Raw genomic sequence first — 543,868 nt, 5'->3', positions numbered from 1 at the left:
ATAGACTCTTAGACAGGCATTTAATTAGTAGGTTAATTGGTTTGGCAGAGCATTGTGGGCTGAATCGTCTGTACCTGTGCTGTATATGTTCTACTTTCTCAGAGACTTTTAGATGGAGGATGCCACAATAGAAAAAGAGAACTTGAGCCAAAAGGGATAGCTGTCAATTTTTTCTTCTTCCTTCTGAGGAATGACTGGATGTCAGACAAATATTTAGGTCTTACAACACAACTGGACGCAGGTTCTCACTATGCAAAACATTGTGCATCTGCTGTCATGAATAACACTTTAAACCTGGAACGGATTGCTAGGCTGCATTTTCTCCGCCAAATTAATTACACAATGAGTGTATTTTCATAAACCACTACAGGTCAATCTATCAGCAGATTGGCTCAAACTTGGAAAAGCTCCCAGAATGTAACAACAATACGATAACACAGTGAGTTATGCTCCAGACAACCTAGTGTTTTACTCTGAACGTACTGTAACCTCAGAATAAACTCTTTTAATCCAGAAGAAAGGATTTGTGATTTCTTGAATGAAGTTGCTTCAGGTTTACACTAGATGGCAGTACAGGAGTAGATTATAAACTAGTAGTCACAGGGCAGCGTTATTCCTCACTGATCAAACCTTATTGTGTATGGAAAACTAAGGTATAAAACTTATAAAGGAGAGAGGCTTTTAGGATAGAACATTAAAAAAAACCTAAGAATTGGAAGCAGTTGTAGGCCATTCAGCCCCTTATCATACTCTCCTGTTCAACATAATCAAACCTGATCTTTTACCTCAAAGCTACCTTCTTGTACTAACCCCAATTTCTCTGATTCTCTTAACATCTAATAATCTATTGTTCTCCTTCTTGAATACACCCAGAGACTGAGAGCCCTAATTCTAGACATCCCAGCCAGTGGAAATATTAACTCTTTATTCATCCGTTAAGAATTTTTTACCTGTGGATGAGATTGTCTCTCACTCTCCCAAGCTGTTGAGACTGTTGTCCTCATGGTAGTGTAGCAGTTAGTGCCGTGCTATTACAGCTCCGCGCGTCGGGGTTCTGAGTTCAATCCCGGTGTCCTGTGGGGTGTGTCGGTTTTCTCCTGGCGCTCTGGTTTCCTCCCACAGTCAAAAGGTGTACCGGTCAGTAGGCTGATTGGTCATTGTAAATTGTGCCGTAGTTTGACTAGGTTTAAATTGTGAGTGGCTGGGCAGTGCAGCTCAAAGGGGCGGAAGGGCCGCTTCCACATAATAGAAACATAGAAAATAGGTGCAGGAGTAGGCCATTCAGCCCTTCGAGCCTGCATCGCCATTTATTATGATCATGGCTGATCATCCAACTCAGATCCCTGTACCAGCCTTCCCTCCATACCCCCTGATCCCCGTAGCCACAAGGGCCATATCTAACTCCCTCTTAAATATAGCCAATGAACTGGCCTCAGCTGTTTCCTGTGGCAGAGAATTCCACAGATTCACCACTCTCTGAGTGAAGAAGTTTTTCCTAATCTCGGTCCTAAAAGGCTTCCCCTTTATCCTCAAACTGTGGCCCCTCGTTCTGGACTTCCCCAACATCAGGAACAATCTTCCTGCATCTAGCCTGTCCAATCCCTTTAGGATCTTATACGTTTCAATCAGATCCCCCCTCAATCTTCTAAATTCCAACGAGTACAAGCCCAGTTCATCCATTCTTTCTTCATATGAAAGTCCTGCCATCCCAGGAATCAATCTGGTGAACCTTCTCTGTACTCCCTCTATGGCAAGGATGTCTTTCCTCAGATTAGGGGACCAAAACTGCACACAATACTCCAGGTGTGGTCTCACCAAGGCCTTGTACAACTGCAGTAGTACCTCCCTGCTCCTGTACTCGAATCCTCTTGCTATAAATGCCAGCATACCATTCGCCTTTTTCACCGCCTGCTGTACCTGCATGCCCACTTTCAATGACTAGTGTATAATGACACCCAGGTCACGTTGCACCTCCCCTTTTCCTAATCGGCCACCATTCAGATAATAATCTGTTTTCCTATTTTTGCCACCAAAGTGGATAACTTCACATTTATCCACATTAAATTGCATCTGCCGTGAATTTGCCCACTCACCCAACCTATCCAAGTCACCCTGCATCCTCTTAGCATCCTCCTCACAGCTAACACTGCCACCCAGCTTCGTGTCATCCGCAAACTTGGAGATGCTGCATTTAATTCCCTCATCCAAGTCATTAATATATATTGTAAACAACTGGGGTCCCAGCACTGAGCCTTGCGGTACCCCACTAGTCACCGCCTGCCATTCTGAAAAGGTCCCGTTTATTCCCACTCTTTGCTTCCTGTCTGCTAACCAACTCTCCACCCACACCAATACCTTACCCCCAATACCGTGTGCTTTAAGTTTGCACACTAATCTCCTGTGTGGGACCTTGTCAAAAGCCTTCTGAAAATCCAAATATACCACATCCACTGGTTCTCCCCTATCCACTCTACTAGTTACATCCTCAAAAAATTCTATGAGATTCGTCAGACATGATTTTCCTTTCGCAAATCCATGCTGACTTTGTCCGATCATTTCACCACTTTCCAAATGTGCTGTTATCACATCCTTGATAACTGACTCCAGCAGTTTCCCCACCACCGACATTAGGCTAACCGGTCTATAATTCCCTGGTGTCTCTCTCCCTCCTTTTTAAAAAGTGGAGTTACATTAGCCATCCTCCAATCCTCAGGAACTAGTCCAGAATCTAACGAGTTTTGAAATATCTCTAAATATCCCTAAATATTTTTTGAGAGTGGTTAATCTCTCTCCTCACAGGACAAACTGCAGCACAGAAAGGAAAGTTCTACATTCCCTCTATCACAAGCATTAACTCTGGTACTTCCACCAGTGGGCTCCTCACCAAGTGCAGGTAGCTTCACCACTGATATGAGCGAGGCCAGTTTCCACCCCGATACATACTCCTTTGAACAATGGAAATTTAATGTTGCTTCACGAAATTTCCTAAAGCAATATTTCACTGATGGAAACACACATCCAAAGTATGCAGTTATATTTATGCAACAATGGTTTTCTGTACATAATTCTCTGTGGTTTTTAACTCCTTAAACTGGACATTACCGGTAATTATGCTGATATAGAATGACCATTCTACAATAACGAAAACAAGGCACACATTTAAGAGAGAAGGAGGATGGAGTATCTAAATAAAACAAAAATTCACTGTTCTTTCATCTGGTTAGAACATAAGTGGAACAAAGAATATAGAACTGTACAATACAGTTAACCTCCTCCAAGATCAATCTACCCTTCTATCCCAGATAGCTCTCCATTTTTCTTTCATCTATGCGCCTATCTTAAGCATCCCTAATATAGCTACCTCTACTACCACCCCTAGCAGCACGTTCCACACATTCACCACTCTCTGTGTAATAAAACCTCCCTCCGACATCCCCTCTATACTTCCCTCCAAGTGCTTAAAGTTATGCCCCCTTGTGTTAGCCATTTCTGTCTTGGGAAAAAGTCTCTTCTGCCCAATGTATACCTCGTATCATCTTGTACATCCCTATCAAGTCACCTCTCATCCTTCGCTCCACAGAGAAAAGCCCAGCTCGCTCAACCTGTCTTCATAAGACATGCTCTCCAATCCAAGTGGATGTCAGAGGTAAGTTCTTTTCACAGAGAGTGGTGAGTGTGTGCAACGCTCTGCTGGGTGTAGTGGTTGAGGTATCACATTAAGGACATTTAAGAAACTCCTAGATAGGCATACAGATGATAGGAAAATGGAGAGCTATATAGGAGGAAAGAGTTAGATTGATTTTAAAGCAAGTTACAAGATTGGCACAACATCGTGGGTTGAAGAGCCCGTACTGTGCTGAAATGTTCTATGTTCGATGTACTACGTTCAGGCAGCATCCCAGTAAATCTCTTTCGCACCCTCTCTAAACCTCCACATCCTTCCTATAATGAGCGATCAGAACTGAACACAATATTACAAGTGTGATCTAAGCAGAGCTTTACAGAGTGGCAACATTACCTCAGGTTCTTGAACTCAGTCTCCTGATAAATGAAGGCCGACACACAACAGCCTGCCGTTTTGTTCTTTCTGCCTGATCATGCATAGCAGGTGAAGTGGTTTCTGCGAAGCAGTCAGATCAAGGATTCTCTGGCAATAATGGTGCACAGTGTCACTTTTCTGCCTGTGTTTGCTGACTATGATTGGTTCCAGAATAAATCACAACAAAAGTAAAACCTTATTCCTCAGCATGCTGGCCAACCAATCATTTGTTTGCTTCACTCTCTGTGCCTATGATTTCAAAGTTCAAACTGAATTGATTATCAAAGTTCATTTAGATCACTATGTACTATACTGAGATTCATTTTCTTGTGGGTATTCACAGTAAATACAAGAAACACAATGAACCAATTGGACAGACAAACAACCAATGTGCAAAAGACAACAAACTATGCAAATACAAAAAAGTTTGAGAAAGAAATAGTAATTAAAAAAACAAAATAATAATAATAATAAGTCAATAAGCAATAAATATTGAAAACATGAGATGAAGAGTGAGGCCATAGGTAGAGGGAACAGTTCAGTGATGGGTGAGTGAAGTTCTCCCCTCTGGTTCAAGTGCCTGGTGGTTGAGGGGGTAATAACTGTTCCTGAACCTGGTGATGTGAGTCCTGGTGGTTGCGGGGGTAATAACTATTCCTGAACCTGGTGATGTGAGTCCTGGTGGTTGACGGGGTAATAACTGTTCCTGAACCTGGTGATGTGAGTCCTAGTGGTTGCGGGGGTAATAACTATTCCTGAACCTGGTGATGTGAGTCCTAGTGGTTGCGGGGGTAATAACTATTCCTGAACCTGGTGATGTGAGTCCTGGTGGTTGAGGGGGTAATAACTATTCCTGAACCTGGTGATGTGAGTCCTGGTGGTTGAGGGGGTAATAACTATTCCTGAACCTGGTGATGTGAGTCCTGAGGCTCCTGTAGCTTCTTCCTGAGAGCAGCAGTGAGAAGAGAGGATGAGTTGGATGAGAGGGCCCCAAGCATTTACTGGACCTGATGAGTGACAGAGGAGGTGATGTGGAGGGCTGACCCCTCACAGTTGTGGGTTGTTAGGGGTGATATGTGATGCAGTTCTAACCCATTCCCTATACCCAGGTCACAATGTCACCCAAGCCACATTCCACTTTCTCGGAAAATCAAGATATATGGTGTTTGCAGAGATACAAGTCTACAGATAAGGGAACTGGGTGAAGAGGGAGTTTGTAGGATATCTACCCAGTATCATTACAATAGACAGCTACATTTAGACTGACAACACACAAAACCAAGTGTAATTTAGGTATGAGATACACTCTTCCAGGGTGTGTGAAAGATAAATCTGGTCACATTGCTTTGGATCGTGTTGCACGTTGTAGAACAAGTTAGCCAGTGAAACAGCTTTCACAACTCAAATCAGTGATAAGAGGAGGCCATGGACCAACATGTCAGAACAGGATGAGAATAGGAATTAAAATAGTTTGGCCACCAGGAAATTCCACTTTAGGTAGATGAAACAGAGGGTGCTTCACCCATCTTGTGCCGCAATAAAGCCATTCTGAGGGTGGAGGAACAACACCTCATATTCCATCTGGGTAGTCTCCAGCCTGGTGGCATTGACATCCTTCCAGTCAATTTTTCCATTCCCTTTCCATCTTCTTCTATTCCCCACTCTGGCCTCTTAGCTCTTCTCACCTGACTACCACCTACTCCTGGTGCCCCTCCTTCTTCTCTCAATCCCACCAGATTCTTTCTTCTCCAGCCCCTTGCGTCTCCTACCCACCTGGCTTCGCCTATCACCTTCTAGTTATCCTCCTTCTCCTCTCCCCACATTGTTTTCTGGCATCTTCCCCCTTCCTTTGCAGTCCTGATGAAGGTGACTGTATGCTCAGTTGCAATGGTGTCAGCCAAAGGCGCTTTTGTCTTTTTTGAATGTATTTTTTATGATGACTACACCCTGCTGGACTTTAAGAATTTAAAGTACTGCAGGTCTATCCGATCAGCGAATTGTTGGTTGGTGGAGGAACTGAAGAAGCTGGATTTGGTACGGACCGTGCCGCTGCCTGCATAGACAGATGTCAGAGGAGTCTGTGTACAAAAGCACTGTGCAGTCTAACAGTGAGGGATTGTCTTAGTCGCTTTCCTTGTGATCACAAGACGCTGTTGGACATTAATATTGTGGAATGCTGCAGATCTGATTCACTCACTTATTGGTGGTTGGCAGGAGAACTGCATGGCCTTTGGTTGTAGTGAGCATTAGGCCTCAAGCCGTGATGTCGCCTGTTTCCAGCCGCCCAAGAGAGAGACATAGGAGTTGTTGTGCTGCACTGGGAACGTCAGGGGTGGTGTGATAAGACACCCAAGCTGGAGTCAGTGCTGCTGTCCAGTATTCGCTTGTAGGTGTTCTAGTATTCACAGTATGTGTTCAGCTGCAGAATCCTGCAACATGCATGGACTCAAGGTCTTGGATATTCCTTTGCATGACTGCGTATTTTACTGACATCTTAGATGTGCTTGCTGTCATATATGTACCTTGTACTGTGTATGATTGTTGGCATTGTGTTTAGTACCTTGGCCCCAGAAGAACACTGTTTTGTTTGTCTGTATTCAGGGGTATTCATTTGTGTTGAATGACAATTAACCTTGAACTTGATAGCTTATCTATATAGATTGATGATATGTCCATAAAGTGATGCTAGGCACAGGAGTGACACTACATAAGGTGACTCTGTCAGGACATGATAAAGCAGTGGTGGTTGGGAGTGTGGAGGGGTGGGTTAGTGAGTGGAGGTGTTGATCAGCCTTACTGCTTGGGGAAAGTAGCTGTTTTTGAGTTTGGTGTCCTGGTGTGGATGCTACGTAGCCTCCTCCCTGATGGGAGTGAGACAAACAGTCCATGAGCAAGGTGGTGGGATCTTTAATGATGTTACTGGCCCTTTTCTGGCACCTTTCTCTACATAGGTCCTTGATGGTGTGTAGGCTGGTGCGGTGAGGCATGAGGCAGTTTTGATTACCCGCCGCAGAGCCATCCTGCCCGCCACGGGACAGTTTGCTGCAGCTTGTTAAGATGCCCTCTACTGCTCCACCTGTACAAGGACATGAGTATGGATGTGCGTTGTCCAGCTCCCTTCAGCCCCCTCAGAAAGCAGAGCTACTGGTGAGCTTTCCTGAGTGTGTAGGATGTGTTCTGGGACCATGAGATTGCGTGAGATGTGCACTCAGGCATTTGAAACAGCTTGCAGATTCCACAGCTCTGCCACCGATGTAAGGTGAAGTGTGAGCGGTGTGAGTTCTCCTGAAGTTGATAACCATCTGCTTTGTCTTGTTGACATTAAAGAAGAGGTTATTTGCCTTGCACCGTGCCTCAGACTCTTCCACCTCCTGTCTGTAGGCTGTTGTTGGTGATGCGAGACTCCGCTGTCATGACATTGGCTAACTTGTCAATATGACAGCCCGGGTGTGTGGCCGTGCAGTCATGTGAGGGCAGAGCGTACAGCAGAGGGCTCAGCATACAGCCCTGCGTTGAGAATAATGGCAAGGGAGGAGCGATGACGCATCCTGACTATCTGAGGACCGTTGGTTATGAAGTCCAACACCCAGTTGCACAGGGTTGTTTTAAACTGAGGAGAAAGAGTTTGTTTACCAAGGTCTAAGGGACAATAGTGTTGAATGTCAAACTGAAATCTGGAAACAGCATTCTGATATATGTGTGCTTGTTTTTTAGGTGTGTCAGGGTCAGGTGCACGCGGAACGGTTCTGTTAGTAAGCATATTGGTGAGTGTCCCGTGTGACAGGAATGGAGTTTTTAATATCTGCCATTATCAGCTGTTCAAAGCACTTCATGATGATTGGTGTAAGTCATTAGTTCTGAAGGTGTAGAGTTCTTTGGTACAGGGAAAATGGGGGCTGATTTGAAGCAAATGGAGACAGCAGCCTGGATGAGTGAAGTGTGGAAGATGTTGGTGAAGACATCAGTGAGCTGGTGTGCACACTCCCTGAGAATGTGGCCCGGGATGTTTTCTGGCTCGTCCCCCTTACGAGTTTGACTCTGTGCAGAGTCCTTCTGAGTGGTTGCTCACCTGGAAAAAGGGTAGCTTTCATGGCCAGCGTTATGTTGCATGCCTTGAACCATAGATAAAAATTGTTTCGAGTGTCAGGAAGGGAGGCATCACTGGCACACGTCAGCAGCGTTTTTCCTTGGGTACTCAGTAATGCTTTAATGTTCAGCCTGTTACGTTGGGAATCGTTATCAGACAGGTGACCCTGAACTTTCGTGCAGAGGCGGCCTCTGCCTTTTCAAGCCCAAGATTATGTTTCTTCTGGCTGCCCTGAGAGCTGTTCTTGAAAGCGACATCCCGGGTATTTAGTAGGGAGCTCACCTCTGTGTTCACCCAGGGCTTCTAGTTGGGCCATGACATAAATATTCTCGACGTACCAACTTACAGATGAGCCATATTCCTTGCGGTGCACGTGACCGTGCAAGAAGGCACCAGTGAGGGAGGCCACCAAGAGACCTATGACAACTCTGGAGGTTACAAGCTTCAGTGGCTGAGATGGGAGAGACTACGCATACAACTGTTGCCTGGGTGCTTCACCAGTCACAGCTTTATGGGACAGTGGCAAAGAGAAAGCCACTGTTGGAAAAAACTCACATGAAATCTTGGCTAGAGCTTGCCTGAAGGCATGTGGGATACTCTGAAGACAGATGGAAGAAGGTTCTATGGTTTGATGTAACCATAATTGAACCTTTTGGCCATCAGAATAAACACTATGTTTGGCATAAACCAAACATTGCACAACATCAAAAACACACGATCCCTACCGTGAAGCATGGTGGTGGCTGCATCATGTTGTGGGGGTGGTTCACTGCAGCAGGCCCTGGAAGGCTTGTGAAGGTAGAGGGTAAAGTGAATGCGGCAAAATACAGGGAAATCCTGGAGGAAAACCTGGTGCAGTCTGCAAGAGAAGTATGACTTGGGAGGAGATTTGTTTTCCACCAAGACAATGACCCCAAGCATAAAGCCAAAGCTACACAGGAATGGTTTAAAAACAACAAAGTTAATGGATGTCCTGTAGCGGCCAAGTCAGAGTCCTGACCTCAATCCCATTGAGAATTTGTGGCTCGACTTGAAAAGGGTTGTTCACTCATGAACCCCATGCAATCTGACAGAGCCTGAGCAGTATTGTAAAGAAGAATGGGGAGAAATTGCAGTGTTCAGATGTGTGTATCCACACAGACTCAAGGCTGTAATTGCTGCCAAAGGTGTACCTACTAAATACTGACTTGAACGGGGTGAATACTTACACAATCAATTATTTTATGTTCTATATTTGTAATTAATTTCTATCACTTTGCAGAGATCTGTTTTCACTTTGACACAAGTCTTTTTCTGTTGGTCAGTGTCAAGAAGCCAAATGAAATCCACTGTGATTCATTGTTGTAAAACAATAAAACATGAAAATTTCCAATGGGGAAGGGGTGAATACTTTTTATAGGCACTGTATATATGTGTGTGTGCGTGTGCATGTGTATGCGTGTGTGCGTGTGAGTGTGCATGCGCGCATATACTGTAGATTAAAGCAAAATGCCTTACACCAGTGATTGGAAGATCAGTGGGTCATTTCCAGTCTGTCAGGAGATTTACGTTCTCTCTTCAACCATGTGGCTTCCTTCTGGATTTCCTCCCTCACTCCAAAGATGTACAAGTTAGTGTTAGTAAACCCGTGGCATCCAATATTGGTGCCAGAAGCATGGTGATACTCCTGCACTTCCTCAGTCTGTTTTGTGGTCATTGGTGCAAATAAAATATTTCACCGTAGGTTTCTATGTAAATCTTTAAATCACAAGTCTTTAAATCACAATGAAAACCTCCAGTATCTGGGTGTGGATTCCCACTGCATTCAGTAGGGGGCAGCATAGGCTCTGCAGAGATTCAGTATGGCCAGAACAGAGAGGTCGGAAGAACTAATAGAACATCAATAGAAGTTCCATCAGCAAAAAGTGGAATTTCCCCAACCATTTCAATTCCTATCCCCATCTCCGTTCCGACATGTTGGTCCATGACTCCACACTCAGGGTGGAGGAGCAACAGCTCAAGTTCCATCAAGGTAGCCTCCAACCTGATGGCATGAACATCGATTTCTCCAGCTTTCAGTATTTTTTTCCTTCTTCCCTCTTTATTCATTTCCCTACTCTGGCTTCTTACACCTTCTCCTCACCTGCCTAACATCTACCCCTGGTGCCCCTCCTCCTTCCCCTTCTCCCATAATCCACTCTTCTCTCCTTTCAGATTCTTCCTTCTCCATCGCTTTTTCCTCTCATCACCTCCCAGCTTCTGACTTCATCGTCCCTCCCCCACCCTCCCGGCTTCACCCATCACCTTCTAGTTTGTCCTCCTCCCCCTCCCCCCACAGTCTTATTTTGGCATCTTCCTTCTTCCTTTACAGTCCTGATGAATGGTCTCAGCCTGAAATGTCGACAGTTCATTCCTCTCTATAGATGCTGCCTCACCTGCTGAGTCCAAAGCATTTTTTGTGTGTTGCTCTGGATTTCCAGCATCTGTAGAATCTCTTGTGCTTATAACTAAATAGGATGTTCTGGATTTTATCCAACAAAAGACAAATAAACTTCACTGAAGTTTCTCCAGTTATGAAGCCATTTAATTACGGTATATTTTTGTCACAGATATTATTGCCTATTTTTATTTGCCTGTGAGAAAGTGGAGGGGAGCAGACTTCTTTAAAAATTAGCTTTTTAGTCACATTTATATCCAAGCATACAGTGATTGCATAGTTTGCATCAAATCAAATCAGCAAGGGCTGTTCTGCGCAAGTGTCGCCACGCTCCTAGCGCCAACATAACATGCCCACAACTTCCTAACTCTAACTCGTGTGTCTTTGGTTTAGGGGAGGAAATCAGAGCTCCAGGAGGAAACCCACAGAGTCAGGGGGAGAATGTACAGACTCCTTCCAGACAGCAGTGAGAATCGAACCACAGTCTCACTCCTGGCATTGTGATAGTGTTACACGAACCGCTACATCCCCGCTGTTCAGTGTGCGGTGAAGTGACCAAGGAAACCAAGAGGCTTAGGGTGACTACTCATAGTGACCTATGGGAGTGTTTGCAGACACATTTGTGTGGCACAATCCTCAATAACGGTGCAAGTAAAAGATTGACCGGACCGGAACTTGAGACGGAGCCAATTTCAGACCAGTCAACCAGAGAATTGGTTTAACCAGTCCATAATCAACAAAGGAAATATCACACTAAGAGTTTAAGCATTCTGAACGTCTGTGCAGTACTTCATAACCAACTGGTTGGTAGCTGAAGACAAAACGTGACAGGCAGAAATACAGAGCCAGGAAGTGCTAGTGTTGAAGCCGCAGTGCAGTGTAACAGCAGGTGCACAGCTATGTCTGCAGACCATTGCTAACATTACTGCTAGCCCTTTGCTGCCACGATCTGCTCAAGGCATTCTTCTAGCAGACAGCACTACTGGGAACTGCCTCCGCCTGTCAGCAGGTTCCAGATCGTGCGAGTCCAACACGTAACTGGCTAGGGGTTACAAAGGTACCTGGAGCTCTGTGGAATGTCCAGCCATTAAGACAGCATGAACTGTGACTCAGCCTTTCATCAAGGAGCACTGACATCACAACGCAGTGTGACAGGGCATTTCCTTTTGCTCTTACACATAGGTATGCGTACAATGCGGTGGAGATAATGGGAGGATGCTCTGTTACCTCCTAAGAAAAGAAACCTCTAAATCAAGCAACACAAACAAAATGCTGGAGGAACTCAGCAGGCCAGGCAGCATCTAAAGAAAAAAGTACAGTTGACGTTTCAGGCCAAAACAACTTCAGCAGGACACCTTCTCTGAACCAAATCATTTAACAATCCAAAATAAGTCCCTTCAACAGCACCACATAACTAAAATGGGTCCGAAAATAATCTTGTGTAGCCCAACCTGTCTGCTTCAGAATTTCAATCATAGTTTAAGTGACCAAAGAGGGGGAGGGAAACTAAATGATTTACGTCAATTTCTCAGGGTATAGAGTTCTCTGTAAAGAGTTTGTACGTCTTCCATGTGCCCCGGTTTCCACCCAGGTTCCAAAGATGTACCAGTTAGTGGGTTCACTGATCATTGTAAATTGTCCTGTGATTCGGTTAGGGTTAAAGGGAAAAGAAACCAAAGAATAATACACACACACTTTTCATCTTAATGGGACCTTTGCACAACCTCCAGCATAGTTATTGTTGCTTAGCAACTATAAATCCTACTTATTTCTACTTTAATAACCATAAATACCTACCTTAAATGCTTACTTATTTCAGGCATCTTGCTTTGGCCATAATAGCCTGCATAACTATTACTTCTAGTTACACATTAAAATGAATTCTGGGCACATTCAGAGTGGATGCCTCTGCAAGGTATGTTGTGTTCAACAGAAACTGCACAGGACACAAAACTGAATGACTTTCAAAGGAGTTGAGCTCCCCATTCAACATCGAGTATCCTTGCATAGCAGTTAGCACATTCACTTTACAATGCCGGGGATTCAATTCCTGCCACTGTCTGGTAAGGATTTGTACATTCTTTCCGTGACTGTGTGGGTTTCCTCCCAAATTCCAAAGACAGAAGTCATGGGTATGTTATGTTGACTCCAGAAGTGTGGCAACTCTTGCAGGCCTCCCCAGCACAAATCTCGCTGATTTGATTTGATGCAAACAATGTATGTATTTCACTGTATGTGTCCCTGTTACCATGTGCATGTGACAAATATAGCTAATCTATCCATTCTTTACCCAGTTCCCATCCTATGATGCAAATAGTGACTCTGGAGGAAGAACGCGTACTCTGTCGCTTAATATGTTGAACAAAAACAAAGGGAAAATGACAGAGTTATGTGGAATTTTTCAGTGACTAACCCACTAATCCCCAGTGGCTTGCACTTCTCAGACATTTTGTGACAACTTGTCTCTGAAGATTCCATATTAGAGAAGAAAAGTGTGTATGTGTCACTGTTTGGGAATCTGTAAATAAAGCATAATATTTACAGTAATTCCTGAGCTTTGTCTACCTCAGATGCTCTGTTACACAATATTTTGAGAACCACACACAGCAATATGAAATTCTTGCAAGTAAAGTAGCAGGAAATATTTGAGACATAACAGCTTCTAAGGTGCAGATGTTCCATCTGACTTGAATGAAAATTCAAAACGTCAGAGGTGCTAGAGATATTACAGTCAGAGATACAGTATTTCGTCAAAGGTGAACCAACCCAAAGACAACAGAGAAAGAAGGTGGGCTTGTACTTGAATGTTCATCCATTCACCAGTAGTTTTTAATAATGGTGAATACTCCTGATGAAGGGTTTCAATTTATTAATTGTTACCAATGTTTCAGTTAATGATCTTGTCTATCCTTAACCTTTCTGCCTATCAATGTGTATACCCATCTATCTATCATCTAGTTACCTTTCTACATATTCTATTAATTCACCCGCTTAATCTGTCTAATTTCCTAACTAAAACACCAATAACCCATGATCCAAATATTTGGAAATCCCAATGGTTTAGCACCTGTCTCTCTTCAGATTTGTGAGGGCCCACTTCTTTTCATAGAGCATAGAACACTACAGCACAGTACAGGCCCTTCGGCCCCAAATGTCATGCCAACCTTTTATCCTACTCTAAGATCAATCCAACCCTTCCCTTCTATACAGCTCTCCGTCTTTCTATCATCCATATGCCTATCTAAGAGTTTCTTAAATGCCCCTGATGTACCTGCCTCACCCACAACCCCCGGCAGGATATGCCAATCACTCACCACTCTCTTGACAACCCCCTATACTTTCCTCCATAGATTGACAGATGGGTGGATGGATGGATGAATGAATAAATGAATGAATAGTGCAAAAAGATGTCGTGTTCATGTTCTTGGACCATCCACAAATTTAACAGCTGAGGAGAAGAAGCTGTTTATAAAATGTTATAAAAAATGTAATTGGATCAGCAAATTTGCTGATGGTACAAAGATTGGAGGTGTAGTGGACAGTGAGGAAGATTTTCAAAGCTTGCAGAGGGACTTGGACCAGCTGGAAAAATGGGCTGAAAAATGGCAGATGGAGTTTAATACAGACAAGTGTGAGGTATTGCACGTTGGAAGGACAAACCAACATAGAACATACAGGGTTAATGGTAAGGCACTGAGGAGTGCAGTGGAACAGAGGGATCTGGGAATACAGATACAAAATTCCCCAAAAGTGGCGTCACAGGTAGATAAGGTCATAAAGAGAGCTTTTGGTACATTGGCCTTTATAAATCAAAGTATTGAGTATAAGAGTTGGAATGTTATGGTGAGGTTGTATAAGGCATTGGTGAGGCCGAATCTGGAGTATTGTGTGCAGTTTTGGTCACTTAATTACAGGAAGGATATAAATAAGGTTGAAAGAGTGCAGAGAAGGTTTACAAGGATTTTGCTGGGACTTGAGAAACTCAGTTACAGAGAAAGGTTGAATAGGTTAGGACTTTATTCCCTGGAGCGTAGAAGAATGAGGGGTGATTTGATAGAGGTATATGAAATTATGATGGGGATAGATAGAGTGAATGCAAGCAGGCTTTTTCCACTGAGGCAAGGGGAGGAAAAAAACCAGAGGACATGGGTTAAGGGTTTAGGGGGAAAAGTTTAAAGGGAACATTAGGGGGGGGCTTCTTCACACAGAGAGTGGTGGGAGTGTGGAATGAGCTGCCAGATGAAGTGGTAAATGTGGGTTCACTTTTAACATTTAAGAAAAACTTGGACAGATACATGGATGAGAGGTGTATGGAGGGATATGGTCCAGGTGCAGGTCGGTGGGACTAGGCAGTAAAATGGTTCGGCACAGCCAAAAAGTGACATAAGGCCTGTTTCTGTGCTGTAATGTTCTATGGTTCTATGGTTATGTTTGTCTTCAGGCTCCTGTACCTCCCCACTGATGGTAGCAATGAGAAGAAGGCATGTCCCAAATGGTGAGAGTCCTTCATAATAGATGTCGCTTTCTTAAGGCAATACCTCGATGGTGGGGATGTTAGTGCCCATGATGGAGCTGGCTGAGACAACAGCTCTCTGCAGCTTTTTGAGATCCTCTGCATTGGAACCATCATACCAGATGCAACACCTGAAAAATGCATTAAAATTGTTTTGGAATATTAATTGGAAAACCATCCAATGGACTGGAAAACCATTTGTTCCAGTATCATGAAGTCCAGAACAATCCACCCCCTTAGCAATATATCCAGTGTCTATTCTGTTTTTCTCTTTCTTCTTCTTCATCAACCAATTTGTCAGCCTTATACTTTTGGATTGTCTTCTTTTGTTATCACCTCAGGCTATCTAATCCCAAGCACTTGGTCTTTCTAGAAACTAAGCCAGATGCTGAACCATTGCTATTTCCAAATGATCCGTTCAAAATGTTTTGATATTTTGCTGTAGTTATTTGGTTAGCTAAGTACATACAGTAATTGTCCACCCTGCTGGGCTTTACTACCAAGCTACTCAACTTCATCTTTGCTTTCTTTGCCTCCAGTTTTCCATTTCTATCACCAGTTTCTTTTATTATGGAAGACTTCTAATAGCTTTCCTCTCACTGTACCACCATCCATTCATCCTCCACAGGCAAAATATCCCAGTACATTCTGGTGTTGGTTTCCACAACTTCTGCCCAAAAGCCATGGACTCATCCCTGAGATGTAGTTTTAGTAGCAGCTCTCTCCTGCCAATACTTCATCCAGGTAGCCATGCTATCATACCTGTGCTGTTAAACTAAGTGTACTACCTACTAACTTCTCCTACCTGCCTCCTTTAGGAGATCATCAGCTAGTCATCAGGAGAATCCAGACTTGCTTTTCCCTTCCCCTGCTTGACAGCTGTAAGGAATGAGATGGACAATTGGCATGAAGAGTTTACAAGAGCCAGGCTGGAAATCATAGAACCACATCACATTGGGACAAGCTCTCATTTTGCTTTGCTAATGAAACATTTAAGCTTTTGGAAGGAACTGAGCCATCCAGAAAAGTTGTGTCATAGTCTGAGTGCCATATCCTCATCTGGTTAACCAGTTTCGTCTTTGTTAATGATCCTCCTAATGTGCACCTCCAGTTAACAGGTCATGGTAATCTTGAATCCGCAGAGATCACTGTCAGCTGACACTCCAACGCTCTGCAAAGTTACATAATTCATTTTTAATGCTTAATTTCTATGGTACCCAACTTATGCAATGTTTCACATCAAGACAGGTGGTGTTTTTTCCTCCCCGTTTGTCTAGGAGGGGTTGTGAACATTTCACAGGGCTGAAACCCGTGCTCTGGAGTTCAGCCTCTGCTTCAGCTCCCAACCCGACGAAGACCATGTCATGTTATTAAAGAACTGGACCGCGTTACCATGGCAACAGGCTGAAAGCTACTTGCAAAACCCTGCTGAAGCCTTTGAATGCAGCATTAAACTGCGGCTGTCGCGATGGGTCAGTGAGAGTATACAGGCTTGTAGACAAAGGACTCCAATGCTGCCCGGGTTTGTTGACCACTCGTTTGGAGACTTAACTTGAAGCACATAATTTGATAACAAACCTAGACCTGGATAGATTGTGAGGTGACAATGTACAGCATCTGCTTGACAGACAGTGAGTTTGACAGAATTTTTTTAACAGAAGGAAATTTCTGACTGCCAAGAATATTGCAACTATGGTAACGTTAAGCCTGCAACATTCCAGACTTTCAGAAATAAAACACTAGTAAGATGTAAGCGGAAAGGTGTTTGGGTGCCCTAAGCTCATTGGTTTTGCAATTCAAGCACGTGTTTAATTAAAATCTCTTCTTGAGTTAATCCATTGAATTAATGAGCGAATATACCACATACAAAGCTGTTCGACCATGGAAGATCTTAGATCTGCCCTTAATCAGTACATTTCAGTTGTGAGGTTAATACAAGAATCTTGCAGTTCGAACAGAAGGATAAAACAAAACAAACTGGGTTTCCGCTCCCAATAACTACTCATGAATCTGGCACAGGATGCATCCATTAAATGAGGGAAAAGCTAGATTTAATTATGATGTGCATCTTGGACCTGCAATTTTGCAATTGTAACCTTGTAAATTCAGGAAAAGGCAAGGCAAAGCTCTCTATGCAAGAGGCATGTGCTGTCATGTACTTTGTTTTGGCAGTCCCTGATCAGTTTCTAAAAGATGGAGATGAATAGCGAGTGAACAGATGATATTAAATTACGAACGGAATATCTAGTCTAGGAAATGGGTATTGTAAACTGCTGCCTCATCCAGGGTTAAAATATCGTGTAGCAGATTAAAGGAGCTTTCACTGAGTCTAATCTGTACATGACCTGAGTTTGCTTTTTTGCTGATTCTCATTTACTTTTTTTCTGGAATGGGAGCAGTCATGTTTTGTTCAATTGACCACTTCTTCTTGTGGAGTAAGGTGATGAATGTTACTTCAACAAAGCAAAGGCCTACTTTGTTTCTATGTTGAGTTCAAATTCAAATAAATTTGTGGCGGGTCACAGGATCAAAGATCTTGTTCTTTTCCAATTAATCTTCCTTTTCTCACATTGAGGGAAAGATTTCAGCAATTATGTCTGGAATTCTCTTTCTAAACTGTTTCTATCATCCTCCGTCTCTCATAACATCCAAATGCCTTCTTAAAGTTGAAAACATAAGAGATCCTGCAGATGCTGGAAATCCAGAGCAACACACACAAAATGTTGGAGGAACTCAGCAGATCAGGCAGCATTGACAAAAATGAATAAGCAGTCAACATTTTGGGCTGAGACCTTTTATCAAGAGATTCAGAATCAGGTTTATTATCACCGGCATGTGACGTGAAATTTGTTAATTTAGCAGCAGCAGTTCAATGCAATACATAATCTAGCAGAGAGAGAGAGAAAAAAGATAAATAACATAAAACATAATAAATAAACAAGTAAATCAATTATGTATATTGAATAGATTATTAAAAAATGTGCAAAAACAGAAATACTGTTGTAGCCCCCTGGTAAGCCTCAGGCTCACTCAGCTCACTGTTGTCCAGGGGGAGCAGCATTCGGCCCCGCCAAACTGGGTAATCAAGTTTGTGTGGATGCTGTGTGATGTACCCCACCACGCCAAATAACAGACAATACACCATACGCAATTAAATGATTACACCTTATAACTCTTACTTTGACTATGTAGATAGTAAAGGAACAAAATAAGAACTGTTTAACTGTTTAAGAAAAGGCACCATTATTATTAACCAGTTCGTGCACACATTTTTGGAGCTCTTACAGAACCAGGTCCCCCTTCCTCCAGTCGATATCCTCCGAACTCCGCCTACCCAAGAATAGGACCACCCTCGGTGATCGACCAAACGCTCTACTCGAGTCTGTCCTCATCTCCTCTCCTCACCGAAGACCCTGGGCCTCAGACTCCTGCTCGGGGTCTGTTCCGTCACCCAGCTTACAGCATCACGTCTCCTCTCTCTGTCTCCATTGTGCCTTCTTTCTCAAAGCCTGCAAAAACAATAGCTTACAGTCACACAAGAAAGAAGAACATTGGTTAGCAAACGAATACAATTCTCATTATCAGTAATTAAAACCCAAACAAGCTGCTAGAGGGAACCACTGTCTCAGCAGTTAACATCACAAAGAAACCATTTTTATTATAACATAACAAAGAAGCCATTTTTATTAGCCTTAGCAGTAACATAAAAGGAGAAACCCCAACACTGTATATTTAAAAAAAAAGTGAGGTAGTGTCTAAAGCTTCAAAGTCCATTTAGAAGTCGGATGGCAGAGGGGAAGAAGCTGTTCCTGAATCGCTGAGTGTGTGCCTTCAGGCTTCTGTATCTCCATCCTGATGGTAACAGTGAGAAAAGGGCATGCCCTGGGTGCTGTAGGTCCTTAATAATGGATGCTGCATTTCTGAGACACCACTCCCTAAAGATGTCCTGGGTACTTTGTAGGCTAGTTCCCAAGATGGAGCTGACTAGATTTACAACTCTCTGCAGCTTCTTTTGGTCCTGTGCAGTAGCCCCTCCATACCAGACAGTGATGCAGCCTGTCAGAATGCTCTCCACACTACAACTATAGAAGTTTTTGAGTGTATATGTTGACATGCCAAATTGCTTCAAACTCCTAATAAAGTATAGCCGCTGTCTTGTCTCCTTTATGACTACATCAATATGTTGGGACCAGGTTAGATCCTCAGAGATCTTGACACCCAGGAACTTGAAGCTGCTCACTCTCTCCACTTCTGATCCCTCTATGAGGATTGGTATGTGTTCCCTCATCTTACCCTTCCTGAAGTCCACAATCAGCTCTTTCGTCTTACTGACGTTGAGTGCCAGGTTGTTGCTGCGGCACCACTCCACTAGTTGGCATATCCCACTCCTGTACACCCTCTCATCACCACCTGAGATTCTACCAACAATGAGTTGTATCGTCTGCAAATTTATAGATGGTATTTGAGCTATGCCTAGCCTCACAGTCATGTGTGTATATAGAGAGTAGAGCAGTGGGCTAAGCACACACCCCTGAGGTGCGCCAGTGTTGATCGTCAACAAAGAGGAGATGCTGCAAATCTGCAATAGTCTCTTCTAGGTTCGCTCTTAATCCTTGCTCTATTTTATCCTTATAAGGTACCTGAGTCCACACTAGTGAAAGGGAATGTTACTGTTGGTGCATTGCCTCCATACAAAGAATTCACTGTACAACCTCTCAGAGGGAACACAGCACCTGCACAGTTCAATAATAAATCCAAGAGCCACCCCACCCCACCTCCTGGAGGCTACAGATGTGTTTGTCCTAGTAATTACATTAGCTTCATGATCTATCAATTCATCTGACTGGTTAAGCATATTTGGTCATCAGTTTGATGTCCAGTTGCAGAAATTGCTGTCCCAATTGGTGTGACTTTCAATAGTTCAGGAGAGTATCAGGGGAAGAAAAGGCCAATCAACACAACCAATGTTCTCTCTAATGTGTAATGCCCAGTGTGCACAAAAATCTTGTGCTGTGCAATTTTTTGCCCAGTGACAACATATGAATTTTATATATAGACACACACACACACACACACACACTCCTTAGAGGGAACATTGAACACAACCAAGTTGATACATCTTTCTGGTTTAAAGGAGAACTTTGTGCCAATTTAAAACACTAGCTATAGCTATAACTCCTCCAAGAACATCACAACCCTGTTGTGGTTTGGAGGCTTTCCTGCCTCCTGCCTCAATGACCTGGAGAGCTATGCTGGCTGGGGTCAGGGCTTTATACTTTGGTTCCTGGGAGGGTCACCCATGCCAAACAGGTTAAAAAGCAGAGGCCAGACTAAGAGTGGTCCACCAGTCCTCCAGGTTCAGGGATTCGGCTCAGGGCTTTCAACTCTGACTGGTCAAACAAAATTGTTACGGGCACAGCAATGAAGAATGTTATATGCGACAGTATTCCTGAGTCTCCGCCTGGGATTTGCACAGCTGGCAGCAGTGAAATCTGAGCAGAAGCTACTGGCATGAGGAAGGAAGCCTTGAACATCACCAAGATGGAGGTCCTTCGTTGCGGCCATAAACACCAGCGGGCATAACGGGCAGTAAGTAACTAAGTAAATAGCAATAACTGCAGAAAGCAAAGGTACATCTGTGTCATGCGTTTTATTCATAGCACAATGTTTTCATAGAAATATTGGTATTACAACTGTCTAATCTCAGTTCAGTGGTAATATAGGCCAGCCAGGCTGGTAATTTCTTCAATCGGTAGATTAACACATTCCTCCCAGGCTAAAATGGAAAGTGAAGACTTTATCAGAGATTTAAGGTTTTGAACGACAGGATACAGGAGATGCACACACTTTGTTAATGTAGCAGATGGTGCACGTGTGGGAAAATTAAGGTTAGCACGCTGACGTAGTCTTATGTATGGGATTCACACTTTGGGATGGTGTCATATTTATTTATTTATTGAGATACAGCGTGGGATTGGTCCTTCTGGCATTTTGAACTGTGCCAACCAGCAACCCTTGATTTAACCCTAACCTAATCACAGGACAGTTTACAATGGCCAATTAACTTACTAACCAGTACACCTTTAGACTGTGGGAGCATCCGGAAAAAAGCCACACATTCCACATGGAGGTCATACAGGCTCCTTACAGATGCCATCAGAATCGAACTCCAAACTCTAATGCCCAAAGCAGTTTCGCTAACTGCGACGCTCCCATGGCACCCAAAAGGAGATAAAGGATATGAATTCAGAGACAATGTTTTAGAGGCAGTCTACTCTGTGGAACACTGTTATAGAAAGAATTCATGCTGTGGGGCAATGCTTTGCAGAGAATTCACATCGTAGGACAGTTATAGAAAAGGTTGATAATACTGTAAATTAAGCTATTGAGATAATGGAGTTTTTTCATGTCAACTCTTTTGTGTGATGTAATGCCAATCTGTGATCTGGAGACATCCCACCAGCAACCCAGATGTATGTTCACAACACAGCCTTTGACTGACTTTTCTTCAATGAGCCCCACTTGGTGGGGTTATAAATCTAGAATCTTATTGATTGTTTCCCTTGTAGCCATTCCCCACATCCTACTGAAAATGTTGCATCCCATCAGATTAGTTCGAAATGTATCCTGGCACCTCTTTCACAGATCACTTCACCAGCTGTTGTTTGTATAGAATAATTCTTCGAATGCAGGAATGCTGGACAAGAGATGGTCAAAACTGCTCAATGCATCACCAGCACCAGCCTACCCACCACTGACGACATATATGCAGAACGGTGCTGAAAAAGACCACCAAAATCATGAAGAATACCACCCACCCTTCTCACGAACTGTTTGTCCCCCCCCCCACACTTCTCACAGACTGTTTGTCACCCCCCAACCCTGCTCACGGACTGTCCCCACCCCACCCTGCTCACGGACTGTTTGTCCCCCGCCACCCTGCTCACAGACTGTCTCCCCCCCCATCCTGCTCACGGACTGTTTGTGACCCCCCCACCCTGCTCACGGACTGTTTGTCCCCCCCCCACCCTGCTCACGGACTGTTTGTGACCCCCCCACCCTGCTCACGGACTGTTTGTCCACCCCCCACCCTGCTCACGGACTGTTTGTGACCACCCTCCGCCCTGCTCACGGACTGTTTGTGGCCCCTCACCCTGCTCACAGACTGTTTGTCCCACCCCCACCCTGCTCACGGACTGTTTGTCCACCCCCCCCACCCTTCTCACGGACTGTTTGTGACCCCGTCCCCCACCCTGCTGATGGACTGTTCCCCCCCACACCCTGCTCACGGATTGTCCCCCCGACCCACCCTGCTCACGGACTGTTTGTGACCCCCCACCCTGCTCACGGACTGATTGTCCCTCCCACCCTGCTCACGGACTGTTTGTCCCCCCCCCACCCTGCTCACGGACTGTTTGTGACCCCCCCCACCCTGCTCACGGAATGTCTGTCCCCCCCACCCTGCTCACGGACTGTCTGCCCCCCCCACCCTGCTCGCGGACTGTCGCCCCCCCCCCACCCTGTTCACGGACTGTCATCCCCCCACCCTGCTCACGGACTGTCTGTCCCCCCCACCCTGCTCACAGACTGTCTGCCCCCCCCACCCTGCTCGCGGACTGTCGCCCCCCCCCACCCTGTTCACGGACTGTCATCCCCCCACCCTGCTCACGGACTGTTGGTGACCCCCCCACCCTACTCACGGACTGTTTAACCCCCCCACCCCACTCATGGACTGTTTAACCCCCCCCACCCCACTCACGGACTGTTTGTCCCCCCCCACCCTGCTCACGGACTGTCTGCCCCCCCCACCCTGCTCGCGGAATGTTTGTCCCCCCACCCTTCTCACGGACTGTTTGTAACCCCGTCCCCCACCCTGCTGATGGACTGCTCCCCCCCACACCCTGCTCACGGACTGTCCCCCCGACCCTACTCACGGACTGTTTGTCCCTCCACCCTGCTCATGGACTGTCTGTCCCCCCACCCTGCTCACGGACTGATTGTCCCCCCACCCTGCTCACGGACTGTTTGTGACCCCCCCCCACCCTGCTCACGGACTGTTTGTCCCCCCCACCCTGCTCACGGACTGTTTGTGACCCCCTATCCTGCTCACGTACTGTTTGTCCCCCCCCCCACCCTGCTCACGGACTGTTTGTCCCCCCCCCCCACCCTTCTCACGGACTGTTTGTGACCCCGTCCCCCACCCTGCTGATGGACTGTTCCCCCCCACACCCTGCTCACGGACTGTCCCCCCGACCCTGCTCACGGACTGTTTGTCCCCCCGACCCTGCTCACAGACTGATTGTCCCCCCACCCCGCTCACTGTCTGATTGTCCCCCCACCCTGCTCACGGACTGTTTGTCCCTCCACCCTGCTCATGGACTGTCTGTCCCCCCACCCTGCTCACGGACTGTTTGTCCACCCCCCCCACCCTTCTCACGGACTGTTTGTGACCCCGTCCCCCACCCTGCTGATGGACTTTTCCCCCCCACACCCTGCTCACGGATTGTCCCCCCGACCCACCCTGCTCACGGACTGTTTGTGACCCCCCACCCTGCTCACGGACTGATTGTCCCTCCCACCCTGCTCACGGACTGTTCCCCACCCACCCTGCTCATGGACTGTCTGTCCCCCCACCCTGCTCACCGACTGTTTGTCCCTCCCACCCTGCTCACGGACTGTTTGTGACCCCCCCACACTGCTCACCTACTGTTTGTCCCCCCCACCGTGCTCACGGACTGTTTGTGACCCCCCCACCCTGTTCACGGACTGTTTGTCACCCCCCCAACCCTGCTCATGGACTGTTTATCACCCCCCCCACCCTGCTCACGGACTGTTTGTGACCCCCCCCCCACCCTGCTCACGGACTGTTCCCCACCCACCCTGCTCACGGACTGTTTGTAACCCCCCCCACCCTGCACACAGACTGTTTGTCCCCCCCACCCTGCTCACGGACTGTTTGTGACCCCCCCCACACTGCTCACCTACTGTTTGTCCCCCCCACCCTGCTCATGGACTGTTTGTGACCCCCCCCCCCCATCCTGCTCACAAACTGTTTGTCCCCCCCCACCCTGCTCACGGACTGTTTGTGACCCCCCATCCTGCTCACGTACTGTTTGTCCCCCCCCCACACTGCTCACCTACTGTTTGTCCCCCCCACCCTGCTCACGGACTGTTTGTGACCCCCCCACCCTGCTCACGGACTGTTTGTGACCCCCCCCACTCTGCTCACGGACTGTTACCCACCCACCCTGCTCACGGACTGTTTGTCCCCCCCACCCTACTCATGGACTGTTTGTCACCCCCCCAACCCTGCTCATGGACTGTTTGTCACCCCCCCCACCCTGCTCACGGACTGTCTCCCCTCACCCTGCTCACGGACTGTTTGTCCCCCCCCCCCGCTCACGGACTGTTTGTGACCCCCCCACCCTGCTCACGGACTGTTCCCCACCCACCCTGCTCATGGACTGTCTGTCCCCCCACCCTGCTCACGGACTGTCTGTCCCCCCACCTGCTCACGGACTGTTTGTCACCCCCCCCAACCTTGCTCATGGACTGTTTGTCACCCCCCCCCCCACCCTGCTCACAGACTGTCCCTCCCCCACCCTGCTCACGGACTGTTTGTAACCCCCCCCCACCCTGCACACAGACTGTTTGTCCCCCCCCACCCTGCTCACGGACTGTTTGTAATCCCCCCCCACCCTGCTCACGGACTGTTTGTCCCCCCCACCCTGCTCACGGACTGTTTGTCACCCCCCCCAACCCTGCTCATGGACTGTTTGTCACCCCCCCCACCCTGCTCACGGACTGTCTCCCCCCACCCTGCTCACGGACTGTCTCCCCCCACCCTGCTCACGGACTGTTCCCCACCCACCCTGCTCATGGACTGTCTGTCCCCCCACCTGCTCACGGACTGTTTGTCACCCCCCCCCAACCGTGCTCATGGACTGTTTGTCACCCCCCCCCACCCTGCTCACAGACTGTCCCCCCCCCACCCTGCTCACGGACTGTTTGTCACCCACCCCACCCTGCTCACAGACTGTTCCCTCCCCCACCCTGCTCACGGACTGTTTGTCACCCCCCCTCACCCTGCTCACGGACTGTTTGTCACCCCCCCCACCCTGCTCACGGACTGTTTGTCACCCCCTCCACCCTGCTCACTGACTGTCTCCCCCCCTTCCCGTTCATGGACTGTCTGTCCCACTCCCATTGGGAGGAGGTTATGTTGCATCCACACCAGGACCAGCAGTCTCAAAAACAGGTACTTTCTCCCAGCAGTAAGGCTGATCAAAACCTCCACTACTAACCCACCCCATCACACCCCCAATCACCACTACATTATCATCTCCTGCCAGAGTCACCTTATGTACAGATACTCCTGTGCTCAGTGTTACTTTATGGGCAATCAATCAATCTCTAAGTATATATAAGCTATTTTATGTATTTATATTTATTGTAGTTTTTTAGTTATTGTGTTCTTTATCTTACTGTGTTTTTCTCATGCCACTTTGGATCTGGATTAACAATTATTTTGTTCTCATTACATTTGTGCACTGGAAATGACATTAAACAATCTTGAATCTTGTTTGATATGGCTACTTTGGAACCGATGATGTTACACCTCTCAGGAACCACTTGAAATCTTGTCCTGACATGGTTTATGTCTTCTTCTTGTTAAGTCCATCACCCCTACAGCTTGCCAGTCTTCTGTCCTGGACCAACCTTTCAAGTCCAGATGTAGCCCATCTATACGTCTTCTGGGCAAAGATCCTTGCTCTCCCAGGAACGAGGACTTTGGAGCTCCTGGTGGTGTTTCTGTAGCTCTGTGTTTTTACAGGTCGGGGTTGCTTGCCCAATGCCCAACCCTCCTCCTTTCACAGCTAGGCTTGGGACCGTCCATAGCAGAGTTCATGGGTTATGTACCTTTCTTCAAAATCAGCATGAATAAAAAGTTGCAGATTCTGAATTCTGACAATGATGGATAGTTCATGTCTTGCTGCTATATAATCATATAAGCAGTCAGACAGTCTCATATATAGTTGACTTTGTTTTAATTTACTTTGATTGAGTCTGTCAGATCATTGGAAATTTCCCAGTTCTTGTCACTTTCTGAGGGTGAGATGGATGTGGTTCCAAAAGCTTCCCCTCATGTCAGCTATGCTCTGAGATCATCCAGGTCTGATCCGGAAAATGACTCCATTTATTCAGGAGATGGGAAATGACTGTGTCCTGATGGACATGACAGCCTGAATACTTCCATGACAATTCTGGCATTCACTTAAAACTACCTTTTTGACAAAACCAAATACTTTACTTAATAAAATAACGTATTTGCTCTGTTAGTTCTGGCATCTGAATTGAATTGAATTGAATTCTTATACCCTTCACATACATAAGGAGTAAAAATCTTTATGTTACATCTCTGTATAAATGTGCAATTTATAGTAAATTGTAATGAATAGTATGTACAACAGGACAGTCAATATAGCATAGAAATACAATTGTGTCAGTGTGAATTTATCAATCTGATGGCCTGTTGGAAGAGGATGTCCTGGAGCCTGTTGGTCCTGGCTTTGATGCTGATAGCAACTGGGACAGTCTGTGGTTGGGGTGACTCGAGTCCCAATGATCTTTCCGGCCCTTTTTACACACTTGTCTCTGTAAATGTCCTGAAGAGTGGGAAGTTCACATCTACAGATGCGCTGGGCTGCCTACACCACTCTCTGCAGAGTCCTGTGATTGAGGGAAGTACAGTTCTCATACCAGGCAGTGATACAGCCCGTCAGGATGCTCTCAATTGTGCCCATGTTAAAAGTCCTTAGGATCTGGGGACCCGTACCAAACTTCTTTAAAGGTGACAGAGGTGCTGTTGTGCCTTTTTCACCACACAGCTGGTATGTACAGACCATGTGAGATCCTCTGTGATGTTTGTGCTGAGGAACTTAAAGCTGTTCACCCTCTCAACCCCAGATCCACTGATGTCAGTAGGGGTTAGCCTGTCTCCACTCCTCCTGTAGACCACAACCAGCTCCTTTGTTTTTGTGACCTTGAGGGAGAGGATGTTTTCTTGACATCACTGTCAGGGTGGTGACTTCTTCTCTGTAGGCTGCCTCATTATTATTTGAGATAAGGCCAATCAAAGGTTTCAAAGGTACATTTAATGTCAGAGAATTGGATACAATATACATTCTGAAATGCTTTTTATTCACAGCCATTCATGAAAACAGAGGAGTGCCCCAAAGAATGAATGACAGTTAAATGTTAGAACCCCAAAGTCCCCCCAACAGCTCCCCTCCCTCCCACATGTAAGCAGCAACAAGCAACAATCCCCCCTCCCCCCACTGGCAAAAAAAATCATCGGCACCATCACCAAGCGCTCAAGCGTGAGCAAAGCAACTGTAAAGACATAGACCTGCAGTTACCCCAAAGACTTTGCATTTCACCTGGTATTCGACATACCACAGGCTCTCTCTCTCCCTAATAAGGGAGAAAGATGTCTCCATATTCCCAGTGAATGGGGAGACATAACAAACAACTCGTTGGTTTACGATGTTAAAAGTCTGCCACATCGCTTTTTTTTCGAGCTCTGTGCCCAAAGACCACGGGTCTCTGAACACACAGGTGCAGATAGTCTGACTCCCCCGGCGACACACGAGTCTCCTGTTGTGAGACCGACCCTCGATCTGCCCGTCTCCAGTGCCCCGAGATCCTCAGCTTCCAAATCCGAGCCAAATACTCAGTCCAAGCCTTTAGCGTGCCGAACAACAACAGCCGTCATGAAACCCCGAGAGCAGGTCCCATTCCCACAAAGAACCAAAGTCAGCGTGTAACTCCAGGTCAGGGTCTTTGAAAGAACCCTGAAAGGGAAAAACAGAGATATTAAAGATTGAAATCGAGCTGTTTCCGAAGAGGCAAGCAAAGGAATTGTCGTTTAGCGCCATCATCACTCTGCTCTGCCTTCTTCAATGTAGTATCGTCAGCAAATTTAATTGGTGGATTGGAGCTGTGGGTGGCCACGCTGTCATGGATATACAAGGAGGGGCTTAGGACACAGCCCTGAGGGGCTCCTGTGTTGAGAGTCAGAGGGGCAGAGGTGAGGGAGCCCACTCTTACCACCTGCCAGCCATCTGACAGGAAGTCTGTGCAGGATCCAGCAGCACAAGGCAGGGTGAAGGCCAAGGTCTCTGAGCTTCTTGTCGAGCCTGGAGGAAATTATGGTGTTGAATGCTGAACTGTAGTCCAAGAACAGCATTCTCACTTTAGCATCCTTCTTCTCCAGATGTGTAAGGATGGTGTGTAGAGCTGTGGCATCATCTGTCGGTTGGTTGTGTCAGTAGGTGAATTGTAGGGGTCCAGTGTGGGTGGTAGCAAGCTGCAGATGTAGTCCTTGACCAGCCTCTCAAAGCATTTGCTTATTATTGAGCTGAGTGCAACAGGACACCAGTCATTCGGACATGTTACCTTGGTCTTTTTAGGTACAGGAACAATGGTGGATGTTTTGAAGCAGGAGGGCACTCTACACTGGGAGAGGGAGAGATTAAAAATATCAGTAAACACACCTGCCAGTTGTGCTGGGCACACTCTGAGTACCCGCCCTGGGATGGCGTCCGGTCCCGCAGCCCTGTGACTGTCCACTCGTTGGAAACACCCGGGTACCTCAGCCTCAGAGATGACCAAGGTGCAGGTCATATCAGCGGCTCTCCTCAGGGGCTCCGTGTTGGCCACATTAAACCAAGAGTGAAAAAGATTTAGGTCATCTGGGAGAGAAGCAGTGATGTTGGCAGCACCACTGTGTTTAGCTTTGAAATCTGCGATGGTGTGCAGACCTTGCCATAAGCTGCGTGTGTTGTTGGTGGAGAGTTGTGTCTGGATCTTGTCCCTGTATTGTCCATTCACTGCCTTGATGACTTTGCGCAGATTGTGGCTGCATTTCTTGAGTTCCTGTTGGTTACTGGCAGCGTAAGCTCTGTGTCACGCAATAAGTGCAGCACGCACAGAACTGTTGATCCTAGGTTTCTGGTTTGGATAGACCCTGACTGGTTTTTGGGGGACAACATTCTCTATGTACTTCCTGATGAAACTCGTGGCCCTTTCTGTGAACTCGGAGACATCCTCTATCAGGAAAGACATGCCAGTTGATGTCATCAAAGCAGTCCTGTAGTATGGAGACCAATTGGTCAGACCAACAGTGGATGGCTTTAACTATGGCCATCTTTTGTTTCAGTTTCTGCTTGTACATGGGCAGCAACAAGATGGAGAAGCAATCAGACTTCCCAAACGGTGGGGGAGGAGCACTTTGTAAGCATTGCGTAAGGGAGAGTAGCAATGGTTGAGTACGCTATCTTCCCATGTGTAAAACCTGGATGTGTTGACAAAACTTCAGAGAGACTTTAGTCAGCGACGCTCTATTAAAGTCACCGGTGACAATGAAGGCAGCCTCTGGGTGTGCAGTCTCCAAGGGGCTGATGGTCTCGTACAGTTCCTTCAGAGCCAGGGCAGTAACAGCCTGCAGCAGAATATACACAGCTGTATTAATAACAGCCATGAATTCCCTCGGCAGTCAAAGATCTACACAGCAGCACAAGGTACTCCAGATCCGGGGAACAGAAAGATTTGAGGGCATGCACATTCCAAGGGTCGCACCAGGCATTATTGACCATGAAGCATACCCCAACTCCTTTACTCTTCCCAGCGAGGTATTTCGACCTGACCGCCCGGAACAGGGAGAACCCAGGGGGCTCAGTGGCGTGATCCGGCATCTCCTCCATCAGCCAGGCCTCCATGAAACACCAAATGTTACATTCCTTTGTTTCCCACTGACAGGAGATTCTGGCTCGGTTCCCACAGCTTATTGTCCAGGAACTGAACGTTAGCCAGGAGAATGCTAGGGAATGGTAGCCAATTAGCACACCGTCTCAACCTCACCAGGACCCCAGCCCTTCTCTCTCGGATCCAGCACCACATCCGAGATAGCAGCGGTGTAATAAATGAGTCTGAAAGGTAGTATCTTTCCACGTATTAATGAAAACATTTGTATTTTACAGTCATGCATTGTGCAATCACTATTTTTTAATGCATCCGCCTCATAGACGATGTCTTCTCATACATCAAGGATCAAGTTTGCTCTGGTGTGTTGGCACTACATGCAACAAAAAACAACTCCATTCAATAATTATAAAAAAATTGAAGAATTATATAAACATGACGTTGGAAGTATGTATATGGAGCAATACAGTTATGCATAGGGAAGGTTATCAAGGATGCATTAGACTATGACCCTCCCTTAAAGTCCTATACAAGGGTCACACCCCATAACATATACTCCTGGTCCTTGAGGTGTTCAAGGTTGGTAAAACAGGGTCATGGATAGTTTCTTGTGCCGCACGATTTGCAGGTTCAAAGTAAATTTATTATCAAAGTATCAGATTTATTATCAATTTGCCTATTGTCTCAACAGGTCAACAGTAGATGCCATTTCATTGGCCCTTCACTCAACCCTGGAATATCTGGACCATGAAGATGCATACATCAGGATGCTCTTCATTGACTACAGCTCTGCATTTAACACTGTCATCCCCTGAAAATTAATCGATAAGCTCCAAAACCTAGGCCTTAATACCTTCTTATTTTTCTTGTTTGCAGACCAGTCAGTTTGGATTGGCAACAACATCTCCTCCACAATCTCCATCAGCGCAGGCTTAGCCCCCTGCTCTACTGCGCTCTTTATGACGGCGAGGCTAAGCACAGCTCCTGTGTCATATTTAAGTTTGCTGATGACATTGGCCGAATCAAAGCTGGAGACGTATCAGCACATAGGAGGTAGAGTGGTACCACAACAACAACCTCTCACTCAATGTCAGCAAGACCAAGGACTTCAGGAGGAGATAATCGGAGGTCCGTGAATCATTCCTCATCGGGGTAGCGGAGGTGGGGACGATCAGCAACTTCAAAATCCTTGGTGTTATCATTTCAGAGGATCTGTCCTGCCATTACAAAGAAGGCGTGGCAGTACCTCTACTTTCTTAGAAGTTTGCAAAGATTGAGCATGACATCTAAAACTTTGACAGTTCTCTATAGATGTGTGATGGAATGTGTACTGACTGGCTGCATCACAGCCTGGTATGGAAATACCAATGCCCTTGAATGGAAAAACCTAAGAAAATAGTGGACATGGCCCAGACATTCACAGGAAAAGCCCTCCCCACCATTGAGCACAACGACAAAGAGGAAAGCAGGAAAGCAGCACCCATCATCAGGGACCCCCGCCCACCCACCCCACCATCCAGACCGTGCACTCTTCTCATTGCTGCCATCAGGAAGAAGGCAGAAGAGCCTTAGTACTCACATGGCACCGTGGGTGGCTCTGCCGCGCATGAGGGCAAGAAAAAGAGTGGTGGAGCTGTTGTGGTAGGGGATTCCATGGTAAGGAGAATAGAGAGGGGCCTCTGTGGCCGCAAACGGGACTCCCGTATGGTGTGTTGCCTCCCGGGTGCAATGGTCAGAGATGTCTCGGAGAGGCTGCAGGGCATTCTGAAAGGGGAGGGTGAGCAGCCAGCTGTCGTGGTGCATGTAGGTACTTACGATATAGGAAGAAAGCTGGATGAGGTCCTACAAGCTGAATTTAAGGAGCTAGGAGATAAATTAAAGAGTAGGACCTCAAAGGTAATGATCTCAGGATTATTACCGGTGCCACGTGCTAGCCAGAGTTGGAATAACAGGATAGCTAGAATGAATATGTGGCCTGAGCGGTGGTGCAGGAGGGAGGGTTTCAGATCTTTGGGGCGTTGGAACCGCTTCTGGGGGAGGTGGGACCAGTACTGTCCGGACGGTCTACATCTGGACAGGGCCAGGATCAATGTCCTAGGGAGATTGTTTGCTAGTGCTGTTGGGGAGGCTTTAAACTAATATGGCAGGGGGTTGGGAACCCACACAGAAAAAAAGAGGGAAGTGATGCAGAGACCAAAGCTAGAGTTAGTGGAAAAAAAAGTAAGAGTAGGGTGCATAAAAGTAAAAAGCAAAAAGTCGCATAGGTCACTAGATTCTAAAAGGACAGTGAGTATAAGGGCACTTTATCTAAATGCCCGTAGTGTTAGATAAAAGGTTAGTGAACTGGTGGCACAGATCAGTACCAAGGTAGTGGCCATTACAGAAACCTGGTTGCAAGGTGGAGATGACCGGGAATTAAATATCCAAGGGTATCTGGTAAAACGGAAAGATCGGCAGGAAGGCTCAGGAGGTGGGGTGGTGCTCTTGATTAAGGATGAGATCAGGACGATTGTGAGAGACGATATAAGATATACGGAGCAGAATGTTGAGTCCATCTGGGTAGAGATTAAGAATAGTAAAAGGAAAAAAAATCACTAGTGGGATTGTCTATAGGCCACCTAATAAAAATATTGCAGTGGCAGAGGCGATTAACCAAGAAATAACTGAGGCTTGTAAGGACGGAACGGCAGTTGTCCTGGGGGATTTTAACTTCCACAAAAATTGGGTGAATCAGGTTGGTCAAGGAAGTCTTGAGAAGGACTTCATAGAATGCATCCGTGATGGCTTTCTTGAGCAGCATGTTAGTGAACCTACAAGGGAAAATACTATCTTAGATCTAGTCCTGTGTAATGAGACAGGTAAGATTAACAATCTTGTAGTCAGGGATCCTCTTGGAAAGAGTGATCATAGTATGATTGAATTTCGCATACAGATGGAGGATGAAATAGTTAGATCTAAAACTAGTGTATTATGCTTGAACAAGGGAGACTACAACAAGATGAGGGAGGAGTTGGCTAATGTGGATTGGGAGCATAGGCTATTTGGTAGGACAGTTGAAGAACAGTGGAATACTTTCAAAGAGATTTTTCACAGTGCTCAACAAAAGTATATTCCAGTCAAAAGTAAGGACAGTAAGTGTGGGGAGAGCCAGCTTTGGATAACTAAGGAAATAAAAGATAGTATCAAATTAAAAGCTCATGTGTACAAAGTCATAAAGAGTAGTGGGAGACCGGAGGATTCGGAAAACTTTAAAAAGCAACAAAGAACAACTAAACAAGAAATAAGGAAAGGGAAGGTAGAGTATGAAAGTAAATTAGCACAAAATGTAAAAACAGCAAAAGTTTTGATAAATATATAAAGTGGAAGAGGGTGGCTAAAATCAACGTAGGCCCCTTGGAAGACGAGAAGGGGAAATTGATATCGGGTGATAAGGAAATGGCTGAGGCATTGAATGACTATTTTGTGTCAGTCTTCATAGTGGAGGACATGACTAATATGCCAAAGAATGATGTTATGGACAAAATGGGAAGTGAGGACCTCAATAAAATTACTGTCACTAAAGAGATAGTGATGAGCAAACTAGAGGGCCCTGGTCCTGATGAGATGAATTGGTGGAGGTTATAGTAGACACATTGGTAATCATTTACCAGAATTCTCTAGACTCTAGGCAGGTCCCAGCAGATTGGAAGACAGCAAATGTCACGCCACTTTTTAAAAAAGGATGTAGGCAAAAGACAGGTAACTATAGGCAGTTAGCTCAACATCTGTAGTCAGGAAATTGCTTGAAGCTGTCATTAAGGAAGAAATAGCAAAACACTTAGAAAGGAGTGGTTCCATTAGACAGATGCAGCATGGATTCAGAAAAGGCAGGTCCTGCTTGACAAACTTACTGGAGTTGTTTGAGGACATAATGAGTGCAGTGGATAGAGGGGAACAGGTGGATGTCATATACTTAAATTTCCAGAAGGCGTTCGATAAGGTACTCCACAAGAGATTTATAAATAAGATACGGATGCATGGACTCAGTGGAAGTGTATTGGCATAGTTAGTGTATTGGTTAACCAATAGAAGATAGGGAGTTGGTATAAATGGGTGCTTCTCCGGTTGGCAGTCAGTGGTGAGTGGGGTGCCACAGGGGTCGGTGCTGGGCCCGCAACTGTTTACCATTTACATTGAAGATTTGGAAGAGAGGACTGAGTGTAGCATAGAAAAATTTGCTGATGACACTAAACTGAATGGAAAAGCAAATTGTACAGAGGATGTGGAGAGCCTGCAGAGGGATATAGATAGGTTAAATGAGTGGACCAAGGTCTGGCAGATGGAATACAACATTGGTAAATGTGAGATCATTCACTTTGGAAGGAATAATAGAAGTGCAGATTATTATTTAAATGGTGAAAGATTGCAGCATGCTGTTGTGCAGAGGGACTTGGCAAGGAGGATTAAGGAAATCCCCAAGGCATTCTACAAGTATGTGAAGAGCAAGAGGATGAGCCATGAGAGAATAGGACCAATTGGCTGTGATAGTGGAAATGTGTGCTGTAGCCGCAGGAGGTGACAGAGGTACTTAATGAATACCTTGCTTCAGTATTACCCAGTGGAATGGTCCTTGGCAGTTGTGGGGATGACTTAGAGTGGACTGAAACATTTGATTGTATAGACATTAAGAAAGAAGATGTGCTGGAAGTATTGGAAAGCATCAAGTTGGATAAGTCACTGGGACCGGACGAGATATACCCCAGGCTACTGTGGGAAGCAAGGGAGGAGATTGCTGAGCCTCTGGCGATGATCTTTGCATCATCCATAGGAACCGGAGAAATACCAGAGGATTGGGTGTTGTTCCCTTGTTCAAGAGAGTGAGTAGAGATAATCCTGGAAAATATAGACCCGTGAGTCTTACTTCAGTGGTGGGCAAGTTGTTGGAGAAGATCCTGAGAGGCTGGATTTATGAGCATTTGGAGAGACATAATCTGATTAGCGATAGTCAGCATGGTTTTGTCAATGGCAGGTCACGCCTTACAAACCTGATTGAATTCTTTGAGGATGTAACAAAACACATTAATGAAGGTAGAGCAGTGGATGTAGTGTATATGGATTTCAGTAACGCATTTGATAAGGTTCCCATGCAAGGCTCGTTCAGAAAGTAAGGAGGCATGGGATCCAAGGAGACCTTGATTTGTGGATCCAGAATTGGTTTGCCCACAGAAGGCAAAGGGTGGTTGTAGATGGTCCGTATTCTGCATGGAGGACAGTGTTCTGCAGGGATCTGTTCTGGGGCCCCTCCTCTTTGTGATTTTACAAATGACCTGGATGAGGAAGCAGAAGGGTGGGTTAGTAAGTTTACTGATGACCCAAAAGTTAGGGGTGTTGTGGATATTCTGGAGGGTTGTCAGAGGTTGCAATGCCTCTTCAGTAGGATGCAGAACTGGGCTGCGAAGTGGCAGAAGGAGTTCAACCCAAATTAGTGTGAGGTGGTTCATTTCGGTAGGTCAAATTTGAAGACAGAATATAACGTTAAGAGTCTTAGCAGTCTGGAGGATCAGCGAGATCTTGGGGTCCATGCCCATTGGATACTCAAAGCAGGTTGATTGTGCTGTTAAGAAGTCGTATGGTGTGTGGCCTTTATCAAACATGGGATTGAGTTCAAGAGCTGTGAGGTAATGTTATAGCTGTATAAGACCTTGGTCAGACCCCACTTGGAGTACTGTGTTGTAATTACTGTGGACTAATGATCCTATTCTGGCTGGCTGCCAGTTACCAGTGGAGTTCCACAGGGGTCAGTGTTGGGACGGCTGCTTTTTACAATGTATGTCAATCATTTGGACTATGGGATTAATGGATTTGTGGCGAAATTTGCCAATGATACAAAGATAGGTGGAGGAGCGGGAAGTGTTGAGGAAACAAACAGCCTGCAGAGAGTCTTAGATAGTTTAGGGGAATGGGTAAAGAAGTGGTAAATGAAATACAATGTTGGAAAGTGTATGGTCATGCACTTTGGTGGAAGAAATAAACAGGCAGACTATTATTTAGATGCGGAGAGAATTCAAAATGCAGAGATGCAAAGGTATTTGGGAGTCCTCATGCAGGATACCCTAAAGGTTAGCCTCTAGCTTGAATGGGTGGTGAAGAAGACGAATGCAATGCTGGCATTCATTTCTGGAGGTATAGAATATAAGAGCAGGGATGTGATGTTGAGGCTCTATAAGGCACTCGTGAGACCACACCTGGAGTATTGTGTGCAGTTTTGGGCTCCTTATTTTAGAAAGGATATACTGACATTGGGGAGGGTTCAGAGAAGATTCACGAGAATGATTCCAGGAATGAAAGGGTTACCGTATGAGGAACGTCTGGCAGCTCTTGGGCTGTATTCCCTGGAGTTCAGGAGAATGAGGCGGGATCTCATAGAAACATTCCGAATGTTAAAAGGCCTGAACGGATTAGATATGGCAAAGTTATTTCCCATGTTAGGGGAGTCTAGGACAAGAGGGCACAACTTCAGTTTTGAAGGACTTCCATTTAGACTAGAGATGCGGAAAAATTAATTTAGTCAGAGGATGGTAAATCTGTGGAATTTGTTGCCATGAGTGGCTGTGGAGGCCAAGTCATTGGGTGCATTTAAGGGAGAGATAGATAGGTTCTTGATTAGCCAGGGCATCAAAGGGTATTAGATTAGATTATGAGAACACTCAGTCCTCTTTTATTGTCATTTAGAAATGCATACATGCATTAAGAAATGATATAACGTTTCTCCGGAGTGATATCACAGAAAACAGGACAAACCAAAGACTAACACTGACAAAACCACATAATTATAACATATAGTTACAGCAGTGCAAAGCAATACCATAATTTGATGAAGAACAGACCATAGGCACGGTAAAAAAAAGTCTCAAAGTCCCGAGTCGATCGACTCCTGAGTCCCCGATAGCAGGCGGCAAAAGGAAGAAACTCCCTGCCATAAACCTCCAGGCACCGTCAACTTGCCGATACCTTGGAAGCAGCCGACCACAGCCGACACAAAGTCCGTCCGTCCGAAAACTCCCAGCTTCCGACCAGCCACTCCGATATAGCCTCCCGAGCGCCATCCTCTGCCGAGCGCCTTCAACCTCTCCCCGGCCGCTGAAACACGCAAAGCCGAGGATTTCGGGGCCTTCAGCTCCGGAGTTTCCGGTTACCACACAGTAGCAGCGGCAACGAAGCGGGCATTTCAGAAGTTTTCCAGATGTTCTGCTGTGCTCTCACGTCTGTCTCCATCAAATCAGAATTGTGCACAGTCCCCTACTTGACAGATAACAGATATTCATCACCTTAGTGGCCGCGCGCGCTGTCGTCGCACCACCATCTTCTCCCCCCCTCCCCCCTCTCTCCCCTCTGTGGAGAGAAGACAGGGGAGTGGGGATGACTGGAAGAATTGGATCAGCCAGTGATTGAATGGCAAAGCAGACTCGATGGGCCGAATGGCCTGCTTCTGCTTCTATATCTTATGCTCTTATGGTGTTCAGTTCTGGTCACCTCACTACAGGAAGGATGTGGATACTATTGAAAGAGAACAGAGGAGATTTATAAGGGAGTGAGCCTTATGAAAATACATGAGATATGAAGTTTGGTGGAGGGGCAGGTAGTGGTGAGGAAACAGGTAGGATACAGAAGGACCTAGACAGATTAGGAGAATGAGCAAGAAAGTGGCAAATGAAATACAATGTTGAAAAATGCATGGTCATGCACTTCGGTAGTAGAAATAAATATCTGGACTATTTTCTAAACAGGGAGAAAATCCACGAATCTGAGATGCGGAGGGACTTGTTAGTCCTTGTGCAGTATACTTGCAGGTCAAGTTGGTGGTGAGGAAGGAAAATGCCATGTTAGTATTCATTCCAAGAGGTCTGGAATACAAGAGCAGGGATGTGATGCTGAGGCTTTATAAGGCACTGGTGAGGCCTCACCTTGAGTACTGTCAACTGTTTTAGGCTCCTTTATCTAAGAAAAGATGTGCTGGCATTGGAAATGGTTCAGAGGAGATTCACAAGGATGATTCCAAGAATGAAAGGGTTATCATTTGAGGAACATTTGTTTGATGGCTCTGGGTCTTTACTTCCTGGAATTCAGAAGGATGAGGGGGGAGGATCTCATTGAAACCTTTTGAATGTTGAAAGGCCTAAATAGAGCAGATGTGGAAAGGATTTTTCCCATGGAGGGGGAGTCTAGGACAGGAGGGTACAGCCTCAGGATAGAGGGGCGCCCTTTCAAATAGAGATGTGCAGAAATTTCTTTAACCAGAGGGTGGTGAATTTGTGGAATTTGCTGCCACAGGCAGCTGTGGAGGCCAGGTCATTGGGTGTATTTAAGGCAGAGTTCTTGATTGGACATGGCATCAAAGGTTACAAGGAGAAGGCTGGGAACTAGGGTTGAGGAGGTAGAAAAAAGGATCAGCCATGATTGAATGGCGGAGCAAACTCGATGGGCCAGAGGGCCTAATTTTGCTTCTACGTCTTATGGTCTAATAGGTTGTGTGAACTTGGCCTTTTCTCCCTGGAGCGACAGAGAACGAGAGGTGACCTGATAGAGGTGTATAAGATGATGAGAGGTATTGATTCTGTGAATAGTCAGAGGCTTTTTCCAGGGCTGAAATGGTTAACACGAGGGGGCATCATTTTAAGGTGCTTGGAAGTAGGCACAGAGGTAGGTTTTTCACACAGAGTGGTGGGTGCATGGAATGCACTGCCAGAGACGGTGGTAGAGGCAGATACCATAGGGTCTGTTAAGAGACTCCTTGATAGGTACACAGAGCTTACCAGAATAGAGGGTCATGCGGTGGGGAAATTCTAGGCAGTTTCTAGAGTAGGTTACATGGTTGGCACAACATTGTGGGCCGAAGGGCCTGTAATGTGCTGTAGATTTCTATGTTCTAAGTAAAGACTGACAAGCAATGCACAAAAGAAGACAAATTGTACAAATGCACAAAATAATAAACAAACAATCAAATGAATAAATGGATAGATAAAGGATACCGAGAACATGAATCGTAGAGTCCTTGATAGTGAGTCCATAGCTTGTGGAACCGATTCAATGTTGTGGTGAGTGAAGTTCTCCGTACTGGTTCAAGATCCTGATGGCTGAAGGGTAATAATTGTTCCTGAACCTGGTGGTGTGGGACAAAAGGCTCCTTGTACAGGCAACAGCAAGAAGGGAGCATGGCCTGGATGGTGGGGGTACCTAACGATGGATGCTGCTTTCTTGTGGCAGCATTCCTTGTAGATGTGCTCAATGGTGGGGAGGGGTTTTTCTTTAGGCTTTAGATGTTTCAGAAAGGACATGGAGGGAGGAAGAAAAGGGGGTGTGGCACTGTTGATCAGGGATAGTGTCACGGCTGCAGAAAAGGAGGAAGTCATGGAGGGATTGTTTACGGAGTCTCTGTGTGTGGAAGTTAGGAATAGGAAGGGGTCAATAACTCTATTGGGTGTTTCTTATAGACCACCCAATAGTAACAAGGACATCGAGGAGCAGATAGGGAGACAGATTCTGGAAAGGTGTAATAATAACAGGGTTGTTGTGGTGGGAGATTTTAATTTCCCAAATATTGATTGGCATCTCCCTAGAATGAGGGGGTTAGATGGGGTGGAGTTTGTTTGGTGTGTTCAGGAAGGTTTCTTGACACAATATGTAGATAAGTCTACAAGAGGAGAGGCTGTACTTGATCGGGTATTGGGAAATGAACCTGGTCAGGTGTCAGGTCTCTCAGTGGGAGAGCATTTTGGAGATATTGATCACAATTCTATCTCCTTTACCATAGCATTGGAGTGGGATAGGAACAGACAAGTTAGGGAAATGTTTAATTGGAGTAAGGGAAACTATGAAGCTATCGGGCAGGAACTCGGAATCATAAATTGGAAACAGATGTTCTCAGGGAAACGTACGGAAGAAACGTGGCAAATGTTCAGGGGATATTTGTGTGGGGTTCTGAGTAGGTATGTTCCAATGAGACATGGAACGAATGGTAAGGTACAAGATCCATGGTATACAAAGGCTGTTGTAAATCTAGTCAAGAAGAAAAGAAGGACATATGAAGGGCTCAAAAAACTAGGTAATGATAGGAATCTAGAAGATTATAAGGCTAGCAGGAAGGAGCTAAGAATGAAATTAGGAGAGCCAGAAGGGACCATGAGAAGGCCTTGACGGACAGGATTAAGGAAAACCCCGAGGCATTCTACAAGTATGTGAAGAGCAAGAGGATAAGACGTGAACGAATAGGACCAATCAAGTGTGACAGTGGAAAAGTGTGTATGGAACCGGAGGAGATAGCAGAGGTACTTAATGAATACTTTGCTTCAGTATTCAATATGGAAAAGGATCTTGGCAATGTAGGGATGCTTTACAGTGGACTGAAAAGCTTGAGCATGTAGATATTAAGGAAGAGGATGTGCTGGAGCTTTTGGAAAGCTTCAAGTTGGATAAGTCACCGGGACGGGACGGGATGTACCCCAGGCTACTGTGGGAAGCGAGGGAGGAGATTGCTGAGTCTCTGGAAATGATCTTTGCATCATCAATGAGGACGGGAGAGGTTCCGGAGGATTGGAGGGTTGCAGATGTTGTGCCCGTATTCAAGAAAGGGAGTAGGGATAGCCCAGGAAATTATAGACCAGTGAGTCTTACTTCAGTGGTTGGTAAGTTGATGGAGAAGATCCTGAGAGGCAGGATTTATGAACATTTGGAGAGGCATAATATGATTAGGAATAGTCAGCATGGCTTTGTCAAAGGCAGATTGTGCCTTACGAGCCTGATTGAATTTTTTGAGGATGTGACTAAGCACATTGATGAAGGTAGAGCTGTAGGTATAGTGTATATGGATTTTAACAAGGCATTTGATAAGGTACCCCATACAAGGCTTATTGAGAAAGTAAGGAGGCATGGGATCCAAAGGGACATTGCTTTGTGGATCCAGAACTGGCTTGCCCACAGAATGCAAAGAGTGGTTGTAGACGGGTCATATTCTGCATGGAGGTTGGTGACCAGTGGTGTGCCTCAGGGATCTGTTCTGGGACCCCTACTCTTTGTGATTTTTATAAATGACCTGGATGAGGAAGTGGAAGGATGGGTTAATAAATTTGCTGATGACACAAAGGTTGGGTGTGTTGTGGATAGTGTGGAGGGCGGTCAGAGGTTACAGCGGGACATTGATAGGATGTAAAACTGGACTGAGAAGTGGCAGATGGAGTTCAACCCAGATAAGTGTGAGGTGGTTCATTTTGGTAGGTCAAATATGATGACAGAATATAGTATTAATGGTAAGACTCTTGGCAGTGTGGAGGATCAGAGGGATTTTGGGGTTCGAGTCCATAGGACACTCAAAGCTGCTACGCAGGTTGACTCTGTGGTTAAGAAGGCATACGGTGCATTGGCCTTCATCAATCGTGGGATTGAGTTTAAGAGCCGAGAGGTAATGTTGCAGCTATATAGGACCCCGGTCAGACCCCACTTGGAATACTGTGCTCAGTTCTGGTCACCTCACTACAGGAAGGATGTGGAAAGCATAGAAAGGGTGCAGAGCAGATTTACAAGGATGTTGCCTGGATTGGGGAGCATGCCTTATGAGAATAGGTTGAGTGAACTCGGCCTTTTCTCCTTGGAGCGACGGAGGATGAGAGGTGACCTGATAGAGGTGTACAAGGTAATGAGAGGCATTGATTGTGTGGATAGTCAGAGGCTTTTTCCCAAGGCTGGAATGGCTAGCACGAGAAGGGCATAGATTTAAGGTGCTTGGAAGTAGGTACAGAGGAGATGTCAGGGGAAAGTTTTTTACGCAGAGAGTGGTGAGTGCGTGGAATGGGCTGCCGGCGATGGTGGTGGAGGCGGATACGATAGGGTCTTTTCAGAGACTTCTGGATGGCTGCATGGAGCTTAGAAGAATACAGGGCTACGGGTAAAGCCTTGTAGTTCTAAGGTAGGGACATGTTCAGCACAGCTTTGTGGGCCGAAGGGCCTGTATTGTGTTGTATGTTTTCTCTGTTTCTGTCATGGTTTGGGCTATATCCACCACTTCTGTGAGGCTCATTGCTATGCAGAATATTTACCCGTTTGCCCATCAACAGAGGCAGTTAGTGTGAGTTGTGGCAAGTTTATAAGTCTAATACATATCACCCCCTTTGCTAATTATTGAACCTTGATCACAGTCCTCACCACAACCACTATACTTTATGTAAACCAACCACTTGCACAGATGACTGCAACAGACATCCCACCCAGCAAAAACCCATTTCAGGGAGGTAGCACACCCGCACCCCGCAACCCCATATCCACCCCCCCGCTCCGGTCAACCTCCAAGTGCGCGTGTATGTGGGACATTTGATTATGAAAGAACACAACAATTTACTTGACACATTTTGAAACTATTTACACATATATATATTCCTTGTTGACCTATTTTGTTGGCAATCTCAATGCTAATGTAAATAGCTTTTCTATTTCTTTTGCAAACTTTCCTTGTAGGGTGATGTGGCTCTGCTGAAAAGAACTGTGAAATACTTGAGCAGCCTTCCCTGCGATCAGCCTCCCTAATATGTCGTGGTCCCTAAAAGAAATAAAAGCATAAGGTGTATCCTTATTATATCATCTTATGTAATACTTTGTTCAGTGATTTTGTCTGATCTGTAAACCAATCTGTAATCTGTAAACTGGGTATATGCAGAAAATGTGACAATAGAATATGTACTTATATATTATCATGGAGTCATTTTTAATTCTTTTACAACTTTAAGCACGTCTACAGGGAGTTTGGCCTCATCACGTGGGACATCAATAGAGTAGCTCCTTAGCAGCTAGCCAGCTAGTTTAAATAACGTTAGCTATGCTAATGAATGAATGACACCTGTTAAACTCACCTCAACATGCCTTTTACAGTCTTAACCCACCACGGGCAATAGAAAAGTCACTGTTGCAAACAGTGCAGCGAGCAACACTGTCATTATTTTTGACCCCTATTAGGCAGGGGTACACTTTAGTGTCGTCTGGAGTGAAGTATGTTTTATATTTTCTTTTTTTGAAACACTTTGCCATGGCGGTGCAGGACACGGAACTGAACTGATGGAGAGACAGAGGTCGACTGTAAAGCCCACCCACAGAGAAAACTGATAGGTCTACTTATCACAAAGAGAGATCAATCAGGATGCTCGCTCTTGCTCCCGCTCTCCCTCTCATTTCCAGGATATTGTATATAATTTGCGGGTGTCAGGGAGCCGCTATTAATATGCGGGAGACTCTGGATCTTCCAGGAGAGGTGGGATGTCTGCTGCAAAGTCAGTGCTGGACAGTACCAGCAGGCACAAACTCTGATGGGGCCTATTCTTCCCCATTTCAAACGCCAAGAAAATTTTGGGCTGTACATTGAGAAAAGTGTGGTCTGGGAACTTTGGAAAAGTGAAGCACCTGTGGCAGAGGCTTCCAGTATCTCCATGCTGTGTGTTAATCACAAGAGCTGATGCACCTTACCTGTTCAATGCTGCTGCAGGGCTACCTGGGAAGTTGATTAAAAGCTGTTATGGACCGGTAATTCCATTGAAGTTGCAGAATGAAATTGCGTAATCATGTGGATAAATAAATAAGTAGAATTCTTCCTTTTCAGAAGGATGAACGGTACATATATTACTTAGCATCTGGTAGGGTTGGGAATGATTGCTCTCCTGGACTTCAGACTGGAATGCGTCCTAGTTGGTAAGCCTCAGCTGGAGGTATTGCAGAACAGTGGAACATTAGCAGCACAGTGCATTCTAGTTAAATATACAAGATCTGTGCCCAGCAGCACGAAAAGATCACTGGCCTACATTGACTCCTGATTTGACAACTTCTCCCCTTTTAATCCATTCATTGTCTGTAACAGGCTACTGTAAATTTGTAAATTGATTTATTATTGCCACATGTAGCATGATAGAGTGTAAACTTGTATTGCATGCTGTCCATACAGAACAGTTCATTACACAGTGCATCGCAGTTGTACAGGGTTCGGTAATAGCAGGATACAGAACAAGGTGTAACAGCTGCCACGAAAATACAGAGCGGGCAAACAGTACAGTGCGAGGCCGCAACAAGGTGGATCGTGAGTTCAGTGCAACATCTTATCATTCTAGGGCATCGTTGAATAGTTTTATAACACAAGATCAAGCTGTCCTTGGGCCTGGAATTACATGTTTTCAGGCTTTTGTGTCTTCTGCCGGACAGAGTCGGGGTGTAAGAGATGGGTGCGATCTTTGACTATATTGGCTGCTTTACTGAGACAGCAAGTATCATAAGCAGAGCCCATGGAGAGGATGATGGTTTCCGTGATGTGCTGAGCTGCATCCCCAGCTCTCTGAAGTGTCTTGTGGTCATGGGCAGAGCCGTACCAAGTTGTGACGCATCCAGATCGAATGTTTTCTACAGTTCATTAATAACAACTGGTGCAGGATAAAGAGGACATGTCAAATTTATTCAGCCTCCTGACGAAGTAGAGGTACTGTTGCGGTGTCTTCGTGGTTGAACCATGACTGGCTATCTGTGATGTTCACTCCTAGGAACATGTAAACAGGAACATTTGCCTCCTCCTGGAACTGTCTCCAGCTTTATAGTCTCTTGAGGTCTCTGTGCTCTTCAGACTACTCTCAACTCTCAACAATGGTGGACTACTCCCCCACGTTTCTATTTCCTCTATTAATAATCTTCCAAAAACCTGTAATGTTGACTAAGGTGTTGGTCACCTGCTCTAATACCTACTTGACTTGGCATCAAGTTTTCTTTGAAGATGTTCCCATGCAATAGAGTATAAATACCATTTTCTGGGGCTTTCTTGGTAAATTCTCAAGAAACACAACCCCATTCTATCTGTAACACTTGGACGAAAGTCTATTGAAAAAGAATTGCCATTTATTGCATGACAGGAGTACTGTGATGGCCCAAGGTCAGAGGGAGAGACACAGACACTGAGGTTTAATGAGTACTGTACAGAACAAAGGAAAACAATAAACACCAGGCGAATAGGGTTGCTAACTAAAAATCCTCAAGCTAACTAAAAACTAACACTATCAACAAGGCTCGAAAGTAGTACCCTAGAACTAAGTTAATACCATTCCTTTAACAGCACCTACCTTCTTTCCCAGAACCTGGACTAAGGTAAGCAGCCAGTGTTGTCATCACTGTGCTTCGATCAATACTTGACAAGACTGAAACAGAAGAAAGCGAGTTAAATACATTACAAAGAAACCCAAATTGGCTGGAATACGTGCGTTGTCACATGTACGATTGCCATCTTCTTTCAGCTGCCCACCTGCAAGAGCGCCCAGACTTCGCAGCAGTGTCCGCAGTTGTGACTTTGCAGTGTTGCTGAAATCTCAGGCTACCCCTGGAATGGATAAGGAGGAGTCTGTCATTCCAAATCCACCCTCTATAGGTAACGGCGGGGAAAAACAAAACTTTCCATTCCTCATGCCCGTTTTCAAGGCTAACTGAGATCAGTGGAGCTGTCTGTCTCCTTTGCATCTCATGTAAAGTCCTGTGCAAGGCGAATCTGCAGTAAGCACAGCAGAGGCAATGGGACACACACAGAATGCTGGAGCAACTCAGCAGGGCAGCAGAGGAATAAGAATAGATGATGTCAATAAGTTGACATTTCGGGCAAAGACATTTCATCAGGACTGGAAAGGAAGGCAGAACCATAAGCTGGCAGGTGATAGGTAAAGCCGGGTGAGAGGGGAGGGGTATATGAAGTGAGAAGCTGGGAGATGACGGGTAGAAGAGGTAAAGAGCTGAAGAAGAAGTAATCTGATAAGAGAGGACAGTGGACCATCAACTAAAGAAAGGTGAAGAGGAACCAGAGGGAGGTAATGAGCAGGTAAGAAGGGTAAGAGGGGGGCCAGAATGGGGAATTGAAGTGGGGGGGGGGGGAAGAATTTACCAGAAGTTAGGACAATGAAGTAACAGGAGTTTCTTCCACCAGGGACGTTGTTCACTCTACTGGTGTTCATGCCTTCCCCAGATACTGGCATAGAGTTCATGAGATGGAGTACACAGCCGATATCTTTCTCCCAGGGATGAAAGCCTCATACTGGAAGCCAAGCATTTAAGGTGAGAGAGGGTAAACTCAAAAGAGGTGTGCAGGGAAATCTTTTTACCCAGAGATCGGTGATGCCTGGAGTGTGTTGCCAGCGGTGATAATGGAAGCAGATAAAAAGCTCTTAAACAGGCAGATGAGTGTGCAGAAAATGGAGGGATGTAGGTAAAAAGGACCGGGTTAGTTAGGCATTTAATTACCAGTTTAATTGGTTCTGGACAATATTGTGGCCAAAGAGGCTGGTCCTGTGTGTACCCTACGATGTTTGAGTTTTTATTTATTTATTTCAGAATACTGCCCTTCTGGCCCTGTGAGAGCGCTGCTGAGTGGTGCCTGTCAACCCCCATTTAACCCTTGCCTAATCATGGGACGATTTAATGTCCAATTAACCTACTAACCAGTAGACCATTGCACTGTGGGAGGAAATCGGACACCCAGGGGGAAATCCACACATTCCATGGCGAGGATGTACAGGCGACACCATGTTTCAACTCTAGACTGTGACCCCAAAATTGTAAAAGAGTTTTCTGGAAGGCTGCGGACCAAAGGCTGATAGGTGCTATTAGTATAGATGGTCAAAGCTGGGTGGCGTGCCCCTGGTGGATCAAAGGTTCTATGTCCCTGCTGTGCGGTTCAGTGACTCTGTGACAATCGGGAAACAAATCAGCAGATGCCTCTGAGTGTATCAGAGTCAGAATCAGGTTTATTATCACTGCATGTGTCGTGAAATTTGTTAACTTAGCAGCAGCAGTTCAATGCAATACATAATAGAAAAGAAAAAAAACAAAACAAAATAAATCAATCAATCAGTTACAATATATGTGTATTGAAGCCTACAATGCAAAGGTCTCTCTCCTAACTCAGTAGTAATTGGGAATGGCATTCAGAGTGGCCATCGAATGGCTGGTTCTGGGGTTGGAGCCAAACTGTCGGAGTGAGGATCACATTGTAAGTGACCTGAATACACAATGCAGGCAATTGGTGTCAGAATGAAGCAGCTCTCAGCTGCATCATAACCAGTTCAGAACCTTGAGAATCTCTCGCATTCACACTAAACTTCTGTGTTACAGCTGGGAGCACAAGAGCTGCTGTCATTTCAGAAAGCCCCACACAGAATGCCAGCAGCCTAGCTCTGCATGCCGTTCACCCTGCCTCCCGAAAAGTTCTGTTTACTGGAAATGCTCTTTCTTGTCTCCCAGAGTTCAAATGCAGAGTGATCTATCACTCACCCAACCCCCCCAAGCACAGAGCATTCATTGGACTTCAGGAAGTCTGTCATCTACCCAGGGCAAACCGGCACAGTTTTGTAGTTATTTTCAGTTCTCTTAGCAACCAGCTGGGTTGGTTTTGTTCACCGTGTTGCAGGAGTCCCAGACACATCACAAGGCTCGGAGACTCCCAAGGCAAACTTCTACTGTGGGCTTTTCCTGTTGTACTTGGGCAATTTTTCTAGACATGGCCACTGAACTGCTATAAAAACGGTTATGGTGCTGGTGGTGTTGGGTTAGAGAAGCTGGAGAATTGGGAGTCGCACTGTGGATTGTGTGGGGTCGCAGCAATCTCATCTCTGATTCACAAGTTCTGTTCTCAGGCTCCACGCAAGACTCAGGATTACCTAATTGAATCCACTGCATTGACATGACATTGCCTTTCAGATGGGACCCTGACCTTCCTGTCTTCTCAGGTCAATGTAAAGGATTATTAATTTTTACTTTTTATTTCGAGATACAGCACAGTATTGGCCCCTCCAGCCCTTTGAACCATACAGGCAACATCCCCTGATTTAACACCAGCCTAATCACGGAACAATTTACAATGACCAATTAACCTACTAACCAGGACATCTTTGGACTGTGGGAGGAAACTGGAGCACCCGGAGGAAACACGCACATTCCACAGTGAGGACATATAAACTCATTTCAGAGGACGCAGGGATCCTACAGGATGACTTCAGAGAAGGGCTAGTGAGTCCTCTGCAAAATACTGACAAAAAAAATTATCTATAGCTGTGAAAAAAGTTGTGGTGGAAAATTTGCCAAGATTGAAGATTCAAGATTGTTTCAGTAAATGAGGGTAAAGAAGATTGAAATGATTGTTACTCCACATCCGAGGCAGTATAAATAACACAATAAGAATAAAAGACACAATAAAATAATAAATAAAAAAATCACAATAAATATAAATATTTACACAATCTGGGAGTGGAACAAACAGTCTACAAGCAGGGAGGATGAGATTCTTTATGATGTTACTGCATTTCTTACATTATAACAGAGCCAAGACTGCAAGATGAGCTGTCAAACTGTTCGGACCAACACAAACGCTGCATTAAATAAATCTTTTTTCTTTAATTACTATTTCTTCTCCCTGTATTGCTTGTGTCCAAACCTGCATTACGCTGGTTCTCATCTTTGATTCAATGTACATTCCATGCTTGAACAGGCCGGCAGGTTATTATTACAAAACTCTTTACTACATTCCTTTGTGGTCCTGCCCTGAATACTGAACTGATTCTACAGTTCGTTGATGCATCTATACAGGCAGGAGATCTGACATTGTACTTTTACAGATCCTTTCAGGCACTTCAAAGTCAGAGTCAAATCACCTTGAAGAAATTCCATCTCTACACATTTTTTATGATAAGATAATCAAAGGTAAAGCAGGATCAGTTGTAAGTGGAAAGGAAGAATGTAAACAGCTTTAATTTTGCTTCCCTCTTCTCCCAGCCTGTATGTCACTCCTTTTGACGCTCTTTTGCTTTGAAGTGCAGCGTCTCTTTGATTTAATGTAGCCAGCCTCTCTTGTCTGCCTCTACAGCTCTCCCAACTTGCCGATACTGCCTCTAATTTTTAGCTTCACCTACCACCATCTGGCCTGCATGGTTCAGTTCACCCATTATGTAAAAACAGCTTATAAACCCATCGATTCCAAACACAGTCACATTTAGCCTAAGTGCAATGATTTACCTCCGTACTGCTTAATATCTAATCTCCCCCCATTGCTCTTCCCTTCCCCCACGTAAGGGCTTTCATACCTTACTAAGGTGGAGCTGTTTTAATAGATTTTGATGATGGAGCAGGGAGGAGTGGAGAGGGGGAACAGGAGAGCACTGTCAAGGAATGTCTCAAGGATTATGAAAACAGTTCTCCTGATGAAACACACAAAATGCTGGAGGAACTCAGCAGGTGAGGAAGCATCGATGGAGAGGAACAAAGGGTTGACATTTCAGGCTGAGACCCTTCATCAGGACTGGAAAGGAAAGGGGATGGAAAGAAATACAATCTGGAGGTGATAGGTGAAACCAGATGAAAGGGAAAGTAGGTGGGTGGGGGAAGGGGAAAGCAGGGTGAAGGACTGGCTCAAGCACCTTAACAAGTACATAGAAACGTAGAAAACCTACAGCACAAGACAGGCTCTTCGGCCCACAATGCTGTGCCGAACATGTACTTACTTTAGAAATTATCTAAGGTTACCCATAGCCCTCTTTCTAAGCTCCACGTACCTATCCAGGAGTCTCTTAAAAGACCCTGTCATTTCCGCCTCCACCACCATCAGCGGTAGCCCATTCCACTCTCTGCATAAAAAACTTACCCCTGACCTCTCCTCTGTACCTACTTCCAAGCACCTTAAAACTGTGTTAGCAATTTCAGCACTGAGAAAAAGCTTCTGACTATCCACACGATCTATGCCTCTCATCATCTTGTACACCTCTATCAGGTCACCTCTCATCCTCCGTCACTCCAAGAAGAAAAGGCCAAGTTCACTCAACCTATTCTCATAAGGCATGCTCTCCAATACAGGCAACATCCTTGTAAATCTCCTCTGCACCCTTTCTATAGTTTCCACATCCTTCCTGTAGTGAGGTGACCAGAACTGTGCACAGTACTCCAAGTGGAGTCTGACCAGGGTCCTGTATAGCTGCAGCATTACCTCTCGGCTCTTGAACTGAATCCCACAGTTAAGGAAGGACAATGCACCATATGCTTTCTTAACCACAGAGTCAACCTGTGCAGCAGGCTTGAGTGTCCTATGGACTTGAACCCTTCTGATCCTCCACACTGCCAAGAGTCTTACCATTAATACTATATTCTGCCATCATATTTGACCTACCAGAACGAACCATCTCACACTTATCTGGGTTGAACTCCATCTGTCACTTCTGAGCCCAGTTTTGTATCCTATCAATGTCCCGCTGTAACCTTTGCCAGCACTCCACACTACCCACAACACCCCCAACCTTTGTGTCATCAGCAAACTTACTAACCCATCCCTCCACTTCCTCATCCAGGTCATTTATAAAAATCACAAAGACTGAGGGTCCCAGAACAGATCCCTGAGGCACACCACTGATCACCAACCTCCATGCAGAATATGACCCATCTGCAACCACTCTTTGCCTTCTGTGGGCAAGCCAGTTCTGGATCCACAAAGCAATTTCCCCTTTGATCCCATGCCTCCTTACTTTCTCAATAAGCTTTGCATGTGGTACCTTATCAAATGCCTTGCTAAAATCCATATACACTACATCTACAGCTCTACCTTCACCAATGTGCTTAGTCACATCCTCAAAAAATTCAATCAGGCTGCTTTGTCAAAGCCATGCTGACTATTTCTAATCATATTATGCTTCTCCAAATGTTCATAAGTCCATCAGTCTGTGTGTATCTCTTCTCTATTAACTGCCTGTCCTCCCTCTCGAACTATCACCAAGCTTTTTCTATTTGTGAGCCAACCACCTCTTTCTCCATCTTTTCAGTTTGGTTCCCACCCCCCAGAAATGCTAGTTTAAATTCTAGCAGCTCTAGTTATTCTCTCAGCTCTTATCCTCTTGTTCTTCACATACTTGTCAAATGCCTTGGGGTTTTCCTTAATCCTGCTCACCAAGGCCTTCTCATGGCCCCTTCTGGCTCTCCTAATTTCATTCTTAAACTCCTTCCTGCTAGCCTTATAATTTCCTAGATCTCTATCATTACCTAGTTTTTTGAACCTTTCATAAGCTTTTCTTTTCTTCTTGACAAGATTTTCAACTGCCTTTGTACACCAAGGATTATGGAAATAAACACACACAAAATGTTGGAGGAACTCAGCAGATCAGGCAGCATCCATCGAGGGGAACAAACAGTGGACGTTTCCTGAAGCTGGGAGGTGATACATGGATGAAGTAAATGACTGAAGAAGGAATCTGATCAGAGAGCAGAGTGGTTCTTGGGAGAAGGGTAAGAGGAGGGGCACCAGTGGAAGGTGATAGGCAGGTGAGGAGAAGAGATGGCATAAGAGGGAGCCAAAAAGGGGAAAGGAAAAAGAGAGAGAGAGAAGTGGGGGTTGGGGGGGGAATCACAGGAAGCTGGAGAAATTGACGTTCATGCCGTCGTTGGAAGCTACCCAGACAGAATGTGAGGTCTTGCTCCTCCAACTTGAGAGTGGCCTTGTTGTGGCAATAGAGGAGGCCATTTTCTGTGGGCAGTAGAATTAAAATGTTTGGCCATCAGGAGATCTTGCCTGAGGCTGATAGAGTGAAGGTGCTCGACACAGTGGTCCCCCAATCTATGTTGGTACTCACTGATGTAGAGGAGGGGGCACACTAGAGAAAGTAGATAACCCCAGCAGACAAGGAGGTAAAGTGTGGCCTCAAGTGGAAGGATTGTTTGGGGCCCTGAATAGAGATAAGGGAGGAGGCGAATGGGCAGATGCAGCACTTGCAGGGATAAATGCCAAGAGGGAGATCCATGGGGAGGGATGAATGAACAATGGAATCACAGCGAGTTACAGAGAACATCCTAACGACCAAAAGGCTATACATCCAGTGAGTGATAGCACACGATAAGACAGGCCTAAAAGCTACAAAAAAATCAGGAAATATTTCAAACCTGAAATATATGTTAAATAGACTCATTATGTAAAGAATGATGTAAAGATAATTTAATTAGGTCTTCCCTTTCATTAGGATCATTCGAACAATTGATCATTGTACATTAAGCCAAATGATCAGGTATGACGTGGATGATAACTTTCCCACTGGAGTGAAAAAGTTGAGAGTTCAAATCCTACTCCTGAGAGATGCAAATTCTACGATGGCCCACTCATTGGGGTATTGAGTTGGGAGAACTGCAAAGTCAAAGATACCATTGTTCAGAGAAAACATTAAGTTTCAGGTGGACGCAGAAGACTCCACGGCACTATGCTAAAGAAGAGCAGGAGGATCTTCCCAGAGTCCAGTCCAAGGTTTACTCTTCAACAGAAAGCATTGGAAAGGAAGCAGAGTGTCTACTCTTTATTTTGCTTTGGGTGTGTGATCCTGACATGGAAAAATTGGTTACTGTGTTTCTAATATCACTAACCACGAAAGGCTTTTTGGAAATGTCAGAGATTTCAGTTTAGACAGAGGAGAAAGTAAGTACAACGTTTGTAATTTTACTTTAGCTCATCATCCTCCGATATTTGGTAATTTTTGGGGATCTGAATACCACTGACAAGGTAAATATTGCCCTCCTTATACACTGTTGTGAAGGTGGTGGTGAGTTACTCCCGAAACACTACACCCTTCGGTGTAAGTTCTTCCACAGTGCTGTTGAGGAGGGAGATCCAAGATTTAGAAGTATGGACAATGAAATACTTTCAAGTCAGGATGGTGTGTGATTTGGGGATGTACTTACAGCTACCTGTGTTCCCACACACCTGCCAGCCCCTACCATAAAACTATAAGACCATAAGATGTAGGAGCAGACCCTCATTGTTGTAAGAGTTGTGGGTTTGGGAGGTATTATTTGAGTATTCTGGTTGGTAAGTAACTACAGATCATTTTGTGGGTGGTACTCACAGTGTACTGATGATAGATTGAATGCTAAGTGTGATTTTCTGGGTGCTTTGTCATCGATGGAATCACTTTGACACCTGTTGGAGGTGCACTCATTTAGACTAATACAGAGTATTCCATCATGCACCTGATTTGTGCTTTGCAGATGATTGAAAGTCTTGGAGAGTCAATCCCTGACTTGCACTTTTAGCCACTGTATTGATAAAGCTGGTCCTGTGAGTGTCTGGTTAATGGTGATCCCAGAGCTTTGATGGTGAGGGAACTGTGTGATGGCAATGTCATTTAATGTTAACAGAAGTTGGTTATATTCTCTTTCATTTGAAACCATCTGGTTCTTCTGTGGCGTAAGTACTACATAACTCTTATTATAGAACATTCCAGCTCAGAAATAGGCCCTTTGGCCTATCTACTTATCAATTTATGCAACACCCACAAAATGCCCTGCAAGCCAAGCAGGCAGCACCTTTGCAGAGGAATAAACAGCCATCGGCTCAGGCTGAGATCCGTCATCAGTACTGGAGAGGAAGGGGAGAGAAGCTGGAATAAGAAGGTGGGGGGAGGAAAAGAAGTACAGGTAAAAGGTGAGGGGGAAGGTAGGTGGATGGTGAAGTGAGGGGCTGGGAGGGAGGTGATAGGTGGAAAAGGCAAAGGGCTGAAGTAGAAGGAATTGAAATAGGAAAGGAGAGCACACCACGAGAGAAGGGGAAGGATGAGGGACACTGGAGGGAGGTGAGAGGCAGATGAGGATAAGAGTGGAGTCTGATTGGGAAATGGAAAAAGAGAGTGGATAAAAGAGGGGAGAAGTTATCCCCTGCCTGAATGTTGTCTTGGTCTTGCTGGCATGGGCTTCTCCATTTAATGGAATTCATTTTGAATAGAACTGAACATTCCATCCTCTTCAGGCTTTGTGCCCTGTACATTGTGAAAAGGTTTTGGGCTTTTAACATTGTAGTTCATTAGTGCAACTTCACTCACAAGCATATTTTGTTTTCTTCTTGTTTTCCTGTAAGACATAAGGTTCAATTTATCAGCATTTCGAAAAGGGGATGGAGAGATTTAAGTGATCATATTTAGAGATGAAACAACGGGAAGTGCAATTTTGTACAAGATTGTACAAAAAATGTTTCCTTTCATTTCAGAATTAATTAAATGCACCTATTTTTGGAGGGGATTATAATCCCTGGAACTCAAATCCTGTTTAGAAGATGCACTTTGACAGTACATGCTCACCATTCTACACAGTCCATGGTAGAACCACAGAATGGGAGAAATTTGCAAAAATTTCTTCCTGCGTGTTAAAAGATTTCAGTGTTTTGGAGCACAGTCCCTCTTAAGTAGGATTGCTGGGTCGCAGACTCCCAAGTTCAGTTGCTGCATGAATGAGTTAGTGTTCAGTAATGAATGTGATGTGCCATGAATGGCGGACTTGGAGACCCGGCTATTCACAGAGTAGCGGCTTTGTGCTGCTGAAGCGCAAACACACACACACTCTTTCTCTCTCACACACACACACACACTCACCACACACACCCCCACCCACCACACACACACATTCTTTCTCTCTCTCTCTCTCACACACACACACACACTCACCACACACACCCCCACCCACCACACACACACATTCTTTCTCTCTCTCTCTCTCACACACACACACACACTCACCACACACACCCCCACCCACCACACACACACATTCTTTCTCTCTGTCTCTCTCACACACACACACACACTCACCACACACACCCCCACCCACCACACACACACATTCTTTCTCTCTCTCTCTCTCACACACACACACACACACTCACCACACACACCCCCACCCACCACACACACACATTCTTTCTCTCTCTCTCTCTCACACACACACACACTCACCACACACACCCCCACCCACCACACACACACATTCTTTCTCTCTCTCTCTCTCACACACACACACACACTCACCACACACACCCCCACCCACCACACACACACATTCTTTCTCTCTCTCTCTCTCACACACACACACACACGCACACTCTTTCTCTCTCACACACACACACTCACCACACACACCCCCACCCACCACACACACCCCCACCCACCACACACACACATTCTTTCTCTCTCTCTCACACACACACACACACGCACACTCTTTCTCTCTCACACACACAGACACACACACAGACATGCACACTATCACACACATACTCACACAAAGAGGCAACAGAAGACTGCCGCTATGTTGCACTGTCATCTCTTTTTAGAAAACAGCCTGATTTTACTAATAATGCAGGCAAAGTACAGGCTATTGTGCAGAAGGCTGGAACCGCTGGAACTTGCTGGGACAGCTGAGTGAATATGGAACTACTCAGGAATCAGGCATAAAGCTAACAATGTGGAGGAACTCAAGATGCTGCAGAATAATTTTCAGCATCAAACAAAATCAGCGAAGTAAAGCATGAGGCTGTTCTTAGTTCTGTGCTTCATTACGGAGATTTTCATTCCATTTCGTTAAGTTTATGAATTCTTTGGATACTCCTAATCCAGGAAATCTCTCTTCTCATTTTCAAGGCTTTGCTGCTTTCCTTTTTAAATTCTGCTTCACTTGTTCTCTTTCCATGTCTCTCCGCCCACCCCTCACACATCAGTGCCTGTCTGAAGTCACAGCCAAGTGACCTGTTCCCAAGCCTCCGCGAGTGATGCAATGCCACTGATTATGAGGAGGTGTAGCAGTCTAACCTTCCAGGCTTGGCTCAGCCATCCAAAGGAAATCCTTGAATTATTGATAACTGTCTGACTGAGAGGCTGAACTTTGAGTTGTCCCTCATGATCTTTTATCAAAAAGGCATATTGTTCATTTCAATTTTTTTACCCAGTCTAGTTTCGAGTCCATTTCCGTACTGACCATCAGGAGGCACCTTTCTATTATATTTGCCAGCACTTGTCCTGTAGCCTTGTGTATAGAGGTACACCGTAAATGTGAGAGCGCATGCTTCCAGCCATGTACCAGCTGACATTAAGCACACAGAACTGTACAGTAGCAGAAAAGGCCCTTTGGGCCATAGTGTCTGTGCTGAACAGGAAGCCAAATCAAACTACGTCTCTTCTGCCTGCACAAGATCAATTTCCCTCCATTTCACGTGTCTTTCTAAAAGCCTCTTAAACACCACCATCGTAGCTGCTTCCACCACCATCCAGACAGCTTGTTCCTGAGCTTAAAAAAAATCACCCTGTACATATATTAAAACTTTCCTCCTCACACATTAAATGCATGTCCTCCAGTGTTTTAGATTTTATAGGACCTTTTTCCTATACCAGCAGGCTCAAGGGCAGTTTCTATCCTGCTGTTACAAGACCATTGAATGGTCCTGTATCATGAAAGATGGACTCTTGAGCTTCATAGCAACCTTGCTCCTTGTTGTCTGCCTGCCCTGCAGACAGAGAGATCCTTTTCTCTACCAAGCTCCATCCTGCTTTATAATAAGCTGGTCTTCAACACTACTGTCTAGGCATTACAACACGGATCTCACTATGGGGCCGAATGTGGTCAAGGAGCCATGCTGACTACTTCTCATCTTCTCATTGTCAGTTTCTCCTTCCCCTACTTGTCGCCGGCCCTCTCTTCAAGCCTCCTTTCCCCAGGCCCCGGCCCTCTTTTCAAGCCTCCTTTCCCCAGGCCCCAATGGTACTTCATTATTTTTATTCTTCACATTTTTCATTGTATTACAGAAGACTCATTACAATGTTGAAAAGACCATTCAGCCCATTAAGGCCCTGCTATATCCAACAAGATACCCATCTGTCCATTCTCTTGCTTTTTCACTCTGCCATCTATTTTCTCTCACATGATGAGGGGCACAATCATCCTTAGAATGCTTCTTTCCTTGTGTAACCCTGTCACCATTCCATAACAACTCGGCTGAGACCAGCCAAGTTTTACCGCTTGCCTCTGCTTTTCGTTATTCAGTTTCACTTTTATTGTGTCCCCTCAGTGTCTCATTGTCCACTTTTGTTTTCTAGTATTTCCCTTTTTCCAAAACCACATTTCCCATCGGATGAGGGTGAGCCCCATGGGAACACTTTTGACATCTGTTGCTGGGCATCAAGTACGAATAACTTTCATACTTTTTACTCATTGAAAGATCAATAAGTGTTTTTAATCCTGAGGCAAGTTAGATCAACAACCAAAATAAACCAGAACAATTAGTTTAATGCAATTTGTGGAGACCATAGCTATTCATGTACTAATACACCACAATTTATTTAAAGACCACATAACATTAACTTACAAAACAAAGCAAACAATTAGAAATGGATTATTGGAGGTACATTAAATAAAGTTACATTTTAAAGAAAGTGTGATCAAAGGAAAGAAGGGGAGAAAGAGAGATGGGGGAGGGAGGAGGGATGGGGGTGTAGAGAAGAGAGAGAAAGAGAGTGGAGTTTAAAGTTTGCCTGTTGTGTTAAGTTTATGTTCTGTTTTGTTGCCCCTTGGGGCTTGTTATTTGCGGTCTATTACTTTGAAAGTTATTGTTCACTGCTAAATCATTTCCACTGCTGTGCCTTTGGATCAAGCCTCCTCTACGTTCCCTGACAGATTCATGTGAACCCAGAAATATAATATTGCTCTGATACATTTTTGTCAAGCAATGTGTATCTAGCCTCACTTCATTGTACTATCCTTACTAGCTAACATTGACAATCTATTTGGTTCGCAGAAGCATCCTGCAAATGCAGAGTAATGTACAAGTATTAATGCATATCCAACATGGTGGCCCAGTTAAGACTCAAGTAACTGAAAGACTTTCACCAGTTTCTGATAACTAACTAGTCTTTCACAAAGTCACTCATTTTGTTTGATCTTTCTTGATGTGCTGAGCAAATTGCAAAAATGTGGTGGTGCCATATGTGTTTTATTGCCTGTGCTCTTGGAGACAGGTATTACAGGATTGGTCTCTTTCCTCCAAGCCTTGTCAGAGATTAGACCTTCAGTTTATTCCTGCAGCCCGGCATTTTCCATTTGGCATTACTGCCCACCATGATCGTGCTTTGACATTCATGTCTGTCATGTTTGGATGTATGCCAAACGACTTATATAACTACACCATAATGTCCCAACTCCTGTACTCATTGTGTTGACTGATGAAGGCCAGCCTGCTGAACATTTTCTTTCACCGCCCTGTCTATCTGCAATGACCCTTTCTATGATCTATGCACTTGCACTCCTTGGTCACTCTATTCCATTATAGTTGTCTATCCCAGCATGTGAAGACAGACTCCGGCGGATTGAGCGGACGAGACCAATGGAAGGTCCAATGGTCAAGGCGGCGGTCTCTGCAAGCGTCGTGGAACGTGTAGAGCAGGACAAGACACAGAAGACGTCCTGGTCATCCACTGCGCCTAGTCCCATCTCCAGCCGTCTAGACTCTGTCTTGCCACTGGATCCAGATGGGAATTGGGAAGAGAGAGTGAGGCTGACGCTGCGCAACTCTCCCTCACTTAAATCCAAATCACGCGCTAGTCTCGACACCATCAATAATGGTGTCAAGGCCCTCATCGACGTCAACGATGGACGAACAACATTCCATTATATTTCCTACTGGCCGATCATTCATAGTGTCAGCTCTATGCTAGTCTGACTTTCCAAAATTAATCATCTCACGCTTACAGTATCTGTATTGAAATCCATTTCCCAATCCTTGCCCCACCTCCCTAACTGATCAGGATCCCCCTGTAATCTACAATCACTTTCTTCACTATCAATGACATATCCTAACTTCATGTCATCTGCAAACTTACTGATTAAGCCTCATGCATTCACATCCAAATCATTGCTAAAAATAGCAAATAACAAGAGTCCCATCACAACACCACTAGTCACTGCTCTCCATTCCAAGAAACAACCTTCAATCACCACCATCTGCTTCCTTCCTCTGAGCCAGTTTTGAATTCCCCAACTAGCTCTCCATGGATACCATGGGACCTAATCTTCCAGACCAAGCTACCATATGGAACCTTGCTGAAGGCTTTGCTAAAGTCCATATAGACGACATCAGCTGACATATACTCTTCTACCTTTTTGATTATCTCTTTAAAGAAGTCTAAAAGGATCATCAAGCACAACTTTCCACACACAAAGCCGTGCTGACTCCTAATCAGACTCCGTCTATCCAAATGCTGGCAGATCCTATCCCTCAGGATTCCTTCCAGTAGCTTCCCCACCACTGATATCAGGCTGACTGACCTGTGGTATCCTGGCTTGTCTTTGCTACCCTTCCTAAACAACAGAATAACATTGGCCACCTTCCGGTCTTCCGGAGCTTCTCCAGAGGCTAATGATGATGCAAATATCTCCGCACGAGCCTCTGCAACTACAGCACTAGCATCTCACAAAGTCTGAGGATGTACTCAGTTCGTCCTAGGAATTCATCCATCTCATGCCTCCTCCCTGGTAAAAGAAATGTCCTCCAAAACACCACCATGTGTTTGCCTTATCTCTTAAACATCCTTGATTTTCTCCCCAGTAAAGACTAAGGAGAAAAATTCATTAAAAATCAACACCCATTTCCTCCAGTTCAAGATATAGGTTGTCCTGCTGATCTAAAGGGAACTACACTCTCACTAGCCTGCCATTTCCTCTTAATACAGCTGTAGAACCTCTTGGGACTTCCCTTAACCTTACCTGCCAGATCCATCTCACGTCTCCTCTTTGCCACCTTATTTTCTTCTTAAGTGTGTTCTAAATCTTTTAATAGTTATTAAGGGATTCACTCATCCTAAAACCTAATATATGCTTCCTTCTATCTCTTGTCTAAGGCCTTAATATCTTTCATCAACCAAGGCTCCTTAAACTTGTTCGGTTTACCCTTCACCCTAACAGAACATGCTGCTCCTGGACCCTTGCTATCACACTCTTAAAAGCCTCCCACATGCTCTTTGTTCCTTTCCACTCCATCAAGCTCACCCAATTGACCCCTCCCGGATCCTGCCTAATTCCCCTAACTTTAGCCCTGCTCCATTTTAGGACCCAAACCAGTCCCATCATTTCCATTACTGTCTTATGATCACCAGACCCGAAGTGCTGCCTGGTTGTCACTTCAGTTACTTATCCTGCCTTGTTCCTTCTGAGAAAGTCCAGTATTATATCCTCCCAAGTTAGCCTTCTCTATATTGACTCAATGTATAAACTTAGATACAGTATACAGACTCAATATAGACAGGGCCAGTAACATCATGAAGGACCCAATCCACCCTGCTCATGGACTATCTGTCCCACTCCCACTGGGAGAAGGCGATGTAGCATCCACACAAGGAACAGCAGATTCAAAAAAAGTTACTTCCCCCAAGCAGTAAACCTGATCAACACCTCCCCCCACCAATTCCACCTTCATTAATCCCCTTCATTATTCCCATCAGTACAGCCTTATGTAGAGCCTAGCATCACTTTATGGACATACAATCAATCTATGTAAATGAGCTATCTTATGTGTTTATATTTATTGTGTTTTTAGTATTATTATTGTGGTTCTTTATCTTTTGTAATTTTTAGTGCTGCATCAGATCTGGAGTAACAAATATTTAATTCTCCTTACACTTGTCTACAGGAAATGACATGAAACAATCTTGAATCTTGACTTTTGAACATATGTAGATATATGGACAATACATAGATAGAACAACACATACTTGAAAGTTGGCAAGTCTGATGTTGTTTGATAATCACTCTGCTCTAGCTCAGCAACATGGCCAGGCATTGGACTTCCACGCAAACACGAGGAATTCTGCAGATGCTGGAAATTCAAGCAACACACATCAAAGTTGCAGGTGAACACAGCAGGCCAGGCAGCACCTCTAGGAAGAGGTACAGTCGACGTTTCGGGCCGAGACCTTTTGTCAGGACGAAGGGTCTCGGCCCGAAACGTCGACTGTATCTTTTTCTAGAGATGCTGCCTGGCCTGCTGCATTCACCATTGGACTTCCACACTAGGTCTGCTCAGTGTCATGACGGAAAATAATTTTCAGAGGTAACCCAATGTCATTTCTTCAGCATGTATACTAAACAGCATGAGCTATTTATAACTGCAAAGGTTTGCAGTCATATAACACCATATGCATTTTCAGAATTTGCAATGCACTTCACTGGAAAGGAAGTACATTATTTGAAGCATTAGTTTATTAATTAGGAGATGCAGCAGATAAGACCAATCGCAGAATCAGAATGAGTTCAAGTTCAGATTATTGTCATTAAACCATGTACAGTACATGCATACCACCAAACAAAACAACACTCCTCGAGACCAAAGTGCACAACACAGTACATATAACACACACATAACACATAAAATAATATGACCACAAATAAATTAACAAATAATAAGGTGCATTTACGATATGAGTTAAAAAGTATACAGTATAATACTACTGGCGCTTTATACCTAATGAGACTGCATGAAACAATTCCTACATGATGGCAGGGAGTTCCCTCGTCTTACAGCCTGGGGGAAGAAGCTGTTTTCTATGCTAACAGTTCTTACCCAAATGCAACAGTACCTCCTGCCTGATGGTAGAGGGTCAAAGAGATTGCTGGTCAGATGGGAGGGATCATGAACATATATTGTGAAATTGGTGGTCTTGTGGCAGCAGTACTGCGCCATACATAAAATAACTATAAATTACAATTTTTATATACATACATATAAACTAAATTAAATAAATAGTGCAAAAAAGAGCAAAAATAGCTTTGTAGCGTTAATGAGTTGGTTCATTGCCCATTCAGAAACCTGATGGCAGAGGGGAAGAAAATGTTGGCTGTGTGTCCTGAGCCTCCTCCCTGATGGTAGTAATGAGAACAGGGGTCCTGGGTGAAACAAAAGAACATAAGAAAACCCAAAAAAAAGGTCTGAAGTTCCAATAATTAATGTGGTAAATATGCATTGAAACACACCAGAAAACATTGTTTGTTATCCACTCTAATGTAAGGAGATACCGTATGTTTGCTCTGTTCCCACAAGTGCCTGATATACAGAGTGTCATATGTAAGTGGATTTTTAATCTCTGCAAGCTCTAAAGCTCTAAGCTCTAAGCCACTGAAAGTCTGTTGGGAAAGACTTGACAAAACATGATGGTTCCTTACTAAATCTGACCATAATTTTGAACCTCTGTGGATTATTTTAACTACCAGCTAGTTATAGATCAGTAACTAGTAGATGTAAACTATATGCTATAATGCCGGCAAGAACCTGATGGCATTTGGAGCAAGGAGAATGTCCTCTAAAGTAAGTCAAAACGTTTCTTAGTGGCGCCCAGAATCTCTCATGGCCTCCCAAGTAAGTGAAGAATCTATGATGACCTGGACTCCACTTCCCTGTAAAATGTCTTGTAAAGCCAGCAGGCAAGTAAGTAAGGATCCCTTATTGGAGCAGAGATTGGGGAGGGTGAATAGTGTAGTTCGTTTAACCTAAATCTAAGTTATTGTTATTTATTGTTATACATTTTTCATGCAGGAGTCTTCCAAGATATCAGAAGAAGATGCTTGCCTCACTATAATCAGATCAGAGTCAGGTTCGTTCTTCACCGGCATATGTTGTGAAATTTGTTGTCTTTGCAGCTACAGTACAATGCAATACATAATAATAGAGAAAAAAACTGTGAATTACTGTAAGTATATGTATAATAGTTGAATTAAATAGTGCAAAAATAAAAATAAAAGAAAGTAGTGAGGTAGTGTCCATGGGTTCAATGTCCATTCAGAAATTGGATGGCAGAGAGGAAGAAGCTGTTTCTGATCATTGAGTGTGTGCCTTCAGGCTTCTGTACCTCCTTCCTGATGAGAAGAGGGCATGACCTGGGTGATGAGGGTCCTTAGTGATAGATGCCGCCTTTTGGAGATATCACTCCTTGAAGATGCCCTGGTCACTATGGAGGCTAGTGCCCATGATAGAGCTGACTAAGGTTACAACTCTCTGCAGATATTTTCGATCCTGTGCAGTGGTCCCACCATACCAGAAGGTGAAGTGGCCAGTTAAATTGCTCTCCATGGTAATCAGTAGAAATTTGTGAGTGTCTTTGGTGACATACCAAATCTCCTCAAATTCCTAATGAAATATAGCCACTCCCATGCCTTCTTTGAAGCTGCATTGATATGTTGGGCTGAGGATAGATCTTCAGTGACTGAAACAAATCCACTCCTCCCTTTATTTGGGACTTCCATGAAAGTTTAAATGTGGATAAGCAACCTCAGAAGTTTTTACACATCCAGTTATTTAATATATTCAGATCCAAAATCAGTAGATGTGTGAAGAACATGGAAATCCAAGACTCTGAATATACTGCAGAAAAGTGGTTCTGAGGTGATCAGCTTATTGAATAGCGCATAGAACATGCTGTATAGTCCGAGCCCTTTGTCGGACGGCCTGGTAGCGGCCTTTCAACCTGCTTGAAGATCAATCCCTTCCACACAACCCTCCCTTTTTCTATCGTCCATGTATCTGTCTAGGATTCTGTCAAATGTCTCTAATATATCTATCTCTACCACAATCTTTGACAGTGCATTCCATGTACCTGTCACTCTCTATGGAAAAAAAAATTTACATCTGATATTCCCCACATACTTTCTTCCAACCACCTTAAAATGATGTCCCCTCATAATAGCCATTTCACCCTGGGAAAAAGTATCTGACTGTCCAGTTGACCTATGTCTCTTACTATCTAGTACACTTCTATCAAGTCACCCCTCATCCCCTGTTCCAAAGAGAAAAGCCCTAGTTTGCTCAGCCTACTCTCATAAATCATGCTGCCTAATCCTGGTAGATCTCCTCTGCACCCTCTCTAGTAGAAACGGCTGGAAATCATGCTGTCTCATCCTGGTAAATCTCCTCTGCACCCTCTCTGGTAGAAACACCTTGAGGTGCTGAATAGTCTAGTTCTGCATGTATTACTTATGTCCCTTTGCATAACAGGGAATACTTTACTGGAAATAATGTATCTATAATAGGATTGTCAGTACCACTGCCGACCTTGTTTCTATCAACATTTTCATGTATCATCATTTTACTTGTATCATCATTTACTGTCTTAGTGTTGCTTGGTTCCATTTTAGCATTGTTTTCCTATCGTTATCAGAACAAATTGAATCATTGCTGACCACGTAAGATGTGCCAGTTTTTTTTTGTAACTGGCTGATATCTGCTAGAAGTTTGACAACATGTTCGTTTGTTGCTTGTTTGAGTAAGATAGGTGAGTGAGAACACTGTTGGGCATTGCCCTTTTAAATCGCTGCCAAGGGCGTGTGTTGAAAGAGTGATGTCATCGGCTAGGCAGGTCTTGGTCTTTTCAGAACCTGTGTGTGTTTGTGTGGAGTGCCGAGTACATGTGATCTCCCAGTGCGGTGATTAAAGGGTGTTCGTGAAGGGCCTGTGAGCTGGCAGCGAGTCTGCGAACAGTAGCAGGCACTGCACAGCATTTTCTCATTCACAGAGGGCAGGGAAATCAACACCGCCGTGCTGAAAAGTCCCGGGAGTTAAAACTTGCTGATGTACCGCTCGAAGCACTGAGCTGGTGGATTAATCGCTGATCAGCTGCTGGAACCGCGTGAGAGCCAACAGCAGAAGCCTGCGGTGCAATCTTAAAAAGAAACTTTTCCAAGGTAAGGCATTGAAAGAGGTTATTGTGAATCTATCGGAGAATGATGGTGATGAGGCACTTATTAGAAATCGTTTCCCTCTTCCACTTGTTTTTTTTTCGTGACATTCTGTTGAATCCTTCTACTGAGGAAAATAGTTGTGCTCTTTGTTTTATTGAGGTGAGTGAGTAGTTTGCAGTGAGGGGGAGGGGGAGGGGTGGGTGGGGTGGGGTGGAGTGGAGTGGCGGTGTGGGGGGAGAAACAATTCGCTGCTGCCACTTGCTGGCAGCTGTTCTTTTCTTCCCGCTGCGGGTCTCCGGTGCGTTCCCATACTCCAAAGTTTTCATTTTGGGACGGGTGGGAGGGGGTTTAACTCGATTCCTGAACGGAGAGTGGGTCTCCGCCACGGGCCAGACAGTGTCGGTTCCGGGAGAGAAGGCTGTGTGTGGAACAAAGGTGAAATCTGTACGCGAATAGTGAGCTGTTTCTCTCCAGAACAGCAGGTATCACTGGAGATACCTAAAGTGGCGCCTTTAGGTCTAACATAGCGCTTTTTTGGTAATCAGTAGCATTTTTGATGTAGAGAGTATCTCCTGGGAAACGCTGTCGAATCACCTGCCAATATATATGGACGCGGGGCAGTGGGACTTGGAACCCGTTGGAAGCAGGCTTCACACGAGCTTGTTGGTGTCAGATCCGGAGCACGTTAGTCGGTATAGCATTCCCTTTTTAAATGTTCGCGTTTACTGACTGGAGGGGTGGAGAAAGAGCCACGGTCTCTTTTCCGTGGTATTGCAAGTTCAGAGTTCCCGTCTGGAACATTCACAGCTTTGGATTTATTTTAAATGACATAGGTCAATCTTGTTTTCGCAACAACATATTGAAGGAGGTAGTTAGTCCATCTGTACCTTGTACTAGTTTCTCGTAGCACACCCTTGGTGCTTCAGTGCCAAGATTTCCTTCTGAATTTGCCAGCACTGACTCCCTGAACACCTGTTTGTTTATTCACCATCCTCACGATGAAGAGTTTCTGTAGAAGTAATACGTCTTTTTTTTTTTGCTTCTGGATGAAATTAAAGATTTACTCCTTTGGCACCCCCTTTCAGGATTTTGATGTAAGGATTGTGACCAATTGGAAAGCAAATCCCATGACCAGTCACGTGATGTTAGTGGTTATCATAGTCCCGGCCATATTTATCCTTCCCTTGGTAGACAGATACGAGCCCGCGGCGTTACTCAAGCGGAGATGAAGCAGTGGCTGATTGCCAGGAGGCAAAAAGTGTGACTAGAGGGAGCCTTTTCTGGTTGGCTGCCGGTGACTAGTGGTGTTCCACAGGGATCTGTGTTGGGACCGATTCTTTTTACGTTATGTGTCAGTGATTTGGATGATGGAATTCAAGTCAATTTTAATAGCCATATAATGCATATAGAAACAAGGCAAAACACATAACACGCGATAACTTATGAAGGCGGGGATAAAATCTACAGGTGAATCACACATAAATAACAAACTAAAATGCATAAGTATTAAATATTGTAAGGTACAAAACAGATTAACCAGTGACACTTCGACTACGATGCGGCAGGGAGTTCAGAAGCCTAATGGCCTGGGGGAAGAAACTGTTTCTCATCCTGACCGTTCCTGTTTTTATGCATCAGAGTCTCCTGCCTGATGGTAGAAAGTCAGTGAGGATGCTGGATGGATGGGTGAGATCCTTAATATACCAAGGGCCCTGTTCAGCAGTGCTCCTGATAATTGCCCCCAGTGGATGGTAGGGAAACCACTATGATCCTGTCAGCTGTTCTCACAGTCCTTTGCAGGGACTCCTGGTCCGATGCTTGACTGCTCCCATACCAGATGAATTGATGGCTTTGTTGCAAAGTTTGCAGACGATATGAAGATAGGTGGAGGGGTAGGTAGTTTTGAGGAAGTAGAGAGGCTACAGAAAGACTTGGACAGATTAGGAGAATGGGGCAAAGAAGTTGATTTCAGATACTGGCTCATAAAACACTTTGCGATGCATATGGATTTCTTTGCCTCTGCTCTTTCCTCTTCTTTAAACATGGTCCCGGTTGTTCAGGGTGAGGAGATTCACCCTTCACCCTGGCCTTTATGATCACTGATAGTGTTAATACAAACCTCTCCAACTCCTTATTTCCATTTGGAATATTTTTTGACCTGTACCTTTATGTCTGAGTTTGGAAGATCAAGTAAGCAAATGTCACTTGTCTCCCAAGTGGTCCAGCTAAGATTGCAAACTGATTTTGTGCATGAAGAAAGGAATGAACCCAAGTTGGACTATAACTTTTATAAATCATCTCTTTCCCTGGGTTTTCTTGCTGTGAAAATATTCCTTGGATGTTATTTGTTCTGTACTGCCCCCTCAGTTTGTGTGTTGTTCTTGATCAGGAGAACAGATGGGTTATTTGACTGTACATCAGTTAACACAGCCAGTTATATCTCCATGAATGACATCTAGGGGCTTAGTTTGGATGTTGGTTGGATGATAGAATATGTCCTTAATGTGTGGTAATATAAATATCTCCAATACTCTAAATGCAAGTCTAATAATAGCTGAGGGTGAATAGTTGGGATTTGATTGCACTGTATCCTGGCTTTGACATATTCTGGGAATGATTGGTCATTTGTTTGTTTGCCAATGGAGCACTGTTTGGCTTGTCATGATGTAGAATTAAAGAGCTGATGAGTGCCAACAGTGGAAGTTATAACCTTTTAGTACACTATAGGTAAAACTTGGTCCTGGCCATCTAAGGTGGGAAGTGAGAGATAACAAGGACATAGAATAGTATGGGCCCTTTGACCTTTGATGTTGTGCTGACTTTTTAACTTATTCCATGATCAACCTAATCCTTCCCTCTTACATAGCCCATTCCATTTTTCTTTCATCCATGTACCTATCTAAATATCTCTTATGTATTAGCCTCTGCTACCATCCCCGGGACTTACTGCTCTGTTTTTTTTTTAAAAACATCAACTTCTGACGTCTCCTCTAACCTTTCCTCTAATTAGCTTAAAAAGATGCCCTCTGGGATTGGGCGTTGCTGCCCTGGGTGCGCTTTAACAATTCCTCTTATAATCCTGTACACTTCTATCTAGTCACCTTTCCTCCTCCTCCGCTGCAAACGCTAGCTTGCCCAACCTGATTCCTGTCCTTCATTGCTGCACGTCTTCCCCCACTCACTGGACAAGGGAGTCCAGACAGTGACAGGTTGACTTTAGATGTCATTTCCTGTGAATCTCCCATGGGGTGAGAAGGGTGGTTTGTGTCTGTGAAATCAGACCTTCGAGAGTTGCTGCTCTAAGTGATAAAGATGGAAGAAAGCTAAAGGATACACCCAATCAGAATGCACAGCACTGAGTGTCTACCTTTGTGTACGGCAACAGATTGCTCATTCCTGCAGAGGTGATACTTGGGTTGCAGCTGTGGGCAATTTGATGGGACGTTAACCAAAGCATAAACTTTATGGTGAGCTTAACATTCCAGAATACCAGGTATTCAGTTACTGTCAAAATTAAACACTCCCAATTTAATGATATTCTCCAATTCCCCAAGGTTTTGCTGTTGAAATCATCAGCACCAGTATTAATTTTCAATGCATACTTAAAAAAAAAAATACTTATTAAAAATACAGCATAGACATTATGGAGTGATATTACTGTCCATAGTGCATTCAGCTGGGTGATGTAATCAGAGGATCAAAGGCTTGTCAGTAACTCAGTAGAATTGCTAAAGTGTATTAGTTTTCTGGATTTGTTTTAATTTGTTAAGGTCATAAGAGCATAAGATATAAGAGCAGAAGTAGGCCATTCAGCCCATCAAGTCTGTTCTGCCATTTGATCATGGGCTGATCCAATTTTTCCAGTCATCCTCACTCCCCTGCCTTCTCCTCATACCCTTTGATGCCCTGGCTAATCAAGAACCTATCTATCTCTGCCTTAAATGCACCCAATGACTTGGCCTCCACAGCTGCTCATGGCAACAAATTCCACAGATTTGCTACCCTCTGACGAAAGTAATTTCTCCATATTTCTGTTCTAAATGTACATCCTTCAATCCTGAAGTTGTGCCCTCTTGTCCTGGACTCCCCTACCATGGGAAATAATTTTGCCATATCTAATCTGTTCAGGTCTTTTAACATTCGGAATGTTTCTATGAGATCCTCCCTAATTCTCCTGAACTCCAGTGAATACAGCCCAAGAGCTGCCACTCATTCCTCATACAGTAACCCTTTCATTCCTGGAATCATTCTCATGAATCTTCTCTGAACCTCCTCCAATGGCAGTATATCCTTTCTAAAATAAGGAGCCCAAAACTGCACATAATGCTCCAAGTGTGGTCTCATGAGTGCCTTATAGAGCCTCAACATCATATCCCTGCTCTTATATTCTACACCTCTCGAAATGAATGCCAACATTGCATTCTCCTTCTTCAGCACTGACTCAAGCTGGAAGTTAACCTTTAGGGTATCCTGCACAAGGGCTCCCAAGTCCCCTTGCATCTCTACATTTTGTATTCTCTGTCCATCTAAATAACAGTCTGCCCATTTATTTCTTCCACAAAAGTGCATGACCATACACCTTCCAACATTGTATTTCATTTGCCACTTCTTTGCCCATTCCCCTAAAGTATCTAAGTCTCTCTGCAGGCTTTCTGTTTCCTCAACTCTACCCGCTCCTCCACTTATCTTTGTATCATCGGCAAATTTAACCACAAATCCATTAATCCCATAGTCCAAATCATTGACATACATTGTAAAAAGCAGCAGTCCCAACACCGACCCCTGTGGAACTCCACTGGTAACCGGCAGCCAGCCAGAATAAGATCCCTTTATTCCCACTCTCTGTTTTCTGCCGATCAGCCAATGTTCCACTCATGCTAGTAACTTCCCTGTAATTCCATGGGCTCTTGCTAAGCAGCTTCATGTGCGGCACCTTGTCAAAGGCCTTCTGAAAATCCAAGTAGACCACGTCTCCTTATCTCCTTTGTCTACCCTGCTTGTAATTTCCTCAAAAACTGCAGTGGGTTAGTCAGGCAGGATCTTCCTTTTAGGAAACCATGCTGGCTTTGGCCTATGTGCCAAAATATAGCCCGAAATCTCATCCCTAACAATTGATTCCAACAACTTCCCAACCACTGATGTCAGGCTAACAGGTCTATAGTTTCCTTTCTGCTGCCTCCCACCCTTCTTAAATAGCAGAATAACATTTGCAATTTCCCAGTCATCCAGTACAATGCCAGAATCTATTGATTCTTGAAAGATCATTGTTAATGCCTCCGCAATCTTTCCAACTACTTCCTTCAGAACCCGAGGGTACATTCCATCAGGTCCAGGAGATTTATCCACCCTCAGACTATTAAGCTCCCTGAGCACCTTCTCAGTTGTAATTTTCACTGTGCAATCTTCACTTCCCTGACACTCTTGAATGTTCAGTATACTGCAAATGTCTTCTACTGTGAAGACTGTTGCAAAATATGCATTCAGTTCCTTTGTCATCTCTGTATCTCTCATTACAATATCTCCAGCATCATTTTCTATTAGTCCTCTATCTACCCTAAACTGTCTTTCACCCTTAAAGCTTTTGGCATCTTCTTTGATAATAGTCACCAGCTTCCTTTCATAATTCATCTTTTCCTTCCTCGTACCTTCTTAGTTTCCTTCTGCAAGTTTTTAAAAGCTTCCCAGTCCTCTATTTTACCACTGGCTTTGGCTTCCTTGTATGCCCTCTCTTTTGCTATTACTTTGGCTCTGACTTCACTTGTCAGCCATGGTAGTGTCCTCCTTCCATTTAAAAAGTTATTCTTATTTGTAATATATCTATCTTGCACTTCCCTCATTTTTCGCAGAAACTCCAGCCATTGCTGCTCTGCTCTCCTTCCTGCTGGTGTCCCTTTCCACTTAACTTTGGCCAGTTCCCATCTCATGCCATTGTAATTTCTTTTATTCCACTGAAATACTGACATATTAGAATTTAGTTTCTCCTTCTCAAATTTCAAAGTGAACTTGATCATATTGTGACCACTGTTCTCTAAGGGTTCCTTAACCTTAAGCTCGTTTATCACCTCCGGATCATTGCACAGCACCCAATCCAGCACAGCCGATCCTCTAGTGGACTCAACAACAAGCTGTTCTAAAAAGCCAAACCTTAGACATTCTACAAATTCTCTCTTGAGGTCCAGTACTGACTTGGTTTTCCCAATCCACTTTCATGTTAAAAGTCCTCAACGATTAGCATGACATTGCCCTTCTGACATGCCTTTTCTATCTCCTGCTCTAATTTGTAATCCACATCCAGGCTTCTGTTTGGAGGCCTGTATACAACTGCCGTTTGGGTCCTTTTCCCTTTGCTATTTCTTAACTCAACCCATAAAGATTCTACACCTTCCGATCCTCTGTCATCCCTTTCTAATGATTTAATATTATTTCTTGAACACAGGGCCACACCACCTCCTCTGCATGCTAACCTATGTTTCTGATACACCGTATATCCTTGGGCATTCAGCTCCCAGTGTCAGCCATCCTTTAGCCAAGTTTCAGAGATGGCCGCAACGTCATACTTTCCGATCTGTAGCTGAATTTCACGATCGTCCATTTTATTTTTTGTGCTGTGTGCATTCAAATATAATATTTGCATATAACGTGCATTCAAAGTGTGCAGAATCTTTCTTGTGCTGCTGTATCATTTGGTCCTGCACTGAGGTGATGGTAAACTAGAAGAGTAATTAGTCCTCATTCCATTGTTAGTATTCTTGGCATGATGTTGAATTTTGCTGTTTTTGCTTGGCTGTATTAGCAATTGCAGTCTGTTGTCCTACCAATCACATCCCTCAGTCAGGAAATTATAAATGCAGTTTACCGTGAATAAATAGATTAGTGTCTGTTCAAGCTCCCAAAGGGGGAATGTTGGTAGGAAAACTCTGGAAAGTTGACCTATGCACCTCATTCTTTTAATTTATATTGTTTGTAATATGGGATATATTTGTTTAGCAAAATGAACAACCAGATGCACAGGGAATAAATGCAAGCAATTAATATTAAATCTACCAGATGTATGGGGAATAAGGCCAAGCAATTTGTATTGAATCACTAAAGGATTGACTAAAACCTTAAAATGAGAATTTGATTTTGATTGGTCTCTGAAAGTCTGGCAAAGATGCTAATAAACATCTGTGCATCTTAATTTCTGGAGCTTAAATCATTAGCTCAGATGGGCTGGTTTTAATTCCTCAATTATCTGCCAAAAAAGTGGCTGGAATGTGAAGAAGCAAGCCCATGGTCCCAATTCTGCCCTGAGCACTTCACTGAAAATCCATTTTACTTATCCCCTCCGGTGTCTGTAGCCAGGGATAGGCAATGATAATGCAAATGGGTGTCAGGAAATGGTGCATTTTTCTGGGGTATATTTCAGAAAAGAGCTAACCCCATTTGGACTTGATACCAGAGAAAATCAGAAATAAATTAAGCTGGCACAGGAAACACTCAGCAGGTCAGGCAGCATTTGTGAAGAGAGAAGTGGGGTTAATAGTTTGGATGGATCACCTTTTCATCTGATGGTTATTGATCTGAAATATTAACTCTGCCAATTCTGGGCTGCTAAGAATCCTATTAAGAATCTCTGGTATATTCTGATGTTTATTTTTTGCTATTTAGTTTTCCTTTGCAAATAGAGAAAATGACTTTGGTTCAGAAAAGAGAGAGAGAAGTGTGTGTTGTATCATATTAACGTTGAAGTTGTCTTCTTTCCCTTCAGTGTGTGGATTGAATTAACCCTAGAGCACCCAATGTTGTGCCTTGCTCTATTGCCTAGTTCAGTTTGAGAAGAGTTGCAGACTTTGAGAGAATCCATGATCGTGTTCATTTTCACTGACATACGTTGTGAAATTTGTTCTTTTGCGGCTGTAGTACAGTACAATACGCAATAAACTACTGAGTTATAATAAGAATATGGGGAGTAATAAGTGAAGTAGTGATCATAGTCTGCTCAGAAACCTGATGGCAGAGGGGGAAAAGCTGTTCCTAAAACACCGCGTGCGTCGTCGGGTTGCCAAAACACCGCGTGCGTGGTCGGGTCCCTAACACACCGCGTGCATGGCCAGGTTCCTACACCTCCTCCCTAATGGCAGCAACGAGAAGAGGGTATGTGCCAGATGGTGAAGGTTCCTAATAATGGATGCCACCACCTCAAGGGCGTGGCCTATTGAAGGTGTCCTCAGTGGTGGGGAGGCTGGTACCCATGATAGAGCTGGCTGAATTTAACAACTGTCTGCAGCTTTTTTCAACCTGATATACTGGCAAGTTTGAGGGCATGTCTGAAGTACTGTGCACAGTTCCTCTTGGGGATCAGTGCAAGATGGAGATTGGGCTCAGAGACGTCAAACTGCTAAGTCATTAGTGGAAACGTGGCCTTGCCAGAGTTGTTTGAAGCTGCAAGTTCATTATCCTATGGAAATAAGCCAACCAAAACCTTGATGTCGAAAGTGCAGTCTTGAATATTTACAGTAGGATAAAAATCACCCATAATGCTGGGAAACTTTCCTGACAGAAGAAATCTAGTTAAGACTTTGGGGGAAAAAGAATGTTGTGACCTTTAACCGACCTGACCATTTTCCTAGCAATAATTAGCTTCTACCTGGGGAGGTTGGATAATTACACCCTCAGATTGAAATGGCACACTATATCATACCCAGTTGTGTATGAACATCAGCGTGTGCTTGATGTGGTGTGATCTTCCCTGGTACAACACAACAACTCACTGAAATTGCCAAGGGAAGTCTTTGGCATAGCTTTTCTACTTTAAGATAGAAATTCAGTTGTCTGTTCAGGATTAGAAATCACAGAACAAAACTTGGGGCATCCGTTCTCAGCCGCTAATTCAGCTGTGAGTATATGTGGTACTTTCTGTCCATCTTCATTTTATTCATTGTTTATTTATTATGAACAAAAGGGCATTTTGTGTATTGGGAGGTAATTACATATGGTGATTGGTCTCTTTCAAGATGTTGAAGCCTTTCTGTAGGCTGAAGACGTGTTTCCAGTAAACTCTGAGGCTTTCAAAGTTCAAAGTAAATTTATTGTGAAAGTACATATATGTCACCATATACACCCTGAAATTCATTTTTATGTGAGCATTCAAGGTTCAAAGTACAGTTATTATCAAAGTATGTATACATGATACCATCTTGAGATTAGTCTCCTTGCAGGCAACCGCAAAACAAAGAAGCACAGAAGAACCTGTTTTTTTTAAAACATATGACCGTCAAACACCCAAAGCGCAGAGCGGGGGGGAAAAAAGTCAAATTATACAAATGATAAAAGTAAGCAAATAGCATTCAGAGCAAAAGAGAGGTCTACAGACACGAAGGCCAGGGCAGCTGGAACTGGCCTCAATTAAGCACAGAGCCTCAGTGAATACAAAAAATCACAAAAGACTCAATGAAAGACTGCATACAACAGTACGGACAGATAACCAGTGTGCAAAAGATGAACTACACAAATACAGTAAAAGTAATATTCAGAATGTGAATTGTGGGTTCCTTGAAAGTGAGTCCATAGTCTGTGAAATAAGTTCAGTGTTGAGATGAATGAAGTTATCGCTGTGAGTCCTGATGAAGAGTCTCCACCTGAAATGTCAACTGTACTCTTTTTTTCCATAGATGCTGCCTGGTTTGCTGATTTCCTCCAGCATTTTGTTGTGTGCGTGTAGCTTGGATTTCCAGCATCAGCAGGTTTTCTCTTGTTTTTGAATTTATCCTCCTGGTGCAGGATGCTGATGGTTGAAAGGTTCTTGAGCCTCTCTGTCACTGGGTTTTCTGTTTGTCTGTTGCTTATGCTGTACAAATGGAGTGATTGACACCCAACTGAGTTCTGGGTATTGGTCATTGGAGGGGTATTGTATATACAGTGGGAATGTTTGGTGTCTGAACTTTAATTCTGATGAACTTCGCGTGCCTTAGCATGGGAGTGGTGGCCATTCAGTCCTTCAGTGCAATCATGGTTGATCCTCAATCTCGTCACATCTCTGTTCTCTCCCTCTGTCCTTTGTATTTTGTAGTGTATCTAGAGTGAGAGGTGACATAACACACAAAATCTTGGGAATGCATGGGCACATGTATGTGGACAAAAGACACGAACAATAAACACAATAGAAACACAATAAATATAAATACATAAGATAGCTTCTCTACATTGATTGTATGTTCATGAAGTGACACCAGGCTGTACATAGGATGACTGACAGGAAGTAATAAAGTAGTGGTGGGTGGAGGTGTTGATCAGCCTTGCTACTTAGAGAAAGTAACTGCTTTTCAGTCTGGTGCTCCTGGTGTGGATGCTATGTCGCCTCCTCCCTGCTGGATGGGACAAACAGTTCACGAGCAGGTTGAGTGGGGTCCTTCATGATGTTACTAGTCCTTTTCTGGCACCTTACTGTATGTATGTTCTTGATGGTGTGTAGACTTTTTAGATCATCTGTGAAAGGAAAGTGAAGACTACATATGATAGCTGATCATTGGAATGCTTTCAAATGCTCCCAGCCCTCCTGGATTGAGCAAGATTTTGCCAGGCTCTGAGATGGGGAAGCTTCCTGTCCCTTGTCCCGGTGTTACCTTCAGCTTCCTGGCAAGAGACAAGTTTCTCATGACAGATTTCCAATTGACAGTGTTCCCAGCAGTGACTTGGGGCAGGGTCGGGCATGTCTGGTCTCACGGCGAACAGGTGATTGTGCTGCTCAGTCTGTATAAAGAGTGGCGGAAAATTTATGTCAGGCTAGGGCAGTTCCCCTTCATAAAGGCAGGCACCATTGTAGCTTAGTGGTTACTGTGGTGCTGTTACAGTTTGCTGTTAGGAGTTCAATTTCGACATTGTCTGTTAGGAGTTTGTATGTTCTCCCCATGGAATGTGTGGGTTTTCTCTGAGTCCTCCAGTTTCCTGTCTCAGCACAAAGACGTGCCAGTTGATAGGTTAACTGGCCTCTGTAAATTGCCCTGTGATTAGACTAGGGTTGAATCAGGGCTGTTTGCTGGCATTGTTCAAAACGGCTGGAAGAGCCAAATCTGTGCTTTCTCTCTAAGTAAATAAAAACAAAAAACACAACTTGCCCGTTTTTTTAAAAAAAGTAGAGGATCATTTAAATTTTATTATGTTGATGAAATGAATCTCAGTCATTTACAGTAATGCAGCCTACATGCTTTGCCAGTGAGGAAATTACGCAATCATTCTTGCTTAGCTTGAGAATAGCGTTCTTGTCAAAGTTAATGCCACAGTGCACCCACAAGAACAGACACTTCCACTCAATGCTAATGATAAGGAACTCTTAGCTTGGTATCAAGAGACAGAAAACAGTAATGCTGTGTTTGCTCCAAACATAATGGCATTGCATCTTTTCCCTAGAATTCTTTGCTGCCTGCTGTAGTGCTCTTTCCTGTAAAGAGATGTGACTGACTGGCAGGAAGAGAGATGGAGAAAACCTTAGTTGCTGGTTGGGGAATGGGAGTGAGAAAAAGGTTAGATATGGGCAAGAAAGAAGGGGAGCACTTGGTAATCAAGTAGGAGGTGAGGGAGTGAAGCTGTTGTGGGGGGCCAGCAATGTATAGAGATGGGTGTGTGTGCGAGGAGCACTGAGATAAGCTGTTGGGAATCTTCAGTGCCCATGGTAGGCTTTTGAGGATTCCAGTTAGGTGGAAGATGATGGAATGTCCAGTGGACCTTCACTAATCCGACTACCTATAATCAGGCACTGATTTCGGATTTTCCGCGCAACTATAATTTCAAATTTCCTGGGCCACCGTACCAATCTGCTGCACATTGTTTTGGTTGCGCTAGATCTATTCACATGTTGGCTCGCTCTTGTAAGCACAGACAGGCGATTCCTGCTTGTTTTCCTGTATTTATTAATATCATTTGCGTGAAGCGTGGCCACCCGGCACCTGCCCGTCTCACCCGCCAGTGACGGGGGAGCTGGCACGCGCTGGGTCAGTCCGCCTGCTGGCATTCGTGCACTGCTCTCTGGCGTCGCCCGGCCGGCGTTCCGTTCTCTTCTGCCTACAACCTGAGATCAGACGTGGCGACCCGCTGAATTTAAACATATTACTAAGCGGAGGAAAAGAAACTAATGAGGATTCCCTCAGTAACTGCGTGGGAAGAGCCCAGCACCGAATCCCCGGCCGCCTGGCAGTCACACGATAAATGGCGTATAGAAGATCTCCTTTCTCCGACTTCTGCTTCTGCTCACCCAGGTGTGCTGCCACCATCATCAACAGGTCTTGAAGAAGCTGCTGTGCCAGTTTCAGCACCAGTTCCTGATGCTTCGCTCACTTTTCAAGATGAAGATGTTGATCCTGACAACCCCACCCTTGCAGACATGTAACTTTGCCTGCAGGTATATTAAACGTCTCACTTTAGGAGCAGAAGTGCTCAACTGTTCTGTATAAGTTAATTCCTGTACGTTTACCTATACCCTTTATTTTATCTGTGCCTGTACAGTATATTTTAAAATTTCACTTGCTACTCACTTAATATTTCTGTTTCATTACTGTCTAACTTGTACTGATTTACATGATATTTTAAAGGTATGATGAGGTGGTTAGCTATTGCTCAACATGATCCTTCTGTAATTCGGCACTTTCACTAATCCGGCACTCCTCAGATCCCAATGGTGCCGGATTATAGAAGGTCAACCTGTACTTGAATTGAGGGGCCAGTTATTCATATGTTAAAGTTGGGATGAACTCTTCATTTTATAGTTATGGGTTTGATCAGGTCTGACTTGATTAGATTAGATGTCATGTGTTTCATTCGCTTGCAAAGTGGAGATATCACCGGCAACAACAGTATTTATTATCAGGCCATAAATTTCCCTGAATTGAGTCAACCACATTGCAGTGGTTTTGAAATAGTCAGGTTGTTAAGGATGACAGATTTCCTTCCCTGAGGGGCATTAGTGAATCAGATGATGTTTCACATCAATCCAGGGACTTTCTTTGAAGTTCTGCATTTTATTTAACTCCAGAACTTTAAACTCCTTATCTGCCTTGTTGGATTTTGAACAATAGTCTAGTCCAATGACTGGTTATTCAGTAACACTATGCTATGATCAGGAATGTTGCCTGTCAGTTTTGACAAGCCTGCAGGATCTTTGGACCACGTACTGGATCACAGTTGTGGAGGGGAATAAGCAGCTGATGTTTTCGGCTGAGACCCTTCATTGGGATTGATAAGGCAGGAAGCAGTAACCAGAATAAGAAGGTGGAAGGGGGAAGGCATTCTTATTTTGGCTTTTAAAAAAAAAATATAGCCCAAGTCCCTGAATGGCTTGACTGAGGAATTGGTGTTAAGCTGTCTTCGGCCAGCTTGTTCTCAATCCTAGTGCACCATACCCTTTGGAGTTACTGCAGAGAAGAAAATGCTTACATTTGATAATTGCTTGTCAATCTGTGTTTATATGTAGTTTTTCATAAAATTGCTTTGTATTTTGTTTTCCTTTAAGTGCTTGCAAGGAAATGAATCTCAGGGTAGTATGTGGTAGTATAAAGTGGCCACTTTATTAGGTACAGGAGTGGAACCTGGTGTGGTCTTTTGTTGCTGTGGCTTATACACTTCAAGGGTCAATGTGTTGTACGTTCAGAGATCCTCCTTCTGCACACCACTGTTATTTCCCTCCTGTCAGCTGAGCCAGTCTGACCATTTCCTCCTGACCACTCATTAACAAGGAATTTTCACCCACTGGATGTTTTTCTTTGTTTTTCGCATCATTCTTTGTAAACTCTAGAGATTGCTGTGCCTGAAAATCTCAGGAGATCAGCAGTTTCTGAGATACTCAAACCACCCCGTTTGGTGCCATGGCCAAAGTCACTTAGATCACATTTATTTCCCATTCTCTGAACAACAACTGAACCTCCTGACCATGTCTGCATGCTTTTGTGCATTGAGTTGCTGTCATATGATTGGCTGATTAATGTACAGGTGTAGCTAATAAAGTGGTCCCTGGGTAAGTATATACTTTGATAAATTTGCTTTGAACTTTGAACTGACAAGCATTTACATGAAGTAAGTTTTCTTTTAAAAAAAAATCTGTTAAAGGTTTGTGAATAGAATGCTACAATTTCAAATGTCACTGTCTGAGGCAGATAGATTGCAGTAAGCAGAGCAGTACATCGGTGCTGTATGAACTCAATGGCTTTCCTCAGTGTAAGAATGATGTACATGGGTTGTTGGTGAGGATGCATTAGTTTATGGGGCCAAATTCCACACTCGATGAGTCTAAAATTGTTTATCTCATCTAGATTTATTATTGCTAGCCTGAAGGCATCAGGAAGTACTGTAAGCCCACTAAGCAAAGCCATTGTGAAATTGTGGTGAAATACTGACCTTGGATTCTCATCCCAGTGGTGACGTGCCTCCAGCTGAGACCATATGCCCACAAATCTTATCTTCTAGACTTAGAAGCTAACAGTGGAGACATCTGCACCTTTTTATGCAGCAATTATGAGGAACTGGGTGTGTAGTTGTTGACTAGTTCAGTTTTTTGTTTGCTTACTGTGAGTGTGTATGGATGTTAGAATAGGTTTGTACAGTGGAATTTGTTTGGTGATCCTAGTGTTCAGAGAGCAATTTAAAAAGCAAATGCTGCAGCCACCAGACTGTCCAAATGCAAGCCATCAGTGTGTTCAGGTCATCAGGACGTGTGGGATAATCCAGCCTGCAGGATTGAGATCCTATTGCATGTGACAATTTCTAATATGAGTAGCCCTTTTCATTAGGTTGGAGTACTGAGAGACTTTGAGGAATGGCCAGAGACTGTATCCCCCCCCCCAGGATCTCTGACCTCCCTGTGCATGCTTCAAGTTTCATTGTCCAGGTTCTTGGAGCCAGAACAACCTCTTTGGCATGAGTGTGGTTGGTGAGGAATGATGCAAGAGTAAGGTGACCATATTTTTTGAATCAGACGCAGTGACATTAGGGAAAATTTGTGCATACCGGATTTCTTGATGCTGATAATTGCCATGAATTTCTGAGCAGATCTCTTCTAGAATGTTGCTATTCTAGGTAATTTTGCTTAAAATCAGAGGGCAGTTTAGAATGAAGTTGGTTTTGACCTCGCATGTGGACTTTTTGGACATGCACCCCCATCCCTCCCTCCACGCCTCTGGAGGGAAATAAACAGTTGATTGTTGATGTTTTGGGCTGAAGCTCTTCACCTGTCCTGATCTTCACCTGTAGGTGAAATGTCCCTCTGTAGGTGCTGCCTGACCTGCTGTGTATGTGTTCCTTGAGATTTTCAGCATCTGTATAATCTCTTGCAAATCAAAACCACCCTTTACTAGAGTACATTTGTCGGAAATGTAAAGGGTCACTTCAGCTGGCTGTTTTTAAATCCACTTGTGATAGGAGCAATTTGGTGTGTGGAATTATCGAATGGGGAAACAAGCCCTTCAGCCTGTTTTATCCCTGCTCTTACACTGAACAAACTCATTCAATTTATTCAGCACATGAATGCCAGCTTCTTGCATTCTATCTGTCACAGATAATGATTGTTGAAGTTGTAGCTTTCTATTCAATTTATCTTTTACAAAATTTACTTTACCAGACAGCAAATGCTGGTCAGTTGTCAACTACAAGCTTTTTTTCTGTAACTCCGCCATAAGATATCGAAGAAACATCACTCCTGATCCCATAAGCAAATCTGAAATTGTTTATTTTCACTGGCAGAAAAATCCTGTGGTGAGAGGTTGCAGAGAGGTCGGGTGTCAATTTCAAGTTCAATTTTAATTGTCTTTCAACTAAGCACATGAATACAGCCAAACGATGCAGTATTCCTCTGGGACTGAGGTGCAAAGCACGGAACCAACAGTCACACACAACACACAGCGCGTATAGCATGTAATTATGATAGTAGAAAAACAGTCACAATAAAAACGTAGTGCAAGTCCGTGTGTCATGGCCTGTACATTACTGCGTAGAATATACAAAAGGTTAGTGTACAAGCAATTACGGAAAGTAATGGAACACTATAATTTATTATGGGGGGGGAAGCAATTGACTTTTTAGTTATAGGACAGTTGTGAAACAATGTCTTGGGTGTGGTATTGGCCTCATTTTCAGAAGCAGTTCAAAAAAGGGTTACCAAACTCGAAACTGCCGTGGGCAATTGCCTTATGAGGTAAGTTGGACAGGCTAGGAATCTACAGAAATGTGCAAAAGACTTGGGCAGATGTGTATAGCTAGGATGCCTAAGACTTTTGCATAATACAGTATATTATGTCTTTCCAGTTACCAAGTAATACTCCTGAGCTAAGTACTCTTACTTATGTTTCCTAACCAGTATACAATAATATGCACAAGTCTTGGGCACCCTTTCTGTATACACGTGTATAACTTTTGCACAGAACTGTATCTGCTGAATTTCAGAATGTGCAACATAGAAAAAAGCAAACTGGAATAGGCCATTCTGCCCAAGTGCAATCATGGTTGATCCTCAATCTCATCACATCTGTTCTCTCCCTCTGTCCTTTGTATTTTGCACTGTATCTAGAGTGAGAGGTGACTTAACACACAAAATTCTTGGGAATACATGGGCACATGTATATGGACAAGATATTTTAAATATCTTTCCCCCCCCCCAGAGAAAAGTCGAGCTTACTGCTTAAAAATAAGATGCTGCTCACTTGAGACAGATGAGGTGAAATTCTGTCTTTTTCGAAGGATGTGGGTTTTTGGATTTCATTCTTATAGGACACAGAAAGCAGCACCTAAATATTTTTAGGATAGAAATTGCTTATTGATGAGCAAGAGGTTGAAAGGTTTCCAGGACAATACGGAAGCAAGGATCAATATAAGTGTGTTCAGATATTATTTAATTGAATGATGCAGCAGACTTGCGGTTGTGGCCTACTACACTACACAGATATGCTCAGTTTGGACCCCAATTTCTACATGTGATTTATTTCAAAATGTGATCTTTGAAAGCTTTTAGTCAAAGGCAGGCCTTTTGACAGTGAAGAGCAAATTATTATGGTAAGAGTCCACCTTGAGATTTGATCTGAATTAATTTTACTGTATCCTGTTCTTTAAGTAATGGAGAATATTTCACTGATCAGTAAATGACTATGGTAAGGTAATGTTCACTGTTGATTCTGAAGGATTCTGAGTTGGCCTCGAGTTATCAAAGAGATCAGTTTAAAAACCCTGGAAAACTATGTATTCCCATTACTTGGGGCAGCTACCTATTTGGGACAACTCGTAAAGAACAAAAACTGATTTGAGAAAATAGTTGGGATTCTCTTTGTTTATTTTAGACACGATACCGCTTAATTGGACAGAAAGTTGCCACACAGTTTCTAACTAGCATTAGTTGCAAGTACATATCACCATTAGACACTGCACCTTGATTTAGAACGAACTGTATTAAATAGTGTCAATTGCAGGTGTTGTATGTTCGAAAAGCAGTGAGTTTTTTTTTTGAGTTTTTTGATGGGTAATGAGAAATGCGCAGTAAGATACTTCAGAACTGAAAGATACACCAGAAATGGCTGGGAGTGAAAATAAAACATTTTCACTAATTCAAGTTGGGAGCTATGAAGAATTTGAAGGTATCAACAGTCATTTTGAATGTTACAATGAAAATGAAGATTTGAAGGAAGCATTCATCTAAGAATTTTATGAAGGCAGTCCATTATCTACACTGGGTGTCTGCACTGATTTTGTTCATTTACAGTTGATCAAAAAAATGGTATCCTCCATCAATAAGTTTTTTTAAAGTCTGTCACGAGCCTTGTGGCCCATCAGACTGGTGCTTATGCCGGTTTCTGTGGCATGAAGCGACTGAGAGTACGAGACTTGTGTGGTTAAGTGCCTTGCTCAAGGATACATGCTGCCTCGGCCGAGGCTCGAACCCACGACCTTCAGATCGCTAGTCCAACGCCCTGACCACTTGGCCATGCGCCACTCCATCAATAAGTATTAGGAATTAATACATTTTTGTAATACTGAAGTAGTATTGATAGAGTTGTAATTTATTTTGTATTTCATTTAAACAGTAGTTTTTGTTTTTTGTACCTGTTTTCATGAAACTTAAAGCAACACACACAAATGCTGGAGGAACTCTGTAGGCCAGGCAGCATCTATGGAGAAGAGTACAGTGAATGTTTCTGCCCAGGACCCTTCATCAGGACTTGAGGAAAAAAAAGATGGAGTTAGAGGTTGGCTTGGGGGGGGGGGGGAGGTTGCATTACCCGAAGTTGGAGAAATTGATCTTCATGCCATCAGGTCAGAGGCTACCTAGACAGAATATAAGGTGTTGCTCCTCCAGTCCGAGTGTGGTTTCAAATCTTTACCACATTTGGTTTCCTCTGTCGCGAAGAGGCCATACTCAGGTTGGAGGAGCAACACCTTATATTCTGTCTGGATAGCCTCCAACCCGATAGAATGAACATCGATTTCTCGAGCTTCCGGTAATGCTCTCTCCCCCACCCCCCCCACCTTCACCATTCCCCTTTCCCCCTCCCCCCTCGCACCTCTGCTTGCCTGCCCATCCCTCTCTCTTTTCAATCTTCCATGGCCTTGTCCCTTGTCCTCTCCTATCAGATGTCCCCCTTCTCCCTCCCTGTATCTCTTATGTCAACCAACTTCCCAGCTCTTTATCTCCGACCCCCCCCCCCCCCCCCGGCTTCATCTGTCACCTTCTTTCTTCCTCCCCTCCCCCCACCTTCTAACTCCGATTCCTCATCTTTTCTCTCCTGTCCTGATGAAGGGTCTCGGTCTGAAACATTGACTGTACTCTTCCCTGGATGCTGTCTGACCTGCTGAGTTCCTCCAGCATCTGCAGATTGTCTCTTGTTTCATGAAACTTCAGCTTGGTGGGGCAGCTACTTATAGGGATGAGTAAAATTTGGTCCCATTGTGTCCAAGTAACTGGAATCCACTGCATTTTCTTGTGACCTCTCATTCTACCCTTTTCCCCACCACAACTTTGCATTGTGTTTTTTTCCCTGTGCCTCGTTCAGGTGAGCAGGGGTACTGAGTGTCAGTCATTTGGATCTTGTTCAGGTGAGCAGGGGTACTGAGAGTCGGGTTTGGACCTTGTTCAGGTGAGCAGGGGTACTGAGAGTCGGGCTTGGATCGTGTTCAGGTGAGCAGGGGTATTGAGAGCCGGGTTTGGATCTTGTTCAGGTGAGCAGGGGTATTGAGAGTCGCATTTGGATCTTGTTCAGGTGAGCAGGGGTACTGAGAATCGGGTTTGGATCGTGTTCAGGTGAGCAGGGGTACTGAGAGTCGGGTTTGGATCTTGTTCAGGTGAGCAGGGGTACTGAGAGTCGGGTTTGGATCTTGTTCAGGTGAGCAGGGGTACTGAGAGTCGGGTTTGGATCTTGTTCAGGTGAGCAGGGGTACTGAGAGTTGGTCATTTGGATCCTGTTCAGGTGAGCAGGGGTACTGAGAGTCGGTTATTTGGATCTTGTTCAGGTGAGCAGGGGTACTGAGAGTCGGGTTTGGATCTTGTTCAGGTGAGCAGGGGTACTGAGAGTCGGGTTTGGATCGTGTTCAGGTGAGCAGGGGTACTGAGAGTCGGGTTTGGATCTTGTTCAGGTGAGCAGGGGTACTGAGAGTTGGTCATTTGGATCCTGTTCAGGTGAGCAGGGGTACTGAGAGTCGGTTATTTGGATCGTGTTCAGGTGAGCAGGGGTACTGAGAGTCGGGTTTGGATCTTGTTCAGGTGAGCAGGGGTACTGAGAGTCGGGTTTGGATCTTGTTCAGGTGAGCAGGGGTACTGAGAGTCGGGTTTGGATCTTGTTCAGGTGAGCAGGGGTACTGAGAGTCGGGTTTGGATCGTGTTCAGGTGAGCAGGGGTACTGAGAGTCGGGTTTGGATCTTGTTCAGGTGAGCAGGGGTACTGAGAGTCGGGTTTGGATCTTGTTCAGGTGAGCAGGGGTACTGAGAGTTGGTCATTTGGATCCTGTTCAGGTGAGCAGGGGTACTGAGAGTCGGTTATTTGGATCGTGTTCAGGTGAGCAGGGGTACTGAGAGTCGGGTTTGGATCTTGTTCAGGTGAGCAGGGGTACTGAGAGTCGGGTTTGGATCTTGTTCAGGTGAGCAGGGGTACCGAGAGTCGGGTTTGGATCTTGTTCAGGTGAGCAGGGGTACTGAGAGTCGGGTTTGGATCTTGTTCAGGTGAGCAGGGGTACTGAGAGTTGGTCATTCTTTGGGTTTTTTTTTCAATGCTGAGGCCACTGGACTGGCATCAGGTGTGATGATCCTCATGGAAGTTCAGCTGCTGGTGTATGGTGGATCCTTGGTTTTGACTGGCCAGCTGGAGCTTTGGGGTGGTGTTTTAACAAATGGTGGTGAGAAATGAAGTTCGTCTTCCCCACTCCAGTCATGCAGCATGAAATCATGAATAAAACAGTGGATGGGTTAGAGACAACAGAGGCAGCCGTAAGTGAGTGGGCTCAGGACCCCCAATGTTCCCACAGCTCCCTCCAAAGTTCCTCTGAGCACTAAAACAGATCACCAATTTGGAGTCCTCACCTGGCAATTCCAGTTGCACAGTTCATGAGACGCATGCCCTGCCAGGGATGCTGCCTTTCATCTCGCACCACCAGGGGTGGTTTGTTGTGTACTTGTTGGGCTGAACAAGTTTCTGTCCTGTACATCTCCAATGATTACATCAACCACTTGCCACTTAGAGTCATTGGCACTGAAACACTGTCTCCATCGGTCCAGTTTGCTGCCCTCGTTTCATTTATTTCTGCTTGTCAACTGATTAACATTCTGGCCATGTTGGAAGATCTGATACGATAATTGAGGATAATTTTGTGAATGGAGAGGACCTATGAGGATATTGTGAAATGTGCAATAAAGTATCTCAACAGAGACTGTGCCTGCACATTTGGGAATATTGTCACCCAGCATCCACCAAAATAATTTCTACAGTTCATTCAAAAATCAGTGTGTCATTTTTGCCTGAGTCTGCACAGAATTTTAAAATGATTCCACTCTTTGCAGTGATGGTATAGTACATGAAGCAAAATTGCCTCTGGCTGTATTTTTAATTCATTGAAGGATCAGCTTCACACTAATTATGTCCAGTGGGACTGTCGGATGTGGTGCTCTCCAGATCACTCTTGTAAAAGGACAGTGGGCCCCTCAGTGCAGAGCTTGAGTACAATGTCACAATAAAATCTCCCTATGCGGAAGAAGGTACCCTGTTAGTGACCGATGATTTCTCCATGAAATAAGTAATTTACAGTACATTGCAACATTTTAATCTGAACTGTTTCATGCGTCCTTGTTATTTTTGAAACGAAATAAGACACAATGATTCATTAGGCCATGATTTTGGACTTCATGGACCAAAATAAAATGTACCAAGCGAGGGAGATGACTATAAAAAGGGTGATGGAATCTACACGTGGCTTTTCATTTCCTCGTCAGTCCTACTTTGGAGGACATTGTCTCCTCACTAAGGTCATGAATGCAACACTGAGCAAGGTCAGTTACAGACTAGAAAAAGTTAAAAGGAATTGCTCTTGGCTGTTGCGCAAGAGGACTTAAAACTTAAAAAAAAAAACAAATACTGGAGCATATGGAGGCAACCAACAGGGAGTTCACAGACAGGATGACCCGGCTGACGACGAACATTGAAAAACTGACTAACTGTTGCATTAGTAAAGCACCTTCTTAAATGTATAAAACATGACTGCATCAGTGTTAACGTGTATTTCCATACAATGTTACATTAGGCTGTTACACATCTATTGTCAGAGAAGTACTTGCATAAATAGGTAAACCATCTTGGTTCTTAATCCTCCAAAATATTCTGCATGGAATTTAAACTGGAGGTGGCGGATGGTGTTTTCTGTCCTTACCTTCGTACAAGCAAGGACAGAAAACAGGGCAAAGTGAGTATACTTATTTATTCAGTAAGCTATGGGTCGAAGTATTTGGTGAGTACATTTCTAACTCTTCTGGCTTCAGTCTCGTTGCAGTCTGTTCTGAAATTGTTGGGTTATGTGAGGGGTTGCATTCAAGAAAACAACGAAATGCCGCGCTGCGGCCATCTGTTCCGGCACGTCATGACAGCGTTTTTAAATAGTCAAAAAAGCTCACTTTACAATTTAACTCTCACGCCGTTCACACCGACTGCGCGTTATAACAGCCGTCCGGCAGTGCTTGCGCAGTACCAAGCAGAAGCAGAAAAAACATTGTTGTTGTGGCGTTGTCATGACAGCGTTTTTAAATGTCTCCGTTTACCCCGTACACACTACAATGGATATTAGACGTTTTCAGATTTATTCACTCTGGAGACCATTTCTGAAAATCTCCATTTTCGGGGGATGGAAACGACGCTTTAGTGTGGATGGAGGGTCAAAACGAAGAGAAAAGGCTTCGTTTTCAAAATTATCTGGCGTAGTGTGGACGTAGCCTAACTTTGTGGGGAATCTTCCAGGTCCATTCTTTCATATGGTGAGGGACAGTTGACTACTGAACTGTGCAAAAGTTTTAGGCACATATATATCACTAGGGTGGCTGAGACTTCTGCACAGTACTGTAGTAAATTTCTGTATTGTGTTGTACAGCTGCGGCTGCCAAAAAACAGATTTCATGACACGTGAGTGATGATAAACCTGATTCTGATATGGGTCTCTAATGTGGACTGAGAGTGGGAAGGGGGCAGAGGGGTGGGGAGCAGGATGCGCAAGAGAGACATTCTGTAATGATCAATAAATCAATTGTTTGTAATCAAATGACTTTGCCTGATGTGCCCCCTCCTTCACCCCCACCCCGACACACCTCTGCCACCTGCAATATTTCACCCCCCTCACCATTCCCAACATCCTTTGCTCCTGCTAGATTTATAAATTCGCTGCCCAGTCCACATTGACAAATTCTGTACTGCGAAAGGTCTTAGGCACCCGTGCTATATACTATATGTGTCTATAAGACTTTCACAGTAATGTATGTGGCTAAAGCTGGCCTGTGCTGTTGTCTGCCTGAACATCTGTGAAAAGCAAAGAGCTACGGATGCTGGGAATCCGATATGAAAACAGAAAAGGCAGGTAATGCTCACTCAGGCAATAACTGTGGAGAGAGTTAACATTTTGGGTTGAAGGTGGAGAGGTCTTCAACAGAAAATGTAACTCCATTTCTCTACCAGCTGGTTGTGTAGCATGCTGTTTCCAAGTACTTCCTGTTCTTAATGTTAGTTGTCATTTTCCTCTTGTAGTGGTTATTGCTAACTCTTCCTATTCCTAAGTCGATTGTAAAAATACCTATTTATAAGCGGCGACTATATCAACTAGGTGTTAATCCCTGGACCACTGGGCTTTGCATGACGGTGCTGCTGTTATTTGTGTGCACCAACTTGGAGATCTCTCGAAGTTTTGATTTTAAATGTCTGTAGCCAGCGATAGTGGGCAGTCTGGCTGAGGAGTATGCAAAGTTCACTGCGATTAACTCCTCGACATGCTTAATGCCATTTCCCCAACCTATGACCTCCACCAACTGGAACTATAGTAGAAAGTGCATCATTGTGAATGGGCCTCCAAGCTACAAACTATCCAGAATGAGAATCAGGTTCCATTTCATTCACATGTTGTGGAATCTGTTGTTGCACGGCAGCAGTTCAATGCAAAACAAGAAAAACTGTAAATTATAATGAGTATACTCTCAGTGGCCACTCCTGTACCTCAGTGTTAGTTCATGGTCTTCTGCTTCTGTAGCACATTCACTTCAAGGTTCAATGAGCTGTGTATTCAGAGATGCTCTTCAGCACACTACTGTTGTAATGCGTGATTATTTGAGTTACTGTCATCTTCCCTTCATCTTGAGCTAGTCTAACCATTCTCCTCTGACTTCTCTCACCAGTAAGGCATTTTTGCCCACAGAACCACCACTCATTGGATGTTTCATGTTTTGCACGCTCCAAACTAGAGACTTGTGCGTGAAAATCCCAGGAGATCAGCAGCTTCCGAGATGCCCAACCATCCTGTCCGACACCAACAATCACTTCCTGATCAAAGTCACTTAGATCACATTACTCCAAAGTTTGGTTGGTCTGACCAATAACTGAACCTCTTGACTGTGTCTACACGCCTTTATGCATTGAGTTGCTGCCACATGATTGGCGATTAGATATTTACATTCTCGAGCAGGTGTACAGATGTACCTAATCAAGTGGCTACTGAGTGAGTGTGTATGCATCTGTATGTGTACATAAAATTTAATGCAAAACAGGGCAAAAATGGACAGTAGTGTTCACGATGGGTTGTTTCATTGTTTGTTCAGAATTCTGAATGAAAGGAAAGAAGCTGTTCCTAAAGTGTTGAGTGTGTGTCTACAGGCTCTTGTACCTCCTCCCTGATGGTAGTAATGAGAAGAGGTAGGGGTCCTTAATGCTGGAAGTAGATTGCCAGAGAAACAGATTGCAGAAGCTGAAATCAGGAGCAACAAGTAACTTCTAGAAAAACTTGGATGGTTGGGCTGCATCTTTTCGGGGGAGGGATGGAAGGGAAAGAAATGTCAACATTTTGAACTGATGCAGGGTTTTAACCAGAATTGTCAGCGTTTCTATTCCCCGTCTACAGGTGCTGTTAAGTTCCTCTAGTGAATATTTCAAAGCAAAGAAGTTCCGAAGATTTTATTTATTCACTTATTTAGAGATGCAGTGTGGAATAGGCCCTTCCGGCCCTTTGAGCCATATCGCCTAGCAACCCATGGCAATCCCAATTTGTCCTAACCTAATCACAGGACAATTTACATGTTTGTACGTTCTTCCGGTGAACCATAAGTCCGTCCGGGTGCTCTGCTTTCCTCCCACATTCCAAAGGCGTAGTGGTTAAGTTGTCATTGCTGCTTGTTACATACTCCTGTTAGGGTGCATGTTCCAGATACCTTATAAAGTAACTGTAGCCTTCAGTTAAATTGTCCCGTGATTAGGCGAGGTTAAATAGGTGAGTTCCTGGCTGGTGCTGCTCGTTAGGCTTGTTCTGCACTGTCTCTAAATAAAAATAAAATATTTTTTTAAAAAATGGATTGAAGGTACTTGATGGGGAAAAATAGCAGTGATGCTCCCTCTTTGGGGCAGGGTGGTGTGGACTGCTTCTTCAATTGGCTAGATCTAATTACTGGAACTCGCTAATCACCTTATAAATGGTTTGCACTGTCTGTATTGTGAATCAGATTCAAAATGACTGGCATACAGTTGCAAGAAAATGCAATTACTGGTTTTTCTGAATTAATTACTCATAAAATGTGGTTGATCCTCATCTAAGTCACAATAATAGACATACACACTCTGCCTAAATTAATAACACACAAACAATCGGACTACTTTTCGTCAATACAGAGTACACTATTTTAAAAAAATCACAGTCTTGGTTTAAGAAAGTATGTGAACCTTTGGGGTAATGGCTTCTACGAAAGCTTTCTGGAGACAGATGTTCCAATCAATGAGATGAGATTGGAGGTGTGGCTTGTCGAGGTGCCCTGCCCTATTTTTAAAGTCAGGTTACTGACAGAGCATCCTCTTCTCAAGAAGGATCTGTTTATGTGCACCATGCCTCGATCAAAACAACTTTTAGAAGACCTTAGAAGAATTATAGAGATGCATGAAGCTGGAAAAGGCTACAAGAATGTTTCTAAAGACCAGAGTATTCATCAGTCTGTAGTAAGAGAAATTGTCTACAAGTGGAGGAAACTCAGTATTGTTGCTATTCTACTAGGACAGGCTGTCTTGCAAAGATCACACCAAGAGCACAATGTGCAATGTTGAATGAGGTGGGGGAAAAAAAACCCATGGGTAACAGCAGAAGATTTGCGGAAATCTCTAGAATTTGCTGAAGTCTCTGTTCATGTGTCCATGATAAGAAGAACACTGAATGAGAGTAGTGTAATGAAAGGATATCACGGAAGAAATTACTGCTCACCAAAAAGCATTGCTGCACGACTCAAGTGTATAATAGACCATCTGGATGTTCTATAAAGCTTTTGGGACAGATGAGACAAAGCTTGAACTTTTTGGCAGAAATGCACGTTGCAATGTTTGGAGGAAAAAGGACACTGCGCACCAACACCAAAACCACATCCCAACTGTGAAGCATGGTTTGGGGCTGCTTTGCTGTTTCAGGGCCTGGACAGCTCGTAATCGTTGAGAGAACAGTTAATTCAAAATTGTATCAAGTCATTTTACAGGAGAATGTCAGGGTAGCAGTCCGTCACCTGAACCTTAATAGAAGTTGTATGATACAGGACAATGATCTGAAATCCAAGTAAATTAACAAGAGAATGGTTTAAAAAGAAGAAAATTCGTGTTTTGGAAGGGCCATGTCAGAGTCCAAATCTTAATCCAATTGAGATATTGGGCATAACCTGAAGAGGGCCGTTCGTACAAGGTATCCGTGAACCTTCGGCTAATTGTGACAGCCACTTAATCAGGCCAAAATATATTGGTCTCAATGTGCCCCAATTAACTGGAATCTACTGTCTATTCAAAACTGAAAGGGAATTTGGGTGATAGAGATTGGGCAGGAAATTTGAGACCAATGATTTTCAATAGCAGATTGGACCTTGGGAGAGAGGGAGACCATGTCATTAACTTGGCTTGATCTCCTGCAGGTACCTGTGGGTGTCATCGGTGGGACATCGTCTCCTTTGCTGGTGTCCGTGCCTTTGCGTTGTTGTGTTACAAAAATAAAAAAAGTTTCAGCAGAGTTTATCTGAGTTATTTCTAAGTAGCTTGCTAGCAGCCATCCCCCCTCCCCCCCCATAACAAGTGCAGAATGTGAAATATGTGAGTCTTGAACCTCCTTGTGACATGCCTCTGCTTTGATAACTGGCATGCGTGTGTAATTTCTAATGAGATCACAGTTCAGATAATTACACCATTGAATGTGACAAAGGAAAATTAAATTCTGTGTGTCTCTGTCTCTGTCTCTCTCTCTCTCTCTCTCTCTCTCTATCTATCTGTCTCTCTCTGTCTCTCCCTGTCTGTCTCCCTCCCTCCCTCCCTCCTCACCCCCACTGTGCCCCTGATTCACTGTCCAGCCTCTTCTATCTGCTAGTTGAAGGAAATGTTGAATGAGCACATGAGGAATGGATGATGCATTCCAGAGCAATGTGGTGCCTGGTAGTTCTAGTACTGTCTGGGAAATTTTCTGGCACTGCATTCAGTGTTGTTTTGTAGACAAAGGAAAATGCGAGTGGAAAAAAGGCTTGCCTTTGTTTGTTGTGGAAAGAAGCTCCATCCCACACACAGTGAGCCGAATGGCCTGTCAACCAATTCGTCATGTTGGTTGACCTAAAGGCAATAAAATCTGCCATAGTTCCTGCATCACTGGGGAATTTTCAACATTCTGTCGACCATCAGCTCAGGCAGAAGATCAGGGATCAATTTCTCTCTGCACTGCTAGCTTCCTCAGTAAAGCTGCGAACATAATCAAAGATCTCCCCACCCCCATCCCAGACATCCTCTCTTCTCCCCTCACCCATTGGGCAGATGATACAAAAGCATGACATCATGTAAACACCAGGCTGAAGGACAGCTTCTATCCCACTCTTATCAGACCATTAAATAGTTGTCTCGTACAATAAGTTGAACTCTTCGCCTCAAAGCCTACATCATTATGATTTAGCATTCTTGTTTACCTGCGCTGCACTTTCTTTGTAGCTGTTAAACTTCATTCTGTAGTGTTAGATTGAAGGAAAGATGAGCTTTATCTGTCACATTGAAACATGCAGTGAAATGTGTCAATTGTGTCTAATCAGATCAGCGAGGATTGTGCTGGGGCACCCGGAAGTGTTCCCACACTTCTAACACAAGCATAGCGTACCCTAACCCATACATCTTTGGAATGTGGAAAGAAATAGCAGGAACCAGAGGGAACTCGTGTGGTTATTGGGAGGGTGTACAAACTCCTTTTTGATAGCAGTAGCGGAGAAATTTCTTTAGCTAAAGGGTGGTGAATTTATGGAATTTGTTGCCACGTGCAGCTGGGAGGCCAGGTCACAGAGTGATAAGTTCTTGACTGAACATGGCATTAAAGGTTACAGGGAGCAGGCCGAAGAGGAGATAGAAAAAAGGATCAGCCATGATTGAATGGCGGAGCAGACTTGATGGGCCAGATGGCCTAATTCTACTCTTATGATCTTATGGACTAGCTCAGCTGGCAGAGCAGGGAATGGTATGGAAACACCAATGCCTTTTGAGCAGAAAATCCTATAAAAGGTAGTGGATCTGGCCAAGTACATCACAAGTGAAGCCTTCCCAACCACTGAGCAAATCTACATGAAATGTTGCCTATAGAAAAGTAGCATCTGTCATCAAGGATCCTCAGCTGCCAGGCAATTACCTTTTCTCACTGCTGCCATCAGGTACAATGTGCAAGAGCCTCAGGACTTGCACCAACAGGTTCAAGAACAGTTACTACCCCTCAACCATCAGACTCTTGAACAAAAGGGGGTAACTACACTCCTTTTACTTCTGGTGTTCTCACAACCAATGGTCTCGCTGCAAGGACTCATTATTTTGTTATTTCATGCTCGTTGTTTATTGCTGTTCATTTATATTTGCATTTGCACAGTTTGTTGTTCATTGATCCTGTTTACAGTTACTATTCTATAGATTTGCTAAGTATACCCACAGGAAGGGAATCTCAGGGTTGTATGTGATGACTGACATGTAGGTAATCTGATAATAAACTTTACTTTGAACCTTCTACAGGTGAATGTGACTTCATTCTGACTGCATTTCAAAGCATCTGACAGTGTGGATGTTCACTAGGCCCGACACTTGTGTAGCAAGCTCTTACCATGTCGGCTGTGCACCAGGCCCTCCCACCCCCAGAACTGCTGCATACCTTACCAACTCCCCCAGTAGCTGAAAGCGGGCTGCTTTTTTTTTTGTTGTATAGCCTTTTGAGGTCTACTTCCATACTTCTAAGAAAAGACATGACTTGTAAAAAGAAAACCTGTCACATGCTATTCCTGAAGCAGACCTGTGAGGCACATGATTCACACTTCTGATGTTTTGGAATGTTGTAGTTTATTTTTGAGTTTTTTTTTTGGATATTTTTGATGGTCAATTGTAGACAAATTCCTATGCCGTTTTTTATTGAAAATCAGAATCAGGTTTATTATCACTAGCATGTGGTAAATTTTGTTGTTTTTTGTGGTGACAGTACAGTGAATTACATAAATCACTAAGTTAAATAGAAAATATAAAAATTGAATAAGTAGTGCAAAATAGTGAGGTGGTGTTCATCGTGGGTCTTTAATGAATACTACACTATGGAATGAAAAGTATCAGCTGAATGAGTCCTTAGTGTTTCATCTTAAAGCACGATGAGAATAATGCATTTTAACACAAATGCTCACTACCTGAAATGATGCACCTCTGAGAGTAGAGACAAAACACCAAGCCTTTTAAGAGATAGTTAGATGTTGCCTCTGGGCATTGATTTTATAATGTAAGGAAGGTGGGGCTTTTTCTCCTGGTAAGGTGGCACTGAGTTAATAATTACACTTTGCAGAGTTTAGTTTCTGTCTGCTTTGTGGGTATAGGCGCTCATAGCTTGAGTTGAATGAGGATGTTTGTATTTGTTTATTATTGTAACAGCACCAAGATACCGTGAAAAGCTTATTCCGCATGCTGTTCATGCTGATCAGATCGTTACATGGTGCATTGTGGTAAAACAATAACAAAGCAGAATAAAGTGTAACAGCAACTGAGAGTGCATTACAGCTCAACAATCATCCCAGCTGCTGGTAGCTCGTGTGATCGTCTTGGCGTCCGTTGGCCGGGTACGAGTACACTTTTGGAATTCTGCACCTTGCTTTCAGGAACAACTCTACCCTGGTGACACACATCAAAGTTGCTGGTGAACGCAGCATCTCTAGGAAGAGATAGAGTCGACGTTTCGGGCCGAGACCCTTCGTCAGGACTAACTGAAGGAAGAGTGAGTAAGAGATTTGAAAGTGGGAGGGGGAGGGGGAGATCCAAAATGATAGGAGAAGACAGGAGGGGGAGGGATGGAGCCAAGAGCTGGACAGGTGATTGGCAAAAGGGATATGAGAGGATCATGGGATAGGAGGCCCAGGGAGAAAGACGGGGGGGGGGGAACCCAGAGGATGGGCAAGGGGTATAGTCAGAGGGACAGAGGGAGAAAAAGGAGAGTGAGAGAAAGAATGTGTGTATAAGAATAAATAACGGATGGGGTACGAGGGGGAGGTGGGGCATTAGCAGAAGTTAGAGAAGTCAATGTTCATGCCATCAGGTTGGAGGCTACCCAGACGGAATATAAGATGTTGTTCCTCCAACCTGAGTGTGGCTTCATCTTTACAGTAGAGGAGGCCGTGGATAGACATGTCAGAATGGGAATGGGATGTGGAATTAAAATGTGTGGCCACTGGGAGATCCTGCTTTCTCTGGCGGACAGAGCATATGTGTTCAGCAAAACGATTTCCCAGTCTGCGTCGGGTCTCGCCAATATATGGAAGGCCACATCAGGAGCACCGGACGCAGTATATCACCCCAGCGGACTCACAGGTGAAGTGTCGCCTCACCTGGAAGGACTGTCTGGGGCCCTGAATGGTGGTGAGGGAGGAAGTGTAAGGGCATGTGTAGCACTTGTTCTGCTTACAAGGGTAAGTGCCAGGAGGGAGATCAGTGGGAAGGGATGGGGGGAACGAATGGACAAGGGAGTCGCGTAGGGAGCGATCCCTGCGGAAAGCGGGGGAGGGGAGAGGGAAAGATGTGCTTAGTGGTTGAATCCTGTTGGAGGTGGCGGAAGTTACATCGACAACTGAATTGGCGCTGCTTCCTGCACGCATGCTGAGCTCGTTGACTTTATTAACTTTGCCTCCAACTTTCACCCTGCCCTCAAGTTTACCTGGTCCATTTCCGACACCTCCCTCCCCTTTCTAGATCTTTCTGTCTCTATCTCTGGAGACAGCTTATCCACTGATGTCTACTATAAGCCTACTGACTCTCACAGCTATCTGGACTATTCCTCTTCTCACCCTGTCTCTTGCAAAAATGCCATCCCCTTCTCGCAATTCCTCCATCTCCGCCGCATCTGCTCTCAGGATGAGGCTTTTCATTCCAGGATGAGGGAGATGTCTTCCTTTTTTAAAGGAAGGTGCTTCCCTCCCTCCACCATCAACTCTGCTCTCAAACGCATCTCCCCCATTTCACGCACATCTGATCTCACACCATCCTCCCGCGACCCCACTAGGAATAGGGTTCCCCTTGTCCTCACCTACCACCCCACCAGCCTCCGGGTCCAACATATTATTCTCCATAACTTCCGCCACCTCCAACAGGATCCAACCCCTAAGAACATCTTTCCCTCCCCGCCCCCCCCGCATTCCGCAGGGATCGCTCCCTACGCGACTCCCTTGTCCATTCGTCCCCCCCATCCCTCCCCACTGATCTCCCTCCTGGCACTTATCCTTGTAAGCAGAACAAGTGCTACACATGCCCTTACACTTCCTCCCTTACCACCATTCAGGGCCCCAGACAGTCCTTCCAGGTGAGGCGACACTTCACCTGTGAGTCCGCTGGGGTGATATACTATGTCCGGTGCTCCCGATGTGGCCTTTTATATATTGGCGAGACCCGACACAGACTGGGAGACCGCTTTGCTGAACACCTACGTTCTGTCTGCCAGAGAAAGCAGGATCTCCCAGTGACCACACATTTTAACTCCACATCCCATTCCCATTCTGATATGTCTATTCATGGCCTCCTCTACTGTAAAGATGAAGCCACACTCAGGTTGGAGGAACAACACCTTATATTCCGTCTGGGTAGCCTCCAACCTGATGGCATGAACATCGACTTCTCTAGCTTCTGCTAATGCCCCACCTCCTCCTCGTACCCCATCCGTTATTTATTTTTATACACACATTCTTTTTCTCTCTCTCCTTTTTCTCCCTCTCTCCCTCTGACTATACCCCTTGCCCATCCTCTGGGTTTCCCCCCTCCCCTTTTTCTTTCTCCCTGGGCCTCCTGTCCCATGATCCTCTCATATCCCCTTTGCCAATCACCTGTCCAGCTCTTGGCTCCATCCCTCCCCCTCCTGTCTTCTCCTATCATTTTGGATCTCGTCCTTCAGTTAGTCCTGACGAAGGGTCTCAGTCCGAAACGTCGACTGTACCTCTTCCTAGAGATGCTGCCTGGCCTGCTGCGTTCACCAGCAACTTTGTGTGTTGCTTGAATTTCCAGCATCTGCAGAATTCCTGTTGTCTACCCTGGTGATCTTCCCGATCTTACAGATACACAATCTGTCCTATAAAATAGATGATGTCTCTGGAGTGGTATTGTATAAGAAGTCAGTGCTGCTGAATGGCCAAGTGTGAGAAATGTCAAACAAATGAGAACTGACCTGTGCATTCACAGACGGAAACATCACAGGCAAGTCATTTCAGTTGTTTACTGGGGCAGATCTGAAGTCACCTGGGGCAAGAATAACAATAGCAGTGCACTCACTAATTGAATTATTGACCAGTACTGTGGAAAGGTGTTGTAGGAGTAAAGATCAGAATAAGGGGTATTAGTCAAGATAGACTCCTGCTTCTCTTCATGATATGTACAGTATGTGGAATTTCTGGCATACAGTGAGGCAACAATATAGAAGCAAGGATAACATTTCTGCACCATAGGAAGCAACTTCCACATTTCCAGCTAGTGTATCAGAAGAGATTTGGCCAGCAGTGGTCTGAAGCTTTATTTGCCTGTGGGGATGTATTGCATACCACTGTGTTACGGATCCAAATTAACCATTTGCTCAGGTACACAGGCCACTGTTAATGTGTAAGTCTCACATCGATAAAGTGATTGGTTTGGACACATTGTGAGATATGGGTGTGCTATAAGAGCATAAGATATAGGAGCAGAAGTAGGCCATTTGGCCCATCGAGTCTGCTCTGCCATCAATCATGGGCTGATCCAATTCTTCCAGTCATCCCCACTCCCCTGCCTTCTCCCCATACCCTTTGATGCCCTGGCTAATCAAGAACCTATCTATCTCTGCCTTAAATGCACCCAATGACTTGGCCTCCACAGCTGCTCATGGCAACAAATTCCACAGATTTACCACCCTCTGACGAAAGTAATTTCTCCGCATCTCTGTTCCAAAAGGGTATCCTTCAATCCTGAAGTTGTGCCCTCTTGTCCTGGACTCCCCTACCATAGGAAATAACTTTGCCATATCTAATCTGTTCAGTCCTTTTAACATTCAGAATGTTTCTATGAGATCCCCCCCCCCCCCCCATTCTCCTGAACTCCAGGGAATACAGCCCAAGAGCTGCCAGACGTTCCTCATACAGTAACCTTTTCATTCCTAGAATCATTCTTGTGAATTTTCTCTGAAACCTCTCCAATGTCAGTATGTCCTTTCTAAAATAAGCAGCCCAAAACTGCACACAATACTCCAAGGGTGGACTCATGAATGCCTTATAGAGCCTCAATATCACATCCCTGCTCTTATATTCTATACCTCTAGAAATGAATGCCAACATTGCCTTCGCCTTCTTTACAACCAATTCAACCTGGAGGTTAATCTTTAGGGTATCTTCCACAAGGACTCCCAAGTCCCTTTGAGTCTCTGCATTTTCTCTCCCCATTTAATAATAGTCTGCCCATTTATTTCTTCCACCAAAGTGTATGACCATACACTTTCCAACATTGTATTTCATTTGCCACTTCTTTACCCATTCCCCTAAACTATCTAAGTCTCTCTGCAGGCTTTCTGTTTCCTCAACTCTACCTGCTCCTCCACCTATCTTTGTATCATCAGCAAATTTAGCCACAAATCCATTAATCCCAGAGTCCAAATCATTGACATACATTGTAAAAAGCAGCGGCCCCAACACCAACCCCTGGGGAACTCCACTGGTAACCGGTAACCAACCAGAATAGGATCCCTTTATTCCCACTCTGTTTTCTGCCGATCAGCCAATACTCCACCCACGCTAGTAATTTCGCTGTAACTCCATGGGCTCGTATCTTGCTAAGCAACCTCATGTGCAGCACCTTGTCAAAGGCCTTCTGAAAATCCAAGTACACCACATCTACTGCATCTCCTTTGTCTACCCTGCTTGTTGTTTCCTCAGAGAATTGCAGTAGGTTTGTTAGGCATGATTTTCCTTTCAGGAAACCATGCTGGCTTTGGCCTGTCTTGTCATGTGCCTCCAGGTACTCCATAATCTCATCCCAAACAGTCGATTCCAGCAACTTCCCAACCACTGATGTCAGGCTAACAGGTCTATAGTTTCCTTTCTGCTGCCTCCCACCTTTTTTAAATAGCAGAGTTAACACTTGCAATTTTCCTGTCATCCAGTACAATGCCAGAATCTATCGATTCGTGAAGGATCATCGTCAATGCCTCCGCAATCTCTCCAGCTACTTCCTTCAGAACCCGAGGGTGCGTTCCATCAGGTCCCGGAGAATTATCCACCCTCAGACCATTAAGCTTCCTGAGCACCTTCTCAGTTGTAATTTTCATACATAGACATACTTTATTGATCCCGAGGGAAATTATGTTTCATTACAGTTGCACCAACCAAGAATAGAGTATAAATATAGCAATATAAAACCATAAATAATTAAATAATATGTAAATTATGCCAGATGGAAATAAATCCAGGACCAGCCTATTGGCTCAGGGTGTCTGACCTTCCAAGGGAGGAGTTGTAAAGTTTGATGGCCATAGGCAGGAATGACTTCCTATGACGCTCTGTGTTGCATCTCGGTGGAATGAGTCTCTGGCTGAATGTACTCCTGTGCCCACCCAGTACATTATGTAGTGGATGGGAGACATTGTCCATTTTCACTGCACAAACTTCACTTCCCTGACACTCTTGGTATGCTGCAGATGTCTTCTACTGTGAAGACTGATGCAAAATACGCATTCAATTCCTCTGCCATCTCTGCGTCTCTCGATACAACATCTCCAGCGTCATTTTGTGTTGTGCGTGGTCCAGTTTGTATGGCTTTTGTTTAGAGATACAGCGTGAAGTAGGCCCTTGCAGCCCTTCAAGCTGTGCCAGCCCAGCGGTCCCCGACATCCCCAATTTAACCCTAACCAAAATGAGGCACAATTTACAATGGCCAATTAACCTACTAACTGGTATGATTTTAGACTGTGGGAGGAAACCAGAGCACCTGGGGAAAGCCCACGCATTCCATGGGGAGGACATTCAGAGATGCCAGAATTGATCTGTGAACTCTGCCCTAAGCTGTAATAGCGACGTGCTAACCAGCACAGTACTGCAGCATTACAAAGGGCTTGCAGTGATTTTTGTAATCCTGAGGTCTAGACTAATCTTCTGGGTCCATTCATTTCAGTCTCACTGTAGGGCTTAAGTATTTAATTAAGGGTTTTACTAAAGTTCTAGCATTAACGATGGTGACCATGAAAATATGATCTAATTTACTAATGCCTTCCAGGATGGAAAAGCTGTTTTCTTTTCTCCCCTGTCCTATATGTAACAAAGTGCTTGACTCTTAGATCACGATTGCTTGATGTCATTTCCTGTGTACCCATGTAAAGGAGAATGAAACAAGTGCGAAACTGCTTGTGCTTTCTCAGAGAACGTGATGAATACTCCTCTTGGGCTTTATGTCAGATACAAGTATCCATTAAAGCTGACACTTCGACAAACTCTGCCATCTCTGGTGTCATCCCTGATGAAGATGGCAGAGTTTGTCATCAAAGTGTTGGGTATAATCGATACCTGTACCTGGCTTGAAGCCAGAGAAGGGTTCATTCGAAATAATTGTTATTCCAGATCTGATGCAGCACAAAAAACCCCAAGATAAAGAACATTAATAATAATAATAAACACAATAAATATAAATACATAAGATAGCTTATATGCATTGATTGTATGTCCATAAAATGACGCTTGACCGGGGAGTCCCAACCTTGGGTCCATGGACACCTCAGTTAATGGTAGGGGTCGATGACATAAAAAAATGGCTGGGAGCCCCTGGGTCAGGCTCTACGTAGGTGACTGACAGGAAATAAAAAAAGTGATGGAGGTGTTGATCAGCCTTGCTGCTTGTGGAAAGGTAAGTTTTTGAGTCTGGTGATCCTGGCATGGATGACGTACTCTCCTCCCTGAAGGGAACGGGACAAACAGCCCATGAGCGGGTTGGTCATGAGGTGAGTTGCATTCTGAATTGAAAGATTGCTGGGCCATTGTATTCATAAGCTGGTATGTGCAGTAAATGCTATCTTTACTAGCTGTGCCTTTATTTATGTGTGGGCAGATTTTACTGGGTATAGCTAATTAAGAGCTGCTTTTACACAATGTCCCATAGAGGCAAAAAGCTCTCGCTGTCTCTCAATCTAACCCTAAGGGGAAAATATCGGTTGTTGAAACAATGTGACTCAATGCATTGTCCCTGAATGATTGGCACACTGCTGTAAACTCTTTTCTTTTCTCAATTCCTGTCACATTATTATTTTTTCCCTCCCTTTGGGGTGCCTTTTACCTTGGTAGCCATTCTTCAAAAATGAGTTGAATAGTAACCAGTTGTATGGGGTGTGAAAATAAAGGTTGGTTCTGACCTGCCAAACTTTAATCTGCTCTTCATTGAAAAATTATTTGATTATACAAATCTTTTTATTTCACCATTTTGGCCCATTAAGTCTCCGCTATTTCACTGTGACTGATTCATTCTCCCCCCTCAACCGCATCCTCCTGCCTTCTTCCCCCTCTTCCCCCCCTGCCCCCCCCAGCCTTCGAGGCCCTTACTAATCAAGAACTTATCAACCTCTGCTTTAAATATCCCAATCACTTGGCCTCCACAGCCATCTGTGGCAAAGAATTCCACAGATTCATCACCCTCTGGCTAAAGAAATTCCTCCTCATCTGTTCTAAAGGGACATTTTTTGTTTTGAAATGTGGTTTTTCACAGTCAGAGGAACATTTAATGGCCATCTTGAATTGCCTTTAAGAAGATGCTGATATGGTGCCTTCTGCCTGAGCTGAAGCCACGACTGTAGTGCGTTAACTGTCGGTTCCCCTCTATAGCTGCTGCCTGATTGCTGAGTTCAGTGGTCCCATTTCATATCAGAGAATATAGACAATATACAACTGGAATTCCCACTCCACAGACATCCTGGAAACGGAAGAAAAAAACCAAAAAATGAATGACAGAAAAAATGTAAGAACCTCAAAAATCCTCTGCCCCCTCCCACACACAAGCAGCAACTACCCTCTCCCCCTCCCCCTTTCCCAACTTATTCCAGCATAAAGCATCGGCGTTCCCACCACCCACCACGCAAGCTGCAAGGAGAGACCATGGTCCACAGTCCAAGAGTTTGACATCCCTCAGGCTCCCTCTCTCAGTAACTAATGAGGGAGAGAGATCTCACTCCTTCCACAGCCACAGCAAACAGTCACGGTTTCAATGTTGCCGTCAGTCTATAGTGCCGCTTTTATTTTGAGTTTCTCCCGACTCAAGGATCAGCAGCAGACTCTGACTTACCATCGAGAGAGAGCAAGAGTGATTACCCGAGTGCAGACGCCTCTGACAGCCACACTTGCTGTCTTGATGTTCCAGCTCCCCACGATGCTTCAGTTCGTGACACTGGTGAGAAATCAGGGCCACAGTAGGCTGCATTCCGAAGGTACCCATCTTCTGTCCTCTCTTGGAGATATCAGGAATGGGAACGTGCTGCTGTTCGAGTGACAGAACCCCAGTCACCTTGAAAAGGCAAATAGAGACAGAAGTCGAATTTAAATTGTTTTGCTGATGGGCTGGGGCAAGTTGCCCTCTGGCGTCATCTTTAGCTCTGCCCCACCTATGAAACTCAGTTTCTCCAGCATATAGTGTGTTTTTGTAATGAAATATCAATCCCGTTTTACTCTCCCCATGTTCCCAGCAACTTTCCTCCACAGATTGTACCACCAGCTCTCGCTTCCAGGAGCAATTTACAGTGGTCGATCTGCCAGTGCTGCTTTGGGATGTGGAGGAAACCTACACGGTCACAGGAAGGAGGGCTAAGCTCCATAGAGATGGCACTGAAGCTTGAACCCAGGTCGCAGGAACTATGAGGCTGCAACTGGTTTCGCTGTGTATTGTATGGACTATATTTCTGTGCTCAGAAGAATTAACCTACCCAGGAGAATTAAGTCTGCATGTACACTAGGTGGTGAGTTTGTTAACTTGGGCCTGAGAGGAGAGTTTCTTTACTCTCTTGCAGACTGCCATTAGATGCACGTTGTCGCTTTGAGCAGCTGGATAAATGAGTATGCGGGCAGGTGGCTGGGTTCTTGTGAGCCTCGCTAGATCTGTGTTCTGGGTGGCGGACAGTGCAGTGGGGGTTGTGCAGGAGAAGGTGTGGCTTGTTGGTTTACTGAATGGAGTTTTTATTGCCTAGAGCAGATGGTATGTGTGTCCTACATGAAACTGACTTTGAAGCGTGCCTGCTCCTTTCGGGTGCTGAGACTCCTTTAGCTTCTGGTTCAGTTGCACTTATTGTTTAATTGGTTACCATCTCCAAATTTTTACAGATGAACTGTGGAGAGAGTTCTGACTGATCACATCTCAGTTTTGTGTGGAGGTGCCAGCGCGTAGGACCAGTAAAGGCTGAAGGAGTTGTATCCTCAGCCACCTCCATCTCAGCTGCAGATCTTGCCACCATCGGGAACGTCTTCAGAAGGTGATATTTTGAGAAGGCAGCATCTAAAATTAAGGACCATTTCCACCTGAGGCATGCTCTATTCTTATTACTGCCATCAAGGAGGAGGTACAAGAGCCTGAAGGCACAGACTCAATATTTTAAGAACAGCTTCTTCCCCTTCAATAGATTTCAGAATAGTCTGTGAATACAATCTCACTATTTTACTCTTTTTACACTGTCTTTTTAAATAAAATAAATTATTGTAGCTTAATTTTTGTATTTGCACTATACTGCTGCGAAACAAAGTTTTATGACATTTGTCAGTGGTAATTCTGATTCTAGTTTTGGGTCTAGTGCCTAACTAGATCAGTTTGCATACTGTCTGTCCATATCCCTGAAGACTTGACCTCTGAGGAGATACTGTAGCAACTGTACACGCCTGTAATACCTTGCTGTGTTGTTACTGTTCTTCTTGACTGCTGCCTCCTCTGAGGTAGAAGTTTGCCCTCAGCAGAGGACTCACTTTGTACTTCTGCACCTCATGGCCTACCATGACCTCAAGCTCTTCAGTTACCTCCACCTCTGCTCTGACTCATTTGGAAAGTACTCTCCATTCCCTGCTGACTCTCTTCTCTTGCCTCAAACCCTCCTCTTCCACTGGGCATCCCCTTCTGGCCTTTTGCCCCCTCTGTGTTTTCATTTCTGACTGCCAACCAGCCTCTTGTGTCCCCTTCTGGCACATGTGTTCCTGTTGGGTGCCCATTTTCTTTGGTTGAGTATGAAGGTGTGCTGCCTTGGTGAATCCATGCCAGTGCTGTGTTTATTCTTGCTGAGTTTATTTATTAGGAGATGTAGTACAATAACAGGCTCTTCCAGCCCAACGTGCCTCTGCTACTCAGTTACACCTATGTGACCGGTTAACCTGCCAACCTGTACGTCTTTGGAATGTGAGTGTTTCAGTCGGTCTGAAAGTAGGAAGCGAAGTATGATTTGTGTCTAGTCTAAGAACCCTTCTCATTGACTCTCCCCCTGCACACAAACTTTCCTTAATGTCTCTCCCCCACCACCTAACCCCAACATTTGTCCCCAGCATGCAACTCCATGCCAACTGTTCAATGAAGTTCTTCACAACGTTTACAATTGGTGACAGACTATTTAAGACTGTAGCAAAGAGCCAGGTACCGATTAAAGATTTTGGGTTTGAATAAAAAGACATGGGCAGGACAAAGAGAAAAGCAGCTCTGTTGTATTTCATAAATGAGTGGCCTCGTCTCCAACGTCCAGCATAAAACCTAGCCATTTGGGAGTTAGAAGCTGTGGCCCAGTGAGAATAAACATCTAGAATACTGGTGAGTAGATTTGAAGGGAATAAACACTTAAAATAAAATTGTCCTCTTTCCTGCTGATAAAATGAGAGGTTAAATGTAGATTCTTCTCTTTCCCCTTTTTGTGCTAATGCATCTCACCAGTACAATGTGTTAACAGTCTACAGGGACTGAGCACCCAATAATAAAGTGTTGATGATGCAGAAAAATGATGGCACTGTCTACTTGATTTGTGGAACTGACTGCCTGCCAATGTTCGCTTCCCTGTCCAGTCAGGAGATGAATAACGGCTTTCCCTATTGCTTTGTACTACTGACACCTGGGGCCACATCGCTGGCCAGTAATGCAATATTAACTGTGACCTGGAATTGAGCAGGGTCATAGTAAACCTTCCTTGCCTCTTGTCTGTGAGAGTTGGAGGAAACCATTGGCTTCGAACTCCTTTGGGATTCTAGTCTGTGCAATATTACTGGACAAAGTTACCTTGGGGAAGTCAATATATTACATTTTTAAAAATTTATTATACAATGCTTAGAAGGACCATTTTTCTTCTTGTCACATTTGTCTGTTCATTATGTTTGTACTTTGAAATGTTTTTTTAAGCAAGTCTTAAAGAGGAGAGTGACAACCTTTGACTCTTTCTCATTTCGTGAAGACATTGATACAAGGTGCAAAGCGATGGAAAGCAGTGCTGACGGGAGTACTGTCTGCTTAATCTTCACATTTCATTCGTGTGGGATCTTTGCTCTCTGAACGTCAAACAGATGGGCCTTGATTGATATTTCACTTGATCAATGGGCCAGGCCTACCGATGTTGTCATCGAGCCTTGTTTACAGCATCCCAGCCATGTGCTATACAAAAATTTAGTTTGCACATGGTTTTTCTGAATGGTCTATTTTAACCTCCATTTATACTTTCAGAATATTATGCTGTTTCACAAGAACGTTGACAGATAAAATTTGATGCCAAACTGTATAAGGAGATGTTTGTAAAAAAAAAAAAAAAAATGGGGGGGGTACTGACAGTAGGGTCACACTGTGGGAGGGGTGGTCCAGAGGGTGGGAGTCATGCAATGGGGGATGGTACCAAGGGTGGGGCCACAATCTGTAAAAAGGGGAAAAAATAAGAAATTAAGCAGGAAAAATATGATGTTTGGGCAGATGACTTGGTCAGAGGTAGGAGTTGAACAACTTTGAGGAGCTCCTTTAAGATGAGATAAAACTTTATTTATCCTGAAAGAAATTATTGTTGCAAGGTTGCTCAGTCAGAAATAGATACTTGAAAATACAAAATGTTAACATTGAGGTATGGGGAAAAAAAAATACAAAGTGTGCATTTAGAAAGTAATAGTGCAAAATACAGATTCACAATGACACCATTTACTTGTATACTCAGGAGGAGCAGTCGTAGAGTCCTATAGTCCCAGGGAGGAAGGATCTCCTGTGGCGTGCAGCTCGCTGAAATCAGCCTGTTACTAAAGGTGCTCCTCTGTTTGACCAGTATGTCATGGGGAGGGCGAGAGGGTTTGTCCATAATGCTCTCTAGCTTCTGCAGCTTCCTCCTCTCGGACACATCCACCAGGGAATCCAGTTCCACCCCCCAGAACAGAACCAGACTTCCTGACGAGCTTATTGATCATCTTAGTGTCATCTGCTCTCACCCTGCTGCCCCAGCAGAGTGATGCTGGCCGCCACTGAGTGTGGCCATACCTATTTCACCAAAATGGGTTTTCGGTGAAGAGATGTTAGAGCTTGGCAGCTGAATTATTGCTTATTTATTTATCTTTTGTATTTGCTGTTTGTTGTCTTTTGCACACCGGTTGTATGTCCACCCTGTTGGGTGTGGTCTTTAATTTATTCTGTTGTACTTACTGTGAATGCCTGCAAGAAAATAAATCTCAGAGCTGTATATGGTGACCTGTGTGTACTTTGATAATAAATTTACTTTGAACTTTGGAGACGTTGGCTGCCTGTGGTAATGGGCCGAACAACTGGCATGCTTGAGGCTGGAATGAGCAGAGTAGAAGATGCCTCCTGAGTGTTGCAGGGTGAAGAATTGAGGGGTGGAGAGGCAGGGCTGTAGAGTAAGTACAAAATCAGGCAGATTGTAATGTTGCTGAGCTGGAAGCCAGTGCAGGGATGTGAATAATATGGATGTTCACTGGAGGTTTAACTAAGGACTTCATAGGTGAAGGCAAATGCATAGTGGAGGGTTGTCCAAACTCCTGTTTATGGCCTGTGGAGTAAGGTTGTGGTGCTGCCGTTAGAAGTAAGGTGGTTTTCTTGGTCTCATTGTGATTTTGTGATCTGCACATTATCTTTGTACAGATTGCTCACACCCATGATGCCCTGTCTAATTTTGTTTCAAACAGTTGCCTTGAGCTCTCCCATCCACACGCTGGTCTTGCAGCATCTATTCAGCTGAGATTCTGAGAGTTTTCAACTTCAGGTAGATGTAGTTCAAAAATGTTACACTGAGATGTAATGGAGATGCTTGGGTAGGTGCCTCTGTACTCGATCCCCAGTGACCACAGCAGTGTTGCTCTGAAGCTGCTTACTGGGGCAGTGGGGGGTGGGGAGGGAGGGAGGTGACCTTGTTTAGAACGAGCCTGCATCAATCCTAGCAGCAACTCAGCACCTGCTCATTCACATACAAAAATGGATATCTTTAAACAATAATTTCTAAACGTCCTTTAGCAGATGGTGAAGCGCCACGTTGAGCTGTGCTTGCCCTTGGTGTGATGGTACTCCCACTGTGCTATCCAGAGAAAAAGGGAAGTAGTGACGGTTGGATTTCCAAGTTGTGTGACCTGCAGGCAATGTGCACCTGCTGCACGTGTCCTTTACAATGGGGGGGGGGGCGCATTTGGAGGACTTGGAGGTGCTTTGAAGAATGTGAGTGAGCATCTGCAATGCAATGGGAGCCCTGCGGCCATAACTCATAAACAACATTGAAACTGAGCTGGGGAGTTTCATGTCTACACAGGAATTATTTAACAGTCCCATGAAATAATAAAATTTTCTTTGTGATTTTTGGGTATTATTGAATACAATGATTTGATTACATTATGAAACAGGCTTAGGGATATTCCTCTCTCTGGGGGAGCTGGTGATACTGTATGGGGGATTTAAATTGCATGTCTGGAGAGAGATTTGGAGATGGTAGGGAAAGCTAAAGTGGACAGGGGTTATAAGATAAAATCATGATGAAGACATGAAAACGAGAATGAATTCAGGAGGGAGATCTTCAAATAGAGGCACTTACAGAAAACAAGCTGCAAATGGTCCAATAAGGTTTATGGTGAGAACCACTTAGTGGCTTTAGGGATATAATCCTACCACAATAGAAGCATGTCTTGGGTGACACAAGGCTGCCAATGCTGGGAAAAGCAAACAATGATGAAACTCAGTGAGCTGAGCAAATTTTGTTTGTGGGGGGGGGGGGGGGGGAGGTGAATTGTCCTTTTGGGTCAAGACCCTGCACCTGGACTGAGAAGTGTGTTTCAAAATGAAGGCAAATGTTCCTGTTTAAAAATGATCAAGAGGGAAGGATATTCAAAAGGAAAGCTTTTATTTAGAAAATATAACCAACCTCAGTTAAGTACTCTTTGCCTGATGGGCACGAGCCTTCCCAGTATCCAGGACACCTCTAAAAGGCGAGGCCTCAAAAAGCATTCATTATTAAGATCCCAAGCACCCAGGCCATTCCTTCTCATTGCTTCCATCAGGGAGGAGGTACAGGAGCCTGAAGATAGACACTTGATGTTTTAGGAACAGCTTCTTTCCCTCCGTCATCAAATTCATGAGGTAGGAAAGTTTGCACAATGGCTGTGAAGGCCTTTGGAGATAACCTGGCCAATAGGAACATGAGGCTCAATCACTCCCCAGAAATCTGTACAGCTTGACACTTTGTAGTCTCCCCAAGACAGATTTGCTACCTGGAATGGAAAATCAAACTCTGGAAGAACTTGGAGGGACAAGCAGCATTGGTGGAAGCAACAGGTCTAAGTTGAGGTTTCAAGTCCAAACCCTGCACCTGGCATGAGGAAGACAACTCAACTTCATCTGCAACGGCCATCTCAAGCTTCTGTTTGCATGTCACTTTAACTCTCCATCTTATTTCCACACTGACTGGTCTACTCTTGGCCTTCTCCATTGCAATGGAGCCCAAGCGCAATTTAGAAAAATAACATCTTGTATTGCACTTAATTGTGTGCTTCGTTCACCTTTCCATCCTCTCGCCCTCTGGCTCTACCTATGACCATAGCAGCCTGTGTCTCAATTCCACCATTAGCCCTTGTACTGCGAAGCATTGACAATCTTCCCTCTCAGTCTCAGGGGTGTAAGTCCATAGCTTCCTGAAAGTGGCAACTTGGTTGGATAGTGTGATCAAGGAGGTGAATGACATGCTCACTTTCATCAGTTGTGTCGTTAATGCGGGAAGTCATATTGCAATAGGCCACATTTAGAGTGTTGCATTGGTTCTAGTCACTGTATTGCAGGAAGTGCAGGCTTTAGAGAGGAAGTGGAACATGATCACCTGGATTCGAGAGCATTCGATATAGGCTGAACAAACCTGGATTGTTTTCTCTGGTGCATGGGAGGATGAGGGGTGACCTGGTAAAGTGTATAAAACAGAAAGATGTAGACAGGGTAGGTGGTCAGTCTCTCTCTCACCCCCCCCCCCCAAGAAGGATAACGCACATGCCACCAGCCTCAAGGATGGCTTCTAACCTGCTGCCGTAGGGCTATTGTATGATGGACTGTTGACCTCACAATCTGCCTTGGTGTGACCTTGCATCAAATTGTTGGCCTGGCCTGTACTTTGCTGTAACTGTTACACTGTATTCTGAGTCTTGTTATTGCATTTTCCTTGTACTATGTTGATACATTGAGTGATGAAATGATTGGTACAGGTGGAATGCAAACCACGTTTTTCATTGTTCCTCAGTACATGTGGCAACCAGTTTATAAATATAATGTACCAATTTATTAGAGGGTGCATTTTACAGGGAGCAAGGGAAAGTTTATAGATGTGCAGGGTGAATTTTTAATTGATAGTGGTAGGTGTATGGGATGTACTGTAATGGAAGGCAATGAAAATTGATTTGGCAAGGTGTAAGAATAAACAGTCAAATAGGCAGGGATGCTGAGATATAAACCAGGTGTAGGCAGATGGGATTAGTTAGATTGGTATCGTGGTCAGTGCAGATGAGGTGGTCTGAAGAACCTATTACTGTTCTTTGTTCTCTTCGTATCCTCTTGAATAATCTTCTACCTCTCCCCTACAACTTTTTTCTTTTGTGCCCAATGTGTGTTTCTGCTGACTGGCTGCTAGGTGGAGAGTGACTGCAAAATTTATTGTCCTCCTTTGTTTATCATGCAGCAAAGCTTGGGACTGAACCAAGGGGGATTTTGATTCAGTTGAAGTATGAGGACACGAGTTCAGTGGGGCAGGAGCTGGCAGAGTCAATAGGCCTAGCTGGACAGTCGGGTTTGTGAACGTTCGGTAGATGGTAGAAGTGGGAAGAGCGGGGTAAGGGAGCTTAAGTATGTCGGTGGAGGATGGGAGGTCACCAGAGTGGATGAGGCTAGTGATGGTGTGGGAGACAGATTTCTAATGGTCTGGAGTGGGGTCCTCTTCAAAGGGTAGGTATGAAGATTCGTATCTGGAGCTGAGACAAGATAACTCTTACTTGCACTGCAGCAGAGAAACGTTCAAAGCAGAGCAAAAATATTTTTATTTTATTTAGAAGTATAGCACAGTACCAGGCCCTTCAGGCTCAATGAGCACACACTGCCCAGTTACACCCATGTGACTAATTAACCTATCAACCTGTACGTCTTTGGAATGTGGGAGGAAACTGGAGCACCTGGAACAATCCTACATGGCCACAAGGAGAATATACAAACTAATACAGCAGTGGAATTGAACATGGGTCGCTATTCCTGTTGCCATAATAGTATTTTGCTAACCACCATGTTACTGTGCCATATGGAGCTTTGAAACATTTCAGTCTGGGTCAGGCTAGCTCCTAATCATTCTGAGTTACAGACTTGGTGACTCAACCCACCAGTGATATATGTACATACAAATGACTCCATGTTGTGGGAGTTGCATTTGTAGAAAATGGTCTGTATCTCACAGTGCTGGAGGTACTCGGCAGGTCAGGCAGCATCTATGGAGAGATTTTGGGCTGAGACCCTTCATCAGGATCGGCTTGATGTTTATTTTCCATAATGTGAATCCACCTCATCTGCATATGGGTGAAGAAACACTTATTGAAACAGAAATTGTGTCTATTTATTTACTTCCATTTTTTTCTCCACTTCAATTCTGCGAGTGAGCTTTATTGCTTTTCCCAAAACTTAGGGTTCTGATATGTGCAAGGGCAAGTTTCCATGAGCCAAATGGCCCCAATGTGAAGGTCACCTGTATATATGTATGTTTGCTGTATCTTTCTCCATCTTTAAGCTTAAATATATATAAATATAAAATTTTTAAGTGTTTTAAAAACTAGCAGTTCCAGTTGGCTTTTTATTAATGATTTCCCCTATTCCAATTGTAAAATAAGGAATAGATAAGTGCCTTAAGAGATTTGTTCACATGGTTGTAAACACTTGGCTACCGCTCACATGCTGAGCCCTGTCACTGCAGTCTCTTGTAATCTGAATCCTTTGTTAGGCTCTGGGTTTTGATTTATCTGAATAGCAAATGCAAGTTTTATTGAGATCATCAGTGGGTTCACAGATTTGGAGTCACATTGGGGAAGACAGTCTGCAGTGAGCTCGGGCCTTGTCCACGCCTTCTCCCTGGTCCTTTGGACTCAAGCATGCACGCAGTCCAGAGTGGGTACAGGGCACACACTCGCCCACATCCACTGACACGACGTACCACTAGGTTTGAGGACAGCTTCTATCCTGCTATTACCGGACCCTTGAACTGATCTCCTGCACTACAGTATGGAATCTTGGCCTTACATTCTACTTCGTTATGATCCAGCACTTTATCATTTACCTTTTATTCTGTAGGTTTAACACTTCATTCTGCATTGTTATTGTTTAGTTCAATGTGCTGTCTAATGATTTGATCTGTATGAAGAGTATGCAAGACAAGCTTTTCACTGTATCTTGGTACATGACAATACTGTACTGTTACAAGGGTCACCTTTTGTAATAATAATTGGGGAGGCACAGAGAGAATCTGTATTTACCGACAGGTACCTTTATTGTCGAAACGGAAGGACGTGAACTTACACAACCAAATACTGGTGTGCACATCTACTAAGTTTCCCTGACCTTCCATGAACAGAAAAAGTAACACCGGTTTAAAAAGGAGTTTCTGCTGCCGGCCACATGTCCCCCGTGATCCGGTCTCAAAAATACACGAGTCCATGGGGCACCTCACATCCTACAGAGTTACCACTGCTTAGTGTTTCAAGACCTCAGTTTTTATTCTCATTTCTTACCAATTCAAGTATTACATTCCTGTGGCATTGGCTGTAGGTTGTGTGTCTGACCTTTAACACCTTATTGGCTGTGCTCCAGGCCAGCAACCATTTATTGCCCTCTTCCCAGCAAGTGATAATCAGTAATTTATGGCTTTTTGCCCTCAATCACCGACCAGCTTGAATCACGCAGAACAGATTCAGACACCAACAGTCAAAAACCTGTGTGTTATGTCCAACCGAAGAACACCTCACAAAGTAAGTTCTTATTTGGAAATGGTTCCTGGTTCAGCAGATTACATGAGGCATCATTGTGTCGACATTGAGAAAACGCTGATCAAGGATTCACAAAAGGGCGAACAGCCTCTTCATAAAATGGCAGCCTCCATCTCCTCCGTCATGTTAAAAACAAAGGCAATTGGTCTGTGTGCTTCCACTGTCCTTGATTCATCCAAATTCACTGAGTTGCAGACTGTAGTTCTTTCTCGCCGACAGTACCAATGGTTCCACAAGTTGGGCAGGGCTGATCCCACATCACCTACACAGCAATGTTTTCGATATGGAACAGGAACTCTGACCCCGCATGTCACCCACACGATGTCCTAGATCTGGAACGGGATCTCTGACCCCACATAGTGTTCTACATATGGAATAGAATCTCTGACCCTGCACATCACCCACACGATGTTCTAGATCTGGAACAGGATCTCTGACCCCACACGATGTCATAGATCTGGAACGGGATCTCTGACCCCGCACATCACCCACGCGATGTTCTAGATCTGGAACGGGATCTCTGACCTCACATAGTGTTCTAGATATGGAACAGAATCTCTGACCCTGCACGTCACCCACACGATGTTCTAGATCTGGAACAGGATCTCTGATCCCATGCGTCACCCACACCGTGTTCTAGATCTGGAACAGGATCTCTAACCCCACACGATGTGCTAGATCTGGAACGGGATCTCTGACCCCTCACGTCACCCACGCAGCAATGTTCTAGATATGGAACAGGATCGGATAGAGCTTTGATCTTTACCTTATGAGGTCTATCTGCTACATTATTTGTTCACAAAACAGTAAAATCTATTTTTTTTGTCGCCACTAGCAGTGTGTAGCAAGAGATTCCTTGAGCAGAAATCTCTGCAAAGCTGTTTGAGGGAAAAGGCCTACCTTCCACTGGTTTGTTCAGCTAATTAATCTCTACATCTACATGAGCATTGAGTGAATGAAAACAAGGTCAGACCATGCTTCAGCGATGCACCTCACCTTCCCAACATATGCTGACTGTGCTGCTAATCTGCTTTGTTAAGACCATAACCTTTGCCAGTTTGAGTTTCCTGTAGGGACTTGGCTGGGTATAGCTTGAGGGGAGGGAAATGTCAAAATGAGATTAATGATGCAGGGAGCTGCTGTGGGAAGTGATAACCCTTCCTAATTACTTCTCATGTTTGTATGTTAATTTTTAGGGATTTGCTTACCTGGACATCTCACGTACCAATTCAGAAAATAATCTTGGATTAAGAGTGAATCCCTTCTCACAGGGAATTCTGACATGGTTACAGTCACCTGTGTAACATGCCATTAACTCTTTGCAATATCCTGCACCTTCAGTACAGCTTGATCTGCCTCCTAAATCATGATGGCAGCAAACATAGATGTTTCCAGTCAGCAGCTGATTTGATGAAAAGCTTGAAGTCCTAGAATAGGTTCCCAGAGAACTCGGTTTGTGAAGTTCTGGTAATTCCTTTTATCTGCCTTCCACCTTAAATTTGCTCACTCATCCTACCTGACTGTAGGTTATTGACCCTTTGGTATCTGCTCATTGTTTTTCCTGGAGATGCTTTGTAGTTGCTGGCGTGAGGAGAGGAAGGAGTCTCTGAAATGGAGTGTAATGCTGAGTGTTAATCATTTCAGGGCTGTAGGCTTCACAGGCTGAGCCAGCATGTAGTTGTCCTAGAGAAGATCATGGCGAGCGACCTCCTTAAACCACTGTTGTCCACTAGGGGTGAGGATATCCAGGGTGGTGCCGGGGAGGGAGTTCCAGGATGTTGACTGATCCATAAAGAAATGGGAACATTTTTCCAAAAGTCAGGATGATTTGTGTCTTGGATAAAAACCTTCTGGTAGTTTTGTCTCCCCGCCCCCCCCCCCCCCCCCCACATCAATGGTGAAGAAATTATTTGGTTACAAACAGGGTGCCTATCAAACAGGCTGCTTGTTTGCTTCGTGAGAGCTGTTGCTATCCAGGTAAGTGGAAAGTATTTCAACACTCTTGACTTGAACCTGATAGATGATGGACATCTTATAGCAATGCTCAGGGCACCATGGAATACCAAATAAACTTTTAATCGGTAAAACTGAATGAAGGCTAGGGGCAGGCCATGCTCAGAAGGGTTTACTTGTCTCTGCGCTGAACTGACGCTGTGGCCTGCAACTAACAGGCTCCTGGACCGGCCGCAGTGATGACCGTCTTCATGGTTATGATCACAATTTTGCACCTTTAGTTCTGAATGCTATTTCCTTACTTTATTGTTCACATGATTAGTTCATTTGCACGTTGGCTATTAGGTAGTCATTTTTTTAATAGATTCTGTCGGGTTTATTTGTTTTCTGGCTGTTTGTAAGGAGACAAGTTTCAAGGTTTTATATAAAATTCCAATCACAAACAGGGAAATCTGCAGACGCTGGAAATCCAGAGCAACACATACAAAATGCTGGAGGAAGTCAGCAGGCCAGGCAACAGCTATGAAAATGTATAGTCAACATTTTGGGCTGAAACCCTTCATCAGGACTGGGGAAAAAGATGGAGTAAGAAAGTGAGGGGAGAGCAGGGAAAAAACACAAGGTGATAGGTGAACCCAGCAGGGGGAAGGGTGAAGTGAAGAACTCGCAAGTTGATTGGGGTGAAAGAGATACAGGGCTGGAGGAGGGGGAATCTGATTCGAGAGGATAGAAGGCCATGGGAGAAAGAGAAGGGGGAGGAGCACCAGAGGGAGGTGATGGGTAGGCAAGGAGATAAGGTGAGAGGGAAAAGGGAATGGTGGGGAGGCATTACTGGAAGTTTGAGAAACTGATGTTCATGCCATCAGGTTGGAGGCTACCCAGACCTTCCATGGCCTTTTGTCCTCTCCTGTCAGATTCCCCCTTCTCCAGCCCTGTATCTCAGTCACCACTCAACTTCCCAGCTCTTTACTTCATCCCCTTCCTCTCCTTCCCCACCCCCAGTTTCGCCCATCACCTTGTGTTTCTCCCCTCCCCCCACTTTCTTACTCTGACTTCTCATCTTTTTTCCAGTGCTGCTGAAGGGTCTCAGCCGGAAACTTTGACTGTACTGTCTTTGACTGTACTCTTTTCCGTAGATGCTGTTTGGTCTGCTAACTTCCTCCGGCATTTTGTGTGTGTGTGTGTTGCTAGTATTTAGTACACATACTGTGATAATAAATGTACTTTTGAATTTTAAACTATGCAACTACAAAATTCTCAAAACTTGATTATTTAAATAGTTTACCAAAGAGTTATTTGAGATGTTGATTGGAGCAACAACCAATCCGTGAAAGTCAGGCTGGGATTGGTTGTCATCTGATCAATAGGTGTTGGTTGTTTCGCATCACTGAAACATTGCCCTTATCCTTCTGTTTGGTAGAGGCTGTGGGTTTGGAAGTAATTGGGGGATCGCTTTGTCTAGCACCTTCAGCCCATCTGCCAGTTGTGGAATTCCCAGTGGCCAAGCATTTTCATTCCAATTCCGATTCGTGTTCCAACAAATTGGTGCTCTTGTGCCAAGATGAGGCCACCCTCAGGGTGGAGGAGCCACACCTTGTATTCTATCTGGGTAGCCTCCAACCCGATGGCATGAACATTGATTTCTTCTGGTTTAAAAGAAAATTACCTTCCCCTCCCCTCTTCTTCTATTCCCCTCTCTGGCCTCTTGCCTCTTCTCACCTGCCTATTACCCCACCTTCCCACTGGGTCCCCTCTTCCTTTCCTTTCTCCCTTTCTCCTATGGTCCACTCTCCTCTTCCTATCAGATACCTCTCAGTTTCTTTCTTCATCCTCCCTCCCTCCCTCACTCACTATCATCTTCCAGCTATCCTCCTTCCCCTCCCCAACCTTGTTATTCTGGCATCTTCCCTTTTCCTTTCTGGTCCTGAAGAAGGGTCTTGGCCCAAAATGTCAACTGTCTATTCATTTCCATAAATGCTGCCTGATCTGCTGGGTTCCTCCAGCGTTTTGTGTGTGCTGCAGTGTGTTTGGAAGTAGTTTGGATGAATTGCTGCACTGCACCCTGTAGGTGGTAGAAACGGTTGCGACTGTGTCCCTGGAGTGAGTGAGTGGCTGGCGGTGAAGGTCTGATGTGTGGTGGGGAGCTCACTGGGGCTGGTCTGCGATGTACATGTAAAGGGATTATAGAGTCAAGCAGCCACTTCATTGTACTGGCATTCTTCCCCAGAATCTACCACTCACTAACTCATTACAGTGGGGAATCAGCCGACCAACGTGCACACCTTTGGGACGTGGAAGGAATCTGAACACAGGGAAAATGTGCAAACTTCATGTGAGGTTTGGTGCTGATCTTATCTGGATGTACTTGGTCTTTAATGGTTGGGATGGTGACAGGTGCTTTAATGGAAGCTTCAAGTCCTGTTGTATAAGTCTTCCAACTTCTGATGCAGTGTTTTGGCCTGAAACATTGGCAGTTCCTTTCCTCTCACAGTGGCTGCTTGATCTGCTGGCTTTGTTGTTGCTGCAGATTCTGACAAAAGCAGCCTCCTTGTGTCTCCTCAAACTCTGGTTTGAGAACAGTGCACTGTACACAGGGCTCCCGGTGTGGCCTCCTCTACACTGGTGAGACCCAGTATAGGTTGGGGGACTGCTTTGTCGAGCACCTCAACTCCATCTGCAAGAAGTGGGATTTCCTGGTGGCCAACGATTTCAATATCTGTTCCTGTTCTGACATGTTAGTCCATGGTGGCCTCTTCTGTCATGATGAGGCCACTCTCAGGTTGGAAGAGCAGCCATCCAAGCAACCTTCAATGTGATGGCTCCAATGTCCAGTAATTCCGCACCCCCCAGCTTCCTCCTTCAGTTCTCACTCTGGCCTCATACCTCTTATCATCTGCTTATCACCCCCACCCCCCCGTCTTATTCTCTTTCTCCCTTGACAAATGAGAAAATCTGCAGATGCAGGAAATCCTAGCAGTACGCGCACACAAAATGCTGGAGGAACTCAGCAGGCCAGGCAGCATCTATGGAAAGGAGTACAGTTGAGATTTTAGGCCGAAGTGTCAACTGTACCCTTTCCCCCTTGCTCCACTCTCTACTCCTGTCAGATTCCTTCTTCTCCAGCCCTTTGCCTTTTCCATCTATCAGCTCCCAGCTTCTTATTTCATACCCTGGCCACCCACTTGACTTCACCTAGCTTGTCCTCCTTTCCCAACCCCACCCCCACCCCACCCCCAACACTAACTTATTCTGGCCTCTTATCACTTCCATTCCAGACCTGAAATGATGACTTTATTAATTTCAATAGATACTGCCCGACTCGCTGAGTTCCTTTTGCATTTTGTGTGTATTGTTTGAGGAGAGCTCCCAGGAGGTTCTGGGCCAATAGTCAGTAGTTGCTCTCCCACTGTGCATCTTGAATTCAATGAGTCCTGGGCCCTGACCACTCGTCTCTGTGGTCTTTGTCCATCTAGGAGCCAATCCAGCATTTCCAGAGAACACAGCTTTCCAGCCGCATGACAAACACCTCCCATCTATCACAAACTTCACAGCAAATGGTGATGCTAAGCAGTTAAAATAAACCTTGTGTTGTTTGATGCAGAGCAAGGCTGATGCATAGATGGGGAGAGATAGCGTTTGTGCAGCTGTGTGAACCCTAGGGAGTCTGTAACTAAGCTGGTGCTGACGCAGCCAGACCGTCATTAGCGGGGGCAAGGTAGGCCAGCTGTTAGCGTACAGCTATCGCAGCACCAATGACCAGGGTTCACTTCCCGCTGTTTCTCTGTAAGGAGTTTGTATGTACTTCCCAAGATCACGTAGGTTTTCATTGGGTGTTCTAGTTTACTCCCAAATTCCAAAGATAAATGTTAGTAGGTTATTTGGCAACAGGGGAGGCGTGGGCTTGTTGGGTAGAAGGGCATGTTACCATACTGTATCACAAAATGAAAAGACGCTCTGTCATGTAGTCCAAATGGAGACTGTAAGGACTGTTGCAGTGAGGCCAACTGAAACTTAAGTAGCTTGGCTTGTAAATAACCGTCTATATTAATAAAAGAAAGATTTTGTCAAGGATATTAAATTGTCTGCATTGTACAGTTCCTCCTGACACTGTCTGTCCAAAAGTGCCTGTGTTGTACCATTCCACCCCACACTGTAACCGCAGCTGACTCTTATTCCTGTAGCATGTCCTTTGTAACATGTTTTAAAAGTTAACATTTGCTGTTTTAGTATGGTGTTTGTCATTGCCTGTGGTCAACAAAGTGAGCTAATTCAGGAGGAAGCAGAGGTGACTGAGTTTTGTCAAACCCATGTGCCCCACATTGAACACCAAAGCCCTCCCTGCCTGAGGACAGGGGAGGAATTCATTGCTTCCCGCTGAAACCAGTTGGTTGAATAATTCCGTCTGGAAATCATGCTAATGGCCTGTGATCACTTGTCCCTGAAGACGATTCAGTTAAAAGGGACTGACTCTCTTGCTAGCCTGGGGCAGGCTTGGACTCTGGAACAATTGCTTTGTCTCTTCTGGCCACTAGGTTATACTGGGCCTCGGACGTTTTCCTGGTTAGGAACTTCAACTGTTTGAAAAACAAAAACAAAATGCAGCTTCTGAAGATCTGAAACAAAAGCAGCTGTTGTTGAAGGCACAAGAGACTGCAGGTACCGAAATCTGGACAAAGCATCAGAAGAATTCAGTGGGACAGACAGCATCTATTAGAGGGAAATGGTCAGTTGATGTTGTGGGTCAAGACCCTTCATCAAGACTTAAGATGAAGTCTTTACCTGAAAAGTTGTCTGTCCATTTCCCTCCATTGATGCTGCCTGACCCCCTGGGTTTATCCTGCACGAGGAGATACTGAAAATACCCCAGCAGGTCAGTTAACTTCTCCAGAGACCTTCATAGAGCACAGAATAATTTCTAGCTCTCTACCTTACACATGGGGAGGGGGATGGGGAAGTAAAACTCAGCGCAAAATCTAAGAGTATTTTTTGTTGTAGGAGACAAGCCAGGCAGCATACTGGGAAGGAAAGAGGAGCAGTTAATATTTCAGGCCCAAGACGCTGAGTTAGATATGGGAGCTTATCTGGCTCAGCATTATTCCCATGTGGGAGATTTTTTTGTTTAGTAATATGAAACCTGGCCTGTCTGAGCTGATGCGATAGGACCTGACTACATGTGCTGGTTTAGTTGGATCAGATTGAGTATCAAAAAGCTTGTGTTCTCTGGCTTGAGTTAGCTATGCAGAGGCTCACTTTTCTGCCTCCTGCGCTCTCTGACTGTGACCACATTGGGACTGCCTTAGCCCCTCCTGCTCTCTGTTAGATCACCTGAGGAATGTTCATGAAGCTTCAACTCCGAATGGCATTCAAATAATCTTGTAAAATGTGTTTGCTTTTTCTTGTGAATGTCACGTCTGCATGTGATGCTGCTGCAAGCTCCTCAATGCACTTGTGCCTATGCGTACTAGTGAGTATAACAACAAACTCAACTTTGAATACCATTGGTTAAGGGACAAGTAGCCAGAGGAAAGTTTGTGTAACCGGCTGACTGGAGGGAGCTAGAATGAAACTGTGGACCCTGGTGCCTGGTTCAGCCTCGCAAGGCTGTCTGCTCGTTGTTGCTGGCCTGTTGTGGAAATACAGGAAAAGGATATTGGTTATTGTCGAGAAGCACGCGACTCTGAGCCAAGTGTCGGAGTGTCGCTATAGTTCCATCATGGGCAACTTGCAACAAGCTGGGAGCAGAAAACTCTTGTGTGCATACATCCTACCCCCACCCCCCCACCCCCCACGTGCCTTCTCTTCCACTTGTTTCTCAGCATCTGCAAGTCTCCCCCTTTCCCTGTCCCAATGTCGCTAGTCCTGTTGATGTAGAACAGTGCGTATATAATCTATTATATCCTGATGGAAGTCTACTATTAAATTTCATCCAAGTATCTTTGCGAAGCGTGGCCTGTTTTTTATTTTCCGCTCGGGATCTCCTATTTTATTAATCCTTGGCCCGTGACCTGTGTTATGAATTATCATACTTGTATTTTTCCTTGAGCGTTTTTTATTTCACAGTATACTTTATTCATAAAAATTACAGGTATAAGAATGAAGTCAATGCATTCTCATTGCATAACATCAGCTTATTTAGAGACAGGTCTTCGCGGCTCACTGAGCCACATCGTCCGGCAACCTACCTATTAACAACACTAGCCTAATCACAGGACAATTGATGAGGACCTGTTAACCCACTAACCAGTACATCTTTGGACTGTGTGAAGAAACTGGAGCACCTGGAGAAACCCAAACTCCTTAGGGACAGTGCTGGGATTGAACTCTGAATTCCGGAACCCCCCTGAGCTGTAATAGTGACAAGGTGACTGCTACGCTGCTGTGGTGCAATCAGTTGCAGGTTTGTGTCTGCTGGCAGGAGGGCCTGCATTGTGTGTGAGCCTTCTCCTTGGTGCCCTTAATACCTAGTCCTCAACCATTAGATCTCAGAGCAGAATTAGGCCATTTGCCCTAATGTGTCTGCTCCAGCATTCAATCATAGCTAATTTATTTTACCTCTCAACCCTGTTCTCTTGCCTTCTCCTCATAACCTTTGATCCCCTTACTAATCAAGAACCATCAACCTCCACTTTAAATATACCCATTTACTTATAACACAGAACACAAAATAGTACAGCACAGTACAGGCCCTTCGGCCACAATGCTGTGCCGACCCTCAAACCCTGCCTCCCATATAACCCCCCCACCTTAAATTCCTCCATATACCTTTCTAGTAGTCTTTTAAAACTTCCCTAGTGTATCTGCCTCCACCACTGACTCAGGCAGTGCATTCCACGCACCAACCACTCTCTGAGTAAAAAAAAAAGCACCTTCCTCTAATATCCCCCTTGAACTTGCCACCCCTTACCTTAAAGCCATGTCCCCTTGTATTGAGCAGTGGTGCCCTGGGAAAGAGGCGCTGGCTATCCACTCTATCTATTCCTCTTATTATCTTGTACACCTCTATCATGTCTCCTCTCATCCTTCTTCTCTCTAAAGAGTAAAGCCCTAGCTCCCTTAATCTCTGATCATATTGCATACTTTCTAAACTAGGCAGCATCCTGGTAAATCTCCTCTGTACCCTTTCCAATGCTTCCACATCCTTCTATAGTGAGTCATAGTCATACTTTATTGATCCCAGGGGGAAATTGGTTTTTGTTACAGTTTCACCATAAATAATAAATAGTAATAGAACTATAAATAGTTAAATAGTAATATGTAAATTATGCCAGTAAATTATGAAATAAATCCAGGACCAGCCTATCGGCTCAGGGTGTCTGACCCTCCAAGGGAGGAGTTGTAAAGTTTGATGGCCACAGGCAGGAATGACTTCCTATGACGCCCTGTGCTGCATCTCGGAGGAATAAGTCTCTGGCTGAATGTACTCCTGTGCCCACCCAGTCCATTATGTAGTGGATGGGAGACATTGACCATGATGGCATGCAACTTAGACAGCATCCTCTTTTCAGACACCACCGTGAGAGAGTCCAGTTCCATCCCCACAACATCACTGGCCTTACGAATGAGTTTGTTGATTCTGTTGGTGTCTGCTACCCTCAGCCTGCTGCCCCAGCACACAACAGCAAACATGGTAGCACTGGCCACCACAGACTCGTAGAACATCCTCAGCATCGTCCGGCAGATGTTAAAGGACCTCAGCCTCCTCAGGAAATAGAGACAGCTCTGACCCTTCTTGTAGACAGCCTCAGTGTTCTTAGACCAGTCCAGTTTATTGTCAATTTGTATCCCCAGGTATTTGTAATCCTCCACCATGTCCACACTGACCCCCTGGATGGAAACAGGGGTCACCGGTACCTTAGCTCTCCTCAGGTCTACCAGCAGCTCCTTAGTCTATTTCACATTAAGCTGCAGATAATTCTGCTCACACCATGTGACAAAGTTTCCTACCGTAGACCTGTACTCAACCTCATCTCCCTTGCTGATGTATCCAACTATGGCAGAGTCATCCGAAAACTTCTGAAGATGACAAGACTCTGTGCAGTAGTTGAAGTCTGAGGTGTAAATGGTGAAGAGAAAGGGAGACAAGACAGTCCCCTGTGGAGCCCCAGTGCTGCTGATCACTCTGTCGGACACACAGTGTTGCAAGCACATGTACTGTGGTCTGCCAGTCAGGTAATGAAGAATCCATGACACCAGGGAAGCATTCACCTGCATCGCTGTCAGCTTCTCCCCCAGCAGAGCAGGGCAGATGGTGTTGAACGCACTGGAGAAGTCGAAAAACATGACCCTCACAGTGCTCGCTGGCTTGTCCAGGTGGGCGTAGACACGGTTCAGCAGGTAGACAATGGCATCCTCAACTCCTAGTTGGGGCTGGTAGGCGAACTGGAGGGGATCTAAGTGTGGCCTGACCATAGGCCGGAGCAGCTCCAGAACAAGTCTCTCCAGGGTCTTCATGATGTCGGAGGTCAATGCCACCGGTCTGTAGTCATTGAGGCCGCTGGGGCATGGCATCTTCGGCACAGGGGCGAGGCAGGACGTCTTCCCCAGTACAGGAACCGTCCGGAGCCTCAGGCTCAGGTTGAAGACATGGCGAAGTACTCCACATAGCTGAGGGGCACAGGCTTTGAGCACCCTGGTACTGACACCATCCGGTCCTGCAGCCTTGCTTGGGTTGAGACGTTTTAGCTGTCTTCTCACCCGTTCAGCCGTGAAGCCCACCGTGGTGGTTTCGTGTGGGGGAGGGGTATAGTCTTGAGAGCAGGGTGGGGGATCGTGAGGAGGGGTAGGAGGGGAGAGTGGAATATGTGTTGGTTGGGGGCTGACAACAGATGGCTCATGCGGGGGATGGGCAGGGGTCACAATGTCAAATCTGTTAAAGCACATGTTAAGTTCGTTGGCCCTGTCCACACTGCCTTCAGCTCCTCTGTAGCTAGTTTGCCGGAACGCAGTGATGGTCCTCATCCCCCTCCAGACCTCTCTCATGTTGTTCTGCTGGAGTTTCCACTCAAGCTTCCTCCTGTACCTGTCTTTAGCGCCTCTGATCCTGGCTTTCAGGTCCCTCTGTATTGCCCTCAGCTCCTCTCTGTGTCCATCTCTAAATGCCCTCTTTTTAGCATTCAGGATGTCCTTAATGTCCTTTGTTACCCATGGCTTGTTATTTGAATAACAAAGGACAGTTCTTGTCGGAACACTACAGTCCACAGAAGCTGATGTAATCAGTGATGCACTCTGTGAGCCCATCAATATCCTCTCCATGTGGCTCACAGAGTGCCTGCCAGTCTGTCACCTCAAAACAACCCTGGAGCGCCTCATAAGCCTCCTCCGACCATTTCCTCACTGTCCTCGAGGTTGCAGGTTTACTCTTCACCAGAGGCATGTAGCAGGGTTTTAGATGGGTTTTAGATGGGCGACCAGAACTGGACACAGTACTGCAAGTGTGGCCTAACCAGAGTTTTATAGAGCTGCATCATTACCTCACGACTCTTAAACTCTGTCCCTTGACTTATGAAAGCTAACACTCCATAAGCTTTCTTAACTACCCTATCTACCTGTGAGGCAACTTTCAGGGATCTGTGGACATGTACCCCCAGATCCCTCTGCTCCTCCACATTACCAAGTATCCTGCCATTTACTTTGTACTCTGCTGTGGAGTTTGTCCTTCCAAAGTGTACCACCTCACACTTCTCCGGGTTGAACTCCATCTGCCACTTCTCAGCCCACTTCTGCATCCTATCAATGTCCCTCTGCAATGTTCGACAATCCTCTACACTATCTACAACACTGCCAACCTTTGTGTCGTCTGCAAATTTGCCAACCTACCCTTCTACCCCCACATCCAGGTCATTAATAAAAATCATGAAAAGTAGAGGTCCCAGAACCGATCCTTGTGGGACACCACTAGTCACAATCCTCCAATCCGAATGTTCTCCCTCCACCACCACCCTCTGCCTTCTACAGGCAAGCCAATTCTGAATCCACCTGGCCAAACTTCCCTGGATCTCATGCCTTCTGACTTTCTGAATAAGCCTACCGTGTGGAACTTGGCCTCCACAGCAATGAATTCCACAGATTCACCATCTTTGGCTAAAGAGATTCCTCCTCATCTCTGTTCTACAGGGACATACTTCCATTCTGAGGCTGTGCCCTCTGGTCTAGAACTCTCCCACTATTGGAAATGTCCTCTGCATATCCACTCTATTCAGGCCTTTCAGAATTTGGTAGGCCTCAATGAGATCCCTCTGCTTCTAAACTCCAAGTATAGGCCAGAGTCATCAAACTCTCCTCATATATTAATCCTTTCATTCCTGGGATCATTCTCATAAGCCTCCTCCGAACTGCCTCCAATACTAGCACATCATATGTGGGGCCCAAAACTGATCACAGTATTCCAAATATGGTCTGACCAATGCTTTGTAAAGCATCCTTGCTTTTATTTTCTAGACCGCTTGAAATGAATGCTAATATTCATTTGACTTCTTTACCGCCTACTCCTCATGTAGGACTTCTTAAAGGTTAACTGCAGGTTGAATTCCAGGTCTTTTTGCACATCTGATTTCTGAATTTGCTTCCTGTTTAGAAGACTTTTTAGTTAAAGTCTGTCATGAGCCTTGTGGCCCATCAGGCCGGTGCTTATGCCGGCTTCCGTCACGTGAAGCGACAGAGTATGAGACTCTCTCTCCCCCCCCCGGATAGGACGCCAGTCTATTACGAGGTTAACCCCCAGCATTTTTGCCAGTACTCATTCTCAGCTGAGTAGACTGGAGCAATGTGTGGTTAAGTGCCTTGCTCAAGGACACACACGCTGCCTCAGCCGAGGCTCGAACCCAAGACCTTCAGATCGCTAGTCCAACACCCTAACCACTTGGCCACGCTGTTTAGAAAATGGCCTGTCTTTATTCCTTCTACCAAATTTCATGACCATACACTTCCCTATACAGACTCGATGGGCCAAATGGTCTACTTCTGCTTCTATATCTTATGGTCTGTGCAATATTTCATCTGCCATTTCTTTGCCCATTTTTCTAATCTGTCCAGCACGTTCTAGAAAATCCCTCATTCATCAATAATACCTATCCTTCCCCCTTACTTTGGCCACACTTGAGAGACTCCTTCAGTATGATGACTGTTTTCCAGGAACAGTTAATGATTTGATTTGTTCCCCTGGCAAAGCCTATATAGCTGGGCCCTCAGTGTTTGTGATAAACCTTGACAAATATCCCTTCATCTTATCTCCAGACCTTCTTACCAAAGATTCACCGAACGTATGAAAGATAGATACGTGTGTTCTGCTCACCAATGCCAGCGATCCCCCAGGGAGAGAGAGAGAAAAATAAAGAATAGGCTGGATTCTCTGAGGGCATGGACGCTACAAATTGCATCCCTGTGAAAGAAACTTTGGGATTAAATCATGGTTTTGTGGCAAACCTGGTGCCAGAATTGGGCTGGCCTACAACCCTGTACAACACAGCTATTGGTTGTCTCAGTGTTGTAGGCTGTAAGGGCTGGGTCCTTGGAAACTTGTCAAATTAACTATTGCTGTAATTCAGTAACCTGAAGAAAGTTGCTTAATGCTTGCCTCGGTATGTTTAAAGAGCAACAGTCTACATAATTGTAGTCATTGTTCTGTCACTCCACGGACATGGGTAAGTGGGATGTGTTTGTGCAAGTTTAATGGTATGCTGACATCACTGAAGGCAAAACCTTACTCTGCTCGGTTAATTAGTGACTGGATGCTCCAGATAGTTTTAAGACTGAAAGCGAAAAGGAGGTACACTGGTCCTTAATAGTCCTCACTACAAACTCCATGGCTGAACATGAATTCAGCATCTCGATTTGTGTGTGATTGAGGTGGGATGGGCTAACAGGTGGGGCTGTTGATCAGCCTGGGGTCTTGAGGGAAGTAATTGTTTTTGAAACTACTGGTCCTAGTATGGATGTTGTGTTAGTCCCTTCCATCAAAAAGGTTATAATTTGGTGCAATGCCATTCAGTAAGTCTTCATTGTCGAACATATTGTCGTACAAAGGACGTATACCTGATTACTTGAAAGGGATAGCAAGGCTTGGAGCAATTACTTCAAGGTCTCCAGCCCATGTTGAGCTAATGGGAATTCCAGCTGTAGTCTAATTAACAGCTGCGAAGCCAGCGGACTGGCTGCAGAATTCCCTGAGCCTTAAGTGGAATACTATCACACGCAAAGTGTTGTAGCATTGAGCACATACCAAGCTGAAGTATTTTGCTTTACCTTGGAATTGGATTACCACTTCCTTTGATCTTTTTTTTTAAAGATTTTTTTTGTGTGGTGTTGAAATAAAATTTGTGTCTGTTTCTCAAATGCCAGCAGGAGATGAAATGAGATGTTCTGCATGACGAAGCCACGATAATGTTGCTGGTCTGCTGCTGATCCTCTTGGGATAGTATACAAGAGGACGCTCTATTTGAGCCATGTGGCAATTAAAAGTTATGGAGGACAAGGGATTCCTTCTAAAATATTGTCTGATGTTCACATTCTGAGTGCTTTGTGTTAATTGATTGTAAGGTTGTAGTGGGAAGCAGTCAGTGTCTGCTTCGTCCATTGGATGTATTGGCCACACTTGTAGAACAGAAGGCCAATACTGGGAGAGAGAAGGATGAAGCAATTGTTACGGTAGTGTATGCTAAATGTTTTTTTGCTAATTATGCAAAAGAGATTTGAGTTGGAACCAAAATTAGTTCAGAAATTAATGCTCAGAAATGGGATTAGATCTGTTTTTGGGTACGTAATCATTGTTATGCTTGGCACTGACACTAAATCGAAACATCTCATTATGGGCAAAAATGAATTCTGGAATGGTGTAAGATGTTTTATGCTCAGAAGAAAATGTGCTAAAATGGGATCTCTGCAGTTCCCAATTGGCAGCAGGGTTAATTAAAGTCAGCATCCAACACTTTGCACTGTGGCAAGAAGAAGAGCACATTCCCCATGGTAGCCAGGTGGTAGCACCAACCATTCTAGCTGTTACGGAGATGGCACTGGAAAAGGAGCTGGCTCACTGTCAAAGAAACCCTAATGTCAATGAGATTAGCACCAGGAGAGAGGTCTGGTAAGGCTGAAGATCAGGTGATCTGCCAAGCTCACCATTAGATGGGCTTGGAAAGAGATTACTCTGGTTGCCTCCATGAGGTGTGCATCTGCCCATTTAAAGATGAACTTTATTTATAGCATGTACATGAGTGAAATGTCTTGTTTGCATCAGATCAGTAAGGACTGTGCTGAGTGGCCAGCGACTGCTTCTGGAGCCAATAGCATACCCTCTTGCTCACCAACCAGAGCACGCAGGGAAAACCCACACAGTCACGGGAAGCTTGTACAACACCTTGCAGCCAGTGGCAGGAATTGAATCCCGATCATTCACACTGGTGCTCTAAAACTATTTTCTAGCCACTACTGAACTGCCCTTGATAGTCCAATGCAGAAATATATTTTGTCAGGGTGAGGTACAACTTATTGTAAGCTAATTTTATTTTGGCAGTGATGGAGTACACCCTCCAATGTGAACTTGATTCCACTCGCCAACTTAGTCCACCTCATTTTTTTTTTGGAACATAGAAAGGTACAGCAGAGGAATAGGTCCTTCAGCTCCTGCTGTCTGTGCTGAGCACGATGTCAATGGGAACTGACCCCATCTCCCTGCAGATGGTGCTCCCTGCCTGTTGTCTGAATGCCCCTTAAACATGGTCATTGTATCTGTGTTTTTTTTTGCCCTGGCAGTGCATTCCGTACATCTGTCTCCCTGTAAAATACACCCTTTTAGACTCTGAGCTTTGACTCAAAGTCAAAATAGCTTCCCAGTTTAACCATTTTGGCCTGACTCCATATCGAATATTTGATCTATGTAAAGTTAACTCCCTTGCCTTGACTCACCAAAGAGATAGTTCCACAAGAGCTTTCAGCCCTTGGACATTGAATTCAGAAGACTTGATCTCAACATGGGCAAGGCTTGAAACTGGTCTTGGTTCTCCTGGGCTGGAGAAATGAGAAGGGTTTCCACCCCTCTGGTCACTATCCAGTGGAAGTCCCCCGGGAAGTGATAGGCTTCCCATATTTGGGCGTGTCTGTTGCTGTCCATGTTGAATCTGCTGGCATTCTCTTGCTATGGTCTGTGAATTCCAAACATGGACAACTTTCAGCCCTGCTGTATGCTGGTCCTGGAAAGCAATGTTTTCTCTAGGGCTTCAGGGTTCCAGAACTATTTGGCAAGTGATGACATCTGACAACAAGTTTGTCATGACTTTAACAAAAAGCAGAAATAAACCATTTGTCAAAGTTGAGTTTATTGTCACTTAGAACAGTACAGCATAGTATTGGCCCTTTGATGTTGTGCTGACCTTATAACCTACTCCAAGATCAATCTACTGCTACCCTCCCATAGGCCTCTTTTTTTTGTTCATCCATATGTCTATCTAAGTGTCTCTGAAATGTCCCCCAATTTCAGTCTGCCTCCAACTTTGCCCCAGCAGTGCGTTCCAAGCACCCACCCCTCTGCCCTTATTTAAAAATAAAGCTACCTCTGACCTCCCTCCTGTATATTCCTCAAATCACTTTAAAATTATGCTCTCTCATATTAGCCATTTCAGTCTGGGGGTGGGAGGGGGAGAAGGTAGCTGGTTGTCCACTCTCAGTGCCTCTTGTACACCTCTATCATGTCACTTTTCATCCTCCTTCACCCCAGAGAGAGAAGCCCAAGCTGCTTAACCTTTCCTCATAAAACATGCTCTCTAATCCAGGCAAATCTCTGCATGCTCCTTAAAGCTTCTACATCCCTCTTATAATGAGGTAACCAGAACTGAATACAATATCCCAAGTATGGCCTAACCGGAGTTTTATAAAACTTCAACATTGCCTTATGGCTCTTCAGTGTCGTCCCTCAACCAAGGAAGTCCAACACACCATTTGCCGCCTTAACCACCCTATGAGCGTGTGGTAATTTTGAGGGATTAGAGACATGAACCCCTGGGTCCCTCTGTTCCTCCATACTGCTGTGAATTCTGTACCCTGCCTTCAGTGTGGGCAAGTACTTCCATGGCCATGCACAATGAAAAACTCACCTGTGGCAGCTTATAGGGGTGAAACTCAGATACACAATATTCCGAGAAACACGTAAACTAAACAGTGCACAATTTTTACAAGAATGGATACAATTAGAACAGAAGGAACAAAGTTCATTTCAGTGCCAACTGTTGCTATACTGAAATTGTGATTAGGGTTCTGCCATTTGGTTCAAGAAGTGAATGGTTGAAGGGAAGTTGCTGTTCTTGAACCTGGTGCGATTAGATTTCAGGCTTTTGTACCTCCTGCCCGATGATAGCTGCAAGCAGATTGCATGACCTGGATGGTGGAGATCTTGGATAATTGTTTTAATGCTGCACCTTGTTTAGACAATTACCAAAGATGGGAGGGATGTGCCTATGATATATCGGGTAGAGCCCATACAATTTGTGTTCCTGTGCATTGAAATTTCCATACCAGAACTATTTAGCCCTTCGAATTGCTGCTGGAAGCAACACTGTTAAAGCACTTTTGCTCCAACTGTGCCCCAGTATTTATTGCTCCTTAGTCTCTGCAACCACCCTGTAGCTTTGGATGTGTTAAAAGGTAAATTTGGTTAAAGTGGCAGTCTTAAACAGATTAGCGGAAGATGGATGGCTAAAACAATAGCACCTGACTAGATGCGCTGTCCTGATGATTATTCAACTCCATGTGCTCATGTTTTTGTTCTCAGACTGCTCAAGTAATTTAAGCATGTTTCCTTCTCTTCTCATTAGATAAATGACATTGAAGTACTTTCCCTGCTGGCCTTTCACATGTGGGTGATTGGAAAGAGTGTGGATTGTCACTGTAAAATGACGAATAGACTGCACTTCATTCAAATTTCTAAAGACTTGTTATCAGCAGTTTGTCAGTGTCCAGTCACGTATTCATTGGGCAAGAGCCCCAAGTAACAGCAGGCCCTTGGCTAATCCACCCGAGGACAAATTACTGTTCAAAATTCACATGATCAGTTCAACAGAACCAATAAGTATCTCCTTTCCTCCCGGTGAAGTTCAAGTTCGTAAAGACATGGTTTAATTTAGAAAATTCTGCTTAACTTTCCCTGTCTCTTTTCTTAAGCTGTTGTTTTCTGCCAGCGGTATTTGTATGTAATTCCTGTAAACAGAGGAAATTCCCCCCACTAAGTTCATGAAAGCAAGCAATTGGTACACAATCAAGGTAAACCCCCAGAGATGGAAGCCTATTCAAGCTGGAATTGTGAATTTGCTTTACAGGGGATCAGAATTAGATTTCCAGAATTGTCATTCTGTGGGCACTGCTGGCCATTCCATCAACTACCTCTTGCACTCCTATCCATCTCTTATGGTATGTTAAACTTCAAAAAGGCATCAAAAATTCAGTGTGATGCTCAGACTAAACTAAAATTGCCGACTAAACCGATTCAGTGGAACAGATTAGAGGACATCAGCTGACACTTGGAAGTACAGTTGGTCTGTGGCTGACTGAGCTGTTCAGGAACAGGAGCAGACTGTTTGTAGGAAATAATAAGTCGGATTCCCAAGAGGAAAATAGCAGCTACTTGGACACAGGAGCCAATCAAGTCCCCTTATTTAAATGATAATGTAATTAAATTGATTTGCAGGCAGACAAAGAATAACACAGCATTCTTTGTCTTGCTGCTCCATGTCTGTTCATCTCCTTGGGAGATTCTGAACAGATCTTGGTAATTAATGTTTGGTTTTAACTCCCCTCGTTTTTAGCATTATTGGTGGAAACATCTGGTTTCCATTTAACATCTGTAAACAAAAATTAGCTGTCTGTCTAATATAGAATATTTGAGAACATACTTCAACAATTCAGGATGGTTACTGATCGCATTTCTCTCTCCCTCTAAAGTCTTCAAATCTTTTTGGTAGTTAAATAAAACAAGCCCAACCAGCAGATTTCAATCTTTTACGGGACGTCCAGGAAGATCCAAAAGAATCTCACTCTCAAGCCATGATGTACTACACCTCTTCACATATTAACTGCAGTTTTATTTGCTGTAATCGCCTACTTTAACATTTTGAATATAGTTGCGTAAATTTACAGCGTTACATATTTACAATGTCAGACATCCCACCTCTCCCGGGAGTTCCAGGAGTCTCCAGCATATCGATAGTGGCTCCCTGATGCCCGCAAGTTATATACAATATCCCAGAAATCGATTTGTTTTAGAGAGGGAGAGGGGGGAAAAAAAAGAAAGAAAGAAAATGAATGAACCCTTCTTGATCTCTCTTTGTGCTAAGTAGACCTATCAGTTTTCTCTGTGGGCGGGCTTTACAGTCGACCCCTCCCCCTCCCCCTCCCCCCATATTCCATCAGTTCAGTTACTGCCATCTCTAATGATACTGAAATCATCCGGACAACTGTCGGTGATGAAGTACAAAAGCCTGGTGAAGGAATTCCCAAGGCTAGTGGTGACAACCTGACTACACGAGGCTGTCCTACACGGGCAGGGCAAGTTGACGTCTTAAAGGGGATTAGAGTGTGGTTTAAATTGGAGCGAAATTCCAAAATCATCCACTAAGACATGTTTAAAAACGCGCTCGTAGCAAGCAAACTCTTTGGGGTTTTTTTCCTGAAACATTTCCCCTTACAGATACATCGAAGCCTGCGATAGGCTGGGTTTAAGTGCAGCCATTTTCAGAAGAAAAATCTATTTTAATAAATACCCAGCCCCCACCAAGGTCTCACCATTAGGACAGTGAACTGTTTACCTGTGCTGCGCACTTAATATGCATTTTGAATTACACTTTATTAAATAATATGGTAATGTATTTTTATGTGGTGTGTGTGTGATGTATGTATTGTGGCTACACCGGGGTCCGGACAGAGGTGGTTTCGTTTGTGGACAATCAGCCAGATGACAATAAACTTGAACTTGAAGATACAGAACTTCTAAATCATTCATTTAAAATCCCCCATTTCGATGTCAAAAAAAAGTAAGTTCTGATTCCGACTGTTGAATGCAGTGTGTGTGAGACTATGGACGTTGTCCGAATGGACATTAAGCGGCGCACACCTGTAATAAGGATACACCTTATGCTTTTATTTCTTTTAGGGACCACAACATATTAGGGAGGCTAAGCGCAGGGAAGGCTGCTCGAGTATTTCACAGTTCTTTTCAGCAGAAAACCAAAGTCTGACAGAAAAGCTCACTAGGGCTGAGGCGTACTTTACATCTTTCATCGTTGAGCATAACCTGCCACTCCAGGTGTGTAAGCACACAGGCAAGCTATTCAGGAAAATGTTTCCTGATTCAGAAATGGCAAAAAACTATGCCTGCTCATCAACCAAGACAGCAGCTATTGTGATCATGGCACATTAAGACAGAATTCAGAAGTCAGCTGTCTCACAAAACACTTGTGAATCTGATGTCTTGCAAAATTAATAAGTTCATTGACACAGACTGCTGTGAGGTTGAGGCTTCTGGTTGAGACCTCCCTGAAATGAGGTTGAGACCTCCCTGAAATTTTTTGCAGGGTGGGATGTCTGCAATGTTAACACATCACATATAGCAAAACCCTTCTTGAATATTCAATACTGATGTCAATTCCAAAATCCTGTCCACCTGCAGGTACCCAAAATATCCCCCTTTTGGTGTTAAAGGATGCCCCCATGAATATATAACTAACCAGAGGGTGTGATAAAACGGACTTGTCCTGAACTGTGCACAGAGTGCCAGGGATACTCCATGTTTTGTAATGAATGCCGTTAGAAGTACGTATAACTGATAAGAAAGAACTAGTAAAGGGGGAAGGAGAGAGAGATGCTGTTTATAAGAATGAATGTATATTGAAGTTTTGAATTTAATACTATGGGAGCTTGTGCTATCCATAAACATAGTAACACGCGAGTGGCCTGTAATCTGCTTTGCAACCATTCGTAAATCCCAGTTGTTCAGCACCTGGCTCCACAAGTGATATTTGCGATTATACTTCATGAATGTGTGTAACTCACCATGGCAATGCTTCCCATGTTCTTTCTAAACCTACTGACTTCCCTGAAAATACCTTAATACTGGCTAAAATTGGAGGGGGGGAGAAATTAAAAATGTTTGTGTATTAATTAGAAGAACATCCACTAGTCCCAATACCTGAAGGTTTTGGGGAGGGTTCAGAAGAGATTTATCAGGATGCTGCTTGGATTGGGGGGTATTGGTCACAGAGAGGTTGGACAAACTTGGGTTGTTTCTCTAGAGCAGGGGTTCCCGACTTTTTCCAATGCCGTGGCCCATTACCATTAAGCAAGGGGTCTGTGGACCTCGGTTTGGATGAGAGGCTGAGGGGGAGAAGTGACAGAAACTTTTAAAATTGAGAAGCATAGATGTAGTAGAATCTTTCCCCCCAGGGTAGAAATGTCAAATGCAAGAGGGGAAAAACTTATAGTGAGGGGAAAAATTCAAAAAGATGTTCAAGTTTATCATCATCTGACTGTGTGCATATATGCATCCAAATGAAATAACATTCCCCCAGACTGCAGTGCACGCACAAAACATCAACACAGCACCTGAACCAAAATAACATAATTCAAAATGCATGTAGTGCGCAGCACAGGTGAACAACTGGCCTAGCGATGAGACTCCGGTGGCGACAGCCTGAGAGAGGAAGCCATTATCTAGTCTGGCAATGCTAGTCCCGGTGCTCCTGTACTACAGCACCTCCCGGACGATTGTGGATCAAAGAGTTTGTGGATGGGTGGTGGGGGTCCTCTACCTTTCGTCAGCAACACACTAGGTGAATGGAGGGGTTCCTCTCTGCGGCTTTTTCTATCCTCTGCTGGGTTTTTACTGAGTACTTGGATGTGCTGCCAAAGGCAGTAATTGGAAACCTGTATGATAGTGGCATTCAAGAAGCTTTTAGATCAGTGACTCAATTTGCAGGGATAGGTAGGGTTTGGATCATGTGCATGCAGGAGGGATTAGTTTAATTTAGCATTGTGCACAGCACAGACACTGAGGGCTGAATGGCCTGTTGTATGTTCTATTTGCAAGCCCTTCACCGCTGAAGTCCTGAGTGTACTGGAGATTACCAGGGGTTTACTGTACTGGGAAAATAAGTAAAGTTTGATTTTCCAAAGTGAAGTGTCAGGGATGAAATATTGCCTTTGGTATGTTCTTTGGTAGTGGAAGAGTTATTGAAGCTGAATGCTTGTTGCCTGTTTACTGGCTGTTAATGCAGTTTTTGGGAATGGCATTTTCTTCCCCTACTCAGGGCTGTTTCCAGAGCTGAGCAGGTTAGGAATGTTGTCTCCCAGACAACAATCTTCTAAGTACCACAGAGTTTGCTTTGAGAGATTCAGGAACTTGCATTTTAGAGTGGGGGAGCTGGCAAGCAGTGAAGTAATTTATGGTGATGTTTGTCATGCTGAATGAAAGAGAAGGGGTGGGTGGTGGGTGGAAGGGCAGGGAGAGTCTTATTTTAGAAATTCCCTCTTGGCTTCCAATCCAAATGTTATGACTGCTAGGAAAATATTTTATTAACCTGAATGCCCTGTTTTATATCATTCAGGGGGCCCAGAGACCAGCAAAAGTGATTCCAAAGAACTAAAAAAGAGCAGGTCATTCTGCTTTATATGGTGAAGCAATTCCATGTAATGAAATTAGATCATTGCTCAGGTAGGTAAAGGCCAATTCCTTAAACAATAAGATGCTTCAGGCTGGATCCTCAGCACCACGGTCGGAAGTTGCATAGCAAATGTTGTGTCACGTTGGCAACAATTCAAATGGGATGGTAATAGAAGAGAGAGGGCATAGTTATAGGCCCTTCTGGCTCACCCAGCCCACACCACCCAATTATACTCATGTGACCAATTAACCTACTAACCCCTACGTCTTGTCCTTGGACTGGGAGGAAACTGGAGCACCTGGAGGAAACACACAGTTATGAGGAGAATGCACAAACTCCTTAGAGACAGTGGCAGAATTGAACCCAGGTCATTGGCGCTGTAAGAGCGTTATGCTAACCTCTTCACTACCATCCCCCTACCCACCCATTTCCCTGATGGTATATACATTTAAATAAGTACTGCAAAAAGGGTAAAAAAAAAGTAAAACACAGTTAGTGTGTTAGTGTTCATGGGTTCACTGTCCATTCAGAAATCTGATGGCGGAGAGGAAGAGGCTGTTCCTAAAGTATCAGTTGTGTGTATTCATGCCATCAAGGATAGGAAGCTGGTGCACTGTTGGGTGACATGCCCTTTGCAAGTGATACTTGAAGTGCCCTTGAAATTCAGATCAGTAGTAATGTTTTTAATCTGTTGCAAATTGGGTTCGAGGAGAGGATGCTCACGTCTGAGAGTTGGCTTTGACTGAGTTTCACTGGTATATGTTGTGAAATATGTTGTTATGCAGCAGCAGTACGTTGCAATGTGTGATTATAAATTTTAAAATTTAAAAATATACATTAAATTAAGTAGTGCAAAAAGGGTAAAATAATTTAAAAAAAAGTGTGAGGTAGTGTTCATGTGTTCACTGTCCATTTAGAAATCTGATGGCAGAGTGTCAGTTGTGTGTATTCCTGCTCCTGTACCACTACCCTGATGGGAGCAATGAGAGGAGGCATGAACTGGGAGATGGGAGTCCTTAATGATGGATGCTGCCTTTCTGAGACATCACTGTTTTTGAAGATACCTCGATGCGGGGGAGGCTAACGCCCATGGTGAAGCTGGCTGAGTTTGCGACTTTCTACAGGTTTTTCTGATCCTGTGCAGTGGACCCTCCATACCAGACCACAGTACAACCAGATAGAATACTCTCCATAGTGCATCTGTAGAAAATTGGGAGTCTTTAGTGACATGAAAATTCCCCTCAAACTCCTAACGAAATATTCTTATTCTTCCTGTTTTAATAGTCCTGGGAAAGTTGTTCTGAATCAGTTTAGTCCAGGCTGAATGGGTCTAAGGTCACCTTGCAATGTTAATAAATTTGCAGTTTTGTTCTCTAAAGAGTACAGCTTACTTCTGATTGCAAAAGAGTAAGAGGCCACTTGTTACATCTTTTGTAATTGAGCATCTATGGTTTCTTGCCTGCCCGATCCTCCAGAGGTGAAAAGGGAAAGAAAGGTCCTCTTCGAAAGGAGGAAAAACACAAGCTGGTTTTCTAGTGTGATGTAAGGTGGGGATGGAGGAAGAATCGATAAGACAAAAGAAATATTTTTGACCAAGTGAGGCCAGGGCTACTGTTGGATAAGGCATGTAAACTGCAGAACGAGAGTAAACGGCCTTTTTGTTTATAAGATCTGAGGCAAACTGACAGCATTAAGGTGAATCAAAGTGACAGTTAACTGACAGCTCCAGACCACTTCAAAGCAGTCATCCAACCCGAGTTTGGTTTCTACATTGTGAAGGAGACCACATCCTGAGCGTTGATTCCAGTTTGTTAGACTGGGGTTGTGGAAGGAAATTGCAAGCAAATCGCTGTTTCACCTGGAAGAAATGGTTAATCCCTGGGTAGGGAAGGCAAGGACAGGTGGATTTACACAGGGAAGTGTTGTGTTATGGGGGTGGGGTGGGGTGGGGTTGGAGAATGGGTTGTTTGTGGAGATGGAAGTTCAGACCAGGTAGTTTCATCCATTTGCCTATCAAATATGGCGGCATTAGTGGTGTTCTTTCAAGAATCTCAAGAGTCAGGAAATGGTTCCAGAGGAATAGAAAATTACAAATGTCACTCCAGTCACTAAGGAGGGAGAGAGGCAAACGACATGAAATCATAGGCTAGTTGGCTTGACTTCAGTGGTTGGGAAAATGTTGGAGTCCATTATTAAGGATGAAGTTGTGAAGGTATTTGGAGGCACATGATAAAATAGGACAAAGTCAGCATGGTTTCTTAATGGCAGATCTTCCCTGACAACACTGTTTGAGGAAGTAATAGGCAGGATAGATAAAGTAGGGTTAGCAGATGTCGTTTATTTGGATATTCAGCATGCCTTTGACCAAGAGCTGCACGTGAAGTTCCTAAACAAAACAAGAGCCAGTGGAAAGATAATAGCATGGATAGAAGATGGACTCACCGGCGGGAGCCAGAGTGGGGATAAAGGGGACATTTTCTCTTTGGTTGCTGGTGACTAGTGTCCTGCAGGAGTTGGTGTTGTGTCTGCTACTTTTCACATTACACTATGTCATTGATTTGCATGACAGAATTGATTGTTTTGTGGCTAAGTTTACAGTTGATAATACAAAAATAGGTAGAAAAGGAGGATAATGTTGAGAAAACAGTCTGCAGCAGGACTAGGACAGGTTAGGAGAGTGGTCAAAGAACGGCAGATGGCATACAATGTAGTGAAATGTGCAGTCATCCACTTTGTAGAAGGAATAAAGGTGTAGACTGTTTTCTGAAAGGGGAGAGAATTAAGAAATCAGAGGTGCAAAGAGACTTGGGAATCCTAGCACGGGATTCCCGAAGGTTAAGTTGCAGGTTGAGTTGGTAGTAAGCATAAGTTTTGAGAGGGCTGGAATATAAGTGCAAGGATGTAATGGAGTATTGTGAACAGTTTTGGGCTCCATATCTAAGGAAGGAAGTGGTGGTGTTGGAGTGTGTCCAGATAAGTGATCCTGTGAATGAAAGGGTTAATGTATGAGAAGCATTTGAAGGTTCTGGGTCTGTACTAGCTGGAGTTTAGAAAAATGGGGTGGAATCTCATTGAAAATTGCCGAATGTGGAAGGCCTGGATAGAGTGCACGTAGAGACAATCTTTCCTTGTGAGTGTACGGTCTCAGAATAGAAGGATATCTGTTTGGAACAGAGAAAAGAAGAAATTTCTTCAGCCAGAGGATACTGAATCTGTGGAATTCATTGCCACAGATGCCTGTGGAGGCCAAATCATTGGGTGTATTTGAGGTGGAGTTTGATAGGCTCTTGATTATTAAGGGCATCAAAGATTGTGGGGAGAAGGCAGGAGAATGGGGTTGAGAGGGGGTAATCAGCCGTGATCAGTGGTGGAGCAGGCTCGATGGGCTGAATGGTTGAATCTTGTTCCTGTGCCTCAAGGCCTCGTTGAGAAGAATACTCCTGTTAAAAAGCTGAAACGGAAGTTTTGTCGGTGCCTGAATCCTATTGAAAGTGATGGAAATTGCAAAGAATTTTATTTTCATCCAATGAATATGTTGATTTGCTATTTAAGAAGGAAACTAGTTCAAGAAATCCCTTTGAAAAAGAAGATTGAGCCTGACTTGCACATGACCCTAGGCTGATATAGTTACCTGCAGTATCTGGTCAGCACAGGCAAGTTGGGCTGAAGGGCCCATTTCTGTGTTGTATAGTACTAAGAATTATCTCATCAAGCCATGTAAATATGCTCAAGCTCCATGGCATCAATGGGCTTCCGATACAAAATGGACTTTCCAGGGTAGAAGCCCATTGCCCCAGGACAATAAATGCCCCAGTTGCCACTGACAGAATGGGTCACCCTGTTTTCAAGTCTGAGTTACTGAGGATGCCTGTCCCACCCCAGGTGAATAGTCACCTCTGTGTACTTGTGCTGCTTAGAAAAATGGGATTGTTAACAAACAACACAAACCTGAACAAGCCACAGTGCTGCCTGGTCTTGTCAGAAAATCATTACATCGCTTTTTGTTAAATAGCTTTGTGTTTCCTTCTCTGTGACTCAAGGTGAACTATCTGTTGCATATTTCAATCTTCTAATCTTTTGGGTAACAATTAGAGTAGCAGAAGTACACTCAGTGGAAACTTTATTGGGTACTCCTGTACCTTAAGATGCTCCTCCATCTTTCTTCATATTGTCTACAAACTTTTCAACAACACCATTGATTCTGTCATCGAAGCAACACACACAAAATGCTGGCCAGGAAGCAACTATGAAAAAGAATAAGAGTTTTGGACTGAGACCCTTCGGCAGAACTTATTCTATGAACTTTATCATCCAAACCATTGAAATAAAATGTAAAAAGAATCGGCCCCAACACAGACCCCTATGGAACACCCCTAGTCACCAGAAGCTAGCCAGAAAAGGCTCCCTTTATACCCTCTTAAACTGGCCTCCTGCCAGTCAACCATGCTAGAATTTTTCCTGTAATACCATGGGCTTGTTAAGTAGTCTCATGTGTGGTACCTTGTCAAAAGCCTTCTGAAAATCCAAGTACACAACGTCAACCGATTCTCCTTTGTTATTTCTTTAAAGAATTCCAGTATTTTCCCTTGAAGGCTTGACTATGGCTTGTTTTATCATGTGCCTTCAAGTACTCTGAAGTCTTATTCTTGATAATCAACTCCAACATCTTCCATCCACTGAGGTCAGACTAACTGGCCTATAGTTTCCTTTTTTTTCTGCCTCTCTCCTTTCTTGAAGAGTGGAGTGACATTTGCATTTTCCAGTCTTCTGGACCATTCCAGAATCTAGTGATTCTTGAAAGATCATTACTAATGCCTGAAACATCTTTTCAGCTACCTCTTTCAGAACTCTGGGATGTATACCATCTGGTCCAGGTGACTTCAGACCATTCAGTTTCCCATAGACCTTCTCTCTAGTAAAAGTAACTTCACACACTTCATGACCCCTGACATCTGGAACCTCCACCATATTGCTAGTATCTTCCACAATGAATACTGATGCAAAATACTTATTCAGTTCTTCTGCCATTTTGTTCACAAAGGAACGTGATAACCGTGTCCCATAGAAGACAAAATTCTCAGATGGCATGGGTAGGCAACTGTGGCTGACAAGGGAAAGTAAGGACTGCATAAAAGCCAAGAAAAGGGCATACAAGGTAGCAAAAGTGAGTGAGAAGTTGGATGATTGGGATGCTTTTAAAATTCAACAAAAGGCAACAAAAAAAGCTATAAGAAGGGAAAAGATGAAATATGAGGGCAAACTAGTCAATGATATAAAAGCGGGATGCTAATTTTTTTTCAGTTATTTAGAGTAAAAGGGAGGTGAAAGTTGACACTGGACCACTGGAAAATGATCCTGGTGAAGTAGTAATGGGGGGGACAAAGAAATGACAAGTGAACTTAATGGGTACTTTGCATCAGTCTTCACTGTGGAAGACGTTAGCAGTGTGCCAGAGGTCCATGAGTGTTAGGGAGCAGAAGTGAATGCCATTGCTGTTACAAAGTGCTAGGCAAACTCAAAGGTCTTGGACAAGACACTTTATACTTTATTGTTGCCAAACAAGTGATACTAGAACATACAATCATCACAGCGATATTTGATTCTGCGCTTCCTGCTCCCTGGATTACAAATCGATAGTAAATATTAAAAATTTAAATTATAAATCATAAATAGAAAATATAAAAATGGGAAGTAAAGTAGTGCAAAAAAAAACGAGATGCAGGTCCGGATATTTGGAGGGTACGGCCCAGATCTGGGTTAGGATCTGTTCAGCAATCTTATCACAGTCGGAAAGAAGCTGTTCCCAAATCTGGCTGTACGATAAACGACATCCCAGAATCCTGAGAAGTTGGTGAAGAGAGGACTGATGCATCTGTCAAGAATCACTTGATTCTGGCATGGTCCTGGAGGATTGGAAAATTGCACATGTCACTCCACTCTTTAAGAAAGGAGGAAGGCAAAAGAAAGGAAATTATAGACCAGTTAGCCTAACCTCAGTGGTTGGGAAAGTGGTGAAGTCTATTATTTAAGGATGAGGTTTTGGGGTACTGGAGACTAATGATGAAGTGTCAAAATCAGCAAACTTTGATTTTGAACCTCTGCTGACTTGTGGCCGTACCCACCCATGGAAAAGGCTTTGGGAGTAAACCCTGAGGAAGAAGTCCAGAGCCTGAGGCCTCTAAGACAATTTGGTGTTGTTTACACCGTCACTCTGGCAACCTTTGCAACGACAGCTTACCCGGGGGAAGCGACAGTGGCCGTGCCTCCGGCACAGAGTCTGGCCCTGTAGCTCAGAAGGGTAGGGCAAGGAAGAGGACGGCAGTTGTGATAGGGGACTCGATAGTAAGGGGGTCAGATAGGCGATTCTGTGGACGCAGTCCAGAGACCCGGATGGTAGTTTGCCTCCCTGGTGCCAGGGTCCGGGATATTTCTGATCGTTTTCAAGATATCCTGAAGTGGGAGGATGAGGAGCCAGGGGTCATGGTACATATAGGTACCAATGACATAGGTAGGAAAAGGGAAGAGGTCCTGAAAGGAGAATATAGGGAACTAGGAAGGGAGTTGAGAAAAAGGACTGCAAAAGTAGTAATCTCGGGATTACTGCCTGTGCCACGCGACAGTGAGAGTAGGAATGCGATGAGGTGGAGGATAAATGCGTGGCTGAAGGATTGGAGCAGGGGGCAGGGATTCAAGTTTTTGGATCATTGGGACCTCTTTTGGTGCAGGCGTGACCTGTACAAAAAGGACGGGTTGCACTTGAATCCTAGGGGGACCAATATCCTGGCAGGGAGATTAGCGGGGGCTACTGAGGTGACTTTAAACTAGAATGGTTGGGGGGTGGGAATCAAATTAAAGAGGCTAGGCGAGAGGAGGTTAGTTCACAACAGGGGGATGGGAACCAGTGCAGAGAGACAGAGGGATGTAAATGAGGGTAGAAGCAAAAAGTAGTAAGGAGAAAAGTGGCAGACCGGCAAATCCAGGGCAAGCATCAAAGAGGGCCACTTTTCAACATCATTGTATAAGGGCTAAGAGAGTTGTAAAAGAGCGCCTGAAGGCTTTGTGTGTCAATGCAAGGAGCATTGGTAACAAGGTGGATGAATTGAAAGTGCAGATTGTTATTAATGATTATGATATAATTGGGATCACAGGGACATGGCTCCAGGGTGACCAAGGATGGGAGCTCAACGTTCAGGGATATTCAATATTCAGGAGGGAGAGACATGAAAGAAAAGGAGGTGGGTGGCGTTGCTGGTTAAAGATGAGATTAACGCAATAGAAAGGAAGGACATAAGCCGGGAAGATGTGGAATCGATATGGGTAGAGCTGCATAACACTAAGAGGCAGAAAACGCTGGTGGGAGTTGTGTACAGGCCACCTAACAGTAGTAGTGAGGTCGGAAATGCTATTAAACAGGAAATTAGAAATGTGTGCAATAAAGGAACAGCAGTTATAATGGGTGACTTCAATCTACATGTAGATTGGGTGAACCAAATTGGTAAAGACGCTGAGGAAGAGGATTTCTTGGAATGTATGCGGGATGGTTTTTTGAACCAACATGTCGAGGAACCAACTAGAGAGCAGGCTATTCTAGACTGGGTTTTGAGCAATGAGGAAGGGTTAATTAGCAACCTTGTCGTGAGAGGCCCCTTGGGTAAGAGTGACCATAATATGGTGGAATTCTTCATTAAGATGGAGAGTGACATAGTTAATTCAGAACCAAAGGTTCTGAACTTAGAGGGGTAACTTTGAAGGTATGAGACGTGAATTAGCTAAGGTAGACTGGCAAATGACACTTAAAGGATTGACGGTGGATATGCAATGGCAAGCATTTAAAGGTTGCATGGATGAACTACAACAATTGTTCATCCCAGTTTGGCAAAAGAATAAATCAAGGAAGGTAGTGCACCCGTGGCTGACAAGAGAAATTAGGGATAGTATCAATTCCAAAGAAGAAGCATACAAATTAGCCAGAGAAAGTGGCTCACCTGAGGACTGGGAGAAATTCAGAGTTCAGCAGAGGAGGACAAAGGGCTTAATTAGGAAGGGGAAAAAAGATTATGAGAGAAAACTGGCAGGGAACATAAAAACTGACTCTAAAAGCTTTTATAGATATGTAAAAAGGAAAAGACTGGTAAAGACAAATGTAGGTCCCCTACAGACAGAAACAGGTGAATGATTATGGGGAGCAAGGACATGGCAGACCAATTGAATAATTACTTCGGTTCTGTTTTCACTAAGGAGGACATAAATAATCTTCCAGAAATAGTAGGGGACAGAGGGTCCAGTGAGATGGAGGAACTGAGTGAAATACATGTTAGTAGGGAAGTGGTGTTAGGTAAATTGAAGGGATTGAAGGCAGATAAATCTCCAGGGCCAGATGGTCTGCATCCCAGAGTGCTTAAGGAAGTAGCCCAAGAAATAGTGGATGCATTAGTGATAATTTTTCAAAACTCGTTAGATTCTGGACTAGTTCCTGAGGATTGGAGGGTGGCTAATGTAACCCCACTTTTTTAAAAAGGAGGGAGAGAGAAACCGGAGAATTATAGACCGGTTAGCCTAACGTCGGTGGTGGGGAAACTGCTGGAGTCAGCTATCAAAGATGTGATAACAGCACATTTGGAAAGCGGTGAAATCATCGGACAAAGTCAGCATGGATTTGTGAAAGGAAAATCATGTCTGACGAATCTCATAGAATTTTTTGAGGATGTAACTAGTAGAGTGGATAGGGGAGAACCAGTGGATGTGGTATATTTGGATTTTCAAAAGGCTTTTGACAAGGTCCCACACAGGAGATTAGTGTGCAAACTTAAAGCACACGGTATTGGGGGTAAGGTATTGATGTGGATAGAGAATTGGTTAGCAGACAGGAAGCAAAGAGTGGGAGTAAACGGGACCTTTTCAGAATGGCAGGCAGTGACTAGTGGGGTACCGCAAAGCTCAGTGCTGGGACCCCAGTTGATTACAATATATATTAATGACTTGGTTGAGGGAATTAAATGCAGCATCTCCAAGTTTGCGGATGACACGAAGCTGGGTGGCAGTGTTAGCTGTGAGGAGGATGCTAAGAGGATGCAGGGTGACTTGGATAGGTTGGGTGAGTGGACAAATTCATGGCAGATGCAATTTAATGTGGATAAATGTGAAGTTATCCACTTTGGTGGCAAAAATAGGAAAACAGATTATTATCTGAACGGTGGCCGATTAAGGAAAGGGGAGGTGCAACGAGACGTGGGTGTCATTATACACCAGTCATTGAAAGTGGACATGCAGGTACAGCAGGCGGTGAAAAAGGCGAATGGTATGCTGGCATTTATAGCGAGAGGATTTGAGTACAGGAGCAGGGAGGTACTACTGCAGTTGTACAAGGCCTTGGTGAGACCACACCTGGAGTATTGTGTGCAGTTTTGGTCCCCTAATCTGAGGAAAGACATCCTTGCCATAGAGGGAGTACAAAGAAGGTTCACCAGATTGATTCCTGGGATGGCAGGACTTTCATATGATGAAAGACTGGATCAACTAAGCTTATACTCATTGGAATTTAGAAGATTGAGGGGGGATCTTATTGAAACGTATAAAATCCTAAAGGGATTGGACAGGCTAGATGCAGGAAGATTGTTCCCGATGTTGGGGAAGTCCAGAATGAGGGGTCATAGTTTGAGGATAAGGGGGAAGCCTTTTAGGACTGAGATTAGGAAAAACTTCTTCACACAGAGAGTGGTGAATCTGTGGAATTCTCTGCCACAGGAAACAGTTGAGGCCAGTTCATTGGCTATATTTAAGAGGGAGTTAGATATGGCCCTTGTGGCTACGGGGATCAGGGGGTATGGAGGGAAGGCTGGTACAGGGTTCTGAGTTGGATGATCAGCCATGATCATAATAAATGGCGGTGCAGGCTCGAAGGGCCGAATGGCCTACTCCTGCACCTATTTTCTATGTTTCTATGACACTGGTGCCAAGCTGTATCAGCACTTGCCCTTCCCTTGGACTACATCAGTGACGTGGAGAGGGGGAACCTACTGCACGGGCAATAGCTGGTTCTTCAAATCTTCCCACCCAGGCTTGCGCCCTGGAGAGGACACAGTCCACCAGAGGCGCAAACCCATGATCCCCTGGATCCTACCTAATACAGGAAAAATGCTGGTTTGGTTAGAGAAATGCTAGAGAGGAGGTAGTGAGTGGGAATAGAAGGGGCCTTTTTCCTTGGGGGGTCATTATTGGGACCGCTACTTTTCACATTGTTTGTCAATGATTTGGATAATGGAATTGATGGCATGGCAAAGTTTACGGATCATATGAAAATAGGTGAAGGGGTAGGTAGTGCTGAGGAAGCAATGCGATTACAGCAGGATTTGTACAAATTGGAAGAATGGGCAAAAAAGTGGATGATGGAATACAGTGTTGGGAAATGTATGATAATGCATTTTGGGTAAAAGGAACAATAGTGCAGACTATTACCTAAATGGGGAAAAAGGTTCAAATATCAAAGGTGCAGAGTGTCCTTGTTCAAGACTCCCAGAAGTTTAATTTACAGATTGAGTCTGTGGTAAAGAAGGCAAATGCAATGTTGGCATTTATTTCAAGGGGAATAGATAAAAGCAAGGAGATAATGCTGAGCCTTTGTAAGACATTAGTTAGCCCATATTTGGATTATTGTCAACAGTTTTGGGCCCCATATCTCAGAAAGGGAAAGGGTGTGTTGTAATTGGAGAGAGTCCAGGAATGAAGGGATTAACATACAAGGCAGCTTTGGGCCTGTACTCCCTGGACTTTGGAAGATCGCAGGGTGTGGAGGAGGATCTCATTGAAACCATATAACAATTACAGGCCAGAAATGGGACATCTTGGCCCTTCTAGTCCGTGCCGAATTCTTACTCTCACCTAGTCCCACCGACCTGCACTCAGCCCATAACCCTCCATTCCTTTCCTGTCCATATAGCTATCACCTACCAAACACTGAAAGGACTAGATAGGATGGATGTGGAGAGGATGTTTCCTATGGTGGGATTATCAAGAACTAGAGGGCGTGACCTCAAAATTGAGGGGCAACCTTTTAGAACAGAGTTAAGGAGAAAATTTTTTAGGCAGAGAGTAGTGAATCTGTGGAATGCTCTGTCACAGATTGTGGTGGAGGCCGTCTGTGGGTATAGTTAAGGTGGAAGTTGATCGATTCCTGATCGGTCAGGACATCAAAAGATATGGCGAGAAGGTAGGTGTATGGGGTTGAGTGGAATTTGGAATCAGCCATAATGGAATGGTGGAACAGACTCAATGGGATGAATGGCCTAATTGTGTGTTTTCAAAAACTTCACAATCCTCTAACTTCCCACTAATTTTTGCTCTATTATGTGCCCTCCCCTTGGCTGTTATGTTGGCTTTGACTTCTCTTGTTAGCCATGGTTGCATTATCTTTCCTTTTGAATACTACTTCCTCTTTGGCAGGGGTCCCCAACCTTTTTCGCACTGTGGACCAGTTTCATATTGACAATATTCTTGCTGACCGGGGAGGAGGTGGTGGTGGTAGGTTTGGCAATGGACGAGGGTAGCAGTCAGATACGCTGGGTTTACCCCAAGAAAGACTACAATGACCATGAAGCCTTGCATGGGCAACAGTGCGCATGCGTGACTTGCGCATGCATGTGCGGTTTTTTTCTACAAATCGTTTTTGGCGATTCTGTTCGGGGAAGGGGGTGTTAATCACGACCAGAATATCGGTGATAAGTGGCTAATACACTCAATTCCCTTTCTAAAAGGGTTTATTAAACGAATTTAATATTAAACACACAGCGCATATTTCCTCGCATGAATATAGTGATAAGTCATTTATCAGGGGAGGACAGGGGAGCTTGAAGTAAGTGTTGAACGAACTTCCAGTAGAAGTGGTCGAGGCAGGTTCGATATTATCATTTAAAGAGAAATTGGATAGGTATTTGGACAAGAAAGGAATGGCGGGTTATGGGCTGACTGCAGGTCGGTGGGACTAGGTGAGAGTAGCGTTCGGCATGGACTAGAAGGGGAGAGATGGCCTGTTTCTGTGCTGTAATTGTTATATGGTTATATAAGTCACTTATAAATCAATAGCATCATAACATTTTAAGTAACGTTTGGATATTGAACACACAGCACATATTTTCCCGGTATGAACATACAAAATCACTGCAACACACCAATATCACTGAATCAGTGGGAGCCCTGGGCTTGTTTCCCTGCAACAACACCTTCCTATCGAAAGGTGACGGGAGACAGCGATACTCGAACGGGTTCCTTATATCCAGTCTATTCTGCAATTTAGTTTTCGTTGCATTCGTTGCAGAGATATGTTGGAAATGGAAGCAACGTTTTCAGTGCTTTCGTGGCTATCTCAGGATATTCAGCCTTGACTTTGATCCAGAATGCCAGCAGAGATGTTATGTCAGACATACTTTCCAGCCCACCGTCATTTGCAAGCTCGAGGAATTGATCTCCTTCCTGCGCTGAAATGGATGACGCGCGAGTAATGACCTCGCGTGCGTAATGGCTCAACAGTGGCCATGACAGGGAATGAGGAAAAAGTGCAGCTGATTCATATCGCCAAATCATATCGCTTCCTCGCGGCCTGGTAGCGCATGCTTTGCAGTCCGGTACCAGTCCGCGGCCTGGTGGTTGGGGACCGCTGCTCTTTGGGATATATCCTGTGGCTTCTGAATTGCTTCCAGAAATTCCAGCTATTGCTACTCTGCCATCATCCCTGTCGGTGTTCTTTTCCAATCAATTCTGGTCAACTCCTCTTTCATGGCTCTGCAATTTCCCTTACTCCACTGTAATGCTGACACATCTGACTTTAGCTTCTCCTTCTCAAATTTCAGGGTGAATTTGATTACATTGTGATCGCTTGTCCCAAAGGGTTTTTTTTACCTTACGCTCTCTCATCCGTCCTGGTTCATTGAACAATAGCCGTTCCAGAATAGCTGATCCCCTAGTGGGATCAACCACGAGCTGCTCTAAAAAGCCATCTTGTAGGCACTCTAGAAATTCCCCCTCCTGGAATCTAGCACCACCCTGATTTTCCCAATCTCCCTGCATATTGAAGACCCCCAAGACTATTGTAACATTGCCCTTTTGCCATGCATTTTCTATCTCCCGTTTTAATTTTTAGACCACATCCCTGCTACTGTTTGGGGGTCTGTATAGAACTGCCATCAGGGTTTTTACCCTTGCGCATACTTAGATCTGTCCACAATAATTCAACACCTTCCAACCATATGTCACCTCTTTCTAATGATTTCATTTCATTTTTTTTACCAACAGAGCAATGCCACTGCTTCTGCCTGTCCTTTTGGTATCCTTGGACATTAAGCTTCCAGCTATAATCTTCTTTCAGCTGTGATTCAGTGATGCCTACAACATCATACCTACCAATCTGCAACTGTGCTACAAGTTCATCTACCTTATTTCATATACTGCGCGAATTCAAACGTTACACCTTCAGTCCTTTATTTGCCCTTTTCGATTTTGTCTGTCTTTAACATTGAACTCATTCTGTTGACTAATTTTAGCCCATCATTCCATATTGCCTCTGCTTGCAAACCAGCTACCTCGTCTGCAGCTCTGTTATCCGCCTTTCCTACGATACCACTTGCATTGAAATATAAGCAGTTCAGGACACTGGTTGCACCATGCTCATCCTTTCGATTCCTAACTTTGAGGTCTTACCAACATCTGCCTCCACAACCTCTCACTAACTGTTCTGGAGCAAGAGTTTCTCTCCCCTACAACTCTAGTTTAAACCCCACTGGGCAGCATTAATTAACCTTCCTGCTAGGATACTAGTCCCCCTCCAGCTCAGGTGCAAATGGGACCTTTTGTACAGGTCCCACCTTCTTGGAAGAGTGCCCAATCATCCAAAATTCTTGTGCCCTCCCTCCTACACCAACCCCTTAGCCACGTATTAAACTGTGTATCTTCCGAGTGCTGGCCTCACTAGGGCGTGGCATCGGTAGCAATCCTGAGATGACAACCCTGAAGGTCCTGCCCTGAACTCTATGTAGAGCCTTGTCACTCAGCCTATCCATATCACTGGAACCTCCCAATGAGCATGACTTCTGGCTGCTCACCCTCCCAGTTAATGCTGAGGACTCCATCCAAGATACCTTGGACCCTGCACCCGGAGCAACATACCACCCGGGAATCTCATTCTCGCCAACAGAACCTCCCGTCTCTTCCCCTAACTAACGAATTACTTATCACCACAGTGTCCCTCTTCTTCCCCCTTCCGTACGAGTCAGAGAGGCAGACTCATTACCAGAGACCCGACCACTGTGACTTTCCTCTGTTAGGTCAAACCACATCCCCCCCCTCCCCCCCCCCCGACAGAATCCAAAGTGATATTCCAGTTGTGGGTTGGGCACTGGGGTACTCTGCACTGGCTCCTTAACCCCTTTCCCCTTCCTGACTGTCACCTAGTTTCCTGTGTCCTGCACCTTGGGCGCATGCAGCATGTTCAAGTGGTTCACTTGTTGAAATCAAGCATCAGAATGGGGAGAAATATGATCTTAGTGACTTTGACCATGGAATTATTGTTGGTGCTAGATGGGGTGGTTTGAGTATTTCAGAAACTTCTGGGATTTTCACTCACAACAGCCACTAGACTTTGCAGAGAATAGTGTGAAAAGCACAACGTCCAGTGCGTAGCAGTTCTCTGGCCAAAAAACACCTTGTCAGAAGAGAATAGCCAGATTGGGTTAAGCTGCCAGGAAGGTGACAGTAACTCAAATAACCACGTGTTTCAACAGTGATAGGCTGAAATGCATCTCCGAACACAGAGCGTTAAAGAGGGTGGGCTACAGCAGAAGCCCACAAACATGCATTTACTGGTCACTTTATTAGGCACAGGAGAGACTTAATCAAATGGCCACTCTATTTCAAAATGTAGCTGAATGAGGATTGATTGCTCTTTACAGTGACAGACCACAATATTCTGATGATCTGGTGTCTCATAACAGGGAAAAATATCCTCCGTTCCCAGCCATGTGTCATCGGATGTATCCTGTCTCTTTACTGATATATTTGCCTGCCACTGCATATTTTTCCCATTCTCACACACTCTGTAACTTTGTGCATTAATGTGCAACCATTGCTGATTGTCATTAAGGAGAAATGGCACAATACACTCTTGATTATTTCTCAAAGGCCCAATTATACCAAGGATCTGATATGTTCTCACTAGATTCAAAAGGCAATGCATCCATCATTCAGGACCCCTCCCTCTCACCCAGGACATTGCTACCATCAAGGAGGAGGTACAGGAGCCTGAAGACACACACTCAACATTTCAGGAACAACTTCTTCCCCTCCGCCATCAGAAATCTGAATAGACAATGAATCCATGAACACTCCCTCAGTTTTTTCCCCCCCTTTTTTGCATTACTTGTTTAATTTAATTTGTGTATGTATCTTATTGTCATTTAGTTTTTAAATTATTATGCATTCCATTGCACAACTGCTGCAAAACAAATTTCATGACACAGGCAAGTGATATTAATTCTGATTCTGAAGCTACGTTCTTGTTTTCTTAACCATTTCAATTTAAGTTCATCTTTCCAATTACATCAGACCTCGATGTAGTGTTTGTGGGTAGTTGCTTATTCTGGGAGTTAATCATTCTAAGTTTAAAAAAGAATCGAATGTGAAACCTTCCAAAGATGATGCAGTCACTTCTCTTTTCCAACAGCATATTAGGGCCAGGCTGGCTGGCACTATCGATAGGTCACTCCCAAGTCTGTGTAGGCAGTGGGAAGCTGCCTCACTGATGCAGTAAGAAAGACGATGTTGGTGCTGGGATGAGTCAGTTTTCACACACAGCATCCCAGATCCGACGTCTTCCCCGAATAGCACAGGCTGGTCACTGTGCTGGCATCTTCTGCCCTGAAATAGTATAGTGCTTAGTAAGGAACTATTACAGCTTGGGGCATTGGACTTTGGGGTTCAATCCTGGTGTCCTCTGTAAGGAGTCTGTGGAATGTGTGGGTTTTCTCTGGGTGCTCCGGTTTCCTGGCACAGTCCAAAGATGTAGTAGTTAATTGGTCATTGTAAATCGTCCCATGATTAGGCTGGGGTTAATTTCGGGGCTGCAGGCAGTACTGCACGAAGGTTCAGAAGGCCCTATTCCTGCTATATCTCAATAGAATAAAACAAATATTTGCAACAGGAGAGAGGAAATAGAAATGTCAGGAGGTTTATCGGAGCTTGAGCTCTTAATTTTGCAGACTTGTGACAGCTGTCTTACAAACTGCAGACTGCTGTGTGTTCTCTGTAGGCTGTCAAGCGAAGGAAACTTTAGCACTTGAACAAACACACCATTGACTCTTTAACAGCAAAACTGTGTTTCTCACTGCTCCAGTCAAAGATTCCCATCAGCTTCGTGTGGGGGTTGGGTATGGGGAGAAGCATAGGATGTGTTGGGAGCAGAGAAAAAAGAATAAATCTGAACACAAACCTTGTGCCTTCCAATGTTAAGAAAATCAGGTCTGCTCTTTGAAGTTTGCAATGTTCTGCCAGTGATCTCCTGGTTACTGCAACATTGTTCAACACAGCTGTGTGGCTATTCATTCCGGGGATCAACACAGGTACTTTGTGCTTGAGTCTCTTTTTGGCTGAATTCTTTTTTTCCCCATGATTTGTGTCAAGAAGGACTTGTAGAACGAGGGGTGGGCTAAGTGAGCAAAAGTGTGTCCGTGTAATTCTCTAGCTCGGTGCATGTGGGAAGCTCCATTGTTGATGTATGCAAAGCTATACTTGATACATATTCAGAGCTGAAGCCCCCCATAGGTTGGGGTCCATGATGGATGTGGCAGGTTAGCTGTCTGCATGCAGCTGATGAATCCAAAGGAATGGCAGAGACTGATACAGATTGACACCAGCAGCATCGCAGGAGTTGCCAGTCAATGTTCAACTCAACTTAGAACTCCTTTTAGGGATTCCTGCTCCGAATTTTTCCCCAGAGCAAGTATGGCCACAGGGCAGCGGAGATTTGATATCAGTGAGCTGCCGGCCACTGCTGACGAGCTCCATCTGCCTGAAGAGACTGTCTTTAAGTTGCCAGTAACCCATTGTTTTTCCTTCTGTTCCGCTGGGCGTAGAACCTAAGGCACACGTGAAGGCCAGGAGCTGGACCCGGTTGTCAGAGACTATTTGAGACGCACGCTATTGGGAGCATTTAATAGGTCGTGGGGATAAGCTTCCATTACCACCCCCGGCTATGAGCCTTAAGGAGCCACACATCCAGGTACTCTAAGGAATTGAGGGATATAGGGATAATTCTACGTTGAAAATGGAATTAGTTATAATCTTGTTGAAAGGTGGAACAGGCTTGGAGCTCTCTGGGCTGACTCTTGCTGCCATTTCTTATCTTCCTGCACTCTCGCTACAAGGTTTAAATGAGGCTGATGTGTGACTGAAGTATTTTACTCTAGGACAGACAGGAGGTGCATGACAGGGAGAGCAGGTGGTGTCCTTTTGACAATAACACTGGGCTTCTGTGTGACCCCTGTAAAGGAACTGGAGATCCAGTGGAGTTTTATTTAATGTATTTATTTAGAGAGAGAGAGAGTGCGACATAGGCCCCTCCAGTCCTTTGAGCTACATCGCCCAGTAATCCTTGGCCCACCCCACGCCTAATCACAGGACAATTTGCAGTGACCAATTAAATTATCAACCGGTGTATCTTTGGACTGTGGGAGGAAACCAGGGCACCTGGAGAAAACCCACGCGTTCACAGGAAAGACTCACAGAAGATGTTGAAACTGAACTCCCTCACCCCGTGCTGCAGTAGTGTCATGGTAACCACTGCACCACTGTGGTGCCTATCTTGAATGCTGTTCCCCTGTTTAATGGTGGGTGTGTTTGTATTTTTCTAAGGCAGACTTGCAAATCATTGTGGATCATTCACTGCATTCTTATAATCGTTTGCCATGACGCAGCTGAGGGAAGGTGTGTCAGTCTAATGATGGGTGTGGTAACACAACGACTCTGACATCTATGTAATTGATGTCTCCGCGACGGAGACATTGGCTAGAGAGGAGGCTGACTTTGTTTTTCTTATTCTGCCAATGGCTCTAGAGGATTTCCGCAATTTCCTGGATCTTGTGAACGTTCTTGTTGATGGTACTATTACTTACTGCCCGTTACGCCACAAGCGTTTAGGGCAGCAAAGAAGTTCCTCTCTCTTTGCTCATATTCAGGGCTTCCTTCATCACGTCAGTGGCTTCCTCTCTGTTTAGACTACCGTCAGTCATGCAGGTTCTGGGTGGACACTCAAGAATATCGTTGCACTCAGGTGTAGAAGGGTTCTTCTTTGCTGTCCCTGTCAGGGTTGTTGGCCCTGAGCTGAACCACCAAACCTGGAGGATTGGTGCACCACCCATAGTCCAGCCTCCACTCTTTGACCTGCTTGGCATGGATGATCCTACCAAGGGCCAAAGCACAAAGCCCTGAGTCCACTCATCATAGCTCGCCAGGTCACTGAGGCACGCATGCCTCCAAACTACGTCACGGTTGTGGTTCTCTTGGAAGATTATTGTGTGTGATGTTGTACAATGAGGGTAGATTTGCCTTGCAAGAACTTAGTACGACATCTGTTGGTTCGTGCACTTCAGTGAAAGGCTAGCCAATGGCTTGGAGTTTGGCCTCCAAATGTGCTCCTGGTATTGTTTACATACTGCGTATCGGTGACTGTCTTAGGCTGGAATAACTCTGGAGAGGAGCGAATGTAGGCTGAAGAGATTCCTATTTGCCATTCAAATTGGCCCCACCATAAGGCATGAGGTGTGAGAAAAATTGAGAGAAGTGCCATGACAATGTCCCAGCCTTCCTTGACACCAGTCTGTACTCACAGTGGCTCTATGGTGGACCTGGTTAAAATCATCACTTCGTATCATCGTGCAGCGTGCCTCGGATGGAGAGCAGTGACCAGTGAGATCATCCTCCTACACCCACCGTGATGGGATTGTCTTTTTTCATGCACCCAGTCTAAATTCCGGGGTTGATATTGTTATCCAGCATTGCAGTGAGGCTCTTTATATTTTGTATCTGGCTTTGTGTCCCTGTGTAGTGAGCAGCGATGACCAAGTTTGACAGCAGTGGACAGAGATTAGATTAGATTAGATTCAACTTTATTGTCATTGTGCTGAGTACAGATTCAAAGCCAATGAAATGCAGTTAGCATCTAACCAGAAATACAAAGAATAGTGATATTTACAAAATAACTGCAAATAAAAAGTAAGTGCTACAGCACACAAATATAAAAGTACTGAGACAGTACAATATGGGTGCAATACTGCTTAACGCTGTGATATGAGGTTCAGCAGTGTCACAGCCTCAGGGAAGAAGCTCTTCCTGTGCCTGCTGGTGCGGGAGCGGAGTCTCCTGTAGCACCTACCGGATGGGAGGAGAGTAAAAAGTCCATGGTTAGAGTGAGATGCATCCCTGATAAAGCTTTTCACCCTGCCCAGGCAGCGTTTATGGTAGGTGTTCTCAATGGTGGGCAATTGGGTGCTGATAATCCGCTGGGCAGTTTTCACCACACACTGGAGTGCTTTGCGGTCCAATACGGGACAATTGCCATACCACACTGAGATGCAGTTGGTGAGTATGCTCTCAATGGTACAGCAGTAAAAGTCCGTCAGTATCCTGGGACAGAGGTGAGCTTTCTTGATGCTTCGTAGGAAATAAAGGTGCTGTTGTGCCTTTTTGATCAGGATGGAAGAGTTCAGGGACCAGGTGAGATCCTTGGAAATGTGGACACCAAGGAATTTGAAGCTTGATACATGCTCCACTACAGTTCCGTTGATGCAGGTGGGGACATGATTGTGGCTCCTAGCATGCCTGATGTCCACAATGATCTCCTTGGTCTTCTGGGTGTTAAGGGCCAGGTTGTTGTCGGCACACCACGCGGCCAGGTGCTGGACCTTGTCCCTGTAGGCCGTCTCGTCATCCCCTCTGATCAGGCCAACCACCGTGGTGTTGTCTGCGAACTTGATTATGGAGTTAGAACCATGTACAGGAACACAGTCATAGGTGCAAAGGGAGTACAGAAGAGGGCTCAGCACACAGCCTTGAGGCACGCCGGTGTTCAGGGTGAGAGTGGAGGAGGAGAGGTTGTCTAACTTAACTGATTGGGGTCTGTTAGTCAGAAAGTCCAAGGTCCAATTGCAGAGGTATGAGCTGATACCAAGCTGGCGAAGTTTGGTGATCAGCTTGGAGGGGATCACAGTATTGAATGCCGAACTAAAGTCAATGAACAGCATTCTGACGTAAGAGTTGGGGCTGTCCAGGTGGGTCAGGGCAGAGTGAAATGCTGTGGAGATGGCATCCTCCTCTGTTGACCTGTTGGTGCGATAGGCTAATTGATGGGGGTCCAAGGTAGTGGGCAGACAGGATTTCAGGTGTGATAGAACCAGTCTCTCAAAGCACTTTGCAACGATGGGGGGAGTGCAACTGGACGGAAGTCATTCAGGCCTGTGGCAGTGGAATGCTTCGGCACTGACACAATGGTGACGATCTTGAAGCTTGTGGGGACAACTGCCTGTGCCAGGGACAGATTAAAAATGTCCGTGAAGACCCCGGCCAACTGCCCTGCACAGACTCTGAGCACACAGCCAGGTATTCCATCCAGACCGGCTGCCTTCCGTACATTCACCCTGCTCAGGGTGGCACGAACATTGGAGGTGGAAAGTGAGAGAGGCAGGTGGGAGATCCGCTTTGAGGGTGACCTCCTTGTCCTCTCGGTCAAAGCGAGTGTAGAAGTAATTGAGCTCATCAGGGAGGGAAGCAGAGCTGGAAGGGGGCACAGTACTAGGAGGTTTGAAGCCTGTAATGACCTGTATGCCATGCCACATACCCGCCATCTAGGACATAAATACAGAAAGGAGCCCAAAAAGGGCCAGTAATATCACGAAGGATCTGCTTATGGTCTGTTTGTCCCATCGGGGGGAGGCTATGTAGCGTCCATAGCAGGACCACCAGATTCAAAAAGAGCTACTTTCCCCAAGCAGCAAGGCTAAACAACACCTCGACCCACTAACCCACCCCTCCACACCCCTAACCACCACCGCCTTAACATTTCCTGTTGACAAACTTGTGTACAAACACTCCTGTGCCTAACATCACTTTGTGTATATAACCTACCTTATGTTTATATATTTATTGTTTGTTTTATTTGTCCTGCATCTGATCCAGAGTAACAATTATTTCACTCTCTTTTGCTTGTGTACTGGAAATGACATGAATCTTGAAATGCTTAACCTGTAGTACATTTTGTTGGGATATGCTTTCAGTATCTCTTCCTTCACTGAATTTGGCACAAAGAGTGAGAGAAGTTTCTTTCTGATCCCCAAGATGCAGTGTAAAAGTCACCTCTTCACCCACCCGAAGTGATCTAGCATTGTTCCGGCCCATCGAGTCCCTGCCACCCAATTACACCCATTTGACCAGCTAACCTGCTACCCCGTACTCCTTTGGCATGTAGCAGGAAAACGGAGCATCCGGAGAAATCCCACGCGGCCACGGGAAGAAGGTACAGATTCCTCATAGACAGCAGCAGAATGGTGCCTTGGGTCGCTGTTGCTGTAAGTGTTCGACTAACCTCTCTGCCACCATGCAGCCCATAGAGTGTGAGGAGTTGTGAATAAAAGAGGGGCTCGGGACGTCCAGGATCTGAACCCAGGACCTATCGCACTGAAAGTGAGATTCGGACTCCTAGACCAGAGGTTCCCAACCCAGGGCCCTCCAACCCCTTGGTTAATTGTAGGGGCCCATTGCATAAAAAAGGCTGGGAGCCCCTGCCCTAGACCAATGAGCCTCACTCCATGAAATGAGGGGACAGCACATAGGGTTTGTGAGTGCTTGTGGTGTGGAACTTGGCAGGAATATTTGCCAAGATACCTACAGTGGCCACCCTTCAGAAATAATTCTTTGGCTGTTTAGGCTATTGAGCTGTTTTTCAGTTGTGAAAGGGGCTGAATAAAAGCTGGTTTCTCATTCCCTCTTGCCTCCCTCTTTGGCTTCTGGGCAACCACTGAATCTCTTGGCATTGCCTGTTTAAAATCAAGTTTCCCATGCCCCTGGGAGCCAAGGTGACACTGCAGAACAGGAGATCCAGTTTTATAGCTTGAACTGATTATTCCTGTGCTTTACACTGAAACAATGGAGCAGTTGGTTGATGATCAGGAAGAAAAGGGAACTTAATACTGCTTCTGAAGAATTATAATCACAACGTGATTTGCCTTTACTATTTGCTGTCTGTGGGGTTATTTTAAGCAGTGGGGATGGGGAGGGGAATCTAGAATTCTGGTATTTTGTAAATGTGACATAAGATCATAAGAAATAGAAGAAGTTACCCCTCATATTTACCCTGCCTTTCAGTATTGGCTTATTATTGTCTCGCGTACCAGGATACAGTGAAAAACCTGTTCATTGAGCTAGGATAAGGTAAAACAATAATAATAGTGAATAAAGTGTAAAGGCACTGCAGGTAAATAATAAGGTGTAAGATCATAGTGAGGTAGATTGTGAGGCCAGGAGTCTGCCTTGTCTATTCAGAAGTAATAATGCTGAGGTGGGATCTGACCATGAGCTTGGAGGCACATGCTGATCATGGTAGCTGATTTTCTTTTTACATCAGTACCGGTTTTCTGCCTCAAGGCCTGCAAAGATATTACAAATCTGTCAAGTTTCTCTAGTGATTCAGCTGCTCTCAGGTAGTGAATTCTGAAGGCTTGTTCTCTGTGAAGGAATTTGTGCCAACTTTGACCTCCTGCTTCTTGAGTGAGCTGAAACAACAATACCCTGTCAAGGCCTGTGAGAATTTTGTACGTTTATGGGATCCCCTCTCATTCTTATAACCTATATACTCAGTCTGTTTAATCTCTCCTCGTTTGACAAACCAAGGATCAGTCTGGTGAACCTTCACTACACTCAATTGCAAATATATCCCTCATTCAGTAGGGAGGGCAGTGTACAATATACGGAGGGCTGAGTATAATTGGAGCATTTCTTCAACTAGTCAAACCCTCTTGCTGTAAAGGACAGTCAGCCACTTCCTTTTTGTAATTGCTTGCTAAGCTACACACTAAATGCCTCTATTGCTTCCCGTAATTGCTTGCTGGGAATGTTACCTGCATATTAGCTCTCATTAATTGTGTACAAGATGAGGGGTGACAGAATGGCATAGTGGTTAGTGCAGTTACTCCACAGTGCCAGTGACCACTGGGGTTCGATTCCTGCCACTGTCTGTAACGAGTTCATGCATTCTCCCCGTGACCAGATGGGTTTTCAGCGGGTGATTCTGTTCTGTTTCCTCCCAATTCCAAAGACATACAGTGAGGGTCAGTGAGTTGTGGGCTTGCTGTGTTGGCGCTGGGAACATGGTGACACTTGCAGGATGCCACCAGCAAAATCCTTGGACTGTGTTGGTCGTTGACCCAAAAAGGCACTTTTCACATTGTTTTGAAGTACACGTGGCAAATAAAACTTCATCTGTATATTGATCCCACTGAACAACAAAAGATAAAGGGTCTCAACCTGAAAAAAAACCTCAACTATCCATTTCCCTCGACAGGTGCTTCCTGACCTGTGGAAGTGTTTTTATTTGCTCCAGATTTCAGCATCTGCAGTCTCTTGTGTCCACATTCCACCATTTAAAAATATTACACACACTCTTTTGTAGCAAAAGTGGATTTTTTTTTAATACCCTGGATGTATTGAACTCGGAGTTCAAAATAAATTTATTAACAAAGTGCATATATGTCCCAATATACTACCCTGAAGTTCATTTTCTTGCAGGCATTCTCAGTATCACTAAGAAATGCAATAGAATCAGTGAAAATCTGTACACAAAGACTGGCAAAAAAAAACAATATGCATAAGACAATGTTCAAATACAAAAAAAAATAAATATTGAATAAATAGTACTGAGAATATGAGTTGTAGAGTCCTTAAAAATGAGTCCATTGGTTGTGCAATTAGTTCAGTGTTGAGGTGAGTGAAGTTATCCACACTGGTTCAGGAGCCGAGTGGTTGAGGGGTAAGAACTGTTCTTGAATTTGCTTTTCTACTTCCTTCCCAATGTCAGCAGTGAGAAGAGAGTATGATGAGATGGTGAGGGACTTTGAATTGAATTGACTTTATGCATTACAATCCTTCATGTACATGAGTAGAAATCTTTGTTATGTCTCCATCTAAATGTGCAATTTATAGTAATTTATAATAAATATTATGTACATCAGGACAGTCAATAATACATAGAAATACAGTTGCGTCAGCATGAATTAAGCATTCTGATGGCCTGGTGGAAGAAGCTGTCCTGGAGCCTGTTGGTCCTGGCTTTTGTGCTGCGATACCATTTCCCAGATGGTAGCAGCTGGTATAGATTGTGGTTGGGGTGACTCGGGTCCCCATTGATCCTTCGGACCCTTTTTACACACCTATCTTTGTAAATGTCCTGAATCATGGGAAGTTCACATCTACAGGTGCGCTGGGCTGTCCGCACCACTCTCTGCAGAGTCCTACGATTGAGGGAAGTACAGTTCTCATAGCAGGCAGTGATGCAGCCAGTCAGGATGCTCTCAATTGTTTCCCTGTAGAAATTTCTTAGGATTTGGGGGCTCATGCTAAACTTCTTCAACCATCTGAGGTGAAAGAGGTGCTGTTGTGCCTTTTTCACCACACAGCTGGTGTGCACAGACCACGTGAGGTCCTCTGTGATGTTTGTGCCAAGGAACTTAAAACTGTTCACCCTCTCAACCCCAGATCCATTGATGTCAATAGGGGTTAGCCCATCTCCATTCCTCCTGTAGCCCACAACCAGCTTCTTTGTTTTTGCGACATTGAGGGAGAGGTTGTTTTCTTGATACCATTGTGTCAGAGAGATGACTTCTTCTCTGTAGGATGGCTCATTATTATTTGAGATTAGGCCAATCAGTGTAGCGTTGTCAGCAGATTTGATTAGCAGATTGGATCTATGGGTGGTGACACAGGCATGGGTATACAGAGAGTAAAGGTGGGAGCTTAGGACACAGCCTTGAGGGGCAGGGGTGAAGGAGCCTATTCTTACCACCTGCCGGTGATCTGACGGGAAGTCCAAGATCCAGCTACACAAGACAGGGTAAAGGCCAAGGTCTCTGAGCTTCTTCTTGAGCCTGGGGGGATTATGGTGTTGAAAGCTGAACTGTAGTTCAAGAACAGCATTTTCACTTCAGCATCCTTCTTTTCCAGGTGTGCAAGAACGGTGCGTAGAGCTGTGGCTATTGCGTCATCAGTCGATTGGTTGTGTTGGTAGGTGAATTGTAGAGGGTCCAGTGTGGGTGGTAGCAAGCTGCAGATGTAATCCTTGACCAGCCTCTCAAAGCATTTGCTTATTATTGAGGTGGATGTGACAGGACACCAGTCATTCAGACATGTTACCTTGGTCTTTTTAGGTGCAGGGACAATGGTGGGTGTTTTGAAGCAGGAGGGCACTCTGCACTGGGAGAGGGAGAGATTAAAAATATCAGTAAATACACCTGCCAGTTGTGCCGGGCACATCCTGAGTACCCGCTCTGGGATGCCGTCCGGTCCCGCAGCCTTGCGACTGTCCACTCGTGGGAAACACCTGTGTACTTTGGTGTCAGATGACCAAGCTGCAGCTCACATCAGCGCTGTCATCAGGGGCACAACGTTGGCGAATTCGAACCGAGTGTTTTTTAAAATAAAGATTTAGCTCGTCTGGGAGAGAGGCAGCAATATTGGAAACTCCACTGCGTTCAGCTTTGAAGTCTGCGATGGTGTGCAGACCTTGCCATAAGCTGCGTGTGTTGTTGGTGGAAAGATGTGTCTAGGTCTTGTCCCTGTATTGTCGTTTCTCTGCCTTGGTGACTTTGCACAGATTGTATTTGCATTTCTTGAGCTCCTGCTGATTACCGGCAACGTAAGCTCTGTGTTGTGTGATAAGTGCTTCTCGCTCAGAACTGTTGTTCCAGGGTGTCTGGTTTGGATAGACCCTGACTGATTTTTTGGGGGACAACATCCTCCATGCACTTCTGGATGAAACTTGTGACCCCTTCCGTGAACTCGGAGATATCCTCAACATGAAGACATTCCAGTTGATGCCATCAAAGCAGGGAGGCCGACTGGTCAGACCAACAGTGGATGGTTTTAACTACGGCCGCCTCTTGTTTCAGCTTCTGCCTGTACTCAGCAAGATGGAGTAGTGATCTGATTTTCCAAATGGGGGTCGAAGGAGCGCTTTGGAAGCGTTGCAGAAGGGAGAGTGGTAGCGGTCGAGTATGCTACCTCCCCATGTGCTCACCTGGATGTGCTGGCAAAACTTCAGAGAGACTTTAGTCAGCGACGCTCCATTAAAGTCACCGGTGACGATGAAGGCAGACTCCGGGTGTGCAGTCTCCAGTGTGCTGATGGTCTTTACAGTTCCTTGACAGCCAGGTCAGGATCGGCTTGTGGAGGAGTATACACAACTGTGATGATAACAGCCGTGAACTCCCTAGGCAGCCAGAAAGGTCTACACCAGGTACTCCAGATCCAGGGAACACAAGGATTTGAGGGCATGCACATTCTGGGGGTTGCACCAGGCATTATTGACCATGAAGCATACCCCACCTCCTTTACTCTTTCCAGACGGGTTTTTGTCTGCCTGGAGCAGGGAGAACCTTGAGGAGAATGCTAGGGAGCGGCGGCAGATTAGCACGCTGTCTCAACCTCACTGTAGGAAGGATGTGGAAGCATTGGAAAGGGTACAGAGGAGATTTACCAGGATGCTGCCTGGTTTAGAGAGTATGGATTATGATCAGAGATTAAGGGAGCTAAGGCTTTATTCTTTGGAGAGAAGGAGGATGAGAGGAGACATGATAGAGGTATACAAGATATTAAGAGGAATTGATAGAGTGGACAGCCAGCACCCCTTCCGCAGGGCACCACTGCTCAATACAAGAGGACATGGCTTTAAGGTAAGGGGTGGGAAGTTCAAGGGGGATATTAGAGGAAGGTTTTTTACTTAGAGAGTGGTTGGTGCGTGGAATGCACTGCCTGAGTCAGTGGTGGAGGAAATTTAAGAGACTACTACATAGGTATATGGAGGAATTTAAGGTGGGGGGTTATATGGGAGGCAGGGTTTGAGGGTTGGCACAGCAATGTGGGCCGAAGGGCCTGTACTGTGCTGTACTATTCTATGTTTACCAGGACGCCGGCCCTTCTCCCTCACCTCTGTTGCTGATTCCGAGGTAGTGGAGGTGTAGTAGGTGAGACTCCCATTGATCGCGTAAGTAGGGGGTTCTCGATGTTCAGAAGAGTCAATCTATCATCTCTGGTGTGACTACTAGCAACTTGAAAAAGAAATGAGAAGGAAATCGTAGAAATTAGAAGTATACTGTAAAGTTGGAATGGAGCTCACAACATGGCCGCTGTTTGTGGCACCATCTTGTTGTTGATTTTTGATGATCGATGTTGCTTTCCTGCAAAAGCACTCCGTACAGATGTCCTCAATGGCGGAGAGGGCTTTACCCATGATGCACTGGGCTTTTTGTAAGCTTTTCTGTTCTTGGCCATTGATGTTTCTGTAACAGGCCTTGATGCAATTAGTCAGGACACACTGTACTGTTTATCCATGTATCTAAGGAAGTATGCACAAATTTGGTGTGTCCTCTAAAACTTTGTCAAACTTGTATAGATCCACAGTGGAGAATATCCTGGCTAGTTCTCTTTGCCCATCATAAATCTGGATAGTGAACAACTGGTTCCTAGCTCCAGTCCATGTGGCAACCCAGTGGGTTAGAGCTCGCAACCCAAAAATAATCTGTTGATTCTGTCTTTGTGTTTGTCCTGAGGCTTTGATGGAATGTTGGGAATCAGCCTGGGAAAAAAAGATAGCAAACTCCTTGAGGAGATGTAACTTTGGATTTTTAATGTACTTGGCACCTGTTTTAACTCCGTGCCTGTCCTTAATGATGGATTGCTGTCTCCTTGAGGCATCGCCTTTTTGAAGATGTCCCTTGATGCTGGAGAGGCTGGGGGCCCATGATTGAGCTGATTGAGTTTACAACTTTCTGCAGTGGACCCTCCATATGATGTACATCTGCAGGAATTTGCGAGAGTCTTTGGTGACATAACAATTCTCCTCAAAACCCTAATGAGGTATAGCTGCTGTCATGCCTTTTCTGTAGTTGAATCATTATATTGAGCCCAGGATACATCCTCAAATTTGTTTGGGGTGTAACAATACAGTATTAGCAAATAGGAAGGTTTTGCTGCAAACAGGGTATGAAATTAAAAATGGGGAAACCAATAGACACTCAAAAGGATTCAGTTTTTTTCTTGCTTTGGAAGGAGAAATTAATGTACTTCGTAGCTGGAATCTTTGATCTGGAAGACAACATCTACAAAACAGTTTGTAATAAAAGTCAGGTAAAATGCAAAATATTGTGACCAATGAAATTCTGAAATTATGATGGAGCCATTTAATGTCACGTGTAGTTCAGTATGGCTATAACAGATTGAGGTGTAGTTCAGTTATGCTACTTCTGCACACCATCTTTATTCCCTGTCCCCTTTTCTGTTCCTCTCTTCATAGAGCAACTGTCAGAATAGGTAATTAATTCCTCCAGTGTGAGGCGAGAGCACCGCTGATCACTTCAAGCTGAAATTATTCAGCACCTGAACTGGAAAATGTGTGCCTGGGGGTTCAGAAGTTGTTTTTTGGTATGGAGCGGTTTCACTGAAGCTATTAAAAATTGAAGTCGCAGTTTATATTTTAATGAGCATTTTTCAAATGATTTCCATTTTATTTACAACAGTGAATCTGAAAATTGTCTAAGTAGTGTAACAACAGTAAAACTTGCATTTAGCAGTTTTCCTCTTTTAGCGGCACGAATGTTAGGAAAGCGTGTTGTATTTTTGCTTTTCCCCGTTGAGCTTTACGCTGATGATAGCGCACAGAGTGTGACGGTACAGTATGGGCTATTCAGCCCACAATGTTGTGCTAGCCTTTTAACATACTCTAAAATCAGCCCAGCCCTTCCCTCCCACACAGCCTTCCATTTTCCTGTCACCCCAGAGAGAAAATCTAAATGTACTGTAAAAATACAACTTAACTTTTAATACTTCTTATTCTTTTAAACAGCAGCCCTTGGATCATTTCATTGATTCAAACAGAGTTCAGCAAAATATCAATAAACATGAAACTGATATCAAGTGGTGTTTTGAAAAGTAAGTAAAAATGGGCAGATAAACTTGATACAAACACATAAATGTTGATGTCAGTAGCACACGTCGGCCCTTGTTTTCGCTGCTTCCAAAATGAGTTGCATCATTCTGCAGCTTTATAAAACTCTGTAGTTAGGCTGCACCTGAAGTATTGTATACAGTTCTAGTTGTCTTATCGGAAGGATATTGAAGCTTTGGAGAGAATGCCCGAAGAGGTTTACCAGGATATTGCCTGGATTAGAGAGCAAGAGATTGGACAAACTTGGGTTGTTTTCTCTGGAGTGGCAGGGTCGAGGACAGATCTGATGGAGATTTATAAGATTATGTGAGGCACAGATAGGTAAACAGTATCTTTTTCCCAGGGTTAAGAATGTCTAATACCAGAAGACATGCATTTAAGGTAAGAGGGGGTAATTTCAGAGGAGTTGCGAGGGGCAGGGTTTTTTTTTAGTGTGTTGGATGCCTGGGGTGGTAGCAGAGGCAGAAATATTAGGTTCACTAGATTGATTCCTGGGATGGCAGGACTTTCATATGATGAAAGACTGGATCAACTAAGCTTATACTCATTGGAATTTAGAAGATTGAGAGGGGATCTGATTGAAACGTATAAAATCCTAAAGGGATTGGACAGGCTAGATGCAGGAAGATTGTTCCCGATGTTGGGGAAGTCCAGAACGAGAGGTCACAGTTTGAGGATAGAGGGGAAGCCTTTTAGGACCGAGATGAGGAAAAACTTCTTCACACAGAGAGTGGTGAATCTGTGGAATTCTCTGCCACAGAAAACAGTTGAGGCCAGTTCATTGGCTATATTTAAGAGGGAGTTAGATATGGCCCTTGTGGCTACGGGGGTCAGGGGGTATGGAGGGAAGGCTGGTACAGGGTTCTGAGTTGGATGATCAGCTATGATCGTACTGAATGGCGGTGCAGGCTCGAAGGGCCAAATGGCCTACTCCTGCACCTATTTTCTATGTTTCTATTAGAGGAGCGTTTAAATAAGCAGATGAATGTGCAGAAAATGGAAGGATATGGACATTGTATGTCAGAAGAGATTAGTTTCAGAACTAAGGAGATGTCTTTCAAAGAAAGGGGCTTCCCTTCCTCCACCATCAATGCTGCCCTCACCCCATCCTTCCACTGTCCCACCAGGGATAGGGTTCCTCTTGTCCTCACCTACCACCCCTACCAGATTCCGCATCCAGCACATAATTCTCCATAGGTTCCACCATCTCCAGTGGGGATTCCACCACCAAGCACGTCTTTCCATCCCTACCCCCGGCCCCCATTTTTTGCTTTCCGCAGGCATTGCTCCCCACATGACTCCCTTGTCCATTTGTCCCTCCCCACTGATCTCCCTCCTGGCACTTGTCCTTGCAAGCAGAACAAGTGTTTCACCTGCCCCTACACCTCCTCCCTCACTACTATCCAGGGCCCTAAGCAGTCCTTTAAGGTGAGGCAACACTTCATCTGAGAGTTTGTTAGGGTCATCTTCTGTATCCAGTGTTCCCAGTGTGGCCCGCTGTGTATCAGTGAGACCTGAAGTAGATTGGGAGACCGCTTCGCCGAGCACCTACACTCCTTCCACCAGACAAAGCGGGGATCTCCAAGTGGTCACCCATTTTAATTCTATTTCTACTCCCATTCTGACATGTCAGTCCATGGCCGCCTCTACTGTGCAATGAGGCTATATCTTGGCTAGAGGACCAACACCTTTATATTCTGTCTGGTTCGCCTCCAACCTGATGGCATGAACATCGATTTCTCAAACTTCTGGTAAATGTCCCTTTTCTCCTTTACCATTCCCCATTCCTGTTTACCCCCTCTCACCTTATCTCCTTGCCTGCCCATCCCCTCCCTCTGGTGTCCCTCCCCCTTCCCTTTCATCCATGGTTTTCTGTCCTCTCCTATCAGATTCCCTTTATCTCTCTTTCACCAGTCGACTTCCCAGCAATTTACTTCACCCCTCGTCCTCTTCCTGTTTTCACCTATCACTTACTACCTTGTATTTCTTCCTCCCCTCCCCCCACCTTCTTACTTCTCATCATTTTTTTCTCCAGTCCTGATGAAGCAACTTTGCCTGGAACATCTACCCTTTTCCATAGATGCTGCCTGGCCTGCTGGGTTCCTATCCAGCAGGTTTTTGTATGTTGGCACTTACCCTTAAAGGCGGAACAAGAGCTACACATGCCCTTACATTTCCTCCCTCACCACCATTCAGGACCCCAGACAGTCCTTCCAGGTGAGGCGGCACTTCACCTGTGAGTCGGCTGGGGGTGATATACTGCGTCCGGTGCTCCCGATGTGGCCTTCTATATATTGGCGAGACCCGACGCAGACTGGGAGACCGCTTTGCTGAACACCTACACTCTGTCTGCTAGGAGAAAGCAGGATCTCCCCAGTGGCCACACATTTTAATTCCACATCCCATTCCCATTCTGATATGTCTATTCACGGCCTCCTCTACTGTAAAGGTGAAGCCACACTCAGGTTGGAGGAACAACAACTTATATTCCGTCTGGGTAGCCTCCAACCTGATGGCATGAATGTTGACATCTCTAACTTCTGTTAATGCCTCTCCTCCCCTTTGTACCCCATCCCTTTATTTGTTTATCTATCTATCTATCTATCTATCTATCTATCTATCTATCTATCTATCTATCTATCTCTCTCTCTCTCTCTCTCTCTCTCTCTCTCTCTCTCTCTCTCTCTCTCTCTCTCTCTCTCTCTCTCTCTCTCTCTCTCTCTCTCTCTCTCTCTCTCTCTCTCTCTCTCTCTCTCTCTCTCTCTCTCTCTCTCTCTCTCTCTCTCTCTCTCTCTCTCTTCTCTCTCTCTCTCTCTCTCTCTCTCTCTCTCTCTCTCTCTCTCTCTCTCTCTCTCTCTCCTCTCTCTCTCTCTCTCTCTCTCTCTCTCTCTCTCTCTCTCTTCTCTTCTCTCTTTCTCTCTTTCTCTCTCTCTCTCTCTCTCTCTCTCTCTCTCTCTTTCTCTTTCCCCCCCTTTCCTCTTTTTCTCCCTCTCACTGTAACTCCTTTCTCTCTCTCTCCCCCCCCCCCCCCCCCCGCTTTCTCCCTAGGCCTCCCGTCCCATGATCCTCTCCCTTCACCAGCCTCGCATCCCTTTTGCCAATCAACTTCCCAGCTCTTGGGTCCATCCCTCCCCCTCCTGTCTTCTTCTATCATTTCAGATCTCCCCTCTCCCCCTCCCACTTTCAAATCTCTTACTATCTCTTCTTTCAGTTATTCCTGACGAAGGGTCCCGGCCGAAATGTTGACTGTACCTCTTCCTACAGATGCTGCCTGGCCTGCTGCATTCACCAGCAACTTTGATGTGTGTTGCTTGAATTTCCGGCATCTGCAGATTTCCTCGTGTTTAGTAATTTAATTTGTTCAGCATTGCATTGAGGGCTGATGAACCTGTTCTGTGTTCGGTTTCACAGTTATTACGCAAAGAGTATTCAGGCTGTTGTAGCACAAGTCCTTTCTGACCTTGACTTTCTTGATGAATTTTTCTGATTGTGTTGCTTCCTTCTGATGTAACTGGTGTTGGCCACTGTGACATGGAAAGAATGTCAATGAGAAACATTTAGAGGGCGTGACTTCACACCCAGTTTATACCTCAAGTTCAGCGTGCGTGCAAAGCTATTTGGCCAAGAATTCAAGTTTGAGAATCATTACACTATTCAAAAATGTTGCTGATGTTTTTGTCAGCTAGATTTCTGCTAATTGGCTGGATTTTTTTTAATATGCCTCACTCAGGAGGTCACTGGATTGACGAAGAACATGCAAGGCATCACAAGTGTGTGTGGGACAGGCGGCTGAGTCAGTAAATCTGTTACTTGTGGATGGCGACTTATGTTAAGAAGATAACGAATTGTGTAGTTGTGGCTGATAAACATCTGAAGTAAGAATTAATGATGTAAGTGGTTGCTGTCATTCAGTCTGAAAATCAACCTGATTTCCCCAGCCTGCCAAAACATACTCCCAGTGCTTTCTGATTTACTTTGATCTGAAGATTTGCTTTGTGGACCAACTCAGGAATCAAAAGAATTCCATACATCATCATAGATCAATTAACCCTTAATGGTAGTGTAGCAGTAAGTGCGATGTTATTACAGCTTGGGGCATCAGAGTTCAACCTTGGCATCTTCTGTAAGGAGTCTGTACGTCCTCACCAGTTGTCTCCTGCTGCTCGAGTTTCCCCCCACAGTCCAAAGATGTCTCAGTAGGTTAATTGTTCATTGTAAGACGTCCTGTAGCTAGGCTCGGGCTGAACCGGAGGTTGCAGTGCACCGTAGCTCAGAAGGCTGGAAGGCCCATCTCGTTAAATAAATTGCTGTTGGAGGACAGCTTGCTGCTTTACAACAGGAGGGGCTGACACTGAACAAAAGGAAACAAGGAGCTGGGTGGTGAAGAGGATAAAGGCTTTTGAATAGTTCTGATGAATGAAGGGCCTCAAACCAAACCATTGATTCTTCATTCATCTGCAGAGATGTTGCTTGAACTGCTGAGTTCCTCCAGCATTTGTGTGTTACAAAGGCTCTTGACTGCAAGGGTTCAACATAACCAGCTGAACTGGTTTGGGAACATGGTGCGTGAAGAAATGGCCCTCAAAATGGAGCCAGGAGAGACTGAAATGAGAGTCATTATCCAGAATGGGTAAAATGGTGAAGATTGGGTTGGTGAATTCCTTGCATGTACTGAACTGATGAACTATATCACCCCAGTTCATCCAGACACAATATATTGCCAGAGTTTCAATCATTCCAGTTCTCTTGCATTCTTCATACAATATTAATATTAAAACTTGTCAGCATCAATTTCCTGTCAGTTTTCCAGTGTCCCATTGAATTGTGGGAACAGCCTACGTAGGCATGTCAAGCTCTAATCATGGCTGCCGGCCAGTGGAGGTACTGGAGCATTTGCTTGCACTGGATGCAGTGCAAAGAAGGTTCCCTAACTAGACGCATTCCTGGAATGAACAAAAGGTTGACATATGAAAGGTTAAGGAGGTGAACTTTAACCAGTCAGTATTGTGAGCCTTTGGAATTCTCCCCTTGAGAGAGCAATGCAGGTAGTCATGAGCCATCTTTCAGCAGAGATGGATAAACATTTGAACTACAGGGGAATCTAAAGGTAGACCGAAAGCATGTAGATGTAGTAATGATCCCAAGACAGACTCAGCCAAGATCTTATTGAATGGTGGAACACACACCAGGTGCTCAATAGCTTTTTTGTGTTCTTAAGTCTTCTGGTGCAAGCTATAAATAGAAGACAAGGATAAATGATAAATATCATAAGCTGAAGCTTAACTATTACATGGAATAACAGTGTCCTGAGGAAGTGATTGCATTACATTAGTTTTCCTTGACTATCTCTCCCACTCATCGTTTTTTGTAGTTTTGTTGCTTGTTGTGTTCTGACTTGTTGCTGTTACTGTGTTCCCTTCAGCATTGGTGCCAGAATGTGTGGTGACACTTGCAAGTTGCCCCCAGCACATCTGCAAGTTCACCAAATGACACGTTTCACTGCATGATTTAATCTACATGTGATAAATAAATGAATCTGAATCATAAATAAGTGAGTCTGAATCTGAACAACAGGAATTCTGCAGATGCTGGAAATTCAAGCAACACACATCAAAGTTGCTGGTGAGCGCAGCAGGCCAGGCAGCATCTGTAGGAAGAGGTGCAGTCGACGTTTCAGGCCGAGACCCTTCGTCAGGATCTGCTTTTTTGGATGGAATTTAACTTGTGTGTGGGCTGGGTTTAACATATTTTCTGCCCCAGACAAGGTGCCTCATCCATCAAAGACAAAATCTTGCCCTGTAGTATAAAGTAAATCTCATTTGTGTTTCATGTTTGTGGACTAAACCAGGGAGTGAATCTGCCACTTTGATCCATAATTGTGGTTTTGCTCATTTCAGCTTCCGAGCTATAGTTGTACACTTTGTACCCACCCTGTAATCAAATGTTTTGACTTCTGATTTGAGATCAAGATAGATTCTCTTCTCCACCCCCACCCCCCTGGCATTAACTATTGAGAGATGAGGGGCAGAAAAATGTTAGTTCCATCAAATAATTTTGATTGCTGATTTAAATATAACAAACTGATCGACCTTCACATCAAATGGAACTGGTTGAAAAGTGGGTGGTATTACCACACTCCTCTACAGTCTGCAAACTACCTTGAGGGAAGATGTTGGGACAGGTTGCTACTCAAGAATACAATGTAAAGTATTTCCTTTTGCAGTCTTGTTCTAACAACCAGTTCCCCAAACCTGCTATCAACATCAGTGTGATGAATCAATTAAACAGCAGGACATCTGCAGAGTTGCAGTCCACCTTGTGATTTGTTTTCCTTGCTTCGCTTCGTTCTGATGTGATATTCTGTTTTCTCCTGGCTTCTGAATCAAAATTCTGTCATGCCTGCATGGGCTACGGTAATGAGGGACGAGGCAGTTATGGCATTCAGCCTGGCATAGATTCTCCTCAACCACTGGCCAAAGCATCCCTCTGATTGGGAGTGTGGGTAGTGGTTTAACTAGTGGTCGGTGGCAGTGGGTATGTTCAAAGCCCGTACTGGCATCATGCAGTTGTAACATTCAGTTGGATGGACTGAAGGTGAAGTGATTTTTGTATAGTTGTAATATCCACTTTCAAAGTATCCATTGGATTGGGCTATGCATAATGATGATGGCTAGAATGGTATATGACAGGTGGAGAAGGTGAAAGGGAGGTGGGATGTGAGGGGGGTGCAGGTGAAAGGGAGGTGGGGGTGCAGGTGAAAGGGAGGTGGGATGTGAGGGGAGTGCAAGTGAAAGGGAAGTTGCGGGGGGAGAAAGATATAAATATTGGAAAACAATTTGTTTTTTCTGAAGATTTCCTTGCTTCCAGGTATCAATAATGTTGGATGATCATTGAAGCATCCTTTTTAATTCCTGTGGTCTGTTTTGAGATTGTGTTTAGTGCTGACATATTGGATTGCAGTCACTAAAAATACACAGAAAATTATGAAATGAAATTCCATCACATTCACTTATCTTTGGTGCATTTTGTGATGTTCATATCTACAATGCTAAAGTTGAAAAATGGAAGTTATTCATGTTTCTTGACAGAAGCTATGTAGGTGTGCATTTTCCAGCCATCTGCTTCCAATCCCTTGGTCCAAAGTTGAAAGTAAATTTATTATAAAAGTCACCATAAACAACCCGCTGTTCATTTTTTGTGGGCATACTGAATAAATCCATAATAGAATAATAATCATAATGGAATCAATGACAGGTCACACCAACTTAGGGTTCAACCAGTCTGCAAATGATGACAAACTCTGCAAATACAAAAAGAGGGAAAGAATAATAATAAACAATAAATATAGAGAAATGAAATGAGGCTTTGTTCATGTAGTTTCCCAGAAGTAGTCAGGCACATTGCACCTGAGGAGTGGATGACCACTGCCTCTCTGCAACCACTTGTGTTCACTTCTGACTTAAAGTCATAATGGTTTTTCGCTTGTGTGGGGAATTGCTGCAATTCTTTCAGCAGCTCTAAGACCATTTAACTGAGTATCACATAATGTGTGTAAAGGTAATACAGAACAATGCAGTACTATAGTACTACAAAACCATGTACTAGTTGTTAAAGGTTATCGATGGAGTTCACTCAGTGTACACTGTTCCTTTGATTGTAAATGAACAAAATCAGAGCAGACACCTAGTGCAGGTAATAGACTGCCTTCATACAATGCTTTTGATCATTGCATCCTCCAAATCTTTATTTTCATTGTAACATTCAAGATGTTTGTCAATAACTTCAAATTCTTCTTAGCTCTTAACTTGTTGAAGCAGTGAAAGCATTTATTTTTACTCCAGTTCATTTCTGGCATCTCCAGGCCTGAATGCTTAGAACTGCGGTGAGCAAAACAGTTCTGAATTGCCTTGCTGTTTATTTATTGCCAATTATTAGGGACAAAAATTACTGCTTTTTGAATTCAAAAACAGAACTGAATCATTTGGGAATAATCTCCTGTCCTAGTTATGTAGCATATAAACAAAGAAAAGAAATCTGGGCTATTTTCTCTGTTTTTGATCTTTGACTTGTCCCAAATTAGAGGCTGCCCTGTTTAACTGATAGCTCTATTAACTGGAATCCATTGTGTATCCAATCACTTAGCCTCCTCAGCTGTTCCGTGGGGAGGACCGGAAGGCAGGTAGGGGGACGTGGAAGCTGAACGTTAGGCTGCTGACCCCAGAGAACATCAAGGAACTAGGGAGGGAGTACACAGGTTGGAGAACCTTGAAAACCTTCTTTGATTCCCCTGTTCACCGGTGGGAAGCCACCAAGGAGAACGTCAAGAGGTTCTTCATTCGCAAGGGTATCTAGAAAGCAAGGCAGGAGCAGAGGGAACTGCGTAAACTCCAGACAGAGTTTCAGCAACTTCAAAATAGTCGATGCCTGTATCCCTTCTACCAATGTGTATGGCCAGACATTTGCATGCCTTGTTTTTCATCTGCCCATTCTTCCAACCTGTCCCATGTCCTTTTGCAGGTTCCCTCTTTCCTCAACACTACCTGCCCCTCCACTAATCTTCATATCATCTGTAAACTTGGCCACAAAACCATCAATTCTGTCATCTAGCTCATTGACATATAATATGAAAGTAAAAAGAAAACCCAACACCCAACAGTGCTGGGTGTTTTAAGGACCCAACACTGACCCCTATGGAACACCACTAGTCACGGGCAGCCAATCAGAATAAGCCCCTTTATTTCCCTTCTCTCAGTCGGATAGTCCTCTATCCATGCTAGCACCTGTCCGGTGATGCTATGGGCTAAGATCTGATTTAGCAGTTTCAAGTATAGAACCTTGTCAAAGATATTCTGAAAAAATAAGTAAATAATATCCACGGACTCACTTTTGTCAATCCTTCTTGTTACTTTCTGATAGAATTCCAACAGATTTGTCTAACAAGATCTCTCCACTTAAGGATACCATGCTGATTTTGGCTTATCTTAAAATGTACTTTCAAGTACCCTGAAATCTCGTCCTTAATAATGTACTCTTATAGTCCTGTTATAAACAAGATTACGAACGCTTATTACAAACCACTGAAGTCAAGTTAACCGGTTTATGATTTCCTGTCTACGGATTCCTCAAATCACTTCAGCACCTCTTTCAGAACCCTTGGGTGTACTCCATCTGGTTCAGGGTGACTTATCCACCTTCAGATTTTTCATCTTCTCAAGCACCTTCTTGTTCGTAATATTGATTTCACTCACTGATGCTTCCTGATTCAAATTTCTGGCATGTTGCTTTTGCAAAATGCTTATTTATTTTGTTTGCCATTTCCTTCTTTCCCATTAATACTTTTTCAATGTCATTTTCCAATAGACAGATGCCCACTCTTGCATCTCATTTACTCTTTATGTATTGAAGAAAATCTATCTCTTTTATAATATTGTTTAACTTAGCTTCATATTTCATATTTTCTCCCCCGTATTGCTTTTTTGTTGACTTCTGTTGGTTTTTAAATGCTTCCCAATCCTCCAGCTTCCCGCTAATTTTTGCAAGAATTGACAAAACTCCAAATCCAGACAAATAGCATGACAGCAACACATATAAAAGTTGCTGGTGAACGCAGCAGGCCAGGCAGCATCTCTAGGAAGAGGTACAGTCGACGTTTCAGGCCAAGACCCTTCGTCAGGACTAACTGAAGGAAGAGCTAGTAAGAGATTTGAAAGTGAGAGGGGGAGGGGGAGATCCAAAATGATAGGAGAAGACAGGAGGGGGAGGGATGGAGCCAAGAGCTGGACAGGTGATTGGCAAAGGGGATATGAGAGGATCATGGGACAGGAGGCCCAAGGAGAAAGAAAAAGGGGAGGGGGGAAACCCAGAGGATGGGCAAGGAGTATAGTCAGAGGGACAGAGGGAGAAAAAGGAGAGAGAGAAAAAGAATGTGTGTATAAAAATAAATAACGGATGGAGTACGAGGGGGAGGTGGGGCATTAGCGGAAGCTAGAGAAGTCGATGTCCATGCCATCAGGTTGGAGGCTACCCAGATGGAATATAAGGTGTTGTTCCTCCAACCTGAGTGTGGCTTCATCTTTACAGTAGAGGAGGCAGTGGATAGACATGTCAGAATGGGAATGGGATGTGGAATTAAAATGTGTGGCCACTGGGAGATCCTGCTTTCTCTGGCGGACAGAGCGTAGGTGTTCAGCAAAGCGGTCTCCCAGTCTGCGTCGGGTCTCGCCAATATATAGAAGGCCACATCGGGAGCACCAGATGCAGTATATCACCCCAGCTGACTCACAGGTGAAGTGTCGCCTCACCTGGAAGGACTGTCTGGGGCCCTGAATGGTGGTAAGGGAGGAAGTGTAAGGGCATGTGTAGCACTTGTTCTGCTTACAGGGATAAGTGCCAGGAGGGAGATCGGTGGGGAGGGAGGGATGGGGGGGACGAATGGACAAGGGTGTCACGTAGGGAGCGATCCCTGTGGAAAGCAGGGGGTGGGAGGGACAGGTGCTTAGTGATGGGATCCTGTCGGAGGTGGCGGAAGTTACGGATAATTATATGTTGGACCCGGAGGCTGGTGGGATGGTAGGTGAGGACAAGGGGAACCCTATTATCCTAGTGGGGTGGCAGGAGGATGGGGTGAGAGCAGATGTGCTTGAAATGGGGGAGATGCGTTTGAGAGCAGAGTTGATGGTGGAGGAAGGGAAGCCCCTTTCTTTAAAAAAGGAGGACATCTCCTTCATTCTGGAATGAAAAGCCTCATCCTGAGAGCAGATGCGGCGGAGACGGAGGAATTGTGAGAAGGAGATGGCATTTTTGCAACAGACAGGGTGAGAAGAGAAATAGTCCTGATAGCTGTGAGAGTCAGTAGGCTTATAGTAGACAACAGTAGATAAGCTGTCTCCAGAGATAGAGACAGAAAGATCTAGAAAAGGGAGGGAGGTGTCGGAAATGGACCAGGTAAACTTGAGGGCAGGGTGAAAGTTGGAGGCAAAGTTAATGAAGTCAACGAGCTCAGCATGCGTGCAGGAAGCAGCGCCAATGCAGTCGTCGATGTAGCGAAGGACAAATGGGGGACAGATACCAGAACAGGTTTGGAACATAGATTGTTCCACAAAGCTAACAAAAAGGCAGGCATAGCTTAGGACCCATACGGGTGCCCATGGCTACACCTTTAGTTTGGAGGAAGTGGGAGGAGGCAAAGGAGAAATTATTAAGAGTAAGGACTAATTCTGCTGGACGGAGCAGAGTGGTGGTAGAGGGGAACTGGTATCCACAAAGAAGCGGAGAGCTTTGAGACCTTCCTGATGGGGGATGGAGGTATATAGGGACTGGACATCCATGGTGAAAATAAAGTGGTGGGAGCCAGGGAATAGCATGACAGTGAGTTATTGTACTGAATCAAGAAACTTGGTCTCTTTGGTGACTAGGCAACAAGAGGTGTTGCCTAGAGGAATGTCCCTGACCAGCACTAACAAGGCAGAGCTCTGCATTCTGTTAAAGCTTGTAATTGATTTAATTGTATTAAGTGTCTTGAAATAGCAAAGATATTTAAAGTACATTACAACAGTCAGAATAATTTATAAACTTGGAGCATAATTAAAGATTAAAAGCAGTTGTTTGCCTTCTCCCTTGTTTGAGAATCCTATGGGCTAGAATCCACAATGAAATTAATGGGATTCCATGCCAGTTCAGACTGATGTAGAACTGGGTGTGGAAATTCCTGACTACAGCACTGAGGAATCTCAGTAAGATCAGGTTCCATTGCTGGACTACACATGTGGTGCTATCTGTCACCGAAAAAGTTTGGACTTGGAGTGCTTCTGACCAAATCTGGGTCTGTTTTTCAGCTTGAATGTCTGAAAAGCAGGCAGTTCTATTCAGATCTGCTGGCTAGCGACAATAAAATTAGCTCCATTGTCCTAAAGTTGTTTGGTTGTTAGTATTGTTGCATGTGTTCATCACTTATTTGGGTCCTAGCTTAAGGTGAATGAATTTGAGTTTGTTCAATATGATGATAAAACCAGCAGATATAGTTCGATAGAAACAGAATATATTAAAGTATTTGGGCAAGACTCTGGACAGCTCTTTGGGTGCCCTAGTTTTATAAGAACATGGAAGTCTCTGATCCCTTACACTTCCGTTCAGTAACATAATCTTTTACATTAGCGTCACTTTCGCAGACTACCTTATTTTAAGATTATCTCAACATCGAAACTTCTAACTTGTATCCTTACCAATTAAACAATTCCACAGATTCACCACAGTGCAAATGAAGAATCTGTTTTTCCCTCTGTGCCAAAGGGCTGACCCCCTTTTATTTTCGGACTTTCCCTGGCTGGTGTCTAGAACCAGAAGGCCACCCTAACTCTGCTTTTCCCTTTCAAAAACTTTGAATTTTCAACTTTTCAAGATCATTTTTCATTATTCCAAATGGAAAAGAGTACAGGCCCAGTGTGCTTACTCTCTCCTTGTGCTGAACCCACCAATTAAAGGAATCAATTCAGTAATCAAAGGACAAAAATTTGGAAGGAAAAACCCCCTGAAAAATTGTGTAAATACTCAGCAAGTCAGGCAGCATTGGATGAACAGGAAAGAATCAAGACTATCTTTCTGTAATTTTTTCAGGAGCCTTCTACTCTTGAGATTTTTAATTATATTTTTTTACCTCAGTTGTGAATGTAGGCATGTTTAAAGAATTGATTTTCCACATTGTTGCAAGTGATCAAATTACTTCCTTACTGAAAAAGCTTTGCAGTTCAGAGGTCTCAGGTCCTAGGGATCTATTTTCTCTTAACTTGGCAAAAGACTTGGTTTCTTGCTTCATTTAATCTATGGTATCAGACTAAATACTGCTGCGTCCTTTGAAAATGGTTGGGGAAAGGAGTGGGTGGTGGAAGTGACTTCTTGCAGGATAATGAGAGGCACTGTTTCACAGCACTATCCTTTTTGAAATGTTGTTCTGCGCAGCAGAGCAGCTCGTCACATCAATGCCTGTTGCAAAGGGAGGCCCTCTAAACTCCCCCTCTGAATGCAGACTCTGGAACAAGCAGCCAGCTGAGCTTGACCGGCAACGAAACGATACTTTAAACACAGCACAGCTCCATTACAGCAGGGCCCTGCCTTGTGCTGAGCATTTTAATATGCAGAGATCTCCCTTAGTGAGTGACATGAAAAGTCCTTTTTTCTCATTCTCTAAGGAAGGCTGTCTTGTGCATCGAGGCAAGTGAGTTTGGATCCATTTTGTTTTAGAAGTTAGTTAAACGAAGGAAAAGAAGCAAAGAGATGAGGAGCATTGGCAACAGAAGTGCCCAGCTTGGAGCTCGGCGTCGAAGGCACAGCTACCAACTGCTGAGTAATCACCATTGAAGTACCTGTTTGCTTATTGGCATTCAGTCGTACACATGTATACTGCTAAATGAAACAATGGTCTTCTGGGACTAAGGTGCAAAGCATAGTACATACAGTGTATCACAGAATATTAATACATTGATATTAACAGGTAATAAAAAAAACCTGTAGATGTACAAGCTGACATAAAGTGCATATACATACAACACATAGTCTGGACATATGGAAAGTGAAGATGCGTATGCCAGGATGCTCTTCAGTGACCACAGTCTGCATGCAACATTATTATCCCCTCAAAACTAATCACTAAGCTCCAAGATCTAGGCCTCAATACCTCTTTACGCATCTGGTTTCTTCACTTGCAGACTCCAGTCAGATAAGATTGGCAACAATCGCTGTCGGCACTGGTGCACTACAAGGCTGTGTGCTTCGCCCCCTGCTCGGTTCACTTTATAGTTGCGGGTTTGAGGCTAAGCACAGTTCCATATTTAAGCTTGCTGACGACACCACTGCTGATGGCCAAATCCCAGGTGGTGATAAAGCAGCATCCATCATCAAGAATCCCCACCGCGCAGGACGTGCCTCCTCCTTGCTGCTGCCAACAGGAGGAAGGTGCAGGAGCCTCAGGACCCACAATGACGGGTTCAGGAACAGTTATTACCCCTCAACCATCAGGTTCTTGAACCAGAGGGGATAACTTCACTCACCCGTCACTGAACTGTTCCCACATCTATAGACTCACTCTCAAGGAACCCTTCAAATCATGTTCTTGAAGTTATTATTTATTTATTGATATTACTATTATATGTTTGCATTGTTTGTTTTTGTGAGCAGTTCAGTTTTTTCATTGATTCTATTGCATTCTTTGTATTTACTATGAATGCCTGCAAGTAAATGACCCCAGGTTAGTATATGGTGACGTGTAGGTACTTTGCTAATAAGTTTGTTTTATTTTATAGCTGAATATACAACAGTATACTGCTACTGGCACTGTCATAAATAATGTGTACTGGGTGGTAGCAGCGTGTTCAGACGACTCAGAGCCCAAAGGAAGAAGCTGCTACCCAGCCGAACGGTCCTTGTTCTTGTGCTGTGCTACATTCGACCTTGACAGTAGGAGGTCAGAGTTTGTGGTACATATTGCAGGAGGGTTCCTTGACAAGGCTGAGGGCTCTGTGAACACAACACTTCTGGTATATGTCCTGGATTGTGGTGTGGGATGTAGAGAGACCCCAATAGTTCCCTCCGCAATCCATTGCATGTCTTGCTGACAGATACCTTGCAATTTCCATACCAGGCAGTGATACAGCTGGTCAGGACACTCTTGACAGTGCTTTGGTAGAACGTGCTTGGAATGTGGTTGGGGAGCCACAGACTTCTAAGGAAGCGTGGACGCTGCTGTGCCTTCTTGACTGAACAGGTGGTATTGAGGGGCCCAGGTGAGATCGTATGTGATGTGCACTCCAAGAAACTTGGTGCTTCTGACTCTCTCCACACAGGAACCGTTTTTGTGCATGCGCAGTGGAGATGTTCACTAAAAAGAAGCATGAGAATTTTTAAATGGAGCTACCTTTATTCCAGTGACTCCAACACATCACTGGCACCTGGCTACCCACCATCAAGGACATGTATATAGGAAGATACTGAAAAAGATACTGATACAGTAAAATGGAGAGCCCCTACCCACCTGCTCATGGACTATGTGTCCCACTCTCATCAGGAAGGAGGTTGTGTAGCATCCATGCCAGGACCACCAGACTCAAAAACAGTTCCTTTCTCCAAGCAGTAAGTGGGATCAACACCTCCACCCACTAACCCACCCCTCCACACCCCAACCACCACTACTTTATCATTTCCAGTCAGATTCACCTTGCGTAGTGTCACTCCTGTGCCTAATATCACTTTATGGATATACAGTCAATCTACCTAGAGGATATCTGCCTATTTACATTTATTGTGTTCGTTATATTTTTTTGTGCTGCATCAAATCTGGAATGACAATTATCTTATTCTTCTCTATACTTGTGTACTGGAGATGGCATTAAACAATCTTAAATCTTGCTGTTGAATTTGATGTAGGTGATTGAGCATTGGGGTGACGGATGAACCCTAGTTCCTTTTGCTCTTTTCTTTTCTCTCAGGGATGATGCTGCCATGCATATTAAACTTGGAATCTTGCTATTCAGTTAAGGGGAGCATTGGGAGGGGTCCTTCACTCGGGGATGGTGAGTGTGTGGAATGATCTGCCTTTGCCTCTGCTTTCCTTTGCTCAACTCTTTACCTCACTGGCTTGATTCTCGCACATAGTAAGCTTGAAATCTTGCTATTCATTGGGGCATCTTGAATTATTTATTCCTTGTAAAAATCTACTATTGAAAATGACACAGAGTTTTAAAAGCTGCCGTGGTTTTTGTTGCTTTATCTTATGCTGCAGCTGCTTGAACTCTGGTTAGGCCACATCTGGAGTATTGTGTACAGTTCCAGTTGCCCTGCTATAGGAAGGAGGTTGAGCCTTTGGGGAGAGCGCAGACGAGCTTTACCAGGATTAGCGGGCATGTGCTATCAGGAGAGGTTGGACAAACTGGGATTGTTTTCTCTGGAGTGGCTGAGGGGAGACCTGATAAGAGATCTCATGATAGAGGTTTATTAAATGATGAGAGGCGTAGATAGACAGTATCTTATTTCCAGGTTTGAAATGTCGAATATCTGAAGGCATGTATTTAAGGTGAAACAAGGCAAGTTTTATGAACACTGGAGTCATGGGTGCCTGGGTTGGTGATGGTGACAGATCCATCAAGATTGCTTCAGGAACAGCTTCTTCCTTTCCGCCATTAATGTACAATGAACCTGTGAACATGACCTCAGTACTTTTCCCTCTTTATATGCACTGTTTATTTTATATATATTTAATTAGTTGTCCCGTGTGAGTTATAGTTTATGTATTGCAATGTGCTGCTGCTGGCAAAACAACAAATTTCATGACATATTCTAGTGATATTAAACCTGATTCTCACCTTAAGAGAAGTTTAGATAGGCACATAAATGTGAGGGAACAGAAGGATACGGACATCATGTACGCAGAAGAGATTGGGCGTTTGATTACTAATTTAATAGATTTGGCACGTTATGGACCAGAGGGCCTAATCCTGTGCTGTTCTACGTTGAATCTTGAAGTGGAAAGGTGTACATTCTTCCAGTGTCTCTGCTTTCCTTCTAGCTCCATGCCCCCATTATCAGGGCGTTTCCGAGCAGCAACTGATAACTTGCATCTGCAATGGAGATCGGCAGTGGCCACTTTATTAGGTACATCTCATTAATGCAAGTACCTAAATCAGCCAATCACGTGGCAGCAACTCAGTACAAAAAGCATGCAGACATGGTTGAGAGGTTCAGACCAAATATCAGAATGGAGAAGAAATGTAATTTTAGTGGCTTTGACTGTGGAATGATTGTTGGTGCCAGACGGGTTGGTTTGAGTATCTCAGAAACAGAATGCGTGAAAAACAAAATCATCCAGTGATCGACAGTTCTGTGGGCAAAAGCACCTAGTTATTGGAAAGGTCAGAGAAAATGGTCAGACTGGTTCAAGTTGTCAGGAAGGTGACAATAATTCAAATAATTGTGCCTTACAACAGTGGTGTGCAGAACATCTCTGAAGAGCTGCAGGTTTCACATTTGTTTAATTTTCTGAGGATGTTTCTGATCGCAGTTAGCAGGGTTTGATGTATTTGCCGTGTTTTTGCATTGCTTTTCAGTTTTTTAAAAACATTACAAGGTTTGCTAACCATCACTTGTACTAAATAACCCCCATATGAAACTATTCCAGTTTATCTAACAACTGCCTGTTGCTAACATGAGAATGTCTACAGATGCTGGCAATCCAGAGTAACGCAAAATGCTGGAGGAACTCAGCTGGTCAGGCAGCCTCTGTGGAGATGGTCAGATAGTCGATGTTCTGAGCTGAAAGAAGTAAAGGGGAAGCCACTGGAATAAAACAAATTGGGGGAGGGGAAGGAGGCCAGCTGACCTATTTGCTAAACTTGTAAGTAAGAACTGTCTCCATGGTGTAGGATTAATAACTGGAAGCAATGGCTAGTCGCCATTAGTATAAGGTAACAAACCCAATATATAGAAATATATGAAATTGTTTTGCTTGTTTGTTGGAAGGAGATAAAATCTCTGTAATTGCTAATCACTGTTAGTATACTGCAATATTATAAACTGTTTTGACATTTCATTCAAAAGACCAAATTAACTTTTGAATTGGCATTGACTCTGTTTATGTCTGAACATGGATCTTATCATTGAAAATGACTACATTCTCACAATGAGCTCTCATTGGATGTACATTCAGTGGCCACTCTATCACAGCGGTTCCCAGCCACCGGGCCGTGGACCAGTACCGTGCCGCAAAGCATGTGCTACCGGGCCACGAGGAAACGATATGAGTCAGCTGCACCTTTCCTCATTCCCTGTCACGCACTGTTGAACTTGAACATAGGGTTGCCAACTGTCCCGTATTTGCCGGGACATCCTGTATACTGGGCTAGATTGGTTTGTCCCATACGGGATTGCCCTTGTCCCGTATTTCCCCCGCTAAGGTAGGGTGTTCCTACGAAACCTTTCGTGCCGAAATGGCGTAAAGCAAATAAGCAATTGCCATTAATTTATATGGGAAAAATTGTTGAGTGTTCCCAGACCCAAAGAATAACCTACCAAATCATACCAAATAACACATAAAACCTAAAATAACGCTAACATATAGTAAAAGCAGGAATGTTATGATAAATACACAGCCTATATAAAGAAGAAATAATATATGTACAGTGTAGTCGGGAAGATTAAGCCAAAACCGATTTGTGGAAAAAAAAATCAGCACGTACACACATGCGCACATCACATATGCGCAAGTCACACATGCGCACACAGGTAGCCGCGCAAGGCTTCATGGTCATGGTCGTCTTTCCTGAGGTAAACACAAGTGTTCTGGGATTTGACTGCTACTTTTGTCCCTTATTTGGGAGTGAGAAAGTTGGCAACCCTAACTGTAAAAGACATGTTGAGGTGAGTTTAACCCTACTTGAACATTCCCCCACTGGTCAGCTGGTCCGCAAGAATATTGTCAATATTAAACCGGTCCGCAGTGAAAAAAGGTTGGGGACCCCTGCTCTATCACATACCTCCTGTACCTAATACAGAGGCCACGGAGTGTATGTTCTGACTATGCTCGGTCTAGTTTACATACAGAATGTATGTTCTGAATGTTTAGTCCAGTTTTACATAGAGTGTATGTGTGACTAGTACATAGAGTGTATGTATGACTAGTACATAGTGTATGTGTGACTAGTACATAGAGTGTATGTGTGACTAGTACATAGTGTATGTATGACTAGTACGTACAGAGTGTATGTTCTAACTGTTTAGCCCAGTTGTACATACAGAGTGTATGTTCTGACTGCTTAGTCTAGTTGTACGTACAGAGCGTATGTTCTGACTGTTTGGTCCAGTTGTACATATAGAGAGTGTATGTTCTGACTGCTTAGTCTAGTTGTACATAACAGAGTGTATGTTCTGACTGTTTGGTCCAGTTGTACATATAGAGAGTGTATGTTCTGACTGCTTAGTCTAGTTGTACATAACAGAGTGTATGTTCTGACTGTTTGGTCCAGTTGTACATACAGAGAGATTGATCATGACTAGACTGAACTCCTGCCTCAGCAAGGACCTGGACCCACCACAATTTGCTTATCGCCACAATAGTTTATTAGCTGATGCAATCTCAGTGGCTGTCCACATGGCTTTAGACAACCTGGACAACACAAACGCCTATGTCAGGATGCTTCTCATCGACTGTAACTCAGCATTTAACACCATCATTCCCACAATCCTGATTGAGAAGTTGCAGAGCTTGGCCTCTGTATCTCCCTCTGCAATTGGATCCTTGACTTCCTAACTGGAAGACCACAGTCTGTGTGGATTGGTGATAATATCTCCTCCTCGCTGACGATCAACACTGGCGCACCTCAGGGGTGTGTGCTTAGCCCACTGCTCTACTCTCTATATACACATGACCGTGTGGCTAGGCATAGCTCAAATACCATCCATAAATTTCCTGACGATACAACCATTGATGGTAGAATCTCAGGTGATGACGAGAGGGCGTACAGGAGTGAGATATGCCAATGAGTAGAGTGGTGTCACAGCAACAACCTGGCACTCAACGTCAGTAAGACGAAAGAGCAAATTGTGGACTTCAGGAAGGGCAAGATGAAGGAACACATACCAATCCTCACAGAGGGATCAGAAGTGGAGAGAGTGAGCAGCTTCAGGTTCCTTAATGTTGAGGTCTGAGGACCTAACCTGATCCGACCATATCAGTGCAGTTATAAAGAAGGCAAGACAGCGACTATACTTTATTAGGAGTTTGAAGCGATTTGGTATGTCAACAAATACACTCAAAAAATTCTGCAGATGTATCATGGAGAGCATTCTGACAGACTGCATCACTGCCTGGTATGGTGGGGGGGCGCGGGAGTGCTACTGCACAGGACAGAAAGAAGCTGCAAGAAGTTGTAAATCTAGTCAACTCCATCTTGGGTACTAGCCTACTAAGTACCCAGGACATCTTCAAGGTGCGGTGACTCAGAAAGGCAGCGTCCATTATTAAGGACCTCCAGCAGCCAGGGCATGCCCTTTTCTCACTGTTACCATTGGGTAGGAGATACAGAAGCCTGAAGGCACACACTCAGCGATTCAGGAACAGCTTCTTCCCCTCTGCCATCCGATTCCTAAATGGACATTGATCCTGTGAACACTACCTCACTTTTTTAATTTTTTTTTATATATATATATATATATATATATATATATATAATTTCTGTTTTTGCATGATTTTTAATTTATTCAATATATTTATAGTGTAATTGATTTACTTAATATTTTTATTTATTTTCTTCCTCTATTATGTATTGCATTGAACTGATGCTAATTTATCAAATTTCAAGACACGTGCGAGTGATAATAATTCTGATTCTGTGTGTGGTCTGCTGCTGTGGCCCATCCACTTCAAGGTTTAATGTGTTTTGCCTTCAGGGACGCTCTTCTGCACGTCACTGTTGTAATGCCTGGTTATCTGAGCTACTGTCACCTTCCTGACAACTTGAACCAGTCTGGTCATGCACCTCTGACTTCTTTCATTAACACAGAACTGCTGCTCACTGAATACCCCTTTTGCTTTTCACACCATTCTCTGTAAACTCCACAGACCCGTGGATGAAAATCCCAGGAGATCAGCAATTTCTGAGGTACTCAAACCACCCTGCCTGGCACCAACAATCATTCCTCGGCCAAAGTCACTTCGATTACATTTCTCCCCCATTTCAATGTTTGGCCTGAACAACAACTGAACCTCTTGACCATGCCTGCATGCTTTTATGCATTGAGGTGCTGCCACGTGATAGGCTGATTGGATATTTGCATTAATGAGCAGGTGCACAGGTGTACCTAATAAAGTGGCTACTGATTGTATATTTTTATCATTGAAAATGACTCCATTCTCAAAGTGAGTTGTTATTGGGTTGTATTTGTGAACTTGAGGCAAACTTTCTTTTGAAAAGTCCAAAAGCTGCTTGATGATGTTTCAGTGTTATTCCGGTTTCTCTTGTTGCCAGATTAAGAAACAGATGAATGATATCAGAGCAAAATAAAGGAGAAATGATCACCAAACCATGATGTGCAAGGTCCTTTCTCCCCCATGTGAATGATGTTGGGAATTTGTTTAAAAAAAATCTCGCTCCCAGCTGTTGCTGTGCAGACCCTCTGAATGACTGCCTTTTATCTTTCAATAGCTGTCTTTGAAGAGGTGGGAAAAGATGAAGCAAAATCAATTAATTACCTCAGTGACATAATGTTTCAGGTCACATGGGTAGGACACGGGATGTCAAGTTAATTTACTGCTCTCATCACTGTGCCCTGTAAATTAATTGGCAACCATCCTGAGACTTTGAATAAAACCTGCTGAATCCAATTAAGGTAATGGCAAAGGGTGTTTATTATCCACCGAGATTTCCCTTATGATCATATCAAAGATACATAAAAGTAATTTAGTTAACCTGAATTCATGCAAGTTTATATAGAATGAATCTGTGTTCAACTTTTGTGGTTTTTCATGCAGTAAGTGACAGCAGGTATTGTGAGCCTTTGCGGAGACTGCCGCTGAAATCAAAGACGTTATACTGACCTTGGAACCAGTAGACTAAACCTCAGCTTGTGCTGCCTTCAGTGACATTAGCGTAATTAATTTCACCTCAACTGCGAAAGCATTTTTCTGCAGAGGAAAGATTACTTTATGCCTGAAGGAAGAATGCTTGCATTTATGTAGTGAAATTTTTGTCCCATTCCAATTGTTGCAAAGCATTTTACACTCAACAGAGTACGTAGTGTATCTTGTAATTCTGAAACAAAGATAGGAAATCCTGAAGTAGCAAGTCAAGCAGCCTCTTTGGAAATAGAAGCAGAACAGAACAAACAGAAGTTAACCTACACATTAGGCTGCTGTCCTTTCATTGAATATTTTAGAAACAGACATTCAGCAGCCATTTTTTTTCAGGTACACCTGTACCCCTGCTCATTACTGTAAATCTGGATGCCATGGTGGCATAGTGGTCAGCAGACCTCTGTTACAGCTCAGGGAGTCGGAATTCAGAGCTCAACTCTCACCTCATCTGTCATGAGCTTGTACATGCTCCCCGAGGAATGCATGGGTTTTCTCAGGGTGTTCTGGTTTCCTCCCACACTCCAAAGATATACCAGTTAGTAAGTTAATCAGTTATTATAAATTGTCCCATGATTATGCTAGGGGGTTGTTGTGCGGCGCAGCTCGAAGGGCTGGGAGGAATCTATTTAGCACTGTATATCAATAAATAAAAATAAATCTAATCAGCCAATCATGTGGCAGCAACTCAGTGCATGAAAGCATGCAGACATGGTCAAGAGGTTCAGTTGTAGTTCAGACCAAACATCAGAATGGGGAAGAAATATGATCTAATTGACATTGACCATGGAATGATTGTTGGTGCCAGGCGGCATGGTTGGAATATCTCAGCAGCTGTTGATCTCCTGGGATACATGCCTAACAGTGTAGAGTTTACAGAGAATGCAGTGATAAACAAAAACACATCCAGTGAGCGGCAGTCTTGTGGCCAAAAATGCCATATCAGAGGTGAATGACCAGATTGGTTTATGCTAACAGGAGGGTGACAGTAACACAAATAACCACACATTACAACAGTGGTGTGCAGAAGAGCATCTCTGAAAGCACAACATGTTGAACCTTGAACTGGATGGACTGCAGCAGCAGAAGACCACGCAGAGTTCCACTCCTGTACCTAATAAAGTGGCTGCTGTGTAGCTAGCCTTGTAATGCAGGAAGTGTTGCAGCCAATTTGCAAGTAGCAAGGATCTTCAAAAAGCCGTGTAATGTTAATGGTGGATCGAGTTACTAACTGGGATGCAAGTGATAACACTCCATTTTACAAAATGCCATCGCAGGCTCTTTTAATGACTCTTCTGGGAGATTACATCACTGACAAGACAGTTCCCTCTCAGCAATTCAATGGAGAGCTAGTCCAGATTCTTATGGTCTCTAACAGCACTTGAATCTGTGGTCTTCTGACTCCAAGGCAGGCGAATCAGGGCTGGCTCATCCAAAAACAGCTGGAAATCATGCTGGTGACTCCAGTGGAAATCTGTATTGATGATTATTTCGACTGACAAAATCCAGTTGATCGGAAGAGCAGCCAGCGAAGTTGGAATAAGTTCAGCAATGCATATTACGAAGGATTATGGCTTAGTTGGAACTGCTGCTTATCATTATAGGATTAAGTTTAAATACAGAAAATGTTGGAAGAGATCAGGCAGTGTCTTGGAAAGAGAAATAGCTTTCTTTGACTTGAAGCTCTAACTGTTTCTCATTCTACAGTTGCTGCCTGACCTGAGTGGTTCCAGTATTTTCTATTTTTAAGTTTGATTTATATCATTTCCCATTTTTATTTTCAGGATTAGCAAGTTTTCTGCAAAAAATTAAGCTGTTAAGCTGAATTCTAGAATCATCACGAGGGGTTAGATGGATAGAAATCAATGTTCTCACAACAACTCATCCCACTGATTACATTGATCCATGATAAAGTACACATAGACATCTATTGCTCCATCCTTCCTCCCCTCGGGATGTCATTAGCTAACACTAATTAAATGAAAAAGCTCCTAAAAGTCCAACTGAAAATAGCAGAAGGATGGATCCTTGCCACTATGAATTTTAATGAATGGACTGAATCCGCTTGGGGAAAACATAGCTGCAACTTCAGTATGGTCACAGAATCTGACCCAGCAGTTGCAAACGGTTTGGGATCAGAGGTGGAGTAGGGATGCAAACTTGATGGTTGCACACAGAGAGAAATCGACGTTACCTTTGCCAAAATTATTAGACTGTTCTGTTTTACTGAATATTTGCAGTTGAATTTAATCTCACTAAGTAAGAGAAGTTATCTGACTTCTGCTGTAGCTGTTATCTTTCCAGATTTGGCTAACAGAGACAGCCGATTATAGATTCTAATTAAACGAATGATGAGTGGCCAGTTGCCATACCAAATTCCCTGTGCTGTTTGTAATATATATAAATGACCTGGATGACAGTGTAGATGGGTGGGTTAGTAAATTTGCAGATGATCCCAAGATTGGTGGAGTTGTGGATAGTGTAGAAGACTGGCAAAGAATACAGCACAATATAGATCAGTTTTTGGGCAGAGAAATGGCCGATGGAGTTTAATGCAGATAAATGTGAGGTGTTGCACCTCAGTAGGGCAAACTCAAAGAAACAGTACACTGTTAAGGGAAAGACCTTTAAAAATATTGCTGAGCAAAGAGATCTCGAGATCCAAGTTTATAGCTACTTGAAGGTGGCTACACAGATCGATGAGGTGGGTAAGAAGGCTTATGGGATGCTTGCTTTTATTAGTTGAGGCATTGTTCAAAAGTCAGAAGGTTATGTTGCAACGTCATAAAATTTTGGTTAGGCCACATCTGGAGTATTGTGTGTAGTTCTGGTTGCCGCACTATGGGAAGGCTGCTGAGGCTTTGGGGAGGGGGCAGAAGAGGTTCACCAGGATGCTGCCTGGTTTAGAGGGTATGTGCTATCACAATAGGCTGAATAAACTCAGGTTGTGTTCTCTGGAGCATCGCAGGCTGAGGGGAGAGGTTTACAAGCTTATGAGAGGCATCGATAGAGGAGACAGGGAGTGTCTGTTTCCCAGGGCTGAAATATCGGATATCAGAGGGCATGCATTGAAGCTGAGAAGGGGTAGATTCAAGTGGGATGTGAGGGGTAAGTTTTTTTTACTCGGTTATGGATGCCTGAGATGCTGGTAGAGGCAAATACATTAGAGTCTTTTAAGAGATGTTTGAATAGGCATATGGATGTAAGGGAGATGGAGGGATATGGATATGGTGTAGGTAGGTAGTAGGTGAGTCCTGACGAAGGGTTTCAGCCTGAAACGTCGACTGTACCTCTTCCTAGAGATGCTGCCTGGCCTGCTGCGTTCACCAGCAACTTTGATGTGTGTTGTAGGTAGGAGGGATTAGTGTTTGCATGTCTTTAGTTTGCTTTTTAGCTGGTTCAGCACAACTTTATGGGCCGAAGGGCCTGTTTCTGTGCCGTACTGTTCTGTGTCCTAAAACACACTGAAGTGTCAGATCTGTTCTCTGGCATGGTGGAGTTTGAGGACCTCATTTCAAACACTTGTTCACTCCCTGGTGATAGGAATCTGGATGCACAGAGGAAAGGCTGTGCTTAATGTGGGAAACCATTTCAAACTGTGGTGGTAGTCACGTGTTTGGGATGTGGGACACTCAGAACTTTGTGGACGAGGCAGCAGCCAGCTAATTTGTACAACCCACTAAATCCATTGAATGTGCATCTTGAGGCTTCTATCTCCTCACCAATGCAGTAATGAGAAGAGGGAATGCCCGGATGATGATGGCTGCTGGCTTTTTTGAGGCACCAACTCTTCCAGATGTCCGCTGTTGAGGAGGGTTGTGCAGGAGTGGAGGGCTGTGCCCGTGCAGGAGTGGAGGGCTGTGCCTGCTGGTGGGGAGGGCTGTGCCCGTGCAGGAGTGGAGGGCTGTGCCCGTGCAGGAGTGGAGGGCTGTGCCCCCGCAGGAGTGGAGGGCTGTGCCCCCGCAGGAGTGGAGGGCTGTGCCCCCGCAGGAGTGGAGGGCTGTGCCCCCGCAGGAGTGGAGGGCTGTGCCCCCGCAGGTGGGGAGGGCTGTGCCCGTGCAGGAGCGGAGGGCTGTGCCCGCTGGTGGGGAGGGCTGTGCCCGTGCAGGAGCGGAGGGCTGTGCCCCCTGGTGGGGAGGGCTGTGCCCGCTGGTGGGGAGGGCTGTGCCCGTGCAGGAGCGGAGGGCTGTGCCCGCTGGTGGGGAGGGCTGTGCCCGCGCAGGTGGGGAGCGTCGTGGCCCGCGCAGGATCGGAGCGTTGTGCCCGCTGGTGGGGAGGGTCGTGGCCGCGCAGGATCGGAGCGTCGTGCCCGCTGGTGGGGAGGGTCGTGTCTGTGCAGGGACTGGCTCAGTCCACAGTCCTTTGGCAGCATCTGCATGTGATTCTGTGCACTATACCAGCCTGTGATGCAACTAGTCAGAACAATTTCAACCCTGCATGTACAAATATTTACAATGTGCTTTGGTGACCTACCAAATTTCCTCAATATTTGGATGTCATTTTTTTTTTGTTTTATCATGCTGAAGAAATGAAAGGCATCCTGATGGTTTAGTGAGTATTTGAAACTTAAATGTCAAGTCAAGTCACTTTTTATTGTCATTTGGACCATAACTGCTGGTACAGTACACAGTAAAAACGAGACAGTGTTATTCAGGGCCATGATGCCACATGAAACAATACAAAAACTACACCAAGCTATGTAAAACAACACAAAACTGCACTAGACAACAGATCTACCCAGGACTGCATAAAGTGCACAAAACAGTGCAGGCATTACAATAAATAATAAACAAGACATTAGGCACAGAAGAGGGCAGTAGGTTGGTGTCAGTCCAGGCTCTGGGTATTGAGGAGTCTGATGGCTTGGGGGAAGAAGCTGTTACATAGTCTGATTGTGAGAGCCCGAATGCTTCGGTGCCTTTGGCCAGATGGCAGGAGGGAGAAGAATTTGTATGAGGGGTGCGTGGGGTCCTTCATAATGCTGTTTGCTTTGTGGATGCAGTGTGTGGTGTAAATGTCTGTAATGGCAGGAAGAGAGACCCTGATGATCTTCTCAGCTGACCTCATTATCCGCTGCAGGGTCTTGCGATCTGAGATGGTGCAATTTCCGAACCAGGCAGTGATGCAGCTGCTCAGGATGCTCTCAATACATCCTCTGTAGAATGTGGTGAGGATGGGGGGTGGGAGATGGACTTTTCTCAGCCTTCGCAGAAAGTAGAGACGCTGCTGGGCTTTCTTTGCTATGGAGCTGGTGTTGAGGGACCAGGTGAGATTCTCTGCCAGGTGAACACCAAGAAGTTTGGTGCTTTTAATGATCTCTATGGAGGAGTCGCCGATGTTCAGTGGAGAGTAGTTGTTCCGTGCCCTCCTGAAATCAACAACCATCTCTTTTGTTTTGTTCACATTCAGAGATAGGTTGTTGGCTGTGCACCAGTCCGTTAGCCGCTGCACCTCCTCTCTGTATGCTGACTCATCGTTCTTGCTGATGAGACCCACCACGGTCGTGTCATCGGTGAACTTGATGATGTGGTTCGAGCTGTGTGTTGCAGCACAGTCGTAGGTCAGCAGAGTGAACAGCAGTGGACTGAGCACACAGCCCTGGGGGACCCCCGTGCTCAGTGTGATGGTGTTGGAGATGCTGCTCCCGATCCGGACTGACTGAGGTCTCCCAGTCAGGAAGTCTGGGATTCACTTGCAGAGGGAGGTGTTCAGGCCTGAGCTACATAGGTCCCCAGACTTTGCTGGAACTCACTATGATGAAATAAAAAGCATTTGTGATCTACATTGTGCAAACCATTCAGAGCTATTGGGTTGGTAAAAGGAGCCAGATCATACCTTCATATTCTTAAGGGTTTATTTTTATTATTGGAGACCATTGCAAAAGTAAATGGAGCATTAAGCGATGTTTGCTGGGTGTTTTAAGTAGTTTCTTGCTGTTTCTGTTCTGAACTTTGAGCATCAGTTGGGTAGTGTAATGCTTAATCTGATTCTGATCTTGTCACAGGGATCATGGAGGAAATACATGGGTTTACTACCCAGTGTAAAGTCACAAGTTAAAGGAACAGACTTGGTGATGGTGAGATTTAAAAATTAAATGTTCTCGGGAGCTAGAAGCACGGACAGCACTTATTTCCCAACCCGGAGATTGTATCCAGAGGTTGTTCGGACGTCAGGAATGCTGCTGTTGCATTAGATGTCATGCAAACAAAAGAAGAGAGAAAATAACAAAAGTCGTGTTTGTCTTGTACAAGCTGAACACACAAAGCACATTCCTGTGATAAGAAGTAACCGATGAAATAGGCAGTTTCAATGGCATGACATAGGCTGCAGAGAAACTTCTAGAAAAATAAAGAACCAGTCATACAATAATTACTGAAAATTCACTGAACAATTACACGGGTGATTATATAAAATATAAGTAAGCATAGAGGAAGATAACAATTTAACTCTCTAATACAACATTGCTCCTTGATTCTAAACCACATATTTATGATCGTTACGTTTGGTAATCCAGAGGGAGAAAATCTTGTGATGCCTGTGTTTGAGTATGAAACGATCAAAAATTTACTCCCAAGTAATGAAAATGTCATAGGGTATTTATACCAGTGAGATGGCTTGTCCTCATGAATAGATGTGCTTGCCCTGAGAAGGTGGTGATACCATCCTGGCGAACCACCAGCAGCTTCCGTTTATCCACATTGGTTAAGTGAGTCGTAAGAGAGAGCCTTTGCCTCAGCAAGGATCTGTCTTCAAGGGAGGACCCTCATGAAGAATTGGATATTGGTCGTAAATCTCCCAGAATGAGCTTGCAGGTAATTGGTCTATTATCGTCCCATGTGCCACGTCAAGGTACAATGATAAACATTGTTTTGCTAAGAAAGCTAAAGGTATGTTGGCCTTTTAACAAGGGGAGTTGAATATAGGAGCAAAGAGGTCCTCCTGCAGTCGTACAGGGCCCTGGTGAGACCACACCTGGAGTATTGTGTGCAGATTTGGTCTCCAAATTTGAGGAGGGACATTCTTGCTATTGAGGGAGTGCAGCGTAGGTTCACGAGGTTAATTCCAAGGATGGCAGGACTGTCATATGTTGAAAGATTGGAGCGACTGGGCTTGTATACACTGGACTTTAGAAGGATGAGAGAGGATCTGATTGAAACATATAAGATTATTAAGGGATTGAACCAGAGGCCACAGTTTAAGAATAAAGGGTAGGTCATTTGGAATGAAGTTGAGGAAAAACTTTTTCACCCAGAGAGTTGTGGATCTGTGGAATGCTCTGCCTCAGAAGGCAGTGGAGGCCAATTCTCTGGATGCTTTCAAGAAAGAGTAAGAGAGCGCTCTTAAAGATAGTGGAGTCAAGGGATATGGGGAGAAGGCAGGAATGGGGTACTGATTGTGGATGATCAGCCATGATCACAGTGAATGGCAGTGCTGGCTCGAAGGGCCGAATGGCCTACTCCTGCAACCATGTCTATCCCATCCATCCAGCTTGTTTCATCAGCACGACCTCATGGTACAGTTGTCTAAGGGTAAAGCATTAACAGATTGCAGAATATGGTGTCACAGTTACAGAGAAAGTGTTGTGTGGGCAGACAATAAGGTGCAAGACCAGGATGGAATTGTGAGGTCGTGTGTCCAGCTGAGAAAGGAATTAAAGAAATTAAATCTAAATTGTTTTTAATGGGAAGAAACCACTTGTGGATAAGCAAGTGAACAAATGGAAAATTATGATTTGAATGTACACACCACAAAGAGGTTTTGGCACGTTGGCCTTCATTAGTCAAGGTATCACTGGAGACTGTGCGAGAGGGAGGATAGGCAGGTGAGAGAGAAGGGACACGCTCAGACCAGTGGTTTGAGGTGTGTCTATTATAATGCGAGGAGTGTTATGAACAAAACGGATAAGCTTAGAGCGTGGGTCAGTACTCGGAGCTATGATGTTGTGGCCATTACAGAGACTTGGATGGTTGAGGGGCAGGAATGGTTACTTCAAGTGACAGTCTTTAGATGTTTCAGAAAGGGCAGGGAGGGAGGCAAAAGAGGTGGGGGTGTGGCACTGTTGATCAGAGATGGTGTCACAGCTGCAGAAAAGGAGGAAGTTATGGAGGGATTGTCTACGGAGTCTCTGTGTGTGGAAGTTAGGAATAGGAAGGGGTCAATAACTCTACTGGGTGTTTTTTATAGACCACCCGATAGTAACAGGGATATTGAGGAGCAGATAGGGAGACAGATTCTGGAAAGGTGTAATAATAACAGGGTTGTTGTGGTGGGAGATTTTAATTTCCCAAATATAGTTTGGCATCTCCCTAGAGCGAAGGGTTTAGATGGGGTGGCGTTTGTTAGGTGTGTTCAGGAAGGTTTCTTGACACAATATGTAGATAAGCCTACAAGAGGAGAGGCTGTACTTGAACAACAGGAATTCTGCAGATGCTGGAAATTCAAGCAACACACATAAAAGTTGCTGGTGAACGCAGCAGGCAGGCTGTACTTGATCTGGTTTTGGGAAATGAACCTGGTCAGGTGTCAGATCTCTCAGTGGGAGAGCATTTTGGAGATAGTGATCACAATCCTATCTCCTTTACCATAATATTGGAGAGGGATAGGAACAGACAAGTTAGGAAAGTGTTTATTTGGAGTAAGGGGAAATATGAGGTAGCTTAAGAATGAAATTAGGAGAGCCAGAAGGGACCATGAGAAGGTCTTGGCAGACACGATTAAGGAAAACCCCAAGGCATTCTACAAATATGTGAAGAACAAGAGGATAATACATGAGAGAATAGGACCAATTAAGTGTGACAGTGGAAAAATGTGTATGGAACCGGAGGAGATAGCAGAGGTACTTAATGAATACTTTGCTTCAGTATTCATCATGGAAAAGGATCTTGGTGATTGTAGAGATCACTTACAGCGGACTGAAAAGCTTGAGCATGTAGTTGGATAAGTCACCGGGACCGGACAAGGTGTACCCCAGGCTACTGTGGGAGGCGAGAGAGGAGATTGCTGAGCCTCTGGTGATGATCTTTGCATCATCAATGGGGACAGGAGAGGTTCCGGAGGATTGGAGGGTTACGGATGTTGTTCCCTTATTCAAGAAAGGGAGTAGAGATAGCTCAGGAAATTATAGACCAGTGGGTCTTACTTCATAGATTGGTACATTGATGGAGAAGATCCTGAGAGGCAGGATTTATGAACATTTAGAGAGGCATAATATGATTAGGAATAGTCAACATGGCTTTGTCAAAGACAAGTTGTGCCTGATGAGCCTGATTGAATTTCTTGAGGGTGTAACCATACACATTGATGAAGGTAGAGCAGTAGATGTAGTGTATATGGATTTCAGCAAGGCATTTGATAAGGTACCCCATGCAAGGCTTATTGAGAAAGTAAGGAGACATGGGATCCAGTGGGCATTGCTTTGTGGATCCAGAACTGGCTTGCCCACAGAACACAAAGAGTGGTTGTAGATGGGTCATATTCTGCGTAGAGGTCGGTGACTGGTGGTGTGCCTGAGGGATCTGTGCTGGGACCCCTACTCTTTGTGATTTTTATAAATGATCTGGATGAGGAAGGATAGGTTAGTAAATTTGCTGATGACATAAAGGTTGGAGGTGTTGTGGATAGTGTGGAGGGCTGTCAGAGGTTAAGACGGGACATTGACAGGATGCAAAACTGGGCTGAGAAGTGGCAGATGGAGTTCAACCCAAATAAGTGTGAGGTGGTTCATTTTGGTAGGTCAAATATGATGGCAGAATATAGTATTAATGATGACTCTAATGATGTGGAGGATCAGAGGGATCTTAGGGTCCGAGTCCATAAGACACTCAAAGCTGCTGTGCAGGTTGACTGTGGTTAAGAAGGCATATAGTGCATTGGCCTTCAATTGTGGGACTGAATTTAAGAGCCTAGATGTAAAGTTGCAGCTCTATTGGACCCTGGTCAGACCCCACTTGAGTACTGTGCTCAGTTCTGGTCGCCTCACCACAGGAAGAATGTGCAAACCATGGAAAGGGTGCCGAAGAGATTTACAGTGGCATGCAAAAAGTTTGAACACCCCGGTCAAAATTTCTGTTACTGTGAATAGCTAATCGAGTAAAAGATGAACTGATTTCCAAAAGGCATAAAGTTAAAGATGACACATTTCTTTAATATTTTAAACAAGAAAACTTTTATTTCCATCTTTTACAGTCTTAAAATACCAAAAAAGGAAAAGAGCCCGAAGCAAAAGTTTGGGCACCCTGCATGGCACTACTTAGTAACACCCCCTTTGGCAAGTATCACAGTTTGTAAATGCTTTTTGTAGCCAGCTAAGAGTCTTTCAATTCTTGATTGGGTGATTTTTGCCCATTCTTCCTTGCAAAAGGCTTCTAGTTCTGTGAGGGCCGTCTTGCATGCACTGCTCTTTTGAGGTCTATCCACAGATTCGCGATGATGTTTAGGTCAGGGGACTGTGAGGGCCACGGCAAAACCTTCAGCTTGCGCCTCTAGAGATAGTCCATTGTGGATTTTGAGGTGTGTTTAGGATCATTATCCTGTTGTAGAAGCCATCCTCTTCTCATCTTCAACTTTTTTACAGATGGTGTGATGTTTGCTTCTAGAATTTGCTGGTATTTAATTGAATTCATTCTTCCCTCTACCAGTGAAATGTTCCCCGTGCTACTGGCTGCAACACAAGCCCAAAGCATGATCGATCCACCCCCGTGCTTAACAGTTGGAGAGGTGTTCTTTTCATGAAATTCTGCACCCTTTTTTCTCCAAACATACCTTTGCTCATTGCGGCCAAAAAGTTCTATTTTAACTTTATCAGTCCACAGGACTTGTTTCCAAAATGCATCAGGCTTGTTTAGATGTTCCTTTGAACTTTTTGAATAGAACTTACGTTGCCTTATGAGAATAGGTTGAGTGAACTCGGCCTTTTCTCCTTGGAGCGACGGAGGATGAGAGGTGACCTGATAGAGGTGTATAAGATGATGAGAGGCATTGATCGTGTGGATAGTCAGAGGCTTTTTCCCAGGGCTGAAATGATACCTAGGGCACAGTTTTAAGGTGCTTGGAAGTAGGTACAGAGGTGATATCAGGGGTAAGTTTTTTACGCAGAGAGTGGTGAGTGCATGGAACGGCTGCCGGCAATGGTGGTGGAGGCAGGTATGATAGGGTCTTTTAAGAGACTCCTGGATAAGTACATGGAGCTTAGAAAATAGAGGGCTGTGTGTAACCCTAATTTCTAAGGTAAGACATGTTCGGCACAGCTTTGTGGGCCGAAGGGCCTGTATTGTGCTGTAGGTTTTCTATGTTTCTATGTATTGAGTAGGGGAGCTGAGGTGTTGTGTTGAAGCTGATTAAGTCGTGGTGAGGCCTAATTTGGAATATTGTGCAGTTCTGGTCATTACCTACAGGAAAGGTATCAACAAGATTGAAAGAGAAAATTAACGAGGATGTTGCTAAAACTTGAGAACCTGAGTTATAGGGAAAGGTTGAATTGGTTAGGACTCAATTCCCTGGAGTGTAGGAGAATGAGGGGAGAGAGATTTGATAGAGGTATACAGAATACCTCTGAGGTTGGGTGAGACCAGAACTAGATATCATAGGTTAAGGATGAAAGGTGAAATATTTACGGGGAACCTCTTCATTCAGGAGTGGTGAATGTAGAACAAGTTGCCAGTGGAAATGATGAATGCAGCTTTGATTGGAGCATTTTGGAGAAATTTGGATAAGCACATTGATGGCAGGGGTATGTGCGGGTTGATGAACTAGGCAGAATAACAGTATGGCATGGATTGGATGGGCTGAAAGACCTGGTTCTGTTCTGTGGTGCACTGACTCTGACTTTGAAGGTGACCCACTCTGTAATATTGAGGAAATTGCGTACAAGTGAAAATCTGATCGATCACACACAGAATACTGGAGGAACTCAGCAAACCAGGCAGCATTTGTGGAAAAGAGCCAACGTTTCGGGTGAGTCCTGCTGAAGATCTTCAGCCCGAAATGTAGACTGTACTCTTTTCCTAGATGCTGCTTGGCCTGCTGATTTCCTCTCGCATTTTGTGTGTGTTGCTGTAATATTGAGGAACAAGTTTAACCTCTGCTTAATCAAAAGGTAAAATGTTTAAATCTGGCTCCAGCCAATCCCATCAAGTAACCCTGTGAATTCCAATTGTTTATCCACCATGACAGTTCATTGTGCCTCTGTGGGGTGTGAATGGAGACATTTATTTAACCCCTCCAGGTTACTACCATAGAAAATCACATTGTTGTAACACACAAACTGCTGGAGGAACTTGGCAGGCTATGGAAAAGAATAAACAGTCAATATTACGGGCCGAGACCCTTCATCTCTTTGTGCTAAACTCACGTTGTTAGTCACCAACTTGGCCCACAACACCTTTGCTGCTATTGAATATTTCTCCTGAAAAAAAGCTGGTTAAGATAGGAAAACCACAATATTTGAATCTCTTTGTTGTCACCAAGTCTGTACATTCTTGGAACCATTTGCTACATATAAATATTCATACCATTGTACCAATTTGTGTAAATGCATACTTCAGAAAATTAAATTCCAGTTAGTAACTGGAATTCCTCATGCTTGCTGCTGAATGTGACCTTGGCTGTATGTTGCTGGCAGTTGATGGACATTGACATGCCTGTAACAGCGTGGGAACCGTTATGTGTTTATTTTCAGCCCGTCTTGTTCCCCACAAAGGTGGGTGGGGAAAAACTCCTGTAGTTAACACCACAAATTGCTGATGACATGTGCCAGGAGGAGCAGTAATCTCTGTGATTGCAATCCTTGCTGTGTAATCATTGAAAGTGTTGGTTTAGGATTTGGAGATCAAGTTTAATCATTGTGGATGTGAATTTTTTTTCTGTGCATTAACTTCCACAGATGCATGAGCTTTACAGTTGGATAAATTGGTCTGTGCAGACAGATCTGCTACAGCAGGCCAAACACGCAGTGATCTTGTTTGATGGGAGAGTGAAATTGGGATGAGATTGGTTGGGAACATCAGGTCTGCATCCTTGGCATGAAAAAGCCGAAGCCCCTGTTTGTCCTGCTGTAGTGCATAGCAAGCATCCTCTATGTAACCATACTGTTCCAACTGAAAAATTCATAGCTACAGGATCTAAAGACCAATGCATAAACTTACCGTCTCTTTACAATAAGCCACGAAAGAGCTGATTTTGTACAGAGACATCACGTGTGTTCTCATTGAGGTGAAGCCTATGTGGGCACTATAACTTGATTGATGGTGATGAGAGTCTTGGACACAATTTGTACTGTAATATTTTAATTTGATTGTCTCCTGTTGAACTGATTTTCAAGAAAGAAATACAGCATTCACTCCACACTCTTTGCATCTGTGTGTGTGTGTGTGTGTGAGAGAGAGAGAGAGAGAGAGAGAGAGAGAGATCGATCTCATTGGAAAGTACAAGGTTCTTACAAGGCTCAGAAGTGGTGCTACAGGTTTCCTCCTGGCATGCATCATGGCCTCAAAGGTGGCCATTCAAATAATGGCCTACTCTGCTTTCAATTTCTTAAGTCTTCATGAGCTTTAGGACCAGGGATTATGAATTAATGAGGTAGAAGAATTGGGACTGACCAACTGGGAAAGGGTAGTCTATGTTACACAAAATCAGCCTTGTGAAGTGAATGTTTTTTCTGATTTCTTCATTATTGCCTTTTGGAGGTCATGTGCGCGCATGGTGCTGGATCCAACAGGCCGCATCTGTGAGTAAACAGCAATGTTATTATATTCCCCCCCCCCCCCGAACTCCCACCAACATCTTGCCCCTCCCAAAGCCCCAGAATGGCACAGAAATCGCCTATCATTCTATAACATCACTATTTTCTAATCATCATTTTGAACTCTTGAGGAAGGAGAAGGCGTTAGGATGCATATTTTTGTCGATTTGTTCGTAAGTATCACTGTCAGTTTCAGCTTTCCCTCCCTAATTCTTTGTTGTTCTTTGAAGTTCTCTGAATTGAGGTGATGGGTAAGAGTCAACTGCATTGGTGGATTTGGTATCAGAGGCAGGCCAGGACAGGGTAAATATTTCACATGATTTCCCTGAGTGGCGGCAGTGATCCAGTAGGCTTCTATGAGGATCTGAAAGTTTCATGGTTACCCTTACTGAGACTTGCTCTTCCTCCACTTTTATTTCAAATTTCAATGAAAAAAATTGCTATCAAAGTACAAACGCATCACCACATACAACCCTGAGATTATTTTCCCTACGGGCCTGCTCAGCAAATCTGTAGAACAGTAAATTTAATCAGGATCAATGAAAGAGCAAGAGCGTAGGAGACAACAAACTGTGGAAATGCAAATATAAATAAATAGCGATTTAAAAAAAACGAGAACTTGAAATAACAAGATAAGAGTCCTTAAAGTGAGACCATTGGTTGTGGGAACACCAGAAATAGAATGAGTGTGGTTATCCTCTTCTGTTCAAGAGCCTGATGGTTGAAGGGTGGTAACTGTTCTTGAATTTGGTGGTGTAAGTCCTGAGGTATTTATCCTCGCCACCTGATGACAGCAATGAGAAAAGAGCATGACCTAAGTGGTGAAAATCTTTGATGGATGCTGCTTTTCTACAGCAATGCTTCATGTAGATGGGATCAGTGGTTGGGAGGGCTTTACCTGTGATGTACTGGGCAGAATCCCCTACCTTCTGTAGGATTTTTCACTCAAAGGCATTGGTGTTCCCATACCAGACTGTAATGCGGCCAGTCAATACACTTTCCAGTACAGATCCACAGAAGTTTTTCAAGGATTTTGATGACACTCTGAATCTGTGCAGACTGCACAGGAAGTAGAGGCACTGTTGTGCTTTCTTTGCAATTACATTTATACACTGGGTCCAGGACAGGTCCTCTGAGATAGTGACACCAGGAATTGGAAGAATTTACATTCCTACCTACCATGCTAAGATTCAACATTATCTGCATTAGTAGTTCCATGAGAAAGACATTGAACTTGGGGAATTGAGGAGGGAGGTGGTGAAATTCCAGAACAAGTTACCGTTTAAAAAAAAGGTGTTTGACTTAATTTCTTAAATGTGAATGAATTCCCAGGGGTAAGGTGCCATGTGACTGGAGGGCAGTAATGTGCTACTTTGATTCAAGAAGAACTACAGAGATAAGTTCAAAGTAAATTCACTATCAACATACATGTATGTCACCATATTGAGCCCTGAGATTCGTTCTTTAGGGTTCATACTCAATAAATCCAAACTAGAATAATAATCATAATAGAATCAATGGAAAACTACTCCAACTGGGGTTCAACCAGTGTGCAAAAGACAACAAACTCTGCAAATACAAGAAGCAAGTCGTAATAATGATAATAAATAGCAATAAACTTGAGATGGAGTCCTTGAAAGTGAATCGGTAGGTTGTCAGGCTATTTCAGTTGATGGGGCAAGAAGAGTGAAGTTATCTCTTTTGGTTCAACTAATTACAGGTAATTGAATCGAGTATCTGCTATAGGGATGTTATTGGAGGGAAATCATCTGTGCAACCGGGTTCAAGTTTATTGTCATTTGACTGCACATGTATACAGTATAACCAAATGAAACAGCATTCCTCTGGACCACTGTGCACCCACAAAGCACATCATGCACAGCACATTGACCAAAATATTACCATAAATAAGTTAATAAAATATAATTCAAACTGCATGTAGTGTGCAGTAAACAGCTCCCTGCCCTAGTGACGAGACATGGTGGTGGCAGGGTATTCATTAGTCTCACAGCCTGAGGGAAGAAGCTGTTACCCAGTCTGGCAGTCCTAGTGATGTACCTCCTTTCTGAAGGTAGTGGGTTACAGTGATTGTAGGAGAGGTGGTAGGGATCCTCAACAATGCCTGGAGCCCTTTATCTGCACGCTCTTGGTAAACGTCACAAGTAGGGGAGAGGGAGACCCCGGTGAGCCTCTCAGTGGTGTTTGCTATCCTATGAATATTTTATTAATCTACAGTGGCGTGCAAAAGTTTGGGCACCCCTGTTCAGAATTTCTGTTACTGTGAATAGCTAAGTGAGTAAAAGAGGAACTGATTTCCAAAAGGCATAAAGTTAAAGATGACACACTTCTTTAATACTTTAAGCAAGAAAACTTTTTTATTTCCATCTTTTACAGTTTCAAAATAACAAAAAAGAAAAAGGACCAGAAGCAAAAGTGCATGTGTTTAGGTTCATTATCCTGTTGTAGAAGCCATCATTGCGGCCAAAAAGTTCTATTCAAAAGGTTCAAAGGAACATCTAAACAAGCCTGATGCGTTTTGGAAACAAGTCCTGTGGACTGATGAAGTTAAAATAGAACTTTTTGGCCACAATGAGCAAAGGTATGATTGGAGAAAAAAGGGTGCAGAATTTCATGAAAAGAACCCCTCTCCAACTGTTAAGCACGGGGGTGGATCGATCATGCTTTAGGCTTGTGTTGCAGCCAGTGGCATGGGGAACATTTACTGGTAGAGGGAAGAATGAATTCAATTAATTACCAGCAAATTCTGGAAGCAAACATCACACCGTCTGTAAAAAAAAAGCTGAAGATGAGAAGAGGATGGCTTCTACAACAGGATAATGAACCTAAACACACCTCAAAATCCACAATGGACTACCTCAAGAGGTGCAAGCTGAAGGTTTTGCCGTGACCCTCACAGTCCCCTGACCTAAACATCATTGAGAATCTGTGGCTAGACCTCAAAAGAGCAGTGCATGCAAGACGGCCCAAGAATCTCACAAGACTAGAAGCCTTTTGCATGGAAGAATGGGCGAAAAATCCCCCAAACAAGAATTGAAAGACCCTTAGCTAGCTACGAAAAGCATTTACAAGCTGTGATACTTGCCAAAGGGGGTGTTACTAAGTGCTGCCATGCAGGGTGCCTAAACTTTTGCTTCGGGCCCTTTTCCTTTTTTGAAGCTGTAAAAGATGGAAATAAAATTTTTCTTAAAATATTAAAGAAATGTGTCATCTTTAACTTTATGCCTTTTGGAAATCAGTTCATCTTTTACTCGCTTAGCTATTCACAGTAACAGACATTTTGACCAGGTGTGTCCAAACTTTTGTATGGAAGGCAAGGGTTAAACATTAGCAACTTGGAGAAATGCTGTCAGACCAATGTGAGGGGATTTTTCAAGAATAACACAAGGGATTCATGAGGGCAATACTGTTGATTAAATCTAGGTTGACTTTTGGAAGACTTTTGACAAGATCTCACCTGGTAGATGTGATCAAAAAAGGTGAGCGCTCATAGGGTCAGGGCAGTTTGGAAAATTCAGTCCAAGACTGGGATGATAATCGGTTGCAGAGGGTTTTGGGGGTTGTTTTAGTGATTAGAAGCCTGTGACCAGTGCTGTATGCAGAGATCTGTTCTGGGACCCTTGGTGTGTTTTATATGCACTCTGTAAAGTGTGTGCTTGTGGTTTAATGCTGTGGTTGCCCATCCACTTCAAGGTTTGACATGCTGTGCATTCAGAGATGCTCTTCCGCACGCCACTGTTGTAACATGATTATTTGAATTACTGTTACCATCCTGTACAATCTGGCCATTTTTCTCTGACCTCTCTCATTAACAAGGCTTCTTCACCCACAGAACTGACGGCCACTTGTTTCTCACACCATTCTCTGTAAACTCTAGAGACTGTGTATGAAAATCTCTGGAAATCAGCAGTTTCTCAGATGCTCAAAGCACTCATCTGCCATCGAGAATCATTCTGCAGTCAGTCACTTAGATCACATTTCTTCCCCATTCTGATGGTTGGTCTGAACAGCAACTGATCCTCTGGGCCATGCCTGCATGCTTTTATGCACTGAGCTGCTGCCTGCCACATGAGAGGCTGGTTAGACATTTGCATCACGGAGCAGGTGTGCCTGAGAAAGTAGCCACTGAGTGTGCAATGTGTGCAGGAGCTACGATTCGTAATTTCACAGATGTCACAAAAGGTGGTGGCATTGATGGGCTACGGGGTGGTATTGACTGGTTGGTGAGATGGGCAAAGCAATATCAAATAGAATTTAATCCTGGTCACTGGAGGTTGATGCATTTTGAGCATACTCAAAGGCAGGACACACATACTGAATGATGGGGCTCTTGGTACAGTTAAGGGACATGTCCAAGAATTCCTGAAGGAGGCACCATAGGCAGATAATCTGGTTAGGAAAGTGTATGGAATTCTTCCCTTCATTAGCTGGGACATGGAACACAAGGCCATAGGACATAGAATCAGAATCAGGGCGTTTGGCCTAGTGAGTCTGCTCCACCATTCCATAATAGATGATTTATTAACTCTCTCAATCCCAAACTTGGGCCTTCTCCCTGTAACCTCTGATGCCCCGACTAATTAAGACCCTCAACCTGTGCTTTAAACATGCCCAATATTCATAGCAGTCTGTGGCAATGAATTCCACAGGTTCACTACCCTCTGGCTAAAGAAATTCCTCCTCATCTCTGTACTAAATGGACATCCCTCTATTCTGAAGGACAAGAGTATTATTGTACACCTGTGTAAAACATTGGTTAGGTATAGTAGGAGCGGTGTGTGTAACTTTAGTCACCACAGTATAGGAATGATGTGATTGTACGGGTGATAGTGCAGAGGAAATTCACCGCTATGGTTTGTCGGCTGTAAGGAGAGGCTGGTTTAGTTGGGTTTGTTTTCTTGTATCTAAAGAGGCTGAAGGGAGACCTGAGGTGTACAAAGAAGCTTTGTTCCCAAATCGAAGCTGTACATCATCAGAGGCCTAGGTTTAAGCTGACGGGTAGAGGTTTAGGGTGCATTTGAGAAAGAACTCATTCACAGAGGGTGTTTGGAATCTGGAGTGCACTGCCTGTTCTGGTAATGGAGGCAGGCCTTCTCATAATGTTAAAGGATTTAAACAAAAAGCTACGGGTGGAATGCAGAGAAGCAGGATTTGCATAATTAGATGGGCTGAAAGGCTTGTTTCTGTGCTGTGCAAAATAACAATTACTGAATCACTCTGGCTTCCTCTAATAATCTAACTACTGCTCCACTGTTTGCAAAAAAGCAAAGGACTGATCTGATGTTGTTGGCCATCTGACAAGTATGCCACTGCTTGTTGTGAGGGGCTCTGTGCAACACACTAAATCATAAAATCCTGTATTTGAATATCACCATATTCATTTGATGTGTCCTGTAAAATCAGGATGAAGTTTTCATGCACAAATAAAGTTAATCCTTTAGTGTCCATCAAAGTCTCTTCAAATGGTAGTAGTCTAATTTTCATGGTTTTATACATGTATTTAGCATAGTGGTGACATTGACTTTTGTTTGATTATTTCTTTCCAACCTAGTTTGACTCAAAACATAAGTAGACAATCTGTCTTGCTTCTTTGTCAATACCACTCTTTCCTGTCTAACCTTGAGATATTTGAGAGTAGGAGAGAGTATTTTGTGAGGTATTCAGCTATTTAGTTTGGTCTCTCAGCCTTACCACTATTTACTCTCGAGGTGAGATTGAACTTTTACTGGATGGAGTATTTAGTATGGAAATATCGTGTCCTAATTCTTGGTAGCACCAGTTTGTTTTAAGTGTCTTTATAGTGGAAATTGGAGTTCTTTTTCTAAGCACCGTTAGCTCCCACAATTAATGGTGAGTATAATGCCAGGATTTATTGGGTGGAATTTTAAATCAAATGCAAAACTTCAGTGTTACTGAGGTACCATGGCAATTTGGGATTTTCACAGCAATATGAAATCGGAGAAGATTAACATTTTAATAAGAGATTTAATAAATTATTGAAAAGCTGTGCATTTATCTCTCTCTTCCATGAATGCTGCTCAAGTTTTCCACAGAGAATCATTGTCGACATTACACGTGATTTCGGTTTTTGTAGTTCAGTATTCATTGTTGCCATGGAGTTTGAGTAAAGACACTTCTCAAGGCACTTCTTGTCTCTGCTACTTGCTTTATTTTTCTCACAAACCAGTTACAAAATAGATATTAACTAATGGATCTGTCCAATATTCACTGAGTTTTCACTTTATAGTCTTAGCCAAGTATAGCTGCTGGCTGACTGACTTTTTATAGATGTTCGATCCTGTTTTTTTAATATTAAATAAAATGTTTCATAGAGTGCACTGCTTGAAAAGGATGGGAGCATATTCAACAATGACTTTCAAAAGGGAATTGGATAATTTATAATTTGGCAGCACTATGGAGAAAGAACTGGACTGGAACTCAATTGATAGTCTAATTGGTGTTGGTGGGTGATAATCACCTGATTACTGGTGAGGATTACTATTCCCTGCTTCTCTTTGTATAGAATCCTAAAGCGGTGCATCATAAATTGAGGCCAATTGGCCCATCAGGACAATTCTAATCCCTGCTGAAAGGGTTATTAATGTAGCTGCATTGAGCTCTTTCTCTGTAGCTCTTAACCGTGCCATTCTTCTGCTCTTTCCCATAACTCTGCAAGTTGTTCAGATCCCTTTCTCTTTTGAAGATTAATTCTATTTCTACCACCAGATCAGTGAATTCCAGCTTTGTAATACATAACAAGGAAGCAGTTGCTCTAGCCCACAGTACTGTGCTTGCTGGCCAACAATGTGCAGTTTTGTTTGTTTTATTTTATTTAGTGATACACTGTGGAATAGGCCCTTGCAGCCCTTTGAGCCGTGCTGCCCAGCAACCCTCACAACACTGATTTAACCCTAAACTAATCACGGAACAATTTACAGCAACAATTAACTTACTAGCCACAAGTTCTTTGGATTGTGGGAGGAAAGCAGAGCACCTGGAGAGAAAACTCACATTCCACTGGGAGGACATATAGCGATTCCTTACAGAGAATGCTGGGTTTGAACTCCACCTCAAACTGTAACAGTGTCTTGCTAACCCACCCCCGTTACGGTTAGTGTAGCACCAGCATTATCTGTGGAGCAGAAAGTCACCTGTGCCATTAATCCTACTGTGGATTAGGAGATAACGGATTCATGTTGAGGATAGCAGGGTCCTTCCCCTGGTTCTGTGCTGGGATGGGTAGCACAAATAGCATGTGCCAATTGGCTATCTGGCATTTGGGCACTAATTATCATTGGTTAGCAACCTTAACCATTTGCCAATCAATTACTCATCTTTTCATGCATGGCATTGAGAAATGGGTGGCAAGGTGGTGTAATGGTTAGCTTTACAGTACCAGCGATTCAGGTTCAATTCTTACCGCTGCCAATAAGGAGTTTGTATGTTCTCCCTGTGACTACATGGGTGCTCTGTTTTTCTTCCATGGTCCAAAGACTTGTCTGTTGGTGAGTTAACTGATCATTGTAAGTTGTCCTGTGGTTAGGCTGGGGTAAAATCAGTGGGCTGCTGGCAGCCCAGCTGGAAGGGCCTGTTCTCTTCTGTATCTCAATCGATAGATGTTTTTTAACCCCAGGTGCTCCAGTTTCCTCCCACAGTCCGAAGGTGCACTGGTTAGAAAGTTAATTGGTTGTTGTAAATTGCCTGTGATTCAGCTGGGATTGAAGTGATGGGTTGCTGGGATGTGGTTGTGCTGTAGCTCTAAATAAATAAACCTAAGACGGCAGTGGGAGAGTAAGCTTTCAGTCTCGAAGGGGAAAGTGGAAAAAAGACTGAATGCAGCTCAAATCCATTCAAATAATATGATCTGGCAAAATCCTGAATTGCACACTTCAATCTATGATTAAAGTATTGTATTTCAAATTTTGCTTGAAACTTGAAATGTAAATTGTAACCAAAGTGCTCAAGGCTATGTCCAAGTCAGTACTCAATGTTCACCAGCATATTTGAGATGTGTATTGCCTCACATTTCTTTAGTACTTCTCTTGGGACCTCCGAAACATTCTTCAAAAACTTGAGAGGTTTACCCGGATTAAATATTCTTAAATATAATGATTATCTCCGTAGCCTCAAGAATTCGAGGACTGCACCGAACTGGAGGGGGGGGGGGGGAGTGTGTATTGAAACCTAATTCTGATATTGTGACTGAAACTGGGAAGGGGGCAGGGAGAGGGGAATTGTGGTTGGGAAAAGGGGAAGGAAGAAGAGAATCGTGGTTGGGAAAAGGGGAAGGGAGAGGGGAATCGTGGTTGGGAAAAGGGGAAGGGAGAGGGGAATCGTGGTTGGGAAAAGGGAAAGGAAGAGTGGAGAGGGCAGGAAGAACCAGAGATACTGTGTAATCAATAAAACAATTGTAAATGACCTTGCATGGTGTCTCAGGGCTGGGTGTGCTTGTGCCTGCACCCACAGCACCTACCGCTCTGGGCAGCCTTCTCTGTCACCTGTCCCACATCCCTCCCCTGGCGCTGCACCCTCGCCACTCCCAACATCCTTTGCTTCTGCTCTCCGCTGCACATTGACAAATACAATATTGTGCAAAAATCTTAGGCACATCTATACAGCTAGGGTGGCTAGACTTTTGCACAGTACTCTAAGTGTGTCCATATTATATATGATGTATACTGTATATTGTTGAAAGACAATAAACTCAAAAGTGGAGAATACAATGAGATGAGTTAAAAAAGGATGTTTAACAGACAGTGTGGACGTGGGCTAAGGGTCTGTTTCTGGGATCTGTGACTCTAACTCCATGGATTTGAGTCAATTAACAGGAACATATTTATCTCAAGTCCTGAAATCCATTAATAATATGCTTTTGCCATATTTTATTATTTAGTTGATTCAAGTATTAAATTTGTGAGCGTATCTGAAAATACATTAAGTGGTGTTTAATAAAATTAGAATCTGATGTTTATTTTTTAAAGCAACTTTTTTATTAAATGAAAGTACAGGTACAAAAGACGCACAGGTATAGAATTTGCTTCCCCCCGCCACCCCGACCCTTGAACTTGGGATGCTGCCAAAGAATATCAACATGTACATGGAAATAATATATTTGTGTATACATATAGATTATCTTAAAGTTTAACACTGAAGTTTAAAGCGCTGATGAATCCTTTCAAACTGTCTGTGAATATTTGACTCTGTCTAAACACAGAAACGTTCTGTCTGGTGCACTGGAAATGGTTCATGTCCCTTGCTCCTCTCTCAACTTGATGCCTCCAGTATGATTGTGATAGGTTTGCCTCCATTGCTGCATGCACAGTGGTCAACAAAAACACTCCAGTCTTTGTCCTAATTTGCACTAACCCCAAGTCACCTATTAACCCTCTGTACGCTGCCCTGCATTGCATTTTTCTCCAGTTTCAAGGAGCAACACCACCAATAACTGTCTTGGTCCAACCACATTGATATCATGGATAAGAAAGCTCACTGATGCCTCCTCTTCCCCAGGAGGGTATTGACACTCAGCATGTCCCTTCTCATAGATTCACCATTCTGTCTGGGTGCATAATGGCTGGGTGTGTAACTGCAGCTCAGCCCGTCACAGGAACCAGCCTCCCCTCTATGCATTCTGTCCATACTTCTCAGTGCCTCAGTAAAGCAGCAAACATCATCTAAGACCCAACCCACCTCGGATATTGTCCCTTCTCCACTCTCCAGTCAAGCAAAAGATACAAAACCTAAAAGCACAAACCAGCAGCTTCTATCCCACTGTCTTGAATGGACCTATTTGACGATGAGATGTAATCGTGGTCTCACGGTCTACCTCGTTATAGTCCTGTACTTTATAGTTTAACTGCACTGCACTCTTTTGGTAGCTTTTACACTTTATCCTGCATTGTTATTGTTAAATTTTATTCTAGCTCACTGTTCTGTGTAATAATTTGATCTGTATGAACAGCATGCAAGACAAGCTTTTCATTGTATCTTGATACATGTGGCAATAATAAACTTTATTCCTGTCTTCAGGTCTCCAAATTTCTCTTTCAGTTGTTCCTCCACCTTGATTTCTCCTTTAAGGCTCTTATTTAAAGCTCCGTTAATGGCCAAGCTTCTGATCATCAGCTTTTGTACGAGAGTACATGGCTTGCTGCCAAGTGTTGTGTTATCCTGTTCCTCTGGGGGTGGGCGAGATAGAGGAAGAGGGAGGATAACCTTCCCCAAGGCTACTGCTGCTCATTGAAAATCACAGAAGTAGAACATTCTTTCTGTGGCTCCTCTGAAGTGCGTAATTATTCCCTTACACCCTCTCAGCATCCGGGCTGCACCAGGAGTCTGGCTGGTACACACTGATACACAGCCAGACTCCCAGTGTGACTTTCACCCTCCTGTCATGGATTTGTAACAGATCTTACTGAAGGGCTGCGTATTGGGCACAGTACTTCACTGCAAACAGTCTGCAAAACTGTGCTGGCGTAATGCTGAAGTTGTGTGATCAGTATTCAGAAACCATTCTTTGGTCTGGACTTAGAGACACTGTTTTCACCAAGGTAGCTGGAGAACTTAAACATGACAAATTAAAACAATCTGTGAAAGAGTACCAGCATCAGTAAAATAACCACCACACAACCACACTGTCATTTTAAAAACTCACCTGAACCATTTATTGAAGTAAGAAGTTGCCATCTTCATCTAGCCGGGTCTAAATATGCCTCCAGACTCTTAATATTATTGATGCTTTGATCTGTTCAGGTGCTATTCAAGTTCAGGTCAATTGTCAGAGGCACAGATACACAGGGTATAAATGCCGTGAAAGTCAGCTTTTTGTAACAGCAGTACAGTGCATTGCAAACCCGGTAGTGTTGAGGTTACCAGACACTATTAAATCTCTCTGCTGTCCGCAGGGAGTTTGTACGTCCTCGTTGTCACTGCGTGGGTTTCCTCTGGGTACTCTAGTTTACAACCACATTCCAAAAATGTATGGGTTAGCAAGTTAATTGGCCACATGGTTGTAACTGGGCAGTGTGGGCTCGTTGGGCCAGAAGGGCTTGTTACTGTATTGTTAACATAAGGTTAAACTAACATCAATGATATCTAACTTTTGCATTCAAGGATGTAAGTAAACTTCGACTGTACGTGTTCCGCAGCTTTTATTTATATCTAAAGTCATAGCCGGAGGGGAGACTGACAATAGCTTCTGGAAGCAAAAGAAGAGATGGTTTCTTGCCTTACCTTTGTCCCCCTTCGCTCACACCTCAGCGAGTTCCACATTCGCCATGAAGCTGAACTCTTCTTCCGCCGGCTCCGTCTTCGAGCCTACTTCTTCAGCAAGGACTCTCCCACCCCCACCGATGACCCCTTCTCCCGTCTTCAACCCTCCTCCTCTTCTGCCTGCTCTGGATCTCAATATCCTGGCGGGAAAATTTAATAGAGCTGTTAGGGAGGGTTTAAGCTAATATGGCAGGGGGATGGGAACCGGAATGATAGAGCGAAGGAAGGGGAAAACAGAAATAAATCTAAGATAGTGAGCAGTAAAGATGTCAGGAAAAACAGGCAGGTGATGGGGCAAATTTGCAGCCATTGGGATGAGTTGCAGTGCAATCAAAGCGAAAAGTACCAAATACTGGTCATAAGGTGTTATACTTCAATGCACGCAACATAAGGAATAAGGTGGATGATCTTGTCGTACAGCTACAGATTGGCAGGTGTAATATTCTGGCCATCACTGAGACTTGGCAAAAGGATGCATGTCTCTAGGAGCTGAATGTCCAAGGATACACAGTGTATCGGAAGGATAGGAAGGTAGGCAGAGGGGGAGGCGTGGCTTTATTGGTAAGAAATGATATCAAATCATTAGAAAGAGGTGACATAGGATCGGAAGGTGCAGAATCTTTATGGGTTGAGCTAAGAAATCGCAGAGGTAAAAGGACCCTGATGGCAGTTATTTAAAGGCCTCCAAACAGCTGCAGTGATGTGGACTACAAATTACAACAGAAAATAGAAAAGGCTTGTCAGAAGGGCAGTGTTATGATAATTGTGGTAGATTTTAACATGCGAGTGGATTGGGAAAATCAGGTCGGCACTGGATCTGAAGAGAGAGAATTTGTAGAATGTCTGCGAGATGGCTTTTTAGAACAGCTTGTTGTTGAGCCCACTAGGGGATCGGCTGTACTGGATTGGGTATTGTGTAATGAACCAGAGGTGATTAGAGAGATTGAGGTGAAGGAACCCTTAGGAGGCAGTGATCGTAACATGATTGAGTTCACTGTGACATTTGAAAAAGAGAAGCTGAGATCGGATGCGTCAGTATTTCAGTGTAGTAAAGGAAATTATAGTGGCATGAGAGAGGAACTGGCCAAAGTTGACTGGAAAGGGACACTGGCGGGAAGGACGGCAGAGCAGCGGTGTGGCTGGAGTTTATGCGAGAAGTGAGGAAGGTGCAAGACAGGTATATTCCAAAAAAGAAGAAATTTTCAAATGGAAAAAGGATGCAACCGTGGCTGACAAGAGAAGTCAAAGCCAAAGTTAAAGCAAAGGAGAGGGCATACAAGGAGCCAAAAATTAGTCGGAAGACAGAGGATTGGGAGGTTTTTAAAAGCTTACAAAAGGAAACTAAGAAGGTCATTAAGAGGGAAAAGAGGAACTATAAAAGGAAGCTAGCAAATAATATCAAAGAGGATACTAAAAGCTTTTTCAAGTATATAAAGAGTAAAAGACAGGTGAGAGTAGATATAGGACCGATAGAAAATGATGCTGGAGAAATTGTAATGGGAGATAGGAGATGGCGGAGGAACAGGACGAGTATTTTGCATCAGTCTTCACTGAGGAAGACATCAGCAATATACTGGACACTCGAGGGTGGCAGGGAAGAGAAGTGTGCGCAGTCACAATTACGACAGAGAAAGTACTCAGGAAGCTGAATAGTCTAAAGGTAGATAAATCTCCCAGACCAGATGGAATGCACCCTCGTGTTCTGAAGGAAGTAGCTGTGGAGATTGCGGAGGCATTAGCGACGATCTTTCAAAAGTCGATAGATTCCGGCATGGTTCCGGAGGACTGGAAGATTGCAAATGTCACTCTGTTATTTAAGAAGGGGGCAAGGAAGCAAAGAGGAAATTATAGACCTGTTACCTTGACATTGGTGGTTGGGAAATTGTTGGAGTCGATTGTCAAGGATGAGGTTACAGAGTACCTGGGAGGCATATGACATGATAGGCAGAACTCAGCATGGTTTCCTTAAAGGAAAATCCTGCCTGACAAACCTATTACAATTTTTTGAGGAAATTACAAGTAGGCTAGACAAGGGAGATGGAGTGGATGTTGTATATTTGGATTTTCAGAAGGCCTTTGACAAGGTGCCACACATGAGGCTAGTTAACAAGATAAGAACCCATGGAATTATGGGAAAGTTACATACGTGGATAGAGCATTGGCTGATTGGCAGGAAACAGAGAGTGGGAATAAAGGGATCCTACTCTGGTTGGCTGCCGGTTACCAGTGGTGTTCTTCAGGGGTCCGTGTTGGGGCCGCTTCTTTTTACATTGTACAGCAACGATTTGGATTATGGAATAGATGGCTTTGTGGCTAAGTTTGCTGATGATACAAAGATAGGTGGAGGGTCTGGTAGTGCTGAGGAAACAGAGAGTCTGCAGAGAGACTTGGATAGATTGGAAGAATGGGCAAAGATGTGGCAAATGAAATACAATGTTGGAAAGTGTATGGTTATACACTTTGCCAGAAGAAATAAACGGGCAGACTATTATTTAAATGGGGAGAGAATTCAAAGTTCTGAGATGTAATGGGACTTGGGGTCCTCGTGAAGGATACCCTTAAGGTTATCCTCCAGGTTGAATCGGTGGTGAAGAAGGCGAATGCAATGTTGACATTCATTTCTAGAGGAATAGAGTATAGGAGCAGGGATGTGATGTTGAGGCTCTGTAAGGCGCTAGTAAGACCTCACTTGGAGTACTGTGGGCAGTTTTGGTCTCCTTATTTAAGAAAGGATGTGCTAACGTTGGACAGGGTACAGAGAAGATTCACTAGAATGACTCCGGGAATGAGAGGGTTAACATATGAGGAACGTTTGTTTGCTCTTAATATTCCTTGGAGTTTAGAAGAATGAGGGGGGACCTCATAGAAACATTTCGAATGTTGAAAGGCATGGACAGAGTGGATGTGGCAAAGTTGTTTCCCATGATGGGGGAGTCTAGTACGAGAGGGCATGACTTAAGGATTGAAGGGCGCCCATTCAGAACAGAGATGCGAAGAAATTTTTTTAGTCAGAGCGTGATGAATCTATGGAATTTGTTGCCACGGGTGGCAGTGGAGGCCAAGTCATTGGGTGTATTTAAGGCAGAGATTGATAGGTATCTGAGTAGCCAGGGCATCAAAGGTTAATGTGAGAAGGCGGGGGAGTGGGACTAAATGGGAGAATGGATCAGCTTATGATAAAATGGTGGAGCAGACTCGATGGGCCGAATGGCCGACTTCTGCTCCTTTGTCTTATGGTCTTATGGTCTTTATTGCTAACTGCCAATGGGACAGCAACCATCTCGACCTCACCACACCTTGTTCCCATTCCAACCTCACTCCTTCCGAACGCTCTGCTCTCCACTCCCTCCACACTAATCCTAACCTTACTATAAAACCTGCCAATAAGGGGAAGGCTGTTGTAATCTGGCGTACTGACCTCTACCTTGCCGAGGCACAGCGACAACTCACGGATACCTCCTCTTATTTACCCCTCGATCATGACCCCACTAAGGAGCACCAGGCCATTGTCTCCCACACCATCAACAACTTTATCAGCTCAGGGGATATAGTTCCCACACTCCGCACTTCCCGTTTCTACCTCCTACCCAAGATCCACAAACCTGCCTGTCTAGGTAGACCCATTGTCTTAGCTTGCTCCTGCCCCACCAAACTCATTTTTGCATACCTCGACACTGTTTTACCCCCCTTGTTCAATCCCTTCCCACCTATGTTCGTGACACTTCTCGCACTCTGAATTTTTTTCAATGATTTTAAGTTCCCTGGCCCCCACCGCTTTATTTTCACCATGGATGTCCAGTCCCTATATACCTCAAACCCCCACCAGGAAGATCTCACAGATCTCCACTTCTTTTTGAATTCCAGATCTAACCAGTTCCCCTCCACCACCACTCTGCTCCGTCTAGCAGAATTAGTCCTTACTCTTAATAATTTCTCCTTTGGCTCCTCCCACTTCCTCCAAACTAAAGGTGTAGCCATGGGCACCCGTATGGGTCCTAGCTATGCCTGCCTTTTTGAAGCTTTGTGGAACAATCTATGTTCCAAACCTATTCTGGTATCTGTCCCCCATTTGTCCTTCGCTACATCGACGACTACATTGGCGCTGCTTCCTGCACGCATGCTGAGATCGTTGACTTCATTAACTTTGCCTCCAACTTTCACCCTGCCCTCAAGTTTATCTGGTCCATTTCCTACACCTCCCTCCCCTTTCTTGATCTTTCTGTCTCTATCTCTGGAGACGGCTTATCTACTGATGTCTACTATAAGCCTACGGACTGTCACAGCTACCTGGACTATTTCTCTTCCCACTCTGTCTCTTGCAAAAATGCCATCCCCTTCTCGCAATTCCTCCGTCTCTGCCACATCTGCTCTCAGGGTGAGGCTTTTCATTCCAGGACGAAGGAGATGTCCTCCTTTTTTTAAAGAAAGGGGCTTCCCTTCCTCCACCATCAACTCTGCCCTCAAATGCATCTCTCCCATTTCACGCACATCTGCTCTCACCCCATCCTCCCGCCACCCCACTAGGAATAGGGTTCCCTTTGTCCTCACCTACCACCCCACCACCCTCTGGGTCCCACATATAATTCTCCGTAACTTCCGCCACCTCCAACAGGAACCTACCACTAAGCGCATCTTTCCCTCCTCCCCCACCCTTTCTGCTTTCCGCAGGGATCGCTCCCTACGCGACTCCCTTGTCCATTCGTCCCCCCCATCCCTCCCCACTGATCTCCCTCCTGGCACTTATCCTTGTAAGTGGAACAAGTGCTACACATGCCCTTACACTTCCTCCCTCATCACCATTCAGGGCCCCAGACAGTCCTTCCAGGTGAGGCGACACTTCACCTGTGAGTCGGCTGGGGTGAGATACTGCGTCCGGTGCTCCCGATGTGGCCTTCTATATATTGGCGAGACCCGACGCAGACTGGGAGATCGTTTTACTGAACACTGATGCTCTGTCCACCAGAGAAAGCAGGATCTCCCAGTGACCACACATTTTAATTCCACGTCCCATTCCCATTCTGATATGTCTATCCACGGCCTCCTCTACTGTTAAGATGAAGCCACACTCAGGTTGGAAGAACAACACCTTATATTCCGTCTGGGTAACCTCCAACCTGATGGCGTGAACATTAACTTCACTAACTTCCGTTAATGCCCCACCTCCCCTTTGCACCCCATCAGTTATTTATTTATTTTTTTCTCTCCTTTTTTTCTCCCTCTGTTGCTCTCATTATAACTCCTTGCCCATTCTCTGGGCTTCACCCCCTCCCCCCTTTTTTTCCTCCCCAGGCTTCCCATCCCATGATCCTCTCCCTTCTCCAGCCTTGTATCCCTTTTGCCAATCACCTGTCCAGCTCTTGGCTCCATCCCTCCCCCTCCTGTCTTCTCCTATCATTTTGGATCTTCCCTTCCCCCTCCCACTTTCAAATCTCTTACTAGCTTTTCTTTCAGTTAGTCCTGATGAAGGGTCTTGGCCCGAAACATCGACTGTACCTCTTCCTACAGATGCTGCCTGGTCTGCTGCGTTCACCAGCATTTTTTGTGTGTGTTGCATGGTTTCTTGCCTGCACCATGACTATGCCCCTGACTCTCCCTGAGTCTCCTGGTTCTTTCCAGGATGAGATCAACTCCACCGTGGATGGTTCAAAGCCTGGCTGCAAAGGGAGGAGGGTTGGCCATGTGGCAAGCAAACCGATCTGGTTAAAATGCATGGAATGGATGCATGGAGTCGGAGGAAGTGTATTGGCATGGATGGTGGATTGGTTAACCAATAGGAGGCAGAGAGTTGGTATAAATGGGTGTTTCTCTGGTTGGCAGTCTGCGGTGAGTGGGGTGCTGCAGGAGTCAGTTCTGGGCCCGCAGCTGTTTACCATTTACATTGATGATTTGGAAGAGGGGACCGAGTGTAGCGTAGCAACATTTGCTGATGACATTAAACTGAGTGGAAAAGCAAATTGTATAGAGTATGTGGAGAGTCTGCAGAGGGATATAGATAGGTTAAGTGAGTGTGCCAAGGTCTGGCAGATGGAATACAACGTTGGTAAGTGTGAGATCATCCACTTTGGAAGGAATAATAGAACAGTAGATTATTATTTAAATAGTGAAAAATTGCAGCATGCTGCTGTGCAGAGGGTCTTGGGAGTGCTTGTGCATGAGTCGCAAAATGCTGGCTTGCAGGTACAACAGGTTATTAAGGCAAAAGAAATGTTGGCCTTCATTGCTAGAGGGATTGAATTCAAGAACAGGGAGGTTATGCTGCAACTATACAGGTACTGGAGAGGCCGCACCTGGAGTACTGCGTGCAGTTCTGGTCTCCATACTTGAGGAAGGATATACTGGCTTTGGAGGCAGTGCAGAGGAGGTTCACCAGGTTGATTCCAGAGATGAAGGGGTTAACCTATGAGGAGAGATTGAGTCGCCCGGGACTATACTCTCTGGAGTTCAGAAGAATGAGGGGGGATCTGATAGAAACAGATAAAATTTTGAATGGGATAGATAAGATAGAAGTAGGAAAGTTGTTTCCATTGGTAGGTGAGACTAGAATTAGGGGGCATTGCATCAAGATTCAGGGAAGAAGATTTAGGATGGAGATGAGGAGAAACTGTTTTTTCCCAGAGACTGGTGAATCTGTGGAATTCTCTGCCCAGGGAAGCAGTTGAGGCTTCTTCACTAAATATATTTAAGATACAGTTCAATAGATTTTTACATAGTAGGGGAATTAAGAGTTATGGGGAAAAGGCAGGTAGAGGGAGCTGAGTTTACAGACAGATCAGCCATGATTTTGTTGAATGGCGGGGCAGGCTCGATGGGCTGGATTGCCTACTCCTGCTCCTATTTCCTATGTTCTTATGTATTGCGCTGTAAGGTGCTAAGGTAATGTTTTCTCTGTAGCAGCAGTGTTTGGGTTATGACTCGAGATAACGGGGTTTGGAATGTGTGCCATCCAATGAGAGGTGTGTTCTTTCTTGTGGGTCTGAGAGAGGAGATTTCACGGTCTTCTGTGGGTGAGAGATGAAGGGAGAAGACGCGAGCGGAGAGAGTTGGTAGAGTGCTGGACGGAGTGGATTTGGAGCTCGAAGGAGGTCGATGGGGAACGAATGGACGGAAACATGGGCTCCAACGTGTGCATCAGACTGTTTCACGTGAATGGGCTCTTTTTCTTTTTTTTTGTTTCTTTACTAACCTATAGTCAAATTAAGAATTATCAAGCTCAGTCGTTTAAGTGCCTCTTATGTACTGTTTGTTACATCATGGTACTGATTTGTAACAGGGAACACGTCACGCAGCATCCACCCAAACAAAATTTCTCAAGTTTGGCCGCGCCGGAAGCTGCCTTCCCCTGGATGAAGCCGCTCGCCGAACCAGAGGGTTACGCCAGCATTACAGAAATGCCAGCAGAACCTCCAAAGACCTCATCCCTGGGAGAGGAAGGATCTTCGATGGGATACACCTTGAAGGACTGAAAGACTGGCTGAGGACAGAAGACTGTGTCCCTGTCAGGGTGATGGACTTGAGGAGAAGATTGGATAAGACTAAGATGTGACTAAACTGCTAACTAAAACATCAGAAACTGTGTTCAAGCCACTGAAGACTACAAGCCCTGTATCGACAGCATTCTGGTAGACGTGGGAAGCCCCTCTGTGAAGCTGGTCTCCCACCCCCACAGCTCAGTACTGATGAGAACTGTCCTCTGAAAGCCAACATCGACACCATGAAGGGATAATCAACCCCAAGCGCCACTGTTCTCCTCGGGTGGCGTGCTTGCATAGCAATTAATGCTGCTGGTCTTCAGCTCCATGAATCCAGGTTTGATCCTGACCTACAACATTTCCTGTGCAGAGTTTGCACATTTTCCTTTGATCGTCTGAGTTCTGCCCCCCGCTCCTGGACACAGGGTTTCTTTCCCATCCCTGAGGCACACTGTCAGGTTAATCCATACTGTGAACTATGGGTAACTGGCAAACAAGGATCGAAATGGAGTTGGTCATGTGAGGGATAACAAGTTGCAGGATATGGGGGATTAATGGGCTCATGGAATTGTTCTCTTGGGAGCTGACGTGGATTTGATGGGTTGGATGCCCTCTTTTAATTAGCTTCATTTACCACATGTACGTCGAAACATTTGTGTCAGGGACCAACACAGTCCAATGATGTGCTGGAGGTACCCCACAAGAGGCATCATTCTGATGTTTACATAGCATGCCCACCACCTACTAACCCGTATGTCTTTTGGAATGTGGGAGGAAACTGGAATCCCTGTATGAAGCCCGCGTGGTCACAGGCAGAACGTACAAACCCTTACAGACATTGGGAGGAATTGAACCCCAATTGCTGGCATTGTAAAGCGTGGCACTAACCGCTATGCAACCGTGCCAGCCTTTGTTGTAACTAACTAAGTCTACAGTGTCCTCTTAACTGTGGATGCAATCCTTGATCTTCAAACCTCTGAAACCCATAACAGTGACTTAGGTCAAGGAAGCTCTGACGAGACCAACTTGATGCCATTGACCTGACGAGATTTAAAAATGTAACAAAACTGAGGGAGTGCTGTGTCAAATAATACCATAAATGTGCTACCAAGCTCATATCTTCCTTGAAGAAATGCCAGTTAATCCGAGGGATACGTAGGCACCTCCTGTGCAGTACACAGTTGATAAACCACAATGCAAAGCACTGCCCTAGATGTATAACTCCATTCAGCCTCATCAAGCAACACTTGAAGCTTCAAATGAGCATTATAGACTATGGGCTCACTTCCAAAGGCTCTTCATCTCTTGGTCTTAATACTTATTTATTTATTCGTGTGTTTGTTTGTTTATTTGCTCTTGTATTTGCACAGGTTGTTGTCTTTTGTACACTAGTTGTTTGTTTGTCTTTTTGGGTGCAGTCTTTCATTGATTCTATTGTGTTTCTTGAATTTATTGTGCCCCCAAAAAATGAATCTCAGGCTTGTATGTGGCGACATATATATAGTTTGATAATAAATTGAACTTCGAAATCCTGGTCTGCCCTCATGAAGTTTGCAAATCATATTGCCATCTAATAGGGGAAGGCATGATCACTCTTCAGTTGTCCTGGTATTGTGCAGTCTCTGAGGAGGAAGAATTACTAACATTTTCACAAAGTGCCAATATCCCTGTGGCTCTCTATACATACAGAGCTCCACCACATAATATAGTCAGAACATAGTCAGTGAACAGGAAGACATCACTGATAGTTTAAGGGTTAACTCTAATCTGTCAAACTGACTTGAATTTCATGCATTTCATTTTCACTAAGTGTGGCCGTGCAGAAGAAATGATCTTTAGGAAGGGATAAATCAAAAGTTCAAAGTAAATTTATTATCAAAGTACGTAAATGTCACCATATACTGCCCTGAGATTCATTTACTTGTAGACATTCACAGTAGAACAAAGAAATGCAATAGAGTCGATCAGAATCTGTACAAAAACGAAGACTGACAAAAAAGCAATGTGCAAAAGGAGACAAATTACTAGAAATAATAAAAACTAAATAATTCTGAGAATGAGTTGTGGGATCCTTGAAAGCTAGTCCATATGTTATAGAATCCATTCCGAGTTGAGGTGAGTGAAGTTATCCATGTTGGTTCAGATGCCGGATTGCTCCTGAATGGTATTCTAGTGATAATCCCCAGACGATCCTTTTCATGCCCAGGCAATGTTCTTCTTCTTCTTTTGAGGCTTTATGGCAGTTGGCAAACAGCTTTAAGATGCATTACACCACCACCTTCTGAACTAAAGTGTGGGTTATGGTATCTAAATTTAAATCTATATTTTTATATTTGTATCAAATGATATATGTAATGTATGCTGTTCTTAAAGGAACTGCACTCCAGGCAATGTTGGAGCAGCAATGTGGACCCAGGGGAAGGAGGTCCGAATCTGAGCCTTGTGAAATGAAAGGGGATTGATCCTCTTGGGTTTCAGTGTTGTTTTACAAATTCCGGATTCCTGCCCTGCCTGGCCCTTTGACCAGTGATACAGCTGTGATTCTTGCTCGCGTATACAAAGTGTGCTGTATTAATGGATGGGTCCATTTTAGATTCCTCTGTCTGACAGGCTGGTTGAACTATCTAATGCATCCTTATAATTGTCAGCTTTCACAAGCAGTTTCAGCTGCACATACCCAAAGGGCACAGTTTTACTTGTATTAATTGTTTGCATCTACTTATTGATGGCTCATACATTTGCTGCTTTAAATGCTACTCTGCCAAAAGGCATCTGAGATCATTCTTTTAGCCTAATTTATTCTACAAATTAAATGTCTGCTTGAACTTTAATTAGAGGAAATTAATCATAACACTCTTGAATGACATGGAGCAGCTTTTCAGTGAAGTAGATGGGAACCCCTGGTTACCTGGAATGAGATCAGGCAGCAGAAAATAATTTGGGATCCGAAGCAAGGGAAATCTAGTGTCCCATCCACAATCTATCAGTATAATGAGTTTAGATAATGATTAGTGATGGACTGAGTTAAAATTGCACACCAATAGATACATCTACACAGCCATTCAGCATTGTTGTATGTGACTACACAGGATGAATTGGGCTTAATCTTATTACTCACTTCAGTATAATGCATTTCGTAATTTTGTCTTTCCTTGCTCAAGATTCAGGTAGATTTCACAACAGTAACCTCAAAATTGTTTATTGCATCCCAGCAGCAGGGATTGGAATTGGAATCGGAATCCGCTTTATTATCACTGACATAGTTGAAACCTGCAGAGCTCCTCCAGCATTTTGTGTGAGGCTAGTTGGGAACTTTGTTTTGCAGCAGCTGTACAATGCAATGCATAACGTCATTTGATTCCAAACAATTGGTTTATTGATCATTACAGGATGTTTCTCTGGTGCTTCCCACTCCCTCCCCTCTCCCTTCCCCCGTCCCACTCTCAGTCCACAATAGAGGCCCATATCTGAATCAGGTTTATCATCACTCACATATGTCATGAAATTTGTTTTGTTTTATGACAGCAGTACAGTGCAATACATAAAATTATTATGGCACTGTGCAAGTCTTGGGTACACTAGCTACGTATATGTACCTCAGACTTTTGTACAGTACTGTCTATAAAAACATTAGGTAGAGCAACAATAGTGAAGTAAATAATGCAAAGAGAGAGCAAAACTGCTGAGGTATTAATGCTTAAAATAAGAAGTGAAATATTAGTTCTGATAACTCATCGTAGGCGTGCCTCAGGCTGACGCTGGCTGCTGGTAGCAGAAAAGTGTTTCTTCAGGTTCTCTCTGGGGGTGGGGGTGGGGGGGAGGTGTTGTATTGGTGTCAAAACAGACTGATCCTGCACTTGCCGGCAAGTTGATTGCTTCCATGCACCAGCCCTCCTTTAGGCGTCTATTAGTAGTTGCTGTTCCAAATTTGTTGTCATTTGTTTTCTCTGACTGCCATCTAATTGACAGCTATTAAAACCAGAGGCAGTAATCCTGATCGAACCGTTAGAACAACTCCCACACTCCACGCTCATACAGACTGTATGTTCACCCCAAGGCAAGCGTACAATGAGACGCAGTGTGCTGTCCATGAATTTGGTGTATTATTTATGTGCAACTTACCTCTGTAATTTTGAATTATTAAAAAGTATATGCACTTCTGAAACATCAATTTGAAAGCTGTCAAAATGCTGTGTATCTACCCAGTTTCCAAGAACATTTGTTGTTTCACTTCTGTGTTAACGTTGCTCTATTTAGTGACATTCATCCCAGGGCTTCCAGGAGCAACGAGGTCAGAACCATTCCTATGCTGATGTCAAAATTCAAGACCTAGTTAGAAGGATATTGAAAGATTAACACTACTGTGCTACTGGAACAGATTAAAATCACCCACGTTCCCTGGCTTCATGGCATAAATTAACTGTGGTGAGTTCTTAGGGTCCTTATAACTTCTGTCCTTTAGCAGCCAGGGCTTGCGGTCTTTAAGTACCTTTAATTGTCCCTCCATCCTGCTTGCACACTCTCCCCAATCTTTCAGAAGCCTTTTAAAATTTGCATCTTGTCTTGATTGCGTGTGTCAAATATTATTTAATGGAACTTTCAGTACATTGCTCTGTGTTTGTATGCCAAAGTGTATGAGATTTAAAAAAATAAAATCTTTATATTTAACCATAGTCATGCTTTGCAAATTGTCTTGTGTTCAAGACTGACTTTTATGCGGATAATCGCACCTCACCCATTTTGGGTGCGTTGTCCTTGGATTTGAAACATGTAACGTGAGCAAAACCTTGTTAAATTAAAACAAAACTTCAGATGATAGATGTCTTTAGTAAGTAAGAGGCATCATGAACACGAAGACATTATTTCTCCAGGAACAGACCTGCTTTGCAACAGCATCTAGCCACATCACCTCTAAGTGCCTCTTTAGTTTAACTGTCTCAACTGATACGAAGATGGAGTTATGTTTTATGAACAGTTTACAATATTCTATTGTGCTTGAGGTTTTGAAAATAAACATAACTAGAATATTTAATCCTATCAGGTTGCTGTATGAGAGTGTCCTTTGGAACTTTCATGGTTCTTTGCACAATAACAGTTCAGGCTTCTGCCCTCTTTATAGTATCAGCATGTTAAGACCATAAGGTTATTTAAGTCTGTCACGAGCCGTGTAGGCCATCAGGCCAGTGCTTATGCCGGTTTCCGTGGCGTGAAGCGACTGAGAGTACGAAACTCCCCAGATAGGACGCCAGTCTATTGTAAGGTTAATTCCCAGCATTTGCCGGTACCCATTCTCAGCTGGGTAGACTGGAGCATTGTGCGGTTAAGTGCCTTGCTCAAGGATACACACGCTGCCTTGGCCGAGGCTTGAACCCATGACCTTCAGATCACTAGTCCAACACCCTAACCACTTGGCCACGTGCCACACACCGTAAGGTATAGAAGCAGAATTAGGCCATTTGGGCAGCAAGTTGCTCTGCCATTCCATCACAGCTGATTTATTATCCCTCTCAACCCCATTGTCCTACCTTCTCCCCATAGCCTTTGATGCCCTGACTAATCAAGAAATAATCAGCCTCCACTTTAAATGTACGCAATGACTTTGCCTGCACAGTTGTTCAGGCAAGGAATTCCACAGATTCACCACCCTTTAGCTTAAGAAATTCCTCCTCATTTCTGCTCTGGTGTATGGTTTTGGGTCTAGACGTACTGTCCTCGTGAGATTAAAGCCTCACCATAGTGTATAGTTTTGGATCTAGAGGTACCATCCTCGTGAGATTTGCTCACATTTTGTTTGCTCACTCGTGAAGCTCTTTGTCTTGTGGATTAATGAATTACTGGATTCCGGTTACCTCTTCCTAGACTGTACGTCTTCCTAGAGATGCTGCCTGGCCTGCTGCGTTCACCAGCAACTTTGATGTGTGTTGCTTGAATTTCCAGCATCTGCAGAATTCCTGTTGTTTCTGGTTACCTTCTGGTACTTTTCCCAAGTTACCAAAGCTTTTGTGGGAATCAGTATTTGTGAACTCTTTGGTTACAGTGTTCAGTAAAGTGGAATATCAGGTGTGCTTCCAACCAACATTGTCACAGCAAGCAATTAGAATGGTGCTGGTGAAGCCCGGTGACAACTTAACAGCAAAGAAACAACTAAATATTTTATTAATATAGCAATTTCTGGTAAGCTATCACTGCAAACAGAGCTTTTGAATTGCCTGTATGGTCAGGCATTTTTGCAGTGTGAACTGAAGTCTCGAAGGTGCAGGATGGTTGTGACGTGGTGTGTCAGGCTGAAACAAGGCACTGGAGAGTGGGAAATGAGCCAATACGTGCTCATTTTTGGAGTGAACTTGGAGGCAATTTGATGTGGCAGACCAAGTTGAGGTAAAGCCCAGGCCCAAGAGTGAGGAAAGACCTGAGGTTTCATCAATATAAGCTCCAGGCCAAGTTGGAAAGGTTAGATGTGGTCTGAATCGTGACAGAGGGGCCCAGATCCGAGCGTGTATTGTAGGGGCAGAACTTGGGTCTGAGAATGAGGAACCACCCAAAGTCTGGCTAATTTAAGCGCCGTGTCAGATTGATAAGTTCAGGGTAAGGGGCCAGAGGCGAGGGATGGGCCAGTTCAGCTTGCTGCTCCATGACGTTAGTTCACCCCTGTGCTGAACTGAGGCTGTGGCCTGGTCCTGAATCAGCTGCAGTAATGTCCGGCTTTGTGTCTGTGGAAAGACCCACATTTGTAAACTTCAGTTCTGAATGCTACATGCTTACATTTTTTTGTTTGCATGATTTGTCTTTTTTTCTCTCTACACATTGGGTGTTTGATAGTCTTCATTCTTTAATGGGTTCCGTTGAGTTTATTTGTTTTGTGGCTGCCTGTAAGGAGATGAATCTGAAGGTTGTATAAAGTGTATATACTTTATACTTTGAATGTTAACCGTCTTGGGGACCTGTTCAGTTACTTGGGTGCTGAGACAATTCACTGACCTGGCTAAGGCCTGTTAATTTGTACAGATTGGGTTAGAACCTCATAACTGTTGGTGGTAGAAATCTGAATTTTTCCTATCTGAGACCTTTTGGTCAGAACTAGAAAAGTTCTGATAAAAGGTCTTGGACAGAGCATTAATTCTGCTTCCCTGTAGAAAGGATCTTTAACTGCTGCCCCAGACCAAATTGCGGAAAAGTCCTGAGTTTTCTTTTTCACCTTAATTGTCTTCTCCTCTGTCGTATAATTATTATCTCTGCTTATTTCTTTTTCAGAAGCACTTGTGCCCCATGGAGTACACCTCTCCTCACTGGAATGGTGTATCCTATGATTCTTTATACAGCATCTCTTCTGCCCTCAGCTTCCATCAACAATCTTCTCCCCCAAACTGGATCCACCTGTCACCTGCTCTTAGTCCACTCCATCCATCTTTTCATGCTGCCATCTCCCCTCTTTCATTCCAGTCCTGATGAAGAGTTCCAACTCAACATGTTGGCTGTCCACTTCCCTCCATAGATGCTGCTTGATCCTCTGAGTTCCTCCAGCTTTGGTGTGTCGCACCAGATTTCCAGAAGCTTGTGCATGGATTATTTGATGATCTGGAAATGAAGAGGAGAGGTAGAGGGCTATGTAGGAAGGAAGAGTTAGAATCATCTTAGAGTTGATTAAAAGCTCAACATAACATTTTGGGCTGAAGGGGCTGTACTGTTCTGTAATTTGTTATGCTCTATGTGTTACGTGACTTTGCTGTGATCAGTGATGAAGCTGCTGTTGGAGATGTGTGAATGGACATTTAAGAGAATTGGGCTGCCTGAATTTTAACTGAACTCTTGATACAGTGGTCAGAATGCTGAAAGGTTACCCCTTGCAATCTGATCGATGCCAAGTTGATGGCTGATTAAATGTCATCAGATTCAGGGAGTGAATTTATCTCATCAGAACTCACAGGGTTGCTATTGAGAGACCAGAGCCACAGGGAACAGAACAGCACTGTTTGAGCCCGGATCTGACTCTACATGAGGAGGTCCTGCCAACCCAATCCAGGGCATTACAGGCATCTCCAGTTAACTCTTCGCTACTTCATTGACACAGTGACAAAGATTGCCAGTGATTTTCTTTTTTACAAAGTGAGCTGCAGGAAGGACACTCCTGTATGTTAACACTTGTTCGCTGTGACTTAATACTGCTCCACCTCGCACAGACAACATTGTGTTTGCAACCCTGAACTATTGTTTTCAGTCTTTGAAATGCTAAATTTGTTCACTTTAAGTTTCTTTACTGTCATTGGGAGCCAGTTGTGCTGGTCAGAGAGCTTTTTTATTTAGTGATCCAGCACAGTAGCAAGTCCTTACAGCCTAGTGACACCCATATGACCAACTTAACTACTAACCTGTCTGTCTTTGGGCTCCAGTTTCCTCCCACATTCCAATCACAAATGAAAAGACATTCAGTTACTGGAAATCCGAGCAACACACACACAAAATGCTGGAGGAACTCAGCAGACTAGGCAGTATCTATGGAAAAGAGTAAACAGTTGACGCTTTGGGCTGAGACCCTTCATCAGGACTGGTACTAGAGCACCTGGATGAAGCCCACGCTGTCTTGGGTAGAAGGTACAAGCTCCTTACAGATGATGGCAGAATTGAGCTGGTCACTGTTGCCGTAATAGTGTTATGTTAACTGCTATGTTACTGTGCCCCGAGAGTTGTTATCGTTGCTGGTATGTTCTGCTGAACATGGCGGGTAGCAATGTTAGCACTGGAATACACGACGACACTTGTGGGCTGTCCGGAGCAGAAAGGGCAGTTGTTTTACATCCTTAAACTGGCACAATAGGACCTTCTCTTTAGGAGTATCCCATCTGTAGGAAATCGGGGACACAATTGGAATAGAATTTATGTTAATGGAATGAACTATGTCCCCAGATCTCTTACAGTGGGCACAAAAATGAAGAAAATCGTTGGTTAAGTGCACCATCAGGCTTTAATTTATCAATTTAAATGATCAGAAAGCATTATGGTTTAACTTAAACACTGATAGCCCAATCAGCCCCTATAATGCTCTGGATATCAGGTTTTAATAACTTAATAGAAACACAACCTGACAGAAACATCTGGGAACTGTTGGGAGATGTTCCAAGCCTGTCATTGAACCATAGTCATTAGGCCGGCCTAGTGGCGCTTCATTCATTCTGCTCCTCAGGCTCTAGTGCTGGTGAACTCTTGGACTCGGTTACCGTTCCAGGCTGCCTCCCAAGCTGATGCACATGTTTATTCCAAGCTCTCAGCTGAACTGAGAGAAAACAGATAGGACCAAGATGGGGACTTTGATTCAGGACTGACTCCTTGACTTCCTGCTCTGTTACATGCATGTTGGAGCTCTTGTGTTGCCACAGTAATGGCACAATGGTCTCCTTTATCCCCGGCTGAAATTTCGTTGGCAGTAGCAGACCCCAAAACATCGAGGGAGCTGCGATATATAAATGATGTTATTTTCTATGTAGTGGAAAACACCAGATATGCCAAAAAGTAATTTTGGGCCTTGTTTTCACCTTGTCCTGTTTTTGGCCATCAAGTGTTTTGTATGTCAGTTGTAAATCTGCCAGCTGAGTGCATTTCTTCTATTCCCAAAGCATGGTTTATTGTCCTTGACACAAACTCAATGAGGTTAAGTAAAATATTCTTTCAGTTAGTTCCAGGGCCTGTCCTTAACACAATGTTACTTCAGCTTGTTTGGAAGATTCAAATAATTTTAAAAAGCCACTTGCTTAGACATTTAAGGAAGTAAATGGGCTCTTGTCAGACAGTTAGTGCTGTCAGCTTTGGTTTTGTGCCTCTTACTGTGCTTAGTGAATGTCATCAAATTTCCAAATATGAAGCTCTACTCAGAGTTTGCTCGTCAGTGCTGTCGTCTTGTCCCAGCACAAGGAAGTGGTCCCAAGGCCAGCTGGCAAAGGTAGGCTGCTGGAATAAAAGCAGTGTTGGAAATCCATGTCAGGCAAGTCAGGCAGCACTTCTGGAGATAGAATCCAAGCTAAATGTCATCATGAAGCTGACTTTTTCAAGTGGGCCTTGTCGTCTGAAAAATGTATTTCTTGAATGGAATGAGTTAATTTTCCTCAATGGTATGTTATTTTGCTGGAAATACCAGATTTCCGGTTGAATTTCCCAAAGGCACATCATGGTAAACATTGGTTAGAATAGGAATCGTGGGACTGAAGCAAATGAAGATCATCACCCCTCCCCCACCCAACTTCCGCCTCACCTGCACGAGGAAATCTGTAGATGCTGTTGATGCATATAACGTTGTCTTGATTTTTGTTTTTGGTTAGTTCTAGCTGAAGAAATGGAAACTGAAGTAGTTTGTTGAGTATCTGGTACCTGATCTACAATTAAAGTAGCAACACATACAAAATGCTGGTGGAACTCAGCAGGCCGGGCAGGTCCTGATGAAGGGTCTCAGCCTGAAATGTCGACTGTACTGTCTTCCATAGATGCTGCGTTCCTCCAGCATTTTGGTTGTGTTGCTTGGATTTCCAGCATCTGCATATTGATTAAAGTAGAGCTGTTTTGTTTACTCCTTGCCACTCCCTGTAGCTATATTTAATTATTTCATTGTGTTAAAAAAAGCCTGTTGTTACCTCTCATGGATATAGTTTTGAACATGCACCTCAGTCTCCATTGCTTTCTTGGGTAAAAAAATTCTCAATCACTCAGTACCCAGAGAGTGACAAAATTCCTTTAAACTTGTTCTGAACAGCCAGCCTCTTACTTAGAGACTCCACACACATGCCTGATTACACCCTGTTAACTACCTGATGCAGTACTTTGACCCGAGGCATCAGTAGTTCCTTCCCCACCCCACTGATATTGCTCAATCTGCTCCAGATTCCTGTATCTGTAATCTCTTCTGTCTCAATTCTCACACCAGGGCTAATGTTTACAGTAACCAATTAATCTACTTGCTGGTACATACTTTTTGGTTTTCCCTCAGGCACTTTTGGTTCCCCACACATCCCACAGTTCCAGGAAAAGTTGGCACATTCCACACAGATGGTGCCTGGGTCACTGGAACTGTAGGGCAGACCCACTGTATTCAGCCCCACTGTGCTGACTCGTTCAGGCACAATCTCACCAGTGATACACCTGTCCAGGGGTTGCCGAACATATAGCACAAGTGTTCAAGCTGGTACACGCAAAGAACATAGTTGGCTTGTGGCAGGTAGTACTGCTCCTTGATTCTTTCAACCTGACCCATAATAAAAGATACATGGTTATCTTTACTGCCAAATGAAGCAACGTGAGAACAGTGAAATGTTTTCACAGGAAACGTTTCATGTCGTCTTGGCACCAGCTAGATGGTTCAGAATCAGCCTTGATATCTCCGACAGATGTCATGAAATTTGTGGTTTTGTGGCACGAGTATAGTGCAATACGTAAAAATTAATAAATTGCTATAATAAATGTATTTAAAAATAAATAGTACAGTGCAAAGCGAGAGCATAAATAGTCAGTTAGTGTTTGTGGATTCATTGTCCATTCAGAAGTGTGTTGGTAGAGAAAGAAAGTGTTTGTAAAATGTTGAGTATGTGTCTTCAGGCTCCTGTACCTCGTGGTAAGAACACTTGACATTGGGCGATACATTTTGAACTCTTCATAGAGCTGGTGTACACATCAGGATTTAGATAGTAAACAGTTACAATAACAATTCTACTTCAAAATGATTCTGCTTTTCAGCTGACAACCCTGACAAAGGGTCTCAGCCTGAAACGTCGACTGTACCTCTTGCTAGAGATTCTGCCTGGCCTGCTGCGTTCACCAGCAACTTTGATGTGTGTTGCTTGAATTTCCAGCATCTGCAGAATTCCTGTTGTTTCTATTTTTCAGCCGTCTTTTTAATAGATCACTCTTAGTCATTTTGAACTGGTTTTCTAAAGTGCTTTATGCATTTCAATCTGTCCGTTACACTTTTATTGATAGTAAAACAATGAAAACACTTAAACAAATAACAAGCCTTATCCTTCCTTATCCTGTTTTTTTAAAAAAGACCTCACAATTGTTGTTACTCATTCACTAACCAACAATAATCTCTGCTCAAAATTACCGTGGCATACAAGAAATTTTTTTGGAAGATTGTTGCCAATTTGGGCACATGCTCTTTTTAAAAAGAAGTTCGCCATTCCTCTGCATGTCCTCTTGCAATATTGGCAAAAATGCATTGTCTCATTAGTTGGCTGCATGTTATCTTTAAATAATTCATGTACATGGACACCTGGGAACATCAAATACCAACACCATTCAGTCTTCAATTGTTTTTAAAATACTGCACTTTACCAGAGCTGCCTTATTGTCGAATGAACCGAGATACAGTGAAAAGCTTGCCTTGCATACTGTTCGTGCAGATCAGATCATCACCAAGTGCATCAAAGTAGATCAAAGTAAAACAATGACCATGCAGAATGAAGTGTAGTAACTATAGAAAAAGTGCAGTGCAGGTAAACAATAGTGAGATAGAAGGCGAGGGTAAGAATCCAATTTATTGTGGTAGGGAGTGATTTAATAGTCAAGCTGTCCATGAGCAAGGTGGTAAGTGCTTTTGGGCTTTTGTATCTCCTGCCTGAGGGGGAGGGGAAAGGAGAAAAGAAAAGAGGAATGTCTTATGTGGATGGGGTTTTTGAGTATGTTCACTCCTTTGCTGAGGTAGCAAGAAGTATTGACAGAGTCCAAAGAGGGTAGGCTAGTTTCTATGATGTGCTGAGCTGTGTTCTCAATTCTCTGCAGTCACTTACAGAGCAGTCGCTGAAACTGATAAAAGTCCATTTATCTATACTTATGTTATCTGTCTGTTGACCTAGTATGTTATTGTGTCCTATAATTTTGATTAATAGCCTCTTTTTTCTAAGGAATTCTGAAAGTACAAATATACCACAACATTTATTTTGCTGGTTACAACTTGTTTAAGGACTCCAACCAAATTGTCAAACTCCAGTTTGGTCACAAGTTGGTGTTAAGTTGCACAGAGCCAACAAAATTGTATTCCAATGAACAACACACATAAAAAATGCTGGTGAACGCACCAGGCTGCATCTATAGGAAGAGGTACAGTCGACTTTCAGTTCGTCAGGACTAACTGAAAGAAGGGATAGTAAGAGATTTGAGAGGGGGAAGGGGAGATCCAAAATGATAGGAGAAGACAGGAGGGGGAGGGATGGAGCTAAGAGCTGGAAAGTTGATTGGCAAAAGGGATATGAGGCTGGAGAAGGGAGAAGATCATGGGACAGGGGGCCTGGGAAGAAAGAAGGGGAGAGAGGGGGAAGCCCAGAGGATGGGAAAGGAGTTATAGTGAGTGGGGAAAAAAATTCCAATGATATGTGGCAGGGTTATTGAACAGGATCACAATGATCCCAGCTTTTATAAATGAAGATCCCAAGAGCGGCACCAGCTCAGTGGACCAAACTGTCTTCTTTCACTATGGGCATTTTGGGTGAGAAGATTCTAACTGGTTGTGTCACCACATGATATGGAGGGGCCAGTGCACAGGATGGGAGAAATCTGCAGAGGGTTGTGTCTCAGCTATCTCCATCATGGCCACTAGCCTCCTCACCGTCGAGGACATCTTCAAAAGGTGATGCTTCAGAAAGGCAGCACCCTTCATTAAGGACCCACACCACCCAAGGCATGCTCTTTTCTCATTATTACCATCTGTGAAGAGGTCCAGGAGCCTGAAAACACACATTCAATGTTTTAGGAACAATTTCGTCCATTCTGCCATCAGATTCCTGGATGCATCACACTGTACAGCTGCTGCTGCTGCAAAACAACAAACTTCATGACATATGCCAGTGATAATAAACCTGATTCTGAAAAGATTTTGAATTAATGAATGAAGGAAAGGGAAGTATAGCACACACAAAGTTTGGGAGAAACTCAGCCAGTTGAACAGTATCTGTGGAGGAGAATAAGCAGTCGATATCTTGGGCTGAGACCCATCATCATACCTGAAATGTTGACTGTTTATTCCTCCCATAGTTGCTGCCTGACCTGCTGAGTTCCTCCAGAACTTTGTGTTCCTCAAAACTTAGTGAAACACAATGTTTAAAGGGAAGTACAAGTTGGAATTGGTTAGTTACCCTTTTTGCAGAAATCTGACTATATTCAGAACAAATATATGAAAGTTAACTGTTTTATCTTACAAGGTTCTAACATTGCCCTCAATGGACAGAAATGTTCCATGTTTTTAACAGAAGCAGCTGGATATTTCCTGTTTGTTACCCTCCCAGTCCATTGTCCTTTATGTCGTTTGGCTTATTTCAACTTCTCTAACAAGAGTGAAGTCTATGCGAGAGGCCGTATGTAGATTTAAGTTTCTTTGAACTACCGGCACATTGAGCATGAAGCAGCACCTTGAAAGACCTCAATAGGATTGGCATTTGGTTCCAGCGAGAGTCCTGCTAGGTCAATGCTGGAACCGAGGTTTGACGTGGAGTCCAGGGAAACGGGCCCTGGAATCCGCATCCATGGTCACATTAGTTGAACTTGAGATTTTCCATCGTCAGGCAGTGGAAAGCTTTGGGGAAAACAAGTTGATGTCACCTGCCCCTCTTTTGAAGGAATTACATGTTTCCTGCACTCTGCCTTCTCTTGGTTGTATAGATAAATTGACATCCAGTATCAAGGTCATACAAGGCATGCAACTTCCCTTTCAGATCTGGGAGGTTCTGCACAAAGTCAGGCTGTTGGCAACAGTACTTGGGCATCATGTTCCATTCCCATAAGTTCCTCCAAGAGAAACATTGGATTGACCACATGGCTAGACACCAGCCTTTCTGCTTCCTCTGAAATTACACCCTTTGGCATTCTTTCACAGGTATGTCAAAGTTGTGTAGGTTCCTTCCTAATTATATTGTAGGAGCAGCGTCTGCCTGAGGATTGCAGCAATTCAGGAAGACATGCTCGCTCCTTTTTCTCAAAGCAGGTTTTAAATGTCACCTCTACAGCATCACCCATGACGAAATGTAATTATTGTGCAAAGTTGTATCTGATATGAATTGAGGCTAAACTGTATCAGGTCTACAAATTAATTAAATGATGTCCCAGCTCATATTCTTACCATATTGCAGAATTCTGCAGATAAGCACGAGAGGCAGCGTCTGTTACCGAGGATACAGTGTGTCTCAGCAGCATTGTCTGGTATGAGGGATGAATTAGCTGTGTTTTTCAGATTGCATTTTGAAGTCTTGCTGAGGTATAATTTTTCTAACGGAGGCTTTGGGTTGGGTTTCGGTGAACTCTAGACCTTTCCCTGTTGTCAGGACTATTACCTTGTTTATTGGCTTCTTCCACACTTGAACCACGCTGTTTCTAGTGTTTTCCTGGAGTTATTTAAATCATTCCTGACCCTTAGTTAAACCTGTGCATTCTTCATGTTCTGTGACATTCAGTCAGAGACATCACAGAAGAAGGCTATTTAACCCATCAAGGCTATACTAGCTCTTTCTAAGCACATTCCAATTGATTCCACTTTCTTTTTTCCCCATAGCTCTAAGGTTATTTCTCTTTAAAGTATTTGTCAAAACGTTACATTGTCAAATATTACAGCGGTGCTCAGGCAGGACAGATTAGAGGGCTTGTCTACTGAGTCCTTATGGGTGGAGCTGAGAAACAGGAAAGATATGGCCACATTAGTGGGATTGTATTACAGACCACCCAATAGTCAACGAGAATTGGAAGAGCAAATCTGCAGAGAGATAGCAGGCAACTGCAGGAAACATAAAGTTGTAGTGGCAGGGGATTTTAATTTTCCATATATTGAGTGGGAATCCCATACTGTTAGGGGTCTAGTTGGTTTAGAGTTTGTAAAATGTGTTCAGGAAAGTTTTCTAAATCAATATATAGAGGGACCAACTAGAGGGGATGCAATATTGGATCTTTTGCTAGGAAACGAGTTAGGACAAGTGACGGAAGTCTGTGTAGGGGAGCACTTTGGTTCCAGTGATCATAACACCATTAGTTTCAATTTGATCATGGACAAGGATAGATCTGGTCCTAGGGTCGAGGTTCTGAACTGGAAGAAGGCCAAATTTGAAGAAATGAGAAAGGATTTAAAAAGCGTGGATTGGGACAGGTTGTTCTCTGGCAAAGGTGTGATCGGTAGGTGGGAAGCCTTCAAAGGGGAAATTTTGAGAGTGCAGTGTTTGTATGTTCCTGTCAGGATTAAAGGCAAAGTGAATAGGAATAAGGAACCTTGGTTCTCAAGGGATATTGCAACTCTGATAAAGAAGAAGAGGGAGTTGCATGACATGTATAGGAAACAGGGAGTAAATAAGGTGCTTGAGGAGTATAAGAAGTGCAAGAAAATACTTAAGAAAGAAATCAGGAGGGCTAAAAGAAGACATGAGGTTGCCTTGGCAGTCAAAGTGAAGGATAATCCAAAGAGCTTTTACAGGTATATTAAGAGCAAAAGGATTGTAAGGGATAAAATTGGTCCTCTTGAAGATCAGAGTGGTCGGCTATGTGCGGAACCAAACGAAATGGGGGAGATCTTAAATAGGTTTTTTGCCTCTGTATTTACTAAGGAAACTGGCATGAAGTCTATGGAGTTAAGGGAAACAAGTAGTGAGATCATGGAAACTGTACAGATTGAAAAGGAGGAGGTCCTTGCTGTCTTGAGGAAAATTAAAGTGGATAAATCCCCGGAACCTGAGAGAGTGTTCCCTCGGACCGTGAAGGAGACTAATGTTGAAATTGCAGGGGGCCTGGCAGAAATATTTAAAATGTTGCTGTCTACAGGTGAGGTGCCGGAGGATTGGAGAGTGGCTCATGTTGTTCTGTTGTTTAAAAAAGGATCGAAAAGTAATCCGGACAATTATAGGCCGCTAAGTTTAACGTCGGTAGTAGGTAAGTTATTGGAGGGAGTACTAAGAGACAGAATCTACAAGCATTTGGGTAGACAGGGACTTATTAGGGAGAGTCAACATGGCGTTATGCGTGGTAGGTCATGTTTGACCAATCTGTTGGAGTTTTTCGAGGAGGATACCAGGAAAGTGGATGAAGGGAAGGCAGTGGATATTGTCTACATGAACTTCAGTAAGGCCTTTGACAAGGTCCCGCATGGGAGGTTAGTTAGGAAAATTCAGTCGCTAGGTATACATGGAGAGGTGGTAAATTGGATTAGACATTGGCTCAATGGAAGAAGCCAAAGAGTGGTGATAGAGAATTGCTTCTCCGAGTGGAGGCCTGTGACTAGTGGTGTGCCACAGGGATCAGTGCTGGGTCCATTGTTATTTGTCATCTATATCAATGATCTGGATGATAATGTGGTAAATTGGATCAGCAAATTTGCTGATGATACAAAGATTGGAGGTGTAGTAGACAGTGAAGAAGGTTTTCAGAGCCTGCAGAGGGACTTGGACCAGCCGGAAAAATGGGCTGAAAAATGGCAGATGGCATTTAATACAGACAAGTGTGAGGTATTGCACGTTGGAAGGACAAACCAAGGTAGAACATACAGGGTAAATGGTAAGGCACTGAGGAGTGCAGTGGAACAGAGGGATCTGGGAATACAGATACAAAATTCCCTAAAAGTGGCGTCACAGGTAGATAAGGTCGTAAAGAGAGCTTTTGGTACATTGGCCTTTATTAATCAAAGTCTTGAGTATAAGAGCTGGAATGTTATGATGAGGTTGTATAAGGCATTGGTGAGGCCGAATCTGGAGTATTGTGTTCAGTTTTGGTCACCAAATTACAGGAAGGATATAAATAAGGTTGAAAGCGTGCAGAGAAGGTTTAGAAGGATGTTGCCAGGACTTGAGAAACTGAGTTACAGAAAAAGGTTGAATAGGTTAGAACTTTATTCCCTGGAGCGTAGAAGAATGAGGGGTGATTTGATAGAGGTGTATAAAATTATGATGGGTATAGATAGGGTGAATGCAAGCAGGCTTTTTCCACTGAGGCAAGGGGAGAAAAAAACCAGAGGACATGGGTTAAGGGTGAGGGGGGAAAAGTTTAAAGGGAACATTATGGGGGGCTTCTTCACACAGAGAGTGGTGGGAGTATGGAATGAGCTGCCAGACGAGGTGGTAAATGTGGGTTCTTTTTTAACATTTAAGAATAAATTGGACAGATACATGGATGGGAGGTGTATGGAGGGATATGGTTCGTGTGCAGGTCAGTGGGATTAGGGAGAAAATGGTTCAGCACAGCCAAGAAGGGCCAAAAGGCCTGTTTCTGTGCTGTAGTTTTTCTATGGTTTCTACATCCAGTGAACACAACTATTGGATCTGTGTTCACCATTTCATCACTCCAACCTGAATCATATTGGCATATAACTTTTTCCCCACTCAGTTCCTTTTGCTAATCATCTTAAATCTGTACACTCTGAGAAACCACTCTGCCATTATTTCAACCTTGATAAAACAGTGTTTTAGTAAGATAGTGGGCCCTCCTTACTTGCGGGGGATAGGTTCCGGGGGCCCTCGCGGATACCAAAAAACATGGATGCTCAAGTCCCTTATTCAACCTGTCTCAATGCGGTGGACCCAGCAGAACACCCCCCCCCCCCCCCAAGACCTTATTTAACCTGTCTTGGTGCGGTGGATATTAGGACCCGGTGGCGGAGCTCTGAAACCGCAGTGTTTCTGTTCACGAAAATAATCATGATCACGATTGAAAATAAAGTGGAAATAATAAAGCGATCGGAAAGAGGTGAAATGCCATCGGTCATTGGAAAAGCATTAGGTTACAGACGGTCAACGATCAGAACAATTTTAAAGGATAAAGTGAGAAAGGCCCTGCCCGATGAAAGCTACAATTATTACTAAGCAACGCAGTGGTTTGATTATTGAGTTTTGGGTTTTTGGGTTTTTGATCCTCCACATCAATCTGGCACGGATGGAGAGCACTCGGGAACGATCTGTCACTGGATCGAACTTGGGAACGATCTGTCACTGGATTGAACTCGGGAACGATCCGTCACTGGATTGAACTCAGGAACGATCTGTCACTGAACTATCTGGCGCTGAGACATCTGTTTCTTAAGTGTTTTATTTGCATAAAATGGTGAAATACATACTAAGACAAACGTCTGACTAACTGATGCTAAATAATACCAGATGTACCTGTTCCGACTTAGTAAGAGAACTTCATTTTTTTTCGATCCCGATCCACGGTAACCTACGCACATCCTCCCGTATACTTTAAATCATCTCTAGATTACTCATACCTAATACAATGTAAATGCTATGTAAATAGTTGTTATACTGTATTGTTTAGGGAATAATGACAAGAAAAAGAAGTCTGTACATGCTCTAACAACAAGTGCTGGAAGAGCACTTCTGGGTTTTCTCAATTCGTGGTTGGTTGAATTCGAGCATGCGGAACTCGCGGATAAGGAGGGCCGACTGTAGCTTTTTCCCTTCCACCATCAGATTTCTAAATAATGCACGAACCCTGCTTCACTAATCCTCTTTTACACTATTTATCTATTTTGTTTCTTATTGTAATGTAATGGTAATTTTTGTAATGCATTGTACTGCTGCCACAAAACAATGGTTTTCACAATATACAGAGCTGTGCAGAAGTTTTAGCTGTATTTGTAAATGTGGAGCGGGGGGGGTTTGTAAATCTGACGGGAGCAGAGGATGTTGGGAAAGGTGAAGATGGAGTGCCACAGGAGGGGGCTGGGACAGGTGGCTGGCAAGTGTCAGGAGTGGTGGCATGTGTGCAGGCACACCTAGCACTGAGACACCAGGACACCAGGCAAGGCCATTTCATTCCAAACAATTGGTTTATCGATCACTGCAGAATGACTCTCTGGTGCTTCCCACTCCCTCCCCTCTCCCTTCTCCGTCCACTCTCCCTTCCCCTTTTCCCAACCATGATTTCCTCTCCCTGCCCCCTTCCCACTCTCAGTCCACAAAAGAGACCCATATCAGAATCAGGTTTATCATCACTCACACAGGTCAAGCAGTTTGTTTCTTTGGCAGCAGCAGTGTAGTACAATATATAAATTGCTGTGGTACTGTGTGCTAGTGTATCTCCACTTGGTCTCTTCTGTTGCATGGGAAAACAAACCTCCAATGGGATCCCACCACCAGGCACCTCTTTCCCTTTCCACCCCCCCAGCCCCATTTTCTGCTTTCCACAGGAATCACTCCCTAAGTGACTCCCTTGTCCATTTGTCCCTCCCCACTGATCTCCCTCCTAGCACTTATCCTTGCAAGTGAACAAGTGCTACACCTGCCCCTACACCTCCTCCCTCACTACCATCCAGGACCCTAAACAGTCCTTCCAGGTGAGACGACACTTCACCTGTGAGTCTCTTGGGGTCATATACTGTGTCTGGTGTTCCCGGTGTGGCCTCCTGTACATCGGTGAGACCCGACGTAGATTGGGAGACCGCTTCGCCGAGAATCTATGCTCCATCGGCCAGAACAAGCGGGATCTCCCAGTGGCCACCCATTTTAATTCCACTTCCTATTCCCGTTCCGATATGTCCATCCATGGCCTCCTCCACTGTCATGAGGATGCCACACTTAGGTTGGAGGAACAACACTTATAATTCTGTTTGGGTAGCCTCCTATCTGATGGCATGAACACCGATTTCTCAAACCTCTGGTAATGCCCCCCAAACCCTCCCCACCTCCATTTCCCATCCCCTTTTTGCTCTCTCATCTTATCTCCTTGCCTATCCATCACCTCCCTCTGGTGCTCCTTCCCCCTTTTCCTTTCTTCCATGGCCTTCTGTCTCTTTCACCAATCAACTAACCAGCCGTGTACTTCATTCCTCCCCCTCCAGGTTTCACCTATCACCAGGTGGTTCTCTGTCCCCGTGCCCCCCCCCCACCTTTTAAATCTACTCCCCAGCTCTTTTTCTCCAGTCCTGCCGAAGGATTTCAGCCCGAAAAGTCAACTGTACTTTTTTCCATAGATGCTGCCTGGTCTGCTGAGTTCCTCCAGCATTTTGTGGGTGTTGCAAAAATTTATGTTCTTGTGTCTGTCAGATTCTCTTTTAGAAATTACTTCACCTCTTCATTCCTGCCTTTCTGACTAAATTCTGCCATTCCATACACAATTATTTCAATGGGAATAATTCTTTTCTGACTGCTGAACATTTAAGGGTATTCTGATTGCCGTGGCGACGTATATACTGGCATTCTGTCGAATCCTGTTAACCTAGGATGTGAACAAACTGAGTTCCCAAATGGGAGAAGATCCGTATCAGCGAGCAAATCCATCCCACAGGTATCCGAAATGCTCGATCATGTGCACCGGCTACATACAATTCGGGGTTCCTAATCTGGGGAGGACCTATAATTTATGTTTCTCTACTCTTGTACTCAGATTCCCTTTAATGAAAGACAAACATGTCCTACTGTATATTATTACGATTATGAAGACACGTAGCCCTCTTTTATTGTCATTTAGTAATGCATGCATTAAGATATGATACATTATTTCCTCCGGTGTGATATCACAAAACACAGGACAAACCAAGACTGAAAAAACCACGTAATAATAACATATAGTTACAAACAGTGTAACAATACCGTAACTTGATGAAGAAGTCCACGAGCACAGTAAGGTTCAAAGTTTCTCAAATGTCCCACATCTCACGCAGACGGGAGAAGGAAGAAAAACTCTCCCTGCCATGCCGACCACAATCCGACTCTGAGTCATTCGAAAACTTCGAGCTCTGATCAGCTCTCCGACACCGAGTACTGAGCACCATCTCTGTCCGAACGATTCGACCTCCTTCTCGGTCGCCAAAAGCAGGCAAGGCCGGGGATTTTGAGGCCTACTGTCCGAAAGATTCACAACCACACAGTAACGACAGCAGCAAACGGGCGTTTCAGAAATTTCTCCAGATGTTCCTATGTGCTTTCACGTCCATTCTCCATCAAATCAGAATTGTCCACGGCCCCTATTTAACGGATACGATATCATTAACAGGCAGCATGGTAGAGTAGTGCTTAGCATAACGATTTACAGCGCTGGAGATCAGAAGGTCAGTTCAATCCACCTCTGTATGTGAGGCAATTTGTACGTTCTCCCTAGGGGAAGTGAGTTGTGGGCGTGCTGTGTTGGATCAATCCCACCTCTGTATGTGAGGCAGTTTGTACGTTCTCCCTAGGGGAAGTGAGTTGTGGGCGTGCTGTGTTGGATCAATCCCACCTCTGTATGTGAGGCAGTTTGTATGTTCTCTCGAGGGGAATTGAGTTGTGGGCGTGCTGTGTTAGTGCAGAAACAATGGCAGCGTTTGCATGCTGCTGCCATCACATCACCTAGCTGTGTTGGTCGTAGACACAAACAGCACATTTCACTCTGTTTTGAAGTTCGTGTGACAAAGAATGCTAATTTTGATGTAATCTTTAAGAGTGAGTTGTGTATAAGGCTGCCCGGGTCCCATAGAATCAATGGTGTTATAAAGGTTATGTTACTGGACTGCATGCTTGACTGCTGGACCATTTATCTGGACAGTTAAGCGTGAACCCTGGACAGCCTAGAAGTTCAAATGTCAGCAATTAGAGGCCGTTTGTCCAAATATTTCCACACCAGCCCCCAAAATAATACCGCCTCCCCCCCCCCCACCACCCCACTGATGTGTTCTTTCTCACAGTCCCATCATCTCCCCACTTGCCTACATGAGGGGCAAGTTCATGGCTAGTCTTTGGGATTAGGTTGAACCTGGAGATGTATCTCTGAAAACAAAAATTCAAAGTAGAACCTGCCATGGGGGAGATGGGAGTGGAAACGTACATCTTCTTCGTAATCAGAAACCACTGTCACTTCAGAACATGTGCAGTAGGAGGCCACTTAAAAGAATAGCTTCATAAATTGACATTAGTACTTGTCTATTAAACAATTTAACATGGACTGATGCTTCATGCTATGGAAGCTAGTGATTGGGTGTGTGACAGTCGTAATTCTGAACTATTTAAATAGGCAGGGATAGACAAGCAGATGATAGTTACAGTAACCGGACAGGGGAAGACAAGCAGATGATAGTAACCGTAACCGGGCAGGGGAAGACAAGCAGATGACAGTCACTGTAAGGAGTGATCTTATGTATTTTCTGACTTGTGGATGTCTAGAAAAATAGAACATATGATGTATTGCTGTGGACTTCCAACATCTGCAGGACCTCCTATGTTTAAGATAATTGTTCACGTTAACTGGCCCTCATCAACACCGTTCATTACAATACTGTGGATACCATATGCGGTGATTTTAATGTATTTTCTGACATATGGGTGAAATTGACTTATGGACATGTAGAAGAATGGATAACATGATGTACCTCAATAATATAATATATCCTGGGAATAGACTGTAACTTGTCAATAATTGTTGACTACTTAAATCGCTAATATATCTTCTGCAATAGATTGGAAGGAAAGGGTCAGTGTGTGAACTGTAGCATTGATTTGTGGTGCATCATGCCAAGAGATGAATGGAACTGCATGGGTAGTGATTCTGCATGCTGCTGCAGGGTGGTCTATCTTTAGTTTCAGTTTAGACATGTGGCTGATTGCTTTTCAGATTGTTTGATACTTCAGCTGATTATACAGTCATAGTTACTGATAGGGCTGTGGAAGTTTTAAAAATGTTTTTATTGATTTAGAGGTACAGTGCAGAACAGGCCCTACCAGTGCAACGAGCCACACCACCCAGCAAGCCACTCGACCAATCACAGGACAATTTACAATGACCAATCAATCTACTAGCCACTGCATCACATGTCTACAGGGAGAATGTACAAACTCACGGATGGCACCAGAGTTGAACTCTGAACTCCACCATGAACTGTAACAATGCCTTGCTAACGACTACGCTACCGTGACACTCCCACTCTGAAGTTCTGTTGTAAAGTTGGATAGCTAATCAAAATTTGGGGCATTTGCCGTGATCAGTTGCGGCTGTGGACTCGATGTTGTCTTTTAACTAGAGGTGTTGCAGACAATAGGTTTGACTGGTAGATTCCTGAAGGCTCTGGGACGTACTCACTGAAATTTAGAAGAGTGAGTGGAGGAGATCTCATTGAGACATACCGAATATTGAAAGTCCTGTGTGGAGTGGATATAGTGAGGATGTTCCAATAGGATAGTCTAGGACCAGAGGGCACTGCCTCAGAATAGAAGGGTGGTCCTTTAGAACAGAGATGGGGAGGAATTTCTTTAGTCAGAGGGTAGTGAATCTGCAAAATTCCTTGTCAAAGATGGATGTGGAATCAAGTAATTGGAATATTTAAAGTTTTCGATTAGTAAGGACATCAAATGTTATGGGGAAATGGCAGGATTATGGGATTGATAGAGATAATAAATTAGCCAGAATCGAATGGCAGAACAAACCTGATAGGCCGAATAGCCAAACTCTGCTCCTGTACCTTATGGTCTTGTGGCTGGACAAATCAATGGGAGTAGTGCAGAGATTTCAAGTGTGACTGTGTCACATTGATAGAATTGGAGTGTTCTGAAGTTTTGCTCTGTAAGAGCATCTGAGTGTGTTCATGGAGGAGAAGGAATAATGATAGACAGATAAGGCCTTTGTTCTCCTTGAAGAGGTTGGGAGGGAGAACTCTGACCAGCTGCCGCAAGTGAAGTAAAAGCTTTTACACCAGAACACACATCAAAGTTGCTGGTGAACGCAGCAGGCCAGGCAGCATCTCTAGGAAGAGGTACAGTCGACGTTTCAGGCCGAGACCCTTCGTCAGGACACCTTTTACACCACACCTTGAGTAAGGCTTGGCTCAGTTCAGAGTCTGGTTTTTCAAGATAAGAAACTACAGCAAGTTATTAATTTGTAGATGAAGCTGTTGGTATTGAAGGCAACCCTCCTTCCACAACCATCACCTCAAATATTAGATGAGGTTCATCAGCTATGACTTTACATCAATGGTCCCCAACCACCGGGCCGCGAGGAAATGATATGATGTGGCGATATGAAATGATATGAGTCAGCTGCACCTTTCCTCATTCCCTATCACGCCCACTGTTGAACTTGAATGCACGCGAGGTCATTACACATACGAGGTCATCAGTCGGTATAACCTGCAAATACTCGATGAGTAAAAAACAAACGTTGCTTGAGAGTTTCTTTGGAAGAGGTGGTAGAGGACATAAAAGGCCTAACGATGATATTGCAGAGACAGCTGAGACCGAGACTGCAAAAAAAAAGAAAACTTCCTGCAACAGAAAATACGACGAGTCGTACATAAAATACGGCTTTATTGTGACCGGTGACTCGCACGCTCCAAGCCCCCTGTGTGTGATATGTGGAGACAAGCTGTCTAATGAGGCAATGAAGCCTCAAAACTGCTTCGGCACCTTGCGTCCAAGCACCCTGCACTTGAAGACAAACCCGTTGAGTTTTTTGAGCGGAAAAAACGTGAGCAAGCAGGACAGAAGCAAGTGCTGAGAGCCACCACCTCCATAAATGCTGCTGCTCTGAGAGCATCATACTTAGTGGCTAGCCGTATTGCTAAGGCTAAGAAGCCTTTCACCGTTGGTGAAGAATTGATTCTGCCTGCTGCCAAGGGCATGTGCCGTGAACTGTTGGGAGAAGCTGCAGCTAACAAGATGGCACAGGTTTCTCTTTCAGCTACCACAGTTTCAAGGAGAATCGATCACATCAAAGCACAGCTGTTGGAATGGCTTAACGAGTCACTGTGGTATGCTATCCAGGTCAATGGATGCAGAGCACAAATGTCTTCTCTTACACACTGAAGTCAGGTGGCTATCAAGTGGGAGAGCCCTGGCCAGGGTTTTTGAGTTAAGAGAGCCGCTACAGAGAATTCTTTCAGGAAAAAAGCCACCACTGGCAGCACACTTCAGTGACGAGGAGTGGATAGCAAAACTCGCTTATCTGTGTGACATCTTCAACCTGCTCAATGAACTCAATTTGTCACTTCAGGGGAGAATGACAACTGTCTTCAAGTTGGCAGATAAAGTGTCTGCTTTCAAAGCCAAACGGGAACTGTGGGGACAGTGACAGTGACATGTTCCCAACGTTAGCTGGGATTTTGGGAGAGACTGAGGCTACACCATCCTTCTCACAGCTGGTGCACGATCACCTAATTTCACTGTCGACAGAATTTGAGCGTTACTTCCCAACCACAAATGACCCAAGACGTACAAAGGAACGGGTCCGTGACTCATTTGTGAACATCCCCAGTGAATCATCCGTGTCAGCGCAGGAAGAAGATCAACTCCTCGAGCTTGCAAATGACGGTGGGCTGAAAAGTATGTTTGACATAACATCTCAGCCGGCATTCTGGATCAAAGTCAAGGCTGAATATCCTGAGACAGCCACAAAAGCACTGAAAAAGTTTCTTCCATTTCCGACATCATATCTCTGTCTCCCATCAGCCCTCGATAGGACCGTCTTGTTGCAGGGAAACAAGCCCAGGGCTCCCACTGATTCAGCGATATTGGTGTGTTGCAATGATTTTATATGTTCATACAGGGAAAATATGTGCTGTGTGTTTAATATCCAAATGTTACTTACAATGTTATGATGCTATTGGCTTATAAGTGACTTATCACTATATTCATGGGAGGAAAATAAAATAATACGCTGTGTGTTTAATATTAAAATTGTTAGATAAACCTTTTTAGAAACGGAATTGAGTGTATTAGCCACTTATAAGTGACTTATAGTTGACTTATCACCTATATTCCGGTCGTGATTAACACCCCCCCCCCCCCCCCCCCCCCGTTGGCCGGTCTGCGGTGCAAAAAAGGTTGGGGACCCCTGTTTTACATAATCAATCCTATTGCATCTGATGTAGTGATTATTTGTATCGTGTCCAGTGATTCGGTACTTAATTAAGGAATTGTTGACAAGACTAATAGGTAGATAATGTTAAATGCAAGAGATTCTGCAGATGTTGGAAATCCAGAGCAACACACACAAAATGCTGGAGGAACTCAGCAGGTCAGGCAGCATCTATGGAAATGAATGAACTGTTTTGGGTCGAGACCGTTCATCAGGACTGATGAGGAATGGGGAAGATGCTAGATTAAGGTGGTGGTGGGGGGTGGGTGAAGAAAGGAATACAAGCTAGAAGATGAAGCTGGGTGGGTGAGGGAAGGAGGGGATGAAGTAAGAGAAAAGTAGATGCCTTAAAAACAGTGATGAAACAAATAAAAAGGTAAAGAAAGGGTTGGTGAAGAAGGAATCAGAGGGCAATGGATCATAGAAGAAAGGGAAGTGTTCTCACATCTTCCTGTTCATTCTCCTTGCTACTATTCTTGTATGGATGTGGAGAAGATGTTTCCTATTGTGGGGGAGTCTAGCAGCTGAGGGCAGAGCCCCAGAATAGTGGAATGTCTGTTTAGAACAGATATAAGAAGGAATTTCTTTTGTCAGGAGGTGGTGAATCTATGGAATTTATTACCACAGATGGCTGTGGAGGCCAAAACATTGGTTTATATTTAAAGCAGAGTTGATAGTTGATAGGTTGTTGAATAGTAAGGGTGCCAAAGTGTACGGGGAGAAGGCGGGAGAATGGAGTTGATATGGACATTAAGTCAGGCATAATGCAATGGTCGAGCAGATTTGATACGCCGAATGGCCTAATTCTGCTCCTGTGTCTTATTCTTATGGTCTATTCCTCTGTGTGTTTGTTATTGGCTTAATGTCAATAACACCCTGTTCATGGTGATTTTTGGGCAATTATATCTCTTGGTCCTGAGGGATGTAAACAAATACAGATTGAATTATTGTTTTGGAATTTACCTCAGTGATATTCTGCTATTTTATACATGAAGCAGCTTTACCCAGTTTCTGTACCAGCAATTCTTAAATCTACAACCTTGTGTAGCTATTTTATGTTCAGTCATTTTAAACATTGCATTGTACATGTATAAGTTATAATGTGTGTACAGTTAGGCTTTCAAATAAATACATTTTACTATTGATGAGTGTTTCGAAGTGGACTTCCTCTTTGCTTGGTAAGAACACGCACGCACGCGCTTTTACACAGAGTGGTGAGTGTGAAGCATCACGGGGGGGGTGTGAGCGAGGTGGCAGAGAAGGGGTGCCGGTGGAGTGGTGGGCGTGGTGCAGGTGCAGGCAAGACAAGGTCATTTGATTCCAAACAATTAATTTATTGATCATTACAGAATGTCTCTCTGCTCCCAGCTCCCTCCCCTCTCCCTGCCCCCTACCCACCCTCTGTTCACAATAGGTTTATCATCATTCGTGTATCATGAACTTTTTTTGTGGCAGCTGTACATTGCAATACATAAAATTACTACAGTACTGTGCAAATCTTTTGCCTCCTCTGTAAATGTGTATGCTAGCTTTTCATATTACTAACAGAGGGTGCTATTCCCAGCTACATATATGATCAGGGAGCCATCAGCCAATTAAAGGCAACCTAACTACCTTTCTTTATTCCTTACCATCGTTTGCTTCGTGATACTGTCTAATCTTTCAATCACATTGGATGCTTTCTCATGAGTGCCTCGCTGTGGTTTATCACCTGCAGGGAATTGTAGTGCAGGCAGTCCTGAGTTATTACTGTGCCCAGATAAAAGCAGAGTTCTTTGAAGGCTCAAACTCTTTGATCTGTGGACTATTTGAAGTGCTTGGCCTGCCTGGGGAATAGCCAGAACGCAGTGATATCCATGCCTCAAATGTCTGTATTCTTACACTCTCGCCCACTCTACATTGCCAATCCAATCAGCTGCTTCTTCAGGTTAGGCCAGTTTCTTTGTCAGCCAAGTGTTTACAGTGAAGAGGAAGTAAAGCGGGTCTGCTGTAAGGTCCGGTTCCTCAAGCTGATGGAGCTGGTATGTGTTCTCTTCGATTTGATATCTCGTTTTCTAACACCATTTCTCTGGGCCTGTGTGAGTTGTTTATTCTCCTGTACTTTGTTTTGTGATTTTAAAACTCACTTTGTATGTTAAATTTGCTCTACCATGAAAGCAAATGTAAGAAATCTGTGCCGAGAAGAAAATAATTACAATTGGATCAATGCACTAAGGCAAACATATACTTAGCTTGCTCAGTATCTGTAAACAATAGCTCCTACTTTATTTTAAGTAATTACAGTACAGATTTTGTAGATTGTTCTTCAAGATCATTGCAGAACATTATATAAAAAATCTTATTGTTCCCCAAGGCGGTTTCTGGGCTGAATATTTCTTCCTTTGTGTGCTTTAATCTCCTTCAGGAACATTTGAATTTATTTTTTCACATTCCTTCATCAGCCACTTTGCATTTCTAATGCATTTGTAGGTGAGAATTTGAAACTGGTAATGCTTCATTATTGTAGTGTAGTGGTTAGCATAATGCTATAACTGCTAGCGATTGCTGATTGGGGTTCAGTTCGTGCTGCTGTCCGTAAGTAGTTTGTACATTTGCCCCATGACTGTGGGTTCACCTGGGTGCTCTGCGTTCCTCCCTTATTCCAAAGGTGTACAGTTAGGATTGGTAATCGATGGGCATCCTATGCTGACACTGGAAGCATAGCAGCATTTGCCCAGCGCAATCCCCACTGATTTAATTCGACGCACAAATGACACAGTTGCAAGAAAACGTTTGTAAACCCTTTGCAATTACCTGGTTGTCTACATTAATGCAAACTGACCTTTATTGAAGTCACAATAATAAACACAATCTGCCTAAACTAATAACACACAAACAATTTTACTTTCAATGTCTTTATTGAATACATTGCTTAATTATTCATAGTCCAGGCTGGAAAAAAGTATGTGTTGTGTTTTGGATCATTGTCTTGTTGCATCATCCAACTTCTATTAAGCTCCTATTCAGGTGACAGACTGCTACCCTGACATTGTCCTGTAAAATACCTTGGTACAATTTTGAATTAATTGTTCACTCAATGATTGCAAGCTGCCAGGCCCTGAGGCAGCAAAGCAGCCTTAAACCATGATGCTCTTTCCACCATGCTTCACAGTTGGGATGTGGTTTTGGTGTTGATGTGCAGTGCCCTTTTTCCTCCAAACATTGCAACGTGCATTTCTGCCAAAAAGTTCAACATTTGTCTCATCTGTCCACAGAACGTTGTCACAGAAGCGTGGAACATCCAGGTGGTCCTTTGCAAACTTGAGATGTGCAGCAATGTTTTTTTTGGGAGCAATGGTTTCCTCTGTGGTGTCCTTCCATGAACACCATTCTTGTTCAGTGTTTTTCCTTTAGTGAACATGTGAACAGAGACTTTAGCGAGTTCTTGAGATTTCTGTAGGTCTTTTGCTGTTGCCCTTCAGTTCTTTTTCACCACCGTCAGCATTGCATGTTGTGCTCTTGGTGTGATCTTTGCAGGATGACCACTCCTAGGGAGAGTAGCAACAGAACTGAGTTTCCTTCATTTATAGACAACTGTGGACTGATGAACACTCAGGTCTTTCAAGATGCTTTTGTAGCCTTTTCCAGCTTCAAGCATCTCTACAGTTCTTCTACTAAGGTCTTCTGAAATGTTTTGATTGAGGCACGGTGCACATAAACAGATCTTTCTTGAGAAAAGCAGGATCTGTCAGTAACCTGACTTAGTGTCTTTTTAATAGGGGTGAGCATGTCTACAACCCACACCTCCAATCTCATCTCATTGATTGGAACACCTGACCCAAATAGCTTCCGTAGAAGTTATTACCGCAGATGTTGTTTTTGAACCTAGACTGCGATTGTTTAAATGATGTACTCAGTATTGACGAGAATAAATACAATTGTTCATTTGTTATGACTTCAGGCAGATTGTGTTTGTCTATTATTGTGACTTAGATGAAGATCAGATCACATTTTTATGAGTAATTAATGTAGCAAGTGGGCACGTGGCCAAGTAGTTAAGGCATTAGACTGGTGACCTGAAGGTCATGAGTTCGAGCCCCAGCCAAGGCAACGTGTTGCGTCCTTGAGCAAGGCACTTAACCACACATTGCTCTGCGATGACACTGGTGCCAAGCTGTATGGGTCCTAATGCCCTTCCCTTGGACAACATTGGTGTCGTGGAGAGGGGAGGCTTGCAGCATGGGCAGCTGCTGGTCTTCCATACAACCTTGCCCAGGACTGCGCCCTGGAGAGTGAAGAGTTTCCAGGCACAGACCATGGTCTCGCAAGACTAACGGATGCCTTTTCAATGTAGCAAACCAGGTAATTGCAAAGGGTTCTCAAATTTTTTCTTGCAACTGTATTTCACTGTATGTTTTGACGTGCATGTGGCCAATAAAGCTAACCTTTATGCTTGTTTGTTTGAGGCAAATCAAGGGTCTTCCTGTGGAGAGCACAGGGTTTTACTTTTTCAACCTCTAATCTTTTTGGTTATTCACTTCTTTATCACAGCCCAAATGTGATTAGACTTGTTGTCGCATGGGACTCTGGTGTCACTTTCCCTGAAATTATGTCTTTCCCCCCTGATGAGTACACTCTGTTGGTGCTTGAGATGAATAAAATGGATGCTTTAGAAACCAAGGAGCAAACTTAATTGGATGCCATGTTGTTGTGGCTTTGGCCTTGAGCTTCACAACGTTTTTGAAAAACTGATTAGTGTTTGTGCTTGGATAGGGCCAAGTTATCCACAGGGGCATTCACAGTGTCTCTGGTCAAGGTACATTAAGGCCCTGTGTTGGTCGGGGTCGACGGTGGTTGTTGTTTCCTAGTGTCTGTGTTAATAAGCAAGCCTGGGCAGTTCAATATGGAGAACAAGCTGTTGCCCATGCAGCATGACACCCCGCTCCACATGGTTGATGAATCCAAAGGAACGCCAGAGACCATTTTAGCACAATGGCATCACAGGAGTTGCCAGTCAGAATTGAACTCAATGTCGGACTGCCTTAGGGACTCCAGCTCTGGATTTTTGCTTTGGGTTTACACCTAAAGCCTTCCTCATGAATGAGTATAGCCATAAACCAGTGGTAGTGTGAGATCAGGGTTTTCCTTCTAAATGAGCTGCTAACCACTTCTGACAAGCCCCATCTTACTGAAGTAACTGCGTTTAAGGTAACAGTAATCCACTTTTGCCCCTTCTCCTGTCAATAGAAGTAGTTCTGCCAGGCTTAGTAGCTAAGCCACACATGAAGGCCAGGAGTTGGACTTGGTTGTCGGAGGCCATTTGAGATGCATGTCATTGGGAGCATTTAATAGCTAGTGGGAGCTTATCCCCACTACCCCCCCACCCCCGACTATCCCGGCTATAACAACCTTAATAAATCATGAGAACATAAAAGCTACATATAACAGTGACTACCATTGTGGTGTACCATCAGCAGTTCAGATGCATTCCATGGGATCTCACTGAAGTGTGTCCAAGCAAACATGGTACCTAGCTACATAAGGAGTGATCAGAGGAGAGGGAAGTGAAGAGAGAGTGGGAGGGATTTCCAGAGCTTTTGGTTTTAGCTGTTTGAAGCAGCTGACTGCAAAGGGTGAAAGTGCTGAACGACATTCAGATGTGCAAAGGTTGATGGTATTGAAGAATTTAAAAGCCAGTATAAAAACTTCAAAATGAGATGTTGCCGATGTGTGGCGGATGTAGGTTGAGAAACGGCAGAAGGATGATGACCGAATGGGACTTGGTACGGCGATGTTCTGAGCGACCTCTGAATTACGGAGGGCAAAGCACCATTAGCTAGGAATGCTTTGGAATATTGAGTCTGAAGATGATGAGATCCTTGAAAAGTAATAGATGAACTGAGTCAGAGATAGAGTTGTGTAATGTTCTGGTGAGCAACCCATCTAGAAATGAAAAGAGCTGATTAAATGAAGACAAAAGAGACTGTAGATACTAAATCTGAAGTCCTAATGTAGGGTCTTGACCTGAAAATCCTACAAAAAACAGCCCAGTCCATCGCAGGTAAAGCCCTCCCACCTTAGAGCATACTGACATAGAGTGTTGTCTCAGGAAAACAGCATCAATTATCAGGAACCCCCACCACCCAGAATATGTTCTCCTCTTGTAGCTGCCATCAGAAAGGTGGTACAGGAGCCTCAGGACTCACATCACCAGGTTCAGGAGCAGTTATTACCCCTCAACCATCAGGCTCTTGAAGCAAAGGGGATAACTTCATTCAACATCACTTGTCCTATCACTGAAATATTCCCACAACCTTTGGACTCTCTTTCAAGACTCTTCATCTCATGTTCATGATATTTATTACTTAACTATTTATTATTATTTCTTTATTTTTGTATTTGAACAGTTTTTTAGCACACTAGTTAGTGCAGTCTTTCATCGACTCTATTATGGTTATTATGAATTTATTGAGTGTACTACAAGAAAATGAATCCAGGGTTGTATATGGCCACATACCTGTACTTTGATAATGAACTTACTTTAAACTTTGACCACCCCTTTGCCTCTACAGGTGCTGCTTGACCCACAGTGATTTGCTCTTTTTGCATTCCAGCTTGGTTATTGTCATTCTTATGGATCCGAGGCAATATAAAAAGCAAAATAAATAGAAATATAAAAGTAATCCTACAAAGCACAATGTACAAGTAACTGTTTGTGTGGCCATAAATCCATGCGATTACCTTATATCCATAGACTGCTTCTATGTACGTAAAGTAACACTGGGTAAAGTGACAAAGTGATTCTTGGCAAGAGAAACTCTTCTAGGTAACAGTCCCACACTGTTTTGTGTGTTGCCTAATAAATAGTCTGTTTCTATTTTGTAACCCAGTGCAATCTAGTTCCTGCGTAGAGTTAGTTTGGAAATAGGCAGAGGCCATTCTGCCCTGTGAATCTGTATGTTCCTCAAGTAGTTTTGTATCATAACTCCATATATACAGAAAGTATACCCCTGGAGAAGGGCCAGTGACATTGTGACACCCACCATGCACCCAGGCTGTTGCTCCCACTCCCAGCAGGGAGGAGGCTACGTGGCATCCATCAAACTCAAAAACATATACTTTCCTCAAGCAGTAAGGTTGATCAACACCTCCACCCACTAACCCACTGCTCCACACCCCCAATCACCACTATTTTATCATTTCCTGTCAGTCACCTCATGTACAGACACTCCTGTCCCTAGTGTCACTTTATGGACATACAATCAATCTATGTCTATAAACTATCTTATGTATTTATATTTATTGGTTTTTTAATTGTGTTCTTTATCTTTCATGTTTTTTCACACTGCTTCAGAGCTATAGTAATAATTATTTTGCTTTCCCTTACACCTGTGTACTGGAAATGACATTAAACAATCTTGATTTCTTGATCTTGAATGGATCCAGGAGCTCATCTCAGCTCCATATTAGTCCTTTCTTAATGCAAGTCTCATTGAGTTTTGAATCTCTGTGAATGTAACCCCAGTAGTTCCCTGACTGAAAATTTTTTTGAGTAAGTTCTTCCTTTCCTTAGCTAAGCTTTAATTTCAAAGCATTTTTTTGTGTTTAAATTTAGCCCGTTACCAAGGGATAGCTTCTTTCAGCTGCTTTAATTATCTTAAAGATTGAAGATTTCACTCTGTACTGATGGCTTAGAAGCCTGTCAGCCTCTTGAATGCAACCAATCAATTTATAACTCTTCATCATTAAAAGTAAATTTATTATCAAAGTGTGGATATGTCACCATATAGTATCCTCGTCGGCACTCAGTGAAACAAAGAAACTCAACAGAAAAATTGCACACCGACAAACAAATGAAGTACAAAAGAAGACAATTTATGTTCAACTGTGCTTTCAACAGTAAGATAGGCCAGGCTTGATTTTGACTTCAATAAGTGATTAAATTATTAACCCAAGGATCCAGCCAATTGGAAGTTCTCTCTGCAAAAAATGTTGTAAGTATAAAGCAGGTATTTTGTCGGGAATTTTTGTTGGACCCACCCAGGAGTTGAATGCATCTCTGTTAGGGCTCCTGACAAAGCCGTACACACTGGTCCCACTGAGGATGAATGAACAAAAGGCCGGTGTGTGAGTAAAAACCAGCTCTGGGCCAACCCGCGCCAACTCTGCTGGGCGGTTGTGGAAGTCCAGGGTTCTGACAAATATTTGGTCAGCTGTGTAGATGGGGTCACTCAGGCTGTTGTTTGATTTTCTGTTTTCATTGAAAGAGTGTCTGTAGGATGATCAATAAGGAACTTCTTGTTGGTTCAGACGCTGTAAAGTCCAAGTGGGTCATGATTTTTTTTGAAAGAAGAATTTGCAATTTTTGGTATGGTTCAAAGGATGTGGGTGTCTCTGGCAAGGCCCATATTTATGGTCCATCCCTAATTTTTCCCGTGAACTATCCCACTTTTTAGAGGCTAGTCAGGTCAACCTATCTGATGTTGCATCTGGCCCTCTCAGGAAAAGGGCAACAGGTGACCTTTTCTGAACTTAAAGGTTTTTACTGAATCTAGCATATCACTTTAAATTTATCTCAATCCTGGAATTTAAATTTCCCAGCTGCCGTATTGGGGTTTGCACTCACTGCACAGCTGGGAGATTCTGGGTCAATAGTCCAGACTGCTCCAGTGAAAAACTGGTTACTAAAGGACAACAGCACCATGCGTATTTAAGTTTGGAGCTGGCTGCCATCTTGTCCTTGCATCTGTTGGTGCTTGGTTTGTTTATATGTTGAGATGGAGGATGGGACAGGTTCTTCCGCCCTTTGAGCTGGGTTGCCACTGGAGGTTCGGCCAGTATAGCAGGCTGCGTCTGATATTCGAACAAGGCAACCCAGTCTGCACGGAGAAGACTGGACTGTTGATCTAGAATTATTCTAGCTGCGCATTGAGTTACATAAAATAAGCAGCACATGTGTGACTAACCTACTTTAATTTATGTGGAGATACAGCTCATTAACAAGCCCATCAAGTCTGTGCTGCCTGGTTATACCTATGTGAACAGTTAACTTACCAATCCCTGTTCTTGGAACGTGGGAAGAAACTGGAGAATCAGGAGGACCCCAAGCAGTCACAGGGTGAAAGTACAAACTCCTTACAGACATCAGCTGAATTGAACCCGGGTTGGTAGCTCTGTTACGCTAACCGCTGTGCAACTGTGCCAACAACTTCAACTATTAATTGACAACTACACTCAGTAGCCACATTATCAGATACACCTCTGTACCACTTGTTCATGCAAATATCTAATCAGTCAATCATGTGGCTGTAACTCAATGCATAAAAACATGCAGACATGGTCAAGAGGTTCAGTTGTTGTTTAGACCAAAATTCAGAATGGGGGAGAAATGTGATCTAAGTGACTTTGACAGTGGAATAATTGGTGGTTTGAATGTCTGAGAAACTGCTGAATTCCTAGGATTTTCATGCACAACGCTGTCTAGAGTTTACAAAGAATGGTGTGGAAAACAAAAATGTCCCACCAACAAGTTTGCAAATTCATCAAAGGTGTCTCCCCATGGTTTTCCACACAGCTTTTCAACTCTTTTCACTCGGAGTCTTTTGTTTAGCCAGGGTGGTGGTGGTGGGTAGAGTGGTGTCATTGAGCCAACCGTGCCGCTGATCATTTCAGTGAGAGGCCTGCTTCAAAACACCTCTGCTCTTTCTTGCAGCCCATTGGTCCATTTCAAGCCAGGCAGGGTTTGACCTCTGCTCTTTCTTGCAGCCCATTGGTCCATTTCAAGCCAGGCAGGGTTTGACCTCTGCTCCTCCTCTCAGCCATTGGTCCATTTCAAGGACATCAATGTCAAAAAGAATCAAAGTGGGCTGATTTACACAGTTGATGAGACTGAATTATTTAAAAGATTTTTTTAAAAAAGCTTAGTTTTATTTGTCACGTGTACATCAAAACAGCGAACTGTAAGGTGAAATCCATCGTTTACGTCAACGACCAACAGAGTCTGAGAATTTACTGAGTGTAGCCCACATGTATCGCTGCATTTCCAGCGCCAGCATGGCAGCCCGCAACTCACCAACCCTAACCTGTCTGTCCTTTGAAATGTGGGAGGGAATCGGAGCAGCCTTGTGGTCATGGTGGGAATGTGCAAACTCCTCACATACAGATGTGGGAATTGAACGCTGATCTTACAACTTGCGTTTAAATAGTTTGTAACCAGTGTGCTGCAGTGCCACCACTTTATAAAACTTCTCTTCATGGACTTGTTTATGTTGAAGTTAGTGGAAAGGTTTAATCTTACTGGTTTGAAGTCAGATCCTCAGCCCGGGGTATTGGCTGTCCTCTTTTCCATGATCATCTCTTTTCAATTTGATCTTACAAAACTTCGAGCCAAAGGGCTAATTTGATTTGTTGTAAAGCCAGCACAAGATGCACTGGGTCAATTGGTAATCAAAGGAGAAAGAAAAAACTCTGGTTAAGTTCCACTAGCGGCCTGGCCTTTTGTTTTATTTCAGATTTAGAGCATCTGCAGTATTTTGCTTTGAGTTTTTTGAAATAATGATTTGTGTTTTGGCTCTGATGTTCCAGCAGCACTCCATAACATTGTATTTTCTTGTTTACAGATCTATGTGTGTGGGGACAGCACTAAAGACTGGGCCGGCAGTGCAGGGGTAATGCACCTGTCCGGAAGCCTGGAAGAGACAAATGGTAAGCAGTCTTTCCTTTCTAGGGATAAAAGCAGAAATTAAGAATAAAATGGAGAATGGCTTATCATCAAGCTACATGTACATATGCAGCCCTGAGATTCAATTTCTTGTTAAGATTCAAAGTAAATGCGAGAAACATAATAGAACCAAAGAATACCCAATAGGACAATCAGTCAAAGTGCAAAAGACAACGAAGTGTTCAAATACAAAGAGGAAAAACTAACAATGATAATAAATAAGTAATAAAGATTGAGAACATGAGATGAAGAGTCCTACAAAGTGAGTCAGGTGAATTGGGGGTGACAGATTAATGACTCTGACCTCTTCTCCCGGAGCCTCATGATCTGCCCATCACCTCTCTTGTTCCCAGTCTCCTTCCCCAATTCCACTATCCCCTCCTATTAGATTCCTTCTTCAACACTGTCTGTTCCACCTCTCCCCTCCCAGTTTCTTTCATCATCCTTCCTCCCCCACCCCACCTCACCCACCTCACCCCTCACCTGGTCTCAGCTGTCACCTTCCAGCTTGTGTTCCTCCCCCTCCCCCACTGCTGCTTCTGCTTCCCTCCGCCTTCCTTTCCCGTCTTTTCTCGAGATTAAATCGTTGGGTTGCTGGGCAGTATGGCTCAAAGGGCCTGTTCTGCACTGTGTCTCGAAGTGCACGCCATGGCGATATCCAGCGTCGAACAGAGTCGCTATCCCAGCAGAACTGTTCATATTTCCCACTTGTTTTCACTATAATTGTTCAGTGTCGTTACTGTTTACTGATCAGTGTGGTGGGATACTGTGGTGCAGTGGTATAGTGGCTAGCGTAACACAAGTGATCGGGGTTCAATTCCCCCTACTGCCTGTAAGGAGTTTTTGTGTTCTCCTCATGACCGTGTGGCTTGCTTGTGGGCATTGCAGTTTGCTTCAACATGCAGATGATGCGTGGCACAGTAACTTGTGGACATGGCACAGTAACTTGTGGGCATGGCACAGTAACTTGTGGGCATGCAGATGATGCATGGCACAGTAACTTGTAGACGTGAATATGTTGGCACTGGAAGCATGGAGGCACTTGCAGGCTGCACCCAGCACATTCTTAGATTACGTTGGTCGTTGACACAGATGACACGTTTCATGGTATGCCTTGATGTACAAAGTTTGTACATGTGACAAGGCTGATTTGGCATTATCTCCAGTATCTGTACTAAGCTGAATTCCTTTAATGAGTCCCACTTCGTACATCACTTACCATTTGTCTGCATGCTTTTAAACATCATCTGTCCTGCCATTTTCCACTCCATGGTATGTCCTCTGAATTTGCCTCATCCCCTTTAATACAGCAGTTACATCCCCGGGAAGCACCTTTGCTTGTTTTTCTGTATTAATGGTGATGGTATCAGGTGTTGAAGCACAGAGACCTGTACGGAACTCCACAGAAATACTTGGGTTTCCCAGCAGAGCACTCGACTCTTCCTTTGACACATTACAATCTGGGGACGTGCTACAATCCTTCCCGTTGGCACAGACGTGGTCCCAGATTGCACTAAGTTCCAGAGATGCTGGTTTTCTGGATCTTTTCATGATGTCAAACCTCATCCTGTTCCATATCAGGGCGAAATGTATTTCAGCAGGAAGATTCACACATACAGTATGTACATAGCCACACTCAAACTGTTACTTGTACATTGTGTTTTATCGGATTGATTTTATATTTATATTTTTTGTGGGTTTTTTATTACCACTACTGGCTCACGGAGCCCTTGAGGTCTTTGGAGTTTCTGTTGGCATTTCTGTAGCGCTGTGTTTTTACGGGATGCGGTTACTGCCCCAAGCCAGACGCTCCTCCTTTCGCAGTTGGGCTTGGGAGTGTCAGTGGTGGAGTTGTTTTTTTTTAGCTGCATGGATCTAAAGTCGCAATCATTTCTTTCTTCCTTACGCTCGTTTACTGAAGAATACCAATAAACAAAGTTGAAAGTGTGCACATAGTAAATTGAGACACCTTCAAAGTGTATCCCCTCTTTCTTCCGTGAGTGGTTTCTTTTTTCCAACAGCCACAGACACCACATTGCTTCCAGCTTCGCTCAGTGAGTCCACATGTGAACAGTAGGCACAGGAAGCAGCCAGGGCACACGGAGATCACACAAGCCTCAGATGAGAGAAGTGACCAGTGAAGGTTAATGATAAATGTTGGCCATGCCCCTCAGAGAATACCCTTGTACGTTTACTGGTGCTAATCGTTCAGAATCAGAATTGTGTTTAATATTACTGGCATATGTTGTGAAATGTGTTGTTTTGCAGCAGCAGTACAGTGCAGTACACTATCGTCATCGTTAGGTCGCATCTGGAATTTCCAGTTGGCGGACGATCTCCCTCCACGCCACTCTGTCCCGACACTTGTCCACAACATTCCTCGTCTTGTCCAGTTTGGTCCAATCCTTGATGTTATCCAGCCACATTGTTCTTTGCCTTCCTCTTCTTTTCTTTCCCTCCACCTTTCCATACAGTAAGTCCAACAAGATGTTATCTCTCTGCGTAACATGTCCACAATAAGCAACTTTTAACTTCATGATCTTCTTCAGCAGTACCTGTGTCTGTGTTCTATCAACTTTGACAAAACCCTCTCATTTGAAACTTTCTCTGCCCAGCTGATCTTCAACATTTGTCGATAGCACCACATTTCAAAAGCATTAATTCGTTTCATGTCATCTTTCTTCAGGGTCCATGTTTCTGATCCATACCTCAGCACTAACCACACGTAACACGCGAGGAAGCAAATTCTACTTTGGATGTCTACCTTCCGATTGCATAGTAGATCTTTTAGCTTCATGAACTGGATCTTAGCCATACCTATTCTCCTTCTGATCTCAACTTCACATCTCCTGTCATCAACTTGTCAGACAACTGCCAAGATAATCAAACTTTTGCACCTGTTCACTGTCTTGTCCATTCCCTTGTAACGATACCATCATCATTGAGTCCTTAGTGTTTGTTTTACTTACCACCGTCGATTTTGTTTTCTTAGGGTTAATTTTTAGTCCATTTTCAAGGCTTTTCTCATTCACTTTATTCGGCATAATTTGCAGTTCACTTTACAAAGTATAAATTACAATAAGTATATATTAAAAATAATTAAGCAAATAATGCAAAAAGAGAGGGTGAAAATACTGAGGTAATGTCCATGGGTTCATTTTCAGTTCAGAAATATGATGGTGAAGGGATGGAAGGTCCTGAAGTGTTGAGTGTGTGTCTTCAGGCTCCTGTACCACTCCCGTGATGGTAGCAGTGAGAAGAGGGCACGACCTACGACCTGGGTGATGGGAGTCCTCTACAATGAATGCTGCCTTCTTGAGGCATCACCTTTTGAAGGTGTCTTAGATGCTGGGGAGCCTGGTGCCCAGGCTGAGTTTTCAATTTTCTGCAACTTTCTTCAGATCTTCTGCTGTGGCCCCTCTACACGAGACAGTGATGGAACCAGTTAGAATGCTCTCCACGGTACATCTGTAGAGAGTTGTGAGTATCTTTGGTGACGTACCAAATCTCCTCAAACTCCTAACAAGATAGGGATGCTGTTATGCCGCCTTTGTAGTTGCTTAATGTGTTGGGTCCAGGATTGATCCTCAGAAATGTTGACACCCAGAAACATTTCTTTTCTGTCCAAAAAAGGACATGTTTGACAAACTTCAGGCCCAAGCCTTTGGCATTTTCCCATGGAACAACTGTTGAACCCAGCTCCAGCTGGATCCCGGCCCAGGAAAATTCATTGCAAGGTTCCATCTCAAACACCTCTTACCACTGGACCAAGTCCTCCTTTCCACTTTACAAATTGAATCTCTCCAGCAACACATGCAAAAATGCTGGAATGCTGGGAAATGGGACAAAAGGAACGTCTTGGAGAGCTACGCATGCATAATACTGAAGGAACTCGGCAAGTCAGGCAGCATTTGCAGAGAGGAATAAACAGTTGCCGTTTTGAGGCTTACAAGCTCGAGGTCAGAGTGGCTTAGATGATTCTCATGATTACAAAGGCTGCTATGGAAGTGTGAGAAATAGGGCACAAACCTAGAAGCAGCTTTGAAATTTGGGACCATTTCACAAGAGGCAGGGAATCTTCCTGTTATAGATGCAGACATACTTTGGGCCTGGCATTCCCTTTTTCAGAAGCTCCAGAGCAAACACTGGAGGTGGGCTGTTAGCTGAGGTGTTGATGCTGCATGATTGCATTGGTCACCTTGTTAACCACCAGGGTACCAGCCATTGTGTCCTCATCTGCCAGGCAGTCAGGTCTGTGTAGACCTCAACAGAAGCAAGAGGAGAGGTGTGGGGAGGTGGTATGGAGAAGAGCAGAATTGTCTGTTTTTTCTTGTCTTGAAGACCCCCTTCATGAATGAGCCAACATTAACATTAAGATCACACAATTGCCAGTGGGTGTATTACACAGTGTGTGTATTACCACGATGCCGGTGGGTGCAAAACACAATTGCCAGTGGGTGTATTACCACAATGCTGGTGTGGTAATGGACCTGGACAAGCCAGCGAGCACTGTGAGGGTCATATTTTTTGACTTCTCCAGTGCGTTCAACACCAGCCGCCCTGCTCTGCTGGGGGAGAAGCTGACAGCGATGCAGGTGGATGCTTTCCTGGTGTCATGGATTCTTGATTACCTGACTGGCAGACCACAGTACGTGTGCTTGCAACACTGTGTGTCCGACAGAGTGATCAGCAGCACTGGGGCTCCACAGGGGACTGTCCTGTCTACCTTTCTCTTCACCATTTACACCCCAGACTTCAACTACTGCACAGAGTCTTGTCATCTTCAGAAGTTTTCTGATGACTCTGCCATAGTTGGATGCATCAGCAAGGGAGATGAGGCTGAGTACAGGGCTATGGTAGGAAACTTTGTCACATGGTGTGAGCAGAATTATCTGCAGCTTAATGTGAAATAGACTAAGGAGCTGCTGGTAGACCTGAGGAGAGCTAAGGTACCGGTGACCCCTGTTTCCATCCAGGGGGTCAATGTGGACATGGTGGAGGATTACAAATACCTGGAGATACGAATTGACAATAAACTGGACTGGTCAAAGAACACTGAGGCTGTCTACAAGAAGGGTCAGAGCCGTCTCTATTTCCTGAGGAGACTGAGGTCCTTTAACATCTAATGGACGATGCTGATGATGTCCTACAAGTCTGTGGTGGCCAGTGCTATCATGTTTGCTGTTGTGTGCTGGGGCAGCAGGCTGAGGGTAACAGACACCAACAGAATCAACAAACTCATTTGTAAGGCCAGTGATGTTGTGGGGATGGAACTGGACTCTCTCACGGTGGTGTCTGAAAAGAGGATGCTGTCTAAGTTGCATGCCATCTTGGACAATGTCTCCCATCCACTATATAAAGTACTGGTTGGGCACAGGAGTACATTCAGCCGGAGACTCATTCCACCGAGATGCAACACAGAGCGTCATAGGAAGACATTCCTGCCTGTGGCCATCAAACCTTACAACTCCTCCCTTGGAGGGTCAGACACCCTGAGCCAATAGGCTGGTCCTGGGCTTATTTCATAATTTACTGGCATAATTTACATATTACTATTTAACTATTTATGGTTCTATTACTATTTATTATTTATAGTGCAACTGTAATGAAAACCAATTTCCCCTGGGATCAATAAAGTATGACAATGACTATGGTATAAACACAGGATGTGGTGTTAAACTTGGCCATCCTCACTGCTCATTGCTACATTGTTCCTTTCTTTGAGTGAGGTAAATAAAAAACCTTGAGGCAAGAGCTTTGCCAGGTTATGGGGCCAGCTCTGTGGTTTGTGGCAGGTGAAATACTGAAGGAACAAAAGATTTACTGGGTTATAAAAACCTCATGCAAATCTGGGAGAAAACACTGAAATATGATTATTTTTATTATTATATTTATATTGCAGCAGTGGTTCAATGTGGTTTTGCCATCATTGCCTGGGGTTATTTGTGCTGTGGAACGCTACCTGTCTGTAATACAGTGCCTATTGTATAGTGCAAGAACACCAGGTGCTCCCGGTTCCGCTCGTTAGAAAGTGTTAGCAGCATAGTTCCCTCTAAGTTGTGTGCGTGTGCACACATTTTTCAACCAGCGCACAAAGGAAATTAACATGCACACAAAAGGTTAGATACCAAAAATAATGTAATAATTAATAACTATACTTATTGAAAATAATCTTTTAGCTAACTATTTGTTAACTAGTTGATCGGTTTTTCAAATACTACAATACACGTCACTAATTTACGTCACCTCACCTTTCCTGTTCCGGTTTGTACAGCTGCATGCATCATGGCGACAGCCATGTTTGGCGGACAGTGTTCATATCGTAAAGTTTACAAAGATCTGTTTCAAATCCTGTAGATAGCTTACGAAGGTTTTATTGAAAAAGGTATTGATTCACTATGTCAAATTCAAAAGAAGCGAAGGCCGTGAAGCGCAGAAGAACTGCAAATTTGTTTAAAGTTGAATGGCTTAACAAAATAGTAGAAACTGCTACACCGAGAGGTCATGAACATTCAGCTATGAGAAATATTTTAATTATGATTCAGAAACTGGAGTTATCTGTTTGTATTGTCGTGATGCGAAAGTTGCTGGAGAATTTGCTAGTGGAAAGAAGTGGGATGATATTTGGAAACTTGACTTTTTGAAGCGTCATTTGGCAAGTAAATGGCATTTGGACAGTGTACAAAAGCTCAGGCAACAGAACCCGTCATTACCCGTTACAGGAGTGCTACACATGTTACGGTTGAGTGCAGATGAGCGAGAGCGAAAGCGATCAAACCCAGAGGAGATCAAAGTTGGTGTACAAGAAGGGCCAGCTTTTGATTTCTCTGCAGTTGCAGATTGTGACTTCACATTTGGCGATAAACAAGTTAATGCCTTATGTCTAAAATATCATGATTTTCTAGCTGAAGATACTGTAATAGTTAGACAGTTTAATAATTTCAAATTTTCCATGCAAGAAAAAATTAAATTCAAACTGATTTCAAACTTTGCTCAAATGGTGGCATTTGTACTTCAAAATGAACAGTTTTGCGGCCTTGCACGGTTGATGGACATTGGGGGAACCTTTCTCGCGTCTAGTTCGGACTGTGAGCAAGGTTTTAGCCTAATGAATCAACTCAAAAACAAGCTGAGAAACCGTTTAGGTGAATGTCATTTGGATACGTTAATGAGAATCAAAAGCTATCAATTGGATGGAAGTTCTATTAGTCTAGATAGAGTTTACAAAGAATGGGTAAATACCAAAGACAGGAGGGAGAAAAAATAATTGAGTGACTTAAATATGTATGTTATTTTGTTGTTATTCTGAGCAGTTTTATGTCGAATATTTTGTAAACCTACATAAACTGTGCCATGTGTGCATTCAATGCACACATACTTTTGTCACAGGAAAAAATCTGCACAACATAAGGTTTTTGCGCACACTCACTACTAAAAATTAGAGGGAACATTGGTTAGCAGTTTGAGGTTTGTAACTTTGGCTTTCTGCCAAACCATGTCCAGTTGATAGTTTACCTGGATTTTCAATGTACTGGAATACTAATCCACTTCGTAAGATTTGTTAATACAAAGTGTAGATTCACAGGGTGCAGCCATTGCTGGCAAAGCAACATTTATTGTCCATCGTAAATGCAGTAGGAAAGCTGTAATATTGCATATTCTTGCCAGTTACACTGTGTGACTTGGTCAGTCATATCGGAGAGCAGTGTAGTGTCTTGGATAGACCTAGACATCTTCCTCTTCTTTAGCCTATTCCCCTCCTGGGGCACTGACTGCCAACAGCAGCTCACTAGTCCTGTGTCCTGGGTAAAGGTTGTGGCTTCAGCTTTCACTGTATGGTTTTTTTCACATTTTCTAGGCAAAGTCCTTCCCCACTCAGAGCTTCAGAATCAGGCTTATTATCACCAGCATGTGATGTGAAATTTGTTAACTTAGCAGCAGCAGTTCAACGCAATACATAATCTCTCAGAGAGAGAGAGAAAAAAATATAATAAACAAGTAAATCAATTACATATATTGAATAGATTATTAAAAAATGTACAAAAACAGAAATACTGTATATTAAAAAAGTGAGGTAGTGTCCAAAGCTTCAAAGTCCATTTAGGAATGAGACAGCAGAGGGGAGGAAGCTGTTCCTGAATCGCTGAGTGTGTGCCTTCAGGCTTCTGTATCTCCTACCTGATGGTAACAGTGAGAAAAGGGCATGCCCTGGGTGCTCGAGGTCCTTAATAATGGATGCTGCCTTTCTGAGACACCGCTCCCTAAAGATGTCCTGGATACTTAGTAAGCTAGTGCCCAAGATGGAGCCGACTGGATTTACAACCTTCTGCAGCTTCTTTTGGTCCTGTGCAGGAGCCCCTTCATACCAGACAGTGATTCAGCCTGTCAGAATGCTGTCCACGGTACTATAGAAGTTTTTGAGTGTATTTGTTGACATGCCAAATTGCTTCAAATTCCTAATAAAGTATAGCCACTGTCTTGCCTTCTTTATGACTACATCAATATGTTGGGACCAGGTTAGATCCTCAGAGATCTTGACACCCAGGAACTTGAAACTGCTCACTCTCTCCACTTCTGATCCCTCTATGATGATTGGTATGTGCTCCTTCATCTTACCCTTCCTGAAGTCCACAATCAGCTCTTTCATCTTACTGACGTTGAGTGCCAGGTTGTTGCTGTGGCACCACTCCACTAGTTGGCATATCTCACTCCTGTATGCCTTCTCGTCACCACCTGAGATTCTACCAACAGTGGTTGTATCATCAGCAAATTTGTAGATGGTATTTGAGCTATGCCTAGCCACACAGTCATGTGTATATAGAGAGTAGAGCAGTGGGCTAAGCACACACCCTTGAGGTGCGCCAGTGTTGATCGTCAGCGAAGAGGATATGTTATCACCAATCCACATAGTCTGTGGTCTTCCGTTTAGGAAGTCGAGGATCCAATTGCAGAGAGAGGTTTAGAGACCCAGGTTCTGCATTTCTCTATCAGGATTGTGGGAATGATGGTATTAAGTGCTGAACTATAGTCGATGAACAGCATCCTGACGTAGGTGTTTGTGTTGTCCAGGTGGTCTAAAGCCACGTGGAGAGCCATTGAGATTGTGTCTGCCATTGACCTATTGTGGCGATAGGCAAATTGCAATGGGTCCAGGTCCTTGCTGAGGCAGGAGTTCAGTCTAGTCATGACCAACCTCTCAAAGCATTTCATCACTGTCGATGTGAGTGCTACCGGGCGACAGTCGTTAAGGCAGCCCACATTATTCTCCTTTGCCTTTAGTGTTGCCTTTGGTGTTTCTGTAGTGCTGGGTTTTTATGAAATGGGATTACTAGCCCCATGCCTGACCCTTGAACTTCCACAACTGGGCTTGTGACAGTCCATGGTGGAGTTAGCCAGACTTCAAAAGGACAACAAATCTCCTGCCTTAGAAGTCCATGGTGAACAGCATGTTTTTAAAAAAATGATGCTCTGGTGATTTCATGGTTTCCATTATTGCCATTAACTTTCATTTGTATAATGAGAAGACATTCCAAGTTTACTTAAATTGGATTTAAACTGACCTGTTGGGACTTGAACCCTGTTCTCTGCATTATTAGTCCAGTTCTCTCTCTTAATTGTCTAGAGAGGGAGATGTTAGGCCAAGTTATCAAGAGCTTTGTTATTTAGGTGTTGACCACCCCCACCTCCCAGGTGTGATGCCAGACCAAAAATAATGTTAAAAATGTATTTGTTTCCCATATGTGAGATTTTTCCTGCCAAATCTCAGTCCATGATTGGATGGTCAAAGTTATCATTGTGTTTTATTTTTATTTAGACAGTGGGACAAAAGGGGATACTTGAAGGGCTGAAGTTAATCCTGATTATAGAGATCATAACTGAACAAACCAAGTGATCCTTTTAAAAGGTGTTTTGCTCAAAAGTGATGGAGAGTGAGCTGCAGGAAGAATTTGACTGCACCAATTTTTAATGCTCACAGTCACATTGACACGAGAAGTGTTCTCACATCCCAGGACATTCCTGAACAAGGTATTGCCTTTAGGTGTCTATTGAAACGTGGCTCTGAAAAGCCAACACTTTCTTTGCCACATGGGTGACAAAGTTAGCCTTTCCTGCCCATAGCACCAGTGGTCTACAAGGTGTTCCTCATGCATCTGGTCCATCAGGTCATTGGTATAGCTCACAGTGTTCTTAGTCATAGAACTAAGTACAGCACAGAAACAAACTAGCCCATGCTTAAGACCATAAGATAGAGGAGAATAATTAGGCCATGCGGCCCATTGAGTCTGCTCTGCCATTTCAACATGGCTGATTCCTCTCAGCCCCAATCTCCTGCTTCTCCCCATATTCCTTCATGCCCTGCCTAAACAAGAATCTATCAACCTCTGCCTTAAGTATGTCCAATGGCCTCAGCATCCACCTGTCATAAAGAATTCCACAGATTCACCACTCTCTGGCTAAAGAAATTCCTCACCTCCATTCTAAATGAACATCCTAGATTCTGAGACTGTGCCCTCTGGTCTTGACTCCCCCACCTTAGGAAACATCCTCTCCAAATCTACTCTATCAAGGCCTTTCAATATTTGATAGGTTTCAATGAGATCCCCTTTCATTCTTCTGAATTCCAGGGAGGACAGGCCCAGAATATCTTTCATTCGCAGAATCATTCTCGTAAGCCTCCTCTGAATCCTCTCCAATCCTTTCTTAGATAAGGAGCCAAAAACTGCTCTCAGTACTGCAAATGAGGCCTCACCAGTGACTTGACTTAACACCTTTGTTTTTATATTCTAATCTGCTGGAAAGAATGCTGACATTGTATTTGCCTTCCTTACCACCGACCCGATCTGCAAATTAACCTGTAGGGAATCCTGCATGAGGACTCCCGAGTCGCTTTACACCTCGTATTTTAAATTTCTCTCCATTTAGAGTATAGTCAACCTTTTTATTTCTTCTACCAAAGTATATGACCATCTTAAGGACATCTTCAGGAGCGGTGTCTGAAAGGCAGCGTCCATTATTAAGGACCTCCAGCACCCAGGGCATGCCCTTTTCTCACTGTTACCATCAGGGAGGAGATACAGAAGCCTGAAGGTACACATTCGGCGATTCAGGAACAGCTTCTTCCCCTCTGCCATCTGATTCCTAAATGGACATTGAAGCTATGGACACTACCTCACTTTTTTTAGTATACAGTATTTCTGTTTTCGCACATTAAAAAAATCTACTCCATATACATAATTGATTTAGTATTATTTTATTTTATTTTATTATTATTATTATTTTCTTCTCTCTCTGCTAGATTATGTATTGCAGCGGTCCCCAACCACCGGGCCGCTAGGAAACGATATGAGTCAGCTGCACCTTTCCTCATTCCCTGTCATGCACTGTTGAACTTGAACATAGGGTTGCCAACTGTCCCGTATTTGCCAGGACATCCCGTATACTGGGCTAAATTGGTTTGTCCCCTACGGGACCGCCCTTGTCCCATATTTCCCCCGCTAAGGTAGACCATTCCTATGAAACCTTTCGTGCCAAAATGGCGTAAAGCGAAGAAGCAATCACCATTAATTTATATGGGAAAAATTGTTGAGCATTCCCAGACCCGAAAAATAACCTACCAAATCATACCAAATAACATGTAAAACCTAAAATAACACTAACATATAGTGAAAACATTAATGATATGATAACTTCACAGCCTATATAAAGTAGAAATAATGTATGTACAGTGTAGTCAGGAAGATTAAGCCTAAACCGATTTGTGGGGAAACAAATCGGCACGTACGCACATGCGCACATCATGCATGTGCACACAGATGCCGCGCAAGGCTTCATGGTCATGGTAGTCTTTCTCGGGGTGAACACAAGTGTCCTGTCAACACTGGTGAACACAGCAGGCCAGGCAGCATCTATAGGAAGAGGTACAGTCGATGTTTCAGGCCGGGGCCCTTCGTCAGGATTTGACTGCTACTTTTGTCCCTTATTTGGGAGTGAGAAAGTTGGTAATCCTAACTGTAAAAGGCACGTTGAGGTGAGTTTAACCGTAATTCCCCCCCCTCCAGTCAGCCGGTCCGCAAGAAGATTGTCAATATTAAACTGGTCCGCGGTGCAAAAAAGCTTGGGGACCCCTGATGTATTGAATTGAACTGAACTGCTGCTGCTGAGTTAACAAATTTCATGTTTCATGCTGGTGATAATAAACCCGATTCTGATTCTGACTTCTTGTCACTATATTCCATCCACCTCTCCTAATCCATTCTCCTAATCTGTGTAAATCCTTCTCTAGCCTCTCTGCTTCCTCAACACTACCTGGCCCTCCACCTATCTTTGTATTGTTTGCAAATTTGTTTCAAAAAAACCCATCAGTTCCATCATCTAAATCATTGACATTTAAAGTAAACAGAATCAGTCCCAACACAGACCCCTGTGGAACACCACTAGTCACTGGCAGCCAACCAGAAAAGGCTCCCTTTATTCCCACTCTTTGCTCCTGCCAATCAGCCACTGCTTCAACCATGCTAGAATATTTGCTGTAATAGCATGGGCTATTAACTTGTTAAGCAGTATCATGTGTGTCACCTTGTCAAAGACCTTCTGAAAATCCAAGTACATAATATCTGTTTATTCTCCTTTGTCTATATTGCTTGTTATTTCTTCAAAGATTTCTAAGCGGTTTGTCAGCAAGATTTTTCTCTTGGGAAACCATGCTGAATTATTATTCTGCCTAGTCCCATCGACCTGCACCTGGCCCAAAACCCTCTACATCCCTCCCATCCATTTACTTATCAAAACTTCTTAACTGTTGAAATCAAATCCACACCTACCACTTCAGCTTGCAGCTCATTCCACACACTCACCACTCTTTGAATGAAGAAGTTCCCCCTCATGTTCTGTTTCAGCATTTCACCTTTCACCCTTAACCTTTGACTTTGTAGTTCTAGTCTTAGTTCTAGCATTTCACCTTAGATAGATCTGGTCCTAGGGTTGAGGTTCTGAACTGGAAGAAGGCCAAACTTGAAGAAATGAGAAAGGATCTAAAAAGCGTGGATTGGGACAGGTTGTTCTCTGGCAAGGATGTGATTGGTAAGTGGGAAGCCTTCAAAGGAGAAATTTTGAGAGTGCAGAGCTTGTATGTTCCTGTCAGGATTAAAGACAAAGTGAATAGGAATAAGGAACCTTGGTTCTCAAGGGATATTGCAACTCTGATAAAGAAGAAGAGGGAGTTGTATGACATGTATAGGAAACGGAGCAAATAAGGTGCTTGAGGAGTATAAAAAGTGCAAGAAAATACTTGAGAAGGAAATCAGGAGGGCTAAAAGAAGACATGAGGTTGCCTTGGCAGTCAAAGTGAAGGATAATCCAAAGAGCTTTTACAGGTATATTAAGAGCAAAAAGATTGTGAGGGATAAAATTGGTCCTCTTGAAGATCAGAGTGGTTGGCTATGTGCGGAACCAAAAGAAATGGGGGAGATCTTAAATGGGTTTTTTGCGTCTGTATTTACTAAAGAAACTGGCATGAAGTCTATGGAATTAAGGGAAACAAGTAGTGAAATCATGGAAACTGTACAGATTGAAAAGGAGGAGGTGCTTGAGGCAAATTAAAGTGGATAAATCCCCAGGACCTGACAGGGTATTCCCTTGGACCTTGAAGGAGACTAATGTTGAAATTTCAGGGGCCCTGGCAGAAATATTTAAAATGTTGGTGTCTATGGGTGAGGTGCTGGAGGATTGGAGAATGGCTCATGTTGTTCCGTTGTTTAAAAAAGGATCGAAAAGTAATCCGGGAAATTATAAACCGGTAAATTTGACATCGGTAGTGGGTAAGTTATTGGAGGGAGTACTAAGAGACAGAATTTACAAGCATTTGGATAGACAGGGACTTATTAGGGAGAGTCAACATGGCTTTGTGCGTGGTAGGTCATGTTTGACCAATCTATTTGAGTTTTTCGAGGAGGTTACCAGGAAAGTGGATGAAGGGAAGGCAGTGGATGTTGTCTACATGGACTTCAGTAAGGCCTTTGATAAGGCCCTGCGTGGGAGGTTAGGTAGGAAAATTCAGTCGCTAGGTATACATGGAGAGGTGGTAAATTGGATTAGACATTGGCTCAATGGAAGAAGCCAAAGAGTGGTGATAGAGAATTGCTTCTCCGAGTAGAGGCCTGTGACTACTGGTGTGCCACAGGGATCAGTGCTGGGTCCATTGTTATTTGTCATCTATATCAATGCTCTGGATGATAATGTGGTAAATTGGATCAGTAAATTTGTTGATGATACAAAGATTGGAGGTGTAGTGGACAATGAGGAAGGTTTTCAAAGCTTGCAGAGGGATTTGGACCAGCTGGAAAAATGGGCTGAAAAATGGCAGATGGAGTTTAATACAGACAAGTGTGAGGTATTTCACTTTGGAAGGACAAACCAAGGTAGAACATACAGGGTAAATGGTAAGGCATTGAGGAGTGCAGTAGAACAGAGGGATCTGGGAATACAGATACAAAATTCCTTAAAAGTGGCATCACAGGTAAATAGGGTCGTAAAGAGAGCTTTTGGTCCATTGGCCATTATTAATCAAAGTATTGAGTATAGGAGCTGGATTGTTATGATGAGGTTGTATAAGGCATTGGTGAGGCCGAATCTGGAGCATTGTGTTCAGTTTTGGTCACCAAATTACAGGAAGGATATAAATAAGGTTGAAAGAGTGCAGAGAAGGTTTACAAGGATGTTGCTGGGACTTGAAAAACTCAGTTACAGAGAAAAGTTGAATAGGTTAGGACTTTATTCCCTGGAGCGTAGAAGAATGAGGGGAGATTTGATAGAGGTATATAAAATTATGATGGGCTTAGATAGTCATAGTCATACTTTATTGATCCCGGGGGAAATAGGTTTTCGCTACAGTTGCACCATAAATAATAAATAGTAATAGAATCATAAATAGTTAAATAGTAATATGTAAATTATGCCAGTAAATTATGAAATAAATCCAGGACCAGCCTATCGGCTCAGGGTGTCTGACCCTCCAAGGGAGGAGTTGTAAAGTTTGATATCCACAGGCAGGGATGACTTCCTATGACGCTCTGTGTTGCATCTCGGTGGAATGAGTCTCTGGCTGAATGTACTCCTGTGCCCAACCAGTACATTATGTAGTGGATGGAGGACATTGTCCAAGATGGCATGCAACTTAGACAGCATCCTCTTTTCAGACACCACTGTGAGAGAGTCCAGTTCCATCCCCACAGCATCACTGGCCTTACAAATGAGTTTGTTGATTCTGTTGGTGTCTGCTACACTCAGCCTGCTGCCCCAGCACACAATAGCAAACATGATAGCACTGGCCACCACAGACTCGTAGAACATCCTCAGCATCGTCCATTAGATGTTAAAGGACCTCAGTCTCCTCAGGAAATAGAGACGGCTCTGACCCTTCTTGTAGACAGCCTCAGTGTTCTTAGACCAGTCCAGTTTATTGTCAATTTGTATCCTCAGGTATTTGTAATCCTCCACCATGTCCACATTGACCCCTTGGATGGAAACAGGGGTCACCGGTACCTTAGCTCTCCTCAGGTCTACCAGCAGCTCCTTAGTCTATTTCACATTAAGCTGCAGATAATTCTGCTCACACCATGTGACAAAGTTTCCTACCGTAGCCCTGAACTCAACCTCATCTCCCTTGCTGATGCATCCAACTGTGGCAGAGTCATCTGAAAACTCCTGAAGATGACAAGACTCTGTGCAGTAGTTGAAGTCCGAGGTGTAAGTGGTGAAGAGAAAGGGAGACAAGACAGTCCCCTGTGGAGCCCCAGTGCTGCTGATCACTCTGTCGGACACACAGTGTTGCAAGCACAGGTACTGTGGTCTGCCAGTCAGGTAATCAAGAATCCATGACACCAGGGAAGCATCCACCTGCATCACTGTCAACTTCTCCCCCAGCAGAGCAGGGCGGATGGTGTTGAACGCACTGGAGAAGTCAAAAAACATGACCCTCACATGCTCGCTGGCTTGTCCAGGTGGTTGTAGACACAGTTAAGCAGGTAGACGATGGCATCCTCAACTCCTAGTCGGGGCTGGTCGGCAAACTGGAGGGGATCTAAGTGTGGCCTGACCATAGGCCGGAGCAGCTCCAGAACAAGTCTCTGCAGATACAGTGAATGCAAGCAGGCTTTTTCCACTGAGGCTGGGGAGAAAAAACCAAAGTGCATGGGTTAAGGGTGAGGGGGGAGAAGTTTAAAGGGAACATTAGGCAGGGGCTTCACACAGAGAGTGGTTGGAGTGTGGAATGAGCTGCCAGACGAGGTGGTAAATGCGGGTTCTTTTTTAACATTTAAGAATAAATTGGACAGATACATGGATGGGAGGTGTATGGAGGGATATGGTCCGTGTGCAGGTCAGTGGGACTAGGCAGAAAATGGTTCGGCACAGCCAAGAAGGGCCCAAAGGCCTGTTTCAATGCTGTAGTTTTTCTGTGGTTTCTATGGTTTCTTTCTACCTTAACCTATATCTTTGTAATTCTAGTAGAAAAAGCCTATTTGTATTTACCCAATCTATACCCCTCTTGTTCAGCTTCATGTTCCTGCCATGCTCCCTCACTCCAATACATGTATATCAGCACAGGTCCTGAATGTGAGTTCCCCAGATTTTTATTGTCTTGAGCTTTGATTCCTTACCCATTTTTACCACAGACCCTACACCACCTTCGCAATGTGAAGCCAGATTGTGCTCTGTGCACCTCAGTTCTACAGTGCTGCTGAAATCCTCCTGTTTTCATACAGCTGCGATGACCTCTCTCATGGACAACAGGGCTACAGCAAACCCTAGCACAGCTGGCTCTGCATTACGTGTTGGTTTTTCCAGTTTAATATCGGCCAACATGGCTTGAGATAGGTTTCCATTTTAGATGCAAGAAAACTCATGTGTATCTCCAGTTCAGGGGGAACAGCAGCACATGGGGGTCAGGTGGGACAGTGAATTAGAGGATTTGCCATTGAATGGTAAGGTAAATTTAAAGGTTTTTTTGACTTACTCCTGCACTGATTCCTTGTTTCATTGCAGTATGGAATATGAGAGCAGCTTTAGGATTGAGGATTAACTTTATACATATGCCATATACCTTTTCATGTATTTACAAGGTGGTGAATCTGTGGAATTTGTTGCCATGGGTGGTTATGGAGGCCAAGTCATTGGGTATATTTAAGGCAGAGGTTGATAGATTCTTGAGTAGTCAGGCCATGAAGGGATATAGGGAGAAGGCAGGAGATTGGGGCTGAGAGGGAAATGGATTGACCAAGATGAAATGTAGGAGCAGACTTGATGGGCCAAATGGCCTAATTCTGCTCCTATATCTTATTGTCTGATGGTCTAATGTATTAGGAAATTGCTGTTGTGTGTTGGTCACGGTGTGACATGCAACAACAAAAAAACAATATTCAACAATTATAAAGAGTACTCTTATATTAAAATATAAGGTTGGAGGTTAAAGTATGGATACAAAATAAAATATGTAAAAATACCTAAATACCCACATGTATTTACAATGTAAACAGCTTTATAAAAACTGAACTAAAGAGTTTGCAGTGCAGTGACAGAGGTAATGGATTGCAGGGTTGGAGTGGGGGCGAACTTGAATTAATTTTATTTAGGCGTACAGCATGGACTAGGCCTTTCAGGCCCTTTGAACCAGGCCGCTCAGCAATCTCTGATAACACTGATTTCAATTTTAACCCGAATGATAGGACAGTTTACAATGACCAGTTAACCTACCCAGTAGGTCTTTGGATTGAGAGAGGACCTGGAGAAAACCACACATTCCGTGAGGACAATGTATAAAATTCCTTACAAAGGACACCGGGCCTGAACTCCAACGACCAGTGCTTAAGCTGGAACAGTGCCACGCTAACCGCACTAAGCTGAATGGTTCAAGAGGTACTGCGACTTATTCCTGCACTGATTCTTGTCCTTGTCGGACTGCAATAGGAGAGCAGGTTTAGGATCAGGATCAGCTATTTGCCATGTTCATTTACATGGATTAAGGATTTACTGTGGTGTGTGATCAGGGCGTGACATGCAACAAAAAAATCATAGGTTAAGGTATGGATATGAAAAAATTTGAATAAATACTTAAATACCCACACGCATTTGCTGGATAAGCAGCATTATAAAAAGCTTTTTTTTATCGTTTGCAGTGCAGTGACGGAGGAAATCGAGGCAGGTGTGGAGGTCTAAATAGAATTGATCAAATTGACTGCCTAGAAGAACTTTTAAGATGACATAATTTTTTTTGTTGTTTTCTTTTAATAGCTGTACAGCTCTTTCCAGAACAGAGCTTTTGGAAAAGGCAGTTTGCAAGGAGGGTAGTGTTTGCAATGATTTTCCTGCCCACCTCTTTTTTCTGGACACACAGAAGTTCTGCAGTGATGGTAGACTGCAGACAGTGAGCTTTTCTGCTGAGCTGACAGTTCACTGTAGTTCCTGTACATTGTGAGAGGATGGTATGCCAAACCAGACAGTAATGGCTGATGTGAGGATGTTCCCTAATATGGTGGTGTAGAAACTGAAGCTAATGCAAAATGGATAGGTGGAGAGGAACCAAAGATTTGGGACTTTCTGGATCTCTGTTAATTGTCATTTCACTTGCTGCAAAACCACTTGGCAACAAAATAGAAGTGTAAGTCAACCAAAATTCCCCAGGCTGTATTTATAAAGCCCACTTTACTCTCAAGACACAAAACTTTCAACCTACAGTTAGTGTAAATGTGCCCTGCCTTGTGCTTTGAATGCATTAGTTCTCAAAGTCAACAACGCGTGGAGATTTTTCTTGATGAAACCTGCTTAGTTTTGGAGTTCAGAAGCCTTGAATAGGTTAGTGCGTCTCCCATTGTGGGGAAATCAGGGGTTTGCCTTGTGAATGAGTGAACCAATCCTGGATGCTAGCCTTTGAACCTACGAATCACCCCGTAACCTGGCAACCAAATATGTGCCTACCAGCTCCTCTAGAAGTTCAAGTACACATGGGAATAGAGGAGAGAAGAAGCGCTGAACCCCAGTAACTGATGCTTTTTTCTCCAAAGTCAAAGCAAATTTATTATTAAAGCATGTACATGTGAGCTTACACTACCTTGGGATTAATTTCTTACAAGAAAATAAATGAACAGAATAGAATTTGTGAAAAGCTGTACATAAAGACTGACATGCAACCAATATGCAAAACAAAACAAACTCTGCAAATAAAAAACGTAATACTCAGAGCACGAGTTGTAGAGTCCTTGAAAATGAGTCCGCAGCCAGTGGTGGGGGGATTGAAGTTATCCACGCTGGATCAGGAGCCTTTTGGTTATAGGGTGATAACTGTTCCTGAACCCGGTGATGTGGGACCTGATGCTCTTGTGCCTCCTGCCTGATGTAGTAGTGAGAAAAGAACATGACCTGGATGGTGGGACCCCTTAATGGTTAAAGGTGCCTTCTTGTGGCAGGGCTGCATGTAACTGTACTCAGTGGTGGGGAGGGCTTTGCCTGTGATGGACTGTGATTGCCATGTGTATGTTGGCATCACATTTCTGCGTGTACAGTACTGTGCAAAAGTCTTAGGCACCCACACACCCACGCGCACACATACCCACGCACCCACACACTCACACCCATGCACCCACACACTTACACCCACAGACACACACACACAGACAGACAGACAGACACACACACACCCACACACACACACACATACACAGACTCACACTCACACCCACACACTCACTCACACACACACACACACACACTCACACCCACACACACACTCACACCCACACACACACTCACTCACACACTCACACACACTCTCACACCCACACACACTCACACACACACACACACACACACACACACACTCACTCACACCCACACACACACACTCATTCACACCCACACACACACACTCACTCACACACACACACACACTCTCACACCCACACACACACACTCACTCACACACACACACACACTCTCACACCCACACACACTCACACACACACACACCCACACACACACACACTCACACCCACACACACACACTCACTCACACACACACACACACTCTCACACCCACACACACTCACACACACACACACACACACACACACACACACACACACACACACTCACTCACACCCTCACACTCACACTGACACCCACACACACACAGATATGCACACACACCCACGCACACACAGACACAGACACCCACGCACCCATACCTACGCACCCACACACTCACGCGCACGCACACACAGACACACACACGCACACACACACAGACAGACGCACACAGACACACACACACACACACACACACACACACACACACACACACAAAAAGTTACGGTGCCTAAGTCTTTTACACAGTACTGTAGTAATTTTATGTATTGCATTGTACTGCTTCAGCAAAAAAAAACAAATTTCATGATATATGAGAGTGATGATAAACCTGATTCTGATCTGGTTCTCTGTTGTGGACTGAGAGTGGGAAGGGGGCAGGGAGAGGGGAATCATGGTTGGGAAAAGGGGAAGGGAGAGGGGAGGGAGCGGAAAGCACCAGAGAGGCATTCTGTAATGGTAAATAAAATTTTATGCACCCAAGTGACCTTGCCTGGTCTCTCTCAAGGCTGGGTGTGTCTGTACTCATGCCAGCCCCTGCCCCGGCACTCCTTCTCTGCCACCTACCTTCATCCCCCTCCCCCCATGGTCCTCCTCCCTCGCCACTCCCAACAACCTTTGCTCCCGCCAAGTTTATATATTTGCTGTCCACTCTACATTGACAAATACATTACTGTGCAAAAGTCTTAACCACCCTAGCTACATACAGTATATGTGCCTGAGGCATTTGCACAGTACTGTGCCAATTTGTTTCTTTCGTGGTAAAGCTGTTTATTTATTTCTGAAGACCAGAATTAGCAGAAAATGCTATGGAATATTTTGCATATTGCTCTAATTTTAATGAAAGGAGTTAAGTCTTGCAGAACCAGGTATCACTGAACAGCTTCCATGCTGCTACCTGTACTTAGCTGTATAACCCAACAAGCATGCATAGGTTTATCATCAGCTGAATCTTAGTGAAAAGCAAGTTCCACAGCACTCTGCCATTCACGTTAGAACACGACAACTTTTAAAAGTCTCTGGTTTCTCCAGATGTTCCACACAATTGGAGTAATAGAGAAAAGCTTCAAAGAAACATATTTTCCTACTAGTTATAAACACAAGGTTCTTCAGATCTGGGAAATCTTAAACAACACACTCGAAATGCTGAAGGAACTTGGCAAGTGAGGCAGTGTCTTTGGAAAGGAATAAACAGTTGATATTTCAGTACGAGGCTCTTCATCGGGACTGGACAGGAAGGGGATAGAAGCCAAAAGAAGAGGGTGGGGCAATGGGAAGGAGTACAAAGTAAGAAGCTGAGGGGAGGATTGATGGAAGAAGACTGAAGAAAGAATCTAATAGGAGAGGACAGTGACCATAGAAGAAAGGGAAGGAAGAGAGGCAGCAGAGGGGAAGAGAAGAGGTGACAAGGTAACCAGAATGAAAAAAGAAAGGAAGAGGGAGAATTTGCTAGAAATTGGAGAAATTGACATTCACGCCATCAAGTTTTAGACAATCCCCATTCTGGTTCCTCACTTACCCCTTCTCTTCTACTGTTTGCCAAAAGAAATGTGGAATTTTAAGTGCTTTTGTGTTCCAAATAAAGACCAGCCTGATAAATACCTTGATAGTTTAGAAGCTTGCTTAATATTTGGTATTGGTTTGTTATTTTCACATATACCAAGATACAGTGAAAAGTTTGTCTTGCATACTGTATATACAGTACACAGTGATTTGGTAGAACAACACAAAATGATAGCTGCAGAATAAAATGCAGTGGCCACACAGTAGGTACAGTGGAGGTAAACAATGAAGTGGGGAATTACAACAAAGTAAATTGTGAGGTCGTCCATCTTAATATACAAGTGGTCCTTTCAGGCAAGAGAATGGGATTGTGGGAGATAGGCCAGCCATGTTGGAACGGTGGAGCAGACTTGATGGACTGAATGGCCTTATTCTATTTCCATGTCTTATGGTCTTTCAGGACTTTGGTAACACTGGGATAGATGCTGCCATTCAGAATGGTGTTTGGGTTTTCAAGCTTTTGCATTTTCTACGCAATGGGAGAGGGGAGAAGGGAGAATCTCCAGAATGAGTGGAGTCATTGATTATACTGACTGTTTTACTGAGTCTGTGAGAAGTATAGTTCGTAGGGGAGAGGCTGGTTTCCATGATGTGCTGAGCTGTGTCCACAACTTTGCAGTTTCTTGAAGTCACATGCAGAACAGTTACCATGCTATGCTATTATGGATCCAGAGAGAATGCTTTCTTTGATGAGGGTTGACAGGGACATGCCAGGTTTCCTTAGCCTCTTGAAGAAGTTGAGGCATTGGTGAAGTTTCTTGGCCATGTCGCCGATATGGTTGGATGAGCTCAATGCCTTCTGTGCTCACTTTCACCACCAGATCAGGGAGAATCTTCGCACACCCCTATGACTCCCAGTGATCCTTTGGTCTCAGTATCTGAAGATGACCTGTGGACTGCCATCAAAACAGTGAATCCAAGGAAAGCATCCATTTTGGATGGAGTACCTGGTGGAGTATTGAAGACCTGTGCTGACCAACTGGCTGCTGTATTCACGGCTGTCTTCAACCTATGGTACTCACCTGCTTCAAACAGATTGGGGCCCAAGAAGAGTGTGTTAACCTGTCTCAATGGCTGTCATCCAGAGGCACTTACGTCCATGGTTTTGAGACTGTTTTAAAGCACATCAGCTCCTGTCTGAGTGGTGATTTGGATCTGCTCGAATTTGCCTACTGAAGAAACAGGCCCACAGCAGATACCACCTTATTGGCTCTTCACACAACCCTGGAACGTCTGGACAGCAAAGATGCATACATCAGGATGCTCTTTATCAATTACAGATCAGCATTTAATACCATTATCCCCTCAAAACTAATCAGTAAACTGTAAGATCTGGGCGTCAATACCCCCTTGTGCAATTGGGTCCAGGATTTCCTCACTCGAAGACCCCAGTCAGTTCAGATTTGTAAAAATATCTCCACAATCTCCATCAGCACAGATGCACCACAGGAATTCGTACTTAGCCCCCTGCTCTACTCGCTTTGCACTTATGACTGTGAGGCTAAGTACAGCTCCAACACCTTATGCAAGCTTGCTGATGACATCACTGTTGTGGGCCGTATCAAAGGTGGTGATGAATCAGTATACAGGAGGGGGATTGAAAATTTGACTGAGTGGTGTAATAACAGCAACCTCTCTCTCAGTGTCAATAAGATCAAGGAACTGGTTTTTGACTTCAGGAGAGGGAAATCAGAGACCCATGAGTCAGTAATCATTGGAGGATCAGAGGTGGTGAGCATCAGTAACTTTAAATTCCTGGTGTCACTATCTCAGAGGATCTGTATTGGGCCCATCATATAAATGTAATTGCAAAAAAAACACAATAGTGCCTCTACTTCCTCAGGAGTCTGCGGAGATTCAGCATGTCATCAAAAAGCTTCTGTAATTGTGTGATGGAAAGTGTGCTGACAGGCTGCATTATGGCTTGGTATGGAAACGCCAATGCCCATGAGCAGAAAATCCCACAAAAAGTAGTGGATTCGTCCCAGTGCAACAGTGGTAAAGCCTTGACAACCATTGAACACATCTATACAAAACGTTGCTGTAGAAAAGCAGCATCCATCATCAAAGATCCTCACCAGCCAGGCCGTGCTCTTTTCCCGCTGCTGCCATCAGGTGGCAGGTACGGGTGCCCTGGACTTCCACCACCAGCTTCAGGAACAGTTACTACCCCTCAACCATCAGGTTCTCGAATAAAAGGGGATAACTACTCTTTCTATTTCTGGTGTTCCCACAACTGATGGTCTCATGAGAAGGATTCAGTCTTGTTATTTCATGCTCGTTATTTATTGCTATTATTTTACATTTGCACAATTTGTTCATTGATCTTGTTTATAGTTGGTTCTATAAATTTGCTAAGTATGCCCGCAGAGAAAGAATCTCAGGGTTGTATGTGGTGACATGTATGTACTCTGATGATAAATTTTACTTTAAACTTTGAACCAATGTATATCGATTTCAGCAAGGTATTCGATAAAGTACCCCATGCAAGGCTTATTGAGAAAGTGAGGAGGCATGGGATCCAAGGGGACCATGCTTTGTGGATCCAGAACTGGCTTGCCCACAGAAGGCAAAGAGTGGTTGTAGACAGGTCATATTCTGCATGGAGGTCGGTGCATGGAGTGGTGTGCCTCATGGATCTGTTCTGGGACCCCTTCTCTTCATGATTTTTATAAGTGACCTGGATGAGTAAATGGAGGGATGGGTTATTAAATTTGCTGATGACACAAACATTAGGGGTGTTGTGGATAGTGTAGGGGGCTGTCAAAGGTTATAGTGGGACATCAAAAGGATGCAAAACTGGGCTGAGGAGTGGCAGGTGGAGTTCAACCCAGATAAGTGTGAGATGGTTCATTTTGGTAGGTCAAATATGAATGAGGGCAGAATATAGTATTAATGGTGAGACTGTTGGCAGTGTGGAGGATCAGAGGGATCTTGGAATCTATGTCCATCTCCTTCGTCTCACTGACGTTGAGCTGCAGCTGCTTCAGCTTGCACCATTTGACAAAGCCCTCCACCAGGGCGCTGTATTCACCTCCTATCCTCCCTTTTATACACCAAATGAGTTATCAGAGAATTTCTGCAGATGATGTGATTCAGTGTTGTTTCTGAACTCGGAGGTATATAGGATAAACAAGAAGGGAGACAATGCAGACCCAGTGAAACCCCAGTACTGCTCATAGCCATGTCTGACACATGGCTCTGATGCCACACAAACTGTGGTCTGCCAGTTAGGTAGTCTGTTATCCAGAATACAATGGGTAATGCCAACCTGCATTGAATGGAACTTTTCCCCAAGCAATGAAGGCTGTATGGTATTGAAGGCACTTGGAGAAATCAAAAAAACATGATCACACTTTTGCTTGTGGGATCTTGAGCAACACACAAAATGCTGGCAAAACTCAGCTGGTCAAGTAGCATTCATGAAAATGAATAAACAGTTGACGTTTCATGCCAAGGCCTTTCATCAGTCCAGAGTCAGATTTTGTCTAAAAATAGAATGGATTGCCCTCTATTCTGACAGTGAAGTCAAACACACGTCAGTAAGTTGCTTTCTGAGATGTTCCACTCCACTGATCTCCTGCTGAGAGATTTGGCTTTCAAATACATGGAGCTGTGTGGGGTTTGCTGTACACTAAAGTTATTTGGAAACAAAGATTGGCCTCTGCAGTGTAAATAAGGTTAGCTTTATTTGTCACATGTACGTTGAAACACGCAGTAAACTGTGTCATTTGAATCTATGACAAATACAGTCCGAGGATATGCTAGGCGGGCAGCCCATAAGTGATGCCATGCTTTCAGTGCCAAGATAGATGCCCACAACTCACCAACCTGCACCTGGAGGAAAAGGCATGAGGATACAGGGAGAATGTACAGACAGTGGTGGAATTTTACCCCTATCAAGATTACTGGTGCTGCAAGGCATTATGCTAACGTCTAGCTACCATACCACCCTAGCAATATTAATATAAGTAATTTAATGATTTGCAGACTATATAGCTTTGTCTCTAGCCATTATTGTGAATGTTTATATTGGTACCAACTCCCATATTGAGAGCAGAATGTTGAAATAGTGTGTGTATGATTGGTTTATTTGCCTTTGAGGAAATTGTAACTTCACTCCTCACTCTCCCATCTCCTCCCGAGTAAGTCATCACTTGGTGAAGAGACTCTTTTAGCTTGGGTGGATGCAGCCCTCCATTACCAGATCACGTTTGTATCCCAGAGCAGTTGAAGGTAGAGAACTAGTAGTTGATATAGTTCTCAACAGATTGTGTGAAATACTGGAGTCCAGTCTCTGCTTATTTTACCTTAAATATGTAACAAGCCAATTCAGTTGTTGAAAAGGTTGACTAGGCGAGAAAAGTATGAAGGGTCTACACAGCCTAACTGTAAGCAGGCTTTTTCCACTCTCAGTACTGTGTGTAATTCTTAGGCACCCTAGCTCCATATACTGTATGTGCCTAAGACTTTTGCACAGTATTGTAGTGATTTTATGTATTGCACTCTGCTGCTGCCACCAAAACCCATGCACATTTGATGACTTGAGTGATAAACCTGATTCTGATCTGGGTCTCTACTGGGGACTGAGAGTAGGAAGGGGGCAGGGGGAGGGAAATCATGGTTGGGAAAAGGGGAAGGGAGAAAAGAGGGAAGGGAAGGCACCAGAGAGACATTCTGTAATGATCAATATACCAATAATTTGGAATCAAATGACCTTGCCTGGTGTCTCAGGGCTCCGTGTGTGTGTGCACACTGCCCCAACGCCCCTTCTCTTCATCCCCTCACGCCCCTCCTGCGGTGCTTCACACGGACAAGTGAGAGAACTAGCACTGTAGGTAGCGTGGGACTAGAACTAGAGGTTAAGGGTGAAAGGTGAAAAAAAATTAAAGGGAACCTGAGGGGGAACTTCTTTACTCAGAGAGTGGTGCGAGTGTGGAATGAGCTGCCAGGAGAAGTGATGAATTGTGGTTCAATTACAACGTTTACAAGAAGTTTGGGTAAGTACTTGGATGGGATGGTCCAGATGCAGATCCATGGGCCAAGGCAGAATAATAGTTTGGCATGGACTAGATGGGACAAAGGGCCTGTTTCTCTGCTGTACTCCCCTCTAGCTCTATGAATGGTGTATTAAAGATCCAACCAAACAAATTTGTGGATGGGTTGAATCATGTTTGTGTTTTTCCCTTTTACTGTAATTTAACTTTTTAAACGAGAACCCTCGGTGATGTTCATTTGAGGATTTCAAAACAAAATTTGTATGTGCGTTTCAGTTTGGACTAAAAGTTGGTTTGGATGTCAATGCTGATGCCTCTTACAAAGGCCCATGGTTATTAACGTCACAAGGAAAAATGAACCATTTAGAGGAAACCTTCTGTTCCATGTAAGCTAGTTTCCTGAGCTTGGAAATGTGGGCTCTGGAGGACTGGCATGGGACAGCTGATGTGGAACTGCATTTCCCAAACAACTTCATCCATTCATCTAGAACCTTCAATGCTCTGAAGGTATTACACATACAGCTAAAAAAAAAAGTGGAGATCTGATGACTGTACAAAATTGGGGTATCAATAGGGTAAGTACAAACCGGCTTTTTCCACTGAAGTTGGGTGAGACTAGAACTTAGAGGTCATGGGTTAAGAGTGAAAGGAAATGATTAAGGCAAACATGAGGGGGAAATTCACTCTGGTGAGAGTGTGGAGAGAGTTGTCAATGGAGTGATGGATGTGGGTTCATTTGAGAGAAGCTTGGATAGGTACATGGATAGGAGGGCTGGGTGCAGGTCGATGGGTTGGAGCTGGGTCAAAGGGCCAGTCTCTGTACTGTAGTGTCCTATGTCTCTAGCTGACTATTGTTCTGTCACAGCTGGCAGACAGATACTGCAATAACAGAACTAATCGGTTTTCTGACTGACAGAAGTGAGCGGAATGGACCTCTTCATCTCTATGAAAATGTGGTGAAATGTGCTTTTTCTCACCGCTGAAGTAAATTGCTTCAATCAGCATAAAATGTCACCCTCTCCCCTGAAATTCACTTAGATTAGAGTCAATCAACATCTCAACTCTTTAACCTCATAACCCTGCCAATCAAATCTATCAAATTTTATTTTTTTGTCCCAGACATGCACAGCGCTATGAAGACCAGTGTTAATTACCTTGCTGTAATTGCCCCCACACTGAGAGCATTGTCAATCTCCTTCTTAGAGCTGGTAAATGTACAGGGTAGGTGGGGTCTTTAATTATGCTGGCTGCTGTACCAAGGCAGTGAGCAGTTTTGACAAGGTCCATGAGGGGAGGCTAGTTTCTGCAATATGCTGAGCTGTGTCCACAACTCTGTGTTTTCTTGAGATCACGTGGAGAGCAGTTGCTATACTAGGCTGTTTTCCATCCTGTGGTGATTTTCACACACACACAGAAAGGTTGTGATTAGGAATCAGTGGGGATACGGCGGTTCTGAGTAAGAGTAGAAGAGCAACTTTCCTAAGCATGAATCCCTTTCTGAACAGCATCAATAAAACAGAAGCACTGTGGGTTTTGCCACCTTCATTTCCAGTCCAGATGAAGGGTCTCAGGCCAAAATATTGACAGTTTATCCCCTCCAATGATGCTACCTGACTTTCTGAGTTTCTCCAGCTTTTGTCTGTGATACCCAGCATTAATATTGTTCTGGTCCATTCAGTCTGGTCAAAACACATGGAGAGTAAAGGCAGTGATAATAAACCAGAGCCAAATACCCACACACATGCTGCTGGAGGAACTCAGCGGGTCAGGCAGCATCCGCGGAGAGAATTAAACAGACAGCATTCCAGGCTGACACGCTTCATCAAGGGTTCTGATGAAGATTCTCAAACTGAAGCATCAACTGTTTATTCGCCTCCAGAATTTTGTGTGTGTTCCATAAGATTACTAGCATCTTCAGAATCAGCTGTATTTATCAATAAAACAATTGTTCCATTACTGGTCACTTCCATAATATAATTCTGTTTTCTGTACATCACTCCCAAAGAATATTACATGAGGGTACGTCAATTGCACAATCACCACTTGACCAGAAGTAGCTAATTGAATATTCAGTGCACCCTTAACACATTGCCGAGTTCATTCCCCTCAGCATTCAATATCCAGGCCAAAAAGTTTGCCGTTTCTATAATCCTCCTACTGATCCAACCTTTGTTCTGTTGCAGTACTTTGACCATGCTGTCTGGGACCGTCCTCCTTGTCATCATTTTATCAAGTGCTTCCACCAGCCGTGGAGACCGCTACAAGTCCTTCAGTAGATCGGATACAAAGTTTGAGCACTTAACGGTCGATCTGGAGACTGGGAATGTCTACGTAGGAGCTGTGAACTTCCTGTTCCAGCTGAGCTCTGAGCTGACTGAGGCGGTGGTGCAGCCCACTGGGCCCAAGAACGACAGCAAGGACTGCCTCCCCCCTGTCACCCGGAGTGACTGCCCGCAGGCGCGGCTGACTGACAACCACAACAAGCTGCTGCTGATTAACCCCTATGGCAAAGAGCTGATCACCTGTGGGAGTTTGTTTCAAGGGATCTGTGAGAAAAGGAGTTTGGGAATGATTAGCCGAATTTTGTTCCGACCAGAGCGGCCAGTTGACACGCAGTACGTGGCTGCCAATGACCCGAACGTCACGACCGTGGGATTGGTTGGCCTATCCAAAGGCGAGGTGGCAGTGCTGTTTGTGGGGCGTGGATACACCAGCAAAGGTGCTGGTGGAATTCCTCCCATCACCACCCGCAATCTGGTGTCGGCAGAGCCACAAAGTCTGGATTCGCATCCCACTTTCTCCTATGAGGATACGGCAAAGTTAGCAGTAGCTGGAAGGCTTTCGGAGTACAACCACCACTTTGTCAAATCTTTTATTTATCAATTGTCTGTGTATTTTCTATTCTATCGCAGGGACCTCAAGTCCCCCTCCAGGGAATATAAGACCTATGTGTCACGAGTGTGCCTGGGTGACATGCATTATTACTCATACGTGGAGGCGCCCCTTGCCTGTCAGACTGCAGACAGGAGCTACAATTTGCTTCAAGCTGCCTACATCAGCCGACCAGGAAAGGGCTTGGCCGATGGGGTTCTCCAAACCGATGGGGAGGTCCTGTTTGCCACTTTCGCTCTTGGCCAGACATCCACAGCAAAGCCTACAGAGGAGTCAGCACTCTGCATTTACACCATGAGCCAGATTGATCAGATAATCAATCAGACTCGGGATCTGTGCTACACCAACCACGGCAGGACCCCGGATGGGCACGAGGCAGCTTATATAGAGTACGAAGTCAAGTCCAGCTGTAGTGGGCTAACATCAGTAAGTGTTTTATTCTTTTCCCGTTTGACTTTGAACTTTTGATATTGACAATTCCTGTCACAGTATGTGGACAGGCCGACCAGGAGGAATGCCATACTAGATCTAGTACTAGGTAATGAACCGGGTCAGGTCACAAATCTCTCAGTGGGTGAGCACCTGGAGGACAGTGACCAGCGCTCCCTGGCCTTTATAATTATCATGGAAAAGGATAGAATCAGAGAGGACAGGAAAATTTTTAATTGGGGAAAGGCAAATTATGAGGCTATAAGGCTAGAACTTGCGGGTGTGAATTGGGATGATGTTTTTGCAGGGAAATGTACTATGGACATGGGGTCGATGTTTAGAGATCTCTTGCGGGATGCAAGGGATAAATTTGTCCTGGTGAGGAAGATAAAGAATGGTAGGGTGAAGGAACCATGGGTGACAAGTGAGGTGGAAAATCTAGTCAGGTGGAAGAAGGCAGCATACGTGAGGTTTAGGAAACAAGGATCAGATGGGTCTATTGAGGAATATAGGGAAGCAAGAAAGGAGTTTAAGAAGGGGCTGAGAAGAGCAAGAAGGGGGCATGAGAAGGCCTTGGCGAGTAAGGTAAAGGAAAACCCCAAGGCATTCTTCAGTTATGTGAAGAAAAAAAGGATGACAGGAGTGAAGGTAGGACCGATTAGAGATAAAGGTGGGAAGATGTGCCTGGAGGCTGTGGAAGTGAGCGAGGTCCTCAATGAATACTTCTCTTTGGTATTCACCAATGAGAGGGAACTTGATGATGGTGAGGACAATATGAGTGAGGTTGATGTTCTGGAGCATGTTGATATTAAGGGAGAGGAGATGTTGGAGTTGTTAAAATACATTAGGACAGATAAGTCCCCGGGGCCTGATGGAGTATTCCCCAGGCTGCTCCACGAGGCGAGACAAGAGATTGCTGAGCCTCTGGCTAGGATCTTTATGTCCTCGTTGTCCACGGAAATGGTACCGGAGGATTGGAGGGAGGCGAATGTTGTTCCCTTGTTCAAAAAAGGTAGTAGGGATAGTCCAGGTAATTATAGACCAGTGAGCCTTACGTCTGTGGTGGGAAAGCTGTTGGAAAAGATTCTTAGAGATAGGATCTATAGGCATTTAGAGAATCATGGTCTGATCAGGGACAATCAGCATGGCTCTGTGAAGGGCAGATCGTGTCTAACAAGCCTGATAGAGTGCTTTGAGGAGGTGAACAGGCATATAGATGAGGGTAGTGCAGTGGATGTGATCTATATGGATTTTAGTAAGGCATTTGACAAGGTTCCACACGGTAGGCTTATTCAGAAAGTCAGAAGGCATGGGATCCAGGGAAGTTTGGCCAGGTGGATTCAGAATTGGCTTGCCTGCAGAAGGCAGAGGGTGGTGGTTGAGGGAGTACATTCGGATTGGAGAGTTGTGACTAGTGGTGTCCCAGAAGGATCTGTTCTGGGACCTCTACTTTTCGTGATTTTTATTAATGACCTGGATGTGGGGGTAGAAGGGTGGGTTGGCAAGTTTGCAGATGACACAAAGGTTGGTGGTGTTGTAGATAGTGTAGAGGATTGTCAAAGATTGCAGAGAGACATTGATAGGATGCAGAAGTGGGTTGAGAAGTGGCAGATGGAGTTCAACCCGGAGAAGTGTGAGGTGGTACACTTTGGAAGGACAAACTTCAAGGCAGAGTACAAAGTAAATGGCAGGATACTTGGTAGTGTGGAGGAGCAGAGGGATCTCGGGGTACATGTCCACAGATCCCTGAAAGTTGCCTCACAGGTAGATAGGGTAGTTAAGAAAGCTTATGGGGTGTTAGCTTTCATAAGTCGAGGGATAGAGTTTAAGAGTCGCGATGTGATGATGCAGCTCTATAAAACTCTGGTTAGCCCACACTTGGAATACTGTGTCCAGTTCTGGTCACCTCACTATAGGAAGGATGTGGAAGCATTGGAAAGGGTACAGAGGAGATTTACCAGGATGCTGCCTGGTTTAGAAAGTATGCATCATGATCTGAGATTAAGGGAGCTAGGGCTTTACTCTTTGGAGAGAAGGAGGATGAGAGGAGATATGATAGAGGTGTACAAGATAATAAGAGGAATAGATAGAGTGGATAGCCAGCGCCTCTTCCCCAGGGCACCACTGCTCAATACAAGAGGACATGGCTTTAAGGTAAGGGGTGGGAAGTTCAAGGGGGATATTAGAGGAAGGTTTTTTACTCAGAGAGTGGTTGGTGCGTGGAATGCACTGCCTGAGTCAGTGGTGAAGGCAGATACACTAGTGAAGTTTAAGAGACTACTAGACAGGTATATGGAGAAATCTAAGGTGGGGGCTTATATGGGAGGCAGGGTTTAAGGGTTGACACAACATTGTGGGCTGAAGGGCCTGTACTGTGCTGTGCTATTCTATGTTCTATGTTCTTTGGCCAATAGATCCATCTGTTTAATGCTGTGGGTAATGAAAATCCATAGGCCAAGAAATTCGAGCTGTTGGATTACTGTTACATAAAGATAACATATATAAGTTCCTTTCCTGTCATTTCAGGGATTAAGTTCAGGAAAGTTCACAATATTATAAACCCTCTTGATGAAATTTTTGCATTTGCACATCCACAATATGCTTACTGTACATCATTTCAATTAAGCTCTACGTGACTGCATTTAAAAGACCAATTTTAAGTTCATGCTGAGCTGGAAGTTATTTCATAATTCAGGCCCAACTTGGTGAGCAAAAGATATCTAAGAGAGAAATAGAAGTTGTTACCCCATCCACTGCCACCAAACTCATCGTTCCCTTACTCCACACTGCTTGTTTCTACCTCCTACCAGGATCCACAAACCTGACTGTCTGGGTAGGTCCAGTGCCTCTGCCTGCTCCTGCCCCCTGCCCCTCTGCTCCCCTGTGTCATCATGCCTTGACTCTCTTTTATTCCCCTTGTTCAGTCCCTTCCCACCGACATCAGCAACTCTTTTCATGGCCTGAGTTTCCTCACAAACTTTCAGTTCCCTGGCCCAGAACCACCTCATTTTCACCGCAGATGTCCAGTCCCTATATACATCTATTCCCTATCGAGAAGGCCTTAAATAAAAGTATCTCAATATTGGTTCTCAATGAAAGAACCAACCGGTTCCCTACCACCAGCACCACCCTCCTTCGCTGGCAGAACTGGTCCTCACCCTCTGCAATTTTTCCTTCAGTTCCTCCCACTTTCTCCAGACTCAAGGTCTAGCCCCAGGCATTCACATAGGCCCCGACCAAGCTTGCCTTTTCGTTGGCTATGTAGAACAGTCCATGTTCCAAACCTTCCCCAGTAATGCTCCCCAACTCTTCCTGCGCTGCATTGATGACTGCATTACTGCTGCTTTGTGCACCCATGCTGAGCTCGTCAACTTCATCAACTTTGCTTCCAACTTCCACCCTGCTCTTAAATATACTAAGTCCATTTCTGAAACCTCCCTCCCCTTTCTCAAACCCTCTGTCTCCATCTTTTCATTACATTTCCCAAACTCCCTGTCTCCGTCTTCTCATTACATTCATGTCCGCTGCATCTGTACCCAGGAGGCAGGTTTCCTTTCCAGAACATCAGAAATGCCTTTCTTCTTCGAAGAACAGGGTTTCCCTTCCTCCACCATTGATGCTGCCCTTACCCGCATCTCCTCCATTTCCCAAACATCTGCGCTCACCCCATCTTCCTGCCACCTTAAAAGTGACAGACTTCCTCTTGTTGTTACCTGCCACCCCATGAGTCTCCGCATCCAGCACATTATTCTCCGCACTTCTGCCATCTCCAAAGGCTTCCTACCACCAAACGTATCTTTAACTCTGCCAGCTCTGTCCACTTTCTGCCGGGGTCACTCCCTCCGTGATTCCCTTGTCCATTCATCCCTCCCCATGAATCTTCCTCCTGCAAGCAGCAAAATGCTACAGTGTGCATTCACCCCCTCCCTCACCTCCATTCAGGGCTCCAAACAGTCCTTCCAGGTGAGGCAACACTTCACTTGTGAATCTGCTGGGGTCCTCTATTGTGTCTGGTGCTCTGGTGCAGCCTCCTGTACATTGCTGAGACCCACTGTAAATTGGGGGACCGCTTCATCAAGCACCTCTGCTCCATCCGCCAAAAGCGAAACTTACTGGTGAGCAAACATTCTAATTCTGATTCCCATTCCTGTTCTAACATGTTGATCCATGGTGATATGGCATCTTCAGATTGGAGGAGCTACACCTTGTATTCCATCTGGGTAGCCTCTGACCTGATGCATGAATATTGATTTCTTCTTCCAGTAAAAAAATACCTTTACCTCCCCTCTTCTTCTATTCCTCACTTTGGCCTCTTACATCTTCTCACCTGGCTTCAACTAAGACCTTCTAGCTTTCCTCCTTCCCCTCCCTCCCCCCACCCCATCTTTTTATTCTGGCATCTTCCTTTTCAGTCCTGAAAAAGGATCTCAGCCCAAAACCTCGACTGTTTATTTATTTCCATAGATGCTGCCTGACCTGCTGAGTTCCTCCAGCATTTTATGCATGTTGCTTTGGATTTCCAGCATCTGCAGACCTTCTCATGTTTAAGATCCTCCAGGGTTGGTAGAAAGATGCACTGTCTGTCAGGTTTATAAAGTAGAGCCAGTGGTGATTGTCCTTAAGAATACATATTGATTTTTAATGAGAATGAGATTGATAGCTCAAGGTGAATCACTCTGTATCATTTTGACTGTACTGTTGATTTTCTCTTGTTTATAATAAAAATTGGTTGGTGATATATTTACTACTTTTGCTGATAAATTTCAGATAGTATAAAGTGTTTAGTAAAGAAATTTAATGTATTTACTGTAGTAGATCCTAATGGTGCACTTATGGAGGATGAATGTTTAAAAAATTATTGTTCCAAAACATACAAGCTGATTTGCGTAAAAAATGTAAATGATGCTTTTGTTTTTTGTTCTTTGAAAGAAACTCAGCATTGTACAGAAATGCCATGGTGATTATCTAATATACAGACAATTATTTTAGTAATTAAATATTCAGACTTAGTTCTTGTATTCAAGTTGCTGTGTGCTGAAAGTGATTACTGACTGGTGACCTTGCACCCTAGGAGTTACCTAAAACTTAACCATGCCACGAGAAATTTCAAGTGCAATCTACCTGAGGAGTAAAGTAACTGAACTATGTTCTTTGTCAAAAAGTGGGAAAGATCCACAAGACTGAGGTCGAGGAACAGAATTAGGCCATTCTGCCCATCAAGCTGCTCTGCCATTTAACCATTGCTGTTATTTTATCTCAACCCCATTCTCCCAGTAACCCCTAACTTCCTTACCAATCAATCTCTGCTGTAAATACACCCAATGACTTGACCTTCACAGTCTTCTGTGGCAAGAAATTCCAAAGAGTCACCAGCCTCTGGCTGAAGAAGTGTGTGTGTGTGTGTGTGTATACACACACACACACTTTACAATAGCACATACAGTCACAAAAATAATATTAACACAGATCCCTTAGTGATATGATCTGAAGATTGAAGGGATGTTGTCTAGGAGCCATGTGTTTGCAAGAACAAATACGCAGCAGTTCCTGATCTTGCGCTGGCTCAGCTACAGATGAAGAGAACTCAGCTTATCTCACACCTTCAGGCCCTCTCTGGATTCACAGATTTGTCAAATATCTGACCCTTGCATTAATGTTGTCAACGAGCAGATCTCCATTGGTCAGCAGCCCTGGGCAACTTTGATCATATTTATAGTTGATAGAAGAAAGTACCTGTATTTACATAGCAGGCATCACAAGCCCGACACCAGATACTGTTTTGGTTTAGATGCGACGATGCTATGGTGAACAGCAACCAGCAGCAAAGAATGCAGTTAACTACACATTTGAGTTGTTGTGTCAAGCTGGCGATAATTCATCTTTTCTTTCCCTCTTTTTCACTGCAAAATAAATTTACATTTCCTCTTTTAAAGTTCAAGTTTATGTCATTCAAGTGTACACATCTATACAGCAAAATGAAAACAACAGTCCTCTGGACCAAGGTGCACAAAATAGTACATATCACTCACTCTCACTCTCACTCTCACTCTCACTCTCACTCTCACTCTCACCCTCACCCTCACCCTCACCCTCACCCTCATTCACTCTCGCACACACTTTCACTCCCACACACTCATTCACTCACTCTGTCTGTCTCACTCTGTCTCGCACTCTCTCGTGCACGCGTGTACACACACACACACACACCCACCACATAAAGTAACAGGTAATAAGGTGTATTTATGACACAAGTTTAGAAAGTGAACAATATAATGCTACTATATGCGTGATGGGACCTGGGTGGTGGCAGAGAGTTCAGTAGCTTTCTGGCCTGGGGGAAGAGTCCTCGCAGTTTGTGTCCTAATGCTACAGTAGTTGTTATTGAGCCCGTCACCCCCACTGGAGCGTAGTAGGCTGCTGACAGCAATTTGCCAGACTCCTCAGCGCATGGCAAGGTGGTTTCAGCCTCTCCTTTTGGGAATCTGTCTGTCTTCTGAGGACATCAGTGATGGGTTCTGTACATGCAGTGAGGATTGAAGTCAATCAGAGACATGGTGCTGCTGAATCAGATGATGTCACATTTATGGTTAGACTGAGTGTTGGTCGCTTTACTTTTCCTGTTGGCACCAATAATTTCTTTGTTCAATTCTAAGGTGGTAAATGACGACATCTCAGTAGCTACTTGGCGATTGGATAAAGAGGTGGGGTTTGGATTGTTGCCAATGCAGCAATGAGACACTTACCATACAAAAGTTTGCACCTCTGTCCATAGTTGCTGGTCCAGTCTGCGAATTAAAAAAAAATGACAGAACATAGAACAATACAGTACAGAAGCAGTCCTTCCACCCCCGATGTTGTGCCAAACAAATTAAACTAATTAAATAAACCCCTTCTGCCTGCACATGGACCATATTTCCCCATTTACTACACATTCATGTGCCTATCTAAAAGCCTCCAAAATGCCTCTATCGTATCTGTCTCCACCACCACTTCCAGGAGTGCATTCGAGGCACCCACCACTCTGTGTAAAGCAAAAATAAACTTGTCCCATGCATCTCCTTTGAACTCTCCTCCCCCAACCATAAATACACGCACCCTCATATGAGACATATCAACCCTACAGGGAAAAGATGCGCAATCTTAAAATCTTAACTTCAATCAGCTCTCCCCTCAGCCTCAGAGAAAACAACTCCAGTTTGTTCCATCTCTCCATAGAGCACCTGCTCTGTAATCTCGACTGCATCCTGATAAATTAGCATAAAAGAGACCTGTGGAGTTGGTTAGGTCAGGGCCATTCACTCCATTTACAGGAAGTAATTTGGATCAAGAGGGTCAGGACTGAGGATCAATGCAACTCGAGTATGTGACATTGAGATATTGTGTGGCTGCTCTGATTCCTAGAGAGAGTGAGAGGGCAAATGGGGAGAGGCTTGTGCTATTTCATGAGGTTAGGAGAGAGGGGCAAGGAGGCTGAAAAGGCTACAGATGTGGATTAGGGTTCTGACATGTCAATGGCATGAACATCGATTTCGCCAGCTTCCAGAAATTTCTTTCCCCTTCCACTTCCCTCTTCAATTCCCCACTCTGACCTCTTATCTCCTCTTTTCACCTGCCTATCACTCCCCCCCTCCCCGGTGCCCCTCCTCCTTTCTCCTATAGTCCACTCTCCTCTCCTATCAGATTCTTTCTTCTCCAGCCTTTACAGCTTCTTACTTCACCCCTCTCCCCTACCTAGCTGGCTTTATCTGTCTCCTTCCTACTTGTACAGGTCGACCTTCACTAATCCGGCACCGTTGGACCTGAGGAGTGCCGGATTAGTGAACATGCCGAATTACAGAAGGATCACATTAAGCATAATCAGTGCCGGATTATCGAAGGAACTGGATTATAGGTAGTCGGATTAGTGAAGGTCGACCTGAACTATTACTTCTCCCCTAGCCACTTTATTTTGGCATCTTTCAGCTTCCTTTCCAGTTCTGATGAGGGATCTCGGTCTGAAAAATTGACTGTTTATTCCCCTTCACAGATGCTGCCTGACCTGCTGAGTTTCTCCAGCATTTTGTGTGTTGCTCTGGATCAGAGTACTTTGGACTTGAGTAGAAGGCAAGAGCTACGAATTGTGCCATTTTCTTGGAATACGCTGCCCTGTACAGTCGTGCTCTTTTACTTTTATTCCCTCTTGCCTAATCCAGATCATCTGGCGTGTTTTCAAGACTGGCTGCCTAACAGATCTTCTGATAATTTGGTTAATGGAGTGTGAGATTCTTTGTACTGTGATTTATCATGCACATTGAAGGGGAACTTATCGAATTCTTTGGTTATTTGAGATATTCAAATCTTGTTAAAAAAATTGGGGGATTTTGGCAGCTAAATAGCTTGATCGTCTGACTCTCTGTTGAACGTTTACTTGGCTCATAAGTCAGCAATATCGGACAAGATGTTCCAAATAAATGAAGTGGAATCAGAAAAGCTGCAAGGCAGTTGAAGATGGCAAGGCACAGATCTCCCCGGCAACCATCGAGGAGTAATCTGCCAATGAGATTCACTGCATTTCCTTCAGTGAAGAGGCAAGAAATCTTGAGAACAAATTGCTGCAGCCATTTGCAAAGTAAAGTGCACTAAAGCACAAACATTTTAAAATGTTTTCCTGCAATATTAGATGGCCCGTTAGAGCCCAGGATAAGCAAATACAGCATTTGTATTTGAAAAGTGCCAGAAGACTTGGGAGTTAGATCAAAGGAGCAGATAAAAAAAGGACCAGTGTGGGTTTTAAATAAAGGGATAACAGTAGCATAAAGAGACTTTCAGGTGACTAATTTTAAAAGTGCCTAGATGTATGTTTGATAACCTTTTGATTTATACACAAGTCCCCTACCCTGGTAAAACAAACTGTGACTATCCAGCTTATTGAAGCCCTTCGTGACTTTTATAAACCTGTGCAAGGTCGAGCTTCAGCCTCCTTCTCTAGGGTAAACATTCACAACCTGTCCAGTCTCTCCTTGTAACTCGTGCAGACGTGGCAATATTCTTGTCACTCTTTTCTTCACCCTCTCTAGGTTAAGCACACCTTCCAATGTTACGGTGACTCCCAAATATAGTCTCAGCAATGTCTTGTACAGCTGTAACTTGATGTCCCAGCTCTTGTATTCAAGTGTGCCGCATGCATTTTTCACCACTTTGTCTACTGTGTCACCACTTTCACTGAGATATTTACTTGTACCCTTTCTCCTGTCCCTTCTACTGCATCCACCAAGGCCCTGTTGTTAACTCTTAATGCGGCCAAAATGCATCGCTCGTCTAGCTAAATTGCATCTGTCATCCCATGCCCATTTTCCAAGCTGACCTACATCCTGTTCTAACGTTTGACAACATTCTTCACTGTCCATCACAATACCAAATTTGCTGTCACCTGCAAACTTCCTAACTATGCCATATACATTCTCATGAGATAATATAGGTGACAAACTACAAAGGAACCAATACCAATGCCTGTAGCACACCACTGGTCACAGGCCTCCAATCCTCCACCACCACTCTGTGACTGCTTCCACCAAGCCAACTTTGTATCCAGTTGACTAGCATACCCTGGATCCCATGTGATCTCGCCTTCCAGAACAGTCTACTATGGGATCTCATCATAAATCTTTTTGAGGACCATATAGATAACCCTACCGTCGTGATCCTTTTAGTTAACTTTTCAAACAAGCCAATTAAATTTGTGCATTTCTCATACACAAAGCCATGTTGGTTATTGCTAATCATTCATTGGCTTTTCCAACGCATATAGATATTGTCTTTCAGAATCCCTTCCAGTAACTTTCCCACCGCTGATGTTAGGCTCATTGTCCTGTTGTTCCTTGGCTTGTCCTTGCATTGCTTCTTAAATAAAGGCACAACAGTAGCCACCCTCCAATCTTCCAGTACCGCACCCACAGCTCAGGAAGGTACAAACATGTCTACAGTGTCCTCGAGATTTCTCCCCTACTTTCTGCAACACCTGAAAATATACTTGGTCAGGACACGGGAATTTATCCACCTTTATTCAACTCAAGACTGCCAATATCTCTATTTCTATCAGGAGATCACAGTTTTCTTCCCCAAATTCCCAAACTTCCATGACCTTCATAGGAAAGGAAAGTATTTTGTTTAAGATCTCACTGGTTTCCTGTGGCTCCACATGTGGTCGACAACGCTGATGCTTAATGGGGACCTGTTCTCTCCGTAGAGACTCTAATGCTTTTAATACTTTGAACTAATATACTTTTCAAATCATGTGGACTTCTTCTTTACCTTCTCTGCCAAGTGTTAGTGCCTCTTGATCTGAAAGAAACACTGCACTAACAGTTAACACATGTAATGTGTATTAATTGCCACTTTTGCTCTGTGCCAGTGATAAATGATTTGCCCGATCGCAGACAGCAGTAGCTGGTTAGGATAGATAGGTGAAGTGCAGCTGTTGTATATCTGGTATATTTTAACAGTTAGTCCCAGACTGCGCAGTGAAATAATTGGTAACTGTAACATCATTCTGTCCAGTATTATTGACTGGAATGGAATGGAATGGGAAATTGTGACTGTAACATCAATACACCTAGAATCAATTGCAGCAACTAAATGGAATGGACATGCCAATCTAATTTCTCGTTCCTTTGCAAAAGAACATGCTTTAAAAAAAGTATCGAGAAACAATGGATTAGTTTTTAAGTCTTCCATTTTAATTATTCAGAATCAGAATCACAATTACGATCTCTTTATTGCCATATTATGACACATACCAGAGTTGATTTTAATTGGATGCCAAGCATAATACACAGGACAATACCGTAACAGACAACACAACAGCAACCAACAGTTTACAAGGCAGTAGTGCAAACAGCCATGAGCAATCAACAATTAGCAGAACAGTCACATCCGCAAACGTCAATAATCAAACCAAAATAAATGTGGGGATATAAACAGACTGAATAATTATCAATAGAACAGGGAGAGTAGGAAAGACCATTTAACAGATGTGCGAGGAATGTTAGGGTATTACACCTGAGTAAGTTTTGTTGAGAAACTGGAGCGACAAGAAAGAAATTTCAGAGAGGATGTGTAGCCTTGGTGGTGAAGGACTTGTAGTGTCTCCCTGATGGCAATTTGGTGAATAGTTCACCACTAGAGTGGGTGGAGTCAGCAGTAATTTTTCAGTTCTCTCAAAATGCTGGAGGAGCTCAACAAGTCAGGCAGCACCTATGGAAAAGAGTAAACAGTCGACATTGCAGGTCGAAACCCTTCGTCAGGACCAATTTTTCAGCTGCATTTCTTCACTCTGGCGATGAACAAGGTTTACCCTTTGAACAGTCTGACCAGCAGTGTTCTCTTTTCCTTCTCTCCAGGACACTCTTAATGCCTACCCCTGTGGATATGACCACACACCCAGCCCAATGGCGAGTCGCATTCCCATTGAGGCCTCGCTGGTGCTGAAGGTTGCCCAGGGAAGACTGGTTGCTGTAGCGGTGACAGTGGAAATGGAACACACCATTGCCTTTGTGGGAGATGACAAGGGCTACTTGCACAAGGTAAGGCAATAAAATCTGGCCTGGACTAAGATATGTGAAACATCATCCCTTGGACCAGCTCTAACTATTTCAAGGACCTCGTACAAGTTCATTAAATAACCTTTGCTCTGGTTCTTCTGAGACACTGCCATCCTAATTACCAGTGGTTGGCTGTCAGACAAGAAATAGTTAAAACTGGAATATCAATTCCCTTTTCCAGGATAGATGGGATTGCCCTTCAAGCAGAAGAATTGTTTGCAAGCAATAGGCGTGATATCACAGAGAGGTTTTATGACAGTTTATAGCCAATTGGCCTTTTAGATCCATGCAGTACCGTGTTGTAATTCATGGTCAATAACCATTGTTTTCTTTTCCACAAACTTTTAAATTTGATGAGGACTTTTCGAGTCTACCATTCTTTCTGGTAGAGTTTCAGCATTCACAAAGTTTAAACTTAAAGAGCATCAGATTCTAATTGAAGCCTCTTTTATCTACACTCTAATGCCATTTGATCGCCTTTGTTTCAGAGAAAGTAATACCAACGTTCTCAATCTATCTTCATAACTATGCTTCTCTACCCAGTCTCAGTAAAGTACTCAGCTCTTTAAAATATCTTTCCTATGGAAATGTGCAACACTGGATGAATCAGCTCATCTAATGTGGACTATTTGGCCCTTTTCTGAGGTGTCATCACTTAGCATGGATTCTGATGTAATTAATCTGCCATTTAGACTTATGAATTAGGACCAGGAATAGGCTCTTCTGACCCGTATATTTGCTGCATCGGTATTAAGATCATGGCTAATCTGATTGTAATCTGATCTGTACATTCCCACTTAAAATAATAGTCATAGTCATACTTTATTGATCCCGGGAGAAATTGGTTTTCGTTACAGTTGCACCATAAATAATAAATAGTAATAAAGCCATAAATAGTTAAATAGCAATATGTAAATTATGCCAGTAAATTATGAAATCAGTCCAGGACCAGCCTATCAGCTCAGGGTGTCTGACCCTCCAAGGGAGGAGTTGTAAAGTTTGATGGCCACAGGCAGGAATGACTTCCTATGACGCTCTGTGTTGCATCTCGGTGGAATGAGTCTCTGGCTGAATGTACTCCTGTACCCAACCAGTACATTATGTAGTGGATGGGAGACATTGTCCAAGATGGCATGCAACTTGGACAGCATCCTCTTTTCAGACACCACCGTGAGAGAGTCCAGTTTCATCCCTGCAACATCACTGGCCTTACAAATGAGTCTGTTGAGTCTGTTGATTCTGTTGGTGTCTGCTACCCCAACAGCAAACATGATCGCACTGGCCATCACAGACTCATAAAACATCTTCAGCATCATCCGGCAGATGTTAAAGGACCTCAGTCTCCTCAGGAAATAGAGATGGCTCTGACCCTTCTTGTAGACAGCCTCAGTGTTCTTAGACCAGTCCAGTTTATTGTCAATTTGTATCCCCAGGTGTTTGTAATCCTCCACCATGTCCACACTGACCTCCTGAATGGAAACAGGGGTCACCTGGTGAAACGGTGAAAGGTTTCTAAGTATCTCTCTACTCTGCCTTGTAAACATTCAAAGGCACTGTTTCCACTGCTGTTTGGAAAACAAAGCTCCAAAGGCTTAATGGAGTGGGAAAGAAAAAAATCACCTCATCCATATCTTAATTGAACAAACCTTTATTTTTAAATAGCAAACCTTTATTTTTAAATAGCAACCCCCAGTTCAAAGTGACCTCACAAGAGGACATGTAGTTATGTACATTCATCTTGTCAAGACCCCACAAAATTTCTGTTGTCCACTCTTGATCTTCTGAAGACCAGCAGATACAAGTCTCGTCTGCTCTACCTCTCTTTAAAGATGACCTGCCCTTCCCAGGCGTTAGTCTTGTAAAAGCTCTCACAACTGTTAACATATTAACATCCTCCTTTGAATAAGAACATCAGACAAGGAGAATTCTTTATTTCAGATTTCTAGCATCTTGGAATTTGTGTGTGCTTGTGAAATGCTTTAGGGATTGAGAGGAGGCATTCAAGGCCCTGTTTTACTGTGTATTGTGAGCCAGGCGTGGACAGGCAGATGCTAGGAGACAGACATGCATGCACACACACCCGCAGATACAGATAGGCAGGCAGACTGTACTCTCATTCACTCTAGATATCTTAAATAAGCAGCTTCTCTGCTCCTTTTATTTGCCCAAAACTGGTTACAGCTGGACCTCAAGTTCCTTGTCCTTACTTTACGGTCCTTTCTCCATTGTGTTGTGTTGATTGTGTTTATTGGATTGATTCACCCATAAACCTCAATATATCTCTAGTTATGTGTGTTGACGTCCTGCTGTGCTAGCAGGGGGGTATAATATTCAGTAAATTGGGACAACACTGAAAAGGTGCTAAAAGTAATACAGCAAAGAAACTGGTTTACTGAGTTTGTTTCAGGAACGTAACCAACCTGTTCGATCCTGTACAATTCCAGAGTCTCAGTAATCTGGTTGATTCGTAACTACCATCTGAAGTGGCCTAGCAAGCCGCTTTGAGCAATACATGCTGATCTTTACAGGATTTTATGCATGGCTAAAACCTGATTGAGGTTGGAACCACACTCTGTGCTGTAAAAGGAAAGAGGCTTAACTTCCTGTGACCATCCATTGTACATTGATGGCTGCTGATGTCAGCTGATGATAGAACTGGGCTCTTGCAATGGCCCTTTGTTCAAATTTAGAGCATAGGAACCAGGGGCCATGCCCACTGGAATTCACTGGGTGTCTCCTGAGGAAGTGGGAGAAACATACAGTCACAGGAAAATGTCCTTGTGTGACTTTAAGGGAAGTACATTAACATTGATTCTATCAGCTTTCCTATCTACGAGGATCCTCGTCCATTCTCCAAGGCTTAGTCCAGTAAAACAGACAGCAACAGACAGACTCCTACTCCTGGTAGGAGTAATCTGGATGAAGAATGAATTGAACTGCAAAAATGTAATGGCCATATAACAGTACATCTAAAGGGTCTGGCAGCAAATGGTTTCTGAAGGGTTAACTGCTAAAGCCCTTCATTAATGAAGATGGCAGTTATGTTTCTTGTCTTTTTATGCCAAGTCATATCTTCAGGGATGAGTGTTTGTTGCTTTCACTGTCCTAGGTTTTTGTGAAGCCATCTGGAAATGTGGAGCGATATGCAACCCTGACAATCCAGCCCAACGCAGCGATCAGTGGCGATCTGGCATTTGACCGTGGCCAGGAGAACCTTTATGTCACAACTCCATTGAAGGTATGAACACCAGCTGTGGATGTTTCTTGTGAAGGTTAGAATTATCTGTCAAACGTACAGTGAAGTACATTGTTTGTGTCAATGACAATGCAGTCCAATGATAGTGTTGGGTGCAGCCCGCCAGTGTCACCCCACTTCCAGCACCAACGTAGCCTGCCCACAACTTACTAATACTGACTTGAATGACTTTGTGACATGGGAGGAAACCAACGAGATCTCGGGCAGAACATACAAGCTCCTTACAGACAATGGTGGGAATTGGACTGTGATCGCTGGTGTTATAAAATGTTACACTAAATCTACACTACTGTGCTGCCTGTGTAAAGCATCGCTAGTGTTGTTATATTTTAATATGAATAAGGGTGCCAGGGTTGTGTAGCGATCAGCTCAACACTACTACAGCTTGAAGTGTTGGAGTTCGGTGCCTACATCTGACATTCTCTGTGAGCAATCTCTGTACATGCTCCTCATGGAATGCATGTGTTTTCTTCGGGTCCACCCATTTCTCCCCACACTCCAATAACGTACCAGGTAGGTCAATTGGTCTTTGTAAATTGTCCTGTGATTAGATGAAGGTTAAATCGGGGTTGTCAGGGGTGTCTGGGCAGTGTTGCTCAAAGTGCAGGAAGGGCCTATTCTGTGCTGTTTCTCTAAATAAAAATAAGGATTAGATTAGATTAGATTGGATTATGAGGACACGCAGGGCCTATTTTATTGCCATTTAGTAACGCATGCATTAAGAAATGATGCAATATTCCTCCAGTGTGATATCACAGAAACACAGGACAGACCAAGACTGAAAAACTTAACAAAAACCATATAATTATAACATATAGTTACAACAGTGCAACAATACCATAACTTGATGAAGAACAGGCTATGGGCACAGTAAAAAAAAATTCAAAGTCTCTCGAAAGTCCCACATCTCGCAGACGGGACGAGAAAGAAAACTCTCCCTGCCATGCCCGAACACAGTCTGACTCTGAGTCATCCAAAAACTTCGAGCTCTGATCAGCCCTCCGACACCGAGTACCGAACACCATCTCTGCCGAATACTTTGACCCCAGCCTCAGTCGCCAGCAGCACAATAAAGGAGAAATTAACAAGATAAACTCGGGCTAGCTAGCACATCACTCTACATTTCTGGTTCTGCTGTGCTTTACAACAAACCCGGAGTGAAGAAAGCCCATAAAGGGTTTCATGCAGTGATGTAACTCCCAACCTGATTGGAGCCTGCAGCTAAAGTGCTGTATCTAAGCAAGTAATTATTCAGCACCAAAATACTGAAGAAATATTTTGATCTCAGGAAAAATTTGAGGGGAAACCATAGATCATGGGAGGGAAGCTTTGATTTGTACATTGAAAGATGCTTCAGGCAAAGGTGAAAATTCAGTGTTCAGAGTTCACTGCTGGTAGCACAACATGGGGCGAGATTTTCTGCAGAACTGATTAACATTATACTTTGATCAAGTCCATAAATGGATTTGTTCAAGGTTTGCAGAATATATTTCATTTGACCCGGTTCGGTTTGTGCGGTGGGGTTTGAGAGAGAAAACTGGCCAGTGGTTTGCTGTCATTATCTGTGAGAGGGATTCTCCGTCTCCTGCGGTGCAGCAGAAGATAGCAGCCTTTCCAGGAAGGCAGCTGGAGGTGGCGGAGGGGCGGGGGTGGTGGAGGCTCAGTGATTTGAATATCAAAGGAAGGCATCAATCTCAGGCAACACACACAAAAAATGCTGGTGAATGCAGCAGGCCAGGCAGCATCTATAGGAAGGGGTACAGTTGGTCTCGGCTCGCAACGTTGACTGTACCTCTTCCTATAGATGCTGCCTGGCCTGCTGCGTTCACCAGCATTTTTTGTGTGTGTTGCTTGAAATTCCAGCATCTGCAGATTTCCTCGTGTTTGCATTATCAATCTCAGGGTTGGTTGCTTTATGGGTAATATACAAACACAGGTTAGAAGCAGGAGTAGCCATCAGGTCCCTCACGCCTGCTCCACCATTTAATAAAATCATGGTTGACCTCACTGTAAACTCAAATCTGCATTCCTGTCCATCTGCAGTAACGTTTCAGCCTCTTTATCAAGTGTGTAGCTACCTTTGCCTTAAAAATATTGAGATTTTATTTCAACTGGACTGATGAGGAAGAGAGTTTCAAAGGAACATTATCCTGAGAGAAAAAAAGAATTGCTTAATTTTCTTTTATTTAGAGATACAGTACAGTGGCAGGCCTCTGGGCCCACTGAGCTGTGCCATCCAATTACACCCATGTGATGAAATGATCTACTAACCAGCACACCTTTGGACTGTGGGAGGAAACTGGAACACCCGGAGGAAACCCACGCATTCATGGGAAGAACGTGCAAACTCCTCAGAGACAGCAGCGGGAATTGAACCCAGTTGTTGGTGCTGTAATAGTGTTACGCTAACGACAATGTTACCATGTCGCCCCTTATCCTAAATGAGGACGCCGTATTTTAAACACTGACCACTGTTCCTAAGTTTCTTCCACAAGAGGAAATTTCCCCTCCACATTCCTCTGGACCTTGCATTTTTCACTCAAAGTCCCCTCAAAGTTAAATTTCTTATCAAAGTACATATATTTTACCATATACTACATTGAGATTCATTTTCTTGTAGGAAAATAAATACAATAGAGTTCACGAAAATAGAACTCTTTGTAAACAAAGATTGACAAACAACCAATGTGTAAAAGAAGGCAAGTGATATAAATTTTAAAAATACAAACCGTGATAAATTTTATTATAATAAAATGATAATACCGATTATTTTAAATAATAATAGTGAGACTTGCTTGCAGAAGGGGTACCACTGGCACCTCAATGTTCCAGGGTTCTGTGTCAGATGTGAGAGAGCCGGGGGGGGGGGGGTCAGGTGGTGGTTGCATTACTAATCAGGGGAAATGTCACGGCAGCCCTCAGACTGGACAGCTCATCTAGTGTGGCTCTTACAGGTAGAACTGAGGAATAAGAAAGGCATGATCACATAAATGGGATTATATTGCAGATCACCAACAGTCTGCAGGATTTAGAGGAACAAATTTGTAGAGAATTTGCAGCCTGTTGCAAGAAATATAAGGTTGTGATAGGTGATTTAACTTTCCACTTACAGTATGGGAGTCCCTATCAAAGGCTGGATGAGAAACAGTTCGTCATATATGTTCAGGAAAGTTTCCTTAATCAGGACATAGAAGACCCAACTAGAGGGAGTGCAATACTAAATCTCCTGTCGGGGAATGAGACAGGGTCGTAACAAAAGTTTGTATGGGGGAAACTTTGCTTCTAATGATCATAATGCCATTAGTTTCAAGGTAATTATGGAAAAGATAGGTCTGGTCCTCGAGTTGAGATTCTAAATTGGAGAAAGGTCACATTTGATGGTATCAGAAAGGATCTGGCAAGTGTGGATTGGGACAGACTGTTTTCTGGTGAAGCTGTATTGGGTAAGTGCGATGGTTTCAAAAGTGAAATTTTGAGAACACAGAGTTTGTATGTTCCTGTCAGAATAAAAGGCAAGGAAAACAGGTTTAAGGAGTCTTGTTTTTTGAGAGATTTTGAGGTGCATAGCAGGTATAGGCAGGTAGGAACAAATGAGGTACTTGAAACTTAGAAGTGCAAGAAAACACTTAAGGAGGAAATCAGAAGGGCGCAAAGAAGACATAATTTGATCTAGCAGACAAAGTGAAGGAAAATCCTAAGGGCCTCTATGGATATATTAAGAGCAAAAGGATTGCAAGGGACAAAATTGGTCCTCTGGAAGATCAGAGTGGTACTCTATGTGTGGAGCTGAAAGAGTTGGGGGAGAAAGGAAATGGTTTTTTAGTATCTGCTTTGACTTCTCTTGTTATCTACAGTTGTTACATTTTTCCTTTAGTAAAATACTTCTTCCTCTTTGGGATGTATATATTCTGTGCCTTCCAAGTTGCTTCCAGAAATTCCATCCATTGCTCCTCTGCCATCATCCTTGCCAGTGTTCTTTTCCAATGAATTCTGGCCAGCTCCTTTTCATGCCTCTGTAATTCCCTACACCAGTATAATACTGATACATCTGACTTTAGCTTCTCCTTCTCAAGTTTCAGGATGAATTCAATCATATCATCAGTTGCCTCTAAGAGTTCTTTTGCCTTAAGCTTTCTAATCAATTCTGGTTCATTGCACAATGCCCAATCTAGAATAGCTGATCCCTAATGGACTCAGCTACGAGCTGCTGTAAAAAGCCTTCTCATAGGCATTCTAGAAATTCCCCCTCCTGAAATCCAGCACCTATCTGATTTTCCCAATCTACCTGCGTGTTAAAGTCCCCCATGATTATTGTAACATTGCTCTTTTGGCGTGCATTTTCTATCTCCTGTTGTAATTTTTAGACTAGATCCTTGCTACTGTTTGGGGGTCTGTATACATCTCCCATCAAGGTCTTTTTGCCCTTGCAGTTCCTTAGTTCTATCCACAACACCTTCTGATCCCATGTCACCTCTTTTTAACTTAGTAAGAGTAAGCCAGGAAATGATAGGCTGGTGAGCCTGACACCAGTAGTGAGAAGGTTCTTGGAAGGTATTCTAAGGGACCAGATATTTAAGCATTTGGATAGACAAGGACTGATTAGAGACTGTCAACATGGCTTTCTGCGTGTTAGGCTGTAACTAACCAATCATGTAGTGTTATTTGAGAAAGTTACCAGGAAAGTTGATGAAGGCAAGGTCATGGATGTTGTCTACATGGATTTTAGCAAGGCTTTTGACAAGGTCCTGCATGGGAGGTTGGTCAAGAAGTTTCACTTGCTTGCCATTCAAAGTGAGATTGTAAATTGGATTTGGTATTGGCTTTGAAGAAGAAGCCAAAGAGTGGTAGTAGATGACTGCCTCTCTGACTGGAGAAATGTGACTAGTGGAATGCCGCAGGGATTGGTACAGGGTCTGTTCCCGTTTGTCCTCTATATCAATGATCTGGATAATAATGTGGTAAACTGGATTAGCAAATTTGTGGATGACACCAGGATTGGAGGGTGTAGTGGACAGTGAGGAAAATTATTAAAGCTAGCGGATCTGGACCAGTTGGAAAAATGGGCTGAAAATGGCAGATGGAATTTAATGCAGACAAGTGTACGATGTTGTGTTTTAGGAGGACCAATCAGAGTAGGTCTTACACAGTGAGCAGCAGGGCACAGAGCAGTGTGGTAGAACAGAGGGATCTGTGAAAACTGATCCATAATTCCTTGAAAGTGGTGTCACAGGTAAGGTCATAAAGAAATCTTTTGGCACAATGACCTTCATAAATCAATGTATTGAGTACTGGAGTTGGGATGTTTTGTTGAAGATGTATAAGACTTTGGTGAAGCCTAATTTGGAATATTGTGTGCCATTTTGGGCACCCATTGACAGGAAAGTTGCAAGTAAGATTGAAAGAGGTCAGAGAAAATTTACAAGGATGTTGATGGGACTTGAGGACCTGAGTTATAGGGGAAGGTTGAATAGGTTAGGACTTTATTCCTTAGAAGGTAGAAGATTGAGGGGAGATTTGATGGAGGTATACCAAGTAATGTGGGGTATAGGGTAAATGCAAGTAGGCTTTTTCCACTGAGATTGGATGAGGCTACAACTAGAGGTCATGGGTTAAGGTTGAAAGGTGAAAAGTTCCTGAGCTCGTCAATTTCATCAACTTTGCCTCCAACTTCCACCCTGCTCTCAAATTTCCTTGGTCAATCTCTGACTGTTCTCTTCTTTCTCTCAATCTCTCAATCTCTCTATCTCCATTTCTAGAGAACGTCTGTTCCTTCTTTTACAAGCTTACGGAATCTCACATTTATCTTGACTATACCTCTTCTCAACCTGTCAGTTGTAAGAATGATATTCCTTATCTCAGTTCCTCCATGTCCTCTGCATGTTCGCAGGATGAGGTCTTTCGTTCTAAAACATCTGAGATGTCCTTTTTGTCAAAGAACACTTTCCCTTTCAGCACAATCAGTACTGCCTTCATGTGCGTCTCCTCCGTTCCTTGTAGATCTGCCATCTCACTATCCTTCCACTGCCATAACATGAATAGGGTTCTCCGTGTCCTTACCTATCACCACACGACCCTCCGTATCCAGTATATCATTCTCCATCCAATGGGATCCTACCACTAATCAATCTTTCCCTCTGCCCAACTCTGCTGTACATGACTTCCCATGTCCACTCATCGCTCCGCACTGATCTCCCTCCTGGTATGTACCCCTGCAAGAAGGACACTTCATCTGCGAGTCTGTCAGGCTCATCTGGTCTCCTGGTGCAGCTTCCTCTACATCAGTGAAACCTGAAGCATTTTGTAGAGCACCCTCGCTCTGATTGCCAGAAAAGGCAAGATCTCCTGGTGTCCACCCATCTCAATTTGACTTCCAGTTCCCGTTTTGACATGCCTGTCTATATCGTTTTCTACTGCCATGACGAGGCCAGACTCGGGTTGGAGGAGCAGCACCTTGTGTTCCATCTAAGAAGGCTCCAAAGTGATGGCATGAACATCTATTACTTTAACTTCGGGTAATTTCAACCCCCGCCCCCCCACTTCTCTCTTTTACCATTCCTCACTCTGGTTCCCTCTCACCCATTCTCACCTGCCCCCCCCCTCCCTCTGGTGCCCCCCCCTTCCCTTTCTTACATGGTCCACTATTGTCTCCTATTAGTTTCATCCTCCTTCAGTCCTTTACCTCTTCTGCCTCTCCTTTCTCAGGTTCTTATTTCATTCTCCCTTCCCCCACACAGCCACCGTATCCCTCACCTGGTCTCATCTATCTCCTGACAGTTTGTACTCCTTCCCTTCTCCCCACCTCCTTATTCTGTTCTCTACCCTCTTCCTCTCCAGTCTTGTTGAAGGGTCTCGGCCCAATATATTGGCTACTTATTCCCCTCCATACATGCTGCCTGAGTTGTTGAGTTCCTCCAGCAACTTGTGTGTGTTGCTCCGGGCAAGGTATGAACATAAATGAAGCATAATCCTTCAAATAGTTTGGGTGGGAAGAGCTGAGGTCCAGTGGCTAGCACTGAAGATGTGAATGACAACTCAAGCTTCCCAAACAAGGTTGTGATGGTAAGTGGAGGACTAGGAAGAGGACAGCACAACCACCGACCCCTGAGTGAAACAGAGCAGAAGATGCACAAAGATGTGTATGTCCATGGCATATTGCTCCAGTAAACAGGAGTGGCTGGCAGTACCAAAAGGAAACCCACTTTATAATCTGTATTATTAAAGTATTGAGTACAGGAGTTGGGATATCATGTTAACGTTCTATAGGATGTTGGTGAGGCCTAATTAAGAGTATTGTGTGCAGATCCAGTCACCTACCTGCAGAAAAGATATCAATATGGTTAAAAGAGTACAGACAAAATTTACAAGGATGTTGCCAGAACTTGAGGACATGAGTTACAAGGAAGGTTTGAGTAGGTTAGGATTTTATTCCCTAGAACATAGAAGATTGAGGGGAGAATAGATAGAGGTATACAAAATTATGAGCGTTATAGATAGAGTAAATGTTGGCTTTTTCCACTGAGGTTAGGTTTAGGTCAAAAGTGAAATATTTAAGGGGAAATTTGAGGCAGAGGATGGTGAGATTGTGGACTGAGCTGCCAGTGGAAGTGCTGGATGCAAATTTGATTTCAACATTTCACCTTCTGGATAAGTACATGGATGAGGATAGGGGTTGGAGAGTCAGGATCCCAGTGGGACTTGGCAGAATAAGAGTTTGGCATGAAGCAGATGGGCCCTGGGGTGTTATTCTGTGCTGTAGTGCTCTATCATTTGTATCTGTTCTCATTGAAGGTACTAAAGCTTCCTGTTAGTGAATGCTCGGAGTACGCGGACTGCCAGTCCTGCCTGATGACAAGAGACCCATACTGTGGCTGGTGCATACTGCAGGGCAGGTGAGTATTGAGTGGGAGGAGGAGCCCTGTTGCTTCCAATTCTCAAATCTTGCTATTGTCAATACCACAAGTGGCGTTTTGGGGAATTTGCCTGAATTTGTAAATTTCTGGGTTCAAACCTGCTGCCTCCTCTCTGTGGGGGTTGTGGAGAGGAACACAAACTTAGCTGTTAGTGCGACACTGGCAGGGCATCGAAGTTTGGCATTCAATTCTAAGGTCGTCTGTATGCCCTCCCCAGGGAATGCATAGGTTTCCTCTGGGTGCCCCAGTTTCCTCCCATAGTCCAAAAACATATTGGTTAGTAGGCTAATTGGTCATTGTAAATTGTCCTGTCATTAGGCTAGGGTTAAATCGTGGATTGCTGGGGCCACGCAGCTCGGAGGGTGGACTCTGAACTGTATCTCTAATAAAAGGATCTCAGCTCGAAATGTCAGCTGTTTTTTCCTCTTGATAAATGATGCCTAACTTGCAGAGTTCATCCAGCATTTTATGGGTGTTACTCTGGATTTCCAGCATCTGCAGAATCTCTTGTGTTTGCTATTTCAGAAAGCTGCGCAGTTTTGGGCATTACCTACAGTCTGATTTGGTCATCTTGTTTCTATTATTTTCTTCCAATTGAAAATCTACAGAGGGATTCTGCTTGTCATATTCTACAAAACTTCTAGCTCTTGTTTTTTTTTAAAGTGAAAATCTTTCCTTGGGTTCTGCATAAATGTGACCTAAAATGTGATCAGATCTTCATGTAAGTCCTAAAACTAGATAAAGGAACCCAGTTAAATAAATAACACAAAAAATATTATACTTGTTCATTTATTGAGAAAATGATCCAATATTATGTGTGTCTGTTGGAGAAGGTATGTGAATCTTTGCTTTCAGTAACTTGTGTGACCCCCTTGTGCAGCAATAATTCAACCAGATGTTTCCAGTAACTGTTGATCAGTCCTGCACATCGGCTTGGAGGGATTTTAGCCCATTCATCCTTACAAAACTGCTTCATCTCTGGGATGTTGGTGGGTTTCCTTGTATGAACTGCTTGCTTCAGGTCCTTCCACAGCATTTCTATAGGATTAAGGTCAGGACTTTGACTCAGCCATTCCAAAGCACAAATTTTCTTTTTTCTAAACCATCTGTTGTTGATTTGCTCTTATCTTTCGGATCTTTGTCTTGTTGCATTATCCAGCTTCTCTTAAACTTCAGGTGATGGACTGCTACCCCGACATTCTCCCATAAAATATCTTGATAAAATTTACCCATGGGTTCTTTTTCTCCACCTTTGGCATTGCATTTTGTGCTCTTGGTGTGATTTTTGCAGGATGCCCACTCCTAGGGAGAGTAGCAACAGTACTGAATTTCCTCCATTTGTAGACAATTTCTCTGACTGTGGACTGATGAACACTCAGGTCTTTAGAAATGATTTAGTAGCCTTTTCCAGCTACGTGCATAAAATACTTCTGAGGTCCTCTGAAAGTTGTTTTGATCGAAGCATAGTGTACATAGGCAGATCTTTCTTGAGAAGAGCAGGCTCTGTCAGTGACCTGGCTTAGTGTGTCTTTTTTTATCGGGCGGGGCACCTCTACACCCCACACCTCCAATCGCATTTCATTGATTGGAACGCGTGACTACAAATAGCTTTGTTAGAAGACATTACCCCCGAGGTTCATGTACTTTTTCCAATAAATACATGTAATATGTGATCATTTATCTCGATAAATAAATGAACAAGTATGATGTTTTTGTGCTAATTATTTAATTGGGTTCTCTATCTAGTTTTAGGACTTGCATGAAAATCTGATCACATTTTAGGTCATATTTATGCAGAAATAGAGAAAATTCTAGTGTTTTAAAAAAAATTCTAGCACCGCTGTATCCCTAGTTGGCGAAAACTGAGTCGCTTAATGGTCCATTTCAGAAGGTAATTAAATCAACGGCTTCATTGTGAGTCCAAGCCAGCCTGGGGAGAGATGGCAGATTTCCTTTCATAATTGTCAGCCAAGCCAGTACAATCAAATAGTTTCATGGGTATTGTTGCTGTTACCAGCTTTCTAGTCCCATATGCGTTGAATTGAATGTAAATCCTACCCCCACTCCCTGTTGCTATGGTGCTGTTCAAACTAATGTCAAGTTGTCAATAAGCCTAGCCTTTGGTTCAGTCTTCAAAAGACGATGCCTCAGAGAACTATCAGGCATCATTAAATTGCATCGCCAATCTCTGATTGTCTGAGAACACATTCTACACAATCAGGAGAGCTCACTAGTGCCTGTATTTTTTTGCGGAGGCTGAAGGGAGTGGGACTGTGCACATCTATACTCTGTCCTTGTACAGATAGGGAGTAGAAAGCATCCTAACATGCTACAGGAAGGCTGTCCAGTGGGTAGTCACCTGAACCAGCCTGCCCGCCATCAACGACATATTTGCAGAGAAGGGCCGGTAGCAGTATGAAGGATCCTGCCCCTCCGGCTGATGAACTGCTTGTCTCACTCCCATCAGGGAGGAGGCTACGTAGCATCCAAGCCAGGACCACCAGACTCAAAAACAGTCCCTTTCCCTAAGCAGTGAGGCTGATCAGCACCACTGTTTTATAATTTCCCGTCTGAGTCACCTCATGTACAGGCACTTCTGTGTCTAGCGTCACTCTACGGACAAACAATTATTCTGTTCTCCTTTACACTGTGTCCTGGAAATGACATTCAACAATATTGAACCTGAAGGAGCTCCATCACGCAGAACAGACCCTGTTTTTATTGTTAGCATTGGGAGAGAGGTACAGGAACCTAAAGGCACACACGATGTTTTAGGAACATCTTCTTCCCCTTCTACTCTCAGATGTCTGAACGGACAATGAACCTATGAATATTACCTCACTATGTTTCCTCTCTTTTTGCAATACCTATTTACTGTACAATATATATTTCTAATTGTAATTTATAGCATTTTTGTGCTGCTGCAATAGAAGAACAAATTTCACAATATATTAAACCTGATTCTGATGTTGTTTCTAAACATTAGCATTCCATTGTGGCCAAGTGTGGAGTCTGTGGGGGCAGGAGCAGTGATTTAATAAATTAAGTAGTTTACTAAACAGATGGGTGGGTTTAAGTAAATAAACATAACCTTGAAGCACAAAAAAACAAGTCTTAGTATTATTGACAAAGTTGGGTAAGGATTTTGGGAACACACATCAAAGTTGCTGGTGAACGCAGCAGGCCAGGCAGCATCTCTAGGAAGAGGTACAGTCGATGTCTAGTCCTGACGAAGGGTCTCGGCCTGAAACATCGACTGTACCTCTTCCTAGAGATGCTGCCTGGCCTGCTGCGTTCACCAGCAACTTTGATGTGTGTTGCTTGAATTTCCAGCATCTGCAGAATTCCTCGTGTTTAAGGATTTTGGGGTTGGTTATTAACCAGTCAATGGAAGTACCCAGTCTATACACACTCAGTGGCCATTTCTAAACGTGTTCATTAATGTAAATATCTAATCAGCAAATCACGTGGCTGATCTGTGATCGTTTATGCATCTCAATACATAAAAACATGCAGACATGATCAAGAGATTCAGTTGTTGTTCAGACCAAAACTCAAAATGGGGAAGAAATGTGCACTAAGTGACTGACTGGAATGATTGTTAGTGCCAGGCAGGTTGGTTTGACTATCTCTGAGTCTGTTGATTTTGAGGGATTCTCATGCACAATAATCTCTAGAGTTTACAGAGAATTGTGCAAATAGCGAAAAAACGAGTGAGCGACCATTTTGAGAGTGAAAATGCCTTGTTAGTGAGAGAGGTCAGAGGAGAATGGCCAGACTGGATCAAGCTGATATTAACTAAAAAATAAATGTGCATTACACAGTGGTGTGCGGAAAAGCACCTCTGAATGCACAGCACATTGAACCTTGAAGTGGATGGGCTACAGCAAAGGAGATCACAATAGGTTCCACTGCTGTACATAAGAAAGTGGCCGCTGAGTGTAAGTTCCTTACCAGCAAGTGTTAGGCTGTATTTTGAGGGTGCTTGAAAGGAATTTTGTGAGGCCCTAGGGATAGGGGAATGTGATTATGCCTAGAATTGTATCTGCAAAGTTTGAGGCATTTTATCACTCAGTGCTACATTATCAGGCTGAGTGCTGCTAGCTGTGAGCAGTCACTTTTGGAACTTTGTTTATTTTGGTGAAAACTCACTGGTGGGGAATGTAATCGAAGACCTTAAAATACCAAGAGGAGGAGTTGAAGACAATACAGTTTATTTGAATTGGATGGAAAACACAGACATTAAGAACAGGAGCACAACTATTAATAAATCTGCAGTAAGTTGAGAAAATAAAACCAGTCTGCCCCTTATAGGCAGGTAGATAGATACTTTATTGACCCCAAAGGAAATTAGTGTCACAGTAGCATTCATTGCAAGTGCACAGGTGTACAAATATTAGAAGAGAAGTAAGAAAGACTAAAAAGTATGTTACCTTAAAAATAAGATGTAGGTCAAAGATTACAAGATTTACAAGATTTCTATGTTCACACTGGTAAGATGGTAGTGCAAGAATTACCATAATACTACACAGTAATGGGTGCACATTCACACCGTCCAGATAAGAAGTGATGGTAGTGTTGCACAGGGTGATCATGATAGTGGGGTGAGGTAAACAGAGTTTAAATAGAGGTCTGGTAAACAAAGATTAATAACAGTCTTAACAGGAGGGGTCATCACTTCCCTGGCTACAGGTTGACTCATTATAGAGCCTAATGGCCGAGGGTAAGAATGACCTCATGTGGCGCTCTTTGGAGCAGCACAGTTGTTTCAGTCTATTACTGAAAGTTCTCCTCTGTTCAGCCAAGGTGGCATGCAGAGGGAGAGAAGTATTGTCCAGAATTGCCAGGATTTTCTGGAGGGTCCTTTGTTCTACCACAGCCAGTTTGACTCCTATAACAGAGCCAACCTTTCTAATCAGTTTATTGAGCCTGTTGGCATCACCTGTGTTAATGCCATTGCCCCAGCACAGCACCGCATAGAAGATTGTACTGGCGACACCTGACTGGTAGAACATGTGAAGGAGAGGCCTGCATACTCCTAAGGACCTCTGCCTCCTCAGGAAGTAGAGGTGACTCTGGCCCTTCTTGTACATGGCCTCTGTGCTGGTGCTCCACTTAAATCTTTAGTCCAGGTACTTGTAGGTCCTTGCCACATCCACATCCTCACCATCAATAGTAACAGGGAGTGGTGCAGGTTTAGTCTTCCTAAAGTCCATCGCCATCTCCTTTGTCTTACTGATGTTGAGCTGCAGATGATTTAGCTTTCACCATTTGACCAAGTCCTCCACCAGGGCCCAGTATTCATCCTCCCATCCTCCCTTTATACACTCAACTATTACTGAGTCAATCAGAGAATTTCTGCAGATGACATGACTCAGTGTCCGAGGTATACAGGGTAAACAGGAAGGGAGCCAATACAGTCCTCTGTGGAGCCCCAGTGCTGTTTATAGCCACATCTGACACACACCTCTGAAACTGCACAAACTGTGGTCTGCCAGTCAGGTAGTCCATTATCCAGGATACAACGAAAGTGACAATCTGCATTGAACAGAGCAATGAGGGCTGTTTGGCATTGAAGCCACATGGGAAATCAAAAAAACATGATCCTCACAGTGCTGCCTGGTGATCCACATGGGAGTGGGCTCTGTTCAGCAGGTAGATGACAGTATTGTTGACTCCAATGTGTGCCTAGTAGGCAAACTGCAAGGACTGAGGACTGATCTGACCAGGGGTCAGAGGTGAGCCAGGACCAGTCTCTCTATAATGTGTGGAGTCAGGGCCACTGGACAGTAGTTATTCAAGATCTTCGGTCAGCCCTCCTTGTATATTGGGACCACACATGATGTTTTCCACACGGTCAGGACCCTTTTCAGGCTGTGACTAACTGTATGCGGGCCAAGCTTTCAACAAAGGAGCTTAATGTTGTATTAATAGTTAACTTTATAAATTAAAGTTACAGGAAAACTCCAGAGTGAGATAATCCAGTACTTTATGAAATCTAGTAAATTTTGCAATTATATGCCAAAGAAAGTATGAGGATCAAAATTATAAGTTGATGTACTGAAAATATGATATACAAGGACACTTGTTCGAAATTTTCAATGCACAGCTTCATTCACCACAATTGTAGAAGATTTGAGTTCATAGTAAAGACCGTAAGTTTAGACCATAAGATATACGAGCAGAATTAGGCTATTTTGCACATCGAGTCTGCTCCACCATTTCATCACAGCTGATCCATTTTCCTCTCAGCCCCAATCTCCTTCCTTTTCCCTGTATCCCTTCGTGTCCTGACTAATCAAGAATCTTATCAACCTCTGCCTTAAATGTACCCAATGACTTGGCCTCCACAGCTGTCTGCAGCAATGAATTCTACAGATTCACCACTCTCTGGCTAAAGAAATTCTTCCTCATCTCTGTTCTAAATGTATGTCCCTCTATTTTGAGGCTGTGTCCTCTACTACGCACCCACTATAAGAAACATCCTCTCCACATCTACTTTATCGAGGCCCAGAGCCATCAAATTCTACTCATATGATAAGCATTTCAATCCCAGGATCATTTTCATAAACCTCCCCTGAACCCTGTCCAATGTCAGCACATAACCTCACAATTTGGAAGAATTCATGCTGAGGCTGTATTTAAGTTTGGTAGTAGAAATAAACGTGCAGATTATTTTCTAAATGGGGAGAAATCCAAAAATTTGAAAGGCAAAGGGACTTGGGAGTCCTTGTGCAGAATACCCTAAAGGCTAACTTCCAGGCTGAGTCAGTGGTGAGGAAGGCAAATGGAATGTTAGCATTCATTTCAAGAGATCTGGAATACAAGAACTGTGATGTGATGCTGAGGCTTTATAAGGCACTGGTGAAGCCTCACCTCGGACAGTTTTGGGCACCTCATCTAAGAAAAGATGTGCTGGTGTTGGAGAGCGTTCAGAGGAGATTCACAAGGATGTTTCTGGGAATGAAAGGGTTATCATGCGAGGAATGTTTGATGGCTCTGGGTCTGTACTCACTGGAATTTAGAAGGATGGGGGGGATCTCATTGAAACCTTTTGAATGTTGAAAAGTCTAGACTGAGTAGATGTGGAAAGGATGTTTCCCATGATGGGGGAGTCTAGGGCAAGAGGGCACAGCCTCAGGATAGAATGGCATCCATTTAAAACAGAAATGCGGAGAAATCTCTTTAGCCAGAGTATGGGAATTTGTGGAATTTGTAAAGGCAGCAATTGATAGGTTCTTAATCGGACACGGCATCAAAGGTTATGGAGCGAAGGCTGAGTGGTGAGGCTGAGAAGGGGGGAGAAAAGGATAAGCCATGATTGAATGATGGAGCAGATTCGATGGGCCAAATGGTTTAATCCTGTTCCTATGTTGTATGGTGTTAAGTTCCTGATAAATAAAGTAGTGTTTCTGAAAGTATTGAAGGCACATTGGCCCTCAACACTCAGGGTATTGAGTATAGAAGTCGGGATGTTATGTTGTTAGTTCTACAATACATCAATAAGGGTGCAGTTGGAGAATTGTGTTCATACTGCTATATGAAAAGTGTCATTAAGCAGAAAGAGTGCAGAAAAGGTTTATGAAGATATTGCCAGGACTTGAGGAACAGAGTTATAGAAAGAGATTGAGTTTTATTTGTTGGGGTGTAGGAGAGTTGAGGGATGATCTTAGAGGTGCATAAAACTGAGGCACATTAAATGGTGAATGTGCAAGGTCTTTTCCCCACGGTTGAGAATCAAGATCTCGAGACATAGGATTAGGATGAGACAGGAGAGATTTAATAGAAGCCTGAGGGTCAACTCTGTCACCTGGAATGAGCTGCCAGGGGAAGTGGGCAAGGCAGGTACATAAGAGCATTCAAAAGGTGTTTGGGTAGGTACACAGATAGGAAAGGTGTAGAGGGATATGTGCCAAACATGGACAAAAAGGGTGATCTTCACTAGGAACCATAGACTGGTTAGGATGAAGGGCATCTTTCTATCCTATGTGACTCTAACCCTAAGGAACACAGTTTTTATGTTCATGTTCCAGAGAGTCCAATGGACTAATACTCTGCAAAGTTTAGAATGAATTGAAGGAAATACCATGGTCTGAAATGTGCTTGGACAAAGTACGGTTTTTGCACCCTGTACTTGCCCTCACAGTGCTTTGGGGGCACACTTTCCAACGAGGCTTCAAGTCAAGGTTGCCACCTGAGGAGATGGACTTTGGGCTGGATCATACAGAACAGAGTCCTTGTTTGGACGACGAGGCCTACAGATTGCATTCTGTAATAGTAACATTTCTTACTGCATTTAATTGCAGTGGCAGTTTTGTTACGGGGGAAGAGAGCTCATGCTCAGAGGTATACACAAAGTGCTGGAGGAACTGAGCCGTCAGGCAGCATCTACGTAGGGGAATTAGCAGTCAAATGTTTGGGCCGAGACCCTTCATCATGACCGGAGAAGAGGGAAGAAGCCGGAGTAGGGTGGTGGAGTGAGGGGAAGGGTATACAGTAAGCTGACAGGTGATAGGTGAGACCAGGTGAGGGGCAAAGTGGGAGGTGGTGTGGGTTTGGAGCAAGAAGCTGGGAGGTGATATTTGGAAGAGGTAAAGGGCTGCAGAAGGAGGAACCTGGTAGGAGAGTACAATGAGCCATGGAGGAGGGTCACCAGAGGAAAGTGATTGACAGGTGAAGAGAGAATGGGAATGGAAAAAGAGAGATGGGGAGTGATGAGAAATGACCAGGTCTGGAGAAATCTGTGTTATCTCATTAGGTTGGAGGCTACCTAGATGGAATATGAGATGTTGCTCCTCCAACCCAAGTGTGGTCTCATCATGGTAGTAGAGGAGGCAGTAGATGGACTGACAAAATGGAATGGGTATAGAGGTCGAATCGTAATAACCAGCCACTAGGAAATCTCGTCTTTTGTGGTGGACAGAGAGGGATTGGAATGACCTCTAAAGACCAGGTGGTGACTGCACCAGCTGTATGATTAACCAGCTTTACTGAATTAATAAAAAAAATTGTCCTGTGTAAAGCCCTCAATCACAGGGTAAAAGGTTCGGTAATTTACCATTGTGTTATGAGAGTTTGCCATATTATTTCACAGGCTTTGATGAATTTGCTCTCTTTAAAAGAGGCTGACATCCTTTTCACTGTTTAAATATTACCTTTATTTGTCACGTACATCAAATCATACAGTGAAGTACATCATTTGCATCAATGACCAAAACAGTCCGGGGATGTCTGGGGCCAGTCCGCAGGTGATGGCATGTTCCCAACACGGCATGCCTACAACCTACTGCCCATGCGACTTTGGAATGTAAGAAATCACACGGGGAATGTGCAAACTCCTTAGACAGCAGTGGGAATTAAAACCAAGGTCCCTGGCACTGTAAATTGTTATGCTACTGTTCTGTTAGATAATTGTTTGCTTGAGTTTACAGTTGTGATACCAAAGAGCACGGTGGACAGACCTCCCAGTCATGAGTCTAGTATTAATGCAACTTCCCTTTCAATCTGCAGGTGCAGTAAGAAGTCAGAATGCAGGAGAGCTGGGCAAGGCATCCAGTGGCTCTGGAGCTACAGGGAAGATCAGCAGTGCCTGAGGGTTCATGCTCTGACCCCAGCTAACATCAGCAGGGAGGAGCATAAGCAGGTGAGCAGGTTTTCAGCCCAAAACGCCAACTCTTTATTCCTCTCCATAAATGCTGCCTAACCTGCTGAGTTCCTCCAGACTTTTGTATAGGTTGATGAGCTTCTGTTTGAGGGAAGGTGAATGTTTGGTATGGTAACCTTGCATCAGAACTGATGAGGGAGATGACTTTAGAAGGAAGGGTAAATAATAAACACAAGATTCTGCAGGTGTTGAAAATCCAGAGCAATACAGACAAAATGCTGGAGGAACTTAGTTGGTCAGGCAGCATCTGTGGAGATGTTTTGGTCCAAAACCCTTCATCAGGACTGTAAAAGAAGGGGGAAGATGCCAGAATAAGAAGGTGGGGAAGAGATCTTCCCTCTTCCTTTCCAGTCCTGATGAAGATTCTTGGCCCGAAATGTCAACTGATTATTCCCCTCCGTAGACACTGCCTGACCTACTGAATTCATTCAGTATTTTGTGTGTTGCTTTCTAAACAGCAGTGTCAGGAGGATTCAGGCTGGTGATTTTCTGATGGGAAGGATTGTGGGGCATGTTTTCTCACATGTCCAGCTAAACTTTGGCAAGGTACCTCCCAAGGATGTGGGAGGTGAGCTGTATTGAACAGCTTGGGATTATTGTACGTTGCAATGGGACCACCCACCCACCATACTCCTCAGAGTGCAGTGCTGTGGCTTATGAGAAGCATTTCCTAAGGATCCTGCCACAGGCACAGGTAAAGCTGAAAGAGATGGTGGGGGGGGGGGTCGTGGCCTTGCAGTCTGTCAGAGCTGCCATTGATTTTGCGAGCCTCCAACGTTTAGAATTTAAAAGCTATTAAAACTAAAGTCAATGAAAGAGATTAGCTTTATTTGTCACATGTACATCAAAACATGTTATGAAATGTGTTGTTTGTGTCAATGATCAAGATGAAGTTTAATTGTTATTCCACCATACATGAATACCCATGAATATAGTCAAATAAAGCAGTATTCCTCTGGGGCCAAGGTACAAAACACAGTATCAACAGTCAAACACAGCACAAGGCACATATAGCACATATAAAACAGTAAGTAAACACATACAATTGCACACAAAAAATATGTAGGCCAAGTCCCTGAGTGACATGTCCTGTAAACTGATGGTACATCGATGTTGTTGGCAAGAACAAGCAGCTCTCAGCAGTGCACAGACGAATGTATGGGAGTGCACAATCCAGCTTGTCTTCTACTGGGCAAACACTGGAGGGCAGCACTGATGGGAGGGACCAGTCCCCGTCCCCAATCCAGCATCAACGCTGCACGACACTGGCCCTCCTGGACTGCTGCAACAGGCAAGTCTGCGGCAAGAGGCAGCGTCCTCTTTACAACTGAGGCCACGCAACTCCCCCGCTGTTAATCTCACCAATAAACCAATGAACCAGACTTGCAGTTATTTACTTTTCCAACGACTGTCGGTGTCTTGTGACCACAAGAGAAATGACCAAGACAATGATATGCTGTTAGACTGCATTCTGCCTTCGCCTACCAACTCTGATGCCTTTCTGTAGCAGGCAGCAACGCTGTTTGCACCAATACCAGTTCCTCCGCCAACTCGCTGATGGGGTAGCTCTGCAGTACTTGAAGTTCTCAATGTCCAGCATTGTCTTGCAATCATAAAGAAGACAAAAGGACATTTGGTTGGCCCTGGAGAGGCTGCTGCGTCTGAGTGTGCTGCTAACTTACTGGAAAGATGTCGTCCAAGGACGTGCTGAGGACATGCCACAATGACCACCATGTCCACAGCATATCAACCCAAACCAAACCCATATGCCTTTGGGATGTGAGAGGAAATCGGAGCACCCAGAGGAAATCCAAGGGGCCACAGGGAAAGTGTACAAATTCCTAACAGGAGGCTGAGGGGTGATCTGGTAGAAGTATTTACAAATTATAGATTATAGATTGTCTTTTTCCAAGATGCAAATGTCAGATGCTACAAGGACATAGGTTTTAAGGTAAGAGGGGAAAAGTTACAGTAAGTTGTGTGCTTTTTCTCTCAGTGTAGGATTGTGCTGCCAGAGGAGGCATTAGAAGCATATGATGGAATTGTTTGAGAGTTGTTTAGATAGTCAGGAAACAGAGGGATAAAGGCCATGTTCAGGCAGATGGCATTGGTTTAAATTTGTCTCATGATAGTAACTGGCCTATGGCCCTAATGGCCTGTTCCTGTGCTGTTCCACGTAAACACTCTCAATCATGGTGTAACATAATTTATTTTCTGGGAGATTTTCCCCATGTACTCTTTAATTCAAAATATCTACAGCTTGTTCAGCTTACCTGATTCGGCACATTCAGTTTATTGATGGGTCTTGAAATATTGAATATTGAAAGGCCTAGATTTTGTGGATGTGGTGAGGATGTTTCCAAGAATGGGTGAGAACACAGCCTCTGAATAGAGGGACATTGTTGTGTCTGTGCAGAACTACCTATCAAGTAAATGAAAACACGCACATGTGAAATGGCTTTAACTGGTCTATTGAGAGAGAGAGAGAGAGAGAGAGAGAGAGAGAGAGAGAAGAAGAAAAATGCATAGACAACAGCACACGTGTAGACAGTAGATCAACATGTAGTGCTAAGGGGGTGGGGGTCATTGCTCCAAAAGAAGTAGATCTAATCATTACACTTCCTCCCCTTTCAGGTCAATGCAACATAAACTGTACATGCACAAAACATTCAATTTCCCTTCCATAAACCCATATTCCAAATAAACGTGCTTTCACAATAACAGCCCAAACCTAACCTGGCGAGTGGAATCAGGTTTGATAGATGTCTTGTCCAAGAGAACATTCTCGGTTTCCAGCGTCACGTTGCTGTCAGTGACATGATCATCATTGAGAGGTAAGTCCGGTGACTGTAATGTGTCCGTCTTGTTGGGTGCAGTCGACTCAGGTGTGTTCTTCGATTGAGCATCCAGTATCTAGTCCACATGACGCCTCCATGTCTGATCTCCAACATCCACTCTATACATCAGTTCCTGTAACTATCCTACCAGGTGTCCACTTGTCTTCTTAGTAATCATACGCCAACACTTCCTGTCCAATCTGGATGCTCCTTGCTGCTCCACTTGACAACTGGCTAAGCTGTTTCTTCTGCGTTTCCCTCTGTAGATCTGGTTTCAGGAGTCTATGCGAGATCTTGGATTCTTGTTCATGATTTGTTGTCGCATGAATGGAGTACTGATACGTTAAAAGGAAGTTATCCATCTTGTGCTGTAGAGGAATGTCCTCCTTGTCCATAGCTTTAATGAACTTCTTGAAGGTTTGGATTCGTTGCTGGTTGGTGAGGAGCTGACTAGGAATTAATGATGTCATTTTTCTTCATGAACAGTCAGAATTCTAACGTGTATTATGGCCCGTTATCACTCACAATTTGTTCTGGTAAGCCATTTCTGGCTAAGGTAGTCCTCAGAGTGGAGACAGTCTTTGCTGAGGTGGTTGGGATAACCTCCAGCCACTTCAAATGAGCATCCACAGCCATCAGAAACATGGAGTCCATGAATGGCCCAGCAAAGTCAATATATACACTTTGCCATGGTGAGGATGGCCACAGTCACGGGTGTAACAGTGCCTGTGGGGGTGCATTTTGAACTTTATGGCATCCTGAACAACTTTTGGCCAAGTCTTTAATTTCTACATATGGCCACCATATGTGGCTCCGGGTGAGACCTTCATCTTGATTGTACCCAGGTGTCCTTCATGCTGACTTTCTAACACTCTGTACGCCGTTTAGAGGGAACCGCAACACGAGATCCACACACCGGCAATTTTTGACATACCAATAGTTGGTCTCACTAAGAACTCTGGAAACGTAGGAAACAAAGGGTTACCATGTTTCATAGACTTCTGTCAGTGTCGGGTCATTCCTTGTTACCCTTTGTATTTCAGAATTTGTTACCGGCAAAGGGTCCACCAATGAGGTGTGGAACACTTCTGCTGGGTCACAGTATGAAGACTTCTTCATTTGCCAGTTGTGGAAGACATGACAAGCTATCAGCATTGCTGTTGTTTCATAACCTTGAATTCTATGTCATAAGGGTGGGCTCCTAGGAGTAGTGCCCAACATTGTAACCAGGTAGCAGTCATCACTGGAATTCCCTTCCTGGATGAAAATGGACACAAGCAGCAGGTGATCTGTCACTAACATAAACTTTTGTCCATAGAGGTAGTGGTGGAACTTCTTTATTCACCATACTAGACTAAGGGCTTCTCGGTCAATCTGTGCATAGTTGCATTCTGTGCTTGTTGATGTAATTGGGCATTCAGATCCATTTTTCTTAATGTGTGACAAATGGCTCCAAACCCACAAGGGGATGCATCGCATGCCAGTCTGATGGGCAGGGATGGGTCATAATGGGTGAGCAGTTCATCAGATATTACTAGTCTCTTCGTTCCCTTGAATGCTTTTTCACATCTTTCTGACCATTTCCACGTTGTTCCTATCTGTAATGGTGTGGTCAATGGGTGCGCCACTGTTGCAATGTTTGGGAGAAACTGGTGGAGGTAGTTTACAAGGCCTAAGTATGACCTGAGTTGTGATACGTGTTCTGGTTTGGGCACCTGTAGTACTGCTTCAGTCTTCCCTTGTGACTTACATAAGTCACGCTTGTCAATGAAATGTCCATGATATGAGATTTAATTCTTGAAAGACTCAAATTTCTCCCTCTTTGCAAACAGACCATAGAACTTTTAGAGCTTTGATTGTGTGCCAGTCTAGTCGGATTTTTCTTACCTATTCACGCCCTCCATTTTTCACCACATAAAGCTCTAAATGCAGTGTTTGGCCTCCATATGTCACCTTCACTTTCAGTTTGTCTTTGGAGTTTCTTTTTTGCCTGTGTAGGTCTTTATCATCACTGAGGTCTTCTCTAGTGGTAGCTTAGAAAACAGCCTGTTGTGGTCAGTCTCTGGAATTGTAGACAAAGCTGACACTGTATCCAGCAACATTTTCAGTTTTACCTGAGACACATCTATTGTGATCCATAATTGCCATCGGCATCAGTTATACTATGTAGTTCTTGGCATGACAGTTCATCTTTGTCAGACTGTATTGTCTGGTTCTGTTTTACATTCGATAACTTTATGCATTTGCTTAGCTTTGTGTTTGAGACTTCTCATTCGGTTGTGCTTTTTGTCTGCCTTGCAAACTCTCCATGTGACCTTGCCTGTGACACTTCCTGCAGACTTTTTTGAACCAACGAACATTTGCATCATTGGGAGTATTTACCACATTGATAACATTTTTGGCTTTTTGCACCATTCACCATTCATTTCACATTCTAACCTTTTCTGTAGTTCTGCTGCATCCTTCGCTGCAATCTCTAACGATATTGCAATGGCCTGTACTAAGGTTAGGTCTGTTTCTGCCAGTAGCCTCATTTGACTATGCATTCCACATACAAGCCTGTCCCTTAATGCATCAGAAAGTCCATCTGTAATGTCACTGTACTGGGAAAAGTTGCACAGTTCTGCAATGCATTCAGAAAGGCTTTCATCATTTGACTGGTTCCTTTTGTAAAATCTAAATCTTTCAGCTATTACCAACAGTTTAGGGCTCACATGATTTTGTAAAATTGTAACAATTTCATCAAACATCTTCCTTGCTGGCTTTTCAGTTAAGGCCATAAGGTATAGGAGCAGAAGTAGGCCATTCTGCCCAGTAGGTCTGCTCTGCCATTCAATCACGGGCTGATCTAATTCTTCCAGTCATCCCCACTCCCCTGCCTTCTCCCCATACCCTTTAATGCCCTGGCTAATCAAGAACCTATCTATCTCTGCCTTAAATACACCCAATGACCTGGCCTCCACAGCCACATGTGGCAACAAATTCCACAGATTTACCACCCACTGATTAAAGTAATTTCTCTGCATCTCTATTCTAAAAGGACATCCTTCAATCCTGAAGTCGTGCTCTCTTGTCCTGGTCTCCCCTACCATGGGAAATAACTTTGCCATATCTAATTTGTTCCGGCCATTTAACATTCGGAATGTTTCTATGAGATCCCCCCTTCATTCTCCTGAGCTCCAGGGAATACAGCCCAAGAGCTGCCAGACGTTCCTCATATGGTAACCCTTTCATTCCTGGAATCATTCTCATGAATCTTCTCTGAACCGTCCCCAATGTCAGTATATCCTTTCTAAAATAAGGAGCCTAAAACTGCACACAATACTCCAAGTGTGCTCTCACGAATGCCTTACAGAGCCTCAACATCACATCCCTGCTCTTATATTCTATGTTGTTGTTGTTGTTCGTCCTTCATAGTCGAAGATGACCATGGTTTCAAAGTCAAATGGGAGATTGGTGGCTGTGGGTCCTGAGATGATTGATGAGGCCAATCCGGGCCCTGAAGGCTCGCCCACATGCGGGACACAAGTGGGTGGGTGCTGTCGTGGCAGTGGATGCTGCTCGGGCCTTGCGCACAGCACGCTTTCGTTGCGCCTCGATGACGCGCCTGACTTCAGCTGCACGGGCTCCTGTGGTGATCTTGCTGCGCCAAGCTGGACGGTCGAGGGCAAGCGTCTCCCACGTGTTGATGTCGACACCCAGGCCTTTGAGAGACGCTTTGAGGCAGTCTTTGTAACGTTTCTTCTGCCCCCCACCGACTGAGCGTTTGCCCTGACACAGTTCTCCGTACAGCAGCTGCTTAGGCAATTGGCTGTCTGGCATTCTGACCACATGTCCAGCCCACCTGGCTTAGGCTTTCAGCAGGAAGGTGTAGACGCTGCAGAGCCCAGCTCGTTCCAGGATTTCCGTGTCGAGGACTTTGTCCTGCCACCTGATGTGGAGGAGTCTGCGGAGACAGCTCAGGTGAAAGTGGTTGAGCTGTTTGGCGTGTCTGCTGTAGACAGTCCAGGTCTCGCTGGCGTAAAGGAGGGTGGTAAGGACCACTGCACAGAAGACCTTCAGCTTGGTGGTAAGGCTGAGTCCTGTCCGCTCCCAGACGTTCTCACGGAGTCTCCCAAAGGTGGCGCTGGCTTTGGCAATCCTGTTGTTGACCTCAGCGTCTATGTTCACTGCGCGAGAGAGTATGTTGCCCAGGTAGGTGAAGTTGTCGACTGCCTGGAGGTTCTGGCCCTTCACCGTGATGCGCGGCTCCTGGTATGGCTTTCCTGGGGCAGGCTGGTACATAACTTCGGTCTTTTTGGTGCTGATAGTGTGTCCGAAGTTGTCGCAGGCTTGTGAGAAGCAGTCCATTTCACGCTGCATCTCCTGCTCTGTGCTGGCGTTGAGTGCGCAGTCATCAGCAAACAAGAAGTCTCTGATGACAGTCTCCTGCACCTTTGTAACTGCCTGCAGGCGCCTAAGGTTGAACAACCTGCCGTCAGTCCTGTACCTGACGTGGATTCCTTCTTCATAGTTACGGAAGGCATCTGTCAGCATGGCAGAGAATACCATACTGAACAGAGTCAGGACAAGAACGCAGCCTTGTTTGATGCCACTTGTCACTGGGAAGGCCTCCAATTCGTCGCCGTCATCCAGAACTTTCACCATCATCTGGTCGTGGAACTGCCAGACGATTGTGATGAACTTGCTGGGGCAGCCAAACTTCTCCATGACCTTCCACAAGCCTTCTCTGCTGACCGTATCGAAAGCCTTGGTTAGATCGACAAAGGTCACGAAGAGGTCGCTGTGTTGCTCCTGGCATTTTTCCTGGAGTTAGCGCGCAGCAAAAATCATGTCCGCGGTCCCACGTTCAGCACGGAAGCCGCACTGGCTTTCTGGGAGCAGACCTTGCTCAAGATGTTGGAGAAGGCGGTTGAGCAGGACGCGGGCCAGAATCTTCCCCGCAATGGACAAGAGGGAGATGCCTCGGTGGTTGTCGCAAGACTGGCGGTTGCCTTTCCTCTTGTAGATGTGGATAATGCTGGCATCTTTCAGCTGTTGCGGGACCTGTCCCTTTTTCCACATGGACTGGAAGAGTACAGTCAGCTTTTGCATCATGACAGGGCCTCCTGCTTTGTATACTTCAGCAGGGATTGCATCGAGTCCTGGCGCTTTGCCACAGGAGAGTTGCTTCACTGCCTTCCTGACTTCATCTACTGTGGGGAGGGTGTCGAGGTTCTTGTTAATCTCTACCTGGGGCAGGCGGGCAATGGCCTCGTCGTTGATGTCGGCAGGGCGGTTAAGGGTGTTGTTAAAGTGCTCAGCCCATCGATCCAGAATCTGCTTCTTCTCTGTCAGCAGCTGCGTCTCATCTGCGTTGAGGAGGGGTGAGGAGCCGGAGGACTGGGGTCTGTATACAGCCTTAAGCGCATCATAGAAGCGCTTTATGTCGTGGCTGTCTGCATAGCCCTGGATTTCATCGGCCTTCTTGCTGAACCAGCTGTCCTGCATCTCGCGAAGTTTTTTCTGCACCTTTCTTCTTGTGTTGGTAAAGGCATCTTTCTTGGCTAGCGACGTGGGGTCGTTCTGATGCGCTCTGTAATGTTGATGTTTCTCCGTTAGTAGTGCCTGTATTTCTTCATCGTTCTCATCGAACCAGTCTTGGTTTTTTTGGGTTGCTGGTCCGAGATGTTCGAGGGCGGTAGTGTAGACAGCGTCTCTGAAGGCCGTCCACTGTTCCTCAATGCTGGTCCCATCTTCCTGTGGTGTGTCTGGCAATCTGCCTTCAAGGTCATCGACGAATTCTTCTGCAACCCTGCTGCTTTTCAGCTTGGAGACATTCAGCCTCTTTGCAGTCTTCTGCCCTTGGGGTCTTCTCATGGGCAGAATGCGAAGCCTGAACTTGGCCACAATGAGGCGGTGGTCGGTCCAGCAGTCGGCACCACACATGGCTCTCGTCACTCTGACATCCATCCTGTCCCTCTTCCTGGTGACGATGTAGTCAATCAGATGCCAGTGCTTCGAGCGTGGGTGCATCCATGATGACTTCTTACGGGTGGGTAGGTGGAACAGGGTGTTGGTCATGTGTGGCACATGTCTTGAGGAGCAGAAGGCCGTTGCTGTTACACTTGCCAGTGCCGTGTCTTCCAATGATCCCTTCCCAGGTTTGGTAGTCTGTCCCCACTCTGGCATTGAAGTCCCCGAGAACGATGAGCTTCTCTGACTGTGGGATTGCTGAGATGAGGGCGTCGAGTTCTTCATAGAACTTGTCTTTAATGTCATCTGGGTTGGTCATGGTGGGAGCGTAGGCACTAATCAGCGAAGCACTCTTCTTGTTTGCAAGTGGGAGCTGAAGTGTCATCAGGCGGTCGTTGGTGCTCTCTGGGTGCTTGGTGAGTTTACGGGCGAGGTTAGAATTGATGGCAAATCCCACACCTGCTTCTCGTCGTTCAGCGCTGCTGCGACTGCTCCAGAAGAACGTGTATCCACCACTACATTCTGTCAACTGGCCCTTGTCTGCTAGGCGCGTTTCGCTGAGAGCTGCTATGTCCACGTTGTAGCGAGCTAGCTCTTTTGCAACCAGTGCAGTTCTTCTCTCTGGTCTGTCTGCCTTGATGTTATCTCGCAGAGTTCTCACGTTCCATGTGCCAAGGTTGAGCACCATCACTTTCTTCTTCACTGTTGTAGGTCGACCGCTGTGAGGGATCCCCACCAGCCGCGGTAAGCTGGCCAGGGTGAAGTGAAGCAGACTATGTTTGAGGCACCTTTTCCAGCCCCTTCCTCCATGGAGGTGAGCAGAGCGATCCTAAGGAGGGCTGCTCAGACACCCAGGGGGCTGCCGAACTCAACTGCTGCTTCGGTCCAGTAGAGAGCGACCCTATGCCCTGGGCCGCCTGTGTGCAGGTTTGTGACTACAGCTTCCAGTGTATCCGTACCTGCTGCTTCGCCACTCCCCCATCGCCACAGGACTTTAGGTTTCGCATTGGGTGTGAAGTCATGACTTGCGCTGACTTGGATTAAAGTGAGGGAGAGTTGCGCAGGTCGTCAGCCTCACTCTCTCGTCCCGGCCTATCTGGACCCAGTGGCAAGACATAGTCGAGACGGCTGGAGATAGGTCAGGATGCAGTGGATGGCCAGCAGTGTTCTGTGTGTCTCACTGTACCCTCTTAGCGCTCCATGACGCATTGCTGAGAATCACCTTTCTGCCCGTTGAACCAGTGTTGGTTTCTTCCGCGCAGTCCGCCAAATCCAGGCTTCACACGCTAGGTAGACAAGCCCTGAGTGTTGTGGGTCTACGGCAGTTCTTGCGGCGTGCTCGCAAGCCTCCCTACCCATTGTTGGGCATCCTCATCCGCCTTTGCAGCCGTTGGGAGATGTCTCCTCTTCCGCCTGCTCCGCCGTTCTATACCTCCAGAAATAAATGCCAACATTGCATTTGCTTTCTTCAGCACCGACTCAAGCTGGAGGTTAACCTTTAAGGTGTCCTGCACAAGGACTCTCAAGTCCCTTTGCTTCTCTGCATTTTGAATTCTCTCCCCATCTAAATAATAGTCTGCCCGTTTATTCCTTCCACCAAAGTGCATGACCATACACTTTCCAACATTGTATTTCATTTGCCAGTTCTTTACCCATTCCTCTAAACTATCTAAGTCTTTTTGCAGGCTCTCTGTTTCCTCAACACTACGCGCTCCTCACCTATCTTTGTATCATCGGCAAATTCAGCCACAAATCCATTAATCCCATAGTCCAAATCATTGACATACATCACAAAAGGCAGCGGTCCCAACACCGACCCCTGTGGCACTCCACTGGTAACTGGCAGCCAGCCAGAATAGATCCCTTTATTCCCATTCTCTGTTTTCTGCTGATCAGCCAATGAAGTTGCATAAGAGACTGTATGTTCTTGGGCCCATTAAGCTAATAATTGTAGGAGCTTTCTTTTGCTCCTCCACGTTGTTTGCGTTACAATACAGTTCAACTCTCTCGATATATGACTCCCAGCCTTCATTCACTGTCAAATTTATCAGCATCCCAAATGAAGACATCGCCATGTTACTTTCACTTTAAATTCAGCACCTCTTTCACCATTGCATGTTTATTTGTTAGCATCTGTGACGGCTTTCTCATGCTGTTTAACTCTTGCTGTTTCATCCCCTACCTGTCAGCACAGTTGGTGATATTTTCTGACATTCAGGTTTGTACTTGTCACTAATTTGCTGTGTCTGTGCACAACTACATATCAATTAAAAAAAATGCATGCAGAAGGTAGCTTTAATTGTATATTCACATTGTAGAACGAGAGAGAACAATATCCATGCGTAGACAGCAATGCATTCACCAACAACATAGTGCTAAGGTGGGGGGGCGCGGTCCTGGCTCTAAAAGAAATAGATCCATACATTACAAACATCCCTTTGGATAGGAGATGAGGAGAAATTTCTTTAGTCAGAGGGTAGTGAATCTGTGGAATTCATTGCCACAGACGGCTGTGGAGGCCAAGTCATTGGGTAGATTTAAAGTGGAGATTGATAGCTTCTTGATTATTTAGCATGTGTCAAAGGTTATGGGGAGAAGACAGGAGAAGACAGGAGAAGGAAAAGTAATCAGCCCTGAAGGACAATGGAGCAGTCTCGATGGGCCGAGTGACCTAATCTGCTCCTATGACATATGGTTTTAAATATTACTTTGATTTCTTGAATTGCAAGATTTCTCCATTGGTTTCTTTTTGATATGAATGTTTTATGTTTGGAAACAAATTGTGTTAAACCAATTTTTCTTCCCTATTACAATGACTTGTAATGAAGTCCCAATTGTACAGAATTCCTAATCAAGGCTAGAATTTAAATCATTTTACAAATAGGGCAGGTCATGTATCACAGATGCAGTGGATATGATATATTAATTCTGTTCCTCCTCTAAAATCAGTTCCCAATTTATCCAGTTTCCAATATAATTCAGGAAAACCCCTGCACTCTACATGCATTACTGCACCGAGCATGCATTACCGCACCCTACATGTATTACCGCACCCTGCATGTATTACTACACCGTGCATGTATTACCACACCCTGCATGCATTACCACACCCTGCATGTATTACCGCACTGTGCATGTATTACCGCACCCTGCATGTATTACCGCACCCTGCATGCATTACCGCACCCTGCATGCATTACCGCGCCCTGCATGCATTACCGCGCCCTGCATGCATTACCGCGCCCTGCATGCATTACCGCGCCCTGCATGCATTACCGCACCCTGCATGTATGACCACACACTACAAATGTAGTCAATGCCTGTCCCAGCCAGTGAAGTCAGCTCCCGTGGACTGGGTAGATGAGATCACTAGTGAGATCCAATGGCCAGGAAGGCAGGTCTGCAGCGCTTCACGGAGAGCGTAGGGCATGGTGAGGCACAGTAGACATCGTGGCCGTCCATTGCAACCAAGGAGCTCTCCAGTTGTGATGACCATTCGAACTACTGGCATAGGGTTTCTGAGCTCGAGAGAATGGAACTGCCCCAGTGCAACGGCTTTTCCACTCAAAAATGTTCTTGCACAGGTTCCTCATCATCATCAAAATCGATGGACAACTAACACAAATACAGTAGTAGTTTCAACAAACAAGTGCTGTCTTATAAACCTCCAAATTGTCATCTTAATTATGCAATTATTCTTTTGTCGTCTTTCCAGGTCTTTGTAAGTGTTGCTGACTTACCCCTTCTTGCTGAGGACGAGTTCTACACCTGTCAGTTTGAGGATTCTTCCAGTCCGGCCACCGTTACTGAGAATGGCGTTGTGTGCTGGTCCCCAAAACCCCAGAATCTTCCACCAACAAAAGCAGGAGCAGGTACTTGTCAGGAGTAAGAAATTTTCATGGAATTAGTGCATTTAGGGAATGCAGTCCTGAAGGCTAATCCCAGCATATTTCCATTTAAATCTGCTGAGATGTTAAACAAATTTAAGGTTTATGTATTTATGAGAGGTTCCACAAGTATGAATGATATGCATTGTTGTATGTCATAAGGGTTGTGGTTTAATAGCACGTGGGATTTTGAAGGAACTAACAGGCATCTGTTTTGATAAGTGCAAGGTTAGTAGTTAAAGCAGATAAACTTTGGGTCTCTGCTGTAAGCAACTTGTATTCACAATGGGGCTAGAAATGATATCCAGTAGACACAGATCCATGGACATTAATATTTCATGAATAGTTCCAGAAAGTGACCCAATTTTAGGGATACAGAAAGATAGAATTCAACTAGATCTCCATCTCTATGTCAAAATCCAGGTCTGATGGATCAACGATAGGAGGAAATACCACCATCTTGTGAATTCTAGATATTCCCTGTACTGTGTGGCCAATGAGGTTTCTGTTAAGTGTAATCTCTCCCAGAAGAAATGCGGCTAAGCTTTCAGGAACTACATTGGAATGCTGATTAAATCATCTGCTTTAGAGATACAGCCTGGAATTAGCCCTTCCAGCACCTCGAGTCTCAGTGCCCAACCACCACTCATTCAACCCTAGCCTAATCACAGGACAATTCACAATGAATGGTTTACCTACTGACTGTCTTTGGACTGTGGGGGAAACCAGAGCATCTGGAGAGAACCCAAGGGTTCAATGGGGAGGATATACAGACTCCTTACCGATGAGGTTGGAATTGACATCCAGAGCTATAACAGCGACACACTAACCTCTGTGCTACTGGGGTACTGATAGTGGTATTGGTTAAGATAAATTCTTACCTGCTGCCCCTCAGAATAATGCTCTTTATTTGGGAGAACAGATAAACATCCCATTGGAAAGGCAATGTCACCTATAGCATGGAGCTCTCTTGCATTCAAATATTGATGCAGGTATCGTGCTCAGACTCTTGGTTTAGACCTAAACCCATGGGTGTTAGAAATGAACCACAGCTGTTGTTAGAAGATGATCTGACTAGGTAAATGATTGGATGTCGTCTCTATTACCAGAAGCCAAGCGTGTAGTTTCCATAGTTTTGGCTGCCCTCGGGTGGGATTTGTTGTGTTTCTTGTCCTGGTTTCCAGTGAATGTGCCCAGTGGGAGAAAAGCTCTGAATCTCAGCTTCTTTCCTTTCCAGATCACGTGACAGTCGATTTGCAAATCATGTTCTTCAACATCACGCTGACAACAGCAGAATTCACATTCTATGACTGTGGTGCAGTGCAGCAGATCTCCAGGAATTCTCCGTAAGTATGTGGAATCCTTTTAAACAGAGGAGAACAAGTTTAGTATCAGTTAATGAAGAGCAAGTAGGCTGCCCATGCTGGCGATCTAAAGATAAAGCAATGAGTGCTGGAAGCATTCCACCGATCAGGCAGCATCTGTGGAAAGAGAACGGAGTCTGGTTAGAGGGAAAATGTGTAAACTCCACATAGTCAGCACCAGAGATCAAGATAGAAGCAGAACAGCTAGAACTTTGAGACAGCAGGTTGTAAGCCTTTAGAGTTCTTTGCCCCACAGACAGTCCTTGAATGTGTCTATATGTTGCCCCCCCCCCCCCCCCTGGCTACCCTCAGGGTCGCTCGGCTCGCTGTCGTCTAGGGAAACAGCCCTCGGCCCCGTCAATCTGGGTAATAAGTTTGTGTGGATGCTGTGTGATGTACCCCACCCCGCCCAAATAACAGACAATACACCAGATATGATTAAATGATTTACAGTTTATAGATATTACTGGAACTATATAATTAATAGAGAATAAAATATAAAAGGAAAATAAAAGACGCTACACTTATCAAAGTTCAATCTCTTCGTGCACAAACAGTTGGAGCTCAGGACCCTTCTTCACCCTGCGACCCCTCGAACCACCTCGACCGGCCGCCTGGGACCAACAACAGTGGTCGACCAGACGCTCCACACGAGTCAGTCTTCGTCTCCCCTCCTCGCAGAGCACCCCGCTCGGGGTCCGACCCCGTTAGCGGACTCACAGCACCTGGTCCATTCTCTGTCTCTCTCTCCCGTCTTCTGCCCCAAAACCCCGCACATACAATATCTTCAGAGACACCAAAAGCATAACAACTATCACAATTGGTTCATTCGTCCTCATATCAATAGATAATACAAAACAAACTGCTAGCGGGAAGGACTTTCTCAGAGTTTAACATAACAAAGAAGCATTCCCAAGTATAACATAACAAAGAAGCCATTTTAATTAGCCTACACAGTAACATAAGAGATGAAACCCCCTTACATATATATCTCTGTTAAAATGGGGACAAGGGGTGAGGCACAATGTACAGTTATGAAGACCACATTATCTGATGTTCTTCTTCTTCTTAGCCTATCACTCCTACTGGGGCATAGGCTGGCAGCAGCAGCTCGCTGTGGTCCTCTGTTCTGGGCCTATAGAAGGTTGATCGACTCTGCGTCTTCTGCTTTCACCACATGACTTCATACGTCTTCTAGGTGAAGGTCCTTCTTCTCCCAGGGATGAGGTCTTTGAAACTTCGTTTGGCATTTCGATAGCTGTGGGTTTTTACAGGGTGGGCTTTCTAGCCTCATGTTCAACCCTCCTCCTTTTGCAGCTGGGCTTGGATCATTCATGGCAGACTTCTATTCTGATGTTACTGTAAACAATTTTATCGGTCTCTTAACTCTTATAATTCTTTCAGCTTCTTGCATCTGTGTGTCAAGGTCCATTGTTTCTAACTTGTGCTTTTCTCTGGCCACCGTTTCTGCAGGTGTCGAGGCTGTGTGAGTAGTCGATGGGGCTGTAACTGGTGTGTGCTTCAGCACCATTGTACCCACAACACCACCTGTGAGGATGCGGTCATCATTTTTAACGAGAACGTAAGTGCCAGGGTTGGATGGACCTTCTCCTGCTTTGCAGATCGGTTTAGTGGAGTGAGCTTTGGAAGGAGAGCTGGAAGCAAATGCCTCTTGGAGGGTTTCTCTCAATTAATTCAGATAAGGATAATCCCAGGTTCCACCTGTCACCTCAACCTTACTCAGAATCACGTTTATTATCAGTCTGGTTTAGAAACATGTTGTTTTGTGCCAACAGAACAGTGCAACATAAAATGTTACTAATAAATTAATACTGCAAAAGAGGGATAGTGAGGTAGTGTACCTGAGTTCATGGACCATTCAGAAATCTGATGGCAGAGGGGAAAAAGCTGTTCCTAAAACGTTGAGTGTGTGTCTTTAGACTTGTGTACCTTCTCCTTTGTGGTAGTAGTGAGAAGGGGGCATGTCCCAGACAGTGAGGGGCCTTAACGATGGATCCTGACCTACACCAATGACTGCCCATGTCAGTAGTCCCTGACCTTTCCCCTCATCTTCACCTTCTCACCCCCTAATATCTTCAAGCACCTTTTCAGAAGGTCTAAGAAAAAAAATCTACCTGCCAATCAGCTGACTCAGTGTTGAATGACTCCTTCTGAAAACCATGTAATGGCTGTTTAAGGGCAAGGTTAATCTCATCTGAGAGATGGTCATGCAGCCTTGAAGACCACATCCGCATGGTTACAGGAGGGAGCTAGTTCACTCCAGAATCTTCCATCTGTGCATTTGAACAGTGGAACAGTGGGAATTTGTGAGGGCAAGGAGATTTTCTGAGCCTAGGATCAACAACTGAATGGTGATAGTTGCCTCTGTATTCCTTAAAATGGATGGACTTTGCTTGGAAACGGAGAGCACAGATTTATCAGAATGTCAGAGGAGTAGTGAGCAAAGACTGAGCATACGTGGTGAAGATGAGATGGTGGGAGCCAGGGATTTAGAAGTTGTCAAAATGATGGAGGACACATAAGGTGTCTTAGATGTAGGTGGGAATGGACTGGTCTGTGGTCGGGGGGGGAGGTGGTGGCAACAGCATACAATCAAGGTATGAGGAGTTTGGTTTTGGGGCAAGAGCAGGCAGAAACAGTTCTGATGCAGAGTTTCAGTTCTACCTCCTTCTGCCCAGACACCCAGCCACCCAAAGATGGTGCTTCACCCCACTGAGTTCCTCCAGGTGATTGTTGCTTCATCAGCGTGTTAGAGGCCTGGTTGGGCGTACGAAGGTTGAGTGGTAGAGGAGGAAGGGGAAATTACTAAATAAAATAAATAAATCAGCTTGTGTCAAACTGATTGGCAGAACTATTCCCCGTGAATTCTGCTTGATTGTTCAGTGTCTGATCCACCAGTGGTTTTGTTGTGGTGGTTCACGTAGGTAACTCCTCATCCTGGGCAGGAAGTAATCACATCGTGGCTTGAGCAGTCTGCTCTTCTTCCTGTGTTTTAAACTTTAAGTGCTTTAGAAATCAGAATTTGGTCTGCTTAACTGCTTAGTCACAGATGAGTAGGAGTCACCCAGAATAAACAGAGGTAGGAACTCACTGATAAGCAAGGCTGCAGTTCCAGTGCTTAGAATTCCACAGTTTGACCATATGTTTCTCCTGGGGCATATCACCAACTGCATCCTGTGTATTCCAATTGTACAAGTTGATTGAGGAAGTCTGCTCCGGAATGATTGGTCAGTGTGGGAGATCAAGCTTCTCAAAATATATTGAATAGTCAGTAAATAAGAACCATATTTAAAAGTTTGCTGTCTATGTGTTGTTGTTTTAATTGGTAAAGTAGTTTACTATGGTAGCGTGTATTGAGCTGCAGTGAAAAATTTTGTTTTGCATGCCATCCATTCAGATAATTTCATTGCAACAGTGCAGTGAGGTAAAGCAAGGGAAAGCAATAACAATGCAGAATAAAATGTTACAGTTGCAGAGAAATTGCATGCACAGGTAGACAACAAGTTGTGAGATCCCATTGAGATAGACTGTGTGGTGGAGCCTATCTCATTGTAGTAGGGAGCAATTTAATATCTGATAACACTGGGATAGAAGCTGTCTTTGAGCCTGGTAGTACATGCTTTCAGGCGTTTGTATCTTCTACCTGGTATTTTTGTCATGTGTGTGTGGCGGGGATTATGTTGACCACTCTGGTGGGACAGCGAGGAGTATAGATGGTGTCCACTTCTCCACTCTACTTTTATTTTCTTGGTTTTTGAATTGATTATAGAATGAAATATTATTCAGGTCCAAAGCACAGCGTCCACAGTTATTTCTGAGATGTATTTGTTTATTTGTGTGATGTAGTAATCGGTTCCAAGCCCAGAAATTGCCCATCTCTTAACTGTTTTGAATTGACTGGCTGGGCAGTTTCAGAGGATATTTCCGTGTCAGGCTCATGGCAACCAGATCCGGCAAGGAGGACTTGGTTTGCTACCCAGTGGAATTTAATGATGATCCAGTAATTACCTAGTCACAATGAATGGATGCCAGCTTTTGATTCCAGATTTACATAATTAATTTAAATTTTACAGCTCTCCTGGTGGAATTTGAGCTCTAATCTTAACAATTGTCCTCCTTCCTAAAAGAACATGAAGCAAAGGAGTGATATTGTATATTAAAAAGATGTTAACTTGTCCTTCAGTTGATAGTGAGGAACGAGTAAACAGACTAAATTTTTAAAAAAAGCCAGATCACTTCTTAAAGAATGATGTAGCAAAAGGAACTACAGTAAAGAGGAGAGAATAAAGGAACTGACAACATGTCAACTCGATGTAAGACGTATTTCTTTTGACACTATTAGCAAAGAAGTTGTCAGTGGAAAATTTTGATGCATTTTGTAAGATTTTCTTGTAGCAGCTTGGTATAAAGAATGCACTTTGTCACTTCCTGGTGATTTCCCTTCTGCAAAGCTGTATCCAAAAATACACAGCCTCACTTTCTTGGGTGAACGCCTGTGGTCTTAAATGTGTCTGATCTTCAGTTTGGGAGCTTTCCCCTCTATTAAAGGAGCTGTATGGTATGAACCAATCCACCACAACCTCTCCAAATGGTGGTCATTCAAAACTAAATGAGCTTTGTTCTCAGAAATCCTTTGGAAGAGAAGCAATGTTACACAATCAATCTCAGAATCAGGTTTAATATCACTGGCATGTTAGCATTGCTTTTTTGTAAAAAAGGTGAAGATTTCACTCTGGACAATCCCCTTAAAAACTACAGCAGCTTTGTCATATTTCTTTCAGTTATGTCTTTTTAAATTAATTTAAAGTTGCTGGAGGATGTTTACCAATTTTGAGATTACTCCAGTTCAAAAATTCTTTGGTATGCCTAGAGCTCCTTCAATAAGGGGCTACTTAATGCAGCTTCACTACAGTCACTCAGTGTGATTTTTATTTTGCATATATTTTTGATTTAAAATTTGATTCTAAAATCATAAATAATGATTTATTTTCAATCTCTCGCTATCCCTCTTCCCTTTTGTCTGTGTGTCTCCCTCCAATCCTTTTCCGTCCTTTCTGTCTATGCTGATTGGTTTCAATGGTGATCGTTCCCTGACAGATTGTTCTATCCCACACGGCTCCTCCAAGGCTTCCGACCAAACCACTCCATGTCAATGTCACAGTACTCCCAGCCACTCCCCACCCCACCACTGCTGCCCTCACGACAAGGGCTACGACTATTCCTGCCACCCCATCAACTGTACCTGCCACCTCGACCACAGTGCCAGCGACTGTGGATACCACAGTGGCATCATCTACCTCCCAAGCAGCCGTGCCAACTGACCTGCTGACCACTGTGCCCACAACATCAGCTCCAGCTGTGGTTCCCACCACCACGGCCATCACAAGCCCCGTAACCATGGTGTCAACCACAGCCGGTCCCTCTGTGGCAGCGACCATTGCTGAAACTACTGTGACACATGTGGGCAACCTGTCTGAGACCTCAGATGCGTCTGCAAGACCACCTGCCGTGGTTACAGAGCAGGTGTCTACAAGCCCCAGCACGGTGGTGGACGTTCCTACCTCTTGGACCACGGACATTTCCATGGTAACCACATCAGCCTCTCCCTTGAATGCTACGGACCCGGATGGTGTCCCTCCTGTCACGACCACTCCTCCTGCTGACCCCACAGAGCCCCCTTCCACTCGGTTTGCAGTGCCAACCGACCCCAGGCCTGACAACCCCACCTCCTGGGCACTGCCCACCCTCTCTGATTGGCCCACAAAGGAAGCGGGAGACTGGAAGGAGCCAGATGTTTGGTTAGACCCTGTGCAGGTTGAGAACGACTCAGCAATGTTTTCAGCTGCTGCTGTTCTCCTGTCGGGTGACGGAGATGTTGAGAACCCTTCTCCTGCTTTTCTCCATCTGCTCGACTCTGAGGTTGACTACCACTTTGACCCTGGCTCACCATCCTCCTTCAGACAGGTAAGTCCAGCTTGTTTTACAGTGGCCACCCTGAACTTGGCTGTCAGGAAGTTAGCCATGCCTGCAATAGATTATGTGAAATATCAGAGCATTAAGAGAGATAAAATTCTGTTCGGAATAATTTTTTTCCTTGAGTAATAATATTGCAACTAGAACATTGTGATAACCTGAACAACCAGTTTCATGTACAGAAAATTTTAACTGAGAAACTTCTTAATAAGTGTGTAATAAAACAGTTGGTTCTGATGCTTGCTGCTGCTATCCCCATTCAAGTCACTGCGGCGCCTGTGGGCAACCCGTCCAAGAGCACGGCTGCATCTGCATTACTGCCCACCATGATTACACAGCAGCTAACTACAAACCCCAGTCTGTCAGTGGACATCCCCACCTTTTGGATCACGGAAGCCTATTTTTAACAAAAATTTACGAGGGTATTGCTGGGAATTGACGAACTGTGTTATAGGGAAAGGTTGAACAGGTTAGGACTTTATTCTCTGGAGCATAGGAGAACGAGGGGAGATTTGATAGAGGTATACAGAATTATGAGGGGTCCAGATAGTGTTTTTCCACTGATGTTGGGTGAGATTAGAACTAGAGATCATGGGTTAAGGGTGAAAGGTGAAATGTTTAAAAGGAACATAAGGGGGATCATCTTCAATCAGAAGGTGTGAGAATGTGGAACAAGCTACCAGCAGAAGTGGATGTGGAATTGATTTCAACATTTGGATGTAGAAACCATAGAAAGGGTGCAGAGGAGATTTACAAATTTGCAGAGGATGTTGCTTGGATTGGGGAGCATGGTTGAGTGAACTTGGCCTTTTCTCCTTGGAGCGACAGAGGATGAGAGGTGCCCTGATAGAGGTGTATAAGATGATGAGAGGCATTGATCGTGTGGATAGTCGGAGGCTTTTTCCTAGGGTTCAAATTGCTAGCGCGAGAGGGCACAGTTTTAAGGTGTTTGGAAGTAGGTACAGAGGAGATGTCAGGGGTAAGTTTTTTTACACAGAGAGTGGTGAGTGCATGGAATGGGCTGTCGGCAATGGTGGTGGAGGTGGATACAATAGGATCTTTTTAAGAGACTTCTGGACAGGTACATGGAGCTCAGAAAAATAGAGGGCTATGGGTAACCCTAGGTAATTTCTCAGGTAAAGACATGTTTGGCACAGCTTTGTGGGCCGAAGCATCTGTATTGTGTTGTAAGTTGTCTATGTTTCTATTTAAGAGAAGTTTGGATAAGTATGCAGATGAGCGGGATATGGAGGGCTACAGTCCAGATGCAGGTTGGGATGAGAGAATAATGGTTAAGCACACTAGATGGGCCAAAAGCCATGCTTCTGTGCTGAAATGTTCTATGACTCAGAGATGCAAGGGACTGCAGATGCTGAAATCTGGGGCAACATACAATCTGCTGGAGAAACTTTGCAGGTCGAACAGCATTTGTGGACAAGAAAGAAGCTGTCATTGTTTGAGCTCAAAGTCTGCATCAGGACAGACGCAGGGTTTCGACACAACATCTTGACAATTCATTCCCCCTCACAGATGCTCCTGACCCTCTGAGGTTCTACAGCAGCTTTTTTCCTGTTTTGATACCAGTTGATTTGAAGTACATTAAGCAATTCATCCACATACACAAAATAATCTTTCCTTTAGTGTAACCCAATAAAGAATTTCCAGAATATTATCAAAGTTGCTCCCAAATTACAGTCATTTATTAATTGCTGCATTGAAGATAATACATTGTAAGCTGACCACCCTTTAATGTTTGCTTCTTCAGAATTGATGTCTAATAACAGCATTGAATAGAAATATCGTTCTGGAGGAACAATTGATTTATTAGTGCACTAGGAACGCTTTTATAGAATGTGGAAATTACTCCTGGGGGGCAGGGGGGAATGAGGCAGATGGAGGAAGTGCTGCAGATTTATTTGGGTTTTCTGTAGTTTGCTTCTTCATAATGAGGTTGTGTGTCTGATTTTTGTGCAGAGTGATGAAGGGATGTATAGGGGACCCCTCGCCTGCCCCTGCATAGATGATGTGCAGGGTTCCCCTCTTCTGCCAGTCAATGTGGAGCGAAAGATTACACTGATGGGCCAAAATCTTCATTACTTCCAGGTCAGTTTTAATTTTAATTGCAATATTTGACCATTGTTCCAACCTTGTTCAGATACCTTGCTGCAGGCAACTTAGGACAAAGTTCCAGCATGTTGCTTCAAAACAAGAAACAATCAAACTCTACTTTAAATACAAACAATGACTAGGCTGTGGCAATGAATTGCACAGAGTCAACACCATCTACTGAAGGAATTCCTCCTCATCTCTGTTCTAAAGGGACATCCTTGTAATCTGAGGCTGTGCCCTCTGGTTCCAGATTCCCCCACTATAAGAAATACCCTCTCCATGTCAATTCCAGCGAAACCCTTCCAATATCCGATAGGTTTTAATGAGACCCTCTCCTCAATGACCCAGGCTCCTGGGTTCACAACCTTTTTCTACAGATAGGGGAGGTATTTGCGGTCTTATTTGCAGTGGCTTAAGACGTTCTCCCTGGTGTTCAGCCCTGTCCAGAATCGACAGAGGGGTTTTGTGGATTGGGGAATGATGATAGAAGGTTTCTTCCCCTTTTACTTCAGGTCCAGGAATCCCCCTTCTGGGTGTTACGTGACATACTACTTTGCTGCATCAAGGCTAGAACTTCCCAACCTTCATGCCGTGGAACACTATCATTAACCAGGGGGTCCGTTGACCCGAGGTTAGGAGCCCCTGATCTAGGCAGTGCATTTGTTAAGAACAGAACTTCTAAGAAGCTTCAATTCGAATCTGACAAGAATAAGGAGAAACAAAAGGCTGTTGTATAACACACTGCAAACTCTTTGTATTGATGAGGATGGAAAGGAAGTGAGTTAGTTAAAAATGAAACTCCTATTCATTCTGATACAGGAGGAACGTTGTCTTATTCATAAATTGGTGAGACACAATCACTAGTCTTTGAAAGTTTTAATTTTAGTAGCTTGTACCCATGAGCAAGATGAACATTCGCAGTGCCTGTAAAAAGTATTTGCCCCCCCCCCGCCCCCCGCACCTTGGAAGCTTTCATATTTTGTTGTTTTGCTATTTTACAACATTGAATCACAGTGGATTTAATCTGGCTTTTTTGACTGATCAACAGAAAAAGGGCTCTTTCATGTCAAAGTAAAAACAGATCTCTACAAAGTGATTGAAATTAATTACAAATATAAAATACAAAATAAGTGTCCGCCCCGTCAAGTCCATATTTAGTAGATGCACCCCCGGCAGCAATTACAGCCTTGAGATAATTTTCATTTTGTTAATTTTGAAAGCATTCTCAGTTTACAGAACTTTTTTTTACATATGCCAAAAAACGTAAGAAATAGGAGCAGGAGTCGGCCATCTGGCTCATCGAGGCTGCTGCACCATTCAATAAGATCATGGCTAATCTGACCATGGACTCACCTCTGTCTACTTGCCTTTTCTCCCATAATCCTTAATTCCCTTACTATGCAAAAATCTATCCAACCTTGTCTTAAATATATTTACTGAGGTGACCTTCACTGCTTCATTGGACAGAGAATTCCACAGATTCACCACGCTCAGGAAGAAGCAATTCCTCCTCATCACTGTCTTAAATTTACAAATGTATTATCCTAAATCTTGAGGCAATGTCCCCAAGTTCTGGTTTCACCTACCAGTGGAAACAACCTCTCTGCCTCTAACTTAACTATCCCTTACATAATTTTATATGTTTCTGTAAGATTTCCTCTCATTCTTCTGAATTCCAGCAAGTACAGTCCCAGGCAATTCACTCTGTCCTCATAGTCTAACCCCCTCATCTCTGGAATTAACCTGGTGAACCTCCTCTGCACCACCTCCAAAGCTGATATATCCTTTCTCAAGTAAGGAGACCAGAACTGCACACAGTACTCCAGATGCGGCCTCACCAGTACCCTATACAGTTGCAGCATAACCTCTCTGCTTTTAAATTCAATCCCTCTAGCAATGAAGGCCAGCATTCCATTTGCCTTCTTGATAACCTGCTGCACCTGCAAACCAACCTTTTGTGATTCATGCACAAGCACTCCCAAATCCCTCTGCACAGCAGCATGCTGCAATCTTTTACTATTTAAATAATAATCTGATCTTCCATTTTTCCTTCCAAAGTGGATGACCTTGCAATTACCAACACTGTACTCCATCTGCCAGATCCTTGCCCACTCACTTAACCAATCTATATACCTCTGTATCTTCTGCACTGTTTGCTTTTCCACTCAATTTAGTATCATCAGCAAACTTAGATACCCTCCACTTGGTCCTCTCTTCCACATCGTTAATGGACATTATGAACAGTTGCAACCCCTGTGGCACGCCGCTCAGCACTGAATGCCAACCAAAGAAACCCCCATGGATCCCAACTCTCTGCTTTCTATTAGTTAACCAATCCTCTATCCATGCTAATTCATCACCCCAACTCTGTGCATCCTTATCTTATGGATAAGTCTTTATGCGGCACCTTATCGAACGCCTTCTGGAAATCCAAGTAAATAACGTCCATCTTTTTCCCTCTATCCACTGTGCTTGTTATACCGTCAAAGAACTCCAGTAAGTTTGTCAAACAGGATCTGCCTATGTTGTGTCTGCCTGATGGATCCATTTCTTTCCAGATGCCTCACTATTTCTTCCTTAATGATAGCTTCAAGCATTTTTCCAACTACAGATGTTAAACTAACTGACATATAGTTACTTGCCTTTTACCTACATCCTTTTTTGAACAGTGGCATGTCATTCACCATCTTCTAATCTGCTAGAACCTGCCCAGAGTCCAGAGAATTTTGGTAAATTATCACCAACTCCTCTACAATAACCTCTGTCATTTCTTTCAGTATCCTAGGATGCATTGCAACAGGACCACAGGACTTGTCCATCTTTAGGCCCACAAGTTTGCTCAGCACTACCTCTTTAGTGATAACCTATTGTATCGAGGTCCTCGCCTCCCATCACATCAGTATCATCTCTCTTTGGCATATTAGACATGTCCTCCCCCATGAATACCTCCATAAAATAGTCATTCAAAGCCTCTGCCATTTCCTCATTACCTAATATCAATTCCCCCTTTTCCTCCTCCAAGGGATCTGTGGTCACTTTGGCTACTCTCTTCTGCTTTATATAATTATAAAAACTTTTACTATCCATTTTTATATTTTGTGCTGGTTTATTTTCATAATCTATCATCCTTTCTTTATTGCTCACTTAGTGGTTCTTTGTTGCTTTTTAAAGTTTTCCCAATCTTCCAGTTTCCCACTGCTCTTGGTGACTTTGTATGCACAAGCTTTTTGTTTGATGCCTCCTTTTATTTCTTTAGTTATCTATGGCTGGCTCTCCCCACCCTTACTGTCCTTGTTTTTAACTGAAATATACTTTTGAGCACCATGAAAAATCTCTTTGAAAAGTATCTTTGATATGCCAAGGACACGGCCTAGAAGACTAGCACGCCTTCAAGGTTCTGGGATTTCGCAGCTCTGGAGGCGGGCAGCCTTGAGATTGGCGCTCCACAAGGATCTGGTGTGTCGCGGGACTACATGGAAAATCAAAAGCAGCAAGCTGGCTGCTGGCTGTGTGCCCAGAGATCCGAGTTCTTTGGGCATAGAGCTTGGAAAAAGTGACACAACAGACTTTTAACATCGTAAATCAGCGAGTTGTTTGTTATGTCTCCCCTCTCGCTGTGAAACGGAGGCACCTCTTTTTTCCCTTATTAGGGAGAGGGAGAACCTGTGGTATGTGGAATTACTGGGTGAACGAGTATTCTTTGGGGTACTGCAAGTCTGTATCTTTATTGATGCTTTACTGCACAGTTGAGTCCTCATTGGAGGGTGCCGATGGTTTTTTTTGCTGGTGAGGGGGTATCGATGCTTTGCTACTGCTTACGCATGGGAGGGAGGCACTGGGGGGGGGGGCTTTGGGGTTCTAACATTTAACTGTCATTCATTCTTTGGGGCACTCCTCTGTTTTCGTGGATGGTTGTGAAGAAAAAGCATTTCGGGATATATATTGTATCCATTTCTCTGACATTAAATGTACCTTTGAAACCTTTAAAAGTCTTCCACTGTTTCTCAACTGTCCCACCATACAGCCTGTGTTCCCAGTCTACCCTATCCAACTCCCCCCTCATCCTGTTGTAGTCTCCCTTGTTTAGGCATAATACACTAGTTTTAGATGGAACTATTGCACCCTCCATTTGTATGAGAAACTTAATGATACTGTAATCACTCTCTCCAAGAGGATCCCAAAGTACAAGATGACTAATCTCACCTGTCTCATCGCACAGGACCAGATCTAAGGTAGCACGTTCCCTTGTAGGTTCAGTAACATGCTGTTCAAGAAAGCCATCACGGATGCATTCTATGAAGTCCTCCTCAAGACTACCTTGACCAACTTGATTCACCCAATCTATGTGCAGGTTAAAGTCCCCCAAGATAGCTGCAGTTCCATTCTTACATGCTTCAGATATTTCTCTGTTTATTGCCTGTGCCACTGTAATGTTATCATTCGGTGACCAATCACCAGTGATTTTTTTCTCTTTAGTATTGCCAATTTGCTCCTTAGATATTATATCGTCTCTTACTATTGCCCTGATCTCTTCCTTCATTAAGAACACTACCCCATGTCTCTTAGCTCCCTGCCTATCCTTCTGTATTACCTGATATCCCTGGGTATTTTTGCACAGTACTGAATGTTGTGAAATTTGTTATTTTGTGGCAGCAGTAATACCAGAGATTTAGAAAAAAATTCCATACGTTACAACAAAATATAAAGTAAGTAGTGTGAGAGAAGGATAGTGAGGTAGTGTTTGTGAACTGTTCAGAGATCTGAGGGCAGAGGGGAAGAAGCTGTTCCTAAAACCTTGAATATGCATCTTCAGGTGCCTATACTTCCTCCCTGATGTTAGTAATGAGAAGAGGGCTTGTCCTGGATGACACACATTAAGATTTTTCCTTGGCGTGCCATTAGAAGTAAACAATTATCCACAGGGTTCCTCTATAAACTACACACACAATTTTCCCAAGTGTTTAGTGTTTATGTTTACTTTAGAAAAAGTGCCCAGCTTCTGAGCTGGCTGTATGCGGTCGCCATAACCACCTCTCTTTCTGTTGTCCAGCAGCCCCCTGAAGTGGATTACGAATGTGTGTTTGTGATTGAGGATCGGATGGTGGTCGTGGAGGCATTTGTGGAAAGCGCTGACAGTGATCCTACCTTCTACTTCATTACTTGTCAAGTGCACCAGGTAATATTCAAAGGCAATGTGCAGTGGTCACTCTGTGATAAACTTTCCAATTTGCTGTGCCTGGTTGCCATGGCCGCTGTTTAATATAAAGCCAAACTTCCTCAAAAAATTCACGTACTAGTATAATGCAACTGACAACAAAGCAAACCTGTTTATTTAAAAAGTACAATGTTCTGTGCCATGGCTGTGTCACGGTTAGAATGACACTATTACAGCTCAGGGCATTGGTGTTGGTGTTCAATTCCGATGTCGTCTGCAAGGAGTTTGTATGTTCTCCTCCTGAAATGTGTAGGTTTTCCTCCCACTGTTCAAAGACACTCAAGTTAGTAGTTTACTTAGTGATTGTAAATTGTCCTGTGTCTAGGCTGGGGTTAAACAGGTGGGTTGTAAATTGTCCTGTTTCTAGGCTGGGGTTGAACAGGTGGGTTGTAAATTGTCCTGTGTCTAGGCTGGGGGGGTTAAACAGGTGGGTTGCTGGGTGGTGTGGCTCGAAGGGTCTATTCTGTGCTGTATCTCTAAATAAAATTAAAAAATAATATTAACTTATTGTCCTAACCATAGAAACATAGAAAACCCACAGCACAATACAGGCACTTCAGCCCACAAAGCTGGCCGAACATGTCCTTACCTTAGAGATTACCTAGGGTTACCCATAGCCCTCTATTTTTCTAAGCTTCATGTACCTGTCCAGGTGTCTCTTAAAAGACCCGATTGTATCCGCCTCCACCACCACCGCTGGCAGCCCATTCCATGCACTCACCACTCTCTGCATAGAGAAAAAAACTGGCCCCTGACATCTCTGTACCTACTTCCAAGCACCTTAAAACTGCCCTCTCATGTCAGCCATTTCAGCCCTGGGAAAAAGCCTCTGACTATCCACACGATCAATGCCTCTCATCACCTTATACACCTCTATCAGGTCACCTCTCATCCTACGTCGCTCCAAGGAGAAAAGGTCGAGTTCACTGAACTTATTCTTGCAAGACATGTTCCCCAATCCAGGCAACATCCTTGTAAATCTCTTCTGCACCCTTTCTATAGTTTCCACATCCTTTCTGTAGTGAGGCGACCAGAACTGAGCACAGTACTTCAAGTGGGGTCTGACCAGGGTCCTATATAGCTGCAACATTACCTCTCGGCTCTTAAACACAATCCCATGGTTGTTGAAGGCCAATGCACCATATGCCTCCTTAACCACAGAGTCAACTTGCACAGCAGCTTTGAGTGTCCTATGGACTCCAAGATCCCTCTGATTCTCCACACTGCCAAGAGTCTTACCATTAATACTATATTCTGCCATCATATTTGACCTACCAAAATGAACCACCTCACACTTATCTGGGTTGAACTCCAAGAAACTTCATAGAATCAATGAAAGACCACACCCAACAGGGCAGACAAACGTCCAATGAGCAAAAGTGCAAGTACCAAAAGAACAAATAAATAAGTAAGCAATAAATATTGAGAACATGAGATGAAGACTTCTTGAAAGTGAGTCCAGGGAGCAGTTCAGTGACGGGTGAGTGAAGTTATCCCCACTGGTTCAAGAGCCTGATGGCTGAGGGGTATTAACTGTCCCTGAATCTGGTGGTGTGAGTCCTGTACCACCCTCCCGATGGCTGCAGCGAGGAGAGAGCATGGTCTGGGTGCATGGGGTAGAGGGAAGTCCCGGATGATGGATGCTGCTTTCCTGCGTCAGCTCGGAGTTTCCCATTGTTTCACGCAACAGGTTACCCTTCAGGGCAAGGCGTTGCTCTTGCTCATCTGGCCCAAAACAAAATGTGCCATTACTTGAAGTATTATTCTGAGCTCACCCATTTGGGTTGTCAGCTGAGGAAACATTAATTACCCAGTCCAGATGACTCAGAGCGTTCAATCATCAAAGATAGTTCAAATGATTTCTGAACAATGAGCTTGATAGTCGACTTATATTGAAGGGCAAATTTTAGCATGCAGATCTGCTGAAAGCCTTTTCATTATTGTCCAGCAACAAATGATGGTAGGCCTGCTTTTCGATTCTCTCCACACAGTAAGCTTTCCAACCACAGTTAACACAGTTCAAAGCATTTGACATTATTAAATCCTTGGGCTTATGACTGAAAACACTTGAAATTTCTGATAGAGGGGCAGGACTGATGTGTCAGGAATAGAACACAGAGCAGAAATGTTCTGACAGGACAGAAGCTTTCCCCAAAACACAATCTGCTTTGTTCTCTCTTTTGACAGCTGTGGGGGGACTCTGTTTTTCTGACATTTTCTGTTTTTACTCTCAAGGTTTTCATTTTCTCACTTCCGTCATTTTCTGACCTTTGCCATTACAGTATGCCTACTCCACGCTCCAACAAGAATATAATGCAACTGTATATGTCCAACGACGACCCAATTATAGAGTGGACAACATGCACGATTTACACAGTGAGTATGCCTGGTCTTGTCTGAATAAGCTTTAAAACTTAATGGAACCATTTGTTTAACTTTGTCTCCCCTTCTCCTACTTAAACCCTTGTCACAAAAGCCAGAAAGTGCAAACACCCACCAGATCAAGCAGTCTCTGTGGAGAGTGGAATAGTTCAAAGTTCATTTCTTATCAAAGTATGTTATGTTATATACAGCCTTGAAATTCATCTCCTTGCAGCCAGCTACAAAACAAAGAAATACAATGGAACCACTAAAAAAAACTCACACAAAAACCATCAAACAGCCAAGGTGCATAAACAAGAACAAATTGTGCAAACAATAAAAAAGTGAACAAATAACACCGAGAACATGAACAGCAGAGTCACTAAAAGTGAGTCGACAGTCACTGAACCAGTTCAGTGCTACATCCGATCCAGGAGCCCAATGACTGCAGACTGCAGGCCGCAGCACAAACCCAGGTTCAGTGCTGAGTGAGTGAAACTGGTCCAGGAGCCCGATGGCTACAGGCCACAGCCATGGAGCCAGGTTCAGTGCTGAGATGAGTGCTGATGGCTGCTGGTCGCAGCCACAAAGTGAGTTCAGCACTGGGCCGAGTAAACCTCACTGGGTAGTTAACAGACCATGGTCTCACCCCCCCACCCCCAGCCCAATTTGAGTTTGACTCCCATGCTACTGCTGTGATGTGTAGAAACAAACAAATCTGAAACCTCTCCTCAAAGTGGAGCAGTCCTGACTGTCAACAAAGCCACGGAGATTGTACCGAAGGTCACTCCAACCCCCATGATGGCTTTTTCAACTGTTTAGTTCAGTGCTATATAAAACAATTACAATTTAATAAAGTTAAGAATGTTTTTGAGAAAACCGTTTACTCAAAATACATTTGTTTCATATGGATTGTAGACATTAATATTAAATTAAATATATTTTTGAAAGGCTGATTTTGTTGGAGACATAAGACTGCAGGTGCTGGAATCTATCTGGAGCCACAAACAATCTGCTGGAGGAACTCAGCAGACTGGGCAGCATCTGTGAGAGAAAGGAATTGTAGACAGTTCAAGTCGAAATCTCATTGTAGGCTTCCAACATGAAAAGTCAACAATTTTGTTTCTCATACAGATGTTGTTCAGCCCACTGAGATGGGCCAAAGTAGCACAGAGGTTAGTACGATGTGATTACAGCTTGGGGTGTCAGAGTTCAGAGTTCAATTCCATCATCTCTAAATAAATAAATGAGTTCCTTCAGTAGATTTTGTGTTGCATGATACTGATTTAGTGACCGTGAACTGGCTAGCTATGTGTAAAGCTTGGGGAGTATGGAATGCATTTGGCCCGGCAGATCAGAGCGATCTGGAGTCTGTGTTCACTTGAGTTCGGCGGTGAGGTGAACTCACCGTTACACGGACAGAAGAAACAGGAGAGTGTCAACTTCAAAGTAAGTGCATGATCAAACTAACGTATGTCACCATATACAATACCAAGGCTTGTTTTCTGACTGGCATGCTCAATAAATCCATAACTGTAACAGAGCCAGTGAAAGAGCTTGGGTGTTTCACCAGTGTGCAAAAGGTGACAAGCTCTCCAAATACAGAAAGAAAGAAATAGTAAATAAATAATCAATAGCTACTGAAAACATGAGAAGACGGGTCCTTGAAAGTGAGTCCTCAGGTTGTCAGTGTGTTTCAGTGATGGAGCAGATGAAGTTGAGTGAAATTTTTGCCTTTGGTTCAGGACCCTGATGGCTGAGGGCACAATAACTTTTCCTGAACCTGGTGGTGTTGAGTCCTGACCACCTTGCTGATGGCAGCAGCGGGGAGAGAGCGTGACCTGGCAGGTTTCCCATACTCGATGTATGTTGTGGTGCAGCGGCACAGTCAGGTTAGGAGTCCCAGTGTGCTGCAATGTTCATGCAAATCACCAGCAGTATTTACTGCAATAACTTTGAAAATACATAAATGAGTATGAAGACAATGTAATGTTTGCATCAAAAAGGATTATTTAATATGGCCAACTTCATCTGTGCAGACTTGAAAGCCCTTGATTTCCTGATTTTTGGGTATTGAGAAAATTACCAAAAATATAGGAAAGTGGTAGGTCGACAGCTGATGTCCTTTTCCCAGGGTCAAGATGTCTAATACTAGAGGGCATGCTTCTGAGAAAAGATGGGGTAAGTTGAAAGGAGAATTGAGGTTGCAGAATATTTGTTTCATGCAGAGTGTCCGGTGCCTGGAGCACACTGCAAGGTACAGTAGTGGAAGCAAATATGATGATGGTATTCAAGAAGCTCGTGACTGGGCAGAGAACTAGGGGAGGGAGTAACATGGAGCATGTGCAGTCACAGGGATTAGCTTAGTTAGAGATTTAAATGCTGTTTTAATTAGCTTGCCACACACAGTGGGCTGACGGGCCAGTGGCTGTGTTCTGTTGTATGTTCTGTAGTGCTGAGATGAAGGAACAACCGTCATTTTAATGAATGCTAGCATAGATACGTGGGGTTGAATGGCCTCCTCAAGATTGTCAAGATTATATTTTCTTCTTTCCTGCTGTGGTTGTATCTGCTGTGGAGAACACAATGTAGAGAAATAGGGATTAATTTCCTATAACACCAGTGTGTTCTGCTGCCATTGATCAAGTGGGTGTTCTGAAACTTGCTCATTTAACTCTGCTCAAATCATTACAAGTAAATATCAGAGTGGTGGGTACACTTTACCTCACCCCTCCTGGCAATCAAAGGCCTGTTCCTCTGACAGAAATAAATAGTTTTAGAAACATAGAAAATAGGTGCAGGAGTAGGCCATTCGGCCCTTCGAGCCTGCACCGCCATTTATTATGATCATGGCTGATCATCCAACTCAGAACCCCGCCCCAGCCTTCCCTCCATACCCTCTGACCCCCGTAGCCACAAGGGCCATATCTAACTCCCTCTTAAATATAGCCAATGAACTGGCCTCAACTGTTTCCTGTGGCAGAGAATTCCACAGATTCACCACTCTCTGTGTGAAGAAGTTTTTCCTAATCTCGGTCTTAAAAGGCTTCCCCTCTATCCTCAAACTGTGGCCCCTCGTTCTGGACGTCCCCAACATTGGGAACAATCTTCCTGCATCTAGCCTGTCCAATCCCTTTAGGATCTTATACGTTTCAATCAGATCCCCCCTCAATCTTCTAAATTCCAACGAGTACAAGCCCAGTTCATCCAGTCTTTCTTCATATGAAAGTCCTGCCATCCAAGGAATCAATCTGGTGAACCTTCTTTGTACTCCCTCTATGGCAAGGATGTCTTTCCTCAGATTAGGGGACCAAAACTGCACACAATACTCCAGGTGTGGTCTCACCAAGGCCTTGTACAACTGCAGTAGTACCTCCCTGCTCCTGTACTCGAATCCTCTCGCTATAAATGCCAGCATACCATTCACCTTTTTCACCGCCTGCTGTACCTGCATGCCCACTTTCAATGACTGGTGTATAATGACACCCAGGTCATGTTGCACCTCCCCTTTTCCTAACCGGCCACCATTCAGATAATAATCTGTTTTCCTATTTTTGCCACCAAAGTGGATAACTTCACATTTATCCACATTAAATTGCATCTGCCATGACTTTGCCCACTCACCCAACCTATCCAAGTCACCCTGCATCCTCTTAGCATCCTCCTCACAGCTAACACTGCCACCCAGCTTCGTGTCATCCGCAAACTTGGAGATGCTGCATTTAATTCCCTCATCCAAGTCATTAATATATATTGTAAACAACTGGGGTCCCAGCACTGAGCCTTACGGTACCCCACTAGTCACCGCCTGCCATTCTGAAAAGGTCCCGTTTATTCCCACTCTTTGCTTCCTGTCTGCTAACCAATTCTCCACCCACACCAATACCTTACCCCCAATACCGTGTGCTTTAAGTTTGCACACTAATCTCCTGTGTGGGACCTTGTCAAAAGCCTTTTGAAAATCCAAATATACCACATCCACTGGTTCTCCCCTATCCACCCTACTAGTTACATCCTCAAAAAATTCTATGAGATTCGTCAGACACGATTTTCCTTTCACAAATCCATGCTGACTTTGTCCGATCATTTCACCGCTTTCCAAATGTGCTGTTATCACATCCTTGATAACTGACTCCAGCAGTTTCCCCACCACCGACGTTAGGCTAACCGGTCTATAATTCCCCGGTTTCTCTCTCCCTCCTTTTTTAAAAAGTGGAGTTACATTAGCCACCCTCCAATCCTCAGGAACTAGTCCAGAATCTAACGAGTTTTGAAAAATTACCACTAACGCATCCACTATTTCTTGGGCTACTTCCTTAAGCACTCTAGGATGCAGACTATCTGGCCCTGGGGATTTATCTGCCTTCAATCCCTTCAATTTACCTAACACCACTTCCCTCCTAACATGTATTTTGCTCAGTTCCTCCATCTCACTGGACCCTCTGTCCCCTACTATTTCTGGAAGATTATTTATGTCCTCCTTCGTGAAGACAGAACCAAAGTAATTATTCAATTGGTCTGCCATGTCCTTGCTCCCCATAATCAATTCACCTGTTTCTGTCTGCAGGGGACCTACATTTGTCTTTACCAGTCTTTTCCTTTTTACATATCTATAAAAGCTTTTACAGTCCGTTTTTATGTTCCCTGCCAGTTTTCTCTCATAATCTTTTTTCCCCTTCCTAATTAAGCCCTTTGTCCTCCTCTGCTGAACTCTGAATTTCTCCCAGTCCTCAGGTGAGCCACTTTCTCTGGCTAATTTGTATGCTTCTTCTTTGGAATTGATACTATCCCTAATTTCTCTTGTCAGCCACGGGTGCACTACCTTCCTTGATTTATTCTTTTGCCAAACTGGGATGAACAATTGTTGTAGTTCATCCATGCAACCTTTAAATGCTTGCCATTGCATATCCACCGTCAATCCTTTAAGTGTCATTTGCCAGTCTATCTTAGCTAATTCACGTCTCATACCTTCAAAGTTACCCCTCTTTAAGTTCAGAACCTTTGTTTCTGAATTAACTATGTCACTCTCCATCTTAATGAAGAGTTCCACCATATTATGGTCACTCTTACCCAAGGGGCCTCTCACGACAAGATTTCTAATTAACCCTTCCTCATTGCTCAAAACCCAGTCCAGAATAGCCTGCTCTCTAGTTGGTTCCTCGACATGTTGGTTCAAAAAACCATCCCGCATACATTCCAAGAAATCCTCTTCCTCAGCACCTTTACCAATTTGGTTCACCCAATCTACATGTAGATTGAAGTCACCCATTATAACTGCTGTTCCTTTATTGCACACATTTCTAATTTCCTGTTTAATACCATCTCCGACCTCACTACTACTGTTAGGTGGCCTGTACACAACTCCCACCAGCGCCTTCTGCCCCTTAGTGTTACGCAGCTCTACCCATATCGATTCCACATCTTCCCGGCTTATGTCCTTCCTTTCTATTGTGTTAATCTCTTCTTTAACCAGCAACACCACCCCACCTCCCCTTCCTTCATGTCTATCCCTCCTGAATATTGAATATCCCTGAACGTTGAGCTCCCATCCCTGGTCACCCTGGAGCCATGTCTCTGTGATCCCAATTATATCATAATCATTAATAACAATCTGCACTTTCAATTCAGCCACCTTATTACGAATGCTCCTTGCATTGACGCACAAAGCCTTCAGGCGCTCTTTTACAACTCTCTTAGCCCTTATACAATTATGCTGAAAAGTGGCCCTTTTTAATGCTTGCCCTGGATTTGTCGGCCTGCCACTTTTACTTTTCTCCTTAGTACTTTTTGCTTCTACCCTCACTTTACACCCCTCAGTCTCTCTGCACTGGTTCCCATCCCCCAGTTGTGAACTAACCTCCTCACGCCCAGCCTCTTTAATTTGATTCCCACCCCCCAACCATTCTAGTTTAAAGTCACCTCAGTAGCCCCCCCTAATCTCCCTGCCAGGATATTGGTCCCCCTAGGATTCAAGTGCAACCCGTCCTTTTTGTACAGGTCACACCTGCGCCAAAAGAGGTCCCAATGATCCAAAAACTTGAATCCCTGCCCCCTGCTCCAATCCTTCAGCCACGCATTTATCCTCCACCTCATCGCATTCCTACTCTCACTGTCGCGTGGCACAGGCAGTAATCCCGAGATTACTACCTTTGCGGTCCTTTTTCTCAACTCCCTTCCTAGCTCCCTATATTCTCCTTTCAGGACCTCATCCCTTTTCCTACCTATGTCATTGGTACCTATATGTACCACGACCTCTGGCTCCTCACCCTCCCACTTCAGGATATCTTGGACACGATCAGAAATATCCCGGACCCTGGCACCAGGGAGGCAAACTACCATCCGGGTCTCTGGACTGCGTCCACAGAATCGCCTATCTGACCCCCTTACTATCGAGTCCCCTATCACAACTGCCCTCCTCTTCCTTGCCCTACCCTTCTGAGCTACAGGGCCAGACTCTGTGCCGGAGGCACGGCCACTGACGCTTCCCCTGGGTAAGCTGTCCCCCCCAACAGTACTCAAACAGGAGTACCTGTTGTTAAGGGGCACAGCCACCGGGGTACTGCCTATTACCTGACTTTTCCCCTTCCCCCTCCTAACCATGACCCACTTGTCTGCCTCCCGTGACCCCGGCGTGACCACCTGCCTGCAACTCCTCTCTATCACCTCCTCACTCTCCCTGACCAGACGAAGGTCATCGAGCTGCAGCTCCAGTTCCGTAACGCAGTCCCTTAGAAGCTGCATCTCGATGCACTTGGTGCAGATGTAGACGTCCGGGAGGCTTGGAGACTCCAGGGCCTCCCACATCCGACACTGAGAACAGCAAACTGCCCTCACACTCATACTGCCCCTCTCCTCAAATAACAACGGAAAATGAATGCCAAGCCTTCCTCGCCTGTTTCCGCCTAAGCCCGTTGAGCCGAAGCCCTTAAGTCTTCACTCTGCTCCCGGCTCACTCCGCAGCCCGCAAACTCGGCTGCCCGCTCTATGAGGCTCTGTTCCTTTTAAATCTGCCGCGCTGCACTGCCCGACGTCACACGCCTGCGCAGTCCCGCCTCTCAGAACGCCGTTGGAGAAAAAAAATAACGAAAATTTCAAAAATGTCTTTCTCGGCACTTCCACTCAGACTCTCAGACTCCTTCTTCGAATCAAACCCGAAGCAGGACGTCTGCCCTTTTAAATCTGCCGCGCTGCACTGCCCGTTTTAATTTGTTTTTTTTTAATAGATGCATAGCAATTGTGCCATCTTGTGGGGCGTTTTTCACCAGTCCTGTGGAGTTTTGTTATGTTGGAACAAGGTTATCTTCAATAGATTTATCTTTGTAGCGACACTTTTCTAATTCTGCCTGGGTGACACAATAGCACATGTGGTCGGGCGTGTGCCTCTCAGTGTCAGCAACCTGGATTTAACCTGATCTCCAGTGGTACCAGAGCAGAGTTGGTATCTTTGCCTCATAACCCTGTAGATTACTCCAGGTGCTTGGGTTCTTCCAAACCCATGCAGGTTGTTAGGTTACCCCTAGTTTGTAGGTGACTAGCTGAATCTATATGATTTGAGGGAATTGTGCAGAGAATAAATGGTTAATGTAGGATGGAAAGGCCTAGATAGAGTGAATATGGAGAGGATGTTTCCAATCGTGGGTGAGTACAGGAGCAGAGAGCACAGCCTCAGACATCCCTTCAGGACACAGATGAAGAGGATTTTCTTCAGCCAGGGGTGGTGATTCATTGCCACAGATGGCTGTGAAGACAAAGTCATTGGATATATTTAACATGAAGGTTGGTAGGTCCTTGATTAGTAAGGGTGACAGAGGTTACGGGGAGAAGGCAGGAGAATTGGGGTGGAAGGGGAAAAATAAATCAGACATAATTGAATGTCAGGACAGGCTGAATGGGCCAGATGCTCCCATTCTGCTCCTGTGTCTTAGTGTAAATTGACGCTCTGATCCTATTTGCTTGAGTGAAAGGGTATTTCCGTGTGATGACTCAGTGAATTTTTAACTTGTGTTTTCCAAAGATGACCTGTTCTACAAAACAATTAGAGCAATATTTAGAGCAATAATAAACTCCAAACAGATCCTTTTCCTGGAACCACAGTTGCCTGAGTGTTAAACAAATCAAAGTAGGGCTCCTCTAACAGCAGGCATGTCTGGTTTGAATACCTTTATCAGTTTTTTTTTCTTATAGGTGAATCTTGTTCATAAATCTACTCAAATTAGGTTTCATTTTTCTTTGAAAAGAAATTTTGCATTTAAATGCTATCTTTTATGCTTAAATCTCAGAAGGCTTTATAGCTGCTTGTAAGCATTGTCACTGCTGTGTTATTGGATGTGAAAGTGATGATCGTCTGGGGAATGAACTCTGGGGCAATTGTGTGGAGAAGGTTAATGCCCTCTTGCCTCCTTTGTACAGTTACCCTATATAACTGCGCAGTGGGTCGAACAGACTGCAGCCGTTGTCAGACGGCAGACACCAAGTACTCGTGTGTGTGGTGTGGGGGAGGAAAGCCCAGCTGTGTGTATAAGGAGTCATGTGTGAACGGTGTGGAGGAGACCTGCCCAGCGCCTGTCATTAAATTGGTAAGTTCAGCTCCAACACAGAAGGTACGAGATAGCTGAACAGTGTTTCTGTGGCTATGGATAGGACTGAACAGACGCTGAGTGAGGAATACTGCCACAACCCTGGTGGAAGGATGTGACATGGATCAGCACAGGCCCTTCGCCCACAATGTTGTGCTGACTCCAACCATTTTCAATATTCCATTCTGTTTTTCTCTTGTTATCAAAGTTCAAAGTAAATGTATAATCAAAGTACATATAGATTACCACATACTATCTTGAGATACATTTTCTTGCAGATATTATAGGGAAAATTAAATTCAGCAGAATTTTATGAAAAGTATACATAAGCAAGATGTGACAACCACCAAACTTTGCCAAAATACTGAGAATGTGAATTGTGAGGAGTGCTGAAAGGGAGTCTGTCGGTCGTAGTATTAGTTCAGAGTAGTGGTGTGTGACGTTATCGACACCATTGGGATTTTTTTTGTACATGACGCTATTGCCTCTCATGGCTCACCTGGGCAATTTACTCCCTTCTGTTGTTTGAGGGGCCTCCTCGGCGAGATCGCGTCGCTTCAGTATCCCAAGAGTGGAAGGTCCTCAGTCTGTAGTCCTTCCTCACTGAGCCTCTGAGTTCACTGCGCCAAGCTTCAGTGCATCCCTCAGCGCGTACTCCTGCAGCCAGACTGTGGCCGTTCGCGGTATTCCCACCTCTCCGTGTTGGAAGACAATGTGCATGGAGATGGTGGGTCAACACGTGAGATGTGGGTTGCTGCTGAAGGCATCATGGAATTTATGTATTTCTGCACATTTTATTCCATATCTGTACTTTCACTTCTGTTTATGTTTGATATATTTCTATATTCTTGTAATTGTTGATGTTACGAACCAACAGCAACAGATATGAAAAAGTGAGACAGGGTTTATAAACAAACCACGAGATTCATTACCCTCTGCTCAAAAACATAGAAAAGTAAACAAATGACTAACTTAACCAGAAGTTAGCAGTTAGGCGACTATATCTAACAGTGAAACTTAGAAACTGTTATTAAAAAGTTCTCATCCAAGCACAGGCTTAAAGTGATAAATTCAAAAGTCCATGTGATTCATACAGTCATTAAGGAGAGACTTCCCTGAAATAACGATTCCTTCGAAGTAATGACAGATCTGCCGATCACAGCCGAGAGATGCCTTGTCTGAAGAAGTCACGAAGAAATAAAGGAACTGACCTTTTGACTGGAGGGTGGTCACTGCACAAACCTCCCTGACCTTGCAAGGTTTAACTCAAATGTGCAAACCACAATTCCTGAACGAAAACTCAAAAAGATCGATCATTCCCAAGACGCTGAAGGACATTAACTTTACCCAACTCTGTTAATGCCTTCACTCTCCGATACTAGACTGTAAAGGAAAAATAAACGTGCAACAAACAAAACCGGTGGTGCCTCCAAACATCCAACCGGCAACAACGTTGCCAAAAAAAAAGAGAACTGCGTCACAATGGCGGGCTTTTTCTTTTATACCATGCCATCACATGACCCCGCTGTCATGAGACAATTACACCATGCCCATCACATGATAATGACATAATGCTCACAAGATAATTACATCATGCTCACGGAATATGTAACATTGAATATTGTTTTTCTTGCATGTCATGCCATCACATCACAAGTTCCTAAAATAAGTATGTGGCGATTAAAGTTGATTCTTGATTCTTGTCTCATTTTGACCCAACGGTTTAAATGATCACGAACTACATGAACTTGACATCTCCCCAGTTTGCACCTAGCTAGCATTGCAGATTCCCCAAACCCATGCTCACAAAAGCTTGCAAGCTCTCACCTCCGCCTGTGCGCCTGCAGGTTCCGCGGCTGGCACAAGCTCTGTTCTGTAATGTGTTCACAAGAAGAGAGGTGTGAAGGTAACTGTTAGCACCTCCTGAGGTTCTCACACCAGTGGTCACGCTCACAGCTTGCAGACGTGATCACTGCAGGGGCAAATTTTGTTTCTGGGTTAACTTCCTGAGCAGAGTTGGTGTCATGTGTGAATACAGTGGACTTATATTTGTCTCCTTTCAGCAAGGAAGGTGATATGGCAACTCATTACAGTCGCACAAAATTGTGGGTTTTGGAGCGAGAGAGGGGGAGATCGTTTTCACAGACAGCAGCACTGGTTCCCACAGGGCTCAGAATCCACAGATAATTGCAGTGAAAGCCAGAGCAATTTTCTTTCAAAATCCCAAAAAAATGCTGGTGGAACTCAGCAGGTCAAGCAGTGTTTGTGAAGGCAAATTCATAGAACAAGGAACATTACAGCCCAGTGTAGGTCTTTCAGCCCACAATGTTGTGCCAAATCTTTAGCCTATTCTAAGGTCAGTTTAACATAGCCCTCCATTTTTCTATTGATTGTCAACGTCCCAGGTCCCTGCATCAGGACTCATGTGGGGTCTCGACCCATCAATTCGCACGTTGTCTCCACAGAAGCTGCCTGGCCTGCTGAATCCCCCCAACAGCTTGCTTTTCCTCCAATTCCGGCATTTCCAGACACAATCCCTCTCTGCGCACCCCTCTGCTCTTCCCCCCCCCCCCCCCGCTCCGCACCCCCTCCACCCACCCTTCACGCCTGGATGGCAAGGTCCTTGATGATGGATGCTAACTTCCTTTGACAGTGTTCCTTGTAGATGTGCACAGACTTGGCGAGGGCACCCCCTCACCCCCCCCCCCCCCCCGATGATGTCCTGGGCTGTATCCACTACGTTTTGTAGGAACACCATTCAAAGGCATTGGTGTTCGACATGAGGTGATGCAGTCAGTCAGTATACTCCGCACTGCACACCTATAGAGCTTGTCAAAGTTTTACAAGATGTATTAAATCTTTGCAAACTTCTATGAAAATAGAGGTGTTGTCATGTTTTCTTTGTAATGGAACTTGTAACCTGGGCCCACGACAGATCCTCTGAAATGATTAATGGCAGAAGTTTTAAAGTTGCTGATCCCTTGATGACTGGCTCATGGACCTCCAGTTTCCTCCTCCTGTAGTCAATAATCATCTCTCTGGTGTTGCTGACATTGAGTGAGAAGTGTGGTCCGATTCAGCCAGATTTTCAATCTCCCTCCTATATACCACCAGCGATTCGGCCATTGGTAGTGTCATCAGCAAACACACTGCCTTGTGGTGCACCTGCGCTGATGGAGGTTGTGGAATTGATGTTGTCAGTCCAAACTGACTGGGGTCTGCATGTGCAGAAATCAAGGATCCAGTTGTATAAGAAGGTATTGAGGTCATGGTCTTGGAGCTTATTGATTAGTTTTGATGTGATGACGGTATTGAATGCAGAACTATAGTCAATGAAGAGCATCCTGATGTATGCATCTTCACTGTCCAGATGTTCCATGGTTGAGTGACGAGCCAATGAAATGGTATCTACTGTTGACCTGTTGTGCCAGTTGGCAAATTGGAGTGGATCCAAGTCGCTTCTCAGGCAGGATTTAATATTTCATCATAAGCCTCTTGAAGCACTTTATCACCGTGGATGTAAGTGCTACTGGACGGTGGTCAGTGAGGCAGGTTGCCACGTTCTTCTGGGTACTGGTATAATTGAAGACTGCTTGAAGCAGGTGGGTACTTCAGACTGCCAAAGGGAAAGGTTAAAGATGTCATTGAACACTGCAGCCAGTTGATTAATACTGTTCTTCAGTCTTCGGTCAGGTACCCAATCTGGGTCAGATGCTTTCTCCAGCTGAAGAATGCTCTCCAGGGACTGAAATCACAGGGTCGTTAGAGGAGCTGTGGGAATTTGTGAAGATGTCTCCATGTTTTGTTGGCCAAATCGAACATAAAAGATATTGAGCTCGTCCGGAATTGAAGCCTTGTTATCACCCATGTCACTTGCTTTTACTTTATAAGAAGTGATAGCATTCTCTGATTTACGTTTGGTCTGGAATTGCCATTTCGCATGTGAGATGGCCTTCCGGAGACTGCCAGACCTGAATGCCACTGGTCTGGCCTTCAGCGGATTGCGGATCACTTGGTTCATCCAGGCAGGCGTTCCCAACATTTTTAATGCTATGGACCCCAAGGAGTTCATGGACTGCAGGTTGGGAACCCCTGGTCCACGGCTCCTGATTGGGGAAGACTCTGAATGAATTTGTGGGACACACGCATCTACGGCTGGTTTTACAAAGCCCATGACATCTGTGGTGTACTCATTCAGATTTTCTGATGAGTCCTTGAATATGGCCCAGTCCACCAACTCAAGGCAATCCGGTAGCCACCCCTCTGCTTCCTGCGGCCACTTCAATGTTGTTCTTATCTCTGGAGCCTTGCTCTTTCGCCTCTGCCTGTATGCAGGTAGGAGAAGGATAGCTAGATGATCAGATTTTCAAAAATACAGTTAGGTATGGAACGGTAGGCATTCTTGATGGTAATATTGCAGTGGTTGAGTGTGTTGGGACCTGTGGTGCTGCAGGTGATGTGTTGTTAACAGTTGGGCTGAGATTCCTTCAAGCAAGCTTGACTGAAGTCCCCGTCAATGATGTGAAAGATGTTGGGGTAGTCTGTTTCTTGTTTGCTTATCATGTCACTCCATACATTGAGTGTTTGTTTAACACTTGTCTTTGACAGCATGTAGTGGTCAGGATCATGGAAGGGAGCTTTCTTTGTAAGCAGAATGGATGGTGCTTAATCATTAGATTTTCCAAGTGGGAGAATAAGGGTGTGACAAGTTAGAAGTTCTTTTGCTGGAATAATGGGCTGGATTGACTCTTAGGCTGTGAGATTCTCTAATACACTTGAGCGAGTAAGGTCATGGTCAGTTGCACTCATTGAAAGCGTAGTTTTGCAGCTTCTGGGTGAGTGTTATAGTCATTTGTGTTATCAGGTGTTCGTGGTGGGGGTGAAAGTCAGCCAGCTTATCTCTCTTAAGCAACACCAGCCCTTCACTGTATGGATGTCAGTTGCAAGTTGGGTCGTGATGCCCTGAAGATATTTCCACATTTGTGAAATCTTTCTGTGGATAGCTGGGAGAGGAAAAGCTGTAGGGAAAAGACTGGAGGAAAATAGGTACAGCCATAGGTCATCTATTCCCTCAAGCCTGCCCCATCACGTCTGACTTACCTGCTCCTCTGCACCAGATCCTTGTCACCCTCAATTTCCTCAGCTTGAACAATCATATCTACCTCCACTTGAAAGACTTCTGAATATTTCTCGTGGGCTAGCCAACACAGGGAAAACTAAACACAAGCCTTTTACATTACTTCCCTCCATTTCTGAGTTGCAAAATATCTAATTGCTAAAGCATTATTTCCGATTTGTGTTCTATTGAAATAAAATGCAATCATATCTTCCTTTTCTTGACCATTATTCCCAATCCTGATCTGTTCCTCCACTTTCTGTACAAAGATACTACGGCAGGCGTTTTGCACTTGTTGACACAGAATGCTTATACCTTCCCAGATTGAGCCGACATCAGGACTACAGGAAGGCGGTACCATGCTCACCATCTCCGGTTCAAACTTGGGCCAGCGATTCGAGGACATCCAGAACATGGTGACAGTTGCCGGCATCCAGTGCCGTACTGACCCTCTCTATTACGAAGTCTCCACCAGGTCAGTCAGTTGCTGTTCTGATTCTTCACTTCTTGTGTCTGGGGGAGCACTGAGGATCAGCATGTCCTAATCACTTAAATCTTTACACTTTTGTTGTTCATTAACAAGAGGTGGACTTCTCTGGCAAGTCCAGCATTTGATACCCATCCTACTTGTCTTCGGGTGCTGAGCTGCCATCTTGAACCACTGGTGAAGGTATTCTCATGGCTTGGGAGTTCTGGGATTTGGATACCTTGTGAATGAAAGACCAGTGATGTACACACAGAGACCAGTTTATTAGGTATGCCTGTGCACCTGCTCACTAATACAAATATCAGCCAATCATGTGGCAGGAGATCAGTGCATAAAACCATACAAGTAACTGTTTGAGTGTGGCTATACATATAAGGGGTGATTGATAAGTTCATGGCCTAAGGTAGAAGGAGTCAATTTTAGAAAACCTAGCACATTTATTTTTCAACATAGTCCCCGCCTACATTTACGCACTTAGTCCAGCGGTCGTGGAGCATACGGATCTTGGACCTCCAGAAGGTGTCCACAGCATGGGTGATTGATAGGTTTGTGGCCAAAGGTAGAAGGAGATGAGTTATACAGCTCTCATTACACACACATGCAGTTGAACTCTTTGAGTTTGAGGTTAATAACTCATCAGGGGTGATTGATAAGTTTGTGGCCTGAAGTAGAAGGAGATGAGATGAAGGGTCTCGGCCCGACACATCGCCTGTGCCTCTCCCTATAGGTGCTACCTGGTCTGCTGCATTCCACCAGCATTTTGTGTGTGTTGCTTGAATTTCCAGCATCTGCAGATTTCCTCATGTTTGCATAAGTAAATCAATTACATATATTGAATAGATTATTTTAAAAATGTGCAAAAACAGAAATACTGTATATTTAAAACAGTGAGGTAGTGTCCAAAGCTTCAAAGTCCATTCAGGAATTGGATGGCAGAGGGGAAGAAGCTGTTCCTGAATCGCTGAGTGTGTGCCTTCAGGATTCTGTATCTCCTACCTGATGGTAGCAGTGAGAAAAGGGCATGCCCTGGCTGCTGGAGGTCCTTAATAATGGATGCTGCCTTTCTGAGACACTGCTCCCTGAAGATGTCCTGGATACTTTGTAAGCTAGTGCCCAAGATGGAGCCGACTAGACTTACAACTCTCTGCAGCTTCTTTCAGTCCTGTGCAGTAGCCCCTCCATACCAGACAGTGATGCAGCCTGTCAGAATGCTCTCCACACTACAACTATAGAAGTTTTTGAGTGTATTTGTTGACATGCCAAATTGCTTCAAGCTCCTAACAAGGTATAGCCATTGTCTTGCTTTCTTTATGACTACATCAGTGTGTTGGGACCAGGTTAGATCCTCAGAGATCTTGACACCCAAGACAATGGTTTTATCGTCAGCAAATTTGTAAATGGTATTTGAGCTTTGCCTAGCCACACAGTCATGAGCCCTTCCAGCCCAGCAACTCCTGACAACCCTGGTTTAACCCTAACCCAATCATGGGACAATTTACAGTAGCAAATTAACCTACCTTGTGCGGCTTTGGAACATGGGAGGAAACGGGGGCATTCCACGGTGTGGACATACGGGGGCTCCTTACGTGGAACTCCAGGATTGAACTCTGAGCTATAGCAGTGTTCTGCTAACTGCTACGCTACTGCGGTGTCCCTTGCAATCACCCTTTTAACACCAGCATGACTACCATTGTCCCTGTTCCTCCACGGATACAAGTGTCTAGGCACAAAAATCAGGCCCATGTTAGAGATGGAACTCATCAAATGTCATTGTGCAGAAGTCATAACTTATACTCTTTTATGACTGCAACTCCGATATCCTCCTCACAATTGGGACCAGTCCTGAGAGTGCCATTGCACTGAACAGCTAGGATAGATTTCCTGGAATTAGTATTGGTTTATTATTGTCATGTATACCAAGGTACTGTGGAAAGACTCAGTATTGCAGTTCAGCTGTACAGATCATTTCAAAGCATAAGTACTTTGAGGTAGGACAAGAGAAAAGCAGTAAGCCAATTTCAAGTTAAAGTTTAATTGTCATTCAACCACATGCATGAATAGAGCCAGACAAAACCGCATTCCTGGGTAGATTGATGGTGCATGGATGATGTCGTGGAGCCAGACACACAATGCAGAATATCGGTAGTGTGCTACTGAGCAGGGAGACAAAAAAGTGAGAATTTGGATTTAAGAGAGTTGAGCAATTGTAGTAAATAGATCTGCTGGGGGCAGATTACAAAGTGTCACTGCACTCTGATTCTAACATTCCTGGCTCGCGGTTCAAAGTGACTGGAGTATGTGTCGGCTCCTGGGAATGTCTCTCCAATGTACGAGGCTTTCTAGCGATGATAATCTGATGGGGGAGGGGTTGGTGACGGGGGAATCGGTTACCAAGACTCTTCAATGGCAGGATGCGAGTAGATTAACAGTTAGTATCTAGTGGTAAGTTAGTTTATTTTTGCCGTATGTACCAAGGTTTGTTTTGCATACCATCCATACAACAATGAATTGAGGCAGTACAAGGGAAAACAATAGCAGAATGCAGAAAAAGAGTTACAGTTAGAGAGATAGATACAATAAGGTGCAAGGTCGTGAAGAGATAGATCGTGAGGTTAAGAGTCCTTATTGTACAAGAGGACGGTTCGATAGTGTTACAACAGCGGATAGAAAATGACCTTGAGCCTTGTGGTACATGTTTTCATGCTTTGATCTTCTGCCTGATAGGATGGGGGAGAAGAAGGAATGTCTGGAGTTGATCAGGTCCGTTAACGTGTTGGCTGCTTCACCGTAGCAATGAGAAGTGTAGACAAAGTCCGTAGAGGAGGATGTTGATTTCATGATATGCTGACCCGTGTCCAGTACTCTCTGCAGTTTCTTTATGTTCTCAGTCAAACCAATTGCCATCCCAGGGCATGATACATCTAAATAGGATAATGTTTATCATGCATCTATAAGGAAATCTTAAGAGTTAGGCCAAATTTCTTCAACCTCCTGAGAAATTAGAGGTGCCTGGTGTTCTTTTGGTTGGACCAGGAGAGGCCTTTGGTGATGTTTATTTCTAGGAATCTGCATTTCTCAGCTCTCCGGACCTCCCTGTCACTGATGTAAATGGGAGCATGTCAGTGACTACGTTGGCTTTGTTGACATTGAAGGAAAGTTTATTGTCAGGGTATCATACTATGATGCTGTCTATCTGTTCCATAAATTCAGAATCAGAATCAAAATTGGGTTTATTATCATGGGCATGTGACGTGAAATTTGTTAACTTAGCAACAGCAGTTCAATGCAATACATAATATATTGCAGGATGGTCATACCGGCAATGGCCAAGACAGGAAACACGACTACGAGGAAGCTAAAGCAAACAACACTGACCGGAGAGGAATTCACGGTTAAGGTGTCATTGCGGGAAAGTCTGCAAAAACATCAGAGGGCTCAAGATACACCAGAGCAGGTCTAGATGTGGATCAATGGTGACCCAAATGCAGCGCATGGACTTAGTGTCCGGTGAGACGAAGGAGTATTCCGACCAGGAAACACCCCACAGAGCTGAAGATCTGTCCGCACCTGAGTCGCCTCAGCACCGAACAACAGACCTAGTGAGTTCCCTTTCAGCTACCCTAATCCACTTGTCAAGGAAAGACAGGATCAAATCGCCTAGATCATCAGACAATGTCGCCTGGATGCAGTTCAATGATGATCTGGACGGAATCCTGGAAGTTGTCTTAGCAGGTCCAGTACACAGAAAGATCGACTCACTCACAGCCATAGTGTACAATCTAGCTAAGGAACGATTTGGCCCAATGGAGCGGAGAAGCCAGCCGGAGTTACTGCGGCTACCAAATAGGAGGGAAACGGAGATTCGTCGTTTGAGAGGCGAATTAAAGGCGTTCAACAAGAGGTTTAAAACCAGCTCACCGGCTGAAAAAGAAGGTATCAAGGACTTAACCAGTCTGCTGTGGGAAAAGCTGTGCAAACTCCGGAGGGCAGAACATCTGCGACAGCAAAGAAGGACAAAAGAGAAAAGGCAAGCACAGTTTGTGAGAGATCCATTCAGCTTCACCAGGACTCCTCTTGGCCAACAAAACTCTGGTCTACTATCCAGCTCGAAGCCAGAGATAGAGGAGTCCCTGCGGGAGGCACACAGCGACCCACGGAGGGGTCAGGGACTGGGAACCAATCGGGCTGTGCAAAGACTGGAAAATCCATCAACTGAGCTGAATGTGAAAGAGCCTACGTGGCAGGAAATCCAGGACATCATCCGGAAAGCTAAAGCATCAGCTGCCCCAGGCCCAAGCGGCATACCTTATAAGGTGTATAAGAAATGCCCAAAGCTTCTTCAGAGGCTGTGGAAGGTCATGAGAAAGATCTGGGCCAAAGGTACTATTCCATCAAGTTGGAAGTTGGCAGAGGGATGCTTTACTCCAAAGGAAGAGGTTTCTTCCACAATTGCCCAGTTTAGGACAATTTCTCTCCTGGATGTGGAACGTAGGATTTTCTTTTCTGTGCTCGCAAGAAGGCTGACTTCTTACATGACGCAGAACCGCTATATCAACACATCCATCCAGAAAGGCGGTATTCCGGGCTTTTCGGGGTGTCTGGAGTACACCTCAATGATTAGCCTTTTGATCCGTGAGGCCGAGCAGAAAAAAGGCGACCTAACAGTTGTCTGGTTAGACCTCGCGAACGCCTACGCCTAGAAGGACTCGACCACTACATCCCAGTGGCTATTCGAGACATGGTCACCAGCTACCTAGGAGGATTCAAACTCAGATTTACATCAGCCCATTTCACAACTAGTTGGCAGGACCCCCAGAAGGGGATTCCAACAGGGTGCACTATCTCCCCCATCTTATTTATTATGGGAATGAACCTCCAGCAGCAGAAGATGTAACCCGCGGCCTGACGCTGGAGTCAGGCATTGTTCAGCCAGCTCTACGAAGATTCATGGACAACATCACTATAACAACTGTGTCACATGTCCAAGCAAGATGGGTATTGGAAACCGTGGGTAATGTAGCCACTTGGGCGAGGATGTCCTTCAAGGCTAAGAAGTCCAGGTGTATAGTGATCAGAAAGGGCAAAGTTACTAGCAAGTTTAGCCCCCAAGTTCAGGGCGAGGTCATCCCTTCCATCCAAGATAACCCGATAAAATGCTTGGGGAAGTGGTTTAATGTGTCACTAACAGATGGGGCCAATGTCACCAATGCTGTGAAGCAGACAGACGAATGGCTGAAGGAGATCGACAAATCCGGACTTCCTGGTAAATTCAAGACCTGGCTGTACCAATACGGCCTTCTGCCCAGGCTTCTCTGGCTCTTCACACTTTATGAGTTCCCCATGACTGTCGTAGAGGGCATCGAGAGGAAAACCAACAAGCACCTGTGGAGATGGTTGGGAGTTTCCCCAAGCTTCTCTTCAGTGGCCTCTACATTCGTTCTGGGCAACTGCAGCTTCCCCTGTCATCTGTTGTGGAGGAACTCAAGGTGGCAAAATGCAGAGCTTTATTAAGCTTGAGAGATCCCAATGACGTCTTGGTAAAGCAAGTAGGCGTTACAACCAGATCTGGGCACAAGTGGGCAGCCAATGCAGCTGTGGAGGAGGCAGTGTGTTCTCTGAAGCTGCGAGATATCATCGGCAACCCCTGCGTCGGGCGGCAAGGCCTCGGCTCAGTTCACTTCCAGAAGTGGGGAAACGTAAGCATAAGGAACAGGCGAGACACGATACAGGCAGAAGTATGGATCCGTGAGGAAGAGAAGCGGATTTCAAAGGCAGTGGAACAAGGGTCCCAGGGTGCCTGGACAAAATGGGATCTGCCTAAGCGCAAGATCTCATGGGCAGAGTTATGGAGACTGGTGCCCTTCCGTATTTCCTTCCTCTTGCGATCCGTGTATGACACCCTTCCTTCACCATTACATCTGTACACATGGGGGATGAGAGAGGACCCGAACTGTAAGCTCTGTGGACAAAAGGGGACACTGGCTCATATACTGTCCTGGTGTAAAACAGCTCTAACTCAAGGACGGTATAGGTGGCGCCACGATAAGGTGCTTCTGGCTCTTGCTGACACACTAGAGTGGGAGAGATGCAAGAAGAGGATGGCTGGCACAGATTTGAGGAAGGCCATCACCTTCATCAAAGAGGGAGCTAGTCCCTTCGTGACCAAACAACCAAAGCCCAATCTACTGCTAACGGCCAGGTCCTGGGAGATGAGGGTCGATGTAGGAAGGAGGTTGCAGTTCCTGGATGTGGTGCACACAGCCCTACGCCCGGACATCGTACTGTGGTCAACCAAAGACAAGAAAATAATTCTGGTTGAGCTGACCGTACCGTGGGAAGAGGCCCACGAGAGAAAGGCCTTGAAGTACCAGCCCTTAGTGCAGGAGTGTAAAGACAAGGGATGGCAGGCATGGTTGTTCCCTGTGGAGATCGGCTGCAGAGGTTTCCCAGCCAAATCAGCATGGCGCTTGTTGTCAGCTCTAGGCCTGGACGAAAGGAGCAAAAAACAAGCAGCTCGTAGGATGGGGGAAGAGGCAGAATCAGCCTCTTGTTGGATTTGGAGTAGGCGGGAGGAGGGGAGCTGGAAGCCAGGAGCAGATGGGCAGTGATTTGGCCACCACTGCCGGCCCACCAACTGGAGAGTTTTGTGAACACTCGGTGAAGGTTGGGAACCACCTGATGACATCTGCTCCTGGCTGAAGGCGACGGTTACCTTATAAGGTAACTGGAGAATGCACCCTAATAGGTGTATGTAACAAGCAAATAGCAGAGAGAAAAAAAATAATAGTAATAAATAAAACAAAATAGAAATAAATAAGCAAGTAGATCAATTACATATATTGAATAGATTTATAGATGGTCTTTGAGCTATGCCTAGCCACATAATCATGTGTATACAGAGAGTAGAGCAGTGGGATAAGCACACATCCCTGAGGTGCACCAGTGTTGATCGTCAGCGAGGAGAAGATATTATCACATGTCCACAAAGATTGTGGTCTTCCGGTTAGGAAGTCGAGGATCCTATTGCAGAGGGAGATACAGAGGCCCAGGTTCTGCAACTTCTCAATCAGAATTGTGGGAATGATGGTATTAAATGCTGAGCTATAGTCGATGAACAGCATCCTGACGTAGGTGTTTGTGTTATCCAGGAGGTTTAAAGCTGCGTGAAGAGCCATTGAGATTGCAACTGCCATTGACCTATTGTGGCGATAGGCAAATTGCAGTGGGTCCAGGTCCTTGCTGAGGCAGGAGTTCAGTCTAGTCATGAACAACCTCTCAAAGCATTTCATCACTGTAGACATGTGCGCTAGCAGGCGATAGTCATTAAGGTATTTCACATTATTCTTCTTAAGCACCAGTATAATTGTTGCCTTTTTGAGGCCAATGAGAACTTCCGCCCATAGCAGTGAGAGGTTGAAAATGTCCTTAAATACTACCACCAGCTGGTTAGCACAGGTTTTCAGAGCCTTACCAGGTACTCCATCGGGACCTTCCACCTTGCGAGGGTTCACTCTCTTTGATATCGACCTCTGAGACGGAGATCACAGGGTCATCAGGTGCAGCAGGGATCTTCACAGCTGTAGTTGTGTTCTCCCTTTCAAAGCGTGCATAGAAGACATTGAGTTCATCTGACAGTAGAGCATCACTGCCACTCAATGCTATTGGGTTTCGCTTTGTAGGAAGTGATGTCTCGCAGACCCTGCCAGAGTTGCCGTGCATCTGGTGTTGCCTCCAACCTTGTTAGAAATTGTCTCTTCGCCCTTGACCTTCCAATAACTTCCATAAACTAACCATAAACTACAGACTAATGTTGACAAATGGAATGCTATCCCATTTGATACCCCAATAAGGATATGTTTGAGTAAGTACACAAGGACGTGCGAGTTTAAAACAAGGCGTGTCATTTTATTCTTGGCAACCTCCTCTGGACCCTCAACAGTGCCAGGGCATCTTTTCACATCTTATACGGTACTGTGCCATAGGCTTAGGCACATGTATATAGCTAGGGTGCCTAAGACTTTTGCATTGTACTGTAGTAATTTTAAGTATTGTACTGTACTGCTACCAGAAGAAAAAAAAACAATTCTATTCTGATATGGCTCTCTATTGTGGAATGAGAGTGGGAATGGGGCAGTGAGAGTGGAGGCATGGTTGGGAAAAGGGGAAGGGAGTGGGGAGAGGGCACCAGAGAGAGAGTCTGTAATGATCAATAAAAACAATTGTTCGGAATCAAGTTACCTTGTCTGGTGTCTCAGGCTGGGTGCGTCTGCACCATGACATCTCCCGCCCCAACACTTCTTCTCTGCCGCCTGTCCCACACCCCTCACACAGTGCTCCACCCTAACCATTCTCAATATCCTTTGCTCCTTTTAGATTTACACACCCTCACTCTGCTCCACATTGACAGATACAGTACTGTGCAAAGGTCTTACGCACGCTAGCTAGATATGTGCTAAGACTTTTCTACAGTACCATACTTGGCCTCAGTGCTGTGTTTTTGTCAGTATGGTTTTCCTTTATTATGGCAGAGAACTTTCTGTTAGTGACTGAAATACAGTGAGGTACTCATCCACGGACACAGGCAACCCACAATGCAGCTAAAGGTGATGCTTTCTCCTGCAGGATCGTTTGCTACACGGCAGCCAGTGAGAAAGAGGTGTCAGGCAAAGTTATGGTGAAAGTAGCAGGCAGCGGTGGCAGCAGCTCGGAAAAAAACTTTACCTATCAGGTATGCGTGAAGTTCACTTGATTTTCTTTCTGTAATTTTTTAAAAATATATTGTTTGAATCCTGGTGCTTTCCTACAGTTTGTGAAGGGTTTGGGATCAGGGAGTATTATAATCACCTGCTACGTAGTACTGTGCAAAAGCCCTGGGCACATGTAAGATAAATGTTCTGCAAAATGAAGATACTTTCAAAAATAATGAAATGAAAAGTTCCAAAGTGTATATTAAAAAAAAATTGTACAGAGCACTAAACAGTAAAGAAACAATATCTGGTGTGACCACCCTTTGCCTTTGTCACTTTGGCACTTAACTCTAAATTTAAAAAACATAAAATTAAAAAATAAGCTAAGCTAGTCCCATTGGCCCGTATTCCTCTAACCCTTTCCTATTCATGCACCTGACCAAGCCTTTTAAATGTTAATGTACCTAGCTCACCCACTTCCTCTGGCTCATTCCAAATTCTGACCATCCATTTGCCCCTCTGGTTTCTATTAAATCTCTCCCGCCTTACTCTTTCTTTGCCCGGCATGATTTTATGCATCACTAAATGTTCCACTCATTCTCCAATGCTCCAGTGAATGAAGTCCCAACCTGGTCAACCTTTTCCATGAGTCAATCTCCCAGGTCCCAGAAGCATTCTCGAAAGTATACAGTGAATTTTCGCTTTGAAATGTGATGCAGATACCGAGGACCTGGTGTGGGTCTTCAGGCTTCTGCACCTCCTGACCAATGGTTTGAGAAGATGGCATGGCGTTCAGTCAGATTGAACTAGTGCTGTTTAGCCTAGAGCTGTGGTGAATTTGTTTCTTTGCCTGCATTAAAGACAGTTTAGGGCACCATGGTAGCATAGCATTAGTGCAGTGCTATTGCAGCTCCGGGCATTGGAGTTCGGAGTTCAATCTGGATGCTGCCTTTAAGAAGTTTGTACATCTTTTCTGTGAGCACGTGGATTTTCCCTGGGTGCTCCAGTTTCCTCCCTCGTGTACGGATTATTAGGTTGATTAGTCATTGTAAACTGTCCTGTGATAAGGCTAGGGTTAAATCGGTGGGTTGCTGGGTGGTGAGGCTCATTTGGCCAGAAGGGCCAGTGCCACAGTGTAGCTCTAAATAAATAAATTACTGGGCAACTCGCGTTTTTAACTGTGGAATGTTTATTCACTGCCTATATGGTTAAACTCCTGTTAGGATCTGTTTTTCAAGTCATTAAGCAGCCTTTATCAATTTGCTCCTCCTCCAGAACCCAGTACTGGTTTCCATCTCTCCATCTCATGGTCCCAAAGCTGGAGGAACATCTCTTGTCCTCAGTGGTGTCAAGTTGCTGACTGGTGGACCAAGCGATATCAAAGTGTTTGTGGGTGACCTGCCCTGTATCATGTAAGTATATACATTGTTGTAGGAAAGCTATAAGCCCTTTCAGAACAAATGCAGTGACATGTTGGCCAAATGTGCTATGTAACATTACAAGAGGATGAAAGATTTTTGCCAGCATAGCATCTTCCTAGTCCACCTGCCCACCATTGACAGTATCTACATGAGATGGCACCTGAAGACCCCATTATCCAGGCAGTGCCATCTTCTCAAGCCATTGGTCAGGAGGTGCAGAAGCCTGAAGTTCCACACCAAGTTCAAGAACAGTTACTTCTCTTCAACCATTCAGTCTTGAACCTAGTGTCCCAGCCCTAATCACTGCCTCAAGAAGGTAACATCCATCATCACAAATCCCCACCATCAAGGCCATGCCATCTTCACGCAGTTCTATTAGGCAGGAGGTAGAGAAGCCTGTGAAGTCCCACACCACAAGGTTCAAGAACTTCCCTTCAACCATTCCTTTCTTGAACCAGCTGGCACAACCCTAATGACCACCTTGGTAGTTGTGGTCTTTTTTTGTACAATTTGTATATAATTTAATTTTTTTTGTCTGAGTGTTATGCCTCCAGCGCTGTGTGTCTGTGATTCTGCTGTAACACCTGTGCACTTATGTACTTGTGCATCGGACAATGGACTCCACTTGACTTGGAAACATAGAAAACCTACAGCACAATATAGGCCCTTTGGCCCACAAAGCTGTGCCGAACATGTCCTTACCTCAGAAAGCCTGACTTAGCCTGACCTTTCTAAAGAATAATATTACTAACCTACTTTATCAAAGTAACCTTTTGAGTTTAAGCTCTCGCTGCAGACCTGTTACTGGACCTCAAAGCAACATCGGTGAATCAGATGTTATTTGCAACCGACATCCCATCTCAGGCCATCCAGCAGAGATCCCCTTGAGGAAGGACTCATTGGTTTCCTGATCACCAACCCGTGGTCTCTGAGGCCAGTTAAATATCCTTAATGATATCTCCTGAATTCACTTGGCATGCACTCAGGATGTTCTTGGTCTATGTGTAGTGGGGGCTCCCTCCGTACATCCTCACACACTGGCCAGCGATTTGCTGGCTGAAAGGAAAGATTTTGATGATAATGTAACAATAAATAGAAAAGGAATGCAACTGCTGAAATCTGGAGCAACAAATGATCTGCTGGAGGAACCCAGTGGGTGTTGCAGCATCTGTGGATGGAAAGTAACTGTTGATGTTTGGGGTCAAATCTTGCATTGGGGTTGATAGTGGAGAGGGGAGATGAGATGAGGACTGGTGAAACCAGAGCCTGAAGTGTGGAGGTGAAGAGTGGTGGGACGATTGAACTAACAGGGGAGGAGAAAGAGCATTGTTGAGAGATACAGACAGATGGAGACAGATAAAAAAGAGATACACGGGGGTGGAGGGCAGGGAAGGATGAATGAGCAGACAGCTAGGAAGGTGATAGGCATGAGCTTGAATGCTTCCATTGCTGGAATCTGATGGGTAAGAAAGATGGTGATTTTCTTGAGGATCTGTAAATGTGGGCTCTCTCGGTTAAAACTGTTCATTGAACCTCTCCCCTGGCAGCTCTGGTGAGGTGAAGGACAACCACATCCAATGTTGCACAGCCCCCTACAACCAGACCGGAGATCTGCCCATCACGGCTATGTATGGTGATGTTCTTAAGCAACTGAATCACGTCTTCTACAGCTACACTGAGGATCCAAACATCACTGCTGTGCGACCGGACAAGAGCTTCCTGGGGTGAGCTGATTTGTACAAGTTCAAAGTCAATTTATTATCCAGTTGCGTTAATGGTACCATAAAATACCTTGAGATTAATTTTCTTGCTGGCAATTACAAGAAAATGAAAGGAAATGCCATAGAGTTTGATGAAAAATTATCCATAAACAACCAATGTACAAAACTGTGTAGATAATAAAAAACTGAGAACGTGAATTTTAAGGATTTGCAATATGAGAGAAAAGTAAAACAAACTATTTTGCACAGTTGCCAGTCTTCACAATTTTTTTGCCACCTGTGGAGCTGATACTTGCTACTGCAAACACTATTTGGGATGCATGCCCACTTTGTCAAGATATGGGGCCCTGTCAAGCTGGAGAAAGCCTCTGCTTCATGCACCATACTACTGCAGAGCAAGCAGAGGAGGTGGTGAAACCGTAAGCAGCAGTCAGGTTGGACGGTGAGGGCTGAGTGGATCACAGAGTGTAGACCCAACTGGAGGTGAAAGGGAGGCTGGGGATTGGTGTTGGTGAGCTTGACATGTCTTTGGGTCCTGCAGTTGTGATCAGGGTGCAGGCCGGTGAGCTGGGAGGGCTGGCGTTGGGTGTGAGCTATGTGATTGGTAGTTTGGTTGCTGGCTGAGGTGAGGGTTACAAGTCTCAGATGATGAACGTCTGTGATAGAAGTGAACCAATAGGGGAAGGGTTCTCGGCACCGGGCTGAGATCTGCTCATTTCCCACAGATCTTTGCAAGAGTGATTCTGTGCAATGCTGTCACAGCAGCATGACTTAGAAGTTGTATTTCAGCAGGTGTTGCACAGCTTTGGATGTAGGGCATAGATGGGGTAATTATCTATGAGTTACTCAGAGATGCATGGAGGAAACCAGATGAAAAATTGCAAACGCAATGATTAACATTAACTATCAAGCCCATGGAGCTGAGGCCCTGGTCCACTCTCAGGCTCACAGAGCTGAGGGCCACTGTCCGCTCTCAGGCTCTCTGTGTGCTCTTTCCTGATGCTTTTTTACCCACGCTCCTGTTGAAAATCATCTATATGATGGGAATTTGTGGTTGTCTCAGGTTTTACAAAGGAAGAAATGTGTAATCTTGGAAACAAAGTTCTTTCTCCATGTATGAGGACACATCAAGTTCACGTTCAAGTTTAATTATCATTCAATCATACATGATTACAGCCAAATGAAACAGTGTTCCCCCTGGGGCCAAGGTGCACAACCCATTACCAACACCACACAGCATGCTGCACATAGCAAAATGGCAGATATGGTTATGATCTCAGAAAAAACATACATTTACAAAGAGAAAAGTGTATATATATATATATATATATATATATATATATATATATAGCCAAGGCCCCCACATGGCATGACTAGATTGATAGTAAAGTTGTTCTGGTCCAGCTTATTTCCACTGGAATGACGATTGAGGTTGTGATAAACGGGCCAAAAAAATCTCAATGTAGGCTCCACCGATTGAGCTGTTATGAGAGGCTTGTATTTATATAGCACCTTTCACATCCTCTTTTTCTACCTCCTGTACTACTGACAATGAAATATGTCGGAAATGTGGCATTGGGGTGAGAAAAATAGTGGCCAGTCTATTCACAACACACATGTACAATGCCAGAAATGGGCTATCTATTCTTAGGTTGGCAAACTTCGGATAAGATACAGAAATTGATTTCCCCATGCATCTCTTCAGGTACTAGTGAGTCTTTGCAACCTCAAAAAGGTCACTTTTGATACCCTGCCGTTAGAAGGCTGTAATGGTTCCCTGGTATGATAAGATGGACTCTCGACTTCACAATCCACCTCAATACGGTCTTGCACTTTACTGTTCTCCTGCATTGTACTTTCTCGGTAGATGTTACACTCTATTCTGATTCTGTTATTGTTTTACCTTGCTCTACCTCAATGTATTGTGTAATGATCTGATCAGTATGAACAGTATACATTAAGATTTTTGCTGTGTCTTGGTACATGAGCAAATAATGAACCTACTCCAGAAAAGCTTTGAGAGACATTCCCTGATTAAGATTGTTGTCTGGTCTTGTGCCCTGTTTCAGTGGAGGACGAGTGATCAGTGTCCAAGGTCAGAACCTGGATGCAGTGCAGACACCCCAGATGATGGTACGGTTGCTCCCAAAGAATAGGCGACAGAGATCAGCCAAGTTACAAAGCAGGCCGTGGAGGAGGAAATGCAGAATGACAAAGGACAGCAGTTCCAATGGGACGAGTTTTCACGAGGTGAGACGATCTGGTTCCACTCACTGGATAAGATGGTGAAGGAAAGCAAAGGTTTACGAGCAATTCAGCTGACGTGACTGGATTTAGGCAGCCATGCACTGTGGAGTAAGGTGATCACTGCCAATTGGAAGGCAGGTTGTCTACAGGACACCCTAGAGCAAGATAGCACAGTCAACAGGACAGCACAGGGATGGGTACAGTCAACATGTGGGGTACTGTGTGACTTGCACAGCCCTGTGAGTGAGTTGGATACAGTTGGTGGTGGATGAGACAGGTACAATTGCTGGTAGGGGGATGGGGGGATTGCGGGTAGGGACAAGGAGGTGGGTGGGGCGGGTAGGGACAAGGGGTTGGGTGGGGCGGATAGGGACGAGGATGTGGTTGGGGCGGGTAAGGACGAGGATGTGGGTGGGGCAGGTAGGGATGAGGAGGTGGGTTGGGCAGGTACAGTTGCTGGTATGGACCAGAGAGGTGGGGCAGGTAGGGACAAGGGGATGGGTGGGGCAGGTACAGCTGCTGAAAGGGACACGGGGTGGGTGAAGCGGGTAGGGACATAGGTGGGTAGGGAAAGTAGGGATACGGGAGGGTGGGGCAGGAAAGGACACGAGGCATAGGTGAGGCAGGTACAATTGTTGGTAGGGACGCGGGTGGATGGAGCAAGTAGGGACACACGGGTGGGTGAGGCAGATACAGTCACTGGGGAGGGGGAGGGAGCCCCACAGGCAAGGGGTGGTACAAGCTGGGGCTGGTGAGTGCCTGAGTATGAGGTGGGTACAATCAGTGGGTGGACCCCATGGGTGAGCTGTGTGCAGTTGGTGGGGTAGGGTGCAGGGAGACATTGTGGGTGAGGCAAGTACAGTTTAAAAAAAAATACAGTCTGCAGTGGAAATTGCATAAGGTCAAATTGCAGAAGCAAATCTTCCTATCCAGCTACACTGTACTCCCACTGTTTATGACTAAAGTTTACTTTGTTTTCTACATCATCTACAGCCCATTACACCTACATTCTGGGGCAGAGGCTGCTGAAAGCAAATCGCTAGGGTCCTCCGTCCTGGGCCAAAGGTTGATCAGCCCTGTGGCTTCTCCTTCCACCACACAACTTCATTCATCTGCTGGATGAATATCTTCCGTCCCCGAGGAATCAGGTCTTTGGAGCTGATGTTGTGGTTTATGCACCTCTGGGTTTTTTTGGGGTGCGTTTGCTAGCCCCATTCTCAACTCCCCTCCTTTTGAAGATGGGTTTGGAAGTGTCAGTGACGGAGTTACAGTTCACTTTGTGCTGATGACAAAATGGTGCCTGCCAATGAAGGAAGAATTCAGTCATAGCAACAGCCACAGACTAGCAAATGGTGGCATGTAGTTGCAGCATCAAAAGAGATGAAAATAGAAGAGGTTTTCCGCTCGTTTCTGTTGTCAAACTTACACACACACACACACACAAAAGCACAGACCCACACTCTAACACACTCACACAGTCATACACACACACACACATATATATAAATTTGCAATTTTATATATATATTTTTCTCTGAGTGTGTGTGTATATATACATATATATATACACACACACACACTCAGAGAAAAACACACACACACACACACACACAAACTCTCACACTCACACACACACACACACACAGACACCACTCTCTCACACACACACACACACACACACACACACACACTCTCACTCACACACACACACACACACACACACACACACACACACACACCCCTGAAATTTCTGATTCTCTCAGAATAATTGAAGAGAATCAGCAATTTGAGATGTATCAACAACCCTTTCAGAATGCTGGAGGACCTCAGCACGTCAGCAGCAATGGAAGTGAATGAACAGTCGATGTTTCAGACCGAGACCCTTTAGCAAGACTGAAGAGGAAGGGGGAAGAAGCCCGAATAAGAAGGTAGGAAGAGAGTGAGGAGGACAAGCTAGAAGATGATAGGTGAAGCCAGGTGAGTGGGGAGGGGGATGAGGTAAGAAGCTGGGAGGTGACAGGTGGAAAAGGTAAAAGCGCTGGGGAAGAAGGAATCTAACAGGAGTGGAGAGTGAACCATGGGAGAAAAGGAAAGAGAAGGGGCACTGGGAGTGGAGACAGGCAGGCGAGGAGAGGAGTTAAGAGGACAGAATTGGGAAATGAAGATGAGGGAAGGCAGGTTCCTCTAACCTAACTGTAGCCTCATTAAGGCAGAAGAGGAGGCTGTGGACTAACATGTCGGAATGGGAATGTGGACATGAGTTGAATTTGAGATGTATGATGTGTGGAAATTTCACAATACACATTCAGTATATAATTAGTAGAATTACATGTTGAATAAGGACTGAATTAGCCAGCTGCAGACTTTAATGCTGCTTAAAGAATACGGATTTAGACAGCAGGAAGCTCTGTGGTAATTTTACCAGCTTATCAGCTGTAAGTCATTGGCTGAAGATCAAAATGGGAGGCTTAGTCCTGGCACAGTTTGACCGTACCTGGTTTAATCTCTATGTGGGTTTTTCTGTCAGCTGTTTGACTCAGTAGCAGCAGAGTTGTATATTGATTCAACAACACATCACATGAAAAGAACAAAATACCAGTCCATTCCCTGCAGCTCTGTGATAATTGTAAATTAAGACAAAGCATCTTTTTTTACTGAGAGATTTAGTGTGGAGCCATGCTGCCAGGAACCCACCGCTTAACCCTAGCCTAATCACAGGACAATTTACAATGATCAGTCAAACTACTAACTGGTACGACTCTGGGTTGCGAGAGAAGCCTGGTGGAAACAAACAAACACACACACACACACACAGGAAGGGACAAACTTGCTTACGGAGGTCACTGGAATTGAACTCCGAACTGTTAATAGCTACACTACTGTGGCAGAGAATGTTGCTGCCTGTTAATGCACAGCAAGATGCCAGTATTCTAATGTCTGGATCTGCTTTCAGGATTACAGAGTGAAGGATACAGAGCGGTCTGGTTCCTTCAGATACCATTGCCTCTAACAGTGCAGTACTGCTCAGTACCACTGGAGTGAGACTTGACCCTTCAGCCTTGTGAGTCAAAGATGAAAGCAAAATCAGGTTTATTATGGTGTGAAATTTGTTGCTCTGCAACAGAAGTACAGTGTATGTATTCAGGCTTCTGTACCTCCTCCCTGATGGTAGTGATGAAAAGGGCATGTCCTGGGTGGTGAAGGAACTCAATAATGGATGACAGCAGCACTGAATAAGCCATGGCTGATGCACTGGGCCACCATGACTTGCTGAAAGACAATGTAGTTCTACAGGGAGAGCGTGGACAAGCTAGACCTGCCTCTTTGGCTTCTAGAGTAACTAAACACGTTGTTCAGTCAGAGTTTTGGAATAAATTAGATTAGATTAGATTCGACTTTATTGTCATTGTGCCAAGTACAGATACAAAGCCAATGAAATGCAGTTAGCATCTAACCAGAAATGCAAAGAATGGTGTTATTTACAAAATAACTGTGAATAAAAAGTAAGTGCTACAGCACACAAATATAAAAGTACAGAGACAGTACAATAGGGATGCAATACTGCTTAGCGCTGTGATGTGAGGTTCAGCAGGGTCACAGCCTCAGGGAAGAAGCTCTTCCTGTGCCTGCTGGTGCGGGAGTGGAGGCTCCTGTAGCGCCTACCGGATGAGAGGAGAGTAAAAAGTCCATGGTTAGGGTGAGATGCATCCATGATAATGCTTTTCGCCCTGCCCAGGCAGCGTTTATGGTAGATGTTCTCAATGGTGGGCAATTGGGTGCTGATAATCCGCTGGACAGTTTTCACCACACGCTGGAGTGCTTTGCAGTCCGATTCGGGACAATTGCCATACCACACTGAGATGCAGTTGGTGAGTATGCTCTCAATGGTACAGCGGTAAAAGTCCGTCAGTATCCTGGGACAGAGGTGAGCTTTCTTGATGCTCCACAGGAAATAAAGCTGCCTTTTTGATCAGGATGGAGGAGCTCAGGGACCAGGTGAGATCCTTGAAAATGTGGACACCAAGGTGGGCACCACTTACCCATATTTGTTCATGCCAGTTGATAAAGAGCTGCCGAGACAATTCTCACCTTCTCAAACCTGGTCCGTGCCTGAAAGGCATTGGCTGTTCTTGTTCACCTTGTTTACATTCAAGTGCTGTTTGAATCTGGTGCGAATTTCTGCCTCTATCTCTTTTCAGAGCATGAATTCCAGATGCCTAACTTCCTTTGGGTGATTTGTTATCACTTCTGCCCAAAAATATTTTAAAACCAGGGAATGTACTGTAGATTTTAGATTCCTTTACTCAAGGAAATAGGTCCTTTCCCATTGAGTACAGGGTACTTAAGGAGGTGGCTCTAGAAATCGTGGATGCATTAGTAAACATTTTCCAATGTTCTATAGATTCAGGATCAGTTCCTGTAGATTGGAGAGTAGCTAATGTTATCCCACGTTTTAAGAAAGGAGGGAGAGAGAAAACAGGGAATTATAGACCAGTTAACCTGACATCAGTGGTGAGGAAGATGTTGGAATCAATTATAAAAGATGAAATAGCGGCATATTTGGATGGCAGTAACAGGATAGGTCCGAGTCAGCGTGGATTTACGAAGGGGAAATCATGCTTGACTAATCTTCTGGAATTTTTTGAGGATGTAACTATGAAAATGGACAAGGGAGAGCCACTGGATGTAGTGTACCTGGACTTTCAGAAAGCTTTTGATAAGGTCCCACATAGGAGGTTAGTGTGCAAAATTGGAGCATATGGTATTGGGGGTAGGGTTCTGACATGGATAGAAAATTGGTTGGCAGACAGGAAACAAAGAGTAGGGATTAACGGGTCCCTTTCAGAATGGCAGGCTAGTGGGGAACCGCAAGGTTTGCTGCTGGGACTGCAGCTATTTACAACATACATTAATGATTTAGATGAAGGGATTAAAAGTAACATTAGCAAATTTGCAGATGACACAAAGCTGGGTGGCAGTGTGAAATGTGAAGAGGATGTTATGAGAATGCAGGGTGACTTGGACAGGTTGGGTGAGTGGGCAGATGCAGTTTAATGTGGATAAATGTGAGGTTATCCACTTTGGTGGCAAGAACAGGAAGGCAGAATACTATCTGAATGGTGTCAAGTTAGGAAAAGGGGAAGTACAACGAGATCTTGGTGTCCTTGTTCATCAGTCACTGAAAGTAAGCATGCAAGTACAGCAGGCAGTGAAGAAAGCTAATGGCATGTTGGCCTTCATAACAAGGGGAGTTGAGTATAGGAGCAAAGAGGTCGTTCTGCAGTTGTACAGGGCCCTGGTGAGACCACACCTGGAGTATTGTGTGCAGTTTTGGTCTCCAAATTTGAGGAAGGGCATTCTTGCTATTGAGGGAGTACAGCGTAGGTTCACGAGGTTAATTCCTGGGATGGCAAGACTGTCATATGTTGAAAGATTGGAGCGACTGGGCTTGTATACACTGGAATTTAGAAGAATGAGAGGGGATCTTATTGAAACATATAAGATTATTAAGGGACTGGACACACTAGAGGCAGGAAACATGTTCCTGACGTTGCGGGGGTGGGGGGGGGGGGGTGGAGTCCAGAACCAGAGGCCACAGTTTAAGAATAAGGGGTAGGCCATTTAGAACGGAGTTGAGGAAAAACTTTTTCACCCAGAGAGTGGTGGATTTGTGGAATGCTCTGCCTCAGAAGGCAGTGGAGGCCAATTCTCTGGATGCTTTCAAGAAAGAGTTAGATAGATCTCTTTCTTTTCTTTTTCAATCTTTTTATTAATTTCAAAATATAGAAACAAAACATAGCAATAATACAAATAATATGAGATGTATTGTTACATTTAAAAAAAGAGTAATTGCAAAACCAAATAGTGGAAATTACCAAAACTCCCATACTTGTAGAACTGATCACGGATAATATAAAGCAAAAAAAAAAGGAAAAAGACAAAAAAAGAAAAAAAAACCCATCCCAAAAGAAAAAAAAAAACTAAACTAAACTAAAAGACTTGGGCAAAACTAACAACTTAAAAATGGAAAAGAAGAAAACCTCAGCGTCGACGCCTCCACTCCCCTCCAACAACAGTACAGAGAAATAAAACCAGTTTGGAAATGATCAAATTACATCAAATGAAAATGCTGAATAAATGGCCTCCAAATTTTTTCAAACTTAATAGAAGGGTCATAAACTGCACTTCTAATTTTCTCCAAATTCAGACACACCATAGTTTGTGAAAACCAATGAAATACTGTAGGAGGGTTGATCTCTTTCCAATTCAACAAGATGGACCTTCTAGCTATTAAAGTAAGAAATGCAATCATCCTTCGTGATGAAGAGGTTAAATTATTTGAGTCTATCATTGGTAATCCAAAGATAGCAGTAATTGGATGAGGTTGTAAGTCTAGACTTAGGACCGTTGAAATAATATCAAAAATATCTTTCCAATATTTCTCCAACAAGGGACATGACCAAAACATGTGAGTTAAAGAAGCAATCTCAGACTGGCATCTATCACATATTGGATTAATATAAGAGTAATAACGAGATAGTTTATCTTTGGACATATGAGCCCTGTGAACTACTTTAAACTGTATCAACCTATGCTTAGCACATACAGAGGATGAATTCACCAACTGAAGAATTTTTTCCCATTTTTCAGTCGGTATATTAATCTCAAGTTCTCTTTCCCAGTCAGCTTTAATTTTATTAGAGGCATCAGGACATAAATTCATAATTATATTATATACAATTGCTATTACACCTTTCTGAGAAAGATTTAAGTCTAAGATTTTTTCCAAAGTGTCCATTGGATATGGGTGTGGAAAATTAGGAGAGACAGTAATTAAAAAGTTTCTAATCTGTAAATATCTAAAAAAGTGAGATCTGGGTAAGTTATATTTATTAGAAAGTTGATCAAAAGACATAAAACAGTTATCCAAAAATAAATCGCGAAAAGATATTATACCTTTGGTTTTCCAATCAGAGTAAGCTTGATCCATCATGGAAGGTTGAAAAAGAAAATTTGATATAATGGGACTTGCTAGAATGAATTGATTAAACCCAAAAAATCTTCGGAATTGAAACCATATACGTAAAGTATGTTTAACTATTGGGTTATTCATTTGTTTATATGATTTAAAAGAAGTAAAAGGAAGTAAGGTTCCTAAAACCGAACCCAAGGAAAACCCTTGTAATGAATTAGATTCAAGATTTACCCAATGAGGGTTTAAAGATGCGTCCAAATCTTGTAGCCAAAATTTTAAATATCTAATATTAATTGCCCAATAATAGAATCTAAAATTTGGGAGGGCAAGTCCCCCCTCCTTCTTGGATTTCTGTAAATATCTTTTACCTAACCTAGGATTTTTATTCTGCCAAATATATGAGAAAATTTTTGAATCCACGTTATCAAAAAAAGATTTTGGGATAAAAATTGGAACCGATTGAAATATATACAAAAATTTAGGCAAAATGATCATCTTAATAGCGTTAATCCGACCAATCAAAGACAAAGAGATTGGGGACCATTTGGTAAATAAAAGTTTAATCTGATCAATTAAAGGTAAAAAATTAGCTTTAAATAAATCTTTATATTTTTTGGTAATTGTTATCCCTAAGTATATAAATGAATCAGTAACCAATTTAAATGGTAAACGTCCATAAATAGGTACATGCTCATTTAAAGGGAATAATTCACTCTTACTAAGATTCAATTTGTAACCAGAAAAGTTACTAAATTGAGCTAACAGATCTAAGATAGCAGGAATTGACTTCTCCGGGTTAGAGATATATAACAACAAATCATCTGCATATAATGATAGTTTATGTATTTCATTTCCACGGGTAATACCAACAATATTTGGCGAGTCACGGATAGCAATTGCTAAAGGTTCAAGAGCAATATTAAATAGTAAAGGACTAAGAGGGCAACCTTGCCTAGTACCACGAAAAAGACGAAAAAAAGGAGATCTATAATTATTTGTACAGACCGAGGCTACCGGGGAGTAATATAACAATTTAATCCAAGATATAAATGTCAAATTAAAATTAAATTTCTCAAAAACATTAAATAAATAAGGCCATTCAACTCTGTCAAAGGCTTTCTCAGCATCTAATGAGATAATACATTCCGGGGTAGTAAGTGAGGGGGTATAAACAATATTCATTAACCTCCTAATATTAAAAGATAAATAGCGATTTTTGATGAATCCGGTTTGATCCATGGAAATAATTTGAGGTAACACCTTTTCCAGTCTAGTAGCTAGAATTTTTGAAAAAATTTTTGAATCTACATTCAGAAGAGAAATCGGTCTATAGGATGCACAATCCGTAGGATCTTTATTCTTTTTAAGAATTAGGGAAATAGAGGCTTCATAAAACGATTGTGGTAATTTACCTAAACTAATTGCTTCCTTAAATATTCTAGACAACTTAGAAGAAAGAATGGAGGAAAAAAATTTTTAAAATTCCACTGTAAACCCATCGGGACCGGGTGCTATACCGGAATTTAATGATGAGATTGCAGTTATTATTTCTTCCTCTGAAATGGAAGTTTCTAATGATAGGCAATCTTCGGGAGATAGTTTCGGAAAACTCAATTTACTTAAAAAATCATGCATGAAATTAGAATGATGAGGAAAATCAGAATGATATAAAGAGGTATAAAATTCTTGAAAGGTTTGGTTTATCCCAACATGATCAACTGTGAGAGTATCATCCTGTTTGCGGATCTTAGTAATTTGACGTTTAACCAAATCAAATTTCAATTGGTTAGCCAGTAATTTACCCGATTTATCACTATGAATATAAAAATCACTTCTAGTTCTCATTAATTGATTTTCGATCAAGGATGTTAATAATAAGCTATGTTCCAATTGGAGTTCAACTCTGTGTTTGTACAGCTCCTTGCTAGGAGAAATAGCATATTTTTTTTTATCAACTTTTTTAATTTTATCAACCAGCCGAAGTATTTCATTGTTAATACGTCTTTTCAAACCGGCCAAATAGGAAATAATCTGACCACGGATATAAGCTTTAAAGGCGTCCCAAACAGTTCCGTTGGAAACTTCATCCGTAGTATTAGTTGAAAAGAAGAAATCAATCTGCTCCTTTATAAATTTGACAAAGTCCTGATCTTGAAGCAAAATAGGGTTAAATCGCCATTGTCTGGTAGTACAAAAGGTATCCATTAACTTGATGGAAAGTTTCAATGGAGCATGATCTGAAATAGCAATAATGTCATAATTACAATCAACTACATATGGAATCAAACGAGAGTCAATCAGGAAATAATCAATTCGAGAAAAAGAACGGTGAACATGTGAAAAAAAGGAGAATTCCTTATCATTTGGATGTAGAAATCTCCAAATTTCTGAAATCCCAGCATCCAACATAAAAGAGTTGATAATAGTAGCCGACTTATTCAGTAAAGCCGGACTACTTGTGGATCTATCCAACATAGGATTCAAACATAAATTAAAATCACCGCCCATTATCAACATATACTTGTTTAAATTAGGAAGGGAAGTAAGTAAATGTTTAAAGAATTCAGGATAATCCACATTCAGAGCGTAAACATTAACCATAGCGACCTTTTTATTAAAAAGTACCCCCGTAATTAACAGAAATCTGCCATTAGGATCTGAAATGATGTCTTGATGAAGGAATGTAATTGAGGGATCAATAAAAATTGAAACGCCTTTAATTTTGGCTTGAGCATTTGAATGGTATTGTTGACCTTTCCAAAACTTAAAGAAGCGTTGACTGTCCTCTTTCCTTACATGAGTCTCTTGAGCAAAGATAATATGAGCATTCAGTCTTTGGAATATTTTGAAAATCTTTTTCCGTTTTATTGGATGGTTTAAACCATTTGTATTCCAAGAGACAAAATTAATAGAATGAGCCATAACTAAAAATTAACCCTTTGGTGAGTAAGGGGTTAACCATAATGTGAGCTCATGAAATCCGAAGAGGAATACATGATTAGAGAGGAACCGGAAATCTCGACACTGGGGACATCTTTGTAGTTCTGAATCAGCCCAATAGAAAAAATTAAAAAAGAAAAAGACCACCCCCTACCCCAACCCCAAATAGAAACCCGAACTGAGCCAGAGAAGGCTGAAAAAAGCGCTAACTAATACTAACTTTAACCCCATTTCTGCAGGGGGCAACTCCAAAAATATATGTTAGATAAGTGACCTCCCAAAGACTAATATGTGAAAAATAAACAGTATTGTAAATTAGTCTCCATAGTAAAAATTACTAAAATATATAAAATAAAAGAAACCAGTATCAGTGCATATAATTAGTTAATTATAAACGAATAAATAAAAAAACGCTTCCAAAATAAGAAAAATGGATTATGGGAAGAAGAAGCATAAGAACATGGCGTCCCGAAAAGAAAATAAAAATTATAGAAAAAGAAAGACAAGTCGCCATTTTAGTTATGCGAAAATCAAAAATAGGAAGCATATAACTACAAATGACCGTCGGATCGGATCATTAGTAATAACAAAAAAGGATAAATTAAAACAAAAGGTTAACTAAGGGAAAGTGATGTTATTCACAGAAGATAAATATTCTATATAAGTTATAGAATAATCACTATAGTAAAGAACAAAGAACAAAAATCTTAAACTTATAAAAAACCTTCATCGCACAGTAGTAGAAGGTTTATTTTGAAGGAAAACACCAGGGAGAAAAAAAAAATTGGTGCTGGAAGCACCCAACACAGATTAAGAGAGGATATCTGTATCAGATGGGAAATTATCATCCAAAAAGCTCCGAGCGGCAGTTGTAGAGTGGAAAACACGACGATTTCCATCGGGAAGAGAGATTCTGAGTTGTGCAGGATACAGTAGTGCCAGTTTGAGATTTTTTTGATAGCATTCCGACATTAAAGGTTTAAAAGTCAGTCGTTCCTTCATCACTTCAGGACTGTAGTGAACTATTCTGAAGGAATGCTGATGATACTTGATCATCCCTTGTCGACGAGCGATCTGGAGAAGTTGTTCTTTAACATTAACATAATGGAAACGAAGAATAACTGGTCTGGGTTTGGAAACAGCCGCTGCCGACTTTACCCACGGTATACGATGGGCGCGATCGAGTAATGGAGGATCGTTGGGAAAAACTGAACCGAACGAATCCTTTAAAAGTTTAGCAAAGAATATTACAGGATCTCCAACCTCAACGTCCTCGGGTAGGCCAATTAAACGTAAATTTTGTCTTCTCGATCGATTCTCAAGATCAATAACTTTGGATTTAAGTTGTTGGAGCTGTTTAGTAGTCGAAGCTAGATTCTTCTCTAAGATCTCAACTTTTGTATCCGTCTTCTGAGATTTAGTATCCAGCTCAGAAATTTTTGCATCGTGTTTTTGAACATCAGCATTCAGGAATTTCAAAGATTCCGTGATTGATTTTAAATCTTCATTAAGGCTTTGACGATGTTGTTCAAATTGAGCAGTTAAACTTTCAGATAATTTTATCCGATGCTGCTCAAACATTTCCTCCAAACACTTCACCATAACTTCGTAAGTTAATTCCGTTGGTTTAGAGTCACCTTTCTTCTTTCCTCCGTTCCCATCAGCGTCTTTCCCATCTTTGGTTTTAGATCTCGTACTCATTTTTTTAAGCTCAAAAGTTGCGATTGACAAAAGGAAGTCAATTAATCGATAATTCAGAGAGATAAAGTAAGTCTTCTGGTGTACTTAAAGTTGATTAGATCAAGGAGATCATAGGTTAAAAAGGATAACGGGAATGGAGCGAAGCCAGAGAGACGACCTCACTCCATGAGCGCTCCCTGCAGAATCTCAAGATCTCTTAAAGATAGCGGAGTGAAGGGATATGGGGAGAAGGCAGGAACTGGATGCTGATTGTGGATGATCAGCCATGATCACAGTGAATGGCGGTGTTGGCTCGAAGTGCTGAATGGCCTACTCCTGCACCTATTGTCTATTGTCTACTCTACTTGTGTCCCCCATAGTTTTAAAACACTTAAAATTAAGTTATGCCCCGTCATTATCCATTCTAAAAAAGAAACACTTATCCACTTACTTATCCACTCTAGCCTCACCACCATCAAGGATGTCGTCAAAAAGCGATGCCTGAGGAAGACAGAATCCATCATTAAGGATCCCCACCACCCAGAACATGCCCTCTTCTCTTTCCTACTATCAGGGAGGAGGTACAGGAGCCTGAAGATGCGCACTCAATATTTTAGCAACAGCTTCTTTTCCTCTGCGATCAGATTTCCGAATGGACAATGAACCTGTGAGACTACCTCACTGTTTTATATTGCACTGAACTGTTGCCGCAAGACAACAAATTTCACGGCATATGTTAGTGGTAATAAATCTAATTCTGATTCAATCTTCCCAGGTCTTTGTTCCCCTTTACCCTCCACATACTCTTGGTGCTGTGGCTGCAATTTCTTGAGGAAACTTGCTCCCCTTTTAGAAACAGTACTGGTTAAGGAGCAAGTTACCCTCACAAAGGGTTTGGACTGTGTCCTTAATCACGTGCTTCCTCTTTGTATACCTGGAAGTTCTTTGGCTCCCCTCTGATTGCGCAGTTGTGAGCCGTGTCCGTCCGTCCTCCTGAAGCATGCTGTCCGAGTGTGTTCGGGCAGCAAGAATGCCACTTGTTGCTTAAGCTCCAAAAGTACCACTACGGTACAGAAACTGGACTGCAACGGGCTGGAGGTCTCTACAACGGGTAGTTAAACCCCCCAATACATCAGCAGCACCAGCCTGCCTGCCAGCACAGGTGCAGGATAAAGACAGAAATATCTGCACATGGACTGTTCGTCCTAGTCCCTTCAGGGAAGAGAACCTTCTGACCCGGAAACAGTTAATTGTCCCAGGCCATCAGGCAGATCAGTACCTCCACCCATTAACTCTTCCCACAACCCCCCCCCCCACCACTACATACACATCATCTACCATCAGTTTATGTACATACAATGTATATAACAGTTACTTGTACCGTGTGCTTTATAGAGTTGATTTTATATTTATAATTATTGTGTTTTTTTATGGTGCTCTTTATGTTTATTGTATTTTTAATGCTATATCGGATCTGGAGTAACAATCGTTCTGTTCTCCTGTACTGAAGAATGACAAAAGTTAATGATGAATTTTGAAAACTCAAGAGTTTGGGTTCTGCCAGCTGACTACACTGTGGGTTATGAGAACCATGGTGGCCACGGAAAACATTCCCTCAACAAGAGAATGTGCATTTCACGGACCTGAAGTCCCGCGAAACAACTGATTAGGTCAGCGAGCAGAGAAGTTTAAAGTTCGAAGTAAATTAAACCCCAAAATTCACCATATACCATCCCAAGATTCATTTTCCTGTGGGCATACTCAGCAAATCTGTAGAATAGTAACCATAGCAGGATCAATGAAAGATCAACCAGAGTGCAGAAGACAACAATCCGTACAAATGTAAATAAATAGTAATAAATGAGAAGGGTCCTCAAAGTGAGATCATTGGTTGTGGGATCTCACAGGAACCAAAATAATACAATCTATTTAATCCTTTACTCTTGTCAGCGAAGTCCCTCACTGGTAAAATGCACAGGATAATTGCTGTAATGCTGACGGTTGGATATAGTTGACGTTCTTCTCACCACTGTTTGTTTCCCATCTCCAACTTTTCAGTTTTATGAGTCCTGCCAGGTGAACTCGTCCTCCTTCATGACTTGCAAAACGCCATCGATCGAGGCTCCCATCAACGGCGCAGTGATCACTGTACACTTCATCATGGATGGCCTGTGCTTCAACTTCAATGAAATCAGTCCAACCAAGTTCACGTACAAGCCTGACCCCATACTGAAACCGCTCAACACAGACGACCCTTTGAAACCTTACAGACACAAGCCTGGCAGTGTCCTTTCTGTAGAGGTACAATGACTTATAAAGCTTGTACGCCTTCCTCTTCCTCCCCCACTTTCTGCCCCCTTCCTTTCCAGTCCTAATGAAGGGTCTCAGCCTAAAATGTCATCTCTTTATTCCTTTCTGTAGATGCTGCCTGACTTGCTGAATTCTTCCAGCATTTTGCACGTGTTAGTCAAGATTTCCAGCATCTGCAAAATTTTGTGTTTAACGTGATGCATTCTTTGATATTGCAGATGGTTTTTATCTCAGCAGCAACATTTCATGTAGTCTATACTTGTACCTTTTTGAAGAACTGCTATGTTTGATATATTTTTCAAACACTATATCTGCCGTTTTAGTTTAATTATACACTCCCTCAGGTGATTGATAATAACTCTAACAAACTGTATATTCCTAAAAAAAAAATGTTTTCCACTTTGCTGGCTGTAATACTAAATTAGACTGGATTTTTGGAAGGAATTTTTCAATATGATATTGTTTCTCCAATTCACTACACGGTTGGAAACTTTTGACATCTATTAATTGATTACAACCCCACATCAACGATTAAACCCCCACATTTTCTTGCCTATAATTTATTTTCTCCCCACACCTTCCCCATCATGATTTGACAGTGTTCCTTGTTGTCTCTTGTATATGGTCTGACATTATTTCCTCAGATTTAATTGCTCTCGGAAGACCTATCTTTATTCCTTCAGATTCATTTGCCCCTCTAACCAAACAAGCCTCAACTTCCAAATTGTTGCCTTGCTGCTCCTCTGCACACTGTTGTAACGCAGTTATTCGAGTTACTGTCGCCTTGAATCAGTTTGGCCATTCTCCTCTGACCTCTCACGTTAACGAGGTGTTTTCACCCACAGAACTACCAGTCACTGGATGTTTCTTGTTTTCCTCAACATTCTCTGTAAGCTCTAGAGATTGCTGTGCATGAAAATCCCAGGAGACCAGCAGTTTCTGAGATACTCAAATCACCTTGTCTGACACCAGCAATCATTTCACGGTCACAGTTACTTAGATTTATTTCTTCCCCATTCTGATGTTTGATCTAAACAACAACTGAACCTCTTCACCATTTCTACATGTTTTTATGCATTAAGTTGTGCCACATGATTGGCTGATTTTATATTTGCAGTAATGAGCAGGTGTACATTACCACTGCAGTCAAATTTTATTTCACTATTATTCATTGTGAATAAAGCAAGTCTCTTCTCCACTTGTCTGATTTCAGTTTCTCTCTCCTACAGGGGGAAAACCTGGATCTTGCGATTACAAAGGAGGAGGTGGTAGCAATGGTGGGTGAGGGGATGTGCCTTGTGAAAACTCTGACTGGGAATCACCTGTACTGCCAGCCTCCCTCAGAGCAGCCTGCCCCACGGAGGAGGAGTAAACGTGACAGCACGGACATGCTACCGGAATTTATAGTAAGTTAAATATGTCTGGCATATGGCATACTTGATACTGAACAACGTTCACTCTTTTTTTACAGCTGCACAGGCCAGTCATTGCTCTGAGCAGGAACTTTTTACGTGGCCTGAAATTTGTGTGACACTTAAAATGTTTTTTGTAATATGCATACTATGAATATTCAGAATGAAAACTGAAAAAAATCACATACTTTTGGTTTTATTTATTAATTGAAGGGTTTAAAGACGTACAATACAACAAAAGAAAAATCTTCCATATTTTATAAACTTTTAAACTTAGATGGCATCGGCATTCAGCGTACTGGCAGTTTATTAACAATGAGCTACGGATTTCCATTCTATGTTTATTGTTTCAATTTGTGACAGTGTTGTCACTTTAAGCACCAACAGTATAAATATGTTAACAGTATAAATATAAAATGTTTCAAAAGTAAAGGTTGTGGTTTGTTTATTATTTAGAAAATTTATGGATTATATTCGTTAACACAATTAATTACAGGTCATTTCACCATTATATTAGCATAGATTTCAAAATGTTATTAGCGTAATTTCTAAATTCAATTAACATTATATGAAAGACAATTCCAGCTGCAGGGCAACAAAGACAATGTGCGTGGGAGCATTTCAGTTACTGTATTGCCCAAACTTAGAGGGAAAAGTGTTACTGAATATAACTAGATGTCTTTCAAACCTAAAAGAAAACTGCATAGTTTTCAGTTGGCACTGTCTGTTTCTCATTTTGTTTCTCCCTTTCCATCTTCGTTCTCGCAGGTGCAGATGGGAAAACTGAGTTTCAAACTTGGAAAGATCCAATATGATGCAGAGAGTCAGTCTAACTTCCCCCTGGAGGCACAGATTGGACTTGGCGTAGGAGCATCCATCGTGGCATTGATCGTCTTGATCATTGTCCTTATTTACAGGTACTCTATGGTTAAGTCATGTTCTCGCTGCAGTTTTGAGGTGCTGCAATAGTTAGCGCGAAGTTAGTGCATTTCAGGGTCTCTAAGTTTGCATGTCCTCCTTGTGGAATGCATAGGTTTTCTCTGAGTGTTCTGGTTTCCTTCCACAATCCAAAGACGTACTGGGTAGATACAGTGGACATTGTAAATTGTCCCGTGATTAGGCTGGTGTTAAATCAGGAGTTGTTGGGTGGTCCAGCTCAAAGAGCTGGAAAGGCCTAGTCTGCACTGTGTCTCAGTAACTAGAAAAATAGAGCTTAATTTAAGATCAATGGTACTGGATGATGATCTAATCATTGTTTTCGTTCTGCAAAAAAACAGGTCAGGCAGCATCTGTGGAGAGAAATAGACAGCCAACTGTTTTGGGACATCTGGATGTCTAACTGTCTTATTCCCTTCACAATACTGCCTGATCCACTAGGTTCCTCCGATGGTTAATTTCATTTTTGCTCCAAATTTCAACATCTGCTTACATTGTTTCCACTCACTCTGCCCCAAAAGGGTCCATATGAAATCAGTTGTGAAAGTGACAGAGGTCTGTTCATTTCTCTTCCACCAGCCATTCATGCTTTTTCACTGCTCCACTGGGTTTGGGAAGTGAAGAGTTCCCCGATATGACAGGTGGAGCAAAGCCACGCTCCAACTGCCAGGCAGCAGCTGCTGTTTTATACCACTCCCCTCTCTCTGGTCTTTCTGCTCCGACTGGTGGCCTGTTTGATTAGGAAGAAGCTTTTTGCATTGAATGTGAGAGGTTTTACCCCACTATCAATGTTAGAGTTTCCAGATTCCTAACATTAAGCAGTCCAGCACATTTTGGGCCATCTGGCCCACAATCTGTTGTGCTCACCTACATAAACCTACTCTACGATTAATCCAACTCTTCCCTCCTACACCGTCCGTAACCCTCCATTTTTCTGACTTCCATGTGCCTATCGAAGAGTCTTTTAAATATCTATGTGGTAACAGTCTCTACCACCTAGTAGTGCATTCTGGGCGCTAACCACTCAGTGTGGGGAGAAAAACCGATCTCTGACATCTCTCCTCAGCTTTCCTCCACCTAGTAGTGCATTCTGGGCACTAACCACTCAGTGTGGGGGGAAAAAACCGATCTCTGACATCTCTCCTCAGCTTTCCTCCACCTAGTAGTGCATTCTGGGCGCTAACCACTCAGTGTGGGGGAAAAATAATCTCTGACATCTCTCCTCAGCTTTCCTCCTCTCACCTCTGGTATCGGCCAGTGGGGAAAGGTGCTGGCTCTCCACTCTCTCTTTGCCTCTCAACATTATACACCTCTATCACATTGCTCCTCATCCTCATACGACTGCCTTCTAATCCAGGTTGTGTCCTGAAAGTCTCCTCTGCGTCTTCTGTAAAGCTTCCACATCCTGTGGAAGCAGGACTGATCACAATCCTCTGGAGGTCTAACCAGAGTTTTATAGAGTTGCAACATTACCTCGCGGCTGGTGAACTCAATCCCCCAACTAATGAAGGCCAGTGCACGTAACGCTGCCTTAACCACTCTATTAACGCGCGAGGCAACGTTTTATTCATTGGAAGCACGAAATAATCTGCAGATGCTGGGGTCAAAGCAACACTCACAACACGCTGGAGGAACTCAGCAGGTCGGGCAACATCCGTGGAAAAGATCGGTCGACGTTTCGGGCCATACTACCCATTGTGTTTTCCCCTATTCCTTCTTCACCTTTCCTGCCTATCACCTCCCTGCTTCCCCTCCCCCACCCCTTTATCTTTTCTCTTACTGGTTTTTCACCTGGAACCTACCAGCCTTCTCCTTCCCACCCTCCTCCCACCTTCTTCATAGGGCCTCTGCCCCTCCCCTCTTCAGTTCTGACAAAGGGTTCCGGCCCGAAACGTCGACCGATCTTTTCCACGGATGCTGCCCGACCTGCTGAGTTCCTCCAGCGTGTTGTGAGTGTTGTTTTATACATTGTGGTCTGGGTAGCAATTCCTGCTTGTGTCACCTCATCTTGCTTCCTCCCCCCTCCTGTCATTGTCTCAGTGGATGAAGCACCTGAGCCATAGCGTGCCGTAAAGATCACGCTTGTATCCGTGACAGTGAGTAACGTGGTCTCATTTCCTCTCGTGACAGGCGGAAAAGTAAACAAGCTCTGAGAGACTACAAGAAAGTACAGATCCAGTTGGAGAACCTAGAAACCAGCGTCCGCGATCGATGCAAGAAGGAGTTCACAGGTAGAGTTGCATGTTGTGCAAAGGTATTGCTCACGCCTATTTCACATATGTGCATAAAAGCCAAGTGCTGCATTGGTTTGTTACTGAGCAAGGTTATACTACTGCCACTCATTTTCATTCCATTGCCTATTCCCATTCCAACGTGTCTGCCCTGCTGCCACAGTGAAGCCTCTCTCAGGTTGGAGTAGCAGCTTCCAACCCTACAGTATGAACATTGATTTCTCTAGCCTCTGGTAATTTCTCCCCTTTCCCTTTTTTCTGTTTTCATTCCCCATTCTGGCTCCCCTCTTACCTCTTCTCCTCAGCTGCCTATCACCTCCCCCGGTACCCTCCTTCCCTTTCTCCCATATCAGATTCCTCCTTCAAAGTTTAAAGTAAATTTATTATCAAAGCGCGTATATGTCACCGTATACAACCCTGAGATTCATTTTCTTGCAGGCATACTCAATAAATCCATAATGGAGTAATAACTATACAGAATTAGTGAAATTCTGTAGCAACTTGAGCATTCAACCAGTGTGCGAAAGACAACAAGCTGTGCTAATACGAAGAGAAAGAAGAAATAATACTGAATAACTAAGCAATAAATATCAAGAACATGAGATGAAGAGTCCTTCGAAATAAATCCATAATTGTGGGAACATTTCAATGATAGGGCAATTGAAGCTGAGTGAAATTATCCCTTTGGTTCAAGAACCTGATGGTTGAGGGGTAATAACTGTTTCTGAACCTGGTGGTGTGGGTCCTGAAAGTCTTGCACCACCTTCCTGATAGCAACAACGAGAAGAGGCCGTGTCCTGGGTGGTGGGGGACGCTGCATTCCTGTGACATTTTGTGTAGATGTGTCCAGTGCTGGGGAGGGCTTTATCTGTGATGGACAGGGCCGTATTCACTCCTTTTTATAGGATCTTCTGTTGAAGAGCATTGGTGTTTCCATTACAGGCTGCGATGCAGCCAGTCAATATATTTTCCACTGCAGACCTGCAGAAGTTTGGCAAAATTTTACATGTCATGCCAAATCTTCGCAACCTCCTCAGGAAGTAGAGGTGCTGCCGTGTTTACTTGGTAATTGCATTTACATGGTGGGTGCAGGGCTGGTCCTCCGAAATATTAACACCGAGGATTTAACAGTTGCTGATGCTCTCCATCTCTGATCCTCTGATGAGAACTGGCTGTTCTGAGGACCACCGCCTTCAGCCATTTACTTTTTCCATCTATCACCTCCCAGCTCCTCACTTATCCCCCTTCCCTCACCCACCTGTGCTCCCCTTGCCTGGCTTCACTTCCCCTCACTCTTCTTCCCCCCTTCCTGTCCAATCCTAATGAAGGGTCTCAGGCCTGAAACATCAACTCTTCATTTCTCTCCACTGACACCTCCTGAGTTCCTCCAGCATTTTGTGTGTGCTTATTACTGTTAATATCTTCTCATCTCTAGATCACTAACCAAATATTCCTTTTTCCATGTGGGATTTCAATATAACATGAGAAGATCTCATGACTGAGATGATGGATCTCTCCAGTGATCTGGTTGGAACTGGAATTCCATTTCTGGATTACAAGACCTATGCCGAGCGAATCTTTTTCCCAGGACACAGGGAATCTCCTCTGCAACGGGATCTAGACGTTCCTGAATCACGCCGGCAGACAGTGGAACAAGGGCTAGTCCAGCTCTCTAATTTACTGAACAGCAAGTTATTCCTCACCAAGGTATAAGAAAATACTTCAGATCCGAATCTGTGTTGTAAGAGTGTCCACACATTTCAAACGTAGACCGTGTGTAGATCATTACAATTTTCAGGCCCTTTAACCTACTCCAAGATCAATCTAACCTTTAGCTCCTTCATATTCCACTATTTTCTGTCGGCCATGTGCCTTTTTAAGAGTTTCTTAAATGCCCCTATTGTATCTGTCTTAATCACCAATCGTCCAGAGCAATCCATACACCCACCACCCTTTGTGTATAAGAAAACTTACTTCTGACATCTTCCCTCTACGTTCCTGCAATCGCATTAAAATTCTCCCGCCTCATATTCACCATTTCCCAGCTGGCCATCCATTTGATGTGTGTCTCTTATCATCTTGTACACCTCTATCAAGACAATAATGAGTGGGTGGTGTAAGGAGGTACATATTGCAATGTACTGCTGCTGTTGCATAGTAACAAATTTCCCGACATGTACCAGTGATATCAAACCTGTTTCTGAAGGAAGAATGAGGGTGATCTCATTGAAGCCCATCGAATATTGAAGGGCCTACATAGAGTGGACATGGAGCCGATGTTTCCTATAATGGGTGAGTCTAGGACCAGAGGGCAGAGCCTCAGAACTGAAGGACAGCCCTTTAGATCAAAGATGAGAGGAATGTCTTTATCCAGAAGGTGGAGAATCTGTGGAATTCATTGCCATGGGTGGCTGTGCGGCCCAAGTCATTGGGTGTATTTAAGGAGGAGGTTGATAGGTTCCTGATTAGTAAGAGCATCAAAGGTTATGGAGCAAAAGCAGGAAAGTGGGGTTGAAAGAGAAAATAAACTAATGATGATCAAATGCCAGAGAAGACTCGATGGGCCAAATGACCTAATTCTGTTCCATGTTTTATGGTCTGTGAGCTCACAACAGTCAAAGACGCTGTAATCTTAAAAGACAACACAAGTAGAATATTCTCATCTCAGCTAAAATACCATCCATATACATTGATCCCACTTAACTCTCCATGCATTCGCATTCTGCCACTTGCCCATACCTTGGAGTAATTTAGCCTACTACTCTGCCTATCCTCGTGATGTGACAGGAAACCAGAGCACCCTGGAGGGTGGGGTGCGGGGGTATGGGGAGAGTTCATGAAGTCACAAAGAGAGCGTGCAAACATATCACAGACATTTGGCCAAGTTTCCCTTTAAACTGAAAGAATTTCTGAGAAAGGAAGTGACAAATGCTTGCCTATGGGAAGAGAGCTCTGTATATTGAATCAATTATTTTTGCCTCTGGTGGTTTAAGGCTATTTTGTGTTTCTTCCTGTAATAGTTCATTCACACACTGGAGAGCCAGCGCACCTTCTCGCCGCGCGACCGTGCTTACGTGGCTTCACTCTTGACAGTCTCACTGCACGGGAAGCTGGAATATTACACAGACATTCTGAAAACACTCTTGAATGACCTCGTGGAGCAAAATGTTGCCAAGAACCCAAAACTTATGCTGCGCAGGTAAGGGCCCATTGAGCCTGGTAACTTCTTTCAGACCAAATCCACAATACTGCTGCTCTGTCAACTAACTCAAAAGTACAATTCAAAACTAAACTATATAGACCTGGAAAGCTCTAAATTTGACCCAAAATCTGTAGTGATATCTTTGGGAATACTGTAACAATTCATTGCTCTTCTGAGGAGAATGTTAAACATGAGAGATTCTGCAGATGCTAAAATTTGATATTAACACACCTAAAATGCTTGAGTACATGTAGTGGAGGCAAGAAGAATTTGGAATAGATCCTTCATCAGAATGGAAATGCTAACATGAAGGCTAACACAGCAGGTCAATATGTAGACCAAGAACTGTAATGAGTTTTAGCAATGCATAAAGTGCTTAATGTTGACGTTATCAGTCAGTGTGCATGAATAGTTGGATTATATGCAGTACTTACTGCATGTTACACCGTTGGCGTTTAGGGCAGCAATACAGGTCCTTCATCTCTGTCCATCCTTGGCCACTCAGATGTTGAAGGATTCTTCATTGTTGTTTCTGTAACAGTGTTGTTTTCCCAGTATTGGTTGTTAGCTCTGAGTTTGAACCCCTGAACTTGGAGGACCGGTTAACCACTCTTTGTCTGTGCTTACCCTTTGACCTGTTTGGCATGGGTCTACCAAGAGACAAAGCATATAGCCCTGACTCCAGCCAACGTAGCTCTCTGGGTCATGAGGCACACAAGCCTGCAAACCATGATGAAGTTATGGTCCTCTTGGAGAGATTATGTGCAGTATGTTTTAATATTCCATTTATTTGTAGGATTCTATTATTACCCCTGTGCTTTGGGATCTACATTGTTTCTCAGTTAAGTAATACCGTAATTACAAAAAAAACAATATTTCAAATTCCTGCATCATCTCTCCACTGCGTATTTCTGAGATTTTGTACTCCCTGCAAACCTCTGGGATACCTGCACAACTCGGATTCTGACCTGTCAATTATCCTTGAATTCAATCAATCTATTATTTTTGAAGCTGTGCACTCAGCTTCCAGGTATTGGTGTTTCACCACCCCCATTCCATATCTGGCTATCTGTTTTCCTCCTCTGAAGTAGGTGCTCCTTCAGTCTTATCCACTTGACTAACATTTTGTGCAGTTGCCCCAATATCTCCAAGTCTGGCTTGGTGTCAGCTTCATCGGCCTTACATCTTGGCTCTTACTGAACCCAATGGAGTAATTGTTCATGTCAGTCATGAGCAGAGCACACATACAGGGGAAGTAAGATATAGTGTTACAAGGATTAACTGTCAATAATGATCACTTAGGCATGGACAGGATCTGTATTTTACTGACACATACGTTTATTGACTCCGTTTTGGCGCATGTGAATTCGCACACTCACTAGGTTTCCCTGACCCCACCGCCTGTGAACAGTCAAAGAAGAGGAAAGGTAATACCCCGAAAAGGAGTCTATGCTGGCCAGGCATTCTTCTTGATCCCAATGTAATCTCCATGTTTTCGACATGGGTCCTCCACATCCACAATGGTTGGTCTCCGCAGAGTTGTTGCTGCCTGTGCTGCCAAAATCCCCCATTTCAAATCAATCTGTATTATTTCAATTTAATTGGGCTCAAGCTCAACAGACTGACCTCTGTCAGCTTCTCGTTGGATATAGCCCTAGTCTACAAACACTATTGCTTTATAGCTGGCTCCTCCAGCTTTGTGACCTAGGTCATGTCTTTGGTTCCGTTCAAATCAGTCCATCCAGGTCAGCCAAAAACTGGACCCAGATGACCAAGTCACAGGCTGTTCCTTCCACATGCCTGCCCCTTTACCTAATAATAGCTTCTTATTTGAGAATGGTCTCAGGTTTAGCAGATCATCAACACAAATTCCTTATGTCCATGCTCAATTGCTCTGATTAAGTTAACCCTGACTGAGAAACAGTTCACAAAATGGTGGCTGCAAAAAGTCTCTCAAAATGGCTACCTCCATTCCTGCAAGCACATGGTCAGAACAAAGACTTTTGTTTTGTCTATTTCCACTGCCCTTATCTCACTTCTATTTGCTGACTTGTAGATTCTAGTTCTTTCTGGCCAACAATAGATAGTTACAATGTGTTATACATGGGATTCGGATAACAGAACAACTTGAGAGATATAATTGGTTGTATAAGTTGTAAAATGAAATGCACTTTAGTTCACTGGTCTTTGTAGAGCATCAGTAGAAAATCTTTTCCAACTTGCACTCATTTGTGTTGTGTATTTGAAAGTTTTCCCCACATTACCCCAAGGCTTGTTGTGAGTGAAATCTCAAAGATGTGGCCTCACTGTCAGGCTTCCTGACAAGTTATGTTTTAACAGCTGCCCTCATCATATGACAAGTTCAAGTTCAGTTTATTGTCATTCACCCGTACACATGTATACAGCCAAAAGAAAGAACATTCCCCTCAAAAAGGTGCACAACACAGTACATACAACTCACACCTAACACAAAGTAATACTACCACAAATAATAAGGTGCTTTTGTGATACCAGTTAGATAAAGTAAACAGTATAATATTACTAGCACTTCGTATTTGAAAAATAAAATCATCTTTGAAGCAAATTGTAAAGGTGTTTTCCAATTATTTCAGGACCGAAACAGTGGTGGAGAAGTTGCTGACAAACTGGATGTCAATCTGTCTGTATGCGTTCCTCAGGGTAAGTATTCAGTTCAGTATTCTGTATATTAATCAGAACAGAGTACTGTATTTGAATGCTAAATAGATATTCTCTCTTCTTCCATTTAATACTGCACTCCAGCAGGATTGAGAAGTGTCAGCTGACAAATGTGTTGTTGTTCCAATAGACTGTAGCCATAACATTATTTTGGCTCCTCGAGGAGGAACTGGACACAAAAACCCAGGCCATACCTTCCTATTTTGGCTGTCTGTATTGCACATGCAACCCAGGTTAATTAAACCCAGATGTAATGTTAGAAAGTTCTACCTGCAGACGGATGAAAACGAGGCTTACAGATTTTTTTAAAATTAAAGAATTTGGAAAAACACTATGCGAGGGTGGGGCAGGCTGGACACAGGATGGAAGGGAGAGAAATGAAGCAATGATTAGAAGCTGAAGACATGAACTGTTAAGAGTATCTTTACCCTATTAACTTGAAACCCCTAGAGGAGAGGCAATAGCGATAAAAGATTCATTGAAGCTACAGCTGTAATGAGACAATATCAGCAGAGACCAGTGTCCAACATCCCTGCTGTGTAGTCAGGAATTAGTTCTGCAAAATTATACCAAGGGATTTGGTCAAGTTTTGTGAATTGACTTTCTGTGGATGATAAACTATTTCATTCCAACAAACCAAGAAACAAGGTGGCAAGCCACCCAAGCTGAAGAACCAGTGCGGGAACGAAATGCGTAACATTGCAAAGGATTTAATACGGTTGGATTATTCGAAGAACCCAAATTTGATTTTCTGCAAGAACTGATTATTTTTGCAAAGACTTTGATAAGTTGCTGAATGAGATTTACTTTGTTTAAGAGTTGCGATGTTGGAGAATTGCTGTGAGAGGAGTTAAGCTGTATAGATATATAATTTTTGAATGTGAATTTAAACTTGCAGATATACTGCCTGGCGCTGAAACTGAAGTTAACTATAATACTTGAGAATAGGAATTGTATTTGGTTTTCTAACTAACTAGGGATAAGTAAAAAGGAAAGTTTAGTCTGTAAACTTTTAAATAGGGAATAACACTAGATCTAATTAGTTAAATTAGAGTAATAAAGGAATCTCACTGATTCTAATTGAAAAGGAATTTGTTGTGGTTTGATATCTAAGATTTGGAACCTAAACAGAACGTTTGAATTTTGAATTACCCTGTACATATTGTTTTTTTTTCTTATAAAAAAAACTTATTTCCAGAAGTGTGTGGCTTCTATTCACTGCCTCCTTCCGATACCTAGAACCTTCTGATGGCCTATCAGGATCTTTTTCTGAGGATCTAGCGTGGTCCCAACATATTGATGCGGCTATAAAGAAGGCAAGACAGTGGCTAGATTTCATTAGGAGTTTGAGGAGATTTTGTTCAACATTTAAACACTCAAACTTCTACAGATGTACCATAAGGAGCATTCTGATAGGCTGCATCATTGTCTGGTTTGGGGGGAGCTGCTGCTCAGGTTCAAAAGAAGCTCGAGAAAGTTGTAAAATTAGTCATTTCCATCATGGGCACCAACCTCTGTAGTATCCAAGACATCTTCAAGGAGGAAAGGCGGCACCCATTAAAAATGACCCCACCTCACCACCCAGGACACGCCCAACTCTCACTGTTACCATCAGGAAGAGGGTACAGAAGCCTGAAGGCACACACTCAATACTTCATGAACAGCTTCTTCCTCTCTGCCGTCCAATTCCTCAATGGACATTGAACCCCTGGACACTACCTCACTTTTTTATTATTTCTGTTGCACTATTTTTAATGTAACTATTTAATATATATATTTTACTGTAATTCATTTTTTAAAATATTTATCATGTATTGCATAGTACTACTGCCTCTAGGTTAACAAATTTCACAACATATGCTGGTGATATTAAATCTGATCCTGATTCTGCTTTTACGTACAGACACTCCTATGCTTAGTGTCACTTTATGGACATACAATCAATCTATGTATATAAGCTATCTTATATGTTTATATTTAATGTGTTTTTTTATTATGGTTCTTTATAGTTTTTTTTGTGCTGCATTGGATCTGAGAGTTGTTTCATTCTCCTTTACACTTGTGTCCTGGAAATGATATTAAACAGTCCGTTTTTTTTTGAATAAGTCATGTTCTCTCTAATCCAGGCAGCATCCTGGTAAGTCTCCTCTGCACCCTCTCTAAAGTTTCCACATTCTCTTATAATGAGATGACAAGATCTAACACAATACCATAAGAGTTATCTAACCAGAGTTTTATAAGGCTGGAACATTAACCCCCGACTAATGAAGGTCAGCACATCAAAACTGTAGGGGTTGACTGGAGAAGTTGCAGTGGAATCTGTGCCTGGATTCAGAAATTGTGTAATTATTGAGTGTGCTATGATCGCAAGGATTTTCTCTTGGTTGGAAGATGTTTCTGCAATAATCGTATGAAAGACGCACTTTCCAAACAATTGCTCTATTCTCCATATTAGGGTGCATCTAGTCACCACGCTTTTTTTTTTACCTCTGTGGCCCTGTAGTGGAAAATGATTGTACTCAGTTGGACACTCAGGAAATACTGAATAGTTGGACATTCAAGTTTTAATTGAGATCCTACCCTTTCAAGCAGACATAAAAATATTGCCGGCCGTTGTTGAATTGGAAGATAATGTCTTAACCAGCATTCATCTTTATCAATGTGTCAGCCTTGCTGTTTGTCTGCATAATAGTAATAGCTAATGATTTATTAAGTGTAAATCACTTTAGGGCTTCTTGCAGTCCTACATAAATTCTCATTTGTTCTTGTCACCTGTTTATGTTAACAGAATGTGACTCTTGGTGCTGATTAATTTATTGCAGGTACTCTGTATTTCACTGTACCTCTGACAGCATTAACTTTCCTTGGGCATATGTTGCTTAAAAGGTGTTAGTTTAGAACTTGCTACTTAATTTTCCCAATTAAGATTCAAGGGAAGTTTTATTCCCAACCTGAGGGGAGTGGAAGATTAAGAGTATGCAAAAGCATATAAAATAGGAGTAGGAGTAGGGTACTCATCCCCTTAACCTGCTCCGCCATTCAATATGATCATGATTCTGCAGACACTGGAAATTCAGAGCAACACACAAAATGCTGGAGGAACTCAGCAGGTCAGGCAGCATCTTTGAAGAGGAATAAACACGAGAGATTTCAGGCTGGGGGGGCGTCATGTAATGACGTTGGATTGAGATCTGTAATTCCATCTGTAATCCCGTAAAAAAATCAGCAAAGTACCATTTAAACAAAGTAAAGTTAATAAATACTTTCCGAAAACTATTTATAAACTTTGTAAGACTACTCTACGATATGCCTCGTAAACCGCAACAGAAGAAGTCTGTTGTTGTGAAGTCGCCGCGAGATGGGAAGAGAAAAGGGCCCACTGCAGCGATGGAGCCTCGGATTCAGGTTGGATCTCCTTCGGAGGAGACGCATTTTATCTCTGGCGTAGAAGAACAGGGCGCAATGGCGGCGGTAGTGGTCTCTCGGAAGAAGATGCCGGAAATGCGCATGCACAATGTACGCATGCGCAAATCAACATAATTTAAACTACAAGAACCGACGGCCACTGCAACTGAAAGTGACTCAGAGTCAGAATTGGATTCCGCAGAGACCACAGATGAAGAAGAGGAGGAAGAACTGGAGGAGACTGGAAGTAAAGGAGACGACGGAGATATAAGAGAGGCTTTATTGCAATTAACGGCTGAACTAAGAAAATTAAGAACAGAGCTTAGAGACGTGAAGATGTGCTATGATAAAGCTATGAAAAGACAAGATAAAATGGATAAGAAACTTCAGAAGATGGAAAGAACAATGGACCATATTAACGATAGACTGGAAAAAACAGAAAATGATGTGATTGTCTGGAACACGGAAAGAAATCGACTCTTGGAGAAAGTGGACGTGTTGGAAAATTTTAATAGATGTAATAATCTTAAAATTGTTGGTCTTACAGAAGGTATAGAGGGAGATAATCCAATAGAATTTTTTCAAAAATGGATCCCGAAAACCTTGCAAATGAAAGAGGAAGACCTATCAATTGAAATTGAGCGGGTACATAGAGCTCTAAGACCAAAACCACAAGATGACCAATATCCACGATCAATTTTAATAAAATTCTTAAGATTTCAAGACAAAGAAAGGATTCTACAGGCGGCTGCCCAAGCTGCCAATAAGAGAAAAGGGCCACGGATGATAGAAGGGAAGAAAATTTTTTTCTACCCTGATATAAGTTACGAACTTTTGAAGAGAAGGAAGAAATTTAATCCAGTGAAAAAAGCCCTATGGGATCACGGTTATCAATTTATATTGCGTTATCCTGCAACCTTGAAGATTTTTTTGCCTGGTGGAGAAAAAAGATTTTTTGACGATTACCGGAAAGCGGAGGAGTTTGTGCGAGATTCTTTGAATATTCACCAGATACAAGAACAAACCTAGGGGAGCGAGATGGATTGAAGATGAAGACTGGATCAAGGATTAGGGCTGTTGGATTTTTAGGTGGATGAATATATAAATATATTATTAATTATATGAGGGAGGGGAAGAAAGGTTAAAATTTGAGGAATATTAGCTGGGAATAATGACAATTTTTTTTATATATATAGACAATTTTTTGTTACGGGGGAGCTGGAAGAAATACTGACCAATCGCTACGTTATTCATGTGTGCAAGCGTGGCAATAGCCACGACCCGCACAATGGAGGGGGGTAGTGTTGTGTATCCTTACATTCACAACATTAGTGGGGGGGTATTTTGTTTTTTCTTTTTTTGTATCTTATCTATCTTTTTTTTCTTTTTGCCTGGATGATTGGGAGGGAAACACATAGCAACATGGTGAAGTTCAAAGAGATTCCCCAGGGAACTATGAGAGTTGAGAAGCTAAGTAATGTTTTAGATTTTAAGAGATAAATATGAAACATTTTTGAATATTTGGAGCCCTTATTTACAGCTCCGATGATAAAGATCTTGGTTCCTTGGGGAAAGTAACAAATATATATTAAATTTATTTTTAATCCCATGGAGCATGTGCAAACCTTCCAATATTCAGGCGGTTCTTTTTTTTTCTTTTTTTCTTTTCTCTTTAGGTAGGAGTATATATCGGGGGGGAGGGGGAGGGTAGATATTATTTTCTCATGTATTTACTTTGAAAACTCAATAAAAATTATATTAAAAAAAGAGAGATTTCAGGCTGAGACCCTTCATCAGAACTGGAAAGGAAAGGTGAAGAAGCCAGAATAAGAAGGTGGGGGGAGGGGAAGGGGTAGAAGCTGGAAGATAATGGGTGAAGCCAGATGAGGGGAAGATGGAAGGTGGGGGAGAATGAATGAGAAGCTGGGAGATGTTAGGTGGAAAAGGTAAAAGAAGAAGGAATGAGAAAGAGGTGAGCAGATCACGATTGATCTCCCAGGCCTCATCTTATCAAGCCTGATAGCAACTCTGAAATTGTGATGAGCTTGTGTGGAGGCCCATTATCACCACCAGAGCAGAGGTTATTTCACAGTGAAACTTGCCCTTCTATGTCTGTCTCTGTTCTGAGCCAGCAAGATCCTTGAGATGTTTATACATGTTGAGTACTCCTTATCTAAAATGCTTGGGGCCAGAATTGTTTCAGATTTTGGAATTATATATGAGATAGCTTGGGAACACCATAATTTCCAGCTCTGAATTTGTGCTTCGCGTCAGCAGCCCTTGTCTTCTACTTGTTCATCATGCATATGTGCATACAGCAAAACCTGTTACATACCATCAAAATAATGTGTGCAGGGCAACACAGCACCAGGAGAATATCTGAATCAGCTGTTGATCAGCAACAGATAACGGCGGGCTTTCTGTCTCCACCTACAATGCTGTGTTTTGATTAAAAGGTTACAGTTCGCTGTATTTGTGTTTTACTTTCTTTTAAGGTTTTATGTAATCATTGTTGTAGTCTTTTTCTGGCGCCCTTTACCTTTCCCGCCCACCTGGCTTCACCTATCACCTTCTAGCTTGTCCTTCTCCCTCTTCCCCCCACCTTCTTATTCTGGCGGCTTCACCCTTCCTTTCCAGTCTTGATGAAGAGTCTCAGCCTGAAATGTCGACTGTTTATCCCTCTCTATAGATGCTGCCTGTCCAATCAACGTTTTTATCAGTGATGATGATCACAGACTCATCAGTGAATTTATCTGCTGCTTCCTGATCAGCAGATATATAACCATATAACAATTACAGCACGAAAATGTTTTATCTTTTGTAAATCTTTAAACATTTAATGCCATGCCTTTTCTTAAATTTCTGCATCCAGCCTGCTAAATATTCACAACTACCTTCAATTTTAAGTTCTCCGTGTTGTTTTATGATCAGCATACTGTTGAGTGGTATATGTTCACTCCAACGCTGATTAATCCTTACTTTCAATACACAATTGACATCTTCATTTTTTGCTTTGTGTAGTGTTTTTCTATTTTTCATTAACTTCTATTCATTACTTATGTGAGGATCACTTCTCAGAACTGGTTATGATGTGCAGAAAGCTGTGCATTGCCTGGGAACCTCCCCAACACCTTGTGGAATTTCCATTTGTGACATCATGTCAACACTCAAAGAAAATATGGATTGCAATGGTTTTTAGAGTTTGGAATTTTGGCTAAACTGTATCTTTTAAAGTCCTGGGGCTTGAGATGCCACTGAGTTTCCCATGTACTAATTTATTGTCCTTTCACCCTGTCACTAGGAATCAGCAGGAGAGTCGCTCTACATGCTGTTCCGAGCTATCAAACACCAGGTAGATAAAGGACCCGTCGATGCCGTGTCAGGAAAGGCCAAGTATACCCTCAATGATAACAGACTGCTCCGAGAGGACGTGGAGTATCGGACGCTGGTAAATCTCACCGACTCCCAATAATGTTGATTGCTTAACAGAAAATAAAGTGCAAACGGGGTTGTGATGGTGCATTTGATTCAACCGTGGGGTGTTCGAATTTGACAGTTCAACCTCTGACAGTGCCAAGTGACCAACCAGGAAGGAAATTATGATTTATGATTCTGGTGAATGTGCAGCACTAAAAATAACTTCAGTGGAGAACTGGGTTACTCCATTCAACCTTTATCCAGAACTTTAACGTAACTTCTACTGCTCAAGCACTAAAGTTTATTCATCTGATTCTCATGTTTCATAAAGCAGTATTTTAATGACTGGGATTAAAACTCAATATTGAATTGTCCATAGTGGGCCCACATTCTTTTGCTCTTCACTAATTCCTGAGATGGCATCAACTTTATACAGAAAATAATAACTCGATAAGGGGTTATTTTAAAACTTTCCATTGGGAAGGTAGTTTGAATCTGAAATGCAATATCCTGTTTTCTGCTGCTTGCTATGTTGTTTTATACTTTTCTTTCCAACTGCATAGACACTTAATGTGTTAGTACAAGGCGGAGAGGATGGACAGCCTTCACCTGTCAAAGTGTTGGACTGCGATACCATCACACAAGTCAAAGAGAAAATCATTGATCAGATCTACAAAGGGATGACCTACTCATTTCGACCGCACGTGGAATCTCTTGACCTTGGTAAGAAGAGAACTTTTATAGTCATTATAGTGGTCGACACTGATTTCAGTTGACTAGAGGGTGGAAGAGGAGAAATATCCCATAAGAAAGAAAAGCTTCCCTTGAGGGGTGGAACCATCCCTCCTTACATGAGAGCAGTATGTTTAAAGCAAAATGGTCTTGAATTGGTTCAGATTAGTTTCAAAGGTACATTTAATGTCAGAGAAATGTATGCAATATACATCCTGAAATGCTTTTTCTTCACAACCATCCATGAAGACAGAGGAGTTCCCCCAAAGAATGAATGACAGTTAACGGCCCCTCCAGCTCCTCTCCCTCCTGTGTGTAGGCAGCAGCAAGCAACAATTCCCCCTTCCCCCACCGGCAAAAAAAAAGTATCAACACCCACCATCAAGCAAAGCAATAGCCGACACAGGCTTGCATACCCCAAAGACTACTCATTCACCCAGTATTCGACATACCACAGGCTCTCCCTCTCTGTCCCTAATAAGGAAGAAAGAGGTGTCTCCGTTTCACAGCGAAAGGGGAGACATAACACACAACTCGCTGGTTTATGATATTAAAAGTCCATTGTATCGCTTTTTCCGAGCTCTGTGCCCAAAGATTTCAGGTCTCTGGGCCCACAGCCAGAGGTCTTCCAACTCCCACGACACACCGATCTCCTGATCCGCCCGTCTCCAGATCCATGAGATCTCAGCCCTCCGAAGGCGAGCTAAGTTCTTAGGCTGCGTCCTTGGCGTGTCGAATGACGGCCAGCCATGAAACCCCAAGAGTGGGTCCCAGTCCCGCAAAGAACTGAAGTCAGCGTTTAACTCCACGTCAGGGTCTTCAAAAGAACCCTGAAAGGGAAAATTAGAGATATTAAAGATGGAAATAGAGCTGTTTCTGAAGATGCAAACAAAGGAGTTGCTGTTCAGTGCCATCAATGCCTCCATTTGTCATTAGGATTTGTGGGTCACTCTCACATATGTTGGGGGTGACATGATAGCATGACGTTTAGCACTTTGCTTTCTCGTGCCAGTGATCACTTGCCACCACTGCCTGTAAGGAATTTGTCCATTCTCCCTGTGGTTTTCCTCGTGCATTCCAAAGACATACTGAGTTATGGGCATTCTCTCTTGCTGCCAGAAATGTGGAAACACTTGAGGGGCTGCCCAGCACAATCCTCACTGATTTGATGCAAGAAACACATTTCACTGTAAACACAAAATAATCTGCAGATGCTGTGATCAAAGCAACACTTACAGTACACTGGATGAACTCAACAGGTCGGGCAGCATCAGTGGAAATGATGAGTCAGCGTTCCAGCCTGAAACGTTGACTCATCGTTTCCACTGATGCTGCCCGACCTGCTGAGTTCATCCAGCGTACTGTAAACATTTTACTGTATGCTTTGATATACATGTGACAAATAAAGTTAATTTTTAAGCTTCTCGTGGATGACTCATAAAGAGCAGAAAGTCCAATTCAGTGTTTACACTCCAGCATCGTGAGGTCTGTCTGTGTGTAAAACCTTGCTAAAAATAAATATGGTTTCAGCACTGTGTGGGCAGGCAGTTTATAAAGGGCACAACGTGACACAAGTCTTGAATCTAAAGGCCTTGGGTTAGGGTGAGGAAACACGCAGCAGTCCTCATCGAGGGATCAGCAGTGGAAAGGGTGAGCAGTTTCAAGTTCCTGGGTGCCGACATTTCTGTGGATCTATCCTGGGCCCAACATATTGATGCAATTAGAAAGAAGGTACAACAGTAGCGATTTCATTAGGAGAATTACTATGTCACCAAAGACACTCACAAATTTCTACAGATGTACCGTGGAAAACATTCCAACTGGTTGCATCACCAATTGTTGTGGAGGGGCCACTGTACAGGATTGGAAAAAGCTGCAGAAAGTTGTAAACTCAGCCAGCTCCATCATGGGCACTAACCTCCCCAGCATCCAGGACACCTTCAAAAAGGCGATGCCTCAAAAAGCTAGCTTCGATCATTAAAGAATCCAAATACCCAGGATATGCCCTCTTCTCATTGTAACAGTCAAGGAGGAAGTACAGGAGCCTAAAGGCACACACCCAATGTTTCAGGAACAGCTTCTTCCCTTCTGCCATCGGATTTCTGAACAGACAATGAGCACTGCCTCAGCATCTTATTCCCTCTCTCTTTGTGTATAGTTAGGTGTATATTAATATACTGACTGTAATTTAATTTTCATTATTATGTATTGCAATGTACTGCTGCTGCAAAAAAATTTCATGACAGATGCTACTTGATTCTGATTTTGAACTAAACAGCAAGTGTTATGTTGGTGATCAAAATTGGGAAGTGAGGCAAACTTAAAGGTCAAAGAGCTAATTGAAGTAATGTTTGATGTAACAGTTTTGGGATGTTGTTGAACAAGTAGTTGGTATTCAACTGGTCCAGCTGGATCTAACCATAGTAGATTTGGTAAAGAATAAACATTATCAATGAAATATCTGGAATTCTGGCACAATTATAGATAATCTGCTGAGATTTTCCCAATTTGTGTCCCACTAATTTAGAGTGGCGATCGGGGTTGGCTGGACATCTCATCCTTTCAGATGAAGATCTGACCTCTGTTGTCCAGGGAAACTGGAAGCGTCTCAACACCCTGCAGCATTATAAGGTAGATTTCCAGTTTTGTTAGAAAAGAACTGAAATCCATTTCATTCTTTGTAACCTCTGATTAAATGCTAATGACGACAGATGTAGGAAACAAGACCATTAACAGCATTCAAATTCAGCAGAGTTCATTGACTAGGGAATACCCGAATCCAGGTGCCAAACAGACGAATGGGGAAAGGACACTAGTTAATGAATGAGATGATGGTGGAAATTCATTGTGCAGAAAGAAGCCTTTCATCTCATCATGTTTGTGTTGCCCAATAAAGCTATCCAATTCTACTACCCAAACCTCTGTCCTTGCTTTGTGGGTTAAATCATTTCAAGGGCTCATCTAAGAAATTAATGGGTTTCTGTTAATGCCTTTGTTACCTTTTGAAGTATAGACTTCTAACCTGCAATATAAAAAAACAAATTGTTTCAGCTCCTCTTTAATTTCTAAATCAATGTCCCCAAATTATTGTCAATTTACTAATTTTCATAGGATACAGGAAATGCTAACAAACCAAGTGCCAACTTCTTCAACTATTGCAGTCTTTTTGATGCAGGTGTAGAGAAAGTTGCAGTGATAGTGAAGGACGGCAACAGGTTTGGGTCAAGATGATGTTTGACTTGGATAGGAACCTGCAGGTGGTAGTGTTCCTGTGTACTTGAAGCACTTGACACTACTGGTAAATTGAGAGACACTGTTGGAGTACTCTGGGCCAGCAGCAGCACTGGATCTAGGTTCTTTCTCTTCACCCTGTCTAGACCAGGCATAATTTAATTCCCTTTGACATTCCAAGTAAATAGCTCCTCCCAAACAGTGTTTGCAAGTCCTGGTAAATCTCCATTGTGCCGTCCTTGGTGGTATCAAACCCCTCCTAGGAAATCCCTCATTAGTGATGTCCATCCCTCCTGCAGAGTAATTCATTAGTTGTGTCCCTCACCTCCTGTGGATAGAAGCTGAAAGGTAGCCCAAGGTAGCTATCTTTCATTTGCACATAACACTAACACAAAACTATGTGAAAATAATAAGCAGGAGTAGGGTGGTTTCTCTTGGCAAGTTAAGGTCTTGCTCAGAGTAAAGGTGGAGAAAGCCAGTGCCCAGATCTCTAGATACCGTCAACCCAAATAACCTCCCACTTATCTGGATCATGTGATGCATCTTTTGTTGTTTGTACGTCTGTCAGGCCTGTTACGAATGTTCTTACATTACCAAGCTGCTGTGCTCCCCAGACTCATTCCATCGTTGTGCTTTATCACTTTATTAGGTGACCGATGGGGCCACGGTTGCTCTTGTTCCACGTCTCAGCAAACACATCCACCATGAGAATCATGACTACATTGCAGGAGAGAGTGAGTGAACATCAAAATCTTTGTTGCCTGTTGGTCTTGTGGCTGAGCCTCTAGGAGAAGGAACAAAAAAAATAAGACTAGTCTTGAGTAACCAACAGGAGGACAGGGTTAGATTGATCTTGGGGTGGGTTAAAATGTTGGAACAATATAGTCTACTGTGGTATTTAATGAAAACTAAGCAGAGAGATAGCTGAGAACACACATAGTTGGTTATAAGATTTAAGTAAGAAACCACTTGATATATTAATCAATGAAGCACTATTTGAAATGTAATGTCAGGAGTGCTGTAGCCAGTTAGCCATAGCAACACCTTAATTGATAATTCCCAGAACACAACCTGCTCTTTGAAAGAGTGCCATGGAACTTGTTGGTCTCACTCAAGAAGGCAGACAAACTCTTGGTGCAATCTAAAAATTTCTCTTCCAACAGCCCAGTATTTCCTCAGTGATGCACATTAACTTTGAGGCAAGAGTGCTGTTCAGTGCTTAAGTGTTCAGTACTTACTGGGTTTGACTGATTGGAAGTATTTTGCCTTAGGTATACTTAGTCTTTTTGGGGTTTTCTTTTGTTGCCATTTGGGACTCTACTGTTGTCTCTAACCGTTTCCCCATCTCAGAGACGCCAATGCTGGAGGACGCAGATGAAGGAGGGATGAAAGTGTGGCACCTAGTGAAAGCCAGTGAAGAGCCTGAGCTCCCCAAGCACAGGCGAGGCAGCCTACGGGAACGGGAGCGAGCGAAGGCTATCCCAGAGATCTACTTAACACGCTTGCTCTCTATGAAGGTAGGAGCCAGAATGAAAACGGAGGCATGTTTGAAAGCAGGTTTGCAGAATGGGATTATTTCTAATGCTTGCCCTCTCACCCAAATTACTTTTAAAAGTAATAGTGGGTAACTGGGTTTTGAAGCATCAACAGTTGTAAAGGTGGCCATTTGAGCCTTGCACCTTGCCATTTCTTTCAGGGCACCCTGCAGAAGTTTGTGGATGACCTCTTTCAGGTAATTCTCAGCACCAGCCGGCCTGTGCCTCTCGCCGTTAAATATTTTTTTGATCTCCTGGATGAACAGGCTGTGCACCATGGAATAACTGACGCAGAAACCATTCACATCTGGAAAACAAACAGGTAAACAACTGTTCTTCACCTGTAGTAAAAAGATAAAGATTAGCTTTATTTGTCACATGTACATCGAAGCATTCAGTGAAATGCATCGTTTGCAGCAATGGCCAACACAGGCTGAGGACGTTATTATTTGTCAAGTTATTTGTGGTAATATTAATTAGTGTTGTGTCTGTGTTATATGTACTGCGTTGTACAACTTGGAACGTAGTTTCATTTGGTGGTATACGTGCATTTTTGAATGACAATAAACTGAACTTGAGCTTGTTCTATATCACAAACAACAGATGCCCCAGCACTGGATGTTGGCCTCCAACCAGAATAACAGTCAAGAAAAGTGATTTGGTAGTCCTTTGAAATTTGAAGAATGGGGCTGGCTGGTAGCGTAATGACATCGGCGCCGGACCCGGGAGCGGAGGTTCCCGGGTTCGAAACCGGTCGGGTCCGCTCCCGAGTACGCTTTCCATCCATGCCGGGTTGAGTGTCGAGATCGCAACTCGAACCTCGTAAAATAAAGGGAAAAATACTGTGAAGAGTGGCACGCCACACAGTCAGTCAGTCAGTGTCTCTCTCTCTCTCTCTCTCTCTCTCTCTCTCTCTCTCTCTCTCTCTCTCCCTCCCTCCCTCTTTCTCTACATCTCTCTATCTCTCTCCCTCCCTCCCTCCCTCCCTCCTCCTCTCTTTACATCTCTCTATCTCTATCTCTATCTCTATCTCTATCTCTCGCGCACCGTGCCTTGTAAAAAGCCATGACAAAGGCATCATCACGGACGGATGGACGCACGCACAAGCACAGACTCGCACGCACGCAGGCACATGCCAAAAAAAAAAGAAATTTGAAGAATGATTATTTTTTAAAAACATTTTTTCTCTATATGCAGAGCTGGGGCACGGACCTGGTCTATGCTGTGTTGTGTGACTGCTGTTATATTTCTGAGGAATTTAGCACTCCAAAGACCCTTCTGATGTTTACCGCTGTTTGAACACTACTTTCCATCTGCCCTTTCTCTAGCTTTAAATGATCTATTTAAGGCAGGTGTTTTGCTTTAAATTTATAAAACACCATAATGTTCTTTATGTAAAATTCTGTGGCTTTTCAGCTTTGTTTTTATTGATTAAATTTGTAATTACACAGAAAATTGACAGACTAGGTGGAAGCAAATTTGAACTTGAGCAATTAGTGCTCTGTAATTAAACACATCTGCACAATCCAGTCCATTTTGCAGTAAACATAAATACACATCTGGAAATCTTATTTTACATGTTGTTAACCCTTGCACGATAAAAATGGAAGCAATCCCTTAGTTGCAGGTGAAGTGACTAGAGCTGTGATTTTTTTCCCTCCTATCTTTAATCTTTATCCATATGCTTTGTCTTTACCTTCTACTTGGCTATCTCTGTTAGTCCTTATTGTTAAATCAAAGGCGAAGGACAAACTAGTGTTAAGCTGACTATTCCAAGGGGGTAACTCATCTCAGTACTGAACTGTCTCTGTAGTTATGGACTACAGCCATCGGGCTTCTGGACTGGCTACAGTGTTGAACTGGTTCCATGGCTGTGGACACACTTTTGGGGACCCTGTGGTGCATGCTCTGTGTGTTATTTGTTTATTTTTTTATTGTTTGCACGATTTGTTCTTTTTTCACACATTTGGGGTTTGACGGTCTTTGTTGTGGTTTTTTTTAAAAATAGGTTCTATTGTGTTTCTTTGTTTTGTGACTGCCTGCAAAAAGAAGAATCTCGAGGTTGTATGTGAAATGCATCTTTTGATAATGAATGTACTTGAACTTTTTAAATATTGTTTATAAACCATGCATGCTTTTTTGCTGTAGCTAAACATGGTTTTATTTAGCACTAATGCCCAAACGAAGCCTTTGCATTTCTGGTTAGGGGCTTGCTCAACTTGATGCATTTCCTGACACTTTGCTGTACAATGTTCAGTAAAGGGTCTACAGCCTTTAATGTCACTCTCACCATCACATCCATACTACAGTCCTTCGGCTGCTGAGGAGAATATGCAGGTTGTGAGGCAGAGGAGTGAACTCCCACATCATTTAAACTGACATACAAGTCCTTATCGATAAGGTGCAATCTGGGAGGGAGATGTTGTGCAAGAGAAGGGTGGTGAGCAGTTCCATGGGTTGGACCAAAACACTTGCCAGATGTACCATGACAAGAGTTAGAGAGGGCAGTGACTGCAGCAATCTCCACAAAATGGAGCAATACAGAAAGAAATCTCACGTGATCTGTACATCAACATCCACAGTATGGGGATCACAACAGAAGTATTTTGTACAGTGATCTGAGTGGTCACTCTTGGTGGGGTATGAGACCAGCGTAGACAAGCATTCTGATTACCATCGATGAGTTTAGCTAAAGGGCTTGTTTCTATGCTCTATAACTCTCTGATTCAACCATTATTAATACTAATAACTAGTCAACTAGCAGTTCTTTCTAGGATCTAACAGGTTTAGATTTGGTGTTCATTAAGTAGTGATTGCACATTATAATTGAAAGCATTGGTTGAGACTGACTCAGGCATCTTGAAAATATCATAGCCCTTCTTCTAGCTACTTTGCAAAAAGATTCAAACAACTAAACTAATTTTTCTACTTGGAAAGAAACAAGTTGAATACCTCAGATCTTGCCTAAAAGAAGTTTCAGTCCTTGGTATCCTGATATTAAAGTCATTGACCTATTTTCATTGACATACCACCGTGAGAAGATCTCTGACAACTTATTCCATATGTTCAGCACCCTCAGAGTGGAAAAACATGCACCTCAAATCTCTTCTAAATCTTTCCCTTCTCCATCAAACCTGGGTGTTACTGGAGTTAACTGGCCATCACTAGCAAGTGCAGCAATATTTAAATATACTCTGACAACTTTATACCACTACATGGCTACAAACAGGGTTCTTGGTCTTGCTTCAATAAATCCAACTATTTATTAAATGAATTTATTTATTCATTTGCTCATTTATGATTCAGTCATAGATTGATTGATTGATTGATTAATTGATTGAGATGCATTGTGGATTAGCCCCTTCCAGCCCTTCGAGCTGCACCACCCCAGCAGTCCACTGATTTAACCCTAGCCTAGTCACAGGACAACTTACAACGACCAATGAACCTACTAACAGGTATGCCTTTGGACTGTGGGAGGAAACCAGAGCACCTGGAGGGAACCTACACAATCCATGGGGAGGACTCCATGCAGATGATGTCAGAATTTACTTCGAAATCCAGAGCTCCGAACTGTAATAGTGTCATGCTAACTGCTATACTACCGTGCACCCTAATTAATGATATATCGGTTATTATTATATCATTGAATAGGCAAGTAATAGTTCATGATCCACATTTCATGTTCCATTGTGGAATATTGTTTTCAGTTAAAGGCATCCCGGATTCAAATAGTAATTGCTGACATTAGAGAGCATTGTGGGAAAGGCAGTATGAACGATTCCAGTATGTTAATTTGGGAGTCAAACTTCAACTATTTAAGGGAATGTTTGAAACAAAAAGCCCTTGATTTGGGTCATTAAATCTTAAGAAGGGTTAAATATGTAAAGATAACCCAGATTTATAAAATCATGTATTTTCTTTTCCAGTCTTCCTCTTCGTTTTTGGATAAACATCATAAAAAATCCACACTTCACCTTTGACGTTCAGGTGTCGGATAATGTAGACGCCATGCTATCAGTCATTGCTCAGACCTTCATGGACTCCTGTACTATTGCAGAACACAAGCTGGGTCGGGTAAGTTTGGACAATTCAAACAAAAAGTCACTGTAAATACGTAGAGCATTGAACTATGCAGCACAGCAGAGTGCAGGCCCTTTGGCCTACAATGTTGTGTCAACCTTTTAGTCTGCAACACTGTCACTCGAGATGGCAGAAGAATGGGGCTGAGAGGGATGACAGAATGGTGGAGCAGACTCGATGGGCCAAATGACCGAATTCTGCTCCTGTGTCTTTTGTTTTATGATCTTGTCTAACTCTCTCCTCTTAGGCAGCTCAGAACCCTCCATTTTCCTTTCATCCATGTGCTTAAGAGTCTCTTAATTAAATGTTGTTTTATTTCAGCCTCTACCACCGTCCCCAGTGGTGCATTCCAGGCTGCGTGTGTGTGTGTGTGTGTGTGTGTGTGTATTAAAAAACACACAACTACCTTTGAAATCTCTCCTGACCTATCCTCTATTCACCTTAAAAGGATGTCCTCTGGTATTAGTCAGTGGCACCCTGGACAAAAGGCACTAACTGTCCACTCTATCTGTGCCTCAGAATCATATATCCCTCTTGTGAAGTCACCTCTCACTCTCCAGAACTCCAAAGGTGGCAACTAATGAAGACCATAAGACAAAGGAGCAAAAGTAGGCCATTCGGCCCATCGAGTCTGCTCCGCCATTTTATCATGAGCTGATCCATTTTATCCTATTTAGTCCCACTGCCCCACCTTCTCACCACAACCTTTGATGCCCTGGCTACTCAGATACCTATCAATCTCTGCCTTAAATACACCCAATGACTTGGCCTCCACTGCTGCCCCTGGCAACAAATTCCATAGATTCACCACCCTCTGACTAAAAAAATTTCTTCGCATTTCTGTTCTGAAAGGGCGCCCTTCAATCCTGAAGTCATGCCCTCTCGTACTAGACTCCCCCATCATGGGAAACAACTTTGCCACATCCACTCTGTCCATGCCTTTTAACGAATAGCTAATGAAGCTGCCAACAATAAACACAACTTTAGTAAAGTACCTTCTCTTTAGTAAATTTTTTACAACCTTGTAACTTACAGAAGTATTTTACTATGAATTAAGGATGTTATTTAAAAGCTTTTTCTTACAAGTATAATGTGGGGCAAAAGAGCAAAACGTTTCCATATCACCAAGTCCCACAAAAGAGTAATGGGAAAATGGAAACATAGTTGATTTAGAGCTCTGTGGTAGGGTGTGCATCTTTGCTCATCAAAATAACACTGTACAACCATTTACAATTCCATCAGTGGACAGATGGGACCTCAGTTGGATACTGGTCTGAATATTGACACCGTGCCCCTGGACTGAACTGGATTGTTACTCATGTCTTTACCTTTTAGAGTGCAAATTGAACTACACTCAGTTCTAAATCCAGCAGAAGAACATCAAACTTGATTCCTTGCTCCAGAGGGCTGTACATGCTGAATTGTTCTGCATGTTCAAGGCCAAGATAGATTTTTTGAAGTGCAGGGGAACTGCAGATTCTGAGAGATTGGCAGGAAAACGAAGTAGAGGCCAACTTTCATGGCTCAGAATAAAACAGGTGGAAATATATAAAATCAGCCGTTTTGGCAACATAGACAAAGGTGCCTTGAAACTGAATTGCACATGGTTCTCTCATTAAAGTTAGCACTAATGCTACATCAGAAATGACCAAAAGAAAAAAAAATCATGAAATTAGAGCACCTTTGCTGTGGGAAAGTGAAATGGTGATTTCTACACTTGTTAGATCCCGACCTCTGCATTTTTGATGTGCACAGTTTCAAGCCAGGCATGTCAACAAAAGCTTCTCACTGTGAGTCAGTACATGCGACAAGAATTAACCTGTACCTGATAAGTCAGCTCTATTAAAACTTGAGTTTGCATGAGATCAAGTGGAGCAGAATGGGGAGGTGGAGAGGTGGGGCGGGAGGGGGGGGGGATCATTAAAAACAGGTGGGAGGGAACGGTGCAGAGTTATGAGTAAGTAAAGAGTCTTCACTCTCTGATAATGGGCAGGACAGCCCTGGGCCCTCACAACCCATGGCAGTATCAAGTCACAAGTCAAGAGAGTCATAAACTGTACGTACTAGTTCAAAGAAGCTTTGACTGTAACGAGGTTGCTGGTGATGAACTTCCATTGAAATAAAAGCAACAGGCTAATTAAACATCAGTGTATAAAGTCAATATCCCTGGAGGTGTCACTACTTTCTGCACACACCGCTCCTTCTGATATCACATGTCAGGAAGTGCTATATTTCCTTATGACACAAGATGCCAGTTTGAGTCTGTACGAGCTCTCAGGGGGATCCCAGCATTTCCACTCATTTCCCTGAGACTAACTCCCTCCCCACTCTGGCCTGTAGAGATGCAGTTCATTTTGTATGAGCATCACTTCCTGAAGAAAAACATCCACCTTGGGGGATTTTTCGGAAGTTATTTAGCTCGCTGCATAGTTGTCTTTATAAATTGTTCACAGTGAGGGAAGTTGACACGTTATCTCGTTATCTCCCCTTAATCTGAATCACCTGTAACTCGCCTACGCTGCAGGGCATTCAGAGTAGCCATTTAACGTGGCACTTGCAACAGCACACTCACAGGGAGGATGTGCATTCTCTGCACAGACAGCAACAGATGTCCTTTTAAATCTTTTTATTGAATAAGTATACAAAAAGGTAAGCCATATAGGCACTAATACACTGTTAGAATATAATAAAATTACAGGAGATATTAATACAGAAAAAAAAATGATACAAACAATGTAATTTAAACATAACATGCTAAGGTAACATAATAGTATACTAATTTATATATATATATATCAATAGAGAAAAGGAAAAAAAACTGCAAAAAAAAACCCACCATGCAACTAAACTAAAAGCAAAGCAAAGCAATGGGCTAAATTGGAACCAAGTAGAGTTAAAGAACTTAAAATCACGTCCTCAAACCCGACCTCCATTAAAAACATTAAAAAAAAACAAGAAGGGTATATAAATATGGAGCAAAGCAAAAAAAAGAAGAAAAAAAAACACATTAAATGAAAATATTGAATAAAAGATCTCCAGGTCTGTTCAAATTTAAGTGAGGAATCATGAAGATTGCTTCTAATTTTCTCCAAATTCAAGCATAATATCGTCTGGGAAAACCAAAAAAAGGTAGTTGGAGCATTAAGCTCTTTCCAATGTTGTAAGATACATCTTTTCGCCATTAAAGTAAGAAATGCAATCATTCTACGGGCTGAAGGAGAAAGATTACTGGAAATTTTAGGTAGTCCAAAGATAACAGTAATAGGGTGAGGAGAGATATCTATATTCAATACCTTTGAGATAATATTAAAAATGTCTCTCCAAAAAGTTTCCAGAGTAGGACAAGACCAAAACTTATGAGTTAAAGAGGCTATCTGCCCCAGACATCTATCACAAAAAGGATTAATATGAGAATAAAAGCGAGCTAATTTATCTTTGGACATATGTGCTCTATGAACAACTTTAAATTGAATTAGGGAATGTTTAGCACAGATAGAGGAAGTATTGACTAATTGTAAAATCTGCCCCCAGTCATCCACGGAAATGATAGAACCCAATTCCTCTTCCCAGTCTACGCTAATCTTATCAAATGGAGCTTTCCTAAGTTTCATGATAATATTATAAATCATAGCCGATGCACCTTTCTGACATGGATTAAGGTTAATTATAGTATCTAAAATATATGTAGGAAGAAGCATTGTAAAGGAAGAAAGTATAGTACTTAGGAAATTTCTAACTTGTAGATATCTAAAAAAATGTATTCTTGATAAATTATATTTATTAGATAATTGTTCAAAAGACATAAGGGAGCCATCTAAAAATAAATCCAAAAACCGTGAAATACCCTTAGTCTTCCAAATTTGAAAAGCACGATCCGTAAAAGAGGGAGGAAAAAATATGTTACCTAAAATAGGAATCGCTAGCCCAAATTGGTTAAGATCAAAAAATTTTCTGAATTGAAACCAAATACGTAGGGTATATTTAACTATCGGGTTAGAGACCTGTTTGAGGCATTTCAAATCAAAAGGAAGAGAGGAACCTAAAATAGAGCCAAGTGTATAGCCCTGAACAGATTGTAATTCCAATGCTACCCATTTAGGAATGGATAGTATATCCTGGTCAAGTAACCAAAATTTCATATGTCGAATATTAATTGCCCAATAGTAGAATCTAAAGTTAGGTAATGCTAAACCTCCATCTCTCTTAGCTCTCTGTAAATGTATTTTACCCAGTCTCGGGTTTTTATTTTGCCAAATAAATGAAGAAATTTTTGAGTCAACTTTATCAAAAAAAGATTTTGGAACAAAAATCGGTAATGCCTGAAATATATATAAAAATTTTGGCAGAAAAAACATCTTAACTGCATTAATACGACCAATCAAAGTTAAATATAATGGAAACCATTTAGATGAAAGTTGAATAATATGGTCAAATAAGGGTAAAAAGTTAATCTTAAATAAATCTTTGTGTTTACAAGTAATTTTAATCCCAAGATATGAAAAAGAATTATTAATCAGTTTAAACGGAAAGTTATGATATAAGGGAAGTTGTTTATTAATCGGGAAAAGTTCACTCTTACTAAGATTTAATTTATAACCTGAAAAAAGACTAAATTGTGCTAATAACTCTAAAACAGCAGGGATGGATTTTTGAGGATTAGAAATATATAAAAGTAAGTCATCAGCATAGAGTGATATTTTATGGGACTTTAAGCCCGAGTTGTCCCAGTAATATTTGGAGATTCTCGAATGGCAATTGCAAGAGGTTCTAATGCAGTATCAAATAATAAAGGACTAAGAGGACAACCTTGTTGAGTACCTCGAAAAAGAGGGAAAAAAGGTGAGCTTAAAGAGTTAGTACGGACCGAGGCCACAGGAGAATGATATAACAGTTTGATCCAGGATATAAATTTCGAGCTAAAATTAAACGTTTCAAGCACCTTAAATAAGTAAAGCCATTCTACTCTATCAAAAGCTTTCTCAGCATCTAAAGAGATAACACATTCAGGAACATTTTGTGAGGGGGTATAAACAATATTTAACAATGTGCGAATGTTATAAACAGAGTAACGACCTTTAATAAAACCCGTTTGGTCTTCCAAAATAATAAAAGGAAGTACTTTTTCTAATCTGTTTGCTAATAACTTAGAAAAAATTTTAGAATCAACATTTAATAAAGATATTGGTCTATAAGATGCACATTGAGCAGGATCTTTATCCTTCTTTAATATTAGCGAGATTGACGCTCTATTGAAAGATTTGGGAAGTTTACCAAATTTTAATGAAGCCTCGAAAACCCTACAGAACCAAGGGATTAATGAAGGTGCAAAACATTTATAAAATTCTGCGGTAAACCCATCAGGGCCAGGAGCTTTCCCCAGGTTCATAGAGGAAATAACATTCTTAATCTCATCAGTGGTAATGGGAGTATCTAGCATAGAAGACAAATCCTGTGAAATCTCAGGGAAGTCTAGGTTATCTAAAAAATCATTCATATATTTAGAGTCTCGAGGAGACTCTGATTGATATAAGGAAGAATAAAAATCAAAGAAGGTTTGATTAATCCCCGCATGATCCAGTGTCAGTCAATCATTTTGATTATAAATCTGATTAAAACAGCAACAGATGTCAAGATCATAGTTGGGTCACGGGAGACGAGACAAATTCTTTCACCTGCATTACCACTGTGGTTCCCCCGTGACCCAATGTTATGGTTTGATCCAGTTTTTGCCATTAAATAATAAGTGCCAAGCGTTTTAGAGTCATTGAGCACTACAGTACAGAAACAGGCTCTTCAGCCCATTTAGTCTGTACCAAACTGTTTTTCTACCCAGTCCCATCTATCGGCACCAGGACCCTGGCTCTCCATACCTGTCCAGGCTTCTGTTAAATTTTATTTTAACACCTGTTTAACATTAGCCTAATGATAGTCCAGTTTACAATGACCAATTAACCTACAAGCAGCACATCTCTGAAACTGGAGCGTCTGAAGGAAGCCCATACAGTCACAGGGAGAACACACAAACTCCTTACAGGTGGCACCAGAACTGAACTCCAAGCTCTTGACAGTCCGAGTTATGTAGCACTGTGCTAACCGCTCTACTGCCGTGCAGCTGTCGCTATTAACCCTGCACCTACCTCCACTGCCAGCTCGTTCCACACTCTGAGTGAAGAAGATGCCCTCAGATTACCCTTAAATATTTCACTTCTCACCCTAAACATAAAACCTCTGGTTCACGGGGGGAAAGCCTGCATGTATTTACTTTATCTACACCTCTACAGATTGCACAAAATACAAGTTGAAAAAGACAATAGTATTTGAGTGAATCAGAATCAGGTTTAATATCACTGGCATGAAAGTTGTTGCTTTGTGGCGCAGAGGGAAATACACCCAGGCAGTGTTCATGGTTCACTGTTCATTCACAATTCTGTTGGTGGAGGGGAAGAAGCTGTTCCTGAAACACAGAGTGAGTGCCTTCAGGCTCCTCTACCAGCTCGATGGCAGCAATGAGAGAGGGCAAGTCCTGGGTGATTGGAGTCCTTAATGAGGGGTGCTACCTCTTTGAGGCATTGCCTTTCGAAATTGTCCTGGATGCTGGTGAGGATGGTGCCCATGGTGGAGGTGACTGAGCTTACTATGTTCTGCTCCTTTTTCCAATCCTGTGCAGTGGTCCCTCTGCACCAGATGGTGATGCAACCATTCGAATGCTCACTGTGGTACATCAGTAGAAATTTGCAAGTGTCTTTGGTGACATACTAATTCTCCTCAAACTTCTTGATGAAAACACATTGATGAAGGTAGAGCAGTGGATGTAGTGTATATGGATTTCAGGAAGGCATTTGATAAGATTCCCCTTGAGAGGCTCATTCAGAAAGTAAGGAAGCATGAGATCCAAGGAGACCTTGCTTTGTGGATCCAGAATTGGCTTGCCCACAGAAGGCAAAGGATGGTTGTAGATGGTCCGTTTTTTGCATGGAGAACAGTGACCAGTGGTGTTGCACAGGGATCTGTTCTGGGACCCCTCCTCATTTTGATTTTTACAAATGACCTGGATGAGGAAGTAGAAGGGTGGGTTAGTAAGTTTACTGATGATACAAAGGCTGAGGGTGTTGTGGATAGTCTGGAGGGTTGTCAGAATTTACAGTGGGACATCGATAGGATGCAGAACTGGGCTGAGAAGTGGCAGATGGAGTTCAACCCAGGTAAGTGTGAAGTGGTTCATTTTGGTAGGTCCAGTTTGAAGTCAGAATATAATATAAATGTTAAGACTCTTGGCAGTTGGAGAATCTGAGATCTTGGGGTCCATGTCCAAAGGACACTCAAAGCTGCTACACAGGTTGACAGTGTTGTTAAGAAGGCATATGGTGTGTTGGCATTCATCAAGCATGGGTTTGAGTTCAAGAGATGTGAGGTAATGTTAAAGCTGTATAAGATGTTAATTAGACCCCACTTGGAGTACTGTGTTCACTTCTGGTCACCTCACTGCAGGAAGGATGTGAATGCTATAGAGAGAGTGCAGAGGAGATTTACAAGGATGTTACCTGGATTGGAGGGTGTACCTTATGAGAATAAGTTGAGTGTACTTGGTCTTTTCTCCTTGGAGTGACGGAGGATGAGAGGTGACTTGATAGAGATGTGTAAGATGATGAGAGGCATTGATTGAGTGGATAGCCAGAGGTTTTTTCCCAGGGTTGAAATGGCTAACACTCAGGGGGGGGGAGCATAGCTTTGAGGTGCTTGGAAGTAGGTACAAGGGGGATGTCAGGGGTAAGTTTTTCACACAGACAGTGGTGGGTGCGTGGAATGCACTGCCAGTGGCAGTGATGGAAGCGGATACCATAAGGTCTTTTAAGAGCCTCTTAGATAGGTACATGGAGCTTAGAAAAATAGTGGGCCATGCGGTAGGGAAATTCTAGGCCATTTCTAGGGTAAGCTACATAGTCGGCACAATATTGTGGGCTGAAGGGCCTGTGATGTGCTATAAATTTCTATGTTCTATGTTCCTAATGAAATATGGCCGTTGTCATGTCTGATTTGTAACTACCTCAATATGTTGGGCCCAGGATAGATCTTAATAGATGTTGACATGTAGGAACTTGAAACTACTCACCCTTTCCATTTCTGATCACATCAGTAAAAGCCAAGTTCAATTTACAGCTGATAGGCCTTCACCAGGAAATATATGTAAACTTGTCCAAAATCACGTTAAGAAATATTTCTACATAATAAAACACATATTCTGAACTGCAAAGTGAATAAAGAAAAAGATTTCAAGGATGTTCCCAAAGACTCGATGAAAATTGCGATCCACCATCTTCTGTGAGTCTCTGGCCCATGGCCACTCCAAGTGGAGAATGAACACTGAGGAGTATGAAGAGCCCAAATGTTGTGCATTCAGAAGTCCCGAAGAAATGGCGAGTGGAGCAGACCATCTCCTGAATTTCACCTGCCCATCCACCCGGCCGGCTGTCCCAGACCTACCATGGCAAAATCAGAAGCTCCTGCATTGGCTTATTCAGCCACTGCAGAATTTGCAGAACTAGAGGAATCACCCGTAAAGAGAAGATAGATAATAAAGCAGGTACAAGTGAGTTTTCTGTCATCTTATTTCTTCAGAAATGCAGCACAGAATAGGCCCTTCCGGCCCTTTGAGCTGTCTCCCAGCAAACCCGACTTAACCCTTACCTAATCACGGGATAGTTTACAATGACCAATTAACCTGCTAACTGGTATGACTTTGGCCTGTGTGAGCTAACCATAGCAGCTGAGAAAAGGCATGCATTCCACGGGGAGGACGTACAAACGCCTTACACACGACACCAGGATTGAGCTGCAAACTCTGCCCCGAGCTTTTACAGCGTTTCTGGTGTTTCCATTTGTGGAGGGGAGCAAAACCAGAGGGCATTCTGAAAGACAGTACCCCCCAAAAAAAACAGTAAATTCAACAACTGCATCCGTTTCTGTGGAAAGAGAAAGGTGCAGACTGCACATCAAATTCACATTCAATGTTTTTGTCTTTCAAACATGTATACAGCTAAAGGAAACACTGTTCCTCTGGGGTCAAGGAGCATGTCGTCACACTACATATACTCACAGTCCGTATAGCCACATACAATCCAACACGTACAGTCGCAAAGCACAGTTCCTGAGCGACGTGGTCTTTTTGACATAAAGTGTGAGGTGATATAGAATGGTACATGGTTTGAGAAGGAGGAGACTTGGGTGCGTTTGTGGGCAAATACCTCAAAGTGGGCAGATAGTTAATAAAGCAGTTGTGACTGTGGGCTTTACTTCAAGTCATAAAGAGCAAAATTCAGGAAGTGAAGCCAGACTTCGTAGAACAGTAATTTGGTCCCAGCTGGAACACTGGTTACAGTTCTGGTCATGTCCTTGAGAGCTCCGGTAACTGTTATTCCTCGAGTGAGTGTGGAAAGTTCCTGCAGTGAATTTCTTATGTTGCTTTTTCCAAAAGAAACAAAGTCTTTAGTCCATCAATAAAAGTGGAGAGATTTACATTTCTGGTTAGGTCCCTACATTTGAGATTATATATCTGAACCTGATCAGCACCACCCTTTACCTAATAATATGTAACACTGAATTGTAGTTTGCTTCCATGTTAGGAATTCATAGTCATGAGGAAGTCAATGTTAATGGGATGTTTTTATTTTCCTTTGGTGGTTGTCTACGAGACCACAAGACATAGGAGTAGAGCTGGGGCATTCGGCCCATTGAGTTTTCTCCACCATTCTATCATAGCTGATTTATTTTTCCTCTCAATCCCATTCTCCAGCCTGCTCCCTTGTAACCTTTGGCACCCTTAGCTAATCAATAACCTATCAACCTCTGCTGTAAGTATTCCTATTGACCTGGCCTTCACAACTGTCTGTGGTAATGAATTCCACAGATTCACTACTCTCTGGCTAAAGAAATTCCTCCTCATCTCTGTTCTAAAGGGATGTTCTTCTATTCTATCTCCCATTATTGGAAACATCCTCTGCACGTTTCCTCTATCTAGGCGGTTCAATATCTGATAGGCTTCAAAAAGATCCACCCCCCGCCCCAATCTTCTGCACTCCATTTTGCTCCCCATTTGGAAAATTGTACTTGTTTTTTTTTCATTCTACAAAAGTGCATGATCATACATTTCTCTACACTCTATTCCATCTGCCACTTATTTGCCCATTCTCTTAATTTGTCAAGGTTCTGCTGAAGGCTCCATACTTTCTCAACACAAGCTCCCCATCTACTTATCTTGGTATACTCCGCAAACTTGGCCATAAATGATTCCGGGAATAAAAATGTTAACATATGAGGGTCGTTTGATAACTTTGGGCCTGTACTTACTGGAGTTTAGAAGAATGAGGGGAGATTTCATTGAAGCCTACCAAATATTGGATGTACAGTGGGAGAGTCTAGTACAAAGCAGCAATGGTGTAAGTTTAGGAGCAGTTTATCAACTTGGCTATGAAACAGTAGATGATACAGGTAACGGTAATGACAAGTATGATCATTAAATGTAAAAAGGGATTAGAACATTCTAAAATGGCTTGAAAAATCTCTCCAACAAAAATAAGCTCAAACTCCATTCCCTATAATAAATTTCCTGTGGAAAAGCCTAAATTTAATAGTTACTCAAAGGTGTTCACTCCCAGATAAGGCTTCTCAGCAATTTGTATAATGAACCATTCATATCTGATTTTGAGATCCTGCTTTAATTCTGCAAGTTTGTGATAACACCGGGGTATCCATTATAAACATCCCTGGTGAACTGCTACAAAACACTATTTTGTGATCTTAATTTGCACCATGACTTGTATCTGTCAGAGGGAAATAGACATCTGAGGATTTCTGCTGCATAATGATGTAATATCTATCCCACCTGCTGTATTGATATTACACTGGTAATTCACAAAGGGATTGAAACTGGACACGTGACTCTGCTTAATAAAGTAACGGTGCTACATTACAGATTCCTATCTTCCATCTTAATTTAGTTTGCCCAGGTTAGATTCCTCTGCCATGAGCTGTACCAGTAGTTGATTTTTAAATCTTAGGAATGAGAAACTCTACAAACTATTTTGCTTTAATTGACCAAGTAGTGATGGAGGGTCTTGTCACTAAAAGCAGATAATTATCTTGCATACAGGAGAGATCCTGCAGATGCTGGAAATCCAGAGCAACACACACAAAATGCTGGAAGAACTCAGCATTTATAGAAATGAATAAACAGTGGATATTTCAGGCTGAGACCCTTCGTCAGGATTGGAAAGAAAGGGGAAAGACGCCAGAATAAGAAGGTGGGGGAAGGGGAAGGGGGTCAAGCTATAAGGTGATTGGTAAATATCTTGCATGGAAGGCTTCCCTCAATTCTTCCAAGTTTGTCAGCTGATTTCATTTGAATTTGTAATTAGGTTTAATGTTCCTGATCGGTATACATTCAGCCAAGTTTAATTTCCAACGAATCTATTCAGTTCTTCAGCCTTTCGTTATTCACCAGCTTGTATAAAAGCCAAGGGATTGGCCATTGTGACCAAAAGGGAAACGTCCATCATTTGTCACACACACAAAATGCAGGAGGATCTCAGCAGGTCAGGTGACACCTATGGAGAGGAATAAACAGTCGATGTTTCAGGCCGAGACACTTTGTCATGGCTCATTTTATACATGGCCCTTTCTGTGACCAGATGGTAGCCATCTGGAGAAACTCACTGGGTCAGGCAGCACGTTTGGAGAGAAATGGAGAGTTGACGCTTCGGGTCATGCTCTTTCATCTAAAGTTTCAGGTCGACTCCATCTTTCTTCCATAGATGCTGCCTTCCTGACTGAGTTGCTCCAGCGTTTTGTGTTGTGCTCTCTATGAGCTGAGATGATACATTCTTGTGGTGAACTGGTGTTGTTCTGCTGTCGCATTAGCATGGAACAGTGATCTGAATGTTTATGCTGATTCAATTCATCATGCACTGTTTTTGTAACCATCTTAACCCAGACTTTCATTGCTATATGCTTTGCAGACAGAATTTGTTGGCATGAGATCTGTTTTCACACTCTGTGTAACTGATGTAACTATTTGCTACTCTTTTTTTTCAGGATTCTCCAATTAACAAGCTCTTGTACGCCAGAGATATCCCTCGATATAAACAGATGGTGGAGAGGTAAGACTTCTAAAACTTCCATTTGACCCCTACTGTGTCGAGCCATCTCAGCCCGGTAGCCAGGCAATAACAAGAAAACAAAGCTTGCTTAACCTGGAATATTTTAGAGAAAAAAAACTCCTTAGAAATGTTGTTGGCTTTTTAGGCTTCTTTTGGCCTCCCATTCTTGTCTGATAATTGAGTCTTTCTGATGAGACAGTTGTAAGTCTTGAGCATCTTTGAGTATAAAGTGAGGCACTCCATTGGTCACAGTCGACCATGGATGTTGTGTCCTAGCTGTCATGCGCAAGTCAGTATGCAAACCAGGGCAGTACGATATGGAGAGCAAGCCGTTGCCCATGCAGAAGGCTCACATTCTCCACACAGCTGATGAATCCACCAGAACAGCAGAGACTGATACAGTTTGGCACCAGCAGCCTTGCAAGAGATGCCAGTCAGTGTTGAACTCAATGTAGGGACTGGCTTAGGGACTGTAAATTAGGGTCTATAATTAGGAATTTGACAGCACAGCTCAGTGGCAGAGAAATTCTGCCCAGTTTGCACAGAAATATTCGAAGGAATAATGTAACACGACTGCGAACAGATTGATCTTGGGCAGTAAGCAGATGGAGGAGCTGGTGTCGGTGAGTGGATGCTGACCTGTCTTCTCCCAGGATAACAGAGTGCTTGGCTGCTGTTATTACTTTAATGCCAATGTTAATTTATTTCTATTGTACAGATTCTTCCTGCTCCTGCACTTAAGATTTTAAAGGAAGTTTTGCTGAACAGAATTGAGCGATAGTTCAGGTTTTAGGCCTTGAGCCAGTCCTTGAACACAATGTTCATTTCTTACCTAAAGAATGTAAAGTTCAAAGGAACTGACAGCTTCTCTGCAACTCTTGTAAAATGACTAAGTAGGCTCCATTGATGATGTCCCTGTAGTCTCACTGCTTCCTTTGCAGACTGACACCCTGCATCTCACCATCAATGACCTACAGGCTCACTTTCAAAGATTCATGTCTTCAGAAATAGTTTTACTTTCACACATTGGTTTTCAGTCCTTGTTTATGCATCGTTTTGTTTTCATAAATTCTCTTGTATTACAAACAATAGAAAATCTGTAAATGAAACATAAAAACACAGAAAACCTACAGCACAATACAGGCCCTTCGGCCCACAATGCTGTGCCAAACATGTATTTACTTTAGAAATTACCTAGGGTTACCCATAGCCCTCTATTTTTCTAAGCTCTGTGTACCTATCCAGGAGTCTCTTAAAAGACCCTGTTGTATCCGCCTCCACCACCGTTGCCAGCAGCCCATTCCACACACTCACCACTATCTTCGTTTAAAAAACACTTACCTCTGACATCTCCTCTGTACCTACTTCCAGCAGCTTAAAACTGTGCCCTCTCATGTCAGCCATTTCAGCCCTGGGAAAAAGCTTCTGCCTATCAATGCCTCTCATCATCTTATGTAGGAAGTCAAACTAATACACATAAAATGGTGAAGGAACTCAGCAGGCCAGGCAGCATCTATGGAAAAGAGTAAATAGTCAGCGTTTCGGGCTGAGACCCTTCATCGGGACTAGAAAAAGGAGATTAGAGATCAGAGTAAGAAGGTAGGGGATTGAGAGGAAGAGGCACAAGGTAGTAAGTGATAGGTGAAACCGGGAAGGCGGGGGGTGAATAAAGAGCTGGTGAGTAGATTGGTGAAAGAGAGAAGGGGCTGGAGAAGGGGGAATCTGTTTGTGGAGGACGGAAGGCCATGGAAGATAGGGAAGGGGAGGAGCTCCAGAAGGAGGTGATGGGCAGACAAGGAGACAAGGTGAGGGGGGGAGATGGTGAAGGGGCAGCCATTACCTAAAATTCCAGGAACTGATGTTCATGCCATCAGGTTGCAGGCTACCCACATAGAATACAAGGTGTTGCTCCTCCAATCTGAGTGTAGCCTTCACCATTCCCCATTCTCATTTCCCATGGCGGAGTGTAAGACTGCTTATTAGAAATATAGAAAACCTACAGTACAATACAGGCCCTTTGGCCCACAATGCTGTGCCAAACACGTACTTTAGAAATTACTGTGGGTTACAGATAGACAGATACACTTTATTGATCCTGAGGGAAATTGGGTTTCGTTACAGCCGCACCAACCAAGAACAGAGCATAAATATAGCAATACCCATAGTCATTGTTTTTTCTAAGCCCCATGTACCAATTGTGTGCATCAGATTCCCAATACAAAACATTAGCCACGAAGTTCAAGAGCATAAAAGTGCAATTATAGGGCTCTTTGCCATCAATAAAAAATTATATTAGGTAGTCGATTGTTTGGACTGTTTTGTGCCCGTATTTCCAGTGTTACAAGATTCTGACGGAGATTCCATTTGGTGTATACTTCTCCCAGTGGTTTCTGCCCAAGATTGGAGTGGCAAGTTGACCTTATCTGCTGTTTAGTCCTTCTTTGGCACAGAACGTTAGATGTACTGGCAGGATTGTCAGTCTGAAGTGCACGTATTAGTGAGGGTCCCTGTGTCATCACACATACAAAATGAGCTATTCGTTACAAAATTTGCAACCATGGTACCCCTCCACTGTACTCTTCATTATCTGCTTATTTTTACACATTGGGTCTTGAAAACAGCAATGACCCAACAGGTTAATTTTAAAAAATAAATTTTCTGTGGTAAAGTCTGTGAGATCAAGTTCATGTCTTCAAGATTTCACAATTACCATTACCTATTATATTTCTTAACTACAGGAAGCCAAGAAGTATGCATAGTGGTCATTGAGTGCAGGAAAGAGAATGAGGTGTGGTGCTCCACAGCAAACATTTCTGGAGCTAAAAGGGGAAAAAAGCAGAAATTTGTAATAACGTTGGAAATGCTCTAAATATCCAGCAGATAATCAGCTTCTGTGGAGAAGCAGCAACAGGTTTCAGCATTGGAAAAGATTCAAAGTTCAAAGTACACCATATGCTGCCCTGAGATTCATTTTTTTGTAGGCCTTCACAGAAGAACAAAGAATACAATAGAATCAATGAAAAACTAAACACAGAGACTGACAAGCAAACTGTGCAAAGTAACATAAATAAATAAATACTGAGAACATGAGTTGTAGAGTCAATAGTTTGTGGAATCAGTTCAGTGTTGAGGTGAGTGAGGTTATCCACTCTGGTTCGGGAGCCTAATGGTTGAAGGTTACTACTGTTCCTAAACCTGGTAGTGTGGGTCCTGAGGCTCCAAAACCACCTACCCAATGACAGCAGTTGTAAGAGGGCATTCGGACAGAATCTACACCGAAGCAGCCAAGCTTCCATTTGTCCATATGTTGATTTATTTACGGTTAAGGTCTGAAACCTGATTTTACTGGGAAGGTGTTTGATATCATCAGCTGTAACTGAGGTTACTTTGCTGTATCTGACAGGTACTATGCAGACATTCGACAGACCATCTCAGCTAGTGACCAAGAAATGAACTCTGCCTTGGCAGAACTGTCTAGGGTAAGTGCCAATGAGCAAAACGTGTGTCTTACAGGAGACTGATGTTTAGAACCAGCTGCAATCATGACTCATGATTTAGTTCCTCAAGGAAATCCAGAGCATAAGGTAACTGAAATGCAGTGTTCTGTACACAGTGATGAGTCACAAAGAACTTCAAAAACAAGTGCCTCTTGCTTGATTCTTTTTACACCCAATTTTCTTTTCTTTTACAGAATTACTCCAGTGACATGAATTCTCTTGTAGCTCTCCACGAACTCTACAAATACATCAACAAGTACTATGACCAGGTATGAAAAAGAGCCACATGGTCGTGGGTAAGATTCGATGTAGTAACTTCGGTCAGTTTTCAATAGCATACTAAACACTAAATTCCAGCCACTTTGTGATAAAATCTGGTCATGAAAAACAAGATGATTGTAAAAGCTCTTAACATCCTTCAGGGAAAGAAACAAGTTATCCACTTGTCTGGCTAAATGCAACACCAGATCCACAACACTTAACACCTCTGAGACATCTAAGCCACTCACTGAAGGGGCTATAAGGCTCAGGTATAAATACCAGTCTTAACAGCAACATCTACAACCCATGAGCAAATTAAAATAATCAAATCGGACTTACTTGGAAGAGCAAAAGAACCTTTGACATTATATCTGAAATACTGCATAACATTTGAACTTGAGAGAAAGCTAGTGGCATTCTTTCAATACTGTAAAAAATCTGTGCACATTGCAAGAATTTGCTGCTGCCTACCAAGCCTGTTATCTGCAAGGGTTGCCTGAGCTGAGGTCTGGAGACAGTTGTACGTTTTCCCCGTGACATGTGGGTTCCCTGCATACTCTCTGGTTTCCTCTGATAGTCCAAAGACGTACCGGTTGGTAGGTTAATTGGTCATTGTGAATTATCCTGTGATTAGGCTCGTGTTAAATCAGGAGGTCACGGCAGCATGGCTTGAATGGTCGGGAGGACCTATTCTGCATTGTATCTCAATAAATAAATAAAGTTTGTGCACAGGATATGTGTGTGGCCAAGGACAGGCAGTATCAGACTAACCAGGAAAACAGAGTTTTAATGTAACCTGAGGAAACGCAAGCACAGGCATTTGCACTGTCTGAAAGAATCAGTGATCTGAGTATCCAGCAATAACCTGTGGAAGAAATACTGATGCCCATACTCCGCTTCATTGCCAAAAGCAGAATTTCATGGTGGTCAACCAGTCCCCATTCCCAGTAGAAATGCCAGTCCCTGGCCGTCTCTTCTGCCACTCTCAGGGAGGAGGAGCAATGTGTCTAATTCTGTCTCTGTAGCCTCCAACCTGATAGCACAAACATGAATTCTCCTGGTAATTTCTTTCCCTTTCCATTTTCCCTCCCCTTTCCTTCTTCTATTCCCTACTATGGCCTCTTACTCCCCTCCTTACCTGCTAATCACCTCCCATTGGGTCCCCCCCCTTCCTTTCTCCCATGGTCCATCTCCTCTCCCATCAGATTCCTACTTCTCTAACCCTTTACCTTTCCCACCCACCTGACCACCTGTCTCCTTCTAGTTTGTCCTCCTTCCCCTCCCCTCACCTTTTTATTTCTGGTGTCTTCCCCCTCCTTTCTGGTCCTCATTAAGGGTCTTGGCATGAAAAGTTGACTGCTTATTCATTTTCACAAATGCTGCCTGACCTGCTGAGTTCCTCCAGCATTTTGTGTGTGTGTGTGTGTGTGTGTGTGTGTGTGTGTGTGTGTTGCTCTGGATTTCCAGCATCTGCAGAATCGTTTGTGTTTATTCTAATGCATTTCCTACCCTTTGGGGTTGAACTCAACAAGATTAGTCTTTGTCTGTTTATCAGTCCAGAGCAGCCAGACTGGACAATACATAGTGAGAGAAAGGATCTATGTCAGAGTGTCATAGAGCACTACAGCACAGAAACAGGCACCTTATCTGTGCCTACCTGTTCTTCTACCTAGTTCCATCTACCCACACCTGGTCCATAACCCTCCATCCATGTATTATCCAAACTTCTCTTAAATGTTACAAAGTACAAAGGGTGATTGATAAGTTCGTGACCTAAGGTAGAAGGAGTCAATTTTAGGAAACCTAAGCACATTGATTTTTCCTACATTTACACACTTAGTCCAGCTGTCATGGAGCATACAGATTCCTTCTTTGTAGAAGTCGGTGTCTTGGACCTCCGGAAGTGGTCCACAGCAGGGGTGATTGATAAGTTCGTGGCCTAAGGTACTAGGTGATGAGTTATTAACTTCAAAATATCTGTATTTTCACTCAAAGAGTTGAACTGCATGTGCATGTAACGAAAGCTGTATAACTCATTGCCTTCTTTCTTAGGCCACAAACTTATCAATCACCCCCGCTGTGGCCCACCTGGAGGTCCAAGATGCTCTCATTACATGCACGTGCAGTTCAACTCTTTGAGTGATAATACAAAAAGTTCGAAGTTAATAACTCATCTCCTACCATAGGCCACAAACTTATCAATCACCCCTGCTGTGGACCACTTCCACAAAGAAGGGATCCGTATGCTCCACGACCGCTGGACTAAGTGTGTACGTGTAGGAGGGCACTATGTTGAAAGATAAATGTACTGGGTTTTCTAAAATTGACTCCTTCTGCCTTAGGCCACGAACTTATCAATCATCCCTAATAACAGCATTTCAGGATGTATATTGTATATGTTTCTCTGACATAAAACTTGACCTTTGAACCTTTGAAACCCACATCCCCCACTTCTGCTGGCAGCTGGTTCCACACTCTCACCACCCTCTGAGTGAAGAAGTTCCCCCTCATGTTTCCTTAAATGTATTTCACCTTTCACTCTAGGCTGGGTGGGTATCTTATCTCTTGGTTGGGGGGGAGGAGGGCAAACTGAGCTGAGCTTCTGAAAAGACTAATGACTGAATAATTAATTTTACTTCTTGTTTATTGTAGATCATTACAGCACTAGAAGAGGATCCGACTGCACAGAAGATGCAGCTTGGCTATCGGTTACAGCAAATAGCCGCGTCAGTGGAAAACAAGGTCACAGACTTGTGACAGGACAGACTACTGAGGAATGGTGAAAGGCATTAATGTAGGGAAGGCACTTGGAGACACTGTGCTTAGTGGACAGAGCTTGCAGCAGCGTACAGCAGTGCCTTCTGGAAGATGCTTCATCTGTATCTCCAGCGGTGTGAATGTAGGGGCATAGCTGCGCATCACAGAACGGTAAAAGGAGTACCTTTCCCCACTCCCAAGCCACTTTGACCTGCACACGACTGCCTTTGGCAAGTGTCTATATTTTAGATTATTAAGCAACTTAGCAGACAACGCAAAAACATAAAACTAAAGTGCAGAGATGGACAAATGATGTTAATATTTTTTCCAATAAGAGATTTTAAATGGTTTTTTAAACTAATCCTAAAAACGTGTACTGCAGTGATGTGTTGGCACGTGCAAGATGGAATTGGGGAACAGCACAGATACTGAGGCAAAGGCATTGAAAAATGTCACAAGGTGAAAAGTTATTGGACCAAGTTAACTCAGTAACTACAGGGTAGACCACAGTGGGCACTGTATAACCTATAAACGATCTGGTCAAGCACACACTTCTGATCAGGAGATGAAGTGTGCCAGTTCCTGAGTTGTCTCCTTTGTTTAGTTTGAGGAGCTTCAAGAATTGAAATTATCATTATCTTTCCAGCAAGATTTACAAACATTGTTAAAAAGGGTTTACAAAATAGCTTACCCAACAAGCTCCATAAACACATCTTACTTCACATCCAATATCTGAGAGAGCGCAAGCGATACCTCTCACTTGCTCAGCCTTCCTCCTCGAGCTCATGGAATGGTTCTTGTATATACCTGCTCATGTGATCTTGCCTGATGGGTACCTAATAATGATGGTCATCTCCATGAAGTAGAATGAAGTGCATAGTTCATCTGACATTTCATTTCTAGACCACAGCCCTGCTGAGTTCTACAAAATGACTTAATTGTTTTTCACTAGTGTCTTCCATTTTTCAGACATAGATGGAATATCCAAACCCTTTGATACTCAACTGTTTGAAATAAATAGGTCTACTCAGCTGAGACTGATTGCAATTCACACGATTCAAGTTTTAAGCCACAGCAATGAATAACAGGGAATTATTGCATCGTGTTAAGGTTGTCATTTGTTTCTTTTTGGATTACAGTTAAAGGCTTGGTATTCTTTTAATATTAAAGGGCTAAATACAATAGAAACATTTTATTATAAAACGGTACGCACAGTCATCCAGGTAGCTAGGATTCAACAGGGCAATATCTTGATTCAAATGTATCTCAAATCTCAGTTTACTAGAAGTTTCTAAAGAAACTGCTATTACATTTTACGGATTTGCAGCTTGTTACAATTTATTCTGAACCACTGTGCACATACCAAGATTCTGATGTATTTGTTGAAGTGACTTGCGTTAATATCACTGTATCGAGTGACTGATTTCACCAGAGTCACATTAACACTGGAAGTCAGTCAGCTTGTAATTATATTTTATTGTTTCAGTTAAAACATCTGAAGCCTTTTTGGTCCAGAAAGCGCCACAGGCAGGTTACCAGTGTTTCATGAGAAGTGAAGAGTATTCTGTGGGGGTGGTGGTAAGGTTGTGCATCATGGGACCTGGATTAAAGTTCTTAAAACTGTTCCAGTTTCCATAATAATGGATGTCAGTTTTTGTTACTTTTCTTCAAAGTAGGTTTAATTGCATTTTTATTTATTGTTGTCAGAAATAGTATTCCATTGGCATCCAGTATTCTAACAGCAGTATTAACCTGGAGAGGGAAACAAAGACTAACATAGTGTGGGGGTAGCATATATTTTCCCTTGAAATGCAGAGTCCCCAATCGTTCTTCTATTTGGGATTTATGCCATCAAATTCTTAAGTACAGGATTCATTTCCAATCTTGAAATTTAAATTTGTATTGATATTTTTATATCATCTGGATTTATGATAAGTACGTGTGTTTGGTTTAAGAAAAATGATCCACAATAAAATTCCATGCAGATTTTTGTCACAGCTATTTAGCAATATATTTGGTGTTGTTGGTCCTATGTTACCCAAAAGAAAAAGTCAGCCTCACAACTCATTGTAGCTGCCATGCTGTTCATCTGCACAAAGGGCAGACTTTTAAATGATATAATATGGAAGGTTTGAATGACAGTGGCTGATTGCATAGATTAGTTATGGAAAAGTAGGTTTTGCGCAAGTCTTGCATTCTCCACTAGCCGAGTCATTTGATTGATAATGAAGTGGCAATTCTAGCTACAGTAATTAAGTGTCAATGGTCCACTCAAACATGAACTTATATAAAGCTTTCTGTCTCCAAGATCTGTAGAGGAAAACTAACATTCTTTGTTGGCATGTTGAGCCAAGAGTTTTACAGTGCTACAAGATGAAACATGAGCCATCTCCCTTTTCTGTCACTCTTTTCCCTGTGTGATCAAGTAATGGGGGTAAGATCTGCTAGTGCTTGGGATGAATTTCCCATGCACAAGATCACAATGATTGTATCTGTGACTGAACTGCTGAAATATCTTTTTTATATAAAAAAAAATCTTTCAATGCTCATAATTTAAAAAGAATAGTGTGTATTTATTTATTTAGTGGCCATGCCCTGGTTAGATGTGGACACTGGTACATTTGTGTATTGCTTGAGTTTTAAAACATTCTTCATTATGTTGCAATGACCATGCACTTATCTGCGTTCAAGAGCACAAAGATCACAGGTCAGTGACAACTGTAAACTGAACCTGCACTGAGACCCTGCAAAGTCTCAGTGAATAGTTTTGGAAACCTTTCCCAGTCAGCTGAAATAGTGTTAACATCTTTCTCCTCTTGAGTGAGAAATAACCATATTTTATATCCTCTTAATCTAGCACAGAGAAAATGAACTTTATACCAAGTACAAAATCATCAAAAAGATGTCTATGTTTGCTTTATTACTTTTTAAGCTTTTAATTCCCATCAGATTCTTACATTCTTGCTACTACATTAAACATCCCTTAATTTACTCTGCAAGTTAATTAAACTTCTCTGTTGAGATTGTGTGTGTGTGAGAGTGAGTGAGTGTGTATGTGAGTGAGTGTGTATGTGTGTGTACCAGATCTATTCTGGGCTCACTGATTTCAAGGGAGTTGATATACAGGCCAGAATGCAACCTTGCACCAGCACAGAGGGTTGGAAATGGATTAGTTGAAGCAGATCCAAGATTTTTCCCACCAGGTACCAGTCATTTGCTGTGGCCATCTTGTGCGTTATGGAGAGTCGTCCTCCTTATTGTATTACTAAGGAGGACTGTGTCCATGTGTACAGTATTGTGATAGTGGTGGTTTGGGTACAGGTTTTGGAAGTGGTGATGGTTAAGGCAGAAGTAAACTGGATTTTCTTGGGTTCTAAACATGGCAACTGTTTTTCTGTGACTTTCTTTTACATTCATCAAGATTGATTCATGAAATTTTAGTTCTGGAGTGCCCTTGAGCATTCCAGCGTTACATACCCAGAGTTAAAGTTTTAACTAATTAAGCTTCAGCTCTCTTTATAGTTACAGCTATATTTAACTATATATATAGGTATATAGTTGGTTATAGTTTAGGAATCAGGAGCACAATGGATAACTCATTATATGTTAGAGTCTTAAGTTCTTTTAAATTTGCAACACCAAATTATTGTTTGGAGCTGAGAATATCAAAGTTAAAGTAATATCTGACTTCAAAGTTCAAAGTAAATTTATCAAAGTACATATATGTTACCATTTACAACCCTGAGATTTATTTTCCTGTGGGCAAACTCAGCAAATCTATAGAGTAGTAACTATTAACAGGATCGATAAAAGATCAACCAGAGTGTAGAAGACAACAAAATGTGCAAATGCAATAAATAAGAAGAACATGAGATAAAGAATCCTTAACGTGAGATCATTGGTTGTGGGAACATCTCAATGATGGGGCAAGTGAGTGTAGTTATCCCTTTTTGTTCAAAAGCCTGATGGTTGAATGGTAGTAACTGTTCTTGAACCTGGTGGTACAAGTTCTGAGGCTCTTGTACCTTCTACCTGATGGCAGCAGTGAGAAAAGAGCATGGCCTGGGTGGTTCAGCTCTCTGATGAATACTGTTTTCTTACAACAGCATTTCACATAGAAGTGCTCAATGGTTGAGCACATCTTTTCCAAATAGCTGCAGATATTTTTCCCTGAAGCAATACCTGTTTGCCCACCCTATATAATTTTAAAGTTACCATACAGTAAATATCCTGAGTGCATGATAAGAACAGGACCAGTTTGGGGTGGGGGGCGGGGGGAGAAATCATTTGGAGTGTATTATCAAGTGAGCTAATGAATTATTCGTTTTAGACCATAAAACCATAGGACATAGAAGCAGAATTAGCTATCCGGCCCATCAAGCTTGCTGTGCCATTTCATCATGGCTGATTTATTATCCCTTTCAATGTTATTTTCCTACCTTTAATCAAGAACCTATCAACCTCCACTTTAAATATACCCAACGGCCTGGGCCTCCACAGCCATCAGTGATATAAGAAGGAAACTTCCAAAACTTGCTATGGGAGCAGATGGGGAAAGCCATGATTTGTATTTAAACTAGCTAATTAGAATCATTTTGAAGCATCCAAATCTTTAAAATATTATTGTTTTGTCCTGTATGATTTGACAGAAATATTGGATGCAACTGCAATTTGTCAATCACAAATATTATACAGATTCCCTAGAAGCAATAATGAATAAGTTAGTTAACTGCATCCTTCCCATTTCTGTATTGGTATTTTGTATCACTGTCAGCAAAATTTTAAAAATGTGAAATATTTTTTAATGTGACCCAAAACATTCAAAAATTGATTTGGGAATGCAGCAGTTGAAATGCACACTGGAGGATTCTATTTACAGGCTAGATGCACAGCATGTATACATGTTTTTTGTATTAGGAAAAGAAAATTGACGCAGACTTTGCAAATAAATGACACAGTACTTCTGTGTTAATTGTCCCATGTATGAACTGCAAGTATACATCTGGTACAGTGCCACGCCACTACCTCAGCACTAAGAGTCATAACGTGGGCTGCTGTTTGTGGGGAGGGTACACATTCTCCCTGTGACTACACGGCTTTGCTCCCCCTGCACCGGTTATCTTCCACATCCCAGAGTGTGCAGGGAGGCAGCATAAATTTCCCCTTGTGTGTTGGTGAATGATAGAATTTAGTTGAGTGTTAGAATGTGAGGTAAATTTTTAAAAGAGGGATAATGTAAGTGTTGATGATGGTTTGTGGACCTGGTAAGCAAAGGGCCTATTTCTGTGATTTATCTCCCCATGACACTGGCAGCAACTTCTTTAGTATACACACACACAATTAAATGTAGAAACCCAAACGCTCAAAGTCAAAGTAAATTTATTACCAAATTGTAAATATGCCTTGAGTTTCATTTTCTTGCAGGCATACTCAATAAATCCAATAACAATAACAGAATCAGTGAAAGAACACACCTACAGGGTGGGCAGCCAGTGTGCAAAAACAACAAACTGCACAAATACAAAAAGAAAGAGGAAAAATAATAATTTCAATAAATATCAAGGACGTGAGATGAAGAGCCCTTGATAGTGAGGTGCCATCTATTCTGCAGCTGAAGCCAATATAATTTCAGAAATCAGTGAGTTGACAGTTTCAGGGTATTTGAATTATTCTCACTGTAACATGTCCTGATAATTATATGCTTTGATTCTTAGATCTGTGAACTTCTAATGGCCGTTTAAGTCATTATTCCTCCTTAGTAAACACACTGGCTCTAAAAAAAAGTTGTGTGTGTGAATTTTAATTGCCTCAGATAATTATTCCAAAATATAATAGGTATCAATAATCTTTAAATTGTGTGCATGCACTTCCACGTGTTTTAAGAACTGCACAATACTAATTCAAAGTTGTGCTTTTTAACATTCAGTGTGACTGGCTGCCCAGCGAGGTTTGGTGATACCACTTTGGGTGGCTGTCCCTGAACTTGATGCTTGATGGACAATGGCAATGAGGGAAGGGTTACTGCGTGCCAGCGTGGTTGTTAGTTCTTTGTGGATAAACACGCAGTGGTCACTTTACGAGGTAGAGGAGGTATCTAATAAAGTGACCACTGTGTTTGTGTGTGATCTTCTGCTGCTGTAGCCCATCCACTTCAAGGTTTGATATATTATGCATTAGGAGATGCTCTCCTGCACACCACTGTTGTAACTTCTTTATATTTGAGTTACTGTCGCCTTCCTGTCAGCTTGAACCAGTCTGGCTATTCTCCTCTGACCTCTCTCATTAACAAAGTGTTTTCGACCACTGAACAGCCGTTCACTGGATTTTTTATTTGTTTTTCACACCATTCATTATAAACTGTAGAGACTGTTGTGTGAAAATTCCAGAAGATCAGTAGTTTATGATTTATTCAAACCATCCTATCTGATACCAACAGCCACTCCATGTTCAAAGTCACTTAGATCACATTTATTCCCTCTTCTGATGTTTATTCTGAACGATAACTGAGCCCCTTGACCATTTCTGCATGATTTATGCATTGAGTTGTTGCCACACGATTGGCTGATTAACGAGCAATAATGTGGTCACAGAGTGTACTTCTTGGGGGCATTGTGACTTTGCAACATTTAGGCATTGTATTTAACCTTACCAACCAAAATATGTCCTGGATTGGAATGAACACGACCATTTCAGGACTATGACTTTAACTCTTAAAGCTCATTATTTGATCTAGTCACAACAAAATTTTCTTGGACAGAGAAGATGAACTACAGTTATTTACCAGATGAAATGTCCATGATCATATTTGTTGTAGGGGGAGCCACACAACACATGTGCACTAGAATTTTCTGCACAATAAATAAACCTATTACTAATTATTTGGAAAACCATTCAGCTAACACAAGACCAACATTGGACACTTCACCCATTGGCTTTACACTGTCATTCAATCATGGGGTCTGATTTATTTTCCGTCTCAACTTCATTCTCTTGCCTTCTCTCCATAATCTTTGATGTCCTTACTAATTAAGTACCTATCAGCCTCCAATTTAAATATACCCAATGACTTGGCCTCTACAGCCAACTATGGCAATGAGTTCCACAGATTCACCACCCTCTGGCTAAAGGACATCTGTAGATATCTGTACATCCTGTATTAGTGCCAGTGGAAAAACACAAAATCATTTTGAAACCTTTAACGTATGCATGAATTCAGATCTTTAATGAAATGCTTGCACAACCTGTCACCAAGGAACTTGTATTTGAGTAGTATCTTCCATTTGAATGGACCACCAACAGCACTTTGGAGTGTGGTAGTTCTTTTCACATATAGTTACTGTAATAATCATTGTATGGTCCAACCCAGGATTTTTCTTTTGTATTTAGTACTTTTTTAAGTTTGCAGTCAGTAACCTCTACAATCATTACTGAGGGAAACAGGCAATGCTAGTTTTAGTCACGAGATTTGGCAGATGCTGGAAATCCAGTCAAAGTGGGCCGTATGCAAGTAATTGCAGACCACGTGGCTGTGTACCTGCGTTAAATGAACACCATGCAAGAGCGGGCATTTACACTAAGGTTTTGGAGGGTCTCAATTTTAAATCTACCACCACCACCGCAATCACTAACAACAAAGTCCCTGACAGTCTTTCCTTTCCTTACTAGTGCAGTATCTGCACTAATATTTTCTTGATATTGGCATATCTGTCACTACTTGATCTCTGCTGGAAATATCAGTTGCTGGATGGCAATGACTTGCAGTTGTAAATAGTTACAGCAATGTATTTATATACTGAAGGAGATTACGATGTTTTACTGTCTAGTGTAAGATAATGTGTAGAGCTGGCTCTGGAATGAGCACAGATTTGTTAATTTTTAGAAAGATCCTCAGCAATGTAATATCTGTAAATAACCACATTGACCAGCTCCTTACTGTAATCTTTATTAAAGAGTACAAATTACAATAAAATTTTCCAAAAAAGTGTACAAGTCTTATTTTTCTCAATTCTCTCATTATTTTCCCCCACAGACAGCAACACTCTTAGAGAAGCTTTCACACACACATTTTACGGTACATGAACTTTTTGGTATAAACTTTCACATCAGTTCTCAAATAAGACATGGGGGAGTGGCTGTTTGGCCCATTGAGTCAATGCTAGCTCACAGCACATAGTCATAGTCATACTTTATTGATCCCGGGGGGAAATGGTTTTCGTTACAGTTGCACCATAATAAATAGTAATAGAACCATAAATAGTTAAATAGTAATAAGTAAATTATGCCAATAAATTCTGAAATAAGTCCAGGACCAGCCTATTGGTTCAGGGTGTCTGACCCTCCAAGGGAGGAGTTGTAAAGTTTGATGGCCACAGGCAGGAATGACTTCCTATGACGCCCTGTGCTGCATCTCGGAGGAATGAGTCTCTGGCTGAATGTACTCCTGTGCCCACCCAGTACATTATGTAGTGGATGGGAGACATTGACCAAGATGGCATGCAACTTAGCATCCTCTTTTCAGACACCACTATCTGAGAGTCCAGTTCCATCCCCACAACATCACTGGCCTTACGGATTAGTTTGTTGATTCTGTTGGTGTCTGCTACCCTCAGCCTGCTGCCCCAGCACACAACAGCAAACGTGATAGCACTGGCCACCACAGACTCGTAGAACATCCTCAGCATCGTCCGGCAGATGTTAAAGGACCTCAGTCTCCTCAGGAAATAGAGACAGCTCTGACCCTTCTTGTAGACAGCCTCAGTGTTCTTTGACCAGTCCAGTTTATTGCCAATGCGTATCCCCAGGTATTTGTAATCCTCCACCATGTCCACACTGACCCCCTGGATGGAAACAAGGGTCACCGGTACCTTAGCTCTCCTCAGGTCTACCACCAGCTCCTTAGTCTTTGTCACATTAAGCTGCAGATAATTCTGCTCACACCATGTGACAAAGTTTCCTACCGTAGACCTGTACTCAACCTCATCTCCCTTGCTGATGCATCCAACTATGGCAGAGTCATCTGAAAACTTCTGAAGATGATGAGACTCTGTGCAGTAGTTGAAGTCCGATGTGTAAATGGTGAGAAAGGGAGACAAGACAGTCCCCTGTGGAGCCCCAGTGCTGCAAGCACATGTACTGTGGGCTGCCAGTCAGGTAATCAAGAATCCATGATACCAGGGAAGCATCCACCTGCATCGCTGTCAGCTTCTCCCCCAGCAGAGCAGGGCGGATAGTGTTGAACGCACTGGAGAAGTCAAAAAACATGACCCTCACAGTGCTCGCTGGCTTGTCCAGGTGGGTGTAGACAAGGTTCAGCAGGTAGACGATGGCATCCTCCACTCCTAGTCGGGGCTGGTCGGCGAACTGGAGGGGATCTAAGCGTGGCCTGACCATAGGCCGGAGCAGCTCCAGAACAAGTTTCTCCAGGGTCTTCATGATGTGGGAGGTCAATGCCACATTCTCATCAGTTCCATTGCCACCCCCCACCCACCCACCCTTTACCTTACTTATAAATACTGACCTGATTCATCCGCCTGCCAACCCCACCCATCAACACTGATGTAGTCTGAGAATTGGTTATCTGGCAGAAAGCAGAGTGGAAATAGATCATCCTCCAGTGGTATTGGGCTCCACCATTTTATTCTTGATTGAATTGAGAGGATAAACATCATCTTTCCAACTTAACTGCTGATAGCAAGTTAGGTGGGATTAAAAGTGGATGAGCGGGATGTACAGGTTTCTATGTGATGGGGGGCAAACTGAGTGTGTGCCTGAGATCTACAAATGGGATACAATGTGGAAAGAGGAGCTTAATCACTTTGGTAGACAGAACAGGAAAGCAGAGCAGTTGTAAATATGAGACACTGGGAAATATTACCGTTCAAGGAGACTCGGTTGTGCTTGGACACAAGTCACGGAGGGACAACATACAGGAGCATCAGGTGATATTGGGTGAGTTACTGTATGTGGAAGGCACAGTAGTGTAGTGGTTAGTGTAATGCTTTACACACAAGGTGCAATTACAGTAGTCCATTAACCTTCCAGCACATCATTGGGATGAGGGAGGGAAACTGTTACTCGGGAAATACACACTGCCTCAGAGAAATTTCAGTGGTAGCATGGGAAATCAAAACGCTGGTGTTACTATCTGCTGCACCAGTGTGCAGCCTGAAATGAGGACTTTTAACATTTGGAAATGGAAAAGAACAGTTGAGGCTGGAACTGTTTCCATATGTTTTCACTGGGACCTTCTCCACAGTAATTTGACCTTCAAAATATCACCAGAAAGTAGGATTGTTTGAAGGAACTGGATGTTTGTGGAGTCATAAAACACTACAGCAGAGAAACAGGCCCATTGGCCCATCTAGTCCATGCCAGACTATTAATCTGCCTAGACCCATCGACCTACATCCAGACTAAAACCTCCCATCCACGTAGCTAACCAAATTTCTCTTAAGTGCTGAAATTGAACCCACATCCACCACTTACGGAGGCAGCTCATTCCACACTCTTACCGCCCTCTTCGAGAAGAAGTTCCCCTTCATATTCCCCTGACATATTCCACCTTTCACCCTTAACCCATGGTCTCTAGTTCTCATCTTGCCAACTTCAGTGAATAAAACCTGCTTATATTTACCCTATCTATACCGCTCAAAAATTTGCGTACCTCTGCAAATCTCCCCACATTCCCCTATGCTCCAGGGAATAAAGTCCAAACATGTACAACCTCTCCCTATAAACTCGGATCCTCAAGTCCTGCAACATCCTTGAACATTTTCTCTGCATTTCAATCTTATGGATATCCTTCATATGCTGTATATAGGCATGCATACATGTACACACACATGTACGATCCCAGGAGATCGGCAGTTTCTGAGATACTCAAACCATCCAGTCTGGAACTGACAATCATTTCATGGTCAAAGTCATTTCTTCCCCATTCTGACATTTGGTCTGAACAATAACTGAACCTTTTGACCATGTCTGCATGCTTTTATGTATTGAGTGCTGCCACGTGATTGGCTGATTAGATATTTGCATTAATAAGCAGGTGTACAGGTGTACCGAATGAAGTGGCCACCGTGTGTATTTTAAAGTTACCTTACTTCTGATTTCACTGAAGACTTCCTAAACCTGCCTGATTAAGGAACCAAGAGTGCCAGTCAGTGTGAGGAGCTGAAAGAACAAGCTAAGTATTAATCAAAGGTACCACTAAGAAAGGTGATGAACTTTAAGCTCAGTAAATCTATAGGAGCCAATGGCTTAATTTTATTTAGGATACAGTGCTGAATTGACCCTTCCAACCCCTCCTCCCACCCAGCCAGCAACCCACCTATTTTAAAATCTATTTTATTTTATTGAGATACAGTGTGGAGTGGGCCCTGCCATCCAACAATCGCCCAATTTAATCCCAGCCTAATCACAGGACAGTTTACAATGACCAGTTAACCTACTAATTGGTATGTCTTTGTACTGTGGGAGGAATCCAGAGCACCTGAAATGGTATAAACTCTTTATGGACAGCACAGGGACTGAACTGTGTGCTCCAGTATTCCTTGAGCTGCTAACCACTACACTACCGTACATTCCAGAGTTTTCAACACGGTGTTAGAGATAGTGGATGTACTGGTTGTCATTTTCTGAAGTTTTGTAGTTCAGGAATAGTTCCTGTAAACTGGAGAGTAGCAAATGTAGCACCACTGTTTAAGAAAGGAAGGGGAGAGAAACCAAGGAACTATTGGCCAGTTAGCTATATATCAGTGCAAAGGGAAATGCTGAAATTTAAAATAATACATTTATTATCAAAGTATGTATACCATATACAACCTTGAGATGCAAGGAGATTAATCTCAAGCTTGTCTATGGTATACATACATTGTTAATAAATGTAATTTGTTACTATGTTGCCATTTCTATTACTGTCCAACCCAGACACTGGAATCCCAAAAGACATGTTTAAAAAGAGGAACAGGTTGAACCAACCCAATGAGAATTTATGGAAATTAAATTGTGCTTGACTCATCTCTGGGAGTTCTTTGAGAATGTAACTGGTAGAATAGATAATGACAAACCAGTAGATGCAATGGATTTCAATTTCAGGATGGCATCCAATATAATCCCATACAGGAGGATGATCAAGGTTAGAGTGAGGAATTTGAGGTATTGATATGGATTGAGATAAAAAGCTTGGTGGGATGGAGTGAGGCAGAGAATGTAAAGAGGTTTCAATGCGATAGGGTCGAACTGAGTATGTGACTGAGAAAAGCAGATGAAGTAGAATGTGGAAATAGAGGTTAATCATGTGCAATCAAAAAAAATTATGCTAATTAAAAGAAAGACAGGAGAGCCAAGAGAATGCATAATCATGTTCACTATATTAGTCAAATATTACTGAAATAATAAATATATATAAACTACTTTGGTAGGCAGAATAGTTGTAAATGTGAGAGATTGGGAAGAATTACCGTTCAAAGGGATACAAGTCATGGAAGGACAACATACAGGAGCAACAGGTGATTTATAAGGAAACATGATATCAGGTGAGTTACTGTATGTGGAGGGCACGCGTAACACTTTACACAGCAGCGGAGAACACGCGTAACACTTTACACAGCAGCCGAGCACACACGTAACACTTTACCCGGCAGCGGAGCACACGTAACACCTTACACGGCAGCAGAGAACACGCGTAACACTTTACACAGTAGCCGAGCACACGCGTAACACTTTACACGGCAGCCGAGCACACGCGTAACACTTTACCCGGCAGCGGAGCACACGTAACACCTTACACGGCAGCAGAGAACACGTGTAACACTTTACACAGTAGCCGAGCACACGCGTAACACTTTACACGGCAGCCGAGCACACGCGTAACACTTTACCCGGCAGCGGAGCACACGTAACACCTTACACGGCAGCAGAGAACACGTGTAACACTTTACACAGTAGCCGAGCACACACGTAACACTTTACCCGGCAGCGGAGCACACGTAACACTTTACACGGCAGCAGAGCACACATATAACACTTTACACAGTCAGCGATTGGGGTTCAGTTCTTGCAGCTGTCTGGAAGAAGTTTGAACGTTTTCCCCATGACCACCTGAGTTTCCGCCAGATGCTCCAGTTTCCTCTACGTTCCAGGGATGTATGTGTTGGTTGGGTTAGGGTTAGTAAGCTGTGCGCAGGCTACGTTGATCCTCGAAGCATGGCGACACTTGTAGGCTGCCCCCACCACATACTCGGACTATGATGGTCATTGAAGCCAAAAACTAATTTCTCCCATGGTCCACTCTCATCTGCTATCAGATTTCTTCTTCTTCAACCCTCTACCTTTTCCACATCACACCTCCCAGTTTCTCACTTAGTTTTCCCTTCCCCCTGCTTGAATTCACCAATCACCTTCCATTTTGTTCTCCCCCCAACTTCCTTTCCAGTCCTGATGAGGGGTCTTGGCCCAAAGCATCAACTCTTTACTCCTCTCCATATATGTAAGCTGAACGCCACCATTTTGTGTGTATTACTCCATATTTCCAGCATCCACAGTATCCCTTGTGTTTATGATGCACTTCATTGTATGTTTCGATGGACATATGACAAGTAATCGTTAGTCTTTAGATGGTATGTTAGCCTTTATTAAGAAAGGAAATGAATACAGGATGGAAGAAGTCTTTCTACATTTGAGTAGGGCTTTTTGGTCTCCTCACCTAAGAAACATACTTACCAGAATGGGTAGAGAGTAGCGATTCATTGTTCCCAGCAAAGGTGAGTTCATCGTAGCAGGCATTGAATAAATTGGAATTCTATTTTCTGGAACTTAGATCTCATCAAAACAAGACTTCTTGAAAGGCTGGTCTGACTTGAATCCAGGGGAAACTTCTTTTCCTGGTTGAGTAAGCTGGGGCCAAGGAGGTAGGTTTAAAATGCCTGCTTGTGAGACAGTGTGGAAGATAGAAAGAAATTTGTTCACTCAAACCATTGTGAAACTGTGGAGTCACCTGTATGGAAGACAATGGAATCTGCTATTGTGCTCATCCAAAACATAGTAATAAAGTTCTGAAGATTAAATGAATTGAGGGTGAGGGTATTGCCGGAAAATGACACCTGGTGCCTCACGTAGGTGACATCCTTCACTAACGATTCTAGCATCCGACCATGCCTTCTTTTCATTACTACCACATGGGAGGCCTCTAACAGCTTCTTCCACTCTGCCATCAGTTTTTTGAATGGACACTGCCTCAGTTTTCTTTAATTTGCATTATTTATTTTGTAATTTATAAGCATCATGTCTTTGCTCTGTATTGCTTCACAGAACAACAAATTTCATGTCAAAGAAGTCAGTGATAATAAACTTGATTCGGATGTAGATCAGTCACAAAGTAAATGAAGGGTAGAAAAGTTATTAAAGTCCCAAAGACTTGCAGCCTGCGCCTATTTGTTAAGTACTGTAATTACATTTTGAAGTTCTCGGTCACAAGAAGAGATAATCAGGCAGGCAGAGGAAAAGATTCAAGGCTCTGCTCAAAGACTCCATTAGAAAATGCAATACTTAACCTGCTCACTGGGTCCTAGGAATCTCTGACTCCATGGAGTCTTCAAAGTTTATATATCAGAATCATACTGAAATCACTGCCAGCACCTTCTGTGGATCCCACATTGAAACCCATAGAGTAGAAGCAAGTTGTCCTCATTCCTGAATAACAAGATATTTTAAAGCAAGAATGTGTAATGTTCCAATTGCAATGAATTGAGATGTTTTATTTCCTGTGAAACTGATGCAGCTTGAAATACAGCCATTCACTGGAAGTAGCTGGGTGCAGCCTGGATCCTCAGATAATGGATGAAAAATGGCAAGTACTGTGGACTTTATAGTGAACCTGAATGACCCATTGTAATGAACCAGCAGAGTGGCCCATTCTCCGAAGTGCGCTATATATGTGCCAATTCTATTTTAAAGTTATTGAGGCCAGTAAAACAGTCTGTTGTTTTCAAGTATAGATCCCCCCCCCCCCCACTGCTGGCTTCCATTTTGCATCATAAGTGTCTTTAATTGATGCCGACACGAGGGATCTACCACTAAGTTCCTCTGATCTCTTCTTATTTGCAATCTCCTTATTACCACCCTGCGCACTTAAGCAGGTTAGTAATTGTGTTTCCATTTATTTATTTATTGAGATACGGCGAAGAATATGCTCTTCCGGCCCTTCGAGCCGCACTGAACAGCAACCACCCCTCCCCATTTAGTCCTAGCCTAATCATGCGACAATTTACACTAACCTATTACCATGCCGAATGATACATCTTTGGACTATGGGAGGAAACTGCAGAACCCGGAGGAAACCCACGCAGTCACGGGGAGAATGTACAAACTCCTTACAAGCAGTAGTGGGAATTGAACCCCCATCACTGGTACTGTAAAGCATTGTGCTAACCACTGCTCTACCATATTGGTTAAGGCAAGTACAGCACGGGCCAGATGTGATGAGCTCAGGTGGGCTAGGGTGTCAGGGATGCGTTAGGATGCGGGCCTGATTCCATTCTGTATTACTCTACGATGAACGTACTGTGGTCAAAAGGGCCTATACCTCTGCTCCACTCAAATAAACAACCCAAATAAAAACTATTACTCGAAGGGGAGACTTTGGGATGCTCAGGGGCATGGGCTTGTGTGTGTCGGGGACGCGCACGCACTCAGCGAGGCTCTGCGTGTGGTTTTGGGTACGCGCATTCGCCCTCGCAGGAAGTCAAAGTGAAGAGCAGGACGGCGTTCAGCACCGCGGAGAGCGGCGTGGCCGAGCGACGTGAGTCCGGCAACAGGCAAAAGTGAGGGTGGGGGGGGGGGTTGGCATACGGGGCCTGGCTCCGATCATAGATTCTGACTTTAATAGGCGGCGGGATGTTCGCCAGCCCCGCACACGCCGATGGGGAAGCGGGGGCTGGTTTGCGAGCTGAGCTCACGGCGTTAATGCGGCAGTTGCTGGCGTTTGCACCCTGCAAAATTCGGTAACTGACATCTCCTCGTCCCGCATGCACCCCCCCCCACCCCCTCATTTTATCGGTGTCTACTCAATTAGTTTATATTTCGGGAGGATCTAGCGGTCCTAATTCATGACTAAAGAGCTACAGGAATAGGGGAAATAAACAGCCCGCAGGGGAAACCCAGTGTGTCAGGCAGCATCCATGGAGGCAATGGGGCAACGAAGGGTGTTGGATTTCAAAATATCACTAGAAATTTGACACGTTTGGTCTCCCGCTACCTGGAGTAAGAGAGCACCGTCAAAAACTAACTCTTAAATGTAGATGTACCTCTTGGAAGATCCCGGAACATAGAAACCCAGTCGCTAGTGCTCTTACAGATTATGTGAAAACTCAAAAACTAAGCACTTTTATTAGGGAAAAGATGCTTAACGTTATTCTGCAACCCCAGGCCTGGCTTGCTTGGCAATGATAGGACCATGCAGGTTCTCTGCTCAGTTCCTGGGCAGTGGTGGTCAATGTCAGCCAGGGTGGGAGGTAATTGGTTATTGGTATATTATCACAGGCACTGAGGTACAGTTAAGAAAGCTTTTCCTTGCATGCCAACCAGGCAGTCATTCTATACCTAAGTTCACTGAGGTAACACAAAAATCAAATGCAGAATATAATGCTATAGCTTCATAGAAACTGTAGTACAGGTGAACAAAGAGCCACAATAAGGTAAATTGAGAAACTCATCTTTGGTACTGTATATAAGAGATCAGTTCAAAAGTCTTATTGAATGCAGATGCATCAGTAGCAGCTTGCCGGAGTCCTCTGTCCTGGGCTGTTCTTTCACGTTTCTCCAGCTACATGGTATATCCCTCCTCTCCTAGGAATAAGGTCTTTCGAGCTCTGTTGGTGTTTCTGTATCACTGTGTTTTTACATGCCCAGCCCTCCTCTTTTCACAGCCAGGCTGATAACAGCAAACTAGAAAGTGTCCTTGAAACTGGTGGTCTGTGCTCTCAAGCCTTTGTGTGGGATCTCATCAATCAGCTTTCGCCTCTCTATCTCAAAGGGAGAAATTATTCTTTTTGCCTCTACTAGTCATCCCCAGAAATCGCAGGGCATAACTGGACAAATCATTAAGGGACTGGGTCAGGGTGACAGCAAGACTCCAAAAGTCAAATATACCACGTCACTTGCAGCACATGTGCATCATGGCGGCTTGAGTACAGGTAGTAGAGTCAAAATTATTGTGATGTCATCTGAAAATATTGGCAAAAGAAAAAAATGGAAGAATTTTTTTCTTTTTAGTAAAGATAGGACTTACCTTGTAAAATGAAAATGTTTCAATATTAAAATCTTCAATATCCAAGGACTTTGTTTTTTAACTGTATGTCCTTTGACGGTCACAGGAATTTAGTAACTAGCTATGAATGTAAGAACTTGCACCTTAAGCCTTTTAAATGCATTTCTTGCATTACAGTATATGAATCGTATTGCAGTCTGGTCTTCAATTGCCCAGGAATAACTTACCCAATGGAGGGCAAAATTATGATTGTTCCTCCATGAACCAATTACATTATTGTGAAAACACTGAAGGAGGATTACTGCTGATAGGTATGCTTTTCATTCATCATGGTAAACCTTTGATTAATATTCTCACTTCCAATTTTTGGTAAGAATACAGTACTTTAGAATCTTCATGCAGGGCCAATAATTCAAACAGAAGCTCAAAAAAATGATGTCAAACTTGGTTGTGTTCTCCACAAGGACCTTTGCACAACAGCACAATAGAGGTCAGTTCAAGAGGATTTGATTTGACAGTCCTCTATCAATGTTCAAGCACATCAGTTTTAAAATGGAGAAATATGCCCTCAGACTTTCTGATACGTTCACCATAAATTGAAGAAGGAAGTCAGGAAGAAGGCAGATTTACTCTGAACCTTTGCATATTGGGCAGTGCTGTGTCATAATTTTCTTTGAAGCTGCATAATGAAATATGCCAACGCAGTATTAGATGGAGAATGAATATGGTAGGTGAGCTTGAGTTGTATGGGGCACCTTAAATTCAGTGAAACTGAAGCTAGCTATTGCTCCCAATCCTATTAACAAATTTAACATAGATTGTTATTGTGGGTAAAATACAGAAGCAGAAGGCATCTAAGTTTTTTGAAAGGCAATGGATAAATATTTAAAGAAGCTTGAAAAGATAAAGGGATGAAGACAATAGAAATAAATTCAACCCAGATACAGAAATCCCGCACAGGTGTTGATAGTTCAAGTGACAATCTATGTGTAATTTGTGTAATGTGCGATTTGGTGGTGCTTTGATTTTGCAGCTAGAGTTGTCAGTGTAGACCATCTGAAACTTCACTACAGGAAGAATATGGCAGCATTAGAGAGGGTGCAGAAAAGTACAAGGATGTTGCCCATACTGGAGAGTTATAAATGAGAGACTGTCTTGCCTTGTTGGTTTTCTTTGAAACAACTGAGACTACAATGTAATTTCAAGTTCCTGGGTATGAGTGAAATTCTATAAATGTACCATGGAAAGCATTCTGACAAGCTGTGTCACTGTCTGTTATGGGGGAGGGGGGAAGGGAGCTACTGCACAGGATCAAAAGAAGCTACAAAATGTTGTAAAATTAGTCAGCTCAATATTGGGTACTAGCCTCCATAGTACCCAAGACATCGTCAAGGCATGGAGCCTCAGAAAGGCAACATCCATTATTAAGGTCTCCCATCCCCCAGGGCCTGCCCTCTTCTCATTGTTACAGTCAGGAAGTAGGTACAGAAGCCTAAAGGCACACACTCAGCAATTCAGGAACAGCTTCTTCCCCTCTGCCATCCGATTCCTGAATGGACATTGGGTCCATGAACACATCCTCACTTTTTATGAATATATATTATTTCTGTTTTTGCACTATTTTTAGTCTAGTCAATATGCATACATAAACTTACTGTAATTTATTTATTTTTCTTTCTATATTATGTATTCATATCCTGCCACTAAGCTAACAAATTTCACGACACATGCCAAAGATAATAAACCTGATTCTAATGTAATTATGGCATTTTAAGTAGTGAGAATGAGAGAGGGTACATAGAAAGGAGCTATTTTCTTCAGCTAAGAAGTGAATAAATAGCCTACCTGCTATCAAGGACATACTGTATATAGAGAAAGCTTCCAGAAGAGGGCCAATAACATCATGAAGGATCCCACCCACCCTGCTCACGGACTGTTTGTCTCACTCCCATTAGAGAGGAGGCTAGACAGCATCCATGCCAGGACCACCAGACACAAAAACAGTAACTTTCCCCAAGCAGTGAATGAGCAATGAATGAGCTCTTGTTTTAATGTTGTGGAAATGGTGGGTTTGTTTTTGACAGGCGTGTTATTATTGTTCACGTTCTACAATGCCCAGTGCCTTTTTATCCCCTTGCAGTAGTACTACAATGGGATTTCGTATTAGCTCCATGTCTGGGACAGAACTGAAAAGCACCAGATTTCAGACGGGTGCAGAGGAGGAAAGACAATATCGCACAGCACCCAATTACAACTATAAATGGACTGATCTACACTGTGAGGCAAGCCGAGGCAACCTTGAAAAGCTTGAAGCCTTGCTCCGTGTTGCAGGTACAACAGGCCAGCTTGTTCAATTTTATGAGATCAACTAGAGATGACCACAGGACCAGTGGTGGGACGCTGTCCTCTAAACTTTGGAGTCAACGGTATCATGTATTTGCATTGCATTGTAATGCATAAAACAAACCAGGCTGCTGTATAAAGAAAATAAAGACATCAAGCAATAGGGGAGGAGTTAAGAGGAATAACTAAAAACACGGTCAAATTGATGAGGCTTTTGAAGGTGAAGGGAAGGTACAAGAGTAAAGGGAAGGTGTTTCCAAGAATGCAACGAAGATGCTTGCCATTGAGGGTAGCAAGGGTGGACAAGGAACAAAGATGTGCAGGAGGCATTAAGTGCACTTGGACTGGAGAAGATTCAAGGTGGCACAGTGACATAGCAGTTAGAGTAACGTTATTAACAACACCGCAACCTGGATTCAATTCTGCCCATATCTGTAGGGAATTTGTGTACTGTCCCGTGATTGTGCAGGATTCAATTCTGCCCATGTCTGTAGGGAATTTGTGTACTGTCCCGTGATTGTGCAGGATTCAATTCTGCCCATGTCTGTAGGGAATTTGTGTACTGTCCCGTGATTGTGCAGGATTCAATTCTGCCCATGTCTGTAGGGAATTTGTGTACTGTCCCGTGATTGTGCAGGATTCAATTCTGCCCATGTCTGTAGGGAATTTGTGTACTGTCCCGTGATTGTGCAGGATTCAATTCTGCCCATGTCTGTAGGGAATTTGTGTACTGTCCCGTGATTGTGCAGGATTCAATTCTGCCCATGTCTGTAGGGAATTTGTGTACTGTCCCGTGATTGTATACTTCAGTTTCCTCCCACTTTCCAAAGAATTATTGGTCACTCGGGTGTAATTGAGAAGTGTGGTCCTCGTTGGGCTAGAAGGGCCTGTTACCATGCTGGGTCTCTAAAAAAAAATCTTAAAGATTGTAGAAGTAGACTACAGCATAATTATGGAGGAATTAGTCCATGGGGAGTGTAATCGCTAACTACAGAGTGGTCAATAGAAGTTGGAAACGAAGAGAAAATGGCTGCCTTGAGATTGTAATGCCTTAGAAATAGAAGAATAGGCAAGCTTGAATGATGATGCTGGAGAAGTCAAATCTGGAGATTACAGAAGTGTACGTAACCATTATGTAGCATTGTAGTGTAGACAGAGCAATCTATCTTGAAAATTAATATTAGAATTGTACTGAGCATTAAGGTTGCATACATCCTAAATAGGGAGCTGGGAAAGTGGATAGGCTACAGCAGTAGAAGACCACTGGAAATACCAAATAAAGTGGCCACTGAGTGTACAGTGCAGCAGAAACTGGTTCTTTCGCCCTTGGAATATAACCCCGGTTTTGGTGTAGTTAGTGAAGTTTGTGTTACACTTTCAGTATTTAGCTTTTAAATAAATGCAGAGACTTCCCAGTACAATTTAGAGTTTACCGATAAATACTTCTCAATGCTGGGCTTAACAGTACAGAGCACAGATTTTGTTTGCAGTGATAATTGTCCTTATTTGTACATTAGCAAGATAACAAAATGTATATAATTACGTGGAAAAGCTTTGAGGCATGATAAAATACTTCTGATGTGTTAAGTACCACACTTTGATGTCACCCTTTGATCTTGGTGTGCTCTTTCAGGTGAGCAGCAGATCAATAAGAAGGATTACTATGGCAAGAGCCCCCTCTACTGGGCTGCCTATAAAGGGCAGCGAGCTTGCGTCGAGTTACTACTGGAATATGGTGCAGATGCCAACAGTCAGTGCAAGCATGGGGCGACGCCTCTCCACGCAGTAATTGGGCTCTTTCCTGACTGTGCTCTGCTGCTGATACAGGTCTGTGCTGTGACATGGCATTGATCATGACACCTTACTCATTCCATAACAACATTGGATAATCACCAGTGCCCAATAGCAAAATGCGAGATTGTTTAATGTCATTGCCTGTACACAACTGTAAAGGGCAAAATAGTTGTTACTCCAGATACAACGCAGCACAAAAAAACACAAAAAATAAAGAACACAATAAATATAAATACATAAGATAGCTTATAGACATTGATTGTATGTCCATAAAGTGACACAAGCTGACTGACAGAAAATAATAAAGTAGTGATGGAGTTAGGGTGTGAAGGTGTTGATCAGCCTTGCTGCTTGAGGTAAGTAGGTGCTTTTGAGTCTGGTGCTCCTGGTGTGGGTGCTCTGTAGCCTCCTTCGCTGATGGGAGTGGGACAAACAGTCCATGAGCAAGGTGGGTGGGATCCTTCATGATGTTACTGGCCCTTTTCTGTATACTGTAAATGACCTTGATGTTGGGAGGCTGATGCCCACTGGGGAATATCAGAACGCACCTGAGAATGGTAACACTGAGCTGCGAATACATGGTTTGTATTTTCTTCAGGAGGCTTTTAGATAGGAATATTAATATTCAAGGAATTGGAGGGATATGAATCATGTGCAGATTGAATTGAGATAGTTTAATTTAGCATCTTGTTTGACAGAGACACTGTGGGCCAAAGGGCCCGTTCCTGAGCTGTACTGTCCTGTGTTCTGTGTCCAACAGAATTCTACAGGTAAATGTAGTTCTGTCCAGCAATAAATGTATGACTCTGAGGAGACATCAGCCAGAGAGGATGAAGGGCAGCCAGTGCAGGTCACACCCGAGTAATGAAGACTATTTCTACAGACATCCTTGAGTCAATTATGTCTCCAAGTCAAAAAATGTACAAAGATGATTTAATATGGTAACCATACCTCCACCACATTGTAATATCAGCTCCAAAAGCACGTAAGAGCTAACAACAAACATTTACTGAATGACAAGAGACAGATTAAAATAGTTCTACTGGTTGTAGGATTGAACATATGTACTGTGTGTACACTGGATTTTTAAATATGTGAAATGGGTGTCCACAAGTTGAGTATTTGTAACCAGAGGTGGTCTAAAGATGTAAAATGCTTGGATTTCCAAAAAGCTTTAGACAAGATACTAAGCATAAGAGCTAAGAGCTTGTAGTATTGGGATGAATATATCAGTAGGGTAGAGGATTGGCTAAATAGCTGAAAACAGTGAGTAGAGAACAGAATTTTCAGGGTGACATCCTATATCCAATGACCTTCATAAATCAGAGTACAGGAGTTGAGTGTTATTTTGAAGCTTCTTTAGATGCTGGTAAAACCAAAAAAGGAGTATCATGTCCAGATCTGGTCACCTACCTACAAAAAAAGTTATCAATGAGATTGAAAGAGTACAGAGAAAATTTACATTGATGTTCCTAATCAACAAACCTCAGATAGTCAGGATGCCCCTGTCATCCTCTCAGGACTGTGTGCTGAGCCCGTGGCTGTACACTCTGCCAAACACATCGCCAGGTTCGCTGGTGGCATGCAGTCGCGGGGCTCATGAGCAACAAAAGTGAGACGGCCTACAGAGAGGAGATGGAAGAGCTCGAGCCCCTGGTGCCAGGCAAATAACCTCTTCCTCAATGTCAACAAGACAAAGGAGTTGGTTATCAACTTCAGGAGAATTCATACCATTCATACCCACCTTTACACCAGTGCCACATCAGCTTCTCCTGGGAGTTCACATCTTGCACACAATTTCTCATGGTCCCAGGACACATCCTCCACCATCGAGAAAGCTCACCACTGCCTCTACTTTCTGAGGAGGCTGAAGAGAGCTGGACTTTGTACATCCATACTCACTTTATTCTACAAATGCACAGTAGGGAGCATCCTAACAGGCAGCATCACTGCCCGGTATGGAGTCTGCACTGTGACGGTTGGGAAGGCTCTGCAGCAGGTAATCAAAATTGCTCAATGCATCACTGGCACCAGCCTGGCCAACATAAAGATATATACAGAAATATGCTGAAAAGGGGCCAGTAAACAGCATGAAGGATCACTCCTAACCTACTCAAGGACTGTTCATCCCACTCCCATCAGGGAGGAGACTGTAACATCCACGCTAGGACCATCAGACTCAAAAACAATAACTTTTCCCAAGCAGTAAGGCTGATTAACACCTCCACCCACTAACCCAGCTCTCCACACCCCCAACTTCCACTACTTTATCATTCTTGTCAGCAAACTTGTGTACAGATCCTCCTGTGCCTAGCATCATTTTATGGACATACAATCAATCTACGTACATAAGCTACCTTATGTATTTATATTTATTGTGTGGTTTTATTACTATTCTGTTTTTGTGCTGCATCAGATTCGACGTAACAATTATTTTGTTCTGCTTTACTGTTGTGTACTTGAAATGACATTAAGCTCGAACCTGAGTGTCTGAGTTTTGGGGAAAAGTTGACACGGTCAGGGCAGGTGAATGATGAGAAAGTTGGTAGAGGTACAGTATTCAGAATTCTGTGTAGAGAACAAGTTTTTCAAAGTAACATCCTATACCCAGTGGTGTGCTATGAGGAGTTATTTACGATATAGGTTAACCATATAGGGAAAGGAAGGAAATGTAGAGTAGATAACTTTTCAGAGTACAGTATACAAAAGTAGGGGAAGCATGGGTGCCAGGCTGAAAGGAGGATACAAATAATCAGGCGCTGAATTGAGTTAGCAGTTCTTCCTGACAATTGGAGTAAATTTTATTTAATTTAGCCATCTGTTCTGTTGCAGAAAATCTATGTTGGTGTGCTGGTACAAACCCACTGGTAAAACATGAGCTGGTGCTCTGAATAGTGCATGTCTTATGCAGTTCATTTTATTGTTGAAAAGCAAATATGCAGCTCACTATGAGAAAAGAAATGAGAAGGGGAAGGTCCACAGGCTGTTCTCCATCACTCTGTAGCTGATGACTGTAGAACTGTAGAAGCTTAACTCTCAAGATCTGTGCCAAGAGTCTTAGTTGGGGATGATGTACAGTTGCATTGACTATCAAAGCAAATGTGAAATATTTCACAGAAAATTAATTGTGAATGAATCTCCTTCCTTCTCATCTTTCATCATATTATTCTATTCTTGGTGTTTCTGAAAGAATACTTGAAAAATAAGTTGTAGTTATAGGTCTGAAGTCAAGATTTGCTGCCCTCTCTTTTGCATTTCAGAATGGAGCAGATGTAGATCTTCCTGACAACTGGGGAGTGACACCGATGTACCTGGCTGCCTGCAGTGGACAGCTTGACTGTTTGCGGCTTCTTGTTCTATCTGGAGCAAAAATCACCTATAGGAATAAGGTATGGGTAAAACAGAAGCACTGAAACACTAGCAACTTAAGACAATGGGGTAGATATTAACTTTGAGCAACATGGTAGAATGGTTGATGACAGCCCAGCTTATAACTATTTTCAGTGAGACCATAGGACATGAGAGCGGAATTAGGCCATTCGATCCATTGAGTCTGCTTTGTCATTCAATCATGGCTGATTTATTATCCCTCCCAACCCCATTCTCCTGCCTTCCCCCTGTAATCTTTGACAACCTAGCTAAACAAGAACCTGTCAACCTTTAAATATACCGAATGACTTGGCCTCCACGGCTGTTCATAGTAATGGATTCATGTTCATAGTAATGGTGAGACCACACTTGGAGTATTGTGTGCAGTTTTGGTCCCCTAATCTGAGGAAAGACATCCTTGCCATAGAGGGAGTACAAAGAAGGTTCACCAGATTGATTCCTGGGATGGCAGGACTTTCATATGAAGAAAGACTGGATGAACTGGGCTTGTACTCGTTGGAATTTAGAAGATTGAGGGGGGATCTGATTGAAACGTATAAGATCCTAAAGGGATTGGACAGGCTAGATGCAGGAAGATTGTTCCCGATGTTGGGGAAGTCCAGAACGAGGGGCCACAGTTTGAGGATAGAGGGGAAGCCTTTTAGGACCGAGATTAGGAAAAACTTCTTCACACAGAGAGTGGTGAATCTGTGGAATTCTCTGCCACAGGAAACAGTTGAGGCCAGTTCATTGGCTATATTTAAGAGTGAATTAGATATGGCCCTTGTGGCTACGGGGGTCAGGGGGTATGGAGAGAAGGCTGGGGCTGTGTTCTGAGTTGGATGATCAGCCATGATCATAATAAATGGCGGTGCAGGCTCGAAGGGCCGAATGGCCTACTCCTGCACCTATTTTCTATGTTTCTATGTTTCTATTCCACGGACTCACCACCCACTGGCTAAAGAAATTCTTCCACATCTCTGTTCTAAGAGAACATCCTTGTATTCTGAGGCAGTGTCTTCTGGTCCTAAAGTCCACTACGACAAGAAACAACTCCAAATCCACTCTAAATAGACCTTTCAATATTCGGTAAGTTTCACTGGGATTCCCCCTCATTTTTTAAAATTTCAATGAGTATAGGTCCAGGGACATCAAGCACTCCTTAAATGTTAACCCTTTTATTCCCAGAATAATTCATGCAGTGGCAGCGCCAGAGATTTTTTCTTGCTGGTGCTACAGTGGGGCTGAATTATTCAGTGATGGTGCTGAGGGATGTACTGTATGGTAATATGTATTCGCAAGGCCAGATGCGTGGCGTTCAAAAGCCAGTTTCAAGCATTATGTGCCTACTATAAATGCCTCTGTTGATTCACAAGCAACAGCAATTAGAGCTGACAGTGTGGCTGGGGTGAAAATAAATGATATTGAAAGTTTAAGCAAATCCGTTGATAGAAAGGTTGTGAATGGTGGTAAAAGTCTTCTGAGGTGTATATATTTCAATGCTAGGAGTATTGCAGGGAAGGCGGATGAGTTGAGGGCGTGGATTGACACGTGGAATTATGATGTTGTAGCAATTAGTGAAACTTGGCTACAGGAGGGGCAGGACTGGCAGCTTAATATTCCAGGGTTCTGATGTTTCAGATGTGATCGAGGCAGAGGAATGAAAGGTGGGGAAGTAGCATTGCTTGTTAGGGAAAATATTACAGCAGTGCTCAGGCAGGACAGATTAGAGGGCTTGTCTCCTGAGTCCTTATGGGTGGAGCTGAGAAACAGGAAAGGTGTGGCCACATTAGTGGGATTGTATTACAGACCACCCAATAGTCAACGAGACTTGGAAGAGCAAATCTGCAGAGAGATAGCAGGCAACTGCAGGAAACATAAAGTTGTGGTGGTAGGGGATTTTAATTTTCCATACATTGAGTGGGACTCCCATACTGTTAGGGGTCTAGATGGTTTAGAGTTTGTAAAATGTGTTCAGGAAAGTTTTCTAAATCAGTATATAGAGGGACCAACTAGAGGGGATGCAATATTGGATCTCCTGTTAGGAAACAAATTAGGGCAAGTGACAGAAGTCTGTGTGGGGAGCACTTTGGTTCCAGTGATCATAACGCCATTAGTTTCAATTTGATCATGGACAAGGATAGATCTCGTCCTAGGGTTGAGGTTCTGAACTGGAAGAAGGCCAAATTTGAAGAAATGAGAAAGGATCTAAAAAGAGTGGATTGGGACAGGTTGTTCTCTGGCAAAGATGTGATTGGTAGGTGGGAAGCCTTCAAAGGGGAAATTTTGAGAGTGCAGAGTTTGTATGTTCCTGTCAGGATTAAAGGCAAATTAAATAGGAATAAGGAACCTTGGTTCTCAAGGGATATTGCAACTCTGATAAAGAAGAAGAGGGAGTTGTATGAAATGTATAGGAAACAGGGTAAATCAAGTGCTTGAGGAGTATAAGAAGTGCAAGAAAGTACTTAAGAAAGAAATCAGGAGGGCAAAAGGAAGACATGATGTTACCTTGGCAGTCAAAGTGAAGGATAATCCAAAGAGCTTTTACAAGTATATTAAGAGCAAAAGGATTGTAAGGGATAAAATTGGTCCTCTTGAAGATCAGAGTGGTCGGCTTTGTGCGGAACCAAAGGAAATGGAGGAGATCTTAAATAGGTTTTTTGCATCTGTATTTACTAAGGAAGCTGGCATGAAATCTATGGAATTGAGGGAATCAAGTAGTGAGACCATGGAAACTGTACAGATTGAAAAGGAGGAGGTGTTCGCTGTCTTGAGGAAAATTAAAGTGGATAAATCCCCGGGACCTGACAGAGTGTTCCCTTGGACCTTGAAGGAGACTAGTGTTGAAATTGCGGGGCCCTGGCAGAAATATTTAAAATGTCGCTGTCTACGGGTGAAGTGCCGGAGGATTGGAGAGTGGCTCATGTTGTTCCATTGTTTAAAAAAGGATCGAAAAGCAATCCGGGAAATTATAGGCCGGTGAGTTTAACATCAGTAGTAGGTAAGTTATTGGAGGGAGTACTAAGAGACAGAATCTACAAGCATTTGGATAGACAGGGGCTTATTAGGGAGAGTCAACATGGCTTTGTGCGTGGTAGGTCATGTTTGACCAATCTGTTGGAGTTTTTCGAGGAGGTTACCAGGAAAGTGGATGAAGGGAAGGCAGTGGATATTGTCTACATGGACTTCAGTAAGGCCTTTGACAAGGTCCCACATGGCAGTTAGTTAGGAAAATTCAGTCGCTAGGTATACACGGAGAGGTGGTAAATTGGATTGGACATTGGCTCGATGGAAGAAGCCAGAGAGTGGTGGTAGAGAATTGCTTCTCTGAGTGGAGGCCTGTGACTAGTGGTGTGCCACAGGGATCAGTGCTGGGTCCATTGTTATTTGTCATCTATATCAATGATCTGGATGATAATGTGGTAAATTGGATCAGCAAGTTTGCTGATGATACAAAGATTGGAGGTGTAGTAGACAGTGAGGAAGGTTTTCAGAGCCTGCAGAGGGACTTGGACCAGCTGGAAAAATGGGCTGAAAAATGGCAGATGGAGTTTAATACTGACAAGTGTGAGGTATTGCATGTTGGAAGGACAAACCAAGGTAGAACATACAGGGTTAATGGTAAGACACTGAGGAGTGCAGTGGAACAGAGGGATCTGGGAATACAGATACAAAATTCCCTAAAAGTGTCGTCACAGGTAGATAGGGTCGTAAAGAGAGCTTTTGGTACATTGGCCTTTATTAATCGAAGTATTGAGTATAAGAGCTGGAATGTTATGATGAGGTTGTATAAGGCATTGGTGAGGCCGAATCTGGAGTATTGTGTTCAGTTTTGGTCACCAAATTACAGGAAGGATATAAATAAGGTTGAAAGAGTGCAGAGAAGGTTTACAAGAATGTTGCCGGGACTTGAGAAACTGAGTTACAGAAAAAGGTTGAATAGGTTAGAACTTTATTTCCTGGAGCATAGAAGAATGAAGGGAGATTTGATGGAGGTATAAAAAATTATGATGGGTATAGATAGAGTGAATGCAAGCAGGCTTTTTCCACTGAGGCAAGGGGAGAAAAAAACCAGAGGACATGGGTTAAGGGTGAGGGGGGAAAAGTTTAAAGGGAACATTAGTGGGGGCTTCTTCACACACAGAGTGGTGGGAGTATGGAATGAGCTGCCAGACGAAGTGGTAAATGCGGGTTCTTTTTTAACATTTAAGAATAAATTGGACAGATACATGGATGGGAGGTGTACGGAGGGATATGGTCCGTGTGCAGGTCAGTGGGACTAGGCAGGAAATGGTTCGGCACAGCCAAGAAGGGCCAAAGGGCCTGTTTCTGTGCTGTAGTTTCTATGGTTTCTATGGTAATAAATATAATATAGAAGTGAACTGTGACAGTGTCAACAGCTCAGAGACAACCCGGGCTACACAGAGCATAAACAAACAAACCAACAGAGCATCCGACCCCCAGCGCACAACGTACCAATCCTGCAATCAGCATTAAATGCGTGCTTTTCAACACAATGTCCACTGCTATTCACATTACATAGACAGACAATGCCAAAAAGATACGCCGTTATTACAGTCAAATAAGGCAAACAACAGATGCAAGACTTTACCAGGAGTTGGACAAATCGTACTCTGACCATGCAATACCTCAATTAATTCGGCTACTGAATTTAAAACAAAAATCAACAGAATCACCGCTTGGAAGTCTAAGCAAAACCAGTAGGCTTAATAGCAGTAAATGTAATAGTTTAGGATTTGCAGGAAACATAAGGACTATGGGGTATCCACCACAAAATAATAATAATAATCAGCATTGGTCTTGGCCCAAATTTTTAAAAAATCAACTGCACTCACCATTGATGTTTTCAGAGAAACACAATCCATCTGTTGTTGTGATTGGTGATGAAAGCATCAATGATTTTCTGGATGTCAAGTGCTTTGGTCCTCCGGCTGTTTATGGCCAACAGAGCCAAGTTGCTGTTCCGAGCATTCTGAGGCGAGAGAAACTCGGTTCGCGTGAGGCAGATGTCACAGGTAGAGTCAGTGATTAGTTTGTATAAATCTATAAATGCATCGCGGTAGGGTCTAATTGGAGCTAGAAATTCCACTGTGTCATTCACTGTCGGTCCTTGCTAGAGACTCAACCACTGCTCTCATATACTCACGATTTTCTTGGACAATATTTGCATGTCCTTTGTCAAGCATATTTCCCAATCTTGAACCGCCTTGTTGTCTCAATCTGAATTCGGCCCATGCCTCCATAGCAAATTTATGAGTTGCACTTACATGGTGGGTTTTGAAAGCTGTTGTAGCTTTCCGCCAGTTGCGGTAACCGGTGACAGTGAAGGTAGACTCAGAATGGAACCCATGTCCTCCACACAGGAAATAACTGCATGTGAAGCAGAACGTACTATCTTTCATGATCGAATATTCCAGCCAGTCAAACCAGCCACGAATAAAACTCCTTTGCTGATTGCCAAACTGTTGCGAGCAGTGAAGGGTACTTTTTCAATGCTGGCCGACGGGGTCCTTCCTCAGGCTGCTGGCTAACATCGCTAACAGTATTCCCACTTGCACTAAGAGCAGCTTCATCCATGTTCTCTTCCGAATCCCGCTCCATTTCTTGTTCCTCTACTTCGCCCTCACACTCCTTCGATGAACTGCTGTCGTCCTCATCCCCACTTACTTCTTTCTGCATGTCACTTTCAATTAAGACAGGCTCAGGCTGAGACACCACTAATTCCTCTGGATGAGGTCGTTTTCTCACTAAAAATCAATCCATTTTTCACGCCGCCAAAATAATGCACGTGCCAGGCCCACGCTAGCTTGTAAAAGCATAATGTGTGTGCGTGTGGCATCCGTTAGTTTCGCGAGACCATGGATCTGCACCTGGATGTATACTATCAATCTCTCACGTGAATGAGAGTGACTGACATCACCACCTTAAGTGATCTTAGATCAGCTTAACTGATCTGAGGACAGCAACGGCGAGACACTGACAACGAATGAATAAGCAGAAGTGTAGAGTGGATCTGACAGTTTATAACTTTATTGCGTGGGTGCTGTGGTAATTGGGGGCGCTGTTTCACGAGATCATCTGGAGAAACAAGCTGTATTCAAAACTATACAGAAGAAGCAAAGCAGCTGCAGCTTGTATGTGAAATTTCGGTTAATTTCTTGGTGGTGCTACGCTGGTGCAATTGCAATTTCTGCTGGGGCTATAGCACCAGCTAGCACCACCTTAGCGCCGCCCCTGAATTCGCGTGAGCCTCAACTGGACCCTCTCCAATATCAGCACATCTTCTCTTAGATAAGTGACCCCAAAACTGCTCACAATACTCCAATACCTTATAAAGCCTCGGTATTGGAGCCTTGCTTTTATATTCTAGTCCTCTTGAAATAAATGCTAATTGTGCATTTGCCTTCCTTGAATTCAATGCTAATTCCACAATTTAATAATTACATATTATAGCATAATTTAATGTTATAATATTATGTATTATAATTTAATGCAATAATATGTTATAATTTAATATTATAGTATTCAGTATTATAAATACAGTCATTCTGTAGTTTATCTCAGACATAGCTATTTAAGCCAATTCATACTAAATATTCATGAAATTTAAGAAGTATGATTGTTACGTGATTTTCTTCATTAAAATGTAGACTTAGTTACCATCCATGGTCATCTGCTGCTGTAACACACCCATTTTGAGGTCTAAATGAATTATACATTCAGGGCTGCTGTGTTGTAACACATGGTTATTTCAGTTACTGTCACCTTCCTGTCAGCTTGAAACAGTCTGGCCATTCTCCTCTAACCTCTCTCATTAACAATGTGTTTTCACCCACAGAACTGCCAATCACTAGAGGTTTTCTTTTTGTTTTTCACACAACTCTAGAGACCGTTGTGTATGTAAATCCCAGGAGATCAGCAGTTTCTGTCAATATTTTTATTAATATTATATAAATTACATAAATACAAATACAAAATTCATAAGGATACAAGTAATATGAATTACATTACATTTAAATCACAGTAATAGGATCACAGTATCCCATATTCCAAATCAATCATGTAGAAAAAAAGATTGAATTATGAAATGAAATAAAATAAAATAATTGTATTTTATTTTAAAAAATTCTACCCCCACTACCAAAATGAGCTGGTTGGTTAAAAAAAAAGAAGAAAAAAATACCTTACCATATAATATTGTAATAATAATGGCTCAGATCCATACTTTAATAACAGTTCAAAGATTATGAAAATAACTCAGAAAGGGTCCCCATAACATTAGAAAGTCATGTTTAGAATCAGAAATCGAACAACGAATCTTCTCTAGATCAAGGCACAACATAACATCAGATCGCCATTGAACATGAGTGGGTGGGGCAGCCTCCTTCCACTTGAGCAAGATCGCCCTCCTGGCCATAAGAGACATAAAGACCAATACCCGCAAATTAGATGGCTTCAGTTTTGTAGCACTATCCTCAACAATACCAAACATGGCAGTCACAGGATTGGGCTTAAAACTAACATTGAAAAGTACTGCAAAAGTTTGAAATACATCTTTTCAAAATTTTTCCATGCTCGGACATGTCCAAAACACATGAATTAGTGTGGCCGCTCCATTAGTACATCTATCATAGTATCTGCATAGAAACGAGAGAGTTTGTCTTTAGACATATGAACTCTATGTACCACTTTGAATTGTAATAAAGAATGACAAGCACATAATGATGAAGAATTAATCAATTTTAAAATAATCTTCCAGCTCTCTTCGGATATGAAAATCTGTAAATCCTTTTCCTAGTCTCCTTTAATTTTATCTAAAGAGGCCTTTTTCAGTCCCAACAGCAGACCATAAATGTAAGATATTGAACCGTTGTCAAAGGGTTTCAGATTAAAAATGGTATCTATGATATTCTTATCTGGACTTGTAGGAAATGTATGCAATTGAGATCTTAAAAAATCTCTAATCTTTAAGTATTTCATTAAATTTCATTGAAAGTTGCACAAAAGAAGAGAGATTCCCTTCATCAAACAAATCCTGAAATCGTTTAATACCAAATCTATCCCATTCTTTAAAATATAATTCAGTTAAAAATGGTTTGAAAAAACAATTAGAAAAGATGGGACTCGAGAGGGAGAATCTCAATAAACCAAAATGTTTTCTAAACTGTAACCAAATCCCCAAAGAATGTTTGACCACCACATTGTCAGTTAGTTTATTTAAAGATAAAGGAAGCAAGGATCCAAGTAAAGAAATAATGGAAAATTTCATAACGGAGTTGACTTCCAAAGAAACCCATATAGAGCAATTCTCATGGTTAATGTAATATATCCAGAATGTAATATTTCTTATATTAACTGCCCAATAACATAACCTAAAATTGGGTGAGGCAAAGCCTCCATTCTGTTTGGTTTTTTGAAGGTGAGCTTTATTTGTATGGGGTTTTTTATTCTTCCATATATAGGAAGAAAGAATTGAATCCAAAGAGTCAAAAAAAGACTTAGGAATAAAATCAGGCACAGCTTGAAAAAGGTATATAAATTTAGGTAAGATATTCATTTTAATAGAATTAATTCGGCCAATCAGTGATAAAGAGAGAGGCGACCAATTAGAAAGTGTTTTTTTAACATAATTCATTAAAGTTAAAAAAATTTCCTTAAATAAATCTTTATAATTCTTAGTAATTGTTACTCCTAAATACGTAAATTGTTTTCTTAAAATTTTAAAAGGAAGGTTAATATCAATTGGTATTAAATTGTTTAAAGGAAACAGTTCACTCTTATGTAAATTTAATTTATATCCTGAGAACTGACTACAATTAGTCAGTAAACGGAACATAAATGGTAAAGAGGTTGTAACATTAGATATAAAAAGCAATAAGTCATCAGCATAGAGCGACACTTTATGGATAGTACCTCTCCTTAAAATACCAGTAATCTCTTTAGACTCTCGAAAAACAATTGCTAAGGGTCCTAATACCAAATCAAAAAGCAGAGGGCTCAAAGGACAACCTTGTCTAGTTCCACATTGGAGTTTAAAGCGTTTAGAATTCTGAAGATTAATAAGAACCTGAGCGGAGAGAGATAAATAAAGTAATTTAATCCAAAGAATAAAATTAGGTCCAAAATTAAATTTTTCTAAGGATGTAAAGAGATAATTCCATTCAACTCTGTCAAAGGCCTTCTCCGCATCCAAAGATATCACACATTCTGATATTTCCTTAGATGGAGAATGCATGACATTTAACAAACACCGTATGTTAAAATGGGAATATCTATTTTTAATACATCCTGTCTGATCATCCAAAACTATAGAAGATATTATATTTTCAAGTCTGCGAGCCAACACTTTAGATAAGATTTTAGTATCAAAATTGAGTAAAGAGATAGGTCTATACGAAGAACATTCAGTAGGATTCTTATTCTTTTTGAGAATAAGCGAAATGGAGGCTTTGTAAAAAGACTGCAGTAATCTTCCTACCATAAAGGAATCTGTGAGGGTAGAACATAAGTGTGGTATAAGCAAGCAGGAAAAAGCCTTATAAAACTCTCCAGAGAATCCATCGAGTCCTGGGGATTTCCCAGAATGCAATTCTCGAATAGCCTGAGCAATTTCCTCCTGGGAAATGGGTTGATCCAATTGCCTACGATCATCTTTCGAAAGATTAGGAATATTTAAATGATCTAAAAAAATTATTTATTGCAATATTATCATTAACAGAATCAGAACTATACACTTTGAAATAAAATTCCCTAGAAGTGTCATTAATTTCAAAGTGGTCAGTTGTCACGTTCCCATTAATTTTACGTATTTCTTTAATTTGCCGCTTGGCTGCAAGTGATTTCAATTGATTAGCCAGTAGCTTACCAGTTTTATCTCCGTGAATATAAAATTGACTTCTATCTTTTAAAAGCTGGCTTTCAATTGGATACGTTAAAAGAAGATCATATTTAGTTTTGGTTTCAATACGTCTCTTATGTGTTTCAGGATCAGGTACCGAAGCATATTTATGGTCCAGTTGTTTTAACTGATTAGTTAGTTCATTTCTCTCTTTGTTAACTTTTTTAATGATGTTTGCACTATAAGAGATAATTTGACCCTGGATATATGCTTTAAAAGTATCCCATATATTAAGACTAGATGTCTCTTCCAATGTATTTTCTTCAAAAAAAAGAGTAATTTACAAAAGACAATGTGAGGAGTCTGAGGAACAGGCCAACATTCACCTGTCCAAATTCAGGAAGGTGCAGCATGAACTGGAGGAAGCCGAGGAACGTGCTGACATTGCAGAGTCTCAAGTCAACAAACTTAGATCTAAAACCCGGGACATTACTATGAAGAGCGCTGAAGAGTAGATGACAGCCTGAAACGTTCCAGAGAAGAAATCCTCAAAATGTGTATTTCTTTGTAATATAGTTTTATAAATGTAGTAACATCAACAGAAGTAAACGTACAACACAAAAAAAAGAGTAATTTGATTCTCCATAAATTTTTAAAAGTCCTCATCAGATAACAGAGTTAAATTAAATCACCAAAATCTACTCAAAGGGATAGGACCAGGGAGATATAAAGAGAGAAGTACAGGAGAGTGGTCAGAAATAGCAATCTCTTTATATTCGATCAATTGAACCAATGGAATCATTTGACTGTCGATAAAAAAATAATCAATCCTGGTATGGGAATGATGGACATGAGAGAAAAAAGAATACTCCCTGTCCGTCAGATGAAGAAAACTCCAAGCATCAACTATACCACATTTGGTTAGAAAGGATTGGGTAAACAAAGCTGATTTATTAAGTGTAGCTGGTTTGACAAGTGAGTGATTTAATACTGGATATAACCAGCAGTTAAAATCTCCTCCCATCACAAGAGAGTAGGTACACAAATCTGGCAAAAACGAAAATAGACATTCAAAAAATCCTGGATCGTCTATGTTGGGGGCATATACATTAGCAAAGACAATCAATTTACTGTCTAAACTCCCTGATACAATAACAAATCGACCATTAGGATCCAAAACAACTTTATGCTGAACAAAGGAAACTGTATTATCTACAAAAATCAAAACTCCATGTGATTTTGCATTAAACGAAGAATGGAATTGCATATCCTTCCACTGAGTAAAAAAACAGCTGCGTATGTGCGTTTCTAGTAAGAAAATAATAGGTGCTTTTAATTTTTTAATATAAGCAAACACTTTGTTCCGTTTAATGGGGTGATTCAGCCCTTCCACATTCAAACTAAATAAGTTAACACTTTCAAATCTCTTACTAGCTCTTCTTTCAGTTAGTCCTGACGAAAGGTCTCGGCCCGAAACGTCGACTGTACCTCTTCCTAGAGATGCTGCCTGGCCTACTGTGTTCACCAGCAACTTTTATGTGTGTTGTTTGAAATTCCAGCATCTGCAGATTTCCTCGTGTCTGCAAAGTTAATATTTCAAAGCATTTTAAATACAAATCATCATGTAATTAAAAGATCTGGCCATAGGTTATTAAAACTAGAAAGCAAACCGTAAGGTAAAGTCGTCAAACAGGCAATCATATAATCAACCCAACACAGCTCCCAGAGAGAAATAGGCCCTAGTACCTCCCCCACCCAAAGCTAGAAAGCTGACCAATAGACAGTCAGCGAGCTAACAACTAAGTTCCCTCCCCAAAAAATCCTGTTGACAGAAACTCTGGTCCTTCAAGGTCAAATATGTTCCTATCAAGAAACAACATAAAAAGAAAAATAACTCAGTATTCGAAAATATAAAAGGATCAGTTTAAACAAATTCAAAGAAAGCTATATTAAAATAAAGCCTCAAAAAGGGATATAATAAAAAAGTATCAAAAAATAACAAAAGACAATATATGAACAATCAAAATGTAAGCTTATTGAAACCTTATTTCAAATTCATATTAACAGAAGAAAAAATTAATCAAATAAGAAATATAACAGTTTTAGACTTCATCCTTCAGAAACTCTTTTGCGTCTTCAGCTGACTTTATTCTTTCTCGCAATCCATTCTTCAAAACAATATTCAGATGGGCGGGAAATCGAAGGGATAGTTTAAATCCTTTGTTATAAAGTTCCGACATAACTTCCTTATATTTCATGTGATCAGCCATAACTTGAGGCGAATAGTCCTCCACAAATCTGACCTTGTAACCATGGAAATCGATCATTCCTTGTCGACGGGTATGGCGAATTAAAAGGTCCTTAATACGAAATTCATGAAAACTTAGAATGACCGACCTGGGTCTCGCTGCCGACAATAATGGCTTCGAAGTCAGCAGATGATATGCTCGATCGAGCTTCAGCTCAGAAGTGAATAGAACAGGGAATAGCTGTTTCCGAAAGTTTGCAAAGAACTTCGTAGGGTCAGCGCCTTCAATTGATTCTTCAAGACCCAGAATTCGCAAGTTATTTCTCCTATTTCTATTTCTAGACTGATAATCCTTTTCATCATTTTTTCATTGGATAAGTATAACTCTTTGCAGAGTTTAAATGTATTTCCGAGATCTTCTTCAAGTGTCACCAGCTTTGCAGTATTTTCCTGAATTCGGTTCTCATGCTCAGTTAGAGTTTGTTGGATTGTATCCGACTTGCCATTAAGCCATTGAAACTCCTTGGAAAATTCTGATTTTTGCTGTTTAAGGAAGTCACTGATTGAATCCAAAGTGACTGGGGATTCATCTTCTGTTTCCCTTTCTTTTGCAGAATCTTTTGTTCTTTTCCCAGCCATAGTAGATCAGTATTAAAGTATTATAATAAGATTTCAAAAAAAAACTGGTAGGAGACAATAAAGTAATAGGGTAGGAGCAATCTAAAATAATGTTAGCTGCCAACAGGGCTCTAGCAGTTTCTGAAATACTCAAACCACCCTGTCTGGGTCAATCATTCCAAGGTCAAGTCACTTAGATCACATTTCTTTCCCATTCTGACGTTTGGTCTGAGATGCTTGACCACGTCCTCATGCTTTTATGCACTGAGTTGCTGCCAGACGACGGCCTGATTAGATAGTTGCATTAACACGCAGGTGTATTGGTGTTCTAATAAAGTGGCCACTGAGTGTGTAGTAGTCATGTTAAGCATCTTGAGGCTAAAATTGAACTTACGTGAAAACTACTGAATGGGTGAGTTTATTTATGCATTGACATATAGGCTCTTCCAGCCCTTCGAGCCACACTGCCAGTTAACCATTATTTTAAACCTAGCCTAATCATGGAAAATTTACAATGACCAATTAACCTACGAACCAGTCTGTCTTTGACCTATGGGAGGAAGCCAGAGTACCTGAAGAGAATTCACATTCCATGGGGAGGACGTATAGACTCTTTAAAGATGACATCAGAGTTGAACTCTGAACTCCAATGCCCCAAGCTGTAGTAGCACCATGCTAAACTCTTTTTGCCTTTTTTTTTAGTACTTTGCCTTTCTGATCTGATGGAGATGGGTAATGCTTGTGATCATGCTCTTTGTGACTATATGGTTCTGTGTAGGAGGGGTTGGGAGGTCGGCAATGAAATTTCTCCCATTTTTTCCCCACTTCTGGTTTTCAGTCATCATGGTTTGAGCTCAGCCCTGCCCCTGACTGATGCTGAACAGGAAGAACTTGCCTTTTCGTAGTTCCTTTCATGACCCCGGGAACTCCCAAATAACTGTATATCCAAATTTAATACTTTCCATGTGTACTTGCATCATGTTGGAGATGTGGCAAATATTCTGCGCAAGACAATGCTCCAAAAGAAGGTAAGTGTTTCAGTGATATCGCCACATCATTTGGAAGTCAATAGTTTTGAATAAAGAGGTTAATAATTAATTGAAAACTAGCATGGCAGTGTGAGCACAGGTTCAAGTACAATTATGCACTCCTGAATTCAACCATTGTTCGTGGAGGAACTTGGCTGTCAGTCAAAAGTATGATTGGTATTGGTCTAAGTGCTGGGAACATCAGGATCACATTCAGTTTATCGTCATTCAACCGTAGATAGATACTGCCAAATGAAATAACCGTCCTCCAGACCATGGTTCAAAAGACTGTATATATAACTTACACACGTCACACAAAGTAATATACCACTAGTAAATTAACAAATAATAAGGTTCTCAAAGAGGCATATATATTTAATTAATATATTTTTAACTAGTATGTGCCAGAGCAGTGTGGCAGTTGGTTCTACAGGCTCACAGCTGAAGCAAGCCAGGGTCGATCCTAAGCTCTGGTGCTGTCTCTGAGAAGTTATCCCTGAAAACATGGGATCCTTCTGTGTTCAAGTTTCCTCCCACATCCTAAGGATGTGCTGGATGGCAGATTTTTCTGTAAATTTCTATAACTATAGGTGAATGCAGCTTAATGTGAAAAAGAGTAAGGAGCTGGTGGTAGACCTGAGGAGAGCCAAGGTACCAGCGACGCCTGTTTCCATCCAGGGGGTTAGTGTTACAAATCAGGATTACAAATACCTGGGGATACGAATTGACAATAAACTGGACTGGTCAAAGAACACTGAGGCTGTCTACAAGAAGGGTCAGAGCCGTCTCTATTTCCTGAGGAGACTGAGGTCCTTTAACATCTGCCGGACGATGCTGAGGACGTTCTACGAGTCTGTGGTGGCCAGTGCTATCATGTTTGCTGTTGTGTGCTGGGGCAGCAGGCTGAGGGTAGCAGACACCAACAGGATCAACAAACTCATTAGTAAGGCCAGTGATGTTGTGGGGATGGATCTGGACTCTCTGATGGTGGTGTCTGAAAAGAGGATGCTGTCCAACTTGCATGCCATCTTGGTCAATGTCTCCCATCCACTACATAATGTACTGGTTGGGCACAGGAGTACATTCAGCCAGTGACTCATTCCACCAAGATGCAACACAGAGCGTCATAGGAAGTCATTCCTGCCTGTGGCCATCAAATGTTACAATTCTTCCCTTGAAGGGTCAGACACCCTGAGCCAATAGGCTGGTCCTGGACTTATTTCCTGGCATAATATACATATTACTATTTAACTATTTATGGTTTTATTACTATTTAATTATTTATGTTGCAACTGTAACGAAAACCAATTTCCCCCGGGATCAATAAAGTATGACTATGACTATGGGAATGATAGGAGAATTGAGAGGGGTTGTGATGGAGAATCTGAGATTGCCATTAGTGTAGATCAGTGCCTAGTGGTTGGTGGAAATATTGTGGGCTGAAATTTCCATGCAATATGACTAAAATTAAATTCTCGACAGAGTTCTTTATATTTACATTTTAAAGTTTTTTTAAAAAATTCAAGCTATTAATGGATGGAGGGGTGGAACTACTAGCTCATTTTTTGATGGCCAGTTCAAATTGGAAAATTTTCAACTTGTATTGTTATCACACTTTCAGAGGCCAGTCTCAAATCAAATTGGGGGTTCCTAATTAAGATCAGGCCTACATGCAAGGAGAGAAAGGATACAATTAGAGAATAAACATTTTCAGACTGATGTCACGGAAATAAATGAAGTAGAATTTATTTTTATTAAACATAAAAGGATATTTTTGGTTTAGGTAGGACATAATCTATTTTAATAAATTGTAGCAATGTTACAGCAAAAGAAGAAATTTCACCTTAAATGATAATTTAACATTAAATTGTCCAACTTGTTTGGAATAGCTGAATTTGTGAAAGTTTGCAGCTACTAAGGTGCTTCTTGAAGCCAGTAACTGTTTGAAGTGTGTTATTATTTCAGAACACTGGCGAGGCCCCCAAGCAATTGGCTTCCAAGACCAGCTTCCTGTCCTGGATAGATGGATATCGGAAGAACCCACCATCACTGAAGCAAGCATGCAGGCTGAAAATCCGTGAGATTATTGGGTATCGGAGGCTGCATGCCATCAGAACATTTCACATCCCTCAGTCCCTGAAAAATTACCTTATGTTTAAGGACCTCACACTGGAAGATTCTACATCAGTACTTGGTTTTTTGTAACTACAGAAGCTCCCATTCTCAACAGCCAGTGTTACCTTTCCGATACCCTGATGTCAGGATCTCTGACATTTAAAGTGCCTGTACACTGCTGCTTCAGCTCAGAGCTTGTGAGATTCCATCTTAGCATGTTGCTGAGAAGGCCATGCTTTAATTACTTGATGGAATTTCTGTTTATTTAAATTATTCATCTAAAAGAACAAGCTGCTTTAGGCAGAAGAATGAACAACAAGCACTGTTAGTGCTTCTCGGAAAGAATAACTTGGGAAATCAGCAATGGATTTAAACACTGGAAATCAAAGTAAATCAAAGTGTTTTACCAACAGGAAATGAGACTGAGCACATGGAAAGACTTCCTGTCAGTGCAGATGAGCTCTTGGCTGGCTGACTCATTCCATTGTGGTGGGACAAACTGGATGATGTCAACGGTCTCTGCTGGGCAGCAAATGATGTCAACATGAATCTGTTATTATGCTATTATTATTGTGTTTAATGTATTCTCTGATCACTTGCTTCTTGATTATATAGGAAAATTATTCTGCTACTTCTTAAGGCAGATGTGCTGTTTGAATTCTGCATCAATGTTCTCCGCACAGAGGGAACAAATCAGAGCGTGGGTAGGTGGGGAGTTTGTCTTTATCATACACACGAGAGTACTTAAAGATTTCAAAGTACACTTCATTCATAAATATTCATGTTGCAGAAAATACAACTTACAGACACACAAGAGATTCTACAGATGCTGGAAATCTTCAACAACACAAAAAATGCTCGTCATATTATGGGGACAGCCTAGAATATCCCGTCCTGACTGCCAGAAAGCAAAGACCAAAATTAGGGGAGCCTTTTCTGGTAGGCTGCTGGTGGACTGGTAGTGTTCTGTGGGCGTTTGGCTGCTGGTTGGCTGGTAGCATTCTGTAGTGTTGAATGCTGGTGGACTGGTCGGGTTCTGTAGTGTCAGATGCTGGTGGACTGGTCGGGTTCTGTAGTGTCGGATGCTGGTGGACTGGTAGTGTTCTGTAGGGGTTGGATGCTGGTAGACTGGTAGTGTTCTCTCTTGTTCGATGCTGTTGGACTGGTAGTGTTCTGTAGCGTTGGATGCTGGTAGACTCAGTATTCTGTAGGGTTTCGATGCTGGTGTACTGGTTGTGCACTGTTTGAGTTGGATGCTGGTGAACTGGAAATGTTCTGCAGTTTGGTTGGTGGTGGACTGGTTGTGTCTGTAGGGGTTGGATGCTGGTGGACTGGTAGTGATCTGTAGTGTTAGCTGCTGGTGGACTGGTGGTGTTCTGTAGTTTTGTATGCTGGTGGCCTGGAAGTGTTCTGTAGTGTTGGCTGGTGGTGGACTGGTAGTGTTCTGTAGTATTGGTTGCTGGTGGATTGATAGTGCTCTGTAGAGTTTGGCTGGTGGCGGACTGGTCGTGTTCTGTAGGGATTGGATCTGGGTGGATGGTAGACTTCTGTAGCATTGGAAGCTGTTGGACTGGGAGTGTGTGAGGATGTTTGGCTGCTGGTGGACTGGTAGTGTTCTATAGTTTAGGATGCTGCTGGTAGTGTTTGGTAAGGTTTGGCTGCTGGAGGAATGATAGTGTTCTGTAGTGTTGGATGCTGAAGGACTAGTAGTGATCTGCGGTGTTGGATGCTGGTGGACTGGTAGTGATCTGTAGTGTTGGATGCTGGTGGACTGATAGTGTTCTGTAGTGTTGGATGCTGAAGGACTAGTAGTGATCTGCAGTGTTGGATGCTGGTGGACTGGTAGTGATCTGTAGTGTTGGATGCTGGTGGACTGATAGTGTTCTGTAGTGTTGGATGCTGGTGAACTGGTAGTGTTCTGTAGTGTTGGATGCTGGTGGACTGGTAGTGTTCTGTAGTGTTGGATGCTGGTGGACTGGTAGTGATCTGCAGTATTGGATGCTGGTGGACTAATAGTGTTCTGTAGTGTTGGATGCTGGGGGACTGGTTGTGTTTTGTAGAGTTGGATGCTGGGGGACTGGTAGTGATATGTAGTGTTGGGTGCTGGGGTACTGGTAGTGTTTTGTAGAGTTGGATGCTGGGGGACTGCTAGTGATATGTAGTGTTGGGTGCTAGTGGACTGGTAGTGTTTGGTAGAGTTGGATGCTGGGGGACTGGTAGTGTTTTGTAGAGTTGGATGCTGGGGGACTGGTAGTGATATGTAGTGTTGGGTGCTGGGCGACTGGTAGTGATCTGCATTTTTTGGATGCTGGTGTACTGGTAGTTTTCCGTAGTGTTTGATGCTGGTGGACTGGTAGTGTTCTGTAGTGTTGGATGCTGGTGGACTGGTAGTGATGCAGTGTTGGGTGCTGGGGGACTGGTAGTGTTTTGTGGAGTTGGATGCTGGTGGACTGCTAGTGATATGTAGTGTTGGGTCCTGGGGGACTGGTAATGTTTTATAGAGTCGGATGCTGGGGAACTGGTAGTGTTTTGTAGAGTTGGATGCTGGGTAACTGGTAGTGTTTTGTAGAGTTGGATGCTGGTGGACTGGTACTGATGTAGTGTTGGGTGCTGGGGGATTGGTAGTGTTTTGTAGAGTTGGATGCTGGTGGACTGGTAGTGATCTGTAGTGTTGGGTGCTTGGGGATGTAGTGTTTTGTAGAGTTGGATGCTGGTGGACTGGTAGTGATCTGTAGTATTGGATGCTGGGGGACTGGTAGTGATCTGTAGTGTTGGGTGCTGGGGGACTGGTAGTGATCTGTAGTATTGGATGCTGGGGGACTGGTAGTGATCTGTAGTGTTGGGTGCTGGGGGACTGGTAGTGATCTGTAGTGTTGGATGCTGGTGGACTGGGAGTGATGTGGTGTTGGGTGCTGGGGTCTGGCAGTGTTTTCTAGAGTTAGATACTGGGGGACTGGTAGTGATCTGTAGTGTTGGATGCTGGTGGACTGGTAGTGATTTGTATTGGATGCTGGTGGACTGGTAGTGATCTGTAGTGTTGGATGCTGGGGGACTGGTAGTGATCTGTAGTGTTGGATGCTGGGGGACTGGTAGTGATCTGTAGTGTTGGATGCTGATGGACTGGTAGTGATCTGTTGTGTTGGATGCTGGTGGACTGGTAGTGATGTAGTGTTGGATGCTGGTGGACTGGTAGTGTTTTGTAGAGTTGGATGCTGGGGGACTGGTAGTGTTTTGTAGAGTTGGAGGCTGGGGGGACTGCTAGTGATATGTAGTGTTGGGTGCTGGGGGACTGGCAATGTTTTGTAGTGTTGGATGCTGGGGGACTGGTAGTGATCTGTAGTGTTGGATGCTGGTGGACTGGGAGTGATGTGGTGTTGGGTGCTGGGGTCTGGCAGTGTTTTCTAGAGTTAGATACTGGGGGACTGGTAGTGATCTGTAGTGTTGGATGCTGGTGGACTGGTAGTGATTTGTATTGGATGCTGGTGGACTGGTAGTGATCTGTAGTGTTGGATGCTGGGGGACTGGTAGTGATCTGTAGTGTTGGATGCTGGGGGACTGGTAGTGATCTGTAGTGTTGGATGCTGATGGACTGGTAGTGATCTGTTGTGTTGGATGCTGGTGGACTGGTAGTGTTTTGTAGAGTTGGATGCTGGGGGACTGGTAGTGATCTGTAGTGTTGGTGCTGGTGGACTGGTGGTGATCTGTAGTGTTGGATGCTGGGGGACTGGTAGTGTTCTGTAGTGCTTCATGCTGGTGGACTGGTACTGATCTGTTGGGTTTGGGTGCTGGTGACCTGGTCGTGTTCTATACAGTTAGTTGCTGGTGGACTGTAGTGTTGGATGCTGGTGGAGTGCTGGTGATCTCTAGTGTTTGATGCTGGTGGACTGGTAGTGTTCTGTAGTGTTGGATGCGGGTGGACTGGTAGTGATCTGTAGTGTTGGATGCTGGTGGACTGGTAGTGATCTGTAGTGTTGGATGCTGGTGGACTGGTAGTGATGCAGTGTTGGGTGCTGGGGGACTGGTAGTGTTTTGTGGAGTTGGATGCTGGGGGACTGCTAGTGATATGTAGTGTTGGGTCCTGGGGGACTGGTAATGTTTTATAGAGTAGGATGCTGGGGAACTGGTAGTGTTTTGTAGAGTTGGATGCTGGTGGACTGCTAGTGTTTTGTAGAGTTGGATGCTGGTGGACTGGTAGCGTTCTGTAGTGTTGGATGCTGGTGGACTGGTAGTGATCTGTAGTGTTGGATGCTGGTGGACTAATAGTGATGCAGTGTTGGGTGCTGGGGGACTGGTAGTGTTTTGTGGAGTTGGATGCTGGGGGACTGGTAGTGATATGTAGTGTTGGGTCCTGGGGGACTGGTAATGTTTTAGAGAGTCGGATGCTGGGGAACTGGTAGTGTTCTGTAGAGTTGGCTGCTGGTGGACTGGTAGTGTTCTATAGTTTTGGTTGCTGCTGGAATGGTAGTGTTCAGTAAGGTTTGGCTGCTGGAGGACTGATAGTGTTCTGTAGTGTTGGATGCTGGTGGACTGGTAGTGTTCTGTCGGGTTGCATACTGTTGCTCTGGTAGTGTTCTTTAATATTGGATGCTCGTGGTCTGGTAGTGTTCCATAGTGTTGGATGCTAGTGGACAGGTAGTGATCTGCAGGGATTAGATGCTGGTGGACTGCTAGTGTTCTTTAGTGTTGAATGCTGGTGGACTAGTAGTGTTCTGTTGGTATGGCTGCTGGTGGACAGGTAGTGCTGTGAGGGCATTTGGCTACTGGTGGACTGGTACTGATCTGTAGTTTTGGATGCTAGTGGACTGATACTGATCTGCATTTTTTGGATGCTGGGGATCTGGTAGAGTTCTGTAGTGCTTCATGCTGGAGGACTGATAGTGATCTGTTGGAATTAGGTGCTGGTGAACTGGTCGTGTTCTGTAGTATTGGCTCTTGGTGGACTTGTCGTGTTCCATAGTGTTGGATGCTGGTGGACTGGTAGGGTTCTGTAGTGTTGGATGCTGGTGGACTGTGTGTTCAATAAGGGTTGGCTGCTGGTGGATGGTGGTGTTCTGTACTTTTGTATGCTGGTGACCTGGAAGTGTTCTGCAGTGTTGACTGGTGGTGGACTGGTAGTGTTCTGTAGTGTTGGATGCAGGTGGATTGGTAGTGATGTAGTGTTGGGTGCTAGGGGACTGGTAGTGTTTTGTAGAGTTGGATTCTGGGGGACTGGTAGTGATCTGTAGTGTTGGATGCTGGTGGACTGGTAGTGATCTGTAGTGTTGGATGCTGGTGGACTGGTAGTGATGTAGTGTTGTGTGGTGGGGAACTGGTAGTGTTTTGTAGAGTTGGATACTGGTGGACTGGTAGTGATCTGTAGTGTTGGGTGCTTGGGGATGTAGTGTTTTGTAGAGTTGGATGCTGGTGGACTGGTAGTGATCTGTAGTGTTGGATGCTGGGGGACCGGTAGTGATCTGTAGTGTTGGGTGCTGGGGGACTGGTAGTGTTCTGTAGTGTTGGATGCTGGTGGACTGGTAGTGTTTTGTAGAGTTGGATGCTGGAGGACTGGTAGTGTTTTGTAGAGTTGGATGCTGGAGGACTGGTAGTGATCTGTAGTGTTGGATGCTGGTGGACTGGTAGTGATGTAGTGTTGGGTGCTGGGGGATTAGTAGTGTTTTGTCGAGTTGGATGCTGGTGGACTGGTAGTCATCTGTAGTGTTGGATGCTGGTGGACTGGTGGTGATCTGTAGTGTTGGATGCTGGTGGACTGGTAGTGTTTTGTGGAGTTGGATGCTGGTGGACTGGTAGTGATCTGTAGTGTTGGATGCTGGTGGACTGGTAGTGTTTTGTAGAGTTGGATGCTGGGGGACTGGCAGTGTTTTGTAGAATTGGATGCTGGGGGACTGCTAGTGATATGTAGTGTTGGGTGCTGGTGGACTGGTAGTGTTTGGTAGAGTTGGATGCTGGGGGACTGGTAGTGTTTTGTAGAGTTGGATGCTGGGGGACTGGTAATGATATGTAGTGTTGGGTGCTGGGCGACTGGTAGTGATCTGCATTTTTTGGATGCTGGTGGACTGGTAGTGTTCTGTAGTGCTTCATGCTGGTGGACTGGTACTGATCTGTTGGGTTTGGGTGCTGGTGACCTGGTCGTGTTCTATACAGTTAGTTGCTGGTGGACTGTAGTGTTGGATGCTGGTGGAGTGCTAGTGATCTCTAGTGTTTGATGCTGGTGGACTGGTAGTGTTCTGTAGTGTTGGATGCGGGTGGACTGGTAGTGATCTGTAGTCTTGGATGCTGGTGGACTGGTAGTGATCTGTAGTGTTGGATGCTGGTGGACTGGTAGTGATGCAGTGTTGGGTGCTGGGGGACTGGTAGTGTTTTGTGGAGTTGGATGCTGGGGGACTGCTAGTGATATGTAGTGTTGGGTCCTGGGGGACTGGTAATGTTTTATAGAGTAGGATGCTGGGGAACTGGTAGTGTTTTGTAGAGTTGGATGCTGGTGGACTGCTAGTGTTTTGTAGAGTTGGATGCTGGTGGACTGGTAGCGTTCTGTAGTGTTGGATGCTGGTGGACTGGTAGTGATCTGTAGTGTTGGATGCTGGTGGACTAATAGTGATGCAGTGTTGGGTGCTGGGGGACTGGTAGTGTTTTGTGGAGTTGGATGCTGGGGGACTGGTAGTGATATGTAGTGTTGGGTCCTGGGGGACTGGTAATGTTTTATGGAGTCGGATGCTGGGGAACTGGTAGTGTTCTGTAGTGTTGGATGCTGGTGGACTGGTAGTGTTCTGTCGGGTTGCATACTGTTGCTCTGGTAGTGTTCTTTAATATTGGATGCTCGTGGTCTGGTAGTGTTCCATAGTGTTGGATGCTAGTGGACAGGTAGTGATCTGCAGGGATTAGATGCTGGTGGACTGCTAGTGTTCTTTAGTGTTGAATGCTGGTGGACTAGTAGTGTTCTGTTGGTATGGCTGCTGGTGGACAGGTAGTGCTGTGAGGGCATTTGGCTACTGGTGGACTGGTACTGATCTGTAGTTTTGGATGCTAGTGGACTGATACTGATCTGCATTTTTTGGATGCTGGGGATCTGGTAGAGTTCTGTAGTGCTTCATGCTGGAGGACTGATAGTGATCTGTTGGAATTAGGTGCTGGTGAACTGGTCGTGTTCTGTAGTATTGGCTCTTGGTGGACTTGTCGTGTTCCATAGTGTTGGATGCTGGTGGACTGGTAGGGTTCTGTAGTGTTGGATGCTGGTGGACTGTGTGTTCAATAAGGGTTGGCTGCTGGTGGATGGTGGTGTTCTGTACTTTTGTATGCTGGTGACCTGGAAGTGTTCTGCAGTGTTGACTGGTGGTGGACTGGTAGTGTTCTGTAGTGTTGGATGCGGGTGGATTGGTAGTGATGTTGTGTTGGGTGCTAGGGGACTGGTAGTGTTTTGTAGAGTTGGATTCTGGGGGACTGGTAGTGATCTGTAGTGTTGGATGCTGGTGGACTGGTAGTGATCTGTAGTGTTGGATGCTGGTGGACTGGTAGTGATGTAGTGTTGTGTGGTGGGGAACTGGTAGTGTTTTGTAGAGTTGGATACTGGTGGACTGGTAGTGATCTGTAGTGTTGAATGCTGGTGGACTGGTAGTGATCTGTAGTGTTGGGTGCTTGGGGATGTAGTGTTTTGTAGAGTTGGATGCTGGTGGACTGGTAGTGATCTGTAGTGTTGGATGCTGGGGGACCGGTAGTGATCTGTAGTGTTGGGTGCTGGGGGACTGGTAGTGTTCTGTAGTGTTGGATGCTGGTGGACTGGTAGTGTTTTGTAGAGTTGGATGCTGGAGGACTGGTAGTGTTTTGTAGAGTTGGATGCTGGAGGACTGGTAGTGATCTGTAGTGTTGGATGCTGGTGGACTGGTAGTGATGTAGTGTTGGGTGCTGGGGGATTAGTAGTGTTTTGTAGAGTTGGATGCTAGTGGACTGGTAGTGATCTGTAGTGTTGGATGCTGGTGGACTGGTAGTGTTTTGTGGAGTTGGATGCTGGTGGACTGGTAGTGATCTGTAGTGTTGGATGCTGGTGGACTGGTAGTGTTTTGTAGAGTTGGATGCTGGGGGACTGGCAGTGTTCTGTAGAGTTGGATGCTGGGGGACTGCTAGTGATATGTAGTGTTGGGTGCTGGTGGACTGGTAGTGTTTGGTAGAGTTGGATGCTGGGGGACTGCTAGTGATATGTAGTGTTGGGTCCTGGGGGACTGGTAATGTTTTATAGAGTAGGATGCTGGTGGACTGGTGGTGATCTGTAGTGTTGGATGCTGGTGGACTGACAGTGTTTTGTAGAGTTGGATGCTCATGCTCTGGTACTGTTCCATAGTGTTGGATGCTGGTGGACTAGTAGTGTTCTGTAGGTATGGCTGCTGCTGGACAGGTAGTGCTGTGAGGGCATTTGGCTACTGGTGGACTGGTAGTGATCTGTAGTTTTGGATGCTAGTGGACTGCTCGTGATCTGCATTTTTTGGATGCTGGGGGACTGGTAGTGTTCTGTAGTGCTTCATGCTGGAGGACTGATAGTGATCTGTTGGAGTTAGGTGCTGGTGAACTGGTCGTCTTCTGTAGTATTGGCTCTTGGTGGACTCGTCGTGTTCCATAGTGTTTGATGCTGGTGGACTGTGTGTTCAATAAGGGTTGGCTGCTGGTGGCCTGGAAGTGTTCTGTAGTGTTGGCTGGTGGTGGACTGGTAGTGATCTGTCGTGTTGGACGCTGGTGGACTGGTAGTGATGTAGTGTTGGATGCTGGTGGACTGGTAGTGTGTTGTAGAGTTGGATGCTGGTGGACTGGTAGTGTTTTGTGGAGTTGGATGCTGGGGAACTGGTAGTGTTTTGTAGAGTTGGGTGCTGGGGTACTGGTAGTGTTTTGTAGAGTTGGATGCAGGGGGACTGCTAGTGATATGTGGTGTTGGGTGCTGGGCGACTGGTAGTGATCTGCATTTTTTGGATGCTGGTAGACTGGTAGTGTTCTGTACTGCTTCATGCTGGTGGACTGATACTGATCTGTTGGGTTTGGGTGCTGGTGACCTGGTCGTGTTCTGTACAGTTAGTTGCTGGTGGACTGTAGTGGTGGATGCTGGTGGAGTGCTCGTGATCTCTAGTGTTTGATGCTGGTGTACTGGTAGTTTTCTGTAGTGTTTGATGCTGTTGGACTGGTAGTGTTCTGTACTGTTGGATGCTGGGGGACCGGTAGTGTTCTGTACTGTTGGATGCTGGGGGACTGGTAGTGATCTGTAGTGTTGGATGCTGGTGGACTGGTAGTGTTTTGTAGAGTTGGATGCTGGGGGACTGGTAGTGTTTTGTGGAGTTGGATGCTGGGGGACTGGTAGTGTTTTGTAGAGTTGGATGCTGGGGGACTGGTAGTGTTTTGTAGAGTTGGATGCTGGGGTACTGGTAGTGATATGTAGTGTTGGGTGCTGGTGGACTGGTGGTGATCTGTAGTGTTGGATGCTGGGGGACTGGTAGTGTTTTGTAGAGTTGGATGCTGGGGGACTGGTAGTGTTTTGTAGAGTTGGATACTGGGGGACTGGTAGTGATGTAGTGTTGGGTGCTGGTGGACTGGTAGTGTTTTGTAGAGTTGGATGCCGGGGGACTGCTAGTGATATGTAGTGTTGGGTGCTTGGGGACTAGTAGTGTTTTGTAGAGTTGGATGCTGGGCGACTGGTAGTGATCTGCATTTTTTGGATGCTGGTGGACTGGTAGTTTTCTGTACTGCTTCATGCTGGTGGACTGATACTGATCTGTTGGGTTTGGGTGCTGGTGACCTGGTCGTGTTCTGTACAGTTAGTTGCTGGTGAACTGTAGTGGTGGATGCTGGTGGTCTGGTAGTGTGTTGTAGAGTTGGATGCTGGTGGACTGGTAGTGATATGTACTGTTGGGTCCTGGGGAACTGGTAATGTTTTATAAAGCTGGATGCTGGGGAACTGGTTGTGTTTTGTAGAGTTGGATGCTGGTGGACTGGTAGTGATCTGTAGTGTTGGGTGCTTGGGGACGTAGTGTTTTGTAGAGTTGGATGCTAGAGGACTGGTAGTGTTTTGCAGAGTTGGATGCTGGGGACTGGTAGTGATCTGTAGTGTTGGATGCCAGTAGACTGGTGGTGATCTGTAGTGTTGGATGCTGGTGGACTGACAGTGTTTTGTAGAGTTGGATGCTGGTGGACTGGTAGTGATCTGTAGTGTTGGATGCTGGTGGACTGGTGGTGATCTGTAGTGTTGGATGCTGGTGGACTGGTAGTGTTCTGTCGGGTTGCATGCTGTTGCTCTGGTAGTGTTCTTTAATATTGGATGATCATGCTCTGGTACTGTTCCATAGTGTTGGATGCTAGTGGACAGGTAGTGATCTGTCGGGATCAGATGCTGGTGGACTGCTGGTGTTCTTTAGTGTTGAATGCTGGTGGACTAGTAGTGTTCTGCAGGTATGGCTGCTGCTGGACAGGTAGTGCTGTGAGGGCATTTGGCTACTGGTGGACTGGTAGTGATCTGTAGTTTTGGATGCTAGTGGACTGCTCGTGATCTGCATTTTTTGGATGCTGGGGGACTGGTAGTGTTCTGTAGTGCTTCATGCTGGAGGACTGATAGTGATCTGTTGGAGTTAGGTGCTGGTGAACTGGTCGTGTTCTGTAGTATTGGCTCTTGGTGGACTCGTCGTGTTCCATAGTGTTTGATGCTGGTGGACTGTGTGTTCAATAAGGGTTGGCTGCTGGTGGCCTGGAAGTGATCTGTAGTGTTGGCTGGTGGTGGACTGGTAGTGTTCTGTAGTGTTGGCTGGTGGTGGACTGGTAGTGTTCTGTGGTGTTGGCTGGTGGACTGGTAGTGATCTGTAGTGTTGGACGCTGGTGGACTGGTAGTGTTTTGTAGAGTTGGATGCTGGTGGACTGGTAGTGTGTTGTAGAGTTGGATGCTGGTGGACTGGTAGTGATATGTACTGTTGGGTCCTGGGGAACTGGTAATGTTTTATAAAGCTGGATGCTGGGGAACTGGTTGTGTTTTGTGGACTTGGATGCTGGTGGACCGGTAGTGATCTGTAGTGTTGGGTGCTTGGGGACGTAGTGTTTTGCAGAGTTGGATGCTGGAGGACTGGTAGTGTTTTGCAGAGTTGGATGCTGGGGACTGGTAGTGATCTGTAGTGTTGGATGCCGGTAGACTGGTAGTGATCTGTAGTGTTGGATGCTGGTGGACTGACAGTGTTTTGTAGAGTTGGATGCTGGTGGACTGGTAGTGATCTGTAGTGTTGGATGCTGGTGGACTGGTGGTGATCTGTAGTGTTGGATGCTGGTGGACTGGTGGTGTTCTGTCGGGTTGCATGCTGTTGCTCTGGTAGTGTTCTTTAATATTGGATGATCATGCTCTGGTACTGTTCCATAGTGTTGGATGCTAGTGGACAAGTAGTGATCTGTCGGGATTAGATGCTGGTGGACTGCTGGTGTTCTTTAGTGTTGAATGCTGGTGGACTAGTAGTGTTCTGTAGGTATGGCTGCTGCTGGACAGGTAGTGCTGTGAGGGCATTTGGCTACTGGTGGACTGGTAGTGATCTGTAGTTTTGGATGCTAGTGGACTGCTCGTGATCTGCATTTTTTGGATGCTGGGGTACTGATAGTGTTCTGTAGTGCTTCATGCTGGAGGACTGATAGTGATCTGTTGGAGTTAGGTGCTGGTGAACTGGTCGTCTTCTGTAGTATTGGCTCTTGGTGGACTCGTCGTGTTCCATAGTGTTGGATGCTGGTGGACTGTGTGTTCAATAAGGGTTGGCTGCTGGTGGCCTGGAAGTGTTCTGTAGTGTTGGCTGGTGGTGGACTGGTAGTGATCTGTAGTGTTGGACGCTGGTGGACTGGTAGTGATGTAGTGTTGGGTGCTGGGGGACTGGTAGTGTTTTGTCGAGTTGGATGCTGGTGGACTGGTAGTGTTTTGTGGAGTTGGATGCTGGGGGACTGGTAGTGATATGTAGTGTTGGGTCCTGGGGAACTGGTAATGTTTTATAAAGTTGGATGCTGGGGAACTGGTAGTGTTTTGTAGAGTTGGATGCTGGTGGACTGGTAGTGATCTGTAGTGTTGGGTGCTAGGGGATTGCTAGTGTTTTGCAGAGTTGGATGCTGGTGGACTGGTAGTGATCTGTAGTGTTGGATGCCAGTAGACTGGTAGTGATCTGTAGTGTTGGATGCTGGGGGACTGGTAGTGATCTGTAGAGTTGGATGCTGGTGGACTGATAGTGATCTGCAGTGTTGGATGCTGGTGGACTGGTAGTGTTTTGTAGAGTTGGATGCTGGGGGACTGGTAGTGATCTGTAGTGTGGGGTGCTTGGGGACGTAGTGTTTTGTAGAGTTGGATGCTAGAGGACTGGTAGTGTTTTGCAGAGTTGGATGCTGGGGACTGGTAGTGATCTGTAGTGTTGGATGCCAGTAGACTGGTAGTGATCTGTAGTGTTGGATGCTGGTGGACTGACAGTGTTTTGTAGAGTTGGATGCTGGTGGACTGGTAGTGATCTGTAGTGTTGGATGCTGGTGGACTGGTGGTGATCTGTCGTGTTGGATGCTGGTGGACTGGTAGTGTTCTGTCGGGTTGCATACTGTTGCTCTGGTAGTGTTCTTTAATATTGGATGCTCATGCTCTGGTACTGTTCCATAGTGTTGGATGCTGGTGGACAGGTAGTGATCTGTAGGGATTAGATGCTGGTGGACTGCTGGTGTTCTTCAGTGTTGAATGCTGGTGGACTAGTAGTGTTCTGTAGCTATGGCTGCTGCTGGACAGGTAGTGCTGTGAGGGCATTTGGCTACTGGTGGACTGGTAGTGATCTGTAGTGTTGGATGCTGGTGGACTGGTGGTGATCTGTCATGTTGGATGCTGGTGGACTGGTAGTGTTCTGTCGGGTTGCATACTGTTGCTCTGGTAGTGTTCTTTAATATTGGATGCTCATGCTCTGGTACTGTTCCATAGTGTTGGATGCTGGTGGACAGGTAGTGATCTGTAGGGATTAGATGCTGGTGGACTGCTGGTGTTCTTTAGTGTTGAATGCTGGTGGACTAGTAGTGTTCTGTAGCTATGGCTGCTGCTGGACAGGTAGTGCTGTGAGGGCATTTGGCTACTGGTGGACTGGTAGTGATCTGTAGTGTTGGATGCTGGTGGACTGGTGGTGATCTGTCGTGTTGGATGCTGGTGGACTGGTAGTGATCTGTAGGGATTAGATGCTGGTGGACTGCTGGTGTTCTTTAGTGTTGAATGCTGGTGGACTAGTAGTGTTCTGTAGCTATGGCTGCTGCTGGACAGGTAGTGCTGTGAGGGCATTTGGCTACTGGTGGACTGGTAGTGATCTGTAGTGTTGGATGCTGGTGGACTGGTGGTGATCTGTCGTGTTGGATGCTGGTGGACTGGTAGTGTTCTGTCGGGTTGCATACTGTTGCTCTGGTAGTGTTCTTTAATATTGGATGCTCATGCTCTGGTACTGTTCCATAGTGTTGGATGCTGGTGGACAGGTAGTGATCTGTAGGGATTAGATGCTGGTGGACTGCTGGTGTTCTTTAGTGTTGAATGCTGGTGGACTAGTAGTGTTCTGTAGGTATGGCTGCTGCTGGACAGGTAGTGCTGTGAGGGCATTTGGCTACTGGTGGACTGGTAGTGATCTGTAGTTTTGGATGCTAGTGGAATGCTCGTGATCTGCATTTTTTGGATGCTGGGGGACTGGTAGTGTTCTGTAGTGCTTCATGCTGGAGGACTGATAGTGATCTGTTGGAGTTAGGTGCTGGTGAACTGGTCGTGTTCTGTAGTATTGGCTCTTGGTGGACTCGTCGTCTTCCATAGTGTTGGATGCTGGTGGACTGTGTGTTCAATAAGGGTTGGCTGCTGGTGGCCTGGAAGTGTTCTGTAGTGTTGGCTGCAGGTGGACTGGTAGTGATCTGTAGTGTTGGCTGGTGGTGGACTGGTAGTGATCTGTAGTGTTGGACGCTGGTGGACTGATAGTGATGTAGTGTTGGGTGCTGGGGGATTGGTAGTGTTTTGTAGAGTTGGATGCTGGTGAACTGGTAGTGTGTTGTAGAGTTGGATGCTGGTGGACTGGTACTGTGTTGTAGAGTTGGATGCTGGTAGACTGGTAGTGATCTGTAGTGTTGGGTGCTTGGGGACGTAGTGTTTTGTAGAGTTGGATGCTAGAGGACTGGTAGTGTTTTGCAGAGTTGGATGCTGGGGACTGGTAGCGATCTGTAGTGTTGGATGCCAGTAGACTGGTGGTGATCTGTAGTGTTGGATGCTGGTGGACTGGTAGTGATCTGTAGTGTTGGATGCTGGTGGACTGGTAGTGATTTGTATTTGATGCTGGTGGACTGTTGGTGATCTGTAGTGTTGGAAGCTGGTGGACTGGTAGTGATGTAGTGTTGGGTGCTGGGGGATTGGTAGTGTTTTGTAGAGTTGGATGCTGGTGGACTGGTAGTGTGTTGTAGAGTTGGATGCTGGTGGACTGGTAGTGTTTTGTGGAGTTGGATGCTGGGGGACTGGTAGTGATCTGTAGTGTTGGGTGCTTGGGGACGTAGTGTTTTGTAGAGTTGGATGCTAGAGGACTGGTAGTGTTTTGCAGAGTTGGATGCTGGGGACTGGTAGTGATCTGTAGTGTTGGATGCCAGTAGACTGGTGGTGATCTGTAGTGTTGGATGCTGGTGGAGTGGTAGTGATCTGTAGTGTTGGATGCTGGTGGACTGGTAGTGATTTGTATTTGATGCTGGTGGACTGTTGGTGATCTGTAGTGTTGGATGCTGGTGGACTGGTAGTGATCTGTAGTGTTGGATGCTGGTGGACTGCTAGTGATCTGTAGTGTTGGATGCTGGTGGACTGGTAGTGATTTGTATTTGATGCTGGTGGACTGTTGGTGATCTGTAGTGTTGGAAGCTGGTGGACTGGTATTGATGTAGTGTTGGGTGCTGGGGGATTGGTAGTGTTTTGTAGAGTTGGATGCTGGTGGACTGGTAGTGTGTTGTAGAGTTGGATGCTGGTGGACTGGTAGTGTTTTGTGGAGTTGGATGCTGGGGGACTGCTAGTGATATGTAGTGTTGGGTCCTGGGGGACTGGTAATGTTTTATAGAGTTGGATGCTGGGGAACTGGTAGTGTTTTGTAGAGTTGGATGCTTGTGGCCTGGTAATGATCTGTAGTGTTGGGTGCTTGGGGATGTAGTGTTTTGTTGAGTTGGATGCTGGTGGACTGGTAGTGATCTGCAGTGTTGGGTGCTGGGGGACTGGTAGTGATCTGTAGTGTTGGGTGCTGGGGGACTGGTCGTGTTCTGTAGTGTTGGCTGCTGCTGGACTGGTAGTGCTTTGTAGAGTTGCATGCTGGAGGACTGGTAGTGTTTTGTAGAGTTGGATGCTGGTGGACTGGTAGTGATCTGTAGTGTTGGATGCTGGTGGACTGGTAGTGATCTGTAGTGTTGGGTGCTTGGCGACGTAGTGTTTTGTAGAGTTGGATGCTAGAGGACTGGTAGTGTTTTGCAGAGTTGGATGCTGGGGACTGGTAGTGATCTGTAGTGTTGGATGCTGGTGGACTGGTAGTGATCTGTAGTGTTGGATGCTGGTGGACTTGTAGTGATCTGTAGTGTTGGATGCTGGTGGACTGGTAGTGTTTTGTAGAGTCGGATGCTGGTGGACTGGTCGTCTTTTGTAGAGTTGGATACTGGGGGACTGGTAGTGATCTGTAGTGTTGGATGCTGGTGGACTGGTAGTGATTTGTATTGGATGCTGGTGGACTGTTGGTGATCTGTAGTGTTGGATGCTGGTGGACTGGTAGTGTTTTGTGGAGTTGGATGCTGATGGACTGCAGGTGATGTGTAATGTTGGATGCTGGTGGACTGGTAGTGTTTTGTAGAGTTGGATGCTGGTGGACTGATAGTGATCTGCAGTGTTGGATGCTGGGGTACTGGTAGTGTTTTGTAGAGTTGGATGCTGGGGGACTGGCAGTGTTTTGTGGAGTTGGGTGCTGGTGGACTGGTAGTGTTTTGTAGAGTTGGATGCTGGGGGACCGGTAGTGCTTTGTAGTGTTGGGTGCTGGGGGACTGGTAGTGCTTTGTAGAGTTGCATGCTGGAGGACTGGTAGTGTTTTGTAGGATTGGATGCTGGTGGACTGGTCGTGATCTGTAGTGTTGGATGCTGGGGGACTGGTTGTGTTTTGTAGAGTTGGATGCTGGGGGACTGGTTGTGTTTTGTAGAGTTGGGTGCTGGGGTACTGGTAGTGTTTTGTAGAGTTGGATGCAGGGGGACTGCTGGTGATATGTGGTGTTGGGTGCTGGGCGACTGGTAGTGATCTGCATTTTTTGGATGCTGGTAGACTGGTAGTGTTCTGTACTGCTTCATGCTGGTGGACTGATACTGATCTGTTGGGTTTGGGTGCTGGTGACCTGGTCGTGTTCTGTACAGTTAGTTGCTGGTGGACTGTAGTGGTGGATGCTGGTGGAGTGCTCGTGATCTCTAGTGTTTGATACTGTGTCCTGGTAGTTTTCTGTTGTGTTTGATGCTGGTGGACTGGTAGTGTTCTGTACTGTTGGATGCTGGGGGACCGGTAGTGTTCTGTAGAGTTGGATGCTGGAGGACTGGTAGTATTTTGTAGAGTTGGATGCTGGTGGACTGGTAGTGATCTGTCGTGTTGGATGCTGGTGGACTGGTAGTGATGTAGTTTTGGGTGCTGGGGAACTGGTAGTATTTTGTAGAGTTGGATGCTGGGGGACTGGTAGTGATCTGTAGTGTTGGATGCTGATGGACTGGTAGTGATCTGTAGTGTTGGATGCTGGTGGACTGGTAGTGTTTTGTGGAGTTGGATGCTGGGGGACTGGTAGTGATCTGTAGTGTTGGATGCTGGTGGACTGGTAGTGTTTTGTAGAGTTGGATGCTGGGGTACTGGTAGTGTTTTGTAGAGTTGGATGCTGGGGTACTGGTAGTGATATGTAGTGTTGGGTGCTGGTGGACTGGTGGTGATCTGTAGTGTTGGATGCTGGGGGACTGGTAGTGTTTTGTAGTGTTGGATGCTGGGGGACTGGTAGTGATGTAGTGTTGGGTGCTGGTGGACTGGTAGTGTTTTGTAGAGTTGGATGCTGGCCGACTGGTAGTGATCTGCATTTTTTGGATGCTGGTGGACTGGTAGTTTTCTGTACTGCTTCATGCTGGTGGACTGATACTGATCTGTTGGGTTTGGGTGCTGGTGACCTGGTCGTGTTCTGTACAGTTAGTTGCTGGTGAACTGTCGTGGTGGATGCTGGTGGAGTGCTAGTGATCTCTAGTGTTTGATGCTGGTGTACTGGTAGTTTTCTGTAGTGTTTGATGCTGCTGGACTGGTAGTGTTCTGTAGTGTTGGATGCTGGTGGACTGGTAGTGATCTATAGTGTTGGATGCTGGTGGACTGGTAGTGTTTTGTAGAGTTGGATGCTGGTGGACTGATAGTGATCTGCAGTGTTGGATGCTGGTGGACTGGTAGTGTTTTGTAGAGTTGGATGCTGGGGGACTGGTAGTGTTTTGTAGAGTTGGATGCTGGGGTCTGCTAGTGATATATAGTGTTGGATGCTGGGGGACTGGCAGTTTTTTGTGGAGTTGGATGCTGGTGGACTGGTAGTGTTTTGTAGAGTTGGATGCTGTGGGACTGGTAGTGTTTTGTAGAGTTGGATGCTGGGGACTGCTAGTGATATATAGTGTTGGATGCTGGGGGACTGGCAGTTTTTTGTGGAGTTGGATGCTGGGGGACTGGTAGAGTTTTGTAGAGTTGGATGCTGGGGGACTGGTAGTGATCTGTAGTGTTGGATGCCAGTAGACTGGCAGTGATCTGTAGTGTTGGATGCTGGTGGACTGACAGTGTTTTGTAGAGTTGGATGCTGGTGGACTGGTAGTGATCTGTAGTGTTGGATGCTGGTGGACTGGTAGTGATCTGTAGTGTTGGATGCTGGTGGACTGGTGGTGATCTGTAGTATTGGATGCTGGTGGACTGGTAGTCTTTTGTCGGGTTGCATACTGTTGCTCTGGTAGTGTTCTTTAATATTGGATGCTCATGGTCTGGTACTGTTCCATAGTGTTGGATGCTGGTGGACAGGTAGTGATCTGTGGGGATTAGACGCTGGTGGACTGCTGGTGTTCTTTAGTGTTGAATGCTGGTGGACTAGTAGTGTTCTGTAGGTATGGCTGCTGCTGGACAGGTAGTGCTGTGAGGGCATTTGGCTACTGGTGGACTGGTAGTGATCTGTAGTTTTGGATGCTAGTGGACTGCTCGTGATCTGCATTTTTTGGATGCTGGAGGACTGGTAGTATTCTGTAGTGCTTCATACTGGAGGACTGATAGTGATCTGTTGGCGTTAGGTGCTGGTGAACTGGTCGTGTTCTGTGGTATTGGCTCTTGGTGGACTCGTCGTGTTCCATAGTGTTGGATGCTGGTGGACTGTGTGTTCAATAAGGGTTGGCTGCTGGTGGCCTGGAAGTGTTCTGTAGTGTTGGCCGGTGGTGGACTGGTCGTGATCTGTAGTGTTGGACGCTGGTGGACTGGTAGTGATGTAGTGTTGGGTGCTGGGGGACTGGTAGTGTTTTGTAGAGTTGGATGCTGGTGGACTGGTAGTGTCTTGTAGAGTTGGGTCCTGGGGAACTGGTAATGTTTTATAAAGTTGGATGCTGGGGAACTGGTAGTGTTTTGTAGAGTTGGTTGCTGGTGGATTGGTAGTGATCTGTAGTGTTGGGTGCTTGGGGACGTAGTGTTTTGTAGAGTTGGATGCTAGAGGACTGGTAGTGTTTTGCAGAGTTGGATGCTGGGTACTGGTAGTGATCTGTAGTGTTGGATGCCAGTAGACTGGTAGTGATCTGTAGTGTTGGATGCCGGTGGACTGGTAGTGATCTGTAGTGTTGGGTGCTGGTGGACTGGTGGTGATCTGTAGTGTTGGAAGCTGGGGGACTGGTAGTGTTTTGTAGTGTTGGATGCTGGGGGACTGGTAGTGATGTAGTGTTGGGTGCTGGTGGACTGGTAGTGTTTTGTAGAGTTGGATGCTGGCCGACTGGTAGTGATCTGCATTTTTTGGATGCTGGTGGACTGGTAGTTTTCTGTACTGCTTCATGCTGGTGGACTGATACTGATCTGTTGGGTTTGGGTGCTGGTGACCTGGTCGTGTTCTGTACAGTTAGTTGCTGGTGAACTGTCGTGGTGGATGCTGGTGGAGTGCTAGTGATCTCTAGTGTTTGATGCTGGTGTACTGGTAGTTTTCTGTAGTGTTTGATGCTGCTGGACTGGTAGTGTTCTGTAGTGTTGGATGCTGGTGGACTGGTAGTGATCTATAGTGTTGGATGCTGGTGGACTGGTAGTGTTTTGTAGAGTTGGATGCTGGTGGACTGATAGTGATCTGCAGTGTTGGATGCTGGTGGACTGGTAGTGTTTTGTAGAGTTGGATGCTGGGGGACTGGTAGTGTTTTGTAGAGTTGGATGCTGGGGTCTGCTAGTGATATATAGTGTTGGATGCTGGGGGACTGGCAGTTTTTTGTGGAGTTGGATGCTGGTGGACTGGTAGTGTTTTGTAGAGTTGGATGCTGGGGGACTGGTAGTGTTTTGTAGAGTTGGATGCTGGGGACTGCTAGTGATATATAGTGTTGGATGCTGGGGGACTGGCAGTTTTTTGTGGAGTTGGATGCTGGGGGACTGGTAGTGTTTTGTAGAGTTGGATGCCGGGGGACTGGTAGTGTTTTGTAGAGTTGGATGCTGGGGACTGCTAGTGATATATAGTGTTGGATGCTGGTGGACTGGTAGTGATCTGTAGTGTTGGATGCTGGTGGACTGGTAGTGTTTTGTAGAGTTGAATGCTGGTGGACTGGTAGTCTTTTGTAGAGTTGGATACTGGGGGACTGGTAGTGATCTGTAGTGTTGGATGCTGGTGGACTGGTAGTGATTTGTATTGGATGCTGGTGGACTGTTGGTGATCTGTAGTGTTGGATGCTGGTGGACTGGTAGTGTTTTGTGGAGTTGGATGCTGATGGACTGCAGGTGATCTGTAATGTTGGATGCTGGGGGACTGGTAGTGTTCTGTACTGCTTCATGCTGGTGGACTGATACTGATCTGTTGGGTTTGGGTGCTGGTGACCTGGTCGTGTTCTGTACAGTTAGTTGCTGGTGGACTGTAGTGTTGGATGCTGCTGGAGTGCTAGTGATCTCTAGTGTTTGATGCTGGTGTACTGGTAGTTTTCTGTAGTGTTGGATGCTGGTGGACTGGTAGTGATCTGTAGTGTTGGTAGCTGGTGGACTGGTTGTGATGCAGTGTTGGGTGCTGGGGGACTGGTAGTGTTTTGTGGAGTTGGATGCTGGGGGACTGCTAGTGATATGTCGTGTTGGGTCCTGGGGGACTGGTAATGTTTTATAGAGTTGGATACTGGGGAACTGGTAGTGTTTTGTAGAGTTGGGTGCTGGGGGACTGGTAGTGATCTGTAGTGTTGGGTGCTGGGGGACTGGTTGTGTTCTGTAGTGTTGGCTGCTGGTGGACTGATTGTGATCTGCAGTGTTGGATGCTGGTGGACTGGTAGTGTTTTGTAGAGTTGGATGCTGGGGGACTGGTAGTGTTTTGTAGAGTTGGATGCTGGGGTCTGCTGGTGATATATGGTGTTGGGTGCTGGGGTACCGGTAGTGTTTTGTAGAGTTGGATGCTGGGGGACTGGCAGTGTTTTGTAGAGTTGGATGCTGGGGGACTGGTAGTGTTTTGTAGAGTTGGATGCTGGGGGACTGGTAGTGATATGTAGTGTTGTGTGCTGGTGGACTGGTAGTGTTTTGTAGAGTTGGATGCTGGTGGACTGGTAGTGATCTGTAGTGTTGGGTGCTTGGGGATGTAGAGTTTTGTAGAGTTGGATGCTGGTGGACTGGTAGTAATCTGTCGTGTTGGATGCTGGGGGACTGGTAGTGATCTGTAGTGTTGGGTGCTGGGGGACTGGTAGTGATCTGTAGTGTTGGATGCTGGTGGACTGGTAGTGTTTTGTAGAGTTGGATGCTGGGGGACTGGTCGTGATCTGTAGTGTTGGATGCTGGTGGACTGGTAGTGTTTTGTAGAGTTGGATGCTGGGGGACTGGTAGTGTTTTGTGGAGTTGGATGCTGGTGGACTGGTAGTAATCTGTAGTGTTGGATGCTGGGGGACTGGTAGTGATCTGTAGTGTTGGGTGCTGGGGGACTGGTAGTGATCTGTAGTGTTGGGTGCTGGGGGACTGGTAGTGCTTTGTAGAGTTGGATGCTGGGGGACTGGTAGTGTTTTGTAGAGTTGGATGCTGGGGTCTGCTAGTGATATATAGTGTTGGGTGCTGGGGTACTGGTAGTGTTTTGTAGTGTTGGATGCTGGTGGACTGGTAGTGATCTGTAGTGTTGGATGCTGGTGGACTGGTAGTGTTTTGTGGAGTTGGATGCTGGGGGACTGGTAGTGTTTTGTAGAGTTGGATGCTGGGGGACTGGTAGTGTTTTGTAGAGTTGGATGCCTGGGGACTGGTAGTGTTTTGTAGAGTTGGATGATGGGGGACTGGTAGTGTTTTGTACAGTTGGATGCTGGGGGACTGCTAGTGATATGTAGTATTGGGTGCTGGGCGACTGGTAGTGATCTGCATTTTTTGGGTGCTGGTGAGCTGGTAGTGTTCTGTACAGTTAGTTGCTGGTGGACTGTAGTGTTGGATGCTGGTGGAATGCTAGTGATCTCCAGTGTTTGATGCTGGTGTACTGGTAGTTTTCTGTAGTGTTTGATGCTGGTGGACTGGTCGTGATGCAGTGTTGGGTGCTGGGGGACTGGTAGTGGTTTGTGGAGTTGGATGCTGGGGGACTGCTAGTGATATGTAGTGTTGGGTCCTGGGGGACTGGTAATGTTTTCTAGAGTTGGATGCTGGGGAACTGGTAGTGTTTTGTAGAGTTGGATGCTGGTGGACAGGTAGTGATCTGTAGTGTTGGGTGCTTGGGGATGTAGTGTTTTGTAGAGTTGGATGCTGGTGGACTGGTAGTAATCTGTAGTGTTGGATGCTGGGGGACTGGTAGTGATCTGTAGTGTTGGGTGCTGGGGGACTGGTAGTGATCTGTAGTGTTGGGTGCTGGGGGACTGGTAGTGCTTTGTAGAGTTGCATGCTGGAGGACTGGTAGTGTTTTGTAGGATTGGATGCTGGTGGACTGGTCGTGATCTGTTGTGTTGGATGCTGGGGGACTGGTTGTGTTTTGTAGAGTTGGATGCTGGGGGACTGGTAGTGTTTTGTAGAGTTGGGTGCTGGGGTACTGGTAGTGATCTGCATTTTTTGGATGCTGGTAGACTGGTAGTGTTCTGTACTGCTTCATGCTGGTGGACTGATACTGATCTGTTGGGTTTGGGTGCTGGTGAGCTGGTAGTGTTCTGTACAGTTAGTTGCTGGTGGACTGTAGTGTTGGATGCTGGTGGACTGGTAGTGTTCTATACTGTTGGATGCTGGGGGACCGGTAGTGTTCTGTAGTGTTGGATGCTGGTGGACTGGTAGTGATCTGTAGTGTTGGATGCTGGTGGACTGGTAGTGATGTCGTTTTGGGTGCTGGGGGACTGGTAGTATTTTGTAGAGTTGGATGCTGGGGACTGGTAGTGATCTGTAGTGTTGGATGCCAGTAGACTGGTAGTGATCTGTAGTGTTGGATGCTGGTGGACTGGTAGTGATCTGTAGTGTTGGATGCTGGTGGACTGGTAGTGTTTTGTAGAGTTGGATGCTGGGGGACTGGTCGTGATCTGTAGTGTTGGATGCTGGTGGACTGGTAGTGTTTTGTAGAGTTGGATGCTGGGGTCTGCTAGTGATATATAGTGTTGGATGCTGGGGGACTGGCAGTTTTTTGTGGAGTTGGATGCTGGTGGACTGGTAGTGTTTTGTAGAGTTGGATGCTGGGGGACTGGTAGTGTTTTGTAGAGTTGGATGCTGGGGTCTGCTAGTGATATATAGTGTTGGATGCTGGGGGACTGGCAGTTTTTTGTGGAGTTGGATGCTGGGGGACTGGTAGTGTTTTGTAGAGTTGGATGCTGGGGGACTGGTAGTGATCTGTAGTGTTGGATGCCAGTAGACTGGCAGTGATCTGTAGTGTTGGATGCTGGTGGACTGACAGTGTTTTGTAGAGTTGGATGCTGGTGGACTGGTAGTGATCTGTAGTGTTGGATGCTGGTGGACTGGTAGTGATCTGTAGTGTTGGATGCTGGTGGACTGGTGGTGATCTGTAGTATTGGATGCTGGTGGACTGGTAGTGTTTTGTCGGGTTGCATACTGTTGCTCTGGTAGTGTTCTTTAATATTGGATGCTCATGGTCTGGTACTGTTCCATAGTGTTGGATGCTGGTGGACAGGTAGTGATCTGTGGGGATTAGACGCTGGTGGACTGCTGGTGTTCTTTAGTGTTGAATGCTGGTGGACTAGTAGTGTTCTGTAGGTATGGCTGCTGCTGGACAGGTAGTGCTGTGAGGGCATTTGGCTACTGGTGGACTGGTAGTGATCTGTAGTTTTGGATGCTAGTGGACTGCTCGTGATCTGCATTTTTTGGATGCTGGAGGACTGGTAGTATTCTGTAGTGCTTCATACTGGAGGACTGATAGTGATCTGTTGGCGTTAGGTGCTGGTGAACTGGTCGTGTTCTGTGGTATTGGCTCTTGGTGGACTCGTCGTGTTCCATAGTGTTGGATGCTGGTGGACTGTGTGTTCAATAAGGGTTGGCTGCTGGTGGCCTGGAAGTGTTCTGTAGTGTTGGCCGGTGGTGGACTGGTCGTGATCTGTAGTGTTGGACGCTGGTGGACTGGTAGTGATGTAGTGTTGGGTGCTGGGGGACTGGTAGTGTTTTGTAGAGTTGGATGCTGGTGGACTGGTAGTGTCTTGTAGAGTTGGGTCCTGGGGAACTGGTAATGTTTTATAAAGTTGGATGCTGGGGAACTGGTAGTGTTTTGTAGAGTTGGTTGCTGGTGGATTGGTAGTGATCTGTAGTGTTGGGTGCTTGGGGACGTAGTGTTTTGTAGAGTTGGATGCTAGAGGACTGGTAGTGTTTTGCAGAGTTGGATGCTGGGTACTGGTAGTGATCTGTAGTGTTGGATGCCAGTAGACTGGTAGTGATCTGTAGTGTTGGATGCCGGTGGACTGGTAGTGATCTGTAGTGTTGGGTGCTGGTGGACTGGTGGTGATCTGTAGTGTTGGAAGCTGGGGGACTGGTAGTGTTTTGTAGTGTTGGATGCTGGGGGACTGGTAGTGATGTAGTGTTGGGTGCTGGTGGACTGGTAGTGTTTTGTAGAGTTGGATGCTGGCCGACTGGTAGTGATCTGCATTTTTTGGATGCTGGTGGACTGGTAGTTTTCTGTACTGCTTCATGCTGGTGGACTGATACTGATCTGTTGGGTTTGGGTGCTGGTGACCTGGTCGTGTTCTGTACAGTTAGTTGCTGGTGAACTGTCGTGGTGGATGCTGGTGGAGTGCTAGTGATCTCTAGTGTTTGATGCTGGTGTACTGGTAGTTTTCTGTAGTGTTTGATGCTGCTGGACTGGTAGTGTTCTGTAGTGTTGGATGCTGGTGGACTGGTAGTGATCTATAGTGTTGGATGCTGGTGGACTGGTAGTGTTTTGTAGAGTTGGATGCTGGTGGACTGATAGTGATCTGCAGTGTTGGATGCTGGTGGACTGGTAGTGTTTTGTAGAGTTGGATGCTGGGGGACTGGTAGTGTTTTGTAGAGTTGGATGCTGGGGTCTGCTAGTGATATATAGTGTTGGATGCTGGGGGACTGGCAGTTTTTTGTGGAGTTGGATGCTGGTGGACTGGTAGTGTTTTGTAGAGTTGGATGCTGGGGGACTGGTAGTGTTTTGTAGAGTTGGATGCTGGGGACTGCTAGTGATATATAGTGTTGGATGCTGGGGGACTGGCAGTTTTTTGTGGAGTTGGATGCTGGGGGACTGGTAGTGTTTTGTAGAGTTGGATGCCGGGGGACTGGTAGTGTTTTGTGGAGTTGGATGCTGGGGACTGCTAGTGATATATAGTGTTGGATGCTGGTGGACTGGTAGTGATCTGTAGTGTTGGATGCTGGTGGACTGGTAGTGTTTTGTAGAGTTGAATGCTGGTGGACTGGTAGTCTTTTGTAGAGTTGGATACTGGGGGACTGGTAGTGATCTGTAGTGTTGGATGCTGGTGGACTGGTAGTGATTTGTATTGGATGCTGGTGGACTGTTGGTGATCTGTAGTGTTGGATGCTGGTGGACTGGTAGTGTTTTGTGGAGTTGGATGCTGATGGACTGCAGGTGATCTGTAATGTTGGATGCTGGGGGACTGGTAGTGTTCTGTACTGCTTCATGCTGGTGGACTGATACTGATCTGTTGGGTTTGGGTGCTGGTGACCTGGTCGTGTTCTGTACAGTTAGTTGCTGGTGGACTGTAGTGTTGGATGCTGCTGGAGTGCTAGTGATCTCTAGTGTTTGATGCTGGTGTACTGGTAGTTTTCTGTAGTGTTGGATGCTGGTGGACTGGTAGTGATCTGTAGTGTTGGTAGCTGGTGGACTGGTTGTGATGCAGTGTTGGGTGCTGGGGGACTGGTAGTGTTTTGTGGAGTTGGATGCTGGGGGACTGCTAGTGATATGTCGTGTTGGGTCCTGGGGGACTGGTAATGTTTTATAGAGTTGGATACTGGGGAACTGGTAGTGTTTTGTAGAGTTGGGTGCTGGGGGACTGGTAGTGATCTGTAGTGTTGGGTGCTGGGGGACTGGTTGTGTTCTGTAGTGTTGGCTGCTGGTGGACTGATTGTGATCTGCAGTGTTGGATGCTGGTGGACTGGTAGTGTTTTGTAGAGTTGGATGCTGGGGGACTGGTAGTGTTTTGTAGAGTTGGATGCTGGGGTCTGCTGGTGATATATGGTGTTGGGTGCTGGGGTACCGGTAGTGTTTTGTAGAGTTGGATGCTGGGGGACTGGCAGTGTTTTGTAGAGTTGGATGCTGGGGGACTGGTAGTGTTTTGTAGAGTTGGATGCTGGGGGACTGGTAGTGATATGTAGTGTTGTGTGCTGGTGGACTGGTAGTGTTTTGTAGAGTTGGATGCTGGTGGACTGGTAGTGATCTGTAGTGTTGGGTGCTTGGGGATGTAGAGTTTTGTAGAGTTGGATGCTGGTGGACTGGTAGTAATCTGTCGTGTTGGATGCTGGGGGACTGGTAGTGATCTGTAGTGTTGGGTGCTGGGGGACTGGTAGTGATCTGTAGTGTTGGATGCTGGTGGACTGGTAGTGTTTTGTAGAGTTGGATGCTGGGGGACTGGTCGTGATCTGTAGTGTTGGATGCTGGTGGACTGGTAGTGTTTTGTAGAGTTGGATGCTGGGGGACTGGTAGTGTTTTGTGGAGTTGGATGCTGGTGGACTGGTAGTAATCTGTAGTGTTGGATGCTGGGGGACTGGTAGTGATCTGTAGTGTTGGGTGCTGGGGGACTGGTAGTGATCTGTAGTGTTGGGTGCTGGGGGACTGGTAGTGCTTTGTAGAGTTGGATGCTGGGGGACTGGTAGTGTTTTGTAGAGTTGGATGCTGGGGTCTGCTAGTGATATATAGTGTTGGGTGCTGGGGTACTGGTAGTGTTTTGTAGTGTTGGATGCTGGTGGACTGGTAGTGATCTGTAGTGTTGGATGCTGGTGGACTGGTAGTGTTTTGTGGAGTTGGATGCTGGGGGACTGGTAGTGTTTTGTAGAGTTGGATGCTGGGGGACTGGTAGTGTTTTGTAGAGTTGGATGCCTGGGGACTGGTAGTGTTTTGTAGAGTTGGATGATGGGGGACTGGTAGTGTTTTGTACAGTTGGATGCTGGGGGACTGCTAGTGATATGTAGTATTGGGTGCTGGGCGACTGGTAGTGATCTGCATTTTTTGGGTGCTGGTGAGCTGGTAGTGTTCTGTACAGTTAGTTGCTGGTGGACTGTAGTGTTGGATGCTGGTGGAATGCTAGTGATCTCCAGTGTTTGATGCTGGTGTACTGGTAGTTTTCTGTAGTGTTTGATGCTGGTGGACTGGTCGTGATGCAGTGTTGGGTGCTGGGGGACTGGTAGTGGTTTGTGGAGTTGGATGCTGGGGGACTGCTAGTGATATGTAGTGTTGGGTCCTGGGGGACTGGTAATGTTTTCTAGAGTTGGATGCTGGGGAACTGGTAGTGTTTTGTAGAGTTGGATGCTGGTGGACAGGTAGTGATCTGTAGTGTTGGGTGCTTGGGGATGTAGTGTTTTGTAGAGTTGGATGCTGGTGGACTGGTAGTAATCTGTAGTGTTGGATGCTGGGGGACTGGTAGTGATCTGTAGTGTTGGGTGCTGGGGGACTGGTAGTGATCTGTAGTGTTGGGTGCTGGGGGACTGGTAGTGCTTTGTAGAGTTGCATGCTGGAGGACTGGTAGTGTTTTGTAGGATTGGATGCTGGTGGACTGGTCGTGATCTGTTGTGTTGGATGCTGGGGGACTGGTTGTGTTTTGTAGAGTTGGATGCTGGGGGACTGGTAGTGTTTTGTAGAGTTGGGTGCTGGGGTACTGGTAGTGATCTGCATTTTTTGGATGCTGGTAGACTGGTAGTGTTCTGTACTGCTTCATGCTGGTGGACTGATACTGATCTGTTGGGTTTGGGTGCTGGTGAGCTGGTAGTGTTCTGTACAGTTAGTTGCTGGTGGACTGTAGTGTTGGATGCTGGTGGACTGGTAGTGTTCTATACTGTTGGATGCTGGGGGACCGGTAGTGTTCTGTAGTGTTGGATGCTGGTGGACTGGTAGTGATCTGTAGTGTTGGATGCTGGTGGACTGGTAGTGATGTCGTTTTGGGTGCTGGGGGACTGGTAGTATTTTGTAGAGTTGGATGCTGGGGACTGGTAGTGATCTGTAGTGTTGGATGCCAGTAGACTGGTAGTGATCTGTAGTGTTGGATGCTGGTGGACTGGTAGTGATCTGTAGTGTTGGATGCTGGTGGACTGGTAGTGTTTTGTAGAGTTGGATGCTGGGGGACTGGTCGTGATCTGTAGTGTTGGATGCTGGTGGACTGGTAGTGTTTTGTAGAGTTGGATGCTGGGGTCTGCTAGTGATATATAGTGTTGGATGCTGGGGGACTGGCAGTTTTTTGTGGAGTTGGATGCTGGTGGACTGGTAGTGTTTTGTAGAGTTGGATGCTGGGGGACTGGTAGTGTTTTGTAGAGTTGGATGCTGGGGTCTGCTAGTGATATATAGTGTTGGATGCTGGGGGACTGGCAGTTTTTTGTGGAGTTGGATGCTGGGGGACTGGTAGTGTTTTGTAGAGTTGGATGCTGGGGGACTGGTAGTGATCTGTAGTGTTGGATGCCAGTAGACTGGCAGTGATCTGTAGTGTTGGATGCTGGTGGACTGACAGTGTTTTGTAGAGTTGGATGCTGGTGGACTGGTAGTGATCTGTAGTGTTGGATGCTGGTGGACTGGTAGTGATCTGTAGTGTTGGATGCTGGTGGACTGGTGGTGATCTGTAGTATTGGATGCTGGTGGACTGGTAGTGTTTTGTCGGGTTGCATACTGTTGCTCTGGTAGTGTTCTTTAATATTGGACGCTCATGGTCTGGTACTGTTCCATAGTGTTGGATGCTGGTGGACAGGTAGTGATCTGTGGGGATTAGACGCTGGTGGACTGCTGGTGTTCTTTAGTGTTGAATGCTGGTGGACTAGTAGTGTTCTGTAGGTATGGCTGCTGCTGGACAGGTAGTGCTGTGAGGGCATTTGGCTACTGGTGGACTGGTAGTGATCTGTAGTTTTGGATGCTAGTGGACTGCTCGTGATCTGCATTTTTTGGATGCTGGGGGACTGGTAGTATTCTGTAGTGCTTCATACTGGAGGACTGATAGTGATCTGTTGGCGTTAGGTGCTGGTGAACTGGTCGTGTTCTGTAGTATTGGCTCTTGGTGGACTCGTCGTGTTCCATAGTGTTGGATGCTGGTGGACTGTGTGTTCAATAAGGGTTGGCTGCTGGTGGCCTGGAAGTGTTCTGTAGTGTTGGCCGGTGGTGGACTGGTCGTGATCTGTAGTGTTGGACGCTGGTGGACTGGTAGTGATGTAGTGTTGGGTGCTGGGGGACTGGTAGTGTTTTGTAGAGTTGGATGCTGGTGGACTGGTAGTGTCTTGTAGAGTTGGGTCCTGGGGAACTGGTAATGTTTTATAAAGTTGGATGCTGGGGAACTGGTAGTGTTTTGTAGAGTTGGTTGCTGGTGGACTGGTAGTGATCTGTAGTGTTGGGTGCTTGGGGACGTAGTGTTTTGTAGAGTTGGATGCTAGAGGACTGGTAGTGTTTTGCAGAGTTGGATGCTGGGTACTGGTAGTGATCTGTAGTGTTGGATGCCAGTAGACTGGTAGTGATCTGTAGTGTTGGATGCCGGTGGACTGGTAGTGATCTGTAGTGTTGGATGCTGGTGGACTGGTAGTGATCTGTAGTGTTGGATGCTGGTGGACTGGTAGTGTTTTGTAGAGTTGAATGCTGGTGGACTGGTAGTCTTTTGTAGAGTTGGATACTGGGGGACTGGTAGTGATCTGTAGTGTTGGATGCTGGTGGACTGGTAGTGATTTGTATTGGATGCTGGTGGACTGTTGGTGATCTGTAGTGTTGGATGCTGGTGGACTGGTAGTGTTTTGTGGAGTTGGATGCTGATGGACTGCAGGTGATCTGTAATGTTGGATGCTGGGGGACTGGTAGTGTTCTGTACTGCTTCATGCTGGTGGACTGATACTGATCTGTTGGGTTTGGGTGCTGGTGACCTGGTCGTGTTCTGTACAGTTAGTTGCTGGTGGACTGTAGTGTTGGATGCTGCTGGAGTGCTAGTGATCTCTAGTGTTTGATGCTGGTGTACTGGTAGTTTTCTGTAGTGTTGGATGCTGGTGGACTGGTAGTGATCTGTAGTGTTGGAAGCTGGTGGACTGGTTGTGATGCAGTGTTGGGTGCTGGGGGACTGGTAGTGTTTTGTGGAGTTGGATGCTGGGGGACTGCTAGTGATATGTCGTGTTGGGTCCTGGGGGACTGGTAATGTTTTATAGAGTTGGATACTGGGGAACTGGTAGTGTTTTGTAGAGTTGGGTGCTGGGGGACTGGTAGTGATCTGTAGTGTTGGGTGCTGGGGGACTGGTTGTGTTCTGTAGTGTTGGCTGCTGGTGGACTGGTAGTGCTTTGTAGAGTTGCATGCTGGAGGACTGGTAGTGTTTTGTAGAGTTGGATGCTGGGGGACTGGTAGTGTTTTGTAGAGTTGGATGCTGGGGTCTGCTGGTGATATATGGTGTTGGGTGCTGGGGTACTGGTAGTGTTTTGTAGAGTTGGATGCTGGGGGACAGGCAGTGTTTTGTAGAGTTGGATGCTGGGGGACTGGTAGTGTTTTGTAGAGTTGGATGCTGGGGGACTGGTAGTGATATGTAGTGTTGTGTGCTGGTGGACTGGTAGTGTTTTGTCGAGTTGGATGCTGGTGGACTGGTTGTGATCTGTAGTGTTGGGTGCTTGGGGATGTAGTGTTTTGTAGAGTTGGATGCTGGTGGACTGGTAGTAATCTGTAGTGTTGGATGCTGGGGGACTGGTAGTGATCTGTAGTGTTGGGTGCTGGGGGACTGGTAGTGATCTGTAGTGTTGGGTGCTGGGGGACTGGTAGTGATCTGTAGAGTTGCATGCTGGAGGACTGGTAGTGTTTTGTAGAGTTGGATGCTGGGGTCTGCTAGTGATATATAGTGTTGGGTGCTGGGGTACTGGTAGTGTTTTGTGGAGTTGGATGCTGGGGGACTGGCAGTGTTTTGTAGAGTTGGATGCTGGGGGACTGGCAGTGTTTTGTGGAGTTGGATGCTGGGGGACTGGTAGTGTTTTGTAGAGTTGGATGCTGGGGGACTGGTAGTGTTTTGTAGAGTTGGATGCTGGGGGACTGGTAGTGATATGTAGTGTTGTGTGCTGGTGGACTGGTAGTGTTTTGTAGAGTTGGATGCTGGGGGACTGGTAGTGTTTTGTAGAGTTGGATGATGGGGGACTGGTAGTGTTTTGTACAGTTGGATGCTGGGCGACTGGTAGTGATCTGCATTTTTTGGGTGCTGGTGAGCTGGTAGTGTTCTGTACAGTTAGTTGCTGGTGGACTGTAGTGTTGGATGCTGGTGGAATGCTAGTGATCTCTAGTGTTTGATGCTGGTGTACTGGTAGTTTTCTGTAGTGTTTGATGCTGGTGGACTGGTCGTGATGCAGTGTTGGGTGCTGGGGGACTGGTAGTGTTTTGTGGAGTTGGATGCTGGGGGACTGCTAGTGATATGTAGTGTTGGGTCCTGGGGGACTGGTAATGTTTTCTAGAGTTGGATGCTGGGGAACTGGTAGTGTTTTGTAGAGTTGGATGCTGGTGGACTGGTAGTGATCTGTAGTGTTGGGTGCTTGGGGATGTAGTGTTTTGTAGAGTTGGATGATGGTGGACTGGTAGTAATCTGTAGTGTTGGATGCTGGGGGACTGGTAGTGATCTGTAGTGTTGGGTGCTGGGGGACTGGTAGTGATCTGTAGTGTTGGGTGCTGGGGGACTGGTAGTGCTTTGTAGAGTTGCATGCTGGAGGACTGGTAGTGTTTTGTAGGATTGGATGCTGGTGGACTGGTCGTGATCTGTTGTGTTGGATGCTGGGGGACTGGTTGTGTTTTGTAGAGTTGGATGCTGGGGGACTGGTAGTGCTTTGTAGAGTTGGGTGCTGGGGTACTGGTAGTGATCTGCATTTTTTGGATGCTGGTAGACTGGTAGTGTTCTGTACTGCTTCATGCTGGTGGACTGATACTGATCTGTTGGGTTTGGGTGCTGGTGAGCTGGTAGTGTTCTGTACAGTTAGTTGCTGGTGGACTGTAGTGTTGGATGCTGGTGGACTGGTAGTGTTCTATACTGTTGGATGATGGGGGACCGGTAGTGTTCTGTAGTGTTGGATGCTGGTGGACTGGTAGTGTTTTGTAGAGTTGGATGCTGGGGGACTGGTCGTGATCTGTAGTGTTGGATGCTGGTGGACTGGTAGTGTTTTGTAGAGTTGGATGCTGGGGTCTGCTAGTGATATATAGTGTTGGATGCTGGGGGACTGGCAGTTTTTTGTGGAGTTGGATGCTGGTGGACTGGTAGTGTTTTGTAGAGTTGGATGCTGGGGGACTGGTAGTGTTTTGTAGAGTTGGATGCTGGGGTCTGCTAGTGATATATAGTGTTGGATGCTGGGGGACTGGCAGTTTTTTGTGGAGTTGGATGCGGGTGGACTGGTAGTGTTCTGTAGTGTTGGATGCTGGTGGACTGGTAGTGATGTAGTTTTGGGTGCTGGGGGACTGGTAGTATTTTGTAGAGTTGGATGCTGGGGACTGGTAGTGATCTGTAGTGTTGGATGCCAGTAGACTGGTAGTGATCTGTAGTGTTGGATGCTGGTGGACTGGTTGTGATGTGGTGTTGGGTTCTGGGGTCTGGCAGTGTTTTGTAGAGTTGGACGCTGGGGGACTGGTAGTGATCTGTAGTGTTGGATGCTGATGGACTGGTAGTGATCTGTAGTGTTGGATGCTGGTGGACTGGTAGTGTTTTGTAGAGTTGGATGCTGGGGGACTGGTCGTGATCTGTAGTGTTGGATGCTGGTGGACTGGTAGTGTTTTGTAGAGTTGGATGCTGGTGGACTGGTAGTGATCTGTAGTGTTGGATGCTGGGGGACTGGTAGTGTTTTGTGGAGTTGGATGCTGGGGGACTGGTAGTGTTTTGTAGAGTTGGATGCTGGTGGACTGGTAGTGATCTGTAGTGTTGGAAGCTGGTGGACTGGTCGTGATGCAGTGTTGGGTGCTGGGGGACTGGTAGTGTTTTGTGGAGTTGGATGCTGGGGGATTGCTAGTGATATGTAGTGTTGGGTCCTGGGGGACTGGTAATGTTTTCTAGAGTTGGATGCTGGGGAACTGGTAGTGTTTTGTAGAGTTGGATGCTGGTGGACTGGTAGTGATCTGTAGTGCTGGGTGCTTGGGGATGTAGTGTTTTGTAGAGTTGGATGCTGGTGGACTTGTAGTAATCTGTAGTGTTGGATGCTGGGGAACTGGTAGTGATCTGTAGTGTTGGGTGCTGGGGGACTGGTAGTGTTTTGTGGAGTTGGATGCTGGGGGACTGGTAGTGTTTTGTAGAGTTGGATGCTGGTGGACTGGTAGTGATCTGTAGTGTTGGAAGCTGGTGGACTGGTTGTGATGCAGTGTTGGGTGCTGGGGGACTGGTAGTGTTTTGTGGAGTTGGATGCTGGGGGATTGCTAGTGATATGTAGTGTTGGGTCCTGGGGGACTGGTAATGTTTTCTAGAGTTGGATGCTGGGGAACTGGTAGTGTTTTGTAGAGTTGGATGCTGGTGGACTGGTAGTGATCTGTAGTGCTGGGTGCTTGGGGATGTCGTGTTTTGTAGAGTTGGATGCTGGTGGACTGGTAGTAATCTGTAGTGTTGGATGCTGGGGAACTGGTAGTGATCTGTAGTGTTGGGTGCTGGGGGACTGGTAGTGATCTGTAGTGTTGGGTGCTGGGGGACTGGTAGTGCTTTGTAGAGTTGCATGCTGGAGGACTGGTAGTGTTTTGTAGGATTGGATGCTGGTGGACTGGTCGTGATCTGTTGTGTTGGATGCTGGGGGACTGGTTGTGTTTTGTAGAGTTGGATGCTGGGGGACTGGTTGTGTTTTGTAGAGTTGGATGCTGGGGGACTGGTAGCGTTTTGTAGAGTTGGGTGGTGGGGTACTGGTAGTGATCTGCATTTTTTGGATGCTGGTAGACTGTTAGTGTTCTGTACTGCTTCATGCTGGTGGACTGATACTGATCTGTTGGGTTTGGGTGCTGTTGACCTGGTCGTGTTCTGTACAGTTAGTTGCTGGTGGACTGTAGTGGTGGATGCTGGTGGAGTGCTAGTGATCTCTAGTGTTTGATGCTGGTGTACTGGTAGTTTTCTGTCGTGTTTGATGCTGGTGGACTGGTAGTGTTCTATACTGTTGGATGCTGGGGGACCGGTAGTGTTCTGTCGTGTTGGATGCTGGTGGACTGGTAGTGTTTTGTAGTGTTGGATGCTGATGGACTGGTAGTGATCTGTAGTGTTGGATGCTGGTGGACTGGTAGTGTTTTGTAGAGTTGGATGCTGGGGGACTGGTAGTGATCTGTAGTGTTGGATGCTGGGGGACTGGTAGTGATCTGTAGTGTTGGATGCTGGGGGACTGGTAGTGTTTTGTGGAGTTGGATGCTGGGGGACTGGTAGTGTTTTGTAGAGTTGGATGCTGGGGGACTGGTAGTGTTTTGTAGAGTTGGATGCTGGTGGACTGGTGGTGATCCGTAGTGTTGGATGCTGGGGAACTGGTAGTGTTTTGTAGAGTTGGATGCTGGGGGACTGGTAGTGATGTAGTGTTGGGTGCTGGTGGACTGGTAGTGTTTTGTAGAGTTGGATGCTGGGGGACTGGTTGTGATATGTAGTGTTGGGTGCTGGGGGACTAGTAGTGTTTTGTAGAGTTGGATGCTGGTGGACTGGTAGTGATCTGCAGTGTTGGATGCTGGTGGACTGTTAGTGATCTGTAGTGTTGGATGCTGGTGGACTGGTAGTGTTCTGTCGGGTTGCATACTGTTGCTCTGGTAGTGTTCTTTAATATTGGATGCTCATGGTCTGGTACTGTTCCATAGTGTTGGATGCTGGTGGACTGGTAGTGATGTAGTGTTGGGTGCTAGGGGATTGGTGGTGTTTTGTAGAGTTGGATGCTGGTGGACTGGTAGTGTGTTGTAGAGTTGGATGCTGGGGGACTGTTAGTGATATGTAGTGTTGGGTCCTGGGGAACTGGTAATGTTTTATAAAGTTGGATGCTGGGGAACTGGTAGTGTTTTGTAGAGTTGGATGCTGGAGGACTGGTAGTGTTTTGCAGAGTTGGATGCTGGGGACTGGTAGTGATCTGTAGTGTTGGATGCCAGTAGACTGGTAGTGATCTGTAGTGTTGGATGCTGGTGGACTGGTTGTGATCTGTAGTGTTGGATGCTGGTGGACTGGTAGTGTTTTGTAGAGTTGGATACTGCGGGACTGGTAGTGATCTGTAGTGTTGGATGCTGGTGAACTGGTAGTGTTTTGTAGAGTTGTATGCTGGTGGACTGATTGTGATCTGCAGTGTTGGATGCTGGTGGACTGGTAGTGTTTTGTAGAGTTGGAAGCTGGGGTCTGCTAGTGATATATAGTGTTGGGTGCTGGGGTACTGGTAGTGTATTGTGGAGTTGGATGCTGGGGGACTGGTAGTGTTTTGTAGAGTTGGATGCTGGGGGACTGGCAGTGTTTTGCAGAGTTGGATGCTGGGGACTGGTAGTGATCTGTAGTGTTGGATGCCAGTAGACTGGTAGTGATCTGTGGAGTTGGATGCTGGGGGACTGGTAGTGATATGTCGTGTTGGGTCCTGGGGAACTGGTAATGTTTTATAAAGTTGGATGCTGGGGAACTGGTAGTGTTTTGTAGAGTTGGATGCTGGTGGACTGGTCGTGATCTGTAGTGTTGGATGCTGGTGGACTGGTAGTGATGTAGTGTTGGGTGCTAGGGTATTGGTAGTGTTTTGTAGAGTTGGATGCTGGTGGACTGGTCGTGATCTGTAGTGTTGGATGCTGGTGGACTGGTAGTGATGTCGTGTTGGGTGCTAGGGTATTGGTAGTGTTTTGTAGAGTTGGATGCTGATGGACTGGTAGTGATCTGTAGTGTTGGGTGCTTGGAGACGTAGTGTTTTGTAGAGTTGGATGCTAGAGGACTGGTAGTGTTTTGCAGAGTTGGATGCTGGGGACTGGTAGTGATCTGTAGTGTTGGATGCCAGTAGACTGGTAGTGATCTGTAGTGTTGGATGCCGGTGGACTGGTAGTGATCTGTAGTGTTGGATGCCGGTGGACTGGTAGTGTTTTGTAGAGTTGAATGCTGGTGGACTGGTGGTCTTTTGTAGAGTTGGATACTGGGGGACTGGTAGTGATCTGTAGTGTTGGATGCTGGTGGACTGCTAGTGATTCGTATTGGATGCTGGTGGACTGTTGGTGATCTGTAGTGTTGGATGCTGGTGGACTGGTAGTGTTTTGTGGAGTTGGATGCTGATGGACTGCAGGTGATCTGTAATGTTGGATGCTGGTGGACTGGTAGTCTTTTGTAGAGTTGGATACTGGGGGACTGGTAGTGATCTGTAGTGTTGGATGCTGGTGGACTGCTAGTGATTTGTATTGGATGCTGGTGGACTGTTGGTGATCTGTAGTGTTGGATGCTCGTGGACTGGTAGTGTTTTGTGGAGTTGGATGCTGATGGACTGCAGGTGATCTGTAATGTTGGATGCTGGTGGACTGGTAGTGATCTGTAGTGTTGGATGCTGGTGGACTGGTGGTGATCTGTAGTGTTGGATGCTGGTGGACTGACAGTGTTTTGTAGAGTTGGATGCTCATGCTCTGGTACTGTTCTATAGTGTTGGATGCTGGTGGACAGGTAGTGATCTGTAGGGATTAGATGCTGGTGGACTGCTGGTGTTCTTTAGTGTTGAATGCTGGTGGACTAGTAGTGTTCTGTAGGTATCGCTGCTGCTGGACAGGTAGTGCTGTGAGGGCATTTGGCTACTGGTGGACTGCTCGTGATCTGCATTTTTTGGATGCTGGGGGACTGGTAGAGTTCTGTAGTGCTTCATACTGGAGGACTGATAGTGATCTGTTGGAGTTAGGTGCTGGTGAACTGGTCGTGTTCTGTAGTATTGGCTCTTGGTGGACTCGTCGTGTTCCATAGTGTTGGATGCTGGTGGACTGTGTGTTCAATAAGGGTTGGCTGCTGGTGGCCTGGAAGTGTTCTGTAGTGTTGGCTGGTGGTGGACTGGTAGTGATCTGTAGTGTTGGACGCTGGTGGACTGGTAGTGATCTGTAGTGTTGGACGCTGGTGGACTGGTAGTGATGTAGTGTTGGGTGCTGGGGGATTGGTAGTGTTTTGTAGAGTTGGATGCTGGTGGACTGGTAGTGTGTTGTAGAGTTGGATGCTGGTGGACTGGTAGTGTTCTGTAGTGTTGGATGCTGGTGGACTGGTAGTGATCTGTAGTGTTGGGTGCTTGGGGACGTAGTGTTTTGTAGAGTTGGATGCTAGAGGACTGGTAGTGTTTTGCAGAGTTGGATGCTGGGGACTGGTAGTGATCTGTCGTGTTGGATGCCAGTAGACTGGTGGTGATCTGTAGTGTTGGATGCTGGTGGACTGGTAGTGTTTTGTAGAGTTGGATGCTGGTGGACTGGTCGTGATCTGTAGTGTTGGATGCTGGTGGACTGGTAGTGATGTAGTGTTGGGTGCTAGGGTATTGGTAGTGTTTTGTAGAGTTGGATGCTGGTGGACTGGTCGTGATCTGTAGTGTTGGATGCTGGTGGACTGGTAGTGATGTAGTGTTGGGTGCTAGGGTATTGGTAGTGTTTTGTAGAGTTGGATGCTGATGGACTGGTAGTGATCTGTAGTGTTGGGTGCTTGGAGACGTAGTGTTTTGTAGAGTTGGATGCTAGAGGACTGGTAGTGTTTTGCAGAGTTGGATGCTGGGGACTGGTAGTGATCTGTAGTGTTGGATGCCAGTAGACTGGTAGTGATCTGTAGTGTTGGATGCCGGTGGACTGGTTGTGATCTGTAGTGTTGGATGCTGGTGGACTGGTAGTGTTTTGTAGAGTTGAATGCTGGTGGACTGGTGGTCTTTTGTAGAGTTGGATACTGGGGGACTGGTAGTGATCTGTAGTGTTGGATGCTGGTGGACTGCTAGTGATTCGTATTGGATGCTGGTGGACTGTTGGTGATCTGTAGTGTTGGATGCTGGTGGACTGGTAGTGTTTTGTGGAGTTGGATGCTGATGGACTGCAGGTGATCTGTAATGTTGGATGCTGGTGGACTGGTAGTCTTTTGTAGAGTTGGATACTGGGGGACTGGTAGTGATCTGTAGTGTTGGATGCTGGTGGACTGCTAGTGATTTGTATTGGATGCTGGTGGACTGTTGGTGATCTGTAGTGTTGGATGCTCGTGGACTGGTAGTGTTTTGTGGAGTTGGATGCTGATGGACTGCAGGTGATCTGTAATGTTGGATGCTGGTGGACTGGTAGTGATCTGTAGTGTTGGATGCTGGTGGACTGGTGGTGATCTGTAGTGTTGGATGCTGGTGGACTGACAGTGTTTTGTAGAGTTGGATGCTCATGCTCTGGTACTGTTCTATAGTGTTGGATGCTGGTGGACAGGTAGTGATCTGTAGGGATTAGATGCTGGTGGACTGCTGGTGTTCTTTAGTGTTGAATGCTGGTGGACTAGTAGTGTTCTGTAGGTATCGCTGCTGCTGGACAGGTAGTGCTGTGAGGGCATTTGGCTACTGGTGGACTGCTCGTGATCTGCATTTTTTGGATGCTGGGGGACTGGTAGAGTTCTGTAGTGCTTCATACTGGAGGACTGATAGTGATCTGTTGGAGTTAGGTGCTGGTGAACTGGTCGTGTTCTGTAGTATTGGCTCTTGGTGGACTCGTCGTGTTCCATAGTGTTGGATGCTGGTGGACTGTGTGTTCAATAAGGGTTGGCTGCTGGTGGCCTGGAAGTGTTCTGTAGTGTTGGCTGGTGGTGGACTGGTAGTGATCTGTAGTGTTGGACGCTGGTGGACTGGTAGTGATCTGTAGTGTTGGACGCTGGTGGACTGGTAGTGATGTAGTGTTGGGTGCTGGGGGATTGGTAGTGTTTTGTAGAGTTGGATGCTGGTGGACTGGTAGTGTATTGTAGAGTTGGATGCTGGTGGACTGGTAGTGTTCTGTAGTGTTGGATGCTGGTGGACTGGTAGTGATCTGTAGTGTTGGGTGCTTGGGGACGTAGTGTTTTGCAGAGTTGGATGCTGGGGACTGGTAGTGATCTGTCGTGTTGGATGCTGGTGGACTGGTAGTGATTTGTATTTGATGCTGGTGGACTGTTGGTGATCTGTAGAGTTGGATGCTGGTGGACTGGTAGTGTTTTGTGGAGTTGGATGCTGATGGACTGCAGGTGATCTGTAATGTTGGATGCTGGTGGACTGGTAGTGATCTGTAGTGTTGGGTGCTTGGGGACGTAGTGTTTTGTAGAGTTGGATGCTGGTGGACTGATAGTGATCAGCAGTGTTGGATGCTGGTGGACTGGTAGTGTTTTGTAGAGTTGGATGCCAGTAGACTGGTAGTGATCTGTAGTGTTGGATGCTGGTGGACTGGTAGTGATCTGTAGTGTTGGATGCTGGTGGACTGGTAGTGTTTTGTAGAGTTGGATGCTGGTGGACTGGTAGTCTTTTGTAGAGTTGGATACTGGGGGACTGGTAGTGATCTGTAGTGTTGGATGCTGGTGGACTGGTAGTGTTTTGTAGAGTTGGATGCCTGGGGACTGGTAGTGTTTTGTAGAGTTGGATGCTGGGGTCTGCTAGTGATATATAGTGTTGGGTGCTGGGGTACTGGTAGTGTTTTGTAGAGTTGGATGCTGGGGGACTGGTAGTGTTTTGTAGAGTTGGATGCTGGGGGACTGGTAGTGTTTTGTAGAGTTGGATGCTGGGGGACTGCTAGTGATATGTAGTATTGGGTGCTGGGCGACTGGTAGTGATCTGCATTTTTTGGATGCTGGTGGACTGGTAGTGTTCTGTACTGCTTCATGCTGGTGGACTGATACTGATCTGTTGGGTTTGGGTGCTGGTGACCTGGTAGTGTTCTGTACAGTTAGTTGCTGGTGGACTGTAGTGTTGGATGCTGGTGGACTGGTAGTGATCTGTAGTGTTGGATGCTGGTGGACTGGTAGTGATCTGTAGTGTTGGATGCTGGTGGACTGGTAGTGATCTGTAGTGTTGGATGCTGGTGGACTGGTAGTGATCTGTAGTGTTGGGTGCTTGGGGACGTAGTGTTTTGTCGAGTTGGATGCTAGAGGACTAGTAGTGTTTTGTAGAGTTGGATGCTGGTGGACTGGTAGTGATCTATAGTGTTGGATGCTGGTGGACTGCTCGTGATGTAGTGTTGGGTGCTGGGGGACTGGTAGTGTTTTGCAGAGTTGGATGCTGGGGACTGGTAGTGATCTGTAGTGTTGGATGCTGGTGGACTGGTAGTGATCTGTAGTGTTGGGTGCTTGGGGACGTAGTGTTTTGTCGAGTTGGATGCTAGAGGACTAGTAGTGTTTTGTAGAGTTGGATGCTGGTGGACTGGTAGTGATCTATAGTGTTGGATGCTGGTGGACTGCTCGTGATGTAGTGTTGGGTGCTGGGGGACTGGTAGTGTTTTGCAGAGTTGGATGCTGGGGACTGGTAGTGATCTGTAGTGTTGGATGCTGGTGGACTGGTAGTGATCTGTAGTGTTGGGTGCTTGGGGACATAGTGTTTTGTCGAGTTGGATGCTAGAGGACTAGTAGTGTTTTGCAGAGTTGGATGCTGGGGACTGGTAGTGATCTGTAGTGTTGGATGCCAGTAGACTGGTAGTGATCTGTAGTGTTGGATGCTGGTGGACTGGTAGTGATCTGTAGTGTTGGATGCTGGTGGACTGGTAGTGTTTTGTAGAGTTGTATGCTGGTGGACTGATTGTGATCTGCAGTGTTGGATGCTGGTGGACTGGTAGTGTTTTGTAGAGTTGGATGCTGGGGGACTGGTAGTGTTTTGTAGAGTTGGAAGCTGGGGTCTGCTAGTGATATATAGTGTTGGGTGCTGGGGTACTGGTAGTGTATTGTGGAGTTGGATGCTGGGGGACTGGTAGTGTTTTGTAGAGTTGGATGCTGGGGGACTGGCAGTGTTTTGCAGAGTTGGATGCTGGGGACTGGTAGTGATCTGTAGTGTTGGATGCTGGTGGACTGGTAGTGATCTGTAGTGTTGGGTGCTTGGGGACGTAGTGTTTTGTCGAGTTGGATGCTAGAGGACTAGTAGTGTTTTGTAGAGTTGGATGCTGGTGGACTGGTAGTGATCTATAGTGTTGGATGCTGGTGGACTGCTCGTGATGTAGTGTTGGGTGCTGGGGGACTGGTAGTGTTTTGCAGAGTTGGATGCTGGGGACTGGTAGTGATCTGTAGTGTTGGATGCTGGTGGACTGACAGTGTTTTGTAGAGTTGGATGCTGGGGGACTGACAATGTTTTGTAGAGTTGGATGCTGGGGAACTGACAGTGTTTTGTAGAGTTGGATGCTGGGGGACTGGTAGAGATCTGTAGTGTTGGATGCTGGTGGACTGGTAGTGATTTGTATTGGATGCTGGTGGACTGGTAGTGATCTGTAGTGTTGGATGCTGGTGGACTGGTGGTGATCTGTAGTGTTGGATGCTGATGGACTGGTAGTGTTTTGTAGAGTTGGATGCTGGTGGACTGGTAGTGATCTGTAGTGTTGGATGCTGGTGGACTGGTGGTGATCTGTAGTGTTGGATGCTGGTGGACTGGTGGTGATCTGTAGTGTAGGATGCTGGTGGACTGGTAGTCTTTTGTAGAGTTGGGTGCTGGGGTACTGGTAGTGTTTTGTAGAGTTGGATGCTGGGGGACTGCTAGTGATATGTAGTGTTGGGTGCTGGTGACCTGGTCGTGTTCTGTACAGTTAGTTGCTGGTGGACTGTGGTGTTGGATGCTGGTGGAGTGCTAGTGATCTCTAGTGTTTGATGCTGGTGGACTGGTAGTTTTCTGTAGTGTTTGATGCTGGTGGACTGGGTAGTGTTCTGTAGTGTTGGATGCTGGTGGAATGGTAGTGATATCTAGTTTTGGATGCTGGTGGTCTGCTAGTGTTCTTTTGTGTTGGATGCTGGTGGACTAGTAGTGTTCTGTAGGTATGCCTGCTGGTGGACAGGTAGTGCTGTGAGGGCATTTGGCTACTGGTGGACTGCTAGTGATCTGCATTTTTTGGATGCTGGGGGACTGGTAGTGTTTTGTAGAGTTGGATGCTGGGGTCTGCTAGTGATATATAGTATTGGGTGCTGGGGTACTGGTAGTGTTTTGTAGAGTTGGATGCTGGGGGACTGGTAGTGTTTTGTAGAGTTGGATGCTGGGGGACTGGTAGTGTTTTGTAGAGTTGGATGCTGGGGGACTGCTAGTGATATGTAGTATTGGGTGCTGGGCGACTGGTAGTGATCTGCATTTTTTGGATGCTGGTGGACTGGTAGTGTTCTGTACTGCTTCATGCTGGTGGACTGATACTGATCTGTTGGGTTTGGGTGCTGGTGACCTGGTAGTGTTCTGTACAGTTAGTTGCTGGTGGACTGTAGTGTTGGATGCTGGTGGACTGGTAGTGATCTGTAGTGTTGGATGCTGGTGGACTGGCAGTGATCTGTAGTGTTGGATGCTGGTGGACTGGTAGTGATCTGTAGTGTTGGGTGCTTGGGGACATAGTGTTTTGTCGAGTTGGATGCTAGAGGACTAGTAGTGTTTTGCAGAGTTGGATGCTGGGGACTGGTAGTGATCTGTAGTGTTGGATGCCAGTAGACTGGTAGTGATCTGTAGTGTTGGATGCTGGTGGACTGGTAGTGATCTGTAGTGTTGGATGCTGGTGGACTGGTAGTGTTTTGTAGAGTTGTATGCTGGTGGACTGATTGTGATCTGCAGTGTTGGATGCTGGTGGACTGGTAGTGTTTTGTAGAGTTGGATGCTGGGGGACTGGTAGTGTTTTGTAGAGTTGGAAGCTGGGGTCTGCTAGTGATATATAGTGTTGGGTGCTGGGGTACTGGTAGTGTATTGTGGAGTTGGATGCTGGGGGACTGGTAGTGTTTTGTAGAGTTGGATGCTGGGGGACTGGCAGTGTTTTGCAGAGTTGGATGCTGGGGACTGGTAGTGATCTGTAGTGTTGGATGCCAGTAGACTGGTAGTGATCTGTGGTGTTGGATGCTGGTGGACTGACAGTGTTTTGTGGAGTTGGATGCTGGGGGACTGGTAGTGATATGTCGTGTTGGGTCCTGGGGAACTGGTAATGTTTTATAAAGTTGGATGCTGGGGAACTGGTAGTGTTTTGTAGAGTTGGATGCTGGTGGACTGGTCGTGATCTGTAGTGTTGGATGCTGGTGGACTGGTAGTGATGTAGTGTTGGGTGCTAGGGTATTGGTAGTGTTTTGTAGAGTTGGATGCTGATGGACTGGTAGTGATCTGTAGTGTTGGGTGCTTGGAGACATAGTGTTTTGTAGAGTTGGATGCTAGAGGACTGGTAGTGTTTTGCAGAGTTGGATGCTGGGGACTGGTAGTGATCTGTAGTGTTGGATGCCAGTAGACTGGTAGTGATCTGTAGTGTTGGATGCCGGTGGACTGGTAGTGATCTGTAGTGTTGGATGCTGGTGGACTGGTAGTGTTTTGTAGAGTTGAATGCTGGTGGACTGGTGGTCTTTTGTAGAGTTGGATACTGGGGGACTGGTAGTGATCTGTAGTGTTGGATGCTGGTGGACTGCTAGTGATTCGTATTGGATGCTGGTGGACTGTTGGTGATCTGTAGTGTTGGATGCTGGTGGACTGGTAGTGTTTTGTGGAGTTGGATGCTGATGGACTGCAGGTGATCTGTAATGTTGGATGCTGGTGGACTGGTAGTCTTTTGTAGAGTTGGATACTGGGGGACTGGTAGTGATCTGTAGTGTTGGATGCTGGTGGACTGCTAGTGATTTGTATTGGATGCTGGTGGACTGTTGGTGATCTGTAGTGTTGGATGCTCGTGGACTGGTAGTGTTTTGTGGAGTTGGATGCTGATGGACTGCAGGTGATCTGTAATGTTGGATGCTGGTGGACTGGTAGTGATCTGTAGTGTTGGATGCTGGTGGACTGGTGGTGATCTGTAGTGTTGGATGCTGGTGGACTGACAGTGTTTTGTAGAGTTGGATGCTCATGCTCTGGTACTGTTCTATAGTGTTGGATGCTGGTGGACAGGTAGTGATCTGTAGGGATTAGATGCTGGTGGACTGCTGGTGTTCTTTAGTGTTGAATGCTGGTGGACTAGTAGTGTTCTGTAGGTATCGCTGCTGCTGGACAGGTAGTGCTGTGAGGGCATTTGGCTACTGGTGGACTGCTCGTGATCTGCATTTTTTGGATGCTGGGGGACTGGTAGAGTTCTGTAGTGCTTCATACTGGAGGACTGATAGTGATCTGTTGGAGTTAGGTGCTGGTGAACTGGTCGTGTTCTGTAGTATTGGCCCTTGGTGGACTCGTCGTGTTCCATAGTGTTGGATGCTGGTGGACTGTGTGTTCAATAAGGGTTGGCTGCTGGTGGCCTGGAAGTGTTCTGTAGTGTTGGCTGGTGGTGGACTGGTAGTGATCTGTAGTGTTGGACGCTGGTGGACTGGTAGTGATCTGTAGTGTTGGACGCTGGTGGACTGGTAGTGATGTAGTGTTGGGTGCTGGGGGATTGGTAGTGTTTTGTAGAGTTGGATGCTGGTGGACTGGTAGTGTGTTGTAGAGTTGGATGCTGGTGGACTGGTAGTGTTCTGTAGTGTTGGATGCTGGTGGACTGGTAGTGATCTGTAGTGTTGGGTGCTTGGGGACGTAGTGTTTTGTAGAGTTGGATGCTAGAGGACTGGTAGTGTTTTGCAGAGTTGGATGCTGGGGACTGGTAGTGATCTGTCGTGTTGGATGCCAGTAGACTGGTGGTGATCTGTAGTGTTGGATGCTGGTGGACTGGTAGTGATCTGTAGTGTTGGATGCTAGTGGACTGGTAGTGATCTGTCGTGTTGGATGCTGGTGGACTGGTAGTGTTTTGTAGAGTTGGATGCTGCGGGACTGGTAGTGATCTGTAGTGTTGGATGCTGGTGGACTGGTAGTGATTTGTATTTGATGCTGGTGGACTGTTGGTGATCTGTAGAGTTGGATGCTGGTGGACTGGTAGTGTTTTGTGGAGTTGGATGCTGATGGACTGCAGGTGATCTGTAATGTTGGATGCTGGTGGACTGGTAGTGATCTGTAGTGTTGGGTGCTTGGGGACGTAGTGTTTTGTAGAGTTGGATGCTGGTGGACTGATAGTGATCTGCAGTGTTGGATGCTGGTGGACTGGTAGTGTTTTGTAGAGTTGGATGCCAGTAGACTGGTAGTGATCTGTAGTGTTGGATGCTGGTGGACTGGTAGTGATCTGTAGTGTTGGATGCTGGTGGACTGGTAGTGTTTTGTAGAGTTGGATACTGGGGGACTGGTAGTGATCTGTAGTGTTGGATGCTGGTGGACTGGTAGTGTTTTGTAGAGTTGGATGCCTGGGGACTGGTAGTGTTTTGTAGAGTTGGATGCTGGGGTCTGCTAGTGATATATAGTGTTGGGTGCTGGGGTACTGGTAGTGTTTTGTAGAGTTGGATGCTGGGGGACTGGTAGTGTTTTGTAGAGTTGGATGCTGGGGGACTGGTAGTGTTTTGTAGAGTTGGATGCTGGGGGACTGCTAGTGATATGTAGTATTGGGTGCTGGGCGACTGGTAGTGATCTGCATTTTTTGGATGCTGGTGGACTGGTAGTGTTCTGTACTGCTTCATGCTGGTGGACTGATACTGATCTGTTGGGTTTGGGTGCTGGTGACCTGGTAGTGTTCTGTACAGTTAGTTGCTGGTGGACTGTAGTGTTGGATGCTGGTGGACTGGTAGTGATCTGTAGTGTTGGATGCTGGTGGACTGGTAGTGATCTGTAGTGTTGGATGCTGGTGGACTGGTAGTGATCTGTAGTGTTGGGTGCTTGGGGACGTAGTGTTTTGTCGAGTTGGATGCTAGAGGACTAGTAGCGTTTTGTAGAGTTGGATGCTGGTGGACTGGTAGTGATCTATAGTGTTGGATGCTGGTGGACTGCTCGTGATGTAGTGTTGGGTGCTGGGGGACTGGTAGTGTTTTGCAGAGTTGGATGCTGGGGACTGGTAGTGATCTGTAGTGTTGGATGCTGGTGGACTGACAGTGTTTTGTAGAGTTGGATGCTGGGGGACTGACAATGTTTTGTAGAGTTGGATGCTGGGGAACTGACAGTGTTTTGTAGAGTTGGATGCTGGGGGACTGGTAGTGATCTGTAGTGTTGGATGCTGGTGGACTGGTAGTGATTTGTATTGGATGCTGGTGGACTGGTAGTGATCTGTAGTGTTGGATGCTGGTGGACTGGTGGTGATCTGTAGTGTTGGATGCTGATGGAATGGTAGTGTTTTGTAGAGTTGGATGCTGGTGGACTGGTAGTGATCTGTAGTGTTGGATGCTGGTGGACTGGTGGTGATCTGTAGTGTTGGATGCTGGTGGACTGGTAGTCTTTTGTAGAGTTGGGTGCTGGGGTACTGGTAGTGTTTTGTAGAGTTGGATGCTGGGGGACCGCTAGTGATATGTAGTGTTGGGTGCTGGTGACCTGGTCGTGTTCTGTACAGTTAGTTGCTGGTGGACTGTGGTGTTGGATGCTGGTGGAGTGCTAGTGATCTCTAGTGTTTGATGCTGGTGGACTGGTAGTGTTCTGTAGTGTTGGATGCTGGTGGAATGGTAGTGATATCTAGTTTTGGATGCTGGTGGTCTGCTAGTGTTCTTTTGTGTTGGATGCTGGTGGACTAGTAGTGTTCTGTAGGTATGCCTGCTGGTGGACAGGTAGTGCTGTGAGGGCATTTGGCTACTGGTGGACTGCTAGTGATCTGCATTTTTTGGATGCTGGGGGACTGGTAGTGTTTTGTAGAGTTGGATGCTGGGGTCTGCTAGTGATATATAGTGTTGGGTGCTGGGGTACTGGTAGTGTTTTGTAGAGTTGGATGCTGGGGGACTGGTAGTGTTTTGTAGAGTTGGATGCTGGGGGACTGGTAGTGTTTTGTAGAGTTGGATGCTGGGGGACTGCTAGTGATATGTAGTATTGGGTGCTGGGCGACTGGTAGTGATCTGCATTTTTTGGATGCTGGTGGACTGGTAGTGTTCTGTACTGCTTCATGCTGGTGGACTGATACTGATCTGTTGGGTTTGGGTGCTGGTGACCTGGTAGTGTTCTGTACAGTTAGTTGCTGGTGGACTGTAGTGTTGGATGCTGGTGGACTGGTAGTGATCTGTAGTGTTGGATGCTGGTGGACTGGTAGTGATCTGTAGTGTTGGATGCTGGTGGACTGGTAGTGATCTGTAGTGTTGGATGCTGGTGGACTGGTAGTGATCTATAGTGTTGGATGCTGGTGGACTGCTCGTGATGTAGTGTTGGGTGCTGGGGGACTGGTAGTGTTTTGCAGAGTTGGATGCTGGGGACTGGTAGTGATCTGTAGTGTTGGATGCTGGTGGACTGACAGTGTTTTGTAGAGTTGGATGCTGGGGGACTGACAATGTTTTGTAGAGTTGGATGCTGGGGAACTGACAGTGTTTTGTAGAGTTGGATGCTGGGGGACTGGTAGTGATCTGTAGTGTTGGATGCTGGTGGACTGGTAGTGATTTGTATTGGATGCTGGTGGACTGGTAGTGATCTGTAGTGTTGGATGCTGGTGGACTGGTGGTGATCTGTAGTGTTGGATGCTGATGGACTGGTAGTGTTTTGTAGAGTTGGATGCTGGTGGACTGGTAGTGATCTGTAGTGTTGGATGCTGGTGGACTGGTGGTGATCTGTAGTGTTGGATGCTGGTGGACTGGTGGTGATCTGTAGTGTTGGATGCTGGTGGACTGGTAGTCTTTTGTAGAGTTGGGTGCTGGGGTACTGGTAGTGTTTTGTAGAGTTGGATGCTGGGGGACAGCTAGTGATATGTAGTGTTGGGTGCTGGTGACCTGGTCGTGTTCTGTACAGTTAGTTGCTGGTGGACTGTGGTGTTGGATGCTGGTGGAGTGCTAGTGATCTCTTGTGTTTGATGCTGGTGGACTGGTAGTTTTCTGTAGTGTTTGATGCTGGTGGACTGGTAGTGTTCTGTAGTGTTGGATGCTGGTGGAATGGTAGTGATATCTAGTTTTGGATGCTGGTGGTCTGCTAGTGTTCTTTTGTGTTGGATGCTGGTGGACTAGTAGTGTTCTGTAGGTATGCCTGCTGGTGGACAGGTAGTGCTGTGAGGGCATTTGGCTACTGGTGGACTGCTAGTGATCTGCATTTTTTGGATGCTGGGGGACTGGTAGTGTTCTGTAGTGCTTCATGCTGGAGGACTGATAGTGATCTGTTGGAGTTAGGTGCTGGTGGACTGGTAGTGATGTAGTGTTGGGTGCTGGTGAACTGGTCGTGTTCTGTAGTATTGGCTCTTGGTGGACTCGTCGTGTTCCATCGTGTTGGATGCTACTGGACTGGTAGGGTTCTGTAGTGTTGGATGCTGGTGGACTGGTAGGGTTCTGTAGTGTTGGATGCTGGTGGACTGTGTGTTCAATAAAGGTTGGCTGCTGGTGGCCTGGAAGTGTTCTGTAGTGTTGGCTGGTGGTGGACTGGTAGTGAGCTGTAGTGTTGGACGTTGGTGGACTGGTAGTGTTTTGTAGAGTTGGATGCTGGGGGACTGGTAGTGATATGTTGTGTTGGGTCCTGGGGAACTGGTAATGTTTTATGAAGTTGGATGCAGGGGAACTGGTAGTGTTATGTAGGGTTGGATGCTGGTGGACTGGTAGTGATCTGTAGTGTTGGATGCTGGTGGACTGGTATTGATGTAGTGTTGGGTGCTTGGGGACGTCGTGTTTTGCAGAGTTGGATGCTGGGGACTGGTAGTGATCTGTAGTGTTGGATGCCAGTAGACTGGTAGTGATCTGTAGAGTTGGATGCTGGTGGACTGTTAGTGTTTTGTAGTGTTGGATGCTGGTGGACTGGTGGTGATCTGTAGTGTTGGATGCTGGTGGACTGGTGGTGATGTGGTGTTGGATGCTGGTGGACTGGTAGTCTTTTGTAGAGTTGGATGCTGGGAGACTGGCAGTGTTTTGTAGAGTTGGATGCTGGGGGACTGGTAGTGTTTAGTAGAGTTGGATGCTGGGGGACTGGTAGTGTTTAGTAGAGTTGGATGCTGGGGGACTGGTAGTGTTTAGTAGAGTTGGATGCTGGGGGACTGGTAGTGATATGTAGTGTTGGGTGCTGGGGTACTGGTAGTGTTTTGTAGAGTTGGATGCTGGGGGACTGCTGGTGATATGTAGTGTTGGGTGCTGGTGGACTGGTAGTGTTTTCTAGAGTTGAATGCTGGGGGACTGGTAGTGATGTAGTGTTGGGTGCTGGGCGACTGGTAGTGATCTGCATTTTTTGGATGCTGGTGGACTGGTAGTGTTCTGTAGTGCTTCATGCTGGTGGACTGATACTGATCTGTTGGGTTTGGGTGCTGTTGACCTGGTCGTGTTCTGTACAGTTAGTTGCTGGTGGACTGTAGTGTTGGATGCTGGTGGAATGCTAGTGATCTCCAGTGTTTGATGCTTGTGTACTGGTAGTTTTCTATAGTGTTTGATGCTGGTGGACTGGTAGTGTTCTGTAGTGTTGGATGCTGGTGGACTGGTAGTGATATCTTGTGTTGGATGCTGGTGGACTGGTAGTGATCTGTAGAGTTGGCTGCTGGTGGACTGGTCATGTTCTATAGTTTTGGTTGCTGCTGGACTGGTAGTATTCAGTAAGGTTTGGCTGCTGGAGGAATGATAGTGTTCTGTAGTGTTGGATGATGGTGGACTGGTAGTGTTCTGCAGTGTTGGATGCTGGTGGACTGGTAGTGTTCTGTCGGGTTGCATACTGTTGCTCTGGTAGTGTTCTTTAATATTGGATGCTCGTGGTCTGGTAGTGTTCCATAGTGTTGGATACTGGTGGACAGGTAATGACCTGTAGGGATTAGATGCTGGTGGACTGCTAGTGTTCTTTAGTGTTGGATGCTGGTGGACTAGTAGTGTTCTGTAGGTATGGCTGCTGCTGGACAGGTAGTGCTGTGAGGGCATTTGGCTACTGGTGGACTGGTAGTGATCTGTAGTGTTGGGTGCTTGGGGACGTAGTGTTTTGTAGAGTTGGATGCTGGTGGACTGATAGTGATCTGCAGTGTTGGATGCTGGTGGACTGGTAGTGTTTTGTAGAGTTGGATGCTGGGGGACTGGTAGTGTTTTGTAGAGTTGGATGCCAGTAGACTGGTAGTGATCTGTAGTGTTGGATTCTGGTGGACTGGTAGTGATCTGTAGTGTTGGATGCTGGTGGACTGGTAGTGATCTGTAGTGTTGGATGCTGGTGGACTGGTAGTGTTTTGTAGAGTTGGATGCTGGTGGACTGGTAGTCTTTTGTAGAGTTGGATACTGGGGGACTGGTAGTGATCTGTAGTGTTGGATGCTGGTGGACTGGTAGTGTTTTGTAGAGTTGGATGCCTGGGGACTGGTAGTGTTTTGTAGAGTTGGATGCTGGGGTCTGCTAGTGATATATAGTGTTGGGTGCTGGGGTACTGGTAGTGTTTTGTAGAGTTGGATGCTGGGGGACTGGTAGTGTTTTGTAGAGTTGGATGCTGGGGGACTGGTAGTGTTTTGTAGAGTTGGATGCTGGGGGACTGCTAGTGATATGTAGTATTGGGTGCTGGGCGACTGGTAGTGATCTGCATTTTTTGGATGCTGGTGGACTGGTAGTGTTCTGTACTGCTTCATGCTGGTGGACTGATATTGATCTGTTGGGTTTGGGTGCTGGTGACCTGGTAGTGTTCTGTACAGTTAGTTGCTGGTGGACTGTAGTGTTGGATGCTGGTGGAGTGCTAGTGATCTCTAGTGTTTGATGCTGGTGTGCTGGTAGTTTTCTGTAGTGTTGGATGCTGGTGGACTGGTAGTGATCTGTAGTGTTGGATGCTGGTGGACTGGTAGTGATCTGTAGTGTTGGTTGCTGGGGGACTGGTAGTGTTTTGCAGAGTTGGATGCTGGGGACTGGTAGTGATCTGTAGTGTTGGATGCTGGTGGACTGACAGTGTTTTGTAGAGTTGGATGCTGGGGAACTGACAGTGTTTTGTAGAGTTGGATGCTGGGGGACTGACAATGTTTTGTAGAGTTGGATGCTGGGGAACTGACAGTGTTTTGTTGAGTTGGATGCTGGGGGACTGGTAGTGATCTGTAGTGTTGGATGCTGGTGGACTGGTAGTGATTTGTATTGGATGCTGGTGGACTGGTAGTGATCTGTAGTGTTGGATGCTGGTGGACTGGTGGTGATCTGTAGTGTTGGATGCTGATGGACTGGTAGTGTTTTGTAGAGTTGGATGCTGGTGGACTGGTAGTGATCTGTAGTGTTGGATGCTGGTGGACTGGTGGTGATCTGTAGTGTTGGATGCTGGTGGACTGGTGGTGATCTGTAGTGTTGGATGCTGGTGGACTGGTAGTCTTTTGTAGAGTTGGGTGCTGGGGTACTGGTAGTGTTTTGTAGAGTTGGATGCTGGGGGACTGCTAGTGATATGTAGTGTTGGGTGCTGGTGACCTGGTCGTGTTCTGTACAGTTAGTTGCTGGTGGACTGTGGTGTTGGATGCTGGTGGAGTGCTAGTGATCTCTAGTGTTTGATGCTGGTGGACTGGTAGTTTTCTGTAGTGTTTGATGCTGGTGGACTGGTAGTGTTCTGTAGTGTTGGATGCTGGTGGAATGGTAGTGATATCTAGTTTTGGATGCTGGTGGTCTGCTAGTGTTCTTTTGTGTTGGATGCTGGTGGACTAGTAGTGTTCTGTAGGTATGCCTGCTGGTGGACAGGTAGTGCTGTGAGGGCATTTGGCTACTGGTGGACTGCTAGTGATCTGCATTTTTTGGATGCTGGGGGACTGGTAGTGTTCTGTAGTGCTTCATGCTGGAGGACTGATAGTGATCTGTTGGAGTTAGGTGCTGGTGAACTGGTCGTCTTCTGTAGTATTGGCTCTTGGTGGACTCGTCGTGTTGCATAGTGTTGGATGCTGGTGGACTGTGTGTTCAATAAGGGTTGGCTGCTGGTGGCCTGGAAGTGATCTGTAGTGTTGGCTGGTGGTGGACTGGTAGTGATCTGTAGTGTTGGACGCTGGTGGACTGGTAGTGATCTGTAGTGTTGGACGCTGGTGGACTGGTAGTGATGTAGTGTTGGGTGCTGGTGAACTGGTCGTGTTCTGTAGTATTGGCTCTTGGTGGACTCGTCGTGTTCCATCGTGTTGGATGCTACTGGACTGGTAGGGTTCTGTAGTGTTGGATGCTGGTGGACTGGTAGGGTTCTGTAGTGTTGGATGCTGGTGGACTGTGTGTTCAATAAGGGTTGGCTGCTGGTGGATGGTGGTGTTCTGTAGTTTTGTATGCTGGTGGCCTGGAAGTGTTCTGTAGTGTTGGCTGCTGGTGGACTGGTAGTGATCTGTAGTGTTGGACGCTGGTGGACTGGTAGTGATGTAGTGTTGGGTGCTGGTGAACTGGTCGTGTTCTGTAGTATTGGCTCTTGGTGGACTCGTCGTGTTCCATCGTGTTGGATGCTACTGGACTGGTAGGGTTCTGTAGTGTTGGATGCTGGTGGACTGGTAGGGTTCTGTAGTGTTGGATGCTGGTGGACTGTGTGTTCAATAAGGGTTGGCTGCTGGTGGATGGTGGTGTTCTGTAGTTTTGTATGCTGGTGGCCTGGAAGTGTTCTGTAGTGTTGGATGCCAGTAGACTGGTAGTGATCTGTAGTGTTGGATGCTGGTGGACTGACAGTGTTTTGTAGAGTTGGATGCTGGTGGACTGTTAGTGTTTTGTAGTGTTGGATGCTGGTGGACTGGTGGTGATCTGTAGTGTTGGATGCTGGTGGACTGGTGGTGATGTGGTGTTGGATGCTGGTGGACTGGTAGTCTTTTGTAGAGTTGGATGCTGGGAGACTGGCAGTGTTTTGTAGAGTTGGATGCTGGGGGACTGGTAGTGTTTTGTAGAGTTGGATGCTGGGGGACTGGTAGTGTTTTGTAGAGTTGGATGCTGGGGGACTGGTAGTGTTTAGTAGAGTTGGATGCTGGGGGACTGGTAGTGTTTAGTAGAGTTGGATGCTGGGGGACTGGTAGTGTTTTGTAGAGTTGGATGCTGGGGGACTGCTGGTGATATGTAGTGTTGGGTGCTGGTGGACTGGTAGTGTTTTCTAGAGTTGAATGCTGGGGGACTGGTAGTGATGTAGTGTTGGGTGCTGGGCGACTGGTAGTGATCTGCATTTTTTGGATGCTGGTGGACTGGTAGTGTTCTGCAGTGTTGGATGCTGGTGGACTGGTAGTGTTCTGTCGGGTTGCATACTGTTGCTCTGGTAGTGTTCTTTAATATTGGATGCTCGTGGTCTGGTAGTGTTCCATAGTGTTGGATACTGGTGGACAGGTAATGACCTGTAGGGATTAGATGCTGGTGGACTGCTAGTGTTCTTTAGTGTTGGATGCTGGTGGACTAGTAGTGTTCTGTAGGTATGGCTGCTGCTGGACAGGTAGTGCTGTGAGGGCATTTGGCTACTGGTGGACTGGTAGTGATCTGTAGTGTTGGGTGCTTGGGGACGTAGTGTTTTGTAGAGTTGGATGCTGGTGGACTGATAGTGATCTGCAGTGTTGGATGCTGGTGGACTGGTAGTGTTTTGTAGAGTTGGATGCTGGGGGACTGGTAGTGTTTTGTAGAGTTGGATGCCAGTAGACTGGTAGTGATCTGTAGTGTTGGATTCTGGTGGACTGGTAGTGATCTGTAGTGTTGGATGCTGGTGGACTGGTAGTGATCTGTAGTGTTGGATGCTGGTGGACTGGTAGTGTTTTGTAGAGTTGGATGCTGGTGGACTGGTAGTCTTTTGTAGAGTTGGATACTGGGGGACTGGTAGTGATCTGTAGTGTTGGATGCTGGTGGACTGGTAGTGTTTTGTAGAGTTGGATGCCTGGGGACTGGTAGTGTTTTGTAGAGTTGGATGCTGGGGTCTGATAGTGATATATAGTGTTGGGTGCTGGGGTACTGGTAGTGTTTTGTAGAGTTGGATGCTGGGGGACTGGTAGTGTTTTGTAGAGTTGGATGCTGGGGGACTGGTAGTGTTTTGTAGAGTTGGATGCTGGGGGACTGGTAGTGTTTTGTAGAGTTGGATGCTGGGGGACTGCTAGTGATATGTAGTATTGGGTGCTGGGCGACTGGTAGTGATCTGCATTTTTTGGATGCTGGTGGACTGGTAGTGTTCTGTACTGCTTCATGCTGGTGGACTGATACTGATCTGTTGGGTTTGGGTGCTGGTGACCTGGTAGTGTTCTGTACAGTTGGTTGCTGGTGGACTGTAGTGTTGGATGCTGGTGGAGTGCTAGTGATCTCTAGTGTTTGATGCTGGTGTGCTGGTAGTTTTCTGTAGTGTTGGATGCTGGTGGACTGGTAGTGATCTGTAGTGTTGGATGCTGGTGGACTGGTAGTGATCTGTAGTGTTGGGTGCTTGGGGACGTAGTGGTTTGTCGAGTTGGATGCTAGAGGACTAGTAGTGTTTTGTAGAGTTGGATGCTGGTGGACTGGTAGTGATCTATAGTGTTGGATGCTGGTGGACTGCTCGTGATGTAGTGTTGGGTGCTGGGGGACTGGTAGTGTTTTGCAGAGTTGGATGCTGGGGACTGGTAGTGATCTGTAGTGTTGGATGCTGGTGGAATGACAGTGTTTTGTAGAGTTGGATGCTGGGGAACTGACAGTGTTTTGTAGAGTTGGATGCTGGGGGACTGACAATGTTTTGTAGAGTTGGATGCTGGGGAACTGACAGTGTTCTGTTGAGTTGGATGCTGGGGGACTGGTAGTGATCTGTAGTGTTGGATGCTGGTGGACTGGTAGTGATTTGTATTGGATGCTGGTGGACTGGTAGTGATCTGTGGTGTTGGATGCTGGTGGACTGGTGGTGATCTGTAGTGTTGGATGCTGGTGGACTGGTGGTGATCTGTAGTGTTGGATGCTGGTGGACTGGTGGTGATCTGTAGTGTTGGATGCTGATGGACTGGTAGTGTTTTGTAGAGTTGGATGCTGGTGGACTGGTGGTGATCTGTAGTGTTGGATGCTGGTGGACTGGTGGTGATCTGTAGTGTTGGATACTGATGGACTGGTAGTGTTTTGTAGAGTTGGATGCTGGTGGACTGGTAGTGATCTGTAGTGTTGGATGCTGGTGGACTGGTGGTGATCTGTAGTGTTGGATGCTGGTGGAATGGTAGTGTTCTTTTGTGTTGGATGCTGGTGGACTAGTAGTGTTCTGTAGGTATGCCTGCTGGTGGACAGGTAGTGCTGTGAGGGCATTTTGCTACTGGTGGACTGCTAGTGATCTGCATTTTTTGGATGCTGGGGGACTGGTAGTGTTCTGTAGTGCTTCATGCTGGAGGACTGATAGTGATCTGTTGGAGTTAGGTGCTGGTGAACTGGTCGTCTTCTGTAGTATTGGCTCTTGGTGGACTCGTCGTGTTGCATAGTGTTGGATGCTGGTGGACTGTGTGTTCAATAAGGGTTGGCTGCTGGTGGCCTGGAAGTGATCTGTAGTGTTGGCTGGTGGTGGACTGGTAGTGATCTGTAGTGTTGGACGCTGGTGGACTGGTAGTGATCTGTAGTGTTGGACGCTGGTGGACTGGTAGTGATGTAGTGTTGGGTGCTGGTGAACTGGTCGTGTTCTGTAGTATTGGCTCTTGGTGGATTCGTCGTGTTCCATCGTGTTGGATGCTACTGGACTGGTAGGGTTCTGTAGTGTTGGATGCTGGTGGACTGGTAGGGTTCTGTAGTGTTGGATGCTGGTGGACTGTGTGTTCAATAAGGGTTGGCTGCTGGTGGATGGTGGTGTTCTGTAGTTTTGTATGCTGGTGGCCTGGAAGTGTTCTGTAGTGTTGGCTGCTGGTGGACTGGTAGTGATCTGTAGTGTTGGACGCTGGTGGACTGGTAGTGATGTAGTGTTGGGTGCTGGTGAACTGGTCGTGTTCTGTAGTATTGGCTCTTGGTGGACTCGTCGTGTTCCATCGTGTTGGATGCTACTGGACTGGTAGGGTTCTGTAGTGTTGGATGCTGGTGGACTGGTAGGGTTCTGTAGTGTTGGATGCTGGTGGACTGTGTGTTCAATAAGGGTTGGCTGCTGGTGGATGGTGGTGTTCTGTAGTTTTGTATGCTGGTGGCCTGGAAGTGTTCTGTAGTGTTGGCTGCTGGTGGACTGGTAGTGATCTGTAGTGTTGGACGCTGGTGGACTGGTAGTGATGTAGTGTTGGGTGCTGGTGAACTGGTCGTGTTCTGTAGTATTGGCTCTTAGTGGACTCGTCGTGTTCCATCGTGTTGGATGCTACTGGACTGGTAGGGTTCTGTAGTGTTGGATGCTGGTGGACTGGTAGGGTTCTGTAGTGTTGGATGCTGGTGGACTGTGTGTTCAATAAGGGTTGGCTGCTGGTGGATGGTGGTGTTCTGTAGTTTTGTATGCTGGTGGCCTGGAAGTGTTCTGTAGTGTTGGCTGGTGGTGGACTGGTAGTGAGCTGTAGTGTTGGACGTTGGTGGACTGGTAGTGTTTTGTAGAGTTGGATGCTGGGGGACTGGTAGTGATATGTTGTGTTGGGTCCTGGGGAACTGGTAATGTTTTATGAAGTTGGATGCAGGGGAATTGGTAGTGTTCTGTAGAGTTGGATGCTGGTGGACTGGTAGTGATCTGTAGTGTTGGATGCTGGTGGACTGGTATTGATGTAGTGTTGGGTGCTTGGGGACGTCGTGTTTTGCAGAGTTGGATGCTGGGGACTGGTAGTGATCTGCATTTTTTGGATGCTGGTGGACTGGTAGTGTTCTGTAGTGCTTCATGCTGGTGGACTGATACTGATCTGTTGGGTTTGGGTGCTGTTGACCTGGTCGTGTTCTGTACAGTTAGTTGCTGGTGGACTGTAGTGTTGGATGCTGGTGGAATGCTAGTGATCTCCAGTGTTTGATGCTTGTGTACTGGTAGTTTTCTGTAGTGTTTGATGCTGGTGGACTGGTAGTGTTCTGTAGTGTTGGATGCTGGTGGACTGGTAGTGATATCTCGTGTTGGATGCTGGTGGACTGGTAGTGATCTGTAGAGTTGGCTGCTGGTGGACTGGTCATGTTCTATAGTTTTGGTTGCTGCTGGACTGGTAGTGTTCAGTAAGGTTTGGCTGCTGGAGGAATGATAGTGTTCTGTAGTGTTGGATGATGGTGGACTGGTAGTGTTCTGTCGGGTTGCATACTGTTGCTCTGGTAGTGTTCTTTAATATTGGATGCTCGTGGTCTGGTAGTGTTCCATAGTGTTGGATACTGGTGGACAGGTAATGACCTGTAGGGATTAGATGCTGGTGGACTGCTAGTGTTCTTTAGTGTTGGATGCTGGTGGACTAGTAGTGTTCTGTAGGTATGGCTGCTGCTGGACAGGTAGTGCTGTGAGGGCATTTGGCTACTGGTGGACTGGTAGTGATCTGTAGTGTTGGGTGCTTGGGGACGTAGTGTTTTGTAGAGTTGGATGCTGGTGGACTGATAGTGATCTGCAGTGTTGGATGCTGGTGGACTGGTAGTGTTTTGTAGAGTTGGATGCTGGGGGACTGGTAGTGTTTTGTAGAGTTGGATGCCAGTAGACTGGTAGTGATCTGTAGTGTTGGATTCTGGTGGACTGGTAGTGATCTGTAGTGTTGGATGCTGGTGGACTGGTAGTGATCTGTAGTGTTGGATGCTGGTGGACTGGTAGTGTTTTGTAGAGTTGGATGCTGGTGGACTGGTAGTCTTTTGTAGAGTTGGATACTGGGGGACTGGTAGTGATCTGTAGTGTTGGATGCTGGTGGACTGGTAGTGTTTTGTAGAGTTGGATGCCTGGGGACTGGTAGTGTTTTGTAGAGTTGGATGCTGGGGTCTGCTAGTGATATATAGTGTTGGGTGCTGGGGTACTGGTAGTGTTTTGTAGAGTTGGATGCTGGGGGACTGGTAGTGTTTTGTAGAGTTGGATGCTGGGGGACTGGTAGTGTTTTGTAGAGTTGGATGCTGGGGGACTGCTAGTGATATGTAGTATTGGGTGCTGGGCGACTGGTAGTGATCTGCATTTTTTGGATGCTGGTGGACTGGTAGTGTTCTGTACTGCTTCATGCTGGTGGACTGATACTGATCTGTTGGGTTTGGGTGCTGGTGACCTGGTAGTGTTCTGTACAGTTAGTTGCTGGTGGACTGTAGTGTTGGATGCTGGTGGAGTGCTAGTGATCTCTAGTGTTTGATGCTGGTGTGCTGGTAGTTTTCTGTAGTGTTGGATGCTGGTGGACTGGTAGTGATCTGTAGTGTTGGGTGCTTGGGGACGTAGTGTTTTGTCGAGTTGGATGCTAGAGGACTAGTAGTGTTTTGTAGAGTTGGATGCTGGTGGACTGGTAGTGATCTATAGTATTGGATGCTGGTGGACTGCTCGTGATGTAGTGTCGGGTGCTGGGGGACTGGTAGTGTTTTGCAGAGTTGGATGCTGGGGAACTGACAGTGTTTTGTAGAGTTGGATGCTGGGGGACTGACAATGTTTTGTAGAGTTGGATGCTGGGGAACTGACAGTGTTTTGTTGAGTTGGATGCTGGGGGACTGGTAGTGATCTGTAGTGTTGGATGCTGGTGGACTGGTAGTGATTTGTATTGGATGCTGGTGGACTGGTAGTGATCTGTAGTGTTGGATGCTGGTGGACTGGTGGTGATCTGTAGTGTTGGATGCTGGTGGACTGGTGGTGATCTGTGGTGTTGGATGCTGGTGGACTGGTGGTGATCTGTAGTGTTGGATGCTGATGGACTGGTAGTGTTTTGTAGAGTTGGATGCTGGTGGACTGGTAGTGATCTGTAGTGTTGGATGCTGGTGGACTGGTGGTGATCTGTAGTGTTGGATGCTGGTGGACTGGTGGTGATCTGTAGTGTTGGATGCTGGTGGACTGGTAGTCTTTTGTAGAGTTGGGTGCTAGGGTACTGGTAGTGTTTTGCAGAGTTGGATGCTGGGGACTGGTAGTGATCTGTAGTGTTGGATGCTGGTGGACTGACAGTGTTTTGTAGAGTTGGATGCTGGGGAACTGACAGTGTTTTGTAGAGTTGGATGCTGGGGGACTGACAATGTTTTGTAGAGTTGGATGCTGGGGAACTGACAGTGTTTTGTTGAGTTGGATGCTGGGGGACTGGTAGTGATCTGTAGTGTTGGATGCTGGTGGACTGGTAGTGATTTGTATTGGATGCTGGTGGACTGGTAGTGATCTGTAGTGTTGGATGCTGGTGGACTGGTGGTGATCTGTAGTGTTGGATGCTGGTGGACTGGTGGTGATCTGTAGTGTTGGATGCTGGTGGACTGGTGGTGATCTGTAGTGTTGGATGCTGGTGGACTGGTGGTGATCTGTAGTGTTGGATGCTGATGGACTGGTAGTGTTTTGTAGAGTTGGATGCTGGTGGACTGGTAGTGATCTGTAGTGTTGGATGCTGGTGGACTGGTGGTGATCTGTAGTGTTGGATGCTGGTGGACTGGTAGTGATTTGTATTGGATGCTGGTGGACTGGTAGTGATCTGTGGTGTTGGATGCTGGGGACTGGTGGTGATCTGTAGTGTTGGATGCTGGTGGACTGGTGGTGATCTGTAGTGTTGGATGCTGGTGGACTGGTGGTGATCTGTAGTGTTGGATGCTGGTGGACTGGTGGTGATCTGTAGTGTTGGATGCTGATGGACTGGTAGTGTTTTCTAGAGTTGGGTGCTGGTGGACTGGTAGTGATCTGTAGTGTTGGATGCTGGTGGACTGGCGGTGATCTGTAGTGTTGGATGCTGGTGGACTGGTGGTGATCTGTAGTGTTGGATGCTGGTGGACTGGTAGTCTTTTGTAGAGTTGGGTGCTGGGGTACTGGTAGTGTTTTGTAGAGTTGGATGCTGGGGGACTGCTAGTGATATGTAGTGTTGGGTGCTGGTGACCTGGTCGTGTTCTGTACAGTTAGTTGCTGGTGGACTGTGGTGTTGGATGCTGGTGGAGTGCTAGTGATCTCTAGTGTTTGATGCTGGTGGACTGGTAGTTTTCTGTAGTGTTTGATGCTGGTGGACTGGTAGTGATCTGTAGTGTTGGGTGCTTGGGGACGTAGTGTTTTGTCGAGTTGGATGCTAGAGGACTAGTAGTGTTTTGTAGAGTTGGATGCTGGTGGACTGGTAGTGATCTATAGTGTTGGATGCTGGTGGACTGCTCGTGATGTAGTGTTGGGTGCTGGGGGACTGGTAGTGTTTTGCAGAGTTGGATGCTAGGGACTGGTAGTGATCTGTAGTGTTGGATGCTGGTGGACTGACAGTGTTTTGTAGAGTTGGATGCTGGGGAACTGACAGTGTTTTGTAGAGTTGGATGCTGGGGAACTGACAGTGTTTTGTAGAGTTGGATGCTGGGGAACTGACAGTGTTTTGTTGAGTTGGATGCTGGGGGACTGGTAGTGATCTGTAGTGTTGGATGCTGGTGGACTGGTAGTGATTTGTATTGGATGCTGGTGGACTGGTAGTGATCTGTAGTGTTGGATGCTGGTGGACTGGTGGTGATCTGTAGTGTGGGATGCTGGTGGACTGGTGGTGATCTGTAGTGTTGGATGCTGGTGGACTGGTGGTGATCTGTAGTGTTGGATGCTGGTGGACTGGTGGTGATCTGTAGTGTTGGATGCTGGTGGACTGGTGGTGATCTGTAGTGTTGGATGCTGATGGACTGGTAGTGTTTTGTAGAGTTGGATGCTGGTGGACTGGTAGTGATCTGTAGTGTTGGATGCTGGTGGACTGGTGGTGATCTGTAGTGTTGGATGCTGGTGGACTGGTAGTGATTTGTATTGGATGCTGGTGGACTGGTAGTGATCTGTAGTGTTGGATGCTGGTGGACTGGTGGTGATCTGTAGTGTTGGATGCTGGTGGACTGGTGGTGATCTGTAGTGTTGGATGCTGGTGGACTGGTGGTGATCTGTAGTGTTGGATGCTGGTGGACTGGTGGTGATCTGTAGTGTTGGATGCTGATGGACTGGTAGTGTTTTGTAGAGTTGGATGCTGGTGGACTGGTGGTGATCTGTAGTGTTGGATGCTGGTGGACTGGTAGTCTTTTGTAGAGTTGGGTGCTGGGGTACTGGTAGTGTTTTGTAGAGTTGGATGCTGGGGGACTGCTAGTGATATGTAGTGTTGGGTGCTGGTGACCTGGTCGTGTTCTGTACAGTTAGTTGCTGGTGGACTGTGGTGTTGGATGCTGGTGGAGTGCTAGTGATCTCTAGTGTTTGATGCTGGTGGACTGGTAGTTTTCTGTAGTGTTTGATGCTGGTGGACTGGTAGTGTTCTGTAGTGTTGGATGCTGGTGGAATGGTAGTGTTCTTTTGTGTTGGATGCTGGTGGACTAGTAGTGTTCTGTAGGTATGCCTGCTGGTGGACAGGTAGTGCTGTGAGGGCATTTGGCTACTGGTGGACTGCTAGTGATCTGCATTTTTTGGATGCTGGGGGACTGGTAGTGTTCTGTAGTGCTTCATGCTGGAGGACTGATAGTGATCTGTTGGAGTTAGGTGCTGGTGAACTGGTCGTCTTCTGTAGTATTGGCTCTTGGTGGACTCGTCGTGTTGCATAGTGTTGGATGCTGGTGGACTGTGTGTTCAATAAGGGTTGGCTGCTGGTGGCCTGGAAGTGATCTGTAGTGTTGGCTGGTGGTGGACTGGTAGTGATCTGTAGTGTTGGACGCTGGTGGACTGGTAGTGATCTGTAGTGTTGGACGCTGGTGGACTGGTAGTGATGTAGTGTTGGGTGCTGGTGAACTGGTCGTGTTCTGTAGTATTGGCTCTTGGTGGACTCGTCGTGTTCCATCGTGTTGGATGCTACTGGACTGGTAGGGTTCTGTAGTGTTGGATGCTGGTGGACTGGTAGGGTTCTGTAGTGTTGGATGCTGGTGGACTGTGTGTTCAATAAGGGTTGGCTGCTGGTGGATGGTGGTGTTCTGTAGTTTTGTATGCTGGTGGCCTGGAAGTGTTCTGTAGTGTTGGCTGCTGGTGGACTGGTAGTGATCTGTAGTGTTGGACGCTGGTGGACTGGTAGTGATGTAGTGTTGGGTGCTGGTGAACTGGTCGTGTTCTGTAGTATTGGCTCTTAGTGGACTCGTCGTGTTCCATCGTGTTGGATGCTACTGGACTGGTAGGGTTCTGTAGTGTTGGATGCTGGTGGACTGTGTGTTCAATAGGGGTTGGCTGCTGGTGGATGGTGGTGTTCTGTAGTTTTGTATGCTGGTGGCCTGGAAGTGTTCTGTAGTGTTGGCTGGTGGTGGACTGGTAGTGAGCTGTAGTGTTGGACGTTGGTGGACTGGTAGTGTTTTGTAGAGTTGGATGCTGGGGGACTGGTAGTGATATGTTGTGTTGGGTCCTGGGGAACTGGTAATGTTTTATGAAGTTGGATGCAGGGGAATTGGTAGTGTTCTGTAGAGTTGGATGCTGGTGGACTGGTAGTGATCTGTAGTGTTGGATGCTGGTGGACTGGTATTGATGTAGTGTTGGGTGCTTGGGGACGTCGTGTTTTGCAGAGTTGGATGCTGGGGACTGGTAGTGATCTGTAGTGTTGGATGCCAGTAGACTGGTAGTGATCTGTAGTGTTGGATGCTGGTGGACTGACAGTGTTTTGTAGAGTTGGATGCTGGTGGACTGTTAGTGTTTTGTAGTGTTGGATGCTGGTGGACTGGTGGTGATCTGTAGTGTTGGATGCTGGTGGACTGGTGGTGATGTGGTGTTGGATGCTGGTGGACTGGTAGTCTTTTGTAGAGTTGGATGCTGGGAGACTGGCAGTGTTTTGTAGAGTTGGATGCTGGGGGACTGGTAGTGTTTTGTAGAGTTGGATGCTGGGGGACTGGTAGTGTTTAGTAGAGTTGGATGCTGGGGGACTGGTAGTGTTTAGTAGAGTTGGATGCTGGGGGACTGGTAGTGATATGTAGTGTTGGGTGCTGGGGTACTGGTAGTGTTTTGTGGAGTTGGATGCTGGGGGACTGCTGGTGATATGTAGTGTTGGGTACTGGTGGACTGGTAGTGTTTTGTAGAGTTGGATGCTGGGGGACTGGTAGTGATGTAGTGTTGGGTGCTGGGCGACTGGTAGTGATCTGCATTTTTTGGATGCTGGTGGACTGGCAGTGTTCTGTAGTGCTTCATGCTGGTGGACTGATACTGATCTGTTGGGTTTGGGTGCTGTTGACCTGGTCGTGTTCTGTACAGTTAGTTGCTGGTGGACTGTAGTGTTGGATGCTGGTGGAATGCTAGTGATCTCCAGTGTTTGATGCTTGTGTACTGGTAGTTTTCTGTAGTGTTTGATGCTGGTGGACTGGTAGTGTTCTGTAGTGTTGGATGCTGGTGGACTGGTAGTGATATCTCGTGTTGGATGCTGGTGGACTGGTAGTGATATCTCGTGTTGGATGCTGGTGGACTGGTAGTGATCTGTAGAGTTGGCTGCTGGTGGACTGGTCATGTTCTATAGTTTTGGTTGCTGCTGGACTGGTAGTATTCAGTAAGGTTTGGCTGCTGGAGGAATGATAGTGTTCTGTAGTGTTGGATGATGGTGGACTGGTAGTGTTCTGCAGTGTTGGATGCTGGTGGACTGGTAGTGTTCTGTCGGGTTGCATACTGTTGCTCTGGTAGTGTTCTTTAATATTGGATGCTCGTGGTCTGGTAGTGTTCCATAGTGTTGGATACTGGTGGACAGGTAATGACCTGTAGGGATTAGATGCTGGTGGACTGCTAGTGTTCTTTAGTGTTGGATGCTGGTGGACTAGTAGTGTTCTGTAGGTATGGCTGCTGCTGGACAGGTAGTGCTGTGAGGGCATTTGGCTACTGGTGGACTGGTAGTGATCTGTAGTTTTGGATGCTAGTGGACTGCTAGTGATCTGCATTTTTTGGATGCTGGGGGTCTGGTAGAGTTCTGTAGTGCTTCAAGCTGGAGGACTGATAGTGATCTGTTGGAATTAGGTGCTGGTGAAATGGTCGTGTTCTGTAGTATTGGTTCTTGGTGGACTCGTCGTGTTCCATAGTGTTGGATGCTGGTGGACTGTGTGTTCAATAAGGGTTGGCTGCTGGTGGATGGTGGTGTTCTGTAGTTTTGGCTGCTGGTGGCCTGGAAGTGTTCTGTAGTGTTGGCTGGTGGTGGACTGGTAGTGTTCTGTAGTGTTGGATGCGGGTGGACTGGTAGTGATGTAGTGTTGGGTGCTGGGGTACTGGTAGTGTTTTGTAGAGTTGGATTCTGGGGGACTGGTAGTGATCTGTAGTGTTGGATGCTGGTGGACTGGTAGTGATGTAGTGTTGGGTCCTGGGGAACTGGTAATGTTTTATAGAGTTGGATGCTGGGGAACAGGTAGTGATGTTGTGCTGGATCCTGGGGAACTGGTAATGTTTTATAGGGTTGGATGCTGGGGAACTGGTAGTGTTTTGTAGAGTTGGATGCTGGTGGACTGGTAGTGTTGGATGCTACTGGACTGGTAGGGTTCTGTAGTGTTGGATGCTGGTGGCCTGGAAGTGTTCTGTAGTGTTGGCTGGTGGTGGACTGGTAGTGTTCTGTAGTGTTGGATGCGGGTGGATTGGTAGTGATGTAGTGTTGGGTGCTAGGGGACTGGTAGTGTTTTGTAGAGTTGGATTCTGGGGGACTGGTAGTGATCTGTAGTGTTGGATGCTGGTGGACTGGTAGTGATCTGTAGTGTTGGATGCTGGTGGACTGGTAGTGATGTAGTGTTGGGTGCTGGAGGACTGGTAGTCTTTTGTGGAGTTGGATGCTGGGGTCTGGTAGTGATATGTAGTGTTGGGTCCTGGGGGACTGGTAATGTTTTATAGAGTTGGATGCTGGGGAACTGGTAGTGATCTGTAGTGTTGGATGCTGGTGGACTGGTAGTGTTCTGTTGTGTTGGCTGGTGGTGGACTGGTAGTGTTCTGTTGTGTTGGATGCGGGTGGACTGGTAGTGATGTAGTGTTGGGTCCTGGGAAAGTGGTAATGTTTTATAGGGTTGGGTGCTGGGGGACTGGTAGTGATGTAGTGTTGGATGCTGGTGGACTGGTAGTGTTTTGTAGAGTTGGATGCTGGTGGACTGGTAGTGATCTGTAGTGTTGGATGCTGGTGGACTGGTAGTGTTTTGTAGAGTTGGATGCTGGTGGACTGGTTGTGATCTGTAGTGTTGGATGCTGGTGGACTGGTGGTGATCTGTAGTGTTGGATGCTGGTGGACTGGTAGTGATGTAGTGTTGGATGCTGGTGGACTGGTAGTGATGTCGTGTTGGATGCTGGTGGACTGGTAGTGTTTTGTAGAGTTGGATGCTGGTGGACTGGTAGTGATCTGTAGTGTTGGATGCTGGTGGACTGGTAGTGTTTTGTAGAGTTGGATGCTGGGGGACTGCTAGTGATATGTAGTGTTGGGTGCTGGGGTATTGGTAGTGTTTTGTGGAGTTGGATGCCGGGGGACTGGTAGTGATCTGTAGTGTTGGATGCTGGTGGACTGGTAGTGATGTAGTGTTGGATGCTGGTGGACTGGTAGTGATGTTGTGTTGGATGCTGGTGGACTGGTAGTGATGTAGTGTTGGATGCTGGTGGACTGGTAGTGTTTTGTAGAGTTGGATGCTGGTGGACTGGTAGTGATCTGTAGTGTTGGATGCTGGTGGACTGGTAGTGTTTTGTAGAGTTGGATGCTGGGGGACTGCTAGTGATATGTAGTGTTGGGTGCTGGGGTATTGGTAGTGTTTTGTGGAGTTGGATGCTGGGGGACTGGTAGTGATCTGTAGTGTTGGATGCTGGTGGACTGGTAGTGATGTAGTGTTGGATGCTGGTGGACTGGTGGTGATCTGTAGTGTTGGATGCTGGTGGACTGGTAGTGTTTTGTGGAGTTGGATGCCGGGGGACTGGTAGTGATCTGTAGTGTTGGATGCTGGTGGACTGGTAGTGATGTAGTGTTGGATGCTGGTGGACTGGTAGTGATGTAGTGTTGGATGCTGGTGGACTGGTAGTGTTTTGTAGAGTTGGATGCTGGGGGACTGCTAGTGATATGTAGTGTTGGGTGCTGGGGTATTGGTAGTGTTTTGTGGAGTTGGATGCTGGGGGACTGGTAGTGTTTTGTGGAGTTGGATGCTGGGGGACTGTTAGTGTTTTGTGGAGTTGGATGCTGGTGGACTGGTAGTGATCTGTAGTGTTGGATGCTGGTGGACTGGTGGTGATCTGTAGTGTTGGATGCTGGTGGACTGGTAGTGTTTTGTGGAGTTGGATGCCGGGGGACTGGTAGTGATCTGTAGTGTTGGATGCTGGTGGACTGGTAGTGATGTAGTGTTGGATGCTGGTGGACTGGTAGTGATGTAGTGTTGGATGCTGGTGGACTGGTAGTGTTTTGTAGAGTTGGATGCTGGGGGACTGCTAGTGATATGTAGTGTTGGGTGCTGGGGTATTGGTAGTGTTTTGTGGAGTTGGATGCTGGGGGACTGGTAGTGTTTTGTGGAGTTGGATGCTGGGGGACTGTTAGTGTTTTGTGGAGTTGGATGCTGGTGGACTGGTAGTGATCTGTAGTGTTGGATGCTGGTGGACTGGTGGTGATCTGTAGTGTTGGATGCTGGTGGACTGGTAGTGTTTTGTAGAGTTGGATGCCGGGGGACTGGTAGTGATCTGTGGTGTTGGATGCTGGTGGACTGGTAGTGTTTTGTCGAGTTGGATGCTGGGGGACTGCTCGTGATATGTAGTGTTGGGTGCTGGGGTATTGGTAGTGTTTTGTGGAGTTGGATGCTGGGGGACTGGTAGTGTTTTGTGGAGTTGGATGCTGGGGGACTGGTAGTGTTTTGTAGAGTTGGATGCTGGGGGACTGGTACTGTTTTGTAGAGTTGGATGCTGGGGGACTGGTACTGTTTTGTAGAGTTGGATGCTGGGGGACTCGTAGTGTTTTGTTGAGTTGGATGCTGGGGGACTGGTAGTGATATGTAGTGTTTGGTGCTGGGGTACTGGTAGTGTTTTGTAGAGTTGGATGCTGGGGGACTGGTAGTGATATGTAATGTTGGGTGCTGGGGTACTGGTAGTGATATTTAGTTATGGGTGCTGGGGTTTTGGTGGTGATCTGTAGTGTTGGATGCTGGGGGACTGGTAGTGTTTTGTAGAGTTGGGTGCTGGGAGACTGGTAGTGATATGTAATGTTGGGTGCTGGGAGACTGGTAGTGTTTTGTAGAGTTGGATGCTGGGAGACTGGTAGTGATATGTAGTGTTGGGTGCTGGGCGACTGGTAGTGATCTGCATTTTTTGGATGCTGGTGGACTGGTAGTGTTCTGTACTGCTTCATGCTGGTGGACTGTAGTGTTGGATGCTGGTGGAGTGCTAGTGATCTCTAGTGTTTCATGCTGGTGTACTGGTAGTTTTCTGTAGTGTTTGATGCTGGTGGACTGGTAGTGTTCTGTACTGTTGGATGCGGGTGGACTGGTAGTGTTCTGTAGTGTTGGATGCTGGTGGACTGGTAGTGTTCTGTACTGTTGGATGCGGGTGGACTGGTAGTGTTCTGTACTGTTGGATGCGGGTGGACTGGTAGTGTTCTGTAGTGTTGGATGCGGGTGGACTGGTAGTGTTCTGTAGTGTTGGATGCTGATGGACTGGTAGTGATCTGTAGTGTTGGATGCTGGTGGACTGGTAGTGTTCTGTAGTGTTGGATGCGGGTGGACTGGTAGTGATCTGTAGTGTTGGATGCTGGTGGACTGGTAGTGATCTGCAATTTTTGGAGGCTGGTGGACTGGTAGTGTTCTGCGGTGTTGGTTGCTGGTGGACTGGTAGTGTTCTGTCGGGGTTGGATGCTGGTGGACTGGTAGTGTTTTGTAGAGTTGGATGCTGGAGGACTGGTAGTGTTTTGTAGAGTTGGATGCTGCTGGACTGGTAGTGATATGTAGTGTTGGGTGCTGGGCGACTGGTAGTGATCTGTATTGTTGGATGGTGGTGGAGTGGTAATGATATGTAGCGTTGGATGCTGGTGGACTGGTAGTGTTTTGTAGAGTTGGATGCTGGAGGACTGGTAGTGTTTTGTAGTGTTGGATGCTGGTGGACTGGAGTGTTTTGTGGAGTTGGATGCCGGGGGACTGGTAGTGATCTGTAGTGTTGGATGCTGGTGGACTGGTAGTGATGTAGTGTTGGATGCTGGTGGACTGGTAGTGATCTGTAGAATTGGCTGCTGGTGGACTGGTAGTGATCTGTAGAATTGGCTGCTGGTGGACTGGTAGTGATCTGTAGAATTGGCTGCTGGTGGACTGGTAGTGTTCTATAGTTTTGGATGCTGCTGGTAGTGTTCAGTAAGGTTTGGCTGCTGGAGGAATGATAGTGTTCTGAAGTGTTGGATGCTGGTGGACTGGTAGTGTTCTTTAGTGTTGGATGCTGGTGGACTAGTAGTGATCTGTAGGTATGGCTGCTGCTGGACAGGTAGTGCTGTGAGTGCATTTGGCTACAGGT

At 44.2% G+C, this 543,868-nt stretch overlaps 1 protein-coding gene across 5 annotated transcripts; it reads left to right on the top strand.

The window, feature by feature from the left end:
* The first annotated feature begins 64,050 nt into the window (after window positions 1-64,050).
* plxnb1b (plexin b1b) lies at window positions 64,051-443,224 on the top strand. 5 transcript variants are annotated; one of them, XM_072280875.1, is made up of 39 exons: window positions 64,051-64,342; window positions 159,847-159,906; window positions 255,293-255,377; window positions 284,270-285,404; window positions 296,786-296,968; window positions 300,096-300,224; window positions 308,031-308,131; window positions 317,663-317,795; window positions 330,324-330,480; window positions 331,733-331,841; window positions 333,333-333,441; window positions 336,978-337,844; window positions 339,828-339,956; window positions 345,013-345,138; window positions 347,460-347,553; window positions 355,948-356,114; window positions 361,554-361,705; window positions 370,340-370,445; window positions 371,680-371,816; window positions 373,373-373,549; window positions 375,616-375,796; window positions 389,448-389,690; window positions 390,929-391,105; window positions 391,880-392,028; window positions 394,178-394,278; window positions 395,768-395,985; window positions 397,299-397,477; window positions 400,093-400,159; window positions 406,884-407,030; window positions 407,563-407,722; window positions 410,259-410,362; window positions 411,612-411,696; window positions 412,313-412,479; window positions 412,659-412,819; window positions 416,427-416,574; window positions 428,668-428,732; window positions 432,136-432,211; window positions 432,424-432,498; window positions 435,143-443,224. In XM_072280875.1, exons 4-39 carry the CDS (start codon window positions 284,280-284,282, stop codon window positions 435,245-435,247), a joined length of 6,609 nt encoding a protein of 2,202 aa, XP_072136976.1. In that variant the 5' UTR covers window positions 64,051-64,342; window positions 159,847-159,906; window positions 255,293-255,377; window positions 284,270-284,279; the 3' UTR covers window positions 435,248-443,224. The 5 variants fall into 5 exon arrangements, with proteins under 5 accessions (XP_072136976.1, XP_072136977.1, XP_072136975.1 ...); XM_072280876.1 differs by lacking the exon at window positions 159,847-159,906 and having other exon boundaries at window positions 345,016-345,138; XM_072280874.1 differs by lacking the exon at window positions 159,847-159,906.
* The last annotated feature ends 100,644 nt before the right edge of the window (window positions 443,225-543,868 follow it).

The sequence above is a fragment of the Mobula birostris genome, chromosome 16, assembly GCF_030028105.1.
Source record: "Mobula birostris isolate sMobBir1 chromosome 16, sMobBir1.hap1, whole genome shotgun sequence".
Taxonomy (NCBI): domain Eukaryota; kingdom Metazoa; phylum Chordata; class Chondrichthyes; order Myliobatiformes; family Myliobatidae; genus Mobula; species Mobula birostris.
Note: the sequence above shows the minus strand (reverse complement) of the source record. Positions and strands in the feature narration are given on the sequence as shown.

Bases quoted from the DNA above. Each gene is read 5' to 3' on its own strand.
- plxnb1b (XM_072280874.1), top strand. From the start codon at position 284,280: ATGCTGTCTGGGACCGTCCTCCTTGTCATCATTTTATCAAGTGCTTCC. The intron at 331,842-333,332 runs GTAAGTATGTGG...CCGTTTCTGCAG, and splicing joins CAGATCTCCAGGAATTCTCC to GTGTCGAGGCTGTGTGAGTA. The intron at 392,029-394,177 runs GTACTCTATGGT...CTCTCGTGACAG, and splicing joins ATCATTGTCCTTATTTACAG to GCGGAAAAGTAAACAAGCTC.